The sequence below is a fragment of the Giraffa tippelskirchi genome, chromosome X (genome assembly GCF_054371585.1).
Source record: "Giraffa tippelskirchi isolate mGirTip1 chromosome X, T2T-mGirTip1v1.2.pri, whole genome shotgun sequence".
Lineage (NCBI taxonomy): Eukaryota > Metazoa > Chordata > Mammalia > Artiodactyla > Giraffidae > Giraffa > Giraffa tippelskirchi.
Genome location: NC_137289.1, coordinates 85,804,141 through 86,348,452, shown reverse-complemented (window position 1 = coordinate 86,348,452; position 544,312 = coordinate 85,804,141). Strand labels below are relative to the sequence as shown.

Sequence of the window (544,312 nt, the reverse complement as noted above, 5' to 3'; positions counted from 1 at the left end):
CACTAAGTCGTGTCCAACCCTTTGTAACCCTATGGACTGCAGCACCCTAGGCTTCCCTGTCCTTCACCATCCCCTGGAGTTTACTCAAACTTGTGTTCACTTAGTCGGTGATGCCATCCAACTATCTCATCCTCTGTCACACCCTTTTTCTCCTGCTGTCTATCGTTCCCAGCATCAGGGTCTTTCCCAATGAGTTGGCTTATCACACCAGGTGGCCAAAGTATTGAAGAATATTCAGGGATGGTTTCCTTTAAGATTGACTAGTTTGATCTCCTTGCAGTCCAAGGGACTCTCAAGAGTCTTCTCCAACCCCACAGTTCAAAAGCATCAATTCTTTACCACTCAGTCTTTATGGTCCAACTCTCACATCCATACATGACTACTGGAAAAAGCATAGCTTTGACTAGATGGACCTTTGTTGGCAAAGTAATGTCTCTTTTTTAACATGCTGTCTACGTTGGTCATAGCTTTTCTTCCAAGGAGAAAGCATCTTTAGATTTCATGGCTGCAGTCACCATCTGCAGTGATTTTGGAGCCCAAGAAAATAAAACCTGTCACTGTTTCCACGTTTTCCCCATCTATTAACCATGAAGTGATGGGACCAGATGCCATGATCTTTGTTTTTTGAATGTTGAGTTTTAAGCCAACTTTTTCACTCTCCTCTTTCACTTTCATCGAGAGGCTCTTTGGTTCTTCTTTGCTTTCTGCCATAAGGGTGGCATCATCTGCATATCTGAGGTTATTGATGTTTCTCCTGGCAATCTTGATTCCAGCTTGTGCTTCATCCAGCCCAGCACTTTGCATGATGTACTCTGCATATAAGTTAAATAAGCAGGGTGACAATATACAGCCTTGACGTACTCCTTTTCCAATTTGGAACAAGTCTTCTATTCCATGTCCAGTTCTAACTCTTGCTTCTTGACCTGCATACAGATTTCTCAGGAGGCGGGTCAGATGGTCTGGTATTCCCATCTCTTTAAGAATGTTCCACAGTTTATTGTGATCCACACAGTCAAAGGCTTTGGTGTACTCAGTGAAGCAAAAGTAGATGTTTCTCTGGAACTGTCTTGCATTTTCAATGATCCAGCAGATGTTGGCAATTTGATCTCTGGTTCCTCTGCCTTTTCTAAATCCAGCTTTAAACATCTGGAATATCTACTGTACATGTAACATGTACTGTGCATGTAAGTTAAATAAGCAGGGTGGCAATATACAGCCTTGACATACTCCTTTCCCAATTTTGAACCAGTCCATTGTTCCATGTCCAGTTCTAACTGTTGCTTCTTGACCTGCATACAAGTTTCTGAGGAGATAAGTAAGGTGGTGTGGTATTACCATCTCTTAAAGAATTTTCCACAGTTTGTTGTGATCCACACAGTCAAAGGCTTTAGCATAGTCAATGAAGCAAATGTTTTTCTGGAATTCTCTGGTTTTTTCTATGATCCAACAGATGTTGGGAATTTGATCTCTGGTTCCTCTGCCTTTTCTAAATCCAGCTTGAACATCTGGAAGTTCAGGGTTCACGTACTGTTGAAGCCTAGCTTGAAGAATTTTGAGCATTACCTTGCTAGCATGTGAAATGAGCACAATTGTACAGTAGTTTGAACATTCTTTGACATTGTCTTTCTTTGGGATTGAAATGAAAACTGACCTTTTCCAGTCCTGTGGCCACAGCTGAGTTTTTTAAAAATTGCTAGCATATTGAGTGCAGCACTTTAACAGCATCATCTTTTAGCATTTGAAATAGCTCAGCTGGCATTCCATCACCTCCACTAGCTTAGTTCATAGTGATGCTTCCTAAGGCCCACTTGACTTTGCACTCCAGTATGTCTGCCTCTAGGTGAGTGACCACAACACTGTGATTATATTATCCAGGTCATTACGACTTTTTCTGTATGGTTCTGTGTATTCTTGCCATCTCTTAATCTTTTCTGCTTCTGTTAGATCCTTGCCATTTGTTATTTATAGCACCCATCTTTTCATGAAATGTTCCTTTGGCATTTCCAATTTTCTTGAAGAGAATCTAGTCTTTCCCATTCTATTGTTCTCCTCTGTTTCTTGGCATTGTTCACTTAAGAAGGCTTTCTTATCTCTCCTGGCTATTCTCTGGAACTCTGCATTCAACTGGATATATCTTTCCCTTTCTTCTTTGCCTTTTGCTTCTCTTCCATTCTCAGCTATTTTTAAGGCCTCCTCAGACAACCACTTTGCCTTCTTGCATTTCTTTTTGTTTCAGATGGTTTTGGTCACCGCCTCCCATACAAGGTTATGAACCTCCGTCCATAGTTCTTCAGGCACTCTTGTCTACCAGATCTAATCTCTTGAATCTGATCGTCACCTCCACTGTATAATCATAAGGGGTTTGATTTAGGTCATACCTGAATGGCCTTGTGGTTTCCCCTACTTTCTTCAATTTAAGTTTGAATTTTGCAATAAGGAGCTGATGATCTAAGCCACAGTCAGCTCCAGGTCTTGTTGTTGCTGACGTATACTGCTTCTCCATATGTGGCTGTAAAGAGTATAATCAGTCTGATTTCAGTATTGACCATTTGGTGATGTCAATGTGCAGAGTCATCTCTTGTGTTGTTGGAAGAGTGTTTGCTATGACCAGTGTGTTCTCTTGGCAAAATTTTGTTAGCCTTTTACTGATTTATTTTGTACTCCAGGGCCAAACTTCCTTGTTACTCCAGGTATCAGTGGTGTATGTTCACCACCATTTCTTTGGAAGCTCCAACTTAAATGCAGTCATATTTTCAAAAGCAGACCTCAGGGCTTCAGGTAACGCGGTTATTGAGTTTTAAATGGCTTCCTTGTGTGATACTAAATAGGTTTGTGAGCCAACAAAAATTGTTGTTCTTCATATAGTGGTAAGAACATGACATTACAATTCCTCAAGGCACTAATTAACAGTAAGCATTTGAAAACTCACTTATTGCCCCTGTCACATGCCTACCACATGTCCAGAGGATTTTAAACTTTTTATAAATTTTGTAGGTCATTCAAAGTTAAAAAGGGAACTGAGAGAAGATGGTCTGCTCTTCTGGTTTATATGACTTTAGGTCATATATTTATATGCTTTAGGCCCTCTGTTATGAGGGCTTTTCCCTATTTTTCAGATGTGAAAATTGAGGTTCAGAGAAAAACATGACTTGGCCCAGGGTTCCAAAGTTAGGAAATGGCAGAGCCAGAATTCCATGCCAGGTCAATATGGACACAAATCTGTGCTCATTCACTGTGTCACACTGCCCATTGCTGAAAAGAAGAGGGGAGTGGTGGAAAATGAGGTTGCAAGGGTAGTTGGAAGCCAGTTTGTGAAGGAGTTTGTTTACGCTGCTGAAGTGTTTGAATCACTTCTTTTCCTGGAGCCATGTTTGTATTGGGATTGGGAGTCGGGGTGGGGTGGGTAAAGTGTATAGGTGCCCTGAGTACCCAGAGGGTGTGTGGTGAGAAGAAGGGCTGGTGGAGAGAATTCCATAGAAAAGAAAAGAGAAATGGGAGCACAAAAATCTTTATCTCAAGTCTGAGGAAAGCCATCTCTAGTTGTGGGAACTCAAGATGAAGCAAAGCAGAACCCTGATTGCTGCCTTAGGCAGCTGCCCTTATGTTGGCTTTGGAGAAACGCTAAAAGGAATGCCCTCAGGAGCTGCACTCTCCCTCTCTGTTTCCCAGTGACAGTGATATCTTCCCCTGAGATGAAAGGACCAACCCTCCTGCTTGCCTGCCTTTAGGTTATTGGATTTTTCTCAGTGCCATTTTCACACAACCACAAGACTCCTATTTAAACCCACTAAGTCCTCCAGCTCTCCTTCCCTTCCACTCAGTCCTACAGTAGCCACTTCCTTTGGGCTGTTCTTGGTGCCTTCTGGGGTCCCAGTTCCCATTCCAGAGTGCCAATAACCCAGGAAGCTTGCCACCCAGGACTCCTAGTACTATCGCAGGCCAAAAATAAGAGAGAGGTTGGGGAGGATTTAGAGTGGATAAATGGAGAGAATGAAAGAGGATCAAAATAAGAGTTACTACTATATTCCATTTATGTGTCAGGTCCTGTTCAAAGCACTTATATTAACTCTCGAGGCTGTTCCTCATTTCACATCTACCCCTAAAGCAAGGGATTGAATTCTCTCAGCTTCTCTCAAGGGAATGGAGTTTTTTACACCTTCCCTAACTATTGTTCATTTTTAAAGTGTGATGATGGTATTGTATGTTTTAAAGCCCTTATCTGCTAGAAATAAGTAATGAAGTATTCTCAGATAAAATGATATGACACCTGGGATTTACATTAAAATACTCAGTAGAGAAAAAAATGAGAGATAGATGAACATAGATTGGCAAAATGTTGATAATTGTTGAAGCTTGTTACAGAGATTCATTATCCTCTTCTCTCTACTTCTCTGTGTGTTTGAAATTTTCCATAATAAAAAAGACCCTTTGCTTTCTAGTCTGCAAATTACACTGAGTCACCCATACTCACAGACCGGAAATAAGATAATGAGACCCTGCGGGAGAGTTCAGAATAGGTAAATGGAGAAATGGATGAGGCCGAATAAGAACAATAGCTATTACTAATGGAGCACTTGAGTGTCAGGCCCTATTCTATGCGCTTAATTAAGTCTTTCAATCCTCACAACAACCTTGTTAGGTAGTGTATACTATTGTTTATATTGATAGATAAGGAAACTGAGGCACAAGGAAGATTTAATAAGTTACACAAGTTTGTATAGCTTGTGAGTGGTAAAGTTGAGTTCTAAACCCAAGCAGTCTATCTTTTGACTTTTTACTCCTAAACATAATGCTAGTTAGGTGTTAAACAGGATGCAAGCAGCTGATAGGTGAAGAGAAGGAATCATTCATTTCTTATTCATTTATTTAATAAATATGTGTTAAATCTTTACAAGATTGCCAGTCAAGGATCTGTTTGCTTGAGTACAGTGGTGAGCAAAACAGACAGGTTCTTATCAGGAATTTAAAGTTTGATGTGGGCCTGGGGGTGGGGGTGGGTAGACTTGAAACAACGATCACACAAGCCTGTGGAAAATTACAAACCATGATGAGGTTTGTAGGCAGGAAAATTCCAGGGACTTCTGAAAGCATCTGATGAGGTTCCTGACCCAGTCTGGAAAGCCTGGGAAAGGTTTCTCTGAGAAGTAGTATTTGAGCTGAGAGCTAAGGATAAAGAGGAGTTAATTAAACAAAAGGAGGGAAGGGAAGAGCATTTCAGGCAGAGGGAAGAGCATGACTAAAAACCCCATGACAGGAGAAAGCTTGATGCATGGGAAGAAGTGAAAAAGCTAAGGTGATTGGAGCAAAGCCAGGAAAACCAGAGTTGGAATGGTGTCCAGTGCAATGTCACAGGTGAGGGAACTGCCACTGGGAAAGAAGGAAGTGATTGTCCAAGGTTACAGCCTGAATCATCGGCAGAAATGGCATTCAAACCTAAGTTCCTTAACTCCCAGCCAAGTGGTCTTTCCAGCACAAGCCTTGGCTTCCCTGTGTATGAGGAGGAGGAAAGCCAACTGGGTGCCAGCAAAATGGTGCACTTGAGGACTGAGAATAGGAGTGGGTATTTTTAGAGATAGATATAAATAAACAAGTGAAGTTTTCTTGGGCAAGGAGGTCAAGAGTGGGCTTGGGGCAGAAAAAAAAGAAGAAAGTGATTTGGAAGCAGGAAGAATTTAATTTGTGATTCCCAGATACCTAATTAGGCTTTTTGCCCCTATTTCTATCTAGGGTTCTAAAATGGGTGGAGGTTTTTTTTTTTTTTTTTTTTTTTTGGCGGGTAGAGAAGAGGACTGAGGTTAAGGTCTTAATTCCCTGTTTGAGAATGAGAGGGATCTTGTCCCAGTTTGGAACCAGGAGGAAGGGTGCCCTCCAGCTCTCTGCCAGGAGGTGCATCACCTCCAGCTCTGCCAGCAGGGGGAGCCAGAAACCAAATTTCCTAAGAATGGTAGCTGGCCTGGCCCCAGGGTTGGATAAATTCTTATTGGAAACTGGTCAAGTCAGCCTGAGATGCTGTGGAAATGACAGGAACTGAGAGGAAAGAGGGAGCCAAGAGTTAGGATTATCCACAGGGTCTTTGCATTAAATTGCACAGTGTGATAAGTGCTTTCTAAACTACCTCCTACGGTTTGAGCTGAAGCAGGCACCAAAGTGGAGGGAATCCTTGGACAGGAAGAATGGCACTGCTGCAAAAAATCATGGCATTGTCCACTCTTCTCAAGCTACCTCATTCACTCCCAAGACATCAGAATTCTGTCTCTAGCTCCATCCTCCCTCCTGAGTTTCAGACCTAGATGTCCAGATGGCTACAAGCCATGTCTTCCTGGAAGGTTGAACTCAACATGACACTGACTTCATTTCTCACCCTCCCCTACTACACCTGTTCCCTCAATATTCCCATCTCCAGGAACAGCACTACCAACCCCTCAATCGTTCAAATCAGAAACTGAGAGGCATCTTTCCAATCTACCTATAAGTCCCTTTGACTCCACCTCCAAAATATATCTCAAATCTAAACACTTCTTTCCATTTCCACTGCCACCATTCTGGTCTATGCCACCATCATCTCTAGTCTGGCTCACTGCAATTGCCTCATGACTTTCTTCCAGCTTTTATATTTGTGCCTGTTCCCCACCATCTCTGCACCCAGAAATCAGAGTGATCTTGCAAAAACACCAATCATGTCCTGGGCCAGTCTAAACCCTTCAAAGCTTCCTCCTTGCACTCAAAATCAAATCTTTCCTCCTCACCATGGCTTACAAGGCCTCTCTCAGTCTGGTGCCTGACAGTTTCTCCCACCTTATGTCCCACATTCCACCTTCATGGCCCCTACACACACACACACACACACACACACACACAGTCCTCTCAAACTGAACCACCTCCACTTACTCAAATCTTGCCTCTAGGCCCCCTCACATGCTGATTCCTCTGTCTGGACTTTCCTTTTTGTCTAATTATCCCCCATCTACTCCATGACTCTCAGGTCTCCCTCCTTCCAGGGACCTTCCATGATCCTTCCCAGCAGTGGTTTTCTGTGAGGCAATGTGACACACCCTGCCTTTATCTTTGGGTTTAGTCTATGGAATGTGACTGCCTGATTATTTCCCTGGCTTTCCCATGTTCATGTGAGCTCTGTGAAGGACAGATCTTTCTTTTGCAGTTATAGTTTCACTGAGTTTAGCAAGTACCTACACATAGTAGCTGATAAGCAAATATTTGTTGATGGTGAAGGACAGGGAAGCCTGGCGTGCTGCAGTCCATGGGGTCGCAAAGAATTGGACACAACTGAGTGACTGAACAACAACAACAACAAAATATTTGTTGGAGGGGTGGATGGATGAATTGTCAATTCACTAATCCTAAAGGAGAGCAATGGGTACCGTGTTGGAGAGCTCGAATGAGGCTGTGAGTGGTATTGATACATTCAAAGCAATAATGGGGACCAGGAACCAGGGAAGAGGGGAGGTCCAAGCATGCTCATCCCAACCACTCCTCTTGCCAGCATTGCTTCGTCTCCCTCCTGAATCTGCCTCAAGAGGGACCCGGAAATAGTGTAGAGGAATGTGAGTTACACCTAGGGACTGGATATTCCTTTTCTATTCCTTTCCCAAATCGTGTGCAGGGACAAAGCCACACATGCTTGGCTGTGAGATGGATGGGCCAAGTGTTGGTAGATTCTCTGACCCCTGCACTCACTTGTTTCCCAGGTTAGGGGCATTTCTGGGAGCTCCCTGTGAGTTCCTTTTCAGCATCTTCAACCTCCTGAAACAGCAGAGAAACCCTCCCTACATGGATAAGTGCCTCTCCCAAAAGCTAGAATCAAGGTTCCTCTCTGGTGCCAGTCCAACAAGGGATTGGCGGGGGTGTGGGGGGGTGTAACTAATCTTAACATCTTAACCACTGTGGTCCTTTTTCCTACCTCTTTGGCACTAAAAGAGACAGACAGTAACAACTACAAGCTCTCGAGTGGGGGATGAGGGTTATATTTTTCCCCAGTCCTTCGAAGGCCTTGGCCCCCTGCCCAGATCTGAGTCAGGAACTGTATGTCCCAGAGAACTGGCTTCCCAGCCATCTGCTCTGAGCTTAAAGAGCCTAGGGGCCCTCATGGGATGCTCTGTTCAAATTAGCCAAGAAGGGCAGGGTGAGCACAACACAGTAGGAGGGACCTTGGCCAGTCTAGGCCTCTGAAGGTGTGGAGAGGAGGGGCAGACACATGACACCGGGGCATGTTGAGGGCATGGCAAATCCCCAAGCAGAGAGCTCCTCTCACAGTACAGCTGCACTTCTCCTAAAGCCAAGCTTTCCCAGCTTCCCTTTCAAGGGAACTGATGGCTTTGTGTACACCTACTTTATGCCAGGCATTTCCCCCACAACAAGCAAGAAATGACTGTTCTCCTTCATCAGCCACAGGAATCAAAACTCAGGGAGGTTAATTGCATCATGCAAGGTCATGCAGCAAGTGCACAGCACATTCAAAGAGACCAGAACCAGGTTATCAACTCTCAGCCCCTTGCTGAACGGTTGCCAGGCTATTAGAAAGTGAGTCTCCCTTTCAGTGAGTAGGTAGGCAGACTGAGGACAATGGGCGGGAGGAGATACAGAAATTCACAGTCCTTCTGTGCCTGAGATATATCTTGCTCCATTCAGGAGAAAAATTTGTCTTTGTTTCTTTGACACACGGGCATCCCTGATAGCTCAGTTGGTAAAGAATCTGCTTGCAATGCAGGAGACCCTGGTTTGATTCCTGGGTCAGGAAGATCTGCTGGAGAAGGGATAGGCTACCCACTCCAGTATTCTTGGGCTTCCCTTGTGGCTCAGCTGGTAAAGAATCCGCCTGCAACGTGGGAGACCTGGGTTCGATCCATGAGTTGGAGAGATCCCCTGGAGAAGGGAAAGACTACCCACTCCAATATTCTGGCCTGGAGAATTCCATGGACTGTATAATCCATGGGGTCACAAAGAGCTGGACATGACTGAGCGACTTTCACTTTCACTTTGACACACACCATCTCAAGGTGGTAGGAATGGGTCAAGCAATAAGATCAAGTTTCACATGAGGAGAATTTTAGGGTAGATACAAGAAAACACTTACCTAAAGTCTCACATCAGAGGATAAGAGAACAGTTCAGATGAATAGACCTGTTCAAGAAGTCAGACAGATCCACAGAAGGCTGACAAGGCACCCCTCACTCCTAAAATCCTCATAGCCCTGGATATTCATAGGATTGAAGAATCAGTCCTCAGGCATAGTTACCAGGAGGCAGATTTGGGGACCCATAAAGCTAGGGCAACTCTGGGGCTGATCTTTAGGAGTTCTCAACCCTAGATTCATGATAGAATCACTGGGGATCTTTTAAGTGGTGATTTTATTTGCAATACATGTAGCTGGCAAAGGACTAGTATCCAGAATATATAAATAGTTCCTCCAAATCAATAATAAAATGATTGACTCTAAAATATGTCCCTGGTCCAAATGTCCCTGGATGTGTGAATGGCTAAACAACCTTTGATATATTTCAAAGATACATCAAGAGAATACCACACAACAATAAAAAGGAAGTTGATTAGTACAACAGTTTGGATGTTATTAGCATTGCAAAGCCATTATGCTAAGTGAAAGAAGCCAATCTCAAAATATTACATACTGCTTGATTCCATTTATATACATTTTTAAGAACAATCGAAATGAATCTATAATAGAAATCAGACTGATGATTGCCTCTGGCAGGGGTGGGGGCATTGACTGGGACAGTGGAAATGGTCTAAGTTTTTATTGGGGCAGTGGTTACACAAGTGCCTACAATTATCACAATTCATTGAACTATATGCTTAAGACCTATGCATTTTACTGTGTGTTAATCACACCTCAATTTAAAAAATCATGCCCAGGCCCCACCCTTCCCCACCCTTGATTAATTAAATAAAAATTCTCTAGAGGTGGGGCTGGGCAAGGGCATTTTTTAAATCTTCCCTGCACTAATGTGCAGCAGTCTGAGAACCACTGATTAAGATTAGCACCACCTTTCCCTAGCAACAAACCCTCTCAGTGTCCTGGGTCATGGAGGCTTTTCAAAGGTGCCCATTGGAAAAAATCCCTCCTACTATTACAAGCAGAGGTGGGAACAGAAAGTGAGTGAGAGTAGGCACTTACCAATATATTTCAGATGGTGTTTAATATCAAAACATAAAGACACTGAACATTACACTTTAAAATGGTTAAAATAGTGAAGTTAATGTTATGTGAATTTCATCTCAATTAAAAAATAAAATAAATAAAATAATAATAAATAAAAACATCAAGAGCTTCCTTTGTTTTAATGGCTGTATATATGCCATTGTAAGAGTGCATTTTAATTTATTTGGCCAGTCCCATTGATGGATATTTTTTCCAATCTTTTGCTATCACAAATATTGTGGCAATAAATATCCTGGTACATACATTTTTGTGAGTATATCCATAGGATAATTTCTTAAAAGAGGAGTTGTTGGGTCAAAGTGTATATATCTTTCTCATTTTGATAGAACTTGCTAAATTGCCCTCCATGAAGGTGAAAGAGGAGAGTGTAAAAGCTGTCTTAAAACTCACCATTCAAAAAACTAAAATCATGGTATCCAGTCCCATCACTTCATGGCAAATAGATGGGGAAACCATGGAAACAGCAACAGACTTTATTTTCTTGGGTTCCCAAATCACTGCAGATGGTGACTGCAGCCATGACATTAAAAGATGCTTGCTCCTTGGAAGAAAAGCTATGACAAACCTAGACAGCATATTAAAAAGCAGAGACGTTACTTAGCCAACAAAGGTCCATATAGTCAAAACTATGGTTCTTCCAGTTGTCATGTATGGATGTGAGAGTTGGACCATAAAGAAGGTTGAGCACCAAAGATGCTTTTGAACTGTGGTGTTGGAGAAGACTCTTGAGAGTCCCTTGCACTGCAAGGAGATCCTAAAGGAAATCAGTCCTGAATATTCATTGGAAGGACTGATGCTAAAGCTCCACTTCTAAAGAGCCGACTCATTAGAAAAGACCCTGATGCTGGGAAAGACTGAAGACAGGAGGAGAAGGGTGCGACAGAGGATGAGATGGCTGGATGGGATCACCAACTCGAAGGACATGAGTTTGAGCAAGCTTCGGGAGTAGGTGATGGGCAGGGAAGCCTGGCATGCTGCAGTCCATGAGGTGGCAAAGAGTTGGACACGACTGAATGACTGAATAACAACAGCAAAGGGATGGGTAAGCTTACATTCCCATCAACAGTATGTGAGGGTGCTGCTTCCCCACATCTTTGCTAACAGTGCTTTCTAACCTTTTGATCATCACCCTTCTCATTATTAAAAACGTATATCTCATGGTTTTATTTTCCCTTTCTGAGAGTAAGTCTGCACTGAGACAGATCAAGGGCATTCTTGTGGAGGGCAAGGGTATTGTTTTGGAGGCAGGGAGGGAGGCAGTTATTCCCCTCCCACTTCTGTTCTAGCCTAGGGTCAGCTTTGAACAAATCAGCAAAAATTCCAAGAACTCTTAGCTAAACATTAAGGACTCCCAAATGTCTTCCTTAGGTCCAAACCTCTCAGGTGAACCTCAGGCTCCTATATAAAGGTCTCCCTGACATCTCACATTGAAAACATCAAAGAGAGAAGTATTGGTTCCCAACCCTCAAATCTGATCTTCTCCAATCTTCTCCATCTCTGTAAATGACATCACTCTCCACTCAGTTGCTCAAGTCCCAAACCCAGAAACTATAAACATTCTCTTCTCTGTCTCTCATCCAACCCATCACCAAGCCCAGTGGGCTCTGTATTCAAAATATATCCTGAATCTCCCCACCTCTCCCCACCCGACTGCAAGTACCCAAGCCTAAGCCACCTGGCATTTACCAATGGTTTCCTAACCATCCCTGTACTCCTATTCCTGTCTCCCAGTTCATTTTCTTATTAGGAAAATCTAATCTGCTCTTCAAATAGCAGCCAATAATCTTTTTAAAAAATATGAACCAGATCACATCACGCCTTTGCTTAAGACCTTTCCATGAGTTCGAAATGCACTGAAAATATGAACCAAACTCCTTACTGTGGCTGCAAGTCCCTAGTGACCTGGCCAGTCCAAATATCATCCTGTTTGTTCAGTTTGCCTTAACCACATTGGCTTTATTTCTCTTCTTTGAACCATCAAGCCCATTTCCACAATCTTTGCATTTGCTATTCCCTCTGCCAGGAACACTTTCCCCTAAAATCTTAGTATGGCTGGCTCCACCTTATCATTCAGATCTCAGCCACCTCTCCCTCAACACCTTCCTGTTTATATTCTTTATAGCCCTTACTATTATTTAAAATGATTTCCTTTTTCTTTACTTCCATATTATCTGTTCCTCCTCTAGAACATTAGCTCCATATTTGGATCTTCAACACCTGCAATAGTTCTGGTGCATAGTAGGTGCTTAAAAAATGTTTGGAATGAATGAATAGTTCAATAGTGCTTTCTTGTTTTCAAAACTTTGTCCTGGTCAGGATCTCAGATTTAGAGAGAGAGAAGAGGCCACTGCAGAAGGAAGGCCTTCTTGCTTTTCATCTCAAAACTGTTTTTTTAAGGACTTTTAAGGTCTGCATCTATCCAAATAATTAGCAAAAGTGGTATCTGGTATCTATTCACTAATTAAGGTTCTCCTTTGAAACACTCAGGAGCTTCCTTTGAATTATCGCGTCATTGCAGGCAATAAAAGGGCCTTTCTTTGTCAATATTCTCTGCTTCAAAGTTGTCACTAATTCCAGCTGGCCTCGTCCCAGCCCAACTGAATGACCCGAAAGGCAGAGTGAATACAATTTAATCAGCGGCTCGGCCCCCGCGGGATGAGCTGGCGGTGTCTCTGTGGGCCGCGTCACTAAAAGGTGTTCCGGGGCAGTGATTTTTGCACTGAATAAAGGCTGGCCAGCAGGGCCCCGGCTCCTGAGGCGGCGGGGGAATATGGCAGGCGCTGGCTCCGGGCGGGGGCGAGGGGACCAGGGGGAGTCGCAGAAAGGCGGGGAGAAATAAATGGGAAAGGAGACCATTCCACGGAGAATAGTCATTGTTCTCATAGCTGGCCCGCGATTTACACTTTTACAGATTGCTCCAACCATTATCTGGTTTCTGCCCCACAACAGCCCGCATGCGGGTCATTATAGCATTCGGCGGGAGCTACCGGGAAACCGAGGCTCTGGGAGGCGGGGCTGGGAGGGCTGCTGTGCCGGGGAGCCCTACCCGCCGCCCGGAACCCGGCAGCGCCGGGGCCGTTGCTATGGCATTTCTGGAGTGCCACAAGTGCCCAGGAAGCATACAAATCGACCTGCGTGAGACACAGCCCTGTGCAAAACAACTTCCAATTGACTCGCAATAATTACCATCCTCAGATAATCACCTGTACTGGGGCAGGCGAGGAGGGCTTGGCTGGGGGAAGGGAGGAAAGAGGCAACGGAGGGAGGCAGGTAGGGCAGAGGCGATCGAGGCTGGGGTTTCAAGGAGGAGTGGGGGAAACAGGGCGTCTTCCTGCATTCGGTACTGTGGAGGACTCAGTCCTGTGCCGTTTGAAGAAAAACACACAGCCTAACAGTTTTAAGTTGTTTTGGGGGGGAAAGAGGGCACGGGATGGGGTGGGGAAGAAAACCTTATTGAGGACAATAGCCTGAGAGTCAACCTCTCACACAGCTCTCAGGAACTGCTCCTAAGGAGAAGTCAGGATACATAGGAATTTTTTTTTTGCCTGCGAAATAGATAATGTCAAGCATACATCTTGGGAAAAGTTACTGCTAGTCATGAGGATCAGATATCTCAGTTAATTATTTAGTGCTCTTTCTGCTTCTGAGAAGATGCAGGAGTCCTGGGTTACTGAAATTCCTCCTTAGATATGCATCTTAACTATCTAAGGCCAGTCACTATCCAAAGCAAGAGAATGTTTTCTGTTTTTCTCCATCTGAATTCCCCTCAGGGTGCACCTTGTCAGGAGACCTTGGGGGGGGGATGGGGAGGCTGCAGGGCTTGATGGTGACAACATTTTATGTTTATTGGAATGGCAGGCCAACATTCTTTGTCCATACCTCTTTGGTTCTGGAAGCTCAGCATTCTGGATGGATCATATCAAGGCATTTCGTTCAATATGTACTGGGCACCTTTGTTGGAAGGTACTTTTCCTGGCATTGGGGATGCAAAGGCCAGTCTGTGGTGGAGTATGTCACAGACTCCTGGGAGACGTACAAAAGACACAAAAAGTACAATTATGAGGGTCATCATTCATTCAACATGTTTATTAAGCACCAGGCATTGTGCTGAAGATACAGCAGTGAACAAAACACACAAAAATCTGTGCCTTCAGGAAGTTTACATTGATATGATGGGAGATCAACAACTTTTTCCTTAAATAACAAAGGTGAACGGTTGGTTGGTGTATTTGTCTGGGTTCCCCAGAAAAACAGAACCAATAAAATAGGATGTGTATATATACATAAAGAGATTTATTAAAAGGAATTGGATCATACAATTTTAAAGGCTGAGAAGTCCAAGATATGCAGTGTCAGTGATTTGGAGCCCCAGGAGAGCCAATGGTATATATAGTTCTTGTCCAAGTTCAAAGGCCTGGGCCAGGAAAACCAATAGTATAAGTTCCACTCCTAGACCAAAGGCAGGAAAGAACTGGTATCCCTCAGGCAGAGAAAAGGATTTTTTTTCTTCAACCTTTTATCATATTCACACTTTCAATGGATTGGGTGAGACCCACTCACATTGGAGAGGGCAATCTGCTTTTCTCAGTCAAATCTCATCCAGAAACGCTCTCACAGATACACCCAGAGAGATAATGCTTAGCCAAATATCTGGGCACCCTGTGACCCAGTCAAGTTGATACATAAAATGAGCCATCACAGTTAGTTATAAGTGCTAACAAGGGAGAAAAATTAAACAGGCAAATAGGAATAGGAAGTGTTGGTGGGGCAGGGGTGGAAAATTTAAACAGGGTAATAGTAAAAGTCTCACTGAGATCATTTGAATGACGATTTGAAAGAAGTGAGGTAGTAAGCTGTGCAGATTTTTAAGAATGTTGCCGACAGAAGAAACAGTAAATACAAAGGCCCTGAGGGACTTCCCTGGTGGTTGAGTGGTTCAGACTTTACCTTCTAAAGCAGGGCGTGTGGGTTTGATCCCTGGTTGGGGAGCTAAGCTCCCATTTGCCTTGTGGCCAAAACACCAAAACATAAAACAGAAGCAGTAGTATAACAAATTCAACAAAGACTTTAAAAATAGTCCACATCAAAAAAGAAAAAAAGACCCTGAGACAAGAGCATGTCCAGTGTATCCAGAGGAGCAGCAGTGAGTCTAGAGTAGCTGGAGCAGAGTGAGCAAGGGAGAGAGGGCCAGGAGACAGAGCACGCAGGCCATGAGGGGCAACATAAGGACAGACACTGTAAGGGAAAGAAGAGCCAGGGCAGGATTTTGAGTTGGGGACATGACATGATTTGACTTGTGTTTTAATAGGTTCCCTCTGTCTTCTGTGTGATGAATAGACTGTGTGTGTGTTGAGGCAAAGGGTGATAAGAGGTAGGGGTGAAGCAGCAGCACTGCGGGGAGCAAAAGAGCATTCAGGTGAAAGGTGATGGGAGCTTAGTCCAGGGTGGTGTCTGGGGAGACGGTGAAGTGGTAAACTCTGGATATAACTTTGAAGGTAGAACCAATGGGATTTGCTGGGACATCGTGGTGGGATAAAAAGAGAGAAATTGAAGGTGATCAAGGACAGGCGGGGCCATCTAATCCAGAGAGAGTTCAAGTCCATAGTGCCTTGGGAGTTACATTGAACTAGATTTCTTCCCTTCTTAGCTGTGGGAACTTGGGCAGGTTGCTTTCTGTCTCCGAATCCAGGTTCCTTTACCTGTAGAATCTCACAGGGTTCCTGTGAAGATTGAATGAAGTGAGGTATGCAAACCCCCCAGGGCTACAGCTGGCACAGAGTAGGTGCTCCTTGATCACTTGCCCCCTTGCCCTTCCCTTTCTGGGGAAGCTGAAGAAGCTTCACAGCAGAACCAACATTGGAGGGGACTGTGAGGATGAATGGGGCTTTGTTAGAAGGAAAAGAGGGGCAAAGAGACTCATCTTCACAACAGGCAGGGTGAAATGGAGCCAATAGCCAGGCAGGCCATAGTGGACATGCTGGGGTGGGAAAAGCTTCAGGAGAACAGGGAGCATCTGGGCTTAGAAAGATGTGAGGGAAAGTTCTGTGCGAGGAAAGGGACCCCAACAGGACAGTGTGAGGGGCTGGGAGGCCAACCTTCCTACTCCCTGGCTGTGCCTCTGGCCAGCCTAAACCCAGAGGATCTTTGAAACCTTCTGAGTTATGGGATGAAGCTGGCTGTAACTATGGCACACAGATTCCAACCTGGTGAGGGGTAGTGAGCTCTGTGCTGTGTGGAGTTACACAACAAACATCTGGCTTGGTCACTGGTCAGGACAAGCCCCCTCACCCCCACCCTTCAGACCAGAGGTGCATATACTAATTTGAACATAAGGCCCCCAAGAAGGGGGCTTTCCAAAAGATCCATCTTTACCTTCTGACCTGAATTGCCCTGGCTTGGGTCTGCCACCAGGGCCCCCTTACTCCTTTACTGTTGTATGAAAGTATAAATTACCCTTACTTGGGACTGCTTAGACAGAGGAACTCCCCTCCAGAACCATGAACGCCAAATGTCTACTTCTTGGGAGGCTCTAACAACAGACTGCCTGGGTTTCCATCCAGTCCCATCCCTATTCATTGTGTGAACTTGGGTCACGTTCTTGACTTCTCTGAACCTTATTTTCCATCTCTACAAAGACAGATATAAATGACACCTCCTTCGCAGGCTTGAAGAGACGCTCAAATGGAAATACCTGAGACTCTGATCCAGAGGCTCAGTACTGAATAGATGTAGATTCTTCCTCGACATCCCTCTACCAACTCCACATCAATATTACTGCTATTCGTAGGTGATTCAGAGTAAAACATCACAAAATGTAAAAAGGGGGAGAAAGTCCATCTAAGTTCTGATCTTTCCTGTGTTGAACACTAAGCATTTTTATTGAGCAATCAGGCCCTGAAGAATTTGGATTGGAAACTGTAATGGATCAGATACATTCTTGTTGGCCAGGATCAGCTAACACTCAATAGAGTGCGGTACCTGCCACAGAATGTTCTAGTTCATTTTATCCTCACAACAAATGACATTGGTACAATTATTATCCCCCTTTATGGATGGGAAAGCTGAGAATTGGGGCAGGGGCTGAATTTACTTGTCCAACATTGCACAGCTAGTGAATGTTGGTGGAAGTTTTGAACAGAGACTGTCTCACTGTAAAGACCATATGCTTAACAACAAGGTCCTACTGTGTAGCACGGGGAACTCAACTCAATATCCTATGATAAACCATAATGGAAAAGAATATGAAAAAATATATATATAACTGAATCACTTTGCTGTACACCAGAAAGTAACGCAACACTGTAAATCAACTACACTTCAACACAAATTTTTAAAAACAATAAAACTAAATTTTAGAAAAGAGGCCAAGCTATTTCTTTAAACAAAGGCCATATGCTAGACCAATATGCTATACTGTCTCTTCAAACAGTTGAATCAAACCCTTGTCACACAGGTGAGAGCTTTGTATGCCAAGGGGGGCTGGGGTGGGTCGAGGGAGTGAGAATGGCTCTCAGTAGCCCTCTCCATGGCTGGAGACCCAGTCCCCCAGCCCTCATGCTCACTACAAAATACATGAGTGCTGAAATTGGCATTTGGGCTGCCCAGTGTCCCTCTTTGGGGAGGCATCTACAATTAAGCAGAGACATTACTTTGCCAACAAAGGTCCGTCTAGTCAAGGCTATGGTTTTTCCAGTAGTCATGTATGGATGTGAGAGTTGGACTATAAGGAAAGCTGAGCCCTGAAAAATTGATGCTTTTTGAACTGTGGTGTTGGAGAAGACTCTTGAGAGTCCCTTGGACTGCAAGGAGATCCAACCAGTCCATCCTAAAGGAGATCAGTCCTTGGTGTTCATTCGAAGGACTGATGCTGAAGCTGAAACTCCAATACTTTGGCCACCTGATGCGAAGAGCTGACTCATTGGAAAAGACCCTGATGCTGGGAAAGATTGAAGGCAGGAGAAGAAGGGGATGACAGAGGATGAGATGGCTGGATGGCATCATCGACTCGAGGGACATGGGTTTGGGTGGACTCAGGGAGTTGGTGATGGACAGGGAGGCCTGGCATGCTGCGGTTCATGAGGTCGCAAAGAGTTGGACACGACCAAGCGACTGAACGGAACTGAACTGAACTATATTAAGAGAGAGGTTTGAACTAAATACTTTCCAAAGGTGCTTTCAGTTCTAGAAGTCGAAGTCTCAAATGTACCTCAGGCCTGCCAGCTATCTCCTTCCAGAGGAGCAAGCTGACTCTTGGCTGCTCCCTGAAGACCCTCCTCCCTTGACCCTCCCTCAAACGGGTCAGGTACATTCACCCCTGCCTTGCTCTCTGTGTGCATGTGGGAGACCTCATCCCTTTATGGCTGGAATCCCCTTCTTTTTCCTGATGCCTGATCTACACCTCTTCCCTGGGCTCTGGAACCATCTCTCTAGCTGCCTTTCAAACCTTTCCTCCAAGGACCTGGCACTTGCCCTACAATGTGAACTCTACAGGTGTCTTCATCCCTAGAACCCTTCTCCTCCCACGCTCCTCCTCTTTTTTTTTTTAATGTTTTTCCATTTTTATTGAAAATATTTTTCAAACAATAAGTGTATCTCTTATTACTTTAACACAGATATTTTCATTTTTCCTAAGCCTGACACAGGCATATATAATTTTTACATAGTAGTAATTCATGTCCATGTAACTCTGTATTTTTTGTTTAGTTGATTGTGTTTTGTTGTTGTTGTTTGGCTGCATTGTGTGTTTGCATAATCTCAGTTTCCTGACCAGATATTGAACCTGGGCCCTATCAGTGAATGTTCAGAATCCTAACCACTAGGCAACCAAGGGACTCCTTGTATTTTTTTTTAAAGTGAAAATGAAAGTCACTCAGTCGTGTCCAACTCTTTGCGACCCCATGGACTATACACTCCATGGAATTCTCCAGGCAGAATACTGGAGTGGGTAGCCTTTCCCTTCTCCAGGGGATCTTCCCAACCCAGTGATCAAACCCAGGTCTTCTGCATTGCAGGCAGATTCTTTACCAGTTGAGCCACAAGGGAAGCAAAATCAAACATTAAATAGGAATGGGCATCCTTTGTGGGTCATACACTTAAAAGTGTCCCATACAAGTTTGATTTTTTGGTAGCTGCTGTGAAAACTCAAAACAAGTCTTCTTTCTTAAGAGGCTGCCTTTGGAAGATGTCTGTGTGTCTCACAGGTTTATAGTTCTGCAGACTGGAAATTCATGTAGAACACCTGGATTTTTTTTTTTTTTTTTTGCTGTACTGAGTCTTCATTGCTGCACACAGGCTTTCTCTGGTTGTGGAGAGAGAGGGCTACTTTGTTGCAGTCCATGGGCTTCTCACTGAAGTGGTTTCTCTTGTTGTGGAGCATGGGCTTTAGGCACATGGGCTTCAGTAGTTGCAGCACAGGGGCTCATTAGTTGTGGCTCTCAGGCCCTAGAGCTTGCAGACATCAGTAGCTGTGGTACGCAGGCTCAGTAGTTGCCACCGTGCTCTTCTTCTTGAGGAATGGCTCCTCCGTTTATTCATTTGCTTAAGCCAGAAACCCAGGAGGCATCCTCCAAGTTTTCCTTGCCCTCACTCTCACAGGCACAAGGGCCTGTCAATATTACCTCCTATGTACCTCATGAATTCACTGCCTTCTCTCCATCCCAATCGCCACCTTCCTAGTCCAAGCCACCACCATCTGAGAGAGGAAGTAGAAAGCAAAGCCTTCTCCTGCCTACTCTGCCTCTATTCTCTTCCTTCCAATTCATCCTCCACCCTGCAGCCAGAATGAGCTTTTGAAAACAAAATTTGAGTGTCTCTCCTCTGCCCAAAACTCTTTTATGACTTTCTCTTAAGATTAAGTCCAAATTCTTATTCACATCTGTTGAGGCACTGTGCTATTAGGCAAACCATTTTCCAGGAAGGGTTCTGGAGTCTATATATATGTTTTAATTGAAGTATAGTTGATTTACAATGTTCCAGGTGTACAGCACAATGATACACACACACACACACACACACACACACACACACACACACACACACACACATATATATATTCTTTTTCAGATTCTTTTCCCTTATAGGTTATTAGAAAATATTGACTATAGTTCTCTGCGCTATACAGTAGGTCCTTGTTGTTTATATGTAGTATGGTGTAATGTTAATCCCAGACTCCTAATTTATCCTTTCTGGAGTTGATATTAAACCTCAATCTTGATGTCAGACCAGCCACTTAATAGCAAATGTGACTTTCAGTATACTTCTTAACTTCTCTAACCTGCAGTTTTCTCATTTGAAAGGTAGGACAATAGTAATACCTACCTGGTAGGCTTATTGTGAGAGTGACAGAAGATAATGCCTGAAATGCATTCATACCCTGCCAAGATGTGCTTTATTCATTCACTGCAAGTGAGATCTTATGATTATAAAGTTAGCAGTGTCAGTCATATGAACTATTATTGATTGAATCAACTAATGATGAATAATTACAATTAATAACATCATGGATCTTCTTATATTAGACATTATTATTATGAAATTATTATTGTATTACTTTGGATTTTATGATTATTTCTCCAGCCTCACCTCTCACAAGCCCCTGCCTCACATCTTTTCCCTTCTTTTCATTGCCACAAACTTTAGTCCCCCCAGCCTTTTCACTCTCTCCTTGGAAAGTTCTTTTTTTTAAAAAAGATTGTTTTTGGTGTTAAGATTAAAATAAAAAAAAATAAAGATTATTTATTTAACTATAGTTGATTAAGTTTTAGGTATACAGCACAGTGATTCAGTTATACATACATATATATAAAATATAAAATATATATATATAAATATATATATATAATATATAAATATAAAATATATATGTGTATATTTATATGCATATATATATATAAATAAAATATATATTCTTTTTCAGAATCTTTTCCCTTATACGTTATTACATAATATTGAGTTTAGTTCCCTGTGCTACACAGTATATCCTTGTTGGTTATCTAACCTTGGAAAGTTCTTTTCTCCTCATCCTCTGATTCCTCCAGCCCCTTTCTGTATTGCTAAGTCCCTTCCGGTATCAACTCAGGCATCAGTTCCCCTGGGAAGCCTTCCCAGACCCTCCTCAGACCACTGTAGATGGCTCTTCTAGGGGTTCCCAGAGCACTCCATGCTTCCCTTCTCAAAGCCTCTGTCACACCACGTCTGTAAACATTTACTTGTCAGACTCCCAGAATTAGGCCCTCAGTGTGGGGAGGAGCTCTGTTTCATTCACCACTATAGCCCAAGCTCTTAGCACTGTTGTGCACATAGTAGTTGTCCAATAAATGTTTGCTGAATGAACAAAAGACTGGCCTGGCAGCAGTCCTCCCCAGCACCCCTCCCCACTCTCCCTTCAAGGGGCCCAAGGCCATAAGCCAAACTTCTTCAAAGCCAAAAGCTGTTAACTGAGCACAGAATCAGACAGAACTCAACTGGGTTGCTTGACTATCTGGTCATGGCAAGAACGTTCTGTCTCTGCTCTGGAGGTACTTCTGTCCTTGGGTTCATAAACTTCTTACTCCTCCAGGTTTAGTGAAGGTGTGGGTGTTAGTGGTAGGGAGCGATTTAGGGCAAGTTGACTCACCTCCCTAAACTTTATTTTTGTCATCTGTAAAATGATGAATAAGGCCCACTTAGTGGGATCATCATGGAGATTCACTGAGGTAACACACCGGAGGTGCTTTGTAAACTGCAAGGGACTGCATGAGCCCTTGATGACAATCAAACACAGAAAATGTGTCACTCTTTGGCTCAACTCTTTTCAAGACCCCATGTAGACAAGGGCCCTCCTGCTTATACAGCATTATCTACAGGAATTAGGTTACAATTGATTGACATTATCACTTTCTTTGTATTTGGCAGATTCCCAGCCTGTGGCAACATGCTGGTCACCATAGTGATCCAAGAAGCACCCTTGTCGCATTGATACCACATTTACAAACCAACTCTCAAAGTGGATTATTTTGCAGATGGCTGATCTCTTCTATTCAGTGTCGACTGTATTAGTTCCAATTTGAGAAGGTGACATTTTCTTACCTCATCCCCTTAAGCACAGGCAAAAGCTGTGGCTTTTTAATTTAGAAAATGAAAAACTACAAGGTGTTCTTGTGGAACAATAAGGAAAGATGGAGGCAAGGGTTTGTAGGGGAACTGCACAATATACCTCTCATTCATTAATTCAGCACTTACTATGTGCCAGTTACTGGGCTAGATATTGGGGATACAGCGGTGAGCAAGATTACCCTTAAGGACCTCTCAGTCTCCTGGGAGGGACAAACAATTAAATATACAATTATAATACAGTGTGCTAAATAAATCCCATGATGAGAAGAATAGGGAAATGGAGGGCCATGGGCCCTTAGTCTTCCTGGATGTTTCCCAGAGGATGCAATATTTCAGCTGAGACTGGAAGGATGGAGGAGAGTCCATCAGAAAAAAACAGATAAGGGAAGGCATGCAGGAGAATGGAATGGAAAAAAAAAATGTTCCTGGAAGAAAAAAGTGTCCAAATAATATTAAGAGAGACAAGAAAAGGGTAAATTTGAGGGCCTAAGTGAAAATCATGGACTATAGGAATAGAAGCACTGTGGGGGTGGGAGGGAGAGGGAAAGGATGCAGTCTACTGGGGACATGCTGAGGGGATGTCCAAGAGGAGACCCCGGCTGGCAGGTGATTATGTGGGTCGGACTCCAAGAGTGAAGTTGTGGGGAATTAGAAACCTGGGAGTCGGGAGCTAGTGTGTTGGCTCCTGTTGCAAAAATAGCTTAGGATCACATTGTGCAGAGTAGGGGCGGGGAGGCTTGCAAGGGTAGTCCAGGCATTTGGACTTGATTCTACAGACAGTGCATGTGAAGAAGAGATTTTGAAGAGGAAGTCACACAACTCAGGTGGGAGCATAGGAAGTTGCCTATGGCAGAGGTGGCCAAAATGATGAAGGAGGGCATATGTGAGAGGTCCCGAGGAGGCACACTCAACAGGACCAGAGCAGCCAGCTGGATCTCAGCATGACCCACTGGCCCGTGCTGAAGTGGGCTCATACCAGCTCACCAGAGCCAACTGATAAATCTTCAGGAATTTCCTGAGCCACTTGTTAAAAATAGCCTTTATTTTAAAAATATGAAAGAGAGGGAGGGGTGACATAAAAATATAAAAGAGAGGGAAGTAGGGGTGTTGGATTAAGAGATACAAACAACTATGTATTAAATAAATTAGCAATAAGAATATATTGTACAGTGCAGGAAAAGATAGCCATTATTTGGTAATAACTTTAAATGGAGTATAATCTATAAAAATATTGAATCTCTTTTGTACACTTGAAACTAATACAATATTGTTAGTCAACCATAATTTAAAAATATATAAATACTAAAAAATTGCTAAATGTTAATATACAAACTTATAATTAAGTAAATTAATTTTAATACAAAGGTAATAAATAAATATTAAAAAAACTCATTACTTCATTATTTTACTACATTTTACTATTACCTATAGCCTTGAAGTTATTTGCACCTGTTGTATCCGAGTGGTGGAAATGTGATATAATGGCGTGCTACTTCATACTTCTTCCCAGCTGCCTGATCATGGTGGTAGCTTGAAATTAGCCATGGAAATTGGTAAACATTACAAGTCAGAACTTGGTTAAGTGTTTTGCTGATTGTCTAGAGTTAAGGAACTGATGGGAAAAAATGTCAAAATGCTGATAAAACTTAGAAATGCATTGTGTTTTGTAGCTATTAAATTGTAAATTGTACAAAAAATTATGGAAAAACTCAATATTTGAAAACTGTTATCTGATTCAGCAAATAAGTTGTTCCCATCATTGACAAATGAGTGAAGCCCTAACATAGGTCTTGATTGTTTCACTTTTGTCTTATTTGTCAATACAAACAAAAATATCAACCAACACTCTTTTCAGAACTACATTTCTTTGTCAATTACAACCAAGATGATAGGTTGATATGGATATAAGAGTTTGGCAAAAATCAATGAAAACATTTTGTGAGCATCAACTGACTATATGGAATTCACAGTAAAGAGTCTTGCCTACTTTTATTTTCAAGTTGTGATATACACCCTTTTTATCAGTAAAATTTACAATTAACCTATGTTTATACACACACATATTTTTTCCAGAGAGCTGGATGTTAAAGATTTACCAGCACATCACTAATTATACGTGTTCACCATTGCTAGAAAAGCTGAGAAAAAGACAACAGCGTATCCCTAGAAAAGTCTCTGGAATAAACTGAAAATCTGTTGGCCATTGAGAAGTTTCTTCTTTCGGTTGTTGTTGCTGTTAAAAGCTATTTGTTGTCTCTAGGGAACATTTGTTTTTATGGTTATTATGATAATTATTCATTTATTATCCAGACAGTACCACATCCTCAGAAGGCAAAGTGATAGAGAAAAAATTTGAGTCACAAACTCCTGCCTGAACAACTCAAATCTTTTCTTTTTTCATTCTCTCTATGGACTTTAGAATTGATCTTTGAGTTTGGAAAATTTTCCAGGCTCAACAGCCTGGGGCAGATGAGTGGATTCCCCTGATTTAGGATGGATAAGTCCTCCCTGAAAAGATAGCGAGAATTGGACCGTAAAGAAAGCTAAGCGCCGAAGAATTGATGTTTTGGACTGTGGTGTTGGAAAAGACTCTTGAGAGTCCCTTGGACTGCAAGAAGATCAAACTAGTCAATCCCAAAGGAAAACCCTGGATATTCATTGGAAGGACAAATGCTGAACCTGAAGCTCAATACTTTGGCCACCTGATGCGAAGAACTGACTCACTGGAAAAGATCCTGATGCTGGGAAAGATTGAAGGCAGGAGGAGGAGGGGATGACAGAGGATGAGGTGGTTGGATGGCATCACCGATTCAATGGACATGAGTTTGAGCAAGCTCCAGGAGATGGTGCTGGAGAGGGAGACCTGGCATGTTGCAGTCCATGGGTCTCAAAGAGTCAGACACAACTGAGCGACTGAACTGAACTGAACTGAATGGAACTGAAAAGATAGCATCCCTCGTGGGTATCGAGTTACCCAAGGTAATATGGAGGCAGTGATCAAGATATACCCATCTGAATGCAAAGCTCCAAAGAATAGCAAGGAGCAATAAGAAAGCCTTCCTCCGTGATCAATGCAAAGAAATACAGGAAAGCAATAGAATGGGAAAGACTCACAGAGATCTCTTCAAGAAAATTAGAGATACCAAGGGAACATTTCGTGCAAAGATGGGCACAATAAAGGACAGAAATGGTATGGACCTAACAGAAGCAGGGGATATTAAGAAGAGGTGGCAAGAATACACAGAAGAACTATACAAAAAAGATCTTCATGACCCAGATAACCACGATGGTGTGATCACTCACCTACAGCCAGACATCCTGGAATGCAAAGTCAAGTGGGCCTTAGGAAGCATCGCTACAAACAAAGCTAGTGGAGGTGATGGAATGCCAGGTGAGCTATTTCAAATCCTAAAAGATGATGCTGTGAAAGTGCTGCACTCAATATGCCAGCAAATTTGGAAAGCTCAGCAGTGGCCACAGGACTGGAAAAGGTCAGTTTTCATTCCAATCCCAAAGAAAGGCAATGCCAAAGAATGTTCAAACTACCACACAATTGCACTCATCTCACATGCTAGCAAAGTGATGCTCAAAATTCTCCAAGTCAGGCTTCAACAGTACATGAACCGAGAACTTCCAGATGTTCAAGCTGGTTTTAGAAAAGGCAGAGGAACCAGAGATCAAACTGCCAACATCCACTGGATCATAGAAAAAGCAAGAGAGTTCCAGAAAAACATCTACTTCTGCTTTATTGACTACACCAAGCCTTTGACTGTGTGGATCACAACTGTGGAAAATTCCTCAAGAGATGGGATGACCAGACCACCTTACCAGTCTCCTGAGAAATCTGTATGCAGGTCAAGAAGCAACAGGTAGAACCGGACATGGAACCACAGACTGGTTCCAAATTGGGAAAGGAGTACATCAAGGCTGTATATTGTCACTTTGCTTATTTAACTTATATGCAGAGTACATCATGCAAAGTGCCAGGCTGGATGAAGCACAAGCTGGAATGAAGATTGCCAGGAGAAATATCAATAACCTCAGATATGCAGATGACACCACTCTTATGGCAGAAAGCAAAGAGGAACTAAGGAGCCTCTTGATGAAAGTGAAAGAGGAGAGTGAAAAAGCTAGCTTAAAACTCAACATTCAAGAAACTAAGATCATGGCATCTGGTCCCATCACTTCGTGCCAGAGAGATGGGGAAACAATGGAAACAGTGACAGGTTTTATTTTCTTGGGCTCCAAAATCACTGCAGGTGGTGACTGCAGCCATGACATTAAAAGATGCTTGCTGCTTGGAAGAAAAGCTATGACCAACCTAGACAGCATATTAAAAAGCAGAGACATTACTTTGCCAATGAAGGTCCATCTAGTCAAAGCTATGGTTTTCCCAGCAGTCATGTATGGATGTGAGAGTTGGACTTTAAAGAAAGCTGAGCACCGAAGAATTGATGCTTTTGAACTGTGGTGTTGGAGAAGACTCTTGAGAGTCCCTTGGACTGCAAGAAGATCAAATCAGTCAATCCTAAAGGAAATCAGTCCTGAATATTCATTGGAAGGACTGCTGATGAAGCTGAAACTCCAATACTTTGGCCACCTGATGCAAAGAACTGACTCATTGGAAAAGATCCTGATGCTGGGAAAGATTGAAGGCAGGAGGAGAAGGGGACGACAGAGGATGAGATGGTTGGATGGCATCACCAACTCGATGGACATGAGTTTGAGCAAGCTCCAGCAGTTGGTGATGGACAGGGAAGCCCGGCGTGCTGCAGTCCATGGGATTGCAAAGAGTCAGACATGACTGAGCGACTGGACTGAACTAAAGAGGTCTCTTAGGCTGTCTTCATTTTTTTTTCATTTTTTTTTTTTTTAATATTCTCTTCTGTGGCAGTGATTTCCACCATTCTGTCCTCCAGGTCATTTATCCATTCTTCTGCCTCAGTTATTCTGCTATTGATTCCTTCTAGTGTATTGTTCATTTCTATTTGTTTGTTCTTTAGTTCTCCCAGGTCTTTGGTAAACATTTCTTGCATCTTCTCCATTGTTTTCCCATGATACTGGATCATCTTCACTATCATTGTTCTGAATTCTTTTTCCTGGAAAACTGCCTGTCTCCACTTCATCTAGTTGTTTTTCTCAGGTTTTATCTTGTCCCTTCATCTGGGACACAACATTCTGCTTTTTCATCGTGATCAACTTTCTATAATATAGTTTTTATTTTAGCCACTGTGGGATTGTGCTTCTTCTTGCTTCTTCTGTCTGCCCTCTGATGGAGGAGCCTAAGAGGTTTGTGTAAGCTTCCTGATTGGAGGGACTGGCCTGGGAACAACTGTACTTGCTCTGGTGGGCAGGGCCTTGCTCAGTAAAGCTTTAATCCTATAATCTGCTGAAAGGTGGGGTTGTGCTCCCTCCATGGTAGTTGTTTGGCCTGAGGCGATGCAGCTCTGGGGTCTACAGGCTCTATGGGGGACACCAAGGGGGACTTTTCAGGCTTGTTGCTGCTAGTGTCCCTGTCCCTGTGGTAAGCCCCTGCCAACCCATGCCTCCACAGGAGGCCCTCCAACACTAGCAGGTAGTTTTGGATCAGTCTCCTGTAGAGTCACTGCTCCTTTCCTCTGGGTCTTGGTGTGCACAAGATTTTGTTTGTGCCCTGCAAGGCTGGAGTCTCCGTTTCCCTCAGTCCTGCAGAAGTTTTATCATCAAATCTCACTGGCCTTCAAGGTCAGATTCCCTGGGGATTCCTAGCCCCTTTGTTGTATCCCCAGGCTGTGAATCCTGACATGGGGTTCAGAAACTTCACAACAGTGGGAAAACTTCTTTGGTGTTATTGTTCTCCAGTTTGTGGGTCACCCATCTGGTGGGTATGGGATTTGGTTTTATCATGATTGTACCCCTCCTATCATCTTGCTGAGGCTTCTTCTTTGTCTTTGAATGTGGGTTACATTTTTTTGGTGGGTTCCAGCATTCTCCTGTCAATGATTGTTCAAAAGCTAGTTGGCATTTTGGTGCTCTCACAGGAGAAGATGAGTGCACATACTTCTACACTGCTATCTTGAACCCAAAGTCACACACACCTATTTTTCAAAACCTTTGGAAGATTGAAGGCAGGAGGAGAAGGGGATGACAGAGGATCCGATGGTTAGATGGCATCACTGACTCGAAGGACATGAGTTTCAGCAAGCTCCAGGAGTTAGTGATGGACAGGGATGCCTGGCTGCAGTCAGGGGGGTCACAAAGAGTTGAACACGACTGAGTGACTAAACTGAACTGAAGGTAACATGGAAATTAACTCTGTGAGTGGAGCCCCTGAGAGCCAGTACTTGACATTTCTTGGCACCAGGAACTCAAGGTCATGATGTCTTCAACTGACTTCCAAAGGTAATAGCCTATAGTGGAAAATAATTTCAAAAATAATATATGTGTATAACTATAACTGAATCACCTTGCTGTGCACCTGAAACATTGTAAGTCAACTATACTTCAATAAAATGTATATATTCAGAAAAAAAGAAAAATATGTGTGTATGTGTGTTTTTACAAGTCCACATAGAGAAATAAAGCAAATATGGCAAAATGTAAATGATTATTGAACCTAGGTGGTGTCTATATAGGTGATCATTTTGCTACTCTTTTGGTTTTTCCTATATAACAGGTTGGTCAAAAAATTCCTTTGGTTTTTAAGTAAAAATAAAAGACACATTTCATTTTCACCAAGAACTTTATTGAACAATGTATTCACCATTTTTTTCCACTACCTTCTGCATTTTCCAGGGAACTTCATAATTCAGTCTTCCCAAAACTTTTTCTCTTTTTGAGCAAAGAACCATTCCAGGTGCTTTTTCCAGTCTTCCAAGGAGTGGAAATATTTTCCATTAAGAGAATTTTGTAAAAACCAAAATAAATGGGCATCTGAAGGTGCAATGTCTTGGTGAATATGGTGGATGAATCAGAACTTCCCAGTCAAGCTGTAACCATTTTTGCCTTGTCACCAAAGGAAAATGTGGTCTTGAGTTATCCTGATGGAAGATTATGCATTTTCTGTTGACTAATTCCAGATACTTTTCTGGAAAGCAGTTGAATGCTGCTTTCAGTTGGTTTAACTTGGAGCAGTACTTGTTGGAATTATCATTTGGTTTTTCCGGAAGGAGCTCATAATAAAGGACTCTTCCAATCCCACTGTACACACACCATCACCTTCTTTGGATGAAGACCAGCCTTTGGTGAGCTTGGCAATTGTTCATTTTGATTGCCCCATGATCTCCTCTGTTCTACATTATTGTACAGTATACATTTTTCATTGTCCATCACAGTTTGTTTTTAAAATGGAAAAAATTTTGTTATGTTTAAGTATAGAATTGCATTGGAAATATGTTTAAGAAGATTTTTTTTTTTTTTTTGCTTAACTTTTGTGGAGCCCAAACATCAAAGCGATTAACATAACCAAGCTGGTGTAAATGATTTTCAGCCCTTGGTCTGGGTATTTTGAGTATGCTGGCTATCTCCCATGTGATATAAACATTGATTGCTCTCAATGAATATCTTGATTTGATCACTATCAACTTCAACTTGTCTACCTGACCATGGAGCACCTGACCGTGGGAAATCTCCAACACAAAACTTCACAAATCACTTCTGACATATTCGATCAGTTACAGCACCTTCTCCACACACTGCACAAATCTTTTTGTGTGTGTTTCAGGTGCACTTTTACCTTTCTTGAATAATAAAGCATTATTTGCTGAAAATGTTGCTTTTTTCCTTCCATCTTCAATATTAAAATGGCTACACAAAATACATCAATTTTGATAAATTTTTTCAAAGTGCACACTGATATGACAGCTGTCACAATACAAACTAACAAAATTGTTTAAAATGAAGTTAAGTGCTACTAGAGCCATCTTGCAGAAAAAACACTTAACGAACCTTTTGACCAACCCAATATTTGAAAAAGTTTATCATATAAACTAGCTGTATGAAAAAAGAGTCCATGTGCTCACTTTAGCAGCACATATACTAAAATTGGAACAATAGAGAGAAGATTAGCATGGCCCCTGTGCAAGGATGACACAAATTCGTGACACATTCCATATTTTTTCTTATAATAACATATAATGGAAAATAATCTGAAAAATAATATATGTGTATGTGTATAACTGAATCACTTTGCTGTAAGCCTGAAATATTGTAAGTCAACTATAAGTGAAGTGAAGTCGCTCAGTCATGTCCAACTCTTTGCAACCCTGTGAACTGAATGAAGCCTACCGGGCTCCTCTGTCCATGGGATTCTCCAGGCAAGAATACTGGAGTGGGTTGCCATTTCCTTCAATAAAATATATATATATTAAGAAAAAAAAAAAAAAGAGTCCATGCAAGGTGCTAAGACAGTAGAGTACTTCTCTAGTTCAAGAAACAGTAGCAGAAACAAAACACTAAAAACAAACAAAAAAGAAACAGCTGGAGGCCAGTATGGCTGGCACAGATTGAGCAGGGGGGGAGTAATAGGAAATGAAGTCCGAGGCCAGGCTGTAGGAGGCCTCATGGAACCTTGTGTTGACTATGGTTTTTAGTCTGAGGAAGATGGGAGCCACTGGGGCCTCTGGGCAAATGAGTGATCTGAGCTGACTTACTTTAAACAGTATCCCTCTGAGACTTCCCGAGCTATACAGTGGTTAGAACTCTGCACTTCCACTGCAGGGGTCGTGGGTTCGATCCCTGGTTGGAGAACTAAGATCCCACAAAGCCAGGAAGCAAGTCTGGGGTTAACGCCATAATCTATAATGTAGGTGAGAGTTGTTGGTGGCTCAGATCAGGGTAGTAGCAATGCAGGTGATGAGAAATGATCTGATATTGTTCGGGGGGTAGTGTGAATGGGGAGGACACACACCATACCATTTATCTATTTGTCCCTTTATAAGTTTACTCTGAAAAATGTCAAACATATACAGAAGTGTTGTGACTGGTATAGCAAACCCCATGGACCCATTACCCAGCTTCAACTTTATCAGTATGTGGTCAATCTTGTTTCATTGATATTGCCTACTCACTAGATTATTTTAAAGCAAATTTCAGATTGCTTGTTATTTCTTCTGCAAATCCTTCAGTATTTATCCAGAAAGATAAAGACTCATTATGATTATCATACATTTTGAAGGGAGAGCCAACAGAATTTTCTAATAAAATTATGAAAATTATGTGTGGAGCATGAGAAAAGGAGTCAAAGCGAGGACATATCCAGTGTTTGACTTGAGTAACTGGTAAGATGGAATTTGTTGTGACATGAGATGGGAAAGACTTTGGATAGAACTGATTGGCTTGGGTCAGGGGACAGAGGGGTGGATATGGCTCTTCCTGTAACATCTGGTTTAGCAACAAACACAGGATTAGGATCTCAAAAAAATCAATAGGGCTCTTGTAGACTATAAAGTTCTACACAAGTCTTAGCTGTTTGTATTCTTGCTGTCATTCAAATCTCGACCGTGCTGCCCTGAGTGGACCACCAGGCCCAGTCTGCTGAACGCACAAGGGAAGTAAATCAAACCCCTACAAGTTCCGCTCACTGCAGTCATTTTTATCTCGGGACCATTTGCCTTTCTGCTGAGATGATCTCTAAGGTTCTCTCCAGCTGTAAGATTTTATGAATCAAACTGGAAGTCTTGAAAAGCCTACAACGACCCAAGCCATATTATTTGGAAACTAGCTCATTCCAATGGTACGGGATGTTTTGGGCTAAGTCAAGTGATACAATCTGGTGTGAGGATGGAAATCTGCACATTGGGTCTAGTTGCTTAAAAAAAAAAAAATCCCTGTGATAGTTTAACAAATAAAAAACCAAAATACACTTAGGTTGTAAAAGGGACTTCTCTGTGGTCCAGTGGCTAAGACTCTGTGTTCCTAGTGCAGGGGGCCCGGGTTCAACCCCTGCTCAGGAAACTAGATCCCACATGCCACAACTAAAGATTCCCGTGTTCAGTTCAGGCACTCAGTCGTGTCCAACTCTCTGTGACCCCATGGACTGCAGCACGCCAAGCCTCCCTGTCCATCACCAACTCCCAGAGCTTGCTCAAACTTGTGTCCATTGAGTTAGTGATGCCATCCAGCCATCTCATCCTCTGTTGTCCCCTTCTCCTCCTGCCTTCAATCTTTCCCAGCATCAGGGTCTTTTCCAATGAGTCAATTCTTCGCATGAGGTGGCCAAAGTATTGGAGTTTTAGCTTCAGCATCAGTCAGTCCTTCCAATGAATACTCAGGACTGATTTCCTTCAGGATTGACTGGTTGGATCTCCTTGTTGTCCAAGGGACTTTCAAGAGTCTTCTCCAACACCACAGTTCAAAAGCACAAACTCTTCAGGGCTCAGCTTTCTTTATAGTCCAACTCTTACACCCATATACAACCATAGCTCTGACTAGATTCCGTGTGCTGCAACTAAAACCCAACATAGCCAAATAAATAAATAAATATAAAAAACCCTGGTGATGTGAGGAGAATGCAGCCAAGTAATACCAGTTCCCCATTTGGACAAGATGGGTGGCCCAGTGAGCACCAGGAAACCACTGTACTTGTGGAAAGAACCAACTTGGAGGCCTCTCCTCCTCCATATTTGCTTTGGTTCCTTAACTAAGCTCAGATGGTAAAGCGTCTGACTACAATGCGGGAGACCCAGGTTCGATCCCTGGGTTGGGAAGATCCTCTGGAGAAGGAAATGGCAACCCATTCCAGTACTCTTGCCCAGAAAAATCCCATGGACGGAGGAGCCTGGTAGGCTACAGTCCACGGGGTCGCAAAGAGTCGGACATGACTGAGTGACTTCACTTTCTTAACTAAACTTCAGCAAATAATTTCCATCATCTGCTGAGCTGAGACAGGACAAATCTAGAAAGTGCACTGAGCAGGGCGGCAGCAAGAGAATCCAGCTGCATTCAGGGACACCTGCCTTCTAGTCCTTTAGTCTCCACTTCTCAAGGGGCACTATAACAATTACTTCTGATCTGGCCCCTCATAACTGCTCCTGGATAAGCTCCACTCTTGGCAAGAGAAGGCTTAAGTAACATGTGACTGGCAAGCCCTTTTCTGCACCCCTCTATTTGGCTGGACCCAGTTCTGCACAAATTCCCTTTAGGCTGCTTAAGCAGAGTTCCATTGGCCCCAAGAAGTTGTGCTTTAGTTTGCAATATGGAAGGCAGGGATGCCCTGTGGGGCCAAATCTGGGTCTGGGAGACCCGTGGGTAGTTTTTGCTAGTATGTTGTATGTTGCTCAGTTCTTTGGCTTGACTCCAAGCCCAGGACTCAGCCTGGGGAAAGGGATGCTGCCCTAAGTTACAGCTCCTCGGCAGGCTTCCTGGTCCACTGGACCCACAGGCCTGGGCACCAGGGATACCAGTAGACATGCTAGGTTAAATTTGCAGTGATTTCACACAGGTTCATTTTACCTCAGATGAAGACAAGAAATCAAAAATAACTGTTTTTCACTCCAAATCCCACCACAAGGGGAAAAGAGATTTAGTTCAGTTTTGAGCTGGTCTGTAGCTAGATGTTACATGAAGGTGATGGTGATATATAAAGGGGAGTGGTTAACACATGGGCATTTTGCTCCTCAGGGGGATCTGGCATTATCTCAAGTCAGTTTCTGATTATCACAACCAGGAAGAACAAAAGGGCTGTTCTAGTGGGTCAGGGGCCAGGGATGCCGCCCAGCACCCAGCACACAGGACAGCCATCCCCTCCCCTGCCCTGCCCCCACATAAAGATTGAAAAGCTCTGCTATGGTGGTTTTAGGCCTTAGCAGGAAGACATGCTGGTTGCTATCATAACACAGGGTAACTGACACTTGTAAGAAGCCCAGAGTTTGAAATGAGGACTAGGTCTAACTGCTGGCCCCTTGCCAACAGAGGAACCTCCCAAGACTGGTAAAAACATGATTTTGCACTCTTGAGAAATGGAGTTGAGGACTGAATGCTATAGTAGCTGGAAAACGATAGAAAGCCTAACCAAGTGTACTGCTTGGCAACAAGAGCCCATACCTTTATGATGACCCATATTCAAAACTGGACATGTTTACCCTGCCATTTGGCAAGCTGGGCACAGAAGTGGGAAAAACAGATGAGCCAGGCTTATATATGGGATAGTGCAATAAAGACCAGAGAAAAGAGGGGGATTAAAAAAAACCCACAACACTATGTATAAAATAATTATTAGTTACCTGCTTCTCCTTCTTGCCAAGGTTTGGGTTTGATATGTTCTCCTACCATCATTGGTAGACATCATATCCCAGAATGCCAAGCCTGCCTGAAAATTCAAAGCAAACAAACCAAAAACCCAAACCACAGCAAACACCAAAGATGTTGTTGATCACTTGGTATTATCTTTAATTAAGTACAAAGACTTTTCCAATCACATCACATAGAGGTCATTTTATCCACTGCTCTGTTTGGCCGCCAATCTCTTGTCTCTCTCCTCAGCAATGGTAAGGCGAATACCCTTTCCACGGGGAAGAGAGATCCACGGTTTGTTGCCCTGGAGGAGAAAACAAGGAGAATCAAAAACTGCTACACACCATAACAGGCTGGCACATGCTATGTTTATGTTTGTCAAGAGGAAGAGAAGCCTGTTTGTGAAAGCACTCAGCAACAGTCAGGCGGTCATTTATCTGAAATACCCATTTAAAATTTTGTGTCCATGTATGTAAATGCAAACTACAATATCCTTCATAATTAGTCTTAGATATATTCAAATTGTGCCCAAGGCCAAGCATTAGCTTACCTCCCCCCACAATCTCCCACAGGTACAAAGATCTGGTCCCCCCCCATCCTGTGATGCTGAAAAAGCACAGGTTTGCCTCAGCCCTGCTGTAAGCCCTATCCCAGAGGAGGCTTTATTTTATAACAGGTTTAGCAGGAACCAGGAGCTACAATCCCAGCATTTTACAGGTTTCCCTGGACTAGAGAAACCCAGACTTACTTTGCCAATAACAAAAATGTTTGAGAGCCGTGTGGCAAAGCTGTTGCCGTTCGCATCTTTCACATGAACTACATCAAAAGAACCTGGATGTCTCTCCCGGTTTGTAATCACACCAATTCTTCCCAGGTTAGCACCTCCAGTCACCATGCACAGGTTACCTGTATAGGAAGGAAGTGGTAGTCAATGAGAGAGACAGGTTTCAAACAAAGTCATTAATATTTCAAGGTACAATTGATTTTCTGCTACCGTTGTGAACAGATTTGGGGGATGAGCCAATTACAAAAGGCTGTATCTCAATTCCCTCATGGCCACCACAAAACTACACTGACATAAGGCTTTGCTTTTACACATTCACTGAACATTTCTGAAAAGACTTGCCTTGTTCCCAATCTGCTACTTTATCAACAAAAGACATCTAGCTTTGGTTGCTAATTAGGTGCAAATTAGACCACGAACCCCCAAAATAAAACCCTGTACCCAGGCCTTGTGCAAGTCCTAGATTCAATCAATTTAAAAAAATAAAAGCAAAGTACAGCTCTTATGCCTGCCTATGAGAATTCTGCCTAAAGAGAATGCCTAGGTAGCAGAGACTGCTTACCAGTGTCAAATTTGATGAAATCAGTAATCTTGCCAGTCTCCAAGTCAATCTGAATGGTGTCATTCACCTTGATGAGTGGATCGGGGTAACGGATGGTACGAGCATCATGGGTTACCAGATGAGGGATTCCTTTTGTCCCCACAAATATCTTTCTTACTTTGCACAATTTATACTAGGAACACACAAGGGTCAGCCACATCAGTCTAGCTCACATGCACTATGCTCCAGAGTACAATGACAGTTCTGTCACCACCTTAAAGATGTAACCCAGCAGCTAAAGAGCTACAGCTGAATAATGGTGTTCTTGACTTCTCTTCCCACTCCCCAATAAATTCATCTTGCACACTGCCCCACCCCCCTTCTAGACTAATCTTCCTATTTCTTATGTGTTTTCTTTGTAGAACTGTTATCAACCCCAAGGCTAAAAGTTCAAGGAACTGGAAGGCCTCACAACCTGGGAACTACCAGGTGGGCTAATCACCACCATTTCCTCCCCCCTCAAATGCAAGTTACAGCCCCTTTCTCAGGTTAGGTCAGTTAAGCTTGAATTCTTCCCTCCTACTCACCAAGCTAACAAGTGCCTCTTAATGGCTCCCTCTACATCACAATTGAGTTTTGTCTCACAAACTGCAATTGCATTACCAGTTCATCGAATCAACTATTTCACAAAGCATTTCACTTTTGGATTTTTCATTCCCCAGAAGATCCTTTAAATGAATCAAATCACCTTGATTCCATTGGACATGCTCTCCAGCCTGCTGGTAACAATGCAGCTAAGGAAATTAGGATCTGAATCACCCAATTGAATTAACCTTCATTTACAGCCAATAATGGAAGAAGCCATGAACTTATACATAAAACCACCACAACAAACTAGATTAAATAATCAATGTCTGTAACCTTTTGCATTATCTCAAATTAGTGCCCCGAAGGTTACTGGTCCTTTCCATTAATACCTTTCCCCTCCCCAGAGTAAAGCTAGACAAAAGGCCAACTGGACTGGACTAGACATTGGGTTTTCTGGCCCCTTATCCTTAAAAGGACCCACACTTCAGATACTCAAACATACAACAGCTCAGCCTGCTTGCATCACTCACCTTGGCCTCCTCAGGTGTAATGCGATGAACAGCAAAGCGACCCTTGGTGTCATAGATCAAACGAAAATTCTCTCCAGTCTTATCAATGCTGATGACATCTGATATCAAACAATAACTAAGGTTACTACAGTGAACCCCAGTAGACCATGCTGAGCAATAACCACATCTTAAGGAGAAAAAAATCCATATGCTTCCCACTTCCAATACCAACAACACTGACAAAAGTTCACCAGTATTTAATACAACCACCTTTTCAGAGAGTGACATTAAAAAAAAAATATCAAAGGGGCCACCTCCAAGTGCCCACCACTAACCACTTACCCATAAAACCAGCAGGGTAGGTTATATCTGTGCGGACTTTGCCATCGATCTTAATGAAACGCTGCATGCAAATCTTCTTTACTTCATCTCCTGTTAGGGCATACTTAAGTCTATTCCTTAGAAAAATGATTAGGGGGAGACATTCCCTTAGCTTGTGGGGGCCAGTAGATGGACGAGGGGCCTGTAAAATGATAAGTTAATTATTTTCCAATACAGTAATCGGGGATATCCGACACATAAAGAAACAGTACAAAATGTCTCAAAATCCAATGTAAAAAAACATGGTTACAATATGATACTTACAAATACACCAGTAAGTTTATCCAGCATCCAATGTTTTGGAGCTGCTACGCGTTTCAGGTGCTTCTTGGGACCCCGAGCCTAAAGTTCCAGATTTTAACACTGTTACATTTTTTCAGGTGTTTTCAGGAACAGCTTTCACAATTATTCTCGAAAGAACACAATGTTTCCTCTTCAACAAAAACACACACGGTACCCAGCAAATACTACAGGTGCTGCAAACTGCAACCAGTTTCCTTGTTAATTGATTACTGTCTCTTAGAACAGTATTTCCTGTTACTAAGTTACTTATAAATTACTGCTTAGAAGTGTGTATGCTTCTAGAGGATGTTTTTACTAGGACACTGCTGGTGAAAACAGCCAGGGGATGGACTTCAAGGCACACAGCCAGCATGGACCAGAACTCAATCTGTGCTTCTGTATCAAACAAATCTTCTCGAAATATTTCTGGTTTTCAAGTGTTAGCTGCTGAGATATTGGCACAACCACGTGGCAATAGCTGCTTCCTCAAACTCTAAAGTAGCTAAGATCATTTTTCCCCTTAAAGTGCGAAAAGAAGCCTTTTTAAGGCCATATACTGAATCTCACCGATCACATTAGCTAAAGTCAGAGCGTGCCAAAGACACGACGGAAATAATCTCTTCTGCCCCGGGCCAGACGTCTATCCTTCGGGCCCACCCGGGGCTCCGTTCTGGGAAGCAAGCCGATCCTCCCAGGGCCGCATGATGCGTGGCCGGGTGTGGCTGCTCCAGATACCGAGGCCTTCCTGCCAGCAGTACCAGTTTCCCCCTACAGCTGAAAGCTGGTGTTCGCTCTCACCCTCCACCCCGCCTGTGCCCACCCCACCAGGCCCCTTTCCCTTCGCCTCGGCCCTACCACCCCCCGCTAGAGTCCCGGAGTCCCGGGCAGCCCCAGCCCTGGGAGGATGGAGGCTGATGGATCTTCAAGAGCTCGCAAAGAATCCACCTTACCATGGCTGCGCTAGGCACGAAAAGAGGCCCGCCTTCTTCCGGCGAGCGGAGAAAACAGGGCCCGCGTCTGCGTGCGCAGGAACCTTGGACCCTCCTACCAGCTCCGCCCTTTCGCGGCGTGCGAGGAGGCTATCTTGCCGCCTGCTGGTGGGAGGTCAGAGGTCCGGGGCTTGGAAACCGCCGTGGAAAAACGGGTGTCTCCCAAGGGCGAGTTCCTCCCTCTCCTTTCCTGCCCTTATCCCTCCAGTATTTGCTGAGGACCTTTGGAGCGCTTGATTCTGTGTTAGGTGCTGGACCAAGATGAGTTAGACAATCTCTCTTGCCTAAAGTGAGGCTACTTTGAGTCCTACATGTACATGACTGTATAATCACTAGACGGAGAAGGCAATGGCATCCCACTCCAGTACTCTTGCCTGGAAAATCCCATGTACGGAGGGGCCTGGTGGGCTGCAGTCCATGGGGTCGCTAAGAGCCGGACACGACTGAGCGACTTCGCTTTCACTTTTACTTTTCACTTTACTGCATTGGAGAAGGAAATGGCAACCCACTCCAGTGTTCTTGCCTGGAGAATCCCAGGGACGGGGGAGCCTGGTGTGCTGCCGTCTATGGGGTCGCACAGAGTCGGACACGACTGAAGCTACTTAGCAGCAGCAGCAGCAGCAGCATAATCACTAGAATACACTGAAATGAGTAAGGTCCTACAGTGTAGCACAGGGAGCTATATTTAACATCGTGTAATAAACTGTAGTAGAAAAGAGTCTGAAAAATCTATATATGTATATGTCTATATGTATATATCTGAATCACTTTTCTGTACAACTTGAAAGTAACACAACTTTGTAAGTCTACTATATTTCAAATAAATAAATAAAAATTTTAAAAGAATACATTAAAAAATGAATAACTAATACTGTTCCTTAAACCTATTTTGCCTGTTCCTTCTCCTGAGTTCCCTGGAGCCAGTGGACCTGCCCTTACTATAAGTTGGGAAGAATCAATATTTTTTCCCTCTGGCTTCTCTGCAGATTGCCGAGGGGGTGGAGTGTAGGGGGTGGGAGGGTAGGATCTCTGCTTGAACTCTGCCCCTCCACTTCTGTACAGTGCATTTGGCACTTACCATAAAGTCTCAGGGAAGAGAGGAGACATTAGAGATCATCCGGTTAGAGATCATCCGGTTATCTAACTAAAATTTAGACCTAATCATGTGATTTCCCTACTTTGAAAGTGCCCTTGGGCCTCCTGCCTGGCCCCTCAGGTCCCTCTACCTTTCACCTCCTGCCTCCTGCACTCATCAGGACATCCATTGCTCCCTTACCCTATCCCAAACCTAAAAGCTTAAGACACTCCAAGGGGTTACTGCTCTGGCAAAACTGCCTCTTTCAAGCCTCCTGACAGTGGACCTGATGATCCCTCAGCTTGGAACTGCCATAGACAGCCCAGCACTCGTCCTGGGTACCTAATCCCACTTGTCTGCCTTGGAGATGCATACAGCTCAGGTCCTTTTGGCTCCGTGAGCAGCCGGTCCCCTCAGGCAGGGTCATGCCACATTCTTCTGCCCCAGAGTCCTCCGTTCAAATTCAATGGCAACACAGTAGCAGATCGGGTTGTAATTCGTTTCTTCGTCTGTCCTCCACTAGACTGTGAGTATCTTCATTAAAGAGCCTGCCTTAATTCATCTTTGCCACCTAATAGAGAGGTTAGTGTGATGTGCAACACTTGGTGAATACTTGTTGAATGAACAAATTGAGTCAACCTCCCACTCATTGTGCGAAGTCTCACTATACTCTCCCTGACTCTGACTGGCCTCCCCCCACCATGAGGTCAAAGTCCTAACCCAGGAGGTTCCATTTTACCTGTCTCTGTCTCTGCCCTCCTTTTCATCCCCCAGTAGTTTGCAGAGGGGCAAGAGAGAGGAAAAAATGGTTGGCTTTTTTCAATCAGACAGTACTCACTAACTAGATGGACAGGAAGTCCTCTCTGTCTAAAATTAGGTCTATAGTAAAGCATGCTACAGATGATTATTGGCAAGAAGGGGCAATTGATTGGAGATGGGGATTAGAGAGAGAGTGAAGTTGGTGAGACAATAGAAGGTGCATTCTGAGGTTTTCGGTCTGAGGGCATTGGGAAGATGGTGGTGCAGCCAACAGAAATGATGGGAGTTCACTTGTGGGTGAGGAATTCCATGGGAAGTCCATGGGACTTCCGGCTTGAGAGAATAGGAGAAATGGCTGGTTAGAGCCGCAGATGTTACTTAGGATCACACAGCTGGTTAGGAGTTGGGGATGGGTTAGGGAGGCTGATCTCTTGCCTCCCAGGTCAAGGGTTGGTTTGTTTTTGTACCACAGCTTGTCAACGGACTTGACGGAATCACAGACCTTTTCCAGTATATTTTTTTCTCTGTCAATCTGTATTTATGCACAAATGACATTCTGACAACAATAAAGGGAATTGGGAAAGAGCTAAGAAAATCACAAAACAGTACCTTCCCAAACACCCTAAACACATCATCTGTATTCATTTGTTCTTGTTCCTGTTCTTGTTCTGATCGGTTTGTGTGCATGCATACTTTTACATAATTTTACTCCTAGCATACAGACCATTTTGCATTCTGCTTTTATTATACTAAACACTTTCTGAGTTGCTACATAATCTTTATAATGAGTATTTTAACAACTGCATCATATTTCATTAAATGGATATCTCATAATTAATAAAAGTTCCTTATTGTTGAACATTTAGTTTTTAGTGCCTTTTCTTTATTATGAATGTTGCTACAGTGAATAGTTTCCTTTATATGGTTTTTTCCTTCAGTGGAACAACTTCCTTAGAATAAATCCATTCCTTCACCTAACATTTATTGAGCACCTACTCTGAATCATGGAGAAGGCACCCCACTCCAGTACTCTTGCCTGGGAAATCCCATGGACAGAGGAGCCTGGTGGGCTGCAGTCCATGGGGTCGCTAAGAGTCGGACATGACTGAGTCACTTCACTTTCACTTTTCACTTTCATGCATTGGAGAAGGAAATGGCAACCCACTCCAGTGTTCTTGCCTGGAGAATCCCAGGGACGGGGGAGGCTGATGGGCTGCCGTCTATGGGGTTGCACAGAGTCGGACATGACTGAAGCGACTTAGCAGCAGCAGCAACTCTGAATCAAATTCTGTATTATGAGCCAGGGAAACAGAGATGATTAAGATCTAGTTCCTGGTATCAAAGAATTCACATTACAGTGGAGAGGTAGGGTGGGAGGAGGGGATGGAAAGCTAGAAGAAGCTCTTCAGAGGAAAGATGGTGGTGAGGCAGTTTGGAACATGGAGGGCTGTTAAATCTTAAGAATTTGGACTTTAGCCTGTAGGTAGACAATGGGGAGTCACTGAAAGATTTTAAAAAGAACAGAATCAGCTTTGTGCTTCAGAAAGATAACTGACTGCTTCTTTTAGAATGGGTTTGAAGGAAGTGTGAGTGGTTTGGGTCAGGGAGGAGATGGGTCAGGGCTGTTTCAACAATGCAAGCAAGAAACGGAAGGGCGAGACCCAGGTCTGTGACTTTGGGGTGGAGGAGGAGGGGACAGATTCAAAAGACATTGCAGATGGAGTATTGGCAGAATCTGACTGCTGCTGCTGCTGCTAAGTCACTTCAGTCATGTCTGACTCTGTGCGACCTCATAGATGGCAGCCCACCAGGCTCCCCCGTCCCTGGGATTCTCCAGGCAAGAACACTGGAGTGGGTTGCCATTTCTTTCTTCAATGCATGAAAGTGAAAACTGAAAGTGAAGTCGCTCAGTCGTGTCTGACTCTTAGTGACCCCGTGGACTGCAGCCTACCAGGCTCCTCCATCCATGGGATTTTCCAGGCCAGAGGACTGGAGTGGGGTGCCATTGCCTTCTCCGAGAATCTGACTAGGAAATGACACGTGTGCAGGGGTGAGGGACAGGGAGGTAATTAGGATGATTCCCAGGTTTCTGGTTTGGTGACTCAGTAGCACATTCACGGGGAACTAGGAGGAGGCATGTTTGGTGTGTGCGACGTGGGACTGAGGGGGAGGACCAGCTGGAGATGCTTTATAGACACAAACCTGAGCGCAGGTGTGTGATAGCTGGGCTGGAGACTCCCATTTGGGAGAACTGGTGCATCTGTGCTTAGTCCATGTTAGTGGTTGGCAGTAACTGTTGGAAAGGGAACACTGTGTTAAGGGTCTGAATACTTTGATAGTGGTATTGTGTATTGCCAAAGACCTTCCTCAGAGCAGCCTTGCAATTTTACTATACTCATGCCAGCCTGGTAATCACTTATTTTTAACTTTTACTGACATAATTGTTTTAATTTGCACTTCAAAAAATCACTAGTGGGGTTGAACATTTTGTCATATGCTTGTTTACTCATTCCATTTCCCCTTGTGTGAAGTATCTCTGCCGATTAATCTTTGGGGACATATTTTTCTGATCAATTTGCATGGGTGCTTTACAGAACACAGAAGTTCATCATTTGTCATATTTGAGGCATATATTGTTACCAATTACTTTCCTTTTGATTTTATTTTTCTATGTACAAAGTTTCAAAATTTATATAGCCAAATCTGTGATCTTTTCTCTTGTAATTTCTTCTTGTCAATTCAAAGATTAGAAGGTTACTCTCTGTTCAAAGATCTGCTAAATACTCAATTCTATTTAATAACATGTATTTAGTTCTTTAACAACTTGGGATTGATAAAGATAAATGGAATTAAAGATAAACTGAAAACAAATCTATTTCTCCCCAAATGCTTAACCAATTTTCTCATTGCAGTATAGTGAATGATCTTTGTCTTCGTTGTTTTGTAAGAACTGCTTTAGCATATCGTAAATGAAACCATGTAGTGCATGGTTCTATTTCTGTAAGCGTGGGCATGGAGGACAATGAGTAGGGAACTGAGATGTGCATACATCCCCAGCATCCTATCCCAGATTGCCAAAGGAAAAGGATGCGTATGAGTGGTTCATGTTCATAAGTCACACCATGAGTGGAGCGGTCCAAGCCCCTCAGTCTTCATCTTAAAGAGTAGCCCTTCATGCCTCAGATTCCCTGATTGATTTATTGTCAGCAATCAATGAACCAGCACAGCTTTCTCCTCACTTTCTCACATTCCTGTGAGACAGTGAGGCAGAGTTGAAAGAGCAGTTTGAATCTATCTCTGTGTGCCTTTGAGTAAATGGCTTCACTTCTCTGAACCACAGGTGCTTTATTTGGAAAACAGGGATAACCATACTCAGTTTGAGAGATGATGTATCAAATGCATAGAACATAGGGACTCAGTCAATAAATTAGTGCTCCAATTTCCTTCTGGATGCTTCCTTCTGAAATTTGGGTTTTTTCAACAGCTTTATTGAGGAATAATAAACATATAGTAAATGGCATGTATTTAAAGTATGCAGTTTGACAAATTTTGACGTGTGTATAAACCTACTGAAACCATTTGTCACTAAGATAGTGAACATGTCCATAAGCCCCAAGTTTTCTCATGTCTGTTTGTAACTCCTCAGTCCAGCTCCTCCCCCTGCACTCCCAGGCAACTGCTGATCCGCTTTCTGTCACTACTGATTAATTTGCATTTTCTTGAGTTTTGCATAAATGGAAATATTCCAGTCCGTACTCTTTTGTTGTTTAGCATCTTTCACTCAGCATAATTATTCTTAGATTCATTCATGTTGTTGCATGTATCAATAGTTTATTCTTTTATTGCTTAGTAGTTTCTCATATACATCATATAGTACATGTATACATATGTGCATATACACATGTATGTATGTATGTATACCACAATTAGTTTATCCCATTCACCCGTGGATAGACATTTGAGTTGTTTCCAGTTTTAAGCAATTACAGATGAAGCAGCTATGAACACCTCTATACAAGTCTTTTTATGAACAAATGGTTATATTTCTCTTTGTGAAAACCTATAAGTGGAAGGCTAGGTCATATGGCAGATGTATGTTTTAACTTTTTGAAAAAATTGCCAAACTGTTTTCCAAAGTGGTTGTAATATTTTACATCCCCATTTTCAGTGTTCCAGTTGCACCATGCCCTGGCCAACATATGTTAAATCAGTTGTTTTTTTTAACTTAATTTTTAAGTGGGGTTCCCTGGTGGCTCAGTGGTAAAGAATCTGCCTGCCAATGCAGGAGATGCAAGAGAACAAGTTCAGTCCCTGGGTTGGGAAGATCCCCTGGAGAAAGACATGGCAACCCACTCCAGAATTATTGCCTGGGAAATCTCATGGACAGAGGAGCCTGGCAGGCTGTAGTCCATGGGGACACAACTTAGTGACTAAACAACAACAAATACATAAGATTTACCATTTTGACCATTTTAGAATGTACACTCAGGGACTTCCCTGGTGGTCCTCTGGTTAACAATCGACCTTCCAATGCAGGGGACATGGGGTCGATCCCTGGGGATCCCTGGTCCGGGAACCAAGATCCCACATGCCATGGGGCAACTAAGCCAGCACACCAAAACTACTGAGCCTGCCTGCCACAACGAAAGATCCCTCATGACACAATGAGGATCTTGCGTGCGGGACCTGACTCAGCCAAATACATGACTATTTTAAAATAAATAAATAAATAAAATGTACATTTAGGGGACTTCCTTGGTTGTCCAGTGGTTAAGACTCTGAACTTCCACCGCAGGAGGCAAGAGTTTGATCCCTGGTTAGGGAACTAAGATTCCACATGCCACGCAACACTGCCAAAAAATTAAAATAAATAAATAAATAAATAAAATTAAATGTACATTTAAGTGGCATTCAGTACATTCACATGGAAAAGATAAATACATCCCAGTGTTTACAACAGCACTATTAACAATAGCCAGAACATAGAAACAATCTAAGTGTCCACTGACAAATGAACGGATAAAGAAGATGTGGTGCATATATACAATGGAATGCGGTGGTGGTTTAGTCGCTAAGTCATGTCTGACTCTTGTGATCCCATGGACTGTAGCCTGCCAAGCTCCTCTGTCCATGGAATATTAGCTACAAAAAAGAATGAAACAACACCATTTGCAGCAACATGGATGGACCTAGATAGAGATTAGTATCAGTTCAGTTCAGTCGCTCAGTCATGTCCGACTCTTTGCAACCCCATGAACCACAGCACGCCAGGCCTCCCTGTCCATCACCAACTCCCTGAGTCCACCCAAACCCATGTCCATCGAGTCAATGATGCCATCCAGCCATCTCATCCTCTGTCGTCCCCTTCTCCTCCTGCCCCCAATCCTTCTCAGCATCAGGGTCTTTTCCAGTGAGTCAACTCTTGGCATGAGGTGGCCAAAGTATTGGAGTTTCAGCTTCAACATCAGTCCTTCCAATGAAAACCCAGGGCTGATCTCCTTTAGGATGGACTGGTTGGATCTCCTTGCAGTCCAAGGGACTCTCAAGAGTCTTCTCCAACACCACAATTCAAAAGCATCATTTCTTCAGCGCTCAGATTTCTTTACAGTCCAACTCTCACATCCATACATGACCACTGGAAAAACCATAGCCTTGACTAGATGGACCTTTGTTGGCAAAGTAATATCTCTGCTTTTTAATATGCTATCTAGGTTGGTCATAACTTTCCTTCCAAGGAGTAAGCGTCTTTTAATTTCATGAGATTAGTATACTAACTGAAATAGTCAGAGGAAGAAAAATAGATGGTATCACTTTAGCTCAGTCGGTAACAAATCCACCTGCAACGCAGGAAACCCCGGTTCAATTCCTGGGTCAGGAAGATCTGCTGGAGAAGGGATAGACTACCCACTCCAGTATTCTTGGGCTTCCCTTGTGTCTCAGCTGGTAAAGAATCTGCCTGCAAGGCGGGAGACCTGGGTTCAATCCCTGGGTTGGAAAGACCCCCTGGAGAAGGGAAAAGCTACCTGCTCCAGTATTCTGGCCTGGAGTGTTCCATGGACTGTCCATGGGGTCACAAAGAGTTGGACATGACTGAGCGACTTTCACTTCACTATATGTGATACAGATCTAAATCTGATACAATCTAAAATAATGACACAAATGAACTTATTTACGAAACAGAAAGAGACTCACAGACATGGAAAAGAATCTTACGGTTACCAGAGGGGAAAAGGGCAGGGGGAGGGATAAATTAGGAGTTTTGAATTAACAGATACAAACTCCTATATATAAAATAGATGAACAAGGAGGTCCTACTGTATAGAACAGGGAACTATATTCAAAATCTTGTAATAATCTGTAATGTAAAATAATTGAAAAAATCTCCATACTGTCTTCCATTCCCACCAACAGTGCAAGAGGGTTCCCTTTCCTCCGCATCCTCTCTAGCACTATCATTTGTAGATTTTTTGATGATGGCCATTCTGACTGATGTGAGGTGATATCTCATTGTAGTTTTGATTTGCATTTCTCTAATAGTGAGTGATGTTGAGCATCTTTTCATGTGTTTTTAGCCATCTGTATGTCTTCTTTGAAAAATGTCTGTTTAGGTCTTTTACCCATTTTTTGATCAGATTATTTGTTATTCTGGTATTGAGTTGTATGAGCTGCTTGTATATTTTGGAAATGAATCCTTCGTCAGTTGTTTCATTTGCTATTATTTTCTCCCATTCTGTCTTTGCACCTTGTTTATAGTTTCCCTTGCTGTGCAGAAGCTTTTAAGTTTAATTAAGTTCCACTTGTTTATTTTTGTTTTTATTTCCATTACTCTAGGAGGTGGGTCATAGAGTATCTTGCTATGATTTATGGAGAGAGTAGCATGGAAACATACACATTACCATATGTAAAATAGATACCCAGTGGGAATTTGTTATATGACACAAGGAACTCAAACCAGGGCTCTGTGACAACCTAGAGAGGTGGGATGTGGTGGGAGGTGGGAGGGAGGTTCAAGAGGGAGGGGACATATACATATCTATGGCTGATTTATGTTGATGTATGGCAGAAGCCACCACAATATTGTAAAGCAATTATCCTTCAATTAAAGACAAATAAATTTTTTAAAGTATATATACATATATATATTATAACTGAATCACTTTACTGTACACAAAAAACTAACATAATATAGTAAATCAACTATACTTGAATAATTTTTTAAAAAGTACATTATTATGGACTCTATGGGAGAGGGCGAGGGCGGGATGATATGGGAGAATGGCATGGAAGCATGTAAATTATCATATGTGAAACGAATCGCCAGTCCAGGTTCAATGCATGATACAGGGTGCTCGGGGCTGGTGCACCGGGATGACCCGGAGGGATGGGATGGGGAGGGAGGTGGGAGGGGGGTTCTGGAAGGGGAACACATGTACACCCATGGCGGATTCATGTCAATGTATGGCAAAACAAATTAAAAAAAAAAAAAGAAAAAAAAGGTACATTCACCATGTACACTCATCACCACTCTTCATTTTCAGAGCCTTTTCATCTTAAACAGTAGCTCCCCTTTACCCCTTGGCCCCAGCTCCTGGTAACCTCTATTCTACTTTCTTTCTCTACGTGAATTTGTCAATTCTAGGCATCTTATATAAGTGGAATCATACAATATTTGTCCTTTTGTATCTGGCTTATTTCACTTTGCATAATGTTTTCAAAGTTCACCAATACTGTATTAATAGCATGTTTCAGAGTTTCACTACTTTTAAAATCTGAATAATATTCCATTGTTTGTATACCCTGCAGTTTGTTTATCCATTCTCTGTTGATGGACACAGGTCATTTCCACCTTTTGGATATTATGAATACAGCTGCAATGAATATTGAGGTACAAGTATCTGAGCAGCGTTTTTCATTTCTTTTGGGTCTTCACCTAGAAGTGCAATTGCTGGATCATATGGTGATTCTATGTTTAAGTTTTTGAGGAACTGCCAAATTATTTTCCATAATGGCATTTACACTCCCATCAGCAATGCACAAGCATTCCGAATTTCCCCATATATATCTTCACCAATGCTTGTTATTTTTCCATTAAAAAAAAATAGCCACCCTAATGAATGAGAAATTGTACCTCACTGTGATTTTGCTTTTCATTTCTGTAATGATTAGTGATATTCAGCATCTTTTCATGTGCTTATTAGCCATTTGTATACCTTCCTTGGAGAAATATCTATTCAAGTCCTTTGCCTTTTTTTGAATTGGGTTGTTCGGTTTTTTTTAAAATGTTGAGTTTTAGGAGTTCTTATATATTCTGTATACTAATTCCTTGTCAGGTACATGATTTGCAAAATATTCTCCCATTCTGTGGGTTGTTTTTCACTGTTTTGAGTTCTTTGATGCACAAATGTTTTGATCTGATGAACTGTAATTTATCTGGGATTCCCTCATAGCTCAGTCGGAAAAGAATCTATGTGCCTGTAATGTAGGAGACCCGGGTTCAATTCCTGGGTCGGGAAGATCCCCTGGAGAAGGAAATGGCAACCCACTCCAGTGTTCTTGGCTGGAGAATCCCATGGGCAGAGGAGCCTGGCAGGCTACAGTCTATGGGATCACAAGAATCGGACATGACTGAGTGACTAAGCACACAGTTTATCTACATTTTTTCTTTTGTTGCCTATGAAGGTCAGTCTTTTTAATTTTAGCCCTTCTAATAGATATGTAGTTGTATGTCATTGTGGCTTTATTATGCATTTCCCTGAAAGCTGATGATGCTCAACAGCTTTTCATGTGTTTTTTTGCCATCCATACATCTTCTTTGGTGAAATATCTGTTCCAATGATTTGCCCATTTTTAAAAAATGGGCATTTTTTCCTATTAAGAGTCCTTTATATATTCTGGATGCAAATCCTTTATGATATATGTGATTTGAAAATATTTTTTCCAATCTATTTTTTGTCTTTCATATTTTAATATTATCTTTCAAAAAGCAGGAGTATTTAATTATTATGAAATCTGATTTATCATATTTTTTCTTTTATTGACTGTGCTTTCGGTATTGTATCTAAAAAATCTTTGTCTAACTTTAGATCACACAGATTTTCTCCCATGATTTCTTCTAGAAATTTAACAGTTTTAGGTTTTATATTTAGGTCAATGATTCATTTTGTGTTAACTTTTTAATATGAAACAAGATATGGATAGAGGTTATTTTTATGCTTATGGATATCCAATGCTCCAGAACCATTTGTGGAAAAGATAATGCCCTTTGGTCACTTTTTGCTACTTCCTTATTAAACTTTAAAACAATTCTTTTTAATCGCATAAGTCACAGATGAATATATTCTCTGTATAAAATATAGAATCATTTTTGATGACACATATCCAATCAGACATCCCCCAACATTCACCACTAACAACATCAATTTGAAGTGTATCTTTCCAGGTCTCTCTCTCTCTCTCTCTCTCTCTATGTATATATATATATATATATATATATATATATATATATATATATATATATATATAACATGTTTTGTTTGGATAGGATCATCCTGTAGGTATCATTCTGAATTTAGCTTTTTGGTACATAACAACTCTTCTCATAGATCTTTCCATGGCTGAACACAGCCATTTACTTCATTTTTTTAGCTGTTTCAGATGATTCCCTAGTACCACTATACCTTCCTTTGTTTCTCAATTGCCTTACATGGAGACGAGTATTTAGGTAGTTTCCATTTTTTTCTAACTGCTACAAACAGTACTGTAGATGAGCATCTGTAAACCTGATTTGGTGTACATGTGTTTCCCTAGGTAAATGTTGAGAAGGGGAATTTATGAGACAAATGCGTATATAACACTTGTTGTTATTGTTCAGTTGCTAAGTCATGTCTGACCTCATGAACTGAAGCAGGCTTCCCTGTCCTTCCTTCACTATCTCCTGGAGTTTGCTCAAATTCATGTCCACTGAGTCACTGATATTATCTAACCATCTCATCCTCTGCCGCCCTCTTCTCCTTTTGCCTCCAATCTTTCCCAGAATCAGGGTCTTTTCCAATGAGTCAGCTCTTTGCATCAGGTGGCCAAAGTATTGGAGCTTCAGCTTCAGTATCAGTCCTTTCAATGAATATTCAGGGTTGATTTTCTTTAGGATTGACATATGACGCTTACTATGTGCTCAATTCTGTTCTAAATGCTTTACATAGATGAATTCAGTTAATCCTCACAACAAGCCCATATTTTATCCTTGTTTTACAGATTAGGAAACCAAGGCACAGAGAGGTTAAACAACTTACCGAAGGTCACACAGCTGGTCAATGAAGGAGTCTTTTGGGCCTAGAAAAGAAAACAACAGTCTCGAAGGCCCTTGGTGAATCATCTAACTTTGGAGAAAACAAAACAAGACTTTAGGTCCCACCCTGATGCTCCAGGCTGGTTGCATCTATCTGAGATTTATCACCCCCTGTCCAGAAACCGTCAACCCCCCTACACCTTCCCAGAAGACTTATCACCCCCTGTCCACAAACCTTCAACAAACCCCCTATAAATGTGGAGTCCCCCTGACCCCTTTCGTCACTCAGCCTGGTCGTTAGGCCAACTGTCGCCCCTCCTTGCCTGAATAAAGGTAACCTACTTCCATTGAGGTCGTCTTTCCTTTTCTGCCTTGCCCGAACTATACCCTACAGTCAATAGCAGGGCCAGGATTTGAACTCAGATAGTTTGGTTTCAGAGCTCAGTTTGCTGGGTCATAGGGCATGAGTATTTTTAATTTTAAAAGATCTGCCAAGTTGGCCTCCAAAGAGGCTGTATGAATTGCCCATCAGCAGTGTATGAGAGTATTCATTTCCTTTCACTCTTGCTAACACTTAAACCTTTAAAAATAGCATTTTTACTGATTGTTAATAACAATGTATAACAATAATTAGTATTTTTTGAACATTATCTATTTCTAGCACTGTGCTAAGCACTGCATATGCTTCTTATTCTTTTACCTCTATGTTCTAGTATTGTACTAAACATTCTATATGCTTTCTCTTTTTTCACCTCACTTTGCTTTACTTTTCCTGATAGTATTAATACCATCTTTGCTGATGTGTATTAATTAGTATGTTTATTTATTGCCTCTCTTCTCCCCACTAGAGTGTCACCTCTATGAGAGCAAAGATTTTTGTCTCTCTTATTCACTGCTATCCTCAACACTTGGAACTAACAATTTGTTGACTGAATAAATGAATGAAAACCATTTTATGAATGTGGAAATCAAGGATCAAAGAAATTAAGCAACTCACCCAAACATTTAGTAGTTCACTGTGGAGCTGGATTTAGAAGCCAATCTAATTCCAGGGTTTGTCTATGCCCTTGTTTAGCCTCCCGTGATCTGTTTTCCATTTTGCTATAATTCTGTTATTTCATGGATGTTACATACATGGAATCATGTAGTATGTATCCTTTAAAGATTGGCTGTATTTCATTCAGCATAATTTCCTTGATGTTTATCCAAGTTGGTCATTACTTTGTTGTTGTTTTTTTTTGCTGAATACTATTCCATGGTATGGGTGTGCCACTGTTTGTTCAACCCAAGGAAGTGTATCTGAGTGGTTCCTGTTCGGGGCTTTTAGGAATAAAACTGCTACAAACATTTGTGTACAGGTTTTTGTGTGAACATAAGGTTTCATATTTCTGACACAAATGCTCAAGACTGCAACTGCTGGATTGTATGGTAAGTACAACTTTGTACAGTAAGTTTACTTTGATTAAAACTGCCATATTCTATGCCACAGTGGTTGTACCAGTTAACATTTCCACCAGCAATGTGTGAGTGGTCCAGTTTCTCTGCATCTTTCTCAGCATCTGGGATTGTCACTACTTTTTAAAATTTTAGCCGTTATGACAGGTGTGTAGTAATATCTCACTGTAGTTTTAATTGACATGTCCCTAATGGCTGAACATCTTTTCATGTGCTTATTTGCCATCTGTTTTTCCTCTTCAGTGAAATGTCCATGCATGTCTTTTGCCCATCTTCTAACTGGATTTTTTTTTTATTGTCACATTTGGAGGATTCTTTACATATGCTAGTTTTCAGAGTGCTTCATGTAGTCTAGATACTAGTTCTTTGTCAGATAGGTGGTTTGGAGTTATTTTCTCCCGGTTTATAGCTTGTCTTTTCATCCTCTTCACACAGGCTTTCACAGAACAAAAGTTTTTGTTTTTGCCAACGTTGGAATGATTAATGTTTCCTTTTATGGACTGTGCTTTAGGTGTCAAGTATGAATACTTCACCTAACCTTAGGCTTTGAAGATTTTCTTCTATGTCTTTTTTTCTTTTTTTCTGAAAAATATTTATTTATTTGGTTGCACTGGGTCTTAGTTGCAGCATATGGGATATTTGATCTTCATTGTGGCCTATAAACTCTTAGTTATGACATGTAGGATCTGCTTCCCTGACCATGGATCAAACCTGGGCCTCATGAATTGAGAGTGCAGTCTTAGCCACTGGATCACCAGGAAAGTCCCTGTGTTTTTTTTCTAAAAGTTCTGCAGTTTGTTTTACAATCTAATCAATTTTCAATTTGAGTTAATTTTTGGATATGATGTTCAATTGCTCCAGTGGCATTCTTTGAAAAAGCTATCCCTTCTCCTTTCAAGTGCTTAGCACCTTTGTCAAAAAATCATTTGGTCATATTCCTGTGAGTCTATTTATGGGTTCTCTGTTCTGTCCCATTGATCTATCTATGTGTCTCTCTTTCCACCAGTATCACAATCTTTTAATTACTGTAGTGATATAGTAAGACTTAACATTGAAGTGATTCTTTTCACTTTATTATTTTCTACTTATTAATTATTATTGTTATTATTTAGAAGCACCTCCCGAATCCTAGCTCCCTGACCAAGGATGTAACCTGGGCCCTTGCTAGTGAAAGTGTGGAATCCCAACCATTGAACTTCCAGGGAATTTCCTACTTTATTCTTCTTTAACAAAATTGTTTTAGCCACTCTGGTTCCTTTGCCTTTCTCTGAACATTTTGAAGTAAGTATGATTATGTCAAAAAAAACAACCTTGCTGATATTTTGATACAAATTGCATGAAATTTGTAAATCAATTTAGATCTTCTTTGATTTCTTTCATTAATATATTGTAATTTCAGCATGTTACCTGGAGCCAGACATTTTGGAGTGTGAAGTCAAGTGGGCCTTCGGAAGCATCACTATGAACAAAGCTAGTGGAGGTGATGGAATGCCAGCTGAGCTATTTCAAATCCTGAAAGATGATGCTGTGAAAGTGCTGCACTCACTATGCCAGCAAATTTGGAAAACTCAGCAGTGGCCACAGGACTGGAAAATGTCAATTTTCATTCCAATCCCAAAGAAGGACAGTGCCAAAGAATGTTCAAAATACCGCATAATTACACTCATTTCTTGTACTAGCAAAGTCATGCTCAAAATCCTGCAACCTAGGCTTCTATAGCATGTGAACCGAGAACTCCAAGATATTCAAGCTCAATTTAGAAAAGGCAGAGGAACCAGAGATCAAATTGCCAACATCTGTTGAATCATAGAAAAAGCAAAAGAATTTCAGAAAAAACATCTACTTCTGCTTCACTGACTACACTAAAGCCTTTGACTATGTGGATCACAACAAACTGGAAAATTCTTAAAGAGATAGGAATAGCAGACCACCTTACCTGCCTCCTGAAAAACCTGTATGCAGGTCAAGAAGCAACAGTTAGAATCCGACATGGAACAATGGACTGGTTCCAAATTGGGAAAGGAGTATGTCAAGGTTGTATATTGTTACGCTGATTATTTAACTTATATGCAGGGTACATCATGCGAAATGCTGGGCTGTATGAAGCACAAGCTGAAGCACAAGATTCAGTACAGTTCAGTCACTCAGTCGTGTCCGACTCTTTGTGACCCCATGGACTGCAGCATGCCAGCCTTCCCTGTCCATCACCAACTCCCGGAGCTTGCTCAAACTCATGTCCATCGAGTCGGTGATGCCATCCAACCATCTCATCCTCTGTTGTCCCTTTCTCCTCTTGCCTTTAATCTTTTCCAGCATCAGGGTTTTTTGTAATGAGTCAGTTCTTTGCATCAGGTGGCTAAAGTATTGGAGCTTCAGCTTTAGCATCAGTCCTTCCAATGAATATTCAGGACTGATTTCCTTTAGGATTGATTGGTTTGATCTCCTTGCAATCCAAGGGACTCTCAAGACTCTTCTCCAATACCACAGTTCAAAACCATCAATTCTTCAGCACTCAACTTTCTTTATGGTCCAACTCTCACATCCATATATAACTACTGGAAAAACCATAGCTTTGACTAGTTGGACCTTTCTCAGCAAAGTGATGTCTCTGCTGTTTAATATGCTATCTAGGTTGGTCATAGCTTTTCTTCCAAGGAGCAAACATCTTTTAATTTCATGGCTGCAGTCACCATCTGCAGTGATTTTGGAGTCCAAGGAAATAAAGTCTCTCACTGTTTCCTTTGTTTCCCCATCTATTTGCCATGAAATGATGTGACCGAATGCCATGGTCTTCGTTTTTTGAATGTTGAGTTTTAAACAAGCTTTTTCACGCTCCTCTTTCACCTTCATGAAGAGGCTCTTTAGTTCTTCTTCATTTTCTGCCATAAGGGTTGTGTCATCTGCATATCTGAGGTTATTGATATTTCTCCCAGCAATCTTGATTCCAGCTTGTGCTTCCTCCAGGCCAGCATTTCGCATGATGTACCCTGCATATAAGTTAAATAAACAGGGTGACAGTATTTAGCCTTGATGTACTCCTTTCCCAATTAGGAACCAGTCCATTGTTCCATGTCCAATTCTAAGTGTTGCTTCTTGACCTGCATACAGATTTCTCAGAAGTCAGGTCAGGTGGTCTGGTATTTCCATCTCTTGAAGAATTTTCCAGTTTTTTGTGATCCACACAGTCAAAGGCTTTAGTGTAGTCAATGAAGCAGAAGTAAATGTTTTCCTGAAATTCTTTTGCTTTTTCTATGATCCAACGGATGTTGGCAATTTGATCTCTGGTTCCTCTGTCTTTTCTAAATCCAGCTTGAACATTTGGAAGTTCATGGTTCATGTACTGTTGAAGCCTAGCTTGGAGAATTTTGAGCATTACTTTGCTAGTGTGTGAGATGGGTGCAAATTTGCAGCAGTTTGAACATTCTTTGGCATTGCCTTTCTTTGGGATTGGAATGAAAACTGACCTTTTCCAGTCCTGTGGCCACTGCTGAGTTTTCCAAATTTGCTGGCATAGTGAGTGCAGCACTTTAACAGCATCGTCTTTTAGGATTTGAAATAGCTCAGCTGGAATTCCATCACCTCCTCTAGCTTTGTTCGTAGTGATGCTTACAAGGCCCACTTGACTTTGTACTCCAGGATGTCTGGCTCTAGGTGAGTGATCACACCATCGTGGTTATTTGGATCATGAAGATCTTTTTTGTATAGTTTCTCTGTGTATTCTTGCCACATCTTCGTAATTACTTCTGCTTCTGTTAGGTCCAGTCCATGTCATTTCTGTGTTGATTGTGCCCCTTTTTGCACGAAATGTTTTCTTAGTGTCTCTAATTTTCTTGAAGAAATCTCTAGATTGCCACGAGAAATATCAATATCCTCAGATATGCAGATGACACCACCCTTATGGTAGAAAGCAAAGATGAGCTAAAGAGCCTCTTGATGAAGAGGAGAGTGAAAAAGCGAAAAAAGCTGGCTTAAAACTCAACATTCAAAAAAACTAAGATCGTGACATCCAGTCCCATTACTTCATGGCAAATAGATGGGGAAACAATGGAAACAGTGGCAGACTTTATTTTCTTGGGCTCTAAAATCACTGCAGATGGTGACTGCAGCCATGAAATGAAAATATGCTTGCTCCTTGGAAGAAAAGCTATGAGAAACCTAGGCAGCATTTTAAACAGCAGAGACATTGCTTTGCAAACAAATGTCCATCTAGTCAAAGCTATGGTTTTTCCAGCACCCATGTATGGATGTGAGAGTTGAACTATAAAGAAAGCTGAGCACCGAAGAATTGATAGTTTTGAACTGTCGTGTTGAAGTCCCTTGGACTGCAAGGAGTTCAAATTAGTGAATCCTAAAGGAAATCAACTCTGAATATTCATTGGAAGGACTGATGCTGAAGCTGAAGCTCCAATACTTTGGCCACCTGATGGGAAGAACTGACTCATTGGAAAAGACCCTGATACTAGGAAAGATTGAAAGCAGGAGAAGGGGACGACAGAGGATGAGATGGTTGGATGGCATCACGGACTCAAAGGATATGAGTTTCGGCAAGTTCCGGGAGATGGTGCAGGACAGGGAAGCCTGGCGTGCTGCAGTCCATGAGGTTGCAAAGAGCTGGACATGACTGAGTGACTGAACAACAGTAGCAACTTTTCAGCATAAAGATTCTGACTAGGTTTCCTACATAAGTAGATGTATATTTAGTGACTGTAAATGGTACTATCAAGTCCTAAATTTCAGCTTGCCTATGTTTATTGTTAGTATATAAAAATATATTTGCCTTTTGTGTGTTGATAGTGTATCTTTTGAACTTGTTGAGCTCACTTATTAGTTCTAGGAGTTTTTTCTATAAAGTGCTTGGGATTTTCTACATAGCCAGTCATGCCATTTGCAAATAGGGAAAGATTTTTTTCTTCCTTCCTTCCTTTTTTCTTTCTTTTCTTCTTTCTATCTGTATGCTTTTTATTTATTTTTTCTTGCTTAACTGCATTTGACTTACTTCCAGTGCTATGTTGAATAAAAACAATGAATGTGTATTCTTGTCTTGTTCCCTATCTTAGAGAGAAAGCATTTAGTTTTTCTCCATTAAATGTAAGGCTAGGTGTAGGGTTTTTTTTTTTTTAAATGCTCTTTATAAGGTAGAGAAAATTCCCCTCTATTCCCTGTGTTCTGAAAGTTTAGTTTCTGCTTTTAAATAATGACTTGGTGTTGGATTTTTCAGATACTGTTTTGCATTAACTGATATGTTCATATATTTTTTCTTCTTTAGTTTTCTGACATGGTAAATTACATTGATTGAGTTTTGAATGATGAATCAACCTTACCTATCTAGAATAAGTTTCACTTGGTCATGGCATATTATATTTATATATTATTAAATTGAATTTGCTAAATTTTTGTTTAGAATTTTTGAATTTTAAGTTCAGGAGAGATATTGGTCTGCAGTTTTCTTCTTGTGTGTGTTGTCCTTGTCTGGTTTTGGGGATAAAGGTAATACTTAAGAGGTATTTCCTCTTATTTTCTGGAAGACATTGTGTAAAATTGGTGTCAATGTTTCTTTGAATATTTAATAAATTTGTCCAGTGGGAAAAATCTGGGCCTAGAGATTTCTTTTCCAGGAGCTCTTTAATTAATCACATGCAATTTTATTCATGGTTATAGGACTATTAAGATTATCTATTTTATCATGGTTGAGTTTTGGTAGCTTTAGGTTTTGAGGAATTAGTCCTTTTTTTCTACATTGAATTCATAAGCATGAAGTTGTCCATAGTATTCCCTTACTATCCCTTTAATTGCTTCAGAATCAGTAGTGATAGCCCCTGTTTCACTCCTGAGATTAATAATTTATGTTTTCTCTCTTTTCATTGATGTCAGTCTTACTAGAAGTTTGTCAGTTTTATTGATTTTTTCCCCCTGAAGAACTAGCTTTTTGTTTCATTGATTTTCTCCATTGTTTTTGTTTTCAGTTTCACTGATTTCTGTTCTTATCTTTATTATTTCCTTTTTTTCTGCTTAGTTTGGGTTTATTTTGTTCTAACTTTTCTTGGTTCTTGAGGTAGGAATTTACAGCATTGGTTTGGAACCTTCCCTCTTTTTCTAATGGAGGCATTTAGTGTTATAAGTTTCCCTCTTGACTTTAGCTATGCTCAACAAATTTTGATATATCAAATTCTCACTTTCATTCAGCTCAGTATGTTTTTTTAAAATTTTCCTTCAAGACTTCCTTTTTGATCCATAGATTGTTTAGAAGTATGTTGTTTAGTTTCTATGTATTTGGTGATTTTCCTGTTATCTTTGTCATATTTTCTAGATTGATTTTATTATAGCCAGAGAACATACTCTGTATTATTTCAGTTCTTTCACATCTAATAAGTTTTGTTTTATGACCAGGGTATGGCCTATCTTGGTCAATACTCTATGAGCATTTGAAAATAATATGTATTCCTCTGTTGTTGGGTGAAGAGTTCTATAAATGTCGATTAGATCCTCTTGGTCAGTAGTGTAGTCAAGTTCTGTATCTTTGCTGAACTTGTCTAGTTGTTCTATCAGTTGCTGAGAGAGTGTGTTAAATTCTACAACTCTTGTTTCAGATCTGTCTCTTGCCTTGTAGAGCTCTTAGTTTTTGCTTTATGTATTTTGAAGCTTTGTTGTCAGTGCATACACGTGTAGGATTGTTATGTCTTCTTGGTGGATTAATCCTTTTAACATTATATAGAGTCTTTCTTTGTCCCTAGTAATTTTCTCTGCCCTGAAGTCTGCTTTATATGATATTAGTATAGCCCCTTCTGCTTTTAAAAAATTATGTTGGGAATTCCCTGGTGGTCCAGTGGTTAGGACTCCATGCTCTCACTGCTGAGGACGTTCAATCTCAATCTCTGGTTGGGCAACTAAGATCTCACAAGATGAGTGGCCAAAAATAATTAATAATAATTAATATTTGCATCATGTATCTTTTTCTTCATCCTTTTACTTTCAACCTACTTATGTTGCTTTGTTTCTTTTAAACAGCGTGTAGTTGGGTTGTGGGGTTGCGTGGGGTTTTTTTTTCCACTCTACTTATCTGTTTCTTTTAATTGGTATAGTTAGTCTACTTACATTTAAATGATTATTGATATGTCAAGGCTTAAGTCAGATATTTGATTGCTTTCTGTTTCTCATTCTTTTGTTTATTCAAGTAATTTATTTGTTAATTTGAAGTTTAGCTGACTTATAGTATCTTTTGTTTTTCCTTGCATCCCGGTGAGTTACTTGAACATATTTTACAGTTCCATCTGAATTTACTTATAATGATTCTGAATATATATATTGCTTTGTATAGTTTTCTTAGTACTTGCTCTAAATAGTGTCATAAACACATATAACTTATCATAGCTTACTGGTGTTTAATTAAGTGAGTTCAGATTGACTAAGTTCTCTTGATCTGTCTTCAAGGTCACTAATTCTATCCTCTATTTCCTTCAACTCCCTTATTGAGTCTATCCAGTGAGTCTTTTTCCTTCAGTTATTTTTCTTTCATTGTATAATTTCCATTTAATTCTTTTTTAATAACTTGTATTTCTTTGTTGAGACTTTCAATTTTTATTTATTTCAAATAAATTTGTAATTACTTGTTGAAGCTTTTCTATGACAGCATCTTTATTTTTTTTTTTTTTTTTCAGTTGCAGGAGGTTTGTGTGTTTATTTATTCATCTTTTTGCTTAACAAATATTTGCCCTTGGGATTTCTCTAAGACCAGATAAATACATTTTAGTGTTTCTGTAGCCAGCGTAATCTCACTGACCATTTTTAATATGGTGCTGGACCATCTTACTGCTTCGCTTGGGCAAAGTGGTCCCATTTTGATATTGTTCTACCTGACTAAAGACAGACAGGTTGAATATGACAGCATCTTTAAAACTTTGTCAGATAATTTCAACATCTCATTCATCTTGGTATTGGTGTCAGTTGACTGTCTTTTCTCATTAAAATTGTGGTTTTCCTGGCTCTTTCCAGGAAATGGGTGATTTTCTATTGTATCCTGGACATTTTGGTTATGTTAGGAGACCCCTGATCCCATTTCAATCTTCTATTTTAGTAGGAAGTTACACTGTTTAGGTTTAGTATGTATGTTCTGGTCTACTTCTGTGGGTTGTAGTTCCAATGACAGTTTAGTTTTACACATGCTTGCAATGCTGTTTTTGTCTGCTTCATTCTTCCGTTGTCCATGGGGCTCCTTCTCCATCCTTGCTGGTGTTGTCTGCAGCAACTCATTTTTGCTGGGTGATCTTCTGGGGGAAGAGGAAGTTGCTGAAGTCACAGTATCTGGGTCTCCTTTTGCCACTGTGGAGGGTAGGAAGTGGAGGGTAGGAAAATGCAGGGATGCTGCTACCAAAGGCAAAGCAGGCTTTCTGCTGGCTTTTCAGTTCTGGAGTGGGGACTGAGACAGCCCAGAACTTTGCTGCTGCAATCAGGTGAGACCATCCACTGGAGCTCTGGTTGGGGAGCAGAGTTTATGTCCCCCCACTAGGTCTTTGTTGGGCTTCTCATTTCCCATTGTGTGTGTGTGCGTGTGTGTGTGTGTGTGTGTGTAGCTGTTGGTGGCTTGAGGTTGCCAGCCTCTTTGGCACCTAGTTAGGGGTCTATGAAAGATTAAAAAGAAAACAGGAAACTCACTATATTGTCATTCCTCAAGTCCTGAAGTTCCTAGCCTGCTTTCCTGCTTTAGGAGTCCTTTCATCATTGACTGTTGAATAGTTTCTAGGGTCTGTAGTTCTATTTGAAGAAGAGGAACACAGAAAGGTAAGACTGCATCATCTTGTTCTGGAACCAGAAGTCCCCTAGTGTAGTTTTAAAATACATTTCTTCTAGTATGAGTGGATTTGAACATCTTTTGATAAGTTTTAAAGTCATTTTAATTTTTTTCCGTATTTCATGTTGATATTATTTGCTATTATTTGCTCATTTTTATGTTGAACTGGTGGTCTTTGATGCTTTGATTTGTAAGAGTTTTCATTTTCATTATGAGTTGCAGATATTTTCTCAGGTTTATGGTTTATCTTTTGATTTACCTTTTAATGTTTCTTTTTCTTTTTTTTTTTTTTTACAATGTAGGGTTTTGTGTCATTCTTGGAAAAATCTCTTCATATCAAATTTTCTTTTTAAATCCGTTTATATTTTCTTCTAATATTTTTATGGTTTCATTTTTTAGTTTTAAATCTTTGGTCTATCTGGAATTCATTATGGTGTTAAGTATGAGATAGTGTATCCAGTTGTCCCAAAGAATTTATTGAATGTTTCCTCATTTTCTCTCTACTTTTAAATACTAACTTAAAAATTGTGGTAAGAAATACAGAAAGATTGACCATTTTAACCCTCCCTCCCCCTTTTTTTTGGCTGCACCATGCGGCTTGTGGGATCTTACTTCCCTTAGTTCCCAGGATTGAATCTGGGTCCACAGCAGTGAAAACGCCAAGTCTGGACCACCAGGGAATTTCCATCTTAACCATTTTTAAGTGTGCAGATCAGTAGCATTATTACAATGTTGTACAACAGATTTCTAGAACATTTTTTATCTTACAAAAGTGAAGCTCTATACTCATTGAACAACAACTCCCCATTGAAATGCTACTTTTCATCATAGACTAATTTTCTGTCTGTTACTTTTTTGTTTGGATCATTGTAACAGCTTTCTAGCATCAACATAATTTCAGTCTGTCATGTACGCTTCATTTTCCTCATGCACGCTTTGACCACAACACTCCTTTGTACAAAACCTTCAGAAGCCCTCTTGGATACTGCAGTTGAAATTAAGTTCCCCATTTGCAGCAACATGGATGGACCTAGAAATTATTATACTAAGTGAAGTAAGTCAGACAGGTAAAGACAAATATCATATGATATCACTTATATGTGAAATCTGAAAAAAATGATGCAAATGAACTTATTTACAAAACAGAAACAGACACTGTTGAAAACAAACATGATTAACAAAGGGGAAAGAGGGGCAAGGATAAATTAGGAGTTTGGGATTAACATATACACACTGCTGCTGCTGCTACTGCTAAGTCGCTTCAGTCTTGTCCGACTCTGTGTGACCCCATAGACAGCAGCCCACCAGGCTCCACCATCCCTAGGATTCTCCAGGCAAGAATACTGGAGTGGGTTGCCATTTCCTTCTCCAGTGCATGAAAGGGAAAAGTGAAAGTGAAGTCGCTCAGTCGTGTCCGACTCTCAGTGACCCCATGGACTGTAGCCCACCAGGCTCCTCCGTCCATGGGATTTTCCAGGCAACAGTACTGGAGTGGGGTGCCATTGCCTTCTCCATATACACACTACTATGTGTAAAATGGATAACCAACAAAGACTTACAATATGGCACATGAATTCTACTCAGTATCTTGTAATAACCTTATAGGGGAAAAGAATCTGAAATATATATATATATATATACATATATATATATATATATATACACATATAAAACTGAATTACTTTGCTGTACAACTGAAATTAACAGATTATAAGTCAATTATATTTCAATAAAAATTAAAAAATAAATTAAGTCCCTCATTATACTCTTTCATAGCACCTATACCTTTTCTTGTGTCGCTTCTCATAATTCGTGGTTTTAATGATCTGCAAAATTATTTGACTGTTGTTGATCTCCTTGCTAAACTTCAAGCAAGGGCAATGAACTCATTGCCTATTCCCCAGTGTTTTATGTGTGCCTGGTACACAGTAGGTGCTCAGTCCATGTATGTGGAATGATACTTCCCTCACCTGTGGAATAAAGTAGAAATGACTACAAGGTCTGATTCCAACTTACCTTCTCTCAGTCCTCTGCCCTTCAAGGAAGTCAAGCTGTTGAACTTTACTGAAAAAGCCATGGGCTTCCTAACATTTGGTTCTGGTTTACACCATGTTCTGATTTTATCTTTTAATTTGAGCTCTAATTGTTCCTTGAGAAATCTGTATGCAGGTTAAGAAGCAACAGTTAGAACTGGATATGGAACAACAGACTGGTTCCAAATAGGAAAAGGAGTATGTCAAGGCTGTATATTGTCACCCTGCTTATTTAACTTATATGCAGAGCCCATTATGAGAAATGCTGGACTGGATGAAGCACAAGCTGGAATCAAGATTGCCGGGAGAAATAGCAATAACTTCAGATATGCAGATGACACCACACTTATGGCAGAAAGCAAAGAAGAACTAAAGAGCCTCTTGATGACAGTGAAAGAGGAGAGTGAAAAAGTTGGCTTAAAGCTCAATATTCAGAAAACAAAGATCATGGCATCTGGTCCCATCAGTTCATGGCAAATCGATGGGGAAACAATGGAAACAGTGACAGACTTTATTTTTGGGGGCTCCAAAATCACTGCAGATGGTGACTGCAGCCATGAAATTAAAAGACACTTACTCCTTGGAAGAAAAGTTATGGCCAACCTAGACAACAAGTTAAAAGGCAGAGACATTACTTTGCCAACAAAGGTTCATCTACTCAAAACTATGGTTTTTCCACTGGTCATGTATGGTTGTGAGAGTTGGACTATAAAGAAAGCTGAGCGCTGAAGAATTGATGCTTTTGAACTGTGGTGTTGGAGAAGACTTTTGAGAGTCCCTTGGACAGCAAGGAGATCCAACCAGTCCATCCTAAAGGAAATCAGTCCTGAATATTCATTGGAAGGACTGATGCTGAAGCTCCAATACTTCGGTCACCTGATTCAAAGAACTGACTCATTGGAAAAGACTCTGATGCTGGGAAAGATTGAAGGTGGGAGGAGAAGGGGACGACAGAGGATGAGATGGTTGATGACATCACCAACTCAATGAACATGAGTTTGAGTAAGCTCCGGGAGTTGGTGATGGACAGGGAAACCTGGCATGCTGCAGTCCATGGGGTTGCAAAGAGTTCGGACACGACTGAGCAACTGAACTGAACTGAACTAATTGTTCTTGTGCCTGGAGGCCATGCCCTCCCCTTATTCCCCCACTAGAATTGATGCCTTATGGAAATACAGTTCACCCTTTGAGGCCATGCTCTCCTCTGCCACTGGACTGTGAGTTCATTGAGAATAGGAACAGAATCCCCCTCATTTGTCCCCAGGGAGCAGCTCAGCTCCTGGACTCTAGGAGGCACTCTTGCTTACACATCCCCATTTGCTCCCAGGCTACAAACTCCTTGTGGGTAGGCAATATTGCTTTACCTGTTTGCATCTGGGAGCCTTGTTTTCTAGCCCCCAGGGCATGGCCCAGGGTGAGACTTGGTGTTGGCTCTGGAATCTCCTGGAGAGAGAGATGAATGTGCCTGGTCTTGTTGTGAGAGGCCTAAACACGAAATGGCAGGGCAGGGGCAGAGACTTCCCTGCCCTCCCCCGACCGAACTCTTTGATGTCCCCTCCCCCACCCCCATGGACAGAGGAGCCTGGCAGGCTATGGTCCATAGGGTTGCAAAGAGCTGGACATGACTGAAGCGACTTAGTGCATGCGTGAACGCACACACACACACATTCCATCATGCCCCCTTTCCAGCAATAAACAATTACCACCCCACACCCTCATCCTGCACCACCCCCCCGACTCTTAGGACCCCATGTTTCTCTGTTCACAGCCTTGAATGAATCCAGCCATCCACCTTCAGTGGGATCATTCTAAAAATCAAAGTTGGTTAAGTCTTTACTTTCTCACAAATTTCCAGAGAGACTCCACAAACCACAAGGATGGTGGTACCAAGGAGAAAGTCACACTCCCAGCTTGGCCTAGAAGGCCCTGTGAGCCCTGCCTGCTCACATACCTGCTCTGGCCCTGTGACCCTGCTTGCTGAACTCCTGTTCCATAGCATGCGCAGCCCCTTTCATAAACAGGCACTTACACAACAGCTTTTCCCCTCACTCATTTTTTTCCTTGGTTGACTCTGGTCTTGTTTTTAAACCCAATTGTTTCTGTGGGTAAAGTCTCTGTGTAAAGACATAGAGCAAGGCCATCGAGGATACACCACAAACAGATAAGCAGTTGCTACTTCTGTGGAGGGCAAGAGGCAATCAGGATTGAGGGAGAAAGCTGGTCAAAGGGTATTTTGGCCTTATCTAGAGTAGAGTTTACTACTAGAGAACTCTACTAGAGAAACTCTAGTAGAGTTTCTACTTTTCACAAAGAGATTGGATCATGTATTTATTACTTGTGAGATATAAAAACAAACAAATGAACTAGTTCAAAACTAGGAAGCCTTCCCCAGACTTTCCAGGCAGATGGAGCTGTTTCCTGTTCTGGGATCGAATAGGACGTTCCCCCGTGTTATAGGAAATACCGTTTTATGTAATTTGTTGATGCCTTTCTCCATCTAGATGGGGGACCCCTTCAAAGGTAGTAACTTTAACTGATGCTCCTGGTGCCTAGCAGAGTGCCTGACCCAGAGCAGATGCTCAGGGAATGCTGAATCCAATGCCTTGCTTTTCTTGGTGGGCTCCTTCGAAAGCACTTGCTAAGGGACGGGCCCCATGCTAGTCCTAAAAAGCTGATTCACAGTGTCCATGGAAGAATGTCTCTGGGAGTCTGAAATGTGGGTAGAGGAATCTCTAGACTCTTGGATTGTGTCAACATGAGGACAGGGCTGTATTGCACACCAGCGCCACAGCCCGCCCTCCCCTCCCCCACAGCTCAAGGCTGGGATCCAGTTCAATGCTCCAGTTTTGTCACTCGGAATTCTTCTAAAGCCACTGCCTCCTCAGCAGTTAATCTAATGGCAACAGATATATCCTCAAAGGTTGACCTTGTTGAGCCCAGCCCTGATCTGTGTCTCTAAGATGGAGAAGCCAGCCCACAGAAACAAGCTGTCCCCATACAGTGTGGGCCAGGGAGGCGAGAGTTAGGGGACATTTAGACCTGCTCAGAGTGTCCCAGGCATGGAAGTGCGGGTTGTGCAATTGTCTGAGGGACTTCAAGTCACCTAGAATCTTAGTTTAATGGTCTGTAGCTTTTGCAATTTTCAAGAGAAATCTGAGCTCCCAGGTCATAGGCTCCTTCTTGGGTCATACCTACTGCCTTGGGCAAAAAGGCAAAGGAGTGGCCTTAATGCATCAACTGGATGGGGGCTAGAGAGTGGGTGGGGTGGCTCTTGAGTTGGTGAAGCATGTGCCATGTGGCTAGGGCAACCTTTTAGACTTGGATGTACAAGGTGAGGAGGCTGTAGAAGGGTCTGGATCAATATTTTTTCCAAGAGTGCTCCCAACCAGCCCCTGTCATCTACCTTGAATAGGACAGCGTTCCTGTGGTCTTAGGGCACTGAGACTAGGTACTTGGGCTCCTGAAGTAGGAATTCAGTGAGTAGCATCCCCCTCCACACCCCCGGCCTCCCAGTCTTTCCCTTTCCTCCCATCCAACCAAGTTCTCTCCCAGCTATCCACCGACAACCTCATCATGGGTCTCATAATTGTTAAAAGAACATTGGACCGTGCCACACCCATTTAGACCTCAATGAAGAACACCTCCAGTAGGCCCGTCTCTTTGTAAGTAACTTTTATTTTTATTTACAACAGAATTGGTGGCTTTATTCCTCCATCTTTAGGAACAGTTGGCATCAGCTGCCAGATGGAAAGTCTGCCGTGAAGTCAAACTCATTCTGCCCCAGCCACAGCTCCGGAAGCTCATTGGCCCGGTCCAGTCCCAGTTCCACCACCAGCGACATCAGCACCTCTTCATCCACTGGGTCTGAATCGATGATGGCAGGGCTCTGGGCACCAGCAGAAGGAGAGAGTGATCCCGCCCCTCCCGCCTGAGCCCCGAAGCCCCAGTTTGGCAGGGGCTCTGCCTCTCCGGGTTGGCCCGGAGTGGCAGCGGCCATCCCATGATACTGGCTATTTAGCTTCTGCAGCTGCATACTGGCCAGCAGGTGAGGGGCGGGGTGCAGGTTGAAGGGTGGGGGTTTAGTGGGAGGGGTGGCAGTAGGAGAGCTTATTGGAGATGGAGATCCCGAGGAACTAGTGGGAGCCCCACTGGCCTTGGTTCCATTCGAGGCTACCCCGGGGTAGTGCAGGATGGCCACCGCTTTGCGATCTTTCACCCCCAGGTTAGAGTAGGCCAGAGAGTTCATCTCTGGGCTGGCATTCTAGAAGACAGAGAAAGGCACAGCATGGTACCCCTGCTCTACATTTTGTTCCTCACCATTCATCAGGCCTCAAAAGTGCTTCATCGGAGGCTAGTGGTGAGGAGGTAGCAAGAAGGCCCCCTAGAAAGGTAAGCTCCTTTCCTAGTTCAAGTTAGGCTCAAGTATTCTTTTGCCACTGTGGCTCCAAGCACTGTGTTCAGGTCTAAGTCTTCATGCTGGACACCCACCATCTTAAAGGAGTTCACTGCTTTCATCTCCTTCTCTCGACTCTACCTTCAGCTCACCATTCTACAAAAGGGGTCTCATTTTCCCCCTCTTCTCAGTCTCGCTTTAATCCATTGAGACAATGGAGTGATCTTTTCCAATTCTGCTTCTCTCTCTGCCATCTTTCAATGCCCCTAGTGGGTTCCAAGTGACCATATTTAGGAAGAAGCCATTTTCATTCTCCCCCAAGAAAGCTCTGCTGTCTCCAGTCTGCTAGAGGACACCAGACACCACAGCCAGGAGGACCTACCACGTGTCCCCAGACCAGGTCATTTTTCCCACTCCAGTGCCTCCATCTGTAAAATGGCAAACGTTACCTCCTTCACAGGTGAGGTGCCACCCTTGACATCAAGTGCAGGCCTCGACATAGTTGGCATTTCAGAGTCTTGGCAGAAGTTGGATAAATTGGTGGGAGGTGATGCTGCCAGCTGGAGCTGTTGTGCTGTATGTGAAGGAGAAGTGGTAATAAGGGCAAAGGCTTTATTGACCAAGAAAGTACTAGCAAAGCCTGAAGCTGGGCCATTCCACACAGCTACAAGACAAGGATGGTGATGGGTTAAAGCCAAGACGAGAGACCACCTGAGCAGAGGATCTCTGCTGGAACTTTTGCCTGAGGTGGGAAAGGTGTTTGATTTGGCCAGGTGCTGCCCAGACAGCCAGCTATCCACATCACCAAGAGAGGACACACTTGACTGTTTCCTCATGCAGGTGATGTCAGTGCCGCCAGTGCAGGAGGCACTCTTTCTGATTCCAAGGACAACAATGTCCCTGAGTACATAGCACACTGTCTCAACTGGCCACTGGCATTCAGGCCAGAGAGCTGTGGTCTCACCTAGAACTGGGAGAAAGTGGGAAGGAGTCAGGGTGAGGAGGACTAAAAAGCTGGCGGCTGCCACCCAGAGAAAGAATAGGTCCCCAAAGCAAATGTCATGAGGTCCAAAGTTCTGCCTTAGGCATGGTTTTGTGTGAGAGAAGCGGGCTGATCATGGTAGTCTGGGGGTTCTGAAGCAGCCAGAGAGCAGCTAGGGATGCCTCAAGTTCCTCCACACTGCAAGCCCCCTCCGAGACAGCCCTGGTGGCACTTGGCTTTCCCAGGACACCTGCTCTGAGCCCAGCCACACTCATTTGTAGTGGCAGGTGGATACAATTCTTCCCAGAGGGAAACTGAGGCACAACAGTTCCATGGATTTCCCATCAGGTGGCAGTGGCTCTGGGAGTAGGATCCAGCATTCCTGTGCCCACATGCCTCATGTGACCACTGGCCAAGATATCATACCTAGAATGATTCAAATGGCTTCTGAAGAAATTATCCCCTAGTTCAAATGCCAAAGGAATAAGATAAGGGGATAAGGGGAAAAGAATCTCCCCAAACCAGAAAATTTTTTTTTAAAAAATCTCTAAAAACTCTTGTTATTTTCCAAGAAGGTTTTTTTTTTAAAGCCCCATATAGTCTAGCCTTCATGATGAATTAGAGATGTAGAATTTTACATTTATAAATACCTTTTGGCCCAAAGAATCTCTTGGGCCAATCTCTAGATTTAAGAGTCTCTAATCTTTCCAACAAGGCTAGAGTTCTCTGTGACACCCCTCTCCCCGCGGTTGTCATTAAGAATCTGCTCAGACACTTCTAGAAAGTGGTCACTTACTACCTCTCTCATCTTTGCACCACTTACTGGTAGGGGAGGGAGGCAAGAAAAATAGAAAAAGGAAGAAGGGGGAGAAACATGAGAAAACAATCAGTTGCTGGGTCCATCACCACTGCTTGATTGGAGCCCTGTTTCTTCTGTGAGGCAACCCTAAAATATTCCAAGCCAGTGACCACAAGACAAGGAATCTAATTCATGTCGTCTTTAAGAGCCCTGCACCTTCAGTATCAAGCAATTTTCATGTCCTAAGAAAAATGTCTGGGTGGAGGGTGGCTGTCCATCTTTTCTTGTTTCTATCCAGCTTTTCTTCTTTCTTTATGCTACCCATTACCTGAACGAAACATAAGGGGAAAAAAAACCCACAGCAGCAAAAACAAAAGGAAATAGAAAGGGGGGGCGGGGAGAAAGAAGAAAAACAGAGAGAGAGAACGAGAAAAAAAGTATGTTCCTGGGGAAGACCATTTTACCACGTCTCCCCCTTCAGGCTGTTGCACTCCCTTAGGCAGGACGCTGTTTTCATTCAGATCTGTCGCCTCCCATCGCCGCCTTCCCCTCCACCAGCCCTGACCCTCAACCTGGGTCTCTCCTCCATAGGTGCTCAGTAAGTATCATTGAATCCGTTTGAAGAGGCAACCACATTTCGATCGGAATCCTTACCCTTGCTTCCCCGACTTTCTGTCTCCCCTCTGCCACCCAGCCCATTCGAAGACAAAACTTGGCAGTGAGGAAACGTCCCAGCTCACTCTCCAAGCCGCGAGCTGACCACTGCGAAACGGCTGCGAGAGGCGGCTGGGCAACCCAGAGCAACAAGTGCCTCCTCGCCCGCCGGTGCCTCTCTGGCCCCGGCCACCAGATCCTGGTCCCGCCGCCCGCTCTTCGTCACAGTTTCCCGTGGGCCAGAATCCTCCTCCCGTCTAGATGGGGATGGGAAAGGGAGAGGAAGAAGAGAGAGGGAGAGAGGCAGGTAGTGGGGGCCGCGTCTTTGACCTGTTGGGGGACCAAAAGTTAAAATGGCACCAACTGGATGGCTCCATCTCGATTGCTATTTTCTCACTCATGAGAAATTTAAAAATCCAAACTACTGCGACTTGATTTGGATGTGATCTAACCAGGCTAGTCAATTTCACCACCTGAAAACTAAAGGCCCGTTGTTTGCGGACAGCTTGGCCGCCCTCCTCGCCACATCCCAGGTGGAGCCGCGGGAGCTGAGGGCGGCCGGGAGCATCCCTGCACTGTGGGGCGCGAGCACCCAGGCCACCAGGGCCCCGAGCGTCAGTTCCCGCGAGTGCCTATCAGGAACCGATAGTGGAGACGGGATGGACAGGCGGGGTCTCGGCCTCGGTGGCGAGTTTGGGGCCCCGCAGTGCTGCCGCGCGCGGGGATGCACTCCGGCGGCGCGGGCTGCGGCCACTCCCGCGCCTCATCGACACACAAGCGCCGGCTGAGCACCCGACGCGGCCGCGGGCTGAGCCTACCCCCGAGCCAAGTCGCCTGTGGTCAGTGCTATCACTCAGCTACGAGAAGAGTGAGAGAGGTTCGGTAACTTGCCCAAGGTCACAGCGCTAGAAAGTGGCGAGCCGGGATTCGCAGCCAGATCTGTCTTCCTCCAAGTCCTGATCTCGCTGAGGCTGGGACTCTGTGAGCGGCCCAGCCCAGCCACTGTCATTTATAGGCAGAGGGGTGTGTGCGTGTGGGGGCGTGTGTGTGTGAGGGCGTGAGTGTGGGGAAGAGCAGAGGTCGACTGGGCAGTAAAAGCAAGTTGCCCGAATTCGCTAACTTCCATCCCTCAATTCCACTGAACTCGGCCCGAAAAGCCCCTCTCGCCTTCAGCCCCTGAAGGAAATCTGAGCTTTGTGCAGCCCTAGAACAGGAGCGTCCAGATGCGGTCCGGGCAATTAGCAAAGTCGGTGCAAGGCAAGCAAGCTGGAGAAAGCGCGGGCGCGGGGAGAAAAGGTGCTGCTATCTCCCGGGGAGAAGCGGGCGCTCGGCCCGGCTGGCCGGCAGACGGGCGCGCTGGCGAGGGAACCGGCACGCTGGCTGGCGGGCGGGCGAGTGGCGGCCCCTCCGCTTCCAGCAGAGCAGCTTCCAAACAGAAAATAAGTCCCCCAGAGCCCCTCAGCCAGCCCGGCCCCGGCCCGCTCCCCGCGCCCCCTCAGCTGGAGTCCCCGGCCCCGCCGCCCAGCCCAGCGCCCTGCCGGGCGGCCCGGCTTACCTCCGCGAAGCCGCCTGCCCTGGAGAGAGGGAAGCTCGGAGCCCGGTGAGCCGCGGGCGCAGCGGCGGAGCCCCCAGCCCCTAGAACGCACGCCGCCACCACCGCCGCGAGCCGGTCGCGCTCAGTGCCACCCGACCCCGGGGCGCCTGGGAAAAGCCCGCACCGCCGCGCCGCGCCGCCGCCGCACCGCACCGTGCCGCGCCAAGCAGCCTCAGCCAGCGCCCGTGCCCGCCCGCCTGTCCGCCCGCAGCTTCGGCGCCTGACTCCGGGGCGGTGGCGGCCACCGCGCTCCCTTCCCGGCGCGGGGGAACCGGCTCTCAAGCCCCCATTGCTGCCCGGAGAGCCCTGACGCACACGCACACGGCAGCAGGCTGGCCTCGGCTAGGAATCCCAGGAAGGACAGACCCTTTCCCCCCCTTTTCTCTCTCCCCCCAATTTCCACGTCTTTATAACCGGCTCAGGGCATTATTAGCACATGTCCTGGCTCGTGGGCGAGTTGGTGGCAAAATCTGAACTGGATACTCACCCAAGGGCCAGAGCGGGTGCTGCGCCTTCTTCAGCCCTTTTTTTCCCCTTCGCCAGAAACTACCCTTCGCCGGCTGTCTGTGGGCGGGCAGCCGGGCGGAGCGAGCCTCCTCTCGGCAGCTCAGCGGTGCCCCTTCTGCAGCTATGCCGCTGGGACCATTTTATAGCGGCGGCTGGCGTGTGTGGCCCTTTAAAGGCGCTCGAGCTGGTGCAGTCACAGAGGATCGTGTTAAAGCGAAGGGCCGGCTGGGGAACGGAGTCCGAGCGGCCCCGCGGGTCCGCGGGCGCCGGGGACCGGTCACGGCTCCCAGGGTGCAGCTGGCGGGCTCAGGCCGTGGTCGTCCCGAGCCCCTAGCCCCCGGCCAACGCCTGCGTTTCTAAAGCAGGAGGGGGCCCGGGCCCCGGGCACAATCTCTCCCCACCGCCCTGCATGGACTTGCCTAATAAATTCCACTTAGTAAATTTCGCTGAGGCGAGGGAGAGCTGTTAGTATCTGTTTTCTGACCTATATCTAGAGGGTGGTCAGAGCGGGCTTCAGGGGGTTTGGAAGGAGAGCTATGGGCTCAGGAAATGACCCGGGGGAAGGGGACACACATGGGACGGGGCCCAAGGGGCACAATTTGAGTTCTGTGCAGGGCTTTCTAGGAGCCTGTCTGACCGCTTTGGGCTGCACCATCTCCCTGGTTGAAGGGCTGAGGCTGAGGGGTCCCTTTCCCCTTAAAGTCGCCAGATTCCAGACAGAGCTTCATGGAAGCTGGCCGGCAGCAGTGATTTATTTTCCTCGAAGAACTGAGCTGGGATCAGTTTCAAGGGATTCTATCCTGTGGGCTGAAGGAGGCTGGCAGGTTGCTTCGTGGCGATGGGTCATGGATCGTGGGGCCAGGTACAGCTCACAAGGCACAGCCAAAAGGCCCAGAACAGGCCACAGAGTAGGAAGAGCTTGCCTGGGGGCTCTCAGGGATTCCTCTTGCCTTCCCAGTATGCCAGGTTACTTTATGATCATTATATAATCATTCCCAAGTAAAAAGAATAACATTTTATATTAGAAGCACATCTTTCTTGGGTTGGGATGTTATTTTACAAATCTTTTCATTTAAGAGGTTCCAGTCTTCTACTTCATTTTAGTTCATGCTTCTCTCGCCTCTTACAGGAAGGCTACCAGGATTATTACCCTTCTAACAGAACTCCGCCCTCCCCCCCACCTTTTTGGCCCCTTTCAGCAACAACTACTCCATTTACAGTGTTTATAAAACATGCTCCTTTTTAAAAGTCTTGATGTTAAGAAAAAAGGGGGGAGGTAATGTCATGAAATCGTTTTCACTACATATGTGTTCTGTCTTCTTAATTGGATTTGAAGACCTAATGGTCTTTTCCTTTCCTTTTCTTTCTTATTCTTTTTTCCTTTAGTACCCCAAAGTGCCCTGCATTTGCTCTTTGAACAAATTTCTGTTTGTTGATGGACTGACCAGCTTACTGACGTAAAGATGGGGAGCAAACAGAGGGACAAATCAAGGCCCTTCTTTGGCGCCTGGAAGAAGCTGGGGCGAGTGCTCTGGATGCCAGGTAAACTCATTCCCCAGCACCCAAAGCTACCTTGCCTCCCTTCCCCTCACCCTGAGTCAACTCAAACCCCTGTAACAACCGCATTCCACACACCGTCGTCTCACTTTCTCGCTTTGCACAAAGATCTTAGGTCGCGTCCAGTTTCCTTCTGATAAAAGGCGGCATCTGTCGGGACCCTAAAACCCTATGAAGTTTGCTTGCGAAATACACCCTCAAGCTATCTTGGTATTTGCCTGACGTAAGCGACCCCGGGCTTTCGAATTGTGTTTTTGCTAATTTGGACCTCCTACCTACCCTTCACCTCAGTTCCTGCTCGGGAGCGAGTCTGGAATCCGCGGCAGCGTCTCCGCGGCAGCGTCTCCGCGGCAGGCTCCGGATCCAAGAGGTTCTGGATCCGCCCTCCATCTATTGGATGGCTCCCAGGTCAATTGTTAGAAAGAGGCATATGTTCATCTCGGCTTCTGGAGTGTCTCCGGAGCAGTTGCTCAACAGCCAGCCCCCTCCCCCATCCGGACCATTGAAGGGCAGAAAAAGGAGCGCCCTCCGCCACATTTCTCTATGCCCACATGCCAGAAAGGGTCTCCCCACTGGTGACTTCCTGTCATCTCCGCTGTCTGTCTTCTGGGGAGCAGGATCAGGAGGGGTTTCAGGAGCACTCAGCTTTGGAGCACAAAAGCCACCCCTTTCCTTTGGGGGGTACATGGAAAGGGAGGTTAGTTGCAGAGGCCGGGAGAGAGCAAAGGAGACATTTGCATTTCTCTGCAAATAAGCCCTGGATCACTGACTTCCCAGTCGGCTCCAGCCGAGCTCAGAGCTCTCCGCTGAACTCTTATCTTCAACTTGGCAACTAGACCGCGAGCTCGCATGCGGAGGAGAGGACAGGGATAATCACCCAGCAAGAACTTTCTGTGCGCCAGCATTGGACCTGGCCTGTTCCCATCCATTATCTCATTTAATTCCCACGCCCTGTGAGGTAGGGTTTACCAAAGGTGAGAAGGAGTCCCAGAGATTTACCCAAGTTCACACAGCCGGAAGGCCAGGCATTTGAATCCAAGTTAACCTAACTGCAGAATCCTCACCTTCATCCTTGCACCTTGCTGTTTGGCAAGGTAAAGAGACATCTAAAATGTGGTCAAGAGTACAGGTTCAGGGGCCAGTCCGCCTGGGTTTAAATCCCTGCTCTGCTATTTACTAACCCTGTAATGAAGACCAATAGCTTCATTCTTTAGGCCTCAGTTTTTCTCATCTGTTAAATGGGGATTATAATGGTAGCAACTATGAGGGCTTGTTGCAAGGATCAACGGAAAAGCTTAAGTTGATGCCTGCTATGTAGTAAGTTGTCCACAAATGCTGTACCTTCTGATTCTTTTCCTTTTGCCTCCTAGTCATGCCTCAGCTTACATACTTAAGGTCTCCTAGTCCTGCCTCAGTTTACATACTTCAGGTTCAATAATACTTGCTAACTGATTAATTTAAAAACCAGACTGTGAGGGGATGAAGGAGGTCTATAAACACAGGCAGAGGAGGAAGAGGAAAATGCAGATTTGTTCTCAGAATCCCACTTTCCAGAACCAAGGGCTATCTGAGCCTTATGACAGGAGTAAATTGAGGACCAATAAAAGATGATGACTTTTTATAAGACAGTCTGTATGCATAGAGTGGTCTCTAGAAACATATATTCAGTAAGTGTGTAGAAAAGTTAAAAAGCACATGTTACCATGTAGCTTACAGGATCTCAGTTCCCCCATTAGGGATGGAACCTGGGCCACAGCAGTGAAAGGCTGGACTCCTAACCACTAGGCAACCAGGGGACTAAAAAAAATGCAAAAGTCTGTATTCAAGAATGTTTTGAACAGAATTGTTTGTAACAATGAAAAATGGAAAACAATTTAAATGTCCATGGTGAGAGAGCATCCTTCAGTACCTTAACACTAAAAAAAAAACAACACTTGATTTCAAAAACTTTTATTCATGGGAAAATGTTCACAAAAAATATTAAATAAAAAAACCACTGGGTACAAAGTTGCATAAATATGATGCCAAGTTGCAAAGGGCACGAAGAGCAGAAAATTAAATACTCACTATGTTTCCAACCATGTATAAATATGAGCAATGAAGCAATGGTCAGGAAAACAAACCAACAGTGTCAGTTGGGTGGTAGGATTGTGAGGTATTTTCCCCCCTCTTTTCTCTGTTATGCAATATGTTTATATTATTCTCATAATTAAATATAAGTTTATAGTTAATGGGCTGCATAAACAGTGTGCTTCTACTGTTGTTAAAATTATTTGTGCATAGAAAAAATATTGGAAGAAAATATACCAAAATGAGGACTTCCCTGGAGGTCCAGTGGTTAAGATTCTGTGCTTCCAATGCAGGAGACGTGGGTTTGATCCCTGTCTGGGAACTAAGATCCCACACACTGCAGGGCAAGCCCCCCCCCAAAAAAAGTATCTAAAGGGAAAAAAAAACTAGAAACAAAAACAAAGTACCAAATTGTTAGCAGTGATTATAATTGAGTGGTGGGATTATATTTTTTTAAAAAATTTTTCTGCCATAAGGTTATATTATTTTCCCCCATAATTTGAAAATCTTCATAATTTTAAAAGGGCATAATCAGTACAATCTCACTGGTGTTAAAATATGGCTGTAAATTGAAAAAAATGGGAAGGAAATATATTAAAACATTAAGTTTTTATATTAAGTGGTAAAGGATTATGGGTAATTTCTCCTTTTCTCTTGATTTTCTGTAATGTGATTTTATTACTTTTATAATTAAAATAAAATGAATATGTACAAATGGCATACGATCCGATTTTTGTTAAAAATGTATATATATATGTGTGTGTGTGTGTGTGTGTGTGTGTGTGTGCATGCACATAAAGTAATAATAAAATACTCCAAAATGTGGTTGTCTCTGGGTGGTGGGGTTATGGGTGATTTATGTTTTCTCTCTCTTTCTTTAAAAACTATACTATATTGAAGTATAGTTAATTTACAGTGTGTTGGTTTCAGGCATACTGTTTTCTCTTTTATACACGATTTCGTCATTTTCCAAATTTTTTACATCTCTCATTATTATTTTTAATTGTTAAAAATTTAAAAAAGAATTCAATACTGAAGTATTTGTGGGAAGAATGAGCATGTCTGGGATTTGCTTTAAAATATTCCAGTGGGAATGGGAGAAAAGTGGGTGGGGATATAGAAAAAATAAGATAATTGTTGAAGATGGTACATGGGCCTTCATTATAATGTTTACTTGTGATTATATTTGAGAAGTTCCATAAATACTGTTTAAAAAACATTCTCATATCCATTATTTTTTAAATCTTATGACAACCCTATGGGATTGATTATCTCCATTTTGTAGAAAACTGAGATTTAAAGAGGTGAAGTCACTTGCCCTACATGTCACACAAGTTGGAAGTGAGAGAGTGGTCTTGACTTGGGGCTCCTCACTCCAAGCCCAGGGCTCCCCACCACATCCCTGTTGCTGCTTCTTTTTTTTCTCTTTGGCTGCACTGGATCTTTGTTGCTGCTCGTGGGCTTTCTCTAGTTGTGGAGAGCAGGGGCTACTCTCTAGTTGCGGTGTGAGGGCTTCTTATTGCGGTGTCTACTCTTGCTGTGGAGCATGGGCACTAGGTTATGGGTTTCAGTAGTTGCAGAGTGTGGGCTCAGTAGTTGTGCATGGGCTTAGTTGCTCTGTGGCATGTGGAATCTTCCTGGACCAGGGTTTGAACCTGTGTCCCCTGCATTGGCAGGTGGATTTTTAACCATTGGACCACCAGGGAAGTCCTGCTTATTTTTAATAATTAAAAATAATTAACATTTTGTCTGGTGATAAATGTCATAATTGTTCCCTACACAGAATTTGGGCATAATAGAAAAGCACCAGGAGGAAAACAGCATAACCTACCGGCATCATAGTTAACCCTTTGATGTCTGGTCATGCAGACTTTATCCTGGCTGCCTCTTACTCCAGAGGCAATGGGCGGAGCAAACACAGTACAAGCAGTAAAAGTGCTGTTATTCCTAATGTGCTAGTGAGTGAAGCTGCAGCTGTCTGGGGATCCCTTTATGTGTGGAGGGCTCAAGAGATGGTGAGTACTAGCCACTTCTTCCCATTCTTCCCTGTTGCCCCCTCCAGATACTGCAATCTGGACCACAGTTCTTCCCTATATTCTTCCTTCTACTGTAAGATCTCAAGAACTGCAAGTCCAATTGGGGAAAGTTGGGGTGGCCCTTCTTCCCTTACTTCATCTGGAGATCCTGCCCAGAAGCCGCCTTTGGACTCCTGTGAGTCTGCAACCACATCGAGTATGATTGTGCCTCCATTTCCCCATCTGGAAGATGCTAGTGAGAATAGCAGACTGGTTGGCCTCTGCCAGGGAGTGATGAGCTAATGTCTGTAGTGCTTTCCAGCCCCTCGGAGCAAGGTGCCGGAGCCTCCCCAGCGCCTTGCCTGCTGCTGCCAGCCTGAGTGAGCGCCTGGGCCTGGCTGCCCTGTGCTGAGGGAGCGGCTGCATTCCTCTGCCCCAGGCCAGTGGGCTTGGACTGGCACTCACTTCTGCTCCTGTGTTAAAAAAAAAAAAAAAAAGGTGGGAGGAGGATTGAAAAGAAGAGAGGATGAATAAGAAGAGCAGAACAAGGGAACAAGATTAGTTCTGGGGAAAGGGCCTTGAGAAACAGAACACAGAGAACAGAGCAGAGAGATAACAGGGCATCTTTGGGCACACTCCTATCAGCTTTGAAGCCTGTAGCCTTGGTTTCCTGTTTACACAAGTGGATGGGGGAGCTTTGGAAAGGGACAACAATTGAGGCCGGTTGAATTGATTCCCTACTTGATTTCCTGTTATTTATGGGAAATAAATGGGAAAATCGCAAATATATACAGGCTTCCCTGGTAGCTCAGCTGGTAAAGAATCTGTCTGAAATGTAGAAGACCCTGGTTCGATTTCTGGGTAGGGAAGATCCCCTGGAGGAGGACATGACAACCTACTCCAGTATCCTTGCCCGGAGAATCCCCGTGGACAGAGGAGCCAAGACTAAGAAAGAAAGCACAGCACAAGAAATATATACAAACAGCTTCGGCCACCCAGCCTCTCACATCCTTCATGGCTCTGCCCACTCCAGGCTTTGGAGATGTCATTCCAATACATGCCCCTTTGCTCTACTCCATCCTGGGATTTAACTGTCTAGGAAGGCAGGACTATCATCCCCATTTTAGAGAGAAGGGCAATGAAGCCCAGAGAGATGAAATAATAGGCCCAGATTGCAAAGCTAGTAAGCGGCAGAGCAGGGATGTACAGCCCGGTGGGACTCACTCCTCAAGCCAAACTCTCCTACTAGGCTCCCTGCTCCTCTGTTACCTGTGTCTATGCTCTTCTTGCTTCTAGAACAGATGCTCAGCCTCACCCATTGCAGTCAATGGTCAGTGTGTGTGTGGCTGGAAGGTAATCATGGCCCAGGTTGAGGAAGAGACCCTTGGCGGGGAGCCCAGTTAAGGGTTGTGGCAGGAGTTTCCAGGGATGCGGTGCCAGGTGAGAGACAGCTGCAGCCCGAGGATGGCAAAGAGGACTCTGAAAAATATTACCGAGGGAAAAGCACAAGGTTCAAAGGGAGGGAGAAAGATGCTGGTGTCAGGAACAAAGAAACAGCTGAGTCGGCCAAGCCCTGGGCTGTTCGGGTGACAGCAGTGGAGTTGGAGGCCTTGGGAAGGTGTGAGGCTTTTTGTGGAGGAAGAGAAACTCTGCTTTAAACATGTTTAGTTTAAGCTGTTGGCAGAACATCCAAGTGGAAATAGCTTGCACACAGCCAGGAATATAGGACTGGAAAGAAAGTGTGAGGTTGTGTCAGAAAGAGCAATCGGCAGGATGACTTCTGGCCAAACTGTGGGGAACTTTCCTCTTCCCGTCTCCACCAGCATAGAGAGGGGCTTTCTCCTCAGGCACAGGAGCCGGTGCTTCACTGCAGTGCTCAGTTCCTCTGCCTGTCACTGCCCCTCTAGCCCAGCACAATTGTGGCCACATGCTTCAAATCCCTAAAGGGTGGTATGAGGAGATCTCAGTCCGTAAGTTTTCCCAGGCCATGGAATGACAGGGGCCTCATCTTACTTTGCTAAATACATTTTGGCTGGGCCTCAACATGCCAGGTCTTTCCTCGTTTAACTTCAGCTTCTAGAATACAAGTCTTTGGGGTCTTGTATGTTCTCGCTTTTCTGTCACCCGCCATTTTTAGGTCAATGTGGTGTCTCTCAGATGACTTCATCCTTCAAAAGATGAGGCCATTTTAGTGGCCTTGCTTCCGGCAGCATCAGGCTGAAATTGCTCCCCTCACCTGAACCCTGAGGTGATGTGGCAGCCCCTTGGCCCTCAATCTCCTGTCTATGCTAGGAGCACTTCCCTGCCCTCACCTCTCGGTCTATGGGGTCCTGCCCTCTCAGCCTCCCAATATCTGATCACACCTGAGACTTCCAACTTTCACTCATTGTCCATCACGGACCCCAGTTTTCCTCTAATCAGAGCCCCGCTGGCATGGAGAAGTCTCCCATCTTGGATCAGTAGCCCTGATTGCCTCTGGGGTTGGCTCAGACAATCATGACGGTGTGAATGGGGTTAGGGTGCATTTCACATGTACAGCCTCAGGGATTGGAGATTTCCCTGGATCCCCATAGCCAAAGATGCTTATCCTTCTGGGGATCAGAAATCAGAGCTGGAGATAGATGGAGGATGTAAGGTAGCTCAGGGAGCAGACTCTGCTGCCAGCCATGAAAAGAAGACAACAGGCCCAGTGACCCAAGATCCCTCTGCTGCCTCCATACCAAGACAGTGCCCCTTATACCCAGTCTCCTTGTGCCAATCACAAAAAGGCACTTCCTCTGGGAGGACCTGTTAGAAACAGGTGCTGCTCCCTCTGGTTTTTACATAACCCTCACCCCGGGGCACTTGGCTTTTCAGGAGGAACACAAGGTGAATTTTCAGGGTCCTTGTGTGGATAGACCTGCATAAGCATACTTGGAGGCCCTGCAAAGAAGTGACTTTGGATGCGCATATGGCTGAGGTTCCTGCAGTGGCCCAGCACCCCTAAGAACACCACCTCAGGGGAATTTTATCCCTCTTAACTCTGCTGAAAAACATCAATGGTAATGTTTCCTGGACACTTACTAGGTGACAGACCCTCACTGTTCTTAGCATTTTGTATTTATTCTCTCCTAGAATCCCCACAACAACCTGAGGTGCTAGGTGATTACTGTTGTAGTCATCTCTATTTTGCTGATAGGAAAATGTAGGCACAGAGATGTTAGGCAGCTTGCTGACATCCTACATCTTGTTTGTTTTGCACTGAGGATTCAAACCAGACCCCAGAACCTCGCTGGTGACCAAAGGGCCTCACTGCCTTCTAAGTCATGCCTGCTGGGACCTGCCCCTTTTAGGTCCTAAAGGCCTCTCCCACCCGTGAGCAAGATCAGTTGATACCCCTCCTCCAGTGTGAGGTTGTGGCTATTATTATCAATCCCTTTATACAGAGGGAGGCTCAGAGAGGAGAGGCAACCTTACCAAGGTCACACAGCTAGCAAATGCGCATGCCGGAGTTGGAATCCAGTTCTGCCTGCTCCCATCTTCCTTCCTTGCTCTCTAGCTACCCCCTCATGCCAAGGTTCTTGCCTTTCCTCAAAACTGAAGATCTGGTGTGGCCTGGAGAGATGGCCTCATCTAAACCTCACACTGCTACAGAGGAGGAAACTAGCATCACTTTGCTACCTTGTTAGAGTCAGAGGAAAAGAGACAGACTGAGCAGAAAGAAATGTATTCAATGGAGAGAGAAGGAGGGAGCAAAAGAGCAAGAGGGTGAATGCCTGGGAAGAAAACAAGGCAAGGAAAAGAAATCAAATGAGAAAGAGAAAGGCCCAAAGTGAGGTGAAGGCCTAAGTGACCAGCCATCTGGAAGCAGCGGTAAGCTTGGCGGGGGCGTGTGTTTGTGAAGCAGGGGAGCCAGACCAACAGGTGCAAGGGCCCAGCTGCTGCCAGCTAAGAACTGTCCGGGCTCTGTGCCCAACCGGAAAGAAGGCACGTCCCCCGCAGAAGCCTTCTCCAGGGGGTTTGGGCTAGGGCAAACTCTCAGCCAGCCTGGTGGGGCTTACCCCTAAAGCCTTCCTTGGGATGAAGAAGCTTCCCACAGCCCCTTTGCATTTTCTTCAAACTGCTCAGACCTGCCTGCTCTGAGGGGATGGGTAAATGCCAATTCACGCTGCCACCAGCTTGAAACATGGGACGGACAGGTGGGGAAGTGGAAACGCCCATCCAGACCTGACTGATCACCTTTTCAGTCAGCTTGAGGCCTGACTTAGTCTGATGTCCAGAGTCCGGGTCTTTGCCATCGGACTGACCTTTGTTCAAGACCTGAGGCTGTCACTTCCTAGCTGCGTGACATTGGACAAGTGACTTTAGCTTGTTGGGCCTCAGTTTCCTTCCATGTAAAGTGGGAGAAGTAAGAATACCTACCTTATGAGGCTGTGACAGGGTTGAATGAGATAATGTCTGTGGCTATAAACTCTCAAGTGCTATACACATGTGAGTAATTACTCTTCTCTGACCCCTGTTCCCTGCTGCTTGGGGGATGGAGTCAGCCTTCCAATCTGAGTCCAGTTCCAAGCTTGACTTCACCTCCTTGGCCCTGTTTTCCTCATTGTCACGTATGCCTGTGTGGGAAGTCAGGCCTCCTGACCCATTGGGGTGGGCTAGGGGCTGGTTGCTGTTCCTATGCAGTTGTTCCTTCAGGCCACAGACATGAACTGAGCCCCTGCTCATCCCTGTTTTGGTCACCAAGGCCTCAGAGGGGACCATGGTGTCAATTTGACCCTTAAGGAGTTCCCAATACAATTGGGGAGATAGAAAAGCAGACTGATCAAACCAAGCGGGAGATAAGAAGAGGTGACATCTGAGGTGAAGGCCAGCATTCACCAGGTGTTGGGGACAGCATATGCAAAGGCATTAATGGGAACTAGGAGACCAGCACAGGATGGGGTCAGTAAGGTCACAGGAGTTGGACTTCAATGCCACGTTAAGAAGTTCAGCCTTGATGTGCTCACTGAAGGTGACGTGGGCAGATTATACGTGGAGCCTGGTACAGTTTGTTACTCGGTAAAGTATGTGCATTGCCCCAACCTTCTCCATCCACCCTCCAACCCCACCAGCAGGCAGTTGTGCTGAACCCTAAGTGTACAGGAGAGCTCTCAGCTCTCTCTCTTGAACTCAGGCCAATAAGGCACTTGATCCTCTGTTTCCCATTCCACCCACCCCACTCCCTGCCAGCTTCCCAAGCTCAGTAAATGGCGCCTCTATTCACTACGTTTCTCACGTCCCAAACCTTGTCTTTCCCACCATATGTCCAATTGATCAGCAAATTCTGTCAGCTCTCTCTAAAATATATCCAGTAGTCAAATCACTTCTGACCACTTCCACAGCCACAACTCTGGTCCAAGTCACTGTCATCTCTCACTCTCTTTTTAAAAAATTTTTTTAAAAAATTGAAGTATAGTAAATTTACAGTGCTGTGTTAATTTCAAGTGTACAGCAAAGCGGTTCAGTTATACGTATATAGCCACTGTCATCTCTTACCTAGATCACTGCTGCAGCTTCCTGACTGGTCTCTTTGCTCCTCCAGTCTGTTCTCTACAAAGCAGCCAGAGGGATCCTGTCCTTCTCTGCTCAGGAGGCTCCAACAGCTCTCCATTTCCCACAGGGCAAAGATCGAAGTCCTAATCGTACCTGTAGGACCTTGGCCCTTCTACTTCTCCACATTTTTCCCTTCTTCCCCCACCTCCCCATTCCCTTCATTTTAGCCACACTGGCCTCGATGTTTTCACTGGTGACAAGGTGGTTTCTGTCTCAGGCACTTGGCATTTTGCTGTTCCCTCTGGTTGGAATACTTTCCAAGAAAGCCACGTGGCTTGTCACCTCACTGTATTCAGGTCTTGGCTCAATGTCACCTCTTCAGATGGGCCTTCCCTGGGCCCCTTATCTGAAACAGCAACCCTGTCACTCTCAACTCTTGCCTTGCTTTTTCTCCATAGCACTGATCACCACTTACCATATCATATTTATCTGTCTGTCCAGCTAGAATGCACGCTCTATCAGGGTAGAGATTTCTGTGTTTTGTTCACTTTTGAATCTCTGATGATTAGTATACTACTTGGCACATAGCAGATGTTCAAATATCTGTTGAATGAAGGAATGGCTGAGCCAGAGAGTCTAGCTTCTGGGTGTGGGAGAGAGAAGTTGCAGGAGAATCAGAAGTGACATGGGGCAGAGATTAGCCAAATAGGCTCAGGAGTGGAATATGAAACAGATTCTGCAGAATATTCCTCAAAGGAGAAAAACATATGAATAAAAGTCAGATGGAGGCTGGTAGAGGAGAGCCCAGTAATTCATGGGCAGAGTGGGTAGGGCTGGAAGGCAGGCAGTTGCCCCTCTCTCCTGCCTTCTATGCTGGTAACCCCAGAATCATGCCATGGAGCTGACAGGCACCGTCAGAGGAGAAGGTCCAGTCAGCAGGAAAGCTTCTGGGCAGTAGCCACCAGCCCGGTAGAGAAGCAAGCCAGGGACTACTGGAGACGACCTTGACAAATGATAGTTGTCCCTGTCCCCCTCTCCCCACCCCCTGCCCCCAGTATACAGCTGTGATTTTGGTGGTTTCTCTTCTGTTTGTCTGCATTCACAGACACACATAAACATTATTTCCACCTCTCAGTTTAATCCTCATTCTTACCCTTATTCTGTCTTTATCTCCATTTCCAACTAATACAAACCCATGCCCTCCATGCCACTCATAGTGTGGATTCCAGTTGATAGACCTTTGAGTCATTTCCACCTTTTCACTATTATGAAGAGTTCTGCTATGAATACTCATGCACAAATATTTAAATTTAGGTGACTTTCTGGGGGAACATGTGTTGGAACTGCACTGGATGTTGAGAGCTAGCCTGAGGACCTGGGGGCACCAGGAGGAGCTGACAGTCACTGCTTTCCCTTCAGCTCCTCACCACATTCACCAGAGTCCTACTATGTGCTGCTCAGGAGTTCAGGAGTGCTGACATGAATATAGGCGGGAAAGGTCTTGAGTGTAATGGAAGAAACAGATAGTTAAATAATAACTTACTCCTAAGCATATAAAAACATGTCCAACTCCACTAATAAAATCAGAGCAACCAAAATTCAAACAACAAACACTTCTGGTGATCAAAATCCATCATCTGTTTTGTTCGTTTTTAATGTCCACATCCTTTTATCCAGCAGTTCCATTTTAACAAATGTATCATAAGAAGACAATACAACACATGTGCAAGGGTGTAAGAGAGGATCTTCATTGAAAAAATTTTTCTTTGAGACAAAATTCACATAACATAAAATTAGTCATTTTAAAGTCAATAATTTTGTGGCATTTGGTGTTGCACAATAACCACCTCTGCCTAGTTTCAAAATACTTTCATTACCTCAAAATAAAATCCGTGCCCATTGAACAGTTACTCCTCATTTCCCCCTCTGTCCAGACAACAACCAATCTGCTTTTTGTCCTTATGCTTTTGCTTATTCTTGATGTTTCATATAAATGGAATCATACACTGTGAGACTTTTGGTGTCTGGCTTCTTTCACTTAGCATGATGTTTTCGAGTACTGTAACATGTATCCATACTTCATTCCTTTTTATGGCATAATAATATTTCACTGTATGCATATGCCACAATTTACTCATTCATTCATCTATTGGTAGACATTTGCGTCATTTCCACCTTTTGACTATTATGAAGAGTCCTGCTACGAATACTCATGTACAAGTATTTGAATATCTGTTTTCAATTCTTTTGGAGCATATACCTAGGACTAGAATTGGTGGGTCAAATGGTAATTCTATGTTTAACTTGTTGAGGACTGCCAAACTGTTTTCCACAGTGGCTGCACCGTTTTGCATCCCCATAGCAATATACGAAGGTTCCAACTTCTCCACATCTTCATAGCCTCTTGTTATTTTCTGTTTTGTTTTTATTATAGCATTCAAATAGGAATAAACTGGCAACTCATTGTGGTTTTGATTTGCATTTCCCTAATGACTAATTCAGTGTTTTTATTTGTAAGGAAAAATGAGAATATTCTGAATGTTCAGCATTAAGGGACAGGTTAAATGAATTTTGGAGCATCCATATAATGTGACCACTTTAAGGGATCAGGTATGCCAGATTTTTTGGTATGTCTGAAATATGTCATAGTAAAAGATAATATGGTAGTTCTTTGTGGATTGATATGGAAAACTGTCCATGGCATATAATGAAGTGAGAAAAATCAGGTTACCAGACAGGATGATTTCATTTGTTAAAAAAAAAATGTCAAGTGGTCATATATGCATAATGCCAGCTCCCTAGGGTCAGGGATTATTGTCCGCTTTGTCCACAGATATAACCCCAGTGCCTGGCACTCTGCATGGTACATAGCAGGTAGTCAATATATATTTATGGAAAAAATGAAAAAAGTCTGGAGACATAAACACCAAACTGCTAATAGTGGTGTTTGCTGAGGTATGGTGTTATGAAGGAACCATTTTCTTATTGTTTGAATGTTTTCCTTGAGGCATCTCTTGTAAAAAAAGTCTTTCCATTACTCTCTCTCTCTCACCAAGTAAGAAAGGCAGTGTGGGCCGGTTGAGGGAGGAAAGCAGCAGGGGTCCTTCCATCAGAGGTAAACAGAGGCTTCTCAGCCACTTTGGAGCTGAGCCTCAGCAGGCTCACTTCAGTTATCCCAGTGGCTACAGCGATCTTTTTAAAATGCAAATATGATCAAGCCACTCTTTGGCTTAAAAGTCTCTGATGGCTTCTTACCTGCAGGATCAAGTCTCACCTCCTCTACCTGGCACAGAGGCCCTTTGTGACTGGCCCCTGCTATTTTCCTTCTTGTCACTCACTAATATATATCTCAGTTTTTTCTTATGGATATTTAAAAGCACATAAAAGTAGAAAGGATAGTACATCCAACCTTCATGTGTCCATCAAACATGAAGCTTCAACAATGATCAACATTTTTCAAATTTTGTTTCATTTATCTCGACCCACTACCCGCTGCCACATACCCATACACTTGCCCCTTCTGGAGTAATTTTAAAGAAACCCCAGATATATTATTTCACCTGTAAATACTTCACTTTGTATCTTTAATAGTTGAGGACTTAGATAAATATATAACTACCATGATGTTATCATACTTAACAAAATTAGCAATAATTTTAACCTCACCTAGTCTCTGTCCAAATTTCCCCTGTTGTCTGAAAAACATCTTTTCACAGTTGATTTACTTGAATAGTCTAATATTCTGTGTTCCAGCAACACTGAACTGCTTGTCACTTCCCTAAATTTCATGTGCCTTTGCCTGAAATGTTTGCCCCTGATGCCTGCTCCAAGATCAGCTTAAATATTGTAGCCTTCATGATGGCCCCAGTCTAGATTGCCTGTCCCACTTCTGTGTCCAGTAATACCCAGAATGTGAAGCATTGCTTTGTCTCACTGTGTAGTTTCACCATCATGTAGATGTGTATGGAGAATTACAGGTGCCAGGTACCATGCCCAGCACTGGGGTACAGCAATGAAACTGCCAAAGTTCCCACCCTCCGAAGGCATGTGTGTGTGTGTGTGTGTGTGTGTGTGTGTGTGTGTGTGTATGTGTAGGAATAAAAAAGAATAAGATAATGGTAAACGGTATGAAAATAAATGGTATTTTGGAACAAAGAGAGCAAAGTGGCTACTTTAGATGGCATGGCTCAAAGGAGCCAGTCTGGGGAAGATCTGAGCATTGCAGGTGAAAGTACTAGCCTGTGCAGAGACCCTCAGGTGAGGGTCTTGGATGGTTCCCATCTTCAAAGGCACTATGCATGTCTGTCTTTACATTTGCAGCTCTCAAAACCTTTGGTAGGTAGCTTTCAAAACCCTGTTGAGTATTGAGAATCTAGTAATAGCTATGTCTCTTTGCCCCAGAACAATGTACCAATGCACAACCACATTAACTTGCATTCTCTTCCCCTAATTCCTGAAGCCAGAGAATGTAGGGAAGATTCTTTGCCTTCACATTTAGGGCAGGAACAGTGTCTGATAATTGACATCTAATATGTACGCTAAATGTGCTTTCTTCCATGATCTCTTTGATCCCTCAAAACCAGCCAGTAAGGTAGTACAGGGAGTATCTCCATTTGATGGATGAGGAGACTAAGGCTCACAGAGAGCGTTTCTTGGCCAAAGTCACACAGCTAGTGAGTAACAGGGAGGGGAGTCAAACTCAGGCAGTTTGAGGCCAAAGGTGCATATGTGCTGCTGGTCATCTTGGGGCCCAGCACTGAGCAGGTTTGGGGACTCGTCCTTGGCCAAGGTGGGGGAGGAAGAGCTGCTGGAGTTTTCCATGCAGGGGCTTGGAGATGTCAAAACCTGATTAGCCTTGATGGCTGTTTGCTTTTTTTCTTTCTCTTCTCTCTCCTTGTCCTCCTCTTCTTTATCCTCCTTCCTTTTTTGTTGAATCACAATATTTGATTTTCTTATAAAGAAGTTTTTCTGCCTTAGAAAGAGTCTTTTAAATATAGAATTGGAAATATACCCCTCTTTCTGTGACAGCTCACAATGAAGGCAGCAGAGGCAGATCCACCCCCTCCCCCCAAAGGGAAACTGGCTTGGGATTTTTCCGTTGGCTTTTTTCCCCATTGGCTTTTAAAATATATATATATATATTTATTTACTTTTGGTGGGGGCCAGGTAGTACATTCACATGATTCAAAAATCAAAAGATACAAAGGAACATAGTGCAAGCCTCCTTTACTCCTCTGCCACCTGCCACCTGGTTTTCCTGCCTGAGGTGCAGGAAACTGAGGTGACCCAGTTTCTTATGTCTCTTTCCAGAGGTGTTTTATGCAAATAAAGGCATATCTTAAATATATGTATATATATATATATATATGTGTGTGTGTGTGTATATATATACACACATATATATATACACATACATACTTTTTAAAGGGTTATTTTCTAAACCTTGAATTGCGAACACAGCCTAAACCTCTCTTTTGGTCTCTCTGGCCCCTTTGTGTTCCTTGGTGAGAGATAGTGAAGGCCTGTGGGGCTCCTGGGAGCCCTGGGTTTTCCTCAGAGGTTGGTCTTTCCAGGCTCATTTTTCTGGCAGGCCCTCCTGCACACAAGACTTTAGATTCTTTTCAAAGTCCTTTCATCTAAGATAATTCATCAAGCACTCACAATAGCCCATGAAGTGCGGGAATTATTCGCCCCACTTTACAGGGATAAGGAAACAGACCCAGAAAGGTGGAATAACTTGCTGAAAAGCACACAAGTACTTACTGTTGTTGATGTGAGGGGATGGTTGCAGAGCAGCATGAGGCTTGGTCCAGCTTGGACTTTGGAAGCAAGAAGAAAGTTGTTTACTCCAAAGTCACAGTTTAAAAATATTTTAGTGGCACTCAGTGTGGGGTTGAGGGGGAGGGAACGATGGGGAAGTAAGGGAACTTGTAGTTCCAGCTGGGTTGGCTTCCTGGCTCTGCCACTGACAAGGGGCAAGTTACTTCACAATTTGTGGCCTCAGTTTGCTAATCTATAGAGTAGAGATGATAATACCTACCCAGCCGGGTGGATAGTGACATAGTGTAAATAAAAGTGATTTGTAAAATGGGGTATATTTTAAGCCTTGCTTTGCATTATTACTATGGTTATGATGGCTGGTCCTTTTGGGCACAAAGGCGGATGTTTCCTGAAGGGAAGGTAGGCTCAAACTGGGTACAAAGTTGCACTTTCCTCAAGCCACCTTATCCTAAAAGACCCTCTCTGGCTGAGTGAATTGTAGATCAGGAGCCCTCCAGCCTGACCAGTCTTCCTTGCCAGCTCAGAACCTCCTGGGCTGTTAGAACAGCCCTGGGGCCTAAACACAAACTCTTCCTCAGTGGGTGTCTTGAATTTACTTTGATCTGTAACTTTACCTGCAGATCAGTTCTTTTTATAAAGAGTTTATGTATTTATTTTTCCTATTACAAAACTAGACCATGCTTATTAAGAAAACTGGGAAAATATTGAAAAGTAGAAGAAACCAAAATTAAACCATCCTTATATCTTCTTCCTCCACAGAAGCCTACCTCAGTTAATATCTTGGTGTATTTCCTTTCAGTCTTTTTTCCTCTAGGCACTTAAGATAATTCTTAGCAAAGAAATACTTTTTTTTTTAAAAACAGTTTTACTGAGGGTGTAATGGATAGACAAAAAGTTGCACATATTTAATGTGTATAATTTGATGAGTTTAGACTGAGTGGAATAACTCAATCTGTCTTGTTTGTTTTGGGAATACCACTTCTGTTTGGTATTTTAATTGTAAAAAATGGAAAATGATTCTTAGTTCCATCTATGAGATTTTTTTTTGCCTAACATTTGAACAAGAATGGAATGAAAAGGAATCCTGAAGGCCACTGAGGTGGTGCCATCTCTCAGAACAGGCCTGGCTTAGGTTCAGCAGCTCACTCTGGGGCTCAGCCAGCAGAGCCGGTGCTGGTGAGAAGGTAGCCCTGGCTGCCCAGTGAGAAAGGGCTCCTTTTGGTTCAGGCCCATTCCTCTTAAAAGGAAAACGAAGCACTAGTATTCACCACTTTACCCTGTGGTTGTGTCTTGTGGCTGAGTCCTTCACAGGAATTTGGGTGATGACTTTGGAAGGTGGGGAAGGATTTAGATATCAGACCCAGCAAGCTTTTGAAAGGACAAACCTTGGTGGGTGGTTCTTCACAGGCTGGGAATTCAGAGTTCTTATTTGTCTTCCCTGGCCTCCCCCACACCCCCACCTGCCCCATTCAGTGCCTCCTCCCTCTTCTATTTTTTAAATCTTACATTTTGGTATAAGTAAAACAATCCTTAAGCTGAGTGTATAATTAGAATTGTGGGCATTTGAAGTGACTGGTATTCCTAGCCATCCAGGTACCCCAATGTTGTTTAATAAAAGCTTGGCTATTCCCATCCCAGGGAGGCCTGGTGTCCATGGGGTTACAGAGTTGGACACAACTGAGCAACTGAACTGAACTGAACTGATTCCCATCCCGGGACATGTTCACGGCTTTTTTCCACTCCCTTCTGCGGAATGCCCTTCCTCCTCTCAGTAGCCTGGAGAAATACAACTCATCCTACAAGGCCCAGTTCAAATATCATCCCCTTTGAAATGCTCTGGGATGCTGCCCTGGCCTGGTAGGTTTCTCTCTCCTCAGTGCTCTCAGAGTTCAGGACTCCTGTTCATTACAGAGCATGAAGCATGTTGGGATCTGGTTCCTTCTCTCCTCCTTTGCCTTGTCCGGGAGTTCCTAGACGGCCAGGATGGGGTTGTGTCCTTGTCTCCCATCCAAGTCCCAGTATCTGTAGGAGCTGCATAAATACTTGGCGAATCAAACTCCAAAATTTGGACATTTGGCTGTCACTTCTGCTTTCTCATCTCTTGAGACCCCCATCTGCATTTTGCCATCTTTTCTTTGCCTTTGAGGTTATAGGAAAACCAACACATCACAACTGTATCCCATTTTCATCAAGTGTGCTTGATGGGAAATAGCCTCTATTCATCAAGATGTCCCTCTTGGATCTGACCTGCCACCTGCTCTTCCCATCACTGAGTCACTCCCCAGGCAGGATAGCTTCTCTCTGGGGAGCCAGCAAGGCCTTCCCCATGGTTGCAGCACCTGTATTCCTGTGAGCTCTGGTCAGGCCCCAGCACAGGTCAGAGCTTGGCTTTCTGTCCCCAGGACTTAGTGGAAGACACACTAGTTCCTTAGCAGGATCCAGCACTCAGAGTCACCCTATCAGGCTGGGGCAGAGGAGAACAGGGAAGCAGCAGGGTTAGTCTTTATACTTCAGTGAGAGGAAATGTTCACAATTGTGTGCTGTCAGTGGTACTTTACAATGAAGAAAATGGAAGAAAGGTAGGTTTGCAAAGATTTTATTAAAAAACAAAATAAATTCAGAATCTTGAAAACAACACAGGTGGATTTCTCCCCATCTGTGACCAGATCCCTCTCCCCCAAGGTTCCACCTGGATGATCTTGAGGCCCAAACCCTGCCTCTCAGCTCCCCACTGCCCCACCAACTGCCAACTAAAGCTCCATGCTTTCCTCCAGCTTCTGATCTGTCTCCTTTAAGAAAATAAAAACACCCCCTCCCCAACTTGCCTAAAAATAATTTTCAAAGATTAAAAACGGCATCTGTATATTTTTTAAAAATAAACACTTTAAATGTTGGAAATGTTTGTCTTCCCCTAGGTCTAGTTGAGGCCTCTGGGGTGCCTGCCTGCCTCATGCTAGGAGGCCAGCTGCCACTTGGTGCCCCTTGGAAATTTTCAGGAAGTAATTTCTTCCAAATTTCCCCTGCAGTCACAAATTCCACACACTGCTCGCATAAACACGCTGTCTTCATTATAGGCACTGCTCTTTGGCTCTGGAAATTTGATCTCTTTTTGTCAACTAGACCACATGCTTCAGATTCCCTGCAAACAGGAGAGAAAACAAAATTCAAATTCAAGTAACATATGTGAACTATACCTCAATAAAGCTGTTAAAAAAAGGCACTTTCATTTTGGGGCTTGTTCTCTTGCTGCCCTTGGGAACCCTGAGAACCGCCCCCCCCCCATAGGAACAAGCTCAGGCTAGGCTGCTGGATGGCGAGAGACATCTGGTCCAGTTATCCCAGCAACCACCAGCCACCCACCAGGCATGTGAGTGAGGCCTTGGACAGCTGGCTGACTGCAGTGCTAGGTGAACTCAGCCAAAACCAGAAGAACCACTCAGCTGAACCAAGCCCTATTGCCAACTCACAAAGTCATGAGCTAAACAAATGGTTGTTTTAAGCCACACATACACACATGCACAAATTTGGGTAATACTTTTCAGAGCCCATACTTCACTAACTGCATCAAATCTTCCCATATCCCCAACCTTTCTTCCCCTGCTTAGCAAGGTACAACCCTTTTAGCATTTTCTCTCATGAGTACCTGTGAAAGATAAATTGGGGATTTTCCCCTACTCTCAGGTCTAAGAATCTTTGAGGTAAAAGCAATTACTTGAAATCCTACAGGACTGGTCCCTCCACAGTCTTCTTCTTGACCTATTTCCCCAAGCCAAAATACTGGGCTCCAAACCCTACTGACCACTTCTACTCTAAAACAGGAAGGATGTTCCATGAGGGCAAGGATCTAGCTGCCTTACTTTTAGTTGATATCCAAAGTCTAGCACAGTGCCTCACACATAGTAGGTGCTCAATACGTGGATGAATGGAAGAAAGGAAGGAAAGAAAAATCAGCACCCACTTGCCTATCTAGTTTAATTTTTAATACAGTATTAAACATACAGTAAAAGTGACTTTCTTTGCTATGTGCAGTTCTATGATTCTTAACACATGTCAAGATTCTTAAGACAGATTGGCCCCATTATTCACCAAAATTTCCTCTGCTTTCTTTTTGCAGTCACATCTTCCCCTCCCGCTCTTACCACCTGGCAACTACTGACCTATTCTCCATCACTCTAAGTGTTGTCTTTTTAGAATGTCATATAAATGGAATCATCAGTATGTGACATTTTAAGACTGGATTCTTTCAAGCAGCATAATGCCTTTGATTTTCATGCAAATTTTTAGTGTATCAATAGTTTATTCCTTTTTGGGGGGCAGTACTTAACTTTGTAATTTTAAAATTACTATAGATTTATAGGAAGTTGTAAAAAAAAGTACCAAGAAGTAGCCTTCACCAAGTTTTTCCAAGTGGCAATATCTTACATAATTATTATTTAATATCAAAACTAGGAAATTGGCACTGGTATAATTCACAGACCATATTTAAATTTTGCCAGTTTTATATGAACTTATTTGTGTGTGTGTGTGTGTGTGTGTATATTCTATGAAATTTTTATCACATGCGTAAATTTGTATAACCCCCACCACAAGAGGGCTTCCCTCATAGTTCAGTTGGTAAAGAATCCACCTGCAATGCAGGAGACCCTGGTTTGATTCCTGGCTTGGGAAGATCACCTGGAGAAGGGATAGGCTACCCACTCTAGTATTCTTGGGCTTCCCTTGTGGCTCAGCTGGTAAAGAATCCGCCTGTAATTCAGGAGACCTGGGTTCGATCCCTGGGTTGGGAAGATCTTCCGGAGAAGGGAAAGGCTATCCATTCCAGTATTCTGGCCTGGAGAATTCCATGCACTGTGTCCATGGGGTTGCAGAGAGTCGGACACAACTGAGTGACTTTCACTTTCATTTTCCACCACAAGAAGATACAGAACTATTCCATTACCACAAGATCTCCCTCAAGCCACCTTGTTAACTCCCCTTCACCCCCTATCTTTAAGCCCTGACAACCATTAATCTGGTCCCTAGGTCTATAACTTTGTAATTTCAAGAATGTTATATAAATGGACTCATACAGTATATAACATTTTGAGATTTTGTTTTTCCTCACTCAGCACAATGCCCTTAAAGATCCATTAAGGCTGTTGTGTGCATTAAGTTAGTTCCTTTTTGTTTGCTGAGTAGTGTTCCATGGTATGTACATAGCACAGTTTGTTTAACTACTTACTCATTGAAGGATATCTGGGCTATTCCCAGTTATATATATTTATGTGTATTTTATATATACACACACACACACACACACACATATACACACACACAAACACACACATACATAAAGCTGCTATGAACATTCATGAACAAGTTTTTGTGTAAACACACTTTTCATTTCTCTAGAATAAATGCCCAAGAATGCAACTGCAGGGTCCTATGGTAATCACATGTTTAATTTATAAGGAACTGCCTAACTGTTTTTTAGAGTGGCCATACTATTTTGTATCCCCACCAACACTGTATGAAGGATCTAGTTTCTCAGCATTCTTGTTAGCATTTGGTGGTGTCACTAGTTTTTATTTTGACTGATAGGTGTGTAGGGATCTCTCATTGTGGTCTCAATTTGCACTTTCCTAAAAGACACTTACTCCTTGGAAGGAAAGTTATGACCACCCTAGACTGCATATTAAAAAGCAGAGACATTACTTTGCCAACAAAGGTCTGTCTAGTCAAAGCTATGGTTTTTCCAGTGGTCATGTATGAATGTGAGAGTTGGACTATAAAGAAAGCTGAGCCCCGAAGAATTGATGCTTTTGAACTGTGGTGTTGGAGAAGACTCTTGAGAGTCCCTTGGACTGCAAGGAGGTCCAACCAGTCCATCCTAAAGGAGATCAGTCCTGGGTGTTCATTGGAAGGACTGATGTTGAAGCTGAAACTCCAATACTTTGGCCACCTGATGCAAAGAGCTGACTCATTGGAAAAGACCCTGATGCTGGGAAAGATTGAGGGCAGGAGGAGAAGGGGATGACAGAGGATGAGATGGCTGGATGGCATCATCGACCTGATGGACATGGGTTTGGGTGGACTCAGGGAGTTGGTGATGGAAAGGGAGGCCTGGCATGCTGTGGTTCATGGAGTTGCAAAGAGTCAGACATGACTGAGTGACTGAACTGAACTGAACTGAATGGCCAATAATGTTGAACATCATTTCATGCACTTATTTGCTGTCTGTATATCCTCTTCATGTCTTTTATTAATTGGATTTTTTTTTACTGTTGAGTTTGGAGAGTTCTTTATATATTCTAGATATAAATCTGTTGTTGGATATATGATTAGCAAGCATTTGTCTCAGTATATAATTTGTTTTCGCAGTCTTCTTTTTTGGTCAAGCTGTAGGGCTTGTGGGATCTTAGTTCTCTGACCAGGGATTAAACCCAGGCCGTTGGCAGAGAAAGTGTAGAGTCCTAAACCACTGGACTGCCAGGGAATTCTGATTTTTCATTCTTCTAACTTTTGCAAAGCAAAAGTTAATTTTTTGGATCATGGCTTGGGTGTTTTCAACCCTTAAGTTCATAATCTCTGGATAATCTTTGATTCTTCATTTTTTACTCTCTACATCTTATGAGCTGCCAGATTTAACCTTAAGATGTCTTCCAAATCTGTCCTCTCTTTTCTGTTCCCCTCTCTTCACCTTAGTCATAGCTCTCGTCACTCAGGTCACTGCAACAGCCTTTTAACTGGTACTCCCACTTCTGGAGCTGTCCCCTACACAATTCTAGCTGTGATCACATGCCTCCTCTGCTCCATAATAACTTTAGCAGCTCCCGAGCACCTATGAATGAAATCTAACACTTTAGCTCACATGTGTCCCATCCATACTTTCCCATCTCCATGTGGGCCTTTGTGTGTGTTGTTGACTCTGCTGAGGAGATCTACAGGGGGGTCCCAGTGCTGAAGCAAGGGTGCTTCCATCTGTAAGAACAGCCAGAGCTTGATGAATGAGTGAGTGTACAGTTGAACAAAATTCCATGTCCGGGTGTCCCAATGACACATGTTCACAGAAAGGAAAGGTGGGTGCTGTGATCTCTACTGCTTTGTCTCACTCTCTAGTTACATTTGGAGGCAATTAAGAAAAACAACAGAAATAGTTTCCACCAAAAGTTGATGATGAGCAATATTGAGTTTGGGTAACAATGAAAATGTAAGCTTAAATAATGCCCATTGTTTTCCCCTCACATCTAGCTTTTCCAGCAGTGGGTGGCAGCCTGAGAAAATTCTAAAGACCAGCATGGTCTGCAGCCTGGGGAGACACAGGGTACAGATCAGAGGGGCAAACTCAAATGTCTATAGAGGCCAAGAATATACTGGATGTCAGTTGAACAGACTGGGGGTAAGACATATGGATCCCTCTGGATCCTTTTTCTTTTCCCTACTTTGCAGAATGGCATGAATGTAAGAAATCATTTCCTTTTTTCTTAACTCTATTACAAAAGAAAACAATACCAAAATGGTGTCAGCAAGATGAAAAGTGGAAACTCACACTTGGCCTAGAGTAGGAGATACAATAGGGAAAGGTGGAATTTGTGGCAAACAGGAAGGTACCTGCTCACAGAGGGGGCAGCTGCTACTTGGTTCCAGCCATTCACTAGTGAGCAGGAATGTGGGTCAGATCTTTCCACTTTCCAAGTGAAGTCAGACATTCACATCTTTATACAGAGTTTTCATAGTGTGAAACGTGAACAACTGCTTTAAATGTTTAAAGAATATCACGTGGCACATTACTCTGTGAGGCTAAACAAAACAATTTTGGAGACAAGATGTGGCTCACAGGCTCCTAGTTTGTGATCTCTAAGATAGTTCTGACTTATACCCATGGCACCTCATTTCACTCTCAAGTATCTTGGTTTTGACAATACATTATAGCCTCATCCTACCTCTGATGTACAAGAAGGAGTACTGAACTGGGACTCAGGAGGCTTGGGTTCTATTGATTCAATGACTGACTGATTCATCTGTTCATTCATTTATTCAATCAACATTTATTGTCTATTCTTTGCCAGTACTAGGTGCTTGTGAGCACTCTTTTTCATTGTTGCTGCTAATTAACAGACTTTATTTTTGGAGCGGTTTTAGGTTTACAGAAACATTGAGCAGAAAGTGTGGAGACCTCTCATATTCCCCTGTTCCTCATCTCCCCCCAGGAGGCAATTTCCCCTATTATTAACATCTTGCATTAGTATGTACATTTTTTATAGCTGATGAATGAATATTGATACATTATTATTTAGTCCATAGTTTACCTTAGGGCTCACTCTTGGTGCTGTACAGGCCTATGAGTTTTGAAAAGTGTATAATATTATGTATCCATCATTGCAGTATCACACAGAATAGTTTCACTGCTCTAAAATTCTTATTCACCTATTCACCCCTCCCTTTCTTTCCTTAACCCCATCACAGCCACTGATATTTTTACTGTCTTTATAGTTTTGTCTTTTCAAGAATGTCATATGGCTAAAATCACGCAGTATGTAGCCTTTTGAGAATGGCTTCCTTTACTTAGCGATACACATTTAATGTTATTCTACATTTTGTCACTCAATAGCTCATTTCTTTTTAGTGCTGAAAAATATTCAGACATCCATGTCTGAATGTACCATAGTTTATCCATTCACCTACTAAAGGACAGCTTCGTTGCTTCCAAGCTTTGGCAATTATGAATAAAGCTGCTACAAACACTCGTGTGTAGGTTTTTGTGTGGACATGAGTTTTCATCTTATTTGAATAAATAGCAAGGAGCAGGACTGTATGTTAAAACTATGTTTTAGTTTTATAAGAAACTGCCAAACTGTCTTCCAAAATGCCTGTACTATTTTGCATTTCCACCAGCAATGAACGAGTTACTGTTGCTCTACATCCTTGTCAACATTTGGTGGTGTCATAGTTTTGGTTTTAGCTCTTCTATTAAGTATGTAGTGGAACTCACTATTTTAATTTGTAATTCCTTAGTGACATGATAGTGAGCATACCTTAATGTACTTAATTGCCACCTGTGTGACACCTTTGGTAAGGTGTGTATTAAGATCTTTGGCCCATTTTTTGGATTGGGTTGTTTTCTTATTGTTGAGTTTTAAGAATTCTTTGTATGTTTTGGCTAATTGTCCTTATTGGAAATGTGTTTTGCAAGAATTTCTCCCAGTCTGTGGCTTGTCTTTTTATTTTCATAATTTTCAGTTTTTTTAATGTAGAGCAGTGCTGTCCAATAGAACTTTCTGGGATGATGGAAATGTTCTATATCTACGCTGCCCAATATGATAGCCACTAATTACCTGTGGCTATTGAGCACTTGAAATATGGCCAGTGCAACTGAGGAATTGAATTTTAAATTTAATTTTAATAACTTAAATTCAAATGGCCTCATGTGGTCAGTGGTGACCATATTGGACAGTACAGATATAGAACAGTTCCTTTTTGGTTTTTTTTTTTTCCTTCATGACAATGACTGGGGTCATTCTTATTTGCTCTTTCATTTATAACCTCCCTTTCAATCCATTAGGAAGTCCTGTCAATTCTACCTCCACAATATTTTCTAAATCCACCCACTTCCCTCCAACCTTCACTGTGATAACTTTACTCCAAGCCACTGTCACCCCTTGCATGGACAACTCTAACAGGCTCAACATTGGTCTTCTTGCTTCCATCCTTGCCACCTACAACCCTTCCTCTATATAGCAGCATGATTATTTTGTTAAAACTTAGGTCAGATCACATTACTTGTATGCTTAAAGCCCTCTAAGGCTTCCAATCTCACCTAGAATAAAATTCAAACTACTTAGCCACCAAGCTCTGCAGGGTCTGGCCCTGCCCCTGGTCTCTTGTCTGCCTCTGCCCTCTTTGCACTCTCTGTTCTGGCCACATGGGACTGCTTTGTGTTGTTGGAACACACTAGTCATTTTTCCCTCTTAGGGCTCCCCCTTTTTTGCACATGTTATTCCTTCCACCTAGCATGCTCTGTTCCTGGATATTCTCATTCCTGACTCTTCTTATCACTCGGGTCTCAATCCAAAAATCACCTCTGAGGGGCCTGATGACTACCTAGTCTAAGTTTCTACCCCCAGTCACTCATTTTCTGCCACATCATTCTATTTTCTTCAATGCACTTAGCACACCAAACACATCTTGTGAGGGCAGGGATGTGTTAATGTTGTTCATCACTATTGTTAGCCACTTTGACAGTGCGCAGGAATCAATCAATCAGTATTCACTGAAAGATACAGTTCTTGCCATCACGGAGCTGTCAGTCTAGCAAGGAAAGCATATATGGAGACAAACACATCATAGTCCATAGCAATAAGGCCATATGATACCAGTCTGTACAGAGTGCTGAGGGCATTTGAAGAGAGGGCATGGAGGAGGGGTCATCTTGAAGGGCAAATGAAGAGAGACTGTACCAGGCAGCAGGAACAACGAAGGATGTATAAAAGCACCTGCAAAGTTTTTGTGGCCAGAGCACAGAATGAGGGTCAGGGACAGGTTTGTGTGTGTGTGTGTGTGTGTGTGCGTGCACGTGCAATGAGGCTGGAGAGATTGATGGAGGTCAGATTATCAAGTGTCTGAAAGCCCATAGTCTTATCCTAGAGGCCATGTGGAGCCTCCAAACAATTTTAAAATGGGGAGGAGTCCCATCTAGTGTGATCTAGGGCTAGAGTAAGCTCCCTAGTAGCTGCCTCATCACACCAGGCTTGAGGGTCTCACTCTTTACCTGGGAACAATGGCAGAACAAAGGATTTCTAGGAAGCCTTGGGTATGTGCTGAAATGGATGGGTGATTTTAGTTGTTAGCTCTTAATTGTCAACTATATTGTTTGTCTTAGAATGTAGATCCCTCTTGTCATGAGAAAGCCTTTCAATGACAATTAGTATAACCACCAGTTACCACTTGTCTGCCTCTGACCTGAAATAGAGCCTCAGGCTGTGAATTAATCCCACCAGGCTTCTGGCATCTATAGGATATTAGCACTTAAAGGATAGTACCCTGATGTTTTGGGTGCTCTGGTCTTAACTTGCAAGGGACTACTGCAGTCTCAAACTGAATTGAAGTGATTTCTAAAATAGCCTATGATTCATTTTTTCTCCCCCCCGTGCCTAAATCTGCTGGCTCCATGTGGAGGGATAGGCACCAGTAACTGGAGAGGTGACATCACAGGAGTGGGCTGCATGCCTGCCAGCCAGGCAGCTTGTGGAGCTCGGCCTCAAGCAGTCTATCTGCTGGGCTGGGCGATGCCTCCCAGCCACTTTGGAGTCATAGCTCCAGATTCTTTGGTCCATGAGCTTTCTCCACATTTCTTTTTCAGACAAAAACTCTGGGCTGGGAAATCCAGGATAATGGGAATAGCAGCAGCAGGAAGAATAATACAGCCTTACATCTGTATAATGATTTAGAGTTGTGAAAGCCATTTGCTCCATTTTGCTCCACCCAAACAGCAATGGGAAATGGAAGCTGGGGTTTTAGGCCTGAACTGGGGTTGCACAAAAGAATAAAGTGCTAACATTCCCTGTTCTCCACAAGGTACACCATGATTGGGCCTCGGATACCACCAGAAGATCAGAGAGATTCCTTTCAGCTTCTAGGTGCTTCCTGGAAGAGTAATTCTCCAGGACAAACTGCCTGGCAGGCACAATCTATGAACCATGCTATCCTGATGGAGCCAGCAAATAGTGCCAGTCCCAGCACTGCCAACTCTTTCTGTGCACCCTGGCTTACAGTCCCCATGATCCCAAAGACTTTTACTGGAGCCAAAGTCATGGTCTCTAACTGTGGAGGCCTGAAGGTAGGGTGTGTCTTGAACATCTGGAAATGCCAACAGCTGCCAGGGTAGCTCAAGGGCCCGTGAAAAGAAAAAAACACCAACATATCAGTCATCGTTGTGGATCCTGCAGTGAAGCGCCACTGAGCCTTCCCATGAATAGCTGAGGAGTGGGGTGAAGGGATTCTTTCCTTGGAGGAGCCATAAAAATAGTTCTGCAGTGGTCTCATGTTGGCCTTGTGATGTTCAAGCACCTGGTCTCAGCATAGCTTGGTGTCTCCAGTGCTCCACTGCTATTGCTAGCCTAAGAAGTCTCCCCGCCTGACTCCCCTCTCCTGCTCCTTCATGCATCATGGCTGCTAGGCTGGACACCAAAGGGGTGGCATACTCTTGCTTGGCCTTCTTGGTTTTAGATTAAATTTCAGGGTCACTTGTGTGTGTGCATGTGTGCCTGGGTGTGTGTGTGGTGGTGGGGTGGACATGACAAACCTGCAGATGCTTAGCAGCGTTGTGAGAGCGAAAGTTGCTGTGGCTGCTGTAGCTGCCAGCACCGTTACCACCACCACTATGTGAATTCAGAAAGACCCACTGAAAGACCACAGGTGCCGGTTAGTGCCATGAAAATGTCATCTTGGTAAACCAAGATGCTATACTCAGGCAATTCCATCTGTTGCAAACCTTGGTGGGGTATAAAAGTGATCCTTTGGAAAGTTGAATCTGTAAACCTATATGTGGAAAGTGACAGGCAAGAGGAGAACATCCTCGCCTCCAAAGCAGAGAAGCCTCACATAACTTGTTTTCCAGCTTAAGGGGGATATGTGCGCTTATGCAAATAGATTAAGGATCACTGCCTTGGCCTGTTTTAGAGATGTGAATAAAAATCTTGGCTGGGGACTGCCTCCTTTCTGGTTGACTGATTTTTCAATTGATTTGTATTTATTAGCTAATGAAATTAAAGTTGTAAAAATGATAACAGAAACACAATAAATCTCTCCCACAACTGGCTGTTTCTATGTCACTATGGTGCATTCCTCACTTTGATTACTTCAAAGTCTATTATTTTGTTCTCAATTATTCTGTTTTTCTGGCACTGGAGAAAATCAATTTGTTTTATTTTCTCTTATTCATGCACTCAATTATACTCTTCGGGCACATTTAATCACTTTGATGTTTTCATTTTATGGCCCATCTCTAGGCACTTCAGCTGCATTGCTGCCAACGGGCAAGCAGGACTAATTTGCATGTCACAATAGACTTGAAATTCTAACTCAATTTAGAAATCTTTATGAAATCTCCCTCCAAAATATGCTTGGAGCTGCAAAGAGGCAGAAGGATGTGAATAAACCAGAAGCCTATAAAGATGCTTCCCTTTCTCAAACACTGAGAGCTCTTTGGTGGCCTGACTGTAGATTCAGGATGTCCCTATCCAGGTACACAGGTACAGCAGAGCAGTTCACAGGATGGGATGTCTGCAGAGCTTCCCCTGGAACTTTGTGGTGAGAATCTTGCAAAGTCTGTCCCTCAGCATCAAGGCAAGGGAGATTGGGCCTGCTTACTCTGGCATAAACTGCCCCTCAGCACTGCTGGATTTGGCGGCTGTGCTAAAGACAGCACCTGAATCTCAGTTGGTTAAAGGGCCTCCGGGTACATGGAGAGAATTGTCAACAGCTAGGCATTCCAGAACCCTGAGTGGTTTAACCTTATTTTATCTGATAAGCTCCAACTCCCCTTTTGCCCCTTGATTATTTTAGAGCTAAAGGCTGGAGGGGACTAAAGTGATATAATTGCTTTAGGCATGAACTTTGAACAAACAGAAAAAAAAGCTTAATTAAACAACTTATAGGTCTCCAACTGTTTTTCAAAAGTTTTTGGTTTGTTGTATGCAACAACCAGCAGCTCCACCTGGCAGAGGAAAAATTTCATATTTCTTCTTCTAAACTTTCAGTATGATCTTCAGTTTCTCATGTGGAATCGCAGCTCCCTCGCTTCTTTACTGTGTGAACTTGTACAAGCTAATCAACCTCCCTAAGTTCTAGTTTATGTTAAACAAGGCTAATAACATTATCTACTTCAGAGCTAGGTTTGTTTCCTAAACTTCAGTACTGTCAAGAATTTTGCCATGTTCACATATCACTTATGTCAAAACCTCTCTTTTCTTTTACACTCTTAAAACAGTTAAATTCATCCAAAGCAAGGTGTCTGTGAAATCAAAGTGTTTGATGTGGTAGTTATAATTTTTGAATGCACATTAAAACATATATACATGAAATAAACTAAATTCGTTCCTGTTTCAGAATTTTGCTCTTGCTCTCCTGTTCATCTAGAATGTTCTTCATCCCAATTTTTGCAAAATTCCTCACTTTACTGCATTTAGCTCTATTCCCAAATGTCACCTCCTCAGGAAGGCCTTTACTGACCATCCTACCTTAAAAAGCACCCTTTCTGAATTTACCAGTAACCAATTACCAAATATTTATTTATTTGCTTACTGTCTTTCTTCCCCATTAGAAAGAAGTAAGCTTCATGATGGGCAAGGCCTTCATCTGTCCTTTTTACATCTCTATCACGTAGAATAATGCCTAGCATATATTAATACCAATTATATATTTGTTGCATGAATGAAACATGAAAATAAAATGTCAGCTGAGTGGTAACTAGTCTCTCCTTCCACCCAATGAGGGTGGTGTCAGAGAAGGCAGAGCGGAAAACCAGGACTTTTATCCAAGCTCAATGGCAATGAGGCCCACACAGTGGAGGCCACATGAGGAGTAGTAACGAGGTGTCACTGCCATTCTTGAGCAGGGTGGTACCTTGAGGTGGATTAGGGGGAGCCTGAATTTCCAGTCCTGCCCAGTAGTAATGAAGACCCCCTCCTCTCCCAGGCTGTCAATGAAAACTGAGTGGGAAACCTAGATTTTTACCCTCACCTGGAGGTAATGGGGTGGAGTCTCCCTTCCTTGCCACCATGGTATCAGAGGAAGCCTGCTAAAACTGAAGATTTAAATAAGATGCAGGGTTTGGAGATAAGAAAGGCTTCCTAAATGATCAATGCAAATAGAGGAAAACAATAGAATGGGAAAGACTAGAGATCTCTTCAAGAAAATTAGAGATACCAAGGGAACATTTCATGCAGAGATGGGCAAAATAAAGCACAGAAATGGTATGGACCTAACAGAAGCAGAAGATATTAAGAAGAGGTGGCAAGAATACACAGAAGAACTACACAAAAAAGATCTTCATGACCCAGATAACCACGATGATGTGATCACTCACCTAGAGCCAGACATCCTGGAATGCAACATCAAGTGGGCTTTAGGAAGCATCACTGCAAAAAAAGCTAGTGGAGGTGATGGAATTCCAGCTGAGCTATTTCAAATGCTAAAAGATGATGCTGTTAAAGTGCTGTACTCAGTATGCTAGCAAATTTGGAAAACTCAGCAGTGGCCACAGGACTGGAAAAGGTCAGTGTTTATTCCAATCCCAAAGAAAGGCAATGGCAAAGAATGTTCAAACTACCACACAATTGCACTCACCTCACATGCTAGCAAAGTAATGCTCAAAATTCTCCAAGTCAGGCTTCGATAGTACATGAACTGAGAGATTCCAGATGTTCAGGCTGGATTTAAAAAAGGCAGAGGAGCCAGAGATCAAATTGCCAACATCTGATGGATCATTGAAAAAGCAAGAGAGTCCCAGAAAAATATTTACTTCTGCTTCATTGATTATGCCAAAGCCTTTGACTGTGTGGATTACAAAAAACTGTGGAAAACTCTTCAAGAGATGGGAATACCAGACCACCTGACCTGCTTCCTAAGAAATCTGTATGCATGTCAAGAAGCAACAGTTAGAGTCAGACATGGAACAACGGGCTGGTTCCTAATTGGGAAAGGAGTACATCAAGGCTGTATACTGTCACCCTGTTTATTTAACTTATATGCAGAGCATATCATGCGAAATGCTGGCCTGGAGGAAGCACAGGCTGGAATCAAGATTGCTGGGAGAAATATCAATAACCTCAGATATGACACCACCTTTATGGCAGAAAGTAAAGAGGAACTAAAGAGCCTCTTGATGAAGGTGAAAGAGGAGAGTGAAAAAGTTGGCTTAAAGCTCAACATTCAGAAAAATAAGATCATAGCATCTAGGCCCATCACTTCATGGCAAATAGATGGGGAAACAGTGGAAACAGTGGCTGAGTTTATTTTTTTGGGCTCCAAAATCACTGCAGATGGTGATTGCAGCCATGAAATTAAAAGACGCTTACTCCTTGGAAGGAAAGTTATGACCAACCTAGATAGCATATTAAAAAGCAGAGACATTACATTGCCAACAAAGGTGCGTCTAGTCAAGGCTATGGTTTTTCCAGTAGTCATGTACAGATGTGAGAGTTGGACTGTGAAGAAAGCTGAGCGCCGAAGAATTGATGCCTTTGACCTGTGGTGTTGGAGACGACTCTTGAGAGTCCCTTGGACTGCAAGGAGATCCAACCAGTTAATTCTAAAGGAAATCCGTCCTGAATATTCATTGGAAGGACTGATGCTGAAGCTGAAGCTCCAACATTTTGGCCACCTGATGTGAAGAACTGACTCATTGGAAAAGACCCTGATCGTGGGCAGGATGGGCGGCAGGAGGAGAAGGGGATGACAGAGGATGAGATGGCTGGATGGCATCATCAACTCGATGGACATGGGTTTGGGTAAAATCCGGGAATCGGTGATGGACAGGGAGGCCTGGCATGCTGCGATTCATGGGGTCGCAAAGAGTTGGACATGACTGAGCGACTGAACTGTACTGATTCATTGGAAGGACTGATGCTGAAGCTGAAGCTCCAACACTTTGGCTACCTGGTGTGAAGAGTTGACCTGTTGGAAAAAACCCTGATGCTGTGAAAGATTGAAGGCAGGAGCAGAAGGGGATGACAGAGGACGAGATGGTTGGATGGTATCACCGACTCAATGGACATGAGTCTGAGCAAACCTGGGAAATAATGAAGGACATGGAAGCCTGGCGTGCTGCAATCCATGGGGTCAAAAAGAGTTGGATACGACGGAGGTACTGAACAACCACAACAAAAACCTTACAGATTAAAGAAGCTGACTGAATTCCAAACTGCATAAACTCAAAGATTTATACCAAGATCTATTATAATCAAATCCCTGAAAACTAAGGAAAAAGAAAAATCTGGACAGTAGAAAAACAAAGACAAATGCTTTCATATAAGGGAGAGATAGTTCAAATGACAGTGGTTTTCCCATCAAAAACCATGGAGGCCAGAAGGAGGTGGTATAGCATTTTTCGGGTGCTGAAAGAAAATAAATGTCAACCTTGAATTTTACATCCAGCGAAAATATCCTTCAGGAATGAAGGGGAGATGAAAATATTCTCAGAAGAAAGAAAACTAAGAATTTGTTGATGCTAGACCCACCCTAAATGACTAGGTAAAGGAAGTTTTTGACAGGGAAAGGAAATGGTGATAGAAGATAGCTTGGAACACCAGGAAGGAAGAAAGAACAATGGAAAGGATAAAAACATAGGTAAATATCAGATTTTTATCTCCTCTTGAGTTTCTCAAATTATGTTTGATGGTTGAAGGAAAAATTATAACATTCTCTGATGTAGTTCTGAATAAGTAGAGGAAATATCTATTAGATTATACAATAACACAGTAAGGTTACAAGTGGGGAAGATGAAAGGGACTTAAAAGTAAGTAAGGTTTCTACACTTCACTCTAACTTGTACAATGTCAATACCAGTACATTGTAACAAGTTACATAGGTATAATATATGCCTAGAACAATCACTTAAAAGGCTATCCAAAGATAAACAATCAAAATCACCACAGAGGGACTTCCCTGGTGGTGCAGTGTATAAGAATCTGTCTTCCACTGCAGGGGACATGGATTCAATCCCTGCTTTGGGAAGATCCCATATGCTGTGGGGCCACCAAGCCCATGTGCCACAACTACTGAGCCTGAGCCCTAGAGCCCGTTTAAGCTGCAACTACTAAGGCTGTGTGCTACAACTACTGAAGCCTGTGCACCTAGAGCCTATGTTCCACAACAAAAGTAGCCACCACAATAAGCCCGTGCACCACAACGAAGAGTAGCCCCCATTCACTGCAACTAGAGAAAGCCCATACATAGCAACAAAGAACCAGCACAACCAAAAATAAATAAATAAATATCACTACAGATAAATCAAAATGGAATTTGAACAAAGGTATAAGTCACCACCAGTAATGGTAAGGAAAACAGAAAACAAAGAACAGAGGGGACAAAGAGAAAACTAAAAATAAAATGGCAGATTTAATTCTTAATATCAAAATTACATTGATGTAAATGATCTAAATACACCAATTATAAGATAAATATTGGCAGAGTGGCTCAAAAATAATCCATCTATATGCTGTCTCTAAGAAACTCAGTTTAAATATAAGTAGGTTGAGAGTAAAAGGATAAAATAATACATGCCATGAAACATTAGTCAAAAGAAAGCAGGAGTGACTATATTGATATTAGGTAAAGTAGATTTCAGAACAAAAACAATTACCATGGACAGAGAAGGACAATACATAACAGTTAAAGTGTCAATTTGCTGAGAAGATATAGCAATCCTAAATGTGCATGCACCAGACAACAGAGCTTTGGAGTACCTGAAGCAAACTTGATACAGCTATAAGGAGAAATAGATGGATTCACAATTAGAGTTTGAGAATTCAACATCCCCCTCTTAGCAATTGATAATAAAACAACTAGACAGAAAATGAGCAAGGATATAGAAGAACTCAACAGTGCTACTAACCAACAGGATATAAGTGACATTGATAGGATAACCCACCAAACAATGGCAGAATACAAATTCTTTTCAGGGATTCACACTATACATGCCAAGACAGACTATATACTGGGTCATGAAACAAACTTCAACAAATTGAAAATATCTAAAATTATACAGAACACGTTTTCTGACCACAATGGTACTAAAGTAGAAATTTAAAAAAAAAAAAAAAAAAACCTCCTGAAAAAAATCGTTAGGCCCAGATGGTTTCATTGGAGATTTCTACTAAAAAAGGACAATTAACACCAATTCTATACTATCTCTTGCAGAAAATACAAGAAGAGGTAACATTTCCAAACTCACTTTTATAGGACTAGTACTGATCTGATACTGAGAGCAAATGATGGCATTACAAAAAATAAAACTACAGACTAATATCCCTCATGGATATAGATGTAAAGTTTTCAATAAAATATTAGCAAATAGAATTCTTAGTTTTTAATTCTTAGAATTAACAATTTTTAGAATTAGCTAATATACATATATTAGCTAATTCTAAAAACTACATATGGCAGTCCAAGACGGTGGAATAGAAGGACATATGCTCATCTTCTCCTGCAAGAACTCCAAAATTACAACTTGCTTCTGAACAACCATCAACAGGAAAATGTTGGATCCCACCAAAAAAAAAGATACCCCACATCCAAGGGCAAAGGAGAAGCCTCAGCAAGACAGTAGGAGGGGTGAAATCACATTTAGAATCAAACCCCATACCCACCAGACACTCAAAGGGCTCAATCAAACCTTGTGTGCACCAGGACCCAGAGTTCCCACAGAGACTGAGCCAGAACTGTGTTTGAGTGTCTCCTGCAGAGGTGTGGGTCAGCAGTGGACTGCTGCAGGGGCAGGGACTCTGGGTGCAGAAACAGACTCTTGGAGGGCACAAACAAAAGCTTGTGTGCACCAGGACCCAGGAAAAAGGAGCAGTGACCCCACAATAGACTGAACCAGACTTGCATGTGAGTGTCCAGACGTCTCCGGCAGAGGCGTGGGTTGGCAGTGGCCTGCTGCAGGTTTGAGGGCACTGAGTGCAGCAGTGCATGAATGGGACCTTTTGAAGGAGGTCCACATTATCTTCATCACTTCCACCATAGTTTGGCCTCAGGTCAAACAACAGGGAGGGAAAACATCCCTGCCCATCAACACAAAATTGGATTAAAGACTGACTAAGCATGGTCCCACCCATCAGAACAAGACCCAGTTTCCCCCTCAGACAGTCTCTGCCATCAGGAAGCTTCCATGAGCCTCTTATCCTTCTCCATCAGAGGGAAGACAGAATGAAAACCACAATCACAGAAAACTAACCAATCTAATCACATGGACCACAGCCTTCTCTAACTCTGTGAAACTACGAGCCATGCCGTGTAGGTCCACCCAAGATGGATAGGTCATGGTGGAGAGTTCTGACAAAATGTGGTCCACTGGAGAAGGGAATGGCAAACCACTCAGTATTCTTACTTTGAGAACCCCATGAACAGTATGAAAAGGCAAAAAGATATGACATTGAAAGATGCACTCCCCAGGTCGGTAGGTGCCCAGTATGCTACTGGAGAAGAGTGGAGAAATAACTCCAGAAAGAATGAAGAGATAGAGCCAAAGAGGAAAGAACACCCAGTTGTGGATGTGACTGGTGATGGAAGTAAAGTCCGATGCTATAAAGAGCAATATTGCAAAGGAATCTGGAATGTTAGGTCCATGAATCAAGGTAAATTGGAAGTGGTCAAACAGGAGATGGCAAGAGTGAAAGTCAACATTTTAGGAATCAGCGAATTAAATGGATTGGAATGGGTGAATTTAACTTAGATGACCATTATATCTACTACTGTGGGCAAGAATCCCTTAGGGAAATGGATTAGCCCTCATAGTCAACAAAAGAGTCCGAAATGCAGTACTTGGGTGCAATCTCAAAAATGACAGAATGATTTCTGTTCGTTTCCAAGGCAAACCATTCAACAGCATAGTAATCCAAGCCTATGCCCCAACCAGTAATGCTGAAGAATCTGAAGTTGAATGGTTCTATGAAGACCTACAAGATCTTCTAGAATTAACACCCAAAAAAGATATCCTTTTCATCATAGGGGACTGGAATGCAAAAGTAGGATGTCAAGAGATACCTGGAGTAACAGGCAAATTTGGCCTTGGAGTACAAAACGAAGCAGGTCAAAGGATAACAGAGTTTTGCCAAGAGAATACGTTGGTCATAGCAAACACCTTCTTCCAACAACACAAGAGAAGACTCTACACATGGACATCACGAGATGGTCAACACCGAAGTCAGATTGATTATATTCTTTGCAGCCAAAGATGGAGAAGCTCTCCACAGTCAACAAAAACAAGACTGGGAGCTGACTGTGGCTCAGATTATGAACTTCTTATTGCAAAATTCAGACTTAAATTGAAGAAAGTAGGGAAAACCACTAGAACATTCAGGTATGACCTAAATCAAATCTCTTATTTTTATACAGTGCTGCTGCTGCTAAGTCGCTTCAGTCGTGGCCGACTCTGTGCGACTCCACAGATGGAAGCCCACCAGGCTCCTTTGTCCCTGGGATTCTCCAGGCAAGAACACTGGAGTGAGTTGCCATTTCCTTCTCCAATGCGTGAAAGTGAAAAGTGAAAGTGAAGTCGCTCAGTCATGTCCGACTCTCAGCGACCCCATGGACTGCAGCCCACCAGGCTCTGCCATCCATGGGATTTTCCAAGCAAGAGTACTGGAGTGGGGTGCCATTGCCTTCTCCGTTTATACAGTAGAAGTGACAAATAGATTCAAGGGATTAGATCTGATAGAGAGAGTACCTGGAGAACTATGGACTGAAGTTTGTGACATTGTTCAGGAGGCAGTGATCAAGACCATCCCCAAGAAAAAGAAAGGCAAAAAGGCAAAATGGTTGTCTGAGGAGGCCTTACAAATAGCTGAGAAAAGAAAAGATGCAAAAGGCAAAGAAGGAAAGGAAAGATATACCCATCTGAGTGCAGAGTTCCAAAGAATAGCAAGGAGAGATAAGAAAGCCTTCCTCCATGATCAATGCAAAGAAATAGAGGAAAATAATAGAATGGGAAAGACTAGAGATCTCTTCAAGAAAATTAGAGATACCAAGCGAACATTTCATGCAAAGATGGGCTCAGTAAAGGACAGAAATGGTATGGACCTAAAAGAAGCAGAAGATATTAAGAAGAGGTGGCAAGAATACACAGAAGAACTATCCAAAAAAGATCTTCATGACCCAGATAACCACGATGGTGTGATCACTCAGCTAGAGCCAGACATCCTGGAATGTGAAGTCAAGTGGGCCTTAGGAAGTGTCACTATGAACAAGCTAGTGGAGGTGAGGGAATTCCAGTTGAGCTATTTCAAATCCTGAAAGATGATGCTGTGAAAGTGCTGCACTTAATATGCCAGCAAATTTGGAAAACTCAGCAGTGGCCACAGGACTGGAAAAGGTCAGTTTTCATTCCAATCCCAAAGAAAGGCAATGTGAAAGAATGCTCAAACTACCGCACAATTGCACTCATCTCACATGCTAGCAAAGTGATGCTCAAAATTCTCCATGCCAGTCTTCAACAGTATGTGAACCATGAACTTCCAGATGTTCAAGCTGGATTTAGAAAAAGCAGAGGAGCCAGAGATCAAATTGCCAACATCTGTTGGAGCATTGAAAAAGCACGAGAGTTCTATAAAAACATCTATTTCTGCTTTATTGACTAAACCAAAGCCTTTGACTGTGTGGATCACAACAAACTGTGGAAAACTCTTCGAGATGGGAATACCGGACCACCTGACCTGCCTCCTGATAAAACTGTATGCATGTCAAGATGCAACAGTTAAAACTGGACATGGAACACGAGACTTGTTCCAAATCAGGAAAGGAGTACATGAAGGCTGTATATTGTCACCCTGGTTATTTAACTTCTATGCAGAGTACACCATGCAAAATGCCAGGCTGGATGAAGCATGAGCTGGAATCAAGATTGCTGGGAGAAATATCAATAACCTCAGATATGCAGATGACACCACCCTTATGGCAGAAAGTGAAGAAGAACTAAAGAGCCTCTTGATGAAATTGAAAGAGGGGATTGAAAAAGGTGGCTTAAAACTCAGCATTCAAAAAACTAAGATTATGGCATCTGGTCTCATCACTTTATGGCAAATAGATGGGGAATCAATGGAAAGAGTGAGAGACTTTAGTTTTTGGGCCTCCAAAATCACTGCAGATGGTGACTGCAGCCATGAAATTTAAAGACACTTGCTCCTTAGAGGAAAAGCTATGATCAACGTAGACAGCATATTAACAAGCAGAGACATTCATTACTTTGTCAACAAAGGTCTGTCTAGTCAAAGCTATGGTTTTTCCAGTGGTCATGTATGAATGTGAGAGTTGGACTATAAAGAAAACTGAGTGCCAAAGAATTGATGCTTTTGAACTGTGGTGTTGGAGAAGACTCTTGAGAGTCCCTTCAATGGCAAGGAGATCCAACCAGTCCATTCTAAAGGAAATCAGTCCTGAATATTTATTGGAAGGACTGATGCTGAAGCTGAAACTCCAGTACTTTGGCCACCTGATGTGAAGAATTGACTCATTGGAAAAGACCCTGATGCTGGGAAAGATTGAAGGCAGGAGGAGAAGGGGACGAGAGAGTAGGAAATGGTTGAAAGGCATCACCAACTCTATGGACATGAGTTTGAGTAAGCTCCGGGAATTGGTGATGGACAGGGAAGCCTGGTGTGCTGCAGTCTGTGGGGTCACAAAGAGTTGGACATGACTGAGCAACTGAACTCAACTGAAATATACATATATTTTATATGATATACATATATATTGTATATACATTATATAATATACATATATCATATATATACATATATATTTGCTAATATGTGTAAGATATAGGGGCTTCCCTGATGGTGGTGGTTAAGTCACTAAGTTGTGTAGACTTTTGTGATCCCATGGACTGTAGCCTGCTAGGCTCCTCTGTCCATGGGATTTTCCAGGTGAAAATACTGGGGTGGGTATTTTCTCCTTCTCCAGAGGATCTTCCCAACCCAGGAATCAAACCCAGGTCTCCTGCATTGCAGGCAGATTTTTTACCGACTGAGCTATGAGGGAAGCCCTTCCCTGGTGGTGGCTCAGTGGTAAAGAATCTGCCTGTATAATGCAGGAGATGCGGGTTTGATCCCTGTGTTGGGAGGATCCCTTGGGGAAAGAAATGGCAACCCACTTCAATATTCTTGCCTGGGAAATCGCATAGACAGGGGAACCTGGTGAGCTACGGTCCTTGGGGTTGCAAAAGAGTCAGACGTGACTTAGCTACTAAACAAAACAAAACAAAAAGTAATATATATAATATAATATATAAAAAATATATATTTATTTCTAAGAATTAAAAACTAAGAATTCTACTTGTTAGTATTTTATTGAAGGCTTTACATTTATATTCATGAAGGATATTAGTCTGTACTTTTCTTTTTTGTGATGCCATCATTTGCTTTCAGTATCAGGGCAATACTAGTCCTATATGGGCTTCCCTAGTGGCTCAGATGGTGAAGAATCTGCCTGCAATGTGGGAGACCCAGGTTTGATCCCTGGGTCGGTAAGATCTCCTGGAGAAGGGAATGGCTACTCACTCCAGTATTCTTGCCTGAGGAATTCTATGGACAGAGGAGACTGGTAGGCTACAGTCCATGGTGTCACAGAGTTGGACATGACTGAGTGACTAACACAATTAATCACAACATATAATATGCTTCCCAGGTGGCACTATTGATAATGAACCCACCTGTCAATGCAGGAGATGTAAAAGATGTGGGCTCAATACCTGGGTGGGGAAGATCCCCTGGAGGAGGACATGGTAACCCACTCCAGTATTCTTGCCTGGAGAATCCCATGGACAGAGGAGCCTGGAGGGCTCCTATGGACTGCGACCCCACAGTCCATAGGGTCTCAGAGTTGGACATGACTGAAGCAACTTAGCACATACACAATATATAACATATATAATCTAATATATGTATATATAAAATCATATTTAATCTAATATAATATATAATATACTATATATATTACACCATGAACAAGTGGGATTTATCCCAGGTATACAAAGCTAGTTCAATATTTGATAATCAATCAATCTAACCTACCATGTTAAAAGGCTAAAAAGAAAAATTACATATATGCCAGTATTAGTGTCAACTGATATAGCAAAAACATTAAATAAAATTCAACATCCATTCATGACATAAATTCTCATGAAACTAGGAATATAGAGGGGTACTCTCTCAACTTTTAAGGGAAATCTACAAAACCTATTTCAGTTCAGTTCAGTTCTGTCACTCAGTCATGTCCGACTCTTTGCGACCCCATGAATCTCAGCACACCAGGCCTCCCTGTCCATCATCAACTCCCTGAGTCTACCCAAACCCATCTCCATCTAGTTGGTGATGCCATCCAGCCATCTCATCCTCTGTTGCCCCCTTCTCCTCCTGCCCTCAATCTTTCCCAGCATCACGGTCTTTTCCAATGAGTCAGCTCTTCGCATCAGGTGGTCAAAGTATTGGAGTTTCAGCTTCAACATCAGTCCTATACTGACATCATACTTATTGGTAAAAGAGTGAATGTTTTCCCTCTAAGTTCTGGAACAAGGCAAGGATATCTTTTCTCACCACTCTTATCCAACATAATACTCGAAGTCTTAGCCAGTGTAATAAGGCAAGAAAAAGAAACAAAAAGCATATAGATCAGACAGACAGACAGAAAGAAAACTGTCTCTATTTGCAGATGGTGATCTATATAGAAAATCCTAAGGAGTCTACAAGAAAACACCTAGAAATTGTAAATGAGTTCAGAAGGGTCACAGGATATAAGCACAATATACAAAAAAATATATTTCTATATACTAGCAACAAACACATGGAAACCAAAATGAAAAACATAATAACTCAATAAAAGAAAAACTTTTATAAAACCTGTTAAGGATATGTATGCTGAAAATGACAAAATGCTGATGAAGGAAGTAAGAGAAGATCTCAATAAATCGAGAAATATACCATGTTCATGGATTGGAATTCTCTCCAAATTGATATACAGATTTAACACAATTCCTAACAAAATCTCATCAAGGTTTTTTGTTTTTTTTTTAAGATATAGACAAAGTTATTCTAAAGCTTATATGGAAAGGCAAAGAAACTAGTATAGCTAAAACAATTTTGAAAAGGAAGAAAGAGGAATCACTGTACCTGATTTTAAGATTTATTATATAGGTACAGTAATCAAGACAGGAATAGACACATAGATCAATGGCACAGAAGAGAAAACCCCAAAAGAAATACAGACAGTTGCCTTGGAGAATGAGAATTTTTGAAAGGGTGGTAGTCCTAGGGAGCTATCTAGATTTTCTGCCCTTCTACTAGATTGAAGAGGTTTTACATCATGATATGCTTTTTAAGACAAAGGGAAGCACCCTAGAATTACTAGAGGTACCTACGAAAGGAATCAGTACTTCAGACATGTAAAATAGTCTATCTCCAGTTCCTTATTTGCAGCTACAGTGACCAGATTTTGTAAACTAAAAATTGGGACATAAGGTCTGATTAAAGATTATTGTCTTTTTCTTAAAAAGCTCCAACATGTATTTCTTTTTTCTGACTATAAAAGCAAGACATGTTCATATAGAAATTTTGAAAAATAACAGAAAAAGAATAAAGAACAAGTAAAAAATTACCCATAATTTCAATTTTACCATCAAAGATAACTACTGTTAGAATTTTTGGTACGTTTCCCTCTAGTGTTTTTCTATGCATATCCATACATTCACTCTCACACACATTATGTATATTTACAAAATTGAGACTATATGGTATTAAATCATTTCACACCCTGTTTTTTCACTTAAGGTTGTTACCATGAGCAAATTATTCTCTTGTCATCAAATTAGCTTTAAAAATTTCTTTTTAATTGGTTGCAACAAATTATTCCATGTAGTTATACTGACATTGTATCATACCTCAAATTCAATGTATTGAAAAAGAACACATCAAGTATATGTTTTTGTAAAACTATCCCCTACTCCCAATGGCTCCCCATCCCAGTTGGTATCAAGGCTGGAAACCTCAGAGTCATCTTTACTTCTTCCTTTCTCCTTGATCCCATACACATGATATACCTCCAAATGCTGTTGATACTCTCTTCCTAACAGCTCTCAGTCATTCAGGAGGAATAGGATAGGGAGTATCCTACCACCAGTGTTCTGGCCCAGGTCTTTGAAGGCTCACCCTTCAAATATCACCATGATTCATCCAAATATCACTACATCATGCCATGTCTTAGTTTCAGAACCTAGAATGGCTCCCACTTTACTGTATTGATATGTACAATTTAGTCTGAAATTCAAGGAAACCTGCCATCTCTCCCTAGCCCCCACCTATCCAAGTTTCCCCTGCTTATGAGCACTTCCCTCTTCTATCGATTCAAAACATCCCAACCTTATGAAAGTACTCTCCCTAAAGTTTTACTTCTCTTCTATCTTGCATCAGCCCTTATTATGTCCTGACCTGTCTAAGGGGGTTAGTTTTGGCTCCTCATCTTAACTTCTCAGCTGTTTTTCAGAGGCAGGATTCATGTCTTAAACTTCTCTTATATGTCTCATGACACTAAGCACATGGGGAGTTCCAAAAAATATTCATTGATTGATTTAGCTGGGCTTTAATGTGGAGACAGAGTGATACTTCTTAAAATCAACCTGGTTCAGAACCTCACTTTGGGAGACATTGAAAGGTGGGAAGGGGTGATTGGAAAGAGCAGACATGGGATGATGAGTAGACTTGACTGAGCAATAGTGCCAAGGAGAGGAGAGGCACCAGGCCTAGCTTCAAATCTTGATGTCATCATTTACTTGTTATGTGACCGTAGGCATGTTATATTACTCTGCAGGCACAAGTTTCCTACCTCATAAGGTAATAGTGAGAAAAAAATGAGATCACATATGTAAAGAATATAGCATGGTGATGCACAGTAGGCTTTCAATAATGGGAGTTCCCACCTCCTGGATTTAGGTAGGTATTTCAAGTCTTCAAAAGTAACCTGTCAAGGGTTTTTATGGTTTGTTAAAAGCTGCTGTTGAAATTACTGGAGCTTTGGGGAATAGCCTTCATTTTCATTTTAGAATTTCTAAAATTTTCAGTATGACATATTGACAACTTTTTCTGTTTAACAATAACAACAATAACCAAACTTTCCAATTTTTACACCATTTAGTGAAGCAAGCGAGGCTCCTAGAAGAGACCATAGTGAGCTGCTGCTGCTGCTGCTAAGTCGCTTCAGTCATGTCTGACTCTGTGCGATCCCATAGACGGCGGCCCACCAGGCTCCCCCGTCCCTGGGACTCTCAAGGCAAGAACACTGGAGTGGGTTGCCATTTCCTTCTCCAGTGCATGAAAGTGAAAAGCGAAAGTGAAGTCGCTCAGTCGTGTCCGACTCTTAGCGACCCCATGGACTGCAGCCTACCAGGCTCCTCCGTCCATGGGATTCTCCAGGCAAGAGTACTGGAGTGGGGTGCCATTGCTGGAGAGGGATAAAGAAAAAGCACAGAGGATGGCTAGGGGAGATAAGGGATGGACATCACAGAGATCCTCACCTGAAGTTATACAAATTGGCTCATAGTAGCCTCCAAAATCCTGCTCCAAAGTCCTTCAAAGAAGCCCTGAAGCAAATGGTCAGTCTGTCTTGGGTCTGGCCCTGCCTTTCAATTTATCCTTATGGCTTCTCAGGGAGCAAGAGAAGGTATGGAAATAAGCTGAGTTTTCATGGTGTTGAGTCCCACCAGGCAGGAGCACTGCTTCAAGTTGGGGACTCCAGCAGGTCTTGGACATGCCCAGACCTGATGCCTCAATTGCTAGTCCCTAGAAGAATGTCAATCCCAGACATCAGGCTGCCAGAGGAGGTGCTGCTTACACTAAGCACAGTGGTTCTCCTGAGAATATTACCTGTAGAGGTGCAAAGGGTCTTGGCTTGGGGCTGTGGAACTGTAAGTAGACTGGGACTGGTGATCACAGCACAATTCAGACAGTAGGAGTTGGGTGGACTGGCTTCTTCAACCTGTCCTTTTCTTTTACTTCTCTACTGAGCACAAAATAGAGCTGGAAGGTTCAGTTACAGTATAGTAAGGGGGGGTGTGTGGCTAAAAGGCCTACATCAGGGACAAAAATTTCAAATGCTGCTTATGGATGATTTCCTCCCATTTCCAGAGAGAAATCAGATTTCAGGTGCTTTGGATCAACCACACAGAAGGAGCCAGGTATGTAGTACAAGGTGGAAGGGGTTTACCAGGGGTGACTGGAAAAAGTAGATGACGAGTAGGCTTGATAGGGCAACACTGCAAAGAGAGGAAGGACACTGGAAATGACAAACCTGACTCCAAAGCCTCAATTCAGACAGCCCTGGGTTCAAATGTTTGCTCCACCACCTATTAACACAGTGTGTGGCACAGAGTAGGTGCTTAGTAATTACTTGCTGAATGAATAAAGGTGACCTTGGCCAAGTAATTTATACTCTCTGAGCCTCAGTTTCCTCATCTGTAAGATAAATAGTAGCTATTATTCTTCTTATTTCTCCTGTGGTGTCTCTCCAAACACCCACATCAGTCTGCTGGTCCATCTCCCCAACCCTGTACCATAGAGGCTGCCATACTAAGTCTCCTTCATTAAGGGTCAGAAAGGGCAGATGTGCACAAGACCTGCTCTTCCCTCTTGTGTCCTCCTATCTCCTTCTCACCTCCTCCTTACTTCCTGGTCCCATTTGTTTCCTTTTCTATCTCTGGCAAACGTAGGGTAGAGTCTGGGAACTCAGAGCAAGTGTAGAAACCTCCAGTTACAACTCCAACACATTCTCACATATGCACAACTCACTCTCTTCTGCCCCTCCCCCACCAGGTCCGGCCTGGACTGCAACATGAAGCTTTTGGCTCCCTAGAGACTTTTACTTGATTCAAATGTCATCACGACCAGGGATTAGAAAACCTCTACCCCTGTTTCCCCATGCAGAGCTAGGCAGGCTCAAGGAGCTAGCTGCCTCTGGGGATTGATCACATCAGCAGTGTTCCAACTCTGGAAGGTTCTCTGTCAACTAACTCCTCTGGAGTACGTCAACCAGAGAGGAAAGGTAAACAAGTTTGAGTACATGAAGATGGTTCAAGGGTGATTTTTACAGTAGTGGTCATGGTCTAGGTTGAATGATCCACTTTCTAACCTATACTTCCTTGTGAACAATCACACAAATCTTCAAGATTCATTGACATGAGAAGAATGATTTGTGGGAACAACACATATTTTTCTCTGTATAAACCTAACAGCTTGAATAGAGTCTCCATGGTTTTATTTTTGTCTTTTTTTCCTCTCTCAGAAAGTCTAATAGGGAGTAAAGACAGGATAAAGTGAGGTCCAAATTTGCCAGTCATCCTGTAGCATATGGATTTATCACTATAAGATGAACCTCCTAAGGTTTGCTCTCCAATAGGTTAAAAATCCCATTTTTTATGCTCCTAAGGGATGTGGTGAGAAAGAGAGAAAACCCAAGCTCAAAGGCTAAATAAATTCAACCAGATATGCTGGTGAAACTCTTTCCCATAGAGTGGAATGTAGTCCATCCACTCCCTCATTGCCATCCACCTCCCCAAATAATATTTGGCTCTGCCCCACCACCTTTGTTTTTAATGGGGAGAGGTGTGGAGGGGGAGAGGGAGAGGCACTGGAAGAAATGGCCAGCCTCCCTGAGGTTTTATATTGAAGAATAGATGATAGTCTTTTACGCAGGTTCAGGAAAATCTTTCAGAATGCAGAAAATTCAGCAGCCTTTCCACAATGACCATTGTCATGGCAACACACTATCTGACGGCAGCATGTCACCAGGCTGGAGGGGCATGGTCTCAGTATAGCAGGTTAGCCTGGCCATTTTTAACAACATTTGGACTTCTTTCTAGCCTCGTTTCTTATAGGTTTAACTGCATTTCTTTTTGGTTCTGAATTTATGTGCTCTGCTCATTTGCATGGCTAGAACACAAGACTTTGTCAATATGAAAGGGATGGCTAAATGGAAAAATCTGAAGATTCCTAGTAATCTATAGCTATTCTACTTGCTGTCCGCCCTCCCTGGCTCCTCTACACCTACTCTTAGCCACTTAGTTTCTTTTCTTCTCCTCATCAGTTCTTTCCTATACACAGTATTACCTCCCCCACAACCCCCCCCACTATGACTCATCAACCAACTCCTGCATTCTCATCTTCTTTTTATTGTTTTTGTATTTTCACATAATTAATGTACAGCATCCCAGAATCTTAGGATTGGAAGGAACCTTAATGATAACCTAGTACAATCACCCTCCTCCAAATGCAGAACTCCATCTACAATATGACAGCCAATTGACTATCTTGTCTCTATTTGTAGGTCTCCAGCAATAGAGACCTCATTCCTTTCTGGGCAGTCTGTTCCGCTTTGGACGGCTTTAATCATTAGAAAATTCTTTATCTTGAATGAAAATCTGCTTAATCTGCCTTTTAATAATATCTACCCTTGGGTCCTAGCTCTGTGCCCTGTGACCACATAGACTCTGTTTATACCCTCTGCCCTGTGACAGCCTCTCAGAGATATGGGACAACATCCCCCTGAGTCTTCTTTTATTCAAAAACCCAGGTCCTCCTCCAGGCAGACCTCTTGGAGCCTCGGCTCTAATCCTTTCCCCATCCTGACCTCCTGAAACACATGTTCCTATTTGTCTCGAGATCTTGTAAAGTAAGGTCAATATTGCATTAACATCTCTGGAGGCTACCTTGCCATGGTGACTCACATTGACTAAAATCCCTAACTCTTGCAGACAAAATCCTGTGAAGCCATGTCTTCCCATCTTGCTTGTGTCCAGTTGCTTTTGAAGACCCATTTCCTGGTCTATATGTTAATTTCATGGTGTTGCAACCAGAATATTGCTTTAACCTGTTAGGATATTTTAAAAAAGTCTTGACTTCCATGTAACTTGCATATCCTCTAAAATTTTCTGTTATTATTATTTTTTAACCAATCCCCAAACTAATCTTTTATCTCATTTTTTAAAATGTATTCTTCTTTTGGATTTCTTATCTTTCCTAATTCTCTTCTCTTTGAATCACCTTCCTTATGTCTTCTCTTGCTTTTCATTTCCATTTCCTCAATAGCACGATGTCAGCACTCTCTGGAGATGTGTGTCGTCTGGGTACGTGTGCAGGAAAGCATGAGGGCATAAAGATATCTGCACATATTGTAGGTGTGAGCAAGTGGCTGCAGAGCCTTGTTTAGTTTCTGTTTCTATTGTTTTGTCTCTGCTCTACCAGGATTTAGAGCCTGGATGAGGGGAAAATGGCAAGGTGAAAGGAAAGGGGGTATGAGAATTTGGTTCAGGGTCTGAGAGGGACAGGGGGAAACAAGGCGGGGGGATCATGTGTTAATCAAGTCTGAGGTGTAGTAAGAAAGGCTAAAGAAAGGCCGGGAAAAGAAGGATTTTAAAGGCCTTAAAGGTTCAAGGAGGGAGGAGGATTTGGTTCGGAAGTGAAGACTTTTGAAGTTGGTAGCCATTGAGAGACCAGAGGGAGGTGCCTTGAAACTACAGGATCAGGGAAAGGCTGAGGGCTGTGGGATACCTGAGACGGCTGATAAGCACTGCTGTGAGCACAACCTTATGAGTTTATGACTCATGAGCTTAGAAATCTTTCTCTAGTCAAAGGAGCCTGGGATGTGGAGTTAGTGACTATGGACTAGGCTGTTGTCACAGACTGGGCTGTACTAGAGGACAGGGCCTTATATCACTTTTGGCAAAGGTCCCCAGGACACAGCAGTGTGTTCCCTCAGACTAACTCTGACACAGAATGGGCTTCTCTTTTGTGCTAGATTCTATTCCAATGAGGGAATCCAAGTTAGGAAAACTGGTGCTATCTTGGTTGTTAGTTGAATACACACAGGAATTTCACTTTCCATTACGGGCAATGTGATACCTTTGGCCTTCTAACTCTGCAAATAATTAGGATCCCCCAAAATATGCACACGTACACACAAATTCAATTAAATAGGAATGTGGGTACCAAAACAACTTAAAAAAAATTGCAGATGAAGTGAGTTTAGTTGTGAAACAGCAGTTGGGGTTGGGAGGGGGGTTTCTACCAACAGTGCCCCCAAACAGCTAGTGGACAGTGTGATCAAGTGGGCAATAACCTGATGACTGCCATTTTCCCTCTGTCCAGAGGCCAGAATAATTGGAGGCCAACCTTAGGGAAAGGAAAAGGAAGAATAGGGAAGCAGCCACATCTCCAGTGCTCTAAGTGAGACTGGGGAACCCACTCCCAGGGCTTCAAAATCTTTGACTACTCACTGTGGGCTTACAGTCACTCAAAGCTCTGTTGGACCAATGAACCACATTGGAACAGAATGCCTGCAAGCCCTCCTGCCCCCATGTCCAACCCCAAGTCTGAATTGACTTGACCTTCTCTTATCTTATAGAGGGTTTTACTGTTGCCCTTTTCAAAGAGAGTTCCAGGGCACACTTTAGAACTGGCTTTCCACTGGAGGTGCCTAAAGCTGAAACTTCTGTCTCCCTGAAGGTGACCCGAACCAGAGTGACCAGTGCAGAATTCCAACTACAAGCTCTTATGCCAAGAAGAGGTTTCCCTTTCGAATCAATGTAAAGTCTAGCCACCAAAAGACAAATGGTATTTGGGGAAGCCCCCACTGATGGGTCACCACAAGCTGGGTGGAATGAGGAGAGCTAGATTTGAAGGGTGGTGCTCACCTTTGATGTAGTTGAGGATTTGCTGGACTCGGTGGGGCTCATTGCGGTCTGGCCGGCAGCTTGGCGTGATTTCCAGCACATAATCAGGACCATATGCTGTGAAAAACTGTAAGGAAAAGGGAAAGGCCAAAAAACAAACTAAACCACAGAAAACCTCCAAACCAAACCACAGACAATCAGAACAACAACAACAACCCACTGCTACCGACAAGGCAAGGAAGGCCCAGATGGGCAGGGCAGGAGGGTGCAGCAGGAAACTGGTCCCCTTGTTCAAACCTCCTGTGACAGTCCACTGCAAAATTCTTTCTTCAGCTTGGTGTTCAAGGTTCTCTCTGCTCACATCTCAACTTTTCTCCCCAGCCTCAGCTCACTCACTCCCTCTTCTCTAGCCACACTGGCCAGCTCTGGGCTCTCCCAAATGAGACCATGCTTGGTCCCTCACCTCCTTGAGGATCTTTGGCATTGTTTTTTCCTGGGGCCTGCACATTCCCTCTCCCATCCCCTGCTGTCTGTGAAAAACCTCCCCAACCTTCCAGGCACAGCTCAAATGTCACCTCCTTCACAAAGCTGTCCCCTCATTCTACACAAGCCCCAGAGCATTCTGTTGGTACATCTCTTATGGTCTTTGTTCAACAAACAGACAGCGCTTGCCTGCATATTGCATACAGGTCACTGTGCTGGCTGCTGTAGGTGCTGTGAAGATGGACAAGCCTTCCTTTGGGGTCCTCTAGGTGTTCTTCAGTGTGCAGAGATTTTTCAACAGCGACCTGATCTCCCTATACGGGATTATCAGCTCCTTGAAGGCAGGCAGCCCCTGTCTTAGTCACCTCCTCGGTCCTCACAGACCAAGGCCTGTTAGTTTTGGTTGCCTTGAATTCCCTGCAACAGGAATGTCAAATGAGCCTAGTTTTTCTATTTTTTTCTGTAGTAGAGTTTGTTTTTAAATTCAGGGAATCAAAATAAAGGTTTTTGGTTTCTATTTCTAGCTCACTAGATGATTCCTTGTGACCTTTGGTAAGTCACAATATCTGATTCAGCTTCTCTATCAGGGACTGCTTGGGGAAAAACACCCCATGACAAAGGGAACCATTCAATTGGGAGAAGTTTTTGAATGGGAAATATGCAAAGCTACTATTTCTGTTTAGTTTTTAACAGAAATAGTATTTGTACACACTTTCTGGAGAGAGAGCATATGGTCCTTAATATTATGTGCTTTCAATAGTGATATTGTTAGGCAGTAAGTAAGCCAGAGAAATTCAAATTCCCTGGAAAAAATGGTACAGAGGGCATGAAAACAAGGGATCTTGGCATGTGTCATGAATTTGATGTCATTCAAAGAGCCTTTTAAAAATAATCCAAGGTGATTGCCATTGCCATCAAATTATCCTTGTTAAGAGTCTAGATGTATATCTGGCACCATGGGAGAGGTTGTGGAATAATCTCTAGGGATTTTAACAGCATCTTTGTGGAATCTATGGGAGTAATTTGATGGGAAGATGACTTTTGCACATCTATGACAGAAGACTCCTCATATCTAATTAAAAGAAAAATGACCAAGACTGTGCCAATGCTTATAATGCTTTTTCTTTTATTGGACTGACCTAAAAAGGAGAGGAGTCTAGTTCCTTCCTGCTGGAGTTATTACTCGCTGATGTCTGAAGTCCCAAGTTCTGGAGATAGAAGATGGCTTGTGTGGAGATCGTCTTTGCAGAAACTAACTGCCCCATTCTGATCAAAGAAACCTGAGAGGTTTGTATTTTTAGCCAAGGAGGGCCCCTTAGTCCAAGCCTGAGAACCTCATGGGCTTGGCTCTTGAAGAGAAGGCTTCAAACAGGTGTAGCCCTCTCTCCTTAAGTGGCCTCTCCTACTCCAGAGGCTGTCAAGTAGTACATTCATTTCATGGGTAAGGAAAGATGGGTTTAGAGTGAGCAATAGAAGAAAGGCAGCTCCAATGAAGAAGTCACTCTGAGACACCCAAACTCCTGGCATCAAATGCTATAAAAATCAGAGGCAAGGGGCCTCGCTGAGTTCTAGGAGGAGGGAATGTTCTGCCTTCATCTACAAAGATAACACTGCTGATCCTCTGTCAGCAAGGCATGTCGTGAGCTATCTGTTTTGCACTGAGTGTCTGGAACAACATGTTCTCATTGTGAGGACCTGCTGCATGCTCAAGCCGCTCTCCAGCTTTAGCCCCCTCTTGGCCTGAGAGCACATGGTGGCAAGACGGTCAGCTGGGGCCAGAGCTGACTGCCACGTGATGGAGCTCAGCTTGACTGGGATTGAAGCTCTTGTCCTGGCTGACTGAGCATCTGGCTTTAACTAACCCATAAATAACCCATTCTTTGCTGAAGAAGGCTGGTTGCAGGCAAGCCTGGGTTCTTAAACATCTCCCCACCTTTGCCAAACAAATATTATTCCTAGATACTACTTATTACACTATTCTTAGGCTAGGGAACACAGATGATATAAGAAAGTCCCTGTTTTGTGATCCAGTTCCACATGGCAGCCTTGAGCAGCTCTGCTTGGAGCTGAGGGAAGAGACAGGCACAAGGAAGGCAGAGGCTGTATCTAAGGCAAAGGTGGTGCCCTCTTTCCCTCTCTGGCTCTCTCGTGATATTTCTGTTTCTGTGTTATATTATGTTTTTAGTTTTGCACTCGTTAACTCTTTTCCACGAGACCATGAACTCTGCAAAGGCAGAAACTTATGTCACATTCTCTTTGTAGAGCCTGTAGAGTTGAACTCAAGGTTCTCCTTCAACCTTTACTTTAAAATTATGCTGAATTACATTAATTCACAAAAGGTTTAGCTGGCTGTTCAGTCAATTCTGTGGAATAATGCAAAGAGCCAATTTATGGCATGAACAGTTTTCTCAGCTCTTGAGGCAGCATGATGAGGCAGCAAGAGCCCTGGCCATAGAGTCAGGCAGAGCTGGATTTTTCATACTTGGATTGAGCTGTGTGCCTCAGGCAAGCTTCTTTTCTCATTGCTACCAGAAGAATGATAAATGCTGACCCAACTGGGTTGTTAGGAATCACAGAGATAATATACATTAAAGAGCCGACCACAGAGGCCAGCCCAGCACATGGTAGGATGTCAGTGCCTGTGAATTCTCTTCTCCTGGGGCAAGAAGCCATTGCCTAACTGGTGCCTCACCAGGACCCCAGGGGATGTTGGGTCAAGCACTGGGACCTTCCCCACCCCCAGATGCAGAAAGAAGAGCCTGTTCCTCCTGCCAGACAAAAGCCCAGAAGCCCCAGTGGTTTCCCACTTACGTAAACCATGAGCTCCGCCAAGGGCCAGTAGAGAAACTGACTTCTTTCACAGTTTCCTGCCTTCTGCTCCCGCCACTTGTTACTGGTGAGGTGGAAAGGAAATCTGATCACACAAGGCAAAGATGTTGGGATGGAGGGATTTGGCCTGCACTAGAAATAGTTCAAGGCCCCACCCTGAAACTGCCCTCCAATGTTGAAGAGAAAAGGAAATGGGCAAGTGGCAATGCCATTCCCAGACAGGTGGAGTAGGGCATGAAAGAGGCCAGCCGGCCAGCAAGTGCAAATGCAGGCTTTGATCTCAGCAAAGGAAGGAGGGAGGTGCTAACCTTCTCCCACTCCTTCCCCCTTTCCCTCAGTGCTCCTTTTGCTTTCTGGGTTTCATTTATGCATGTTTTAGGGGAAGATGGTAGTGGGAAGGAGACAAATGGAAAGGATGAGGTGGGGCTGAAGGATGGGAGTGGAAGGGAATGGTACTTGATGGAAGTCAGTTTCTTCTTGACCCAAGAGTCAAAGAATAAAAGAAAGGAAGTAGTTTAGTCTTGTTCAGTTCAGCCCAGCTCAAAGTGCCTTTCTCGCTCACTCCCCTCCAGCTCTTGCTTATACAATGCAAATAACATACACTTAGACACCTGGTCAAGAAGATATTCAGAAGAAGCCTTAAGGTTGTTGTTATTTCTTCATAATCCTATGTGGTCACAGGAAACCAAACCACAAACCTGGAACTGTCAGTCCTTTTATCCTTCCTTCAACATTTATTACATATCTACTATGTGCCTCACTAGGTTAGTCACTGGGGTGCAAAGATAGTAAGATATGTTTAGTAGGAGGGGATATTATAGAACAGTGTGATGAGAGGTATAACAATAATACTAAAGATATAAGTAATAACAGTTAATATTTTTGTCTTTTAAAAAATTGAAGTATATAGTTGATTTACTATATATATATATATATATATATATATATATATTTCAGATACCTCCCCTATAGATTATTATAAGATATTGAGTATAGTTTCTGGTTCTATACAGTAGATCCTTGTTGGTTATCTATTTTATATATAGTACTGTGTATATGTTAATCCCATCAGTAATAGTTAATATTTGTTAAAGGCTTCTTATGTGTCAGGCACTTAAAGTATCTCCACACTTTTTATAGACTGACAATCCTCAAACCTACTCATACGCAGGTTCTAGAATTACGTCCATTTTAAGGTAAGGATCTCAAGCACAGAATTGTCAGATAATTTCAAGAGGTCACACAGCTACCATGTGCAGTCTGAGATCTGAATCTAGGTCATTCTGAAGATCAGCACTACCCACGTGTTAGTCACTCAGTCATGTCTGACTCTTTGCAACCCCATGGAATGAAACTCACCAGGCTCCTTTGTTCATGGAATTCTCCAGGCAAGAATGCTGAAGTGGGTAGCCATTCCCTTCTCCAGGGGATCTTCTGACCCAGGGATTGAAGCCGGGTCCCTTGCATTGCAGGCAGATTCTTTACCATTTGAGCTACCAGGAAAGCCCTTCTAAACTACTCCAGAGGAAGTGACTGTGTCGGGGGATCTATAAAAGGGGCCTGGTGGGTGGGAGGGAGGCATTTCCAAGAGAGCCTGGGCAAGGGCAGGGAGTGTGGAATGGAATAGCACATTATAGGCACTGAAATTAATATGATGTGGCTTGAGAGCAGGGTATAAGGACAGTGAGGACACGAGATTGGGGAGGCAGGATGAATTTTATGGTAGATACTGCCTGCTCCCCACCCTAAGGCATTTGGTCTGATTCCAGACTAGAAGGTTCACAAGGGCAGAACACTGCTTTGCTTTCCACTGTCATACCAGTTCCCCAAACAGTGCTTGTCCCTAGGAGGTGGCAAATAACTATTTGTGGCATAAGTGAATGGAAACTGGAGGGAGCTTGGAAATGAGGGGATGAACAGATAAGCTGTGCACTTTAGAGGACTCAATGGCTACAGTGTAGCCATTGAGAATGGAATGGAATTTGAGAGGAGGAATGCAAGTAGGGAGACCAGTGAGAAGGTTGGTGCTAGAGCCAAGATGAGTGGTAACAGGGCCTGAGCCAGAATAGTTGTGGGAAAACAGAGATTGAAAAACTCTTTATGTTACCTTTTATAACATAAATAGGACTAAACAATGAGTTGGATATGTGAAGTAAGGAAAAAGAGAAAGTCAAGGATTTCCCACTGTGTAGGAAGTATAGTAATGGGTTGAGGAATACAGGCAGAGGACAAGGGTTCATGGTGGGGTGTATAGGTGTGAGGGGGGCTCTCTGGCGAGCATGATGAGGGTCAGAATAATGACGATTTAGTGTCTGGAATTTAGACAAGAGGTTAGGCCTAAGATATAGGGTATGTATGTAGATTTGGGAGTTATCAATGACAAAAAGGAATTGGATGAGAACTGCCAAGGAATTGTCTTGGCTGAAAGGGGAGGCTTACTACAGAGTAAGAGAAGAGAGGCAAGGAAAGAATCAGGGGGAACAATTAATACTTCAGAAGTGGACAGGGAGAGGAAACAGTTCTAGTGACAGCTTGAGATGTTGCGGAGAGGTGAATAAAAGGAGGGTGGTCTTCTGATTTGTCTATGGGAGGGAGATCTTCACTGCAGCAAAGTCAGTGGAGGGTGTGGACAAGGCCTGACTGGAGGGGGCTGAAGAGTTGGTGGGAAGAACTGGAGATAACAATGATGGGTAAGAATATGCACATTCTCATTTTTTAGGAGTTTGGTACAGGGGTGGGACTGGACGAGGGAGGTATTTTAAGATGGGAGGGTCTTAAGTATATTTGTAGGCTGAGGGGAAGCACCCATACAATGGGAGTCAGAGACAGCCTGACAGGGATTTTGAGTTATTTATATCTGTCTTTCCAGCTCCTTAGTCAGCGCCACAAGGGAAGAGTACTGTTGTATTCATATTTATATTACCTACAGCTCTTAGCATAGGGCCTGGAAAATAATTGGAACTCAATTCCTGTTTGTTGAAGGAGTGAAATAAAATGTGTTTAGGATTCTAAAGACATTCAAGTCCAGTAGGGAGAATCAGAGTCTTGAAGGATGGGGTGATTACAAATAGGCAGGGATGGGATGGGGTGGAGGGTAGTTAGTGGAAGCAGGACAAGTCTGGGGAGTTGGCTAAAGTTGTAGAAGGAGAGAGAGCATGGGAGGCCTTCAACCCGAGGTTGAGAGACAGTACTTGATGTGACAGGCATATCAGGACTGGAGCTGTGCCTTAGGATACCTGGGAGTAGTATGTGAAGGGGTGGGTGACCAGTGTGGAGGTCACTGCCATAGTTCAAGGGGGAGATAGCAAGGGCTTGAGTAAGACTGATTGCTATGGGGACAGGGAAGATAGAAAAGAGACATTGTGAAGGTAGACTTCTGAGGACTTTGGTAATTGACTGGTTGTGGAAGAAAGAGCAGGGGAGAAGTCAAAGTTGACTCCTAGATTTTGAGTCAGGGCAAGTGGGAGAATCAGTACCCCTGACAGAGCTGGGATAAAGTAGCAGGCAGAGCTAGTCTGGCTCAGGGAAGTGGATGGGCTTGGGTTTTGTGGGCTTGAGATGACAGTAGGATATATGGGTCACTATGTCTAGCAGGCAGCTGGAGATGTGATGATGGTGTGTGGAAGTGAGGTCATGGCTAAGCACTAAGGCAGTAAGGGGATAAAAAGAGCCAGTGACTAGGCAGAAAAAGAGCAACCAGAGAAGAAGAAAGAGAATGGTAAGGTAAAATCTCTTAGAACCTTTGGGATGAATTTCAGCACAAGGAAGATGCCTAAAGGAATATATTTGCCACGCCAGCAATAGACTCTTATTGCTAAACTAGCATCCATCTCTCCTAGTTAATATAAAAAAGCCAGCCCCCTTTTTATAATACTACAAAAACCTCTCAAAATTTTTATTGCTAACTCAAGGTTTATCTTTTCCTATAAATTAGGCTTGATCCTATCAGGGTAAGCCCGTGGTTGATGCCAATCTCTCTTTATAGACCACTGAGGCTTTGCTCTTTCATCAGCTGGGGAATTTGTGCTGGTGATTGTGATGTTGGCCCTGACCAGGAAGAGTATTTCTTATCCTGACTCACCCCGGGAACAGAACTCATCACAACCAGAATGATAGAGCATCATCACTTTGAACTGTAACATGGTCTTGCAAGACGCTTCTCAACTTTTCCTATGTCACCAATTACTCCATCAAAGAACTTGGCCCCAACTATGATGGAAACAAAAAAGCCCTCTTTTCCCCAGAAAAACGTTTTTGTTTACAGGAAATTCAGTTATTATATATATCATTTATGGTACATTTTAAGAACACAAAATTGCAGTGGTATTATTGGGAGTAAATTTTATTGCCATGGCTTTACAACACAAACAAACAAAAATAATAACCCCATTAGTTGTTGGACTGAACTGGCAGGAAGCAGCACGTCAAAGGCAACTGCTTGTAGGCAGAGGAATGGGGAATTAGGAGTGTGGAGAGCACAACTGAGGGGTCAGGGAGATGTGTGCTCCTGGAGACAAGATATGATATGTGGAGTCTACATGAGGATGGGAAACCAGTGCCCCATCTAGACTACATCGGTATCCCACCTGTGGAGCTCATCTCACAACTTGAACAAAGTCTCTACTTAAGAACTGCTTCATGGTGAGGCTCATACACCAGTACCAACAACTGTTTGAATGAATAAGTGAATGAATGAGTAAGGCATTGAAATAGTTTTATTATCAAGAAGTTTTAATGGTATTTTAACCATTGGTATAAAAAAGTTTATTAAGCAAAATAATCAGGTAAACCTGGGAACTGTTAGCTTATGTGAGCACTGATTATATTTAAACAAAGAATATGCCAAGTATTAAATAGTATTATTCCATTAGCTAAGGTACTTAGAGAGGCTTCATGAACACACACACGTATATAGCCCTTTAGTGTATTGTGTATTCATTAACATTCCTATATTAGTTAACCCACAGTAGAGTGTGTGTGTGTGTGTGTGTGTGTGTGTGTGTGTGTGCGCACGTACATGCGTGCACACATATTCTATTAGGTGCTGAGAATTATTCTTGGAGGGGAGGTTGAGTATAAAAAAAGAATACAGTCTGGTGACTACTCTCAAGGAGATGAAAATCTAAGTAGAGAGAGAAAGATAATTACAGGGAGGGCAGAGGAATAAATCCAAGCCTAACTGTGTGGTATTGGCTAGAGTACAGTAAAATGTCCTCACACGTGTGGGGCACTGGACAACTGAGATGACTTGTCCAAGATCGCAGTGTTAAAGTAATAGATGTGAACTTGAACCCATGGCTTCAGACTTTCAGTCCAGTGGGTTTTCCATTACACCATGAAGCAAAAAGCACAGTAGTTAAAGAATGATTTCTGGAATCATAGGGGAAAAGCCCTAAATCTCTTCTCCACCATTTACTAGCTGAATGACCTTAGACAAGTTACTTAATTGTTCTATTCCCTGGTTTTCTTCCTAAAATGGGAATAACAGGATGTACCTGAGTTGTTGTGACAGTAAGTTAGTCCACAAAAAGCACATAGAACTGACTCACTGGAAAAGACCCTGATGCTGGGAAAGATTGAAGGCAGGAGGAGAAGGGGATGATGGAGGATGAGATGGTTGGATGGTATTACCGACTCTATGGACATGAGTTTGAGCAAGCTGCGGGAGTTGGTGATGGACAGGGAAGGCTGGCATGCTGCAGTCCATGGGGTCACAAAGAGCTGGACATGGCTGAGTACTGAACTGAACTGAAAGCACACAGAACAGTGCCTGGAGCAGTGTAGGTGCTCAGTAAATCTTTGTTATCATTAAATGCTGCTGCTGCTAAGTCACTTCAGTCGTGTCCGACTCTGTGTGACCCCATAGACGGCAGCCCACCAGGCTCCGCCGTCCCTGGGATTCTCCAGGCAAGAATACTGGAGTGGGTTGCCATTTCCTTCTCCAGTGCATGAAAGGGAAAAGTGAAAGTGAAGTTGCTCAGTCGTGTCCGACTCTTAGCGACCCCATGGACTGTAGCCTAGATATTACTATTTACTGTGCTTTACCAACTGTACAAAGAAACAGGAATTCTACATATAATGGACAGTAGCAAAACTGAATTTCTTTACTAATGTCCATTCAGACTGAATGAGGGTGAACTTGTGAAGACCTTACCCTGTAGTCCAAAACTCTGAAGCTAGAAAGAGGGTAGAGAGATCAAGAAGAGGAGGATCCAAATGAATGAGACTAAGAAAAATGCAAGAGATGAGAAGGGAATGAGAACTTGGAAGTGGTAGGAAAGAGGCAAGGGGACAGAAGTGATGGAAAGGAGAGGAGATAAAAATGTGTGTGTGCGGGCTAAATTGTCAAGGAAGGGAAAGAGGTACAGAGGAGGTGGCAGAGGAGACAAAGGCAGGGTGGCTGCCACTTCACTAGGGAATCTCCCTGCAGGCCAAGGAAACTTCAGGGTGTGGTTTCAAGGGGTTTGGGGGAAAGGCCCTGGCCAAGACTAATACCTTTCCCACATTACGGCTGGTCCTCAAATTTCCACTATTAGAGAGAATTCCTCCTTCATAAATATATGCAGGGCCAACTCTGGTTATACCATATGTCTCTGTTAATCAAATGAATATTTTGGAAACAAGCCTACACATGAAGCTTTTTTACATCAACTTTTCCTTCAGCCAAGGGTGGGATGGAAGAAGGGAGTGTATAGGGATATTGATTTACCTGGCTTACTGTTGGACAAGTACTAAGATGACCATAAGGAAATGGATTCTACTGGAGGATTGTAAATGCTGCCTTGGCTCAGTCTTTACCCTACTCCAAGCAACTGCCCTCTCTGTTCCTTCACTGCTAAACTTCTTAAGATCTTTTTTCTTCACCATCTTGACCTCTTCATTTCTCAGACACTTCAATGCACTTCTTCCCCACACCTCCACTGAACATTTTCTAGAAGGATGGCAAAGAGATTTCAGCTTGTTGGCAACTCTGATTGATTGACAGTAGCTGCTTGGGGTACTGTGCTGAGAAGGATTCTGAGGCTGTATCTAGGTTCAGCAGGAAAATGTGCCCAAACCAATTTGTCACATAATCCATGGGAATACCTGGTAGGCAGGATGGGGGCTGGAGGGATGTAGTCTTATGTATCCAATATTTGCTAGTCCTGCCTTAGGACACTTAGGGGCTTCCCAGGGGCACCCCTGGACACTTAGGGGCTTCACAGGTGGCACTAGTGGTAAAGAACCCGCCTGACAATGGAGGAAACTAAGAGACTCGGGTTCAATCCCTGGGTTTGGAAGATCCTCTGGAGGAGGGCATGGCAACCCACTCCAGTATTCTTGCCTAGGAAATCCCATGGACAGGGGAGCCTGGTGGGCTACAATTCACAGGGTTGCAAAGAGGTGGAAGTGACTGAAGCGACTTAGCACACATGCCTTAGGACACTAAGTTGTCTAGTTGCTCAGTTGTGTCCCACTCTTTGCGACCCTCCGGACTGTGGCCTGCCAGACCCCTCTGTCCATGGGATTTCCCAGACAAGAAAACTGGAGTGGGTTGCCATGCCCTTCTCCAGGGAATCTTCCCGACCCAGGGATCAAACCCATGTCTCTTAGTTTCCTCAATAGGCAGGCAGATTCTCTACCATTGAGCCATCAGAGAAGCCCCTGACTAAGAGTGATCCCCTAATTACCTAACCTAATGTCTTCTTTTCAGTGATCAGTCACTTTATTTGATCTCTCTCCAGCACCTGTCATCAACCACTGCCTCATCTATGGTGGTATCTTCTCTCTCATCACCTTTCTTCTCTTTGTTCCTTGTCAGTCTCCTTCCCTGGATTGTCTTCCTTCATCTGTCTCTTAAATGTAGGTGCCCTCACATAGTACTCTCAGCTCATTTCTCCCTCTCTGCAAGAGTTTACACTCTCTGCTGTGGTTTTAATCACTTCTGTGCAGAGATCCTACATTTCTAGGTTCATTGTTTTCCCTCGGCCTTTGATGAGTTTATAATTGTCTGTTGGACATTTCTACCTGAAAAACTTGAATTCTTGGTTCTGGATGGTTACTGTGTTCCAAGTTGAGCTAATTCAGTATGTCCTTCCAAAGAGAATGTTCATTTTCTCTTTTTCTTCACTTAGCACCATAGGTGAGACCTATTATACAATAAGCTCCTCAGCAAAGATGTGAAGTTATGACCCTAAATGGGTCAGTATGCTTATGTTTTGTTTAGATGTGCTGGATTCTGTGCTTTCAAAATACCCCAAATGATATGGGATAAGGGGATAGAGATTAGGGAATCTCTATCTCTGGGGGATATTCCCAATGTTTGATGAACAATGATTTTTCTTCTTTGCCATTCATCAGATGAAGAAAATCATACCTAGCCGGTTGCAAGAGGGTAGAGAGAGGCGTAGGGTACTCTCAGGACTGGCATTAACTCTAAGGGGACAGCCAAATAGCACACAATATGCTTGAGGTGTTATTTGAAAACACTTGCTAGTTATGTGCTGGGGCAAGATGCTGGGTGGGAGGTGCTAGGGAAATAATGATGAAGCAGACCATCCCTGGCCTTGAGGAGCCTACAGCCTAGTACAAAAGGTGGAGAGGTACAGGAAGAACTATGATGAGATGAACATTATAGGTGAGTCATTTCTCTGGAGCTACAGGAACTCAAGTGGGAATTCTTAATTCTGAGTGTGGGGGCTGAGTGGTGATGGGAAGCAAATGAACTGGCCTTGAAGAATGAATAAGATTTAAATAGGAAGGGAGAGAAGATAAGAAAGGCAGAAAGAGCAGAATGAGGACAAAAAAGACATATTCTAAACAAGTCATCAAAAATTAATTTATGAGAAAGAACAGAGTACAGGGTCATAACCAGCACCAGCACAGCCTTGTAAGCAACTTTTTTGTCTTCTCTGAATAGTGCATCTTTCCTTTGTGATGGACATTGTTAGGTTGATGGACTTGGCAGAGGCAGAGGAAAAGTCAAGGATGGACTTGATATTCTGTAAGAGTAGGATTTCTCTCTAATATAGCCATCACAGTGGTTATGTGGGAACAAATCAGAGTTGAACTTGCTTGCTGTGTGCTCTGCTGTGCTTAGTTGCTCAGCTTAGATCCTATTGATTCATTTGTTCCCTCATTCACTTGATACCAAATGTCTCCCAAGGACTCCTGTGCACCAGGCTCTGGGGGGTGAAGTGATAACTGAGACTCAGACCCTGCCCTCAAGGAGTGGATGGGGAGGCAGCTGTGCAAACAAGCAGTTCTAATGCTCTGTGTTAAGTGCTGTAATAGGCATGCAGGCAAGAGCTCCTGGAGTCCAGAGGGAAGACAAAGCAAAGCTCTGCTCTCTGAGTCAGCCTCTAACTGATTTCCCTGTTTCCCCTCTCTCCCTGAGTTTTCCATTCAAAATTCAGATCTGATAACGTTGTCCCCCCTACTTAAAAACCATGGTTGGCTCCCCACTGACTGCAGCACCCAGTTCAAACTCTCAAGCAGGACACACAAAGGTCTTCACAGTCTGGCCCAGCTGACTCCTCCAGTCTTATCTCACACCACAGGCCAGGCTCTGCCCCCTACACTGTAGCCACATTGCACTGGAACATCTCTCCCTGCCCCTCTTTATCTAGTCAACCCTTCTGCTTCCCTTGTGCCCCTGCTAAATGTTGCTTCTCAGTTGTGCTGGCCTTAACTCCCCTTGATGGAGTAAGTTCCTCCTCTGTGTTCCCACAGCTCGCTGACAGGTGTCTATTCTAGCATTTATCACATTATAGCATAATTGTTTTTCTATGTGTCCATCTCTCTCACCAGGCCATGATCTCCTCAAGGTTGGATATTATTTTTTTCCTTAGCCTTGAGATTTGGTTTGGGCCTGGCACATAGTAGGTGCTCCATCCATCTTGGCTAAGTGAATGAAAGACTCTGGCATGGGGCCACTTGGGCCTTGTTATTGTCAGCAGCTAGCATTACTTGAGAGATGCATAAAAAAATGAAGGGCAGCCAGAGTAGCTGAAAAACAGGCAGCTCTAGTCACATCATAAAAAAACAAAACTGGAGACGGTGGAGACAACGTTCCCACTCAGGCTTTAACAAATGACTCTCCCTTCTGAGCAGCCCCTTCTTGTCTGCTCTCCCGTTCACTTTCCAAAACCCAGTCACTGAAATGATTCTAATTATTCATGGTCGGTAGCATATCCAGGAAACATTTAGTTTATAAGCAATTAAAGTATGCTAAAATAGATTTATGCAGGTTGAACCTGATCCTGCTGGTAAGTAGGGAGTAAATGACTTACATCTTGGAGGGGCATTTGCTTCCTGAGGTTACTCTTTATTACTCTTTATCTATTGTACTCTCTTGGTGCTAACATGGCAAACATCTGGAGGTCGTTCTTAAGGCGAGTGTGCAGTGAACGGTGCAGGGAGCATGTAGACAGTGTGAGTGACCACAGCCAGCTGTCCTGTAAATGTGGGAGCACTGCCTCTGCCCACATTCCCCCTGCAACCCCTACCATGTTGGGGGGGGGGCGGATGGCTCAGCAGTAGGAGCTTGGAGTAGTAGGAAAGCTCCTGACACCATGATCATGACTAGAGGCTTGCTTTCCAATAACATTAGAACCACTTGGAATCATTTAACTTCTCAAGGTTCAATCTCCAAGTTGGTAAAATAGGGACACAGACCTCCATCCTCCCAACTTTGAAGGACTGTTTATGAAGATCAATGGAAGAAATGTTGTGAAAAGCTCTAGAGGCTAGAGAAATGGGGGAGGGGCATTTTCATTACAAAAAATCTAACTCGTGGGCCCTTCAATGCTTTAAGAAATGGTTAATGCTTGTCAGCAGATTAGTAAAGGTGTACCAAGGCAAGTCCGCTAATAGTTTACTTAAGAGTCCACACAAGAACAATTCATTACCTTGCCTTGCTCAAACCAAGTGTTTTAATGTCCCTCTAATGAAGACAACAGTCAGCAGCTAAGCAAACAGGCAGCAGAGGCCTAGCACACGGGGCTCCGGCATCTCCAGGGATTTTGTGCCATCGCTGCTCATGACCAGTGGGCTCTGCTTCCTTGGGATTGACTCTAGGGGGAAAAAATGCCTCCTTTTTCTGCTCCAAGAAACCTAGAACACATACCTAAGCCATTCAGTGGGTCAATGTGATTGGTGCAAAATTTAGAATAAACAAATTGAAATGGCATATTTCAGCACCCGCTTTTGAGTTAAGTGCAGAGAGACTGCAGAAGGGCCAAAAGGCTGGCCCAAAAGTGATGAAGGGCGGGGGGTGGCGGGAAGCAAATGCCATGGAAATAAGTACACTGGAGTGATAGTTTACCTGGAAGTCTAAGTTTAAATTATTAAGACCCCAAGATACTTTAATGGAAAGTTATGTAGCTTACATCTGCAAAAGGGTACTGGGTTGCTTCACGCTCTGTCACACCTTCTGGCCTTTCTGCTTACCATTCCTTGTGCAGAGAATACCCAGCCCTCCCTTCTCAGCCAAGACCATTCTTACTCATCTTTCAAGACCTAGCTCCAATGTAACCTCTTTGAAGTCTTTGCTGACTCCCCCAAAGCGAGATCCTTGCTCCCTCATCTGTACCTTCACAAGGTCTTTTATAGCCCAAAGTCCCACTCTGACATATTTGTTTATATAACTTTCTTCCCCATTCAGCCAGGAGTGTAGCTCTCAGGAGCAAGAACCAGATGGTAGCTTTACTTAGCACAGAGCAGGCACAAAGATGGGCCTCACTCAAGGCCAGCTGAATGAATGAGCATTTGGGCATACGTGCACCAGCCTCATTCATCAGGTCTGCACAGGACCCAAAGGGAAGGCTCATTAGGCAATGATTTGATATGGTGGACATGATTCTTCCACACTGGTTTACCAGATTAGTGACTGCCTCAGTGCTGGCAAGCAGCAAGAAACCTGCTGGAAGAGGCAGCCTGACAATGTACCAATGAGGCAAGGCCTGGTCCTGGCTAAAAGCTTGGTTCCCACAACTTGTAAATGTGAGCTGGAAAAGTGCTGCCCTCCACTTCCACCCCTAAACTCTCATGTGCCTGCTTCTCAGGAAGTTGCCCAGCAGCACAGACAGCATCATCTTGTATATTTGAAATTGCATCTATTACTAGAGAGGAAGGCCTAATGGATGGAGCCTGATCCAGACTTGGTTCCTACAGAAGCTTTGGCTCAGCAGCCACAGCCTCTGATTCTCCTTCTGGTTCTGCTAATGATGAACTTTATGACTTTGGACACATCGGCTCATCTCACATTTCCCACCCTACCCCCGCCAATGGGGAGAATAATGAAGATGTTGCATGGATTGAGTCAAAAGAAGCTTGACTGAGATCCCTGAGGATCAGGGAAGCAGCAGTTGATGTTGGCAGAGCCTGCGGGGTTCTGTTGGTTTGGTTGTTTCTGTTTATAAGTGAATCATTCTGCCTTGAGCCCAGATGTGCAGCCCGTGAAGAGGAAGAGAGGAAGGGCAGGCAGGTGGGCACCTCTGGCATAAGCTGCTGCAGTCAGAGCACACAGAAGTGGACAGGACTGAATGGGGCCGGATGGGAGGAACTGGACAGGATGGGAAGGGAAGCTCAGCTGCTGGCTTGCCAACAGCTGGTCCCCTGCTCCCTGGTTGGGACCAGGAACAACAAGCTCTGAAGCTGTGTGTATTGAAGCAGTTTCATATTGAAATCAAATAAAACTCATGACAAAGTCAATCTGACACATCTTTAATGATACACATATGATTATTGTGCTGTACTATAATTAGGCATAACGGTAAGCAGCTCTCAGGAATGACTGCAATTACAATTACTTTTACATGGATGAACCAAATATTTCAGAGGTCCGCCAGGATTGGGATGGGGATTGGGAGGGGGGTGCTCTGCATAGGAGGCAGAGCAGAAAGCTAGTTGCAATGCATTTCTCTGGTTCTCCCCTCCCTGTCCCACCCTGAGGCAACACTCTTTCTATCCCTTATCAAAAAAAAGCTTTGATGAGAGGTTTGGATGGTTAGCTCCTTTCTCTAGCCAGAGAGAGGCCACACTGAGGTTCTAGTGTTAGAGAATTTGGAATGTTCAGATGTGCTTTGAGCTGATTAGTCTCCATTTTCCCATGAGGCTTGAAACTCTACCTAGTGGCCTTAAGCCTAAAAAGTACATGCCTAATGTGTGAACTGTGTTTGGATGCTGGTTTGAACAAGTCCATGCAGAAAGATATTTTTGAGACAATTGGGTAAAACTTAATAGTGTCTGGTATTAGATGGTATTAAGGAATCATTAATTTGTCAGCTTTGATAATGGTATTGTGGTTATTTAAGAAAAGGTCCTTATCTGTTGGAGAAACGTACTGAAATATTTACAGGCCAGCAACTGTGAAATCCCTCATAGCTCAGTTGGTAAAGAATCCACCTGCAATGCAGGAGGCCCCAGTTCAATCTCTGGGTCAGGAAGATCCCCTGGAGAAGGGATAGGCTACCCGCTCCAGTACTCTTGGGCTTCTCTTGTGGCTCAGCTGGTAAAGAATCCGCCTGCAATGTGGGAGACTTGTGTTTAATCCCTGGATTGGGAAGATCCCCTGGAGAAGGAAAAGGCTACCCATTCCAGTATTCTGGCCTGGAGAATTCCATGGACTGTATAGTCCATGGGGTCACAAAGAATTGGACATGACTGACTGAATTTCACTTTCACTTTCAACCGTGGAGTGGTATGGTCTCTGGGATTTGCTTTCAAATACTTCAAGAAAAAGTGAGGACTAGAAAAAATATGGCAGAATGTTGGTAATTGTTGAAGCTGGGTGATGGGTACACGGGGTTTCACCGTACTCTTCTCTGCTATGTATATGTTTGAAAGTTTCCATAACAAAAAAGTTTAAAAAGTCATATAACCTAGACTGCTCTGACAGGGATTCATACATCAGTGAAAATTAGTTTGATCATGCTAACAACACCTAGCAGAGGCAGGCAGCTCTCAGGACTGAGATATGGGACGGGCAGAGCCAGGAGGGTGGGCAGACTGGAGCATGGGCCACTGTCAGGGAGCGCGAAGTCCTGGCTGGGGTGGAGAAATGTGTGAGAGGAAGTGAATTTGAATGGTCAGGGGACAGTCTGAAAGTTCTGGGAGAGAAGGCAGGAAGTGTAGGAAGAGAGGAGTCAGAGTGTAATAGAGACTCATGTCCACCTGTTAGGTTCCCTCTAGTCGGTAAGCTCCTAGAGGTCAAGTCTGTACTGTAATGCTCTTTGTCTTCCCTAGAGCCCCCAGGTCATGAGTTTCTTTATTTTATTTCACTCATTAATTTATTTGAAAATATTTATTTCATGCCTACAATAGCCAGGCAATACAAACATGTGTCTGTGGTAGGTAAAGGAGATGCAGCAGAAAACAAAAGTGAACAAAGCCAAGTCCCTGCCCTCAGGGAGCTCACATTCCAGTGGGAAGAGACAGACAGTAAATAAACAGCAAAGGTATGATAGGTCAGATGGTGATAAATGCCGGCATAGAAAATAATGTCAGGTAAGGTGGAGAGGGAATGCTAGGTAGTTGCTCAAGACCAAACTTGCATGGCACCTAGGCCGGTGGAGAGGGAATGCTAGGTAGTTGCTCAAGACCAAACTTGCATGGCACCTAGGCCCTTATGAGCTTTTCCAGGTCCCCCCTGCAGCCTTGCTTTTGGTCACGTCGGACTCTGCCTGCTGGGTTTCACTAAGAGCTCCTGGGCCTTTTGGCCTCTCTATATACTTTAACCTCATTCTTGACTTGATGGTCCTGTCCTATTCCTGATTACCCCACATTCCTCTCTGTGTAAAACTTCCTCCAGGAAACTCTCATAGGTCCTTCCTTCCTCCCACCTCCACACTCTGCCCTTTGTCTTCTCTACTTCCACATAGCCCTACTAAAGCCCTTATCATCTTGATTATGATTCTCTTCCCGACTAGACTTTGAGCTCTTTGAGGACAGAGAGTCTGTCTTTTTATGTTTATATGGCACAGGGCCTAGAACATAGTAGGGACCCTGCAAGTGTGTATGCTCAATCGCTTCAGTCATCTTCAACTCTTTGTGACCCTATGGATTGTATCACATCATGTTCCTCAGTCCATGGAATTCTCCAGGCAAGAATACTGGAGTGGGTTGCCATGACCTCCTCCAGGGGCTCTTTCTGACCCAAGGATTGAACTCTTATCTCCTGTGTCTCCTGCAATGCAGGTGGATTCTTTACCCACTGAGCTACCTGGGAAGCCCAGTAGGGACCCTATACATGCTTACTACATGAATGAAGGACAGATGAAAAGATGAACATGCCTCCTAGCAGAACATCGAAGACTTGGGAAGCATCCTCACCCTAAATCAAGTGCTAGGAAGTAGAGGTGCTAGTGTGTGCTCAGATATCAAAGAGAGAAATGAGATTGGTATACTTGGATATATGTTAAACTTGATGATGATTATAATCATATTCACACTCAACATTTATTGCATGGACTCTGGACCGGACCATTTGGGTTTTAATTTTGTCTCTATCACTTCATACCTGAGTGATTTTGGGAAGGTTATCTACACTATCTGTGCCTCAGTTTTCTCATCTGGAAAATGGGGATGATGATAACACTAGGTATTGAAATGAGATAAAGTTCTGCAAAGCACTTAGAATAATACCTGGCATAGAGTAAATGGTATATAAGGGTTTGCTATTATTAATATTTATTACTGTGAGACAGTCACTGCTAAATGTTTTACTTATTCATGTACATTGAATACATGTTAGTTCTAGGCTCTGGGGAAAGAGTGCCTTTGTGGAACTTATATTTGATCTAACTTTATCCTCATACAGTACAAAAGAGTTACTCTACATATCACCATTATATAAAGAAAAGTGAGGGTTATAGCTGTTAAGTAACTTGTCACAGGTCACAGAGCTCATAAATTGAAAATGAGAATTTTGTCTCTGGTCTATGCAACTCTAAAAATGACTGTCAAACCAGAGATTGACAAACTATGGCCAATGGACCAAATCTGTCCCTCTATTTTTTTCCCTTGAGGATTCACCCTTATAGCGTACATGAGTAGTATATTTACAAGGTTGTGCAACTGTCACTACTAATTCCAGAACATTAACATCACTCCAAAAAAAAAAAAACAAACCCATACATGCTAAATATTAATTTCCCCACCCCCTAGCCCCCTAGCAAAACACTAATTTCCTTTCTGTTTCTATGGATTTGCCTCTTCTGGGTATTTAACATCAATAGAATCATATACTATGTAGTCTTTTGTGTCTGGTTTCTTTCACTTATCATAATGTTTTTAACATTCATCCATGTTGTAGCATGTATAAGTACTTTATTCCTTTCAATTACTGAATTATATTTCATTGTATAGATATACTAGATTTTGTTTATCCAGTCATCAGTTGATGAATATTTGGGTTGTTTCTACTTTTTTGGCTGTTATGAATAATGCTGCTATGAAATTTTGTGTATAAGTTTTTATATGAGCATATGTGGTTGTATACCTAGGAGTGGAATTTCTGGGTCATTTGGTAACTCTATTAACTTTTTGAAGAACTGCCAGACTATTTTCCAAAGTAGTTGCACCATTTTACATTCCCACAGCAATGTATGAGGGTTCCAGTTTTTCCACACCCTTGCCAACATTTGCTATTGTCTATCTTTTTAAAATTAGAGTCAACCTAGAAGAGTGAAGGGGTCTCTCATAGTGGTTCTGATTTGCATTTCCCTAATGACTAGTTATGTTGAAAGTGAAAGTTGCTCAGTCGTGTCTGACCCTTTGCTACCCCACGGATTACACAGTCCATGGAATTTTCCAGGCCAGAATACTGGAGTGGGTAGCCATTTCCTTCTCCAAGTTACGTTGAACACTTCCTTATTTGTTTATTGGCCATATCTTCTTTCAAGAAATCTCGATTCACACCCTTTTGTCCCCTTTTTAATTGTGTTATTTTGCTTTTTTTCTGTTGAGTTGTAAGAGTATTTAAAAACTCTTAACTTTGAAAGGATTCTGGATACAACATCCTTATCAGACATGTATCTGCAGATATTCTCCTGAAAAATATTTTCTCTCATTCTGTGGGCTGTCTTTTCATGTTCTTGATAGTGTTCTTTGAAGCCCAAAGGTATTTAATTTTGATGAAAGCCAATTTATCTATTTTACCTTTTTAAAATAAAAATTGTGATAAGAACACTGTTTTCCTTGGTAGCTTAGGTATTTGAGTCATATTGAAAAACTATTCCAAGGTTATGAAGATTTACACCCATATTTCTTCTAAGGGTATTATAGTTTTAGCTCTTATATTTAGGTCTTTGGTCCATTTTGAATTAATTTTTGTATATAGTGTGAGGTAAGGGTCCAAATTCATGATCTTTTGCATGTGGATATCCAGTTGTCCTAGCAGTGTTTGTTGAAAATACCATTCTTTTCCCACTGAATAGTTTTGGAATTCCTGTCAAAAATCAATTGGCCATAGATATACAGATTTATTTCTGGACTTTCATTTCTATTCTATTGCTCTATATAGGTCTCTTTTCCACTGTCTCAATTATTGTAACTCTAAAGTAAAATTTTAAATCAATAAGTGTGAGTCCTTCAATTTTGTTCTTTTTCAAGATTGTTTGGATATTCTGGGTCCCTTGGATTCCCATATGATTTTTAGTATCGGTTTGTCGATTTCTTTAAAAAAAAAAAAAAAAAGAAAAACTAACTGGGATTTTGATATGAATTATGTTGAATTGTTAAATCAACATTGGTAGAATTGCCATTTTAAGAATAGTGAATCTTCCAATCCATAAACACAAGATGTCTTCCCATACATAGAGGTCTTTATTTTCTTTCAACAGTTTCCAGTAGTTTTCAGTGTACAATTCTTGCACTACTTCTGTTAAATTTATTTATAAGCATTTCATTCTTTTTATGCTATTGTAATAGGGTTTTTTTCTTAATTACAGTTTTGGATTGCTCATTGCTAATGTGACAGCTCAGTTGGTAAAGAATCCACCTGCAATGCAGGAGACCTGAGTTTGATCCCTGGGTTGGGAAGATCCCCTGGAGAAGGGAAAGGGTACCCATTCCAGTATTCTGGTCTGGAGAATTCCATGGACAGTCCATGGGGTTGCAAAGAGTCAGACACGACTGAGTGACTTTCGCTTTCACTCGCTTTCACTTTTCACTATGTGTTACAATACAATTGATTTTTGTATATTGATCTTATATCCAGCAAAGTTGCCAAACTTAGTTTTTGAAAAGATTTATTTTTTCAGAGCAGTTTTAGGTTCACAGAAAAATTGAGAGGAAGATACAGAGATTTCCCAAATACCTCTTGTCTCCTTATGTGCATCACTTCACTCATTAATTTCATTTCCTACTAGAGTGGTACATTTGTTACAGTTGATGAACCTGCACTGACACATTACTATCACCCAATGTCCACTGACTTTCCATAGGTTTGGACAAATGTATAATAACATATATTCATCATTATAGTATCACACAGAGTATTTTCAATGACCTAAAAATCCCCTATGCTCTACCTATTCATTTCTTTCACCATCCTCAACACCTGATCTTTTTATTGTCTGCACAGATTTTCCTTTTTCCTAATGTCATACAGATAGAATCATATAATATGTAGCCTTTTCAGACTCTTTCACTTAATAATATGTGTTTAAGGTTCCTCCAAGTCTTTTCATGGTTTGACAGCTCATTTCTTTTAAGTGCTGAATAACATCCCATTGTCTGGATGTATCACAGTTTGTTTATCCGTTCACCTACTTAAGGACATCTTGGATGCTTCAAAGTTTTGGCAATAAGGAGTAAAGCTGCTCTCAACATCCATGTGTAGGTGCTAATGTTGGCATAAGTTTTCAACTCCTTTGGGTAAATACCAAGGAGTGCAATTGCTGGATCCCGTGGTATGTTTAATATTGTAAGAAACCACCAAACTGTCTTCCAAAGTGGCTGTACCATTATGCATTCCCAGAATCAGTGAATGAGAATTTCTGCTGTTCTACCACTTGCCAGCATTTGATATTGTCAGTGTTCTGGATTTTTGCCATGTGAACTCATCTTTTAAGTCTAATAATATTTTTGTATGAATACCTTAGGATTTTTTTATGTACAAAATCATGTCATCTGAAAATAGTGGCAGCTTTACTTTTTGCTCATCTGTGTGCCTTTTATTCCTTTTTCTCCAATTGCCCTGGCTAGAACTTCCAGCACAATGTTGAATAGAAGTGGCAAGAGTGGACATTCTTGTCTTATTCCTGATCTTAAGAGAAAAGCTTTCAGTCTTTCACCATTCAGTATGATATTGGATGTAGAATGAAAGGGTATAGAATTTTGTCAAATAATTTTTGTGTCTGTTGAGATGATCTTTTTTTATTCTATTGATACGGTTTATTTCATTAATTGATTTTCAGATGTTACAACAACTTTGCATTCCTGAGCATTCTTATTTGGTCATGGTGTATGATCCTTTTTACATGTTGCTGGATTTGCTTTGCTAGTATTTTATTGAGGATTTTTGTGTGTGGGTCCATATTCATAAGAGATGATAGTTCGTAGTTTTCTTGTGATTTTTTTTCCGTCTAGTTTTGGTATCAGGGTAATACTGACTCATAGAATGCATTGGAAAGTGTTATCTCCTCTTCCATTTTTTAAAACTAAAGGATTAATGTTAAGTCTTTATATACTTGGTAGAATGAACCAGTAAAACCATATGTGCCTGGGGTTTCCTTTGTGGGATTAAAAAATTATTAATTAATTCTCTTTTACTTGTTAAGGTCTAGTCAGATTTTCTATTTTTTATTGAGTTAGTTTCTGTAGTGTGTATCTTTCTAGGAATGTGTCCATTACATCTAGGTTATGCAATTTGTTGACATACAGGCTGTTCATAGCATTCTTTTATGCTCCTTTTTTCACCTGTAAAGGTTGGTAGAAATGGTCACACTCTCATTTTTGATTTTAGCAATTTGAATCTTTTCTCTTCCCCCCTCTGCCCTTGGTCAGTCTACCTAAAGGTTTGTCAATTTTGTGGATCTTTTCAAAGAATCAATTTTTGGTTTAATTGATTTTTCTCAATTGTTTTCCTATTCTCTTTTTGTTATTTTTGCTCTAATTTTTATTGTTGCTTTTCTTCTGATTGTTTTGGGCTTAGTTTATTCTTCTTTTTCTTATTTCTTAAGGTGGAACATTAGGTTATTGATTTGTGATCTTTCTTCTTTTAATTATAGGCATTTACAGCTGCAAATTTCCCTCTAACCACTGCTTTCACCACAGTGAAATAATAATAAGCTTTGGCATGTTTTGATATGGCTTTCATCCATCTCTAAGTCTTCTCTAACAATCTTTGTGATATCTTCTTTAACCCATTGATCATTTATGAGTGGGTTATTTAATTTCCACATAATTGAGAACTTTCCAATTTTCCTTCTTTTATTGATTTTTAATTTCATTCCTTTCCATCTAATTTAATTCCAAAGTACTTTGTATGATTTCAATCTTTTTAAATTTCTTGAGACTTGTTTTATTTTATGACATATATTCTATTCTGGAAAATGTTACATGTGCACTTAAGAATGTGCATTTTGCTGTTGTTGGGAGGCATGTTCTATAGATGTCTGTCAGGGCTACTTGGTTTATAGTGTTGTTCAAGTCTTTGATTTCCTTTTTGATCTTCTGTCTAGTTGTTTCACCCAGTATTGAAAATGGAGTACTGATGTCTCCAACTATTATTGCTGAACCGCTTATTTCTCCCTCCAATTCTACAGTTTTTACTTTACATATTTTGGGGTTCTGTTGTTAGGTGTATATGTATTTACAATTTTTATATTTTCCTGATGCCTGACACTTATCATAATAAATGTACTTCATTGTCTCTACTAACAATTTTTATTTTGTAATCTATTTTGTCTAATATTAGTATGGCTATCCAGCTCTCTCTTGGTTACTGTATGCATGATATATCTTTTGCTATCTTTTTACTTTCAACCTATGTGTGACTTTGAATTTAAAGTATTTCTCTTATGGACAACACATAGTTGGAGCATATTTTATTAATTCATTTTGCCAATTTCTGACTTAATGGGAGTGTTTAATTGATTTACATTTAACATAATTTCTGTTGAAGCATGGTTTACATGTGCTACATTGCTTTTTGTTTTCTGTATCTTATACTTTTTTGTTCTTCTATTCCTCCTTTATCACCTTTAAAAATTAACTAGATATCATCTAATGTATCATTTGGCATGGCAACCCACTCCAGTACTCTTGCCTGGAGAATCTCATGAACTGAGGAGTGGGACCCTATGGACTGTAGTGTGGGCTACAGTCCATAGGGCCACAAAGGGTCAGACACAACTGAAGTGGCTGAGCATGCACGCATACAGTGTACCATTTAAATTCCCTTGTTATTTTAAATGTATTTAAATGTATTATATATAAATATATATGTGTGTAAGTATTTTTTTCTCAGTGGTTGACCTGTAAATTACAATTAATATTTTAACTTTTAACAGTCTAGTTTGGATTAATACCAATTTGACTCCAATGTTATGCAAATACTTTGCTGTTACATAGCTCCATTCCCGCAACCCTCCTTGACACTTTTATTGTCATACCAATTACATCTTTATATATTGTGTACTTACCAAAGACTTATAATTATTACTTTATGCAGGTATCTTTTAAAGCATGTAAGAGAAAATAAGTTACAAAGAAAAATACGTTCTACTTTTATATGTACCTATATAGTGACTCTTACTGGCGGTCTTTTTTTCTTTATATAGATTTAGATTACTGTCTTGTGTCTTTTCATTTCAGCCTTAAAGATTCCCTTTAATATTTCTTATAATATTAAATTCTCTCAGTGTTTATTTGTGACTGCAGTTTCCCCTTCATTTTTGATGAATAGTTTTGCCAGCTTTTGAATTCTTGGTTGACTTTGTTTGTTTTCAGCACTATGAGTATCCGGCTTCTATAGTTTCTGGTCAAAAATCAGTTATTAATATTATTGAGAATTCCTTGTACATGATGAGTTTTCTGTGGCTGCTTTCAAATTCTTTGTCTTTTGGCAGTGTATGATATATCTCCGTGTGGATCTTTTTGTTTTATCCTGTTTTGAGTTTGTTGAGCTTCTTGGATGTATAGATCCATGTCTTTCTTTCATCAAATTTGGTATGTTTGGGGCCATTCTTTTTTTTTTTTTTAAGACTGCATTGTTATGGCTAATTTTTAAAAAGATTTATTTATCTTTTGACTATAGTGGGTCTTCACTGCTGCGTGTGGGCTTTCTCTAGCTGTGGCTAGCACAGGCTACTCTTCATTGTGGTGTCTTCTCTTGCTGTGGAGCACAGGCTCTAGGTGCACGGGCTTCAGTAATTGTGGCTTGCAGGCTCTAGAGCTGGCTCAGTAATTATGGTGCATAGGTTTAGGTGCTCCGCAACATGTGGGATCTTCCTGGAGCAGGGATCAAACCAGTGTTCACTGCGTTGCAAGATGGATTCCTAACCACTGGACTATCAGGGAAGCCCCTATTATTTCTTCAAATACTCTTTTTGCTCCTTTCTCTCTCTCTTCTCCTTCTGGGACTCACATTATATGTATGTTGGTACATCTGATATTGTCACACGTGTCTCTGAATCTCTGTTCATTTCTCATTACTTTTACTTTCTACTCCTTAGACTATATAATATCAATTGACCTATTTTCAAGTTTCCTTTTCTGCTTGCTCAAATTCACAGTTGAGCACGTCTAGTGAATTTTTCGTTTCAATTATTTTACTTTCAGACTCCAGAATTTGTGTATTCTATTTTATTTTACTTTATACATTTTGCTACTTTATTGACATTCTTTACTTGGTGAGAAACTGTTCTCATTTAATTCTTTGTGCATATTTAAAATAGCTTATTTTAAGTCCTTGTCAAGTAAGTGTAATATCTTGATGTCCTCAGGGATGGTTTATATAGATTAATGTTTTCCAATATATTGACAATACTTTCTCATTTCTTTGCATGTTTTTGTAATTTTTGCTGAAAAATGGACATTTAAAATTATATAATGATGGGAAAAGAATTTGAAAAACAATCAATACACGTATATGTACAACTAAATCATTTGTTGTACAACTGAAACTAACACATTATTAATAAACTCCAGTCCAATATAAAATAAAATTTAACAAAATAAAATTACATAATGAGTCAACTCTGGAAATCAGATTCCTCCCTCCCTAGGGTTTGTTGTTAATGCTGGTAGTGTTTGTTTAGTGACTATTCTGCAACACTTCTATATAGTCTGTATTCTTTGTCAAGTGTGGCCACTGAAGTCTCTACTTGGTTAGCTTAGTGATTGGTTGCTAGGTCCATGAATCAAGGTAAATTGGAAGTGGTCAAACAGGAGATGGCATGAGTGAACGTCAACATTTTTGGAACCAGTGAACTAAAAAGGACCTGAATGGGCAAATTTAATTCAGATGACCATTATATCTACTACTGTGGGCAAGAATCCTTTAGAAGAAATGGAGTAGCTCTCATAGTCAACAAAAGAATCTGAAATGCAGTACATGGGTGCAACCTCAAAAATGACAGAATGATCTCTGTTTGTTTCCAAACCATTCACTATCACAGTAATCCAAGTCTATGCCCCAACCAGTTACGCTGAAGAAGCTGAAGTTGAATGGTTCTATGAAACCCTACAAGACCATCTAGAACTAACACTAAAAAAAAAAGATGTCCTTTTCATCATAGGGGACTGGAATGCAAAAGTAGGAAGTCAAGAGACATCTGGAGTAACAGGCAAGTTTGGCCTTGGAGTACAAAATGAAGCAGGGCAAAGGTGAACAGAGTTATGCCAAGAGAACACACTGGTTGGTCATAGCAAACACTCTCTTCCAACAACACAGAAGATGACTGACTCTACAAATGGACATCACCAAATGGTCAATACTGAAATCAGACTGATTACATTCTTTTCAGCCAAAGATGGAGAAGCTCTATGTTGTCAGCAAAAACAAGACTGGGAGCTGACTGTGGCTCAGATCATTAACTCCTTATCGCAAAATTCAAACTTAAATTGAAGTAGGGGAAACCACTAGGCCATTCATGTATGACCTAAATCAAATCCCTTACAATGATACAATGGAAGTGACAAATAGATTCAAGGGATTTGATCTGATAGACAGAGTGCCTGAAGAACTATGGATGGAGGTTTATAACAGTGTACAGGAAGTGATGATGCAAACCGCTCCCAAGAATAAAAAATGCAGAAAGGCAAAATGGCTGTCTGAGGAGGCCATACAAATAGCTGAGAAAAGAAGATAAATGAAAAGCAAAGGAGAAAACGAAAGATAAACCCATCTGAAATCAGAGTTAGAAAGAATAGCAAGGAGAGATTAAAAAAAAAAAAAAACCTTCCTAAGTGAACAATGCAAAGAAATAGAGAAAAACAATAGAATAGGAAAGACTAGATAGATCTCTTCAAGAAAATTAGAGATACCAAAGGAACATTTCATGCAAAGATGGGCACAATAAAGGACAGAAACGGTATGGACCTAAAAGAAGCAGAGGATATTAAGAGGTGGCAAGAATACACAGAAGAATGATACAAAAAAGATCTTAATGACCCAGATAACCATGATGGTGTGATCACTCACATAAAGCCAGACATCCTGGCATGTGAAGTCAAGTGGGCCTTAGGAAGCATCACTATGAACAAAGCTAGTGGGGGTGAAGGAATTCCAGCTGAGCTAGTTGAAATCCTAAAAGGTGATACTGTTAAAGTGCTATACTCAGTATGCCAGCAAATTTGGAAAACTCAGCAGTGGCCACAGAACTGAGAAAGGTCATTTTTCATTCCAATCCCAAAGAAAGGCAATGCTAAAGAATGCTCAAATTACTGTATAACTGCACTCATTTCACTTGCTAGCAAAGTAATGCTCAAAATTCTCCAAGCTAAGCTTTAACCGTATGTGAACCAAGAACATCAAGATGTTCAAGCTGGATTTAGAAAAGGCAGAGGAACCAGAGATCAAATTGCCAACATCAGTTGGATCATTGAAAAAGCAAGAGAGTTCCAGAAAAACATCTACTTCTGCTTCACTGACTATGCTAAAGCCTCTGACTTCATGCGTCACAACAAACTGTGGAAAATTCTTCAAGAGATGGGAATACCAGACCACCTATCTGCCTCCTGAGAAATCTGTATGCAGGTCAAGAAGCAACAGTTAGAACTGGACATGGAACAACAGACTGGTTAAAAATTGGGAAAGGAGTAGGTCAAGGCTGTATATTGTCACCCAGCTTATTTAACTTATATGCAGAGTACATCATGTGAAATGCTGGGCTGGATGAAGCACAAGCTGGAATCAAGATTGCTGGGATAAATATCAATAACCTCAGATATACAGATTTCACCACCCTTATTGAAGAAAGTGAAGAGGAACTATAGAGCCTCTTGATAAAGGTGAAAAAGGAGAGTGAAAAAGCTGGCTTAAAATGCAACATTCAAAAATCTAAGAGCAGGGCATCTGGTCACATCACTTCATGGCAACTAGATGGGGAAAAATGGAAACAGTGACAGACTTTATTTTCTTGGGCTCCAAAATCGCTGAAGATGGTGACTCAACCATGAAATTAAAAGATGCTTTCTCCTTGGAAGAAAAGCTGTGACCAACCTAGACAGCTTATTAAAAAGCAGAGACATTACTTTGCCAACAAAAGTCCATCTAGTCAAAGCTATGGTTTTTCCAGTAGTCCTGTATGGATGTGAGAGTTGGACTATAAAGAAAGCTGAGTGCTGAAGAATTGATGCTTTTGAACTGTGGTGTTGGAGAAGACTCTTGAGAGTCCCTTGGATGACAAGGAGATCCAACCAGTCAATCCTAAAGGAAATCAACCCTGAATATTCATTGAAAGGACTGATGCTGAAGCTGAAGCTCCAATACTTTGGCCACCTGATGCCAAGAACTGACTCATTGGAAAAGACCCAGATGCTAGGAAAGATTGAAAGTGGGAAGAGAAGGGGATGACAGAGGATGAGATGGTTAGATGATGTCACCAACTCAATGGACATGAGTTTGAGCAAGCTCCAGGAGATGGTGAAGGGCAGGGAAGACTGGTGTGCTGCAGTCCATGGGGTCACAAAGACTCGTGCACAACTGAGCAACTGAACAACAACAACAGTGGTTGGACAGAGGTATCTTTATATAGACTAGTAAGTTTCCCAGTCTTTGCCAAGAGGTTTTGTGTGCATGTTGAGGGCACATCCTCAATGTTCAGAAAGGTAGCTGATAACTTTTTTACACTTCACTTGGGCACAGCTTGAAGGTCAGTCAGAGGTGAGAGCTTAGGCCTTTCTCAGGTCTCTTCTGAGCATGCACATAGCTCTGGGTATGCACACAGTTCTGTGCATGCATGAACCCCTCTAGATTCCCCAGAATATGTTGAAGCTTTTCAAAGTCCCTATGGACATCTCATTTTCTAGTTTTTCCTTTTGAGCCTTATGGTTTGCCTACTGTTTCCCCCAACTATTATCCACTGCTTCAGACAGCTGTGAAGTCAATCATTTGCCTCTAATTGTTTTTGACAAATGCCGCAGGGAAAAATTTTGCATATTGAATGAGTCAGGTCTAATAAAGAGAGCCTTGCAAGTGGGGTCTTTCAGGGAACCACCAGACAAGTCAAATAATTCTCTGGGAATTAGGCTTTGAAGGAGCTCCAACACTGTTTGGCCCCTTCTGGTGGCTACTAGGCTGCTGGTTTTTCACCAGGATTGTGGGCAGTCAATTTCCAAGCCTACTACCTCTACCTGTTTTAGTAATAAAGTTTTATTGGAACCTAACCATGTTCATTCATTTAGGTATTATGTATGGCTGCTTTGAATGTTCAAACTACTGCACAATGGCACTCATCTCACACACTAGGAAAGTAATGCTCAAAATCCTCCAAGCCAGGCTTCAATAGTATGTGAATCATGAAATTCCAAATGTTCAAGCTGTATTTAGAAAAGGCAGAGGAACCAGAGATCAAAATGCCAACAGAGGATGAGATAGTTGGATGGCATCACCGACTCTATGGACATAACTTTGAATAAGCTCTGGTTGTTGGTGATGGACAGGGATGCCTGGCGTGCTACAGTCCTTGGGGTTACAAAGAGTCGGACACGACTGAGTGACTGAACTGATGGCTGTTTTGTGCTTACAACAGTAGAGTTGAATAGTGGGGCAGAGAAAACATATGGCCTAAAAAGTCTAAAATATTTACCACCTGGCACTTTACTGAAAGTTTTCTGACCCCTGCTCTAGACTAGTGCTGGTTAATAGAAATATAATGTGAACCACATATGTAGTATACATAATTAAATTTTTTTGAGTAGCCACATTCAAAAAGTAAAAAGAAACAGGTGAAACTAATTTTACAAACATATTTAACTCCATATATTAAAATACAATCATTTCAATATATAATCAATATATAATTATTAATGATATATTTTCCATTATTTCTTACTAAGTCTTTGAAATCTGATGTGCATTTTACACTTATAGCTCATTTCAATTTGTACCAGCCACATTTCAGGTGCTAGCGGTTACCATATTCTAGTGGTTAGCTCTAGATCCTGTCTACTTAAAGTGTGGTCTCTAGACAGGCAGCACTGTATCACCTGGTAGCTTGCAAGAAAGGCACAATCTCAGGCTCTACTCTGGATTTACTGAATCAAAATTTGCATTTTAAAAAGCCCTAGGTAATTCACAAGTATATTAAAATTTGACAAGCAAAATTTTATACCAATTCACTAGACTATATTTCTTTGGGATTAAAAACCCAGTGTACTCAAGGTTGTATTCTAATAGAAACTGTAAGTGCCTGGTTCAATCATCATTACTCACTAGATCATGATTGAATTGTCTAAACATCAGTCACGCAGCATGACTGTGTGTTAGATGCTATACTTGGCACTTTGGGATTTGTTGAGCTGGAGAGGACATGGTTCCTGCTTTCAGGGAACTTACAATTGTCAAAGGATGCCTAGAGAATAATACTCTGCACAAGAAGTCCAATCTTCTTCCACATTAAATCCGCTAAATAACTTCCCCATCTCGAATGTAAATGTGGCAACTAGGCGCTGGATTGCTCAAGCAGGCATTCAACTCAAGGGGTTCATGGGACAGAAACAAAACAGTTTCACTCCATTTGAAATTGGCTCATGGCAACGGTCTGTAGAACTCAGGCTTTGGGACATGATCTCAATGGGTTCTTCTGAAAGGGTAGCAACCCTGTGTTTGTATAACAGGAAAGTTATAACATTCATCATGCTCAGATTCAGGAACTGTGCACTCAACTCAAGAGAAACCTGACAGTCTGATTTCCAGGTTCCAGTGACTTAGAATAGGAATTCCTATTTAAAGCAAAGAAAATAAGAAATGAGGAAGTGCCAGTCCTTGTTTCTCTGTGTAGGTGTTGACAAGCTATTAAATCATTAGGCTATCCCTTGCCAGAAGCAGCAGAATAAATCTTGGAAGTTGACAAATGGTCAGCAGCTCTGTGTGTGCCTGCACACTCAGAGGCACACACAAAGGGCACACTGTTTCCTTTGGTTTATCTCCTGGCTGTGTAAATATTTCATCTGACATTTGGATTGGATTCTGAGCTAGTTTCCCACCAAGCTGATGGTTTTTTAATCTGCTTTCATCAGCCTACAATAAACTGTCTAACCTGTCTGCACAGTGCAGTATACTCTGCCCACTGGCAAACAGAACAAATGGGACCAGGAGATCCCCGACATACTTTTTTCAGATGTTTGAAGACGAGGAATTGCACCCAAGCTCTGCCCAAGCCAGAAACATAAGCTGTAAGGCACTTGCCTCATCTCATTACACCAGCACCCATGAGCCCTTCCCAGACTAGACCAGTGCCAACAGGAGGTCACAACACATAACTTGGGCCTGCCATCCTATTAAGACAGATCTTTGGCTCAGCATAATTGTGCCACTGCCAAGGATGAGGATGGCCGTAATCTCATTCATTCTGGCTTGTATTCATGCTGGCTTCTCTTCAGTTTCAGATGAATTCCTTCACTTGTTCAAAATGTACCAAATGCTGTGATAACCTAAACCACAAATTACTGGCTCAGAAAGCTCCTATATGGTAATAAAAAGAAAGGAAGTACTCATCTGATACATGCTGCAATGTGATGACCCTTGAAAACATTAAGATAAAAGAAGCCAGTGATAAAAGACCACATATTGTAGAATTTCATTTATATGAAATGTCCAGAATAGGCAAATATATACAGACAGAAAAAAATAGATTGTCACTAGTGTTGTGAGAAGAGCAATGGAGATTGACTGCTAGTTGGTATGGGACTTCTTTCAGAGGGGACAAAAATGTTCTGGAATTAGACAGTGGCAATGATTGCACAATTTTTTGAATATACTAAATACCAGAATTCTGTGGCATGAGAATTGTATCTGGATAAAGTCATTTTTTTTTTTAAAAAGTAAGGGTCATTAAATGATTTCTTCCCTCTTCCATCCCCCAAGCTCCTATAGACCAATCTTCTTAGCCTTGCTATTCCATATTCTACTTATAGGAGAAAGAAGCAAAAACAAGACATGCAAGATGGCACTAGGAAAGCTATAGTCTCAGAAGAATCTATCCACTCTACTGCTACAGTTCTCTACCATCTATCATCCTCCATCCACCCATCCATTCATTCAATGAAGGTCTGCTATGTACTAGGCACTGAGGATAGATACAGCATGAGTAAACCCTGCCCCTTCTATTAGGAGCTCATGATAATAATGCTTTTGTTGTTGTAATTGTTTCTGGCTGTGCCTTGAGGCTTGTAGGGTTTTAGTTCCCTGACCAGGGATTGAAACTGGGTCCTTAGCAGGGAGAGTCCTAAACTGCTAGACCACAAGGGAATTACTGATAATGATGTTTTTAGCACTGACCCTGAGACAGTCTGGATTCATGAATTGTCTATTGAATCATCAAAGGTTAAAATATGTAAATTACAATGTTAACATATGAAATATGTTAATTGAAAAATTATTCCACTTTTTTTTTTAATTGGAAATTCATGGATGATATCCTTTTCTAAAAGTATCGATATCTGAAGTATAAATTTTTCTGGGCAATTTATACTAATAGTAAAGAAAAAATATTTAAAGAACAAGGAGGGATGCAAACTTCCTATTTTCCCAAGAGGTTGTAAGCAAGAGTAATTAATGAAAACAGCCAAACAAGAAAGGTGACAGCATGTATTTCAAGGTTTCCTCCTCTAGAAGGAATTGTTTTTGTGAATCCATAGACTTTCTGAAGAGGGAGCCTTTTTCTTTTTGTTTCAAGGTAAGTGAAGACATATCTTCTGGTAATACTTCTGGTGTTAGTGTGGGGAAAGCTGGAAATGAACAAAACTCAGTTGTTCATTTCTTCAAGCAGTGTGTCATATGGAGAAATAATAGTTGATCTTTGGAGTCAGGCAGGCCAGAGTTCAACTCCTACCTCACACTTAAAAAAAAAAAAAATCCACGTTTTGATTGAATGTTATCCATTATGTTGAAGATACTTTAACATGTGCTGTGGGATACACATGTAGGGATAAATCACAGGTCCTTATCAAAATTTTTTATTTTGTATTAGAGTATAGCTAATTAACAATGTTATGATAGTTTCAGATGGACAGCAAAGGGACTCAGCCCTATATGTACTATATCCATTCTCCCCTAGATCATACTTTTAATTCAGGCCTTCATCGTCTTTTAGCATTTCAGCTGCTCTTCCTATCTCTCAAAGTAATCCTTTGTACAGCAACCCATGTAAACTCTAAAATATTGGATCTTGTTACTACTCCCTTACTGTAAACTCTTTAGTGTCACTACATCTATGAGAGGAAGGTCTAAGCACCTTCATAAAACACTAGCTTCAGAGTCTGGCTTCTAGCTACCTCCCCTACCATTCTCCACCTTACAGTTGCACATACACACATGCATCCACTCCTCTACTCAGTCTGTTATGCTCTCCAAGAACCACTTTCCACTTTTTGGTGCCTGGATAACGGGACAATGTTTGTATTGGGAGTAGGGCAGCAGCATAGCTGGTATGAATACAGGCTCTAAAACTAGATGCCAGGGAAAGTCAGGGCTCTTATCTAGCCTCTCCCCTTAACTTTGGAAGCTAGATTAAAGGCAGCTGAGGAGATATTGACAATAATTGTGAAAATCCCATTAGATTCAAGCATAAGCTACTTAAATTTTTTTATTTAAAAACATCTGAGTACGTGATAGATGCATATGGTATAAAATTCCAAAGGTAGGAAAAGGTATTTACTAAAAGAACAAGTCTCTGCCATGTCTTAGACACCCAGTTACCTTACCAGTGTTCTTGTGATGCTCTCAAAAGATAGACTGCATATGTGAGCATAAAAATATAATTTTAACACAGTATGGTGGCAGTCTATGGGGTTGCAAAGGGTAGGACACGACTAAGCAACTAACACACACACGCACACACAGTAGCATACTTTATACATTAGCCTGAACTTGTCCTTTTTATTTAACCATATTATCTTGGAGATCATTTCACAATGACCAAGTATCTATTGATTAGCATTTAGATTGTTTCTAAACATTTACAAAGCTACTCCTTGAGGCCTCTTTCACTATTCTTGCAGTGTCCCTGCTCACCAGAAGAGAAATTCTTCTACTTTTTTAAAATGTCAATTCCTTTATTTTCATTAAAAATTGCATTTACTGTGGTTTTGTTTTCTCATCTCAAAGGTACAACTTCTCATTTGTAGAAAACTTGGAAGATACAAAAAAAAAGCACAAAGAAAAAAAGATCACATATTTCTAACATCAGTTATTATTTTAACGAATGTCCTTCTAGAATTTTTTTCTATTCACATATCTATAATTTACAAAAGATCTACTCTCATATTTGAAGAGAAAATATGTGATAAAGATAGTAAAAAAGAATACTAGCTTACTTTGTTTTAGTCACTAAAGCACCTTAAATTTAACACACACGACAACTCTATGAGGTATGTACTATTCTCCTTATTTTACAGATAGGGAAACTGAGGCACAAAGAATTATTCACAGTCACACAGTTTAGGAAGTAATAGAGCCTACTCGGACCCCAGGTCTTGCTCTTACTCACTGTACTCTATTGCCCCTGCCAGTCTGCAGTGTTTAGAAAAATTGAAAACTGATAGATCCTGTGACCCAGCAATTCCATCTGTAGCTCTGTGCTCTATAGAAACTTGCTCCTGTGCCCAAGGAGACCAGTATAAGAATGTTTACTGCAATTGACTGAATTCAGTGGCAAAAAATCAGGACTGATCCAATGTCTATTCAGATGTGACTGAATAAATAAAACAGAATAACCATACAATAAGATACTATAGAGCAGTTAAATGGACCCAATTAGATCTATGTGAATAGATCTCAAAACAACATTGAACGAAAAAAGCAGGTTGCAAAGTGACATGGTACCCTTTGTGTAAAAAATCCCAAACATACCACTCACCACCACCCTATTCCCCGGATACCATATCTTATTTCTGATTACTGTGAAAATGGACTGGAAAGATACACATCAAATTCATGATGATGGATGCCTTTGGAGAGTCAGGAGTAGAATAGGACTGGGGATGAGGGTCACAGAATATTCAACTTATCTGTAAGTATTTTTAAGAAAAGGCATACAACTAGGATAAAATCTCAACCAGTTTCAATTCTGAATGGTGGGAATATGTGAATTTGTTATATTCTTCTGTTATCATATGTATTTAAAAATAATATTAGCTAATGTTTACTGAACCCTCACTATATACTAGGTATAGTTCGAAGTGTTTCACATGGGTTAGTTCATTATATCCTTACAAACACCCTATGAAGTAGGTACTATATTAGCTCCATTTTTACAGATGAGGAAATTGAGGCACAGAGAGGTTAAATAACTTTCTTATGTCACACAGTTAGTAAATGGTGGGAGTATTGGCTTCAGGAACCATACATTTACCCTATTATAGCTTTACCCTTCTAAGAATTCTCGAATCTAAAAAAAAAAAAGAAAAAGAAAAAAAGCGCACAAAATCCAGTTCCTAAATGCTGAAAGAATGCAAAATGGGGGAATAAACACAACTGTGCTGTTGTTACTCTACCTGCCACCTTCTGTTTGTATGTGCTATCCCATCTGGGGGTGTCGGTGAAGGCTCCACTCTAGCACTAGCTCATAATAGAAAGACAGGGATCTCTTTCTCTTGAGGGAATCAAAACTGAAAATTCTACTTGGCTTCAAAACCCAAACTAAATGAAACAAAATATTGGGCAGAGCAAAATGAAATAGGCCAGCTGGGGGCATTACAGGGCACACATTCAATTTGAGCCTATGTGTGAACTGGAGTTTGCAGGAGTTAGCTAAGCCTAGTTCCTAGACTACAAAAGCTTGGTCAGGGAGGAGCCAGCAGCTAAGTAGGTTAGAAAAATGAGACTGGGAAGAAAGAGGAAAACCCTTTGGCTTCTTCCTAAGGCCGAACGAAGAAAGCAAGCATCTGGTGCTTGAAGAGTGGGGTGATAGGAAAAAGGGGAAGGGTGGATGGGGCAGGGGAAGTTTCTGTAGCTCTCTTCCTGCTGTAGCCTCTGGTTTTAGTAGAGAAATTCCTGTGCTCATCAAAGCAGCTCCCAGGCTCCAAGTAAATAACCAATAGGGAAACAGTGGAGTGCGAAGAGATGAAGACTGACCTGCTGGAAAGAAAGTCTGAAGACCAGCAGTGAACAACCCAAAACACTGGGAGTCTGTGCAGTGCAGTGGGGAAGAGCTTAGACTCCAGAACCAGACTGCCTGGGTCTGAGTCCTGGATCTGCCACTTAATTCATTCTGCCAACTTGGGCAAGCTATCTGTGAAATGCGACTAATAAAAAATTGTTGAGGATACAGATGTGTGAATGCATCTAAAGCACTTAGAACAGCTCTGGGCACATAGTAATCACTCTATGAGTGTTTGCTGTTATTATTATCATCGTTACATCTGAGTACCTACTTGTTTCCAGGCACTGTTACAGGAATTCGGGATGGACAGAAGCACCAGACACAGTTTCTGCCCTTGTACTTAATTTATTTGGGGGAAAACAGGTGAGTAAATGAATTCTAATGCAATATGATAGTTTGAGCAAACTCCAGGAGATAGTGAAAGACAGGGAAGCCTGGAGTGCTGCAGTTCATGGGGTTGCAAAGAGTCAGACATGGCTTAGCAACTGAACAACAATGCAATATGATAAGGTCTCAGACAATTACAGATCTTCCTCAACTTATGATGTGGTTACATCCTGATAAATCCATTGCAAGTTGAAAACACTTTAAGTCAAAAATCCATTTAATACACCTAACCTACTAAACCTGTATGCAGGTCAGGAAGCAACAGTTAGAACTGGACATGGAACAACAGACTGGTTCCAAATAGGAAAAGGAGTATGTCAAGGCTGTATATTGTCACCCTGCTTATTTAACTTATATGCAGAGTACATCATGAGAAACGCTGGGCTGGAGGAAGCACAAGCTGGAATCAAGATTGCCAGGAGAAATATCAATAACCTCTGCATTCCATGGGGTCCCTAAGAGTCGGACACGACTGAGCAACTTCACTTTCACTTTTTACTTTCATGGATTGGAGAAGGAAATGGCAACCCACTCCACTGTTTTTGCCTGGAGAATCCCAGGGATGGGGGAGCCTGGTGGGCTGCCATCTATGGGGTCACACAGAGTCGGACACGACTGAAGTGACTTAGCAGTAGCAGATATGCAAATGACACCACCCTTATGGCAGAAAATGAAGAAGAACTAAACAGCCTCTTGATGAATGTGAAAGAGGAGAGTGAAAAAGTTGGCTTAAAGTTCAACATTCAGAAAACTAAGATCATGGCATCCAGGCCCATCACTTCATGGCCAATAGATGGGGAAACAGTGGAAACAGTGGCTGACTTTATTCTTTTGGGCTCCAAAATCACTGCAGATGGTGATTGCAGCCATGAAATTAAAAGACGTTTACTCCTTGGAAGGAATGTTATGACCAACCTAGATAGCATATTGAAAAGCAGAGACATTACTTTGCCAACAAAAGTCCGTCTAGTCAAGACTATGGTTTTTCCAGTGGTCATGTATGGATGTGAGAGTTGGACTATAAAGAAAGCTGAGTGCCAAAGAATCGATGCTTTTGAACTGTGGTGTTGGAGAAGACTCTTGAGAATCCCTTGGACTGCAAGGAGATCCAACTAGATGGAAAAACTGAAGGGAGGGAGACCAGCTGAGCTGTGCTGATGCCCCAGTCCCCAAGCCACACCTCCTCCTTCGGTGTTCCTTTTATCAACTATTCACTAAGTTGTCCAAGAAAGAATCCTGAGGTCCTCCATGACACTTCTCTCTCTTTCACCCCTACATGTAATCCAGCAACAATCTTTGTTGGTTCTACTTCCAAAATGCATTTGGAATCTAAACTACCACAACAGCCTCTTAACTGGTTTCTCTAGTTCGACTGGTGTGCCTCTCTAATATATTGTCTACACAAATGTCAGAGTGATTAAACACACACACATACCTCTGCTATGGACTAAATTCAACATATGTTGTTTCCCTAACCCTCAATGTGACTTTATGTAGAAAAAAGGAAGTAATTAAGGTCATAGGGGTAGGGCCCTGATCCCATAGGATTAGTGCCCTCATAAGAAGCGACAACAGAGCTCATTTAATTCCCTTTCTCTCCCTTCTGCAGTCCCCCTCTCTTTTCCTTTCTTTCTTCTTCTCCCTTTTCCTTTCCCCTCTTTGTGTATATACCGAGGAAAGGCCATGTAAGGACACAACAAGAAAGTGGCTATCTGCAAGCGAAGAAGAAAGCTCTTTCTGGAACTGACCCTGCTGGACTTTGATCTGAGACAACTAGCCCCGAGAACTGTGAGAAAATAAGTGTCCATTGTTTAAGGTACCCAGACTATGGAATTTTGCTGTAGCAGCCAGAGCAGACTAACATACACATGTGCACATCTCGGTTTCCCCTTGCTTAAAGCACTTCAATAGCTGCCCATTACTTGGTGCTCAGAAGTCTTAAGTCTTTGCTATTGCCTACAAGGTCCTATAATAACCAGTCCCATGACTAGTCTCCAACCTCACCTTCTATCCTTGGACTTCCCAGCTCTGGCCTTACTGTCTCTCATTCATTTATTCAAAGAAGCACTGCTCTATTCTCTCCAATAGCTTGAACACAAGGTGCTTTTTCTGCCAAGAAAGCATTTCTTCCAGGATCTTGCCTAGTTGCCTCCACTTGGTCTTCAGAGCTCAGCTTTAATCTTATTGCAGTTAATCGGATGCTTCCCCAGATTAGAGCACTTTTTCATGTCATATGCTCTCAACTTCCTATATTTCTACTTGGTAGCACTTATCTCAGTTGGATTTAAATAATTAATTTGGTAAGTGTGCTTTAAATGTTGTCCCTCTGGCTGAAATGTAAGCACCTATGGGCAGGATTCATGCTAAGTTTCTAAAGCACTGAATTCCCAAGTGTGTAGCACTGAGTGAGCATGCTACTTGCTGAATGAATGAATGACTGAATGACTGAATGAGACTATTGCTATGGTCCAGGCAGGAGTTAATAGAGGTATAAATCATAGCAGTGACACTATAGTGATTAGAATACATCTTGTTTTTCTTTTTTTAAAAACCTTAATGTCTACACTGTGTATTAACATTTTAAAATGCTAGTAGTGTTAGTAAAAATTTTAATTAAACAAAGAGAAGTCATGCTCTCATGGTTACAACCCTTACTTAGTGCTATAGACTGAACTGTGTCCCTCACAAATTCACATGTTCAAAGTTCTAAACCCCTTGTGTGACTGTACTTGGAGATGGGGGTCTTTGGCAGACAACTGGGTTTATGTGAGGTCATGAAGATGGAGGCTTCATGATGGGATTAGTGCCCTTATAAGAGACACCGGAGAGCTTGCTCTCTCTCCCTCCCATGTGAGGACACAGAGAAAAGGAAGCCATCTATGAAACAGGAAGGGAACCCTCATCAGAGATCAACCATGCTGGCATCTTGATCTTGGACTTCTAGCCTCCAGACTTTGAGAAGATTAATTTCTGTTGTTTATGCTACCCAGTCTATGATATTTTGTTATGGCAGCCCAAGCTGACTGATACATTTAATTTTGGCTATGGTACTGGTTCTTATTTATATACCACCTTATGCAATTTTTCTCTAATGTTTTTGTCAGGTATAGCTTCTGCCTCCCCTCTGGGCTATATAAGTTCCTACAAGTCATAGATCATGTTTTTTAAATCACCGGAAGCAGTTACAACCAAGTTGGGCAACATGGTAGTAGTCCAAAAATGCTTATACAAGAATACAACTGAACAGGGAGACACGCAGAGTGTTCATAGTTAGAGAGATTCTGGGGTTGGTGTCAACTTTGTCACTGATGTCCTAAGTGTATTTAAACAAATTAGCATATTTCTTCCTTTCTATCCATTTGTTTCTTTAGCTGTGGTGTTTCTTCCCTCCCTTATGGAGTTTTGGTGAAACTTATACATAAGCCAGTATTTTAAGATCCTTTGTAAGAAAGTGGAGAGACTAGACTTTTTTTTTTTGAGACTAGATTTTTGAGTCAGAAAAACTTGAGTTCAAAATCTAGTTTTCTCACTAACGCAGATTAGAACATTGATCTTGTGTGAGGTGCTTCATACCCACAGACTCCTTCAGTCTTCACAACCAAACTGCATGTTCATATGAGGAAACTGAGCTTCTGAGAGAATGGGTAAGTTACCCAAGGTCCCACTGCTAGTTAGAGGATCAGAATCTCAAACTGGCTTAAAAGCCCACATTCTTTTTACCATGCTACAGGCTCCAAAAGAGGATAAAGGTTAACATCTAGAAAAAATAACCTTCTACACTGGATTTCACAAGACTCCATTCACCAGTGACAAAAGTTCTTGCTTTCCTCTGGGGAAACAGGAAGCTGCCACCCTAATATTTAAGTAATGTAGTAAGTCCAGTTGGAATCAGATTTTCAAAAGGACTATGACTCAAAACAGAATACAAGCCATTTCACTAGGCTTAGGGTGCCATAGGGGCAAGGATGTAGCTGTTTTATTTACTTCTGTATTCTTAGAACCCAGCACTCAGCCTGGCTGTAGGAAGCACTCAATAACTATTTGTGGAAAGCATTTACTCGGTGCAGTGGAGGAGTGAAAGAGAGTACATTCTATGGCCTGGTATTGTGACTTCTAGAAAGGTGTAGCTATAGAGATTAAGCCTGAAAGAGCTAGTCACATGGCTGCTAAGGCTTGGAACTGAAGAAGTATTTTTCTGATACATTTTAGATTCACAATGAGACAAGATTTCCTAGTTTTCCTAGTGGGAATTTTCCTGAAGACTGGATCCAGACACCCAATAAAAGGATTACAAGTGTACTTGCATATAATTTGCAAATGGTTTATGTCTCACTACATTCTCCGTCATCTATTCCCTGGTGATTTTCAAGGCAAAAATTTATTACTACCCTAAAGGTTATTGCATAATTTATAAAAATAATAATAATTTATCTTCTCTTTCTTAACCAAAAAAGAATAGACAATACCATGTTATGCTGTCAAGGCTGCTCAGTGCAGATAAGTCATATCTTTATTATTGCCATATATAGTGTTTGATCAATCACATTTAGGTTCTACTATAAAATTTAAAATGTGAGGAGAATCTATCCATATTAGTTAGTATCACTACCCTTTGTAGGATAGCAGTCCCCTATTGTTATCAACATGAGCATTGTCCCATTCAAATGGCATTTTTAGGGGATTTCAATTATATAGACGCCCTCCAAGTAGAAATCTGAGGATTCAAAGCAAGGGCAGTTTTCCTTGCCACTCATCAACACAACACTCAACAACCCTAACTGGGTTCAGTGGCAGAGACATCTCAAGAGTAGAGGAAGCTGGAGTAACAGCATAACTATGAACATCCATTTCTAAGTCACAGGCAGGAAGTTTGCTCTGTAAGCTGATCCCTGATCAAGTAGTAATTTATAAATGGAAAGAGATACAGGACTCATCATTCAGCAAGCATTTACTGAGGCCCTGCTATGTGCAAGATACTAGATAAGCATCACAGCTTAATAAGGAGAACTTTCTAACCTATCAGGTGTTTTCTTATCATAAGGCAATTGTCATCACCTTAAAATATCATGTCCTGTATTTTAAAATGGTGATGCAATCATGAGAAAAAAAAATCCAAACTCAACATTTGTATAACTTATACTTGCCTTTTCAATTGATGATAAAAGAACTGCCCAACATGCTTTAATGAGCTTTTGCACATGCTGTTCCCTCTGCTTGGAATTCTCTTTCTCCCTCTCCTGTCTTCTTGGTGAAATCCTATCCATCCTTCAGGATATAGCTCAAATATTATCTCCTTTGTGAGCCATTCTGATGTCCTATGAGAGAATTAATCATTCCTTTCTGTATACTCATAAAGCTCTTTGCATGGAACCTCTACTCTCACACTCCATTATAATTTTTTTTTTCTCACAATGTATTCAGAACTCTGTAAGTCAGGGAACACCTTTGATTTCATCTTGGTATCCCCAGTACAACACCTGCATATAGAAGTAGTCAGTTAATGATTGATGAAATTCCCTGACCACTTTGAAAAATAAATCTGGTAACACATTACAGAGTGTTACAGAAACCTAACAAGGCTTTGCACATAGTATGTGCTTAATGAAGGCTTGCTGATGTTGAATGTAGTAAAAATGGTGCTTCTCTTAGGTCAAGGCTATAGACAGCAATTCTTGCTAGCTCCTTTATGGCACCACAGAGCAGGCACCAGCACTACACAGACAGACATCCTTCTGATGTTCCAGGCACTGAATGGTACATGTGCCCCAAACCATCACCCCCACTGGCTTGCCAGAGGGCATGAAATGGTCCATTATTAGTTACTTGTTGGGGTTAAGGCATTTGCTATAGAAGTTGCCTGCTGGATTGCTTTCACAGAGAGGAAAAATACATCAGAAGCCACCTGAAAGACTTTGAACCTTTTAGAAGACCTGTAGATCATTCATGCCCCTCTCCTTCTAACTACAATCTGTGGTCCACTGAGAATTCAGAACACAGGAAAAGGTCCTAAAGAGTGAAGATCCCACACAACTTAAGTTGTACCTTATAATTACAGTAGTTGTCCCCCTGCTTATTTAACTTATATGCAGAGTACATCATGAGAAATGCTGGGCTGGATGAAGCACAAGCTGGAATCAAGATTGTGGGGAGAAATATCAATAACCTCAGATGTGCAAATGACACTACCCTTATGGCAGAAAATGAAGAAGAACTAAAGAGCCTCTTGATGAAAGTGAAAGAAGAGAGTGAAAAAGTTGGCTTAAAGCTCACCATTCAGAAAACTAAGATCATGGCATCCAGTATCATCACTTCATGGCAAATAGATAGGGAAACAGTGGAAACAGTGGCTGACTTTATTTTTCTGGGCTCCAAAATCACTGCAGATGGTGATTGCAGCCATGAAATTAAAAGACACTTACTCCTTGGAAGGAAAGTTATGACCAACCTAGACTGCATATTAAAAAGCAGAGACATTACTTTGCCAACAGAGGTCCGTCTAGTCAAGGCTATGGTTTTTCCAGTGGTCATGTATGGATGTGAGAATTGGACTATAAAGAAAACTGAGCACAGAAGAGTTGATGCTTTTGAACTGTGGTGTTGGAGAAGACTCTTGAGAGTCCCTTGGATGGCAAGGAGATCCAACCAGTCCATCCTAAAGGAGATCAGTCCTGGGTGTTCATTGGAAGGACTGATGTTGAAGCTGAAACTCCAATTCTTTGGCCACCTGATGGGAAGAGCTGACTCATTGGAAAGATCCTGATGCTGGGAAAGATTGAGGGCAAGAGGAGAAGGGGACAACAGAGGATGAGATGGTTGGATGGCATCAATGACTCAATGGACATGAGTTTGGGTAGGCTCTGGGAGTTGGTGATGGACAGGGAGGCCTGGCGTGCTGCAGTTCATGGGTTTGCAAAGAGTCGGACACGACTGAGCAACTGAACTGAACTGACATGAACTGAATCATAGTAGACAATCCTTGTCAGCTTAGAGTTACAAATTTTTCTATTTGTAAAGTCCTGTGAAGCACGAATCTAAAGAAGATAAAAACCCTACAAAAACTGAGTCAACATTATTAACTTTTTTTTTGTATCAAAGCACTGAAATTCTAAAGTTTGGCTTTTAATCATAGCCACTTACAAAATCTTACTAGTTTTCTCTGGTTGTTGGAGAGTAAAACCCTTATTCTGTTCTGACAAGGGATGTGTAGAAGGAAACCCATTCTACAGTTTGCAAATTCTACTTTCATGGCAAATACACCTATCTTGTAGACCCTCAATATATAATCATAAAATATTTTTTTCCAACAAAGGCACAAAATGGTCAATTACTTCTGTGTTAGCTAGAAACCAGTTAGGCCAACTCTAGATTTTCTGAGCATTCTAGTTAAGAGTAACCGAGGGGACTTCTTCAGCAGTACAGTGGTTAGGACTCCACGCTTCCACTGCAGAGGGCATGAGTTCTGTCCCTGGTTGGGGAACTAAGATTCTGCGTGCTGCATGGTGCAGCAAAACAAAGTAATTGAGATCACCTTCCCTAATTTTTGAAAACCAAACTGTTTTGTGACTCATCAGTTGGTGAGAGTTCTTTTTTAGAACTTAGGGTGTTCTTATATAGCATAGTACTTGAAAGTATTAGGTAGAAGGCCAAAGCTAAACTCTGTTGTATTTAGCTGGAACAAAGACCAATCTTGCTTTCAAATAGTTGTTAGCATTATTTGAACAGTAAAATAATCAAGAGCCCAGAGATAAGCCAAATTTCTCAGCATAATCCTCTTCTACCTCTGTTAGCTTGGGGAGGGATGGGTGAGAGATGGACAATGCCAACACAAATGGAAGTGTACAGTGAGGAAAGAAAAGGAGTGCCAGAACAGTGGGTGAAAAGTTAACTTACTTCACTTAGACCACCATATTAAAACCAGATGTGTTGAAAATGTTGGATGAGAAAAACTGGTGTTACTGATATAGCGTGAACAAACCCTTTGTGCTTTCCTCCCAACACAGTATCATTATAGGGTGCCAGAGGTGTCATTTTATTTCATTTCACATGTAGCACATTCTCAACAAGTTAAACCGTTTCTAATCTTGTGTAATTAGATAGGTCTCGCTACATCCCTCAGTTGAAGGATTTTATGAGCTGCCTTGTTCTGTCTCCCTTTTGTGACAGCTTCTTTGGGGCTGGAAACTAACATTTGCTAACATTTCTTCCCTTCTGGCACCTGTCAGCTGGATGGGCTCTGGGAAAAGGAGGATGGGGAGGAAAGGAATGCAACGTTCCCTCCCTCCCCCTCCCCTGGTATTAGAGCCATCTTTGTCTCCACATAGGGATTACTCTGTTCTGGAAAGTGCTGTTAAGTACACACTCAAAATAAACAATGGGCAGATGAATGAATGGAATGACGAAGTTCTTGTTTTGTTAATTGAGTTTTGTAACAAATTTAAAGTTCCTTTGTTTAGTAAATATAGAGCCTGGTGAGGTGCTAGCCAGAGATGGAAGTCCTTTAATATGGCTCAAGAAGGCCCCAACTTGTGAAGAAAATGGGCCTTAGCTCTTTGATCTTATCATCCGGTCGCTGTGGGCAGAGTGAGCACAGTGAGCTCACTGGAGACAGTGAGCACAGGATGACTGCCTTCTCCCCAACTCACAGCAAAGTTGTGAGAAGTCATCAGATATTTGATATCAGAATCAAAGGCTATGTGAACACCAAGGCTTTTACTTCAATGCAGGAGTGATAACAGCAGTTGAAATTGAGAGTTTCAACTCCCCACCAAAAGCTTTCTTAGGGTCAATTCCTTGACCATTCTATGATGTCTTTGTAAGATTGTTGGCTAGCAAATGCTCTCCATGTGTAGACTGGGAAATCCAGAATTAAGGCTGATTTATGCATCTATGCCTTGGGACTTGTGCATGATTGATTATATGCAGGGCCTGACCTCTCACCACAAAATTCTGTGGTTTTCATCCAATAATGAGAAAAGACAACTGAAGGAGTGCAGTATACAACAGAAATTGGTGAGTGACAGGGCCACCTGACATCCCCTGGTACTTTACAGTTTATAAATTGCTTTCAGAGTGGCCCTTTCATGGACAGGCAGTGTACATTCTTATTTCACCAAAGCAACTGGACTGCAGAAATAAGAGCCAGGGTGCTGGCACAGTCCTGGAGGTCCTGGATTTCTCATGCTGGGGGTGGGGCTGCATGTGGGTAAGCACTTTGCCTTCCAGGAATAGTACTGCTCTGAGACTCCTCTGTAGACTGACTGGAACGGAGATTAAGCCCAGGGTTCTCTTTGCATTCCATTTAGCAGTTTGCTCATGCTTTCACTACAGATCAGCCTCAAGAATTCCTCTGCCAGCTGAGAATCTGAATGCTGCCTTGGCTGTAATACAGTATCTTATTTATTCACATGAATCCCTTCCCCTTCTTGTCCGTGATTATTTTCACCCTAAAATGGAAAGGGGGGCAAATTATGTGAGCATTTGGGTACTGGACTGCAGCCACCCTTGGCGATCTTTGTTACTCTTTGAGATTCTCACCAGCATTGACTAAAGAACAGTGACTCACCCAGAGTAACACATAGTCTCTCTTTCCTTTAGAAAACAGTTCCTCAAAAGTGCTGCTAAGAAAAACAAAACAAAACAAAACAAAACAAACTACAGTTCAAGGGAAAGAAAAAAGCGCTAAGAGCAGAAGATGGTTTTAAACAAGCCTAGAAGATTTCAAAGGAGAGCGTGATTATCTACAAGGGATAGAAAAGTAGCTTGTGCATTTTCGATTTCCTTTCCAGTTCCAAATTTGAGACCTAAACATCTTTTGTCCAGGGGAAGTTGTGACAGGAGGAAGTTAGGTTGATCTTAGCCCCAGCTTACTACCTGAAACTTCCCAAGAGTTCCGAGAGGCTTGCAGCTCAGCACCCCTGGCCAGAGGGGTGGAAGGGAAACAAACAGCAGGAAGGAATAAAAGTGAGAGGCAGCTGGCGCAAATGCAGAGGAGCCCTCCCCTCATTCTAGCCAGTTGTATAGACAGCTGTCTCTTTAATTTAACCCTTAGTCCATCCCCCAAATGACAAAGCTCATTTTGCTCATACAAGTCTCTTCTAGTAGAGACAGTGGTTGGTATAAAGAGAGGAAAAATGTAGAGACAAGGGAGGTTATGTGGGGAAAACTCGACCAAGACAAACAGGGGAGTTTCTTCCCCCCTCAAAACATGCATATGCGGAAGAACTGCCAAAGGAAGACTGAATGAAGAGACACAAACCTCTTGTCAAAGGCAGTCTGAAGGAGGGAGAACAGGCTTGCACAGGCTTGGGGGCAGTTTTGCTTCTACTTCTATTTATATACTAAAGGCTAATTGTGTAAATGGGAGTTTCTTACTTATTTGTAGCTGCACGTGGGTTTGTTTTTCCACACTACCAGAGAGCCGACTCAGCACTACTGTCAGCAGCTCTGATCAATAGAAAGGAGCTTAATTATTCACCAGTCTGGAGACTAGGAGTGTAAATGTGCAAACGGTTTCCCCTCAAGTGGCCTTTGAATTGGAATTCTTGAGTGTTTGGGCTGGAAGCAGCCATATCAAGTATGTTCCAGTTAAACCTCAAAGAAGACTAGGGAGGAATTGGAGCCTAGAGAAGGGAAGTGAATTGACCAGGGTCACACAAGCCATTGAAGCAGCCTGGCCTCTCTTTTTACCTGCTCCACGTTTCCCATCTATTCTTCCACTCCCACCGCCAGAGACCACGCCCCCTCCCCTCCCCCCCCAACAAATGTAGCTGCCTTGGCAAAGTCTGTGTGTTTTTCTCCTGGCTGTTTCACTTGCTATCCCATGACAATGTTGGCAGGCCTAGTGACTGAGCACAGCCTTGATCATGAGAGGGAGCGCTTAGTCCTGTACTCCTGACCTAGCTGGGGAAGGGCCATCCTGCCATTTACAGCCTGCCTTTGGCTCCAAGACCCACAAGATGAGGAGACCAGGGAACACTGTGCTTCCAAAGGCAACACTGCTGCTGTGAACAGATGCAACTGCTTAAAAGAGTTTTTTTTTTTTTTTTCTCTTCTGCAGCTCCTAGCCTGAGAGTTTCAGAAGTAAGGGAAGAATATTCTCCTTCTCCATTCTTCATTTAAAGATATGATGCAATTGATATATATATGTTTAATACAAAATGCTTAATATCTAAATTATATTTGTATGTAATTTCTACCTAAAATATACTTAATATGTAAGTCATGAAACATTATAATAGAATCAAAACCTGTGAGCCCACCATCTGCCTTAACAGAACATTACCAGCCCCACTGTAGCTTCCTACAGGCTCCTCTGCAGCCCACCACTCTGTCTTTCTCCCTGAGGTACCCACAATCATGAACTTAAGTCACTCCCTTGCATTTCTTCGTCATCTTCCTACATACACAGGTATCCCCAGCCAACGTGCTTCTTAGTTTTGCTTGGTTTTGAACTGCAAATATTGGTATCACACTAAATTTTTTGCCATTTGTTTTTACTCACAATTGTGCCTGAAAACCTCTCCCATGATTATCAGTAGTGGTGTTTTATTCCTTTTCATTGTTGCCTAGTATTTCACCGTTGAGTCTACCACAAGAGAAACACGCTACTGTTGAAGAATACCTATTGTTTTTAGGAATTTTTTTGACTATTCTGAACATTGCTATAAACTCCCTTTACAGTACACTTGCCCAAGTTTCTCTAAGGTCTGTTTCTACAAGTGGAATCAGTTAGTTGTAAAGTACATAACATGTTCAAATTTGTTAGATAATGCCAAATTTTTTCCCCTAATTGGTCACCTAATACACACTCCCATCAGAAGTGTTACAGTGTTCCACATCCTCACTAACACTTGCTGCTACTCCTGCTGCTAAGTCACTTCAGTCGTGTCTGACTCTGTGCGGGCCCATAGATGGCAGCCCACCAGGCTCCCCCGTCGCTGGGATTCTCCAGGTAAGAACACTGGAGTGGGTTGCCATTTCCTTCTCCAATGCATGAAAGTGAAAAGTGAAAGTGAAGTCGCTTCAGTCATGTCTGACTCTGTGTGACCCCATGGACTGCAGCCTACCAGGCTCCTCCGTCCATGGGATTTTCCAGGCAAGAGTACTGGAGTGGGTTGCCAGTGCCTTCTCCGCATTAACACTTAGGATTATTTAACTTACATAATTTTTTTCAGGCTGGTGGGTTAAAATGGAATTTTGTGATTTTTGGGGTCATTCCTTGTGTGCATGTGTGTGTGTTTTACTAAAGTACAGTTGATTTACAATGTGTTAATTCCTTGTGGTTTTATTTTGCATTTCCCTGATTACTAATGAGCTTGAGCATCTTTTCACATCTTTTGGCATTCAGATGTCCTCTTCCAAAAGAGGCTTGTTTATATCTTTTGCTCATTTTTCTTCCAGATTTTCTTTCTTTTTTTAAAATTTATTTATTTGACTGCATCAGGCCTTAGTTGTGGCACGAGGGATCTTCTTTGTGTTGGGATCTTTCACTGGGGTGTGGGCTTCTCTTTAGTTGCTGCTCATAGGTTTCTCTCTAGTTGCAGTTTGCAGGCTCTAGAGTGCACAGGCTTATTTGACCCATCAAGGACAGAACCTGCATCCCCTGCACTGCAAGGTGGATTCTTAACCACTGGACAACAAGGGAAGCCCCACATTTTCTTTCTTATGTATTGGTATATGAGATTTGTATATTTCAAATGCTAATACATTTTCAGTTATACGAGCACTAAATATTTCCCACTTTTTGGCTTGTTCTTTCACTTTATGTGTTTTTTGGTGTAAAGAGGCATTTCATTTTAATGTCATTGAATTTAATGATCTCTCTCTTTATGGATGGTGCTTTTTGTATTTCTTTAAAGAAATTCTCCCCTAACTCAATATCACAGAGAAATTCTCCTATCTTAGTGTTTCTTTGTGAGAAAGAGGTTACTGGCATTTGGGGCAGGACACATTCTTTGTGTGGGGCTGGGTCTCACATTGCAAGACACTTTAGCATCCCTGGACCCTGGGTACCAAGTGCCTTTAACACTATTCCTGTCATTGTAACAACCCCAAGCACTCCCATACAAATGTTCCCAGGGGTAGGGGTACTGCCAGTTGAGAACCTCTGAATTATATTTTCTTCTAAAAGTTTAAAGTATTCAGTATATCCAGAATTGAGTTTTGTGTTTGATGTGAGATGGGAATCTCATTTTATTATTTCATTATGACTAACCGATTTTCCAAACATTAGTTATTACAGAATTAATCATTTCACCCAACTGACCTGCAATGTTTCCTGTCATACATCAAATTTCCAAACAGGTATAAGTCTATTTTTGAGTTTTTTATCCTGTTCCATTGGCTTACTTGTCAAACCTCTGTTCCAGTATTATACTGTTAAGTACACCAGCTGTATGATAAATCCTAATATCTGATAGAGTAAGTTTTTCTACTTTATTGTTCTTCAAGAATGCCTTGGTTTTTCTTTGCACTCCCATATAAATTGTAGAACCAGCTTGTCACATTCCATGAAAAAACCTATTGAGATTTTGATTGGAATTACATTGACTATGATTGATTAAGGGAAAAAGTATCTTTTTTTACAATATTGAGTAGCCCTACCTGTACAGAACACGGCTCTCAATTGCAGTAAAGTTTTATGACTTCCTCCTAAAGGATCTTGGAACACCTTTTGTTAGATTTTCTTCATAGATATCTTAAGTTTTTATTGCTACAGTATCTTTTTTAAAATTGCATTTTTGATTCTTGTTGGTTTATAGAAATGACTTATCTTCTTATATTCTCTCTTAAATGTATTACAGTCAGACTTTTCCACTTAGCTCCATCAAAACTGCTCTTGGCAAGGTCACCCATGACTGCACAGTTGCTAAGTCCAATGGTCTCATCTCAGTTCTCATCTCACTTGATTTCTCAGCAGCGTATGATACAGTTGGTCACTCCCTCCTGAAAACACTTCACTTGGCTTCCAGGAAAGCAAACACTGCTGTTTTTCCTCTTACCCCATTGGTTATTTCCGGTCAGTCTTCTTTGCTGTTTCTTCCTCATTTACCCAACATTTTAATGTTGGACTATCCCAGGGGGCAGTCCTTAGACATCTTTTCTTCTCGAGCTATCCATACGTCCCTGGTGATCACATCCATTCTCAAGGTTTTAAATTCTATCCATATGCTTATACCCTATTTTGCAATGCTAGTTCACCTTGTTCTCTGGATTTATCATTCATGTGTTTGTGCAAGTGTATGTATGTGTATACACATACACACAAAAATGATAGAAATATTCCTTCCTCCTGCTTGACATCTCCAACTCAGCTTGTTCAAACTTAACTCTTACTATCCAAAACTGAGCTTCCCACATTCTTCTCTCAGTTGCTTATTCCATCATTCCAGGTGCTCAGAGCAAAATCTTTGAGCCCCTGCTTTCTCTCATACCACTCACAATATGTCAGAAAATCCTCCTTACTCTACCTTCAAAATATAAACAGATTCCTATTACTTCACACAATTGACATTGATACCACACTAGTTTAAGTCACCATTATCTCTTTAAGAAACAGCTTTATTGAGATGTAATCTACATACCATATAATTTAACTTCACAGTATATAATTCAACATCTTTTAGTATATTCACGGGTGGTGTGACCTTCATTCAGTTCAGTTCAGTTAAGTCACTCAGTCATGTCCGACCCTTTGAGACCCCATGAACTGCAGCACGCCAGGCCTCCCTGTCCATCACTAACTCCTGGAGTCCACCCAAACCCATGTCCATTGAGTCGGTGATGCCATCCAACCATCTCATCCTCTGTCATCCCCTTCTTCTCCTGCCCTCAATCTTTCCCAGCATCAGGGTCTTTTCCAATGAGTCAGCTCTTCCCATCAGGTGGCCAAAGAATTGGAGTTTCAGCTTCAACATCAGTCCTTCCAATGAACACCCAGGACTGATCTCCTTTAGGATGGACTGGTTGGATCTCCTTGCCGTCCAAGGGACTCTCAAGAGTCTTCTCCAACACCACAGTTCAAAAGCATCAATTCTTCTGTGCTCAGCTTCCTTTATACTCCAATTCTCACATCCATACATGACCACTGGAAAAACCATAGCCTTGACTAGACGGACCTCTGTTGGCAAAGTAATGTCTCTGCTTTTTAATATGCAGTCTAGATTGGTCATAACTTTCCTTCCAAGGAGTAAGCGTCTTTTAATTTCATGGCTGCAATCACCATCTGCAGTGATTTTGGAGCCCAGAAAAATAAAGTCAGCCACTGTTTCCACTGTTTCTCCATTTTTGGCCATGAAGTGATGGGACTGGATGCCATGATCTTAGTTTTCTGAATGTTGAGCTCTAAGTCAACTTTTTCACTCTCCTCTTTCACTTTCATCAAGAGGCTCTTTAGTTCCTCTTCACTTTCTGCCATAAGGGTGGTGTCATCTGCATATCTGAGATTATTGATATTCCTCCCGGCAATCTTGATTCCAGCCTGTGTTTCTTCCAGCCCAGCATTTCTCATGATGTACTCTGCATATAAGTTAAATAATCAGGGTGACAATATACAGCCTTGACGTACTCCTTTCTGTATTTGGAACCAGTCTGTTGTTCCATGTCCAGTTCTAACTGTTGCTTCCTGACCTGATACAGATTTCTCAAGTGGCAGGTCAGGTGGTCTGGTATTCCCATCTCTTTCAGAATTTTCCGGTTTATTGTGATCCACACAGTCATTACAATATAATTTTATAAGAAATTTGAGCCACTCTAAAATAATGGTTTCATTAGCAGTCATTCTCCATCCCCTCACCTCATGGTGCCTTAGGCAACCACTAATCTACTTTTTGACTCTATGCTGTGCTGTGCTTTGTCAATCATTTGTGTCTGACTCTTTGCGATCCCACGGACTGTAGTCTGCCAGACTCTTGTGTCCATGGAATTCTCCAGGCAAGAATACTGGAGTGGGGTGCCATTTCCTACTCCAGGAGATCTTCCTGACTCAGAGATTGAACCCGTATCTCTTTTGTCTCCTGCATTGGCAGGCAGATTCTTTACCACTAGTGTCACCTGGGAAGTGAGGCAGAGGCCCAGTTTCATTCTTTTGCATGTAGACAACCAGCTGTCCCAGTACCATTTCTGAAAAGACTATTTCCCCTACTGACTTGTCTTGGGATCCCTGTCAAAAATCAGTTGACCATAAAAATGTGGGTTTATTTTTAGACTCTCAATTCTATTCCATTGATCTATATCTCTACACTTCAGTCATGTCTAACTCTTTGTAATCCTATGGACTGTAGCCGGCCTGGCTCCTCTGTCCATGGTATTCTGGAGTGGGTTGCCATGTCCACCTTCAAGGGATCTACCTAACCCAGGGATTGAACTGCATCTCCTGCATTGCAGGTGGATTTTTTATCCACTGAACCACCTCAGCTACAGTCTGTGGGGTTGCAAAGTCAGACACGACTGAGTGACTAACATACACACACATATTTCTACACTTATGTCAGTACCACACTGTTTTGTTTAGTTTAGTTTTGTAAATAGTTTTGAAATCTGAAGTAACTATGACCTCATATAATTGTTAGTAAGTGTTCCCTTATTTTCTATTTTTTGGAAGAGTTTGGCAGGATTGCTTTCAATTCTTCTTCAAACATTTGGTAAAATTTACCAATGAAGCCATCTGGTCCTGGGTCTCCCTCTGGTGGGAAGTTTTTGATTACTAATCCAATCTGTTCAATCAATATAGGGCTATGCAGATTTTCTTTTTCTTCTTGAAACTTAAGTTTTGGCAGTTTGTGCCTTTCTAGGAATTTTCCTATTTCATCTATGTTATGTAACTTGCTGGCATACAAATATTCATAGTATTCCTGTTATAATCATTTTTTAAACATAGTTGCCTTTTTTTTTTTTCCTGCAGCAAGGACTTTTAAGACCTACTTTCTTAGCAACTTTCAAATATGCAATACGGTTTTATTAATTTTAGTCACCATGTTATGCTTTACATCCTCATGACTTAAAACTGAAAATTTGTACCTCTTCACTTTCCTCACCTAGTTCATCTATGCCAAGCCCCCAGTCCCCTCCTCTGGCAAGCACTGATCTGTTCTCTGTATCTTTGAGCTTGGTAATTTTTTGTATGCTTTTTTTCTTTTTAGATTCCACATATGAAATCAGATGGTATTTGTCTTTTTCTGACTTATTCATTTAACATAATGCCCACCAGGTTCATTCAGTGTTTCACAAAATGGCAAGACTTTCTACTTTTTATGGTGGAACAGTATTTCATAGTATGTACAGTCAGCCCCCTGTATCACGGGTTTCCACATTCACAGAGTCAACCAACTACGGACAAAAAATGTTAGAAAAAGAAATTCCATAAAGTTCCAAAAAGCAAGACTTAAGTTTGCTGCATGCTGAAAACATTTACATGGCATTTACTCTGTATTAGGTATTACAAGTAAACTAGAAATGATTTAAAGTATACAGGAGGATGTGCATAGGTTATATGCAAACATGCTATTTTATAAGGATTTAACCATTTGTGAATTTTTGTACCCACAGGGTGTCCTGGAACCAATCCCCTAAGGATATTGATAGATGACTGTATATACCACATCTTCATCCACTGATGAACACTTAGGTTGCTTCCATATCTTGGCTATGGTAAGTAATGCTGCAGTGGACATGTGCTGTACTGTGCTGTGCTCAGTCGCGTCTAACATTTTGCTACCCCATGGACTGCAGCCCCCCAGGCTCCTATGTCCATGGGATTCTCTAGGCAAGAATATTGGAGTGGGTTGCCATGTGCTTCTCCTGTGGATCTTTCTAACCTAGGGATTGAACTCACATCTCCTTCCTACATTGGCAGGCAGATTCTTTACCACCGAGCCACAGTGGACATAGGGATGCATATATCTTTCTGAATTAGTTTTCATTTTCTTTGGGTAAATACTTAGAAGTGGAAGTGTTGGATCATGTAGTAGTTCTATTTTTAATTTCTTGAGGAATCTCCATACTGTTTTCCATAGTGGCTGCACCAATTTACTTTCCAACCAACAGTGTGGAAGGGTTCCCTTTTCTCCATATGCTCTCCAACAGTTGTCTTTTTTTTAATTTATTTATTTTTAATTGGAGGATAATTGCTTTACAATATTGTGTTGGTTTCTGCCATATATCAACATAAATCAGTCATAAGTATACATATATCCCTCCCATATGTCTTTTTGATAGTAGCCATTCTAACACCTGTGAGATGATATCTCATTGTGGATTTGATTCGCATTTCCCTGATGATTAGTAATGTTGAGCACCTTTTCATGTACCTGTTGGACATCTTTATGTCTTCTTTGAAAAAGTGTTCAGATTCTCTGCCTATTTTTAAATTGTTTTTTTTTTTTTTCTGTTTTTGAGTTGAAGCATAATTCTTCTTATTTCTGTAAACTTGGTAGTGATGCTTCCACTTTCATTTCTGATTTTAATTGAGTCTAGCCTCTTTTTTCTTAGTTACTTAGCTAAAAGTTTGTCAATTTTGTCGACATTTTCAAAGAACAAGTTTTGTTTTCATTGATTTTCTATTTTTCCAATTTACTATTTCATTTATTCCCTCTCTAATCTTTGTTATTTCCTTCTTTATGCTTGCTTTGGGTTTAGCTAGCTCTAAATTTATCAGATATCATAAGATAGAAAGTTGGGTATTGAGTTGATACCTTTCTTTTTAACATAGGTACTTATAGCAACAAATTTCCTTCTGATGAGTGCTTTAGCTACATCTCATTTTGTATGTTTGGTATGTTGTTTCTTCATTTTTCTTAATCTCAAAGTATTTTCTATTTTCCCTTTTCCTATTACCTGTTGGTCATTTTAGGTATGTGCTGTTTAATTTCCACGTATTTGTGAATTTCCCAAATTTCCTTCTGTTATTAATTTCTACTTGCATCCCACTGTGGTCAGAAACCATACTTTGTATGATTTTACTCCTTCTGTGCTCTATGGCCTAGCCTGTGGTCTGTTCTGGAGACTGTTCCATGTACACTTGAGTAGAATCCTCTTGTTTTCCAGTGGAATGTTCCATAGATGTATGTCAGATCTAGTTTAGGTCAAGTCTTCTGTTCTGTTGATCTTCTGCCTAGTTGTTCTATCCATTATTGAAAGTGGGCATTGAATTCTCAAACTATTATTGTTTAATTGTCTATCTTGATTGGATTGTTTACTTCATTCACATTTATTGTTGTTATTAATATGCCTAGATTTACACTGTCATCTTGATTTCTGCTTTGTTTTTTATTTTTTATATATGTTACAAATCTTTTTTTATCTTTCTTTGTATTAGGTAGATATTTTCTCATGTAACATTTTAATTACTTTCATGATTTTTAAATTATTATTTTTGAGTTATTTTAACTGTGATTTTCTAGGGCTTCTAATGCATATCTTATTAGAATCTACTTCAGATCTATATTGACTTAGTTCTAGTGAAATATAGACATTTTATATAGCTTCACTGCCTCCCTCTTTTTATGATGTTATTGTCACATATATACATTTATATATATAATAAATCTAACAATACATGGCTGTAATTATTACTTTATATAATTCTACGTCTTTTAAAAAGGCTGAGGGGAGTTCCCTGATGGTTTAGTAGTTAGAATTCGGCACTTTCACTGTGGATGCTCAGGTTTGATCCCTGGTCAAGAAAGCATCCCACATGCCACATAGTCTGGCCAAAATACAAAAATAAACAAATAAATAAAATAATGCTGAGAGAAAAAGGAGAATAAATATATATTTATAGTGTTCACTAATATTCTTACTGTTCTTTCCATTTCTTTCTGTGAGTTGGAGTTCTCATCTAGTGTCATTTCCTTATTTCAATACAGCTTTCTTCCCATTTCATTCCTTTGTGCTGTTATTGTCAAATATTTTATATTTCTATATATTATACTCCCAACAATACAATTATATTCATATTGTTTTATGTAATTGATTTTTAAATCAGTCAAGAGGGGAAAGGGGAAGAAATATGCAATTATACTGTCTTTTCTAATTACCCACATAATTACCTCCACCAGCATTTCTTGTTCTTCATGTGGATTCAAATTACTGTCTGACATCACTTACTTCCAGCCTGAAGAACTTCACTTAATATTTCTTTTAACAAAGGTATCCTGGCAATGAATTCTGTTTCTTAAAACATTTATCTGGGAATGTTTTTAATTCACCTTCATTTTTGTTAGATATACGATTCTTGCTTTTTAAATAAATTGTTAGTAGTTTGACTAGGTCATCCTTCTTGACTCCATTGTTTCCTATGGGAAGTCAGCTGTTAATCTTATGGGGGTTCCCTTGTATGTGATGTGTCTTTTTTTCTCTTCCTGCTTTCAAGATTTTCTCCTATTTGTCCTTCAGTATTTTACTATGATGACCCTTGGTATTATCTCTTTGGGTTTCCCTAGAAATAATTTTCTTAGGTGTGTAAAAATTTTTTTTTTAAATCAAATTTGAGAAATTTTTGGAATTCCTTGGTGGTCCACTGGTTAGGACTCAGTGCTTTCATTGCCAGGGCTTGGGTTTGAATCCCTAATTGGGGAACTAAGTTCCTATAAACTGCACAGGATGTACCCCTTCCCTCACCAAAAAATCCCACCCCCTAAAAAACAAAAAAAGAAACAAATTTGAGAAGTGTTAAGGAATTTTGTAAATACCTTTTTCTGTCCTTTCATACTCTCCTTTCTTTCCAGTGCTCTTATTACTTATATATATGTTGTCGCGCTTATTCATATCCCTTATTTCTCTGAAACTCTCTTCAGCTGCATTTTCTCTCTGTTCTTCAGATTGATAATAACTATTGACAATCGATCAAGTTGACTGATTCTTTCTTCTGACAACTCATATCTACTATAGATCCCCCTCTAGCAAATTGTTCATTTGTTACTATACTTTTCAAGTCCAGAATATACATTTGGTTCTTTTTTAATAATTCCATTTCTTTATTGATAATCCATATGCCTCCTGAGAAACCTGTATGCAGGTCAAGAAGCGACAGCTAGAACTGGACATGGAACAATGGACTGGTTAAAACTTGGGAAAGGAGTACCTGAAGGCTATTGTCACCCTGCTTATTTAACTTATATGCAGAGCACATCATGAGAAATGCTGGGTTGGATAAAGTGCAAACTAGAATCAAGGTTGCTGGGAGAAATATCAATAATCTCAGTTATGCAGATGACACCACCCTTATGGCAGAAAGCAAAGAGGAACTAAAGAGCCTCTTGATGAAGGTGAAAGAGGAGAGTGAAAAGGTTGGCTTAAAACTCAACATTCAAAAAATGAAGATCATGGCATCTGGTCCCATCACTTCATGGCAAGTAGGTGGGGAAACAATGGAAACAGTGACAGACTTTATTTTCTTGGGGCTTCAAAATCACTGCAAATGGTGACTGTAGCCATGAAATTAAAGACACTTGCTCATTGGAAGAAAAACTATGACAAACTTAGACAGTGTATTAAAAAACAGAAACATCACTTTGCTGACAAAGGTCCATACAGTTAAAGTCATGGTTTTCCCAGTAGTCATGTACAGATATGAGAGTTGGACCATAAAGAAGGCTGAGCACTGAAGAATTGATGCTTTTGAATTGTGGTGCTGGAGAAGACTCTTGAGAGTCCCTTGGACAGCAAGGACATCTAATCAGTCAATCCTAAAGGAAATCAGTCATAAGTATTCATTGGAAGGAATGATGCTAAAGCTCCAATACTTTGGCCACCTGATGTGATGAACTGACTGATTGGAAAAGACCCTGATGCTGGGAGAGATTGAGTGCAAGAGGATAAGGGGGTGACAGAGGATAAGATGGTTGAATGGTATCACTAACTCAATGGACATGAGTTTGAGCAAACTCTGGGAGACAGTGAAGGACAGGGAAGCCTGGTGTGCTGCAGTCCATGGGACTGCAAAGAGTTGGACACAACTTAGTGACTGAACAACAACAAAATGTATTGAGACACTGCCATCATACCTTCTTTTACTTCATTAAGCATAGTCGCCTTTAGTTCTTTGAACATACTTATAACAATTGTTTTGAAATCTTTGTCTGCTTAGTCTTCCACTTGAGACTCTTCAAAAAGAGTATTTTTATTGCTTTTCTTTTTTTCCTTCTATGTATGGGTCATATTTTCCTGTTTTCTGGGGGCGGGGCAGGAAAATTATTTTTCTCATATTTCTTTTGGTTGAAATCTGGACCTTATAGATAATACATGCTTTGAACTATGGGATACTGATTCCCCACCCCACCCCAGGTGTGGTGGCTTTTAATTTCTTGCTTATTTGTTTAATTACTTAAATGAACATTGTGAAGTTTATTCTCCCTACAGAGTGAAGCTTCTGATGTCCCTGCTCTGATTTTCCCCCTGTTTTTAATCTTTTTACTTGACTACCTAGGGGTTAGCCCTGGTTTGGCACAAGCCACTTATTGCCAAGGTTGTTCTTTAAGTCTCCTAAGTCTGTTACATTTTTAACCATTATCATTTGGATATGTTTCTGGTTTGGAGGCTACTGTCATAATTCAGGGTTTATATTTTTGCCTCCTGTTCAACCAGGAACTAGCAGTTTGAAGGTTCTCTCTGTGATGGCTCCTGAAAGGTCACAGCTTTGGGCAGGAACAAACACAGTCTTCCAGACTCCCAAGGATTAATATGATGTTACTTTTAAGTCTGGCTTTCTAGGAGTCCCTCCTGGGTCAGAGTAGCTTATCATGCACTGCAGACAGTGTTTAGTTAGAAGCTGTATTTTTAAATCACTTGTGCCAGTGAAACTTTTGCCCTGTATTGATGGCTCTGTGTGCAGCTCAGGGAATGCTTTCAAGTTTGCTCCATGTCCTACTGTGTTCCTGAGTGGGAACAGCCTAGCAATGTGCACAACTTCTCAACTTCCTGAGTTGACTGTGATACCAGGAGGTCTCTTCTTTCCTGTCTTTTTCTCTGGTCCTCTATTAAAGTGGCTGCTCTGCTGTTTTAATAGTATCATGGAGCTATAGGCCTCTTAATTGTTTTCTACCCAAATTCCCATGTTTTTTGTTTTGTTTACAATGCCCTTAGGCATGGAATTATCCACTTTTGGTTACAGGTAAAGTCAGTCTCTTCAAGCAGCACTGGGAGTTTTTTATCCTTATGGCTGACCTATCTTCCCAGCGCAGAACCCCCATGTCACTACTCTGGAGCTGGGCATAGGAACTTGTTTTTCCATGAGTGACACCCTCCCTCAATGAACAGTGGAGGGTGGTGGTAGCCCCTGCTCTTCTCAGATTGCTTTTCCTGGTGTGGAACCACTACCCTATGAGTGAGCCAGGTTGGGGGCAATCAGGGCCTCAGTATTCTCAGCCTGCCTTGCACAGGTTAGAGTAGGAGCTGGTTGGAGGAAAAGAGACCAGGTCTTCTTGACCATGCCTGCTTGGACATGGAGCTGGGAGAGATGAAAAATTCCAGCAGCCTGCCCTTCCCTGGGTGAAATCATAACCCCAGACTGGAAACTGCAGGGAAAAAGAACATCCATCCTCTTGGCTGCATCTGCCCAGAGTAGCGAGTTTGGGGTAGAGATCCTGCAAGCCGAGTTGGGGAGGGTGGTAAAGTTGTGATAAGAGCATGAGTCATGGCTCAAATGCCATAGACTGCTGCTGTTCTCGGCTTTTGGCTTCCCTTGTGGCTCAGTGGTAAAGAATCCGCCTGCCAGTGCAGGAGATGCAAGAGACCTGGGTTCAATCCCTGGGTCAGGAAGTTCCCCTGGAGAAAGAAATGGCAACCCACTCTAGTTCCCCTGGGGAAAGAAATGGCAACCCACTCCAGTTTTCTTGCCTGGGAAAATCCCATGGACAGAGAAGCCTGGCAGGCTACAGTCCATGGGGTCACAAAAGAGTCCAACACGACTTAGTGACTAAACAACAACAACATTCTTGGCTTTGGTCGTCTTGTTTACTTATCTTTGTTTTATATTTTAATAATTTTTGCTTTTGTGTCTATTATTTCCTTCCTTCTGCTTTTCTGGATTTATTCTATTGTTTATTATCTTAGTTTAGTTGAATGCTTAGCTCATTAACTTTCAGTCTTTCTTTGTTTTTTTCTGGTGAGATCTCAGTTCCCTGACCAGGGATTGAACCTAGGCCACAGCAGTAGAAGCCTGGAATTCTAACCACTATGCAACCAGGAAACTCCCTCTTCCTTTTTAACATAATCACTTAAGCCTATAAACAGCCCTGTAACCACCACTTTAGGTGCAATGTACAAGCTCATTTTAAAATATTTTCTAATTTCCATTAAGATTTCTTCTTTGGCCCAGAGAAGAAATACATTTTAAAATGTGTTTACCTGGGAGAGGGCGAGGGCGGGATGATATGGGAGAATGGCATGGAAGCATGTAAATTATCATATGTGAAACGAATCGCCAGTCCAGGTTCGACGCATGATACAGGGTGCTCGGGGCTGGTGCACTGGGATGACCCGGAGGGATGGGATGGGGAGGGAGGTGGGGGGGGGTTCTGGAAGGGGAAAACATGTACACCCATGGTGGATTCATGTCAAAACAAATACAATATTGTAAAGGTAAAAAATAGATAAATAAACTAATTTTAAAAAAGTGTTTAAAAATTTCTAAAACTGTATTTTAACAAAAAAAAAACTATACATCTGGATTTATTTATATCATCTTTATGCTATAAGTTCCATTTTTGCTGTGTTTTTTCCCTCTTTGAATCAAATGAGGGTTTTTTTGCCTCATTCCATTTTTCCACTTCAATTATTTTTGAAGATATTTATTCTTTTCCTACTCTTTTAGTGGCTACCCTTGAAATTCTACCATGCTTACTTAATTCAATAAAATCTAGAGTTTATTAACTTATGTACCATCTTTTCAAAGGGACCCTTAGAATGTTCTGACTCTAATCCTCAACATCAAGTTGCTATTGTGAAGCCTTTAAATTCTGTGTTTTCTGTCTTCTTTTAATCCCACAAATTATAAATTACTAATACTACCCACATGTTTAACTTTTATTTTCTACTTAAAGTTCTTTTGTATATCTCAGAACTTCAGTTTTAGATAATTTTTCTTATTTAGTGACAAAGGTTGGTGGTAAATACTTTAAATTTTTTTATATCAAAATGCCTTTATGTTGTCTTTATTCTCTGAAGACAGTTTCATAGTATATATAATTCTAAGATGAAAATTATTTTCTTTGAGCACTTTGAACATTATATTCTAATTTGGCTTCCAGTGTTGCTGTTGAGAAGTCAGTTATTGGTCTAATTGTTGTTCTTTTGTATATGATCGGTCTTTTCCTTCTAGCTTGTTTCAAGATCTTTGTCTCTGGTGTTCTGCAGTTTGACTGTGATGCATGTAGATATCAGTTTCTTTTTATTTATTTTGCCTGAAATTTCTTAGGTTTCCTGAGCCTGCAGATTTTTGTTTTTTCAAAATTCTGGAAAACTTCCAGCTATGATTTAGGTGAATTGCTCCTCCCCCTTTACTATTCTTTCTTTCTAAAATTCTAAAGAGATTAATGTTGGACTGTTCTGTTTTATCCTCCATATCTCTTAAGCACTCATATTTTCCATCTCTGTACCTCTATGCTACATTCTGTGTGATATTTTCAGATGTATTTTCCAGTTTCCTAATTTCTCTTCAACTGATGTGTTACACTTCATTGAGATTTCCAAAAACAATTAGTGTATTTCAAAGTATTCTATTTAACTGTTTTTCAAACTTAGCAGGTCATTTTTGATAGTCCTTTGCTCTTTGTTCTGTACTTTTTTATTTCCTTAAATTTATTTAACATATCTATTTTATGTTCTGTATATGATAATTTAAATCTCTAAAATCTTTGTGGTTCTAGTTATGTTTTATCTTTTTTTCCCCTGTTGACTTCTTCCTCCTGGAAGTTGGCTTTCTTATGTAAACTGTGACTTTCAATTGTGAAGAAATGTTTGTCAGAACTCTCTGTGGGATTTCCATGTGGCCTAGGAGTGACAGTGCATTTCCCATGAAAGAGTTCAACTTAATTTTCCCTGTTGCTTGAGGGCATCACAAACCTAGGTCCACTTTAAAATAAAAATCATGGCTTATGGCTTTTGAGGCCATTCACATAATATATATTCAATCTTTAAATCAGGTGTCATAAAATTTCAGGGGGGTATTTAAAAAAAATCTACTTAACATTAAGACTCAGATCAAAAATTTTTCTTAACTGTCTGCCTTTCCCTGCCCCCCCAACCCCCAGCTGCAGGCCTTTGCTGTCCAATACTGTAACCACTAGCCGCATGTGGCTATTAAGTTTAAATTAGTTAAAATAAAATGAAAAATTCAGTTCTTTGGTCTCACTAGCCATATTTCAAGCAATCAATAACCACATGCTATTGGGTTATTGGGTACTGTATCGGTCAGTGCATATATAGAACATTTCCATCATGATGAAAGTTTTATTGAATAGTGCTGCTCTAGAACATTTGAAACTATACATGTCTCCAGGATGTGTGTGGCTTCAGAACTAGGTTACACCTTTGAACAAACTTTTGTCAATCCGTGTCTTAGTCTGTATGCTTCCTGAAGATGTCCAAGTCCTAATACTTAGAATCTGTGAATATACTACCTTATATGGCAAAAGGGAACTTTGCAGACATGATTAAGGATCTTGAGATGGGGGGATTATCCTGGATTATATGGGTGAACTCAATGTAATTACAAGGATTTTCAGAAGGGAACTAGGAAAGCAGGAAATACAGTTAAAGAGGTTATGTGGTAACAGAAGCAGAGGTTGGAGTGGTGTGCTTTGAAGATGGAGGAAGGAACCATGAGCCAAGGCATGCAGGAGATCTCTAAAGCTGGAAAAGGCAACAAAACAGATTCTTCCCTAGAACTTCCAGAAGGAACGTAGTTCTGTGACCCAGATTTTAGATTTTTGACCTCCAGAACTGTATGAGAATAAATTTATGTTTCTTTAAGCCACTAAGTTTGTGGTAATTTGCTACAGTAGCAATGAGTCATACAAACTACGAAAGGGGCCAGTTAAGAAAGGTTTTGTTTTAATATACCAGAAATGTGTGGCGGCCCAATGGCATTGCTATCATTCTTATATCTACTCATTTCCCCTTCCTATATTTCTATTTGCCTCTGAGGGTACAAGGCCCATGGCAAACAAATTTCAGCAGGGAGACCAATGCAGGAACCTATACTCTCATTCATTTATTCAACAAACACAAATACATACTGAGTGTTTATCATGCTCTGAGCACTGTTTTAGGTGCTTAGCATATATTAGGGAATAAAAGAAAAAGAATCTCTGCCTTTAAGAAGCTTACATTCTAGAGGAGGGAAAGAGTGATAAGCAGTAAAGTGATAAGTAAGTAAAACAGTATGTGATTATATGAGTATGCAGATGATTAGTGCTATGGGTGAAAAAAAGTGTGAGTAGCAAGGGAGGGGGGATGGGCAGCTATAGCATTATATATGATGGTCAGAGTAAGTCTCATCGAAAAAGTGGCAACTGAGCAAAGACTTCTAAGCAGAAGAAGCAAAATAGTGAAGTGGGAGTGTGCCTTGTGCCTGGTACCTTCTAAGAACAGCAAGTAGACCAGTGTGGTGGAGGACAGAGCAATAGGAAATGAAGTCAGAGAGGAAACAGAGGCCAGATCATGATGGGCTTTGTAGGCTACTGCAAGCACATAAGCTTGATCTTGAGGAGGACCCCCGATTCTTAGGGTAGACAGGTATGCAATTAGCATAGTACTGAGGATACATAGGAAGAGATACAGTTCCTTGAGAATGGATGAATTTTTATATGCTCGAGTAGGGAGCTGACTTTCTTCTAAGCACCATACTTTTTTTTTGATGTAAAGAAATATGGAAATGCAAATTGTTATTTATGACCACAGAGGAATGATAATATTGACACTATGAAAAGCATCCAGTGTTTGCACAGCTTAAATTTGATACCCAGTTTATGATATTTTAAAAATGTTGTTAATAAAAATGTCCCAAAGCACGTTATTGGTATACCTCTAAATTGGAGTTTAGACTGTCAGCAGCGTGTGATTTGGGAGGGAATGTTAGGTCATTCTGGGTCCTCGATTTTCACAATCTAGACTATTTTCCCAAAGAGTGGAAGAAAAAAGTAATATAAAAGTACTTTTGCTTTGTGGGCATTCAGCTGGATTATAATACCTAGCTGACGAGAAATTTCCCCTTTGGTGTATCACCAGATGGAGAGCAGAAGCCTTATCTTTCATAGACTGTGGCAGAAGCCCTAAGTGGATCTGCGTCCCTGAAGATGAATGTCTGTGACTGACGGCTGATGGCTCTGCAAGGCTCTAGTCTGTCATACAGAGTGAAAAAGTCAGAAAGAGAAAAATACCGTACATAAATGCATATATGTGGAATCTAGAAAAATGGTACAGATGAACCCCTTTGAACACCACACTTTTATATCCATTTGCTTCCTGGATGTTTCTACTTATATACTGGTGACTCAAACTCAAATTTTCTAAATAAACTCCTGATCTTCCACCCTAACCCCTTTTCTCTTCTTCTGCCCTCTATCCCACCTACTGGTATCCTGTTAGAAATTTTTGAGTCATCTCCTGATTTTGCTTACTCCCATTCTTCCGTGTCCAACTAGACTCCCAATGCTGTCAGTCTTCCTTCAAATATGCCCTGTTCTCTGTTTCCTCTGCCTTCACCTTTGTTGAAGCCTTCATCTGTCATTGGACATCTGTAATCTCCTCCATGGTTCTAAAACCTGTGTACCAACTTTCCTGTAGCTGCCACAGCTCCAAAACTGATTGTGCTACTCCCTCTTTTAAAGATCTCTCCTGGCTCCTACTCCTTGTAGAATCTTGTCCCAATCTCTACTTCTGTCTTCATTTTCCAATATGCATTTCTATGTGTTCCATACTGAACCTCTCACTGTAATCCCAGCATATTCAGCCCTATCACAAGCATGTGAGTGTGTGTGTGTGCTCAGTCGTGTCTGCCTCTTTGCAACCCTATGAACTGTAGTCCGCCAGGCTCCTTTGTCCATGGGATTCTCTAGGCAAGAATACTGGAATGGGTTGCCATGTCCTCCTCCAGGGGATCTTCCCAACCCAGGGATCGAACCCGCATCTCTTTGGTCTCCTGCATTGGCAGGCGGGTTCTTTACTACCAGTGCTACCTGGGAAGCCCATCACAAGTACACACATACCTGAAAAAGCAATACCTACTAGCTATTATGATAACTAAATAACAACAGATTCTTTCTTCCAGAAATGCCCTTACCCTCTTTCTTCACCTGGAAAAATACTTATATATCCTTCTACTCAATGACTTCCCTGGTGGCTCAGACGGTAAAAGTGTCTTCCTACAATGTGGGAGACCTGGGTTCGATCCCTGGGTCGGGAAGATCCCCTGGAGAAGGAAATGGCAACCCACTCCAGTATTCTAAATCCCATATATGGAGAAGCTTGGTAGGCTACAATCCATGGGTCACAAAGAGTTGGACACAACTAAGCAACTTCACTTTCACTTCTACTCAATTCAAAGCTGCTTCCTCAGTGAAGCCTTTCTTGTTTCCCTCATTAGGGTTTGTTGTTACTTTTTGTGTGTACCTCCAGCATTCTGTATTTATAGCCCTGAGGCCACTTAATATAGCACATTGTGATTATTTGATTACAGATCTGCCTTCCCCAACAGACTATAAGCTCCTTGAGGGTAGGTGCCACCTCTACTGATTTTTTCATTCCTAGTAGCTAGTAGCATCCAGCCCAAAGGAGGTATTCAATTATTATTTGGTGAAATAAACAATGTCCTACTGAAATGATCCAGGAAAAATCTATAACTTGCTAGTTAAGAAGAAAGAACAAAAAGGACTTCCCTGGCAGTCCAGTGGTAAGACTCCAAGCTCCCAATGCAGGGAGCACAAGGTTCAAACCTTGGTCAGGGAACTAAGATACCACATGCTGCTTGGCACGGCCAAAAAGAAAAAAGAACAGAAGAAAGGACAGAATTCATACACAAAGCAGTTGGCCAAATAGCTCAGAGGTGGGAGGGATAGCCACAAAAAGGCTAAAATTGAAGATATGGGCTGGGTTATAGTGGGAGAGGGGAGCAAACAGGAAGGGTTAGGTGGACCTAGCTGGGGAAGTGCTGTGAATCCACTGCCCAAAGTCTGGATTTTCATTTGAATGAGTACAGAGTTGCTGGAGAGTTATTAGAGACACAGTTGAGGCAAATCCATGAAAAATGACCTGCACTGCAGTGCTGGAAGGAGGTCATGAGGCCAGCCAGAAGGCAGTCACAATAATCAAGAACAGAATGGGCATGGCAACTATAGGCAGGAGATTTAGGGGGCACAGAAAATGAGGAGGCTGGATTTGGTGAAGAATTCCATTTTGGAGAAGACACAAAGGTAAAGAGAATTGCTGAAGATTATGAAAAGCAGAGTAGTACAGAGAAAGAACATGAGACCAGCAGATAGGAAATCAGGGTTCAGTTATAGCAGAAAAGTTATTCCTTATCATCTTGGCCTTCCTGTGCCTTACCTTCTTAAACAGTAAAAAAAAAAAAAAAAAGAGAGAGAGAGAGAGATTTCACATTCAAGTTATCATCAAATCCAGAATCTTTCAATTCAACTTCAAAATATCTCTTGAAGCACTCCATCTTAACTGCCAACGTCCTTGTCCAGACCCCAGCAGTCCTCAGCTGGACCACTGTATTAGCCTGGACAGTGGTTTCTGCACCCTTTCTTATCCATAGACTATCTGGTCTCCACACAACAGTGAGCATCATAATTTAAACATGTCAGTTTGCTTATGTTACTCCTCTGCTTAAAAGTCCTTTGACTCCCATTGCAATTAGAGTTAGACCACACTCCTTACCTTGGCCTAAAAGTTGTCTACATAACGTGGCTCCTGCCTATTTCTCTGACCTCATCCCACCCTCCTCTCTCCTCACTCAATACACCCTAGTCCCACAAACTTTCTGCTTTTCCTTGAGCACAAGCAGCTTTTTTCTACATTTTCACAAGCTGTTTCCTGGAATGTAAGTTTGTCTGGCTGGGTTCTTCATGTTTTTGGTACTTCAGACCTAGATTTGATCTGCTCAGAGAGGTCAGTCCTGATCTTGGTATCGCCTATTTATTTTCTTAGCACTTATCACAATCTGTAATTATTTCACTATTTCTTTACTGCTGATCTCTCAGGAGATTACAGGTTCTAAAAGGTGGAGTCCTTCTGTCTACTTCACTGTACATTTGAGAGAGTGAACGAGCGAATGAATGAATGAAAGAGGCAATGGAAGCAGAATTCACTAAAAATGAGGTCATGAAGAAAAATGGAGGAAAAGATTTTGAAAAGAGTTCCATTTAATCTTGAGAATAGCATACCTAGTTTTACCCAACTCGAAGTATAAACTATTACAAAGAATTAGAGATAGGAGACAGAGGGCTCAGGTACCAAATCATGGAAAATCACAGAAGCTAGGGCTAATGAACTCAGTTTAAAGTATCAGAAATTTGTTGAGCATTTACTATGTGCACCAGGCTCTATGCTGGACTCTCTTTGTGAGGTGCATAAAGATGAATGAGTGGACACTTCAAAAGTTTATATTGAGAGACCAGAAATAGGAGAGAAGTAAATGCAAGTGATGATAACAGGCAAAATTTAATCAAAGGTTGCTGGGGCTTGGGGAAGGATTCAAAGAAAGTTACTCTGATGTTGAAGTCAACAAGTTCCAGTCTACAATGAAATATGAGCACAGACATTCCCCTCTGTTCTTCCCCACAAAATACCTCTGAAAGTTGGATGGAAAGCAAAATATTTTTCAAGGTGATTTTTGAGGTACTGTGTTAGTGGGGAAACAACTAGGTGAGGGAGTTTTGGCCCTGCCACTCACTATTTGGGAGACCTTGGACAATTTGCTCATTTCTTTTTACTAACTATTATGGAGGGTCTACTAAGTGTCAGGCCATCTAATAGGCACAATAGGTGCTGGGTACAGATCTTAAGGTATTCCTTTTTGCCTTCAGGTAGCACCCACACTTTTGCACTAGAGCAACAGTGTGGCTTTTGGTAATACTCTAAAGGCACTAAGAGTTCACTTTGGGTATTTGGCACTTCCCTTGTAGCTCAGCTGATAAAGAATCCGCCTGCAATGTGGGAGACCTGGGTTCAATCCCTGGGTTGGGAAGATCCCCTGGAGAAGGGAAAAGCTACCCACTCCAACATTCTGGCCTAGAGAATTCCATGGACTGTATAGTTCATGGGGTCTCAAAGAGTTGGATACAACTGAGCAACTTTGACTTTCACTTTTCACTTTGGCTATTTGGCAGATGGGGAAAAAGATGAAAAATTTTAAAAAGTGAAGCATAAGTTTCTTTGTGGCACTGTTGGATGAGAACATTTTGAAGTGGGGAACAATGGAGACTTCCTGCCATGGTAATCCATTGTATATCGATATTAAGGTGTCAAGGAATGACCACCCTAAAATTTTATTAACATTAGTGACTAAACAACAACAAAACTGTCAGAAATTGTAACATGACCATATCAAGGTGCTTTAGATGACTGGCAAAATGAGATGGGTGGACAAAAGAAAATCTGCCAGTGCATCTCCAGGAATGACCATGGAAAGGAGTGTCATTTTTAGACAATAGCATCTTTGCTTCTATAGACAGAACTATTCCTAGTATGGAGAAGGCCAATTTCTCAGGTACCTAGGCTTCATTAAAAGAAGAACAAAAGTCTGGAGACTATCCAGTTCCGTTTGTTCTAATTAGGTGTTCACTGAGTAGCTTTCTTGTCTATAACTGGTCTCTTGACTAGGATGACCCACTAGCTAGGAGTGGTGGGTAAAAGTCACATTTATGCTGGTGGTGAAAGTCTTGCCTTGCCTAATATTGCTCATTATAAATGACCACCTTGAGGTATGCTTTATAAATCAGTCTCTGTGGCTCTGGCAGCATGATTCACTCCCCAGAGATTCATCATTATGTGGTGGGGTTGAAAATGGGAGAGAATGTGAGATGGCAAAACTTCAGAGCAGACTGGCTGGAGTATCCTCAAGTGCTCCTCTCTTATGAGGTCTGGCCTGCAGTAGCCAGTGGTTTTACCTATCAAATTACAGCAATAATCAGCTCTTACATTCGTTCAGTGCTTTTAACTTTCAAAGCACTTTTATATATACATTATCTAATTTCATCATTTCATCTATTATACCTTCTTTAGCTCATACTGCTTGCAAAAATACATTTGTAGAGCAGTGCAAAGACACCAAAAGAAGCAGTAATACTGTCAACACCTTGAAAAAAATCTGTCTATGATGGGACCTTGCCAAAATAAATCAAACTAAAGAAATAAGTGTAGTCAGAGTCTAGACTGCAGTAAGGTGACCTGAGAATTTGGAGATAGGCTCAGAATGACTCTGAGAGTGAAATAACATAAAGACATGGTTGTAGATGTGTTGCTGATGGAGACTAGGGTAATATCCAAGTGTAACCAAAGTGATCAGGGCATATCTGTAGGACTGGAATGTACTCAAAGAAAGTTGCAATCAATCAGCTTTACTGTAAACAGTTTGAAGAATAATGTGCTATAGAAAGGTAGTGTAGAAGTTATTTGAAAAGGAGAAATTAGATAGTGAAGATATGCTATTGTTTGTCTAGCACCTCCCACTCCTCACTATGCAGAGGGGCAGGACGGGATTGGGGTGAAGGGGAAGTGTGTATGTTTGTGCAGTGGCTGGAGGGCAGAGGGAGCTGGGCAGACCATGTATATGACAGACATACATAGTATGGTCCCTAAGGATGTAGACTCAATTATGAAACAGCCACTTCCTTCACTCTGATTCCATGCTCATCAAGTAACCTTCTGACTTACTAATTCAGTTTCCTAGGTCCCTTGATCCTGGGGAAAAAATGGAGTAGATAAGACTATTGTGGTTACGTGACAGGTATATCTTCCACTGTAAGTTAATTGCAATATATTTTACATGTCTCATCTCCAATTGGAGAAGGCAATGGCATCCCACTCCAGTACTCTTGCCTGGAAAATCCCATGGATGGAGGAGCCTGGTAGGCTACAGTCCAGGGGGTCGCTAAGAGTCGGACACGACAGAGCGACTTCACTTTGACTTTTCCCTTTCATGCACTGGAGAAGGAAATGGCAACCCACTCCAGTATGCTTGCCTGGAGAATCCCAGGGACAGTGGAGCCTGGTGGGCTGCCGTCTATGGGGTCGCACAGAGTCGGACACGACTGAAGCAACTTAGCAGCAGCAGTAGCAGCATCTCCAATTTTTTTATTTTGAAAATCTACAGAGAAGCTGCAAAAACAGTGCAATAGATTTCTACTTTTTCTTAAACTAAATTTACCAGCTTGCTGATGGAAGTTCAACTGGTCTAGCATTATTTATTGAAAAGGCTGTCTTTCCTCCATTGAATTACTTTTGGACCTTAGTCAAAAATCAGTTGGCTGTATTTGTGTGGGTCTGTTTCTGGGATCTCTATTCTGTTCTTTTGATGTTTAATCCTTTGACAATACCACACACTCTTGATTACTGTACCTATAATATTAAGTCTTAAAATTGGTAAAGTGATTCCTTCCACTTCATCCTTCTTTTATAAAACTGTTTTAGCTATTCTAGTTCCTGTTTGTTTTCATATATATTTTATAATAATCTTGTCTATACCTTCAAAAACATACTGGAATTTCTACAGTAATTATATTAAATCTGGACATAAATCTGGAAAGAATTGACATCTTTACTATGTGGAATCTTTTAATTCATGAACACGGTATGTCTCTGCATGAATTTAGATCTTTAATTTTTTTCATCAGTGTTTTGCAGTTTTAATATATAAGTTCGGTACATATTTTGTTAGATTTACACCTAAGTATTTCATTTTAAAAAAACTGATTGTAAATGGCATTGCATTTTTAATTTTGGTTTCCATGTGATCATGGATAGCATATAGAAATACAATTGATTTTTGTATGTTGATCTTGTATCCTGAGACCTTGTTGAAAACATTTATTAGTTCTAGATTTATGTAGATTCCTTGGGATTGTATTAGAGACAATGTCATTTGCAAATAGTGACAGTTTTATTTTCTCCTTTTTGTTTTGTATGCTCCTGAGATGCTGCTTGCTATGTCTTTCACCTATGAAATGCACAGAGCAGAGATATTGGTCTGTAGTTTTCCTTTTTTTTGTACTGTCTTTGTCTGGTTTTGGTATCAGGATAACACTAGCTTAATGAAATGAGTTGTGAAGTGTTTCCTCCTCTTCTATTTTCTGGAAAGATTGTACAGATTTGTTTTGAATTCTTTAAAAACTTCATAGAATCCTCCAGTGAAACCATTTAGGCCTGGAAAGTTCTTTTCTGGGAGTTTTCAAATACAAATTCAATTTCCTTAATAGTTACAGGCTATTCAAATAATTTCGTATTTGGTCAGTTGCAGTCGTATGTGGTTTTTGAGGAAGCAGTTCATTTCATTTAAGTTGTCAAGTTTATGTGTGTAAAAGTTGTTAGATGTATTCTGTTATTATCCTTTTGACGTCTGTCGGGTTTGTGGTGATATCCCCTTCATTCCTGATTTTGGCAATTTGTCTTCTCTGCTTTTAAATTTTTCAGTCTGGCTAGTGATTTGTCAATTTTACTGATGTTATCAGAGAATCACCTTTCTGTTTCATTTTCTGTATTATTGCTTTGTTTCATTTCATTTGCCCTCCCTACTTTGTAAGGTGGCAACTTAAATTATTGATTTGAGATTATCCTCTTTTTAAAAGATTTCATACTGTAAATTCCCCTCTCAGCACTGATTTAACTGTGTTCCACACATTTTGACATGTATTTTCATTTTAATTCAGTTTAATGTAATTTTTGATCCTCTATGAGATTTACTTTTTGACGAATTATTCAGGACTATTTTAAGTGTCTAAGTATCTGGAGATTATCCTATTATCTTTTGGACTTTCCTGTAGCTCAAACGGTAAAGAATCTGCCTGCAATGCAGGAGACCCAGATTCAATCCCTGGGTTGGAAAGATCCTCTGGAGAAGGGACTGGCAATTCACTCCTTGCCTGGAGAATCCCATGGACAGAGAAGCCTGGTGGGCTATAGTCTGTTGGGTCGCAAAGAGTCGGACATGACTGAGTGACTAACACTTCTTATTATCTTTTGCTAATTTGTTTGATTCTTCTTTGGTCAGAGGACATACCTTGTTTGATTTCCTTCTTTTAAATTTGTTGAGGGTTTTTTTGTTTTTTGTGGTACATGATATGGTCTATCTTATGTAAAACATGCCATTGTAACCATTTTAAATGTAATATTCAGGGCACAAAGTACATTCACAATATTGTGCAACCATCACCACTATCTATTTCCAAAACTTTTCTATCACCCCAAATAGAAATTCTGTGCCCAATAAGCAGTAACTCCCTGTTCTCCCTTTCCCCAGCCCCTGGTAATTTCTAACCTACTTTCTGTTTATATAAATTTGCCTATTGCATATATTTTGTGTTAAATTGAGCTATATAATATTTGTCCTTTTGTGTCTGGATCATTTCACTTGGCATAATGCTTTCAAGATTCATCCATATTGTAGCATGTATCAGAGCATTTCTTTTTATGGTTGAACAGTATTTCATTGTATGGATATACCACATTTTGTTTATCTATTCAGCTAATGATGGACATTTGAGTTATTTTATCTTTTGGCTACTGTGAGTAATGGTACAGTAAACACTGGAATACAACTATTTGCTTAAGTCCCTGTTTTCAGTTCTTTTGGGTATATAACTTGGAATGTAACTGTTGGGTCATATGATAATTCTGTATTCAACTTTTTGAGGACCCACCAAACTATTATCCACTGTGGCTATGCCATTTTACATTCCCAGTAGCACTTTACAAGAGTTCTAATTTCTCCACATCCCCACTAATATCTGTTATTTTCATTTTTAAGATTATAGCTATTCTGCTAGGTATAAAGTAGTTTCTCACCGAGGTTTTGATTTGCAGTTCCCTAATAACTAATGATTTTGAGCATCTTTTCATGTGCTTACTGGTCATTTGTAAACCTTCTCTGGAGAAATGTCTATTTAATTTCTTTGCCAATTTATAAAATGGGTTATTTGTCTTCTTGTTGAGCTTAGGAGTTTTTTTTAATATATTATGGATATTAAACCCTTATCAGATGATTTGCAAATATTTCTCCCATTTTGTAGATTTTCTTTTCACTTTCTTGATAATATCCTTTGATGCACAATGGTTTTAAATTTTGATAAAGTCAAATTTATCAATATTTTCTCTTGTTGCCATATCTAAGAATTCACTGCCAAATCCAAGGTCATAAAGATTTGTGTTTTCTTCTAAGAGTTTTATGGTTTTAGGTCTTACATATAGATTGGTGACCTATTAGGAGTTAATTTTTGTATATAGTGTGAGGTAAGGGGTCCAACTTCATTGCCTTGCATGTGGCTATCCAGTTGTCCAAGAGATAATTCTTTCCCCATTGGATGAACTTGGCACCTTTGTTGAAAATCAATGGGCTATAGATATATGGGTTTATTTCTGGGCTTATATCATTGGTCTATACATCTATCCTTATGCCAGTACAACATTGTTTTGATTACCATAGCATTGTAGTAAGTTCTGAAATTGAAAAGTGTGAGTCCTTTGTTCTTTTTCAAGATTGTTTTTAATTATATGGGGCCTCTTCAAATTCCATACGAATTTGAGGACTGGGCTTTTCATTTCTACAAAAACAGGCTGTTGGGATTTTGATAGGGATTGCAGTGAATCTATGGGCTGTTTGGGGAGTACTGACATATTAACAATATTAAGTCTTATAGTCCTTGAATATAGAATGCTGTTCCACTTATTTAGGACTTAATTTCCTTCAGCAAATTTTTGTAGTTGTCACTGTACCAGTCTTTCACCTCCTTGGTTAAATTCATTTTTGGGTATTCCAAAGAATAATTTGGGATGCTGTATGGAATTGCTTCCTTAAAAATTTTTATTTCCTTTTATCTTGTCTAATTGCTCTGGCTAAAATCCTAGTATAACATAAAATAACAGTGAGAAAGTGGGTATTTTGTCTTATTCCTGATCTTAGAGGGAAAATGTTCATCTTTTATTATGGGCTATGTTAGCTGCAGGATTTTTGTAAATGCCTGTTATCATGTTGAGGAGTTTCCCTTTATTCTTGAATGCTTTTATAATAAGACAGTGTTGGATTTTGTCAAATGCCTTTTCTGCATCAATTGAGATGATCATGTAGCTTTTCCCCTCTGTTATTAATATATTAATGTGATGTATTATATTGATTTTCTTATGTTGAACCATCCTTGCATACCTGGGTTAAATTCCCCTTGGTCATTTTAATATGCAGTTATATTCACTTTTCTAGTATTTTGTCAAAGGATTTTTGTATCTGTAATCATAAAATATCTTTATTATTGATAAATAAAGGTATTTTCTTTTCTGTGATGTCTTTATCCAGCTTTGGTATCAGCGCAGTGTTGGCCTCACAGAATGAATTGGTAAATGTTCAATCTTATTCAATTACCTGGAAGAGTTTGAGGAAAATTGGTATTTATTCTTTAAATGTTCTGTAGAACTTACCAGTGAAGCCATCTGGTTTTGTTGGGAGGTTTTTCATTACTAATTATATTCATTTTACTTGTTACAGATCTATCGAGATGTTATATTTCTTCTTGAGTCAGTTCTGGTAACTATTTCTAGAATTTGTCCATGTCAGCTAGGCTATCTAATTTGTTAGCATACAATTGCTAGTTGCATTTGCTTATAATCTTAAAAACAATCTCTGTAAGTTTGGTAGTAATGTCCTTCCTCTGATTTCTGAGTTTATTTGCATCTTCTCTCTTTTCTTTATCAGTCTAGTTAAAGGCTTGTCAATTTTGTTCTTTTCAAAGAGCCAACTTTTGGGTTTGTTCATTCTCTGTATTGTTGTTCTACTCCCTATTTCACTTATCTCTATCCTAATCTTTATTGTTTCCTTTCTTCTGCTAGCTTTGCTTTTAGTTCTCTCTTCTTTTTCTAGTTCTTCAAGATGTAAAGGTAGGTTATTGATTTGAGATTTTGTTTTTTAATGTAGGCATTTACAGGTATAAATTTCCCTCTGATTATGCCTCTTGCTGTATCTTACAAGTTTCATATGTTGTGTTTTCATTTTCATTCATTGCAAAGTATTTTCTCATTTCCACTGTGTTTTCTTCTTTGATCCATTAGTTGTTTTAAGAATGTGTTGGTTAATTTCCACATATTTTTTAACTTTTCGCTTTTCCCTCTGTTGGTTTTTAGCTTTATTCCATTGTGGCTGGAAAAGACAGTTTGTATTTTAATATTGTTAAATTTATTAAAACTTGTTTGTGGTCTGACATATCCTGGAGAATGTTTCATGTCCACTTGAGAAGAATAGGAGTTTTGCTGTTGTTGAGGAGAATGTTCTTTCTATGTATCTTTTTGGTCTAATTGATTTATTATGCTGTTCAAATTCTCTATTTCCTTATTACTCTTATGTCTAGATGTTTTTCATGTATCATCAAAAGTGATATTTTGAAGTTTCCAACTATCATAGTAGAATTGCCTATTTTTCTTCTCAACTCTATAAATGTTTGCTTTCTATACTTTGGGGTCTGTTGTATAGCATAAATAGGTTCATAATTGTTATATATTCTTGATAAGTCAATCCTTTTATCAATATGTAATATCTTTGTTGGTCTCTTGTAACAGTATTTTTTACTTAAAAATCTCTTTTGTCTGATAACCAACGGCAGCTTTCTTGGTTACCATTTGCATGGAATATTTTTTTCCATCCTTTCACTTTCAACTTATTTCTTTGGATCTAAAATAAATTTGTAAAGTAAACAGTCGTGGATGTGACGTGATGGAAGTAAAGTGTGATATGTAAAGAGCAATACTGCATAGGAACCTGGAATGTTAGGTCCATGAATCAAGACAAATTGGAAGTGGTCAAACAGGATATGGCAAGAGTGAAAATCGACGTTTTAGGAATCAGTGAACTAAAATGGATTGGAATGGGTGAATTCAATTCAGATGATCATTATATCTACTACTTCTAAGAATCCCTTAGAAGAAATGGAGTAACCATCACAGTAAACAAAGGAGTCCAAAATACAGTACTTGTATGGGATCTCAAAAATGACAGAATGATCACTGCTTGTTTCCAAGGAAAACCATTCAGTATCACAGTGATCCAAGTCTATGCCCCAACCAGTAATGCTGAAGAAGCTGAAGTTGAATGGTTCTCTGAAGACCTACAAGACCTTCTAGAACTAACATCCAAAACAGATGTCCTTTTCATTATAGGGGACTGGAATGCAAAAGTAGGAAGTCAAGAGATACCTGGAGTAACAGGCAAACTTGGCCTTGGGGTACAAAATGAAGCAGGTCAAAGGATAACAGAGTTTTGCCAAAAGAACGCACTGGTCATAGCAAACACCCTCTTTCAACAACATAAGAGAAGACTCGACACATGGATATCACCAAACGGTCAACACCGAAAGCAGACTGATTATATTTATTGCAGCTAAGATGGAGAAGCTCTATACAGTCAGCAAAAATAAGACCAGGAGCTGACTGTGGCTCAGATCATGAACTCCTTATTGCAAAATTCAGACTTAAATTGAAGAAAGTAGGGAAAACCACTAGACCATTCAGGTATGACATAAATCAAATCCCTTATTTTTATACAGTGGAAGTGACAAATAGATTCAAGGGATTAGATCTGATAGGGTGCCTGAAGAACTATGGATGGAGATTTGTGACATTGTACAGGAAGCAGTGATCAAGACCATACCCAAGAAAAAGAAATGCAAAAAGGCAAAATGGTTGTCTGAGGAGGCCTTACAAATAGCTGTGAAAAGAAGAGAAGCTAAAGGCAAAGGAGAAAAGGAAAGATATTCCCATCTGAATGCAGAGTTCCAAAGAATAGCAAGGAAAGATAAGAAAGCCTTCCTCCATGATCAATGCAAAGAAATAGAGGAAAATAATAGAATGGGAAAGACTAGAGACCTCTTCAAGAAAATTAGAGATACCAAGGGAACATTTCATGCAAAGATGGGCTCAGTAAAGGACAGAAATGGTATGGACCTAACAGAAGGAGAAGATATTAAGAAGAGGTGGCAAGAATACAAAGAAGAACTATACAAAAAGGATCTTCATGACCCAGATAACCACGATGGTGTGATCACTCAGCTAGAGCCAGACATCCTGGAATGTGAAGTCAAGTGGGCCTTAGGAAGCATCACTAGGAACAAAGCTAGTGGAGGTGATGGAATTCCAGTTGAGCTATTTCAAATCCTAAAAGATGATGCTGTGAAAGTGCTGTACTCAATATGCCAGAAAATTTGGAAAACTCAGCAGTGGCCACAGGACTGGAAAAGGTCAGTTTGCATTCCAATCCCAAAGAAAGGCAATGCCAAAGAATGTTCAAACTACCCCACAATTGCATTCATCTCACACACTAGCGAAGTAATGCTCAAAATTCTCCAAGCCAGGCTTCAACAGTGTGTAAACTGAGAACATCCAGATGTTCATGCTGGATTTAGAAAAGGCAGAGGAACCAGAGATCAAATTGCCAACATCCATTGGATCATCGAAAAAGCAAGAGAGTTCTATAAAAACATCTACTTCTGCTTTATTAACTACGCCAAAACCTTTGACTGTGTGGATCACAACAAACTGGAAAATTCTTTAAGAGATGGGAATACCAGACAACCTGACCTGCCTCCTGAGAAATCTGTATGCAGGTCAAGAAGTAACAGTTAGAACTGGACATGGAACAACAGACTGGTTCCAAATAGGAAAAGGAGTATGTCAAGGCTGTATATTGTCACCCTGCTTATTTAACTTATATGCAGAGTACATCATGTGAAATGCTGGGCTGGAAGAAGCACAAGCTGGAATCAAGATTGCCAGGAGACATATCAACAACCTCAGATATGCAGATGACACCACCCTTATGGCAGAAAGTGAAGAACTAAAGAGCCTCTTGATGAAAGTGAAAGAGGAGAGTGAAAAAGTTGGCTTGAAGCTCAACGTTCAGAAAACTAAGATCATGGCATCTGGTCCCATCACTTCATGGAAATAGATGGGGAAACAATGGAAATGGTGAGAGACTTTATTTTTGGGGGGCTCCAAAATCACTGCAGATGGTGATTGCAGCCATAAAATTAAAAGATGCTTGCTCCTTGGAAGAAAAGCTATGACCAACCTAGACAGCATATTAAAAAGCAGATACATTACTTTACCAACAAAGTCTGTCTAGTCAAAACTATAGTTTTTCTAGTAGTCATGTATGAATGTAAGAGTTGGACTATGAAGAAAGCTGAGCACTGAAGAATTGACGCTTTTGAACTGTGGTGTTGGAGAAGACTCTTGAGAGCCCCTTAGATGGCAAGGAGATCCAACCATTCAGTCCTAAAGGAAATCAGTCCTAAATATTAATTGAAAGGACTGAGACTGAAGCTGAAACTCCAATACTTTGGCCACCTGATGCAATGAACTGACCTATTAGAAAAGACCCTGATGATGGGAAAGATTGAAGGTGGGAGGAGAAGGGGACGACAGAGAATGAGATGGTTGGATGGCATCACCGACATGATGGACATGAGTTTGAGTAGGCTCCAGGAGTTGGTGATAGATAGGGAAGCCTGGTGTGCTGAAGTCCATGGGGTCACATAGAGTCAGACATGACTGAGAGACTGAACTGAACTGAACATTCAATGTTTAAAGTTATGGTGACAACAAATACTATTCACAGCTGAGTCATGTACTATATACTACGGCCACTTTCTTTCCTTGGAAATTATTTTCTGGAATTAATAATTACCTGACATTATATATGTTGTTTAGCTTTCTATGTACCTCTCATTAATGTATTAATATATCCAGTTCTATGTATTTATCACTAACTCTTGTCATACTCTTTGACAAAACTGTAATATTCTTCTCAGTATTGTCAACCACACCAGGCAATTCTATTTTCTCTTCAAGTTTGATTTCTAGGCCTTAGGCACAGCTTCTTTGTGGGATCTTCTCCTCAATATCATTCTGAGATATCCCTGCTGTTCTATACTGCAGTGGATCCTCAGTTTCCTGGATCATACATCTTCTGTTTTCTGGATTAATTGCCCTCATTTTTGGGGGGTACCTACTCCAAGATTTCTGAATGTGCATGTTTGAAAATATCTGTATTCTGTCCTTCCAATTGATTAATAGTTTGCATTGGTAATTGGATATCCTTGCAATTAATTGGTAGCATAGAATCCAAGGCCCAATGTCTTCAGGCTTTCAGTATTGTTGGTAAGAAGTCTAAAGCCATTCTCATTTTGGAATCTTTTTGTATGACCCCCAATTTTTCTCCCTAGAAGCTTTATAGCTTCTAGAATAATCTCTCTTCCCCTTTGTTCTACAGTTTTATAATATGACTTGATATATGTTTTTCCTTTATGGTGCTGGGCAACCAGTGGGCCCTGTCAGTCTAGAAATCTATGCCCTTGGGTTTAGGGGAGATTTTCTTTTATTATTTCTTTGATAATTTCCTCTCCTTAATTTTCTTCTCAGGAATTATTCTTATTGGATGTTGGACCTTATGGGCTAATTCTTTAATTTTCTTATTTTTCTCTTTTCCATTTTTCATTTCTCTACTTTTTGCTTTCTTAAGAGATTTCTTCAACTATATCTTCTAACATCTTGTTGAGAAAAATTTTTTTTCTTTACCATTTTAGCCATTTCTAAGTGTTCAATTCAGTGGCATTAAGTACATTCACAAAGCTGTGTAACCACCACCACTATGCATTTCTAGAACTTTTTCATCACCTTAAACATAACCATGGAACATACCCATTAAACAATAACTCCCTATTCTTCCTTCCCCCTAGCCCCTGGTAAAGTCCAAATCTACTTAATGTCTCTATGAATTTGCCTACTCTAAGTACTCATATAAGTGGAATTATACATTGTTTGTCATTTTGTGTCTGGCTTATTTCACTTAGCATACTATTTTTTAAAGTTTATCCATATTGTAGTATGTATTAGAATTTCATTCCTTTTAAAGGCAGAATAATATTCCATTTTATGCAAATGCCATACTTGCTTTTCATTTATCTTTTGATGCATATTTGGGTTGTTTCTCCCTTTTGGCCTTTTAAAATAATGCTGTAATAACATTGGTATACAAGTATATGCTTTCAATTCTTTTGGTAATATACCCAGAGATAGAACTGCTGGGTCATGTGGTAAATTTATGTTTAACTTTTAGGGGAACTGTAAAGCTATTTTCCACAGTAACTACACAATTTTACATTCCAATCAGTAAGGCACAAGGGTTCCAATTTTTTGACATCCTTACTAACACTTGTCATTTTCCATTTTAAAAATAATAGCCATCTTATGGCTAACAAACACATGAAAAGATGCTCAACATCACTCATTATTAGAGAAATGCAAATCAACACCACAATGAGGTACCATTTCACACCAGTCAGAATGGCTGCTATCCAAAAGTCTACAAGCAATAAATGCTGGAGAGGGTGTGGAGAAACGGGAACCCTCTTACACTGTTGGTGGGAATGCAAACTAGTACAGCAACTATGGAGAACAGTGTGGAGATTCCTTAAAACACTGGGAATAGAACTGCCATACGACCCAGCAATCCCACTGCTGGGCACACACACCGAGGAAACCAGAATTGAAAGAGACATGTGTACCCCAATGTTCATCGCAGCACTGTTTATAATAGCCAGGACACGGAAGCAACCTAGATGTCCATCAGCAGACGAATGGATAAGGAAGCTGTGGTACATATACACAGTGAAATATTACTCAGCCATTAAAAAGAATACATTTGAATCGGTTCTATTGAGATGGATGAAACTGGAGCCCATTATACAGAGTGAAGTAAGCCAGAAAGAAAAACACCAATACAGTATACTAATGCATATATATGGAATTTGAAAGATGGTAACAATAACCCTATATGTGAGACAGAATAAGAGACACAGATGCATAGAACAGTCTTATGGACTCTGAGGGAGAAGGTGAGGGTGGGATGTTCTGAGAGAATAGCATTGAAGCATGTATATTATCATATGTGAAACAGAACACCATTCCAGGTTCAATGCATGAGACAAATGCTCAGGGCTGGGGCAATGGGATGACCCAGAGGGATGGGATGGGGAGGGAGGTGGGAGGGGGGTTCAGGATGGGGAACACATGTAAACCCATGGCTGATTCATGTCAATGTATGGCAAAAACCACTACAATATTGTAAAGTAATTAGCCCCCAACTAAAATAAATAAATTTATTAAAAATAAATAAATAAATAAAAAGAATCTAATAATAAATAACAACATTTAAAAAAATAAAATAAAAATAATAGCCATTTTAATGGAGAAGGGAATGGCAATCCACTCCAGTATTCTTGCCTAGAGAATTCCACTGAGAGGAGCCTGGCGGGCTACAATCTATGGGGTCACAAAGAGTTGGACACAACTGAGTGACTAACACTTTAATGGGTATGAAATGGTAATTCACTGGTTTCTTACCATTTTAAAGTTGACTTTTCCTTGATTTGGCATTTGTTTGATTGCTGCAAAGCTTTTACTTTTCCAGAGTTTTGACCAAGTTGTTTCTGACAGTTTCTGTTTGTTTTTCTATGTTTCTGTGGAGTAGTGGGAGCTTGGCATTGCCTTCTCCATCATTTTTATATGGTATATATTGATATATGTTCCATGAGTGCTTGAGAAGAATGTATATTCTGCTTTTATTGGGTGAAGTGTTCTATAAATATCAATTAGACCCTTTGGGTTGATGGTGTTGAGTTCTTTATCTTTCCAGATTTTCTGTCTAGTTGTACTATCACACCCATAATAGGAACAGATAAAACTAACTTCTTCCTCCCAATAAAGGTAAGAGAACTTAAGGTAGCTTAGAGAAGAATATAAGCAAGAGTTTCCATAACTTTCCAAGAGTCTGATGTCTTTCAATTGCAGGTCTGCCTCTGCTGCTTCATCTCACACTGTTTCCTCAGATACCCTACAAACATAGTAAACCATTTATAGTTCCCCAAGACTATGGGTTCTTTTACCTCTCTGGTTTCATACATGCAGTCACTTTCCCTGAAATGTTCTTTCCCTTGAGTACTTTTAAAGATTCAACTCAAATATTACCTCCTTTGGAGAAGGAAATGACAACTCACTGCAGTATTATTGCCTGGGAAATCCCATGGACAGAGGAGCCTGATGGGCTACAGTCCATGGGGTCACAAAGAGTTGGACATGACTGGCACTCAGCACAGCAGCATTATCTTCCTAGTAAAGCTTTTGCTGATCTCCTAGAGCAACTTGAGTATATCTTTTTTTGGAGGCTAATTTACCATGACACTAATCATAAATCTTCAAAGTCTCTCACTTGGACAGACCCTTTCCAAGGTCATAGGAGGGACCTTAACATTATTCTACAAGAATATATATGTATATATATGCATGCATGCTCAGTTCTTCAATCATGTCCTACACTTTGTGATCCCATGGACTGTAGCCTGCCAGGCTCCTCTGTCCATGGGATTTTTCAGGCAAGAATATTGGAGAGGGTTGCTATTTCGTCTTCCAGGGGGATCTTCCCAACCTAGAGATCAAAACTATGTTTCTTGTGTCTCCTGCATTGGCAGGAGGATTCTTTACCACTGAGCCACCTGAGAAGCTGTATATATGTATATATGAAAAGACCCTGACGATGGGAAAGATTAAGGGCAGGAGAAGAAGTGGATGACAGAGGATGAGATGATTGGATGGCATCACCAACTCAATGGACATGAGTTTGAGCAAGCTCTGGGAATTGGTGATGAACAGGGAAGCCTGGTGTGCAGCAGTCCACGGGGTCACAAAGAGTTGGATACGACTGAGCGACTGAACTGACTGACTGATTTATATATATATAAAATCTAATTTTCAAAGTAAGATATTTAACCATATTTAATTACGACTTTTCTCCAGTCTGACTTTTCTTCCATCAGAATTCCCCCTTGTGTTGGGTGAAACTGGAGTGGCTAAGAGAAAATTGAGTTGTGGATAGATTTAGTTTGGGTTTAGTGGGATATATTTATGTGGTTTGTAATGACTTATGTGTATAGTTAATTCACTGCTAATGGTATAGGAATGGCTTTAGGAATATTCTCATAACCCAATGTCTTGACTCACTGAGCGTCTTTATACACACACACACCACACACACACACACACACACACACAAAGAGTCAGAGTTAGTACTGTTGTTTAGTCACTGAGTCTTGTGTCCAACTCTTTGTGACCACATGGACTGTAGCCTGCCAGGCTCCTCTGTCCATGGGATTTCCCAGGCAAGAATACCAGAGTGAATGAGTTAGTACAGCCATATTAATATATCTTATAGTGCTTTGTCTTAGAGATGTTGGGGGAACAGAGGAGAAATAGAGCTTGAAATGTACAAAGTCCAAAGTTAGTCTGGGGAAAATTATTCTAATCATCACATTTAAATTTTTTTTTTCTATTTTCCTTCACTTTATTTATTTATTTTTTAATAAATTTATTTATTTTAGTTGGGGGCTAATTAAATTTTAAGTGAAGGATTTGTATTTTTAATGATGTGATGGCTAGTCAAAATGAAAGTTTCCTCCCTTCAAAACTATAATCGATTTAGCATGTATAACTGTAAATAAATAATAATGCTTTTTTTCCCATTGAAATTGTTCCAAACGGAATTTATTAAAATTCTTGGGGGTTTTTTTGGCCACACCCCACATCTTGTGGAATCTTAGTTCCTTTGATCAGGGATTGGAAAAGTGCAGAGTCCTAACCACTGGACTCCCCCAAATTCCTGTTTTTGAAGAACCCAAACCTCCTCCAAATAGTACTCCAAATAGTGAATACAGCTATGTGTACAGTCACATGTTTTATACATCTCGTCCACTATGGACTGAAATATGTCTTCCCCAACCCCTGAAGTTCATATGCTGAAGCCCTAACACCCAATGTATTTGGACATAGGCCCTGTAGAAGGTTATTAAGGTTAAATGAGGTCATAAGTGTGAAGCCCAGATCCCTTTTGATCAGTGGCTTTATAAGAAGCAGAAATGAGATCTTTCTCTGTGTACACTAAGGCAAAAGGTCATGGAAGTCTCTCCTTAGAAACTGAACCCTGCTGGACCTTGATCTGGGACTTCTAGCCTCCAGAATAGTGGGAAATAAATTTCTGTTTAAGCCATCCATTTTGTGGTATTTTGTTATGGCAGTCTGGGCAGACTCATACACATTTATGAATAATAAAAAACATGTTTTGACAAAACACACTAGGGAAATGATTGAGTTATCTTTCTATTCTTTCGATTGAAAATGATATTACAGAAGCATATGCAGCCAAAAAAATGTAGGAAAAAAAAGTACTATAGCTGCATCATGGATTTCATTAATAAAACATGTTAGAATGGCTTTAGATTTTGTCATGTTTGTTAAAGCCTTCAGCTTTTTAAGTTGTTGCAGTGTCTTTGATCATTCCAAATGGTTACTTATACCTAATTTTATATTCTTCTTCTTAAATATTGCCACCTCCCCAAAAAAAGCCCCCAAACTGTGTTAGCTTCAGGCCTACAAAACCTAGTTCCATCTTTTGCCTCTTTAATGGGATTCAAGCCAATGTTTCCAACCATGTGGCCCCTTTAGATTTTGAATCTTCCCAGAACAGTACTTGAGTCTTCACCTTTGCTTTTCCTAGGTGGTGCTAGTGGTAAAGAATCTGCCTGCAATGCAGGAGACATAAGAGACACAGATTTGATCCCTGGGTCAGGAAGATTCCCTGGAGAAAGGTATGGCAACCCACTCCAGTATTCTTGCTTGGAGAAACCCATGGAGCCTGGTGGACTACAGTCCATGAGGTTGCAAAGAGTCAGACACAACTGAAGGGATTTAGCACACACACATTAGTGCCTAATTAATGGTAGTTTTCTTTCTTTTATGCTTCTTTTCAATGAGGTCTGCTAATTCTCTTTAAAGAAGCAGAGCCTCTTCACCTTCCTGGGTCCTCATCTCTCTATCATATTCGTCTGAGAAGAAGGTTGTTTTCTTCATCACTTTGGAAGAAATTCTATCTCTTTATGAGAATACTCTTCCTACCCTGGAATTTTTTCCTGGTTATAAAATGTCCTAAAGTTTACAAGCCCAATGTATGATCTAGCAGAAAGTGTAGACATTTTTCATGTTAATAGTAAAAGGACAAGGAATCCGGTTCCAATTTGTACAGACGTTTTGTTACTTTGGCATGTGCTTAGAGCAGAAGCAAGAAAGCAGCAATTAACTGATGGTCTCTACAATGCAGAGTTTAATTAATTCATCTGATTTTATTAAATGGTGCAATCTGAAGAGGTATTAGGGATAAAGCAGCTGGTAAATTCCCAGTGCCGGAGTCTACCCCCTACCATGTTCCTAGTGGGGCTAGGCAGAGACACTAGCTCCATATCACTGCCAGTAAGTCTCATTTCAGAAGGTCTACTTCCTGGAGGTGCATGCCAGGGACGTAACTGTGGGATATTATCCCAGAAAGGGGAAGTTGCTGGCTGCAAAGGTCAGGAGAGAGTGTGATGCAGCCAAATGCTTTTGGGTCTATTAAGTCAGCACAGCTGCCACCTTGACTGCCAATTCTAATCAGAAGAAAATTAAGGTTGGAAATTTGCTTCATGTTGTATGCTTGTATGTGGATTGGAGCAAAAGAAGATTAGAGTGGGTAATAGGGCCTCATATAGTAAACAGTAAGAACTGAAGGTGAAAGCAGGTGAGAGGAGGTGGCTGCTCCCTGATACTGCCATTTCCTGCTGCTTGCAGCCCACAGCACCCACTTTGTCTAGGTGCAGAGGGGAGGGCTTGGAGGCTCTTTATTTCTGTGCTCCCATTTCACCAACAGTTGGCAGCTCTATCCATTGTAGAAATTAGCTTCTCAAATTTGTTGTGACCATATTAAGGAAATATTCTTGGTTTATAAAAACCAAGAAAAATTGCATACAGATAGAATGCAATTTCCAGAAATGGACTTCTTTCCTCTTATTAGATGTAAATTATCTATTTTTATCTTTTCTTCTTTCCCCTCAATTTTTTTTTTTTGGCAGTGCTGCTCAGCTTGCAGGATCTTAGTTCCCTGACCAGTGATTAAACCTGGGCCACAGCAGTGAAAGCATCGGGTCCTAATTACTGGACCACCAGGGAATCCCCCCATCTTTCCCCTCAATTTTAGAGAAAGGATTATTTTGTATTTTGTTTAGCAGTAAACCCCTAACGTGGGCTCCAGATTTTATCTCCCCCAAAACCTTGAACTCTTAATTACTGCCTTTCCTCTCAATCATCTTAAATGCCTCTCACTTGGTCCCACACTTCTCTGACGTTATCAGACCCCCACAGGTTATTTTCCTTAAACAAACACCTTCTCTTGAACCTGTTGCCCCTTGGAACACTGTCTAGGGAAATAAAAGCAAAAGCTTCTCAACTGTTTGCCCTTAAGGTGTCATCTCCCCATTTCCTGCTACTTTCTTTCAAGCAGCATTAGAACTAAAAATTGAGCTGTGAACAGCTGTGCAGGGAAGCCTCCCCTCACTCCATTAGGCACTATTAGTCACATTTTCACTGCATTCCCACAGTACTGTGTTCAACCTGCTATTATTGTAGTTTGCAACTAGAACTGCAATTTATCTGTTTACACTGTATTGTGGTTTACCTCCTTGTATTTGTGCCACTTCTGCTAACCCCTGAGTTCCTAAAAAGAAGTGAAAAGAAAGTGAAAGTCGCTCAGTCATGTCTGAGTCTTTGTGACCCCATGGACTATCCAGGCCAGAATATACTGGAGTGGTTAAGCCTTTCCCTTCTCCAGGGGATCTTCCCAACCCAGGGATCAAAGCCAGGTCTCCCTCATTGCAGGTGGATTCTTTACCAAGTAAGCCACAAGGGAAGCCCAAAAAGAAGTGAAGTGACCTTTATCTTGGTGTCCCCAGAAAAGAATGTTTCATAATCGGTGCCCATTAAGTCTTGAGTGGGAGAGATGGGGGCAGTGCTAACAGCTGTCAAACCATGACCATGTGCCAGTTTTTCTATGAGACAGGGGTCATTATACTTTCTTTAAACATAAGAAGTTCAAGGAGTTACAGAGTTCAAGGAGCTTGTCTAAAATCATATAACTATTCAATATTAGAGCTGTAAATCAAATTCCAGTATGTCTGATTTCAAAAGCTATGCCCTTTCTACCATGTGGCCTCCAATATTTTACACTGAGTCCAAGTTCTGGTCCTACCAATTGTCATGTGCTTTTACCCCACTCTCTGTTTTCTGACCTCACAAAGACACCCCAGTGCCCTGCTGTTTTCTCCTGGTTTGCCTGCCCCACTTTGGCCCCACATCAAGCCTAGACCACATGATTATACTCTCGAACCCTCTTTCACCATCACCTTAAACCTCTGTCCCTTTGCCTGGAATAATCACCACTCCAGGTCAACCCCTGCAATGTGCCTTCTCTGTTCTGTCACTATTGCAGAAAACAGAACCATGGGACAGACTGGTATTACCAATCTGTGGTTTCCAACTTCAGACATACTTTGTGGGCTTCTTGATGATCCTTTCACTCATCTCTGGTCAGTTCCTTCTCCCATTCTTCTTAGTTACTGTTTCAATGTTTACCACTTTCCCCATCCCCATCCCTGCTATGGATCTCTTATCTCTTCATTCTTGAACATTTAGGACAGTTCTGTAGTTTTGCTATCATTCAAAAAGCTAAGATGAGGATTCTTATACAAATTTCTTTCTTCATTTGAGATTTTTTTCTTAAATGGCAAGTTTCTTGAAAGACCTCTACCTGATGCTGTTATTTCCTTTACCTTCTATTCACCACTCAACCTATATTGTCTGGCCTCTGTCCCTTCTACTCATTGACATTTTTTTTTCCCCTGTGCCACAGAGCATATATGATCTTAATCCCCACAAGGGATCAAACCCAGGCCCTCTGCAGTGGAAGTGCAGAGTTACTTAACCACTAGACCTCAAGGGAAGTCTCCTGATTTTTTTTAAAACTGAAGTATAGTTGATTTACAATGTTGTATTAGCTTTAGGTATACAGCAAAGTGATTCAGTTATACACACACACACACACACACACACACACACACACACACACACACACACACACACACATATATTTAGATTCTTTTCCACTATAGGCTATTACAAGGTATTGAATACAGTTCCCTGTAGGTCCTGGTTGTTTATCTATGTTATATATCTGTTTGTATCTGTTAATCTCAAACTTCTCTAATTTATTCCCCCTTTCCCCTTTGGTAACCATAGTTTATTTTCTATATATGTGAGTCTCTGTTTTGTAAATAAGTTCATTTGTATTATTTAGATTCTACATATAATTGATGTTCTTTTCATCAAAGTAAACAATAGCCTTCATTTTGCCAAATTTGCCAAATTCTAATTTATACTTGTAAGTCTATAGCTTATTGGGTCTCTCAGCTATACCTGACACATCTTAGAATTCTCTTCAATTTAAACTTGCAACTTCTGTTTTCTGTAATCCTACTCTGATTTTCTTCCCTATGAGTATTAGCTCATACTTACTATGTGTTTATCAAGCAGTATTCTAAGGGTTTTACATTAATTAATGTACATTTAATTCTCAAATAATCTAGGCTAAAGGTGAAGTAACTTGCCTAAAGTCACATAGCTGGTATGTGGCTGAGCCTAGAGGATACAAAATCATACAGACTGAATCCAGAGTCCATGATTTTAAACATTCTGCTATACTGCTTATCCTTGACATACTTTTTTAATCTCCTTTGTGAGCTCATTTTTGCTGGTCCTTTAAACACTGAAATTCCTCAAGATTTCCTCCTTGGCTCTATGATCTCCTTCTTACACACTCTCCACAGGTAATCTGTTTACTCTTATGGTTTTAATCACATGCTCTTGATACTCAGACCTATATCCAGTTGTGATATTCCTTGAACTTCAGACTCATAAATCCAACTGCATCTTGGTAAGATCCACTTGGATGTTCTAATGGCATCTGGTACCCAACATAAAAACTGGCTTACTTGCCATGCTCTTCTTCCTGTATTCATCATGCAGTAACATCATCCACTTATCCAAACCAGAAAACAGTGACGTCCTAGATTTCTCCTTCACTTTCATAATCCAATTAATCTTCAAGTTGTGCTAATTTTGTCTCCTAAAAATTTCCCAAATCTTTCCCTTATCTTCATCCCTACTTCCAACTCTCTTCATCACTTTCCTAATATATTGCAAGTCTCCAGCCTGGCCTCTCTTAAATCTATACTGAGTCATCTCGGCAAAACACAGATCTAACCACGTCACTGCCCTTTCATGACTCAGTACTGCCAACAGGTACATTTTCAGTTCTTTAGCATGACACAGCTTTCTGTATTTAAAAACATGGGCTGCTTTGAATCTCAGCTCTAATGATGTGCCACTTTGGGCAAGGGACCCAATCTCCTTTTGTCTCAGTTTCCATATGTATTATAATCATGAGAATTACACGACATATCCATGTAAGGCACTTAGAACACTGCCTGGCATACAATAAGTGCACAATAACTGTTAGCTATTGTCAGTGTTATTATCTAGTCTCATCCCCTCTCGTTCCTTGCCTTCAAGTTTATGTTCTGGTAATACTGCACTGTTTATAATTTCCTAAAGATGTCATGCTGTTTCACAGCTGTGTGCCTTTCTATTGCTGTTTCCTTAACCTCCTATGCTTTCACATGCTTATTTACCTGGCTAATTCTTGGCTCGGTCCTTGCCAGACATTATCTTCAGGATATCTTCCCTGTCCCCCATGCCCCTGCCCCAGTCCAAGTAATTTGCTTTCTTCTGTGACCTTATAGACTGTGCATGCCTCTAACTTAGTGTTTTAACACAGTGAGCTGAAGTTGGCTATGTATGTCTGCCTCCCCTGCTGGACTGTAAGTTCTTTGGGCAAAGGGATATCTTTTAGTTCTTTGTACCCTCGGCACTTAGCACTGTGCCCAGCACTGTGTCTGGCGCCTTGTTGGCATTCAATAAATATTCCTTGAATGACTGAGTGACTTGATAAGTCAATCATTCAATCATTCAACCAGTAAAGCAGGGCAGCTATGCGAACTTTCTTTTTGGTCTCTTCAGTTAAGAAAAACTTTACAACTTCAGGTCACAATTTAATTTGTGAGATGAATCGTCTTGCTTAACCCAATTGAGAAGTATTGCAGGAGATCTTAATCAAGCAAGAAAAAGGAAATACTTTTAAAAAGTCTGGATCTTGGGCCCCTTCTACTTGTGAGTGACTCAGGAGTAACGACAGTAATTATTACAAAAAACCAGCAGTTCTCAACAGGGGGTGATTCTGCTGGGGGACATTTGGCAATGTCTGGGTACATTCTTGGTTGTCAAAACAGGGAGATGCAGGGAGTGTGCTTCTGGCATCTAATAAGCACAGGGCAGGGATGCTGTTCAGCATCCTATAATACATAGAACAGCATCCCAACACTGCCCAACAAAGAATTATACCACCAGAAAAGTTAATAGTGCCAAGGCTGAAAAACCAAAAGAAAAAAAGGACTAATATCGACTTTGTGAAACAGAATGGTCAAATATAGGTGTTAGTGTTCCAGAAGACTTGTAAAACTCAATGACTGAAGCATTAATAAGCTCTCTTGTTTCCTAAGATTTATTTCTGTTCCTTAGAGCGGGTTTCTGTTTGTTTGTTTTAAACAAAGAATCCATTGATGGGCTTTAGCAAATTGCTGAATGCTCTGAAATTGTATCCAAAATTGTGTAATTGTAAGCATTTATCTCGGAGGAGAGGGCGTCAGATTCTCAAACGGGTCCATGACCACCAAAAGATTAAAAAGCCACTGGTATGGAAAGACCTTTGTGTTATCTGGACTGTACTTTAAAAAGTCATTATTTTGTGGAATACAGGTTCTGCAAAATGCTTGGAAATATGCATCCTGGAGGGGTGTCTTTTAGAGCTGCCTCGGGAGGCAGCCAAATGTGAAGGAAGCTCAGCCTGCTTTCTTCCTAGTTGGGCAGTACAGGTTTCACTGGGCTGTTAGGAGACCATGTGAGGTAACTTACATAAGCCCGACTGAAGTGTTAGGCACACTGCAGGTGCTCAACAAATATTTCTTCATTCTTAAAAGGTTACTGTGAGAATTGAATAAAATAATGCTTTGAGAACTAAATGAAATAATGCATGTGGCATGTTGTCTGGTCAGAAGTAAATGTTTAATAAATGCTTATTTTTTCTCCCATGTATTCTTTATACTAAAACCCTGGGTCTTATCCTTGAAAGAAGCATAAAAGGAATAAGCCCCAAATTTGAAAAATTTCAGTTTCAATCTTGGTTATGCTGTTTTACTAGCTGATCCTAGCCAAGTTATTTGGTGAGTCTTATTTTCTCATAGGAGGATAATGCCTACCTCCCAGGTTGCTAAGACATATAAATGAGATAATTATGTAAAGGATCTGGCATATGGATATTCTTACATAGGATATAATTGGTGCTTAATAAATGTTAAGTTCTTTTCTCAAACAGTTCCTAGATTCTATCTCTATGAAGCTTTTCTTCTACAGAAGGACAGTTTGCTGAATGCCTGTACTAACACCTTATCTAAATATAAAACTCAAATATAAATTTTCTAGTATTTGTTTTTACTCATTTTTGCATTTGTTCATATAAAATGATAATATTTCATTTATATATGTTTAAAAAATTTTGTTCTATGAGTTCTGTGCCATCAAGAGCAGCTAGGCTAAATCCACAGAGCATCCAATATGCCAGCATCATGTTCAGGTTTCTTAATTTATTAAGCACTTACTAGATATCAAATTCTCAGCATTGAGGGATTAAGAAGAAACACGTCCCTGGTTGTGAGGGGTTTTACTAATATTTCTGACATTAGCCATAATATATAAAGTTTAATTTATATTATTTATATATTATATTAGTAATATATTTCTATATTTTATTTATTCATGCCAGCCATTGTTCTCAGCATTTTATCTACATCAATACACTTAATAGTCACAACGATTCCCATTTTATAAGTGAGGAAACTAAGGTCCAGACAGGTTAAATAATTTTCTCAACTTGTCTAGAATATATTATTACTATGATATGATACGATATGGCTGTCTGAAGAGGCCTTACAAATAGTTGTGAAAAGAAGAGAAGCGAAAAGCAAAGGAGAAAAGGAAAGATATACCCATTTGAAAGCAGAGTTCCAAAGAATAGCAAGGAGAGATAAGAAAGCCTTCCAACAAATGGTATGGACCTAACAGAAGCAGAAGATATTAAGAAGAGGTGGCAAGAATACATGGAAGAACTGTACAAAAAAGATCTTCATGACCCAGATAATCATGATGGTGTGATCACTCACCTAGAGCCAGACATCCTGGAATGGGAAGTCAAGCAAGCCTTAGGAAACATCACCACGAACAAAGCTAGTGGAGGTGATGGAACTCCAGTTGAGCTATTTCAAATCCTGAAAGATGATGCTGTGAAAGTGCTGCACTCAATATGTCAGCACATTTGAAAACTCAGCAGTGGCCACAGGACTGGAAAAGGTCAGTTTTCATTCCAATCCCAAAGAAAGGCAATGCCAAAGAATGCTAAAACTACCACACAATTGCACTCATCTCACACGCTAGTAAAGTGATGCTCAAAATTCTCCAAGCCAGGCTTAAGCAATACGTGAACCGTGAACTTCCAGATGTTCAAGCTGGTTTTAGAAAAGGCAGAGGAACCAGAGATCAAATTGCCAACATCCACTGGATCATCTAAAAAGCAAGAGAGTTCCAGAAAAACATCTATTTCTGCTTTATTGACTATGCCAAAGCCTTTGACTGTGTGGATCACAATAAACTGTGGAATATTCTGAAAGAGATGGGAATACCAGACCACCTGACCTGCCTCTTGAGAAACCTGTATGCAGATCAGGAAACAACAGTTAGAACTGGACATGGAACAACAGACTGGTTCCAAATAGGAAAAGGAGTACGTCAAGGCTGTATATTGTCACCCTGCTTATTTAACTTATATGCAGAGTACATCATGAGAAACGCTGGGCTGGAGGAAGCACAAGCTGGAATCAAGATTGCCGGGAGAAATAGCAATAACCTCAGATATGCGTATGACACCACCCTTATGGCAGAAAGTGAAGAAGAACTAAAGAGCCTCCTGATGAAAGTGAAAGAGGAGAGTGAAAAAGTTGGCTTAAAGCTCAACATTCAGAAAACTAAGATCATGGCATCGAGACCCATCACTTCATGGCAAATAGATGGGGAAACAGTGGAAACAGTGGCTGAGTTTATTTTTTGGGCTCCAAAATCACTGCTGATGGTGATTGCAGCCATGAAATTAAAAGACGCTTACTCCTTGGAAGGAAAGTTATGACCAACCTAGATAGCATATTGAAAAGCAGAGACATTACTTTGTCAACAAAGGTCCGTCTAGTCAAGGCTATGGTTTTTCCAGTGGTCATGTTATGGATATGAGAATTGGACTATAAAGAAAGCTGAGCACCAAAGAATTGATGCTTTTGAACTGTGGTGTTGTAGAAGGCTCTTGAGAGTCCCTTGGACTGCAAGGAGATCCAACCAGTCCATCCTAAAGGAGATCAATCCTGGGTGTTCACTGGAAGGACTGATGTTGAAGCTGAAACTCCAATACTTTGGCCACCTGATGCGAAGAGCTGACTCATTGGAAAAGACCCTGATGCTGTGAAAGATTGAGGGCAGGAGGAGAAGGGGACGACAGAGGATGAGATGGTTAGATGGCATCACCAACTCAATGGACATGAGTTTGGGTAAACTCTGGGAGTTGGTGATGGACAGGGAGGCCTGGCGTGCTGCAGTTCATGGGGTCGCAAAGAGTCGGACACGACTGAGCAGCTGAATTGAACTGATGATCACTTCCTGGAGCTTGTCAATTAAAGCAGGTCTGTCTGATAAATGTTTATTTAATTTTTATATTTTCAATAATTTACTTACATTTTTAAAGAAATCATACATACATGGTAAAAACTTCAAAAGGTACCAAAAGGTATACAATGAAAAGTAAGCCCTGACTTCTGTATTCTGATAATATCAGAATAACCATTATGATAAGTTTAAGGTATTAGAGAACATCCTAAACCAGGCAAAAACTAGACGGAATTCAACTCTTGAAAGAAGGGAACTATGCTGGGTAAGACTCATTAGTTTTATATTTTGTGTGGTATATGGTAAGGCTCAAGAAGAAAGCTATAAGCATCTTAGTCTGAAAATTCAGAGTACAGAATTTTCAGAGTCTCATGATAAAAGACCCCAAATCTCCAGGTTCAAATAAAAAGTCACTCATCATACCAAGATCAGGAAAGTCTCAACCTGAATGAGAAAAGACAATCAACAGATGTTAACACCAAGATGACACATATATTAGAATTACCTTATAAGTATTTTAAGGCAGCCATCACAACCATGTTTCAAAAGCAATTAGAAGCATTAGAAGCATGCTAGAAACAAAGTGGGGGAAAAAAAAAAACAAAGTATCAACAAGGAAACAGAAGACATAAAGAATGGACATTTTGGAACTGAAAAGTACAATAACCAAAACAAAAAACTTACTGGATAGGCTTATTAGAAAAAATGGAGATGACGGAGAAAAGAATTAGTGAATTTGAAAGTAAAAGAATAGAAATTACCCAATCTGAACAATAGAGAATAGACTGAATGAACTAAACAGGATAAACCCAAAAAAGTTCACTCCAAGTCATATCATAATCAAATATCTGAAACATAAAGACAAAAGGCCAAAACCAAAATCTTGAAAGCAGATAGAGAGAAATGATATATCACTTTACATTTTTACCATTAGGGAAACAATGATCTGAATGACAGTGAATTTCTCATCAGAAACCATGGAGGCCAGAAGAAAAAGACACATTTTTTAGGTGCCAAAAGAGAAGAACTGCCAAGTCAGAGTTCTATGCCAGTGAAAATATCCATCAGGAGTGAAAGACAAACCAAGACACTCCCGGAGGAAGGAAAACAGTAAGAATTTGTCTTCATCTGACATACGCTAAGAGAATGGCCAAAGGAAGTTTTCCAAACAGAAAGGAAATGATAAAAGAAATCTTGAAAGAAAAGTGAAAGTGAAAGTCGCTCAGTTGTGTCTGACTCTTTGTGACCCCATGGACTACCCCATGGACATGGGTTTTCTTTTCCTTTTGAGTTTCAAAAATTTGTCTGATGGTTGAAACAAAAACTGTAACACTGATGTGGTTCTCAATGTATGCAGAGGGAAAATTTAAGATACATTAGAGAGGAAGGTAAAGGAACATAAAGGCAGGTAAGGCTTCTATAACTCAATCAAAGTAGCAAAATATTGATGCCAATAGACTGTGATGTTACATATATAAAATGTAATACCTAAAGCAATACCTAAAGTCCATGGAATTCTCCAGGCCAGAATACTGGAATGGGTAGCCTTTCCTTTCTTCAGGGAATCTTCCCAACCCAGGGATCAAACCCAGGTCTCCCGCATTGCAGGTGGATTCTTTACTAGCTGAGCCACAAGGGAAGCACAAGAATGCTGGAGTGGGTAGCCTATCCCTTCTCCAGGGGATCTTCCCAACCCAAGAATTGAACCGGGGTGTCCTGCACTGCAGGCGGATCCTTTACCAACTGAGCTATCAGGGAAGTCCTGATAAAGGAAATCTTAGACCATCAAAAAGGAAAGAAGAAAAACAGAAAGAGTAAAAATATGGGTTAACAGAGCTGGGTTTTCTTCTCCTTTTGAGTTTCAAAAATTTGTTTGATGGTTGAAACAAAAACTGTAACACTGAGGTGGTTCGCAGTGTATTCAGAGGGAAAATTTAAGATATATTAGAGAGGAAGGTAAAGGAACATAAAGGCATGTAAGGCTTCTATAACTCAATCAAAGTAGCAAAATATTGATACCAATAGACTGTGATGTTACATATATAAAATGTAATATATAAAGCAATCACTAAAAAATCTATATGAAACACTCAAAAACACTATAGATAAATAAAAGTGATATTCCTAAAATATTTTCAAGAAATCCACAGGAAGGTAAGAGGAAAAAACAGAGAACAAACAGAAAACAAACAAACTGGCAGACTTAAGCCCTGACATATTAGTAACTACATTAAAGGCAAATGGTCTAAACACACCAATTAAAATACTGAGATTGGTAGAATGGGTTAAAAACATGACCTAATAATAGCCTGTCTGTAAAATAATCACTTTAAATATAATGATAAAGAGAAGTTGAAGTAAAAATGATGGAAAAATATATACTGTGTAAATAGTAGTAAAAAGAAAGCATGAGTGTCAGTTTCTTAAAGGAGCAAAGCTATACACGCCATATGATCCAGAAATTGTATTTGTGAGTATTGATCTCAGAGATATGAAAAATTATATTCAAACAAAAACTATACATGAATGCTTAATTTTAATAGTCATAAATTGGAAAGAACACAAAAGTTCCTCAAGGGATAAATGGTTAAACTATGGTACATCTATACCATGGAATACTATTCAGTAATAAAAGGGAATGAATTATTTACTAATGAAACAACTTGGACAGATCTCAAGTGATTACAAGTGAAAAAGCCAATCTCAAGAGGTCACATGTTACATAATTCCATTTATATCACATTCTTTAAATGAAAAAAAAATATGGATGTGAAGAACAGATTAGTTTCTTCCAGGAATTAGAAAAGGGTAGGGGAAGAGAAGAAGGCAGCAGTGGTTATAAAAGAGTAGCACAAGGTGTGTGTGTGGGGGGTCTTTCTAGTGATGGAACAGTTTTGTATCCTGACTGTGATAGTGGTTATATCAATGTATACATATGATGAAATTGCATAGGACTAAATACACACACATACATACACACACACACACACACACGAGTGAGTGCATGTAAACTGGCCAAACCTGAATAAGGTCTCTGGATTATATCAGTGTCAATTTCCTGGTTTTGATATTATACCACAGATATATAAGATGTTACTATTGGGAGAAACTGAGTGAATGGTACATGGGACCTTGCTGTACTATGTTCACAATTGTCTCTGGATCTAAAACCATTTCAAAATCAAGAAGTTTTAAAAAATCATTGGATGAGATGGCATAAAACATCCATTGAATGGGATTAATGGCAGATTGAATACTAAAGAAGAGAATTAGTAAGCCTGAAGATAGATCAATGGAAATCAAGCAAACTGAAGCATAGAGAAAAAATATTAGAAGAAAAATGAGAGTTTAAGTGACATGTAGGACACTATCAATCAATCCAACACATGTGTAATGTGTGTCCCAGAAAGACAAGAAAATAAGAACAGGGGGAAAAAAGTGAAGAAGTACCAGCTGATAATTTTCCAAATTATATCCCAAGCTGCAACTCACATATCCAGGAACTCAGGGAATCCCAAACAGGATAAATACAAACAAAAGTACACACTAAGGCATATGGCCAAAGTTCTGAAAATCAAAGATAAATTTATAAAGGCAGCCAAAGAAATAAGACATATTATATACAGGGAAACATATAATACACACAGAAACAATGGAGGGCAGAAGAAAATGAAAACTGTCAATGTAGAATTTTGTATCCAGCAAAAATATCCTTCAAAAATGAAAGCAGAAAAAAAATGAGAGCAGATAAGTAAAGAGCTTCTGCTTCTGGCTCTGAGGGGAAAGAGATGTGGAATTATTTTCTCTTCAGAAATAACTGGAAAATTGACAAAATATATGAAACATTCATTTTCAGACATTGATCAAGATTGGTCACAGAAAGTGATCTGAGAGAAAAGGGATGCAAATGAGGTGAGCCCTACCATCACCCTAGCTTTCTGTCTGGAGGTAATCTCTAGACTTTGTGGGATCTAAATAGAACTGAGCGATCTCCAAGTAGAGAAGACAGAGACTAGAGTTCTGAAAAGCCAGGGCAATTAAAAATTGTGGGAACAGAACTAAGCCACCCCAAAAAAAGAGTAATAGAAATACCCATAGAAGTCCCCTTGAGTCTTTTGATGAATACCAATCTGAAGATGTATAGGGTAAAACTTCACAAAGACAGTCTAGAAAAACTTTCAGGGAAACAACTACTGAGAAGTTGTAAGATGAGCACTTCCTAGAGCTCACATAGGGCCAAAGTAGAGAGACCTCAGTGAATATATGGGGTATAATCAGGAACTTCAGAGGAGCAGTGCCTTCAAAATGGGCTAAGTGAGCCCTAGAGCAAAGGCTATTCAGAATTTACTTTAAATATGCTTAAAAACGAACCTTGAAAGGATCAAATATATCCGCAATAAGTTGTCTATCAGAAAAAAGTACAATCGTCTCTAAATCAATACAAAAATCCAGCACTCAACAATACAAAATTCATGATGTTGGATATCCAATTAAAAATTATGAGGATACATGTATATATACAGCTGAATCCCTTTGCTGTCCATCTGAAACTGTCACAACATTGTCAATCTGCTATACTCCAATATAAAATAAAAAGCTAAAAAAATTTACCAATCATGCAAGGAAGCAGGAAAATGTGATCTACAACCCAGAGAAAATCAGTCAACAGAAACTGCCTCAGAAATGACAGATAATGGAATTTACTAAACAGGGATCTTAAAATAGCCATTAGAAATATGCTCCATATGTTCAAGGATGTTAAGAAAGAGAAGAAAGTATGAACCTAATGGGAGAAATGGCAAACTTTTTCCTTGGTTATCTTTTTAAAAAGATTCAATTTCTTTGGAAAGAGTTTTTAGAAATAAAATTATAGAGATGAAAGGTATAATATTTGAAAGGAAAATTTCACTAGATGGGATTAACAGCACTTACACTGAGGAGGCCTTACAAATAGCTGTGAAAAGAAGAGATGCGAAAAGCAAAGGAGAAAAGGAAAGATATACCCATTTGAATGCAGAGTTCCAAAGAATAGCAAGGAGAGATAAGAAAGCCTTCCTCAGTGATCAATGCAAAGAAATAGAGGAAAATGATACAATGGGAAAGATTAGAGATTTCTTCAAGAAAATTAGAGATACCAAGGGAACATTTCACACAAAGATGGGCTCAATAAAGGACAGAAATGGTAAAGATCTAACAGAAGCAGAAGATATTAAGAAGAGGTGGCAAGAATACATGGAAGAACTGTACAAAAAAGATCTTCATGACCCAGATAACCACGACGGTGTGATCACTCAGCTAGAGCCAGACATCCTGGAATGTGAAGTCAAGTGGGCCTTAGGAAGCATCACCACGAACAAAGCTAGTGGAGGTGATGGAATTCCAGTTGAGCTATTTCAAATCCTGAAAGATGATGCTGTGAAAGTGCTGCACTCAATATGTCAGCAAATTTGGAAAGCTCAGCAGTGGCCATAGGACTGGAAAAGGTCAGTTTTCATTCCAATCCTAAAGAAAGGCTAAAGGCTATGCCAAAGAACGCTCAAACTACAATTACACTGATCTCACACGCTAGTAAAGTAATGCTCAAAATTCTCCAAGCCAGGCTTCAGCAATACATGAACCGTGAACTTCCAGATGTTCAAGCTGGTTTTAGAAAAGGCAGAGGAACCAGAGATCAAATTGCCAACATCTGATGGATCATAGAAAAAGCAAGAGAGTTCCAGAAAAACATCTATTTCTGCTTTATTGACTATGCCAAAGCCTTTGACTGTGTGGATCACAATAAACTGGAAAATTCTGAAAGAGATGGGAATACCAGACCACCTGACCTGCCTCTTGAGAAACCTGTATGCAGATCAGGAAGCAACAGTTAGAACTGGACATGGAACAACAGACTGGTTCCAAATAGGAAAAGGAGTACGTCAAGGCTGTATATCGTCACCCTGTTTATTTAACTTATATGCAGAGTACATCATGAGAAACGCTGGGCTGGAGGAAGCACAAGCTGGAATCAAGATTGCCAGGAGAAAGAGCAATAACCTCAGATATGCAGATGACAACACCCTTATGGCAGAAAGCGAAGAAGAACTAAAGAGCCTCCTGATGAAAGTGAAAGAGGAGAGTGAAAAAGTTGGCTTAAAGCTCAACATTCAGAAAACTAAGATCATGGCATCCAGACCCATCACTTCATGGCAAATAGATGGGGAAACAGTGGAAACAGTGGCTGAGTTTATTTTTTGGGCTCCAAAATCACTGCAGATGGTGATTGCAGCCATGAAATTAAAAGACGCTTACTCCTTGGAAGGAAAGTTATGACCAACCTAGATAGCATATTGAAAAGCAGAGACATTACTTTGTCAACAAAGGTCCGTCTAGTCAAGGATGTGGTTTTTCCAGTGGTCATGTATGGATGTGAGAGTTGGACTATAAAGAAAGCTGAGCACTGAAGAATTTATGCTTTTGAACTGTGGTGTTGTAGAAGACTCTTGAGAGTCCCTTGGACTGCAAGGAGATCCAACCAGTCCATCCTAAAGGAGATCAGTCCTGGGTGTTCACTGGGAGGACTGATGTTGAAGCTGAAACTCCAATACTTTGGCCACCTGATGCGAAGAGCTGACTCATTGGAAAAGACCCTGATGCTGGGAAAGATTGAGGGCAGGAAGAGAAGGGGATGACAGAAGATGAGATGGTTGGATGGCATCACTGACTCAATGGACATGGGTTTGGGTGGACTCTGGGAGTTGGTGGTGGACAGGGAGGCCTGGTGTGCTTTGGTTCATGGGTCTCAAAGAGTTGGACACAACTGAGCGACTGAAGTGAACACATGGCAGGAAAGATCAGTGAGCTTGAAGTCAAAGCAGTAGAAATTAACCAAAAAGAATAGTAAAGAGAAAAAAAGACTGAAAAAAATAAAAAGTGTTGCAGTGACTTATGAGATAATAAAACTGGCCTAATAGGTTTAAATGGAGTCCCAGGAGTAGAGGAGAAAAAAAAAGGGACAGAAAATAATGGTTTAAATATTTCTAAATTTGATGAAAACTATAAACCCTCAGATCCTAGAAGCTAAATGAATACCAAAATAGGATAAACACAAAGAAAACCACACCAGGACAAACTAATCAAGCTGTTGAAAACTAGTCACAAAGACAAAAGTTAAAAGGAGCCAGAGGGGGAAAAAAGGCATATATTATACAAAGGAATAAAGCTAAGAATGACTGCTGACTTCTCATGAGGAAATGTGTAAGCAAGAAGACAAGTGAGTGATATCTTCAACATTATGAAGGAAAAAAAATTATCAACTTAGGACTCTATACACAGTGAAAATATCTTTCAAAAATTAAAACAAAAGAAAGACTTCAAACAAAAGCTAAAATAATTTGTTGCTAGAAAACCTATACTATGAGAAAACTTAGGTTGCTTTAGTTAAGTTCTTAAGTTCTTTAGAACAATGTGCTTTTACTAGATGGAAACCTGGATCTACACAAAGGATTGAAAAATGTGGGAAAGGGTTAATATAGAAAGTGAAAGTGAAAGTGAAGTTGCTCAATCATGTCCGACTCTTTGCGACCCCATGGGCTGTAGCCTACCACGCTTCTCTGTCCATAGGATTTTCCAGGCAAGAGTAATGGAGTGGGTTGCCATTTCCTTCTCCAGAGGATATTCCCGACCCAGGGATCGAACCCGCGTCTCCCGCATTGTAGGCAGACACTTTACCGTCTGAGCCACCAGGGAAATCCATATATAGAAGATGTTTTTAAAAATCAACTTTAAATTTCTTTAAATGGTAATTTAGAGCAGTGGTGAAAGCCGTAGGTCCAGTGGTGGCTGTATATGTGTTGTCTTCAAAGGAATGTCACTGAATACTATGGAGCAGTGAGGAAGGCTGTCAGCCTGGTGGCAGAGTAAATGCAGCAACACAGTCCAGTCAAATGTGGTACAGCCCAGCTGTGGATATAGGAGGTGTGGTCCAGAACTGCTAATTGGCGCATTCTAGACTAAACATTGCATCTCTTGGTTGGTATGAATAGCTACCCAGTCTCCCTACATCTCCTGCTAGGGCCCATACAACAAGTGCCCCTACTATGAGACTCCTTGCCCGGTTAGGCTCTGGATCTTTTCCTCCATTCCTTCATTTAAGCTTCTCAGTTTTCCCCTCTGAAGTACTGGCACCATGACCAGTACCTGGACTCCTTAACCATAAGAGGGACACGGAAAATGTGTCCTCAGTCATACCTGCTATAATCTCTGTAACTATTCTATTTGTTAAATCATTATTTGTTGAAATGTTTATTTATTTGGCTGTGCCAGGTCTTGTTTCAGCACGCAACATATGAACTCTTAGTTGTGGCATGTGGGATCTAGTTCCCTGACCAGGGATCAAACCCAGGCCCCACGCACTGGGAGTGTGGAATCTTAGCCACTGCATCACCAGGTAAATCCCTTAGTAAATAATTATTTTGAAATCCCAGAATTTTATTTCCATCTAGATAGAACATAACAAGAATATGGATTTCTGGCATAACAAAGGGAGATTAGAAGGCTCGCTTTCTCAAATCCAAGCTATAACATCTATGTTTAAAGATGCTGAAAAAGATGAAACTGCAGTATTGGTAAAAGCTCTGACTCATGGAAGGAAAACATTTACTTCAAAACACATGGGGTGAAATTGTAAGCAATAAATGAAAACATGATTACAATTATCTTTATATTGTCATTAATTTACTTTGTAGTGTCTTATCCATAGAAAATTTTCATATAGTTTCAAAATAATTCACTATTTAAATTGTGGCATCATTTTCAGACCATACATAGCTAAAGGGAAAGAAATTGAGTATTTTAAGTGTAGACATGATGAGTTTATTAAAAGCCAAAAATTGTTTGTTAGAACTTTTCAAACTAGAAATGAAAAAGTCACTGGAGCATGTTATACGTAAATTATTTCACTGCATGGGCTGGAGAAATGCACGTAATAGCTTAGAGATCAGTGAAACTTTAGACAGCTGACATTCCTCAGTGCCCACTGGATGAAAAGTTAGTAAAACAACTCATAGCATTGCCTCTTTTTCAAATGGCAGAGTAACTTGCTTATTTAAACATTTAGCTCTAAATATGGAGACTTAGTTATTTTTTCTTTTATTTTTTATTGGGTTGCTTATTTTCTTAACTCAGCAGTGGAAAACTCAGCAGTGGCCACAGGACTTGAAGAGGTCAGTCTTCGTTCCAATCCCAAAGAAAGGCAATGCCAAAGAATGCTCAAACTACCGCACAATTGCACTCATCTCACATGCTAGTAAAGTAATGCTCAAAATTTTCCAAGCCAGGCTTCAGCAATACGTGAACTGTGAACTTCCAGATGCTCAAGCTGGTTTTAGAAAAGGCAGAGGAACCAGAGATCAAATTGCCAATATCCGCTGGATCATCGAAAAAGCAAGAGAGTTCCAGAAAAACATCTATTTCTGCTTTATTGACTATGCCAAAGCCTTTGACTGTGTGGATCACAATAAACTGTGGAAAATTCTGAAAGAGATGGGAATACCAGATCATCTGACCTGTCTCTTGAGAAACCTGTATGCAGGTCAGGAAGCAACAGTTAGAACTGGACATGGAACAACAGACTGGTTCCAAATAGGAAAAGGAGTACATCAAGGCTGTATATTGTCACCCTGCTTATTTAACTTATATGCAGAGTACATCATGAGAAACGCTGGGCTGGAAGAAACACAAGCTGGAATCAAGATTGCCGGGAGAAATATCAATAACCTCAGATATGCGGATGACACCACCCTTATGGCAGAAAGTGAAGAAGAACTAAAGAGCCTCTTGATGAAGGTGAAAGAGGAGAGTGAAAAAGTTGGCTTAAAGCTCAACGTTCAGAAAACTAAGATCATGGCATCTGGTCCCATCACTTCATGGGAAATAGATGGGGAAACAGTGGAAACAGTGTCAGACTTTATTTTGGGGGGCTCCAAAATCACTGCTGATGGTGATTGCAGCCATGAAATTAAAAGACGCTTACTCCTTGGAAGGAAGGTTATGGCCAACCTAGATAGCATATTTAAAAGCAGAGACGTTACTTTGCCAACAAAAGTACGTCTAGTCAAGGCTATGGTTTTTCCAGTAGTCATGTATGGATGTGAGAGTTGGACGGTGAAGAAAGCTGAGTGCCGAAGAATTGATGCTTTTGAACTGTGGTGTTGGAGAAGACTCTTGAGAGTCCCTTGGACTGCAAGGAGATCCAATCAATCCATCCTAAAAGAGATCAATCCTGGGTGTTCATTGGAAGGTCTGATGTTGAAGCTGAAACTCCAGTACTTTGGGCACCTCATGCGAAGGGTTGACTCATTGGAAAAGACCCTAATGCTGGGTAGGATTGGGGGCGGGAGGAGAAGGGGATGACAGAAGATGAGATGGTTGGATGGCATCACCGACTCGATGGACATGGGTTTGGGTAGACTCCGGGAGTTGGTGATGGACAGAGAGGCCTGGCATGCTGCAATTCATGGGGTCGCAAAGAGTCGGACACGACTGAGTGACTGAACTGAACTATTTTCTTAACACTGCATTTGAGAGTCATTTATGTATTCTGGATATAAGTCCTTTTTATTAGGTATGTTACTTTTAAGTATTTTATCCTGGTCTGTGGTTTGTTCTTTCATTATCTTAACATTAATTTCCATTTGTTCATTGTTAGTATATAGACATACAGTTGATTTTTATATGTTGATCTTGTACCCTTCAACTGTGCTAAATCCATCTTTTGATTTAATGTTTTCTTCTTTGTATTGTCTTCTTACATGACACATTTCCCCCATAGGTGACATATTTACAATACTGAATCTACACTATTTATATAACATGTCTCAATTTATTTACATGTTATATGATTTCTTTCATTAGTTTTCAGTGAAAGACTTATTATCTTATTTTCAGACTGTAAAACAGACAAGACTATAAATGTGGCTAGATTTGCTGTTTTGCTTATAGTCATATAGTATCAGCACTAGTCTTTGAAGAGGACCTTTTTTGTGTGAATGGTTAGCAACAATCACAAGTGGTGCTAAAATATTAAAAGCGCTGAATAACTTGTTAGGGTTAGAGTTATATATATTTGTATATTATATGGTTCATCACAGAGCAACTATATTTGCATGAATATGCAAAAACAATGGTGGGTAAAACTGCCGAAACCATGGTATATAAATTAAGGCAGTAGTACCAAAGTATACCAACAGTTATTATATTCTTTATTGCTATATACACTCAGCAATACAGACAGTAATGCTGGATCATAGGAAAAAAAGCAAGGGAATTAAAAAAAAAATCTACTTCTGCTTCATTGGCTATGCTAAAGCCTTTGACTGTGTGGATTACAACAAATTGTGGAATATTCTTACAGAGATGGGAATACCAGACCACCTTACCTGCCTCCTGAGAAACCTGTATGCAGGACAAGAAGCAACAGTTATAGCTGGACATGGAACAATGGACTGGTTCCAAATTGGGAAAGGAGTACATCAAGGCTATATATTGTCACCCTGCTTATTTAACTTATATGCTAAGTACATCATATGAAATGCTGGGGTGGATGAATCACAAGCTGGAATCAAGATTGCTGGCAGAAATATCAACAACCTCAGATATGCAGATGATACCACTTTAATGGCAGAAAGCAAAAAGGAACTAGAGCCTCTTGATGAAGGTTAAAGAGGAGTGAAAAAGCTGGCTTAAAATTCGACATTCAAAAAACGAAGATCATGGCATTCAGTCCCATCACTTCATGTCAAATAGATGGGGAAAAAGTGGAAACAGTATCAGATTTCATCTTCTTGGGCTCGAAAATCACTGCAGACAGAGACTGCAGCCATGAAATTAAAAGACGCTTGTTCCTTGGAAGAAAAGCTATGACAAATCTAGACTGTATAAAAAGCAGAAACATCGCTCTGCTGACAAAGGTCCATCTAGTCAAAGCTATGGTTTTTCCAGTAATCATGTACAGATATGAGAGTGGGACCATAAAGAAGGTGAGTGCCAGAAAATTGATGCTTTCAAAATGTGGTGCTGGAGAAGACTCTTGAGAGTCCCTTGGAAGGAATCTTGCAAGGAGTCTTGCAAGGAGATCAAACCAGTCAATCCTAAAGGAAATCTGTCCTGAATATTCATTGGAAGGACTGATGCTGAAGCTGAAACTCCAATACTTTGGCCACCTGATTCAAAGAGCTGACTCACTGGAAAAGACCCTGATGCTAGGATAGATTAGGGCAAGAGGAGAAGGGGGTGAAAAAGGATGACATGGTTGGATCCCTGACTCAATAGACATAAGTTTGAGCAAACTCAGGGAGATAGTGAAGGACCAGTAAGCCTGAGGTGCTGCAGTTCACGGGGTTGCAAAGAATCAGACATGATTTAGCAACTGAACAACAACACACAGCAAAGAGAAAAAAAATCCAGTTTCACTTAAGAATGGCCTTGGTGATGCACTAAAAATTATCACATCCTGATCCTGGATTTAACACTCTGTGTGACAAAATAGAAGGTGAGGAAAAAGTGTTTCTGTTATAAACTATACTATATTGGTTGTCTTCAGGAAAAGCACATCTGTGGTTAAGCTGTGACTTAACTAGCCACTTTTCATGGAATACCATTTTTGTGTGAAAGAATAACTAATGGAGAAACCATGATTAAATACTTGGATGTTTGGCAGATGTGCTGTGCTTAGTAGCTCAGTTGTGTCTGATTCTTTGTGACCCCATGGACTGTAGCCCGTCAGGCTCCTCTGTCCATGGGGATTCTATGCAAGAATACTGGAGTGGGTTGCCATGCCCTCCTCCAGGGGATCTTCCTAACCCAGGGATCGAACCCAGGTCTCCCACAGGTGTGGCAGATACTTTCTCAAAAATGAAGTAAGCCTACCACTTTAGGTTAAATATTAGAAATGACACTATTTGTTGCCAAGGACAATACATATGTTTTTAAAGGAAATTCAGAATTCTGAACATCTTCATTCTGCCACTATAAGACTGACAGTTTCCTAAAACTTAAGCTTTGTTCCAATGGGATTAGCATTCATATCAGTTAATGTGATTTCTGATATTGCATAAAATTTTTCAATATTTGTAATATTTGTATAACTTACTGAACTGATATTTTCCAAATAATCAATATGAATAAGATTGGTCAAATATTTCTTCAAAGTAGAAGATGACCAATGAATTTTAATGTAGCAATACATCAAAAGTTCACTGATAGGTTTTCAGATTCCATACAGCATTCCTTTAAGAAACCGCCATTTGTAGAGTTTTTGTTTAGTTTCAAAGAAGACTATCCATATGACCTGTAAAGGTTATTAAAATACTCTTCCCTTTTCCATCTAAAGATCTATGTGATGCTAGATTTTTCTCCATATACTTTAACAAAAATAATGTCAAAACACATTGAATTTAGAAGCAGGTATGAGAAGTCAGCTGTCATGTTATATGTTATAGAGATGTGCAAAAATGTATAGCATTGCTATTCTTCTCATGAAGTTTCTTCTTTTTTTGGAAAATACAGTCTTTCAAAACTCACAACATGTTATTTGTGCTAATATGCACAGGAATTATTATTTTTATTTTAAATGAATAAATACTTTAAAATTTAAAATATACAGTTGACAGTTTAAGGAATATAAAGCAATGTATCATGGTATTTATAACATATGCAAAAGTAAAATATATGACTACAATAGCACATGGAAGGAAAAGGGAAAAATGGAAGAATACTGTCACAGGATGGTAGACTATGGTAAGTTGAAAATGCATACTGTAAACCCCAGAGAAACCACAAAACATTAAAACTAAGAGTTATAGCTAATAAGCAAATAAAGAAGATAAATGGAATCCTAAACAATACATTTAATTCAAAAAAAGGCAGGAAAATAGAAAGCAAGAAATAAAGAACACAGGGGACTAAAAGAAAACAAATAGAAAGATAGACTTAAACCTGAACATGTAAATAATTAATTTAAAGATAAGTTGTCTAGGCACTCCAACTAAAAGGCAGAGATTATCAAGCTGGACAAGAAAATCATGACCCAACTATATGCTGTCTATAAGAAATCCATTGTGAATATAAAGACATAAATAGCTCAAAAGCAGAAGGACAGAAAAAGATATACCATACAGATAATCATAATGAAGCATGACAATATTAAAATCAGACAATGTAGACTTTAGAACAAGGAATATTACCAGAAATAAAGAGAGTTATTTCATAATAGTAAAGGGGTCAATTTGTTAAGAAGATATAACAACCCTAAGTGTATATACATCTAATAACAAAGCTTCAAAAATAGACAAAGCCAAAAGAGAGACAACTAAAAAGAAAAACAGCAAAATCCAAAAACATGGTTGAGATTTTAACTCTCTCAGTAATTGACAGAACATGCAGACAAAAAATCAGTAGGGATATAGAAGACAACACTCTCAACCAATCTGACCTAATTGACACTGATAGAAAATGCTATCCAGCAACATCAAAATACATATTCATCACAAACTGCATGACACATTCACCAATATAGGTCATATGCTGGACTGTAAAACAAACTGCAATAAATATAAAAGAACTGCAATTATGTAAAGTATGTTCTTTAAGCAGAACAACATTAAAGTTAATATAAATATAACAATATCTGGAAAGTCCTCAAATATTGGAAATTAATTTTTAAAAATAGACACATAAATAACCCATTAGTCAAAGAAGAAAATTAGAAACTATTTTGAACCAAATGAAGAGATTATATCAAAATTTGTGGGATGCAGCTAAAACAGTGCTTAGATATAAACTTGCAGCATAAAATATTTATATTAAGAAAGAAGAAAGTCTTGAAATCAATGAACTAAGCTTCTACTGTAAGAAACTAGAAAAAGAACTAAAAAGCAATACAAATAAGTATTAATAGAAGGAAGGACATAACAAAGATATGAGCAGAACTAATGAAATATTAAAGAGAAAAATAAAGTCAATGAAATTAAAAGCTTGTTCTTTTAAGAAAATACACTTCAGTAAATCTATTAAACCGCTAGCTAAAATGATCAAGAAAAATGGGGAAAAAATTAGCATTGCTAGGAATAGAAGAAGGGACATCACTATAGCTCCTACAGATTTAAAAGAATAATAAAGGACAATCATGAGTGAATAAGCAAATTCCTTGAAGATAAATTATCAAAACAAGAAGAAGTAGAAAATCTGACTAGCCATACAACTATTAAAGAAATAGAATGCATAATTAAAAACTTTTCCAGAAATAAAACTCTAGGTTCAAATGTTTTCACTGATAAATTCTATCAAACTTTTAAGTAAGACATAGTATTAGTTTTATATAAACTCAGAAAACAGGGGACTTGGGGATACTTCTCATGTCATTTAATAAGATCAGTGTGGCCCTGATATCAAAAACAGACAAAGACATTACAACAACAACAACAACAACAAAAAGATCAACATTCCTTGCCAACACAGACCAAAAATTTTTGACAAAACTTCAACAAACTGAATTCAGCAATATATAAAAAGGATAATATACTATGACAAAGTAGGGTTTATCCAAGGAATGCTAGGTTAGTTTAACATTAAAAAAGCAACAATTAATGCACTTTACTGTGTTAACAGAATAAGAGGACACCATATGACCATTTCAATAGATGAAGAAAAAGCACCTGACAAAAACCAACACTCATTTGTGAGAAAAATTCTCAGTTAATTAGGAATAGAAGGGAACTTTCTCAATCTAATAGAAGATATTAAAAAAATAATCCCTACCACTAACTTCACATTTCATAGTGAAAGGTTAAGTGCTTCCCCCAAATGATCAGGAACAAGACAAAGATGTTCATTCTCACCATTCTATTCAACATTTCATTGGAGGTCCCAACCAGTATAATAAAGCAAGATAAAGAAAGAAAAGGCATGAAGATTGTAAAGGAATAAGTAAAAGTCTCTTTAGACACAGATGACGTGTTTGTATACATGGAACATGCTAAGGAATCTACAAACAATACTAGAGCTAAATTTTCAGCAATGTTACATTATTCAAGATAAATATAAAAAATCAGTTGTATTTGTATTTCTATATTCTAGCAACAAACAATTGGAAATTGAAATAAAAAATATCATTTATAACAACATCAAAGTCACGAAATACTTAGGAATAAATATAACAAAGTTCGTGTAAGATCTGTTCACTGAAAAGTATAAATTAAAATTTGAAATTAAAGACTTAGGTAAGTGGAAATAGATAGTAAATTCATGGATTGAAAGAGTAAATATTGTTAAGATATTATGTTTCCTCAAATCAATCTATGGATTCAGTGCAACCTGTAGATTGCAATGCACGACTATTTTATATTAGTAACATATACTTTTATACGAATCAACTTAATTCTTTTCAGTGACTGTGTGTATTCCTTGAGTTACACCTCATATGAATGAGGTGTAACTTATCTAACCAGTCCATCAAAAAGAGTTTAAATAAGTATTTTTTGTTCACTAAATTTTGTTCATAAATCTACTTTATGATTCAAGTATGTACATATGCCTGATATACATATATATATGAATATAACTTGTCTATAGCATAACTGCCTTAATCTAGCTTAGATCATAGGATCCAAATTGTATTACTGGCTTATACAACATTCTTATATATAATAGTCCATAAACCTTATTACGTGTACTTTGTGATTTGCTAAACTAGCCATGAACTGGTCTTTTTATGGGATCCCCTGTCATCTTTGGGCTCTCTCTATGGTAGAAATACTTGGGCCAGTCATATGGGCAGGGTCCATTCCTCTCATTTTTTCCCAGCTGGGCCCAATTCTTCTTCCAGCTGGGACTGGCTCTTTATTCCATGCCTGGCTGGCCAACCTGGCACTGCAATTCTTGGACTGGAACTAGTTCCTTGATCAGTGACTTTGGGCAGGACTGGTTTGGTATCTCATGAGGGTTATGACTGAAATTTCACTGCTAATCACTTCTAATATGTACCTTCCCAACTCTCTTCATTGGTGATCTAGTGTTTTCCCATAGATACATCTATTTCCTACTGGGATATCTGGTACTTCCTGCAAAATGGGTAGTTGCTACTGGAGTTAAATAGTTACCAGAAAAAGGCTAGATTATGCTTCCAATTCTTCCATCTTAAAAATATGTTTTCCAGTATGCATGTTCAGACATTTATTATTCAAACACTCATTGATTCAATTGTTCATTCAATGAATACCAACTTACTGTGTGTTAACACTCTTATGAGCACTGAAAGGGAATGCAGACAACCAAAACCACAGATGACCAAATGAATGGAACAGACTTGAGTGTTATAGGAGTATCCTTGAACCTCTTAACAAGTTTGACTTTTTTAGCTCTCTCCCTTTTGCAATCTATCTTCCATACTCTACCAAGTAAGTTTTCTAAAAACCGAGGCTCATCTGTTTTCACAGAAAAAAAAAGTGTAAGCTCTTTAGTGCATCATTCAAGGCTCCTCACAATCTGGCTCCAATTTCCATTCAAGCCTTAATCATTCCCACTCTCTCTTATAAACCCTGTGTTCTACTACTATACCAAACTTCTCCCTGGTCCCATGAAGCACTAGGTCCTTTCCAATTTCTATTCCTTCTGCTCAGAATGCCTTTCCATCTTCTTCACCTGGCAAACTCCCAATCAACCTTCAACATTCAGTTAAAAGTCTTGGTGAAGCATTTCCTCTGTGCTCCTCATCTGTCCTGGGTTGAACACATTGTTCTGCTCTCTCTATTAGACGATGAGAGTTTTAAGGACATTGAGTTTATCTTGTTAATCTTTGTAGTCCTGAATCCAGGTTTGAATAGGGCCTGGCAAGTAGTATGGACCCAATGAATTTTTGGTAAATGAATGAAGGAACAAATGAAAGTGAAGGAAAAGCTCAAAGGGCCTTGGTATATTTAGGTAAGGGTTTTTTAAACGCATAGGACTTTAAGCTGGACTGAAGAAGACCGTACAGAGGTAGGAAAAGGGCATCTGGAGGAGGAGGATTATTATCCTAGGAGACAGAAGAACAAAAGCTTGAGACTGAGAGGGAAGACACTAAGGGTGTTAGCCAGCAGACTGCAGCTGCCTGCTGCACTGTCCTGACCTTTTCACTGATTAGATTTCTCAATTACATTTTCAGCTCATGGAAGGCAGGGTATTTTGTTCACTCCTTTGTATCCCCTTTATATTTGATGCACATCTCCATAGCCATTGTTCCTACAGTCTTGTGGTTCTTATTTTGTCTTGTAATATAATTATTTGTGTATTTACATATCTCCCCAGTACTCATACTATCCTTTATCTCAGGCTGTTTGAGATAGGGGATGAGGTCTGAGTGTCTTTGTATCTTTCAAGACACCTAGCATAGTGCCTGGCACACAATGGGTGGTCAGTAAATATTTTTTTGAGCTACCATTTGTTGATCTGATTATAGAGGACTGCGAGGATATTTGTGTGCAACTGTGTATTGTGGAACAAAACTTATATATGCCTTTACACTGTGTGGGCTTTTTTTTGGGCAATTTTCATTAAAATGTTATCTTATTGTACCTGGAAGACTGTCATTTCAATTTTCTTCTTGGTTCCCTCTTGGATGACTCACATCTCTTATACCAGAAGGATATGACAGAAGGGATTCGAAAGAGATTGGACAAATTTATGAATGACAGGCATAAATGTCTGGACATAAGAAGTTGTTAGGAGCGTACAAACAGGAAGGAGAAAACTTGCATTTCAAAAATGCCTATTTTGAGCCAAGAACTGTGTTAAGCACTTGACATACATTATATCTCATTTAATCTGGCAGACTATATCAGCATAGAGATAGGACATGTCTATCTAGAAGGCCAAGTCCACTTTCAGCCAGGCACCTCCTAGGTACCAGAGACAGTATTCATCTTCAGCAAAATTTTATCAACCTTTTAAGATAGGTGAATCTATAGATCTGCATTTTTTCCTGGGAACAGGACACTCAGTCTCAATTCAGGCTTCTACAGCTTAAAACTTTTTTTTTTGACATAACTTGATCAGTTTTTAAAGTCTCAGTGCTTTAAATTACAATGCAATCTGAGATATTCCTACAGCAATAACAGAGATTACACTTGTTCACAAATGTAATTTGTTCGCTTACCTTTATACTTCATAAATCTTCCAAATACAGAATAAAGGTAAGTCAAGTAAAGAAAAGAGACTCCTATTAACCCTGACACCAGTAAATTGTCTCAAATTATAGTGTGCCTTCTGTTTGTATTCTAGACACACTGAGTGTTTTTTCTGAGATATATATTATGCCTCATCTATGGTTAGAAGAAAATTGGGAGGAAACTAGTTTAACTTGTTTCTAATGTTTTTTAAAAAATAATAGTAACTAAAAAAGCATAATGCTCCCAAGTATACAGCTTCTGCATTGAGCAGGAATCAAAATGTTATAACCCAAGTACCATCTAGACTCCTTGGGCAATGCCTTGAGAAGGTGGGGGTGGCAGCCACTGATTCATTATTATAAATCAGAGTCTAAAGCCTGCAGCTACACATCCTGATCTGTGATAACATGCTTCTCACCAGGTGATGGAGTGGGTGGGAAGTAAAGGGGTATACTTTCAGATAAAGGGATCAGCATACTCACAGTTTCCAGAGAACTTTCTATTACACCTCTTTTGAGAAAACTAGAACAGACATCTGTGCTTGGAAAACATAAAGTCCATCTCATATGACTAAAGAAAATGGCAAAAGTTCAAATGACATGTTTCATATTTTGGATGGTTCTGCCTCAAATTTTGTGTGCCACTAATTGTCAAAAAAAATACCAGACCTGTCTTGGTAGTGGTTATGTGTTTTTTTTAAATTTTACATCAGCCAAAGAAAAGTGAGGGATCAGGACTACCACCAAAGAACAGAGGTGTGACATACTGCCTATAGGACATGTTAAAGATAGAGGAGAACCCAGTTTCTCTATTTAAAAAAATTACCTCTTCTGTTTTGAGACTAGGGGATGAAAATATACACATATTCCAAAGATTTCTTTGTATGAACAGGTGACCCCTTCCCACAGTCTCTGTAATTAATTGAGAAATTAAAGTTGGTTGGCCTTTGAGATCTCTTATAAAAAAAAAAGGCAGAAGGTCTTGGATATTTTGGAACAAGAGCCCACTATTCTGCCAAGACAGTGTGTTATTGTTATTGGAGTGTCTCTCAACAAAACAGTATTGAGTGGTGAGGACGTGATTTTGATTAGGTGGAATGACTCAGCTCTTCCCCTTAAAGAAGAGAGGACTGTCAGAGCCTTACTTACCTCATGCTCTGGGATCTCAGAGGATAGTGTTTTCCCTAGGATGACCCCGGTCAAGTATGTCCAGCATCGAGCCGTGTTGGCAAGGTTATAGCCTCCTGTCTCCATCAAGAATTGTGAAGTTAGGAAAGAATAGTCACAAAACAGTAGAAGAGGGAAGGGGGGTAAGGAAGGAGAGAAAAATGTTTTAATAAAAGGGCTAAAAAAATAATTCTAACTTGCAAAATTGCACCTATGCATCTTTAATGATATTTTTGAACCACTTAGTAGGCAGACTTAAGCGAACCAATCACACCATGCACAGTGTGGAACTGGGAAGTCCAAAGCCTACAAAGATCAAAAGACTCTCATCTCTGAATGAATGTGTTCCAGAGGACTCCAAGCTCCTCAATTCCACCAAGAAACCTGGATCTTTTGAGATGACCTACTCAAAGTAAAGGTTTCTGTGATGAATTTTGCAACAATTCTATAAAATGACTGCCAGATGTGATTTGTATATTAAACCTATTGGCAGATACAGCCCTGGAAACCTCCAGGAAAGAGAAAAGGAAAATGCTGACAGAAATAGACTTCCTTTTTTCATATCAGCATTCCTTTTCTCCACAAAACACAGGCCTAGTGGCAGAGATCAAAGAGAATAAGATGAGGAAGAGACTATTGATTGACACTCTGACCCACCTCATCAGGTCCTGTCACAGTCACCCAGCAGCCATATTATACTGGCTAATAATCAGTATATTTTTGTGCTGAATAGATGTGTTCTGCCATGCAAGGGCTAGAACATTGGCCTTTAGCTAAATTCCAAGAGTGTAAGGATAAAATGGAACAATTTCCTAACCTCAGAGGAGTCTGAGGGAAATAGAATCTGGTCTATTTTAGGTAGGGTGACCATATCATTTATCACCCACAATAGTACATTTTTAAGAGTAAAAAGGGACACTATTAATAATTATACTGGAATAACATGTATAAATTGAGACATATGGCCACCCTTTTCTTAAGCCTTTCTATTCCGTGTAAGGTCAGGGATGCTGGGGCTTCTGCAATGTATCTTTTTGGCTTCATTGGAGTCCACTGAAGTTTGGGGATGTGGCCCTCTCTGCCAATTGGGGGTTGAGAATTTAAGTGAAATAATACCGGTATTCGGAAAAGGCGATGGCACCCCACTCCAGTACTCTTGCCTGGAAAATCCCCCTGGTAGGCTGCAGTCCATGGGGTCGTGAAGAGTCAGACACGACTGAGCGACTTCACTTTCACTTTTCACTTTCATGCACTGGAGAAGGAAATGGCAACCCACTCCAGTGTTCTTGCCTGGAGAATCCCAGGGACGGGAGAGCCTGGTGGGCTGCCGTCTATGGGGTCACACAGAGTCGGACACGACTGAAGCGATTTAGCAGCAGCAGCAGCAATACTGGTATTCCTTTAAACACTCCCAACATGGAAAATCTGAATTTATCAGATCAGCTTATTGGGTATGATTATTTGATTTCAAAAGGAATCCCCATAGGTTTTAGGTAGCAAGTTCTCTCTGGCATACAATATAATTTGCAAGAATTCCCACTTATGCACTGGTATTTTCAGGAATACACATATTGCATAAGAAGAGTTATATATTCAAAAGCCAAGACTTGGGGCTGAGAAAGCAAAGAGGCTTTGAAAGTTCTAAAGTAAAGGCTGTAGCCTCAAACAAAAGTCGAATTCACACAGATGTATGTTGTGGAAAGGGCTTTTTTTCTTCCCTCTGGCCTTAACCTGTATCATAATCACTGTCTTTAGTGCTGTCAAGGAAAGTAATATGTCCATAGTACTTATCAATTTTATCTTTTCCCTGAGTTGAAGTTAATACATTTCTTGCCAGCTTTTCAGAAGAAGTTGTCTCTTGTAAGCACCTTTAATTTCAATCCCTCTAGGGTTTGAGGCTGCCAAAGGACCATGCTTGTGTATTTGTGTTGAATTCTCACTCATTTTCATAAGGCCTCCCCACAATCTCCCCTAATTTGGTTTTTACAACAGGTTGACAAACAACAAACTATTAGCACTTCCATAATACATACACTTTAAGCTCATTCTGCTTGACATGTTATTTTAACACACTAATCCATTCATTTAACAAAATAAAGATTGTGCCAGATAGAAGATTCTAAGCAAAGCATCATCAAAGGTAGTTCAGGTTGTGAAAGGTCCCTTTCACAAGTGTGTAAATGCTTTTGTTGAAAAGACCCAGCTTTCTGTTGGTTAAGTACTACAAAATATAAATATATTTTGAAGGCAAGAATGCCCAAGAGATGCTTTAGATCTCTCAATTTTGCTTTATTGTAACAAATCCATGCTTTTTTAGTGGGGAAGAAGTTGTTCTTGAATTCAGCTTAGATATTCAATTAATTCGGAGAAGGCAATGGTACCCCACTCCAGTACTCTTGCCTGGAAAATCCCATGGACGGAGGAGCCTGGTGGGCTGCAGTCCATGGGTCGCTAAGAGTCGGACACGACTGAGCGACTTCACTTTCACTTTTCCCTTTCAGGCACTGGAGAAGGAAATGGCAACTCACTCCAGTGTTCTTGCCTGGAGAATCCCAGGGACAGGGGAGCTTTGTGGGCTGCCATCTATGGGGCCGCACAGAGTCAGACACGACTAAAGCAACTTAGCATAGCATGTGTTTATTACTTGTATGTGAGTAGGGTTAGAATTTTAGTGGTATGTTTCCAAAAGATAATGATTAGAACTGGGAATCAAAGGTGATCCTGAGAGAAGATGGATCAAAGTCCACTGGGCTCAACATCCTCTATTTTAAATAAGATTTGATGTCACCTTTAACCAAAGCACCTTTTCTTCAGGAATGGAAACTTAGACTACAGAGTGCCAAGGAGTCAATGCACATGCCAGGCTGAGGAGAAATGTGTCAGAGTAATTCCTTATGCTGAACCGTGAAGGTGGCAGAATTCATTGACTCAGGCTTGTGGACCACAGGCAGCCTGGTATTATCCAATCTAAGAAAGCCAAGTTTTCCTCAGTGTCAATGGACAAAACATGGCAGAAGGTCAACAAATTCTCCTGGTGACCTTCCTTTGTACTTACCTCCTCCCAAGATGAGCGTTGCTAACTTCCACTGAAGGATGTACTTAAGACATTTGCCAATTCCCACTGGAGTCATGTTAAAGGAGCACATGGGATCCCCAGCTATTGTATCAGCTCCCAGCTGTAAGACCACTGCTTTGGGATTAAAGGCTATGTACACTTCCTTTAGTACACTGTGGAAAAGAAAAAGTAGATAAAATGTCAGAAAAAGATAGGTCTGTTTGGTCTAAGGTTGGTCGTGAGGGTAGTTGGAGGTATAGTTGAATCAGCAAGTAGTGAAAGGAAAAAACCCAACTTGTCAACTCATCAAACTTTCTATCAAAAAGGGGTAAATCAGACTTTATGTAAATTATACCTCAATAAACCTGACATACTAAAAGTTCCCCCCCCACTTCCATCCTTACCAAGGACCAAATTTGCTTTTCTATTTTAGAACTCAGATTTCCTTTAAATATCCACCTTAATTTAATTTCAACAGCCATAGGACATAGTGCACACATTTACGCTATTTTCAATCTGTGAAAATAGGACAATATACTGAATGAATGATTATTTCTGATAACTTAAGATTTTAAAATACTTGGAGTTTATCACCTACTTATCAATGAGGGCTGGTGAAGAGAATTAAACTCTTTTTGAAAGCATAGATGTTATCAGCTTACTTTTTATTAGGCTAAAGGACTTCTGGGTTATGAAATACAACCCTCCCCCCCATGTAACCAGGGTATTATAGGGAAGGAAACTGGAACAACTGATCCGAAACTATAAATCTGAAAGCACTCCAAAGAACAAACTGTAGTGGGTAATAATGAACATAATTTTGGGTAGAATCATTCAATGCTATCAAATCAACCTAACAGCTTTTTTGGGTTTTTTTGACAGAAGCCTCAGAGATGAAAAGGAAGTTATCACTGTGACAGATGACCCTAGTCAGGCTTCCAGCATTATCATTAATTGAATGTTGATAATGTCAAGAATGCATTCCTAGGAGTTATAAGGTCCCTGTTCTCAAGGGGCTTACAATCTAGCTCCTAGACAAATGCCAGTCCTCGAGGGCTTAAGTAACTCTTACAGAGACATACAAACAAGTGCAAATTAACATACTTCAGAGTTGAGAATATGCAGAGTCAAAAAGTGATAAAAATGTTGCAGTTAATGACCCCCTCATAATCAACATGTCAAATTATACCAGTGGAGTAAAAACAGAAAAATCCCAGATTCTTCTGAAACTGCAAAAAGAATGCAGGGATATGAAATGCTGTCCTCCAAAATTCATATGTAACCAGGGCATTGAAAACTATTGAAAACTGCTCAGCTGCAGAGGCATTCTTTGACTTAAAAGATCAGTTTGTTTTGATTTCTCATCTATGTAGACAAATATTCAGTGATTGTGCAGATTATAAGAATATTATAAAATTTATGACATATGATCCTTAATACAGAAATACTTGGGCCTATTCTCTTTTTCATGTGCTTATCTCCTGAGTGCAGAGGGAAGATAAGCGACCTGAATAGTTAGCCAACATTTGTTGAGCAGCTACATATACAGAGCACCCTATTAGCTGCTGCCAGGAGACACAGAGGAAGGCGTGATTTCCGTTTTAAAAGGGTTTATAGCTTGATGGGGAGGATGGAGAGGTAAGCAAGACTAATGTTTTTTTCATTTTCATGCATTCCCTCATTTTGCACACATTTACTGAGTGCCCTCTGTGTATCTAGTATGTAACTGTACCAGATGCTGCAGGAAGAGAAAAAGATGAATATGACACAGTTCTTATCTTCATGTAGCTCAGAGCAGAGGGGAGGACTTGGACTATGTTAATAAATAACTAAAATACAATGAAAAAAAGAAGTATCAGTGATGGCACAGAGGAGGAGGTAGAGTAACTCTTGTGAGGTCTTACAAGAGGAGAAGATGTACAGTGAGCCACCTATCAAAATGGCTAAAGTGAAAATCAGTGAAAATATCTATTGCTGGTGAGGATGTGGAGAAACTCGATCACACATACCTTTGGGGTGGGAATGTAAAATGGTATAGCCACTCTGGAAAATAGTTTGGTAGTTCCTGTCAAAACTAAAAATGGACTTGTGGACTTCCCTGGTGGTGCAGTGGATAAGAATCTGCCTGCCAATGCAGGGGACATGGGTTTGATCTCTGGTCCAGGAATGCGAAGATTTCACATGCCTTGGAGCAACTAAGTCTGCAAACTGCAACTATTGAGTCTGTGTGTCACAACTGCTGAAGCTCAAGTGCCCTAGAGCTGCACACTGCAACTACTGAGCCTGCATGCTGCAACTAGTCTCTGCATCTAGAGCCTGTTGTCTGCAACAAGAGAACCCAGTGAGAAGCCCATGCACCACAAAGAAGAGTAGCTTCTGTTCACCGCAACTGACGAAAGCCTGCATGTAGCAATAAAGTGTAACAAAAGATAAAGAAAGACATACAAACATAAAATGGCCTTGCTATACAGTCTAAAAATTGCACTCTTGGGCATTGATTCTAGAGAAATTAAGACTTATTTTCATATAAGAATTTGTACCTGAATGTTCATAGCAGCTTTATTTTTAACTACCCAAACTGGAAACAACTCAAGTGTACTTCAGCCAGTGAATAGTGAAACAAACTGTGGTACAGTCACAGCACTGGAATATTGTTAATCAATAAAAAGAAATTCTTGATACATACAAAAAACATGGATGGATCTCAAGGGAATGATGCTTGGTGAATAAGACCAATCTCAAAATCTGTATAGCAGGATTCCACTTATATACCATTGGTGAAACAACAATTAGAGAGATGAAGAGATTGGTGGTTGCCAGGGGTTAGGGATGAATGTGGCTATAAAAGGGTAGCATGAGAGCCTTGTGGTGATGGTATAGTTCTATACCTTGATTGTGCTAGTGGTTGTGGTTATGCAAAGCTACACGTGATAAAATCCCAGAGAGCTACACACACACACACACACACACACACACACACGTGCATGTATAATGGGCTAAGACTGAATATGCTGTACAGATTGTACCAATGTCAACTTCTTGATTTTGATGTTATATTATAATTGTGCTAGATGGCAACATTGGAGGAGGCAGGAGGAAGAGTGCATGGGACTCGTCTATAGATTTTGTTACAACTTCCTATGAATCTATGATTATCTTGAAATAAGTAGAAAAAAAAAGACTAGGAAATATTTACAGGCACATGGGGTGAAGGTAGGGGAAAGAAGCAGGGAGGGTTGTGGGGATTATGGGTAAAGGACTAGGTTTAGAGAAAGAACTGCACACACCAGAGCATGAAGGCTTGGAGCAGGGAGTGGTGGGAGTTAGGCTGGTGAAGTAAACATGATTTAGGGCACAAAGGGCCTGATAGACCAGGCAGGCTAATGTTTGGATTTTTACTTAAAGGCTATGAAATGTCTCTAAATTGTACCAATATTTTTCTTAGATCAGTCTCCCAAGGCAATAGAAATAAAAGCAAAAATAAACAAATGGAACCGAATCAAACTTATAAGATTTTGCATAGCAAAGGAAACCATAAGCAAAATGAAGACAACCTACAGAATGGGAAAAAATATTTGCAAGTTATAGACTGACAAGGGCTTAATTTTCAAAATACACAAATAGCTCATACAATTTAATAATAACAACAACAAAAAAAATCAACCCAATCAAAAAATAGGCAGAAGACCCAAATACACATTTTTCCAAAGACATACAGATGGTCAATAGGCATGTAAAAAGATGCTCAGCATCACTAATTATAAGATAAATGCAAATCAAAACTACCTCATTCTGGTCAGAATGGCCATCATTAAAAAGTCTACAAATTAAAAAAAGTCTACAAATAACAAATGCTGGAGAGGGTGTGGAGAAAAGGGAACTCTTCTACATTGTTGGTGGGAATGTAAACTGGTGCAGCCACTATGGAAAACAACATGAATATTCCTTAAAAAACTGAAAATAGAGCTACCTTATAATCCAGCAATCCCACTTCTGGGCATATATCCAGAGAAAACTCTATTTCAAAAAAATAAATGCACCCCAATGTTAACAGCAGCACTATTTGCAATAGCCAAGACATAGAAGCAACCTAAATGTCCCTTGACAGATGAATGGATAAAGAAAATATGGTATACTGTGTTTGTATACACACACACACAAAGTGGAATACTACTTGCCCATAAAAGAATGAAATCATGCCATTTGCAGCAACATGGATGGACCTAGAGATTATCATACTAAGTGAAGTAAGTCAGACAAAGACAAATACCATATAATATCAGTTATATGTGGAATCTAAAATATAACACAAGTGAATTTAGTTACAAAATAGTCACAGACATAGAAAATAAACTTATGGTTGTCAAAGGGGGAAAGGGGTGAGGGAAGGATAAATTAGGAGTTTGGGATTAGTAGACACACACAAACAAGTATATAACTGAATCACTTTGCTATACATCAGAAAGTAACACAACATCGTAAATCACTATACTTCAATAAAAAAAAAGAATTCATTAAAAGGTATGAAATGTCTCAAACATTGTGTGTGTGCATGCACACATGTGCCATATGCACAAGGCATGATTAAATTTACATTCTTAAAAGATCCTCTGATTATAGCGCAGGATAAAGTGAAGGTTATCAGGAGGTTTTTGCCACCATCCAAGTCAGTGGCAGGAAGGCTCAGAGGGAAGAGTTGGATTTGGGAGATACTCCTATGGTAGAATCAGTCGGGCAATACACACTGACACACAAGAAAAGCATGAGTGTTGGCACCAGTCCTGAGTGTTTGGTACTAGGGGAGAGGAAAGGATAAAGGAAGGCAGGTGTTACTGGGAGAGTTGTTTTTTTGTTTTTTTAATTTTTATTTTTAATAAATTTATTTATTTTAGTCGGGGGCTAATTACTTTACAATATTGTAGTGGTTTTTGCCATACATTGACATGAATCAGCCATGGGTTTACATGTGTTCCCCATCCTGAACCCCCCTCCCGCCTCCCTTCCCATCCCATCCCTCTGGGTCATCCCATTGCCCCAGCCCTGAGCGTTTGTCTCATGCATCGAACATGGAATGGTGTTCTGTTTCACATATGATAATATACATGTTTCAATGGTTTTAATAGCAGCCAGGAAGGGAAAATGAGAATTATTTTTCAAATGAGTCCTCAGGGCTTTAGATGGGTCAAGAAAAGGGTAATTAGAAGCTTTGAAAAAGGTGGGGTATTTTGTACATAGTGTAAACATCAAAGCAACTATAAATGAGGACAGCTCACCTCATGTGAGAGGACTACATGATGGACACTCAAATTGAAAATTTGAAGTTTTCCTTTGGTTTGATGGTCAAATGGGAAACACTGAAGAAGTCTGAGACCAGTACTGATGCTATTCAAAACTAATGTTTATTAGGAACTTTGATTTTTGCTGTTGCATGCAAGGCCAAAGAGAGGAAGACTGGAGGTAAAGATGTCGGCAAAAAGGGTCTTAAAGCATTCTGGGCATAAGAGCAACAGGAAGCATGGTGAGGTAAATTTGGAAAACATTGAAAGGGTTAGGTGAAAGATTGGTTGTGGTGGGGGTCAAAGGAGAAAACACATTGCCCATTCTTCCAGAATTCACAGGGAACACATGGACAGAAATTGGTATATTCCTTATTGTTAACTTCCAAATTGAGTTTTCCTCCCTCTCATCAGTCTCTCTTCTTTTAAGGTCAATGTCATTTGCTTATACTAAGCAAATACTATCAAAGTTCTTATCTACAGACCTATAATGTATTCTTTTCAACTTCCTTGAGGATTTTGGTATCTGGTTCACAATTTTTCTGTCTTTTCATTTCCTTGCAGTTCAATATTCATTCACTCACTCAAATCTTGATTCAAGTACCTACTCTTCCCTATTCTGGGCACTAGAGATACAGAAACAAGCAAGACCCTAAGAGTTCCTGGTCCAGTAAGGGAGGAAGACAGGAAAACAAATAACTATGATAAGTGCTACCTTAGTCATTCATTCATTCATTCATTCAAGAAATCTTAATGGAATGCCTATTTACCATGCACTAAGTTGGGCAATGAGTTTACTGCACTGACAAGAGATATGCTGCTTTCCCCTATGACCCTCTTAGTTCTCTGACAGTACAATTTCTTCACCTTTCGAATAATAGTGATGTCCTCCTGCACTCTGCTTGACTTATCCCTAGGCATAGTCATGCTTTGGAGCCTGATAAGGAAGCACTTGGAATTGCTTCATGTCTAAGACTCAGCTACCTTTTCTGTGTACAATTTGCTATCCTTCCATGTTTCCTCCATTGAACTTACTCTTTATTCTCATTATAACTCCTGTTTCTAGTCTTTCTTCTATTTCCAACATCCATCAGCCCACCTTTTGTCCTCACACGTGCTTCACTACTTGTTTTGGAGAATATTTTCTGTCATTTTAAACATACTTAATTCTCTAACATGTTTGTCATTTTAGCCTTATTAATCTTTAGCCTTTGGATAAATCACACTGTCAGAATTTTCAGCTCTGTTCTGCTGGAGAAAGCTGAGAAATCAAACCAATTTCATCTTCTACAGCTTATGTTACAACTCCAACTTAACAAATTCCATAAACATTTATTGAGTGATTAACATGTGCCACTCCCTCTGTGTAGCCTGGCAACCATTTGCTTCACCTCCAATTGGTAAACAACTACATTTCTTGCAGCATCTAGTCTAATTTTTAAAAAATACAATTATACTGAAAGTAAATTCTTCATGCTAAAAAAATCAAACATAAAAGTCTATCAAATAAAAGGGAAAAAAAAAATCTCCTTTTCCCCATCTCTACTCCCTCTCCAAAGGTAATTCCTGATTCATTACACATAGTTTCAATCAGCTCAGTCAAAGATCAGAAAAAGTTTGATATATATCTTTCCAAATCAAACTTTTTCTGCCTCATGCTTCAGTGAGCTGGTCAAAGCTATGTCTAAGAAATGCCTTCTTCTACCTCTTTTCTTTACCTGAAAATGTCTTCCCTCATATTCCTTCTCTTCCTTGAGGCTAATTTCACCAGCTGGGCACTAGATCCTATTTCCAGTTGTTCTAAGAGCCACGTATCACCAACGAGATCTTTCACATCTTTAGTCTCTGCCTTCCTATTGATTCAGTTCCTTTAGGTTACAAGTTGTCCATCTCTTCATCCTGTTTTCTTCATCGCCAAACTTGTTTACTTATTGGCTACCTATACATACTTCTTGCAATCCTGTTTTTTATCTCACTGCTCTCCTGAAATTGCTCTCCTGAAGGGAGAGACTAGACCTCTGTGTCATGATATCCAAAACTCTTTTCTCTGTAATCTTTATCAACTTTTCAGGACCAACTGACAGTGTATACAGCTCAAAGATCTGCAGCTGGTCATCATCAATGGCTGTAGCTCCACTAAAAGACTTAAAAAAAATTTTTTTTAACCTTTATCGATATTCACATAACATACAATTCCCTCATTTAAAGTGCACAACTAAACAGCTTTTAGTATACTCACAGAGTTGTCAACCATCACCACAATGAATTTTAGAACTTTTTTTATTGATTGCAGCACAAGGCTTGTGGGATCTTAATTCCCCAACTAGGGACTGAACTTGGGCCCTTGGCAGTGAGCATGTAGAGTCCTAACCAATGGACTGCCAGGGAATTCCCCGGAACATTTTTATCATCCTCAAAAGAAACCACGTACCCAACAGCAGTTACTACCCATTCCCACCACTCTTCAACCCACTGCCCTTGGCAACCACGAACCTACTTTCTGTCTCTAAGGATTTGTCTAATTTTGACCTTTCGTATGAATGGTATTATATAATATATGGTCTTTTGTGACTGGCTTCTTTCATTTCATTTAGCATACTATTTTCAAGGTTCATCCATGTATTAGTACCTCATTCCTTTTTATGGTCAAATCATACTCCATCATTTGTATATACCACATTTTCTTTATTCACCATTTATCTGTTGATGGACATTTGGGTTACTTCTCTACTTTTTGGCTAATATGAGAAATGTTGCTGTGGACATGTTTTCATTTCTCCGAAACACCTAGGAGTAGAATTGCTGGGTCATATGGTAACTCTATATTTAAGCTTTTGGGGGAACTGCCAGACTGTTTCCCACAGGGACTGCACCATTTTACATTCCCCCCGGGCAATGTATAACAGATGAGGGTTCCAATTCTTCTTCTACATCTTCACCAACACTTGTTATTTTCTGTCTTTGTTTTGTTTTTTAAACAATTGATTGTTTATCCATCAATCCTAGTGGATATAAAGTGGTATCTCATTGTGGGTTTGATTTGCATTTCATTGATGACTAATGATGTTGAGTATCTTTTCACATGCTTTTTGGTGATTTGTATATCTTATTTAGAGCAATATCTATGTAATTCCTTTGCCCATTTTAAAATTGAGTCATTTTTCTTTTTAATACTGATTTGTAAGTGTTGATATATTATAAATACAAGTCCCTTATCAGATACATGACTTGCAAAAATTTTCTCCCATTCTATGGGTTGTCTGTTACTTTCTTGATAGTGTCCTTTGATGCACAAGCTTTAAATTTTGATGAAATCCAATTTATGCATATTTATTCTGTTGCTTGTGCTTTTGGTATCATGTCTAAGAGAGCATTATCTAATTCAAGGTCATGAACATCTACGTCCATGTTTTCTTCTAAGTGTTTTATAGTTTAAGCTCTTACATTTAGACTTCTCAGGCTATGTGGACTTAATTTTTGTATATGGTGTGAGGTATGGATCCAAATTCACTGTTTTTGCACGTGATTCAGTTGTCCCAGCACCATTTGCTAAAAAGACTATTCTTTCCCCATTGTCTTGGCACTCTTTGAGTAAAATCAATTTATTGTACATATTTCTGAACTCTGAACTCTATTCCACTTCTCTGTATGTCTAGCCTAATTGCCAGCACCACACTGCTTTGATTACAGTAGCTTTGCAGTAAGTTTTAAAGTTGGGAAGGGCTCCAACATTGTTCTTCCTTTTCAAGATATTTTTGGTTACTCTAGGCTGAATTTCATATAAATTTTAGGATCAGGTTGTCAATTTTTATAAAGTCACCTGTGATTTACAGCTCCATTTTCACCATTCTGAACCTATCATATTTCTTCTATTCCTTGTCTCTGCTAACAACACTTCATCCTTTCAGTAATCCATGTTCAAAACTCCTAGGCTCTTTGTGATTCCTCCCTTTCCCTGCCCCTCTTCAGTTACCAAACTTGCACCAATATCTCTCCTATTGCCTCCTTTCCACTCTCATGGCAGTACTCTAACACTTATGACCTCCTTGTGGATTACACCAATAGCTTCCTAATTAATTTCTCTGCCTCAAGTCTCTTCCCTCTCTAATCCATCACACACATACACACACACACAAACACACAGACATCAGATGAATTTTCCTTAGGGAAGGTTTTGATCAAGTCACTTCCTTACTCATAAACATTCAATATTTATCCATTGTTTTTGTGTGCATGCATGCTAAGTTGCTTCAGTCATGTACAACTCTTTGAAACCCTATGGACTGTAGCCCACCATGCTCCTCTGTCCATCCAGGCAAGAATACTGGAGTGGGTTGCCATGCTCTCCTCCAAGGGATCTTCCCGACCCAGGGATCGAACTCACATCTCTTATGTCTCCTGCATTAGCAGGCAGGTTCTTTTCACTAGCACCACCTGGGAAGCCCTTCCATTGTCTTTAGATCATGCCTAAAATTCTTAGCCTATGATTCAAAGTCCTTCATGATATGATTCCAGCCTACCTGTTGAATCTTATTTTCCAATAACTCCTTAACCCATATTATTCTGTAGGCAAACTGAACAGTCCATGGTTCACCCCCCTCACCTTGCACTTTCTTTTTGTCATTCATTTCCTTGTGCCTGAAAGTCATCTTTCTACATGTCTATAGTATATCTTTCTTTAAAGGGTCATTCAAATTCCATCTCCTTCATGAATAAAAAATGATAACAATAGCAGCTAACACTTACCAAGTACTTTATTAAAAACTGAGCACTATTCTATGTATTTTATATGCATTAGCTCATTTGACTCTCAAAACAATTTATAAAAGCCATTGTCATTAATCCTATTCTACAGATGGAGAAACAGCAGCATAGAAAGGTTAAGAAATCTGTAGAAGATACATGGCTGTTAAATACCAGAGCTGGCTTTTGAACCCAGGCCTCCTGGCACCAGTCCATGTTCTAAATCACTACCATATACTAGCTTCCATGTTTTACTGTGCTTCACGTGCTTGTGCCAGCCACTTCACATGCTATCTTGTATAATAGCAGTAGCAGGCATTGCATTATTATTTTTTTAGTGTTAGCCTTCCTGAGCAAGCTCTAATTATACGATACCCTCATTCTTAAACTTTCGGCAATTCCCCAAATGCTTACAGAACATGGTACAAATTTTCATTGCTAAGAATTCCAGCTCCTGCACAAAGTGGTTCCCACCCACTTTTCCAATCTTCTTTGCAAATTGTTCCTCTCATGCACTTCACAGTCCAGAAAACTAAACTACTGCTGTTCTGTGTACAGAGCTCAGCCTTTTCTGACTTTGATCTTGTTGTACCCTCTGCATAGAGCTCTTCCCTGCAATTTTGTACATTTAAACTTGACTCAGATTTCATAAACACATACAAATGTACACACTTGGTAAAGATACAGTAATTAGCTACCCTTTAGAAACCAGATCAAATATTATCTCCTCAATTAAGCCCTTTTCTGAAGTATTTTCTCCCTTTGAGTACCCACCACAGTTTATCTCTTATGGTTCTTATAACTTTCCACATTTCATTTTATTAGAATGTGTATGAATGTGAATACATATGTGTATCTCTCTGTGTATCTATAATTTTCAAATTTCCACCAGCTTCCTTGAGGGTAGACTCAGTACTTTATATATATAGAAGGCATTCAATAAATAGTTATTAAATGAATAAATGAATGAAATATCATCCCAGATTGCTTTTGGGAAAGTTTCCCTAACCATTGTAACAATACTATTTACTACACTGCAAATAATTAATTTTAGGTTTTGGGAAAGTATAAAATCACTTATCCAGAAAGGAGGGAGAAGACAGGCATCTATCTCATTATACTACATTAGTTACTTCCCCATAAACACATAAGATATTCATTTAAAATGCAATTTTCTTGATGAGAAACCTGATTCCTCAGTACTGAGCAATCTACTTTTCAGACAAAGCTATGCAAATGAGGAAGAGAGGCTGTGGCAGCTGTTTCTACAGGCATTGGTCTGGGGAAGGTGGTTGGTGCTGGAGGTTGATAAAAGCCAGGGGTGATGGCATTAATGATACTTTTAGATAAGAGGAAAAGCCCAAGAACCAAATTGTAGCATTATCCCCTTTTCTTTTATTCCATCAGGGTAGATCATAGCTTCTATGGAGTGCCTTTGGGATCATTCACTGGTGTCACTTTACCTCTAATACCAGGGGTGGAAACTGGTTTTGCTTTGTTTGTTTTTAAATACTTAAAGTTCTAAAACATTCCTCTCAGAACAATGGGATGCCAGAGAGATGGTGTGACAGCCACTCTTAATCAATGCTGGTGATAGATTTAGTAACCCAAACTTGGCCCTCTATAGCCAGACCTCTAATGGGTGCACCTTCCCAGTAAATTCGTCTCCTGACTTTCTCGCTTGCAAACCAGCCTAGACCAGCCTTACCATCTTTATATATTCCAGTAAGCATCTTCAGCACCCTCTAGAGACTTCCTCAACAGAGATTAAAGAAATGAGGAATTCAAAGTTGAAAAACCAAGGACAGGAGGTAGAGGGAAAGAAGAGAAAAATATTTGCTATTAACATGGTGAGCTTCCAAAGTCAAGCTGAGAAAAGTTATTGCCAACAGCAAAACATGGTGTTAGAGAAGACTCTTGAGAGTCCCTTGGACTGAAGGAGATCAAACCAGTCAATCCTAAAGGAAATCAACCCTGAATATTCATTGGAAGGACTGATGCTGAAGATGAAGCTCCAATACTTTGGCCACCTGATGCGAAGAGCTGACTCATTGGAAAAAACCCTGATGCTGGGAAAGACAGAAGGCAGGAGGAGAAGGGGATCACAGAAGATAAGATGGTTGGATGGTATCACCGACAATGGACATGAGTTTGAGCAAGCTCTGGGAGATGATGAAGTACAGGGAAGCCTGGCGTGCTGCAGTCCATGGGGTGGCAAAGAGTTGGACAGGACTAAGTGACTGAACGACAACAACAGCAACACCCTTTCTATGATAAACATTTTAAACCTATTGCATTGGATGGGATTCAGAGGGGGATTGCATTAAAGAATCACTACTCATTCCCAAATGGAAGCTAGTCAACTTTTCACAGGTATTGTTTCCTCTAAATTCCCTCAATCCTCTCTCAACTCAGGCACTGCAGACTCATTCTGCAAAAACTCAACCTGTGGGGGTTGGGGGGGGGTGGGTGAAGCAGCATATGGTAATGCCTCGGTGATTCCTGAATATCTTTTACAAATTGTTCAAGGATGCAGGGAGCTGGGGTGGGGGGCTCCCTGTGGTGAGGATGATAAGTCACTTTGTTCGGGGGACATAGGTGCCTTTTGGAAGACATTTAATTTCCTATAAGTCTCTGCTTTTAGCATCAGACAAACTGTACTGATTCTATTAACATCTTCAGCATATAACAAACGGAACACCCAAAGCTACAAAATAAAAACAAACAAGCCAGCCTCAAACCTCTAAACCCTCGACCTTCCCAAACACACAACTCTTACATTACTTTAGCTTTTTTAATTTTCAAGATGTAGTTTTTTTTAACATTTTATGGGGGCATCTTTTCTCTCATTGCTGAGTCCATTATAGAGAAACACAGATTCTAATTGGCATCTCCTTCTAATATGCCTTGTTGTAAGTAATTCCACTTATCAATTATATGTCACCTTGGAAACAAAAAGAGCTGTGCACTATTTTTAGTTTATTATTACTTATCTCTTTACCTCTTTGAAGTAAACCATTCTCATTCACATGGGGGTGGGGGGTGGGGGGGAGAAATGAGTCATCCAGAATTAAAGAGCCTTACCAGCCTAGAGTGAATCCTCAGAGCTAGAATTAGAATACTAATTCTAATTCAAATCTAGTGCTCTTTTCACTAAACCCCAGTGCTCTTTGGCTTTCCTCATTCTGAAAGGCCTGAGGCCCTAGGAAGCAGAGTATATATTATCTGTGCAGGGAGTGGGGTGGGTGGAGAGGCAGGCTGGTTTGGAAAGCTAAGACAAAACAAACAAACCAAAACCAAACCAAACCAAACCAAACCCCAAATCCCCAAATTGAAGAAGGCTTAAAGAATATGAATCCTAAGTCTAGCTGTACTAATGACTCTTTATTTGACCTGGGGTAGGTCATTTTATTGCTCTGTAACCACCAGGACCACTCACACAGCACAGATCACATTCTGCTCTGCATCACATTATTTGGCCATATGTCTCATCCATCTCCTTCGCAGCCTCCACAGCATAGAGGTCAGGGAGAACGCTGCACTTGGGGTCAGACAAAGTTGGATCTAGTGCTTGCAGGAGCAACTTGGACAAATCATTCTTTGAACCATCTCTGTAAAGCAAGAATATTCTCTCCTTCACAGAGTTATTATGAGGATTAAATGATATAATATTTGCCAAAGTCTTCTCCTAGCACCAAGCACATGGTAAGCACTCCCTAATGTTGAATGAATAAATGAATGGCCTTAAGTCAGGCCCTTCAAGTGCTATGTTAATTCCTTCAGCCCACTAGGATATTGTTGAATTCAGCACAGCACACCATAGCAGTGACTTCCTGAATAGTACTTTAATGTTCCCCAAAGGCAGAGAGAAATTTCATAGTGTCACTGCCTGGTTATACCTGTTCTGGGAATACAGTAATTCCTTTTCCAGTGCTGCCAATCTATTACCTTTCACCAAACACAAAATTCACTTTAAGAAGGGGCAGAAACACAAGTGCCTTTCTGTTAGATAGAGGTTGGGAGAAAATATTATTAAAATTGAAACTGACTTCTCTGATTTCTTAGAAAAAAAATCAGATTGGAAGCCAAACAGCTATTTGGCCTTTACAGACCCTGGATAGTGATGCCCTTGGGGGAAAGGGGAGAGTTGGAGTTATTCCAAACTGTAGTTATGACATTTGTGTGTATATTTACTGCCTGTGCTTATGCTCTCTGCATTTAGTTTTTACTCTCTAAGCCTTGAAGAAGTCACAATTTACCAAGAGCACAATTTAATACATGTGGGTAGAAATACAGGCACATATCTCTGTTTCTCATTTCCTAATCATATTTTCTACACTCCCTATATACCTGATACTTCTTCTTTTTCAATCTACTTGCTCTGATTCTTGAACTTAGGTAGACAATAATGATTTGTTAACAATAAACATGCCCCTAGCCCTTCCCTCACCCTTCTTTACCCAGGAGGGCCTCCCTAAGATTCAAAGACGAAATCCTGCCATATAGTTAGCACCTGGTGCAGCTCATCAAAATATAATATCCTTTCCCAGATGATTGGAAATCTCGGCAATGCCGTCACACAATGAGGTGTGCAAGAAAAGAGTTTGTGGATTGATTTTCATCATTAACTTGATATTGCACAGTTTTTGTGGGACTTTAAAAGAAATGCATTTTTATTACTTTTAAGTACTGCACATAGAGTAACTCCAACTCATCATATTTTAGCAGTTATTTTTCGGGGGAAGGATGTATTTTAAACATGCCTATGTTAGAGTGTCTGGTGGATCATTTAGGATCAGTGTCCTGTTGCTTGATGAAATCCAGATCACTCCAATGAAATCCAGATGGGGAAACTGGGTCTCTGGCAATGGCTGCCAGATCTTCTCCATATGAAATCTCTCTAGCCTGTATGCAAATTCAAAACTCCATATCCTGGAAATCCCAAACCAATTAAGTGGCGCTCCGCTTCTTAGTTACTGGACGAAACACAGGGAAGCGATTCTTTCTTCCCTGAGGAAATAAGTATGTCTTACATACATCTATCTTGGCACAAAAAGGGCTGGCTAAGCAAATTAATAGTGTAAACAGGACTGTGCTGGGGAATGTTTGTCCTACTTAAGAGAATAAACTTTTTATGCACTTTGTGCACATCCACTTACATACAAATAATTGATATGCTAATTACAAATGATTCTTAAAGCTCTTTCCCTGAGGTACTGTATGATGTTGTTAGTGTAGTTTGAATTACTAGCATGTCCAGTGCTTGAAAGTAATAAAAATGTATTTTAAAATATTCCGTTATTCAGACTGGCTTTCCTCTAATTGGGCTGAGTTAGTGAGGCTTGCCTATAATTAAAGAGGATAGATTTTTTTTCTTTCATTTCTAATATATTTAAGGTGGCTCTCCCCAATTCCCCATCCCGCCCCAACCCTGGCTTCCATTACCTTGTTCTACAGGATTTTCCTGCCCAGAGCAGGCATACACAAGCCTTTTAGCATCCAGCTCACTCTTCAGCAGCACTTGCATGGTCTCTAGGCAAACACACTGCCTTTAGTGCCTGGCACACATCTATACCCTTTCACTTGTTAACTTAGCTGGATATTTGATATGGCTTTTTTGAGGTGTCTTTTCTTTGGTCTCGCTTTAAGTACCAATGGGTATGGCTCTTTCCCGATAGTGCAGTGGGTAACAGCGCACAGAGAGCAAAGCCCAGCCAAACTTTGCATTGGGCTTTTTGTCAGGTAGAGGACACCAGATTTAACTAAATCTCTGTACAGACCACGTCAACAGGATTCAACAAGGCAGCTCATCAGTGCCTGCAGCTGCTGGGTGAATGACTGTCAGGTGCAGTCATTCAGAGCAGAGCCTAAAGGGTAGCTTTTTTAGGCTAGAGGGAGGGGACAGAACAGTGATGAAAGAACACGGGAGGTGGGAGAATTAGGGTGGGTGAGGGGGTACGTGGTAGTGAGCAGCTGAGAGGAATAATATGAATTTTGAAGTTAGAATGTTCCATCAAGCACAGACATAGTCAAATTTAGGATTCTTTTCAGAGCAGCCCTGCATTAGAAGGTGTAATTCTCAGGTTTTCCATTTATGAGCTGGGTCTTCCTGTCTCTGGATAGTCTCAGAGCATGTTCTAGCATCAGAAGCTATTAAACTGCTGTGGAAGAATCAGGTCACTTTTTCCAGGGGGCAGGGATCATTCAGCACTAAAAACAGTGCAGAGAAGGTACACATCATAGTGAGAGAACAAACCCACTGAGTCCTAGGAGATAGTCCTCCTGAACTTACATGAAAAAATAAATCACCTAGGAAGACTGCTGGGCGTAGGGGCTGTCATGGTGTCAGGGCTACTTGGTGCAGGAGTTTAGGAACTGATCATGAAAGCCACTGGTCTAGAGGGGAAGGATATAAGAACTGTCCCTTTAAACACTGGATTTAAATCTCAAAGGATCAGTCAGGTAAGGGAAAAAACCAATTCTCCACTGTAACCCTAATCAAGTACTGATGACAGGCAGGGCAAGGTCACCGACGGAGGGTTCAGGACAACAGAGATAATTAAGCACAGTAGCCCCTCCTCCAAATTATCCTATATTCTTAGGCACTTAATGTCTTTTGAATTTAATATTTTAAAAGACACATCAAACTAGGAGCATTAAATGAATGGCCCACTTTGGCCTCACTTCCACCTGTGCTTAATGTTAACCGTGAATTTAATTAGTATCTGAGTCATCCATTTTTCAGAAACAACAGGCAATTTGCATCTACCATACCACAAAGAGGCAGAATAGAAGTTTATAAAACAGAATGAAAACATTGACTACAAATATCTTACTTATGGAGGGCTGAGTTCAAAGTTCAAGGCTTATACAAAGAAGTAGCAGCTTCCATGACCTTTATCACCGGGCCAAAGTGATCTAGTGATGATCAAAGTGGTATAGCTGTGACCCAACTGAAGAGAGAGAGTAATTTTGTAAAGATTTTTTTTAACAGCTCTCAGATTGTGATGAAAATGGGATAAAGATGGAAGTAAGGCTATATAGATTATTTGTTCTCAAATGCTAATTTCTGGAGAATCCTTCCCTTCTCATCAGATGAAAGAGAATTTTGAAAAAAAATTGTATTGCTTAAAACATTTATGTATGAATATGTATTCATATTGCTTTTGCCACATCACCAAGCTCAAAGGAGTAGGGTATAATTGTTGTGTTCTCTTTCACTGAGGATCTATCTACCTGTTTTGGAAATTGAATGGTAAGGAATCTAGAGTCCCAGATAGAAGATAAATTCAAGATGACTTATCATTATAATGAAAGAAGAACCTATCATCGTTAAAACATCTCTTCTTTAAATATTAACATTAAAAGTCAATAGGGAAAGGAAACATTTCACTTAAATACCCTTTAGTGATGTCCCCTGGCTCTCATTTTACTTTACGGATATTGGATGAATAGATTATAGCATGGTTGGAGAGTCTCTACCCTATATGTTGATATGCCTTCTGCCAGGATCAAGAGATGATATAAATTATGCCTGTTGTTGTCTAGTCGCTAAGTCATGTCCAACTCTTTGCAACCCATGGACTGTAGCCCACCAGACTCCTCTGTCCATGGGATTTCCCAGGCATGAATACTGGAGTGGGTTGCCATTTCCTTCTCCAGGGGATCTTCCTGACTCATGGATCGAACCCGCATCTCCTGCATTGGCAGGTGGATTCTTTACCACTGAGCCACAAGGGAAGCTCAGTTGCAAAAAGGCATAATGTTAAAAGCCTTTGGCAATAGTTTTCCCCTAAAAAACCACATGAAAAGAAACTAAGTATATGAGGAGACCTCTATAAAATGACATGTGACTTTATTCACTTTCTAACATAGGAAGTCAGGATTTTCTCCATTGGAAATAAAGGAAAGAGCAGATTTACAGAATCTCCATGTTTCCAAACTTTATTTAGAAATTAAAACCTAAGAAGTGGGACTTTCCTGGTGCTCCAGTAGTTAGGATTTTGCCTTCCAGTGTAAGGAGTGCTGATTCGAGCCCTGGTTGGGGAGCTAAAATCCCCACATGCCTCATGGCCAAAAACCCACAAACATAAGATAGAAGCAATATTGTAACAAATTCATAAAGACTTTTAGAAATGGTCCATGTCAAAAAAATTAAAATTAATAAAAAAACTAAGAAGTAAAATCTCTCAATATTTATTCTTATTTTTGATGCATAAACTTACAAATTAAATCCTTAGGATTAAGAGGTTTTTTTTTTTTTTGCAAAAATCTAAGTAGTACTTTCACAAACATAAACAATGGACTGTTTATGTAAACACTACAGATCATGTGGTTCATTTGCATAATCTTAAATGGTTTCTTTTTTTAAGGACTTTTCCACAGTTCCTGGAGATAAAAATCTGCAAGAATTCTTGGGGATGGTATTTCCTCCTTGTGATACATTTCATACTTTCAGAATCAATACAGTGAAAATGACTATACCACCCAAAGCAATTGCAGGGTTCAATGCAATCCCTATCAAGCTACCAATGGTATTTTTCACAGAACTATAACAAATAATTTAATAATTTGTATGGAAACATAAAAGATCCCAAATAGCCAAAGCAATCTTAAGAAGAATGGAACTGGAGGAATCAGCCTTCCTGACTTCAGACTATACTACAAAGCTACAGCCATACAGTGGTATGCAGATGATACCACTTTAATGGCAGAAAGTGAAGAGGAACTAAAGAGCCTCTTGATGAAGGAGAAAGAGGAGAGTGGAAAAGCTGGCTTAAAACTCAACATTCAAAAAACGAAGATCATGGCATCTGGTCCCATCACTTCATGGCAAATAGATGGAGAAACAATGGAAACAGTATCAGATTTCCTTTTTTTGGCTCCCAAACCACTGCAGATGGTGACTGCAGCCATGAAATTAAAAGATGCTTGCTCCTTGGAAGAAAAACTATGACAAACCTAGACAGCATATTAAAAAGCAGAGACATTACTTTGCTGACAAAAGTCCCTATAGTCAAAGCAATGGTTTTTCCAGCAGTCTTGTATGGATGTGAGAGTTGGACCATAAAGGAGGCTGAGCACTGAAGGACTGATGCTTTCAAATTGTGATGCTAGAAAACACTCTTGAGAGTCCCTTGGACAGCAAGGACATCAAACCAGTCCATCCTAAAGGAAATCAATCCTGAATATTCACTGGAAGGATTGAAACTGAAGCTGCAATACTTTGGCCACCTGTTGTGAAGAACCGACTCATTGGAAAAGACCCTGATGCTGGGAAAGATTGAGGGCAAGAGGAGAAGGGGGTGACAGAGGATGAGATGGTTGGATGGCATCACTGACTTAGTAGAAATGAGTGTGAGCAAGCTCAGGGAGATAGTGAAGGACAGGGAAGTCTGGAGTGCTGCAGTTCATGGGGTCACAAGGAGTCAGAGATGACTTAGCGACTGAACAACACAGTCATCAAGATAGTATGGTACTTGAACAAAAACAGAAATATAGATCAATGGAACAAAATTGAAAGCCCAGAGATAAATCCACGCACCTATGGACACCTTATCCTTGACAAAGAGGGCAAAAATATACAATGGAGAAAAGACAGTCTCTTCAACAAGAGAAGGTGCTGGGAAAACTAGTCAACTATGTGTAAAAGAATGAAAGAACACTTTCTAACATCATACAAAAAAATACACTCAAAATGGAGTAAAGATCTAAATGTAAGACTAGAAACTATAAAAATCCTAGAGGAAAAGATAGGCAAAACACTCTCTGACATAAATCACAGCAGGATCCTTTATGACCCACCTCCCAGAGTAATGGAAATAAAAGCAAAAATAAATGAATGGAACCTAATTAAACTTAAGAGCTTTTGCACAACGAAGGAAACTATAAGCAAGGTGAAAATACAGCCTTCAGAATGGGAGAAAATAATAGCAAATGTAGCAACTGACAAGGAATTAATCTCTGAAATATATAAGCAGCTCATGCAGCTCAATACCAGAAAAATGAACAACCCAATCAAAAAGTGGGCCAAAGAACCAAACAGACATTTCTCCAAAGAAGACACACAGATGGCTAATAAACACATGAAAAGATGCTCAACATCACTCATTATTAGAGAAATGCAAATCAAAACCACAATGAGGTATCATCTCAGACTGGTCAGAATGGCCACCATCAAAAAGTCTACAAATAATAAATGTTGGAGAGGATGTGGAGAAAAGAGAATCCTCTTACAGTGTTGTGGGAATGCAAACTGGTACAGCCACTATGGAGAACAGTGTGGAGATTCCTTAAAAAACTGGAAATAGAACTGCCATATGATCCAGCAATCCCACTGCTGGGCATACACACCAAGGAAACCAGAATTGAAAGAGACACATGTACCCCAATGTTCACTGCAGTACTGTTTACAATAACTAGGACATGAAAGCAACCTAGATGCCATCAGCAGATGAATGGATGAGGAAGTTGTGGTACATATAAACAATGCAATATTACTCAGCTATAAAAAGGAATACATTTGAGTCAGTTCTAATGAGGTGGATGAAACTGGAGCCTATTATACAGAGTGAATTAAGTCAGATAGAGAAACACCAATACAGCATATTAATGCATATATATGGAATTTAGAAAGATGCTAATGCTGATCCTATATGCAAGGCAGCAAAAGAGACACAGATGTAAAGAATAAGCTTTTGGACTATGTGGGAGAAGGCAAGGGTGGGAATAGCATTGAAACATGTATATTACCATATGTAAAATAGATGGCCAGTGGAAGATTGATGCATGAAGCAGGGCACTCAAAGCTGGTGTCTAGGACAACCCAGAGGGATGGTGTGGGGAGGGAGGTGGGAGGGGTTTCAGGATGGGGGGACACGTGTGTACCCATGGCTGATTGATGTAGATGTATGGCAAAAACCATCACAATATTGTAAAGAAATTATCCTCCAATTAAAATAAATTAATTTTTAAAAATGTGGGCAGAAGACTTAAACAGACATTTCTCCAAAGAAGACATATAGATGGCTAAGAAACACATGAAAATATGCTCAACATCGCTCATTATTAGAGAGATGCAAATCAAAACCACAATGAGGTAGCATCTCACGTGGGCAGAATGGCCATCATCCAAAAGTCTACACACAATAAATGCTGGAGAGGGTGTGGAGAAAAGGGAATCCTCTTACACTGTTGGTGGGAATGCAGACTGACACAATAGCTATGGAGAACAGCATAGAGATTCCTTAAAAAACTAGGAATAAAACTAACATATGACCCAGTAATCCCACTACTGGGCATATACCCTGAGGAAACCAGGATTGAAAAAGACACATGTACCCCAATGTTCACTGCAGCATACAATAGCTAGGACATGGAAGCAACCTAGATGTTCATTGGCAGATGAATGGATAAGGAAGTTGTGGTATATATACACAATGGAATATTACTCAGCTATAAAAAGGAATGCATTTGAGTCAGTTCTAATGAGGTGGATGAATCTAGAGCCTATTATACAGAGTAAAGTAAGTCAGAAAGAGAAAAACAAAAACCATATATTAATGTATCTATATGGGATCTAGAAAGATGGTACCTATGATCCTGCATTCAGGGCAGCAAAGTAGACAGAGATGTAAAGAACAGACTTTTGGACTCAGTGGGAAGAGACGGTGGGATGATTTGAGAGACTAGCATTGAAACTTATCTATTACCATATGTAAAACAGATAACCAGTGCGAATTTGATGTATGACGCAGAGCACCCAAAGGCAGTGCTCTGTGACACCCTATTCCTCCGGGATAGGGTGGGGAGGGAGGTGAGGGGGTGCTCAGGTGAAGGGGACACGTGTATAACTGTGGCTGATTCACATTAATGTATGGCAAAACCATCACAATATTGTAAAATAATTATCTTCCAATTAAAATAAATAAATATATTGTAAAAATCCCTGAACTTGTTAAACTCATTAAAAAAAATTTTCATACTTCCATGTGACAATTTGGGGACAGTGTAACTGATGGTTAATACTCCCTGTGTGACCTTAAGCAAATCAAACTTTTTAAGTTCCAGTTCTCTTATTTGGAGAAAGGAATGGCAACCCACTCCAGTATTCTTGCCTGGAGAATTTCATGGACAGTCCATGGGGTTGCAAAGAGTCAGATATGACTGAGTGACTAACACTTTCACACTTTCTTATTAGTAAGACTGGAATAAGAATACTCTACCTTTGCAGGTATTGTATATTGTTAGAAGTATCAAATGGAAAAAATCAAATAAATGATCAGTGTAATTCCTGGCACAGGCAAGTCCTCCCTAGGAACTAAGCTCCAGGATGCGGGAGCTCCAGGATGTTTACCACCACTAGTACCTATGTACAGGGTGGGCATGAAGCAGAGACAATAAATATTGGTCAAGTGAATGAATAAAATAGTGCCATTATACTAAGTGAAATTGCTCAGTCGTGTCTGACTCTTTGCGACCCCATGGACTGTAGCCTGCCAGGTTCCTCCATCCATGGGATTTTCCAGTCAAGAGTATTGGAGTGGGTTGCCATTTCCTTCTCCAGGGGATCTTCCCGACCCAGGGATTGAACCTGGGTCTCCCACATTACAGTCAGACTCTTTACTGTCTGAGCCACAATGAAAGCTCGTCATTATACTAAAATATAAGCAAATACCCTAAGTTATTGCATTGGTAGTTCTCTTTTCATTCTTCTTCATTAATGTCTTAAAAATTCTATAAGGTGACTTAAGGCAGTCAATTCTTTTGTAGGAAGATCAGAGTGGCTTCAGAGAGTTGAATTTTGGCTCCAGACCTATAGGAATGAATTCTTGTGCTTAAAACAGTCCTGACTTATATTTCAGAGGCCATGTCAGGGTCTAAGGAAAATTCTCATACAATAAATATAAACTACAGAGTCACTATATTATATGATTTTTTTTCTCTTCCTCATTGAATAGCAGTGGAGCTCAGTATAGACGGATGAAGGAATTCCCCACAGAAATAAAAGTTTGAGTTTAAATGAGCTGTTCCTTCAATGAGGTTGCTGTGGTCCTAGAGAACAAGTTCTTTCCAGGTAGGCTATCCTGGTTATCCCAAGCATAGAAGAATTAATGTTTGTAAAAACCAGTTTGAAGAGCAATAAAAAAAAATATTTAAAATAGAAAAGTAAAATATTTTTCTCAAAAAAGAAGGGGCAAAGATGTTGTGGTTGTTGCTGCTGCTTTTTTAAATTTCTGGAATCTCTGAATTTTTCTTTAGGTCAGTGGTCTTTGATGAGGGAAAAAAAGGTTTCTTTTAATTTTGGGTTACAGCATATAAGCAATAGGATTCAAGGTAAACAGGTCAAATACAGGAAGATTTTTATTTTAATAATTACTACTGTGAAGCCTAGTTCACTAGAATAAGATTATTTCTTTGATCAGGCTGATCGCTCTTACTGGCAAGTATTGTATGTGTGGATATAAAGACTGCTATTGATTGAAAAGCCCTGCTTAATAGGGCCTTTCATAAGTCCTATTCATTGAGAAGTCTGTTTAACAATGTGCTTTCCTTTTGGCGAAATATTTATGCAGTCTCTAATTAATTATTTTACAAAGTTGAATAGTCAAATATTCTTAATAAAATGTGATTTTTTTCCAAAGTGTGTCAATTTCAGTATGCTTTGTATCATACACATTATATATATATAGGAAGGCACCATATATATAAACTTTCTGTGAGATATATCCTAGTAACTGGACGTTTAGTAAAGAATGCTTTCTGGATGTTAGGGCTGTAAAATGATAGGTAGGGTAAAAACTAAGAAGTTTGAACACAACTCTAAAATTCTTCTTCAAACTATGCATATGTCATGACAGTTCACAGTGGTCAAACAGTTTGGTCATCCTGCAAGATTTAAGGTTTCAGAGCAGTACCTCTCTTGAATCAACTGCAAGGAAGTACTTGGTTATTTGTCCTTTTCTTATGGATTCTTTAACTATAGATGTTCCCAAAGTCATCAACACAGCCTTTTGGGTAATAGTTTAAACATTACTAAGACTATCTTATATTGCATTCAAATACAATTAGAGAGCAAACATTAAATAAAGGCAGAACAGTATTTTTCAGATGACAGAGCTTGGTAATTAGAAAATGGTCTCTTTGGCAAAACAGCTTTCCTCTCCTGTATATAAATTATGGGAGGCTTTGGGGAATGGTGTAGAGAAGGAAATGGCAACCCACTCCAGTACTCTTGCCTGGAAAATCCCATGGACAGAGAAACCTGGTAGGCTACAATCCATGCGGTCCCAAAGAGTCTGACATGACTGAGCGACTTCACTTCACTCACTTGGGGAATGGTGACCCTTGCCCTTATAAATTAGCATTGAATGACCTAGGGAGCTCTCACTGTGAAATTGTCTTTTTCATAAAATGGAACTTCTGGTGTTGAAAATCTTCATGTAAAGATTCCATATCTGGTCTATTAAGAAAGAAACCCTAAGACAATTTTTTTTTTTAAAAAATAAAGAGGGTATGTTTAACCTTAAGATGAAACCATTAAGTTCCTGCCTAGCTGTTAAAGTCAAAAAAAGGCTACAGCAGAGGAAAAGGCCATAAAGAAAAGAAGGAAGAAAAGAAGGAAGGAAGGGAAGGAAAAAGGGCTCCTAAATTCAATATGGAAAGATAGTTCAGAAGCAAACCAGTGGCAAACTAAAATTAGAGCATCTTATAAGTGAACCAGCAATAAGAGGTCCTTTATTTCTCATAGGTAAGGAGTCAGAAAACCAGTCGGTTCATGGAACAAAAAGGATGAAAAACAGACTGAAGATGAACTGAGTGACTTTTTTACATGGGTAAGCTATTCCTGTCTACTCTGTCTTTTGAGGTAGGCAGATGAACCAGATGTCATAGTGGTAAATGAACAAGATACTCTGATTCTAGGCAACAAACGAGAAGTAATCAAAAGCATAATGACTGAGACTAAGTGATACAGTTACTAGAGCTGACCCTCTGCAAAACTAGTTGGCAAAGATTGTGCCCCTTTCCCACTACCGCTCCTCTGAAAGCTCAGGGTGCTCATGCTCTAACCCTTTCAAAATCTGCTATTATGAAATGGCAGAGTGTGGGTGAGGAGGAGAGATTGGGCCAGAATTCCATTTAAGGCCTATTTTTCATTGTAGAACAAAAGTATGTTTCCTGTTAAAGGAATTTCATCAGCTATTAGTCCAACAGTTGGGACAGAAGTTTGGGTCAGGAAGTGTTCTTAGCACCCTTGGGATCAGAGGTACCTTCACATAATGCCCTGACCACACTTGACTTCTGAAAGAAATCAAAGGGAAAAATGACTGTCTCTCTAATCAAAACCTGGAGCCTGGGTTTTGATTCTGGGTGATCTCTGTACAGTTTGCTGGTGGAGCTGCAATGGCAAAAGGGGCCCTGGGAACTATAAACTAATGAGTGTCTTGTACTCTGGTACACAAGCTAGAAGAATCTTTAATAAATGCTGGCTTCCTGTATACACTGGGGTAAAGGTGGCAATATGGTAATCATGTGTGATCCTCCATGGATCTTTTCCTCCAGGCTAAATTCACTTTTAAAACATTTAATTAAGTTTGATACCAAGGCTATTTTTATTTTTATTTATTTTTTAAAAAATTAGTTTATTTTCTGTTTTTTAACTTTACAATATTGTATTTGTTTTGCCATACATTGACATGAATCCACCATGGGTGTACATGTTTTCCCCTTCCAGAACCAAGGCTATTTTTAAACATGAATTACTATGGGATAACAATTTTTAAAAATCATGTAGGAAGAACTGGTTTAGAGAGAAATAGGGGAGAAACAGACATTTTTCTGACTGAAGAAAGGTAAGTAGTAGACTTGTTTGGGGGTGGGCGCTGGGAAATCCTCAAGTCTGCAGATGATACTCAGCTTTTCCAGGCAGTGAAATGCCAAGTTGATGGGGAAGAAAGGACGACTTCAGGACGTTTCATGACTGACAGATGAGCTTCAATAGGGGCACATGTAAGGTAATCCATTTAGGGAGGGCCAGAGATTACAAGCTACACTTGCAGGATGATGGGTGCTGACCTTTCAATTAAGGCCCAGGAAAAAGCTCTAGGAAACCCTGTGGACAGAGTACTGAAGAGAACAATCCAGTTTCCTGCTATGGCAAAAAAAAGGGCAACAAAATGCTGGATACTGTCAATAAGAGAATTAAAAGAAAAACAAAATAATTCTCCTTTTACACAGAACCACAGGACATCATTGGTAAAGTTACGTCAGCAACTCTGATCTGCACATCTCAAGGACAGAACAGAGCCTAAGGGGAACAAAGAAGGGCAATTAAAACCATCAATGGCAGACTGGAAAAAAAAAGAGCCTTTTCAGTTTGACAATGCAGAGGTAGCCAGGGCACATGATCAAAATATGAAGAGGCTACTGCTACGGCTGATGACCTGACATGCCAAATCTCTTGAGCTAAGAGGCACCTTTGGACCATAAAGTTTTTATTTTTTAATACTTCTACTTTGTTTATACAACTGCCAGTTGTGACGGCCAGTGCAGGCTCCTTTGGGAAGCCTTTCTTTCCACCAGAATGTTGGGAGAAATCTGAGCCAAGTGGGAGAGGGATCAAAAACACCTTAATCCCCATTACTCACCTTATGTTGACTTGCTGACTTCTAGTCAGACTCACTTTCTCTACTGCCAATGTCAGCAATGAATTTGTACCTGAGCAATCCCAGTTTTTTATGAATATGAGTTTAGCCACCCTTTTCCTCATTCTGTAGGGCTTTTTAGCCCCAATAGTCTGGTCTACACACTGGCACTAAACTGTCTGCCTACAAGTGGCTGTAATTTAATCTGTAACCATACTGCAAAAAACCCAGAATTTCTGACTCCAATTTTAACACAACCGATAGAACTCAAGAACTCTCTAATAGTCACACCAGTGGATGGAAGCAGATCTCCGTAACGGAAAACCGAAACTGACCCTCCCAGGCTAATGAAATCATACTACATGCAGATTTTACCTAATAAACTAGCAGACAAGGGATTCCCCAGGACAGCTGAGAAGCTCTGCTCTTGGGAAGGCCTTAATCATATAAGGTGACAGGTAAGATCAAATCGATAGTGTAGCTCTGGTCCAAACACTCTGTTCTCCCAGACAGGGGCTGGCTACCTGATCAAATAAGCATAGTGAGCAGTGTACAAATGGTATGTGGGTATATAGTAGCTTTTTAATGTTTTTTAATGGTTCTTTGAAAACAAGAATTCTGCGAGATTAGAGGCTATTTCATCTAATAGAAATGTAATGCATTTGTTACTGGCTCAGTACTGCTGTCATACCTTTCACAGATGTGGTAATACTTCTCATCCTGTATACCATCCTGAATGGGCACATTTACACTGTAGTACCGTCCCTTCCCTAGACCGACATCAGACACGTCACCTGTTCCTGTCAAAGAGAGGAGCACCAAGAACAGTTTTAAGAATACGAGCATTAGAAAATATGAAGGCTTCTCTGAGTAGGAATTCAGAAAATCAAAAGGTCAATTAAGAGAAAAATCTTAAATGAAAGATGGTTTCTAAGGGAATGAAATTAGTGAAGAAGAAAAAACTTGTAAACAATGTCAGGGAAGTAGGAAAATCATAAGAAAATAGAATTACTTTAGTCTCCATCTTGCTGGATCAAATGAATGAAAAAAGAGAGAGAGAAACTTCTCTGCTTGACTTCTCATACACCTTAGCTTGACATAATATTAATATATCATTGCACTTATCAGGATGTTGGGGGTTATACAGGCTATCTGATAGTCCAGTAAGTGTAAGTGAGCTATTGACAATCAATGAAAATCATCTGGAAAAAGCAGCAGTGTTACATTCCTTTTATCATTGTCACCTGAAATGACCTCTGTTAAATTTTTGCATGGGGTAGCACCAACAAGGTATTCACAGCATGTAGCTATCCAAATACAAGATATAAGAAACGTATAGAAGAACTGCAGTATTTATTCTTCAAATGTAACACTGAGCACACAGATCACTTGCCTGGGAAAAATCCTGGGGAGAATTTGTGCAGGGACACCGTCATGACTTTGGAGGTGAAACTGAAGGCATCTTCTACACCTACCAGAGAAAGAAATGGCAGAAGAAACACTTCATATGTGCAACTCCTGTTTTCAACAACTGAAACTCTAGAAAGCAGCTGTAGGAAGGAAGGGAGAGAAGGTAGCAATAATAAAGCTAGCAAGCTGTGGAATAAAAGTAACAAAACTCAGGTCTTGAATCTCTGTCATTATAGGATGAGCTAGAACTTTGCCCCCAAGTGAAGTTAGGGTTCCTTTTCAAATTCATTCAAATTAAAGTTGGACATTTCCAAGAAATGGGGATGCCCAGGCTGTCTTTCACAATGTGTTCTAAAAGGTGGGGAAGGACTAGAGCTCAGAATTGATGTATTATCAACAGAGCTGCATAAAGGAAACTGGCACCATCTTGGAAGTTTTATATTTTGTTTGTTTTGTTTCATTGGTTCTAAGTTATATTCTTGGGATTTTTTTTCAAAGAAGTACAATATGGCAACCCTTTGAAAAACATCATCTATACCAACATTAGGCACTACACAGTGTAAATCTAATTTTAAAATGTCTTTCTATAATACAGATTTGGTTATAAATGCAATCCACCCAAAGTTCCATGTGTACTAAGTACATGTTTCTGGCTAAAACATAGAAGGCTGAAAGTAGCCCTTAATAGCAGCTTGATGACAGCATTCTGAAGCCTGGAGAAAGATAGGAGGAAAAACTTCAAGAAAGGAGTCTCCTTTTCATTTTGACAGAGTCAGAAAATGAAGAGAGGCCTGGGAGATAGATGATATCTCTTATAAGACACCACTTATTCAGATACACACCCTGCTTACCTCTACACTTTTCCTCCCAGAATCACATAATCGTCATACTGTATTCAGATAATCTGGTTGTAAAATGGGAGGACTATTAGCAAATTCATGTATTACCCTCTTTTATATTTCAAATAAAGAAATTGTCTCTGTTTACTTAATGCTTCAGTCTTCTTTAGAGGCCAACAGAGACCTTAAAAAATATTAACTCTATTTGTATATCACAGGTATGTTTGAATTTCCCAAGCCTTATGCTTTGCCCTAGGGAGGCAGTTAAAAGCAGTTAAAGGCTCCAGGCACAAAGCATTAAGTAAACAAAAGAAAATAAATTAAACTAGTATTTTAACTTAGAAATGGAAGTATAAACAAGGACAATTCATGAAAATCCTGATTATTTCTCCATCAAGAAAGGTGGTACCAATTTACACTTCTCTCAGTGGTGTATGAGAGTTACCCTTTTCCAACATCATGACTGACACGAGGTATTATTCTTTTTAATCTTAGGTAGAAAGAATGTTCTTGTTCTAATTTGCATTTCTCTGAGTCTTGGGGTGTTAAGCACCTTTTCCTATGTTTAATAGCCATTTGTATCACTTCTCATTAGGTGTTGTTAGAAAATCATACTTTAAGAAAGGACATAGCGAGGAGGGTAAGGGGCTTGGTGTGAAAGGGAAGAGTGCCTAGGTAGCTGAAAGAAAGTGAGGATGGCGTAGGGGTGCTGGTGAAGCCACTGTAAGGTGCTAGTTATGGAATCATGGGAGATTTAAAATAAACCAAATGTGTAAGTGTTTGGAGGTGGGGCAGGGGTCACTGGAAGGGAGGTGCTGAAGAGGGGAAATAAACTGAAATGAAACACACCATAAAAGTTGGCTAAAACAGGAAACTCTAAATGGTGCAGAAATAACATTGCAAATGGAAAGAATGGTTTCAGGTGACAGTCTTATTTCATTCTTACATGGTTCAATAGACTTGATTCTATTCTTGAACTCTGATACGAAGAGTTTGAATTTCATAATCACTCCTTCATTCAACAAATATTTTACTGAACCACTACTATAGGCATAGGTCTGTTTGTTCCTGCCACTGTGTAGGACAGAAAGAAGTAAATAACTTGATCTGTGCTCTGGAGGAACTGAAAGTTTCTATGGGATGAGAAGACACAGACACATTAAAGAATTCACTAATAATACAATATATAATTAAATATCAAATCAGTGATAGAAACAATACAGGACGTGAGCAGGGGGAAAAACTACTTGGACAGGAGTGGTCGGAGCAGATATACTACCAACTTGAGCTCTTGGGCAGAACTTGAAGATATAAAAGGGTAAGAGAATGTAAAACTAGGTTAGGAAAAAGTACCACAAAGTCAGGAAGGTGGAAACAGTGAGATGTGTCTGGGCATCACTGAGTACAATAGCGTAGACAGCAAGTAGTGAGAGAGAAGGCTGGAGAGAGGAAGTGTGGCCTCTTTGAGGCAGGCCTTGAAAGACAGGGCAAATAATGTGGACTTTACCTCGAAGACTACTGGTTTTCAAAGTGTAGCCTGTGAAACAACTGGGGTGTTATTAATATGGAGACTCCCAGGTTTCATACCAAACCTACTAAATCCGATATCTGGTGAATGTGGCCTAGGGATCTGCATTTTACAATAAGCACCCCCCCATAGGTCATCCTAATCTGCACTCAAGTTTGAGAACCATTGTTGTAGGCCAATGGTTAGCAAACCAAGTGGCTACACAGTAAGTATTTTAGACTTTGCAAACTACATGGTCTTTATTGCATTTTTTTTTTCTTTACAACCTGGTAAAATGTGAAAACCCATTTTAGCTTGCTGGTCATACAAAAACAAGCCACAGGCCAAATGTTACCCTTGTTATAAGCAATCAGAGTCTCTGAAGGCTTTTGAGCAAAGCTGTGTTTTGCATTGGCTGCGTATTCAGATATTCATTGGACATGGTTCTCAAAGTAGTGTGTTGGTTGTTTTAACTCTTCTCTCTTCTCTCTGTTACCTTTAATTTTCTGTCACCATTCCATGGAAGCTTCCATCTAGTTGAACTACCTGGGGAGGTCTCTCCCACAATTTCTTCCTTCTTTTTCTTTTTTGGCAGTAGAGCTGACCCCAGCTTCCATGATATACTACTTTCATGCCTTGATTATGTTAGTTTGTCTCAAAAGATCCCTGGAAACAGGGAAGCAGCAATCACTGATGTGGGGGGCAGGAAGGGTATATTCTTAGCTAGTTTTACTGGATAAGTGTTCCTAGATTGATGAAAATATATGTCACACACGGGCTATATTTATATGAGAAATAGAATGAGGGTAACTGTCAATTAAGCTCTACATTCTAGATGAAAGGTACACAGGGGGGCTGCATACAACCTTTTAGTGAAGTCTTCTAAGAGAGGATTAATGGGATTAAGGCAAACTGTTAGAGTCTGCTACTACTAAAAGTTAGAGAAGATGCCCTGGGTTTGTGCAAGACTAAACATTTTAACAATACAAAGCAAGTGGCACAGATCTTGATTACTACATGAGTTGATATACCTGTTGGTGAAAAATTCAGAGTGTTAGTCCATCATGCATCCCTTCTGTTTTAAGAGCAAAATCAGGACTCTCAGTTCTGACTGCAGGTTTCATTTAGAACCCATGGAAGTGGCCTGAGGAAGGTTACTAAGCACTGGGGTAAACACTAAGAAATCTTACCCTGATTTCCACTTCCTAAAATTCTCTACTGGAGAGCTTTACTACTGGAGGAGAGAGGAGGAGAAATTATAGGAACCTGGTATTTTGAAGCAGTTTCGTCAGCAAAGGAGGAATTGCATCAGTTAAAAGAATCTCTACCTACTACTACCTACTTTAGGGTTCTCGATTAGGAAAATTTCAATTGCAAGAGGCATTTCTCCTGTTACCAGCTGCCTAGAAACAGCTTTACTGATAAAATCCCGCCAGTCCCAGCAGCAAAACTCCTCTGAAAGTGAAGGGCTTACCATCTCCATGGTGCAGATCCAAATCCACATAGAGAATACGGTCAAATTTCCGTCGCAATCGTAATATTCCCAAGACAGGATCATTGAGATAACAAAAACCAGATGCTTCATCTCTGCAAGAAAACAAGTTGCTTTAGCCAATAGCCACAAGCAATCCAAGGGAGTCTTTATAGCCAAGGCTCTAACCCTTGAGATCCATTCCCTTACAATTCCCCCTTCTTTTAAGAAAAACAAAAACATACCTACAAAGATTATATAGTAAATGGCCCAGAATGACCAGGGAATGAAGTGTTTTCATAAACTAAATATTTAGGTTGATTGGTAATATTTTTCATTCAGGATCCTTGATTTCCAAAGATTTAAAATATAACTAAATTGAACAAAACAGAACATTTTTTTTAATGATTTAGGAGTCATTTTTAAAAACTGTAGTACCCTGAAGTCATCATGATGAACACAGATTACTACTTACAGGAGCTTAAGAAAGCTAGAATCTAGAAGGGGCATTAAAGACTATACTGTTCAGCCATTTGTAGAAGGGGTTGGAGATTTGATTTCTCTGTCCTGACCCGATGACATAATCTAGAATTTTTTTTTTAGTACGTCTTGGACTTGTTGCTCATAAAAGCTGAGTGTAGAATGTACAAATGCATAACCTCCTGGACAGTACAGTGTGGTTACCTTTCCATAAATGTAATTATTACAATAAATGTAATTATTACAATGATGATTGAAGCAGCCTCTTTAAATTTTTTGTCTCCTTCGCTTAAGTTGTCTTCACTGACTTCACTGATGTCCTTTAATATTTTTGCTATCAGTGATACCGTGTCACTTTAACCTCTTGTCAGTGTATTAACCTACTCTTTTATTACTCTTCCATTAAGCCTTGTTGAGTAGATGTAAAAGAACATCATCATCAAACATGTGTTATAATTTGTTCTTTAAGGCCTCATTCTAAATGCTTCAGTTTCTTTTGCTTCCACAGACTGAATATTCAATCCATTTTTTCCTACATTCTCCCTAATATTTTACTTGAAATAGAATTCTAGGCATGAGCATCAGTTAAAATGGCTACTATGAGACTGTGAAAATCTAAAGTCGCTCAGTTGTGTTTGACTCTTTGAGACTCCATGGACTATACAGTCCGTGGAAATCTCCAGGCAAGAATACTGGAGAGGGTAGCCTATTCCCTTCTCCAGGGGATCTTCCCAACCCAGGAATCAAACCCAGGTCTCCTGCATTGCAGGCAGATTCTTTACCAACTGAGCCACCAGGGAAGCCCACGAGTGTAAAGTCTTTGTATTGCCTACACAATGCATAAACTTCTTCATGAAATCTCTTCTATAATATTTCATATGCTGCACAATGCCTTGGTTCACAGACTACGTCAATGAGACAGGTACACTAGAGAGCGGGAAGTTGGTAAAAATATCACTAGACATTGGTTTTGCTCATGAAGGTGAACTTGGTGATCATCTAGCGAAAGAATAGACTGGCATTATATATGCAGCCAGACTGAAACCAATTAGAGGAAAAGGTTTGTCCAACCCTGAATTTTCTATAAATAAGAATTGAATATATAACTTTGGAAGTTCTTGGATGCTATCTTCCAATTATGAAAAGCTTACAATTTATGAGTCTACCTACCATTTTAGCACATCAAGAAAGAGACAATGTGTCTTTCTACTGAAATCAATAACTTTTAGGTAGTTGGGATGGAACATTAAGTGTTTTAGGCAAAAAGAGGGAAGGAAGGAAAATACAAATCAATGCAAGACATACTTTCTTCCCTCAGAGAGCCTACAATTAAGTTAGGGAGACAGGTCATAGCACAGAAATACAAAAGCCAAAACAAAACAGGCAAGCAGAAATAGTATGACATATAAAAGAGAATACAGAGAAATTCTGTAGACAAAATTGACAAAGCAGAGTCATCTCACTGACAGTACTGAAATCTATCTGAGCCCTGTGCTTTTAGAAATCAGTGTGAGTAGAAAACCTCTCATCCTTTGCGTTCTGAGAAACAGTTAACTGCAAGAGACCACACTGCCCTGGCATATTCCAGAAAGAACCATTTTCATGCTTCCTCATGACTCTCATAAGATTCACAGATGATTATCTTCTTTACCTGCCTTTATAAAACTACAGGTCCCCCTTCCTTTTCTTTGAGATGTTCTTTATTAATGGACCTTTCTCCTATGGCAGTAGCCTGAATATAATAATAATAATGTCTATAATTCAGAAAGGCCTTGTCGGTCTGTAATGTTTTCCTAATATTTTTCTTATATTTAAAGAACTCTATTCTCATTGGTTTATAGAAATAAGTAAGTGTTTAGATAAACAGAATATTCCTAAAATTCCAAGAAAATAAGGAAATTGAACTTTCAAGACTTTTAATGTTCTGAAAAAGTATTCCTATAAAAATAAGCTCAAATGTTTTAAGAATTTAAGTTTGCCTAATATAGGTAAATCTTTGGCAAACAAGACTAACTTAATAATTTTGGTTTACTAAAATCAGTTATATTTTTCTTTATCATTGTTAAATATGATATAAATGTGGATTTTTATTCTAGTCGGGTATATTCTTCCTAAATTTGTACAGGTTTACTGATTGAATAAGCTAATGTTAGCTCTACTAAATGTTTGAGATTATGACAAATGCAAATTCATTTAACAGAATTGAGTCATTATTCTGAAAAACTTTATTTCAACAGTAATTATGTCAGTCTGATGTAATTTATAAGATCTTTAGGTAACTGAAGACTTTGGGTTGATACTAAATTGAGTTACTTAATGGATATTCATTATATACCTAGATCATTTCTAGGTAAGTGAATGCATTAATTACTAAACATAATATTGGGTTTATATACTTTTCTTCTTATTTTTACAAGCTACAGAGAGGCTATATGTATTTGGGTCTGTTAATGAATATGTTCTTTTTGCCACTTTGAGTTGTACTATAAGGAATATGTATAGATATAGAAAATGGTAGAAAGTGTTTTTTTTTTTAATTTTTAGAAAATCAAACTGCCAAGATTTATATAAGTTTTTATTTCACAGAAAATACAAGTATGTAATGTAGACACTGACATGTGAAATAAAGTACAAGGATTAGGAAGACAAATGAAGTGAACAATACTCTTGCTTCAAAACTGTACTGCTTCCTGATTTCACTCATAGCATGAATCATGTGGTTATATATATATATATATATATATATATAATATATTGGAAAAATTTAAGGCAAAAATCATTTAGATTTACCAAAATACCAGACAGCCTCTGAAATCTAAAGAGGATTTTATCTGTTGGGGTCAAAGTTAGCTAAGGTTTGATAGACTTATATGATTTCCAAAAAGAACTTTAGTATCAAATATTCAGTTCAGTCGGAGAAAGCAATGGCACCCCACTCCAGTACTCTTGCCTGGAAAATCCCATGGATGGAGGAGCCTGGTAGGCTACAGTCCATGGGGTCACGAAGAGTTGGGCACGACTGAAGCGACTTAGTAGCAGCAGCAGCAGCATTCACTTCAGTTACTCAATCATGTCCGACTCTTTGTGACCCCATGGACTGCAGCAAGCCAGGCTTCCCTGTCCACCACCAACTCCCGCAGCTTTCTCAAACTCATGTCCATAGAGTTGGTGATGCCATCAAACCATCTCACCCTTTGTCATCCCCTTCTCCTCCTGCCTTCAATCTTTCACAGCATCAGGGTCTTTTCCAGTGAGTGAGTTCTTCGCATCACGTGGCCAAAGGATTGGAGCTTTAACCTTCCAATGAATATTTAGGACTGATTTCCTTTAGGATTGACTGGCTTGATCTCCTTGCAGTCCAAGGGACTCTTAAGAGTCTTCTCCAGCATCACAATTCAAAATCATCAATTCTTTGGCACTCAGCCTTCTTTATGGTTCCAACTCTCACACCCATACATAAAAGTGAAAGTAAATGAAAGTCGCTCAGTCATGCCCAACTCTTTGCAACCCCATGTACTATACAGTCCATGGAATTCTCCAGGCCAGAATGCTGGAGTGGGTAGCCTTTCCCTTCTCCAGGGGATCTTCCCAACCCAGGAACAAACACATGTCTCCTGCATTGCAGGCAGATTCTTTACCAGCTGAGCCACAAGGGAACCCCACGAATACTGGAGTGGGTAGCCTATCCCTTCTCCAGCGGATCTTTCAGACCCAGGAATCAAACTGGGGTCTCCTGCATTGCAGGTGGATTCTTTACCAACTGAGCAATCAGGGAAGCCCTGATACACCCATACATGACCACAGGGAAAAAACATAGCTTTGACTATACGGACCTTTGTCAGCAAAGTAATGTCTCTGCTTTTCAATACGCTGCCTAGGTTGATCATAGCTTTTCTTCCAAGGAGCAAGCGTCTTAATTTCATGGTGTAGTCACCATGTGCAGTGATTCTGGAGCCCAAGAAAATAAAGTCTCTCACTGTTTCCATTGTTTCCCCATCTATTTGCTATGAAGTGATGTGACCGAATGCCATGATCTTCGTTTTTTGAATGTTGAGTTTTAAGCCAGCTTTTTCACTCTCCTCTTTCACCTTCATCAAGAGGCTCTTTAGGGGTGCCCACTCTCACCACTACTATTCAACATAGTTTTGGAAGTTTTGGCCACAGCAATCAGAGCAGAAAAAGAAATAAAAGGAATGGGCAGCAGCAGCAGCAGAGAAAAGAAGAAATGAAACTCTCACTGTTTGCAGATGACACAATCCTCTACACAGAAAACCCTAAAGACTCCATCAGAAAATTACTAGAGCTAATCAACGAATATGGTAAAGTTGCAGGATATAAAATTAACACACAGAAATCCCTTGCATTCCTATACACTAACAATGAGAAAACAGAAAGTGAAATTAAGGAAACAATTCAATTCACCATCACAACGAAAAGAATAAAATACTTAGGAATATATCTACCTAAAGAAACAAAAGACCTATACATAGAAAACTATAAAACACTGGTGAAAGAAATCAAAGAGGACACAAACAGATGGAGAAATATACCGTGTTCATGGATCAGAAGAATCAATATAGTGAAAATGAGTATACTACCCAAAGCAATCTATAGATTCAATGCAATCCCTATCAAGCTTCCAACGGTATTCTTCAGAGAACTAGAACAAATAATTTCACAATTTGTATGGAAATACAAAAACCTCGAATAGCCAAAGCAATCTTGAGAAAGAAGAATGGAACTGGAGAAATCAACTTGTCTGACTTCAGGCTATACTACAAAGCCACAGTCATCAAGACAGTATGGTACTGGCACAAGGACAGAAATATAGATCAATGGAACAAAATAGAAAGCCCAGAGATAAATCCACACACCTACGGACACCTTATCTTTGACAAAGGAGGCAAGAATATACAAAGGAGAAAAGACAATCTCTTTAACAAGTGGTGCTGGGAAAACTGGTCAACCACTTGTAAAAGAATGAAACTAGAACACTTTCTAACACCATACACAAAAATAAACTCAAAATGGATTAATGATCTAAACGTAAGACCAGAAACTATAAAACTCCTAGAGGAAAACATAGGCAAAACACTCTCCGACATAAATCACAGCAGGATCCTCTATGACCCACCTCCCAGAATATTGGAAATAAAAGCAAAAATAAACAAATGGAACCTAATTAAACTTAAAAGCTTTTGCACAACAAAGGAAACTATAAGCAAGGTGATAAGGCAGCCTTTGGAATGGGAGAAAATAATAGCAAACGAAGCAACGGACAAACAATTAATCTCAAAAATATACAAGCAACTCCTGTAGCTCAATTCCAGAAAAATAAACGACCCAATCAAAAAGTGGGCCAAAGAACTAAACAGACACTTCTCCAAAGAAGACATACAGATGGCTAACAAACATGAAAAGATGCTCAACATCACTCATTATCAGAGAAATGCAAATCAAAACCACAATGAGGTACCATTTCACACCCGTCAGAATGGCTGCTATCCAAAACACTACAAGCTATAAATGCTGGAGAGGGTGTGGAGAAACGGGAACCCTCTTACACTGTTGGTGGGAATGCAAACTAGTACAGCCACTATGGAGAACAGTGTGGAGATTCCTCAAAAAACTGGAAATAGAACTGCCATATGACCCAGCAATCCCACTGCTGGGTATACACACTGAGGAAACCAGAATTGAAAGAGACACGTGTACCCCAATGTTCATCGCAGCACTGTTTATAATAGCCAGGACATGGAAGCAACCTAGATGCCCATCAGCAGACGAATGGAGAAGGAAGCTGTGGTAGAGATACACAATGGAATATTACTCAGCCATTAAAAAGAATACATATGAATCAGTTCTAATGAGGTGGATGAAACTGGAGCCCATTATACAGAGTGAAGTAAGCCAGAAAGAAACACACCAATACAGTATACTAATACATATATATGGTATTTAGTCAATCGGTAAAGATAACCCTGTATGCGAGACATCAAAAGACACACAGATAAATAGAACAGTATTATGGACTCTATGGGAGAGGGCGAGGGCAGGATGATATGGGAGAATGGCATGGAAGCATGTAAATTATCATATGTGAAACAAATCGCCAGTCCAGTTTCAATGTATGATACAGGGTGCTCGGGGCGGGTGCCTTGGGATGACCTGGAGGGATGGGATGGGGAGGGAGGTGGAAGGGGGGTTCTGGAAGGGGAAAACATGTACACCCATGGTGGATTCATGTCAATGTATGGCAAAACAAATTAAAAAAATGATAATAATAATAAAAAGAAAAAAAAAGAGGCTCTTTAGTTACTCTTCGCTTTCTGCCATAAGGGTGGTGTTATCTGCATACCTGAGGTTATTGATATTTCTCCTGGCAATCTTAATTCCAGCTTGTGCTTTGTCCAGCCCGGCATTTTGCATGATGTATTCTGCATATAAGTTAAATAAGCGGGGTGACAATATATAGCCTTGATGTACTCCTTTCCCAATTTGGAACTAGTTCATTGTTCCATGTCTGGTTCTAACTGTTACTTCTTGACCCACATGCAGATTTCTCAGGAGGCAGATAAAGTGGTCTGGTATTCCCATCTCTTGAAGAATTTTCCACAGTTTGTTGTGATCCACACAGTCAAAGGCTCTGGCGCAGTCAATAAAGCAGAAGTAGATGTTTTTCTGGAACTCTCTTGCTTTTTCTATGATCCAATGGATGTTGGCAAGTTGATTTCTGGTTCCTCTGCCTTTTCTATACCCAGCTTGAACATCTGGAAGTTCTTGGTTTATGTACTATTGAAGCCTAGTTTGGAGAATTTTGAGCATTACTTTGCTAGCATGTGAAGTAAGTAAGGAACTGTTAGTCGTGCAGTCCTGCCTGACTCTTTGCGACCCCATGGACTGCAGCCCACCAGGCTCCTCTGTCCATGAGATTTTCCAGGCAAGTATACTGGAATGGGCTGCCATTTCATTCTCCAGGGGATCTTCCCAACCCAGGGATCAAACTCGGGTCTCCTGTACTGCAGGCAGATTCTTTATTGACTGAGCTACAAGGGAAGCCCCTTGTAGCTAGCATGTGAAATGAGTGCAGTTGTGCATTAGTTTGAACACTCTTTGACATTGCCTTTCTTTGGGATTGGAATGAAAAATGACCCTTTCCAGTCCTGTGGCAATTGCTGAGTTTTCCAAATTTGCTGGCATATTGAGTTCAGCACTTTCACAGCATCATCTTTCAGGATTTGAAATAGCTCAACTGGAATTCCATCACCTCCACTAGCTTTATTTGTAGTGATGCTTCCTAAGGCCCACTTGACTTTGCATTTCAGGATGTCTGGCTCTAGGTGAGTGATCACACCATCATGGTTATATGGGTCACGAAGATCTTTTTTGTATAGTTCTTCTGTGTATTCTTGTCACCTCTTCTTAATATCTTCTGCTTCTGTTAGGTCCATATTATCAAATATTACACTGATGCAAAACTAGATTTTGATTTTCTCTCTGCTAAAATGACAAGTTTTCTGGATTATTTGTCTTCCTTCTTTTAATAACAGGTTGCAAGTGTTTTGCTTCCTCGATAACAAAGATTCTATGTCTTACTGGAATAACCTTCTATGGTTTACACTGACTTTATTATAACATAATTTAAGAAAGCAAAGTCTTCTCACTTATGAAAGAGGTGAGATTCTTTACAATCATATTACCTCCTATGCTCATTTTTAAAATCCTTTATTGTCATTTTGGTTAAATAGAGAACCAAGTATTATTTTTCAATAATCCCTTATTCTATTTTAATCAAGCCCAGAGGGCCCCTGTGAAATCATAAAGGATTTGTTCTTTTACCTTAGAAAATGAGAGATGCTAGAAATAATTAGGTTTATTTGATACATTACTATTGATGACATGCATGAGAAGAGTTGAGTTGCCAAACCAGAAAAGATGCTTAGCCTTCCCTAAGCTAAATTTGTATAGGCAAAATGTTATTAATATAAATATTTCAGGAATTATATGGTGCATAAGAAGTTCCTAGAGATTCATTAATGCCCTCACTGGCCATTATAGGTTTTTATTTGCCAGAGTCCCCATGCCTGAGCCCTCCAGGATTTGAAAACTCTTACCTTATTTTTATTTTCATAGCAATATAATTACCTCTGTAGGTTCAATGAGAATATATCTCTTCTACTTGTTATTAGGACATGATTGGAAACATTGGTTATGCAACCAAGGTCTTGCCTGGAATGTCATATTTGAGAAAGATGCTCGTTAAATCAGACTTGATCAGATACTTTTTAGGAACTAAGGTTGACTTTATTGAGCCAATACATGGAAAACTCTCTTGGGAAATCTAGCCTGGCACCTGGCTTATACGGTTCCCAGCCTTACAGGTGAGTAAGGAAGGTTACTTCCTGGCAGGCTCTGGATACTTAAAAACAGTTTGGAGAACCTAAGAAGAGAGGAGTTCTTTCAAATTCATAGGTACTGCAGGTAAAATATTAGCTTGGTTTCCTAGCCTTAATAGACTTTAAAACTTTCAAAATGAGATTTCTTATGAAAAATTCCAGCAAAGCAAGCTTAAGGTATATATGGTAAATTAGCATTTTTGCAACACCTATGTAAATAATCAGGCCAAATCTAATGAGGCCTAATTTTTATTTTTTAATATTTTTAAATTGAGGTAAAAGTCACATAATAAAAAATGATCATGTTAAAGCATACAATTCAGTGGTACATTTATGACACTGTTCAATCTCTACCTCAGTCTAGTCCCAAACCATTTTTACACCTCAAAAGAAAACCCTGAACTAATCAGTCATTCCCTATTCTTTTCTCTCATGTCCCTGACAACCACCAATCTGCATTCTGTCTCTACAGATCTACCTATTCTGGATATTTCATATAAGCGGCATCATTGAATAACATGTGATATTCTGTCTGCTTCTTTTATTTAGCATGTGTTTGAGGTTCATCCATGTTATAGCAATCATCAGTACTTCATTCCTTTATATGAGTAATATTCTGTGGTATGTATATACCATTTTTGTTTATACATTCATCTGTTGATGGACATTTGGGTGGTTTCCACTATTTGACTATTGTGAATATTGCTGCTATGAACATTTGTGTACAAGTATTTTTCTGAGTACCTGTTTTTAATCCTTTTGGATACATACTTAGGGGTAGAATTGCTAGGACATGTGGTAATTCTATGTTTAATTTTTGAGGAATAACCAAGCTGTTTTCTACAGGGGATGCATTTTACATTCTTACCAGCAATGTACAAGGGTTCTAATTTCTCCACATCCTCACCAATACTTGTTATTTACTGTTTGTTTTTTTTTTAATTCTAGTCATCCTAGTGGGCATGGAGTCTCATAGTGGATTTGATTTACATTTCCATGATGACTGATGACATCAAACATCATTTTGTGTGTTTATTAGCCATTTGTATGTCTTCTTTGCAGATATATCTATTCAAGTCCTTTGTCAGTTTTTACATTGGGTTGTTTCTCTTTTTGTTGTTGAGTTGCATGAGTTCTTTACATATCCTGGATACCAGACTCTTACCAGATATATGATTTGCAAACATTTTCCTCCATTCTGTAGGCTGTCTTTTCACTTTCTTGATGATGTCCTTTGATGCACAAAAGTTTTAAATTGTTATGAAGTCCAGTTCATATATTTTTTTCCTTCTGTTGCTTGTAAGACCAACCTTATTTTGAGTTTAAGAACAATCTTTCTCGGACTTCCCTGGTGGTTCAGTGGTTAAGACCCCATGCTCCCAATGCAAGGGGCACAGGTTCGATACCTGGTGGAGAAGCTACAACCCCACATATGGAGAAGCTACAACCCCACATACCAAGCAGAATGGCCAAAAAAGAAGAATCTTTATTTGAGATTATCTTTGATTAAAAGGAGGAAAATGAGTAGAAAGTTTTTTGCTTTCAAAGGAAAACTGACTCATCTATAGCATACCATTCCAGGTTATCAGAATCTAGTTATTGTCTTTGAACAATTTTGTATATCTTTATAAACTGCAGGTTGCTGATGACTATGCAGACTTTGTCTTCTGTGGCAGATGTAACTGACTTCCATTCCTGTGTAGAAAAACCAGCTTTGGTACCTATTTGGAAACTGGACTGGATCCTATAACCTTGCCCAAATTGTTGATCCTTACAAACTTTTGAATTCTTCCAGTTTTCTTCAATATCTGGCTAATATTCTCAAATCTAACTTCTCCAAATTTTCTTCCTGCTGCTTGACTTGAAGTCATCAAGAACTAAAACCTGACTGCCCATATCCCTATTGGGATCCTACGTTGCCTTGCAGCTTGCTCTCTTCTCTAGGATCTGAAGCAGTCCTGCAAACTAAAGCCACATGTACCTGGAAGAACTCATCACTGCAGCAGACAATGCATGACTGGAAACCTCCTTGAATAAGCTGATGCCTGGACCACTAAGGAAGTCTGGAGGAATGCTCAGGTCATATACATCCTTATATGAGAGGTAATCTAGACTTTGGACACTGTCACCAAGAGCACCTGCATCCTCCTTCCATAAGTGGTCCTGCAAAATGGGTTTTCTTCCACTTGTCCTAGAATATACTTGACCTTTATGGTTCACTTCTTGGCTCTTATTATAATATAAACTTTTTCATTAATATTTTTTTACAGTTTATTCTTCCCTCTTTTAAGATGCCTGATCTCCAAGCCCCTAAAACAATTGATTTTTGGCACCATCTCTCAACCAGTGGTTTTATAGGAATAACACCAAGACTCCTCAAGAGATTATTTCTTAGATGCCTGTTCTCCCTACTCTGGTGGCTTATGATTTATCACTATCTGGTGGCCTCTGAATTATTCAGTGATGGATGATATTTGTCTTAATCAAAAGGAGGAAATTACGATGTTGAAGTTTATCTGAGCCCTGTTCTCCCCAGGAAGCAGTGATGGTTAAGGATCCCCACCCCCATCATTTTTTTTTCCAGGAAAAGGTGAACTCCAAGTGGCCATCCTACCCTGGCATATTATTGAGATAAAACCCATCTCCATCTTTCCCAATGATTCCTATAAGACTTGCACATGACCCCCTTATTTACCTGCCTTTATTACGCCAGGCCCCTTCCTTTGATATATTACTCATTAATCAATCTCCTCCCTATTCCAATAGCTGGATAAAATCATTTCTTCAAGTGCATTTTGTCTTTCACATCATCAACAAAAATGTATTCCAGGACAAACCAAGTTCAACATACATATTTCTGAAAACTTTGAGAAATATATCTACAGCTTTGTGGTTAGGTCATTTTTTTTTTCTTTACCAGAAACATATAGCTTCTTATATGACCTGGTGAACTGTAAGCCACAAAGTCTATTTTAAAGAAAAAGCACAGGGCTCAGTCAACTGCATTTGCTAATATGCATTTGGTGTTTTCATGTCCATGAGGTCAGAGATCAGGGATTCTTGGATCACGACATCAAGAAAGACATTTTATGTCATTTTATGAAAAATGTCACCTCACCAGGCAGAGCCAGATAGCTGCACTATTCAAAACAGCTTATTGTTACTGGCAAAGATTTTGCAACAATCATCTCTACCCCTCCATCTCCCAGTCCTGGTACCAAAAGTCAGCAATATAAATTTTCAGTATTTTCTTAATTGAACCTCTCTAAGACCTGCTCAGATATCTATTTTGTCTTTTAGTATTAGCATAACTCTTATGATTCTTTTCCTTCATAATAGCTATTTTGGAATTTGCTATTTGGGCTTTTCTCTCTTGTTGGCATATAATAAAAATAATAGCCAACACTGAGTGCTTACCTTGTGCCAGGAACTGTACTAGATACTTCCTAATGTTAACTCAATTTTCTCAGTAGCCCTGTAAAGTAGGCATTATTATTATTTCCATTTTTCAAATGAGGAAATTAAACTACAGGGAGATTAGGTATTAGGTTGGTACAAAAGTAATTGCAGTTTTGGACCATGAATTTTAAATCATTATAACTAGGCTCAAACACATCTTTATAAGTCAAAATTGGAACCATTACAATCACACATTTTTGCCAATGAGAAATAAGTTTGTTTATTCCTGTTAGCATAAATATCCAAGCTTCAGGATTCCATGAACTCTTGGGAAGCATTTTCTGCATCCTGCTGGTTGTGGAAGCGTTTTCCCTGCAGAAAGTTGTCAAGATGCTTGAAGAAGTGGTAGTCGATTGGCAAGAGGTCAGGTAAACATGGCAGATGAGCCAAAACTTTGTAGCCCAATTCGTTCAACTTTTGAAGTGTTAGTTGTGCAAGGTGCAGTCTGGTGTTGTCATGGAGAATAAATGAGTCCATTCTGTTAACCAATGCCAGCTGCAGGCATTGCAGTTTTCAGTGCATCTCATCAATTTGCTGAGCATACTTCTCAGATGTGATGGTTTTGCTGGGATTCAGAAAGTTGTAGTGGATCAGGCGGCAGCAGACCACCAAACAGTGACCATGACCTTTATTTGATGCACGTTTGGCTTTGGGAAGTGCTTTGGAGCTACTTCTCGGTCCATCGACTGAGCTGGTCATCAATGGTTGTCCTACAAAATCCACTTTTCAGCACACGTCACAATCTGATCAAGAAATGAATTCATTGTTGTTGTGGAGAATAAGAGAACACAACACTTCAAAACAATGATTTTTTTTATTTGTGGTCAGGTCATGAGGCACCCACTTACTGAGCTTTTTCATCTTTCCTATTTGCTCCAAATGCTGAACAACCATAGATAGTCAACGTTGAGTTCTGTGGTAACTTCTCATGTAGCTATAAGAGGATCAGCTTCAATGATGGCTCTCAATTGGTCGTTGTCAACTTCCGATGTCCAGCCACTATGCTCCTCATCATCAAAGATCTCATATTCTTTGCAAAACTTCTTGAACCACCACTGTAGTGTATGTTCCTTAGCACTTTCTGGGTCAAATGTGTTATTGATGTTGAGCTTTGTCTCTACTGCTTTACAACCCATTTTAAACTCGAATAAAAAAATGGCTTGAATTTGCTTTATGTCTATCATCATTTCTATAGTCTAAAATATATATATAAAATAAACAGCAAGTAATGAGTCACTAGCAAAAAAACACAGTGAGAAATGCACATTAAAATGATGTATAACATAACCACATTTATAAAGAATATATTCCAAAGTTCAATAATGCAAAACCGCAATTACTTTTGCACCAACCTAATTACTCATCAGAAGAACTATACAGAAAAGATCTTAACGACCTGGATAACCACAATGATGTGATCACTCACCTAGAGCCAGACATCCTGGAGTGCAAAATCAAGTGGGCCTTAGGAAGCATCACTATGAACAAAGCTAGCAGAGGTGATGGAATTCTACCTGAGTTACTTCAAATCCTAAAAGATGATGCTGTGCAACTGCTGCACTCAATATGCCAGCAAGTTTGAAAAATTCAGCAGTGGCCACAGGACTAGAAAAAGTCAGTTTTCATTCCAATCCCAAAGAAGGGCAATGCCAAAGAATGTTCAAACTACTGCACAATTGCACTCATTTCACACACTGGCATGGTAATGCTCAAAATCCTCCAAACTAACCGTCAGCAGTATGTGAATTGAGAACTTCCAGATGTCCAAAAAGGTAGAGGATTTTGAAAAGGTTCAAAATCCTGAGGAATTAAATGTACTGGATTTTGAAAAGGTAGAGGAACCAGAGATCAAATTGCCAACCTCTGTTTGATCATTTAGAATTCCAGAAAAACTTCTACTTCTGCTTCATTGGCTACTCAAAAGCCATTGACTTTGTGTATCACAACAAACTGTGGAAAATTCTGAAAGAGATGGGACTACCAGACCACCTTACCTGCCTCTTGAGAAACCTGTATGCAGGTCAAGAAGCAACAGTTAGAACCAGACATGGAACAATGAACTGGTTCCAAATTAGGAAAGGAGTACATCAAGGCTGAACACTGTCACCTTGCTTATTTAACTTATATGCAGAATACATCATGTGAAACACCAGGCTGGATGAAGTACAAACTGGAATCAAGATTGCAGGGAGAAATATCAATAACCTCAGATACACAGATGACACTACCCTACTCTGTGGGAGAAGGCGAGGGTGGAATGATTTGAGAGAATAACATTGAAACATGTATATTACCATATGTGAAATAGATCACCAGTGCAAGTTCGACGTATGAAACACGGCACTCAAAGCTGGTGTACTGGGACAACCCAGATGGATGGGATGGGGAGGGAGGTGGGTTCGGGATGGGGGGACACATGTACACCCGGGGCAGAATCATGTCAATGTATGGCAAAAACCACCACAATATTGTAAAGTACTTAGCCTCCACTTAAAATACATATATTAATTAAAAAAGATGACACCATCCTTATGGCAGAAAACAAAGAGGAACGAAAGAACCTCCTGATGAAAGTGAAAGAGGAGAGTGAAAATGCTGGCTTAAAACTCAACATTCAAAAAATGAAGATCATGGCATCTGGTCCCATCCCTTCACAGCAAATAGATGGGGAAATAATGCAAACAGTGACAGACTTTCTTTTTTGGGGCTCCAAAATCACATGTGGATGGTGACTGCAGCCATGAAATTAAAAGATGCTTACTCTTTGGAAGAAAAGCTATGACAAACCTAGACAGCATATTGAAAAGCAGAGATATTACTTTGCTGACAAAGGTCTGTATAGTCAAAGTTATGGTTTTTCCAGTAGTCATGTATGGATGTGAGAGTTGGACCATAAAGAGGGCTGAGCACTGAAGAATTGAAGCCTTCGAACTGTGGTGTTGGAGACTCTTGAGAGTCCCTTGGACTGCAAGATGAAACCAGTCAATCCTAAGGGAAATCAGTCCTGAATATTCATTGGAAGGACTGATGCTGAAGCTGAAGTTCCAATACTTTGGCCACCTGATGAGAAGAGCTAACTCATTGGAAAAGACCCTGATGTTGGGAAAGATTGAAGACAGGAGGAGAAGGGGACAACAGAAGATGAGATGGCTGGATGGCATCACTGCCTCCATCATTCAGTGGACATGAGTTTGAGCAAGCTCTGGGAGATGGTGAAAGACAGGGAGGCCTGTGTGCTGCAGTCCATGGGGCCGCAGAGTTGGACACGACTGAGCCATTGAACTGCATAAGTCATCCAAAGTCTTAAGGTTAGGAAATGGCTGATCTTGAATTCGAATTTAGACAGCCTCTGGCTCCTCAGCCCACAAGCTTAATCACTTAACTAAACAATTTTCATATCATTCTCTCAACATCTATTGCTTATCATCTTTCTCATAATATCCTCTACTTCTCTTTCATGTCTATTCTTCTTTTACCATTTCAGTTTTGTAATGCTGTGAAATGAGTCTATCTTGTCAGTTTTATACTACCTCTTTACTTGTCTTTCCCAATTTACCACTTCACTACTTTTTATGGTGGCTTCTATTCCCTTTGCCATTTTCTGATTTGAGGAACTTTTGGTTAAAAAGTGAACCACAACAGTCCTTTTAGGAGCAACTTTTATATCCAGATGTCTCCTATAATAACCCACCAAACTTTAATCATTTTAACTTTCAGGTTATTTGGGTTTGGGATAAATGAGTTTTTAAAATCCCCCCAAAGGCAAGTAAATGACCCAGGGCCAAATCTGTACAAATTGACTTTGTGGTGGTCCCTTCCTCTATAAACCCAATTTAGCTACTGACCTAGCACCTTTGGATTTAGAATTTATACAGGAATATGTGTGAAAAAGGATTAGGTCAAGAAGGCCCTACTTGTTAAAAGAAACAAATCCGTTAACTGTGTGACAAAACCGAAAATGTTATCCATGAAATAAAATAAATTTGACAGCAGCATAATTCTACACAGTTCTCACTCTCTACACACCATTTGGCATGATAAGCAGTCACTATTGAAGACAAATGAAGGCTTGGGAGAGTAGAAATAAGGTAATATTTACCTGAAAATGAATCAAGAATACTGACTACAAATTCATTATGTTGCAAAGTGCCAGAAGGTCACTTTTAGAATCTACAGACCATATTTCCTTTTGGATAATTATACAGTCCAAGGTAAACTAATGGAAAAAGTGCAAAGCAGTTCTATTTACCACCAAAAATCTTAGATAGCTTATAAACAGAACCTAACATTTGCACTACAGAAGAGTCAAAGTGGTGAGTAGGTCCCTAAAGATTGCTGTAAGATTAACTCAGCTAGGGAATAAATTGAATAGACAGGTCATGATGAACTGAATTCACTTGTTGTTTCCTTTGGACGTTCAAAGTCTCATTTCTCTGGATCTAGTTTCTTTAGTACATTTTTATCAGATGACACAGGTGGAATTTTTTTGTTGTAAAATATGTCTTTATTCAATAAAGTATAGATTAGCAAATCAAAGTCTTCACTTGGCTAGTGAATTTTTTTCTTTCATATAGTCTACTTTTAGGGAAGAAAGTAAATGAGAAGAAGCCAAACAAGTTCCCAAAAGCAATTTCCCAGCATGCAGCCCAGGTTCAGCCCAGATTTCATCAATATCAGCTACCACCAATGATCTTATCCAACTAGAATCTAGGGCATAGGAACACTGAGTAACTAAGTGATAGCAGTAAACTTGAACCAGCTCCAGTCTACTGTGCTTACTAAGGCAGAAACGTACAGATAAAATTTTTAAAGAGGTTAAAGAATATGTATGAAACAAAAAAATGTGTCATGTAACTGTTCCCTGAACCAGAAAACTTAATTAACCAGAATATTCCCTCCCTGAGCATTCTGGTTAATAAAAAATATCACTTTTTACTTTAAACTGTCATTTAATAAACTTAAAAAACCTCAATGGTTTAGACACCAGTATTGGGCTGAGGAATTAAATGTACTTTCTTCCTCCACAAGAAAAATAACATCTCAGGTATAATTGACGGAAATCGTGCCTGCTCAACCTTTTCTAGTTAAACAGAAAAAAACACAAAAGCGCTGGCAAAGCAGCTGGCCCAGGCTTAATATATATGTATTTGTATTTCTGCACCTGGTCCTGGCACACAAGATGAGTATCTCAAGAGCCAATGACTTTATGCGCTTGCATCCCCAACCTACGTAATAGACCCCTTTTAATTGGCTAGAGTTTATATTAGGTGTGGATAGGAGGAAATGCCATTGTGTCCAGTGAACTGGTCACAACCTCTTTTGAATCAGGAGAGAGAGGATGGTACGTGCTTTAAAACTGCAGGGACTTTCTAGCTTCTGCTGATGCAAATCTAGGGTAACTTCTGACATACAAGAAAAACATACGGATGCTTCTCACATATTGTTTTGGCCATAGGATGAAGCCTCTCTACAACATTTGAGCATGTGTCACTTACATTGTTCAAAACTTGGATTAAAAACATCTAGAGAGTTGTCATGTTATGTCTATATTAATTATAAATACTCCAAAAGACAGAATATAAAATTTTTAGCATTCTTTTTACACCTTTTCTGCAAACAAAGGACTAGTTAAATTCTGAAAAAATTATCCACAATTATTGGGCTTCCCAGGTGGCTCAGTGGTATAGAATCTGCCTGCCAATGCAGGAGATGTGGATGCAGTTCAATCCCTGGGTCTGGAAGATCCCCTGGAGAAGGAAATGGCAACCCACTCCAGTATTCTTGCCTGGGAAATCCCATGGACAGGGGAGCCTGGCAGCTACAGTCCATGGGATCTCAAAGAGTAGAACACGACTTAATGACTAAACACACACAGACATCCACAATTATTATATACATATATTCTACTCAGTATCTTTCACCTGTAGATTGTGACTTCCTAGTGAAATGGTAATCATTTCTATTTCATACAAAAGGAACTTTTATGATCTACCTCTTATATTTATAAGGAGGAGTCATGCCCAAGGCAAGAAGTAAAGAGCCGTCCTGGCACTCACAGGCCTGGTTGAACAAGGTTTGGAATCTCCGTGTTCACCCCTAGAGGAAGAGCCCTGAAATATAACATCACTGCTGGTTCCCAGTAGTCCAGGGGCCTTCTTTGGATGCTTCAGTCTCAGGCAGTCCACCTGAGACAGGGCACCGTATGCAGTCAAACTGCAGGTAGGTGCTAGGGACTCATTCTGTTCTCTGTCTCTGTACAAAGGTTTGTAGTCAATGCAAAATACTCTTGACCCTGCCCTTGAGGAGCTAATGACTAAGTTGAATTAAGGTGTAAGAAAGACTAAGGTAAAAAAAAAATAAACAGAAAACCCCATAAGATGCGCATGGATAAGTGTCAAAGTATATGGTGTAGACATGCTTGTCTCAACTTCTAACCACCTAACTCTAAACCGGAAGCTTTCTTTCTATGAGGCTCAGAGGATTTATGATCTCATTTACTCTCATTAGCTCTATGTGAAGTTGGAAAAAATGGCTATTCCTCTTTCACAGTTAAGAAACAAAGACAATTTATGTCCCAGAGTACTTGGGGAATTTGCCACATGTTCCAGAGCTTCTAGCAGTGCTGTATTCCTCCCACAGTTCCCTCCTCTATTGCACCTTTACATTGCTCATTATAACATCCTAAAGCACGATTCTGACAATATCACTACCCTGCTTAAAAACCCCTCAATGACCAAAAAAAAAAAAAAAAACAACTCTCAATGAGTTCCCATGCCCACAGGAAGAAAAGATCCTTTCTTTGGCATAGGACACAAGGCCCTTCATAATTTTGTCCCTGACTGTTTCTCAGGCCTCATCTCACCATCCCCCTCAGGTACCTAACACTTAACTGCATCAGACTTTTCTCCCTATCTTAAACATAATACATTCTGCAAGTCTCTAGGGCTTTGCATGTATGTCATCTTTGCTTGACAACCTCCTTGCCATCCTTTAAAATCCAGCTGTGAAGATGTCCCCCAAGTTCCACTTTCTTTTCCCAGGCGTAAAAAATTGATTCTTTTTTTGTGTTCCAGTAGCTTATTCAAACCTCCGCCATAGTACTTAGCAAACCAGGCTGCAATGATTAGTTCCTATACCTGTCTCCTCTATTAGACTATAAACTCTTTGAGAGCAAGGACTGTACCTTATTCATCTTTATATTGTCAGTACCTAGCCCAGTACTTGGCATATGATAGGCTCTGAAGAAAGCTTTTTAAAAAATTTTTAAAGAATTTATAGGAATGGTGAAATGTCTAAAATATGGAAGAAAAGATTTATATTATTTACATTGAATAAAGGGAAAAATACCTTTGGATTATACATTTACAAATTCAAATGTGATAAACTAGAAAAACAAAGGAACATATCACTAAAAAATAGTATGATCAGTACCCAAATCAGGAAACTTTAAGGACACATGAATCATTGACCAATCTCCCTCTCAGAACATACAAACAAACAAACCATGGGTTTTCATAGAGGCTGGTCCTGGATCTAGAGACATGTCATTAATTTTTTGTTTCTTTAAATGTGTGATAGAATAGGTAGCTTTGTATTAAACATGTCTTCAAATAAAGTTAGACGTGGCAGTATTGTTTGGTAGACACACTTAAAACTGAAATAATTTGCATCAATTGGCAAAGTGGATGGATTTCTCTAGGGTGAAATTTAACATGGAAGGTAATTCACTGATGTGAAACAAATAAAGAGGGTGGAAGATATGCTGGAAGGTCATATTTGAAGCAGTTCTGAGTATTGCAGCATAGCTACAGGCCTCCGGGAGACTGAATCTAGGAAATAAATAGCTTCTTCAACTCATGGCTACTCCCTCAAACCAATGGTCAGGCTTTAAATGTAGAAAGAATTGTTCAGGGTATATTTGTCTTTGCAGTGACAAGCACATGCTTAAGTGGTGATTGCTGTCTGTAGCATCATCTAAATATTGAAGACAGAGATGTGGAAACAGCATAAAGGAATATCAAGACAGCAAGTTCCTAGTAGGTGTGCATGTTTGGGCAGAGGTCAGATCAGTAGTTTTTAAACTTTTTTTAGCGGCAGAATTTTTTTTCAAATAAATTTTATGTGGAATCCCAACATATAAAACAAACAAAATTAGCAATACTCTGGCTAAAGTATGAGTAGCGGATGCTCGTCTGGGGATCCGAACCCTATACATTTAGTAAACCCTTTACCTCGGCTTCCCTGGTGGCTCAGATGGTAAAGCGTCTGCCTGCAGTGCGGGAGACCTGGGTTCGATCCCTGGGTTGGGAAGATCCCCTGGAGAAGGAAATGGCAACTCACTCCAGTACTTCTGCCTGGAAAATTCCGTGGACTGAGGAGCCTAGTAGGCTACAGTCCATGGGGTCACAAAGAGTCGGACAGGACTGAGCGACTTCACTTTCACTTTCACGTTACCTCCTGTAGTGGCTACTGAAGCGCCTCTAAAGAATTCCTGGGATAGATGCTGTAGAAAAGGTTTCTACATGGAGAGAGAGGTTAGACTAGGTGACCTCTAGTTCTTTCTGACTCTGAAAGTCTATAGTACGATAATCCTCCTTATTTGTAATAATCTATAAGAAAAAAGAATCTGAAAAAAGATATATATGTATCTGTAACTGATCACTTTTCTGTACACCCAAAACACAACATTGTTAATCAACTACACTTCAATAAAAGTAAATTTATAAAATTATAAAAAAATGATAATCTTCTAATATTACAGATTAGCCAGGAAATCGATTTTATCCCACTTACAGAAGAGTCCAGTAGAGGGCAACATGAATAACTAAGAGTTTGAAGAATATTTTTTTCCCAGAGCTGTATCTAATTCTTAATTTTTTCATGAAGACAGTTTTTGTAGTACTTTAAAATTCACAGCAAAATTGACAGGAAAGTACAAAGATGTTCCCTACAACTCTTTCTCTCACATGTGCATAGCCCACTCCTATCAACACCTTTCACTAGAGTGATGCGTTTGTTACAACGGATGAACTCACAGACACAGCATGATTACCCAAAACCCATAGTTTACATTAAGGTTCATTCCTAATGTTCTACATTCTATGGATTTGGACAACTGTATAATAATAAGCATTCATCATATGGTATCATACAGAGTATTTTCATTGCTCTAAAAATCTTGAAGAGGGATTACTTATTTGGCACAGGTAACAAAAGAGGCTTCTCTCTTCCTTCCTCCTTTGACACACACATCTGTACTGAGCACTCACTCTGTTCTATACTCTGGGAATAATGGTGAACAGATAATAAAGGTAAGAGTTTATTCTCAAAGACCTCACAGTGTGTGGGGAGTGGGGATGTGGAAGCAGATGGAAAAATACAGAAACAAACAAGAAAACAATATATTGTGACAAGCAATATCACAAAAATAGCACATAGTAATGTGATAGAGAGTAATGGGGTGTGGATGGGGGCTACCTCATATAGGTTGGTCAGGAAAGCTTCTCTGAATAGGTGATGTTTAAAACAGAGACCTGTAACGTGAAAAGAAACTCACCCATACAGAGATGGAGAAGTCTTCCAGGCAGAGAGAACAGCACTGTAAAAGCTCTGAGCCAGGAAAGAACTCCCTTAGCCTATTTGAGAAGCAGAAAGGCCAGTGTGGCTAGGAAACAGTTAGTGAAGGAAAATGGCACAAAATGAGTTCCAAAGGGACCAAATCACAGGGGCTATCACAAGGAGTATGGACTTGGTTCTCAATGAGATGGGAAGCCATTGGAGGGTTCTGAGAAGAGCAGGTATAGCATCTGATATGAATTCCATTTTCTTCTATGAAGAGATATTGTATAAGTAATCATTAGCACAAGGCAGAATGGCGAAATTTGGTAGGAAAGAGGAAATTCAGGAGAACTACTGCCAAGAAAAGTTGAAGTGTTTTATTTAATGGTACAAAGCAAATTTCTTGGAAAGATTTAACCAAGAAAGATGACTTCTTTAGCCTTCTCATAGCTGGCAGATGTGACAATTTACCCTGGTGTCACAGGCACTGGGAGAGCTGAGGCTCATATTTAAGTCTCCTGAATCTTAATGTTCTTTTCACGAAATTAATTGCTTCTAATTGCTTACAGCAATTGCCAACAGCAGTTGTGAAAGAAGGCAAAAGGCAGAAATATAGTACTTTCTTCCTCAAGGGCTCCTGAGCATTCAATTTTTTTTCTATAAGAACCTACCTGAGCACTTATTAATAGTTATGACTTAGTTTAACATGGTAAACCATGTTAGGCAATTTCCTTCTAGCATCTGAGCTTTAAATCCCAACTTTAAATCCATCTGACCACTCAAATGTTTATTCTGCTCCCAAAGCGAGGATGACCAAGAGCTGTTGGAATAAACCACATAACTGCAAATTTACACCATCACTCAATAATGGTTCCCAGTCTCAGGTGGGCTTTCAAGGCTGCTTAGTCATCATTGACTTCTAATTGTCTCTTTTTCACTTCTTACAATGGATACCACGAACTCACCAAGTCCCAATACCCTGCTCAAAAGTCCATCATGTTTATAATAAAATCCAAAGTCCTATCATGGTCCACAAAGTCTTGCATGATGGAGCCCCTGTCAACTTCTGGGTCCTATCCCACCACTGTCCCCATTACTCTGCTCCAGACATAGTGGCCTTCTTGTTATTACTAAGAAACATCAAAAGGATAATGGTGTGCATGTCTGCAGTTACATGGTTTGCTTTTGTTGTTGTTCAGTTGCTCAGTCCTGTCTGATTCTTTGTAACCCCATGGACTGTGGCACGCAAGGCCTCCCTGTCCATCACCAACTCCCGCAGCTTGCTCGAACTCATGTCCATTGAGTCAGTGATGTCATCCAACCATCTCATCCTCTGTTGTCCCCTTCTCCTCCTGCCTTCAATCTTTCCCAGCATCAGGGTCTTTCCAGTGAGTTGGCCCTTCTCATCAGGTGGCCAAAGTATTGGAGTTTCAGCATCAGTCCTTCCAGGGAATATTCAGGGTTGATTTCCTTTAGGATTGACAGGTTTGATTTCCTTGCTGTCTACTGGACTTTCAAGAGTCTTCTCTAGCACCACAGTTCAAAGGCATCAATTCTTCAGTGCTCAGCCTCTTTTATTGTCCAGCTCTCACATCTGTACATGACTACTGGAAAAAACAGCTTTGTATACGGAACTTTGTAGGCAAGTAATGTCTCTGCTTTTTAACACACTGTCTAGGTTTATCACAGCTTTTCTTCCAAGGAGCAGGTGTCTTTTAATTTGATGGCGGCAGTTACTGTCTGCAGCAATTTTGGAGCCCAAGAAAACAAAGTCTGTCACTGTTTCCATTGTTTCCCCATCTATTTGCCATGAAGTGATGGGACTAGATGCCATGATCTTGGCTTTTTGAATGTTGAATTTTAAGCCAGCTTTTTCGCCCTCTTCTTTCACTTTCATCAATAGATTCTTTAATTTTCCTTTGCTTTCTGCCATAAGGGTGGTGTCATCTGCATACTTGAGGTTATTGACATTTCTCCCTGCAACCTTGATTCCAGCTTGAGCTTCATCCAGCCCAGCATTTCATATGATGTACACTGCATATAAGTTAAAAAAGCAGGGTGACAATATACAGCCTTGACATACTCCTTTCCCAATTTTGAACCAGTCTGTTGTTCCATATTTGGTTCTAACTGTTGCTTCTTGATCTGCATACATGTTTCTCAGAAGGCAGGTAAGGTGTTCTGGTATTCCCATCTCTTTCAGACTTTTCCATAGTTTGTTGTGATCTACAGAGTCAAAGGCTTTAGCATGGTCAATGAAGCAGAAGTAGACGTTTTTCTGGAATTCTATAGCTTTTTCTATGATCGAATGGATGTTGGAAATTTGATCTCTGGTTCCTCTGCCTTTTCTAAATCCAGCTTGGACATCTGGAAGTTCTCAGTTCACATACTGTTGAAGCCTACTTAGCTTGAAGGATTTTGAGCATTACTTTGCTAGCATGTGAGATAAGTAATTGTGCAGTAGTTTGAACACTCATTGGCATTGCCCTTCTTTGATATTGGAATGAAAACTGACCTTTTCCAGTCCTGTGGCCACTGCTAAGTTTTCCAAATTTGCTGGCATATTGAGTGCAGCACTTTCACAGCATCATCTTTAGGATTTGAAATAGTTCAGCTGGAATTTCATCACCTCCACTAGCTTTGTTCATAGTGATGTTTCCTGAGGCCCGCTTGACTTCACACGCCAGGATGTCTGGCTCTAGGTGAGTGATCACACCATTGTGGTTATCTGGGTCATGAAGATCTTTCTTGTATAGTTCTTCCATGTATTCTTGCCACCTCTTCTTAATATCTTCTGCTTCTGTTAGGTCCATACCATTTCTGTCCTTTACTGTGCCCATCTTTGCATGAAATGTTCCCTGGTATCTCTAATTTTCTTGAAGAGATCTCTAGTCTTTCCCATTCTATTGTTTTCCTCTATTTTTGCATAGATCACTGAGGAAGGCTTTCTTATCCCTCCTTGCTATTCTTTGGAACTCTGCATTCAGATGGGTATATCTTTCCTTTTCTGCCTTTCACTTATCTTCTTTTCTCAGCTATTTGTAAGGCCTCCTCAGACAATGCCTTTCTCCATTTCTTTTTCTTGGGGATCGTTTTGCTTTTGAGGAACCACCAAATTGTTTGCCAAATTGGCTGTGCCAATTTACATTTCCACCAGCGTTCTACCTGTCCTCACTTGCAACTGTTATCTATCCTTTGATTTTAGCCATCCTCATGGGTGTGAAGTGGTACCTCATTGTGCTTTTGTTTTGCATCTTTCTAATGAGCAATGATGTTTTTATGTATTTTTTTGCTATTTGTATATCTTCTTTAGAGAAACATATTCAAATCCTTTGTCCATATTTGAATTGGGTCATTTTTTATATTATTAAGCTTCAAGAGTTCTTTATAAATTCTGAATGCAAACCTCTAATCAGATATATGATTTGCAATTTTTTTCTCCCATTCTGTTGGTTTTCTTTTCACTTTCTTGATACGGTTCTTTGAAGCCCCAGATAATCTAATTTTGATGAAGTCCAATTTATTTATTTATTTTTCTTTTATTGGCTGTGTTTTGGTGATATATCTAAGAAGGTTTTGGCTAAGCAAGTTTATGAAGATTTACTCCTATGCTTACTCCTAAGAGTTTTATAGTTTTAGCTTTTACATTAGGTCTATAATCCATTCTGAGTTAATTTTTAAGGATAGTATAAAGTAGAGGTCCAAATTCATTCTTTTGCATGTGAATCCACTTCTCCCATCATTATTTGCTGAAGGAACTGTTCTTTCCTTGTTGAATTGTCTTAGTATCTTTGTCAAAAATCAGTTGACCATAAATGTGAGGGTTTATTTCTAAATTCTCAATTCTATTCCACTGATCTATATGCCTATTCTTATGCCAGTATCACACTATCTTGATTACAATGTGAATCCTCCAACTTTGTTCTTTTTCAAGATTTGGCTATTTTAGGTCTCTTGCATTTCCATAAAAATTTTAGGATCAACTTGTTAATTTTTACAAAAAGTCAGCTTGTATTTTGGCAGAGATTGAATCTGTAGATCAACTCAAGAGTACTGTCACCTTAACAATATTAAGTTTTCTGATCAATGAACATGGGATCTCACTACACATTATTTACATGACTCAGTTATAAGGAACTAATGTATAATAAACATTTAAAGATTGTGAGATCAAATAAATATGTTTGCAACTTTATCGAGGTATAATTTAGATACCATAAAGTTCATCTATGTTAGGTATACAATGCAATGAGTTTTAATAAATTTACTGAGCTCGGCAACCATCACTGTAACCCACTTTTAGAACATTTTCATCCCAATAAGACCCCTCATGCTTATTTACAGTTAATCCCCGTTTCTACCCCTAGATCCAGTCAACCACTTTTTTGGTTTTTATTGATTAGTCTTTCTGGACATTTCACATAAATGGAATCATACATATGTGGTCTTTTCTATGTGGCTTCTTTTACTTAGCATAATGTGTTTTCTATTTAATAGTTCATGAACAGTTTTAGTTTTACAGAAAAATAGAACAGACAGGACAGAGAATTCCCATATATCCTCTCTCCAGAATACAGTTTCCCCTATTAACATCATGTATTAGCATGCTACATTTGTTACAATATTGACATATTACTATTAAATAAAATAATAGCTTACATTAGGGTTCACTCTTAGTGTTGTACAGTTATATGAGTTTTGACAAACGTATGATCTCATGTATCCACTATTACAGAATCACATAGTTTCACTGCCCTAAAAATCCCATTTTCCACCTAATTGTTCCTCCTCTCTCCTCCAGGCTGGTGGCAATCACCTACCATTTTATTTTACTGCCTCTCTAGTTTTGCCTTTTCCAGAATGTCATATAGTTGGAATCATACAGTCTGTAGTCTTTTCAGACTGGCTTCTGTCACTTAGCAATATGCATTTAAATTTTCTACATGTCTTTTCATGGCTTGATATGTCGTTAAAAAAATCAGCTTTACTGAGCTCTAACTGACATAGAATTGTAAGATATTTAAAGTGTACATCATGGTGATTTGATATATGTGTACATTATGAAAGGACTGCTCCCATCTAATTAATTAACACATACATCACCTCATATATTTATTTATTATTATCTTTTTGTGAGAATATTTAAGTTCTACTCTTAGCTAATTTCAATTCTACAATACAGGATAGCTCATTTTTTCTTGCTGATAATATTCCATTGTAAGCATGTAAGAGTTTGCTCATCCATTTATCTATTGATGGACTTCCTGGTTGCCTCTAGATTTTGGCAATTACGAATAAAGTTGCTATAAAAAAAACTGTGTGCATGTTTTTGTATGGACATTAAGTTTTCAACTCAACTGGATAAATATCTTGTGAGCGTGATTGCTAAGCATGTTTTTGAGGTTCATTCATACTGCAGCATGTATCAGTTTTTCATTACTTTAAAAATCCCTGAGTATTATTGTTATACAGATATACCACATTTTGTTTATCCATGTACTAGTTAATGAACATTTGAGTTTTTTTTTCACTTTTTGGTTATTATTAATAACCAAACAGAATAGAACAGAATAGAACTTCTATGAACATTCACGTGCTTTTGTGTAGATGTATGTTTTTATTTCTACCAGGAGTGGAACTGCTAGGATGTATGATAAATTTATATTTAATTTCTTAAGAAAGTATTAAAATGTTCCCCAAAGTGTCTGCATCACCCTACATTCCCACCAGCAATGTATGAGGTTGCTTATTTCTCAACATTTACTGTCTGTATTTTTGTTATAATCATTCTTGTGGATGTTTAGTAGTATCTCATTATGACTCTAATTTGTACTTTCCAAATGATTAGTGATATTGAGCATCTTCTCATGTGTTTATTAACTGTTCATATATATATTTTTGGTGAAATGTCTATTCTAATCTTTTGCCCATTTAAAAATTGGGTTGTCTTACTGAATTATAAGAGTTCTTTGTATATTATACAAAGACTTCTACAGATACGAGACCTTTATCAGATATGTAATTTGCAGATATTTTTCCCAAATTATGACTTGTCTTTTCATTATTATAATGGTGTCTTTTTAAGTTTTTAATTTTGATGAAGTCCAGTTTATCATGTTTTTGTTTTATGGATCATGCTTTTGTTGTTGCCTTACCAAAGTCTCAAAGATTTTTCTACTTTATTCTAAAAGTTTTATAGTTTTAGCTCTTACATTTAGGATTCATTCACTTTGAAATAATTTTATGTATAGTATGAAGTAAGGGTTTAATGTTATCTTTTTTATATCTGTGGATCCAATTGTCCCAACACCACTTGTTCTATTTCACCAAACATTTTCACTTTTTAAAAAGAAGTGTTTAACTCCTTATTTCAAAAACTTTCAAACCTACAAAACAGTTGAAAGAATAGGACAATGAGTAGTCATGTATCTTTCAGCTAGATTAACAAATTGCTTCTAATTTCCACGTTTGTTCTCTTTCTAAACAAAACATGCAAGCACATGCACACATGTCCCTATGTGTGTGCATGCTCTCTCTCCCTTTCTCTTTCCTACTTTGCTGAGCCATCTGAAAGTAAGACACAAATATGACGGTACTTCACTCCCAAATACTTCAGCATGCATGGGACAGTCAATAAGTCAACTGGCCTTGTCTCTTCAAAAAGCCATTATTATGAAAAACAAAAGAAGTTAGATGAATTGTTCTAGAGTAAAAGAGAATAATTTTGAAATTATCACACCCAAGAAAAATCAACATTAATTCAATATAATGTCATTTAAAGTATATTCCATATTCAAATTTACCAAATTATTCCAAAACCATCTTTCATAGCTGTTTGTGACCCACCATCCCCTCAGTTCAGACTCCATTCAAGGTGGACAGACTGCCTTTTATTGTTAGAGCTCATTGTTCTCTTTAATCTAGAACAATTCATCTACCTTTTTTTGTTTTTCATAATGGCTTTTTGAAGAGTCCAGTCCAGTTGACTTATTGAATGTCCCACATTCTGGGTTTGTCTGAGTATTTCTTCATATTTAGATTCCGGGTTAAACATTTTTGGCAAGGATATTTCATAAATGGTGTTCTGTACTTCTTATTACATCACATCAGGAGGCACAATGTCAGGTTGTCCTGGTATTGACAGTGCTGGGTTTAATCACTTGTTTAACCTTGTGACTGCCAGATTTTCCCATTGTAAATGTACATTTCCCCTTTTGTAATTATCAAGGAATCTATGGAGTGATAATTTGAGACTGAGTGAATATCCTGTTCCCCAAGAACTTTTTACCCAATGGTTTTAGCAGCCATTTGATGATCTTTGCCAAAATCAATTATTAAACTGGGGGCTGCAAAACAGTGATTTTCTATTCTATCTTCCTTCTACATTTATTAGCTAGTATTCTTCTGGAAGAAGATCTTTCTCCCCCTTCACCTTTAAGAATATTGCTATGGGGTAATAGATTATTATTATCATTATCATTATTATTTTACTGCTATAATCCAATTCCATTAATACTTTCACAATTTCTAAAAAATACATTTCCTAGCCCAGTCTACAGGAAAGGCCTAAAAGCAATGCACATCAGTAGCACTGAGCATACCTAGTGCCTAGCTTGCGGTACTGAAATACCATTTCCTATTAACAGGAACCAGAGCTCCTGAGAGAACTGGCTGATTTCAGACCTGGGGCAGGGAAAGTTCAGTGTAAACTGTGGGAACTTTGTACACCAGAAAGCAAAGATGCACTAGAGAACTGATGGGGTCATGTATAAAACACATAGGAGCTGGCTTGAAGGGGCTCTCGCTGGCCAAATTTGGGATAATGTGAGCAGCGCTTTAAAAATTATCCATATTTTATTAAACCTCATCTATAGCTTCCCTTCTCTCTCTCTCTAAACCTTTTTCTCTACAGCCTTATTTTTTCATTGTTCATTTGCTCTTCAGTCTGCTCTTTTAACAGCACTGAAAATTATACCAGTGATTGTTTGATTGCCAATCCCACAGACCCATCTCAGTCCTCAACAGACTCAACTGCATAGTTACTTAATAACCCTTTGCCCTCCCATGCTACACTTTCTTCCGTTCTTCCAATCAGGAACAAATAGTCCATATCCAGTTTCATGACCTACCTAAGACGAGCAGAAAAAGAACCTAAAATCATGAGAAGACCCAGGTTGAAGAAGGGTTGGGGTATATGTGCTAGTGGCCACATATTCTCCTCTTGGTATTTTCAGGGCTTAACCAGTGGGTGGCATCCAACAGGCACACACAAATGTCTGTGACACCTGGGGCAAGCCACTTCTCCTTTCTGAGTCTCAGATTCCCCATACGTACAATGGGATGATAATAACACCAAGTTCTAGGGATTCTTTCAAGAACATTTGTGTACATGCTGTGAACTCTAAAGGTTATTCAAAAGTAAGAAATGAAAAAGTTCTTACTTTTTCTCTGTTTGGTCTTTCTTCCCAAACATCCCCTCATCCTGCCCAATTAAACTTTCCTTGACTATCTTCCTCAAGTGGACCATTTCTTTCCTTTGGTTTTCTACAAAATTGCTTGCCTTCTCCACTTCCTTCTTTCCCATTTACTTTGCAACTGTCTGTTCCACTTAAAGTCCTTTTACCAGGTTTACCAGTGACTAGTATCCTTTAGTATTCATTTTACTTGATCAGCACCTGACACTGGTAAACATACCCTGATTCTTTCTTTTGTTTGAAATAGTTATTACCAGTGTTGTGTTAAAGCCAGCTAGGGAGATCTGAGTATCCAATATTCAGGAATTTTGGAAGCCCTTGGGATTATTTATATAATTGAAATTATCAAATACTACAAATTTAGGCTTTATTATTTTTTTTCAGAGATCTGATTTACAAGTACAATACTTGTTACTGTTTCTATAAATGACACATGCTCAATAAAATATGCTCAACTATGCAAACTTTAACCAAAAGTACAATGACCTGAAATCTCACTTCTGGGGAAAAAAAAAACAAAACCACTGTTTGCTAGGAAGCAAAGTTTTATTTAATGAAGAAAATGTTACACTGCTGCTTTATAACCTTCCATAATATTTCATGGACATATTCTATGGATATTTCCATGTCAGTAAGTATAGAGCCATGTTATAATTTTTAAAGGCTAAATACTATTCTGTTGTTTGTATCTGCCATAATAATTTTCCTGCTGTTGAATATTTTAGGTTGTTTTTGCCAGCATGATGCTGGGAACAATGTCGCTACATATATTTTAAAAATCCATTTGTACAATTTTCTATCCCCTTTGTGGTAAATTCCCAGAAGTTAAGATTGTTGTCTCATAGAATATGTTTATTTTTATTTTGATACATACTGCTAAACTGTTATTTGGGAAGTCCAAAAGAATTTACATTCTCACCAGCAAGTACACAAGAGTTTCCTTGTAGCCTTGGTAACACTGTTCTATCTTTTAAATCTTTGCCAATATCATAGATGAACAAGAAAAATGCATGATTTTGCTTTCATGCCTTTGATTATCAGTGAAGATGAACATCTTCTTATATGTTTATTGTCTTTTTATATGTCTTTTGATAACTTCCTTTTCAATCCTTTACTCATTTTTCTAATATGGATGGACGACTTTTGCCTCTCATTCTTTTCTTAAAACAGTTTCCTTCCTTAGATTCCTGTACACTACTTCTTTCTGAGGCTCCTTCTACAATGCTATCAGTTCCTTCTCTGGCTTCTTCCTCTCTGTTTGCCCCTTAAATGTTGATGCTCTCTTTTCACTTCTGCACAACCTACTTTTCCTCACTGATCTTATCCATTCTTGCGATTTTAACTAAAATCTCTAACAATATGAACAATCTTGATAGTAATAATGCTATGAATAATTGCAAATATTTATTGCACATTTACTATGTGCCAGTTACTGTATTAGTGCTTATATGGAATAGCTCAGTTAAGTTATTTCTCACAGGAAATAAGTAAAGCTGGTACTAGCACGAAGCTCCACTTTATGGAGGGAGAAACAGTCAAGAAAGTTTAACTTTCTTGTTCAAAGTCACAAAATTAGTATGTAGAGCTGGGACTGAAACACGTCTTGTCTGGTGCTAACTGTACTGTATTACATCTTGTGACTGTATGCTGTATATCATCTACATTATAGTTCACAGGCCAAACCCAGCCTGATGTGTTTTTGTTAATAAAGTTTTATCAGAACACAGTATACCCATTCATTTAAATATTGTCTATGGTAGCTTGGCTGCGACGGCTCCGCGCAGAAGCGAGGCGGCTGCGACGGCTCTGCTCCAGATGTTCAAGCTGGTTTTAGAAAAGGCAGAGGAACCAGAGATCAAATTGCCAACATCTGCTGGATCATCGAAAAAGCAAGAGAGTTCCAGAAAAACATCTATTTCTGCTTTATTGACTATGCCAAAGCCTTTGACTGTGTGGATCACAATAAACTGTGGAAATTCTGAAAGAGATGGGAATACCAGACCATCTGACCTGTCTCTTGAGAAACCTGTATGCAGGTCAGGAAGCAACAGTTAGAACTGGACATGGAACAACAGACTGGTTCCAAATAGGAAAAGGAGTATGTCAAGGCTGTATATTGTCACCCTGCTTATTTAACTTATATGCAGAGTACATCATGAGAAATGCTAGGCTGGAAGAAACACAAGCTGGAATCAAGATTGCCGGGAGAAATATCAATAACCTCAGATATGCGGATGACACCACCCTCAATCCATCCTAAAAGAGATCAATCCTGGGTGTTCATTGGAAGGACTGATGTTGAAGCTGAAACTCCAATACTTTGGCCACCTCATGCGAAGAGTTGACTCATTGGAAAAGACCCTAATGCTGGGTAGGATTGGGGGCAGGAGGAGAAGGGGACGACAGAGGATGAGATGGTTGGATGGCATCACCGACTCGATGGACATGGGTTTGGGTAGACTCCGGGAGTTGGTGATGGACAGGGAGGCCTGGTGTGCTGTGATTCATGGGGTCACAAAGAGTTGGACACGACTGAGTGACTGAACTGACTGATGGCAGAAAGTGAAGAAGAACTAAAGAGCCTCTTGATGAAAGTGAAAGAAGAGAGTGAAAAAGTTGGCTTAAAGCTCAACGTTCAGAAAACTAAGATCATGGCATCTGGTCCCATCACTTCATGGCAAATAGATGGGGAAACAGTGGAAACAGTGTCAGACTTTATTTTTTTGGGCTCCAAAATCACTGCTGATGGTGACTGCAGCCATGAAATTAAAAGACGCTTACTCCTTGGAAGGAAGGTTATGACCAACCTAGATAGCATATTGAAAAGCAGAGACATTACTTTGCCAACAAAAGTCCATCTAGTCAAGGCTATGGTTTTTCCAGTGGTCATGTATGGATGTGAGAGTTGAACGGTGAAGAAAGCTGAGCGCCGCAGAATTGATGCTTTTGAACTGTGGTGTTGGAGAAGACTCTTGAGAGTCCCTTGGACTGCAAGGAGATCCAATCAATCCATCCTAAAAGAGATCAATCCTGGGTGTTCATTGGAAGGACTGATGTTGAAGCTGAAACTCCAATACTTTGGCCACCTCATGCGAAGAGTTGACTCATTGGAAAAGACCCTAATGCTGGGTAGAATTGGGGGCAGGAGGAGAAGGGGACGACAGAGGATGAGATGGTTGGATGGCATCACCGACTCGATGGACATGGGTTTGGGTAGACTCCGGGAGTTGGTGATGGACAGGGAGGCCTGGTGTGCTGTGATTCATGGGGTCACAAAGAGTTGGACACGACTGAGTGACTGAACTGACTGATGGTAGCTTGAAACTAAAACCACATAGTTGAATAGGTACAACAGACACCTTGTGGCCTACAAAGTCTAAAATATTTACTATTTGGACTATTACAGGAAAAGTTTATCCACCTCTGCTCTGTTCACTGATAATTCCAAAAATCTACCTATCTTCTGAGCTCTCTATTTACTTATCAACTGAACACCTCTAGCTCATAATGTTTCAATCTCAAGTCTTGAAACTGTACTCTTAAGGTATCACTTCCTGCCATTTCCAGCTTCATACCCTCTAGCCCAGGGATGTGACATGCACACTTGTCATTCCTCTTTTTAATACCCATGGCAGACATTGCCAATTGAACATGTTACTCTTTCCCAATTACCCCAGACAAGGCATCAGAATCTTTCTTAATACAACCCTTTTATAAATGAAAGCCTAGCCTGATACTGTCAGTGGAAGGTACAAAGAAGGGGTTGGAGTCAAAACCCATTTAGGAAGTAGAATCAGCAAGATGTGGGGCTAATGGAGGCCTGTATTTTTAGCTTTGACAGTGACAGGTAGACAGTGATACCTTGATTGGGCGCTACTGCTAATCAAATGCAGTTAGCACATGAGGTAAAACTTACTTGCCATCCCTGTAGTGGAGCCACAACCAGCTTCTCATTCATCCTAGAACATGACCAGATCCTTTCATACTTCTACATACCTGCATGTGATTCTTCACCCCAAATTCCATACTCTCCCTGCTCTGCCTGGCAACACCCTTTTCAATGTCTGACAACCAACTCAAATGTCATGACCATGAAGCCTTTCCCCAAGTGGGTTAGCCATTTCCATATGGTGCTCCCACCTGTCCAGAACTCTATCATAGAACAAACACATAATACATACATTGCATTACATCTGTCTTTTCACAGTTTTGTCTGTTTACCCCCACTAAACCGAGAGATTTCTAAGAGCAGGGCATATATCTTAATCATCTTTGCATTCTTGGCATCTAGAAGTATCCAGGACACAGCAGATTGTCAGTATATTAAATTGAAAGGAGGATAAAATCATTGCAGGTGCCACCATCTACCAAGAACAAAGCTTAATACATAGTTCTTGACTCTAGCACCTTCTTCGCATCTCCCACTGCCAAACTCAGACCAGACCTTCATCATTTATACTCTGGATTATTGTTACAACCTCTCTGCCTTTAATCTTGGTCTCTCATACTGATCAGTTTGGTTCAGTTCAGTTGCTCAGTCGTGTCCAACTCTTTGCGACCCAATGGACTGCAGCACACCAGGCTTCCCTGTCCATCTCCAACTCCCGAAGCTTGCTCAAACTCATGTCCCTCGAGTCCGTGATGCCATCCAACCATCTCATTCTGTTGTCCCCTTCTCCTCCCGCCTTCAATCTTTCCCAGCATCAGGGGCTTTTCCACTGAGTCAGTTCTTCTCACCAGGTGGCCAAAGTATTGGAGTTTCAGCTTCAGCATCAGTCCTTCCAATGAATATTCAGGACTGATTTCCTTTAGGATGGACTGGTTGGATCTCCTTGCAATCCAAGGGACTCTCAAGAGTCTTCTCCAACACCACAGTTCAAAAGCATCAATTCTTTGGTGCTCAGCTTTCTTTATAGTGCAACTCTCACATCCATACATGACTACTGGAAAAACCATAGCTTTGACTAGATGGACCTTTGTCGGCAAAGTAATGTCTCTGCTTTTTAATATGCCATCTAGTTTAATCATAGCTCACACTGATGCTCTGTGTTAATTCCCTCATTTAACAAATATCTATTGAGTGTCAGCTAGATGCTCTCTGTTCTAGGCACTGAGACAAAATTCTTGTACTCATGGATTTTGTATTATAGGAGAGGAAACACAACCATCAGATTCACCTATTTCTTTGCAGTTGTGACCATGTCATTCTCCTTAGAACTTCACTGGTTCCCCATTGCTGATGGCTCAAACCACCTGAACATGGCAGATAAGGGCTTCCATAACCCAGCACTTATGTACTCTAGTTTCATCTCTGATGTTTTGTACTCTAGCAATACTGAAATGCTACACTGCATGTTTCCCCAGCCTCCCTGACTTTGCTTTTGCTGTACCCTTTGCTGGCACCTTCCCTCTCTATTTTTGTATGGTAAACTCCTCTTTTAGCAAAGGATAAAAGGAAAGATAAATCCATCTGAATGCAGAGTTCCAAAGAATAGCAAGGAGAGATAAGAAGCCTTCCTCAGTGATCTATGCAAAGAAATAGAGGAAAACAATAGAATGGAAAAGACTAGAGATCTCTTCAAGAAAATTAGAGATACCAAGGGAACATTTCATGCAAAGATGGGCACAGTAAAGGACAGAAATGGTATGGACCTAATATAAGCAGAAGATATTAAGAGGTAGCAAGAATACATGGAATAACTATACAAAAAGGATCTTCATGATCCAGATAACCATGATGGTGTCATCACTCACCTAGAGCCAGGCATCCTGGCGTGTGAAGTCAAGTGGGCCTTAGGAAGCATCACTATGAACAAAGCTAGAAGAGGTGATGGAATTCCAGTTGAGCTATTCCAAATCCTAAAAGATGATGCCATGAAAGTGCTGCACTCGATATGCCAGCAAATTTGGAAAACTCAGCCACAGGACTGGAAAAGTTCAGTTTTCATTCCAATCCCAAAGAAAGGCAATGCCAAAGAATGTTCAAATTACTGCACAATTACATTTATCTCACATACTAGCAAAGTAATGCTCAAAAATTTTCAAGCCAGGCTTCAATAGTATGTGAACCGAGAAATTCCAGATGTTCAAGCTGGATTTAGAAAAGGCAGAGGAACCAGAGATCAAATTGCCAACATCCATTGGATCATAGAAAAAGCAAGAGAGTTCCAGAAAAACATCTACTTCTGCTTTATTGACTATGCCTTTGACTGTGTGGATCACAACAAACTGTGGAAAATTCTTCAAGATGGGAATACCAGACCACCTGATCTGCCTCCTGAGAAATCTGTATGTGGGTCCAGAAGCAAGAGTTAGAACTGGACATGGAACAACAGACTGGTTCCAAATAGGAAAAGGAGTATGTCAAGGATGTATATTGTCACCCTGCCTATTTAACTTATATGCAGAGTACATCATGCAAAATGCTGGGCTGGATGAAGCACAAGCTGGAATCAAGATTGCTGGGAGAAATATCAATAACCTCATATACACAGATGACACAACACTTATGGCAGAAAGTGAAGAAGAACTAAAGAGCCTCTTGATGAAAGCGAAAGAGGAGAGTAAAAAAGCTGACTTAATACTCAACATTCAAAAAATGAAGATCATGGCATCCAGTCCCATCACTTCATGGCAAACAGATGGGGAAACAATGGAAACAGTGACAGACTTTATTTTCTTGGGTTCCAAAATCACTGCAGATGCGGACTGCAGCCATGAAATTAAAAGATGCTTGCTCCTTGGAAGAAAAGCTATGACCAACCTAGACAGCATATTAAAAAGCAGAGACGTTACTTTGCCAACAAAGGTCCATCTAGTCAAAGCTATGGTTTTTCCAGTAGTCATGTATGGATGTGAGAGTTGGACTTTAAAGAAAGCTGAGCACTGAAGAATTGATGCTTTTGAACTGTGGTGTTGGAGAAGACTCTTGAGAGTCCGTTGGACTGCAAGAAGATCAAACCAGTCAATCCTAAAGGAAATCAGTCCTGAATATTCATTGGAAGGACTGATGCTAAAGCTGAAACTCCAATGCTTTGGCTACCTTATGCGAAGAACTGACTCATTGGAAAAGACCCTGATGCTGGGAAAGATTGAAGGTAGGAGTAGAAGGGGATGATAAAGGATGAGAGGGTTGGATGGCATCACCGACTCAATGAACATGAGTTTGAGCAAGCTGCGAGAGTTGGTGATGGACAGGGAAGCCTGATGTGCTGCAGTCCATGGGGTCACAAAGAGTTGGACATAACTGAGTGTCTGAACTGAACTCCTATTTTTTAAGATTCAGCTGAAATAGCAATTAATCTAGAAGGCCTTCCCTCTTTTCCCTCAGGTAGTTGCTTCTTGTCAATGCTCCCCAAACAACGTCCTGTGTAGACCTCTACTGCTGTCTTATCTTGTTTGTTTCCATATCTATTTTCCCGAAGAGGCAGGGATCTTGGAAGGCAGAGACTGTCTTATTCATCTTTGTAACTCCAGGAAACTCAGGAACCTCTGCTAGTATATAAGACATTTAGGCACTCAATAAATATTTGTTGAATTAAGGACTGTTGCTTTCACATGCCATTCTTGTTCAGGGCCGGATCGCTCAACTGTGCTCCAGTCTCTTAGAACCAACTGCTTACCAGGTGTCTTTCTACCTCTCAGGTACTCCAAAGCAGAGAAGCCATCATCAAAAATGAATTCATTGTCATCCCTGAAACCTGGTTTTCCTCCTGTAATTCTACAATTTTTCAAACTGGAAACCTTACTTTTAGTTTTTATTATTCTGTCTTCCTCTCCCTGATGATTCTATTTCATAAATCCTCCTCTGGCTCCTCCTTCCTGCCACTGCCCTCATTATTGCCCTCCTGGCTGACTACACCAGCCTTCTAACCTGTCTTCCTGCCTCTACTCTCATCCCCTGGATTTAATCCTTCACACTGCAGCCAGGGTTATTTTTGTAAAAGAAACATCTGATTGTGTCACTTCCCTGTTTAATGATCTTTTCTGGCTCCCCACTGCCTTCAGGATAAAGCCGAAACACTTCAGTACAGTACACAGGGTCCTTAAGGATCTGGCCTCATCTAAGTTCCCAGCCTTACCTCTTGCCACAGACCCATACAAACTCTCTGCCTCAGCCATACTTAACTCTTAACAACTCTCTTACAAATTTTATTCTTTCATGCCTTTCTACCTTTGCATATTCAGTTCCCTTTTCCTTATCCTTTTCTCTTGTATCTGCCTGGCTTACACTTTCTTGCCTTTGAACACTCAGCTCAAGTATCACAACAGACTTAATACTTCAACAAAGCCTGCTTTGAACACAGTGCCTCCCTCCCAGCCCTGTTGAGCTTAGTGTCTTAGTTTCTGCTTGTATGTAAACTATGACTTCCCTGGTGGCTCAGACGGTAAAACGTCTGCCTACAATGAGGTAGACCCGGGTTCAATCTCTGGGTCAGGAAGATCCCCTGAAGAAGGAAATAGCAACCCACTCTAGTACTCTTGCCTGGAAAATCCCATGGACGGAGGAGCCTGGTAGGCTACAGTCCATGGGGTCGCAAAGAGTCGGATGTGGCTGAGCGACTTCACTTCACTTCACTTCAAACTATGAGTCTGGGGAATGCTAGGCAGTGATGCTGGAGAGGGAATTTTAATAGCGGATAGGAAGGTAAAGGTGGAGTGTTGATTGGGGATGATGATGGTAGTGGTGATAGATGACCCTCAGGGTTGTTGCTGGATGGAGCACCCATTAACCTGCACCCCTCAAAGGTGCCTGTGGATTGGGACATGGTATCCCCACCAATCAGACTTTTTAGCCAGTCTGGGCACACTAAGCTCCTCACTATTTCTCCTCAGAGTCAGGACTGCCTTAGTCCTATCTGTATTTTTAATAACTAGCAAGGTATCAGCTCATAGTAGGAGTTCAACAACTGTTTGCTGAATTATATCTGACTACATGTTGGACTGGGCTTCCCTGGTGGCTCAGAGGGTAAAGAATCTGTCCGCAATGCTAGAGACCTGGGTTCGATCCCTGGATCAGGAAGATCCCTGGTGAAGGGAATGGCTACCCATTCCAATATTCTTTCCTGGAGAATTTCATGGACAGAGAAGCCTGGCGGGCTGCAGTCCATGGGGTTGCAAAGAGTCGGACACAACTGAGCGACTAACACACACACACACATACATATGTTGGGCTGGATGAATCATAAGCTGGAATCAAAATTGCTGGGAGAAATACCAACAATCTTATGGAGATGATACCACTCTAATGGCAGAAAGTGAAGAGGAACTAAAGAGTCTCTTGATGAAGGTAAAAGAGGAGAGTGAAAAAGCTGGCTTAAAACTCAACATTCAAAAAACGAAGATCATAACATCTGGTCCCATCATTTAATGGCAAATAGATAGGGAAAAAGTGGAAACAATGACAGATTTTATTTTCTTGGGCTCCAAAATCACTGTGGATGGGGACTACAGCCATGAAATTAAAAGACGCTTGCTCCTTGGAAGAAAAGCTATGACAAACCTAGATAGTGTATTAAAAAGCAGACATTACTTTGCTGACAAAGGTCTGTATAGTCAAAGCTATGCCCTCCAGAGGGGACATGGCCCTGCTGACATGTTGATTTTGGCCTTGAAAGACTCATTTTGGACTTCTGATAATTAGAATTATAAGGGAATAAATTTCTGTTGTTTTAAGCCACTAAATGAGTGACAGTGTTAGAGCAGCAACAGGAAGCTAACATAGCATTATAAATATTTAGGAATAAGTGGATTTTTTATAAAAGTTCTCTAAAAGAGGTAAAGGGACAGGGATACTTACTATGTGGAAGAGAGCCTAAAAGCTTCAAAAGATGCTTCAAGGAGCCATGACTCAGTTTTCCCTTGACAGGCCAGCTTGGGGATTATTTATGTAGTTTACTGCTTGCTCACCATGATACTGGTAGCTGTTAGTTTCCTGTTGCCATTTTGGAAATCCACATAGGGGGTACTTCTAAGGCCATCAGTTGCCTGAAATGCTGTGCCATGTAGCCCTAATACCTTAGAGTAGGAACAAAATATAGTTTCCTTTTCATTGAACTCTGATAGCAATTATAATCTGATTTAAATTGTTGAACACTCTATTATATGTTATTTCATGTTGCTTTCTAGCTATATCACACATCTAAATGTTTTCTGTTCAATTACATAAGATCCTTAAGGTCAGGGACCATGATTTATATATATATATATATTTGGTTCTTCCATGATACTAGACATTTCAGAGAGACTCAGGTAATATCTGTTGCTGATAATCAAGAAGCTGGGTAGGGGAAGAGTGTTATGCTTCCTTTTCTAGACCCCAGCCAGCACGCTGACTCAATTTATCTATCTTTTGATCCATCTACCTACCTATCCATCCATCTATCATTATTTATTTTCTTACTATGGGCCAGGCATATACTTGGTACATTCAGTGGATACAGAAGTAAACACTGGTTTCTATTATTGAAAGCTTAGCTGTCAAAGATTGCTAAACTAATTATAACATGATATGTTTGAGGCAAAAACAAATACCATTAAAATAGAGGCAAGAGCAATTAATTCTATCTATGGGAGTCAGGAAGAACTCCAGGAAGGCAACAATTAAGCCGTATCTTGAAGAAGAAGTAGTTTTCCAGGAAGAGAAGAGGTGTTTAGGGCATTCTAGACAGCGGGAGCACATCAGAAGGCACAGAGGAGCTGTGAAAAAAACTGTCTAGAGCAGGGAGTGGTAGGTGATGAGGCTAGAAAAGAAAGGTAGTCTAAAGCCAGACTTTCAAAGCCATCCCTGGGAGTGTCTGGACTTGTGTTTTATATATGAAGCATAACCAATGGATCTGACGTCTATTTCATGCGAAAAGTATCCCCAGTAGAAAGTTTGTACTGCAGATAGGTTGTTTCAACTGTGGATTGCTATATAAAATCTATATTATTTGAAGAAGTAAACAGTGACCAGAATCAGAGTCCCAGGAATCTCTGAGTTAATCCCTCAGTTTCCTTATCCATTTTTCCATTGAAGAGAAAAATAGAATGCTGATTTTTCAGGGAAAAAAAAATTCTTTTCTGGTCACTGAAATATATAACAAGTCTACTATAAGCCCCGCAAGTTCTGCTTCTTCCCCTTCTTTATAGCTTTAGTGAGCTATAAATCACATGCCATGCAATTGACTCCTTCAATGGTTTTTAGTATGTTCACAAAATTGTATACCCATCACTACAATCAATGTTGGAGCATTTTTATCACACAAAGAAGAAGTTCTGATCCAACCAGTCAATCCTAAAGTAAATCTTGAATATTCATTGGAAGGACTGGTGTTGAAGCTGAAACTCCAATACTTTGGCCACCTGATGTGAAGTACTGACTCCTTGGAAAAGACCCTGATGCTGGGAAAGATTGAAGGCAGGAGGAGAAGGGGACGACAGAGGCTGAGATGGTTGGATGGCATCACTGACTCAATGGACATGAGTTTGAGTAAACTCTGGGAGTTGGTGATGGACAGGGAGGCCTGGCGTGCTGCAGTCCATGGGGTCACAAAGAGATGGACACAACTGAGTGACTGAACTGAACTGACTGAAATGTTTAACGACAAAAAAGTGTTTCATATGTGGTCTGGTGAAATTGCTGTGACGTGTTCATTTCTTAAAATATATTTGTGTTTGTATTTTCATGGTCCATGAATCACTAATGTAAAGCAGATTTTTAACAGACCTTGTACATTTGACACCACTGTCATGGGACTAATGCATAATTGTGTATCCATATATGATCAGTGATATAATCATTTGATGTACATGTTAATGTTTAGTAACTTATGCCCAGAAACTAGTGATATTATAAACTGATTTTCCAAAATCATGGTATAGTGATTGGAACATTGGATTAACTGTCAGGAAAATTAGATCTGGTTAACAACTCTGGACCTCAGTTTCATTATCTCAGAAAAATTGTATTTACCTTGTCTACTTTTTAAGGTTGGAAGGAAGGATCAAAGAAAAAAAAATACAGCCTCTTTCAATGTGTCATTAATATTTCTTAATATTTTAATCCTAATTTACATTAATAAAATATAAATTAATTTCTAAAAAAAAAAAAGTTCTATGCTCATTAGCAGTCACTACTCCTCATTTTTCTTGAAAGCTCCTGGGCCCTGGCAACCACTAATCTACATTCTGTCTCTATAGATGTACCTACTCTGAATATTTCATACAAACAGAAGATACAATATGTGGCCTTTGTGACTAGCTTCTTTAACTTAGCATGTTTTCAAGGTTCATCCATATTGCAGCCTCCATCAGTACTTCCTTTCTTTTTGTTTATGGGTCAAACAATACCCACTGTATGGATTTACCTCATTTTGTGTTTATGAATTAGTTAATGGACATTTGATATTTTCCTACCTTTTGGCTATAGTGAATAATACTGCAATGAACATTAGCATACAAATTCTTATGTGGAGACACATTTTCAATTCTCTTTGGTATATAACTAGGAGTAGAAGTTCTGGGTCATATGTTTTAACTCTATGTTTAACTATAAGGAACTGCCAAACTATTTTCCAAAGTCACTGTACCATTTTAGAGTCCCGCTGGCTCCAATTTCTTTATATCCTCTTGAATACTTCATATTGTTTATCTTCTTGAGGACAGTCATCCTAGTGGGTGTGCAGTGGTATCTCATTGCAGATTTGATTTGCATTTCCCTAATGACTAATGGGGGCTTCGCTGGTGGCTCAGTGGTAAAGAATCTGCCTGCCAATGCAGAAGGGGTGGGTTCAATCCCTGGGTTGAGAAGATCCTCTGATGAAGGAAATGGCAACCTACTCCAGTATTCTTGCCTGGGAAATCCCATGGAAAGAAGAGCCTGGTGGGCAACAGTCCATGGGATTGCCAGAGTCAACTAAACAATGACGACTAATGATGTCGAAAAATTTGTCTTTATTGGCCATTTATACATCTTTGAAGAACTGTCTATTCAAATCTTTTGCACATTTTTCATTTGAGTTATTGGTCTTTCTATTGGTATTGCTAAGTTGTAAGAGTTTTTGTATATTCTGATCAGATTCTTATCAGATTTGCAAATATTTTTTCACATTCTATAGGTTGTCTTTCTACTTACTTGCAGGTATCACTTGCAGCACAAATGTTTTGAACTTTAATGAAGCCCAATTCATTTTTTCTTTTGTCACCTGTGCTTTTAGTATTGTATCTAAGAAACCACTGTCTAACCCAAAGTCATGAAGATTTACTTCTAAGTTTTCTTCAAAGATTTTTATCTTTTACATTTAGCTCTCTGATCTTTTACAAGTTAATATTTTATATAGTATGAGATAAAGCTCCAAATTTATTCTTTTGCATGTGGTTATCCAGTTATCACAGAACCATTTGCTGAAGAGACTATTTTTTCCTCATTGAGTGTTCTTGGTATCCTTGTCCAAAACTGACCATGGATATATGGGTTTATTTCTCAACTTTCAATTCTGTCCTTTGACCTATATGCCTTTCCTTATGCCAGTAACAGACTGTTTTGATAACTGCAGTTTTGAAATAAGTTTTCAAATTAGGAAATGTTGAGTCCTCCAACTGTGTTCTTTTTAAGAATTGTTTTGACTATTTTGGGTCTCTTACAATTCCATATGAATTTTAGGATCATCAAGTAAATTTTTGTAAAAAAGCCCAGGCCCAGATGGGTTCACCAGTGAATTCTACCAAATATTTAAGGAAAAAATAATACCAATTACCTGTAATGTCTTCCAGAAAACAGAAGCAGAGGGAATACTTCTTTACTTATTTTATGAGATTCAGTTCAGTTCAGTCGCTCAGTCGTGTCTGACTCTTTGTGACCCCATGGACTGCAGCACGCCAGGCCTCCCTGTCTATCACCAACTCCTGGAGTTTACTCAAACTCATGTCCATTGAGTCGGTGATGCCATCCAACCATCTCATCCTCTGTCATCCCCTTCTCCTCCTGCCCTCAATCTTTCCCAGCATCAGGGTTTTTTCAAATGAGCCAGTTCTTCATATCAGGTGGCCAAAGTATTGGAGTTTCAGCTTCAGCATCAGTCCTTCCAATGAATATTCAGGACTGATTTCCTTTAGGATGGACTCTCTCTCTCTTTATGAGATTACTATGACATTATCTCAAATAGAGAAAATCCTAAGAGTTCTTCTAAAAACTATTAGAAGTAATAGATGAGTTTTAACAAGATTGCAGGATACAAGATTGAAATACAAAAATCAATTGTATCTCTATACCAAAGAAATGAGCAATACAAAAGTGGAATTAAGAAAATTATACTTATAATTTGGCCACCTGATGTGAAGATCTGACTCATTGAAAAAGACCCTTATGCTGAGAATAACTGAGGGCAAGAGGAGAGGGGGTGACAGAGGATGAGATGGTTGGATGGCATTACTGGTTCAATGGACTTGAGTTTGAGCAAACTCAGGCAGATAGTGATGGACTGAGAAACCTGGAGTGCTGCAGTTCATGGGATCACAAAGTCGGACACGATTTAGTGACTCAACAACAACAACAACTTATATATGATAGCATCAAAAAGAATAAATATCTAGGAATAAATTTAACAAAAGAAGTACAAGAAAAATGTATCTGTCAAAATGTATACTGAAAACTACAAAAACATGTTTGAGAGAAATTAAAAAAGATCTAACGTGATGGAAATAAGTTATGATTCTTGAAGTACGTTAGTACATTTTCAAGAGGCCTGTCCTAATAGAGCTAGAGATGGTAGTTTCAGAACTTGATATATGCTGATTATTACATGAAAGGATGAAGAAAACAGCCGATGGCTTTTTGGGTATGGGAAGATACCCTTTAGAAATTTACTTCATATATTTTGGGTATTTGACTGCAATTTGTTAGAAGTTCTGAAATATGTTTTTATAATTTTGTCCATTTTCTACAGCGCTGCAGTTGTTAGAACCTCTGCAAATTTCCATGGTTGTTGGCAATTAGGGCAAGGGCAGTTTTTCTGGCATTTGGCATTTAAGGGCACCCCATCCAAGCCAATAGCCTTTATGATTCAGGGTTGTGCTTAACAAAGTTGCATTCTTACTTTCAAATAAGGTACATTTCCCCTTATTTCCGGTACTAGCTGATCAAACCTCTTATTTTTTTCAGATATGTCGTTGGTGCTTCTATTGCTGTTGCTTCATTAAACGGTGCTATCTGTACCCTTGTGGATAATTTGTATGTTTATGAGTTGAAATGGTTATAGGAGATCAGCAGGAGAGAAAAGTTCAGCTGATGAGAGGTGAGCGGTATAGCAGAGATGGAAAGAAAGGTGGCTTCCCAGAAATCAGAAATGTTTGGGACTTCCCTGGTGGTCCAGTGGCTAAGACTCCATTCTCCCAATGCAGCAGGCCCATGTTTGATTCTTGGTTGGGGAACTAGACCCCACATGCTGCAACTAACAAACCCATATGCTGCAACTAAGACCTGGTACAGCCATATAAATAAATAATAAAAAAGAAATCGGAAATGGCCAAAAAATTTCAGTGGTTTTTTTTTTTTTTTCCTTTTTTTGTATCTCTTGCCCACCTAATTCTAATAATCCTCTCTTGGTATCATCGTGTCTCTCCCTCTGTTTAAGATAGTACTCATGGTGGTAGTGGTTTTAGTCACTAAGTCCTGTCCGACTGTTGTGATCCCATGGATGGTAGCCCACCAGGCTTCTCTTTCCATGGGACTTCCCAGGCAAGAACACTGGAGTGGGTTGCCATTTCCTTCTCCAGAGGATCTTCTTGACCCAGGGATCAAACCTGTGTTTCCTGCATTGGCAGGTAGATTCTTTACCACTGAGCCACCAGGGAAGGCCCAGACAGTACTCATAATCCTTTTATGCTTTGATCTACCTGTAAATCCACACAGGTCATATGGTACTATGAAAAATCAGGAAAATAAAATTCCTGAAATCTGTTCTTTACGTTGGCATACAGACCATGTACTGCAAAATATAAGTAGTATTACTAAAGTAAACCTTGTAGCAGACACACTCCTAAAAAGTTTTGTGATAACTGACTCTTTGCAAATCAAATCTTGAATTCACCTGAGAAGTTAATTTAAGGAACTCAGTGGGTGAATCCTGTCATAGTGAAGGCTCCTCCTATAAAATGTATTCTCTACCCAACCCTTGTATCTATCCATTTGGTAACATGCTTTTTTTTTTTATTTCCTATGTTTTCTTAAATTGGAGTACACCTGTACTTGGACCTTTAAGACAGTCCTGAAGTCATTATTAGAACACATTAGCTTTCTTTTCCTGCTGCTGGGTATAATGATCTAGGGAAGGAAAAGTGAACTAACAAATCCTAGCTTGTGTCATTATAGCCTTGACGGGTTAACATATTATATAATCAGATGTTTCCATGTCTAATGTCCAAACCTTGTCAGATCTTCTGTGGGCCCCCTTTGCTAACACCCTGTTCACTACTCCTGCAGCCAGTTCATGTTGCTGCCTCTTGAGAGAACTGACTCAATGACTTTAACAGATGAAGAGCTTCTGTGTTTATTTATAATACCATTATTTCCTCTGTCAAAGAGGGAGACTAAACACCCAGAAATCTTCCATAATTTGATTTCATAGTTACATCCAGGAAGTCCTCTTAGAGACTTACATGTTCCAATGATGGAAACTGGGGTAGGACCTTGATCTCTCTTCTTCAATTTTTCAACTTATCAAAAGGTTCCAACCTTACCCACCTCCTTGACTGAAATGTTATCATGATAACTTTAAATAAAAGCATTTCTAAAGAATCCAAAGTACTCACTGTCCTAATTATCTAACTCACATTTTTTTTCCTCTCATTAAGACCCCAATTTTAACTTAACAGAGCTAAATAAATCAGCTTTATGCACACCTGCTTCTTTCCACATAAAACATACACACAAAATACATGGACCTGATTTTGGGAAACCAGAAATTAGTCCCACATAACGGATTTTCTTTTAACCACCCACTCTACATTTATAGTCCACTTTAAGGGCTCTGTGCCTAGAGTTGGCAGCTCTAAAAACAGTGAGATCAGTTTGTCTACAGTTGTTCCCAACCTTTTTTGGCTCTGGTACACCTACACTTGCTTCCAAAAATATACCCCACAGTCTGGTGCTCAATGGAATGAAAATCTTTCCTGAGCTAATAGAATATAAAACAGAGAAGGCAATGGACATAGTTCTGCATTTTAGAGTACTCATAACAACACAGTGAGGTAAACCAGTGCAAATGATGCAACTGACCCTGCACTGAGAGAAAGGGAATTTTGAGCTGTTTTTCAAAGATGGTAAAGATTTACACTTCTTGGTCTGCATCTCCCAGCTTGGCCTCCCTTGAGATTGAGGCTATGCTTTTGAAGAGATAGCCAGCCAAGGTCATGATGCAGCCAATAGCATTGGACTCAGCGGAAACTGGCTCGTACAAGGACAAAAATCATGGTCACGGCCCTACTGGCACTATGTTCTAACTAGCCACTGATATTGAATGTGACAAAACCAACCTTCATCAGAAACAGAAATGCACTTGAATACTAACACAGATAAATTGTTTAGTCTCCACAACCTGAATTCAATATTAAGCCTATTCTGAAGTTGTCATCTAATATGGTAGAAAAACCCCTTCTTTACCCATACTATTTCCAAGGTTCCATAATTTGTATTATTCCTCCCAATAATTAACTTTATTTCAAGCAAAAAGGCTTGAATTCCAACTATTCACACCACATTTCCTACAATTAGCATGTATTTCTGAGAAATTTTTCATAAACATTGATATTGTTTATGTGAAATAAGCCTTGAAGGGCAAACATAAGTCTCTCAAATTAATTGGGGTACCTTCTTCATAGGTGTGTATTTCCCCTACAGGAAATTCAGATAGGAATTCCTGGTCAAGACATTAATAAGAACTTAACAACCTTCAAGATACCTCCTAAGGGAAACTAATAATTTCTTAGAGAAGTTTTGTTAGTTGTCTGGAATAAAGTTCATAGTTACCCCTTGACTTAATCCACCTTGTATGATCTATAATTACTGTTATATTAAAGTATATCAGGCAAGATTAGTGATTTCAATTCCTCTCAATTTATACCTTACCTTGATTTGCCCCCAGTCTCCAGAAGAGTTTAAAGAGCCAATTTTTTTTAACTAAATTCCAAAGACAATGTATAAAAGGCATGGAAAAATAAAGATTCTCAGAAGAAAAATCTGCCAAATTCTAGCAAAGATGAGGTAGGAAGTGAATGTAGCTGACTAGCACTCCAACTAAGTTCAGTGGTAACAACTGTATACAAATGTGTGTGAGCAGTTGGATTAAATATTTGAAAATGCACTTCAAAAAAAGAAAGTTGAATTTTGGTGGTAATACAGTTCATATTAAAGACAGTTTAGGGTAGAAAATTAAACGAAGGTAAAGTTGTAGAATCACATGTCTCATTCCTTTCTCTTTTCTTTCTTCCACAGAATTCTTGGTTCTTATATTTAAATAGCAAAACTGTTGTTCAGTTCAGACATTAGAAAAAATACAAAGTCAGACCAATTAATTGTAGATATACACTTTGGATTCGCACCTTCAATTTTCATTTACGTTTTCTGAGAAAAGATAATACCAGCATGGGTTTGGTGACTATGGAGAATAAATTCAAAGGTTTACTCAAAGTGCACACTGTTGTAGAAAAATTCACCAATGCTGTAGATATTTGCCTTGCTCTACCAAGAACTAGCTTCAGGAACTGTTCATATTTATTAAAAACAGGTACTGGGAAGAACAATAAAGAAAGGTTATATGTCTCAGACTATTTGAAATGATTCCATTAAATAGACTGAAAAAGATATTAAAATACATTAAATTGACTGAAAAATACATACTACTGAATATTATGGCTAGCACTTCTCAAAACTGCCCAGGTCATCAAAAACAAAAACAAAAAAAGGCTGAGAAAATGTCAGAGTCTAGAGGAGCCTAAGGAGACATGACAACTAAATGTAATGTAGTATGCTGGATAGGTTCCTGGGACAGAAAAAGGACATTAGGTAAAAACTAAGGAAGTCAGAATAAACTATAAACAATATCAATATTGGTTCATTAATTTAAACATGTATTGTATTTGCATAAGATGTTAATAATAGGAGAAATTGGATATGAGGCACATGGGGACTCTCTGTATTATCTGCTCAGCTTTTCTGTAAATCAAAAACTATTCTTAAAAAATAAAGTTTATTAAAAGTGGGTTCTGTTTCTCAGGTTATTTGAAATGATTCCACTAATGAAAAAGATCTAATACTGAGGGCCTAGCTCACAGACCTGGATCAAGGGCACTCCAGAGACTTCAGCCATCAGATGACAACAGGACAAGGAGTCCATAGTCCCATAGTAACCCAGCTCAGAAAGCTGCAAATCCAGACACCCAAAACTCCTTCAGCGAATTTCAATGGGAACAGTTGATAATTAAAATCTATTTAACTTTCTTCACCCCAAACAACCCTACAGCTTGTAAACACATTGTAGGCAGCAACTTTCAAAAGCAGTGAAATCCCTATTTGCATAAGTTAAACTAACAATTGGGAGGTGGGGTGGGGGACAAGCCATCCCTAGCGACCTGAATCCTCCATCAGCCGCCAGGCCCTCCTAATGGAGAGAGGTGGGAAGCAGAGGCAACATGAGCCTTTAGCAACTCCTAGCTCAGACACCACAACATCGATGTTGTCTAACACCATTGCTTACATAAATAAAGCACACAAACTCCAAGTCAGACTCTTGCCCTCCTCTTGCTTAAGGATTCTTTAAGCACCAAGGACCATGGGTGCTATATTCGTCAGCTAAGTTATGAATGCTGAAAGATAGTTTCTTAACGGAAATATGGACCACAGTTAATTAGTAAAACACAAATTTCAAGGTGAAAATCTCTTGACTCCAAATATTCATTCTATATACACACACTTATTAAAGACTTATTATGAACCAGATACTGGGATGATGGAAAAAATAGCTTGAGAGAATAGTCTGAGCGGATGAACACTTTAGATGAACATCAGATCAATAAATAGAAATGTGGATGACGTTAATAGAATCTTATCAAGCAGAGAACATTCTTTATTTAACATCGCATGCCCTCTAGTGGTCTTGTGGTTAAAATGCAAAGCTTACATAACCCACAGTTTGAAAGTGAAAGTGAAGTCGCTCAGTTATGTCCCACTCTTTGCGACCCCATGGACTGTAGCCTATAAGGCTCCTCCATCCACGGAATTTTCCAGGCAAGAGTGCTGGAGTGGGTTGCCATTTCCTTCTCCAGGGGATCTTCCCGACCCAGGTATCGAACCAGGGTCTCCCGTATTGCAAGCAGCCGGTCTGAGCCACCAGGGAAGCTCCTGCTCAATACGTTGTAACTCTGACGTGCTGACTGCTCATTGGACTTTGTGAACACTCAAATTTCTGACTGCTGTGTGGAATCTCTTTTCTTTCTTTCTTTTTCTTTCTCTCCCTCCCTTCCTCTTCCCCTCCTCCCTCCCTCTTTCTAATTTCATAATACCTATTACAATGTTACCACTGATTCATTCAACAAATATCTATTGAGGTCCTACCTTGAGAAAGCACTAACTCATATTTCAAATGTAAATAACTTTATTATTTAATTTCCAAACATTTTGATATTTCATATGTCATCTGGTGTACCATGAGGGACACTCCCTGAAAAGGTTGGGAATCAGTGTTTCCCACTCATCTCTCTCCACCCTCCCATTCCAACTTTCACACTCGATCACTCACTCAAAATTTTTTTGAGTTTGCTATTTGCCAGGTAGAGTTCTAGGCAGTGAAGCTATAGTAATGAACAAAAACAAATAAAAATCCCTACTCCCTATGACGTTTATAGTCTAGTGGAAGGGGGTATAAGGCATGAAATAAATAATGAACAAATAAATATTTTGACAATCAATAGCTGAAGCTCCAATACTTTGGCCACGTGATGTGAAGAGCCAACTCATTGGAAAAGACCCTGATGCTAGGAAAGATTGAAGGCAAAAGAATGGGGCGGCAGAAGATGAGATAGTTAGATAGCATCACTGACTCAATGGACATGAATTTGATCAAACTCCAAGAGATAGTGAAGGACGGGGAAGCCTGGCATACTGCAGTCCACGCGGTCACAAAGAGTCGGACATGGCTTAGCAACTGAACAACAATGACAAAAATATGGAGGACAATAGAACAAGGAAAGGGCAATGGGAGGCTTTTTTGCAGTGTAAATTTAAAAAATGTGGTCAGGGAAGGCCTGAGAAAGTGATATTTGAGCAAAGACTTGAAGGAGGTGAAGGGGCATTAACTGGGAGAATATTTCAGGTAGTGGGAACAGAAAGGGCAAAGGCCTGGACGGGGGAACATATCTGATATGTTCAAGGGAAACGAGGAGCCTGGTGGAGAGACAACAGCAAGGAAAAGAAGAAAACAGTAGTTCTACAGGAGGCAGGGAGAAAAGGGGGATGACACAGGGCTCTGTAGGCTGTGGTGGGGACTTTGGCTTTTACTCTGAGTGAAACAGGGAACCAAGGTAGTGTTTTGAGCAGAGGAGTAATAAGATCTTACTTCTGTTTTCAAAGGATCACTGTATCTGCTGTGTGGAGAATAGACCAAACAGAAACAAGGCCGGAAGCAGGAACACTAGTTGGGAGGTGATCGCACTAATCCAAGAGAGATGGCAGCTTGGACTAGGGTTATAGTGTTGGAGGTAGTGAGAAGTGGTTAGATTCTGGATATATTTTAAAGATGGAGTTTGGGTTTTTTTACAGACTGATTGTGGGGTGTGATGATCCCACCATGTTTGGTTTCAAAAACTGGAAGAGTAGGGTGCCATATGAGTGGGGGTGGGGGCTAAGTCCAAAAGGAGTTAGCTTTTCGACATTTATTAAGTCTGGGATATAAACCAGACACCCAGCAATCAATCTACTCTCTACCATCTCCTACCTAGCTATCCATTTACCCACTAAGATTTCTATATGTCACAAATCCCTTGACATCTCTGTATGTCTTTTGGTGTGCCACTTCCAATGTTACTAACAATACCGCCTCCTACTTAGGCAAGAAACTGGGTATTTTTGACGCCTCCCTTCGCCTTACTCCCAACCCCAAGTTTTGTCAGTTATGCCTCTAAAATCACTCTCAAGTGCTCTCCTTCCTTTTCACCTTCCTTGTCACCTCCTGTGTTCATATTTTCAAGATCTCTTCCCTGGTTTCTGAGCATAGCAGTTTGATCTTTTCCTTTACTAGTGAGACTGGGTAGAGGGGTCCACTGGATCTGGGGTTAGAAGGTAGAGGTGGAGGCAAGGGGCAGGGCATAAGTAAGAGTGTTATTTACTCCCTGTCATGGTACCTGGACCTGAAGACAAATGTCAGAATTACATTTAAGAGAGAATGCTGACACTGAGCTGGGAAAGCATACCTATAATAGGATTTGATCAAGGTCACCTTGGGTGTCCCCCCACCTGCTCAGTATTTCCTGATCAACACCCTTCCAGTGAATCAGACAAAAGACCAACCGTGATGCTGCTGGAAAGCTAACATCTCTTTCATGATGAAACTGGCTGCTGGGGCTAACTGCAGGGTACAAGCTAGACAAGCGCATCGGGGAGCAGCAAGACTAGATGAGAGATCACCGAGTAGGAAAGGCATGAAGTTCCAGGGGCTGCTGATGTGTGGAGGTATGTGGGTGGATGACTGAATTCACTTCAAAGGTTTCCGGGTAAGAGTCCTTCAATTTCTGGCATGGGCAGATAGGGCTATGCCAAAAGGAAATCACACTTGAATGACCCAATTAGTGTAATTCATATACCACTCAATAGCAAACACTTTCTGGTGCTTAGTACAGGCCAAGTATTACTTTATGTACTTTACTAACATTAGTTCATGTAATACAACTGCTTTGTGAGGTAGTTACTTTTATCTCCATCTTATAGGTGAGGAAATTAAGGAACAGAGTTTAAGTAAGTTGTTCAAGATTACACAGGAAGGTGCAGTGCTGGGATTCAAACCCAAGCAGTGTTCCTTAGAGTCACTACTCTTAGCCCCTCTGCCATGCTATACGGTGAAAGCTAACAGAATGTGCCCTTGGCTAGTCCATACTTGGTGATCAACATGTTGACCAGACTCAGGGATGTCAGTGGTTCTGGCAACTAGTCAGGGCAAGAGTGGACTGAAAATAATTAATGCCATGAAGGGAAGAGGTCTGAATGGAAGGGTGCATGGATTACAAATGAATTCTAAGGAGGCTGGGGGCAGAGAATCAGTTGTATTATGTATCCAAGGTAAGCTGTACTGCTGCTCTGCCAGGATGTGGTCAATCCATGTGACCTGGAAGATTGTCTGCTGGTAGTGGTATGGTGAAGGGGTAAATGAAGGGGAGGAGGATTTTTGAATGGCGTTCTCCAAAACTAGTTATATGAACTGTAGGCTGTGGTCAGAGAGCAGATGGCTATGGAACTTGTGTAAGTGGAATGCCTTTTAGATGCATGGGCAGTAGTGGTTGGTGTAAACTGCATAATAGGGAAAGACGGATCCACCAGGAAGAAGGTGTTACAAATGTTGGAGAAGGAAAAATCTGCCCTGAAGTTCATTAGGATGATGTCCCAAGAAGCTGAAAGTTACCTTGGTCTCTTTGTCTCAATTGTAGGAGTCAGAACTATACCAAAGGTTAGGTCAGATATGGGGTAATTAAAAGAACCCTTTGACCAGGAGTTCTCAAACTGTGTTGTACATCAGAATCACCTTAGGGAGGCGCTGGTTAAAAAAATATATTCTTGGGCTTTATCCCTAGAGGGTCTGATTCAGATATCTTCATTTTAGAATTAAGGTGCAAGTGGTCTACAGGCCACAGTACGAAACACATTCCATGAGATTATATTCAAATTTGAATAGGCTATGTTGGTCTGTTGGAGGGGTGCCCACAGGCACAGGCAACCCCTGATCCTAATAGAATGGGACAGCTTAGATAATAAACTTCTGGACTGCCCCAGGATGGACCTGATCTTTATATTCTATACATGTACCTGCCGGTTCCCCAGGCAGTGACTGGAGTAAATGGCTATGACATTCTCAGGCTAGAATCCATTTCCACTGTCCCCTGATATTCTGAATTCTGCAACTGGGCATGTTTAGGGAAGGATCTACTTGGCCTGGTATGGGCTGGGTTTACAAGTCTGCCCTGGCTACTCTGGGCTATAACAGTTTGAGCTCATGATCACAAACTGCTTGTCCCTCTCAAAGAAAGTGTTTCCCTATCTTAAAGGTGGCCTTGATCACTAAGAGCTCTCATTCTCACCTGGGGTAATTGACTTTGTTTAGGACCAACTTCCTGGAGATGTGGATGTAAGGGAGAGAGATCAAAAGTACCCAGGTCCTCCTGTGGCAGGATAATACTCCCCACCCATCACTCCACCTACCCATCACCCCCTCCCCACTCATACCCCTGTACCTGAATGCTGAAGGCATTAGTCAACGGTATAGACCAGGGCCATTTTTGTGTTTGGGGACCAAATTCCTTTCTCTTAAAGAGAAAGGATACTGGGGAAGTAAAGATGCAGAAGTAGTAGATGAATTGCTGGTTGTATAAAGGGGTTGCTGATGCCTTCAATCATTAAAAAAAAATGTATCTTATCCTACACTATGTAAACTCTGTCCAGAAATATCACTTTCACACTTTGGGGCTTGGCTTGGGGATAGTGCTACTGTAATCATTCAACTATCACACAGCTCAGACATTCTGTGATGTCTCATTAAGTAAATTTATCAATATTGTCCAGGTAAATATTCTAGGAGGTAGTAGTGAAAGTATAAGTCAGTCAGTCATGTCCAACTCTTTGTGACCTGAATTCTCCAGACCAGAATACAGGAGTGGGTAGCCTTTCCATTCTCCAGGGGATCTTCCCAACCCAGGGATCGAACCCAGGTCTCCCGCACTGCAGGTAGATTCTTTTACCAGCTGAGCCACAAGGGAAGCCCCTTACCAATTAGGGATGGTCCCTCTGTCTCTTGATAATGAGGATTCTTATTTGCCTTATGGGTAGAAGCTGGACCTAGCAGTGGAAGGGTGGGTCAAACAGTAGATTCTGTGTGATGTTTGGGAGGAGTAGGGGTTTAGGGAATTCTGGCAATGAAACTGACAAAGCAAATGGCCTGAGTCTCAAAACCAATTGTGAATAGTCTACTCTCAGCCAGGAGCAGCTTATAGGCAAAGGGGAAGTGGAAGTGCAGTGAGTGACAAACAGTATCAGGGCTGACTTTAGCTCGACAGGCAGTGGGACCCACTGGATCAGTGACTTGCCTGAGTGGCTACCTAAGACATCCTGAGTGTAACCCAGTCTGGATATAATGTGACTTTTATCAGCTACTTACTATGCACCAGGCTCTTTGGTAGGCTCTTTAATGGAATGATAAGATTTAAACTCCATCACCCTGAAAGATATGTACTATTATTATCTCCAATTTACAACTCTGGACACTGAGGCAGAGAGAGGCTTTGCAGCTAGTAATTGATGGGGATGGAATTCCCTGTGCAACACTGAACCACTGTAATAGGCTATCTTCCCTAAATCTCATCTGATCTGGGGTACTACGGAAAAGGTTTGTTTATTTTGTTTCATGATAGGTCTGTTCTCCCGGTGCCAGGATGGAATGGGTGTAAAGAGGAAATCATAGGAACATGCGTTCCATGGCTGAAGGAGGAGTCTGCCTTGGTGTTGAGGCAATGTGGCCAACACTGAATCTGGGCTTCCATTTTCATGCAGTGATTTGTTGGTTTGGAAAGGCTGCAGGTGGGGTGGTGTCAGCAGAGGAGGTGGTTCTGGCTGCTTGGTTAATGAGATATAGTGCACATAAAGCACTTTGGAGAACTGGAACTGGAATGCAATCCACTGTCATTTACTCTGTGCATAAGGAACTGGAGCTCCTGAGAACAGAGCTCTGGTAGATTTGACCCCAACCATCAGCTAAGAGCTGAAGGTTTTGTTCTACATTCTTCTTGTCAAGTTTGCCAAGACACAAATGGCTCTACCATTCACTGTCCCCAGGTGGAAGTCCCAGAAACCAATGGCATTCTAGGGTAATAATCTCTCCTCTACTAGAAGGGAAGCAGGCAGAGGGGGCCCAGCTGGCACAGATCCCATGTTGCCAAGTGGAAGGCTGAAATGTCATAGGATAAGATGGCAAATAAACAGAATTGTGGGAGGAAGAAGGGGAGGTTGAGCTAGAGATAGATGTGGGTCTTAAATGGATTAGCAAAATGAAGTAAAGGAAAACACTGCGAGCTGTAATGCAGTCAAACTGAAAGAGGAGAGGATGAGGAAGAGCCTGTCAAAATAGACAAAGAAGATGTGATCTCAGCAAATTCTGAAGGTTAGGAGTCACTGTCCTGTGCTGGGTTTTAATACCTCCTAGTATATGCTAACATTGAAAGAGTGAGTTCCATTTAACAGGATCTGGATGGGACAAGATGGCCTCCTAAGACACTGAGTATAAAAAGCAGAATCAGAGAACTCAAAGAGGCCTGTGAGCAAGTGACAGAAGTGGGCAAGAGTCATTTCACAAAAAAAGCAGAGACCTCGGGGCTGGCACTCATTAGTAGGCAAACCAAATACTTCTCTGTTATACCATCCTCGATTCCTTTGCTCTGGCTTCAAAAGAGGTAGGTCTCCTCCTCTCAAAGCCACTCATTCCATCCTCTCCTGCCTCCTCCAAGGCTTTGCTCCATTTCTTATCCTTCTCATATTTCCATTATTTCCCTTTCAGTCTATAAATGTTCTTTTTTTTGTTGTTGTTGAATTGACATTTTGTGCAAATTTTTTTTTTTTTATAAATTTATTTATTTTAGTTGGGGGCTAATTACTTTACAATATTGTAATAGTTTTTGCCATACATTGACATGAATCAGCCATGGGTTTACATGTGTTCCCCTTCCCGGACCCCCCACCCACCTCCCTCCCCATCCCATCCTTCTGGATCATCCCATTGCCCTGGCCCTGAGCCCTTGTCACATGCATCGAACATGGAATGGTGCTCTGTTTCACATATGACAATACACATGTCTCAATGCCATTCTCCCAGAACGTCCCACCCTCACCTTCTCCCTCAGAGTCCATAAAATTGTTCCATGCATCTGTGTCTCTTATTCTGTCTCGCATATAGGGTTATCATTACCATCTTTCAAATTCCATATATATGCATTAGTATACTGTATTGTTGTTTTTCTTTCTGGCTTACTTCACTCTGTATAATGGGCTCCAGTTTCATCCATCTCAGTAGAACCGATTCAAATGTATTTTTTTAATGGCTGAGTAATATTCCATTGTGTATATGTACCACAGCTTCCTTATCCATTCGTCTGCTGATGGACATCTAGGTTGCTTCCATGTCCTGGCTATTGTAAACAGTGCTGCGATGAACATTGGGGTACACGCGTCTCTTTCAATTCTGGTTTCCTTGGTGTATATGCCCAGCAGTGGGATTGCTGGGTCATATGGCAGTTCTATTCCCAGGTTTTTAAGGAATCTCCACACTGTTCTCCATAGTGGCTGTACTAGTTTGCATTCCCACCAACAGTGTAAGAGGGTTCCCTTTTCTCCACACCCTCTCCAGCATTTACTGCTTGTAGACTTTTGGATAGCAGCCATTCTGACTGGTGTGAAATGATACCTCATTGTGGTTTTGATTTGCATTTCTCTAATAATGAGTGATGTTGAGCATCTTTTCATGTGTTTGTTAGCCATCTGTATGTCTTCTTTGGAGAAATGTCTGTTTAGTTCTTTGGCCCATTTTTTGATCGGGTCGTTTATTTTTCGGGAATACAGCTGCAGAAGTTGCTTGTATATTTTTGAGATTAATTGTTTGTCTGTTGCTTCATTTGCTATTATTTTCTCCCATTCTGAAGGCTGTCTTTTCACCTTGTTTATAGTTTCCTTTGTTGTGCAAAAGCTTTTAATTTTAATTAGGTCCCATTTGTTTATTTTTGCTTTTATTTCCAATATTCTGGGAGGTGGGTCATGGAGGATCCTGCTGTGATTTATGTCGGAGAGTGTTTTGCCTATGTTTTCCTCTAGGAGTTTTATTGTTTCTGGTCTTACGTTTAGATCTTTAATCCATTTTGAGTTTATTTTTGTGTACGGTGTTAGGAAGTGTTCTAGTTTCATTCTTTTACAAGTGGTTGACCAGTTTTCCCAGCACCACTTGTTAAAGAGATTGTCTTTTCTCCATTGTATATTCTTGCCTCCTTTGTCGAAGATAAGGTGTCCATATGTGCGTGGGTTTATCTCTGGGCTTTCTATTTTGTTCCATTGATCTATATTTCTATCTTTGTGCCAATACCATACTGGAGAGATCACAACAGACTCCACAGAAATACAAAGGATCATAAGAGACTACTACCAACAGCTATATGCCAATAAAATGGACAACTTGGAAGAAATGGACAAATTCTTAGAAAAGTATAACTTTCCAAAACTGAACCAGGAAGAAATAGAAGATCTTAACAGACCCATCACAAGCACGGAAATCGAAACTGTAATCAGACATCTTCCAGTAAACAAAAGCCCAGGACCAGACGGCTTCACAGCGGAATTCTACCAAAAATTTAGAGAAGAGCTAACACCTATCCTACTCAAACTCTTCCAGAAAATTGCAGAAGATGGTAAACTTCCAAACTCATTCTATGAGGCCACCATCACCCTAATTCCAAAACCAGACAAAGATGTCACAAAAAAGGAAAACTACAGGCCAATATCACTGATGAACATAGATGCAAAAATCCTTAATAAAATTCTAGCAAACAGAATCCAACATCATATTAAAAAGATCATACATCATGACCAAGTGGGCTTTATCCCAGGAATGCAAGGTTTTTTTAACATCCGCAAATCAATCAATGTAATACACCACATTAACAAATTGAAAGAAAAAAACCATATGGTTATCTCAATAGATGCAGAAAAAGCCTTTGACAAAATTCAGCATCCATTTATGATTAAAACCCTCCAGAAAGCAGGAATAGAAGGAACATATCTCAACATAATAAAAGCTATATATGACAAACCCACAGCAAACATTATCCTCAATGGTGAAAAATTGAAAGCATTTCCCCTAAAGTCAGGAACAAGGCAAGGGTGCCCACTTTCACCACTACTATTCAACATAGTTTTGGAAGTTTTGGCCACAGCAATCAGAGCTGAAAAAGAAATAAAAGGAATACAGATAGGAAAAGAAGAAGTAAAACTCTCACTGTTTGCAGATGACATGATCCTTTACATAGAAAACCCTAAAGACTCTACTAGAAAATTACTAGAGTTGATCAATGAATATAGTAAAGTTGCAGGATATAAAATTAACACACAGAAATCCCTTGCATTCCTATACTCCAATATTGAGAAAACAGAAAGAGAAATTAAGGAAACAATACCATTCACCACTGCATCAAAAAGAATAAAATACTTAGGAATATATCTACCTAAAGAAACAAAAGACTTATATATAGAAAACTATAAAACACTGATGAAAGAAATCAAAGAGGACACAAACAGATGGAGAAATATACCGTGTTCATGGATTGGAAGAATTAATATAGTGAAAATGAGTATTCTACCCAAAGCAATCTACAGATTCAATGCAATCCCTATCAAGCTACCAATGGTATTTTTCACAGAACTAGAACAAATCATCTCACAATTTGTATGGAAATATAAGAAACCTCGAATAGCCAAAGCAATCTTGAGGAAGAAGAATGGAACTGGAGGAATCAACCTGCCTGACTTCAGGCTCTACTATAAATGTTCTTAAAGCTCTTAGAACAAACCCAACAAGTCAGCCCTCGGCCATTACTTTCCCTTGACCACTGCCTTCCTCTTTCTTCCTCATCTGAACTTTTGGAAAGATTAATGTTCCTTTCTTATCTGTTTCTTTAGTTCCTGCTCAGCCCTCACACTTTGTATTCCCATCACTCTCCAGAAAGCTCTGTTACCAAGGTCTTTAATGACTATATTAATTGCCAAATATGACTGACACTTTAGTTACTCTGGATTCTTGAGAGCTGTTTTCTTCTTTAAACTCTTCTGCTCCCTTGGGATTCTATGTGTGTGTGCTTCAGTCATGTCTGATTCTTTGCAACCCCATGGACTGTAGCCCAGTAGGCTCCTCTGTCCATGGGATTCTCCAGGCAAAGATACTGGAGTGGGTTGCCATTTCTTCCTCCAGGGGATCTTCTCAACCCAGGGATAGAACCCAAGTTTATGTCTCCTGCTTTGCCAAGCAGCTTCTTTATCACTAGCACCACCTGGGAAGCCCTAGGATTCATGGTCCCTTTCTATTTTGATTATCTGGCCAGCCCTGATTGCTGCTTTTCAGCTGAATTCACTGGGGCTTCTTGTTATACTTGCCTGTTAAAAGTTGGTATTTCCTGGGGTTCTAGACTCTATTTTCTTTTTCCCCTCATTCTCTGCTAGTTCCATAAGTAATCCAACCCATCTTCCTGGTTTGCAACACCATTTCATATGCTGGCAACACATCTGCTTCTAGTTCCAAATTTCATTACATTTCTAAATCTGGGGATCCAATTTTTTTAAAATTGATTAATTTATCTTAATTGGAGGCTAATTACTTTACAATATTGTGGTGCGTTTTGCCATGCATTGACCTGAATCAGCCATGGGTGCATGTGTCTCCCATCCCAAACCCTCATCCCACCTCCCTCCCCATCCCATCCCTCTGGGTTGTCCCAGTACACCAGCTTTGAGTGCCCTGTTTCATGCATCGAACTTGGACTGGTGATCTGTTTTACATACGGTAATATACATGTTTCAATACTTTCTCTCAAATCCAATTTTCTTGGGCACTACCTCTGCTGCATACCACCATCTACTCCTGTTTATCGAGGTAGTATATTTCAGGGCTTAAGTACCCAGGTTGAAGAATTAGGTTGCCTAGGTTTGACTCGCATTGCCCTGCCCTAGTTCAGGTCTTCATCATTTATCAGTGAAGAGTGTTGATACGCTATTCAGTCTCTCGACCTCTAGTCTACACCTCCTTCAATCCATCCTCTATAACACTGTCAGTTATTTTCCTAAAACGCAAATCTAACCACATTACTTCCTAATATAATATTTCAGTGCTCCCCACCCCATTTCCTATTGCAGAGTTTCTCAAAGTGTGTGCATCAGAATCACCCCTAGATTTTGAAAGGGCAGGCTCCAATGTCCCAGTCCAAACCTATCTGATCAAGAGAAATTTGATCTCTGAGAAATCTAAAAATCTGCAGTTTTCAATTTTGATTCTGATACATGTGAAGCCCTTCATGAGCCATATCCTACTTTTCTACCTCATCTACTGCCATTATCCACTGTGTACTTTAACCCTCCAACAATGTGTGCAGTTCCCCCATCTGCCAAGAAATTTTACATCACTGCTTCTGCAAAGGCGGTTGTGACCTTCTGCAAGGTCCTTCATCTCTTTGTCTCCCTGGCACACTCCTTTTTATCCTTTGAAGTCTTCTTCACCAGAACCTCCTCACTGAGAAATTTTATTTACTTTCCTTCTCTATAGCTGTTTCTCAACCAGTTTTTCATTATCACTCCTTCACTCAAGGAGCCTTTCTTTCTAGATACCTTTTCCTAATAGACCCATCCACAAAATTTTAATATCACAGATGTACTGTATACCTGTTAATGTACTGTGATCCTTTGGAAAACCATAAACTATGTAGCATCTAAGTTTTTTTGCTGCCCCTACTCCCCTACCACCTGCCCCATCAAGAATCAATGCTTTTTCCCTTGGGGACAGTATCACCCCTGTTGGGAACACATACTGTGCAGAAGCAGACACTGTTAACCAAACCAGTCTTCTTGAAGTTTACCTTTGGTTTCTCTAATAAGTCTTTTCTGATTCTTCTCCTATCTCTCTGACCATTCCTTCTCAAGACTTGACTTTGTAGGCCTTTCTTCTCTTGCCTGCCTTGTAAACACTGAATTCCACAAGGCTCATTATTTGAGTTTTCCCCCCTGCATTATTCTATACATGTTTTCCAGGTTATTTTGCCTAGTTTTAATTACCACCTATCATGCTATTGAAAAAGCATGAGAAGACCCTGAAGCTAGGAAAGATTGAAGGCAGGAGAAGGGGACGACAGAGGATGAGATGGTTGGATGGCATCACCAACTCAATGGACATGAGTTTGAGCAAACTCCGGGAGATGGTGAAGGACAGGGAAGCCTGGCGTTCTGCAGTCCATGGGGTCACAAAGAGACGGACATGACTGAGTGAGTGAACAACAACAATGCTATTGACTCCTGGCTCCTGAATTTGGCATCTTTAGTGAAGATGATTGTCCTGAGCTCCAGCTTCTTGCTAGTCTAAGTACAGGTCACAAATTGGCAGCATTTAGTGTCACCTGGGAGTTTGTTATGAATGCAGATTCCCAGGGTTGCCCCCCAAGACCTGAATCAGAATCTGCATTTTAATAAGATCCCTGAATATTTTGTATGCAGATTAAAGATGTCATAGGCTGGATCCCATTTCCAGCTCTCTAATAGACATCTTTAATTGGATGCTCCATAGGCACAGTAGTTCCCATCCCCTATTCTTCTTGGTTAAAGATAACACAACTACTCAGTCCTTTATACAAGAAATCTAAATCACTCGTCTCTTATCATTTGTATCAAACTGGTCACCATTCCTACCTAGTCTAGTTACTAAATGGCTGTTGAATTTATTCCTTCATCTATGCTCATCACCACAGTTTTCATCTCCTTTTGGAAAGATTATTATCATAGTAAGGTCCTAACAGATTTCTCTAGCAATATTCCACACCACACCCCAACCGATTTACCTACCAACTACTGCCAGAATCATATTCATAAAATGCAAACCTGATCATGTTACTCTTCCTGGCTAAAAATTCCTTCAGTGATTCCTTATTGTTTAAAACCAAGGTTCCTAAGCAGGGATCCACACATGGGCTCTAAGAGATCCTTAGACTTTTTGAAACTATAAGAAAAAAATTGTGTATGTACATTTTTCTAAGGAGAGTGTTATATAGCTTTTATCAGATTTTTAGAGGGGTCCATGACCAAAATAGGTCAAGAACTACTGACTTGAAGGATCAAGTCCAAGCTATCAGCTTGGCATACAATGACCCTTCATACCTCTACCACCTTACCTCTAGCTACTTGCCTATAGGAGCCCTTGGTTTCAGCTTTACTTATGGACTTGGAAGTGCCCTCAGCTTTCACGCCTCTGTGCCTCTGTACATGCTGTTCTTAGAATAACCCCAAGGTCACATACACAACTAGTAAGGTTGCAGTCTGGATTTGCACCTAGGTCTTTCTTCAAAGTTCACAGTCATTCCACTTGACAGTGGCTTGATATTTTATATTGTGGCCTGTGCTGTGCAGTGCTTAGTCACTCGGTCGTGTCCAACTCTTTGCAACCCCATGGACTGTAGTCCGCCAGGCTCCTCTGTCCATGGGAATTCTCCAGGCAAGAATACTGGAGTAGGTTGCCATGCCCTCCTCCAGGGGATCTTTACAACCCAGGGATTGAACCCAGGTCTCCAGCATTGCAGGTGGATTCGTTACCAGCTGAGCTACCAAGGAAGCCCTATTGTGGCCTAGTACACACAAATATTAATACATACAACATATACTAGAATAAGTTTCATGAAATCCACCTTGATATATTAAAAAAAAGGCGGTTGCCACCCACTAAATTGATATTATATTCCTGTTACAAGTTACTACCCTTGGTCCTTGGGAAAAAAGCTATGACAAACCTAGATAGTGTATTAAAAGGCAGAGACATTACTTTCCCTACAAAGGTCCATATAGTCAAAGTTATGGCTTTTCCAGTAGTCATGTATAGATGTGAGAATTGGACCATAAAGAAGGCTGGGTGCTGAAAAATTGATGCTTTTGAACTGCGGTTTTGGAGAAGACTCTTGAGAGTCCCTTGGACTGCAAGAAGATCAAACCAGTCAATCCTAAAGGAAATGAACCATGAATATTCATTGGAAGGACTGATGCTGAAGCTGAAACTCCAATACTTTGACCATCTGATGCAAAGAGCTGACTCATTGGAAAAGATCCTGATGCTGAGAAAGATTGACGGCAGGAGGAGAAGGGTACGACAGAGGATGAGATGGTTGGATGGCATCACCAACTCAATGCACATGAGTTTGAGCAGCCCTGGGAGATGGCGAAGGACAGGGAAGCCTGGTGTTCTGCAGTCCACGGTGTCGCAAAGAGTTGGACACGACTGAGTGACTAAACAACAACAACCCTCAGCTGAAAAACACTGCACTAGCCCTTCACTGAGATTCAAGGAGTTCTCACTACTGAGAATGTATTACCTTAGCCCCAGCAGTACCAAGGTTTTGAGGCTTCCTAGGGTTACAAAAGTTTTCTTAAGAGGAAAGCATTTGCCAGTGAATTGACCACTTATATCAGTCCCCATTCAACCTACTCCTTTAAACACTAGCACCAATCCCCATACAGCTAGCAGTCCAATCTTTTTGTCTCATGGATTGTCAAATATGTCAGCAAGCGATTCCATGCAAATCTAACACAAAGTGAAATTACAAAGCTTATAAAAAATGCAGGCTATTGTGAAAACTGATGTGAAACTGACAGCAAGGATCTGGTAGACTAGTTTACAACTGAAGAAGAGAAAAGTAAATAAGGATAATGATCTTAAAAGTGGTTCAAAAGAGAGCAATTTAAATATCAAATGACTATGGAGAAGTCCTGGGAAAACTGATGAAGCCCTTGAATATTTTGGCAAAATCAAGCCTCTTAATGATCATGCTGCAAAAGTCTCACAGAAGTGAAACATACCATCTTGAAATATCATGCAATTTTGTTAGAAAAATGAGGTCCTGAACAAAAACAATCAATCCCAGAATACATTCTTGGTGTGTTATAAGAATTACTTAGCATTAAATTTTTATTAAATGAAACTAAAGAAATACATTTTAATAGTTTTTAGTTAGTCAGGTTAGCATACTAATCAAACCTTGCCCTCTCCACTATTTACTCTAAAATTTTAGTCCCTCTTTTAAATGGATCTACTAAGTAGTTTTTTGTATGGTACCAACTGCCCTCAAATAAGAACCTCCTATATACCTCTGTGTTTCCTCATCACCTAGCATACAGCAGGAGCTTAATAAATAGTTGATTAAACAAGGCAATGGCTTCCTCCTCTGCCTCTAGTCTCAGTTCCCTCAGACCCAATCAGCATACTGCTACCCTCTAAAATTCTTTGGTGAATCCCCACTGGCCCCAGAAAAAAGTCCAACTCCTCAACATGGTTTACAAAACCTTTATAATCTGGTTTTGCTTTATTTACTCTCACATTCTGACCCTGTTTAACAACTTGTAGTTCTCCAAATGCCCCATACTTTCCCGGTGCCATGCTTTTATTACTCCCTCTGTTTGGAATTCTCCATCCCCATCAGTGGGAAGGCAAACTCCTGGGCCTAACTCTAGCATACATGGACCTCTACTAGCCTCTATTATAACAGCTTCCCACTTTGTTTCAAGTAGTTTTTATTATAAAAAGTTTTATTAATAAAAGCAATATAATCACATTAGGGTAAATATACGAAACAGAGAAAAGGTACATGTAATCTCTGCATGTGTACACACACACACACACACACAGTATCATTATCCTCACAAAGTCAGTGGTATCATTTTGTTGTATTACCTTCTACAATTTTTTTCATATGCAGATGGTGAATGTATGATGTTGAGGCTACCTGCCCTTTAAAAGCAAAGCCAAAAAATAAAAAAAATAAAAAAATAAAAGCAAAGCCAACATTATACGATATGCATTTTTTCTTATTATGCAGTCATCCTAACCACTAGTTTTATTAGTTATATAATATTCCATCAAGTATACATGTTGCAGTATACTACCTTAACCAACCCACCATTATTGAATATTTAGGTCTCCTTCCCCCCTCCCCTCTTTTTTGGGTTATTATAAGTAAGAGAAATTACCATCTTCATATACACATCTTTTCCATAGTTTGGATTGGCTTATTTCCTTAGAATAGATTACCAAGAGTAATAGATGTTATGAGTTAAGATCTTTCTTTTTTCAGGTCAAATTTGGTAGAAGTAAAATATATACATGTATATGCTGCTCCTGCTGCTGCTAAGTCGCTTCAGTCATGTCCGACTCTGTGCGACCCCATAGACAGCAGCCCACCAGGCTCCTCCGTCCATGGGATTTTCCAGGCAAGAGTACTGGAGTGGGTTGCCATTTCCTTCTCCAATACATGTATATATAACATTTCAATTTCTCTTCCTCTAATCATTAGTGATACTATTTTTTCATGTTTGTTTACCGTTTCCTCTTTTGTGAATTGTCTGTTCATGTCTTTTGCTCATTTATCTGAATATTAGTGTTTTTAAAAAATCAATTAGAATAGTTAATAATTTTAGCCCTCTGCTTATATTTGCTGTAAATATCAATATTTTTTGCCTCTTTTTATTTTGGTAAAATTTTAGCTGCAAAAGTTAGAAAAAAATCTTATTACACAGAATCTCAAAACTAGAGAAACATATAAAAAAAGCATCATTTAATTCTGCCACCCTAACATAACCACTATTATCATTTCCATCATTTTTTTAAATATGCATGTGCTTTACAAAGTTGTAACAGCAGTGTGCATACATTTTTAAAACCTGTTTTTTTCATTAACCCATAAGTATTTTTCTGAAATGCCCCCTTAGTCTTCATAATCATCATTTAAAATAATAGTATAATATTCCATGAAATGGATATACCATTTATTTATTGCTAGATATTCATGTTATTTCTATTTTTTTCAAATAAATAACAGGAAGATACCCTGGAGAAGGGATAGGCTACCCACGTATTCTTGGGCTTCCCTGGTGGCTCAGCTGGTAAAGAATCCACCTGCAATGTGGGAGACCTGGGTTCGATCCCTGGGTTGGGAAGATCCCCTGGAGAAAGGAAAGGCTACGCACTCCAGTATTCTGGTCTGGAGAATTCCATGGAGTGTATTCCATGTAAAGATAAATATCTTTAGATAAATAGCTTTTTTTCCATTATTTTGAATTATTTTCTTAGGAAATGTTCTCAAGAGTAGATTACTAGATAAAAAGGGCATTCATACATGCTGGCTACCAAACTGCTTTCTTAAGGGATTGATCAAAATCACACTATTACTACCAAACTGAGTACCATTTTTAAAAATTCTGTTACAGACAGGCTTAAAAAGAGGTTACCTACTTAGTTGCATTTCTTTGATTAGTAGTGATGAACATTGACCCATATTTTCCAGTTATACTTAAAACTCCTTTGTAAATTGTCTATTCATGTTCTTTCTCCATATATCTTCTTACACATCATAGTATATGAATGTCTGAGAAAATGCAAATCTGTCACATTTTGTCATATTTATGTCAACTATGCCTTTCTAGTCTGTGTTTAGATTTTATTTTTGAAATGGCCATAAAAGTTCTTTTGGTTTTAAAATTTCATACAAATATGTTGATCTTTTCCTTCATAAGTTTTTTTTTCTATTCCTTCCCAAGCTTAGAAAACTATTCCCCTTTAGAAGCTTGATAAATATTCATTCAGTCTATTTTTTTTCTAATTTGGCTTTTTAATATTTAATTCTTCAATCTAGCTGCCACTTAGTTTGCTACAGGAGATGAGGGTGTAAATGTTACAAGCTGTCACAACACCATTTCCTGAACAACCCTTTCCAATCATTTGTAACACATCCTTTAAAAAGATTGAATTTTTCTATGAAACAATCTCTTTGGGAAGTGTACTATAATATCATCTGTCTAATCTTATATTAGTGGTACCAGTGTTTTCATTATTTTTGTTTTGTATGTTTAATAGCTAGCAACATTAGTCTCTCATTACTCTTCTTTGGAGAATTTTCTTTGAAAATCACTCTTCTTTAGCTTTCGAATAAGATTACTTGCTTTCTTACCTCTAAGAGACAAACTTCGTGAGGGCAGAATTGGTTTATTTCCTTAGAATAGATTGCTAAGAATAATAGTACTGGGTCAATAGGTACAAACATCTTCCCCACTCTTAACACTTATTTCCACAGTTTTCAAAAAGAGTGTGCCAATTTCACTGTAATCCTGCCAGCACCTGGATATTTTGAAAATTTTTTTTTCAAATTTTGTGGAGAAAAATGTAGTATGCTTTAATTTCTGTATCTCTGCTTATTAGTGGTGATAAAAATATGCTTGACACTATGTAGGTGCTTAATCAATGCATGTTGAATGAATATATGGCATGTATGAAGGTACATGCATCGGGGGATGAGGAGATTAAAAGAAACATCGTGGTTATAAATGATAAATGCTGGCTAGATGTAAGTTTGTGGACTAAATGCCTATAATCCATTTGCAGAAAGATTCTAGAGGGGCCAAGAAGCCCCTGGAATTTGGACCTGAATTGGACCAAGCCCTAGAGACTCTTCACTGCAGATGTGTGTTTCCAGGTAGGATCAGTTGAAAGCTGTCTGAAACAGTTAAGATAATGGTGCATAGATATGCCCATGCCTACATGCAGCCCAGAAGCCACCATAATTGGCTGGAGATAGAGTGTGCTTCCTTTGGCAGCAAAGCAGTGATAAGAAGTGGCAGGTACCTGGGTATTCCACTGCACACTGATCCAGGCCCCAGGATGCCTGAAGCAGTGAATTTAAATATATAAGCTTCTCCAGTGCTACACACAGAAACTACATCTGACTTGTAGGACTGGGCATTTCCCATGAAACCACATTGCTTTTCTTCTCAACTTGCTAAGTATGAGAAGGCATAGAAGTCCTTGGTTCAGAGGTGCTCGGTTTTATCCCTTTGATCTGTAGCTTGAAGGAGATAGGGTCATTTTTCCCTTCTAGAGATCACTGTCTTGATTTTGAACTTTTTAACAGGGCAAAAACTAACAAAAAGCAGGTTATTTCTCTATGTTTTTAAGGGCATATAAAACTGATTACTAAACACTGCTTCTCTTTGCTCCATTGCCTCAGTAGTGGATTTTAGTAGTAAACTTACTCAAGAATTTCCTTGGTCATGAAATCTACTCATTTTATGAAAAGAATTCCATATTATTACCTTAACCTGCATATGCTGAAACTGTGCTCAAGGTTTTATTCTGAAAGATAAAGTGTTGTTGTCTCTAGACTCAAGAGCCCTGGAGTAGCAAGGTCATGGCAGATGGTATGAACAATTGGTGTGTGAATGATGCATTGGCAGTTAACTACTACTGCTGCTTCATTTCACTCAAACAGCACATTGATAAATTCAGTTTTTAAAATCTTTCTCCTGCCCAGGGCAGGGGGGTAAATCAGGAGTTTGGGATTAACAGATACACATACTATATATAGAATAGGTAAACAAGAAGGATCTACTGTAGAGCACAGGAAACTATACTCAGTATCTTGTAATAACCTATAATGGAAAAGAGTCTGGAAAGTGTAACTGAATCACTTTGCTGTACACTTGAAACTAACACAACATTGTAAATTAACTATACTTCAATACAAATAAATAAATAAATAAAATCCTTCTCCTCCAACATGTACTACAGACATCTTAACTGACATGCCAAACGCTAAATAATACTCGGAAGTCTTTGTTAGACACAGAGTACAACTGTTTGAAATGTTAAATTCCAAAAGGACTTTTCCTGTAACTCCAAGTAGCACCAAATAGTTGTTTCATAAGCCCTTTCTCCTTAGAAAAAAATCTAGCTCCAGCTGCCACTTTGCTTAGAGATAGCAGCATAAATCTCCATTTTGATTCTTCAGCCATTTGTTTTAAATCTATTCTCGTCCATTCTGAACCTATTCAAAAATCTGCTTGCTGCTCCTTTCTACAACTAGCTCTATAGTTCACCTCTTCCAAGACTTTCACGATTAATTGCTCCTTATTACTGAATACAGCTCATACACATTTTCAGTTGGTACCAAAATTGATGTTGCTCCCTAATTATTCTAGTTTTATTAATGTTTCTAGAGTTCCTTGGAGATAGGGCAATTTCTAGAAAGCTTAGAAGGAATTTAGAGATTGTCTAGATGAGTAGATTTATATCCTTTGTTCTCCCCATTTTCCTGATGAAGAGACTGAGACTGAAAGAGACTAATCTATTCAAGTCAGTCAGCCAAGTTTGTAGAGAAACTAGGCATAAAGCCCAGGTATCCTGACTTTCAATAGTACACTTTCCACTATATTATGTCATCTTTTTTTTTCATTTTACTTGTATCTCCTCAGAATGCCTAGCTAAGTGCCATACACACACACACACACACACACACGTCTCTCAATAAATGCCAATACAATAAACATAGGAGTTTACATAAATGAAAAGCTGATTTAAAGAAAGAGGTAGAAAGCAGAAAGGTCATTATCTTACTTCTTTGCATGATGCCACCCTCCAGACCAGTTGATTGCTACTTTGCACATTCCATCAATCAGGCATTGGGCAGCTGTGATTGTAGCCCCTCCTACAGCTGCTGCATAGTCGAATATTCCTTCAGTGGCCGGGCAGTCATAACCTTCAGGCAAACATCAGGAGAGCTCGTTAAAAGATAAACTGGAAAAAGAGGGGTGTGATATTATGATTTATAATAAGGAATATACAGTTAACCCTTAAACAACATGGGATTGAACACTGCAGGCCCACTTATAGGTGGATTTGTTTTTTCAATAGAAAATACTACAGTGCTACACCATCACTGGTAGGTTGAATCCCTGGATGCAGGACAGCAGATATGGAGGGCCAACTATAAATTATACTAAGGTTTTCAACTGTACAGAGGGTGGATACCCCTAATCCATGGGTTGTTTAAGGGTCAACTGCATAATTGGTCTTATTCCCAGTTTCTGGCCCAGAACTCCTAAAATTCTTGGAATTCCTAAATGATGAGTCAGAGACGTATCTTGGTTATATTAATGAGGTGACCTGTGGACCACAACTAAGGATGGGGGTTGGTTGCCAGAAAAACCAGGCATACCAGGGTTGGAACTATCAGTTCTACCTCCTAATCTCCTGTGTGAGGGAAGAGAAACTGGAGATTGAGTTTGTAAGAAATTAATAAACAGAAACTTCAATTAAACAGAGTCAGGAGACCAGAAGGGGGAGCTCTCACACTCTGAAACAATAACCAAGTTTAACAAGAAAGACTTCTTTCCTGGCAAGTACTCAAGTCAATGAAAAGCCAGGGACTCTCTTTCCTTTTTTTTTTTTTGTTACTATAGCCCTCCCAGCTTCTTTTCCCTCTCCATAAGAGTGTTCTTCCCTAGCCATGCAAGAAATTGCACATGGCTTGCTATGGTTGCAGACCCCAAATTACAATTCTCTGCTGCTCCCAAGCAAACCCATGTTTGGAGAAATATCTGGCAGCCTATTTGTTTAGGTCAAGTTCAATCACTAATTGGCCAATGACTTTAATCAATCATACCTATGTAATGAAGCCTCCATAAAAACCCCAAAGAAGAAGGTTTGGAGAGTTTCTGGGTTGGCGAACACATAGAGATTTGGGGAGAGTAGCATGCTTGGAAAGAGCATGGAAACTCTGTGCCCCTTTTCCATACCTTGACTTTCTGCATCTTTTCCATCTGGCTGTTCCTGAGTTATATCCTTTTATCATTAACTAGTAATCTAGTGACTATATGGGTTTCCTAGGTTCTGTGAGCTGCTCTAGAAAATTAATTAAATCCAAGGTGGGGAGGTTATGGGAATTTCTGATTTACAGTTGGTTACAAGTAGAGTTAACAACTTGGACTTATGCTTGGCATCTTGAGTTGGTGAGGTTGTTAGAACCTCCAATTTGCAGACTGTCAGCCAGAGCACAGGTAACAGCTTGGGTTTGCAATTGGTGTCTGATGTGGAGTGAAGTCTTGTAGGACTGAGCACTTCACCTGTGGAATCTGATGCTATCTCCAGGTAGATAGTGTCAGAACTAAGTTGAATTGGAGGACACCAAACTGGTGTCCTGAGCATTGTTTGGTGATGTGGAGGCAAATTCCTTCCTCCACACATTGGAATTGGGTCTGGCACCCTATTAGAAAGACTAGGTTGAGGTACAACAACAACATATCCTACCAAAAAGCTACTGTGCTAACATCAGCTCCAAATGAGAGATAAATGTCTTCAATGTTAGAGCTAGAAAGGCTAAACTTTCAAGATTAACTAGTCACATCTTATAGATGAGGAAACAGGACTGAGAGGTGATATGTCATATCAGTGATGACACAGAGCCAGGTAGGGGACCCTCTGGTGTCTTAAGCTCCCACCTCCACCTTCCACACATACCTCCAGTCCAGTGTTTTTCTACTAAATCATACTGTTTCTCTAGACAATCCTATCGGCCACTTATGGTTCTTTAAAAATGCAGCTGTTTAATGAGAAATAAGGTTATCAAACTTACCCAGAACATAAATCTATATTGAAGTTAAAATACAAGGTCACAGGACAGTTAAATCGGTGTACATATAGACTGACCCAGTCTGGGCACTGCTATTAGGGCCTAAGCAACTGAAAGGTTTTGCTCTATTTGATCCATCATTAATTTTGCTCAATTCATATGGGAGTGTAGTTAAACTAAGAGATTAATATTGTGGTTAACACATTAGTTGTTAATTGAAAGTTTTAAAGACCATCATGCAAGTTATAAGGGCTTCCCTGGTAGCTCAGCTAGTAAAAAAATCTGCCTGCAATGTGGGAGACCCTGGTTTGATTCCTGGGTTGGGAAGATCACCTGTAGAAGGGATAGGCTACCCACTCCAGTATTCTTGGGCTTCCCTGGTGGCTCAGCTAGTAAAGAATTCACCTGCAATGCGGGAGACCTGGGTTCGATCCCTAGGTTCGGAAGATCCCCTGGAGAAAGGAATGGCAACCCACTCCAGCATTCTGGCCTGGAGAATTTCATGGACTGCATAGTCCATGGTGTTGCAAAGAGTTGGACACGACTGAATGACTTTTACTTTGCGAGTTATAAAAGATGAAGTAGTTATGATCTATAGATGGAGGTTGTCCGTCTCCCATCATTGCCTGGTAACGACTTTACCTAGTCCATATTCTATGGAGTCTGGATGATCATCATCTCCATCTTCGCTGACCTTCTGGAGATGCTGCAGATAGGCATCAGTATGGAAGGTGGCCATCTCCTCCATGGAGGCCACTTTGGGCTTAACTATCCTAATAATAACAGAGAACAAAGAGAGGTGAGTGAGTCAGATCCAGAGTATGCCAAAACCTGGAAGCAGGAGCCAAAACTTCCAGCTTCTGGTTCCAGGGGGCTGAAGCAATAAACATATTCCTCCACTGTGCTACAGTCTTCATTTTCTCACATCCACTGCATTAAATAGGGGTGACAGGATAGATATGTCCCTTAAGTTTAAAGGTAGGTAAAAAAAAAAGAGTAATTATATTAAAATTAAATAATCAGATATCACACAACCTTTGCTCTGTGAGTTACAACTTTCATGACAAACCAGTAGGAAGAAATATTTTCATTTGAATCAGTTTTCCTAACTGGGCAAATACAATTCTTTCAACTAAAATTTTACTTTACTAGACAGCTGAATTGTCATGAATTTTGAATTTGGAGTCAGAGAACTTGGTTCCCATCATGATTACCAGCTCTATAACCTCAGATAAAATGGCCATTCTGTTGTTCAGTTTCCTCATCTGTAAAGTGAGGGTATCTTAAGGAACTTATGTGATGATTAAATGATAACATACATGAAAATGCTTTGCGGATAACTCTCATTGTTATTAATAGTGAAGGATAAAAAATAGGCAACCAAAAATGTAGAAATTTCTGTATCTGGTCACTCACATATGCCTCTGAGAGGAAGGAGAAAACAGGCCAACTAGGTTTCACTCAGAAGCTCTCAACCAACTGTTCACAAGAAGTGAAAAATAGGAATAATGGAGAGAATACAGGGCACTAGCCTAGCAAAAAAGACTTAACCACCTCTAACTTCTAGCTGCCTAGTCCCTATATCCTCCTCCTGACTCTCCCACTGCCACTACTGCTCTCCATGCTTTGCCACTCAAAGGGTGGTCTATTGACCAGCAGCAGCAGCACCTGGGAGCTTGTTAGAAAAGCAGAATTTCAGCCTCCCCTCAGACTTATTGAATCAGAATTTGTACTTTAGTGCTTACTTCAGCAGCACATATACTAAAATTTGAATGACACAGAGAAGATTAGCATTGCCCCTGCACAAGGATGACACTCATATTTCTGAAGCATTCTATATTTTTGGATTGGAAGTTGATGCAGATTCGCAGATGCAAAGTATTATACATATTCTTCCCAGGTGGCTCAGTGGTAAAGAATCTGTCTGCCAATGCAGGAGTTACAGAAAATGAGGGTTCGATCCCTAGGTTGGGAAAAATCCCCTGGAGGAGGAAATGGCAACCCACTCCAGTATTCTTGCCTGGAGAATCCCCATGGACAGAGGAGCCTGGTGGGCTACTGTCCATGGGGTCATAAAGAGTCAGACATGACTGAGCAACCAAGCACAGCATACATATATCTGAATCACTTTGCTGTACATCAGAAACTAAACAATATTGTAAATAAACTATACTTCAATAAAATAAAAATTTAAAAATAATCTGTATTTTAACAAGCTGATTCCTATGCACATTCAAGTTGAAAATGCATGACCTAGCCACAGGGAGGCAGTAGTGGGTCTTTTTGTTGCTAAAAGGAAACATGCCCATGAGTCTTTCATGAATTAATATGGTTATGTAGGCTACTACCATTATCAAGCAGTCTCAGCCTTAAAAATTAAATACATATAGCCAAGATCCAAGGAGTCTTGCTTCTTCTTCAAGAATACATGTCCACACCCTTAGAGGTGACAACTCTGTTTATTAAAATAAAAATTTTATGGTTTCTTGTACCATGTTTCCCAGCCCCAATTGCTCCCTCTTCTAATACTCTTCCTCTTGTGTGTGGTAGTCACTCAGTCATATCTGACTATTTGCGACCCCATGGACTGTAGCCCACCAGGCTCCTCTGTCCATGGTAGTCTCCAGGCAAGAATACTGGAGTGGCTTGCCATTTCCTTCTTCGGGGGAACTTCCCAACCCAGCGATCAAATCTGGGTCTTTTTTTTTTTTTTTGCATTGCAGGCAGATTCTTTACCACCTGAGCCACCGGGGAAGCCCCCCACTCTTCCTCTTAACAAATCCTTACTTAAAGCCTCCCTACTTAACAAGAAAGACAGTTTTATTTTTCTTTGATTTCTTACTTGTCTTAAATTAATATTTTAAATGCTAAATAACTTTAATGAAAGGCAAGTAGTTTCTCTATTTACCAAACATATAGGTTAAAAAATGGTTGAAAAACATTCATAAAGAAGATACTCAATAAATGATTTTGTTAATAATAAGGATAAAATTTACACTACCATTTGGGAGATAAACGAAGCATATCACACTAGCCAGCATAGACAGATGCTCACGTAATTGGCCAGGGAATGTCAGAAATACCCCTACAAGTGTCAGGGTTATATTTACTCCTATAATGACAAACAGCAAGTTCAGGTTTTTTTTTTTTTTTTTTTTTTTAAGAAGCACTTAGCTCTGTGCTGAATTCTGGCCTTCATTCCACGAATTTCCTTTGGTTTTGACTGTCTCTAGGCTCATCATTTAAGTTTGGTGGTGGTAATGGTGTGCCTAAAAGTCTTAAATTGAATCCATACTCTCAGATCTGGCTTAGGAAAAAAAAAAAACCAGAACACCTCCCAGCTGAAGGTATTTTTTTATCAGATAGGTTTTAGTACCCATATGTTCTAACCCCAAAACCGCCACAAAATACCTGCTGCTGCTGCTAAGTCGCTTCAGTCGTGTCCGACTCTGTGCGACCCCATAGACGGCAGCCCACCAGGCTCTCCCGTCCCTGGGATTCTCCAGGCAAGAACACTGGAGTGGGTTGCCATTTCCTTCTCCAATGCATGAAAGTGAAAAGTGAAAGTGAAGTCGCTCAGTCGTGTCTGACTCTTAGCGACCCCATGGGCTGCAGCCTACTAGGCTCCTCCATCCATGGGATTTTCCAGGCAAGAGTACTGGAGTGGGTTGCCATTGCCTTCTCCCCACAAAATACCTATTCCTAGGATATTTCCCTCCCAGCCATAAAGCCATATTTCTTAACTGCTTCAAGCACTTTTTTCGAGTTTTCTTAATTCTTCAAGAGCTTTTACTAGGCTACAGGCCAATTACCAACACTGTGTATCACCAAAAAAAAAAAAAAAAGAGAGAGAGAGAGAACTTAAAAAAAGTACCATTCTCTCACTAATTAGTCCCACCGGTGAAGCAGGACGTTAAGGCTATGAACACCTGGGTTCAGGGTTCTGTTCAAAACACAACTTACCTCATTTGCTTAGGCAGTGCATATGCTTCAATCAAGGAATGTACCATACTGGCCTAAAAACATCAGCAAAAAAAAGGGGATAAATGCAGAAATGGTCTCTTACATGTTTTAATTCAGAAAAACCCTATCTTGAACAAAGAAACTTTTAACTCCCCTCCCTTCTTTTTATTTAACAGTTTACAAAGCACTTTAGACAATACTGATACATAGTATTTAAATCACTAAGGCGAAAGCTACCAGGTCTTACGGAGGTGATGGAACACTTTTCTCCCGCAGCTTCTTCTCCCCTTCAGGGATCCCTGGCAGTAGAGACACCATCCCCTCCGTGCGATCCCCTCCCCCACACCTCCATCCCACCCCCAGCTGTCTGTTGGACGCCCAGCTGTGCTCTTAGGAAACTAAGGGAACACTTCTTCCATCACCTGGTACAACTGTTCAAATTTCTGCTGAAGATTTTCCCTAGCCCTCTTCGCTTCCTAATGTGCCCTCTTCGCTTCCTAATGCCCTCACGTTCACTGGCCCCCCACCCCCAAAACTCAAATCACTAAGGCGAAAGCTATCGGGCCTTATGGAGGTGATGGAACACTTCTCCCTTAGCTTCTTCTCCACTTTGAGGATCACTGACAGTAGAGACACCATCCCTCCGTGCGATCCCCTCCCTCGCACCTCCATCCCACCCCCACCTGTCCGTTGGACGCCTAGCTGCGCTCTTAGGAAACTCTCTAAGGGAACACTTCCTCCATCACCTGGTACAACTGTTCAAATTTCTGCTGAAGATTTTCCCCAGCCCTGTGTCCTCTTCGCTTCCTAATGCCCTCTCTTCCACCAGCCCCTTACCCCACCCCCAAAACTCACGTTGATCACCCCAATCTTTCTTACCCGTTTGGGGATTTTGGCCAGGGAGTCGCACATGCTAACATACTCGGGACTGTAAATGTAAACCGGGGGCAGCGACTGCCCACCATTCGCCAGTTCCTCCGACTCCTCCATCTTCCGATTACAGCCGTTTCGGAGCCACCGTCCGGATCTGGGTTTTTTCGGACTCAGCCTGGGCTCGGGTTCCTGCTCCACCGATCGGCCGCAGCGGTGCTCCTTGGTCAACATTCCCTCCTAGTCTCGAGATCGCCAGTGACACTGTTCTCGCTCCCCACCCAATTGAAGGAATGCATGGGCCTTCTCAGGCCAGAACCCCTTCATTTAGTGACTACAGTTCAAAAACGGAAGGTAGGGAAAAATAAAAATCCAAAAAGCTGCCAACTAGGGCCGATATTTTATGATACAATGTAGCACAGTCAAAATTAACCATCCTTGTTGCCCTACGGGGCCATTTGAGATGAGGTCAAACCAGCTTCCGAGCATGATGGGAGATGTAGTTTCGAGGGATTTGAGTAGCGGAAGAGCGAGGGCTAATTAGTAAAATAGCCGCGAATTTGAGTTTTAGCACTTAAAAAAAAAGAAAGAAAGAAAGAAAAAGAAAGAAAACCCCAAAACAGTCTCAACGCTTTATGAACTGCCTCAATCTGCGAATACACCGACGTTAATATCTAAAGACAGACACTATGCGGCCACTAAGAGCCCAGGACCACCCAACTGCCTCAGACGGAGATTTTTTGTTGGGGGACTAATTAACGGTATCAACGGTTTGAAAAGTTTACACAGAAAAGGCTGTGCGGCAACTTGGTTTACTGCTTTTCATTATTATCTGTCCATGTCCATGTAAAAGTTAACAATCCCAATAATTTACTCTGGCAAAGCTGGTACTACTTTCTTAAGAGGCTGCCTGGTATTCTATAAATTGCTTGGTAGATTCCAATCAAGCAATAATGTCAAATCACTCTTTGAAAACTGATGTGGAGTAAGGGTGTAAGTAGATATTCTCGGTGATGTTGGAAACTGTAGCTCCTCTTCCTTCCTTCCTTTTGTCTTTGCAGCTATACAAGGGTTAGGGAAATATTTTATGTTTAGTGTGAGGATTCATAAAAACTACTTTATGCTGAAGCAGTTCTAGAATTACCACCAGTATTTCCAGGTTCCTGGGGGTTCCTATTATCTGATGGAAACTAGCCAATGTCCAAGTCCCCAACTCTCATATCAACATGAACTGACTTTACTAACACCTCTCAGACAATCCAATATCCTTACCTTCTTTAAGGATATTAAACATTTATCAAGTATTGTGATATGCACTTGGATATATTATCTCATTTTATCCTTGCAACAGTCCTATAAAAGAGATTGTAATACACCCATTTTACAAATGTAGTTTAGAGAGAGAAAATAACTTAAAATTTGTACACTTCTAAGTAACTATTCAAAGTCACACACTTTCAAGCAGAAAAGCAGGAAATCTGGATTTTTTTTCTCCTGCTATGCATTCTTTAGCTAGAATGTAAGCACTTATGCTTCTTTTGTATCTCCCCATAGAAACTACTTCAAAGTTCTGCAATCATTCTATCATTCATCAAACTTTATCTGACATCAACTAAGTGTACAGTATAGCTGAGGATTCAACTCTCAAGATGAATTACAATCTGATCTCTTGTCTCAGAGATTTGCATTTTTGTAGAGATGAGACAGATACACAAGAAACCACAAGCAGTGCAGAGTCAGATAATGAATGCAGGATGCTTAGATTATTTAATTAATAAGCATTAAGTACTTAAAAACTGGTGCTTAGTAAATGGCAAACTAGGGTTCTTACTCAGTGGCATCTGAGAGGGTCCTAGCGAATAGATGGGATTTTACTTGGTGAAGAAGGGAGCCAGGGGAGGGGCAGGCTGACTAGAATCAACAGCATATGCAAAAACAAAAAGGAAAACATTTCTAGGTTAGTTTAGCTGAAGGGGCTGGCTCATGAAGTGTTTTGAATACCAGACTAAAGAAAATAAACTTCACCTTGTGGGAAATAGGGAGACATTTAAACAGAAAACTTAAAATGAAAGATATCTATAGCAGTAGTATGTAGGGAAGATTAGATACTGATCAGATATCCTACAGGCAGTGGGAGTGCTGCAATGGTTCAGATAACAAGTAACAATGATTTATGTTTTGTTTTGCTTTTTGTTTGTTTGGCTGTACCACGTGACATGTGGGCTTTCATTCCCTGAGCAGGGCTGAAACCTGTGCCCCCTGCAGTGGAAGGGTGGAGTCCTAACCACTGGACTGCCAGGGAATTCTTTTTTTTTTTTTTTTGTTACCGTGCCTGCCTCCTGAGACAGGCCTGGAGGTACCTGAGCAACACAGCTTTTATTTAAGGTGAATCTGAAGGCAAAGCATGGGAGACGAGGGGCGAGGGCGGGGGTCCAGTGCTGGCGTGCAGGCTCCGCCTCTGCTCCCCAGGGAAATCTTAAGTACTGATAATTTAAACTTGGGAAGGGTTAATGGAAACAGAGAGAAAGAAATAATGCATAGGGTAGGTTCAACAGGACTTCCTTACTACTAGTATTTGGATATTGGTGTGAGAAGGAGATGGAGGAGAGTCATTGAAAATTCTTAAAAGTCTGTATGAAGAGAATGTTAGTAGTATCAATATAAGGAACAGGGAAATTAGCAGGAAGAACTCAGATGGGAGGGCAGGCGCTTAACCCATTTTATTTTCCCTTATACATAAGAGATAGCTAAAGTCATAATAGTGGCTGAGATAGCCAAGGGAACATGGCTTTCTCCAGTATCTAATTGTCATATCATCTATCGGTGTCTAAATGTCATATCTAACTTAACACTTTCAAACCAAACTCCTGAGTTTCCTATCCAAGTCTTTGCCACCCTTTCCCCATCTTTCATAGCTCAGTAAAGATACCAACATCTATCCAGTTGCCTAAGCCAGAAACCTGGGAGTTATTTGTATTCCCTCTTTTTCTCTCACTCCTAAATCCAGTCTATCACTATCCATTGGCTTTACATTCGAGACACATCCTAATTATATCCACTTCTCTCCTCTGCACTGCCACCATCCCAGTCCTGGCACTGTCATCTCTCACTTGGACTTCCTGCAATATCTAACTGGTTTTGACTTCCACTCTTGTTGACTTCCAGTCTATTCTTTGTCTGAATGAGCTTCATAAAACATGCAAATCAGATAATGTTACTTTTTGAAACCTGCGCCACACCATGATGAAAATCTTTGAGCTAAGAAGAAAAGAATAATTTGGGAAATGCCTTTTTGGGGAGTTAGGAGAGAAAGATGCCAAAAAGAAGACAAAAAAGGAACAGTTGAGTGAGAACTAGTACAGTTTTACAGAAATCAAGGGATGAGAGAGTTACAAGAAGGGAGACATAGTAACAATGTCATGTATCACAAAAGGGTAAAAAATAACAAAAACAAAACCCCTTTTTGCCATTAGGGGTTCACTGGTGCTCTATGAAAAATACACGAGGTAGGGAAGGAAGCCAGATAGCAAGGGGTTAATGAGTGAAGCCAATGAGGTCAAGTGTAGCTTCCTTTTAGAAGAATTTTGATTGTGAAAGGAAGGAATTAGTATTTCAACCTAGGGAGATGTCAGAGCCTAGTATATTTTTAGGGTAAGAGAGAAATCCATATGTTTAAACAGAGAAAGGAGTCTATGGGACTGTAGGAGTTGACTAAAAGGTGAGATCATGACAGATTGGCAGTACAAGAAGGAAATGGGACTTGTCTAGTGCTTTTATGGGTAGGAAGTGGAAGGATGATGCAGAATACAGACTGGCTAAGTGAGAATCTAAAATCTGGATTCTATTTGAGGTGAAAATGGATTGTTCCATGTGTTCTTTCAGTTCTAGCTGAACACTTCAATGAGGGGGAGCATTGCTTCTAAACTGGAAACAGTATCCTTGTTTGGCATACAATGGTGCAAGATGGAAAAAGATAAATTGTTGCTTGGGGATCTGCAACTGGTAGCATATTCCTGCAGCAAATCCCACAGGGAGGCTGCACCCTTATTCATGATTAGGATAGAGCACAAACCATGCCACAGGTTCCAATCTCAACTTTCCACATGCTTAATACTTCTATGATCCTTAACTCAAGAAGAAAACCTTTCCCAAAGCACCAGATTTGCAGTCAGAGGACTTGAAATCAGAGGAAATAGGTTGAATCTTGGCTTCACAGTTAACTTAGTGTGGTGACCCTGGATAAGTTCCTTGACTCCCTTTCCTTAGGCATTTTTGCTAAAGGTAGTTTTTGAACTAGCAAGGTCATGATAGGCTGTGCCACTTCTTTTGATGATCTTCTCTGCCTTTACTTGCTGGCAGAAGCAGGCAGAAGGGAAAGCAAATACATTAAGAAGTCACTACCCCTCTGGCCAACCTCTTTGTGCATTTTATGATATGCCCACTGATGCCTCAACTGTACTGAATCAAATGATCCTAGTTTTCATACAATTTCCTCATGTCTTTTCCTTGGAAAGGGTCATTGTTGAGAATGTGAATTCTAGAGTCAGACTGCTTGGGCTTAGATCCCAGTTCTACCATTTCCTGGCTGCTTGATCTTCAACAACTTGCTTATAATGCTCAGTGCCTCAGTTCCATCATATGTAAGATGGGGATGACAACAATTTCTATCCTACAGGGTAATTATGAAGACAGAATAAGATGGTTCATGCCAATAGAGATGCAGACATAGAGAACAAACTCGTGAACACAGTGGGTGAAGGAGAGTGTAGGGCGAATTGAGAGAATAGCATTGAAACATATACATTACCATATGTAAAATAGATACTTAGTGGGAAGTTGCTGTAGAACACAGGGAGCTCAACTTGGTACTCTGTGACAACCTAGAGGGGTGGGATAGGGGGGTGGGAAGGAGGTTCAAGTGGGAGGGGATATATGTGTACTTATGGCTGATTCACGTGGTTGTACAGCAGAAACCAATACAACATTGTAAAGCAATTGCCCTCCAATTAAAAAAAAGATGGTCCATGCCAAGTGCCTGTATAACAGTGTCTGGCATTTGGTAAGCACTCAAATATTGATTATTATTTGCATTAAGAGCTATTATGCCAAATATTCCTTAATTTGGGGGAAGTCTCCACCCCACTGTTATCCTTACCCACATACCACTACTGCATGAGTACTATTACTAGTTTGAGGACAGGTCTTTGGCTTTTAGGCCTAGCCTTAAGAGAAATTAGACTTCTGCTAAATATAGGGTGACTATACCATCCAAACTGGGACACTTTTAATGACAGAGAGTGCTATTAATAATTACACCAGGACAACAGGTATAAATGGGGACTGTCCTGAGCAAACCAAGACCTAAGGCCACTCAAGTTTAATAGGAAATGAATACTAAATATAGAAAAATATTGTATTTATCTCCATTGCATTAGTACAGGTACTAGGTATTTGGTAAGCACAAAAAGGATTTTTTAAGAGTAATAACAACTTTTGACCCATCAGCTGCGTAAAATTCTCAGAATGTAGTATAACCTAACTAACCAGGATGCAACTGCAGAGATAGTTCATCCTTGCTGGATAAACCCTCTCTTGTTATACAAAAGGCTAATGAGTAACAGAAACAAGATTCTGCCGAATATTTATAATATTTAGGAGAGCAAACAGTTTTTAGGTATCTTCTAGTAGTGCAGGGGTACCACCTGCACACAAATGTAATGTTGAGCAAAAATTAGTCTTATTCATTCATCAGAACAGGTTCCCTGATGATATCAATAAGCTAGTTTAAATTTAGTGAGCGTAGTTTAGGTAGCTGTGCATGTGAATAATAAAACTGCATTTCTTTACATATATTGCATTTTATATAATTTATAATATGATTTATGTATTAATATTATCCTACTTTGACACAATTAATGAGCTTTGACTGTACTGCATACCTAGAGTGTGTAAAAGAGAACTATGAAATAAACTCCAATCACAGAAACACGTGAGGCTTTGCACATTGGCACCAGACATAATTTAATTGGAAATTCTAATTTTTTATTCTATTTTCAAAATGTAAGTGCTTAAAAAGAGTCCAATGTGTTTTTTAGTGTTGCATATTTAAAAATGAACAAAATATGAATCAAGTTTTCTAAACAGTTGCTTTAAAAGTGAAGTAGCTCTGTATGGGAGGCATAGTGATAGATAACCTCAAAAACCCAGAGAAATGTAGCCATCAGTGTCAGTTCAGGTAAATTTGTGTGGGAGCTAGTGGTGACGCTCAAATGTGCCACTTCAGATGTGCTCCTCATGGCTGGGGTACACTTGTAGCCAGTGAAAAGATAAATAGTTTCAGTTCAGTCACTCAGTTGTGTCCGACTCTTTGCGACTCCATGGACTGCAGCATGCCAGGCCTCCCTGTCTGTCATTAGCTCCTGGAGTTTACTCAAACTCATGTCCATTGAGTCAGTGATGCCATCCAACTGTCTCATCCCTTCTCCTCCCACTTTCAATCTTTCCCAACATCAGGGGCTTTTCAAATGAGTCAGTTCCTCGCATCAGGTGGCCAAAGTATTGGAGTTTCAGCTTCAACATCAGTTCTTCCAATGAATATTCAGGACTGATTTTCCTTAGGATGGACTAGTTGGATCGCCTTGCAGTCCAAGGGACTCTCAAGAGTCTTCTCCAACACTGCAGTTCAAAAGCATCAATTCTTTGGTGCTCAACTTTCTTTATAGTCCAACCCTCACATCCATACATGACTACTGGAAAAACCATAGCCTTGACTAGAAGGACCTTTGTTGGTAAAGTAATGTCTCTGCTTTTTAATATGCTGTCTAGGTTGGTCAGAACTTTTCTTCCAAGGAGTAAGCATCTTTTAATTTCATGGCTGCAGTCCCCATCTGCAGTGATTTTGGAGCCCCAAATAATAAAGTCCGTCACTGTTTCCACTGTTTCCCCATCTATTTGCCATGAAGTGATGGGATCAGATGCCATGATCTTAGTTTCCTGAATGTTGAGCTTCAAGCCAACTTTTTCACTCTCCTCTTTCACATTCATCAAGAGGTTCTTTAGTTCTTTTTCACTTTCTACCATAAGGGTGGTGTCATCTGCATATCTGAGATTATTGATATTTCTCCCGGCAATCTTGATTCCAGCTTGTGCTTCCTCCAGCCCAGCATTTCTCATGATGGACTCTGCATATAAGTTAAATAAGTAGGGTGACAACATACAGCCTTGACATACTCTTTACCCTATTTGGAACCAATCTGTTGCTTCCTGACTTGCATACAGATTTCTTAAGAGGCAGGTAAGGTGGTCTGGTATTCCTATCTCTTTACCCCAATGTTCATCACAGCACTGTTTACAATAGCCAGGACATGGAAGCAACTTAGATGTCCATCAGCAGACGAATGGATAAGGAAGCTGTGGTACATATACACAATGGAATATTACTCAGCCATTAAAAAGAATACATTTGAATCAGTTCTATTGAGATGGATGAAACTGGAGCCCATTATACAGAGTGAAGTAAGCCAGAAAGAAAAACACCAATACAGTATACTAATGCATACATATGGAATTTGAAAGATGGTAATGATAGCCCTATATGTGAGACAGAATAAGAGACACAGATGCATAGAACAGTCTTATGGACCCTGAGGGAGAAGGTGAGGGTGGGACGTTCTGAGAGAATAGCATTGAAACATACATATTATCATATGTGAAACAGAACACCATTCCGGGTTCAATGCATGAGACAAATGCTCAGGGCTGGGGCAATGGGATGACTCAGAGGGATGGGATGGTGAGGGAGGTGGGAGGGGGGTTCAGGATGGGGAACACATGTAAACCCATGGCTGATTCATGTCAATGCATGGCAAAAACCACTACAATATTGTGAAGTAATTAGCCTCCAACTAAAATAAATAAATTTATTTAAAAAAATAAAATAAAATAAAATACATATGTAAAAAAAAAAAAAAGAATTTTCCACAGCTTGTGGTGATCCACACAGTCAAAGGCTTTGGCATAGTCAGTAAAGCAGAAATAGATGTTTTTCTGGAACTCTCTTGCTTTTTTGATGATCCAGCAGATGTTGGCAATTTGATCTCTGGTTCCTCTGCCTTTTCTATAACCAGCTTGAACATCTGGAAGTTCACGGTTCACGTACTATTGAAGCCTGGCTTGGAGAATTTTGAGCATTACTTTACTAGCGTGTAAGATGAGTGCAATTGTGTGATAGTTTGACCATTCTTTGGCATTGCCGAAAGTATAGTTTCAGAACAGGGTGTAAATTTTCTTTATACATAACCAGAAAATCGTGTAATCAGAAAGATACTTACCATGTATTTCCATTTCCTATAAGAGAAATACTGAAAAGGTTGGCCTTCCTTTCTTTGTTTGCACTATCTGTTTTATTATCACCCTTCTATGTTCATTTATTCACGTATACTCATAATATTGTCACTGGTAATGTTACAATTATTTAGAGAGCCCACCATCCCCATTCTTGGAGAAAAACCTGAAAAAACCTGATGGAAAATAGGGGATTGAAGTAGGAAGTTATCTGAATGCAAATAGGGAAATTAGTAGAGTCTTTACAGGAGAAGGAAAATGCTATGGACTGAATGTCTGCATCCCTACAAAATTCCTATCTTGAAGCCTCAGTCGCCCCATGTGATGGTATTTGGAGGTGGGAGCCTTTGGCAGGTAATCAGGTAGAGTGTCCATGGCAGGCTTGATGCCTTTATAAAAAGAGGAAGAGCCCAGAGCTTACTCTCTCTGTGCCATGTGAGGATACAGCAAGAAGGCAGCCAGTTGCAAACCAGAAAGAGGGCCCTCCCCAGACACTGAATCTGCTGGTACTTTGGTCTTGAACCTCTCAGCCCTCAGAACCATCAGAAGTAAATGTTTGTTCTTTAAGTCCCCCTGTCTATGGTATTTTGTTATAGTAGCCTTGAACTAAAACAGAAAGTTAGGAGAAACATTCTTCAATGGCTTCCTAAATGTGAGACTAAGGAAGAAGACTCAAGGAGTCCTCCATTATTTTTTGTGTGTCAGCCTGAGACCATAGTCACATACCTCTCCCACACGCAGCACTCATATTTACATACTTACACAGTTTGTCAAACATGGATAAAGATATTAATAGATATACAGACATACCAAAATTACTTACATTCAGAAAAAGTTCCCATGTATGCTTAGACATACATACAAATGTAGGTGTTTTCAAGAGACAGATTATATGCCCACAGATATCAAGATATACATAGATATGAACACTAGAACCAGAAAGTAAAAATGCAAGTGAATGAGTTTAAAAGTATATAGGAGGGCAGGGAGTTGGAGGGGGTGGATGCTGTAGAAAGTGAGTATGTGAGTGAAACAAAGACCAGGTGAGCACAGAGAAAGAGTACTCAGTAAAGCAGCTATAGACTGAACTGCTGGATCCCTGTTCACCAAAGATAGAGGCTTCAATTATTCTCTGTGTTGTGTGCTGGCCCACTCTTCAAAGGCATGGATTAGTGTACAAGGCTTTCTTCAAGACACTAACCCATCTGATTCCTTCTCCATTCCCTAGGTGTAAGACTCTACCCAGACATCTTCTCTTCTTCCACCCTCCTTTCTGAAATGGGGCCCCGGCTCCATTTCTCTGGGTTATTCTGCATTTTCTGCTACACATACATCTTTGAGTACCAGCAATCTTTGTTAAATGTGATTTTAAGTGTTAATACTGAAATTCTTAAATATACACACTGAACTTGCAATTTCTTGATATTTCACCAAAAGGAGAATAAGAATTACATATATAGATACCGAAAAGCAAAAGCAGAGACTAAGTCTGCACAGAAGGGAATTCATCATTCAGCATGAGGCAGCATGTGAGTGAAGAAGAAAATTATGATCTGGTACTCTTTTCCCAAGAAAAGGCACTTAGAATAGATAATTTCCAACTTATAGGAGCATAAAATCCAACAATTGAGGGTTTATTCACTTGAAATAATGTCCCAATGCACCCACCACTCATTTACACAATGAAACCACACATAAGAAAAATCAAACTTCAGGAATAAGTTATTATTAACATCTGCTCCCCAAACAGGAGTTAGAAAACTAAGTTTGTAACAGATCTAGAGAATAAAAACACACACTTTTATGAACCATGAAAGAATTAAGGCTCACAATGAAGAGCCTGGGTGAGCAGATGCCTCCAAGCAAGGGTTCACATCTTCTAAAGCAGTTATTTTACCAGAAAAGTTTGCTCTTCTTGGGAGGGATGGGTTGGCAAGGGACAGGGTGGGAGTGATCAGGCCATCACATTTCATTTCCATGCATAATCAACGAGGCAGGAACCAGCTGTCAAAAGGCTCCCAGCAGCCAGGCCTAGAGGCCTCACTGCATGGCACAGATGCTGTGGGGCAGGAACTCCTGCACATAGGTGGCTGCTGCCTTGGAGAGGTAGGTCATGGTGCCAAACCTGCCACTGGGTGCACTGTCATACAGAAGAGTACAGATGCCAGATGCAGGATCCTTTGCCAACATGATATCATCTGCACCGAGGGTTTTCTGTTTGGTTTTTAAGGATAGGAAAACACAGGGGAAAGGAAAAATTACTAATCTTAATAATTAAAGTCCTGACTAGAATAACTCAGAGCCTCCTCCCCATCACCAACTAGTTGGGTCTTAGGCTGTTTAGATAGCAAGGGATCAGGGTTATACTCAAAATGGTGGCTATGAGTTTCTATACATTCATTTGTCACTAGATCCCCAAGTCATATGAATTATTTTAAAAGTACCAATTGTTTAGAATTTTTGAAAGTTCAATATAATAGGTAATTAGAGTTTTGTTCGTTAAGAGTCAAAAGTTAAAACTTACAAATCACCCTAGAGGAACTTTGGTCTACATCCTTCTAGTGCTACTGATTCAGCATGTATTATTATTATTCTTGTTTGGCCATGCTGTATGGCATGTGGGATCTTAGTTCCCCAAGCAGGGATTGAACTAGTGCCCCCTGCATTGGGAGCATGGAGTCTTAACCACTGGACCATCAGGGAAGCCACTCAGCATGTATTAATTTATCTTGTATTTGACCATTATTTCTTTTCTTTCTAAGTCGATTTAATTCAAATGGATCACAAGCTTTCCAAGCTAGAGTCAATGCCTAAAAAGGATCACATTTTCTGATACAATAAAGAGCAGAGTATTTAAAATCAGGATTGTCCTGTGAAATCTTTGAAAACTCCTAGAGAAGCATTTAATTTCCTTTGCATCCCCATCCCCAGGGCCTAAAAGAATGAAACACTGATTACATGTTTTGGAAACTGTTCTATTGACAAAAGCACATACCCTTCACTTTATGTGTTCCTACTTTTAATCTAGGAAACATCTGGAAAGCTTTTAGTAGTTTGCATTTTTAAAATGTGGTTAATTTTCTGAAGTAAGATTTATTAAGAAAAATAAGAAAATGAATGTAGAATTAAACATTTTACTTTAATATTTTCTTAAAGGTAAGAAAGAAAAGCAAAAACAAAATAAACCTAAATCAAATCTTCTCTTTTCTTTAATAGTCCAGAAAGGATACACTACCCAATAGTTTCTTATTAAGTCCTTATCACTACAAAAAGTGTGTGATAAAAGTAGTATGAAATATGACAAAAAGCATAAAAGCCTCCTGAGTTCCAGGCAACTTTACCATCTAACCACTGCTGCTGCTGCTGCTGCTGCTAAGTCGCTTCAGTCGTGTCCGACCCTGTGCAACCCCATAGACGGCAGCCCACCAGGCTTCGCCGTCCCCGGGATTTTCCAGGCAAGAGTACTGGAGTGGGTTGCCATTGCCTTCTCCAACCACAAAACATGGTAAAAGACAGAGGTCATCCCACAGCCTAGTTCTCAAACAGATAGAGGTCATAGCCATCACAAAGGAGGCCTAGAAAAGAGCTATGAGGAAGATGGCACAAGAAAGTGATCTTGGCTTCTTGAAGAGTTAATATCAGACATTTCCCTTTGAGAAAACAATAAGTTTGCCTACCTGTTCTTGAAGGAACAAGTCATTGGCAATATGCACTATTTTCTCCACAGCAATGATGCTTCCAATACTATGAATTTCAATGTCTGCCATCATAGTGAGGACAAGGATGGCTTCAACCAGAAGCTGACGGTACTCTGGCTGAGGTACACGATTCAGGACAGACTCCACATGAACAGAGAATTTAATCTCACCTGGAGTCATCTGTGATAGAAGGGGGAAAAAAATCAGTTCTTAAGAGCCCATTGTGCTGGGAGGCATCAATTACCTATTTTGAAATGCAGAAGAAATATTGTAGCCAAGAGCACTGTTTCAGTCTCCCTTAAAGTAATTGAGTGAGTAAATAGGTTCAATCTTTCTGGAAGGCAATCTGGCAAGTATAACAAGCATCATAAAAGTGTCAATGCCTTCTAACCCATAATTCTCCTTCTGGAAGCTCATCCTAAGGAAATAATTCAAGAAAGGATAAAAGCCCTATATGCAAGAGTGTTTTACAGCAGCCTTAGTCACAAGTATAAAACTAGAAGTAATCTAAACATGGGAATGGTTATGTAAATAATGGCATATCATGGTATGCCATTATGAGTTTCTGTAGAATCATTGAAAGAATAAATAAGATGACTGTGGATAAAGGAAAAATCTAAGTAGAATCTAAAACTGTATATACATGACAGTTTGAGAATTAGGTAAAATATTTATATACTATTAGATTAAAAAAGGCATGAAGAAATATAAAGTTACTTTAGGGTGAAATGGATTAACAAATAATTTTTGGTAAAACTGTATTAAGCATACACTTTAGGATGGCAATGTAGATTTGGAGTCTAAAGGACTCAAGCTCTGCCTTTGCCAGTTACTAATTCTATGACCTTGGAGAATTTACTTTTCTAAATTTATATGCTTGCCTGTGAGCTAGGAACTACAATCCCTTTCTTAGCTATCTCACATAGTTGTGCTGAATATAAAATTAAAGACTGTATAAAGGTGCTTTGAAGACTCATAAAAGGTACATTCAGGTATGTATTATTATTAATTTGTTAACATTTTAATCTTGATTAAAGGCAGAGAGAAGATCAAGAAAGGACACAGTGTTCTTTACTAGAGAAAAAGCCTCTAGGCAGGAGTGGAGCCCTGAAGCACAGCATTAGCTTTCTGTCCAGTTGTGATCTGCAACAATTTCAGAGTGGGGATTGTAATTCTAGCTCCTTTGTTGATTTTATTTAAAAGCTATTTCTTCATAATGTTAGCCTGATTAGGCAAAAAGCAAAATATGAAAGCACCTTCTAATCTATGTTTGTGGTTTATGGCAGTGTTTTCCAACCAGGATTATATATCAGCCTCATTCTAAGGATTTTTTAAAGTACAGGTGCTCATACTCCATCCCTGAAGAGCTGGAGATAGGAGTTTGGGTTCCTGTGATATATAGTTAGAGCTAAGGACCACTGGTTTATGATCACTGGTTTATAGTCTACAAGCATCCTATTAGAGAAAGGTAGGGATGAGTAGGATGGGGATATGAGAAGTCATTCATTCATTGTTAGATTCATTCTCAGCTGCCATTTCCAACTCTGGCAATATTCACATAAATCAATCTAACTTAATTAAAAGAAGCTGTCTTTGTATAATTAATGTAATACATAATTATTATCTAATATTCCCATTCTAATTAAAAAAAACCCATTATCTCCTTTCTTCCAATGCATTTCATGTTCAGTTGATTTATGAAAGCACAGATAAGGAAGCTGTGGTACATATACACAATGGAATATTACTCAGCCATTAAAAAGAATACATTTGAATCAGTTCTATTGAGATGGATGAAACTGGAGCCCATTACACAGCGTGAAGTAAGCCAGAAAGAAAAACACCAATACAGTATACTAATGCATATATATGGAATTTGAAAGATGGTAACAATAACCCTATATGTGAGACAGAATAAGAGACACAGATGCATAGAACAGTCTTATGGACTCTGAGGGAGAAGGTGAGGGTGGGACGTTCTGAGAGAATAGCATTGAAACATGTGTACTATCATATGTGAAACAGAACACCATTCCAGGTTCAATGCATGAGACAAATGCTTGGGGCTGGGGCAATGGGATGACCCAGAGGGATGGGATGGGGAGGGAGGGAGGAGGGGGGTTCAGGATGGGGAACACATGTAAACCCATGGCTGATTCATGTCAATGTATGGCAAAAACCACTACAATATTGTAAAGTAATTAGCCCCCAACTAAAATAAATAAATTTATTTAAAAAAAGAGAAAGCACAGATTTGTTATTTTGAAAAGTGATCACTGAAATACTTTAGTCAGACAAGCTATCAATCACATAAATGTGAAAGACAGACTCTTACCTCTCTAGTGGTTGAAGAAGGAAGAACAAAACCTTCCACAGAAAGTCCGTGACACTGCAAAACAGCAAAAACATGTCACCAAGGATATGCTGACAACTGGAAGACTGTAAGGAGACACTTAGATGCTGAGTAATCACAGGCCAGTGAAAGGCCCTGCAGCCCACGTGTCTTTGCCAAGGGGTTGCAAGGGTACACAAGGTTCATCCTCTACTTAGGGGAGTAGAAGGCTCAGGAAGATCTACCTATTGGATAGCCTAGTCCTAAAGATTCAGAGACTATCTAGGAGGATACCATGGTAGGTTCCACAGCCATCACAACTAGACTTCAGAAAGATTTTTTAGGCTAAAGATAAAAACTAAATATATGCATGTACTGGATATGCATAATTACTACATTTTCTAGTTAAGCATCCCCCATCAGCACTCCTGATCCCCTCACCCTGCTCTACTTTCTCTATAGTACCTGTCATCATTCAACATTCTGTATAACTTATGTGTCTTATTTATTGTTTGTCTCTCCCTAGTAGCATATAAGTTCTACACAGGACAGAGATTGTTGTCTGTTTTGTTTTCTGTTGTATACCTGTGAACACCTAGGACATTGCTTAGTGCACAGTAGATGCTCAAGAAATACTATATGAATGAATGATAATCTATATCCCTCTAACCATCAATTCAGTTATTAAAAAGCAGTGGGAATTAATGACTTGCCATTTTAGATTTTAAAGAAATCCAAAACATCATATTTTATACCACAGATAAATATTCCAATCCAACAGGTTTATCAACTCTACCAGACACTCCCATCCCATGTTTCATATGCCAAATAACAATCCTTATACAAAGAATTACTAGCCTTGAAACATATGTACAGAGTGATTATGTTACATTCATACTCTGAAAGGAATGGAATGAAAAAAACAGAGGGCATTTGTTTTTCCTCTTTATATTAGGAGTTTAAGTTTGTGTTTTGATTCTGCCACAAAATACCCAAGTTTCCCAGTTAGATTTGAATGTTCCTTCCCTTGTATTCTCACAGTCTTCTGCGTTTGTACTTCTATCATAAACTTTTGGACTTTCATTATAGCTGCTATGCAAAAAGATGGTATCTGGGTAGAGGAGCACCTAGTACCTGTAGTCTATGAAACTGAATTGCCATAAGCCAGGTATAAATGGAAAGATAAAGCACATATCTGTTAACACTGTGCTATAGTTGTTTTATGGAAGGAAAACAGCTGATGGGTACTCTTTGAAAGAAAGATTGCCAGAGCTGATAGTTTAAGGAATCCATTTTCACTTTTCCAAAGGATCATCTGATTCTGTCCCTGGAAGAACATCAGTATGCAAAAGGGAGAAACATAACTAAAGATTTTGAAGTCCTGGTTGAAGTGTTCTTCAGGTCATTATCAAGGGTAATGAAGCAAAAAAAATAGCACCTATGAGACTATGAATGAGACCCATGAATGAGAACTACAGTCTTCTTAGTCTTACAAATTTGTCACAATCATAATGGTGTGATGTCTCCTGAAATGTCTTTGGCAAACTAGGCCTTTGACAGAAAAACAAAAATTAGTCACACCAGTAGAGTCTTTGGACTATTGGCATCACTATGACTGCATTTGTTTAGTAGTTTTCATCCAAGAAAGAATATAGGTTAGGAGTTTCTCATAAAACTTCCCATATGCCACAGTTGTTTTACTACAGTAACATTTGGTTATTAGCACATTGTTACAAGTAACATTTCTACTCTGCAATAGCTACAAAGAAAGTGTCTTTATCACCACATTCATTCGATTGGCAGTAAATGTATCACAATGTTTCACAATGTCCAACTATGGCCAAAAAGATGAGCAGTGATGTTTCTGAAATGTCTTTATAAACACCACAATGGCAACAGTAATGGAGAGACTAAATTATCAATAATATCAAAATAACAAATCAACTATTTCATTTTAATGTTTTCTTCTAGGTTTTATCCATAAGAGCATATGCCTTTTATATAATTGCAATGATATCACAGTCCTGTCATATCTCAGACAAGAAGACTGATAATTTCATGAGAGGGGTAAAATAAAGAGACACCTATGGTGTATTATGCTTACCTTCTGCAAAACTTTCCATACTTTTTGATAAAATCCAATTGGGACTCTGTTCAACGCGCCATCCAGCCTTCTTCGGCGTTGCCATTGACCTTGACGACTATCTTTAGATGTCTGTTGACCGAATGCACTAGGGAAGGATCCACTACTTGGACTCAAAGAGGTTCCAGGTGGCTTAGGAGGAAAGCAGAGAAAAGAGCATAAATCAAAGTCACCTCTGTTTTTATGACTAACGTATTATAGCACAATGAATAATAAACACACTCAGCAGAATTATAAACCACAAATTTAAGTGTAACAGCCAAGACACAGAGGTTATAGTGAAGCTAGCAGACTTATGAGCAGCTAGCAGCAATGTAAACAGATACAATCCTTTTAGAAACCATCTAGTGATACATAAGAAGAGCCATAAAAATACTGATGGCATGGGAGGTTCTTCACTGTCTTTTTCCAAGGTTATTTCTGTTAAACTTTTAACTGGTCTATGGCTTAGTTTGTTGCTCTCATAGGCTATAACACAAGCTTCAATTTAAAAGAATTGAAATAAGACACAAAGTATGGTATGTTACTACAATGAAATTAAATTAGAAATCAGTAGCAAAAGGAAATTTGGAAAATTTACAAATATGTGGAAATTAGACAACACATCCCTAAATAACCAGTGGGGTAAGAAAGAAATCACAAGGAAAATTAGAAAACACTTTAAGATGAATGAAATTGAAAACAACATACCAAAACTTATAGGATGCAGCTAAAGAGAACTTTATTTTATAAATGTTTGTACTAAAAAAGAAGAAATATCTCAAATTAATAACTAAACCTTCTACCTTAAGACAATGAAAAAAAGAAGAAATGAAGAGCAAACTAAAACGAAAGCAAGGAGAAAAAAAATTAAGATTATAACAGAAATAAAAATAAAATAGAAAACAAAAATAGCCGAGGAAAAATCAATGAAACCAAAGTTTGTTTCTTTGAAAATCAACATCAACAAAATTGAAAAAGATTTATCTAGACATACCAAAAAAGGGAAATGTATTAAAATCAGGATAGAAAGAGAGGACTCACTTCCAGCCTTATTAAAAAGTATTATAAGGACATACCATTGGTAGCCATGGTGCCAAGATGGCAGTGTAGAAGGATGTGCGCTCATCTTCTTCTGTGAGAACTCCAAACTTGCAACTAACCACTGAACAATCATCAACAGGAGAATGTTGGATTCCACCAAAAAAAAGATCCCTATGTTCAAGGGCAAAGGAGAAACCCCAGCAAGACAGTAGGAGGAGTGAAATCACATTTAGAATCAAACCTCGTACTGGCCAGAGTTGCTCAGAGGGCTCAAACCAAACCTTGTGCACACCAGGACCCAGGTACCACACAGAGACTGAGCCAGACCTGCCTTTGAGTGTTTAGGTGTCTCCTGCAGAGGCACAGACCAGCAGTGACCTGCCGCGGGGACAGGGGCTCTGGCTGCAGAAGACCTGGGAGGCACAGGGTTTGAACTCCACCATAGAGTCACCGAGCAGACAACCCACAAACTGGAGAACAATTATACCAAAGAAGTTCTCTCACTGTTGCAAAATTCTAGGGCCCACAGCAGATTTCCCAACCTGGGGATCCGGCAAAGGGACTGAGAACCTACAGGGAATTTGACTTTGAAGGCCAGTGGTATTTCATGACAGAACTTCTACAGGACTGGGGAAAAACACCTTTGGATGGCACACACAAAACCTTGTGTGCACCAGGACCCAGGAGAAAGGAGCAGTGACCCCACAAGAAACTGAGCCAGACTTGCTGTGAGTGTCCAGGAGTTTCCAAAGGAGGCATGGGTTGACAGTGGCTGCTGTGAGGTCAGGGGCACTGAATACAACAGCCTTGGCATAAGCCCTTTTGAAGGAGTTCACCATTATTGCCATTACCCTTACCATAGGTATGCCAAACTACAGGGAGGGAACACAGCCCCGCCCATCAACAGAAAACTGGATTAAGATTTACTGAGCATGGTCCTGCCCATCAGAGCAAGACCCAGATTCCCCCACAGCCAGTCCCTCCCATCAGGAAGCTTCCACAAGCCTCTTACCCTTATCTATCAGAGGGCATACAGAATGGAAACCACAATTACAGAAAGCTGACCAAACTGATCACTTGGATCACAGCCTTGTCTAACTCAGTGAAACTATGAGCCATGCCATGTAGGGCCACACTAGACAGACAGGTCATGGTGGAGAGTTCTGAGAAAACGTGGTCCCCTGGAGAAGGGAATGACAAACCACTTCAGTATTCTTGCCTTGAGAACCCAGTGAACAGTATGAAAAGGCAAAAAGATATGACACTGAAAGATGAACTCCCCAGGTCAGTAGGTGCCCAATATGCTTCTGGAGAAGAATGGAGAAATAGCTCCAGAAAGAATGAAGAGGCTGAGCCAAAGCAAAACAACAACCAGTTGTGGATGTGACTGGTGATGAAAATAGTCTGATGCTGTAAAGAACAATATTGCATAGGAACCTAGAATGTTAGGTCCATGAATCAAGGTAAATTGGAAGTGGTCAAACAGGGGATGGCAAAAGTGAACATCGACATTTTAGGAATCAGTGAACTAAAATGGACAGGAATGGGTGAATTTCATTCAGATGATCATTATATCTACTACTGTTGGCAACAATTCTGTAGAAGAAATGGAGTAGCCCTCACAGTAAACAAGAGTCCGAAATGCAGTATTTGGGTGCAATCTCAAAAATGACAGAATGATCTGTTTGTTTCCAAGGCAAACTATTCAACATCACAGTAACCAAGTCTATGCCCCATCCACTAATGCCAAAAAAGCTGAAGTGAAACTGTTCTATGAAGACCTACAATACCTTCTAGAGCTAACAACAAAAAAAGATGTCCTTTTCATCATAGGAGACTGGATTTCAAAAGTATGAAGTCAAGAGATATCTGGAGTAACAGGCAAATTTGGCCTTGGAGTAAAAATGAAGCAGGGGAAAGGCTAACAGAGTTTTGCCAAGAAAATGGACTGGTCATATCAAGCACCCACTTACAACAACACAAGAGACAACTCTACACATGGACATCACCAGATGGTCAATACCAAAATCAGGTTGATTATATTCTTTGCAGTCGAAGACAGAGAAACTCTATACAGTCAGCAAAAACAAGACTGGGAGCTGACTGTGGCTCAGATCATGAACTCCACATTGCAAAATTCAGACTTAAATTGAAGAAAGTAGGGAAAGCCACTAGGCCATTCAGCTATGACCTAAATCAAATCCCTTGTGATTATACAGTAGAAGTGACAAATAGATTCAAGGGATTAGATCTGATAGACAAAGTGCCTGAAGAACTATGGACAGAGGTTTGTAACATTGTACAGGAGGCAGTGATCAAAACTTTCCCCCAAAAGAAGAAATGCAAAAAGGCAAAATGGTTGTCTGAGGAGGCCTAACAAATAGCTGAGAAAACAAGAGAAGTGAAAGGAGAAAAGGAAAGATATACCTATCTGAATGCAGAGTTCCAAAGAAGAACAAGGAGAGACAAGAAAGCCTTCCTAAGTGGTCAATGCAAAGAAATAGAGGAAAACAATAGAATAGGAAAGACTAGAAATCTCTACAAGAAAATTAGAGAGAAGGGGTACCAAGATAGCAGAGGAATAGGATGGTGAGACCACTTTTCCCCCCACAAATTCATCAAAAGATCATTTGAACATTGAGCAACTTCCACAAAACAACTTCTAAATGCTGGTGGAGGACACCAGGCACTCAGCAAGGCAGCCTAATCTCTTCAAAAGAAGGCTCAGTTCAGTTCAGTCACTCAGTCATGTCCGACTCTTTGCGAACCCATGGACTGCAGCATACCAGGCTTCCCTGTCCATCACCAACTCCCGGAGCTTGCTCAAACTCATGTCCAAGGAGTCAGTGATGCCATCTAACTATCTCATCCTCTGTCATCCCCTTCTCCTTCTGCCTTCAATCTTTCCCAGCATCAGGGTTTTTTCCAATGAGTCAGTTCTTCACATCAGGTGGCCAAAGTATTGGAGTTTCAGCTTCAACATCAGTCCTTCCAATGAGAATTCAGGACTGGTTTCCTTTAGGATTGACTGGTTGGACGTCCTTGCAATCCAAGGGACTCTCAAGAGTCTTCTCCACACCAGTTCAAAAGCATCAATTCCTCGGCACTCAGCTTTCTTAATAGTCCAACTCTCACATCCATATATGACTACTGGAAAAACCATAGCTTTGAGTAGACAGACCTCTGTTGGCAAAGTAATGTCTCTGCTTTTTAATATGCTGCCTAGGTTGGTCATAGCTTTTCTTCCAAGGAGCAAGTGTCTTTTAATTTCATGGTTTCAGTCACCATCTGCAGTGATTTTGGAGCCCCCCCCAAAATAAAGTCTCTCACTGCTTCCATTGTTTCCCCATCTATTTGCCATGAAGTGATGGGACCAGATGCCATGATCTTAGTTTTTTGAATGTTGAGTTTTAAGTCAACTTTTTCACTCTTCTCTTTCACTTTCATCAAGAGGATCTTTAGTTCTTCACTTTCTGCCATAAGGGTGGTGTAATCTGCATATCTGAGGTTATTGATATTTCTCCCCACAATCTTGATTCCAGCTTGTGCTTCATCCAGCCCAGCATTTCACATGATGTATTCTGCACGTGAGTTAAATAATCAGTGTGACAACATACAGCTTTGAGGTACTCCTTTACCTATTTGGAACCAGTTTGTTGTTCCATGTCCGGTTCTAAGTGTTGCTTCTTGAGCTGCATACAGATTTCTCAGGAGGCAGGTCAGGTGGTCTGGTATTCCCATCTCTTTCAGAACTTTCCACAGTTTGTTGTGATCCACACAGTCAAAGGCTTTAGTGTAGTCAATGAAGCAGAAGTAGATGTTTTTCTGGAATTATCTTGCTTTTTCGATGATCCAAAGGATGTTGGCAATTTGATCTCTGGTTCCTCTGCCTTTTCTAAATCCAGCTTGAACATCTGGAAGTTCATGGTTCAGGAACTGTTGAAGCCTGGCTTGGAGAATTTTGAGCATGACTTTGCTAGTGTGTGAGATGAGTGCAATTGTACAGTAGTTTGAACATTCTTTGGCATTGCCTTTCTTTGGGATTGGAATAAAAACTGACCTTTTCTAGTCCTGTGGCCACTGCTGAGTTTTCCAAATTTGCTGGCATATTGAGTGCAGCAGTTTCACAGCATCATCTTTTAGGATTTGAAATAGCTCAACTGGCATTCCATCACCTCCATTAGCTTTGTTTGTAGTGATGCTTCCTAAGGCCCACTTGACTTCGCGTTCCAGGTTGTCTGGCTCTAGGTGAGTGATTACAGCATCGTAGTTATCTGAGTCATGAAGATCATTTTTTTGTATAGTTCTTCTGTGTTTTATTGCCACCTCTTCTTAATATCTTCTGCTTCTGTTAAGTTCATATCATTTCTGTCCTTTATTGTGCCCATCTTTGCATGAAACGTTCCCTTGGTGTCTCTAATTTTCTTGAAGAAGAGATCTAGTCTTTCCCATTCTATTGTTTTCCTCTATTTCTTTGCATTGATCACTTAGGAAGGCTTTCTTATCTCTCCTTGCTATTCTTTGGAACTCTGCATTCAAATGGGTATATCTTTCCTTTTATCCTTTGCCTTTAGCTTCTCTTGTTTTCTCAGCTATTTGTAAGGCCTCCTCAGACAACTATTTTGCCTTTTTGCATTTCTTTTTCTTGGGGATGGTCAAAAGGAGGTAGGACAAAATATTAAAGACAAAAACAGAGACAAATGATTTAGGGTCAGAGATCCATCCTGGGGAGGGTGTGTTGAAGGCGGATAAGTTTCCACACAATAGGAAACCCTCTTACAGTTGTGACAGTGGGGACCTTTGGAATCTCAGAGGTCAACATAATCAGAAAAAAAAAAAGAACACAGAATATGTGTCTAACTGCAACTACTTGCAGAGAAGCGGCTCAGACACTAGCGTCTGCCAGCAGCAAGTAGGGGCTGGGCAGGTAGACATGGGCTGCATAATTGGTCCTTAGGGTAAGGACTGGGCTTGAATGCCTGAGGACTATCTGAATGGGCTAATGTGAGATAGTAATCCAAACTGTTGGATCACCAGAGAGACCAAAAAAAAAAAAAAAAAAGGACCTTTCCTGTGAAATGCTCTTACTCCCCATGGTGACCCCTGGCATGTTCAACAAAGGAGTCACTTTTGCTGAGAACAAAGGATTGTGCCCTAGTGAAGACCAAAGGAGAGCAAGTCAGCTGCCATTTAGGGCCCTCTCTCCCCTGAGGCAGAGAGGCAGGGGAACAGCCAGTGCTGTAAGGCAAGGGGCTGCTACTATCTTGGCCCCAGAGACCACATCTTTCACCAAACTGTGAGCAGGTTGCCAGTTGCTAACCACATCTTCCTGGGATCCTGGGTGGTTCATATCCACCAGGAGTGTCACAGCCTGAGATCAGCTTCCCAGAGGAGACACATGGCACACCTGAGATTGTACTCTTTGACGCACCCAGGAAACCAAGTGGCCAGGACCAAGGAGGTGCATAAGATGCACGGCCCACCTGGGACAGTGCGCTTACCAAGCACCCAGTTGCCTGAGCAGCTTGGACCTGGGAAGGGCACAAAATGCACAGCCTATCTGTGTCTGTGCCCATGAACAGTACCCAAGAACCTGAGTGGCTTAGATGTGGGAAGTGCAAGAAATGCAGCACTCACTTGGGACAGTGCTCTTGTAGAGCACTTGGGACAGTGCTCTTGTAGAGCACGCTGGAGCCTAAGCAGTGTGGAAGTACATGCCGCCTTGGGCTGTGACAAACCCAGTGTGGTCCATCCACTGCATGCACCCCACACACATGCCAGCAGTATTTGTTTGAAGTGTCTATCTCTCCCCACAGCACAACTGGACAAGTGAACCTAAATAAGTGGCCACCTTCACCACCTTGTGTCAGGGCAGAAATTAGACACTATAGAGACTTGCAAACAGAGGAAGCCAAAATAAACAAAGAAGGGGGGACCACTCTGGAAGGGACAGGTGCAACAGATTAAAACTGTAGTTAATGCTGAGACAGTGTATTTGTGGGGCAACTATAGACCATGAGAACAAGTATAAGTCAGAACAAGGGACTATCTGACACTGAACTGACCCCACACTGCCCACAATAGCTCCAGAGCTATTCCTAGACAAATTTTTTACTATTATCACTTTTTAATTTTTTAAAAATATTAGTTCTTTATTACTACTTTAACTTTCATTTTTATACCTACTATTACCTTTCTAAAAAAACCCCTATTTTTAAGAAAACAAACTCCATATTTTTTTTTAATTTTTGTGATTTTTTTTTGTATTTTTTATATTGTATTTTTGAGAGTTTAAACTCTATTCTAGGTTTTTAATCTTTGCTTTTTGATATTTGCTATCAATTGTATACCTTTAAGAATCTAATTTTCACTATCCATTTTCACTTAGAGATTTGATTACTGGCTTGATTGCTCTCTCCCCTTTTGACTCTCCCTTTTCTCCTCTGGGTCACCTCTACCTCCTTCCTCCCTTTTCTCTTCTCTATATAACTCTGTGAATCTGTGTGGGTGTTCCTGGCTGTGGAGAGCACTTAGGGATTTGATTACTAGCTTGATTGCTCTCTCGCCTTTTGACTCTCCCTTTTCTCCCCCAGGTCACCTCTATCTCCCTTCTCCCTCTTATTTTCCCTGTATAACTCTGTGAAACTCTCTCAGTATTCATGGCTGTGGAGAGTTGTTTCACCATTAGCCAAAGGGTTTTATCTTCTGTGCTGCATGGATGGAGAAGTCTTGAGGCTATTGCAAGAAGAAGACCAAAACCCAGAGGCAGGAGGCTCAACTCCAGAACTTTAGAACATCAGAGAACTCCTGACTCCATGGAACACTGATAGACAAGAGCCCACCCCAAAGTCTCCATACATACACTGAAACCAAGCTCCACACAAGAGCCAACAAGTTCCAGTGCAACACACAGTATATTAATTCTCCAGCAAAACGGGAACAGAATCCTGAACATTAAAAGACGGGCTGCCCAAAACCATACCAAACCCATAGATACCACAAAACTCACTACTGGACACTTCATTGCACTCCAGAGAGAAGAGATCCAGCTCCACCCACCAGAACACAGACAGAAGTTCCCCCAACCAGGAAATCTTGACAAGTCAATGGTCCACCCCCCCCTCCTACCCACCCAGTGAGCAGACTTCACAGTTAAGAGGAACCACAGCCTTCCAGCTTGCAGAAAGGGCACTCCAAACACAGCAAAGTAAACAAAATGAAAAGGCAGAGAAATACTCAGTGGGTGAACAAATATGATAAAAACCCACCAATCCAAACAAAAGAGGAGGAGATAGGGAGTCTACCTGAAAAAAATTAAGAATAATGATAGTAAAGATGATCCAAAATCCTGAAAACAAAATGTAATTACAGATAAATAGACTATATACAAGGACTGAGAAAATGCAAGAAATGTTTAACAAGGACCTAGAAGAAATAGAGTCAATCAATAAAGGACAGTGCAACAACTGCGATTAGAAACATTCTGGAGGGAACCAATAGTAGAATAACTGAGGCAGAAGAGAGGATAAGTGAGGTGGAAGATAGAATGGTGGAAGTAAATGAAGCAGAGAGGAAAAACAAAAAATAATTAAAAGAAATGAGGACAACCTCAGAGACCTCTGGGACAATGTTAAAGACCCCAATGTTCAAATCATAGGTGTCCCAGAAAAAGAAGACAAAAAGAAAGGGCATGAGAGAATACTTGAGGAGATAATAGTTGAAAACTTCCCTAACATGGGGAAGGAAATAGTCACCCAAGTCCAAGAAACCTAGAGAATCCAAACATGATCAACCCAAGGTGAAACATGTCAAGACACATATTAATCAAAATAACAAAAATTAAACACAAAGACCAAATATTAAAAGCAGCAAGGGAAAAGCAACAAATAACACACAAGGGGATTCCCATAAGGATAACAGCTGAACTTTTCAATAGAAACTCTTCAAACCAGAAGGGAATGGCAGGACTTAGGCAGGACTTACTTAAAGTAATGAAAAAGAAAAACCTACACCCAAAATTGCTCTACCCAGCAAGGATCTCATTCAGATACTAAGGAGAAATCAAAAGCTTTACAGACAAGCAAAAGCTGAGAGAATTCAGCACCACCAAACCAGCTCTTCAACAAATGCTAAAGGATCTTCTCTAGACAGGAAACACAGAAAAGGTTTACAAAAATGAACCCAAACAACAAAGTAAATGGGAATAGGATCATATTTATCAATAATTACCTTAACTGTAAATGGGTTAAATGCTCCAACCAAAAGACAAAGACTGGCCAAATGGATAAAAAAACAAGACCTCTATATATGCTGTCTACAAGAGCCCCACCTCAAACCTAGGGAGACATACACTGAAAGTAAGGGGCTGGAAAAAGATATTTCATGCAAATGGAGAGCAGAAGAAAGCAGGACTAGCAATTATCATATCAGATAAAATAGACTTTGAAATAAAGACCATGATAAGACACAAAGAATGATACATAATGATCAAGGGATCAATTTAAGAAGAAAATATAACAATTATAAATATATATGCACCCCAAATAAGAGCACCCAAGGCAAATGCTAACAAGTATGATAGGGGAAATTAACAGTAACACGATAATAGTGGGGGATTTTTATATCTCATTCACTTCTATGGATAGATCAACCAAACAGAAAATTAGCATGGAAACACAAGCTTTAAATGATACAATGGACCAGTTAGACCTAATTGATACATATACATATATATAGAGAGAGCACTTCACCCTCACCCCCCAAATGGATTTCACCCTTTTCTCAAGTGCAAATGGAAAATTCTCCAGGATAGATCACATCCTGGGCCACAAATATAGCCTAGACAAATTTTAAAAAACTGAAATTATTTCAAGCATCTTTTCTGATCACAATGTGGTAAGATTAGATATCAACTACAGGAAAAAAAACTATAAAAAACACACACATATGGAGGATAAACAACATGCTTCTGAATAACCAACAGATCATGGAAGAAATCAAAAAGGAAATCAAAATATGCATAAAACAAATGAAAATGAAAATACAACAACCCAAAGCCTATGGGATTCAGTAAAAGCAGTGTTAAGAGGGAGGTTCATAGCAATACAAGCCTACCTCAAGAAACAAGAGAAACATCAAATAAACAACCTAAGTTTACACCTAAAGCAAATAGAAAAAGAAGAACAGAAAAACCTCAAAGTTAGTAGAAGGAAAAAAATCATAGAAATCAGAGCAGAAATGAATGAAAAAGAAATGAAGGGGATTACAGCAAAGATCAACAAAACTAAAAGCTGGTTCTTTGAGAAGATAAATAAAATAGACAAACCATTGGCCTGACTCATCAAGAAAAAAAGGGAGAAGAATCAAATGAATAAAATTAGAAGTGAAAATGGAGAAATTACAACAGACAACACAGAAGTACAAAATATCAGAAGAGACTACTCTGAGCAACTATATGCCAATGAAATGGACAACTTGGAAGAAACGGAAAAATTCTTAGAAAAGTATAACCTTCCAGAACTGAATCTGGAAGAAATAGAAAATTTTAACAGAACCATCTCAAGCATGGAAATTGAAACTATAATCAAAAATCTTCCAACAAACAAAAGCCCAGGACAAGACAGCTTCACAGGTGAATTCTACCAAAAATTTAGAGAAGAGCTAACACCTATCCTACTCAAACTCTTCCAGAAAATTGCAGAGGAAGGTAAACTCCCAAACTCATTCTATGAGGCCACCATCACCCTAATACCAAAATCAGACAAAGATGCCACCAAAAAAGAAAACCACACGCCAATATCATTGATGAACATAGATGCAAAAATCCTCAACAAAATTCTAGCAAACAGAATCCAACAACATATTAAAAAGAACATACATTGTGACCAAGTGGGCTTTATCCCAGGGATGTAAGGATTCTTCAATATTTGCAAATCAGTCAATGTGATACACCATATTAACAAATTGAAAGATAAAAACTATATGATTATCTCAATAGATGCAGAGAAAGCCTCTGACAAAATTGAACACTCATTTATGATAAAAACTCTCCAGAAAGCAGGCATAGAAGGAACATACCTCAACATAATAAAAGCCATATATGATAAACCCACAGGAAACATTATCCTCAACGGTGAAAAATTGAAAGTATTTCCTCTAAAATCAGGAACAAGACAAGGATGACCACTCTCACCACTACTATTCAACGTATTTTTGGAAGTCATAGCCACAGCAATCACAGAAGAAAAAGAAATAAAAGGAATCCAGATTAGAAAAGAAGAATAAAAACTCTCACTGTTTGCAGATGACAAGATCATGGCATCTGGTCCCATCACTTTATGACAAATAGATGGGGAAAGAATGGAAACAGTGACTGATTTTATTTTCTTAGGCTCCAAAATCACTGCAGATGGTGACTGCAGCCATGAAATTAAAAGATACTTGCTCCTTGGATAAAAAGCTATGACCAACTTAGACACTGTATTAAAATGTAGAGACATTACTTTGCTGACAAAGGTACATACAGTCTAAACTATGGTTTTTCCAGTAGTCATGTATGGATGTGAGAGTTAGACCATAAAGAAAGTTGAGCGCTGAAGAATTGATGCTTTTGAACTGTGATGTTGAAGAAGACTCTTGAGAGTCCCTTGCTCTGCAAGGAGATCAAACCAGTCAATCCTAAATGAAATCAACCCTGAATATTCATTGGAAGGACTGATGCTGAAGCTGAATCTCCAATACTTTGGCTACCTCATATGAAGGCTGACTCATTAGAAAAGACCTTGATGCTGGGAAGATTGAAGGCAGGAAGAGAAGGGGACAACAGAGGATGAGATGGTTGGATGGCATCACCAACTCAAAGGATATTAGTTTGAGCAAGCTCTGGGAGATGGTGAAGGACAGGGAAGCCTGGCGTGCTGCAGTACATGGGGTCTCAAAGAATCAGAGACGACTGAGTGACTGAACAATAACAACAACATCATATCAATAGAATAAAACATAAAACCCACATCATCCTAATAGATGCAGAAAAGCATTTAATAAATTCTAACACTCCTGTGACTGTGTGGATCACAACAAACTATGGAAAATTCTTAAAGAGATAGGAGTACCAGACCACCTTACCTGTCTTCTGGTAAACCTGTAGGCGGTTTAAGAAGCAATAGCTAGAACCAGACACACAACAACTGACTGGTTCAAAATTGAAAAAGGAGTGTGACAAGGCTGTATATTGTCAACATGTTTATTTAGCTTATATGCAGAGTGCATCATGTGAAATGAAGGCATGGATGAATCACAAGCTGGAATCAAGATTGCTGCTAAAAATATCAACAACCTCAGATTTGCAGATGATATCAGTCTAATGGCAGTAAGTGAAGAGGAACTAAAAGACCCTCTTGATGGGGGTGAAACAGGAGAGTGAAAAAGCTGGCTTGAAACTCAACATTAAAAAAACTAAGATCATGGCATCTGGTCCCATCTCTTCATGTCAAATAGAAGGGGAAAAAGTGGAAGCAGTGACAGATTTTATTTTCTTGGGCTCCAAAATCATTGTGGATAGTGACAGTAGCCATGAAATTAAAGGATGCTTGTTCCTTGGAAGGAAAGCTATGACAAACCTAGACAGTGTATTAAAAAGCAGAGACATCACTTTGACCACAAAAGTCCATATATCCAAAGCTATGTTTTTTCTGTAGTCATGTATGGATGTGAGAGTTGGACCCATAAAGAAGGCTGAGCGCCACAGAATTGATGCTTTTGAATTGTGATGCTGGAGAAGACTCTTGAGAGTCCCTTGGCCTCCAAGAAGATCAAACCAGTCAATTCTAAAGAAAATCAACTCTGAGTACTCATTGGAAGGACTGTTGTTTAAGCTGAAGCTCCAATACTTTCGCCACCTGATGCAAAGAGCTGACTCATTGAAAAAGACTCTGATGCTAGGAAAGATTGAAGGCAAAAGGAGAAGGTGGCAGCAGAGGATGAGATGGTTAGATGGCATCACTAAGCAATACACATGAATCTGAGCAAACTCCAGGTGATAGTGGAGACCAGAGGAGCCTGGCATTTTATAGCCTATGGGGTTGCAAGGAGTTGGGCACGACTTACTGATTGAAAAACAACCCTCCCCTTCATGATAAAAACATTCAACAAACTGGAAACAAACTGGTTCATCCTAAATCTCATTAAGGGCATCTACAAAAACCCACTGCTGACATTATAATGAATGGTTGATAACTGAATGTTTTCCCTCCTAAGATCAGAAGAAGACAAAGATGTTTAATCTTGCTACTTCTATTCAACATCATACTGGAGGCTCTAGCCAAGGCTATTGAGCAAGAAAGAAAATAGAAGCCATTGAGAGTGCAAAGTCATTTGCAGATGACATGGTCTTGTAAATAGGGAATTCACTAAAAATCAATTAAAACTAATAAATGAGTTCATTGAGGCTGCTTGATGTGAGATCAATATACAAAAATCAATTGCATTTCTAAACAGTAGCAATTAACAATCTGAAAATGAAATTAAGAAAATAATTCCATTTAAAACAGCATTAAAATAATAAAATACTTAGGAATAAATTTAACAAAAGAACTATAAAATTTACACTCTGAAAACTATAAAACATGTTGAAAGAAATTAAAGACCTAAATAAATAGAAATCCTATTTTAATGGATTAGAAGATGTAATACTGTTAAAATTTCAATACTCTCAAAATTGATCTACAGGCTGAACATAATCTTTACCAAAATCCTACAGAGTTCTTTGCCAAAACTGATAAGCCTATCCTAACATTCATGTGGAAATTCAAGAGACCCATGATAGCTAACACAATCTTAAAAAAGAAGATCAAAGTTGGAGAACTCACAATTCCTAATTTCAAAATTTATTATAAAGGTATAATTATCAAAAATGGGTTGGGAGACACTGCTTTGGGAAAGCAAGTGTTCTCCTTACTTGCTGCAAATCCTTCCTTCTCTGGAAAAAAAGACTGTATTACATGCATAGGCTAGGTATGTAGATCAGTGAAGTAGAATTGGGAGTTCAGAAATAAACCATTACACTTTTGCCAATTTTTAACCAGGGTGTCAAGAAAAGTAAATGTAGGAAAGATAGTCTTTTCAAAAATAGTGCTGAAACAACTGGATAGTCACATTCAAAAGAGTGAAGTTGGACCCCCTACTTCACTCCATACACAAAAAATAAGTCCAAATGAGTTACTATGCCAAAAAGAATTAACACAGCAGGCCAGAAGTGCTATTCTTGGAAGGCCTGATTATAAGATTGACCTTTGGTTGGTATTTGGAAAGCTGGATTTGGAGAGGGTTCCCATCATTCTCAGAATTCAGTAACAGTGGCTTATTGTGCCTAAACTGTTTGTGAAAACACTAGGGTTTATATTGAACACTTATTTTCTCTCTGGGTCTAGAGTTTTGGTACATGCCAGACAGGCTGTTTATGTGACCAGCCTTCAACAAAAAGCCCTGGGTGCTGAGTCTTAAGTGAGCTTCCCTGGTTGGCAATATTTCATACATGTTGTCACAATTCATTGAATGGGGAATTGCATCCTGCCTGTGTGACTCCACTGAGAGAGTACTGTGGAAACTGGCGCCTATTTCCCCTGGACTTTGTCTAATGCACCTTTTCCATTTGCTGATTTTGCTTTGTATCCCTTTGCTGTAATCATAGCTTTTAGTATGACTATACACATAGTAGTGTGAGTCCTCTTGGTGAATCACTGAATCTGGGGGGGTGGTCTTTTGGGCGCCCATAAACATAATCATAGACCTAACTGTAAAAGCTAAAACTATAAAACTCTTTTTAAAAAAAAAGACAGCCTTCAGAATGGGAGAAAATAATAGCAAACGAAGCAACGGACAAACAATTAATCTCAAAAATATACAAGCAACTCCTGCAGCTCAATTCCAGAAAAATAAATGACCCAATCAAAAAGTGGGCCAAAGAACTAAACAGACACTTTTCCAAAGAAGACATACAGATGGCTAACAAACACATGAAAAGATGCTCAACATCACTCATTATTAGAGAAATGCAAATCAAAACCACAATGAGGTACCATTTCGCAACCGTCAGAATGGCTGCTGTCCAAAAGTCTACAAGCAATAAATGCTGGAGAGGGTGTGGAAAAAAGGGAACCCTCTTACACTGTTGGTGGGAATGCAAACTAGTACAGCCACTATGGAGAACAGTGTGGAGATTCCTCAAAAAACTGGAAATAGAACTGCCATATGACCCATTAATCCCACTGCTGGGCATACACACCGAGGAAACCGGAATTGAAAGAGACATGTGTACCCCAATGTTCATTGCAGCACTGTTTATAATAGCCAGGACATGGAAGCAACCTAGATTCCCATCAGCAGACAAATGGATAAGGAAGCTGTGGTACATACACACAATGGAATATTACTCAGCCATTAAAAAGAATACATTCGAATTACTTCTAACGAGGTGGATGAAACTGGAGCCTATTACACAGAGTGAAGTAAGCCAGAAAGAAAAACACCAATACAGTATACTAACACATATATATGGTATTTAGTCAATTGGTAAAGATAACCCTGTATGCAAGACATCAAAAGAGACACAGATAAATAGAACAGTATTATGGACTCTATGGGAGAGGGCGAGGGTGGGATGATATGGGAGAATGGCATGGAAGCATGTAAATTATCATATGTGAAATGAATCGCCAGTCCAGGTTCAATGCATGATACAGGGTGCTCGGGGCTTGTGCACTGGGATGACCCGGAGGGATGGGATGGGGAGGGAGGTGGAAGGGGGTTCTGGAAGGGGAAAACATGTACACCCATGGTGGATTCATGCCAATGTATGGCAAAACAAATAAAATAATAATAATAAAATGAAAAAAAATTAAAATAAAAAATAGGAATAAATTTTTGTGACTTTGGGCTACACAAAGCCTTATTAGATAGGAAACTAAAAGTAAAATTAGATAAGTTGGGCTTAACCAAAACTAAAAACTTCAAATGACACTATCAAGAAAGTAAATCCAGTGGTTGATATTCTTCAGAGGAAAAAAAAAGAAAGTGAAAAGACAGTCCATAGAATGGGAGAAACTATTTGCCAATCACATATCTGAAAAGGGGTTTGTATCCAGAATACATAAAGAACCTTTAGGGACCTATACCCAGGTGGTGCTAGTGGTAAAGAACCTGCCTGCTAATGCAGGAGACATAGAGATGTGGGTTCAATCCCTGGGTTGTGAAGGTCTGCTGGAGGAGGGAATGGCAACTCACTCCAGTATTCTTGCCTGGAGAATCCCATTGGACAGAGGAGCCTGGCGGGCTACAGTCCATAGGATCGCAAAGAGTTGGAAACGACTGAAGTGACTTAGTACACACACATATACAGAATATATAAAGAATCTTTACAACTCAACAATAAAAAGACAACCCAATTAACAAATGGGCAAAGGATCTGAATGGACATTTATCCAAAAGAAGGTAAACAGTCAATCGACACATGATTAATGAGAATTAATCATGATGATTAGTATCATAAGCCATTAGGGAAATGCGAAATCAAAACCACAATGAGACACCACTTCATACCCACTAAAATAGCTAGAATCAAAAAGATGGTCAATAGTAAGAAAAAGACCCTGATGCTGGGAAAGAATGAAGGCAGGAAGAGAAGGGGATGATAGAGGATGAGACAGTTGGATGGCATCACTGACTCGATGGACATGAGTTTGAGCAAGTTCTCGGACTTGGTGATGGGTAGGGAAGCCTGCGGAGAAGGCAATGGCACCCCACTCCAGTACTCTTGCCTGGAAAATCCCATGGACAGAAGAGCCTGGTAGGCTGCAGTCCATGGGGTCGCGAAGAGTCGGACATGACTGAGTAACTTCACTTTCACTTTTCACTTTCATGCACTGGAGAAGGAAATGGCAACCCACTCCAGTGTTCTTGCCTGGAGAATCCCAGGGACAGCAGAGCCTGGTGGGCTGCCATCTATGGGGTCGCACAAAGTCGGACACGACTGAAGCGACTTAGCAGCAGCAGCAGCAGCAGCAGCAGGGAAGCCTGGCGTGCTGCTGTCCATGGGGTTGCAAACAGTTGGATTTGGACACAACTGAGTGACTGAACAACAACCAAGGATTGGTAAGGATATGAAGAAACTGGAACCCTCAGACATTGCTGGTGGGAATGTAAAATGGTACAGTCCCCTTTGGAAAACAATGTGGCAGTTCCTCATAATGCTAAACATAGTTACCAAATGACCCAGCACTTCCTCTTCTAGATGTATATCCAAGAGAAATAAAAACATATGCCCACATAAAAACTTGTACATGAAGGTTCATAGCAGCATTATTCATCAGTAAAAAAGCAGAAATAACCCAGATGTTTGTCACCTGGTGAATGGATAACCAAAATGTGCCACATATCAATACAATAAAATGTTGTTTAGTAATATAAAGGAATGAAGTATTGATACATGCTACAACATAATGAACTTTGAAAAACTTACATAAGTAAAGGATAAAATACATTGGGGAAAGTGGCTCTTTGCCAGCTTAGATTCAGAAATAAATATAAAATGAAAAGAATATAATATAAATATTTCCTGAGAACAGAGCTTTTTACATATCATTTTGGGTCAAATGCCCATATCACCATTTCTGTGTAAAAGAGAAAAGTGTCCTAAGGCATTTCTATTGGCTAGTGACTATCATAGTGATGTACCAAGAAGATGAACTCCATTTGATTTATCTTCAATGTTCTCATCTCTACCATCATGATCCTAGGCTGTTAAGTAGAGTCAAACCATAAAGGTTATTCAGACTATTTTCCAAAGCCAGATATCAATAGTTCTGAGCTTTTAGATTAACTACTCCTCTGTGCCTCTGTCTTCCTTTATTAATGTGGATATGACAAAGTTGGCCAAGTCATACTATACTAATTCAGTTCAGTTCAGTTTAGTTCAATTGCTCAGTTGTGTCCGACTCTCTACAACCCCATGGACTGCAGCACTCCAGGCTTCCCTGTCCATCGTCAACTCCCAGAGTTTACTCAAATTCATGTCCATTGAGTCCGTGATGCCATCCAACCATCTCATCCTCTGTCGTCCCCTTCTCCTCCTGCCTTCAATCTTTCCCAGCATCAGGGTCTTTTCAAATGAGTCAGTTCTTCACATCAGGTGGCCAAAGTATTGGAGTTTCAGCTTCAGCATCAGTCCTTCCAATGAATATTCAGGACTGATTTCCTCTAGGATGGACTATACTAATTAAGGTCAAGAGAAATACTAATATCGTTTCCAATAGTTTTCCATTTTTTATTTGGTTGCTATCTGGCCTTAATCTCTTCAGTCTAAGAATTGAAATCATAGGCCGTTATGGATCATTGATTTAAACCAAGGAAACTAAATCAGAGATCAGTTTTCTTAAACTGTAAGCTTCATGAGGGCAAGGGCTACATCTGTTTTGTGCTTCCCTGGTGGCTCAGGTGGTAAAGAATCCGCCTGCAATGAAAGAGAGCTGGGTTCAATCCCTGGGTCAGGAAGATCTCCTGGAGAAGGGAACGGCAACTCACTCCAGTATTCTTGCCTGGAGAATTTCATGGAGAGAGGAGCCTGGCAGGCTACAGGCCATGGGGCCACAATGGGTCAGACATGACTGAGCAACTAACACTTTCAACATTAATATTTCCAGTGCCTGGCACAAAATTGGTACTCAGTTAATACTTACAAATAAATTAACAATCAGAAGAATAAGTAACCCAGTGGTTTTCAAACTTAAAAGTGCATCTCAATCACCCGGAAAACTTATTAAAACACAGACTGCCAGGCCTCACCCCAGCCTTTCTGATTTAGTAGGCCTAGGATAGGAACCAATATTTTATATCTCTAACAAGTTCCCAGCGGATACCGATGCTTTCTGGTACAGTACCTGGCACATAGCGGGCATGCAATTTTAACTATATTTAGTTGAAAGAATAAATGACTAAACAGATTTTAACAAGTACTTACTAAATTGAATTTTGTTTTCTGAAATGGAAGAGGTTGGAGTTGAACCCTCTCCCCTGCCTTTTTGGAAAAGAAATGGAAAGATTTCACCCTACATGAAGTTGATTTATAAATATAAGTACATGAAGTTGATTTATAAGTAAAAATTTAACTTTTTAACTCATTTTGCTTTTCTTTTCAGTCAATCTGTATGTCATGCTTTATATAACAGCATATTCAAAGCATTTTTGAATGGTATATAATACAAGTATCAGCAATTACAAGAAAAGATGGTGACATCAAATCCTTACCCAGGGGATGGCCACCACTGGGCTATGAAAAAATTTGAGGAAATAAATTTTTAAAAGGGAAAAGGCAAGGTAACCATTATGTGTTTTTAAAAGTTTTTAGAAGAGTAAAATTACAGACTATTCAAGTAACTAACCAGCATGTTACCATTAAAAAAGTGGATGAAATAGTCTAACTCAGGAAGTCATGGTGAAGGGTTAAATAAATAAAACTATCTTTAAAAGTATTTTTTCCATAATCAGAAAAGAGGACATTGTTGAGTAGAGACAAAGACTTAGAACAGTACAAAATACCAGACAGGCAGGTGAGAGTGGAAATCAGTATTTAGAAATAAGGTAATGAAAATTCAAAGCTCTCAGTCTTCTAAATTACAGTCCTAATGATTTTTGTTTTCTTGAAGTCCTATAGGTAGTGAATGCATAAAAATGAATTAAATGATATAGTTTTGTGGGTAGGTCAAGTCCTTAATATCATATTAATCTAGCTGGGAACATGGACTTCGAGTTCTAAATATATAATGAACTTGTAAGTAATACTGTGACTATAAACAACTATGAAGTATTTAGCCAATCACTCTCAACCAAAACAAGGACTGTTTACCAAGAACATCAGTTTAACTCAGTATGAAATGTACTTCTTTAACCTTTCAGATAGGAAAATGTTCAGATTATCCAAATTGTCTAGAAAAAAACCCTGTAAACACTTTTCTATCATAAGACCCTTTCTTATTCCATTCTGTTCTTTCACTTGCATAATATAAACGTGAAAGGGTATCTGATAAGTATACCTAAATTAAGTTTACTTCAAATTAAACTTCAAGCATTTGGTCTTTATTTTCCTAAATAGTTTCTGAGTCCTAAAGCAAGCAAGCAAGCAAACAAACAAACATATAAACAAGCAAAATTACCATTTTGCCTCTCCTTTTTGGACGTGCTCCAGTATCATAAGCTAGTGTAAGTCTATTTTGAAGGCAGGAGGGGTAGTTTTAAGCTTTTCATTAAAAGACTTTGAAATCACATGATTTCGTAAGGTTTTAAAAGAAACTATGAAGTCTGTGTTATTTCTTTGTATAACACAATAACTCATCTATTCTCATCTCCAGGGGACAAAATGAGTAAGAGGCTACAGTCTGATATTTGGTGACTCTCACCAACACCCAGATTGATTTATATGTTTTTTTCCTCTATGTGTCCACAATGCATTTCATATAGCTCTATCATGACAATGACAAAAATCTAATTTCTGGACAATAAGTGAAAATAGATTTTAAAAAAGCCCTCACCTAGTCTGGTTCTTAAAAGTAAGAAATCTAAGTCTAAAATTACATGTTAATTAATTAATTAATTCCAAAATTACATTTAACCTTAACAAGAGGAATTGAAGGTTTTAATTTCTTGCTATCAGAAACAAATACTTCCACCTTAAAATTAGCAAAAGAGTTTGGTCCAGAAAAATGAAAGCTTGATTGCTAGAAAGGAGAATCAAACAAGCTACTATGTGGCTTATCTTATTTTAAAAAAGTCATGAGCTCATGCATGTTTTGTAGAGCTAAAGGCAGGTTAATTTATGTTAAAGGATCCCTACTTGTTTCACCTGACTTTCAGTTGAGATAGACAGTCTACGAAAGTCCACCTGAAAAATAAATGGCTCAAATTAAACTTAGGATACAAAGCAAAATACATGATCTTACAAAGTCTGATTCCAAAATAATGTTCTTAAACATGAAAATATCCCAGTTCATTTCCCAAGTAGTATCTTACCTGCTTTATCTCACTTTTTAACTGCATGATCCCAGTTCGTTCTGTTTTGGTTGCTCCAACAGCACCAACCTCACGAATTGAAATAGCAGGGCTGATATTTGAATCAGTGGGACGAACTATATAGCATGACAGATTAAAGAGAAAGAGGGAGGATAATCAGGTTCAAACTTTTTCTCCACCACTTTTAAAAGACTCAGATGTATGACATCATTTTATGTTAATAATAATGAAAGACTCAACAGCTATAACGTTTCTATTCAAAGTGTGGTCCACAGACCTGCAGCATCGGCATCACCTAGAAGCTTCCTAGAATTTTAGGCCCAACTGTAGACCTATTGAATCAAAGTCTGCAGTTTAGCAAGATACCCAGGTAATTCTTATGAACAGTAAGGCTTGAGGAATACTGCTTTATAACTTTCTCTTACCACTCTAAGGTATCCATCCGTCTGATATTATATATTTATTTATTCTAACTCTGAAAGTTAAGCGTGGGAGATGACTATTTTCATTTGCTCTGATGTTTTAGGTACTTGATATCAAATACCACTGCCAAACCACTAAGTGCAGGTATAAGGTTAATTTGTGATAGACCCCAAATGTATTTGAATTTAAAGGTGAAAGGATACATCTGATGTATTATAGCAGCTACACACACATACACATCACCATAAGTGCTACTGAATTATTGTCAACTGGGATACAAGAAAGTTTAAGATGATATAGATTGCTATTTGTGCTAGAGACTTAAGATAATGTAAAGGAATATATAAGACAGTCCAAAACAAAATATGATAGTCATATACTTAATTTAAGGGGGAAAAAAGACACACAGTGGTTTCCAAATCTTGTTTCAGAAGACAGCTTTGGTTTAAACTGTTCAATATATAGAGGTTCTATTTATTTGGAGGAAAAGTTTCTCTGATAAAAGAACAGCATTTTAAAATCAATGGCACATTTAAAATAAGCACTGTGAAATAGAAATGCAGTTATTTAACCTTACCACTTCGTTCCACTCCAAACTCCTTGCCACTGAGTATGTGATGCAGGAGGTTCTTCATGGCTGAAGGACTGAGATTCATCAGGCCATCTGTGGCTTCCTCAGCTAGTCAGCAGAAATGTTAGGACAGAGGTATTTCTAATTGACCTGCCTTTCCCACCCCATTTTTTCTGTTTCTTTTCTTGGTTAGAATTTCTGAGTCACTTGATTGGAAGAACAGAATTATGAAATACATTTCCAGCACCATATTGCCTAGGCATGCATACTGCAATAGATTCTTAATAATTTAAGGACAGATTATCCAGTTTATGGTTTAACCAGGTTCTTGACTTCTTCAGTACTCTTCCACATCAGTAGGGTATACTTAGCAGAATCTTTATTTGAAAGTGGGAAGAATGAAAGATAAGAAAACTCAAACTGGAAACCAGTTGGAGGAAGTAATGGATGTATATATGAAGATGGGCTAAAATAATCAAAACTTCTCAGTCTGGAAATATGGGGATTTAAAAAGAGAATAGATATGAATCCATGAAATTATGAAGAATATTGAGAAGATAACTTGAACTTGTTCATCAACATCAGACACCTATTATGAGTTTACTACATCTAGGTCATGATTTTAAGCAGTGTTAGTACAAACAGGTAGTGCTTGGCTTGAGAGTCTGACCAACTATCAATGTGTGGGAAAGACCAGACATGTGAACAAGATAAACAACAATAAAACATGACATGGCTATACTAAGTGTCAAATGAAAGGTATAGACAATAAATGCTTTGGAAATCAGAGGAGACATCAATCTCCAAGGATGAGGACTGATAAAATGAGAAGCACTGTTGAAGTAGGAGGCAGAGGTCAGACTATTGAGGGTCTTGGATATCAGACCCAGGGACCTTGACTTTATCCTAGAAGAAATGAATAGCCATGGCTTGGGGAATCCACAAGAAAAAAATTCTGTAATGGGCAATTAAGAAAAAGTGAAGAATGTTTGGGGATTTTATCCCTTCTTGAGGTTTATTATTGAATAATCAGACTCATAAAACATCCCTTGATATATATGTGTGTGTGTGTATATGAGACTGACTCTTTGCGACCCTATGGACTGTAGCCTGCCAGGTTCCTCTGTCCATGGAATTCTCTGGCAAGAATACCCGAGTAGGTTGCCATGCCCTCCCTCAAGGGATCTTCTTGACCCAGGGTTCAAACCCACGTCTCTTACATCTCCTGCATTGGCAGGCAGGTTCTTTACCACTAGTGCCACCTGGAAAAGTCCAATGTAATCTATAACAATGTGCTGAACTGGAAATCACTTACAATAAGGCAGACTTGGACTCAAATTTCGTTATTTACTAGTTATGCAACTTTGGGCAAGTAATTAACCTCTCTGAGTTTCATTTTTTTTTTTAAAACTGATCATTAGTTTTATATAAGTTTTTATTTTATACAATTTTAAAGGTTACTTTCCATTTACAGTTATTACAAAATTATAGGCTATGTTCCCATGTTGCACAATACATCCTTGAGCCTATCTTACATACAATAGTTTGTTGAGTTCCAATTTCTTTTTCAGTAAAAGTGAGATTAAAAATACCTTCACCATTGGGTTGTTGTAAGGATTAAATGAGATAATGTATAAAAGTAGTGTCTGGCATATGGTAGGTACAGAATAATCATTAGCTTTATTTCTTTAAAGGGTTATTTAAATATATATTATATCATGTAATTTAGGTTGGATTCAAACCAATAAATTTAGCTACTTGCTAACAGTGCAATTAAAAATATGTTGGGGAAATTTAATTGAAAAAACATTGAGTTTTGCAACTATGATTTTATTTTTGTATGCAATCCCTATCTCTATTATTTTGTCATTCTTGTTGAAATCAAACAAATACAAAAGTCATGCCATGGGGTCCCCCCATAATTTTGTGCTACAGCTTCCAAAGGCCCCATTTATTTTTCTAACTAAAACTACCACCTTGCCAAATATACCTTTAGCTAATATCAAAAAGTTTTGTCAGACAAATATTAACAGAAATATTGTCTTCCTTTATTTGATCCTGATGGTAACTAGACAGAATACTGATACTATAATCAAACTGATGTGGTGACTCAATCTGACAGCCAGAGGTGGCATGCCTAAATCAAACCCAATGTGTCATACTTGGTTTGATGTATGCAGAAGACCCAGGTTCAATCACTGGGTTGGAAAGATCCCCTGGAGAAGGAAATGGCAACCTACTCCAATATTCTTGCCTGGAGAATTCCATGGACAGAGGAGCCTGGTGAGCTACAGTCCATGGGGTTGCCAAGACTTGGACATGACTGAGCAGCTAACACTTTCACTTTTCACATGCCCTGGATCATTCTAGGAGTTAGTAGGAATGTAATTTGGAGTGCAGAGCCACCAAAAGATGGAATTTTGAAATTGAAAACTGATAAATAAATTTGTTATAGCAATCCCTTGACTTGCACAGAGACAAACATGGGAACAATACTGCTATATGCAGCTTCTGAGCTACTGATAAAAATCTTTTAGCTTCCTTTATCTCCTGATTCAAAACTTAATAGGCCTCTAATAAAAGTGAATTCTGCCTCAATTACTTAATTGAATACCTGAGCATCGAAGGGAGTGGGCCAGTTCTGTTGCCATAACTTGTATGATCAGACCAATCCGAAGTCGAAACATTTCAGCAAAGAGGCCAGGCTGAGTTCGCATATACATGGCTAGATATACCATTATTTCCTGTGCATGGAATGAATACAGACAAAAATTATACCATAGATCTCACAAGGCCTATTTTGTGGTCTTCAGAAATTGCCAGATGAACTGAAAACAAACTTTTAAATATTAGTCATCAGATTAGGCTTTATAATACTGCTCACCTGTGTAAGAATTGAAATGCTCATATCCCCTTCACTGGCTTCATCTATCAGTTGAGTGAGTACTTCATAGGGTAGAGGTCTAAGGAAGAAGACAGTGAAGAAAGACAAAATTCCGTAACTACTTAAACCTAAATATATTGAGAAAATGAAAAAGCTCCTCCTAAGTCCAAGTCAGTGTCTCAACATCTCATCATTACTAGTATCATTCTGTTTCTTTTGGTCTTCAAAGTTAACTGCCTCCCCAAAGCACTCTGGCCTGTATGAACTCAGGAGAGCTCTGCTCCCTCCTCTCTAAGCCTGGATTGCCTTTCTCCTTCAAAACTGTACTTAAAACTCACCCCATGATGTCCATCCAGACCAGTTTTTCATGGTTAATTCTTAACATTTGATAAGTAACTATTATGGCTGGAAAGTAACAAACTAAATTTAAGCTGTGCCTTTTGGAAGCCATTTTATTGCTTTACAATCATACTTTATAGTCTTATACTGATTTTTATAGATTCAGCAGTTTATATATACGCACACATGCTTCCTCCCACACTTCTGACTCTCCTGTTGATACTAAACACTCTGGGGGCATGGGGGATGTCATCTTCTTTTGGATTACCCACATTAGTCACAAAATTGATCTAATATGTAATAAAAGGTTCTGCTTGCCAGGAGTAAGGTGTTATGGACAGAATTGTGTTCCAAGTTCCTATGTTGAAATCCTAACTCCTAGGACCTCAGAGTGTAACCTTGTTTGGAGATGGGGTCTATAAAGCGACTCTATAAAGAGGTAAGCTAATGTGAGGTCATTGGGTGGGCCCTAATCTACTATGACTGGTGTCTTTTATAAGTGAGAAATTTGGACAGAGAGAAGAAATGTGAAGAGACATAAGGAAAAAATAGCCATCTATAAGCATAGGAGAGAGGTCTGGAATGAAGTCTATAGAATAGCTCATTTTGTGTGTGTGTGGGAGGGTAATTCCAGTTGCCTTGTTTGTTGGTTTTTTGAAGGAAAGGTTTGGGAAAGTCAATAAGTAAAAACAAACAAACAAAAAACCTTCAAAAGAACAAAATACATTTGAGTACTACTCCCTGTGAGTTTTCTCTTTCATTTACTCATGTCCTATCACTGCTTCCCTGGTGGTTCAGATGGTAAAGAATCTGCTTGCAATATGGGAGACTTGGGTTTGATCCCTGGGTCGGGAAGATCCCCTGGAGAAGGAAATGGCAACCCACTCCAGTATTCTTGCCTGGAGAATCCCATGGACAGAGGAGTCTGGTGGGCTCCAGTCCATGGGGTCGCAGAGTTGGACACAACTAAGCACAGCACAGAAATATCACTACAAGCATTCTCACATTGAGGGTCCCTGATAGAAGATCACACACATAGGACATTATCATCCATTTGTAGATTAGGACAAGAGAATTGTGGCCAGTCCTCACAGCTCCTTAAAATTTCAGAGAAGCTTGATCAAACCCAAACAAAACCATACTAACGCAGAGATGGTCTTCTCTCGAGGTTCTGGAGGGAGTCCCACTGTCAAATGTTTCTGATGGGAGAGAAGGTCTGTGCAGGCCTACAAATAAACAGCATAACAGTATTACCCTTCACAGAATACCTCAGATTTCCATGAAAATTCCTATTTACAGCCTAGAAACCTTTGCTCCCCCCTTAATTTAATGACACATCGGTCTTTTCCTTAGGAAATGCCATGAAGATCAGAAAAGAGAGATTTCTATGAAGGTATTTTTATTTCCTAAGAGGTAGGATCTTTTAGTCTAGTGTAAATTCCTTCTTAAGATCTATGGTTTTTATAGTTTTTAACACCTCTATAAGTCTACAGTTTATATGCTTCAGTATTAAATATTTGACACTCATAAAAAAAAGGTTACCTGATATCAGAAATTTTATGTGGGAAAAACAACAGTTCAAATGATTAGATGCTGTGGTGATTTCTTTAAAAAACTTCAGAAACAAATTTTTTAAAAAGCACCTCCATTTATATTTGATATAAATTTAAGAAGAATTCATAGTACCTCATCAAGTGCTTCCACTTTCTTCCTTAAGATTCCAGAGATGTATCTGATCAGGCCCCAGTGACGAATTTCTCCAACTTTGCCATATAGCTCAGTAAGCAGCTCTCTGACTGTCATGCTCCCTTCATCATACAATCCAGTGTCCCAGTCAGGTCCTCTGAAATGTTAAGGGCAGGCCTACATTAATTATAAATAAAGCTACAGGCAACAATCTTTTGTTTGTGTTATAATGAATGTGCCTGTTTTTGATAGGTCTCTCTCATTAGGAAATGAATGTTATTTACTGTTAATTCTTATAAAACTATTTTAATAGTCAGTACTGAAAGCCAAATATCTAGACAAGAATAAGACTTAGTTTCAGTTGTGTTTTGACAAAATGCATTCTTTTACCCTCTCAATGGGCTTCAAAGTAGCTGAAATTAAAGTCAGGGATAGTTCAGGAAGTATGGTGTACTTAGGGAAGTAATGAAGAAGAAAAAATTAAACATGTACACCCATGGTGGATTCATGTCAATGTATGGCAAAACAAATACAATGTTGTAAAGTTAAAAAATAGAAAATAAACTAATTTAAGAAAAAAAAATTTCCTTATTTTTAAAAGATACACATCATATACATTATTGCTGTAAAAATTTATATAATGCAAGTCAACTATAAAATACCATAAAAGATATATAAAGTGTTATAAAATTGGGAATTTAATATATAATAAAAGGTAGATTATTTATTAAATGATGTTAAGACAAGTAGCCACTGGGGAAAAATTGAATCCATGCCTCACACTGTACACCAAAATTCCAAATGTATCAAATTTAAATGTTAAAGTACTAAAAGATATAGGGGAGAACTACTTTATTATTTTAGAAGCAAGAGGACTTTTAAATTGTGTACTTTATACCAGAAGCCATAAAAGAAAGGTTGATACATTTATATATGACACATAAATATATTTATATAAATGCAGAAAACTCACTGCAAAAGCCACTATAAGAAAAGTCATAGAACAAATTACAAACTGAGAGAAAATATTTCCAATTCATAGGCCAATTTCTCTAATATATAAAGAATTCCACTAAAAAACTACTAGAACTCATCAATGAATTCAGTAAAGTTGCAGGATACAAAATTAATATACATAAATCTACTGCATTTCTACAAACTGACAATAAAGTATCAGAAAGAGAAATTAAGATCAATCTCATTTAAAATCATATCAAAAGAATAAAATAAAAATAAATCTAAGTAAGGAGATAAAAGACCTGTACTTGGAAAACTATAAGACACTGATGAAAGAAATTGAAGGTGACAAAAACAAATGAAAAGATATACTGTGTTCATGGATTGGAAGAATTAATGTTGCTAATGTCACCATACTACCCAAGGCAATCTATAGATTCAATGCAATCCTTATCAAAATACCAATGGCATTTTTCACAGTACTAGAACAAATAATCCTAAAATTTGTATGGAACTACTAAAGATACTGAATGGCCAAAATAATTTTAAAAAGAAAAATCTGGAGGAATCATGCTCCCTGTCTTTGGACTATACTATAAAGCCACTCTCTTCAAAGAAGTATAGTACTGGCACAAAAGCAGACACACAGACCAATGGAACAGAGTAGAGATCCCAGAAATAAACTCACACTTATAAAATCAATAAATGTTCAACAAAGGAGATAAGAATATACAATGGGAAAATACAGTCTCTTTAACAAATGGTGTTGGGAAAACTGGACAGCTACTAATACATGCAAGAGAATCAAACTGTATTACTTTCCCACACCATATACAAAAATAAACTCAAAATGGATTAAAGACTTAAATGTAAGACATGAAACCATAAAAATTCTAGAAGAAAACATAGACAGTATGCTCTTTTGACACTGGTTTTAGCAATTTTTTTAAAAATTAATTTTTATTAGAGAATAGTTGCTTTACAATGTTGTGCTAGTTTTTGCTGTACAGCAAAGTGAATCAGCTATATGTGTGTATGTGTATATATATATATATATATATCTCCTGTCTTTTGGATTTCCTTCCCATTTAGGTCACCACAGAGCACTGAGTAAAGTTTCCTGAGCTATACATTAGGTTCTCAATAGTCATATCTTTTATACATAGTAGTGCATGTATATCAACCCCAATCTCCCAATTCATCCCACCATCCCTTCCCCTGTTGCCATCTCCTATTCAAGTGTGGATAAATAAGCAAATAAGACTACCTCAAAGTAAAAGTTTTTGCACAGAGACAGAAACTGTCAAGAAAAAGTCTGTCTACTAAATAGAAGATAATTGTAAATGATATACCCACATCTCCTGTGTTTCCTGCATTGGCAGGCAGATTCTTTACCACTGAGCCACCTAGGAAGCCCCACTTCAGTAGTATTCTTGCCTAAAATGTATAACCTAAATTTAATTATGAAGAAACATCAGATAAACCAAACTTTAGGGATATTCTGCAAAATAAATGGTCTCTATCCTTTAAAAATGTTAATAACAGCCATATCATCGTTTCTTTCTTCTCTGCTTCCACCATCATATCAGCTCCTCTCTTATAAGGACCTTTATGATTATATCAGGCCCGCTTTGATCAACCAGGGTAATCTCCCCCAACTCAAGATTCTTTTTGAAAAAATTTATTTATTTTAACTTGAAGGATAATTGTTAGTCTTCTGACCTCTGGGACTAAGATAATAAACCTGCATTGTTTTAAATAAAAAAAGGTCAATAACATTAAAGATAAAGACTTAGGAACTGTTCCACGTTAAAGGAGACAAGGGACACATGAGAACTAAATGAAATTCAACATTTAGATTTTCTTTTGCTATAAAGACATTATTGGGACAACCAACAAATCTTAGATATTTGTTGGACAACCAACAAAGCTGTACATTAGATAGTGGTATTATCTTAACATTAATTTTCTGATTTTGGCAATTGTACTGTGCTTATATAAGTGGATTCCTAGTCTTTAGGAAATACTCACTGAAGTATTAATATTTGGGGGTAGAGAGGGATCGTGTTTGCACTTACTGTCAATGGTTCAGAAAAAATATGTGTGTGGTGATGACAATGATGAGATGATGATGAAGAAGACAGGGAAGGATGAAGGGAGGGAGGAAGGGAGAGAGAGAGAAAGACAGAGATAGAGAAATATTAAAGTTCAGTGTGAACATCTGAGGGATCTGAGTGATGGATATCCAGAAATGCTTTTTTGTATTATCTTTACAAGTTTTCTCTCTAAGTTTGTAATGGTCAGAATGAAAATAAATAATATGAAAATAAGTGTTGTGATATCTCACAATCAGGGAAGATCCTTTTTATTCCTAGAGATCAGAGAATGTTTCATGGAGGTGACAGACAATTCAGGCCTTGATATACGGCTAGAATTCCAACAAGGAGAGATGGGATGTGGTAAAGGAAAGTGGGCCAGACAGAGGAAAAAACATGAACCAAGGTCTGAAAGTAGTCATGTACAGGCTTTGGATGTGATAAGCAATGGGCTGTTTTGGTGGGAGCATTCACACTCTGATGGGGAAGCAGTGGTAGATAAAGGTCGAAAGTTATAGTATAGAGGATATAGGTTTGATCACTGATTCCCAACTATAGTTGTGGTCATGTAGGGAGAGGCAGGGGGTGAGAAAGACTTGAAGATGATGATACAATTTCACATCTGGGTAACTGAAACAATGATAATACCATGAAAAGCCAGGCACAGTATGTTTCTGGTAAAGACAGTGAATTTGACTTTAGACATGTTGAGTAAGAAGATATATAAAAATAAATTCCAAGTAGATCAAGAACTTAAATTTATAAAAATTCTTAAAGGCATTTAAAATATTTCTAAATTCTGGGAGGGAAGAAGATTCTCCCCAGGTATGACAAGAAATCCAGAAACCAGAACAGAAAATACTGATGTAGATTTGACTATATAAAATGAAATTTTTGCACAGAGAAAGGCATATGAACAAAGTTAAAAAGCAAATTATTTGGACAAAATATCTGCAACAAATATAGCAAAGAAAATAGTAATATATGCTATCAGTAAGAAAAATATAAATAACCCAATAGAAAGCAAAGTTTATGAACAGACAATTCACAGAAGGAATACTAGTCAATAGCTATAGGAAACCCCACCTCCCAGTTTCTACTCAAATTCACAAAGAGATATTGGGCAGAATTTCAAGTGTATTAAAAGCCACATAGTACATCATATACAATCTACTCAATGGTTTGATATTACCTAGTTTTAGGGAGATTACAAGTTTCAATCAGATGTTATGGTAAAGTTAGTATATACTGGATTAGATGAAGAAAATTCATGTGTTGGCAGCAGAAACATTGACAGTCAACCATGGATCATCTGACCTGACAGGAAAGCAGGAGTTTTTCAAGTCTTTGCTTGCCCATCCCAACTACCCTGCTGAATCATCAGTTTTCATTCAAGCTACAGTCATTCTGTCCTTACCCCTTATCTCTTTTCTCCTTCTCTGTCTTTTCATTACTCTGCATTTAGTATTGTGCCTGGCACATAAGTACTCAACTGATACTTTGTGAACAGAGTGCCTTCCCTTAAAGGAAAAAGAAAGGAACAAAGGTATCAGAGTAATAATTCTCTTGTGGTTTTTTTGGTAGTAGCATATAACAAGCTGTAACAGTTGGTACATGGATAGCTTGTATGAGAAGGGTAGTCCCTCACAGCATCAGACTGTCAGGAGGCTTATATAAGGCATAAGTTCTACCATCCACAACAGGAGGAGGGCAAGGAAACTCCCAGGGAAGAGAGGAGGAGGGGGTTACATGTCTAGGTATATACCTTTAGTAGCACCATGAGGGGTCTCTAGGTTAGAAAGCTCTGAATGCAGCAGTGGTTTGGGATACTCATGGCCCAGGGTTTATCTCTTGTTAGCAGATACAGGATGAATTTTGAGGAGGATGCAAAGCAGATAGGCCCTAAATGGCTTAAAATATGTTTGGGCTACTTTTAATAAAATTTTGGGTATGTAAAAATTCAACTTTGGTACTGATGGGCTTTTCAGCTTCCTTGTTTACTCATTAAACACTATAATCTGATGGAAACAGCATAGGAACTGGAATCAGACAGATCAAGGGGACTTCATTATCAACTAGAGAGGCTCAAAGTCCCAGATCCTTACCTAGCCTTCTTTGACATTCCCTGGCAGTGAGGAAGGTGGAGCAGAAGTTTGGGCTTCTCATTCAGCCTTTGTTGACAGGAGCAGCACCACAGATTTTTCTCTGGGGCTTGGGTGGAGTAAAGTGGTATTGTCTAAAAGATGTCTGTCTTGCTAGGGTCCCTTTTCTCTGGTCCTTTGTCTGGGAAAAACGAGTTTTCCTTAGGGCTTTTGTTGTCTGTGCTCACTGATTTTCCTTTTTAGGCTGATGGCTTCTCCAGCACGGAATGAAAACAAAGAAAACCTGGGGATGTTACCACCCTGTCACTCTTCAATCCTGAGGTCCTTAGCCCATCTGCCTTCTTCTCTCTACCTTTCAACATCTTGTTACATTTGTTTTATAAATAATGTCCTCCTGTACCTAGTAGGAGGAACAGAGAGAAACGCATTTACTCTATTTTGTCTAGAACCAGCAATTCCACTGTGGTTACATTTAAAGAGATTCTTAAAGGCTACCCACTCCAGTATTCTGGCCTGGAGAATTCCAACGACTGTATAGTCCCTGGGGTCACAAAGAGTCGGACATGACTGAGTGACTTTCACTTTCACATCTTTTAGAAATAATACGGAAATATTTAGGGATAAAAAATCAGGAACAGAGTACATCCAGGCTGTATTTTGTCACCCTGCTTATTTAACTTCTATGCAGAGTACATCATGAGAAATGCTGGACTGGATGAAACACAAGCTGGAATCAAGATTGCCGGGAGAAATACCAATAACCTCAGATATGTAGATGACACCACCCTGATGGCAGAAAGTGAAGAAGAACTAAAGAGCCTCTTGATGAAAGTGAAAGAGGACAGTGACAAAGTTGGCTTAAAGCTCAACATTCAGAAAACCAAGATCATGGCGTCTGGTCCCATCACTTCATGGCAAATAGATGGGGAAACAATGGAAACAGCGAGAGACTTGATTTTTTAGGGCTCCAAAATCACTGCAGATGGTGATTGCAGCCATGAAATTAAAAGACGCTTGTTCCTTGAAAGAAAAGCTATGACCAACCTAGACAGCATATTAAAAAGTAGAGACATTACTTTGCCAACAAAGGTCCGTCTAGTCAAAGCTATGGTTTTTCCAGTAGTCATGTATGGATGTAAGAGTTGGATCATAAAGAAAGCTGAGCACTGAAGAATTGATGCTTTTGAACTGTGGTGTTGGAGAAGACTCTTGAGAGTCCCTTGGACAGCAAGGAGATCCAACCAGTCCATCCTAAAGGAAATCATTCCTGAATATTCATTGGAAGGACTGATGTTGATGCTGAAACTCCAATACTTTGGCCACCTATTGTGAAGAACTGACTCATTGGGAAGACCCTGACGTTGGGAAAGATTGAAGGTGGGATGAGAAGGGGACGACAGAGGATGAGACGGTTGGATGGCATCACCAACTCAATGGACATGAGTTTGAGTAGGCTCTGGGACAGGAAAGCCTGGCGTGCTGCAGTCCATGGGGTCACAAAGAGTTGGACACGACTGAGCAACTGAACTGAACTAACTTAGGGATAAAGTGATAAAATGTTTGATAACCTCTTCAAAATAATTCAGGAGGAAGAGAAAATGAGAATATAGATGGGACAAGATTAATCATGTGTTTATAGTTGTTCAGGCTGGGAGGTAGGTCTAAAAGTATTCATCACACTATTCTCTCTACTTTTGTATAAGTTCCAGCATTTCTATCATCAAAGTTACTCTACCTCCTCTGTTGAGGATGGGTTGGAAGAGAACTAGATCAAAGCAGAAAGAGTTGTTAGGAAACTGTAGCAATAGTCCTAGGGAAAGACAAAGGCCTGAATGAAGACAGCAACAGTAGAGATGCAGAAGATAAATATTTAGAGATAAAACTGGACAGACTTGATGATTAACTGGATATGGGGAGAAGACTTGATGATTAGGTAAGTGTTAGTTCCAACAATAGAGATGCAGAATTGACTCATAGAATGGGGTCATAGAAAATGGAGTCATAGAAGTGACTCCATTTTTGATGTTTGATTGTTGACTGCTTTCAAGTCATACAACTCCCTTTTCCTTTCCAGCCTCCATCTGGGCAAGTTGATAAGAAAGTCTGAGTGTTATCTCTTTGGTGCCATTGAGAACAAACCCTCATCCAAGCCTCACCTCCTAATCAAAATAAAACTCCAAATCCAGCCTCATTCTTGCTTTTTAAGGGCCAACTTGACAGTCTGTTCCTCTGTCCCCAGAAAGTTTCATTATGTAGGTAATAAACATTTCACATCCTTCTGGTATGTGTGTGGCATCATCAGTCTTGATATCCAAACCAAATTAGGGGAGGGCGGGGGTCAATCCTCCCTCTTCAGGGTGTCAACAACATGAATAAATGAGGAAGAACAGGTTATTTTGTTGGGGGTTCTGGGAGGACAGGAGAATGGAGTTCAATTTGGGCATACTGAGTCAGAGGTACCTAGATAAGGCAGAGGGTGCCTGACACATAGCAAACACTCACTAACGCTAGTTTCATTTTCCTGTAAGCTTCCATATTCTTAACTTCTTTTGAGTTGCAAATTTATTTATCTGTAGATTTTTACTAAATAATGGAGGCTTATGTGATTAGTGACTTACTATGGACCAGGCATTGTATTAGAGACTGCAGATATTTTATTTTGTTTTAGTCTTCACAACAATTCTATGAGGTAGGTATAATCTAAATTTCAAAACTGAGGACAATTGAGACTTTGAAGTTATACAGTGGGTTGGTTGGAAAACCACTCAAATCCACATCAGTGAGACTTCAAAGCTGTGCTATATTTCAGTTCAGTTCAGTTCAGTTCAGTTCAGTCGCTCAGTCGTGTCCGACTCTTTGTGACCCCATGAATTGCAGCATGCCAGGCCTCCCTATCCATCACCAACTCCCGGAGTCTACCCAAACCCATGTCCATCGAGTCGGTAATGCCATCCAGCCACTATACTATAATTCCTTTCTATACAAACATGAAAGTAGATTGATAATTTCCATGACTTACTTCATAGTATACAGCATGTAGAGGATATCAGCTTGCTCTTGTAAGCTGGAGGTCTCTTTTAACTGTAAAACCAGTGCATTGAAGTCCACTTCCCCAGACTGGTCTCTAGGAAGATGTATTTCTACACGAACAGAGGGAACCTTTAGTTTGAGAAAAGACAAAAAAAAAAAAAAAATTCCACAAGTGCTCACCTTAAATAATGCCCTAGAGTGTTGATCTTTTCACTTCTAAAACTTTCCCATAAGAGTTCCCTAAATTTTGACAAAAAGTAAAGCAAAAACAATGACACCTTCAGAATGTATGCTACAGTAATCTAGTTTTCTTAAGTCTCACTAGAAATACTTACTCATTTAAAAAGTGAACTTAAAAGGACATATATCTTCACCATGGTGGCATTTTCCTTACTGCTAGTTACTAGCAGAAACCATAATGGTTAGTTCTATCATTTTCTGTAAGAATGATAGTTTTGCAAAAAAGGTGATAGAAGTAACTTCAGTGTAAATTTACCTGGTCCTCTTGTTGGGGATGAGGTGAATCAAGTAAGTTGAATGAAGGCCGGGAAGCCTGAAATATCTTTGTAGGAAGATACATATGGACATCTGCAAGAGGTTGACATTTATGGAAAAGCTTAGATAATTAAGAGATTAATAAAAATGCACAGTTGACTTTAAAAATGAAGTTACATATGGAACAAGAATGGGAAATTTACCCTTTCTTGGTAATTGCAAGGAAAAGATACATGAAGGTCAGATAAATCAATGGATATTTGATCAATTAATAAACATATTTTGAATAGAATATCTAGAATTATAGCATCAGCTGGACATATAAGATGTTAAATCCTATGAATGTAATCAATATCACAATGGAGCTATTACTGATACTTTAAGAGAATACACATATAACAGAAAGAGCCCAGTTACATTTTATATTTTCCATATTCTCCTAGGAGAATATCTGGCAGCTAGCAGTTAGAATTCCTTGAGAATAGATAAATGAATGACTCTATCTAGGAAATAAAACATGTAGTGGCTGACCAATTTTGAGATATTTTAAGATTTTTACTTATATTTCATTGTTGAAATACTTACCATAACCTCTAAGGAGAGATTTTCTCGCCATTTTTGCCATTTTACAGATACAGAAAGAGAAATACAGAGCCCAAATAACTGTTTAAGCAAGTAAGTAGCAGAGCTGGGAATTAAGCTCAAGTTTCCTAATTCACAATCTAGAAGTATAACTTAATAAAGCTGAAGTTTTTGCATAAGCCCTTTGTCAAGGAAGCATAGACAAATGCTATATATGCTAAGTTTTTCCCTTTTCTAATTGTTAAATGATTCTCCAGTGATCATGTTTAATATTTTTGGTTAGTAATGGTCAATAAAATTTTAGACAGTAAAAGCATGCATCTCATTCTTGTCATCTGTGAAATGTTAACATTTAGGTCCTCTAGGTGTGGCCAATGAGCCCTTCTGTCCCTTCATATGCAGCTACCATACAGGTACTGAACACTCTTAGGAACTATGACTATTTCTGGCAATGTGTACTAGAAAAGACATCCTCCCCTGCAGATACTACTGAGGAAGGGTAGTGATCTTGGGGAGAAGAATGGCAAAGTTGTTAAAGAATGATACTGTAGTTGACAAACAGCTCTATACTGCTAAAACAACTGACTGTATAAGTTACAGCTGGCCTAAGGACCCAGATGTAGCTTACTTAAGGCAGACTATTTCCCTTTCATTGCAAGACTATCTTGTAATAGTCTGCAATGCTTTCTCTTTAAATAAAATTATTTCCAAATTAGTAAATTTCCAAAGGATGAAAAAATTCTTTCCACATCTTAATACTTTGATATTAAAACTGAATATGCTCCATACCTTTTGTTCTGTCTCTTCCTGCTATGTAGCTGTATAAACCAGACTACTTAGCACTATACTATAGCAAAAAGTGAAAAAGTGAGTGTTGGTCAGTCAGTCATGTCTGACTCTTTGCAACCCCATGGACTGTAGCCTGTCAGGCTCTGCTGTCCATGGAATTCTCCAGGCAAGAACACTGGAGTGGGTAGCCATTCCCTTCTCCGGGGGATCTTCCTGGCCCAGGGACTGAACTGGGCTCACCTCCATTGCAGGTGGATTTTTTTACCATCTGAGCCACCAGGGAAGCCCTATCTATAGCAAAAGTATACCCAATTATTAATTTCACAAATATTTGAGCATCTAATATATTCTAGGTGCTGTTTGAGATGCTGAGGATAAAGCAGTGAACAAAATAAAGTTCCTGCTGCTTACACTGTAATAAACACCCCACCCCCATCCTGGGCTCCACGTCATCCTGTTCCTGACTCCAGTGAGTCATGGCATTACTCACTCTGTACATGCAGCTCCTTGGCCTTGGTCACCAAGGACATTAAATCGCAGGTTGTTTGCACAGCAGTTCGGAACCGATTTAGCCCTCCCTTCTGTGAGGTAGCAGCTAGTTTAGGATGGGGAGCAGTGTGAGCCAAAAGGTGATCTAAATAACGAGCAACTTCATCACCAGAGCGAGCTGCAAGGTTAGTGGGGAGAGGGGGGAGAGAAAAATAAATAAATATTTTAGTAACTTCACAATCTCCCCCACCAAACAGGATGACTGGCTCCTGTGCCCACACTACAGCACCAGAAACACGTTGTTTTAGCGCATGGGGTAAAAAAAAATTTGTGATCATTTTACAATCTTTACTATTTAGAAACCATGGCCATTTACCTTGTTGAGATAATACTACTTTTAGGCCCCGTGAAAGTAGTATGAGCTTATTATAGGCAAGGTGGAGCATTTCATGATCTATGTATGTGTATGTGATGGTAATGTTGGTGGCAGTGGAGGAGGACGAGGAGGAGGAGGAGTAGAACAGGGCCCTTTGAATCTCACTGGTATGAGGAAACTTGTGGAGAAGGGCAAAAATCTTCCACTAAACATGGAGCCTAGCTGAAAACAGATTCCACAAATGGCAGCTACTATGGCTAAAAAAAAAGGAAAAAACCCACCATCTCCATGTGGCACTGGTACCAAAAGAACTAATGACCACATGTTGGTCTTTTTAGTCACTGCCTTCATCTATTAATCAAATATTTATTGTCCACAATATACCAGGTTGTGTACTAGGTACTGAGGTTTCAGTGGTGAAGAAGACAAATATGGTCCTTATTCTCTGGGGTTCTCCCTCTCCCTCTACACCTTCTATAACATTATCTCTGATTACGGATAATAGAAACAAAAAAAACACACATATTCTGTGGATGTTTAACATTTTGGATTTTACATGAACATTTATAGTTGGAAAAGCCCAGTGTTTGGATCAATACTGAAGTTCGCTATATCAGTCATGCATCATTTGGATTTTGGTCATCTTTGGGGATTTCTCCAGTTGTATTTCTGTTCTTTGACGTGACTAATGGGAATTAGCAAAGCTGCAAGAGTGGACCTCACACTTAGTGACATCTTAATGACAAATATCATAACCTTGATTACAATCTAGACACTTGAATGGAGGCTTATGAAGAACATGGTAGGGATGGCAAGCAATAGACATGTCCACTGTGAGGCCACCAATGAGTAAATCCAGACAGAAGAAAGTGACTAAGATTGCATAATATCAAACTTAATAAAACATATCATTAAAGAGATATATTTAAGAAAGTAATCTGAGAGAACAAGTGCTACAGATGTAAATTACAACTACCTATGGAATAGCAACAACATCAATATATGATCAAGATAATGATTTTCAAAATATTTGGTTTTCAAAATATCTCAGCTTATGCCAAGATAGATATCATGACTTTGGCTATTACTGATAATATGAAATAACCTTGTATTTAATGTACTCTTCAAACAAAGAAATTCATACTATTTTAGATCTTACAAAAACAGTGAATTAAATGGTACTTAGGTGAGTAGATGCTGAATCCAAGTGAGAAGACAGTCCTTTTGACTGCTAGTGTGCTGGTTTGTTGTATATAAGATTATGTTTGCTAGCTCACTGAGGAAAGCTAATTTATTTATTTTTTTCTTCTTTCCAACATACCACTATTAAGAAAGAAATTGGCTGCCTTAACATACAGGTTAACAGGCAAATACCCAGACAAAGAAAGTAGACAGACCATGTTTTACATAATTAAACAATAATTCATTCCCATCAGCCCTTTCTCTCTTTGGGACTCAAATAATGTAATGCTTGCCCTGCCTAGGTCAGCATTTTAATACTTAAAGAGTGTTTTTCAGGCATTTTAAATTTATTCCCTCACGATGCTATCTCACCATATTATCTTTGTATGCCTAGAAGCCAATTAAATTTTATTCTGCTTTATTTGTCTAGTTTGTGATATGAAAGCAATAGGGATACAAAATCAGTTTTTTCAAACTATAGAGACCTTCCCAGAGTTTCTGATGTGTCCCTGTAATATTCTCTATAACCCTAATGGAATTTCATATTTTTGTGCTTTTTAATGTTAAAAAGCAGTATGTATATGTCTAGTTTTCCTAATATACACTTGATTAAATATCTCTCACTCACCACTGCTTCCTTCTGTTTTTAAAGCACCAGTCATTTTATGTACCTGGGAGAGAAGTCTCTTCTAACCTTAATAAGGGATAGTCCAACTCTATACTCCACAATCACCACAGGGATATTAGACCAGAAACCAAAGTTAAGTAGAAGTATGAAAAGTGAAGCCAAACAATAGTAGAAATCTAGGTGTATTAAACAGGAGTGAGACTGCTGGCAGTGAGAAATATTAAGGAGGATGCTCAATAATACTTTGTGTTCTTGTCGAGCAAGGCCAGTGACTTTATGAAGCCTCCTTACCATTACTGGGTAAACCATAGCCATTAATCCAGTCACCATATTCCAGTTCATTATCATAGTCATCATAATCTTCACTGTACAGTTTACCCTCAGGTCCAGGGTCCATGAAGCTCAAATGTGTGCAACAAGATGTTGTCAAAAACTCTGACAATTTACCTGTTTGAATCCTGAAAAGAGGGTAAATAAAACACAGAAAATCAGAGGAAATTCTTTTTAAGACAACACAGTTTAGTGGGGAAAAAAAGATACCTAAAATGTTTTGTTGGGGGATTACTACCGTTTATACATTAGTACAAATTTTTAAAAGTGAAAATTTACAGCCCTCCTAGACATAGTGTAGTACAGGTTAGGGTACCATGTTAATAAAGACTACAATTATGGGTTCACAATCCACCAGCAGATCAGTTTTTCTCTCTTACACTGCCACATACTATGTTGTTAACTATGCCGAACATATGGCAAAAATTTCCATTAGCTGCAAGATAAGCTAGGACAGACTGAAGATAAATCATCTCAAATTTGTCATATCATTTCAAAAAATAGTCAAAAAGACCATTTTGAAAAGAGAAAACAGTATCTGACAATTTTAAGGATTATAGTAGATTGTAAGTCATATTCCTCCCTACTTATAAAGCCAATTGCAAAACTCAAATCCAAAGGGAAACCCAATAGTACTGATTTTTAAAAGAAGTTCAACTTGAGGGGGCTCCCAATGGCTAGATCTTAATATGAATACTGAAATAAACAATAGAATGGAGCATGACATAAGAATAAAATAAGAATCTTTTTTTTTATTTGTTTTGTCATACACTGACATGAATCCACCATGGGAAAAAAAAAAGAATAAAATAAGAATCTATGACTATCCTGACAATAAAACTACAAAATAAATGGGGTAAGGGGGAGCTTTTTAAAAATTTTTATTTATTTTATTTTTTACAGATGGATTCCAACTAGTACATGTACAAAGAATGATAGAAACAATAGAAACACAGAATTTTACAACCACATTTTACAAAACACGGTCATTTTACAACCACATTAATAACAACTGATTCATCAATGGAAGCTAAAGCCATTTGGTCAAAGACTGATAGAGAAAGGATAATGGAGTCTTGAGTAGAAGATTATGAAGAATATGGAGAGAAGCACTCTCCTCATGGAAGGGCTGGCAAACAATAGACACGTCCATTGTGAGGTCACTAATGGGTAAACCCAGACAGAGGAAACTGACTCAGAAGATACCATTTTAACCAAATTGAGAGGCATTCTGCAAAATAACTGACCTTCTTTCTTCAACACTGCAGTGAAAATTGTCATGAAATATTAATGAAAGGCTGAGGGATTTTTCTAGATTAAAAGACATCAAAGAGATATAATGACTAAAATACAGTGAGTGACTTTTTATTGGATCTGGAGCAGGAACAAAGCCATGGGAAAACATTATTGATACAACTGGGTAATTTTGAATATGAACTCTACAATAGATTCATATCAATATTAAAATTTCTGAGTGTGCTGATTATATTGTAGTCATTTGTGAGAATGCCCTCTTTCTTAGAAGACAGAAACAAATATTTAGGGTTGAAAAGTCATGATATCTCTAACTTTCACACACTTTAGCAAAAAAAGTGTGTGTGTGCACATATGTATGTGTGAGACAGGGAGAAGGACAAGGAACAAGGGAGTAAGGGAGGGAGTGGAGGAAGGAAGGGAGAAAGACAACACACAAATGGGACAGATGTTAATAACTGGTGAGTCGAGGGAGGGTATATATTATTCAATAAGATTCTTGCACATCTGTGTCTACTTAAAATTTTTCAAAATAAAAACTTAGGAAAAAAAAAGAAAAACAGTCAGAATTGAATAGTCCAACAACCTTCTTTTCTCCCTCTTTCCTTCCATTCCTTCCTTCCATTCCTCCTTCCTTTCAGGGTAAGTTTCCTGACCCGCTGAATTTATGGGGTATAGGCAAGGAACAGGGTGAGGAAAAATTCCAACTCTTCTCTGTAATATTAAATTCCTTGATTCATTCTATCAAATACCAGGTCATCAGAATAGGATGGGTATATGTTGTTAAACGGAGAAGGCAATGGCACCCCACTCCAGTACTCTTGCCTGGAAAATCCCATGGATGGAGGAGCCTGGTAGGCTACAGTCCATGGGGTCGCTAAGAGTTGGACACGACTGAGCAACTTCACTTTCACTTTTCCCTTTCATGCACTGGAGAAGGAAATGGCAACCCACTCCAGTATTCTTGCCTGGAGAATCCCAGGGATGGTGGAGCCTGGTGGGCTGCCATCTATGGGGTCGCACAGAGTCGGACACGACTGAAGCGACTTAGCAGCAGCAGCAGCAGCATGTTGTTAAAAGACACAGAGAAAGGCATCACCAGTTTACCATTACTATATCCAGCATCCAAACTTCATTACATTTCACTAAAGAGTGCATAGAGGTCACATACCTTGCCCCACCAAAATATCCATCCTGCATTTTTCGGAGTGCTGCCAGGATACTTGAATTCAAGCTGGTTCCATCTTCATCTTAAAGAGAATTTTAAAACAATATTTGTGGTTTTAACTTTGAAATAAAGGAAATCCTTCAATTATTTCAAACCAACTTTCTGGTGGTGATGGTACAAATGAGACAATCCTCATTGACCATTCTCTATTTCAACAATTCATCTGAGAGCCAATAAAGCTGCAGAATGGGAAATGGTAAAGGATGATGACCAAGAGATGAGACTTCCTCAAAAAAGATAGTATCTTATTTATTATAAGTACTTAGTACATTGCCTGATTGCAGAGCACGGAGTGACTACTGAATGCTGACAAGAATAACAGCAACAATTTTTTGAATGTTATGTGCCAAGGACTGCGCTGAACATTTTATGTATTATCTCATCCAATGAGCCTTGGTTTATGTGCGTGTATGTGTGTAAGCATAAAAAATATTTAGAAGGCTAACAATTATCTGATTTTATGTGAAGGGGATTATACTACATATATTCTTTTGTGATCCAATTTTTCTAACTTATTCTTTGTAAAAGCTAAAAATGATTCCATAAGAGACACTTAGACTGTTGTATTATAAGTAACAATGTGATGCAATTTTTCTGTTATTTCCTTAGGATAAATTCTTACAAGTACAACTGTTAGAGCAAAGGAAACACTTACAAAAACTTTTATAGATGGCCAAATTACACACTAAAAAAGTTGTGCCAATATTGCCACCATCAGTATATAAAGTGATTGTTTCCCCACATTTATAACAATAATGGCATTGATTTTTAATTCTTGCTTATCTGATACATTAAAATGACATTGTTTCAATTTTATTACTAGTAAGATTGAGCATGTTTTCATATATATACTGGCCATTTGTATTTCTTTTATGAATAGCTGTGCGTGTTCTCTTCCCTTTTTTTTGCTATTTGGAAACTTAAAAAAATTTATTTATTTATTTTTTAATTTGTGGAAAATTGCTTTACAATTTTGTGTTGGTTTCTGCCATACAACAATATGAATCAGTCATAATTTTATATATATACATATATATACAGTTTTTTCATATATATATATATATGTATATATCCCTTCCCTTCTGAGCCTGCCTCCCCTCCCCCAATCCCACCCCTTTAGGTCATCACAGAGTGCCAGGTTGGGCTCCCTGTGTTATATAGCAACTTCCCACTTGCTATCTGTTTTACACATGGTAGTGTGTATATGTCAATGCTACTTTCTCAATTTGTCCCACCTTCACCTTCTCCTACCGTGTCCACATGTCCGTTCTCTACTAGGTTCCTCTACCATTTTTCTATATTCCATATATAGGTGATAATATATGATACTTGTTTTTCTCTTTCTGACTTACTTCACTCTGCATAAGAGGCTCAAGGTTCATCCACTTCACTACAACTGACTCAAATTTGTTCCTTTCTATGGCTGAGTAATATTCCATAGTAGAAATGTATCACAACTTCTTTATCCATTCACCTATCGATGGACATCTAGGTTGCTTCCATGTCTTGGCTATTGTAAATAGTGTTGCAATGAACATTGGGGTGGGTACATGTGCCTTTTAGAATTGTGGTTTTCTCAGGGTATATGCCCAGTAGCGGGATTGCTGGGTCATATGGTAGATTTATTCCTACTTTAAAAAATGAATCTCTATATTGTTTGCCATAATGACTGTATCAGTTTACATTCGAGGGTTCCCTTTACTCCACATCCACTCTAGCATTTATTGTTTGTAGATTTTTTGACGATGGCCATTCTGACTGGTGTGAGGTGATAGCTCATTGTAGTTTTGATTTGCATTTCTCTAATAATGAGCAACGTTGAGCATCTTTTCATGTGTTTGTTAGCCATCTGTATGTCTTCTTCAGAGAAATGTCTGTTTAGGTCCTCTGCTCATTTTTTGACTGTGTTGTTTGTTTTTCTGATATTGAGTTGTATGTGCTATTATATTTTAGAGATTAACTCTTTGTCAGTCGCTTCATTTACAATTACTTTCTCCCATTCTGAGAATTATCCTTTCATCTTGTTTATAGTTTCCTTTTCTGTGCAAAACCTTTTAAGTTTAATTAGGTCCCATTTGTTCATTTTTGTTTTTATTTCTATTAATCTAGGAGGTGAGTCAGAGAGAATCTTGCTGTGATTTATGTCAAAGGTGTACTACCTATGTTTTCCTCTGACAGCTTTATAGTTTCTGGCCTTACATTTAAGTCTTTAATCCATTTTGAGTTTATTTTTGTATATGGTGTTAGGAAGTGTTCTAATTTTATTCTTTTACCCATCAATGTCCAGTTTTCCCAGTACCAATGATTAAAGAGACTGTCTTTTCTCCATTGTATATTCTTGCCTCCTTTGTCAAAGATAAGGTGTGTCCATAGGTGTTTGGGTTTATCTCTGGGCTGTCTAGCTTGTTCCATTGGTCTATAGATCTGTTTTTGTGCAAGTACATACATATTGTCTTGATGAGTGTAGCTTTGTAGTATAGTCTGAAGTCAGGAATGTTGATTCCTCCAGCTCCATTTTTCTTTCTCAAGATTGCTTAGACTCTTCAGGGTCTTTTGTGTTTCCATACAAACTGTGAAATTTTTTTTTGTTCTAGTTCTGTGAAAAATGCCATGGTAATTTGATAGGGATTGCATTGAATCTGTGGATTGCTTTGGTAAGTATAGTCATTTTGACAATATTGATTCTTCCAATCCAAGAACATGATATATCTCTCCATCTGTTTGTGTCATCTTTGATTTCTTTCATCAGTGTCTTACAGTGTGCTGCATACAGGTCTTTTGTCTGCTTATGTAGGTTTATTGGTAGGTATTTTATTCTTTTTGTTGCAGTGGTGAATTCAATTGTTTCCTTAATTTCTCTTTCCCATTTTTCATTGTTAGTGCATAGGAATGCAAGGACTTTCTGTGTATTAATTTTATATCCTGTGACTACTAAATTCATTGATTAGCTCTAGTAGTTTTTTGGTGGTGTTTTTAGGATTTTCTATGTATACAAACAGTGCATCTGCAAACAGTGAGGGTTTTACCCCTTTTTCAATCTGGATTCCTTTTATCTCTTTTTCCTCTCTGATTGCTGTGGCTATGACTTCCAAAACCATGTTGAATAATAGTGGTAAGAGTGGGTACCCTTGTTTGTTCCTGATCTTAGAGGAAATGCTTCTTTCATTTTTTTGCCACTGAGAATAGTGATTGCTGTGTGTTTGTCATATACGGCCTTTATCATGCTGAGGTAGGCTCCTTCTGTGCCAATTTTCTAGAGAGTTTTTTTTTTTAATCATAAATGGGTGTTGTGTATTTTGTTGAAAGCATTCTCTGCACCAAGATAATCATATGGTTTTTATCTTTCACTTTGTTAACATGGTATATCACATTGATTGATTTGCATATATGGAAGAACCCTTGCATCCCTGGGATAAATCCCACTTGATCATGGTGTATGATTCTTTTCATGTGTTCTTGCATTCTGTTTGTAGAACTATACTGAGGATTTTTGCATCTATGTTCATTAGTGATATTGGCTTGTAATTTTCCTTTTTTTGTGGAATCTTTGTCTTGTTTTGGTATTAGCGTGAGGGTGGCCTTGTAGAATGAGTTTGGGAGTTTCCCTCCCTGTGCAGGTTTTTGGAACAGTTTGAGCAGGATAGGTGTTAGCTCTTCTCTGAATTTGTGGTAGAATTTTCCTGTGAAGACATCTGGCTCTAGGCTTTTATTTGTTGAAGATTTTGAGCCCAGTTTCAATTTCAGTGCTTGTGATTGGCCTGTTCATATTTTCTACTTCTTCCTGGTTCAGTCTTCAAAGGCTGTACTTCTCTAAGAATTTGTCCATTTCTTCCAGGCTGCCCATTTTGTTTGCATATAGTTGCTCATAGTAGTCTCTTATGATCCTTTGTATTTCTGTGTTGCCTGTTGTAGCTTCTCCTTTTTCATTTCTAATTTTATTGATATGAGTTTTCTCCCCATTTTTCTTGATGAGTCAAGTTAATAGCTTGTAAATTTTGTTTATCTTCTCAAAGAACCACCTTTTAGTTTTATTTGTCTTTGCTATTGCTTCTTTCATTTCTTTTTCATTTATTTCTGCCCTGATCTTTATGATTTCTTTTCTTCTACTAACTTTGGGGTTTGTTTGTTCTTTTCCTAATTGATTTAGGTGTAAGGGTAGATTATTTGATGTTACTTTGTTTTTATGAAGTAGGCTTGTATTGCTATAAACTTACCTTTTAGTACTGCTTTTACTGCATCCCACAGGTTTTGAGTTGTCATGTTTTCATTGTCTTTTATTTCTAGGCATTTTTTGATTTCCTCTTTGGTTTCTTCATTGACCTCTTGGCTATTTAGAAGCATATTGCTTAGTCTTCATGTGTTTGTATTTTTACATTTTCCCCCCTGTAATTGATATCTAATCTTATAGAGTTGTGGTGAGAAAAAATGCTTGATACAATTTTCTTAAATTTACCAAGGCTTGATTTGTGACCCAAGATGTCATCTGTCCTGGAGAGTGTTCCAAATGCACTTGAGAAAAATGTATATTTTGCCATTTTTGGATGGAATGCCCATAGATATCAATTAGTTCTATCTCGTTCAATGTGTCATTTAAAGCTTGCATTTCCTTATTAATTTTCTGTCTTGATGATATGTCCATTGGTGTGAGTGGGGTGTTAAAGTCCCCCACGATTACTGTGTTACTGTTGATTTCCCCTTTTATAGTTGTTAGCATTTGCCATATGTATCGAGGTGCTCCTATGCTGGGTTCATATATATTTGTAATTGTTCTATCTTATTCTCGGATTGATCCCTTGATCATTATATTTTATCCTTCCTCATCTCTTTTAATGGTCTTTATTTTAAAGTCTATTTAATCTGATATGAGTACTGCTACTGTTACTTTGATTTCCATTTGCATGGAATATCTTTTTCCAACCCCTCACTTTCAGCCTGTACATGCACTTGGGGTCTGAAGTGGGTCTCTTTTAGACAGCATATATAGAGGTCTTGCTTTTATACCCATTCAGCCAACCTATGTCTTTTGTTGGAGCATTTAATCTATTTAAATTTAAGGTAATTATTGATATATATGATCCTATTGCCATTTTCTTAATTGTTTTGGGTTTGATTTTGTAGGTCTTTTCTTTCTCTTGTGTTTCCTGTCTAGAGAAGTTCCTTTAGTATTTGTTGTACAGCTGGTTTAGTGGTGGTCAATTCTCTTAACTTTTGCTTATCTGTTAAGTTTTTCATTTCTTCATCAAATATGAATGAGATCCTTGCTGGGTAGGATAACCTTGGTTGTAGGTTTTTTCCTTTCATCATTTTAAGTATATACTGCCACTCCCTCTGGCCTGCAGAGTTTCTGCTGAAAGATTGTTAACCTTATGGGGATTCCCTTGTATGTTACTTGTTGCTTTTCTGTTGCTCCTTTATATATTTTCTTTGTGTTTGATTTTATTAATTTGGGTAATATGTGTCTTGGTATGATTCTTTTTGGGTTTATCCTATATGGGACTGTCTGGGTTTCCTGGACTTGGGTGGCTATGTCCTTTCCCATGCTAGGAAAGTTTCCAACTATAATCTCCTCAAATATTTTCTCATATCCTTTCTTTTTCTCTTCTTCTTCTGGGACCCCTACAATTTGGATGTTGGTGTGCTTAATGTCCAAGAGGTTTCTGAGACTGTCCCTATTTCTTTTCATTCTTCTTTCTGTATTCTGCACTATTTCAGTTATTTCCACGATTCTATATTCCAACTCACTTTTTCTCCTTCTGCTTCAGTTATTCTGCTATTGGTTCCCTCTAGTGTATTTTTTATTTCAGTTATTATGTTGTTAATGGCTAATTCTCTGTTCTTTATTTCTTCTATGCTTTTGCTAAATGTTTCTTGTATCTTCTCAATTCGTGCCTCCATTTTATTTATCTGTACTTCCATTTTATTTCTGAAGTTTTGAGTCATCTGTACTATCATTACTATGAATTCTTTTTCAGGTAGACTGCCTATTTTCTCTTCATTTGTTTGATTTGGTGTTCCTTGATCTGCTGCAAGTTTCTCTGTCTTCTCATTGTGTTTAATTTTCTGTGTTTGAGGTCTCCTTTACACAGGCTGCAAGGTCATAGCTCCTCTTACTTGTGGAGTCTGCTCCCATTGTGTGGGTTTGGACCAGTGCTTTGTGAAGGTTTCTTGGAAGGGGGGACTGGTTCCTGTGTTCTGGTGGGTAGAGCTTGATGTTGTCCCTGTAAAGGGCAGTTTTGTGCCCAGTGATGTGTTATGAGACTTGGTATGACTTTGGGCAGCCTGTCTGTTAATGGGTAGGGTTGTGTTCTTCTTTTGCTAGTTGTTTGGTGTGGGGTGTCTGGTGCTGGAGCTTGCTGGCCTTTGGGTGGGGTCAGATCTTAGTGTTGTGATGCAGGCCTTTGGGAGAGCTTTCACTGATTAGTATTCCATGGGGTTGGGAGTTCTCTGGTGGCCCAACGTCCTGGACTTGTGTCTCCTACCTCAGAAATTCAGGCCCAACCCCTTGCTGGAGCAGCAAGACTTCACAAGCCACAGAACACAGAAGGGATAAAGAAAGAAATCGTAGAAAAAAAAAATAAAACAAACCTACAAACGAAAAAGAACAGATAGACAAAACCCCAAGACAAATGGTAAAAGCAACATTAATCGGACAGGAACACACAAAGAAACTCACAAACTCACACTCACAAAAAGAAAACAGAAGAAAGAGTAAAGAGAGGAACCAAAAAAGAAGAGAGCAATCAAACCAATAAATGAATCCGTAAATGAAAACAAAGACTAAAAACTAGAGTAGCAAAAATGCAAAACCAAAAACATGGGAAAAACACAATATAATGAAAAGGTGTAGAAATAAGAGGAAAATAAAGTGAAATGAATTTAAAAAAAAACATTAAAAAAGGAAAAAGTAAGTAAAAAGTAAAAAGTAAAGGATTAATAAAAATAATATGTACATACATACATGTAGAGAGAGAGATAGTAAGAAGAACAATATTCTGTGATGTCAGTTGTCCTTACAACCCAATGTGCTCCAGTCCATCTGCCTACTCAGGAAATCCTCCAATATTTCTAGGAAGGTCTCTGGACATGCAGTGGGCACTGTGGCATCAGCTCCTACTTAGATCTGGCTTTATTCTAGCTTGTTCTTGCTTCCAAAGCCCCCAAAAGCCCACAGTCTCAAGTTAATTGCAGAGATTTAATCCACTGCACCTGCTGCTGCAGGAATGAATTCCTTCTTCCTTGGTCACATAGTCCCTGGTGCTCTGTTTTGGTTTTGGCCCTGCCTTTGCTTGTAGGCCACCCCCTAGAGTCTTTCCTACCTAGACAAGAAGGGGCAAAGGCCCTAGTTTATTAAAGGTCACTTGCTCAATCAGGCTGGGGAGAGAGAGGGGTATGGCAACCACAATTGGTATGAACAGGGAGTGCCTGTGGTGGCAGAGATCTGCTGGATGTCACTACATTCTGAGGCAGGTCATGTGCTCCCCCAGCAGAACTGGCCCCGGGCTGTGGGTCCCTAGGAAGAGCCAAACTGCATAGGCTCCCAGGAAGTTGTGGGTAGTGACCTGTGCCTGTTCTTAGCTTGGCAGCTGATGTGGCAGCCATCATGCCTCCCTCTGGGGTCACAGACCCCAGCCCTGTCTTGCCCCTCACCTCTGGCATTCATGCTAGCTGTGGTGGTGGCAGGTCTTTAGGTGTGGCCCTCCTCTGGGGTCTCAGATTGCAGCTGGCTCATCCCACCTATGGCACTCATGAAGGCAGGGTCCTGCAGTCTGGGAGCTTGTGGAGTTAGAGGTTCTGTGGAGTTAAAGGGTCCCTGCAACAATGATCAAGTCTTGCATCTCTGGCAGACCCAGGCTTTTCACTGGACTCATTCAGCTGTGTCATACTAGCCACCTCAGAGTATCTTCATGGCAGTCAACCTCAGTCCTCTCCCTGGGGTCTGACCCCTGAACCCTGAGCCTTAGCACCCAGCCCCCAATTGCTGCGATGGGCATGCAAACAACTTCTTGGCTGGGAAGTGTTGGCCGGCACTGATCTCTGTGCCAAATTCTCTGTTTTGTCTTCCATGAACTTGTTTCTGTGCTCTCCTCTGACATTCTGAAGCTCCCCCTGACCCTGCCCATGAAGGGGTTTCTGAGTGTGTGAAACTTTTCCTCCTTCACAGCTCCCTCCCTGAGGTACAGGACCCGTCCAATTTTCTTTGTCTTTTTATTTTCCTATTGCCTTTTTCCTGTTACTTTATGTGGAGTCTACCTTGCCTTTTTGGAAGTCTGAGGTCTTCTGCCAGGCTTCAGCAGGTGTTCTATAGGTGTTCCAGATGTAGATATATTGCTGACATATTTGTGGGGAGGAAGATGACCTCCATGTCTTACTCTTCTGATATCTTCAACCTCTCCTCTCGAAAACATTATTTGACAATCAATGGTTAGTTCTCATCCATATAAACTGTTTGTACATTTTTGAAAGTGGTGACAGGTACACAGGTAACCAATGCATATAAGTTATTTGGTGAATCTTTATCTTCATTTTCTGGACAACTGCACATGGATATGATATTGGACATTCCTTATTCCTCCGGTCGAGACAGCTTTGTTGAACCTGGTGTCAATGCCTACATCTGGAGTTCCCAACTCCTTCATGGCAAATTTCCAGGTTTCTTTGAGTGCTTGAGGGGCACGCTTCTTGAAATACACTCCATGAATGCGCTAGTGAATCCTGATAGTGTATTCTCTGGTCACCACCTTTTGATGGTGGATCGGCCCTTCTTCTCACCACCCTTCTTTGCAGGAGTCATTCTTCTAGGCTTGGGTTGGGAAGATCTTTTCCCATGTTTTAAATAATCTTTTCTTTTCCTCAGTTGACATTCAAGGGCTGTTTATGCTCGGTGATTATTACCCTTTTCTCCATCATATGAATGGCAAATACTTTACCTACTTTATTATTTGTCTTTCAGCCTCAACCACACTTCAGTTTTGTATAAAATGTTTAGGCTAAATAAACATTTCAGTTATTATTGCTATTGATACTTCTGTTTTTGTTGTGTGACCACATACCAAGTGTCGAAAGTTTGAGATTTAAATTTAGATTTTAGTTATATTCTTCTTCCCAAACTATGGCTGTTTATGCCATTCACAACTATTGGCATTTCAATTTTGAAATCTCTTTGTCACTACAAACTCAACATGTCCCTTTACAACTGGCAAATTTCTTTAGAACTTCTCTGCTTTTATCGATGCAGCATTATTTAGCTAGTCTCTAAATGTTGGCATTATCTTGATTCATATCTCACATCTAGTCAGTCAACACCTGACTTTTGTATCTAGTCAGTCAACGCCTGACTTTTAAGGTGTTGATTAAAATGACTCTTGTGGGCTTCCCTGGTGGTTCAGTTGTAAAGAATCTGCCTGCCAATGCAGAAGACACAGGTTTAATACCTGGTCTGGGAATCTTCCACATGCCACAGAACAACTAAGCCCGTGTGCCATAACTATTAAGCCTATGCTCTAGAGCCCAGAAACCTCAAGTATTGAGCCCATGTGTTGCAGCTACTGAAGCCCGTGTGCCTTAGAGCACATGCTTTGCAACAAAAGAAGCCACCACAATGAGAAACCCACCCACCCCAAATAGAGAGTAGCCCTTGCTCACTGCAACTAGAGAAAAGGCCTCACAGCAACAAAGACCCAACACAGACATAAATAAATAAATAGCATTATAAAAAATAAAATGACTCATCTCCACCTTTCCCATTCAGTTTTTATTATCATCAGCCCAGTGTATCTTCTCATCACCTCATACTTGGATTAGTTTCCTTGATATCAGATTCTCCTAACAACAATGAAAACTGTCCCTAAATAAATATTCCTTAAACATCACTTTCATCATATTGCTCCTTGGTCAAAAATTTTTAATAGCTACAGACTTCTGAGACAATTTATTTTAGATTTCCCTGCTTATTTTCAGTCAGTTCAGTTGCTCAGTCATGTCCGACTCTTTGCGACCACATGAACTGCAGCACACCAGGCTTCCCTGTCTATCACCAACTTCTGGAGCTTAATTAAACTCAAGTCCACCGAGTCAGTGATGCCATCCAACCATCTCATCCTCTGTTTTCCCCTTTTCCTGCCTTCAATCTTTCCCAGCATCAGGGTCTTTTCCAATGAGTCAGTTCTTCACATCGGGTGGCCAAAGTATTGGAGTTCATCTTCAACATCAGTACTTCCAATGAATATTCAGGACTGATTTCCTTTAGGATGGACTGGTTGGATCTCCTTGCTGTCTAAGGGACTCTCAAGAGTCTTCTCCAACAGCACAGTTCAAAAGCATCAATTCTTCAGTGCTCAGCTTTCTTTATGATCCAACTCTCACATTCATACATGACTACTGGAAAAACCAAAGGCTTGACTATACAGACCTTTGTCGGTAAAGAAATGCCTCTGCTTTTTAATATGTTGTCTAGGTTTGTCATAGCTTTTCTTCCAAGGAGCAAGCATCTTTCAATTTCATGGCTGCAGCCACTATCTGCAGTGATTTTGGAGCCCAAGAAAATAAAGTCTGACACTGTTTCCATCGTTTCCCCATCTATTTGTCATGAAATGAGGGGACCTGATGCCATGATCTTAGCATTTTGAATGTTGAGTTTTAAGCAGGCTTTTTCACTCTCCTCTTTCACTTTCATTAAGAGGCTCTTTAGTTCCTCTTCACTTTCTGCCATCAGGGTGGTGTATCTGCATATCTGAAGTTATTGATATTTTTCCCTGCAATCTTGATTCCAGCTTGTGCTTCATCCAGGCAGGCATTTCACATGATGTACTCTGCATATAAGTTAAATAAGCAGCATGACAATATACAGCCTTGCTGTACTCCTTTCCCAATTTGGAACCAGTCTGTTGTTCCATGTCCGGTTCTAACTGTTGCTTCATGACCTGCATACAGATTTCTCAGGAGGCAGGTCAGGTGGTCTGGTATTCCCATCTCTTTAAGGTCTTCATAATCTGACCCTACCTTACTTGCCCAATTTTGTTGATACTTATACTCCAACATGGGCTTCCCTGTGGCTCAGCTGGTAAAGAATCCACCTGCAACGTGGGAGACCTGGGCTCAGTCACTGGATTGGGAAGATCCCCTGGAGAAGGGTATGGCTACCCACTCCAATATTCTGGTCTGGAGAATTACATGGACTGTATAGTCCATGGGGTTGCAAAGAGTCGGACACGACTGAGTGACTTTCGCTTCACATACTCCAACATGCAAGCTCCTCTCTATTCATCTTGGCTTCTTCACTGTCCACTCACAAGTCAAGTGCATCCCTGCCTCTCAGCTTCACCCATGGTATTTTTTTCTCTCACCTAAAGTGCCTTTCCTTCTTTTCTCCTTCCATATGAATACCACGCACCCCCAAAAGCCTGAATAAGTCCCACCTAGTAAATAAATTTTCATTAACAATTTGATCACTGTCACTATAAAATACTAATCTAATGGTTTAGTAATTCTTTATATACTGTCTTGAACTGTTTTCTATTATTTTTGTGAATTAGCTTTGCCTCTCCAATTAGACTTTATACTTTCTGAAGACAGCTCTGCGAACACAGTAGTTATTAAATGGGTATTTGATAATTGTCTTATATAAAGAAGAAAGACTACCCTACTTCCTCAACTCCAGTGCTTTTGAAGCACTTTAGAGATGTGATCAAAATCCCTAAGTCTGCCTGGACTTTGAATGATTTATGACAAAGGATTCTTCTCTAATGAAAAGGAATTCTATGTACGTTGGCAGTACAAACAGGCTTTTGGAAGCAAAAGCAGAGATACAGAAAGGAAACAGTGCTTCAGTATTGGCTCTAGTCCTCCAGGAACTGAGAGAACAATAAACCTCTCACTCAGTTTCAAGTAAGCAATGTCAGGAAGCCAAGCTAATAAAGAAAAGATAAACTGAAAGCCTTTTAACTTTTCTCTGCTAGATTTATTTCTTCAGTTAGACGAGCCTTGGAAAGAGAAGTCTGGGAATTAATCTATAAAGTCTTGGTGCTCCACTAGAGTGAGATTGTCTCTAAAATGAGTTGTATTAATAAAGTTTCTGTAAACTGGCCTAGAAACCAATTATCTAAAGTAGCCCCAAACAAGTTATTCTATTACATATCTTGAATTATAGCTCTCAAACCACCTGAAATATTCTTGTGAATTGGTTTCTTGCTACATATTTATTCGAAAACATAAGCTCCATGAGAGTAGAAACCTCATTTACCTTATTCACCCCATGTATGCCTAGTGCTTTGAAAAGTGCCTGGCACAAAACAGAAGCTTAATAAACTGCTGAAAGAATAAATGACAAAAAGCAGCTTTCTAGTGACTATGATTTTGAAGGGCTAATCACATAACTTATTCCAAAAATACATTCATTCCTTGCCTCATACAACCTTACCAAGCATGCTGTGTGAGATGGGGAAGGTGATGGTGGGCTGGCCTGTCATTCTCCAGCGGCTACAGAGATAGGAGAGGTCTGTTCTAAGCATTTCCACTATCATCTTGTTGTCTAGAGCCAGGTAGAATTGTTGCTGGTCTATAAACTAAGAAAAAGAAAAATAATAGTTTTGAATAATTAATCTCAAAACTATCAAATAATATTTTAAAATACTCATATATTCACAAAGGTGTATAAAATATCACAGAGGCAACAATACCTCCAAATTTAATGCCTAATTCTTCCCAAAGTATCTGGTGGCCTATTAGTACATATAGTTGTCTTGGACATTTTTAGTGTGCTATAGTCAACAAAGTGTTTTCAAAGACATGATTTTATTAAATTCTAACAACACAGTGAGGGCTTTTCTCCTTTTTAATAGACAAAAAGTAAGGCCAAGAGACACTGAGTAGATTAGCAAAGTTATATGACTAGCAAATGGCAAAATCAGAGATAGAATCTCTGGTCCATTATTCTTTCATCTGTACTTCAGTGCACTATTTCAGATGTAAGATAACAAATGGGAAACTTAATCTTTCTTTCCAGAAAATAGTTTCCACTCCTATACACATACATAATAAGGCTTGCTACTGTAATATGGGTAATAAACATCATGCTAATAAACAATGTATCTCATGGCTAAAACAGTACTGACATTTTTGTTTAGAAGAGGATATGAAAAATTTCTAAGCATGTATAAAGGGCCCATCTCAAAAAGAAATAGAAGATCTAATTTGGTAGCTGTATATTACCAAAAAAGACTATATTTTATATATAAAGGATACAGTATTATATTTAATCTTTAATAAAGAGTACTCACTGTTTCTGCAATACCAAGCACTACTCTTGGTAGCCACAGTCATTTGGCATAGCTCTTTGCTGCAACATCAATTCAGTACAACTCAACAAATATTTACTAAGCAGCTTAATACGTACAAGGTCCCATGGAACTCTGACACTTCTCCCAACTCCAGTAAATGCTTTATTTCTATAATGTTTCTCTTTTATTTCCATTCATCTCAATGCACATCAGAGCTCATTCCACCTACCTGTGGAGTGAAGGTAAAGATAGTTTTCCGAATGTCATAGAGTTTTGAAGTTCCAAGGACACCCATGTGTCTGTAGGGTCTTCCACTGAGTTTCATTCTACTATTGCATCCTGATATAGAATTGAGAAATGGTCAAGATATTTTCAGTGCACAAATCCTACCAGCAAACATTTTTTTGCATTAGTTTATGCTTCCTTATTGAACAAAATAAGTTCTGTGTCTCAAAGGTAATGTCCATGTCATGTACCAGGCCATACTAAGCACCATGGGCTTTCCAAGAGAAAGAATAGGCAGTTATCTGTGTTCTTAAAACAAATTATGCTCTTATAAAAAAGTCAAATCATCTACATGAGATAAGAATGCATATAAAAATTAATATTTCTATGAATTATAGAATGATATTACCAATATTCATACATTGAATTTCCTTAAAGCTCATGAAAAGTACAAAAGCTATTCTGATTATCAGACTTAACAGTATAAACTACGCTTCAAGAAAGCTGAACAAAAACCTCATCAGTTTAAAGATGGCAAACTAAACTGGAAAAAGTGAAATAAGAGTGCATCTTGATCTCCTTCAATAGCATACTACTGACACATTTTATTCAATGGGACAACACATTTTATCCAAATAAATCAAGATATTTTAATAATCTTGTATCTGATAGGAAACTTGGTGGACCCTTAGAGTAAAATTTACTTTACAGAGGAGTTATTTTGAAAACTAGAAAAAGGGGGAAGACTTAAACTATCAGCTACAAAAGTCAGGCACAATTTTAATAAAAATATAAATATACACATTGTGTGTCTCAATATCTTGTGTGTGTATATATACACATATGTATGTGTGTACACACACTGTGCACATTCACACACACATCCACCTTATTTCTTTGAGTATAAGATGTCGTTTTTTTAATAGTTTAGCATTCTGAAATTAGAATATATCTGATAATTGATGTCTATGTTAAATGCAGTTGCATTTCTTTTTGTCTTTCAAAAGGCAATTATAATATCAATAACTCTTATAATGAGGAAACATTTCATTTATTCACACACATTTTTTCCTTTTATAACAAAGGACAGCATGATACACATTGCTCTCAAACCCTTTTTACCCAGAATATATATTAAATATCCTTTCATAACAGTACTAACAGAATTAGTACCACTTTTTGGGGGGTGGGGGGCTGTAACCCATTTTTCTTAGGGATTTCATTTTGTCTCCTCTTTATCCTACATATGATACCTAACAAATATGCCACTTTTTTAGTGTTGCTTCACTCTTAGGGACAGAACCAGAGAGCTATCAATGCCTTTGGCCATATACCAGGGTCCACTCTATAAAGCACACATTTTACCTGAGATTGATATCACAAGCAGGTTTATCTACTGTTCCTTCCATTTTGTTTCTTTTTATTGTATTATGGTAAAATATACATAAAATTTACCATTTTAACTGTTCAGTGACATTAAATACATTTGCAATGTTGTACAACTATCACTTCCACCCATCTTTAGAAATTTTTCATTTTCCCAAACTGAAACTATAACCATTAAACAATAACTCCCCAGGCTCCCCTCCTTCCAGTCCCTGGCAATCACCATTCTTTCTGTCTCAATGAATTTGCTTACTCTAGATACCTCATATATGTAAAGTCATACAATATCCTTTTGTGATTGGCCTATTCCACTTAGAATAATGTCTGAAGTTTCATCCATTTTATAGTGTCAAAATTTTATCCTTTTTTAAGGCTGAATAATACTCCATTGTATGCATATAACACATTTTGTTTATCTTTTCATCCATCAATGGATGCTAGGTTCTTTTTTTCAAAATTGCTTACAGTATAATATACATGAAGTTAAACACATGAACCTTAAATATAAAATTTGATGAATTTTTACATAGAAACACACAACCCAAATCAGGATATGAAACATTACTAGTCCTGCATTAGCCTCTTTTGTGCCCCTTCATAGGTATTAATATCCTATGGGCCTCAAAGTTAACCACCATTAAAACTTCAAATACAAGTAAGTATGATTTGTCCATTTTTGAGCTTTATACTAATAGCATCATACATTATCTAGTTTTTGCATCTGGTTTCTTTTACTCAACATTGTGTCTATAAGATTCATCCATATTTTTGTACTTAGAATTAGTTCATTCTTTTTCATTGCTATATACATTCAATGTATGAATACATCATTATTTATTCATTCACTTGTTGACAGACATTTGAATTTTTCTTCCAGTTTTTTGTTATCATTTAAAGTTCCTATGAACATTCTTGTTGTGTGGGAATTCCCAAAGATCACTTCTAGGTTTGGTGATTCACAGGACACAGCATCAGTTCAGTTCAGTCCCTCAGCCGTGGCCGACTCTTTGCAACCCCATGGACTGCAGCACACCAGGCTTCCCTGTCCATCACCAACTCCTGGAGCTTGCTCAAACTCATGTTCATCGAGTTGGTGACGCCATCCAACCATCTCATCCTCTGTTGTCCCCTTCTCCACCTGCCTTCAATCTTTCCCAGCATCAGGGTCTTTTCTAATGAGTCAGTTCTTCGCATCAGGTGGCCAAATTATTGGGGTTTCAGCTTCAGCATCAGTCCTTCCAATGAATATTCAGGATTGATTTACTTTAGGATCAACTGGTTTGATCTCCCTGCAGTCCAAGGAACTCTTAAGAGTCTTCTCCAACATAACAGTTCAAAAGCATCAATTCTTTAGCACTCAGCTTTCTTTATAGTCCAACTCTCACATCCATACATGACTACTGGAAAAACCATAGCTTTGACTAGATGGACTTTTGTTGGCAAAGGACTCAGCATAGATCTATACTAATGGTAAGGTTTATTACAGCAAAAGGATACAAAGCAAAATCAGCAAAGAAAAAACATGCATGACCAAAGTCCAGAGGAAACCAGGCACAAGCTTGTAAGAGTCCTCTTCCTAGTGGAGTTGCACAACACATTTAATTTCTCCAGCATCATATTTTGACAAAATGTATGAAATGTCTACTAAGGAAGCTCATTAGAGATTCAGTGTCCAGTGTTTGTTTTTATTAGGGGCTGGTAGCACAGGCACCCTCTGCCTAGCATGTACCAAAACTCCAAACTCCACCTTCTGGTCTCTTGGCCAAGATGTCTTTTTCATAAGGACTTGACACAGCAGACTGAGACCAACCTGCCATATTGTCCTCAGTTATATCTTCAGGGGTCTTATATTGAGCAGATAAAACAAATCTATCAACATAAACAAGTACCTTCAAAAGCCAGTTGGTTTCCTCCTTAAGTTTCCATTAAAAAAAATTTTTTTAAACCAGCTTGAAGCATCAATTCAGGCACAACACAAGCCTGGTCAGTAAACTGAAGCTGACCTGAATGCCTTCCAGTGCTGAGGCAGTGCCAGGATAGTCAAGGCTCACTGACAAGTACAATGCCAGAGGGCATATGCAGTATCACTGGACAAAAATAGTTTATAATAATTAGGGTATCCCAAGCAGGACATACATTAATTAGGCAGCCTAATGTGGCTGATCTCCTACTGTGAAGCTTCCTGCCTTAGTGTTTCCAATCCAGTCCATAAAATTCAGTTCAGAATTTGGTTTCAATGGGACTGTTTTCTGAAGGTAGCTGGATCCAAACAATTTTGTTTTTTCAGGGCACCAGTTCATCTGCCTTGCAAGTGTGGATGACATGTGGAGGTGCTGAGTGGAAGGCAGAGGAGCTGGAGCCATCCCCTGCTGTCTCATAGTTAGCTCTGTCAGATCTGACTCTGGGATTAGCAGTCAATTTGAACTCAAAGCACTCTCAGCAGCAGGGAAGACAACACATGCTTTTATTATGGAGAAGAGGAAAGCTTCCAGGAATTTCAGAATTTCCAGTTCTAAAAATCAAAGATCATTAATGGCCTCACCCTTCACTCATGCCTCCTCAGGTGTTTTTTCTCCACTGTTACAAAATCTGTGTGTCCCATTTAGCAGTTATAGTTGTACAATCATCCTCTCCTCTTATCCAGACCTTTTGTCTAGAAGATTTGTATGTAAGAAGTTTAAAAGCATTTTCATAGGCAAACATGTTAAAATAACTTAATCAGAAAGATATATCATGTCCAGGAATTGGTTAAGATGAAATTCTGAATTTTCAAATGTTTTAAAATTGGGTTTTCATACTTCCCATTTCTTTCACCCTGATCAATTATCCAGTGAGCAGCCTAGAAAAGATCATTCTTTTTATGTGGACAGCTACATTTAATAAGCATACTGCCTTATATATGTTTATGTATCAGGGGGAAGGAGAAGGAAGTAGAGTCAGGCTAACAGTCTATTTTAAGCTGTAACTAATCTAGAAAGTCAAACATGATCATCAACAGCAGGGACACAGGCTCAGGAAGGATCAAGAGTTTCATCTGAGAGGAATGGTGGAGGATGTCATATTCCCTATCATATGCCCTCCCCCAATATGCAGCTTTCACAGAAATCACGTTAGGAATGTAACCAGCTTTTGTATTAGAAATATAGAGCCAATCAGAGGATCAATTTCAGATAGTCCCATCAGAAAATAAGACTTTTCCCTTGGCCATCTGCAACTCAACTGACTCAAATGGTCCAGCCAGCATCAGGGGTAGTTTTACAATTTAGGATCGTAAGAAGGATGATCCAAATCTGCAACAATCCAAGTCTGAATTCATTTAAACCTCACATAGTTCATTTAGAGTTCATTTAGACTGTGCCTGCTTTCAGTTCAGCACATTTGGTGCTGATGTGGGAATAGTCTATAGCAGACCTTATTAGGTTTCAACTGAGTCAGATCCACGGAATTAGAATCGGTAAATTTAGGATGCCAACAGAACTTTTCTTAGGCAGCAGCAAAGCTGAGATGGTACAGGGCTGGTCAACCACGGTTTAAGTCCAAGTCCAAGCCCAAGTGACAAATAAGACTCTCCCAGGCTCTTCTTGGGAGAAGGCAATGGCACCCCACTCCAGTACCCTTGGCTGGAAAATCCCATGGATGGAGGAGCCTGGTAGGCTACAGTCCATGGGGTCGCTAGGAGTCGGAGACGACTGAGCGGCTTCACTTTCAATTTTCATTTTCATGCATTGGAGAAGGAAATGGCAACCCACTCCAGTGTTCTTGCCTGGAGAATCCCAGGGACGGCAGAGCCTGGTGGGCTGCCGTCTATGGGGTTGTGCAGAGTCGGACATGACTAAAGCGACTTAGCAGCAGCAGCAGCAGCAGCAGCAGCAGCAGCAGCAGTAGGCTCTTCTTATTGTGCCTTACATTCCAAATTAACAGAGTCAAAAATGTGCACAAGAGGATGAAAAAAGAATCAGCCTAGTAAGAGTTACACATTTGATTTCACAACTAAAAACTTTTTAAACTCAAAAAGTGTATTTTCATCTGAAGACTGCCTCTCTTTTCATGTTGTCTTCCTTCTTCTTGAAACTCCAATAGTAAAAAAATGATAGCAAAAATTATTAGTTATGAAGACTAGTTTTATTTCCAATAATCAAAGAGTTTGAATTCCAATCTGCTCACTGGCAGCAAAAAGTAAGATAGTTGTATCCCACTGATGTTCTTTTTTCTTTTTGCAACTTTTCCTGACAGAAATGATCCCTCTAGCTTTATGAGGCTACAAGAACATAACATTTTACATCAGTGTCTATCATACACCCAGATGCAATAGCCACAATATACAAAGCCACTTTTAAAAGTTCCTCCTTTCCCCACTTTGCCCAAGTTTTCTCAAACCTTGAACAAAAAATCCAGCATTTACAGGCTTACTGTTGTAGCTGCAGGGAGATCCCTGTTGAAATGTAGGAGTAGGAGTAGAAGGCTGCGGTAGCAGTGGCTAGAGTGTTTTTCTCCCTTTGATATTTTGTTTATAAAATTTTGCTCCAGCTCTAGGAAGTGATGGGGCAATAGATGGGGAAACAACGGAAACGGTGACAGACTTAATTTTGTTGGGCTCCAAAATCACTGCAGATGGTGACTGCAGTCACAAAATTTAAAGACACTTGCTCCTTGGAAGAAAAGATATGATAAACCTAGACAGCATATTAAAAAGCAGAGACATTACTTTGCCTACAAAGGTCCATATAGTCAAAGCTATGGTTTTTCTAGTAGTCATGTATGGATGGGAGAGTTGGACCATAAAGAAGGCTGAGCACCAAAGAATTGATGCTTTTGAACTGTGGTTTTGGAAAAGATTCTTGAGAATCCCTTAGATTGCAGGAAATCAAACAAGTCAATTCTAAGGGAAATCAGTCCTGAATATTCATTGGAAGGACTGATGCTGAAGCTGAAGTTCCAATACTTAGGCCTCCTGATGCGAAGAGCCGACTCATTAGAAAAGACCCTGATGCTGGGAAAGATTGAAGGCAGGAGAAGGGGACAACAGAGGATGAGATGGTTGGGTGGCATCACTAACTCAAGGGACATGAGTTTGAGCAAGCTCTGGGAGATGGTGAAGGACAGGGAAGCCTGGCGTGCTGCAGTCTATGGGGTCACGAAGAGTTGGAGATGTCTGAGGGACGGAACAACAACAACTGGGAAGTGACTTAATCTCACCACCCACCCCCCAACCACACACACATGAACAAAAAGAAAACAAACTTTTCAAGACTTTGGCCCATTCTGAGTTCACCTTTGGGAATGTTTGGACCCTGTTCCTCCAGCCTGGAGGAGAAAATAAAAATAAAAGGCACCCAGGTTGCACTTTTCCCTCTCACTTTAGCCATTGTGTCCAAAAGTAGCCAGAGGATGCTTCCAGCCAACTCTCTTGGAGTTGGATCTAACATTTTAAAATTCCATAGGGTAACTTTTACCTCCTCCAACAGATAGCAGCTCAACTACTTTTTTATACCACAGATAATTCCATAGATACCCCGTACCACAGTTTTGTCATCCTCTACCATCCTTTTCTCAAACAATGTTTTTGCCATATTTAAGTGAATTAAGGTCATGCTAGACAATCCCATCACTGTCACCAATATGTTGGGAGTCCTGAAAATCATCCCAGATTTGGTGATGATGTGACTCATAGGCAGAGGACTCGTGGGACTCAGCAAATAGTCATACTTGGGGCTAATATTTATTATAAAGACACAAGGCAAAATCAGTAAAGGGAAAAAATGTGCATGGGGCAAAGTCTAAAGGAAACCAGGAACAAGCTTTCAAGATCCTGTCCCAGTAGTCACACACCACATGCTTAATTCTTCCAGCATCACACATGTGTTGTGACAACATGTGTGAAGTGCTGCCTATCAGCAGTAGAGACTCAGTACCCAATGGTTTTTAAAGTACTGGTCACATGAGCACCCTCTACCTGGCCTGCACCAAAACTCTAGACTCTTAGAAGGAAATCAGGTGTTCAGCATAAGCCATGTTGTTTGCTCAACTTAGAGAAAATAATCCTTATCAGTTAGGGGATGGTGGAAACCCTTCCTAAATCCGAGTCTTCAGATGCCAGCCAAGAGCCAACTTTGCAAGCAGGCCTTTCTAAGGATAGCATTTCTGACCTGTCAGGTTAACTCTTTGCTGCACATTGTCCATGTCTTTCAGAGCATATATGTATACATTTCTGTTGAGTATACACCCAGCAGTGGAAGTGATAGGCCCAGGGAATGTGTATGTTCAGTTTTTTTAATAGCTGCCTGTTGAATTGATACCTTACCATCAAAAAATGCTATTCATTATTTCTATTAATATTTTTTTACCTTTAGTATACTTTGTCTGATATTAGTACAGTTTCACCAGCTTCAGTTTGTTTATTATTGCATGGTATATTGTTTTCTATACTTTTGTTTTCAACCTGTGTCCTTTTCAGGTGAAACTCCTTTCTGTAGTATGTTGCTGGATTTTGCTTTATTATGCAACTTGACAATCTCTGTCTTTTAATTGAAATACTTAGCCCATTTATATTTAATATATTTACTGGATATTTGGATTTAAATCTTACATATTACTTCTTGATTTCCATTTGCCTCATTTATTCCTTATTTCTCTTTTTTTGCCTTGCTTTAGATTAAACAAGAATTTTATTGTATCATTTCCCCTACATCAACTTGTTAGACATTCTTTTACTATTCTTTTAATAGTTACTACAGAGAAGCTATTCTCAACTAGATTCCACCAGAGATTTAATTCTCTAAATATTCACTGAATATATTAACTTATCTTCCTTGTATTTAAAATGGAGGTGGGAGAGGGGTTCAGGATGGGGAACACATGTAAACCCATGGCTGATTCATGTCAATGTATGGCAAAAACCACTACAATATTGTAAAGTAATTAGCCCCCAACTAAAATAAATAAATTTATTAAAAAAAAAAGAAAATGACTATACTACCCAATCTACAGATTCAATGCAATTTCCATAAAATTATCAAAGACATTTTTCACAGAACTAGAACAAAAAATTTTATAATTTGTATTGAAACCCAAAAGATGCCAAATAGCTAAAGTAATGTTGAGAAAGAAGAATGTAGCTGGAAGAATCAACCTTCCTGACGTAAGACTATACTGCAAAGCTATAGTAATCAAGACAGCACAGTACTGGCACAAAAATAGAAATATAGATCAATGGAACAAGATAGAAAGCACAGAGATAAACCCACACACCTTTGGGCACCTTATCTTTGACAAAGGAGAAAAGAATATACAATGGAGAAAAGACAGCCTCTTCAATAAGTGGTGCTGGGAAATCTGGACAGCTACATGTAAAAGAATGAAATTAGAACACTTCTTAACATCATGTATAAAGATAAGTTCAAAATGGATTAAAGACCTAAATATAAGACCAGAAACTATAAAACTCTTAGAGGAAAAAAAAAACATTGGTAGAACATTCTTGGACATAAATCACAGTAAGATCCTCTTTGACCTACTTCCTGGGTCGGTCCTTTGTTTTAATGGAAGTAAAAACAAAAATAGACAAATGGGACCTAATTAAGCTTAAAAGCTTTCACCCTGCAAAAGCAAACTATAACAAGATGAAAAGACAACCCTCAGAATGGAAGAAAATAACTGCCAATTAAGCAACTGACAAAGGATTATTCATCTCCAAAATATACAAGCAGTTCACGCAGCTCAATATCAGAAAAACAAGCAACCCAATCAGAAAATGGGCAGAACACCTAAACAGACATTTCTCCAAAGAAAACACACAGATGGCTAATAAATATAAGAAAAGATGCTAAACATCAGTCATTGTTAGAGAAATGCAAATTAAAACTACAATGAAGTAACATGACATATCAGTCAGATAGCCACCATCAAAAAATCTGCAAACAGAACCGACGATGACTAGTGGTGTGTCTAGGCCTCCTGGGGCCAGGTTGACCACAACAAAGAAAGCACCACAAGAACCACCAGAAATCTACAGTGATACAGTGTTCCCATCCCTGCAGTCCACTGCCAAGCATGTAGAAAGCAGGAAATACTGAGACTTTGTGAGTGTTAACTACCTCAGATTTGCTGCACTCGTTGTGGATTTCATGTGGATCACAACTTCTGGATAAAAAGACTGCAGATATTAAGTGTCGATGTGAAACTCGAAATCAGCTCTACTGGATTCCTATCAGAAAGCTTGCAGAAAGTCAGCCATCTGGGTTCTGATCTGCTATAAAAGATGAAGATTTAAGTGACCTTAATTAAGCTGTCCTGTGCCCCATCCATAAGGATTTCTCTGTAGTAGGTTGTGGCTGGATTAGACTCCCTGGAACATTGCACTCTCAAGAGAACTGATGTGTTTGGATAATCTGTGGAGGGTTTCAATTTATAATTTAGACTTTGAGTTGTATCCTGAGATAACCACAAATTGAATTCAACCAAACTTGGGTCACCAAGTGGCAAAAGGGGTAGGAGGGAATAATCTTATTTCTTTTAGTAATTTTTTATTTGGGTAGTGCTTTTTCTGTGTTTCATATTAAAGTTTTTTTGTTTTGGAAAAAAAATAAATAAAAAAATAAAATGGAACTAGTGTCCACCACCCTTGGGAGAATGGAAAAAAATTTTTTCTGTAGGGCTTAATTATGTCATGAACTCTTGCTTGAGAAAAATTGCCCTAGAGAGTGAAGCATACATCCTTGACTGATTAGAGTCTATGTTAAATTAGTGCTTTTACCACTTCTTGAACAATGCAAGAATCTTATAACAGACTTCATTCACATCCTGCCTTTTATTTATTACAATTTCTGTCATTTATTTAATCTCTACTTTTATTTTATCCATAAAGTATTATTATTAGTGTTGTTTCAAACAGTCCATTTTTTTAAAAGTTGCTCAGTCATGTCAGACTCTTTGCGACCACATGGACTATACAGTCCATGAAATTCTCCAGACCAGAATACTGGAGTGGGTAGCTTTTCTCTTCTCCAGGGGATCTTCCCAACCCAGGGATTGAATCCAGGTCTCCCATATTGCAGGTGGTTTCTTTACCAGCTGAGCTACAAGGGAAGCCCAAGAATACAGGAGTGGGTAGCCTATCCCTTCTCCAGGGGATCTTCCCAACCCAGGAATCGAACTGGGGTCTCCTGCATTGCAGGTGGATTATTTACCAACTGAGCTATCAGGGAAGCCCAATGCAAGAATCTTACAACAGACTTCATTCACATCCTGCCATTTATTTATTTATTACTATTTCTGTCATTTACTTCATTTCTACTTTTATTTTATCCATGAAGTATTGTTGTTAGTGTTGTTTTAAACAGTCAATAGTCTTTTATATTTACACTTTCCGTTTCTCTTTCTTCTGTCTGTGATCACTGTTCTTCTGCCAGAGTTCCCTTTAATGTTTCTTTTAGTGTGAGTCTGCTAGTAACACATTCTCAGTTTTTACTTATCTGAACATGCCTTTACTGCCAAATTCAGACTTAAATTGAAGAAAGTAGGGAAAACCACTAGACCATTTAGGTATGACCTAAATCAAATCCCTTGCAATTATACAGTGGAAGTGACAAATAGATTCAAGGGATTAGATCTGATAGACAGAGTGCCTGAATAACTGTGGATGGAGGTTCGTGACATTGTACAGGAGGCAGTGATCAAGACCATCTCCAAGAAAAAGAAATGCAAAAAGGCAAAATGGTAGTCTGAGGAGGCCTTACAAATAGCTAGCTGAGAAAAGAAGAGAAGCGAAAGGCAAAGGAGAAAAGGAAAGATATACCCAGCTGAATGCAGACTTCCAAAGAATAGCAAGGAGAGATAAGAAAGCCTTCCTCAGTGTTTTATAGTTTTCTATATATAAGCCTTTTGTTTCTTTAGGTAGATATATTCCTAAATATTTTATTCTTTTTGTTGCAATGGTGAATGGTATTGTTTCCTTAATTTCTCTTTCTGTTTTCTCATTATTGGAGTATAGGAATGCAAGGGATTTCTGTGTGTTAATTTTATATCCTGCAACTTTACTATATTCATTGATCAACTCTAGTAATTTTCTAGTAGAGTCTTTAGTGTTTTCTATGTAGAGGATCATGTCATCTGCAAACAGTGAGAGTTTTACTTCTTCTTTTCCTATCTGTATTCCTTTTATTTCTTTTTCAGCTCTGATTGCTGTGGCCAAAACTTCCAAAACTATGTTGAATAGTAGTGGTGAAAGTGGGCATCCTTGCCTTGTTCCTGACTTTAGGGGAAATGCTTTCAATTTTTCACCATTGAGGATAATGTTTGCTTTTGCACAACAAAGGAAACTATAAACAAGGTGAAAAGACAGCCTTCAGAATGGGAGAAAATAATAGCAAATGAAGCAACAGACAAACAATTAATCTCAAAAATATACAAGCAACTTCTGCAGCTGAATTCCCGAAAAATAAACGACCCAATCAAAAAATGGGCCAAAGAACTAAACAGACATTTCTCCAAAGAAGACATACAGATGGCTAACAAACACATGAAAAGATGCTCAACATCACTCATTATTAGAGAAATGCAAATCAAAACCACAATGAGGTATCATTTCACACCAGTCAGAATGGCTGCTATCCAAAAGTCTACAAGCAATAAATGCTGGAGAGGGTGTGGAGAAAAGGGAACCCTCTTACACTGTTGGTGGGAATGCAAACTAGTACAGCCACTATGGAGAACAGTGTGGAGATTCCTTAAAAAACTGGGAATAGAACTGCCATATGACCCAGCAATCCCACTGCTGGGCATATACACCGAGGAAACCAGAATTGAAAGAGACGCGTGTACCCCAATGTTCATCGCAGCACTGTTTACAATAGCCAGGACATGGAAGCAACCTAGATGTCCATCAGCAGACGAATGGATAAGGAAGCTGTGGTACATATACACAACGGAATATTACTCAGCCATTAAAAAAAATACATTTGAATCGGTTCTACTGAGATGGATGAAACTGGAGCCCATTATACAGAGTGAAGTAAGCCAGAAAGAAAAACAACAATACAGTATACTAATGCATATATATGGAATTTGAAAGATGGTAACGATAACCCTATATGCGAGACAGAATAAGAGACACAGATGCATGGAACAATTTTATGGACTCTGAGGGAGAAGGTGAGGGTGGGACGTTCTGGGAGAATAGCATTGAAACATGTATATTATCATATGTGAAACAGAACACCATTGCATGTTCGATGCATGTGACAAGGGCTCAGGGCCGGGGCAATGGGATGATCCAGAAGGATGGGATGGGGAGGGAGGTGGGTGGGGGGTCCAGGAAGGGGAACACATGTAAACCCATGGCTGATTCATGTCAATGTATGGCAAAAACTATTACAATATTGTAAAGTAATTAGCCCCCAACTAAAATAAATAAATTTATAAAAAAAAAAAAAAAAGAAATATTAATAGAAGTTAGCCAGAGAAAAGGAGGGGTGTTAAAATTCCATTAGGCAGAAAGTCCTGACCAATTAAACCTACAGAGATTAGAGAAAGCCTTAAATATTCAGGATTATCTTTTGGTGTCCTGAATATTTTGATATTTGGAGCATGATGTGGAAATAAGCCAGAGCAGAAGGATATAGCTGGAAACGTGTACAGGAGTCAGATTATTTTCTTTCTTTCATTGTCAGTAGTGCTACTAACATCTCCTTTTGCCTGTTATTCTTATTTTGAACATAACAAAATGCTATTTCATCATTGAAATTAGGAATTGATCAGAGCTGTTTATTAATGCTAGCTACTTTCTAACCAGTTAAGATGATCTCTCTGTTATACTTAAAATCTTACCAAGAGTTGGAAAAGCTGAGAGAGAAAATTCTAGAGACACTTTTTGAAAAGAACACCATTGGACTCTGTAGGAGAAGGCAAGGGTGGGATGATTTGTGAGAATAGCATTGAAACATGTGTATTATCATATGTGAAATAGATCGCCAATCCAGGTTCGATGCATGAGGCAGAGTTCTCAGGGCTGGTGCACTGGGATGACCCTGAGGGATGGGATGGGGAGGGAGGTGAGAGGGGGGTTCAGGATGGGGAACACATGTACACCCATGGCTGGTTCATGTGAATGTATGGCAAAAACCACTACAATATTGTAAAATAATTAGCCTCCAATTAAAATTTAAAAGAAAAATTAAAAATTAAAATTAAAAAAAAAAAAAAAGAAAGCCTTCCTCAGGGATCAATGCAAAGAAATAGAGGAAAACAATAGAATGGAAAAGACTATAGGTCTCTTCAAGAAAATTAGAGATACCAAGGGAACATTTCATGCAAAGATGGGCACAATAAAGCACAGAAATGGGATGGACCTAACAGAAGCAGAAGATATTAAGAAGAGGTGGCAAGAATACACGGAAGAACTATAAAAAAAAAAAAAAATCTTCATGACCCAGATAACCATGATGGTGTGATCACTCACCTAGAGCCAGACATCCTGGAATGCAAAGTCAAGTGGGCCTTAAGAAGCATCACTACAAACAAAGCTAGTGGAGGTGATGGAATTGCATCTGAGCTATTTCAAATCCTAAAAGATGATGCTGTGAAAGTGCTGCACTCAATATGCCAGCAAATTTGGAAAACTCAGCAGTGGCCACAGGACTGGAAAAGGTCAGTTTTCATTCCAATGCCAAAGAAAGGCAATGCCAAAGAATATTCAAAACACAATTGCACTCATCTCACACACTAGCAAAGTAATGCTCAAAATTCTCCAAGCCAGGCTTCAACAGTTCATGAACCATGAACTTCCAGACGTTCAAGATGGATTTAGAAAAGGCAGAGGAACCAGAGATCAAATTGCCAACATCCTTTGGATCATCGAAAAAGCAGGATAATTCCAGAAAAATATCTACTTCTGCTTCATTGACTACACTAAAGCCTTTGACTCTGTGGATCACAACAAACTGTGGAAAATTCTTCAAGAGATGAGAATACAAGACCACCTGACCCGCCTCCTGAGAAATCTGTATGCAGGTCAAGAAGCAACTGTTAGAACTGGACATGGAACAACAGATTGGTTCCAAATAGGGAAAGGGGTATGTCAAGGCTGTATATTGTCACCCTGCTTATTTAACTTACATGCAGAGTACATCATGAGAAATGCTGGACTGGATGAAACACAAGCTAGAATCAAGATTGCCAGGAGAAATATCAATAACCTCAGATATGCAGATGATGCCACACTGATGGCAGAAATAGAAGAAGAACTAAAGAGCCTGTTGATGAAGGTGAAAGAGGAGAGTGAAAAAGTTGGCTTAAAACTCAACATTCAGAAAACCAAGATCATGGCATCTGGTCCCATCACTTCACGGCAAATAGATGGGGAAACAGTGGCAGACTTTATTTTCCTGGGCTCCAAAATCACTGCACATGGTGACTGCAGCCATGAAATTAAAAGACACTTGCTCCTTGGAAGAAAAGCTATGACCAACCTAGACAGCATATTAAAAAGCAGACATTACTTTACGAACAAAGGTCCATCTAGTCAAAGCTATGGTTTCTCCAGTAGTCGTGTATGGATGGGAGAGTTGAACTATAATGAAAGCTGAGCGCCGAAGAATTGATGCTGTTGAATTGTGGTGTTGGAGAAGACTCTTGAGAGTCCCTTAGACAGCAAGGAGATCCAACCAGTCCATCTTAAAGGAAATCATTTCTGAATATTCATTGGAAAGACTGATGCTGATACTGAGGCTCCAATACTTTGACCACCTTATGTGAAGAACTGACTTATTGGAAAAGACCCTGATGCTAGGAATGATTGAAGGCAGGAGGAGAAGGGGACCAGAGAGGATGAGATGGTTGGATGGCATCACCAACTCAATGGACATCAGTTTGAGTAAGCTCCGGGAGTTGGTGATGGACAGGGAAGCCTGGTGTGCTGCAGTCCACGGGGTTGCAAAGAGTTGGACACGACTGAGCGATTAAACTGAACTGTACTGAACTGAACATGTGTTAGCATCACCTTTATTTATGAAGGATATTTTCACTGGGTATAGAATTATAGTATGGCAGTTATTTACTCTCAGTAATTTATAAGTGACCTTCGGTTGTTCTGTGGAGTTTGTTGGTTTTGTTGAACAGTCAGCTGTACACTTGATCATTGTTCCTTTGAAAGCAATGTATGTTTTCTTAACTCTAGCTCTTGTAAGATTTTCTCTGTCTTGGTTTCCAGAAGTTTGATTATTAAATTTAGGTTTGTATTTATCTTGTTCACAGATTTTTAGCCCTTTTGGATGTTTAACTTGATATCTTTAGTAATATTTGAAAAACTTCTATCTCTTCAAATAGTTCCTGTTCCATTCTTTTCCTTGTTCTTGAACTCCAGAGCTTTTCACTGTTTCTTAATACTCTTTTGATTTTCCATCCTTTTTCTATCCGCTTTAATGTGACTATTTTATACTGATTTACTTTTTGGTTCATTAATCCTCCTTCTACTGTCTCTTATGGTATTAATCTCATCTATTACATTTCTAATTTCACTTATTGTATTTTCTAGTTTTGAAATTCTATTTGATCTTTTTTTCTAATAGATTCTAGTTTCCTAGTGAAATTCATCTTCTAAACCTATTTTTGGAGTGAATTAACAGTTTATGAGTCCTGTCTGATAGCTCCCAAAATGTGAATTATATGTTTCAAAAATACATTAAAATTTTAATTGACTTTTACTGTAGTGAAACATATATATAACATTAAGTTTACCATTTTAAACATATAGTTCAGTGGCATTAAATGCATTCACATTGTTCTGCAACCATCACCACATCCATCTCCAGGAGTTTTTCATCATCCCAAACAGAAACTTTGCATCCACTGAATAATAACTCCTCATTATGCTCTTCTGGTAACCACTGTTTGATTCTTTGATAGCAAGCACCATTCTATATTTTGTCTCTATATTCTATATTTTGTCTGATTCCACTAACTACCTCATACAGGTGGAATCATACATATTTATCCATTTTTATTCTGCTTACTTCATTTAGCATAATATCTTTAAGGTTCTATGTTGTGGCATGTGTTAGGATTTCCATCCTTTAAATAAAAAGATGAATGATATTCCTATATATATTATGTATACACACACACACACAAAAGTTTATCTATTCACCTGTCAATGAACATTTGAGCTTTTTCTACATCTTGGCTATTGTGACTAATGCTGCTTTGAACATTAGTGAACAAACATCTATTTGAGTTCCTGTTTTCCCTTCCTTTGGGTAGTATATGCAGAAGTATATACAGAAATACAATTGATCGATTAATTCTATGTTTAATTTTTATGAGGAACTTGTCATACTGTTTTCCACAGTGGCTGCACCATTTCAGGTTCCTACCAACAGACCATAAGAGTTCCTATTCCTCTACTTTCTCAATACTTGCTGCTTTTTGGTTTTATTTATTTATTTTATAATAGTTATACAAATGAGTGTGTAGTGACTCATCATTGAGATTTTGATTGGTATTTCCCTAATGATTAGTGTTGTTGAGCCTCTTTTCATGTGCTTATAGATCACTTGTATATTTTCTTTGGAAAAATGTCTACTTAAGTACTTTGCCTTTAAATTTTTTTTAATTTAAAACCCCCCCCCAGCTTTATTGAGATATAATTAACATATACCATTGTGTAAGTTTAAGGTGTACAATGTGATGATTTGATATGCAGATATATTGTGAATGTATACTATAATAAGGTTAGTTAATACATCCTTCACCTCAAATAGTTGCAATTTTTTTGTTGTTATAGTGAGAACATTAAGCTCTACTATCATAGCAACTTTCAAGTATACAATGTGCTATTTTTAACTATAGTCATCACATTGTACATTACATCTCAGGAACTTATTCATCTTAAAATTGAAAGTTAGTACCCTTTGACCAATACTTCCCCATTATTTCCACCTCAGCTCCTGGCAACCATCATTTTACTCTGTTTCTATGAGTTTGGTGTTTTTAACTTCCATATATAAGAAAGGTCATACAGTATTTGTATTTATCTGTCTGACTTTTTTCAACTTAGTAAAATGCTCTTAAGATTCATGGACATTGGTGTATATGGTAGGATTTCCTTTTTCTCATAGCTGAATAATATTCCACGGTTTTACACACACACACACACACACTACATTTTCTTTATCCATTTACCTGTTGATGTACATTTAGATTGCTTCCATATCTTGGTTATTGTGAATAATACTTCAATAATCTTGGGAATGCCAATATCTAATCTCCTTCAGATATATACCCAGATGTGGGATTGCTGGATCATATGCTCATTTTTTGAGGAACCTCCATACTGTTTTCCACAGTAGCTGTACTTATTTATTAGGTTGGTGCAAACATAATTGCTGTTTTGGACCAGGAATCTTAAATCATTATAACTAGGCTCAAACACATCTTTATTAATCAAAATAGGAACCATCACAATCAATACATTTTTGCCAACAAGAAATAAGTTTGTTTGTTCTTGTAGCATAAAATCTGTGCTTTGGGATTTGACAAACTCTTGGAAAGCATTTTCTGCCTCCTGCTGGCTGTGGAAGTGTTTTCCCTGCAAAAAGTTGTTGAGATGCTTGAAGAAGCAGTAGTTGGGTGGCAAGAGGTCAGATGAATATGGAGGATGAGGCAAAATTTCATAGTCCAATTCATTCAACTTTTGAAGCCTTGGTTGTGCAATGTGTGGTTGGGTGTTGTGGTGGAGAAGAATTGGGCCCTTTACGTTGACCAGTGCTGGCTGCAGGCATTGCAGTTTTCAGTGCATCTTATAGCATACTTCTCAGATGTAATTGTTTTGCAGATTCAGAAAGCTGTAGTGGATCAGACTGGCAGCAGACCACCAAACAGTGACCATGACGTTTTTGGTGCAAGTTTGGCTTTGGGAAGTGATTTGGAGCTTCTTCTTTGTCCGGCCACTGAGCTGGTCATCACCACGTGTCATATAAAGTCCACTTTTCATTGCACGTCACACTCTGATTGAGAAATGGTTCACTGTTGCACAGAGTAAGAGAAGACGACACTTCAAAATGACGATATTTTTTATTTTCAGTCAGCTCAAGAGTCACCCACTTATCAAGGTTTTTCACCTTTTCAATTTGCTTCAAATGCCAAACAACTGTAGAATGGGTGACACTGAGTTCTTCAGCAACTTCTCATGTAGTTGTAAGAGGATCAGCTTTGATGATTGCTCTCAATTGGTCATTGTCAACTTCTGATGTCTGGCCACTACACTTCTAAACTTCAAGGCTCTTGTCTCCTTTGCAAAACTTCTTAAACCACAACTGCACTATATGTTTATTAGCAGTTCCCAGGCCAAATGCACTGTTGATGTTGTGAGTTGTCTCCACTGTTTTATGACACATTTTGAACTTGAATAAAAATATCGCTCAAATTTGCTTTTTGTCTAACATCATTTCTATAGTCTAAAATAAATACAAGATAAACAGCAAGTAATAAGTCACCAGCAGAAAAACATACAGTGAGAAATGTGCATTAAAATGATGTATAATATAAACCACATTTAAGAATGTATTCCAATATTAAATGGCAAAGTTGAACAATGTTAAACTACAATTACTTTTGCAGCAACCCAATACATTCCTACCAACAGTGTACAAGGGTTCCCTTTTCTCTACATCCTTCCCAGCATTTGTTGTCTCATTTTTGGTTTTTTGATAATAGCTATTCTAACAGGTGTGAGGTGGTATCACACTGTGGTTTTGATTTGCATTTCCCTTATAGTTAGTGATGTTGAGTGCCTTTTCATGTACTAATTAGTTATCTGAATGTCTTCTTTGGAGAAATGTCTATTCAAGTCCTCTCCTCATTCTTCACAAAACCTTTGCCTTTTTCCTACTGAATTGTATTAGTACTTTATATATTTTGGGTATTAACTCCTTATCAGATATATGATTTGGAAATATTTTCTCCCAGTCCGTAGGTTGCCTTTAGACTTGATTGTTTATTTGGCTGGGCACAATCTTTTTAGTGTAACGTGGTCCTACTTACTGACTTTTGCATTTTTTCTTGTGCTTTTCATGCCAAATTGAAAAAAAATCATTGCCAAGACTGATGTCAAAGAACTTTTTCCTTCTAGGAGTTTTACAGTTTTGGGTCTTACATTTAGGTGCTTAATCTATTTTGAGTTAATTTTTGTGGGTCCAATTTCATTCTTTTGTGTGTGGATGTCCACTTTTCCCAACATCATTTGTCAGAGATCATCTTTTCCCCATTTAGCATCCTTGGCTCCCTTGTCACATACCAGTTGACCATATATGTGTGGGTTTATTTCTGGGCTTGATTCTGTTCCATTTGTGCATGTGTCTATTTTTATGTCAGAATCATACTCTTTTGATTATTATAGTTTTATAATACAGCTTGAAATCAGAAAGTGTAAAGCCTTCAGCCTTGTTCTTCTTTATCAGGATTGCTTTGGATATTTAGAAACTTTCATGTTTCCATATGAACTTCAGAATTGTTATTTTTATTTTTGTGAAAAATGCTATTGGAATTTTGATAGGATTGCGTTGGATCTATAGATGGTTTTGAGGGGTTGCTTAGGTTTTTGTTGTTGAGTTGTATGAGTTCTTTATATATTTTGGATATTAACCCCTTTTCAGATATATGAATGCAAATATTTTCTCTCATTATATAGATTGTCTTTTTACTCTTTTGATGGTGTCCTTTGATGCGCATGAGTTTTATATTTTGATGAAGTCTAATTTATATTTTGTTGCCTGTGCTTTTGGTGTTATAGCCAGGAAATCATTGCCAAATCCAATATTATGAAGTTTTCACCTCTATTCTCTTCTAAGAGTTTTATAATTTTAGCTCTTAGATCTAGGGCTTTGATCCACTTTGAGTTAATTTTTTGTATGGTGTAAAGCAAGGATCCAACTTCATTCTTTTGAACCTGGATATTCAGTTTTCCTAGCAACATGTCTGAAAAGACTGTCCCTTCCCCTACTGAATGGACTTGACATCTTTGTCAAAAATCATTTGACCATATCTGTAAGGGTTTATTTCTGGGATTTCTATTTTATTCCACTTTTCTAGAGACTTTCTTATGCTAATACTGAAGAGGAAAAGTTAAAATTTTACATAACCTCCTGCCTGTTCTGCCTCTGTAACTCAGCTTGCTTCTTGCAAAGTCTGGATCACGTGGGTCTCGTAGTCTCAGAAAGTGGGGACTTACAATACTAGGAACTGGAGTTTATCTCACTCACCTTTGTCCTGCTCTTTGCAATCGCCCAGCCCCTGCAAACCTGCTTAATCATGCCTGTCCGTGTAAAGGTCAGGCATCCCCCTCCCCATCTTGACCACTGTTCCCACATGCACGAAACCCCTTAGTTTAAACCAGCCTATTAGCAGCTAGTGTTGCCCACTACAGTCTGTCTATAAAAACTCTGCAGTCCCTTTGTTCAGGGCTCAGAGCTTAGAGTGTTAATTCCTCTGGGCCCACCAGCATAATAAACCTGAGTTCTCCAACTCTCCTAGTGTGGTGCTTGGTTTCTTGAGTACTGGTTTCTACATTTCAACACCTTAGATTATTATAGTTAAGTTATGAAATCAGGGTATATCAGTTTTCCATCTATGTTCTTTTTCTAGATTGTTTTGGAGTCCCTTGAGATTCTACATGAATTTCAAGATGAATATTTTCTATTTTTGCTAAAAATATCATTGATGGGTTTTGATAGGGATTGTATTGAATCTGTCCATCATTCCGGATAATATTGATGTCTTCCAATCTATGAACATGGGCATATTTCCATTTATTTGTGTTTTAGACTTTGTGTTTCAGCATTTCTGAGAAATGGCCTGTTTTTGATTTGCCTTTACTTTAGTGTAAAGTACTTTACTTTAGCCTATCCTTCAAGGATTCAACTGAAAGCCTCAGGTGTTTATCATAGTCCCTTTCACACACACACACACACACACACACACAAAATATCCTGAAATGGAGCTTCTGTCTTCCCAGCAGTGAGACTTTATACTTGCCTTCTTGGCCCCTCACTCCATGCAAGCATAGCTTAAGAATCAGCGAATGCCTCAAAAGGAAAGTGCACAGAGAATGGTGAGCTTACTTCTCTGAGGTCCTCTTCTCTCTCTCCAGGTCCTCTTTGGCTTCTCATGTCTTGGCTGTCTTAATTACTTTCTGATGCCTTCATTCACTTTTTTTTAAAAATAAATTTATTTATTTTAGTTGGGGGCTAATTACTTTACAATATTGTAGTGGTTTTTTCCATACAATGGCACCCCACTCCAGTACTCTTGCCTGGAAATTCCCATGGATGGAGGAGCCTGGTAGGCTACAGTCCATGGGATCGCTAAGAGTCGGACACGACTTCACTTTCACTTTCACTTTCCACCTTCATGCATTGGAGAAGGAAATGGCAACCCACTCCAGTGTTCTTGTCTGGAGAATCCCAGGGACGGTGGCGCCTGGTGGGCTGCCGTCTATGGGGTCGCACAGAGTCGGACACGACTGAAGCGACTTAGCAGCAGCAGCAGCAGCAGACATGAATCAGCCATGGGTTTACATGTGTTCCCCATCCTGAACCCCCCTCCCACCTCCCTCCCCATCCCATCCCTCTGGGTCATCCCATTGCCCCAGCCCTGAGCATTTGTCTCATGTATTGAACCTGGAATGGTGTTCTGTTTCACATATGATAATATACATGTTTCAATGCTATTCTCCCAGAACGTCCCACCCTCACCTTCTCCCTCAGAGTCCATAAGACTGTTCTATGCATCTGTGTCTCTTATTCTGTCTCGCATATAGGGTTATCGTTACCATCTTTCAAATTCTGTATATATGCATTAGTATACTGTATTGGTGTTTTTCTTTCTGGCTTACTTCACTCTGTATAATGGGTTCCAGTTTAGTCCATCTCAATAGAACTGATTCACTTTTATTTTTAAAATCCAACCAGGATAGTTGTTCTTACTATGAAGGTTAGTCTGATAAAAGCTATTTCAACACAGCTGAAAGCTGAAAATCTACCTTATTCTTTTAAACTGTGGCAAAACATGTCATAATCCAACCATTCTTGTTCATACACATTAGGTTGCTTCTAATTGTTGTTTTGCCATAGAACAAATTATATTGTGACTTCTTTATATATATATATATATATATATATTCTTATGTACTCATGTGAGTGTTATCAAATAGGGTAGATTCCTAGAAGCAAGGTTGTTGGACAAAGGTATGCATATTAAAACTGTTTATAGGTGATCAAACTGCCTGTGATTTACACTACCACCAGGAGTGCTGAGAGAGTTCATTAATCCACATAATCACCAGCACTGGATATTATTAATCTTAACTTTTATAAAATTGATGGGCAAAACCTTATATTTCACTTCTGTTTTACCTTAAATTTCTCCAATCACTGGTGAGTTGAAGTTAAGATAACTTAAAAAGTGTGGTACTAGAAAAGGAGAAACTGATCGATTGCACCACAAAGTAAGACCAGAACACACACACATACATGTGTGATTCTATATATGTACGTCAAGGCTGTAGTCATTTGCTTATTTAACTTACATGCAGAGTATATCATGTGAAATCCTGGGCTGGATGAAGCACAAGCTGGAATCAGAATTGCTGGGAGAAATATCAATAACGTCAGATATGCAGATGACACCACCATCATGGGAGAAAGCGAAGAAGAACTAAAGAGCCTCTTGATGAAAGTGAAAGAGGAGAGTGAAAAAGTTGGCTTAAAACTCAACATTCAGAAAACTAAGATCATGGCAAATAGATGGAGAAACAATGGAAACAGTGACAGACTTTATTTTGGGGGGCTCCAAAATCACTGCAGATGGGGACTGCAGCCATGAAATTTAAAGATGCTTGCTCCTTGGAAGAAAAGCTATGACCAATCTAGACAGCATATTAAAAATCAGAGACATTACTTTGCCAACAAAGGTCCATCTAGTCAAGGCTATGGTTTTTCCAGTAGTCATGTATGGATGGAAGAGTTGAACTATAAAGAAAGCTGACCACCGAAGAATTGATGCTTTTGAACTGTGGTATTGGAGAAGACTCTTGAGAGTCCCTTGGACTGCAAGGAGATCAAGCCAGTCAATCCTAAAGGAAATAATTCCTGAATATTCATTGGAAGGACTGATGCTGAAGCTGAAACTCCAATACTTTGGCCACCTGATGGGAAGAACTGACTCATTGGAAAAGACCCTGATGCTGGGAGTGATTGAATGTAGGAGGAGAAGGGGACCAGAGAGGATGAGATGGTTGGATGGCATCACCGATTCAATGGACATGAGTTTGAGTAGGCTCCGGGAGTTGGTGATGGACAGGGAAGCCTGGCGTGCTGCAGTCCATGGGGTTGCAAAGAGTTGGACATGACTGAGTGACTGAACTGATGAACTATTCAGTCAATAGTGCTGGAAAGATGGGCTAAGTATTTTGCAAGCAAGTTCTAATTCTTACCTCATAAGATAAATTAAAATTCTAGACCAAGAATTAAATGTAAAATGGTAACCATAAAGAACTAACAGAAAATGCAGTGAAAATGTAAACAATTGATCTAGGGATAGATCTACCTTTCTGAGCATAACAGCAAAAAAGAAATCAATAATAAGAAAATTTTACTACATAAAAATATAAAACATCTATATATCAAAATGAAATCCAAAATTAAAGGGTGAATAATAAAATAGCAACGCATTAAAGTAACATGTGGAAGACAAGATGTTAGCATCCCAATACACAATAAATCTTGTATAAATCAATAAGCAATAGAGAATTTTCCAGCAGAAAAATGGTAAAAGAATATAAGTAGATGATTTGCAAAGTAAATATATAAAAGGCTATTTATTTTGTGAAAATAAGTTTATCATTCATATGATCAAAAAACAATTGAAAACATTAAGCTAACATAGATATTAAATAGTGTTTTAGGGAGTTATTTAAGAAAATGTAATAGAGTTCGTCATATATTATGTTACAAAGAACAGATTCCAGACTGTTCTTTTCTGACATCATTTTTCTGAAAACGAGTGGGTATTTATTTTACAAAAAAATGGTTGGAAGCAAATATTCCAAAATTGAAACAGTGGCTTTGTGAGACTGGAGAATTCTAGGTAATTTTTATCTTTTCTCTTGTGCTTTTCCCTATCTTCCAGTTCCCTGCAGCCAACATGTATATAGGAATTTGGAATCAGATAACCTGCTACTTGTGAAAACTGGAGAGAATGAGAACAGTAGCATATCTATTCAAATGAAGTTAGGGGATAAATTCACAATTCTTGAAGAAATGAAAGACATATAAAATGGCTGTATCTGATACTGAGAAAGTTGAACAAAGGCAAGAAAGTAATTATCTAAAAGGAAGTTATAGAATAAGGAATATATACATTAAAAATCTCATTGCTGCTGCTGCTGCTGCTAAGTCGCTTCAGTCGTGTCCGACTCTGTGCGACCCCACAGACGGCAGCCCACCAGGCTCCCCCGTTTCTGGGATTCTCCAGGCAAGAACACTGGAGTGGGTTGTCATTTCTTTCTCCAGTGCATGAAAGTGAAAAGTGAAAGTGAAGTCGCTCAGTCGTGTCCGACTCCTAGCGACCCCATGGACTGTAGCCTACCAGGCTCCTCCGTCCATGGGATTTTCCAGGCAAGAGTACTGGAGTGGGGTGCCATTGCCTTCTCCGAAAATCTCATTGATAAAAGCATAAATAAAATATTAAGAATTGATAAATATATATGAAAATGTACAGATCCTGCTAGATATGAAAACAGTAAGAGACACAATTTTTTTAAAAAAGTAAAGCAAAAATGAAAAAATACATACTCTCACTGGGAATTAAAGAAAGAAACTAGAATAACTTTATGTATATTAAAGCTATTAATCTAACAAAAGAAAATGATAAAAACTCAACAGTGATGGGGCCATAGAATCAAAAAAGTGTATTTTATATTTATTGATGTCACTAAAAATTAATTGGTTTTTCTAAAGAATGAATCTGGTAGCATGAAATGAGAGCTAAAAAGTTGTTCATACCCTTATCCAGAATCCTTTTTCTGAGAATATACTCCAGGAAAATAGGAGTATATTTATGAACGCCTATGAAAAGTTATTTATAGAAGGATAAAAATTTTGGAAAACAATTCAAGTACCCAATAATAAGAATACAATTACTTTAATTTGATGGAATAATATATAGCTCTTTCAACACATGGAAATACTTACATGAAAGAATAAGTGAAAAAACCAGCAAAACTTAACATGTACACACTCAATATGACTATGAAAATAGATCTGTGTGCATTAATAGATTAGAATTCATATTACATAAAGATTTGAGTTTAATATTCATAAAGCTTTTTTTTATTGAGGAAACATTGATTTCACCTCCCTTCCACTGGTTCCTTCTCTACCCTGTTCTCTGTATCTACATGTTTGCTTTTGTTTATTAGTTTTCTTATATTCCACATGTGATAGAAATCATACAGTATTTGTCTTTCTTTGTATGACTTATTTCACCTAGCTTAACACACTCAAGACCCATCCATGTTTTTGCAAATGGCATGATTTCATCTTTTTTTATGGCTAAGTAGTATTTTATTTCTGTCTTTCTGACAACAGCCAATCTTATAGGTATGAGGTGGTATCTCTTTGTGGTTTTGATTTGCATTTCCTTAATAATTAGTGATATTAACATCTTTTCATGTGCCTGTTGGCCATTTGTAAGTCTTCTTTAGAAAAATATATATGCAGCTCCTCTGTTCATTTTAATCAGATTGTTTTTTTGTTGTTGAGTTGTATGAGTTCTTTATCTATTTTGGATACTAACCCCTCATCAGATATATGATTTGCAAATATCTTCTCCCATTTGGTAGACTGTCTTCTCATTTTATAGATGGTTTTCTTTGCTGTGCAGAAGCTTTTTAGTTTGATGTTAATCCTATTTGTTTATTTTTACTTTTGTTTCCCTTGCTTGAGGAAACAGGTAGAAAGAATTGATAAGACTGATGCCAAAAAGTGTACTGCCAATGTTTTCTTCAAGGAGTTTTACAATTTCAGGTATTATATACAAGTCTTTAATCCATTTTGAGTTAACTTTTTTGTATAGTGTGAGATTGGGATCTAGTTCATATTTATTTTGCATGTGACTCTGCAGTTTTCCCAATACCATTTATTGAAGATACTATCCTTTACCCATTGTATGTTCTTTGCTCTTTTGTCATAAATTACTTGCCCATATATGCATGGGCGTATTTCTGGACATCCAACTCTGTTTCATTGATCTATTTGTTTTTCTGCCAATATCATGCTGTTCTGATTACTGTGGCTTTGCTGTTTGAAATCAGGAAGTGTGATACTTCCAGCTTTGTTTTTTTTCTCAGAATTACTTTGGCTACTTGGGGCCTTTTGTGGTTCCATATAAATTTAAGAATTTTTTATTCTATTTCTGTGAAAAATGTCCTTGGGATTTTGATAAAGGATTACATTGAATCTGCAGATTGCTTTAGGCAATAAGGACATTTTGACAATGCTAATTCTTTCAATCCTGAGTATGGACTCTCTTTCCATTTATTTGTTTCTTTTTCAGTTCCTTGCAACAATGTGTTATAGTTTTCAGTATATAGGTCTTTCACCTCTTTGGTTAAATTTATTCCTATATATTGTCATTTTGTTGTTGATGTTGAATATCTTGCCCACGTATTTTCTAAAGGGATGATTGCAGATGTCTAGTTAGCAGAATACAGTATTTAGATTTTAGTGGGTTATTTTAAATGGTGACATGATAGCTTTTAAAATGTCAATATTATCAATATGCCAGAAATCTTATTTCTAAATTTTCTTTATTGAGGTATAGTTGATGTAAAATATTAATATGTTTCAGGTGTACAACACGGTAACTCACACTTTTAAAGATTATACTCCATTTATACTTATTATTAAATATTGGCTATATTTGCTGGGCTGTACAATATATCCTTGTAGTTTATTTATTTTACAGATAGCAGTTTGTACTCCTTAATCCCCTACCCCTGTCTTGCCCCTTTCCCCTTCCCTCTTCCTACTGGTGATTGATCACTAGCTAGTTCTCTATGTCTTTGAGTCTGCTTCTTTTTTATTACACTCAGTAAATGTTTGTTCAATTTTTAGATTCCTCATATAAGTGATATCATACAGTGTTTGTCTTTCTCTGACTTATTTCACTTAGTACAATACCATCTATGTTGTTGCAAATGATAACATTTCATTCTTTCTATGGCTGAGTAGTATTTCATTGTGTGTATACATTTTCTTTATTCATCTATTGATGGACACTACGGTTGCTTCTATATCTTGACTATTGTAAACAGTCTGCTGTGGATGTGAACATTGTTGTGCATGTATGTTTTCAAATTAGCATTTCATTATTTTTGGATATATAGCCAGGAGTAGAATTGTTGGGTCATATGGTAGTTCTATTTTTAGTTTTTTGAGAAATCTCTATAATGTTTTCCACATGGCTGCACCAATATATTACATGCCCACCAACAGTGTATAAGGGTCCTTTTTTCTCCAGTATGTTATATGTGTCCTTTTTGATGATAGCCATTCTGACAGGTGTGAGGTGATTTCTCATTGTGATTTTAATTTGAATTCCTCTGATGATTAATAATGTTGAGCATATCCCTAGACAGTTTCTTAATTTCTCTTTCTGCTAGCTCACTGTTAGCATATAGAAATGTAACAGACATTTATATTTTGATTTTGTATCCTGAAATTTTACTGTATTTGTTTATTATTTCTAATAGTTTTTCAGTGGAGTCTTTAGAGTATTCTAATACATAAAATAATGTCATTTGCAAATAGTGACAGTTTTACTTCTTCTTTTCCAATTTGGATGCCTTTTATTTCTTTTTCTCATCTAATTTCTCAGGTTAGAACCTCTAATACTATGTTGAATAGGAGTGGCAAGAGTGAGCATCCTTGTCTTGTTCCTAATCTTAGAGAAACAGCTTTCAATTTTTCACCATCGAATATAATGTTAGATGTGGGTTTGTCATATTTGACCTTTATTTTGTCCCTTCCATTACACTTCATTGAGAGTTTTTATCATAAATGAGTGTTACATTTTGTCAAATGCTTTTTCTGTATATGGTTTTTAATTCTTCATTTTCTTAATATGGTGTATCACATTGATTGGTCTGCAGATGTTGAGCCATCCTTGCATCCCTGGAATAAATCCCACTTAATCATGGATGGTATATGATCCTCCTGATGTATTGTTGAATTCAGTTTGCTAATATTTTGTTCAGAATTTTTGCTTCTATGTTTATGAGAGATACTGGTCTGCAATTTTCTTTTTGTGTGTGTCTTTATCTGGTTTTGACACTAGAATGATGTTGGCCTTGTAAAATGAGTTAGGAAGTGTTTCCTAACTTCCCTAATTTCCTAAAATGGAAATTCAATTTTTGGGGAATAGTTTGAGAAGAAAAAGTATAAAATCTTTCAATGTTTGGTAGAACTCACCTGTGAAACTGTCTAGTACTGGACTTTTGTTATTTGGGAGCTTTTTTGATTACTGTTTTAATCTCTATAATAGTAATAGGTCTACTCAAGTTTTTTATTTCTTCATGATTTGGTCTTGGAAGGCTATATAATTCTAAGAATTTGTCCATTTCTTCTAGGCTGTCCAATTTGTTGGTGTATCGCTATTTATAATATTCTCTTACAATTCTTTGTACTTCTGTGGTATCCACTGTTATTTATCCTCTTTCACTTCTGGGGGGCCTCTCTTTTTTTCTTAGTGAGTCTAGCTAATGGTTTGTTGATTTTGTTTATCTTTTTAAAGAATCAGCTCTTAGTTTGATCTTTTCGTTTTTTATACATTTTTTCTTTTATATGCTGATCTTTTCTATTGTCTTTCTCTATTTCATTTCTTTCAACTCCAATCTTTATTATTTCCTTTCTTCTATTAACTTGAGTTTTGCTTGTTCTTCTTTTTCTAGTCCCTTTAGGTGTAAGGTAAGGTAAGATTGTTTATCTGAGAGTTTTCTTGTTTCTTTTTTTAAAAAATATTCTTCTCTGCCTGGAGGCAGGGAATGGGGTTTCCAGTGTCAAGCCCCACCTCAGACCTGACCAGGTCACGGTAGAACGGAACATCCAAATTCCAGTGACTCCCCTGGCAGGGGCAGCTCCCTAAGGGTCCTATGAGTCTGTGGAGGTCCAGCTTCCAGCCCAGACCAACATCTGGTTTCTGATGCTGCTCAGTTTTCTTGTTTCTTGAGGTAGGCCTGTATTGTTATAAACTTGCCTCCCAGGTTTTGCTGCATCTTGTAGATTTTGGTATGTTGTATTTTCATTTGTCTTCAAGTAATTTTTTATTTATCCTTTGATTTCTTCATTGACCTAATAGTTGTTAATTGGATGTTGTTCAGTCTCCACGTAGCTGTGATTTTTCCAGTTTTCTTCTTATAGTTAATTTCTAGTTTCATTCCACTGTGATTGGAAAAGATGTTAACGATTTCAATCTCCTTAAAGTTATTGAGACTTATTTTGTGTCCCAAAACATGGTCTATCCTGGAGAAAGTTCCACATGCACTTGAGGAGAATGTGTATTCTGCTGCATTTGGATGGAATGTTCTGTATAAATCTATCTAATCCATCTGGTTGAAAGTTTCACTAAGACTTGTTTCCTTGTTGACTTTCTGTCTGATTTAACCACTGATGTAAGTGGGGCATTTAAAGTCCTCTACTATTATTGTGTTGCTGCTGTCAGTTTCTCCCTTTAGGCCTGTTAATAATTGTTGTATATATTTTGATGCTCCTATGTTAGGTGTATATATATTAATACTAATCACTGTTATGTCTTTTGATGAATTGTCTCTTTTGTCATTATATACTTTCCATTTTTGTCTCCTGTTACCTTTTCTGGCTTTAAATCTATTTTGTCTGATATGAATATGGCCACATCTGCTTTCATTTGAATGCTATTTGCTTGGAGTATCCCCTTTTAACCCCTGTTTGTCTTTAGAGTTGAGATGTATCTCCTGGAAGCAGCAAATAGTTGGGTCTTATTTTTCATTCCACTTAGCCATCATGTGTCTTTTGATTGATGAATTCAATTTATTTATATTTAGGTTAATTATGGATAGATGAAGACAATACTGCCATTTTATCTTTCGTTTTCTGGTTGCTCTATTATCTCCACTGTTTCTTTTTTATAATTATTTTTTGATTTATTTTAAATTGAAAGATAATTGCTTTATAATATTGTGTTGGTTTCTGCTATACATCAAGATGAATTAACCATAGGTATACATATGTCAGGGTTTCCCTGGTGGCTCAGCAGTAAAGAATCTGCCTGCAATGCAAGAGACCCAGGTTTGATCCCTGGGTTGGGAAGATTTCCCTGGAGGAGGGCATGGCAACCCACTCTAATACTCTTGCCTAGAGAATTGCATGGACAGAGGAGCCTGGTGGGCGGCAGTTCATAGGGTCACACAGAGTCGGACATGACTGAAGTGACTAAGCAGCAGCAGCAGCATACATATGTCCCCTCCCTCCCACCTCTCACCCCTTCCTACTCCTCTAGGTTGTTAGAGCTCCGGTTTGAAGTCCCTGAGTCATAGCAAATTCCCATTGGCTATCTATTTTATGTATGGTAGTGTGTATGTTTCCATGCTACTCTCTCCATTCATCCCACTCTCTCCTTCCCACCCTCTGCTCATGTCCACAAGTCTATTCTCTATGTCTGCATCTCCACTGTTGCCCTGCAAAAAGGTTCATCAGTACCATATTTCTAGATCCCATATATATGTATTAATAAATGATACTTGTTTTTCTCTTTCTGATTTCACTCTGTATAATAGGCTGTAGGTTCATCCACCTCATTAGAACTGACTCAAATGCTTTCCTTTTTATGGCCGAGTAATATTCCATTGTATATATGTACCACAGCTTCTTTATCCATTCATTTGTCAGTGGATATCTAGGTTGCTTCCATGTCCATATCTCCACTTTCTTTTTCCTTTTGTTTTTGTCTGCCATTTTGGCTTAATGGGTTTCTGTGATATTTTCCTCAGTTTATTCTTTGTGTGTGTGTGTCTACTTTATTTTCACAGTTACCCTGAGGCTTGTATAAAATTTCTCATAGATAAAATAGTCTTTTTTCTGCTGATAACATCTTATGTTCACTCACCTACATGAGTTCTGTTCTTTTCCTCCTCCCCTTTTATGATTGTGTCATCTCAAATTATCTCTTTTAATGTTATCAGTTTGTTACCAAAATAAGATAGCTATAATTATTTTTTGGCTTTCTTTTTTCCCTTTAGCTTTTAATAAGTGTTTACAAATCTATTCTGACAAAGAGTTGCAATTTTATGATTCTATTTACCACCTTGCTTAAAGTTTTGTATGTTTTTCATATTTTGTTTCTGGTAGAAAAGTTTCTTTCAATATCTCTTGTAAGGCAGATCTAGTGTTGATGAATTCCCTCAGCTTTTGTCTGGGAAACCCTTTATTTTTCTTTCATATCTGAATGATAGTTTTATACATAAGAGTATTCTGGGGTGACAGTTTTTTTCTGTATTTTGAGAATGTCATTTCACTCTCCCCTGGCTGTAAGGGCTTCTGCTGAGAAATCTGCTGATAGCTTAATAGGGATTCCTTTGTAGGTTATCATCCTTTTTTCCCCCTGGCTGCCTTTAAAATTCTTGGTCATTAACTTCTGACAATTTTAATATAGTGTGTACTGGAAAAGGTCTTTTTGCAATTAGATTAATTAGGTGTTTTCATTGCTTCATAGACTTGATTGCCCAGCTTCTTCCCCAAGTTTTGGAAGATATCAGCTACTGTTTCGTTCAATAATCTCTCTGCTCTCCTCTTCTCCTTCTGGGATACCTGTTATTCTAGTGTTGTCTTTCCTAAAAGAGTTGTGTAGCTCCCATATGATTTCTGCTTTTTATATATATCTTACTTTTCTTTGCTCTTCTATTTGTATCGTTTCTAGGTTTCTATCTTTGAGCTCACTAATGATGTCTTCCATATCATATGCTCCATTTCCAATACTTTCTAATGCATTCATCTTGTTTATTGTGTTCCTCAGCTCAAGAATTTCTATTTGGTTCATTTTTAGAGTTTCAATCTGGTTGGCAAAGTATTCCTTCTGTACACTAATTTTACTTCTGACCTCATTAAACTGTCTTTCTAAGTCTTCTTGTATCTCATTGAGCTTCTTCATGATGTCTATTTTGAATTCTTTATCAGTTAGACCTCAAAATTCCATGAATTTAACTTTGGTTTCTGGAAAATTGTCATTTTGCTTGATGGATTGTTCCTCTGCTGGCACATTTGAAATTAAATGACAGGTTGGGAGTTACAATTTTCTTTTGTCTTCCAGTAGGTGGCGGTATTAGGTAGTTTTTTTTTTTTTTTGCTTACCTGAGTTGCCTCTGGTTATATTTGAAAGTTGGCACTTTCCAGCCTCTACCAGATGTTTCCTCTGTGTCTTTGCTTTTGCTTCCTGTTCCTCTAGGATCATTGCTTCACTGCTTCTGCCAGAGCTGCTGTCATTACTGGGGTGGCGGGGTCTTCTCTGGTGTGGGAGATCCCCTGAGACACAGGCTCTGCTGTGGGGACAGGGGAACAGTGTGGGAGGGGAAGCTGGGTGCACAGGTGCCTCTACTGTGTCCAGTGCTATCAGGTTCACTGAATTTACCAGTGCAAATAAGGAGGGGCCAGAGTCTGGGATCACAGGTGCCTCCGTGGCAGGAGAGATACGGCCCCAGGCCCCATTGTTGCTGCTGCCACCAAGCTACCTGTGGTGGTAGGCGCCAGTGTGGTCACTCTTCCTAAAGCCAGGGTCATGTGTGCTGCTTCCCCTGCTGCTATTGGGCTCCCTGAAGCTGTGGGCTCAGCTGCCACAGTCAGACAACTGGGACTGCAAGGATCAAGTCCGCTGTTCCCTCGTTCCATCTCCTCTATGTGTTCCAGTTCACCATCTTTAGATGTACAGATGCGTGGAATTTTTCAACATCCTGTCGTGTTAGGCAGAGGCACCTTCATTGTGTTGTGAATGTTTTACTGGTTGTAGATTGAGGGTGTGAGACAAAGGTAGCTTTTCACTCCACTGTATTTCTGACAGCACTCGCCTATAACTTTCTTATATTCCCAAAGTTGATTAACCACATAATATTTAAAAATTAAAAAAACATATTATGGAACTGAAATAACAGTATTTGACGTGAGGCAGAGAATCCCACTTAGTTAACAAATATAAATGAACATACTTGGTGACAAAATATCCTGTTTTCTTTGGTGGAATCACAGCTGTCATTCAATGAATCCTTAAAGCAATTTTGTTATTGTGAAATTATCGAAATAATGGAATTTATGAAGAATCATGTGGTTCAGACAGTAAAGAATCCGCCTGTAATGAGGGAGACCTGAGTTTGATCCCTGGGTTGGGAAGATCCACTGGAGGAGGGCATAGCAACCCACTCTAGTATTCTTGCCTGAAGAATCCCCATGGCAGAGGAGCCTGGCAGGCTACAGTCCATGGGGTTGCAGAGTCGAACACGACTGAGTGACTAAGCATACACACACTGGTTTTATAAATCATCAAAACATGCCTCTCTTGACGTTCCCAGGCAAGTCTATTTATTTTCTCCTATACTCTGTACATAACACCATTTTAATAGCATTTATAAGACTGCACTATAATTATTTGGTTACATGTCTATGTCTCTCACAGCATCAAGCCCAGTGCCTGCTACAGAAATGTGAACAATAGATACTTATGAAAAAGAGAATGAATGAAGCAAATGAAGGAGCACATTTGGAAAATAAATATAACTTGCTACTTGAGTCCCTGAAATGTTTGATTATTCATTAAACTGAAGTCCTAGAGACGTAGCAGTCCTCATTTCCTTTGGCTAGGAAATAATAAATTAGTAACGGGCCCAAAACAGAGTATAGACTTTGAAAAAGTAATCAGTAAGGAGTTTGTTTTTGTTTGTTGGAGAGATCTGATGTGATGCAGGTAGATTTCAAGAATGAAGGCCCAGAACTTGCAAGTTATCTATATCCTAGTAAGATTAAGCTGAGTTTAGAACAATAGATGTGAAGAAAATGGTAAAAGGTATCAACTTATAAGTGAAAGCCAGAATCACATTAAAGGCACCGATAGGACTTGCACAAACTCCAAACCACAGAGACTTCTAAGAAGGACAAAGAAGACAGTGACTACAAGATCAACTATATTCATGGAGTTAAGATTTGGGTTAGGGCACTAGGGCTTCCTAGTGGTTCAGGGGTAAAGAATCTGCCTGCAATGCAGGAGATGTGGGTTTGATTCCTGGGTTAAGAAGATACCCTGGAGAAGGAAATGGCAACCCACTCCAGTATTCTTGCCTGAAAAATCCCATGGACAGAGGAGCCTGGCAGGCTTCAGTCCATGGAGTCTCAAGAGTCGGACATGACTTAGCAACTAACCCACCACCACCACCATGATTTGTGTTAGACAGAGACATACTTTCCTTATTTCAAAAGATTTAGTGCTAGTGGACTGGTATCTGGAGACTGGTATCTAGCCTCAGACTAGAGGGAATGGCCAAGGAGGTTAAAAAAAAAACAACCCAGAAAGCAGGTTCTGGGAAGGACCGACGTACCCCATCCCCCCTAGTAAAGCATCAACGCAAATTAATCTCAGACGTTTCAGAGTCTTGAATTGTCATTTACCACAAATAGGGTTGAGTATGTAGAAGGAACAGAGGGTTCAGTAACTTGCAATATTCAAGGTAATTTGTGGCTAGATTTTATAAATTAATTAGGCCCTGAGACCTAGTTAGGACCCGAGAACTATATTCAATAAACTCGATAATTTCTATGTGTTTATATTTTAGTTTTCCATTTTTTTCCAATAAAATTTCTTTAGGAACTTCCAAACTTATATTTAATTTAAAAAGAAAAGGGATTTCCTACATTATAGCTAGAATGGAAAGGTGAGAGAAATCCATATATTCCCAAAGCCAGATGCAATGTTAGTAGCTCTGGGAGTTCAGGCCCTGCTGGCATAAAATATGGGTTCTAGGAGTGAGATAGGGGGAGGGGAGGGAGGCTCGGGAGGCTCAAGAGAGAGGAGATATAATTAGGGCTGATTTGCATTGTTGTATGGCAGAAACCAACACAACATTGCAAAAGCATTTTTCCTCCAAGTAAAAAATAAATTTAAAATATGGGTGCTAGGAAAGACAAAGAACAGTCAGCTTTGACTGCTAGTCCTTTCCTCTATGGTTGATTCCCTCTCGATTTAGATCTACATAACTGTCACAGAAATTGAGAGTCTGGAGTAGGTTTAGTAACAAGGGAAGGAGGCTGGTTTGGGGCTGGACAAAATTTGCCTTGACTTTAATTATTAAAAGACCACTCTTGGTGAAGGAAAACAGTACACACACACACACACACACACACACACACACAGGCTTTGGGTTTGTAAGTGGCAATCTACTATCTAGGGTACATTATTTATTTATATATTTACTCATTTGTGGCTTGATTTAAGATTTCATTAATTCCCAGTTGGTGCTATAGCAGATTAACATAAACTTAGTAGCTTAAAACAACACAAAATTATACTCTTATAGTTCTAGAGGTCAGAAAAAATGAGCCTTACGGCTTTTATGGGGTAAAATAAAAATCAAGGTGTTGAGCATAACTGGTTCCTTCTGGAGACTCCAGGGGGAGAATCTGTTCTTTGACTCTTCAAGCTTTTTAGAGGATAAGGCCAGTAGCCTTGTCACTCTAATCTCTTGCTTCTGTCATCACATCTCCTACTTCGATAGTCTGATAGTCTACCTCTTATAAGAAGACTTATGACTATATTTAGCACCCACCTGAATAACCCAAAATAATCCTCTTCACCAATCTCAGTTTTCCTTAACCTAATAACACCCACAAAAACACCTTTTGCCGTATAAGGTAACGTTCACAGGTTCCAGGGATTAGGGCCTGAATATCTTTCAGGGCCACTACTGAGCCTTCCACAAGGATAGTTTAGAAATTTTGCACATACTTTTTTTTTAAGTTAACATTGTAGTAATTTGTTTAATGTGAAATTTGTAATAATTTCCATAAATTTTTAATTTGTAGTAATTTGTTTAATGTGTCTATCACCAAATTTAATGTGAGCATTGAATAAAAAATAAATACTAATTAACAATAAGTATTAGATCAAGAATTGGAATTTTAAAATATTATCAACTAATTCATTACATGACAAAGTATAAATGACCTAGAAACAAGCTCCTTGGCTATTAATCTACATAAAATTCATATTTTTCAAAATGGAAATATAGGTCCTAAGAAAGAGGAGAAGAACATATTGGTTAAGCACACACTTGGAATGAAGATACAACATTGCCTGGTAACAATCATGCCCTTTGTACCAAAGAGTTCATAAAACACACTGAAAATTATCAACCCTGTTCAGGGTATACAGGGTTAGAAACTTTGATTCCAGACTCTAAATTCCATTTCAGATCTAGTTTAATAAAGCAACACAACATCAAGAAAAAATAAAATGGAAGGAAACCAGCCTGTATTGAATAATGCTTTGATTCTAGCAGGTTAGCCAATCTCCTTACCTAGGCTGGAATAAATGTGGCTGAGAATACGAGCTGGTTGTACTCTGATGGGGTGTACCTCAGCAATTGTCTCCACATCAATTCCCTTGTTCTTCAAAATGGCCTTGATTTCTTCTGTTTCAGCTAGAATGGAAACTGTAGGAAAGAAAAAAAAGATGAGGTTAACAGAAAATTTTACTTCAACAGGAACCTAAAAATCTCCCAAGAAAGTGAAGTTGCTCAGTTGTGTCTGACTCTTTGTGACCCCATGGACTGTAGCCTATCAGGCTCCTCTGTCCATGGGATTTTCTAGGCAAGAATACTGGAGTGGGTTGCCATTTCCTTCTCCAGGAGATCTTCCTGACTCAGGGATTGAACCCGGGAAGTCCAAAAGATCTCTCAAGCCACACAATATTTTTTGAAGGGAAGACAAAAAGAAGAGAAGGAAATTAATAGTTATTACAAACTTATAAAACAAGCATCACGCCAGGTACATAACAATATCTAAATGGAAAAGGAACTAAGACCTCATGACTAGAGTATTCAATTCTGGTTTTTGTCTATATACCTATGTGCTTCTAGAGAACACCACACTTGCTTTATATCTGAGTTTCTATGTTTAAATAGAAAAAAAAAGAGCCCAGGGACAGCATTATGAAGATAATAAAGAATACCCTAATGGTACAAATCACTCTATAGCTAGAGAATGATAGAAGGCAAGGTAAATTCAGGATAGATAAATAATTGAGGTACCCTATTTGAAATTGTGTGTGGTTGTTTTGGGGGATGGGGATAACCCTTTTCTAGACTCAGAGCCTGCCAAGCCCAGCAGCTCCCTTTTCATCCTCTTACACTCACATCTCAGAAGTGCTCATCATACTCACAAGGGAGAAGAAGTCCAGGCCAGCTCACTGACTCTTCCATTTATTTTCCCTCTGTGGAACTGATACCTGTTTGGGGGCCAATAATCTGAATGGGACCTCAACTGGCTTAATGCTAAGCAATAGGGGCAAACATGAGCCCTACTCCTGCTTCTCTAGTGCTGCTGTGTTGTGTTAGTTGCTCAGTCATGTCCAACTCTTTATGACCCCATGGACCCCGCCAGGCTCTTCTGTCCATGGAATTCTCAAGGCAAGAACACTGGAGTGGGTTGCCATTCCCTTCTCCAGCTAGTGCCAAAAGGTGTGTTGAACTGGGCTTATAAGAAAATTAAGGTGCCATTTGGTTCATGCCAGCTCACTAGTATTGTCTATGTTGAGTTTTGGGGGGGAGGGCAAAAGCCTAGTTAACAAAGTGCTACTCTGCATTTCTTTCCCATTATCTTTTGTGTATTTTTCTATCTTGTGGACCTCATGGTGTTGTGTTGCTGTGATCTGGGGCAGGATATGCAGGGTATCGTGATTACAGGGTCCTCTGGATATAACACCACCTTGATTACTTCTAACTGAAAAACGACAAAGATTCTCCAGGGACAATATACAAAGGTAGAATAATGGTGGGATGACAAAATCCAGGGAAACACATGTGGTTATCCATTCATTCACTAATAAACATTTACTAAGCACTTCAATGGATAAGGCATTATGCTAAAAACTAGGGATATAGAGATGAATAAGTTAGTGTCTCCCTCAAGGAGCTCACAGTGTAATAAAAGTATCACATACATAAACTGATTATAAAACAAATTGAAAGTGTGTGTATATATATATATGAACATTATGAGACCTCCCCAAGAGTGACACCTATCTAGTCTGAAGTTGGTAGACGGAAGTTTCAGAAAAGACTTCCCGAAGGAGTTGATGTCTAAGCTGAATTTGAAAGAATGAATAAGTTAGCCAGGAGAAAGAAGGGAGTAGGAATGAGGAATTCATTTTAGGTTGAAGATTGAGAATGATCATAAAACATGAAAACAGAAAAGAGTACGTGTGTGTGTGAGAGAGAGAGAGCAGTAGTGTGGGGACAACATATATTTCAATACTGCTGTAGCATGAAATATTTGAACAGTGGCAAAAACAAAAACAAACAACCCCCCCACCAGCAACAAAACGAATCTGGAAAGGCAAATAGAGGTTAGATCATCATAGAGAGCATGTGTGTCACTTTAAGGATTTTGCATTTTATCCTTGAGTACTGATTTCCAAATTGCATTCTCCTAGGGTTCTGCAGAGAGCAATGCAGTTGGAAGCAGGAGTAGAGGGTAGTAAAGGAGAGGTAAGTGAACCACATTCTGGGGCCCCCGGAGTACTTTCAACCCAACAACTCAGCATTTTATATTTTATTAAATATTTAGAAAATGCTTACTTGGTACCACTTATGTGCTAGATACTGCCATATGCTAGAGATACAAAGATAGATATGATCTTTGGAGAAAATGACATTTGACATTGAGTCTTGCTAGAAGGCTGAATAGGAGTAATTCTGGCAAGCTGAAGGTAAAGGTAAGGAAGAAGTTGTGCCAGACAAAAAATAGCATAGACAAAGACTCATGGGTAACAGAAAACAAGGCAGATCTAGGAATAATAAAAAGTCCTTTACAGCAGGAGCATGGGGTATAAAAGGACAGTGATGAAAAATGACACTGAAGACAAGGTCAGGGACCAGATCATAAAGAGCCTTGTAAGTCTTGTTAACAAAGCTGGTAATGGGAAGCTCTTGCAGAGTTGTAATCAGGGGAATGATACATCCATATCTCCATCTTAAAAAGAACATATTCGAGTTGCTTAAAGAATAAACTGATATACTGTAGTTGACCTACACTGAAGACGAGGAGACCACTTAAAAAGTAATGCAAGAAAGAGATGCTGATTACTTAGATTAGGATTGTGACATTGGTACTGGATAAACTTGATGGATTTCTGAATTATTCAGAAGGTAAAGAAATTGGGACTTGTTAACTGACTGAACGTAGGAGATGAGATAGGGGGAGATATAGAGAATGTTGTTTGTGTAACTGTGAGAAAAGTGTACCATTTACTGACATAGGCAAGTAGGGAGAAAAGCAGGCATGAGTGATGTAGAACTAGGAGGGTGCAACTGATTAATTTTAGACATTCTGAGTTTAAAGTGCAGAAGTCATTAGCATAGAAAGAGATGAGATGGGTCAAGGAGAAAGTATAGAAAAGAAGAAAAAAGGACCTAGAATATAACCTTCAGAAATTTTATTAAGAAATGGGCAGGTGAAGAAAAACCTGGGGGTGGGAGTAAGGGGTTCTTGTCTCAAAGCTTATATTTTCTCTATGGTATAGGAGGTGAGGTCATATACTGAGAGGGGAGAAGTGAGGAGGCAGGAAAAGGGAAAAGGTTAGCAATGAGAGGAGGCTGAGATACAGTAACAAATATTCTGAGTAAGAAGAGCAGTGGCCTATGGGCAAAACTCCCAGGAATACCAACAGTTAAGGGGCAAGCAGAAGAGGAAGCCCAGAAAGAGAAAGTATAAAATTTAGGTTGAAGGAGATCTAAGAGTGTATGGTCTCACAGAAGACACAGGAGTTAAGAGTCTTAGAAACATAAACAATAAGTGAAACAGAAAGACCCACTAAGAAATGGATTGAAAAATATCTACTGAGTTTGGCAATAACTTAAGCAAAAGCACTTTCAGAGGAATAATAAGCTAGTTGTAAAGGACATCAGAATGAATGAAATATAAATAAGTGGAAGTTTGGATGAGAAAGGAAGAGTAGGATAACTAGAGGATGATGAAGTCAATGTACTAAAAATCAGAACCAACAGAGAAGAGTTTGAAGATGACAGGAAAGAGCAGGTTTCTAGGAAGGGTGGGGAAGAGAATAGGATCAACCATCAGAAGGGAGAGTTGGTGCTGAAGAGGAGAAAAAATAACTGCTCTGATACTAAAGAAAAAGAGGTAAGAATGGGTGAAGATATAAATAAGAATGTGGTTGGGGTTTGGGAAATTGACAAAGATTAGAACATTAAGATTATCCAGCACGAAGTAGCAGGCTAAAAATGAGGCTGAAAATAAGCAGTAGGTTTGTTGAGAAGAATGAAGATGCTGACTAATAATAAGAACAAGGACTAACAGGAAGCACTGTGGGCCTAGTTGAGTTGGAGACTGTGGATTTACAGCACTACTGCTATGTTCACTTGTTTGATTTTTTTTTTCTAGAAAATTTTAGCAAGGCAGGTATAGGATCAGAAAATAAGAAAGTTGATCTGGAGCTATGATTTTCCTGTGTGGGTGTAGCAGAAGTATGGTGCACTGGTGATTAAGATATTTAGATGACCGACTGAAATGTAAGGAAGGATATTGACATTGTTCAGTTTCTAAGTTGTGTCTGACTCTTTTGAGACCCATGGACTGTAGCCCGTCATGCTCCACTGTCCATGGGATTTCCCAGGCAAGAATACTGGAGTCAGTTGCCATTTCCTTCTCTAAGGAATCGTCATGACCCAGGGATTGAACCTGTGCCTTCTGCATTGGCAGGCGGATTCTTTACCACTGAGCCAACAGGGAAGCCAGGGAAGGACAGACTAGGAGAAAATAGACAAAAGTGTAACTGGGGGATGGGGTGGGGAGAGAAAACTGAAACAATATGTAATTATGACTGGAGATTGGGACTTTTGGCAATGGAATATCTGAGGTAAAATAATTATAAAGTTTGGTCCTCACAGTGAGTAGAGTAGTGGCAGAGGGAAAGGTCACTAGGGTTATGGATATCCAAGAATTCTGAGGCTAAAGTATTAGATGGCACTTACTCTGATGTTGAAATCTATCACTATGGCAGGAACTGAGGAAGAAGAGGAGGCTATAAGCCAAGTCTCAAAGTCTCAAATGAATGAACGAGAGTAACCAGGAGACTAATACAGCCAGATGGCACAAGCTTCAAAGGGGAACAAGCTTTCTCATGGAAGGAGAGTAATGGTCTTTTATATAATGTTCATTATGTACAAAATACCTCAGAGATATCACAGGTTTGGTTCCAGACCACTGCAATAAAGCGAATAACATAATAAAGCAAGTCACAAAAGTTTTTAGCTTCCCAGTCTATATATAAAAGTTATGCTTATACAAAACAAACTTATGGTTACCAAAAGGGATGACAGGGTAGGGGGGGATAAACTATTAGGAGTATGAGATTAATATATACACATTACTATATATGAAATAGGTAAACAAGGGAACTATACTCAATATCTTATAGCAACCTATAATGGAAAAGAATCTGAAAAAGAATGTATCTGTATGTATATATACATACATACATGTATATATATATGTGTGTGTGTATATATATATATATATATATATATACACATATATACAACTGAATCACTTTGCTGTACACTTGAAACTAACATAACATTGCAAATTAACGACCTCAATTAAAAAATAAATAAAATTTAAAAAGTTGTGTTTACACTATGCTTTAATTTATTGTGTGCAACAGTATTGTATCTAAAAACACAATGTGAATGCCTCAATTAAAAATACTTTATTATTATTAAAAATGCTAACCATCATCTGAGCCTTCAACAAGTCATAGTAGTAACATCAAAGATCACTGATCACAGATTGCTATAACAAATACAATAATAATGAAAAGTTTGAAGTTTTGCTAGAATTATAAAATGTGACAAACACATGAAGAGAGCAAAGGCTCTTGGAAAAATGGTACCAACAGACTTGCTTGACACAAGGTTGCCATAGACCTTCAATTCGTAAAAAACAAAAACAAAAACAAAAACACAGTATCTGCAAAGCACAATAAAGTGAAGCACAATAAAATGAAGTATGCATATACATTGATAAGCAAAGACTACCTTTATGACCACATAGGATGCCAAGTATAAGAAGGTTTAGAAAATACAAAGGATTATTTTTCTATATGGAATCAATTTCAATGGAGGTTGGGATTGAAATGGAGATGTATTGGAGGAGCTTCACAGGAGGCTGTGCTGCTGTGCTGTGCTAAATGACTTCAGTCGTGTCTGACTCTTTGGCCTGTAGCCTGCAAACTCCTCTGTCCGTGGGATTTCCCAGGCAAGAATACTGGGGGGGGGGGTTGCCATTTCTTCCTCCAGGCGATCTTCCCAACCCAGGGATCAAACCCGTGTCTCCTGCATTAGCTGGCAGATTCTTTACCACTGAGCCACCTGGGAAGACCTAGTATCATATTGGATAATGTTTTGGGGGAGTCAAAAGTCATCTGGAGTTTTCTACCCTAGGAGACTAGCATAATAGTGATATCATTGAGAGAGTTGGGAGAGGTAAAAGGATGGAAAGGAGACAAAAAAGGTCAGTTTTGCATTTAAAGCATAAGCTATAAAGATCCTTTATATATATATTAGGGATAGAATTCTTAACATGTTTATAGAACTTAGCCCAGTGTTTTGCATGAAGTAGATAACCTTAAAATTTAAGTTAATTGTTAGGAGCAAAAAAATTAAGGTTTTGAACATTCTCTAAAGAGGTAATAGTTGGAGCCATGAAAGAAATTTATTATGAAGGAGGCAGCCCTAGTGAACACATGCAAGGTGTAAATACAGAAATAACAACTGTACAAGACTAAGTATACAACCATTAGGAGGATATGAGAAGAAAGAAATATTAGCAGAAAAGGCATAGAAGGAATACTCAGAACAAAAGCAGAGATAATCAGGAGGCTACAATATATCATGGTGAAAAGAAATGAGTTTCCAGAAATAAGAAGTGGTTAAGAGTGTCAGATAACATCCTTTATTAAACATTTTCTCATGAGTAAGATTAACAGCAATCTTGAAACCAAACAGAATCAAGTTTATACTATACATTTTTAAGCCTAACAAAATACTTCATAAAGAATAAAGTCATCATTTACTGGCCAAATCAGACCTTTAATATAAAGTTTTTAGATGCTGGGAATAAGAATACATACCTTGAACCACAACATCTGGCTTTGGTACAGTAGAAAACCTACGATTTAGGGGATCAATTTCTCCAGGAGCTAAAAATCCCTAAAGAAAATCCATAAAAAAGACAGATTATTATATCTCCAAAGAAAGCTAATATTGGAGGAGAAACAACATACCAGTGCCAGAGTATAGTGAGTACCATAACATGTGAGAGGCAAGTATGGAAAGAAAGCAAATACCTTTACTGTATGAAAATGTTTGAACTCCTGAATTCACATCCAAATTACATTTTGTCTGGAGTTAATTTCTAGTGGCTGCCACAAATTCTTTTTTGGAAATAGATGGGGTATAAAAGATAAACAGAAAGTTTTCTAGTTATACCTTCATTTTTTTCTGCATGCACATGATTATACAATCGGATCACAATGCTTATAATCAATAATTTAAGTCATCAGTCCTGTTGCTTTCACATTTACTCATATGCATGCTATGCTTTCTTTTCAGCAGATATCTTTTGACTTGACCTGAGTTTCTGTCTTTGATGAATGGGATGAACTCATCCACTTAGCCCTTAAGAATGCCATTCATCTCCTCATTTTTAATAGCATTTAATTTATTCTAATTGAATGAGAAAGTCACCAAGTAAAGATTATTTTAAACAAATCGTTCTGCCCATTATTGCTACGTTTATAATAATGTCAACCAAAGAAAAACCTTTATGCTGTACACCTGAAACTCATAGTGATCTATGTCAATTATACCTCAAATCTGGGACAAACAAAACAAAAACAGCTGTAGAAAATAAACAAGTTACTTATAAACAAGTCAAAGAGTCTGGGTCAGAAAGGAAAGCTAAGTCCCACCCTAGATCCTCTAGGACAGTGGTCCCCAACCTTTTTGGTACCAGGGACTGGTTTCATGGAAAACAATTTTTCTGCAGACTGGGATGGGGGACATGGTTTTAGGATAACTCAAACGCGTTACATTTATTGGGGCTTCCCTTGAGGCTCAGCTTGTTAAGAATCTGCCTGCAATGTGGGAAACCTGGGTTTGATCCCTGGGTTGGGAAGATTCCCCTGGAGAAGGGAAAGGCTACCCACCCCAGTATTCTGTCCTGGAGAACTCCATGGACTATATAGTCCATGGGGTTGCAAAGAGTTGGATACGACTTTCACTTTCACTTATTTCTATTAGCATTACATCAGTTTCACCTCAGATCATCAGTCATTAGATCTTGGAGGTTCAGGATCCCTGCTCTAGGATTATAGGGTTATAATACTATAATGTCTGGGTTATGGCTTATATGATAACCTATAATGGAGAAGTAGATTTGTCAACAAATCTGGAAAACTCTGAGAAAGGGAAAGCTTCTTATGGCTCAAAATGTCACAAATAAGCTGAACATAAAGTAAGAAATTCCTAAGTGCTTCGTTAAAAACTGTATGAGCAGAGTTTAATGTAAAGAACATATAAAGGGCCCCTTATCAACAAACAAACAAACAAAACACTATGATGCTCATAAACACTTGTCATGGTACCTAAAATTATCTCAGTTTATTCAATTAAAGAATGAAACATTATGTTGCTTGGAAAAGTTAGCACTTAACTCCATTATAAGCCATTAGTGAAGAAAAGTGAAAATGTTAGTTGCTCAGTTGCATCTGACTTTTTGTGACCCGATGGACTATAGCCCACCAGGCTTCTCTGTCCATGGAATCCCCCAGGCAAGAATACTCGAGTGGGTAGCCATTCCCTTCTCCAGGGGATCTTCGTAACCCAGAGATTGAATCCGGGTCTCTTGCATCGCAGGCAGATTCTTTATCATCTAAGCCACTAGGGATAAATCATTACTATCCAAGCACAATTACATTCACAGTCACCAGACAAAGCACCAGGGGGCGTTTCCAGCCTGATCTCAGAGCAACTTCAAGTACAGTACCAGGGTAGGAAGCCCTGGGCCAGCATGAGGGACATGGTTACCAAGGGGAAAGATTTTTGCCAAGGATTGGCCATGTTCCCACTCGAAGGAACTGGAGGAAATTTTGTAATAAAGGCAGAATACAAAAGGCTACTCACAAATATCGTTGTTTAGTCGCTGAGGTGTGTCTGACTCTTTTGCAACCCATGGACTGTAGCCTGCCAGGATCCTCTGTCCATGGGATTTCCCAAGAAAGAATACTGGAGTGGGTTGTCATTTCCTTCTCCAGGGGACCTTGCTGACTCAGGAATTGAACCTGGGTCTCCTGCATTGGCAGGCAGATTCTTACGACTGAGCCACCAGGGAAAATTGCACTCACAAATGAGCTACTGACAAATCTGTTTGTTATGGTGACTGAAGCAGAAAAGTAGAAGAGCCTTGAAGTTTCCCCTTACCTCTGCCATCAAGCTTCCTAAAATGTATAGAGACTGTCCCCACATATGAGGCAGTTTGCCCATGGGGACTCGGTCCACAGTGTGAGGATTTTGATATTCTTCATCAACCTACATTAAAAAAGATAACAAGATAAAGAAAAAGAAGGTTTAAGATACTAGGCAACAAAAAGGGCGAGTCTGGACTGTGATTCATATTCTATAAAACAGTCACATATGCAATACACTACAAAGTCAAGCACTATGATTGCAGTCTAGGACAGAACTTCTTTAACTGTATGCACCACCTGAGGATCTGGTACAAAGGCAGATTCTGACTGAGTAGATGTGGGGGAAGGCCTGAAATCTGCATTTATAACAAGCTCTCAGGTGATGCTGCTGATGTTTCTAGGAGCTTAGTCCACTCAACCCCACTAGCATGGAAGACTGTGTCTCTCTCCCAGCTAATGCTCTGCAATGGGAGACGAGGAACAATGGTAATCTCGACTGGCATTTTGAGAAAATGGAGACATACTTCATTTTCCAAGCCTGATCTACTCAATCACAGATGACTATATCACAGCAGAAAATATCAAATACTGAGAGTTCACACAGAACTTCACTCTAGTCCAGCCTACTGATCTCCATGCCATTCTCAACTTTAAAGTTTGATTTTTAAAAAAACTAATCTCTGAATAATTTATTTTACTTTTAAAAATTGAGATATAGCTGACATACAAAAAGGCCATATGTATTTAGCATATGCATCTTGATGAGTTTGAGGATAAATATACACCCATGAAACTACCATTGAAAGGTTTGGTCTTAGGGAGGGGGCTAAGATGGCGGAGGAATAGGACAGGGAGACCACTCTCTCCTCCACAAATTTAGCGAAAGAACATCTGAACGCTGAGCAAACTTCACAAAACTACTTCTGAACGCTGGTAGAGGACATCAGGCATCCAGAAAGACAGCGCATTATCTTCAAAAGCAGGTAGGAGAAATTATAAAAGATAAAAAGAGAGACAAAAGAGTTAGGGACGGAGACCCGTCCTGGGGAGGCAGTCGAAAAAGAGGAGAAATTTCCAAGCACCAGGAAACCCTCTCACCGGCGGGTTTGGGGGAAGATTTTGAATCTCAGAGGGCAACATAACTGGGAGAAAAAATAAATAAAACCCACAGATTACGTGCCTAAAGGCAACTCCCAGCAAAGAACCCCAGACGCTGGCATCTGCCACCAGCAAGTGGGGGCTGAACGGAGAGGAGCGGGCGGCACTGCTTAGGGTAAGGACTGGGCCTGAACGCCCTGAGGGCAATCTGAGGGAGCTAACGTTAGATAGTAACCTAAACTGTGGGACAGCCAGAGAGAGAGAACTATCCCGCGAAAAGCCCAAATCTAAGGCACTGCCGGCCCACTCACAGAACAAAGGACAGAGCGATACCAGAGAAGAGCTAGCCGGCTGCGGACCGCCCCACCACCCGCCGGACACAGCAGGCAGGCGGGGCCAGCCAGAGCCGGAAAGGGGCAAACTCGGCCCCAGAGAGGGCACCCCCTACCAAACTGCAAACAGGCTCCCAGTTTCTAAGCAAAGACTGCCTGAGATCCTGGAGGGTCGACAGCCGCCGGGAGGGTCGCAGCCAGAGACCAGCTCCCCAGAACCGACACAAAGCACACTGGAGCCGGGCGCGCCCGTAAACCGAGGCGGGGACCAGGGAGGTGATAAGCCGCACCGCCCCACAGGGGAGAGTGCGCTCGCCAAACTCCTGGCTGCCTGAGCTGCTCCGACCAGAAACGGCACAAACCCACAAACCACGGGCGCAACCGAGTCTGCGCCTTTGTGGAGTACCCGGGAACCTGAACGGCTTAGACCTGGGAAGTGCACGCATCTCAGGGCCAACTCCCCGGCCGAGTAACCTGAAGCCTGAGCAGGGTAGACGGGGAAAGCACACACGCCGTGAGCGGGGGCGAACCCAGTGCAGCCGAGACACTGCGAGCTCTCCACACACAGGCCAGTGATATAGGTTTGCAGGGTTCCTCCCTCCCCACAGCACGACTGAACAAGCGAACCTAAAGAGACTGCCTCCACCCCTTTGTGGCAGGGCGGAAATTAGATACTGAAGAGACCTCCAAACAGAAGCCAAATATACAGAGAGAAGCGCGTTGGAAGTGACAGGCCAACAGATTAAAATCCCTGTAGTTAACACCGACTGCATCGAAAGGGGCCTATAGATCTTGAAAAGTATAAGCAGGAACAAGGATCTATCTGAAACTGAACAGACCCCACACTGCTCACAACAGCTCCAGAGAAAGTCCGGGATATATATTTTTACTATTATCATTTTTTTTAAAATTTTTTTAAAATTTTTTTCTTTCTTTTTTCTTTAAGTCCTCTATTACACCTTTAATTTTCATTTTCATAACCCACTATTACCTTGCAAAAAAAAAACACCCTATTTTTAAAGCAAACTGCATACATATATCTTATACCTTTTGTGTTTTCTTTTTTTACTGTTTTTTTCCTGGTTTACTTTTTTTACTGTTTCTTTTTTTACTGTTTTACTGTTTTTTTTCTTTTTACACTGTTTTCTTCTTTTTATATTGTATGTTTTATAAGAGTCTAACCTCTACTCTAGATTTTTAATCTTTGTTTTACATATTTGATATCAATTTTGTACATTTAAGAACCCAGTCTTTAGTACCCATTTTTACTCAGGAGTGTGATTACTGGCTTGATTACTCTCTCCCCCTATTGATGCTCTTTCTTCTCCCCCAGGGAACCTCTATCTCCCACGCTCCTCCCTCTCTTCTCAACCCAATTCTGTGAATCTCTGAGGGTGTTCTGCGTACCGGAGAACACTTCGGGAACAGAATACTGCCCAGATCTCTCTCTCCCCTCTTGATTCCTCCCTTTCTACTCATGCTCACCTCTATTACCTTCCTCCCCCCTCTCTTTGTATCTCTGTGAACTGCTCTGAGTGTTCCAGACAGTGGAGAGCACAGAGGGAAGTGCTTACTGGCTAGACTGCTCTCTCCACATTTGAGTCCCCCTCTTCTCCTCCTGGTCACCTCAACCCCCCCTCCCCCACTTCACCTTTCCATGTAACTCAGTGAACCTTGCTGGGTATCCCTCACTGTGGAGAATCTTTTCACCATTAACCTAAAAGTTTTATTATTGATGCTGTATAGATGGAGAAGTCTTGAGGCTACCACAAGAATAAGACTGAAAGCCAGGGGAAACATTAATTAATAAGAGATCATCCAATAGCCTCCACATACACACTGAAACCAAGCTCCACCCACGAGCCAATAAGTTCCAGAGCAAGACATACCACGCAAATTCTCCAGCAACACAGGAACATAGCCCTGAGCATCAATATACAGGCTGCCCACAGGCACACCAAATCCACAGATATCTCAAAACTCAATACGGGACACTCCATTGCACTCTAGAGAGAAGAAATCCAGCTCCACCCACCAGAACACCGACACAAGCTCCCCCAACCAGGAAACCTTGACAAGCCACCCGTCCAACCCCACCCACAGTGAGGAACGTCCACAATAAAGAGGAACTTCAAACTACCAGAATACAGAAAGGCCACGCCTAACACAGCAATCTAAACAAGATGAAAAGACAGAGAAATACTCAGCAAGTAAAGGAAAATGAGAAATGCCCACAAAGCCAAACAAAAGAGGACGACATAGGGAATCTATCTGAAAAAGAATTTAGAATAATGATAATAAAAATGATCCAAAATCTTGAAAGCAAAATGGAGTTACAGATAAATAGCCTGGAGACAAGGATTGAGAAGATGCAAGAAATGTTTATCAAGGACCTAGAAGAAATAAAAAGGAGTCAATATACAATGAATAATGAAATAAAGGAGATAAAAAACACTCTGGAGGGAACCAACAGTAGAATAACGGAGGCAGAAGATAGGATAAGTGAGGTAGAAGATAGAATGGTGGAAATAAATGAAGCAGAGAGGAAAAAAGAAAAAAGAATCAAAAGAAATGAAGAAAACCTCAAGGACCTCTGGGACAATATGAAACGCCCCAACATTCAAATCATAGGAGTCCCAGAAGAAAAAGATAAAAGGAAAGGCCATGAAAAAAATACTCGAGGAGATAATAGTTGAAAATTTCCCTAAAATGAAGAAGGAAATAGTCACAGAAGTCCAAGAAACCCAGAGAGTCCCAAACAGGATAAACCCAAGGCGAAACACCCCAAGACACATAGTAATCAAATTAACAAAGATCAAACACAAAGAACAAATATTAAAAGCAGCAAGGGAAAAACAACAAATAACACACAAGGGGATCCCCATAAGGATAACAGCTGATCTTTCAATAGAAACTCTTCAGGCTAGAAGGGAATGGCAGGACATACTTAAAGTAATGAAAGAGAATAATCTACAACCCAGATTACTGTACCCAGCAAGGATCTCATTCAGATATGAAGGAGAATTCAAAAGCTTTACAGACAAGCAAGAGCTGAGGGAATTCAGCACCACCAAACCAGCTCTCCAACAAATGCTAAAGGATCTTCTCTAAACAGGAAACACAGAAAGGATGTTTCAACACGAACTCAAAACAACAAAGTAAATGGCAACGGGACCATACTTATCAATAATTACCTTAAATGTAAATGGGTTGAATGCCCCAACCAAAAGACAAAGGCTGGCTGAATGGATACAAAAACAAGACCCCTATATATGCTGTCTACAAGAGACCCACCTCAAAACTAGGGACACATACAGACTGAAAGTGAAGGGATGGAAAAACATATTTCATGCAAACAGAGACCAAAAGAAAGCAGGAGTCGCGATACTCATTTCAGATAAAATAGACTTTAAAATAAAGGCTGTGAAAAGGGACAAAGAAGGACACTACATAATGATCAAAGGGTCAATCCAGGAAGAAGATGTAATAATTATAAATATATATGCACCCAACATAGGAGCACCACAATATATAAGGCAAATACTAACAAGTATGAAAGCGGAAATTAACAACAACACAATAATAGTGGGAGACTTTAATACTCCACTCACACATAGGGATAGATCAACTAAACAGAAAATTAACAAGGAAACACAAACTTTAAATGATACAATAGACAAATTAGATTTAATTGATATTTACAGGACTTTCCAACCCAAAACAACCAATTTCACCTTTTTCTCAAGTGTACACGGAACTTTCCCCAGGATAGATAACATCCTGGGCCATAAATCTAGCCTTGGTAAATTCCGAAAAACTGAAATCATCCCAGCCATCTTCTCTGACCACAACGCAGTTAGATTAGACCTCAATTAAAGGAGAAAAACTATTAAAAATTCCAACATATGGAGGCTAAACAACACGCTTCTGAATAACCAACAAATCACAGAAGAAATCAAAAAAGAAATCAAATTATGCATAGAAACGAATGAAAATGAAAACACAACAACCCAAAACCTATGGGACACTGTAAAAGCAATGCTAAGGGAAAGGTTCATAGCAATACAGGCTTACCTCAAGAAACAAGAAAAAAATCAAATGAATAACCTAACTCTACACCTAAAGCAACTAGTGAAGGAAGAAATGAAGAACCCCAGGGTCAGTAGAAGGAAAGAAATCTTAAAAATTAGGGCAGAAATAAATGCAAAAGAAACAAAAGAGACCATAGCAAAAATCAACAAAACTAAAAGCTGGTTTTTCGAGAAGATAAACAAAATTGACAAGCCATTAGCCAGACTCATCAAGAAACAAAGCGAGAAGAATCAGATCAACAAAATTAGAAATGAAAATGGAGAGATCACAAGACTACACAGAAATACAAAGGATCATAAGAGACTACTACCAACAGCTATGTGCCAATAAAATGGACAACTTGGAAGAAATGGACAAATTCTTAGAAAAGTATAACTTTCCAAAACTGAACCAGGAAGAAATAGAAGATCTTAACATACCCATCACAAGCACGGAAATCGAAACTGTAATCAGAAATCTTCCAGCAAACAAAAGCTCAGGACCAGACGGCTTCACAGCTGAATTCTACCAAAAGTTTAGAGAAGAGCTAACACCTATCCTACTCAAACTCTCCCAGAAAATTGCAGAAGATGGTAAACTTCCAAACTCATTCTATGAGGCCACCATCACCTTAATTCCAAAAACAGACAACGATGCCACAAAAAAAGAAAACTACAGGCCAATATCACTGATGAACATAGATGCAAAAATCCTTAATAAAATTCTAGCAAATAGAATCCAACATCATATTAAAAAGATCATACATCATGACCAAGTGGGCTTTATCCCAGGAATGCAAGGTTTCTTTAACATCCGCAAATCAATCAATGTAATACACCACATTAACAAATTGAAAGATAAAAACCATATGATTATCTCAATAGATGCAGAAAAAGCCTTTGACAAAATTCAACATCCATTTATGATAAAAACCCTCCAGAAAGCAGGAATAGAAGGAACATACCTCAACATAATAAAAGCTATATATGACAAACCCACAGTAAACATTATCCTCAATGGTGAAAAATTGAAAGCATTTCCCCTAAAGTCAGGAACAAGGCAAGGATGCCCACTTTCACCACTACTATTCAACATAGTTTTGGAAGTTTTGGCCACAGCAGTCAGAGCGGAAAAAGAAATAAAAGGAATCCAGATAGGAAAAGAAGAAGTAAAACTCTCACTGTTTGCAGATGACATGATCCTCTACATAGAAATCCTTAAAGATTCTACCAGAAAATTACTGGAGCTAATCAATGAATATAGTGAAGTTGCAGGATATAAAATTAACACACAGAAACCCCTTGCATTCCTATACTCCAATAATGAGAAAACAGAAAGAGAAATTAAGGAAACAATAACATTCACCATTGCAACAAAAAGAATAAAATACTTAGGAATATATCTACCTAAAGAAACAAAAGACTTATATATAGAAAACTATAAAACACTGATGAAAGAAATCAAAGAGGACACAAACAGATGGAGAAATATACCGTGTTCATGGATTGGAAGAATTAATATAGTGAAAATGAGTACACTATCCAAAGCAATCTATAGATTCAATGCAATCCCTATCAAGCTACCATTGGTATTTTTCACAGAACTAGAACAAATCATTTCACAATTTGTATGGAAATATAAAAAACCTCGAATAGCCAAAGCAATCTTGAGAAAGAAGAATGGAACTGGAGGAATCAACCTGCCTGACTTCAGGCTCTACTACAAAGCTACAGTCATCAAGACAGTATGGTACTGGCACAAAGATAGAAATATAGATCAACGGAACAAAATAGAAAGCCCAGAGATAAACCCACGCACCTATGGACACCTTATCTTCAACAAAGGAGGCAAGAATATACAATGGAGAAAAGACAATCTCTTTAACAAGTGGTGCTGGGAAAACTGGTCAACCACTTGTAAAAGAATGAAACTAGAACACTTCCTAACACCATACACAAAAATAAACTCAAAATAGATTAAAGATCTAAACGTAAGACCAGAAACTATAAAACTCCTTGAGGAAAACATAGGCAAAACACTCTCCGACATAAATCACAGCAGGATCCTCCATGACCCACCTCCCAGAATGTTGGAAATAAGGGCAAAAATAAACAAATGGGACCTAATTAAAATTAAAAGCTTTTGCACAACAAAGGAAACTATAAGCAAGGTGAAAAGACAGCCTTCAGAATGGGAGAAAATAATAGCAAACGAAGCAACAGACAAACAATTAATCTCAAAAATATACAAGCAACTCCTGCACCTGAATTCCAGAAAAATAAACGACCCAATCAAAAAATGGGCCAAAGAACTAAACAGACATTTCTCCAAAGAAGATATACAGATGGCTAACAAACACATGAAAAGATGCTCAACATCACTCATTATTAGAGAAATGCAAATCAAAACCACAATGAGGTACCATTTCATACCAGTCAGAATGGCTGCTATCCAAAAGTCTACAAGCAATAAATGCTGGAGAGGGTGTGGAGAAAAGGGAGCCCTCTTACACTGCTGGTGGGAATGCAAACTAGTACAGCCACTATGGAGAACAGTGTGGAGATTCCTTAGAAAACTGGAAATAGAACTGCCATATGACCCAGCAATCCCACTACCGGGCATACACACTGAGGAAACCAGAATTGAAAGAGACGCGTGTACCCCAATGTTCATCGCAGCACTGTTTACAATAGCCAGGACATGGAAGCAACCTAGATGTCCATCAGCAGACGAATGGATAAGGAAGCTGTGGTAGAGATACACAATGGAATATTACTCAGCCATTAAAAAAGAATCCATTTGAATCGGTTCTATTGAGATGGATGAAACTGGAGCCTATTATACAGAGTGAAGTAAGCCAGAAAGAAAAACACCAATACAGTATACCAATGCATATATATAGAATTCCAAAAATGGCAATGATAACCCTATATGCGAGACAGAATGAGAGACACAAATGCATAGAACAGTCTTATAGACTCTGAGGGAGAAGGTGAGGATGGGACGTTCTGGGAGAATAGCATTGAAACATGTATATTATCATATGTGAAACAGAACACCATTCCATGTTTGATGCATGAGACAAATGGGGGCTGGGGCAATGGGATGACCCAGAGGGATGGGATGGGGAGGGAGGTGGGAAGGGGGTCCAGGAGGGGGAACGCATGTAAACCCATGGCTGATTCATGTCAATGTATGGCAAAAACTACTATAATATTGTAAGGTAATTAGCCCCCAACTAAAATAAATTAATTTATTTAAAAAAAAAGGAAAGAAATTTTTGGTCTTGCCTCATCTCACTCAGCAATGGTGCCATAACCAAGCGTGCTTTAAAACTTTATTTTCAAAGGAATAAAATAACAGTTTTATTGTCCTATACCTAAAGACAGACTCTAGAACATTAAAATCAAAAGATTAAAATTCATTTGAGTCCGACAAGGCAGTCCTTTTGAGGTACTGCTCCTCTTCTCCCAGCTCCATGTTAGGGCACTGTCCAGCTCACCTTGTCAGGAGGAACACTGTACAACTCTGGCAGAAGTGGGACTCCATTTTTGCCCTTGATGAGGACTGATTCAAGAGCTTCTCTGTATTCTTGAACCTGTAGATAAAAGAAAAGGAGGACAAAGTTTATAGAGAATTACCTTTGGGGATCTAGAAGAGGGTTGTAGCCAAAGAAGGTTCTATTGTAAAGGAATGTATTCACCTAGAGAAAGGGAGAAGAAAGGGAAGTAGCATTTACTAAATGCTTATTAGAGGTATGATATTATGCTAGGAGTTTTGCATATGTTAATGGATTTAACTTTAATAACCATCCAGGTGTGTGTAATTAAAGCCTATTTACAGGGAAATTAAGGCTCACGGAAGTTATGAGCTTGTGGAAGATGGCACAGCCAGCACAAGGTTGAGTCCAGATTTGAGCGCAAGTCAACCTGCCTCCATGGGTCTACTTTTATCCACTATGTACTAACCTAAGTACAGCTTATTGACTGTACATGTAATTGCTTTTAAAACTGTATTGTCCCTGCCAAATTAAGTTTCTATCATCATCAAGTTTATGTTTTTGCTTAACAATTTGCTGTAGATTAGTAATACATAAAAAGTAAAAAAAAAACACTATAATTTACGGTGGAAAAAATATACAGTCAGTTCTGCTGTAATAGTTGTTTTGAAAGCACAAATGTGTTCCAATGCATTTGATATATTAGAGAACAATTTGAGCATAACATAAATTTTATATCTGCTTATGCACAATTTCAACCTGAGAATGCACTCAGCTGAAAGGAGTCTTGTAAGAATACACAACACACACACATGTACATACTTCAGGAGAACCATGAAACACAATCCACATGTGGTGTGATAACCTTCCATCCAATTTTAAGGAACTCTCCTTCTACAACTTTCCAGCTGCTCTCTTATGGTCACTCTGGCTACATGGCTCTGTGCCTTTCCTTCTACTTAATTTCCCCCTCTATTCCCTCCTTGGCCTATTTTTATTCTTCTTCTCTGCTTAATATTCTTTTTTTTCCCTCTTATGCTATCTCTTGGGCTTCCCTCATAGCTCAGTTGGTAAAGAATCCGCCTTCAAGGCAGGAGACCCCGGTTCGATTCCTGGATCAGGAAGATCCCCTGGAAGGGATAGGCTACCTGCTCCAGTATTCTTGGGCTTCCCTTGTGGCTCAGCTGGCAAAGAATCTGCCTGCAATGCGGGAGACCTGGGTTTGATCCCTGGGTTGGGAAGATCCCCTGGAGAAGGGAAAGGCTACCCACTCCAGTATTCTGGCCTGGAGAATTCCATGGATAGTCCATGGGGTTGCAGAGTCAGACATGACTGAGCGACTTTCACTTTCATGCTATCTCTCTCTCTTCCTCTGGCACATGGAGTGGCAAGCATGAGAGCCCTGTGAGATGCACATATTCACAAGCAAACTTCAGCTGTTTTTCAAGTACAAGGGCTATATCTTTGTGGTATTTATGTATTTCTTAAACATTTAACATGTATAAAGCTGTGGTACTGCTTTTTCAGTTATGAGAAAACCAAACACTAAAAATTATATTTGAAATATGAAATAACAGTTAATCCAAAATTTTAATAATATTAAATTTAATAAATATTTTAATAGTAGCATAATATTTTATATGCATGATCTCTAATTTAATATTTCCTTCTTGCTGAACATTTAAATTATCACCAGACTTAATTTGTATGAATGTAATAGTGATGAGCAGAATTGTACGTAAATGTATGCTACTTGCAAAATAATTTTCGCAGAATATAATTTTTGAAAGAGGACTGAATGAATGCTTTAAAGCCACTAAAGTCTATTTGTGGTACTGTTTTTATTAGGTTCCTATTATTTTGTAGATATTTCTGAGAAACTTTTTAAGTGTTGTTCCCCAACCACATTTTCCCACAAGCCCTATAGTTTTTACTTCTCGAATATGCAGAGCATGGTAATTTTTAGGGGACGTCGTATGTGTCTCATTATAGCCAAACTGACTGTACCTTGCAATTATCACATCTTTATCTGTGGAATTCAAAGAATTTTAGTGCTATACACTTCTTCAATGAAGAGAGAAAAATTATTCTCATCACATGTACAGGCATATCTTGTTTTATTATACTTTGCTTTATTGTGCTTCACAGATACTGCGTTTTTTTGTTGTGTTTGCTTTTACAAACTGAAGGTTTGTAGCAACCCTGCATTGCGCAAGTCTACTGGCACCATTTTTCCAACAGTATTTGCTCATTTTGTGTCTCTGTGTCATGTTTTTGGGAATTCTCACAGTATCTCAGAGCATGTAAAAGCAAAAGATTATGACCTATGGAAGGTTCAGATGATGCTTATTATTTTTCGGCAATAAACTATTTCTAATTAAGGTATACATTGTTTTTTCTTTTAGCCATAAAATGCTATTATACACTTAAGAGAATGTAGGATAAACATAACTTTTATAAGTACTGGGAAACAAAAAATTTCATATTACTTGCTTCATTGAGATATTTGGAATCTTTATGCTTGTCTGGAACTGAACCTGTGAATCTCTGAGATATGCCTGCAAAGAGAAACTAAAGAAGTCAATGACAGTACTTGGGCTACTCAGTGGTCAGTTGCAAAGTTGGGAAAAGAAATGAACAAAAAAGAATCCAGGTCTTCCAACTCTTTTCTTCCTCCTGAAAGTTTAAAAAACCTAAATGTGCTTTATACTCAGTTGGCACATTTAACAAATAAATCTTTCTTTGAGCAAGCACAGTTTTTGATAAGTAATTTTGTGGAATTTGAGAAGGACTGAAAAAAATGGTAGAATAAAAATAGGGTGGTCAAGATAAGGCAGGTATTTCTATTATCGTTTTTCTTGCTCAAAAAAATATACTCTATAATTTACTAAAGCTTAGAGAAATAACCCTTTGTGCCCCTGAAACTTCAGTGTAACTCTATTATTTAAACTCACATTGGCAGTTGCAGACTACTATTGGCCAAAACATTCAAAGTTACACAAAGCTGTATTTTATGTAGCTGAGTAAAATGAATTCCAAATGTGTTGTTTTTATGTCCAAGTTTAGAACACAGCCAATTTGCAGAATGCCTGACATTAAACTTACTTGATTAAATTGTCCAATCTCACTGTTTTCCAACAATGGTTTCTGAACTACTTTATTTGTGTAGCTAAAAAAGCAATGAGGACTGCATTTTGGGGGGTGAGGACAGGGTATAACTGGGTTGTTGTTTTTGTTTTGTTTTGTTTTGTTTGCTAAAGTCAGAACATCATTTCCAAGATTTATTTTTTAAAAAGACATATAAAGTCAGGAGGTAAATTCAAGTATTTCTGATGACTAAGGCAAATACACAGGACTTGCTATTCTGCTTTCTATATTTACTAAAAGTCAAGTCTGAGTGATAGCAATATCTAGGTTTTCTAACTCTTGTTTTTAAATTAAACACTATTTTGTATTGGGGTATAGCTGGTTAATAATATCGTGATATTTCAGGTGAACAGTGAAAGGACTCAGCCATACATATACATGTCGCCATTCTTCCCCAAACTATCTCCCATCCAGGCTTCCACATAATATTGAGCAGATTTCCCTGTGCTATACAGTAGGACCTTGTTGGTTATCCATTTAAAAATATAGCAGTGTGTATCTAGGTCTTTTAACTCTTTTTGTTGGGGGGGGTGATGTAGTCAAAATTTTACTTTTTTCAATTACTTAATTTAGTTGGAGGATAATTACTTTACAATACTATGATGGTTTTTGTCATACATCAATGTGAATTTTCCACAGGTATTCATGTTCCCCCCATCCTGAACTCCCCTCCCACCTCCCTTCCTGCTCTGTCCCTCTGGGTTGTCCCAGAGCACTGGCTTTTGGTGCCCTGCTTCATGCATTGAACTTGAACTGTTCATCTGTTTTACATATGGTAATGCACATGTTTCAATGCTATTCTCTAACATAGTACCCTCAACTACTAGTCTCTAAGAAAGTGGTACTCAACCTTTTGGGAACCAGGCATGAGTTTTGCGGAAAAGAATTTTTCCACAGACCTAGGGGCATGTGGTGGTTTCGGGATGATTCAAGTGCATTACATTTGTTGCACACTTTATTTCTAGTATTATTAAATCAGCTTTACCTTGGCTCATCAGGCATTGGATCCTGGAGGTCAGGGACCCCTGTGAAGACAACTCTGTGTCCTCACTATGAGGAAGACTTCCATTTGGGCATAAGGTCAGCACAGTCATTAACTGAAAGAGGCAGACGTAATAACAACCTGCTGAAAAGCTCTTTCCCCAGCACATTACCTGTTCTGCATTGCCACTAAAGACCCCATCAAGGATAAAGTATGTCCAGAACAATGGCCATTCACACTCAATGTTTTCAAATAACTTCAGCTCAGCTGGTTCATAGTACAGACGATTGGGATCCTAGTAAAAACAGTAAACAAAGTCTGTCTTATTACTCCAAGATCAGACTATATCTTTAGTTCAGAGGTATTACAACACAGCCTTTCATCACTAATAGTTTGTTTCAGAGAAGGCAGCTCATATACACACTCCCCTCCTTTAGCAAATACTGGTGGTTCAGACAGTAGAGTCCGTCTGCAATGCAAGAGACCTGGCTTCGATCCCTGGGTTGGAAAGATCTCCTGGAAAAGGGAATGGCTACCCAATCCAGTATTTTTGCTTGGAGAATTCCATGGATAGAAGAGCCTGGTGGCCTACAGTTCATGGGGTCACAAAGAGTTGGACACGACTGAGTGACTAACACTTTGTCATGTGAGTCTAACTAGGAGAACTAGGATAAAAATGATACTACAGGCAGATGTATGAGGAAGTGAGACTAACTTGTAATAACCTTGAGTTTGGTTTTGTACTTGTTAACTTTGAGGTAGTAGCAGAACATACAAATAAAGATGTTTAGAAGGACAGCAAGAGATGAGGGTTTGGGAATCATCCTTGAAGAGGTGACACATGAAACACAAGTTATAGCTGTAGTACCTATATACAATGAACAGGCAGCCCAAGAACAGAAACTTGGTAAATCCTTAGTGTGGTGAAGGAGAACAGAAAGAGGAGAAAAATTAGGATGGCAATGAGTTGTGGAAATTAAAATAGGAAAAGAATTTCAAGAAAATGTAGTGGTAGGTAACAGAGACGTCAAACCTATTTTTATTGTGTTTTTTCAGTGTCTATAGTGAAATCAGTAAAATCTAGTTATATTTCATTATAAAACTATCTAACCATTGTAATTTGGATTATGATTTGAATAAAATTAAATTCATCTAAAAAAAGAGAATAAGGACTGAGAAAATGCTACTAGATTGGTTACTTAGGAGATTCTGATGATATTTCAGAGTATAATTTTAATAGATTAGTGGGGGCAGAAGTCAAAAGGCCTAAAGTATAACATGGAAGAGAGGAAGTAAACCAGAAGTGTTTGAGCTCAGTAATTAAAAAAAAACTATAATGTCTCTCAACCAGCTAACCTGAGCCTTTAAATGATGTTTACATTGCCAATGAAAGTAGTTAACAATCATTCATTCCTTTTTTAATAATACTTAATTTTCTTCATTGATATTTCCAAGGAAAACTTTAGACAAGTGGAACAAAAGCAAGTTAACTTTTCAAGATCAAGTACTGTTTAGAATTAATCAACTGCAAAAGGTGGAAGGGATCCAAAAGGATCTACTGACAGAAAGAGTTTTCCTTTGTAATTATTGAATATTTTGGGAGGAATACTTTGAGACTATGTAAATATTCTGTTTCTGCTAAAATTTTCATCCAGTGATTTAAGCATCTATCAGCAGCTCTTTCCTGAAACTAAACAACTTCAAGAGGTGGAAGGATATACACTTTCCTCTATTTTATTTAATATGGAACAGCTCACAGAGAAAACCTGGCAACTAATCCCCAAAAAGGCAGCAAGCATCAGTCATTGTTACCCTATTTAGTAATTATTTGAAGTAATATCGATGAGATACATATTTTCTCTGAATGAAGCTGCAGTTAGTAATGACCATTCTATCTTGGACTCATTTTAGGGAAAACAAACCTACCTCTTTAGGAGTTTTATATCCATCTCGTAGAAAGCGACAACAACCATAACGACCCTGGAAATGCAGAGGAAACAAGTAAGAAGCACGTACATTGGTATAGCAATATAATTAATCAGAAATGCATCCTCTGCAACAGCTACATGTGCCAACTTAACAACATAGAAATGATGCCTAAAAAATAATTTAAAAAAACTCTGATATCAGCCCAGCAACAGAAACCAATTTCAGCAATGTGATTTCAAGTGAGGGCTAAGTTATAGGCTCTTTCCCAAAGCAAAGTTCTTATTTTATCTTCTCCATGGCTTTCTACCGTAGGATAAGTCTATGACAGCCCAATTACAAACCTATGTGGTTCTGCTCACACAATTCTTAAGAGACCACAGTTTTTCTTTTTAAAGGAAACACATTTTAAAAATTTTGAGATAATTTGAGACTTACAGAAGAGTTCCCCAAACAGTACAGAGTCCCCATATTTCCTTCAACCATTGTCCCCTAATGTTAACATCTTATATAACCATAGAACGTTTTGTTGTTTCTGTTGTTTAGTAGCTAAGTCATGTCCCACTCTTTTGTGGCCCACCAGGCTCCTCTGTCCATGGGATTTCCCAGGCAAGAATACTAGAGTGGGTTGCCATTTGCTTCTCCAGGGGATCTTCCTGACCCAGGAATTAAACTTGCATCTCCTGCATTGGCAGGCATATTCTTTCCCACTGAGTCATCCGGGAAGCCCACAGGACATTCACTAAAACTAAAAAACTAACCTTGGTACAACACTACTAACCAAAGTACATAAATTATTTGGATTTCACCAGACTTTTCACTAACACTTTTTTTCTGTTCCAGTATCCAATTTAGGGTCCCACTGCATTTAGTTGTCATGTCTCCTTAGTCTCTTCTAATCTGTGACCATTCTTCAGTCTTTCCTTGTTTTTCATCATCTCAGCATTTTTGAAGAGCATCTGCCAGTAATTTTGTAGAATGTCCCTGAATTTGGTTTGAGATACTGCATTCTTGGGAAGGACATCACAGAGGTGCTATGCACTTCTCAGTGCACTGTTTCAGGGCATATACATGATATTACTGTTACTTATTACTAGTGATGTTAATTCTGATTGCTTGGTTAAATCACTGACACAGGTCACATTCAAGGCCCACAAAGATACTAATTTTGCCTTAAAATTAGAGCCCTAAAGAAAAGGAAGGCACATATGGACATACTTGAAGCTTGGTGATGATTTCCTGTTTTGTGAGCTCCACCAACTGGTTATCCTCTACTGCAAAGGCTGGGAAGGAAATAACTGAAAGTAAACTAGCATCAACTTCTTTAGATGTTGAAGCCCGGGGGAGTATTGAATTAAGGATAGACTGAAAGAAAGGAAAGAAAGGAAGTCAAATGTAGCACATTAGTAAGTGACCTGGGATTATAAAACTAATAGCTTTAATTTCAAAAGATTTATATTGAAGAAGATAATTTAGATGAAAATCTAAAAATGATTCAATAGTGAGAGCTTAGAAGACTAGCTACTTCTATAAATCATCCCTTGTCTTAATCGTTCTCTCAGTGCTTCCTAATCCTGATTTTTTTTTTAACAAATTTATTTATTTTAGTTGGGGGCTAATTACTTTACAATATTGTAGTGGTTTTTGCCATACATTGACATGAATCAGCCCTGGGTTTACACGTGTTCCCCATCCTGAACCCCCCTCCCACCTCCCTCCCTATCCCATCCCTCTGGGTCATCCCATTGCCCCAGCCCTGAGCATTTGTCTAATGCATCGAACCTGGAATGGTGTTCTGTTTCACATATGATAATATACATGTTTCAGTGTATACATGTGGGAGAACGTCCCACCCTCATCTTCTCCCTCAGAGTCCATAAGACTGTTCTATGCATCTGTGTCTCTTATTCTGTCTTGCATATAGGGTTATCACTACCACCTTTCAAATTCCATATATATGCATTAGTATACTGTATTGGTGTTTTTCTTTCTGGCTTACTTCACTCTGTATAATGGGCTCCAGCTTCATCCATCTCAATAGAACTGATTCAAATGTATTCTTTTTAATGGCTGAGTAATATTCCATTAATCCTGATTTTTAAGCAGCTGCCAATGGATAAAGAATACTCTAAGCATCATTTTTCCACCCATAATCCTGTTGCTCCATTAACAACTATTTAAGCATAATAGCTGCTGGAAAGCTAAGGATATAGAAAGCTTAGCTCCTATATCCCCCAAATTTATCTTCTCATTTGAAAATTTTGCATTTTTAAAATTAGAAAGTAAGATTATATTCACTAGAACACCATGGGGGCCCAATCAGGGTCTGAAGAAGATGGGAAAAGCCATACTGTCAATGACAAGAAACTTTATCTTTCAAAACATAAAGTAATCTTAAACAAAAACTGAAGATATGCATTTACCATGTAAACAGTCTAATCTCCAAACATCTAACCCTAGCGCCAATGGGGACAAGAGAAATATTTAGAACCACTATCAACAAGAACACTCAAAATCTATCATCTCTTGTTCTTTCGGTATATTTAGAAAAGGAAATACAATAGAGGATAATTTCATACACTGTGATGGGATCCCTTTATAATGTTGGGTGAGAGAACAGGAGTACGATCTCTGTTATGGCTCATGCCACATCAGGTTTATCTCTATAGTATGCTTAATAGGACATTTTTGGCATATAATAATAAATCAGATTATGTATTCTCATTCAGTTCTCCTTATTCTAAAGCTCATGCTAAATTGAGTTTGAGTAAAAATATATTTTTCTATAATATGGTCCATTATCCTCTTACCTGGCAGTGTTGCACTTCATCAGCTAGGACATGGATAACTGACTGCGGCCCACCTTTCACACCAAACAGGTCCAGTTCATCTAATGCTTCCAGGGCTGCCTTTGGGGAACAAAGAAGGAAAGGACAACTTTAGCATTATAAAGACATATATTTCTTCTCCCACTATCCCAGTATCATATCAATGCACATGATGTCATTTTAAATATGTTTAGCAGAACAGAAAATATAATAACATTCTTTATTCACAGGGGTCTCTTAGTTTTTTTTTTTTTGGTCTCCCAAATTGTGCCAGAGACATTTGAGATGGAGGCTGTAGTCATACTTTCATGATTAAAAACCATCAACAAATTCAGTATAGAAGGAACACACGTCAACATAATAAAGGCCATATACAACAAACCCACAGCTAATTCAATGGTGAAAAATTGAAAGTTTTCCTGTAAGATAAAAGCAAGGCAAGGGTGCCCACTCTCAGCACTCTGAAGTACTACTTCAACATAGTACTGGAAGGCCTAGCTAAAGCAATTAGCCAAGAAAAAGAAATAAAAGATATTCAAATCAGAAAGGAAACAATGAAATTGTCATTATTTGTGGATGATATGATCTCATATATAGAAAACCCTAGACTCAACCAAAAATCTATCAGAATTAATCAACAAATTCAGTAAAGTTTCAGGATATAAAACAAAAATACAGAAATCAGTGGTGTTTTCTGTACAGTAATGACAATATATCTAAAAAAGAAATTAAAGTATCACATTCACAATAGCATCACCAGCAACAAAATACTTAAGAGTAGATTTAACCAAAGAGGTGAAAGATCTGTATAATGAAAACTACAATACTTTGATGAAAGAAATTGAAGACAAAAACAAATGGAAACATATCCCCATGTACATGGATCAGAAGAATTAATATTGTTAAACTGTCTATACTACCCAGTCATCTATAGATCCAATGCAATCTGTATAAAAATTCCAATGCCATATTTCACAGAAAAAAAAACCCTAAAATTTGTAAGGAACTACAAAAGACACCATAGAGCCAAAGCAATTGTCAAAAAGAAAAACAATGCTGAAGGCATCACACGTCCTGATTTCAAACCATGCTACCAAGCTATAGTAATTAAAACAGTATGATACAGGCATTAAAGTAGACACACAAACTGATAAAACAGAATAGAGAGCCCAGAAATAAATCTCTGTATTTACAGTCAGTTAATATTTTATAAGGGAACCAGGAACACTCAATGAGAAAAGGATAGTCTCTTCAACAAATGGTTTTGAGAAAATTGGATAATCACACACAGAACAATGCAATTGGACCCCTATCTTACACCACACACACAAATAAACTCAAAATGGATTAATATAAGACCTGATATCACAAAACTCTTTCACATTGGTCTTGGCAGTGATTTTTTTAGATATGACACCAAAATTATAAGCAACAAAAGCAAAAATCAATACAAGGGACTACATCAAACTAAAAAGCTTCTACACAACAAAAGAAACAATCAAAAAGATGAAAAAGAACTGCTAAAGACAGACCCTCTAGTCATCTGTTGCAATCCAAGGAGGTCTGTCCACGTGGCAGGCGATACTGAGTTTTCGCTGAGTCAGAGATCTTTGTTGTGTTCTTGTGCATCGGCTTTTGGAACTCAAGTAAAGGCCCTTTCATTTTGGGTGAAATTCCTGTTGGTATAGTGGACCTAGACTGGTCTTTGGAGAGATATCAAGCCCTGAGCCTTTGGAGTGGGAGTACTGACTCCAAGACCTTAGACAACCAGAGAACTAACCCTAGGGAGTATAAAATAGTGAGAACTCACACAAAGGAAACCCCTTGAATACAAGACCCTGCAACACCCAACCACCAGTAGCACCCTGTGCAGGACGCCTCATCTACACCACACTAAACAAAAATACAAACTCAATCATCAGGAGACAGGATTACCACTTCACTTAGCCTTGCCCATCAGAGGAAAACAAACAAACAAACAGAAACTCAGCACAAATCTCACCCTAATTGAAGCTTACACAAACTACTGTACCAACCTTGGGAGGGTAGAAACCAAAAGGAAGAAAGAATTTAACCTTGAAGGCTGAGAAAAGGAGACCTCAAACACAATAAGTTTAAAAAAATGAGAAGGCAGATAAATACTACACAAATGAAGGAACAAACCAGAAACACAGAAGTCCAAATAAATGAAGAGGAAATAGGCAAACTACCTGAAAAAGAATTCAGAATAATGATAGTAAAGATGATCAAAAACCTTGAAAAGAAAATGGAGAAAATGCAAAAATCAATTAACAAAGACCTAGAAGAATTAAAGGATAAAAATGCAGAGACAAACAATAGAATTACTGAAATAAAAAACATTCTAGAAGAAACCAACAGCAGAATATCTGAAGCAGAAGAACGAATCAGTGAGCTGGAAGATAAAATGGTGGAAATAACTTCTGAAGAGCAGAATAAAGTAAAAAGAATGAAAAGAACTGAGAATAGTCTCAGAGACCTCTGGGACAATATCAAACACACCAACATTCAAATTATATGGGTCCCAGAAGAAGAGAAAAAGAAAGGGTATGAGAAAGTTTTTTTTTAATTTTAAATTAGTTTATTTATCTATTTTTTAACTTTGAAGAGATTATATTTGAACATTTCCCCAACATGGAAAAGGAAATAGTCAATCAAGTCCAAGAGACACAATGAGTCCCATACAGGATAAACCCAAAGAGAAACACGCCAAGACACATACTAATCAAACTAACAAAGACTAAACACAAAGAAAGAATATTAAAAGCAGCAAGGGAGAAGCAACAAGTAACATACAAGGGAACCCCCATATACTTAACAGTTGATATTTCGGCAGAAATTCTGCAGGCCAGAAGGGAATGGCAGGATATATTTAAAGTACTGAAAGGGAAACATATACAACCAAGATTATAGTACCTGGCAAGGATCTCATTCAAAATTCATGAGAAATAAAAAGCTTTTCAGACAGGCAAAAATTAAGAGAATCCAGTACCACCAAACCAGCTTTACAACAAATGTTAAAGGGACTTATATAGTCAAGAAATACAAGAGAAGGAAAAAGATCTACAAAATCAATCCCAAACAATAAAGAAAATGGCAATAGGAACATATATATCAATAATTACTTTAAATGTAAATGGATTAAATGCTCCAACCAAAAGACACAGACTGGCTGAATGGATACAAAAACAAGACCCATAAATATGCTGTATACAAGAAACCCACTTCAGACCTAAGACACATATAGACTGAAAGCAAGAGGATGGAAAAATATGCATGCAAATTGGAAGCAAAAGAAACCTGGAGTAGCAATCATCACATCAGACAAAATAGACCTTAAAATAAAGAAGATTACAAGAGATAAGGAAGGACACTACATAATGATTAAGGGATCAATCCAAGAGGAAGACATAACAATTGTAAATATCTATTCACCGAACATAGGAGCACCTCAATACACAAGACAAACGGTAACAGACATAAAAGGAGAAATTGACAGTAACACAATAATAGTAGGAGACTTTAACACCCCACTCACACCAATGGACAGTTCATCAAACAGAAAATTAATAAGGAAACACAAGTCTTAATTGATACATTAGATGAGATGGATCTCATTGATATCTTCAGGACATTCCATCCAAATGCAGAAGAATACACCTTCTTCTCAAGTGCACGTGGGACGTTAACGAGGATAGACAACATTTTGGGTCACAAACCAAAGTTCAATAAATTTAAGAAAACTGAAATCATATCAAGCATCTTCTCTGACCACAACGGTATGAGACTAGATATCAATTACAAGAAAAAAACTGTAAGAAACACAAACACATGGAGATTAAACAACATGTTTCTAAATAACCAACAGGTTACTGAAGAAATCAAGAGGGAAATTAAAAATTTCTAGAAACAAACAACAATGAAAACACAACAACTTAAAACCTATGGGATGCACCAAAAACAGTTCTAAGAGGGAAGTTTATAGCAATACAACCCTACCTAAAGAAACAAGAAAAACACTGAACAGATACCCTAACTTTACACCTAAAGCAACTGGAAAAAGAAGAACAACCCCCCCACCCCCAAATTAGTACAAGGAAAGAAATCATAAAGATCTGAGCAGAAATAAATGAAAAAGAAATGAAAGAAAGAATAGTAAAGATTAATACAACTAAAAGCTGGTTCTTTGAGAAGATAAACAAAATTGACAAGCCTTTAGCCAGACTCATCAAGAAAAAATGAGAGAAGAATCAAATTAACAAAATTAGAAATGAAAAAGGAGAGGTTACAACAGACAATGCAGAATTATAAAGGATTATCAGAGACTATTATGAACAACTATATGGCAACAAAATGGATAACCTGGAAGAAATGGACAGATTCTTAGAAAAGTTCAATCTTCCAAGACTGAACCAGGATGAAATAGAAATTATGGACAACCCAATTACAAGCACTGAAATTGAAGCTGTGATCAAAAATCTTCCAAAAAACAAAATCCTAGGACAAGATGGCTTCAAAGGAGAATTCTATCCAACATTTAGAGAAGAGCTAATGCCTATTCTTCTAAAACTCTTTCAGAAAATTGCAGTTCAGTTCAGTTCAGTTACTCAGTCATGTCCGACTTTGTGATCCCATGAATCGTAGCATGCCAGGCCGCCCAGTCCATCACTAACTCCTGGTGTTCACCCAAATTCATGTCCATTGAGTCAGTGATGCCATCCAACAATCTCATCCTGTTGTCCCCTTCTCCTCCTGCCCTCAATTTTTCCCAGCTTCAGGGTCTTTTCAAATGAGTCAGCTCTTCCTATCAGGTGGCCAAAGTATTAGAGTTTCAGCTTCAACATCAGTCCTTCCAATGAACACCCAGGACTGATCTCTTTTAGAATGGACTGGTTAGATCTCCTTGCAGTCCAAGGGACTCTCAAGAGTCTTCTCCAACACCACAGTTCAAAGGCATCAATTCTTCAGCACTCAGCTTTTTTTATAGTCCAACTCTCACATCCATACATGACCACTGGAAAAACCATAGCCTTGACTAGACAGACGTTTGTTGGCAAAGTAATGTCTCTGCTTTTAAATACGCTGTCCAGGTTGCTCATAACTTTCCTTCCAAGGAGTAAGTGTCTTTTAATTTCATGGCTGCAATCACCATCTGCAGTGATTTTGGAGCCCCCAAAAATAAAGTCAGCCACTGTTTCCACTGTTTCCCCAACTATCTGCCATGAAGTGATGGGACCGGATACCATGATCTTAGTTTTCTGAATGTTGAGCTTTAAGCCAACTTTTTCACTGTCCTATTTCACTTTCATCAAGAGGATCTTTAGTTCTTCTTCACTTTCTGCCATAAGGGTAGTGTCATCTGCACATCTGAGGTTATTGATATTTCTCCCAGCAGTCTTGATTCCAGCTTGTGCTTCATCCAGCCAAGCATTTCTCATGATGTACTCTGCATATAAGTTAAATAAGCAGGGTGACAATATACAGCCTTGACGTACTCTTTTTCCTATTTGGAACCAGTCTGTTGTTCCATGTCCAATTCTAACTGTTGCTTCTTGACCTGTATACAGGTTTCTCAAGAGGCAGGTCAGGTGGTCTGGTATTCCCATCTCTTGTAGAATTTTCCACTGTTTATTGTGATCCACACAGTCAAAGGCTTTGGCATAGTCAATAAAGCAGAAATAGATATTTTTCTGGAACTCTCTTGCTTTTTTGATGATCCAGCAGATGTTGGCAATTTGATCTCTAGTTCCTCTGCCTTTTCTAAAACCAGCTTGAACATCTGGAAGTTCACAGTTCATGTATTGCTAAAGCCTGGCTTGGAGAATTTTGAGCATTACTGTACTAGCATGTGAGATGAGTGCAATTGTAGTGGAAGGGACAATTCCAAACTCATTCTACGAGGCCACCATCACCCTGATACCAAAACCAGACAAAGACAGCACAAAAAAAGAAAATTATAGGCCAGTGTCACTGATGAACATTGATGCAAAAATCCTCAACAAAATTTTAGCAAACATAATTCAGTAACACATCAACAAGCTCATACACCATGATCAAGTTGGGTTTATTCCAGGAATTCAAGGATTTTTCAATATAGGCAAATCAATCAATGTGATACACTATATTAACAAATTGAAAGATAAAAACCATATGATAATCTCAGTAGATGCAGAAAAAAGCCTTTGACAAATTCAGCACCCATTTATGAGTTAAACTCTTCAAAAAATAGGCATAGAAGGAACCTACCTCAACATAGTAAAGGCCATATATGCTAAGCCTACAGCAAACATTATTTTCAATGGTGAAAAACTGAAAGCATTCTCCCTAATATCAGGAACAAGACAAGGTTGTCCATTTTCACCATTATTATTCAACATAGCTCTTGAAGTCCTAGCTACAGCAATCAGAGAAGAAAAAGAAATGTAAGGAATCCAGATCAAAAAAGAAGAAGTAAAGCTCTCACTGTTTGCAGATGACATGATACTGTACATAGAAAACCCTAAAGATAATATCAGAAAATTTGTAGAGCTAATCAGTGAATTTAGCAAAGTTGCAGGATACAAGATCAATACACAGAAATCACTTGCATTTCTATATGCTAACAATGAAAAATCAGAAAGAGAAATTAAGGAATCAATCCCATTCACCACTGCAACAAAAAGAATTAAATATCTAGGAATACACTTGCCTAACGAGACGAAATGTACACAGAAAATTATAAGAAACTAATGAAAGAAGTCAAAGATGACATAAATAGCTAGAAAGATATTCCATGTTCCTGGGTAGGAAGAATCAATATTGTGAAAATGACTATACTACCAAATGCAATCTACAGATTCAATGCGATCCCTATCAAATTACCAATGGCATTTTTCACAGAACTAGAACAAAAAATTTCACAATTCATATGGAAACACAAAAGACCCTGAATAGCCAAAGCAGTCTTGAGAAAGAAGAATGGAACTGGAGGAATCAACCTTCCCGACTTCAGATTATACTACAAAGCTACCGTCATCAAGACAGTATGGTACTGGCACAAAAACAGAAACATAGACCAATGGAACAAGATAGAAAGCCCAAAAATAAACCCATGCACCTATGAGTAACTTATTGTTGACAAAGGTTTCAAGAATATACAGTGCGGCAGAGACAGCCTCTTCAATAAATGGTGCTGGGAAAACTGTACAGCTACATGTAAAAGAATGAAATTAGAACACTTCCTAACATCATACACAAAGATAAACTCAAAATGGATTAAAGACCTAAATGTAAGACCAGAAACTATAAAACTCTTAGAGGAAAACATAGGCAGAGACCTCAATGACATAAATCAAAGCAAGATTCTCTATGACCCACTTCCTAGAGTAATGGAAATAAAAACAAAAATAAACAAGTGGGACCTGACTAAAGTTAAAAGCCTTTGCATAGTAAAGGAAACTGTAAGCAGGGTAAAAAGACAACCCTCAGAATGGGAGAAAATAATAGCAAATGAAACAACTGACAAAGGATTAATTTCCAAAATATACAAGCAGTTCATACAACTCAATGCCAGAAAAACAAACAGCCCAATCAAAAAGTGGGAAAAAGACCTAAACAGACATTTCCCCAAAGAAGACATACAAATGGCTAACAAACACATGAAAAGATGCTCAACATCACTAATTATTAGAGAAATGCAAATCAAAACCACAATGAGCTATCACCTCACACTGGTCAGAATGTCCATCATCACAAATTCTACAAACAACAAATGCTGGAGAAGGTGTGGAGAAAATGGAACACTCTTGCACTCTTGGTGGGAATGTAAATTGATACAGCCACTATGGAAGATGGTATGGAGATTCCTTTAAAAAAAACTAGGGATAAAACTACCATATGACCCAGCAATCCCACTCCTAGGTATATACCCTGAGGAAACCAAAACTGAAAAAGACACATGTATCTTATTGTTCATTGCAGCACTATTTACAATAGCTAGCACATTGAAGCAACCTAGATGTCCATTGACAGATGAATGGATAAAGAAGTAGTGGTATATATACACAATGGAATATTACTCAGCCATAAAAAGAAATGCACTTGAGTCAGTTCTGATGAGGTGGATGAACCTAGAACCTATTATACAGAGTGAAGTGAGTCAGAAAGAGAAAGATAAATACCATATTCTAATGCATGTATATGGAATCTAGAAAAATGGTACTGAAGAATTTATTTCCAGGGCAGCAGTGGAGAAAGAGACATAGAGAACAGACTTACAGACATGGGGAGAGGGGAGGAAAGGGTGAGATGTATGGAAAGAGTAACATGGAAACTTACATTACTATATGTAAAATAGATATCCAACAGGGAATTTGCTGTATGGCTCAGGAAACTCAAACAGGGGCTCTGTATCAATCTAGAGGGGTGGGATGGGGTGGGAGATGGGAGGGAGGTTCAAAAGATAGGGGATATACGTATACCTGTGGCTGATTCATGTTGAGGTTTGACAGAAAACAAGAAAATTCTGTAATTATCCTTCAATAAAAAAATAAATTAAAAAAAAGAAAAGGAAAAAAAAAGATATAAGGCAGCCCACAGCATGGGAGAGACTTTTTGTGAAACATATCTGATAAGAAGTTTATATCAAAAATATATAAAGAACTCATACAATTCAATAACATAAAAACAAATAATTCAGTTAAAAATGGGCAAAGGAATTGACTACACAGTTTTTCCTAAGAGAACATAGAAATGGCCAGCAGGAACATGAAAAGATGCTCAACATCACCAATCAAAATGGAAATACAAGTCAAAACCACAATGCAATATCCCCTCACATCTTTCAGAATGGTTATCATCAAAAAGATAAGTATTGGTGAAGATGTGGATAAAAGAGAGCCTTGTACACATTTGATGGAAATGCAAGTTGTTTCAGCAACTATGGAGAATAATAACTATGGAGGTTACTCAAAAAATAAAAAATAGAACTCCCATATGATCCAGTAATTTCTCTGTTGGGTATATATCCAAGGGAAATAAAAACAGGATATCGAAATATATGCACTCCTATGTTTACTGCAGCATCACTGACGATGTACAGAAATGATTTGTGTCCATCAACAGACGAATGGATAAAGAAGATGTGAAGTATATGTGTGTGCACCTACCTGCCTGTGTGTGTGTGTAGTGGATTATCATTCAGCCATAAGGAAGAAGGAAATCCTACCATTTATGACAACTTGGATGTACCTTGAGGGCTTTATGCTAAATGAGATGTCAGGCAAATATTATATCACTTAAGTGTGGAACCTAAAAAAGTTAAACTGATAAAAACAGAGTAGAATGAATTATCATTTAAGCATTAATTCCCTGTAATAGAATCACTGGGTCAAAGGGTATAAACAATTTTTAAGACATAATGCTACATTCCCTTCCATGCAGTTTGTACCAATATAACTAACACCAGCTGTGTACTCACTTCTTTAATGCAAATCAAGTATTACCTTTGAAATTTTTCCTAATTTGATAGAAAAATGGTGAGTCAATTAATTTGCTAACAAGGTTGAATATTCTTTCAAATATTTATTGGTTTTTTATAGCTCCTCAATTATGAGACAGAACTGACTTAATCTTTGGGATATAGGTAATTTTGGAAAGCTTCCTTGGAGAAATCATGTCTAACTGACACCTAATGGGTTGTGCAGATATCATCCAGGAACAAAATACTTAACAATTACAAGGGGAAAAATAGCAAATTTACAGCAGAGAAATCTGGCAGATACCACCTTAATGAGGTCATCAAACTTAACATAAACAGTAATGAGATAAATCCACAGCTGTACTTCCTGATGATGTGCTCAGGACACATCATTATCTCTGTGGTATTATTGTCAAAATGCATAGCTTGAATCAAATCATGAGGAAATATCACACAAATCAAACTGAAGGACATCCTATAAAACAACTGGTCTATAATCTTTAAAAATGCCAAGATCATAAAAGGTAAGTCAAGTCTGAAGTATTATTCCAAGTTAAAGAAATCCAAAGAGACATTACAACTAAATGTAATATGCTATCCTGGATTGGATTCTGAATCATAAGGGTTTTTGTTTGTTTTTGATTTTGGCTATAAATGATATTATTGGAACAATTAAAGGAATTTGAATGGGATTTTTGGATTACGTGGTAGTATGATGCCAGTGTTCATTTCCTGATTTTGATGATTGTACCATGGTGATGGGACAGTCTTTGAGGAAATTTATACTGAAATATTTAGGAGGCATGAAGCATCATGTCTGCAATTTACTCTCAACTGGTTCAGGAAAAAATAATGTGCATGTGTAAACAGAAAGAACAAACAAATGTTAACAAGTAGGGAACTTGAATGAAGGATATATGGGAATTCTTTGCACAGTCCTTACAAGTTTCCCAAAGTCTGAAATGATTTCAAAATAAAATGTAGAAAAATGTTTCAGTGGTTAAAAAATTTTAAATCAAATTACTCAGAAATATTGATAATATTCAGAGTTAGTGAGGGTTTGAGGAAAATGATACAGATGGCACATGATGGCATATATCCATCACATGAAGTTGCTCATTCTTTGTGATCCCGTGGACTGTAGCCTACCAGGCTCCTCCATCCACGGAATTTTCCAGGCAAGATTACTGGAGTGGGTTGCCATTTCCTTCTCCAGGTGATGTTTCCCATCCAGGGATCGAACCCAGGTCTCCCACATTGCAGGCAGATGCTTTACTCTCTAAGCTACCAGGGAAGCCCATATCCACCATACATGAATAGGGAAAATGTAAACTGGTGGAAATTGTTTTGGAGGGCAGTTTTAAAGTGTACATCCCTTAACCCAATGGTTTCACTTTTAGGACTCTATCCTATAAAAATATTCGTGCAGGTTCACCAGGATGTATGTACAAAGATCCTCACTAAAGCATTATCATCAATAGAGTAATTATTAAGTTTGTGTGGCAACTGAAAACATTGAATTAGATTATCTGTATGAAAGAAGATGTTTGGTTATGTTGTTCAGTAAAATTTGAGGCTGCTGTTTTTGAACTTTGGTGTTGGAGAAGACTCTTGAGAGTCCCTTGGACTGCAAGGAGATCCAACCAGTCCATCCTAAAGGAGATGAGTCCTGGGTGTTCATTGGAAGGACTGATGTTGAAGCTGAAACTCCAATACTTTGGGCACCTCATGCGAAGAGTTGATTCATTGGAAAAGACCCCAATGCTAGGAAGGATTGAGGGCAGGAGGAGAAGGGGACGACAGAGGATAAGATGACTGGGTGGCATCACCAACTCGATGGACACAGGTTTGGGTAGACTCTGGGAGCTGGTGATGGACAGGGAGGCCTGGCGTGTTGCGATTCATGGGGTCGCAAAGAGTCAGACACGACTGAGCTACTGAACTGAACTGAACTGTATTTAAAAAATCAGGTTTCATAGATGTAAATTAGAGTATGATTTAATTTTAAAAAATAAGCTCAATATCTGTATCATTTTGGTAATCAAAAATACATTAAAAAGAAAAACATTTACCCAGGGAATGCATATCTCATAGGGACAAAATTACATACAAATTTATTAAACCATATTAATTATATATTTTAAATTTTCTGTAATCTTATTTTTGGTTTTATTTTATCTGTCATTGCCTCTCAGTGTTAAGCTGTCCCCTTATAACTGTTTCTATTTTGCCTTGTATTTTTAATACATTTTGTTCTGTATTAATTGAAACTACATTCCAGGCCAGACTTTCTCATTCTATCTTGACCCCTTTATCCCCTTTGTTCCATATAATACTTTTGGCTTTAAATTGTACTTCATTTGAATTCATAGTCACCTGTACTCTTTTTTATTTATTTTGGCCAGACTTTGTCCATCTTTCTGATTTAAATCTTTCTGTGGCAATTTGCTGTCTTAGAGCTCTTAGAAGTGGTATAGGTATAGACTGAATTTTCTTTCTTTGTTTGTTAAATCAACCTGTGTCTTTGCTTTTAGGTAGGAGAAACAAATTAAGTCATGTGTATTTATCATTATAATGGATATGTTTGATCCTATTCCTGCTATCCAGTTTTATGCCTTCTTACTGCTTTCAGAGATAAAAGCTGAAATTAAGGCAGTAGCAGCAGGAAGGAAAAGATAAAGCCAAGTGGAAGATAATAATGATGATGAAGATAACAGTATAGGGGATGCAGGAGAGTGAGTGGGGTGGAGAATTGAGAGATGGTTTCCTGATATCAAGCTTTGTCAACTTGGTGTATGGAAGGGAAAATAAGCCTCATTTTGTTTGTTTTTGTTGTGGTAGAGATGATTTTTTAGTTTAAAACATGTTTTCTGAGGTCCTTGGGGGATATGTAAATAGAGATATGCTACAAAAGCAGTTGTACATACAAATCTAGAGCTTTTGAAAGAAGTCTTTACTTACATGCCCATAATTATATGGAAGACTCTCGGCACTGCCTATGGTTTAAAAGATCAATTAATTTGATGATGGTCCACGTTCATGATAAGACTTTATTTATGGCAAAAGTGTATGAGACTTATCCCACACTTGGTAAAAGCAGAGTGAAGAAAATTACCTTTGCCATTCCAACTGAACTGGCATTCAATTCTGAGATTCCTTGATTGGTCTTGTCTCCACGTTCCCATATCCCGAAGTCCTGGCATAAAATAACCAACACACCATTAGCAAGTCACCACTACTAAATGCTTACTAGATATACAACCCTTGAATAAAAGGCATAAATATTAGCTAACTTGCCATACATACGTTAGCCTATAATGCTTATTAAGGAGAGGCCAAGGAGTTGAGTTCCCCCTATAACTATTTCCCCAGTAGCTTTCAATTCTATTGGGGACTCCAAGAAGTTAGAAGATAACTTGATGGCTAAGAACTGTAACTTAGTTCATCTAAAGAGGTGCTTATCAAAATTTTTCATCAAAGCAGATATCTAGTGGGTCTGGGAAACAGAGCCTGAACATCAATCCAAATATTTTTTCTTAAATATCCATTCTAATTTTACTCTCTATTGGCAATGACAATGTACCAAGAACTTACTTATGCACTTTACACTATTATCATCCTTAATCCTTACATTTTATAGATGACGAAACTGAGGTGCAAAGAGAGGTTAAGCGACTCACCCAAGGTCACATAATTAATGAATGACAGGGCTAAAATTAGAGTCCAAGTTCTCCAAAGCCTACATTCTTAACCATAGTGCTATAGAGCTCCTCAATAATACAAAGATAACATTTAAAATTACTTTTAAAAACTTTTCATTTCCAAATAACTTTAGATTAACAGAGAAGTTTCAAGAATAGTAGTGAGTTCCTATACACTTTTCACTCAGCTTCTCTTAATGTTAACACTTGACATAGCCATAGTACAACTGTCAAAGTGAAATTTACATGAGTAAAATATTAGTAACCGAATTATGGACTTTCATAGGATTTCACCATTTTTCCCACTGATAGCCTTTCTGTATTCCAGGATGCAATCCAGAATCCATGCTGCATTTGTCATGCCTCCTTAAATCTCTTCCAGTTACAGTTTCTCAAGCCTTGTCTTTTATACCTTGACACTTTCTGAAGATTAATGGTCATATATTTAATAGATTTCCCCCAGTTTGGGTTTCCTTGATATCTTCTCTTGATTAGATTGAGGTTATGCATTTTTGGCAAGAATACTGCTGCTGCTGCTGCTAAGTCGCTTCAGTCGTGTCCAACTCTGTGCGACCCCATAGACGGCAGCCCACCAGGCTCTCCCGTCCCTGGGATTCTCCAGGCAAGAACACTGGAGTGGGTTGCCATTTCCTTCTCCAATGCATGAAAGTGAAAAGTGAAAGTGAAGTCGCTCAGTCGTGTCCGACTCTTAGCGACCCCATGGACTGCAGCCTACCAGGCTCCTCCATCCATGGGATTTTCCAGGCAAGAGTACTGGAGTGGGGTGCCATTGCCTTCTCTGTCCTGGCTCCTCAGCTCCTCCAAACTAGAATTCTACAAACATTATGCTCCTTCTTAGTGCATCATATCAGGGGTACACAATGTTGATGTCTTATTACTTTTAACATTAACCTTCATCACTTGGTTAAGGTAGTGTCTACAGAGTTTCTCCATTCTACTGTTACCATTTTCCTATTATATTATTATACTAATTGCAAGCATCCTTCGGAGATATTGCGGATTCAGTTACAGACCACAGTGATAAAGCAAATATTGCATTAAAGCAAGTCACATGACTTTTTGGTTTCCCAGTACATATAAAAGTTATATTCACACTACACTGTAGTCAATTAAGTGTGCAATAGTATTAAGTCTAAAAAAACAATGGGGAACACATGTAAACCCATGGCTGATTCATGTCAATGTATGGCAAAAACCACTACAATATTGTAAAGTAGTTAGCCCCCAACTAAAATAAATAAATTTATTAAAAAAATAAAATAAAAAAATAATGTACATACCTTAATTTAAAAATATTTTATTGCTAGAAAATGCCAACCATTATCTGAGACTTGGGTGAGTCAAAATCTTTTTGCTGGTGGAGGATTTGACATACTTCAAGAATTACCAGAATGTGACAAAGACATGAAATGAGCAAATGTTGTTCAAAAAATTGCACCAATGGGCTTGCTTGACATAGGGTTGTCACAAACCTTCAAATTGTAAAAATCACAAGTAACTGCTAAGTGCAAAAGAGTGAAACAGTGAAATGAGATATGCCTGTAATTAATATATATCTTTAGAGATACACTTTATGACTGTGCAAATATCTTGTTTCTCCTTGAATATCCATCCATCAGTGAATTTAGCATCCATCAGTGAATTATCCCTGCAACAATTATTATAGTGGTGTTTCAATGGTGATTTTTCTAGTTCCTTTATTACCTCTACACTCATTAATTGCAGTCCTTCTCTAAGGAAGTGCTATGCTTTCTCCCTCATTTTTACTCAGCTATTTATTTATATCAGTATGAACTTATAGATATTTAGGTTATTCTCTGGGTTGTAATAAAATGTTACCATTATTTATTTTGCTCAAATTGTTCCAGCTCTGGCCATTAGGAGTTCTTCTAGATTGGCTCCTGTGCTCTTTTAACATGCTCCATTTTTAAAAACACTTCCTCACTTTCTGTCATTATAATCTGCTCAAATACAGTCTCATCTTGTATTTTCCCTGCCCCAGTCCTGGGATCAACCACTTTTACAAGGAATTCTCATTCCTTTTATTAGAGAATGATAGTTACATTCAAGGCCTGAGTACCAGCACTCATTGCCACTGTGGTGTCAGGCTTCTAGGCTCTCTTATTGAACAGAACTTGGAAATATTCATATGCATACTGCTGCTGCTGCTGCTGCTAAGTCGCTTCAGTCGTGTCCGACTCTGTGCGACCCCATGGACGGCAGCCCACCAGGCTCCACCGTCCCTGGGATTCTCCAGGCAAGAATACTGGAGTGGGTTGCCATTTCCTTCTCCAGTGCATGAAAGGGAAAAGTGAAAGTGAAGTCGCTCAGTCATGTCCGACTCTTAGCGACACATGCTTGCAAATGCACACATACACCTGTATTTATTTTGGTATTTACCTTAAGTTACTTTTAATATCAAATCTCTGAGTCAAAAGATGAAGTTTCAGAAAGGTAAGCCATATTTATCTCATAGCGAGTCTCATCTGCCCCTAAACCCAGCTCTACCCTAGTTTGTACAGCAAAGATTAGAGTATGAGAAGGCACAAATATCATTAATTCTACTGCTGCAACCTTGGCTGCAATAGAGGTCAGAAAACCCTGTTTTTTACCCTGCATCACAGCAGGTTTATGGTATCAGAAAACAAAAATCTATCAACAAATAATATCTGTTTGCACCAAATATGTCTATATTAGAATTACCCTTCCCTGGAGAAGGGAATGGCTACCCACTCCAGTATTCTTGCCTGGAGAATTCCATGGACAGAGGAGCCTGGTGAGCTACAGTCTATGGGGTCGCAAAGAGTCAGACATGTCTGAGCGACTTTCACTTCACTTCTGGTAAATAAGGAGAGACAGGCTCCAGATCTTCCCTCACACCTGAAGAAACAACTAACCAAACCAAAACAATTAAACAAGTAAAACACTGAACTATATATGACACAGCCATTTTCAACACAATGAGCATCATGCAATGAAGAATAGTAATTCCTGAGAGAGATGTTAAATATATTATGACCTCATTAAAAAACAACTTAAGTAAAAACCTACATCATATGGTAGCTGTAAAAAAGAGTAATTATTTTTGTATAGTAAGCACTGAATCAATGTCTACAGATGATATTAAACACACGACTAAACTTTATTTCTAAGTAGCTAACTGATCGATAATACTCCTTAGCTATTCTGCTCCCATTTAACCATAAACACTAGAAGGATGACAGAGCTTAGTAACGAAAGAGCCTGAAGGCAACTTCTGCCAGAAGCCTTATAGACTGGTTCACTATGAGAGGCAGCCTTAGGAGAAGGAATAGGTTGTTCAGTATATTTAAAACACCACGTTTAAAATTCATTCCAAAATGAGTACTTACAGCAGTTTTATATGCAGCTTCAATGTAAAACACAAGGTTCTGTATGAAATTAACTTCATCTAGGCTGTGGATAATATGAAGTCCTGAGGAAAAAGAGAATAAAGGTATAGAGCTAGTCAATTATCACTACAGGTTTTATAGGTAGCCATAGTGACTAACTGACCCCCTTACTCCCAAACAGTCCTACTCCTGCTTAGGAATCAAGAGGCACTTTGATTTCTAAAACATAAAAATAATACCACAAATCAGTCCTAGGCTAGTTTTCAACTAAGTGAGACACCAGCCTGTTTTAACATGGAAGAATTTTGATTGATATTTGTTTTAATGAAAATTCTCAGACTTCTAATTCTATAGGTAACTAATTGGTGTTGTGTTTAAATGTATAAACCTAGGCATCTGGAAAAAGAAAGATAAACATTTTAAAGAAGGCTTGGAGGGAGTCTAAATAATAAGAAGTGGGTGAAGATTATGATTTTAAGAACCCAAAACCATATTTTGGAGGGTAAAAATGATAATTAATCTAAATTTGAACTATACAAAGAGAGCTTATAAATAAAATATTTTACATGAATTATACATTCAATTTTCACAACAACTCTAAGAGGTGGTTACCTCTATTTTCTGCCTGAGGCTTACAGAAGTTAAATATTTGCCTGAAGTCATGAAACTAATACATAGTGGAAATAGGACTCAATTGACTGTCAACTTTTGTTTCATTTCAGAGACTGAGTTCCTAACCAAGATACTATACTGCTTCCAAGTGTGTACAACATGATCCATTTTTGTTTAAAAACTAACTCCTTTCCTCTCCCTGCCATAAAGGGAAATACCAACAATTACACAGTGAAAGTTTTTCTCCCAGTCAGGATCACATCACCCCGACCCTGCCAAGTTTCTTCTCTAGAAGAAACCAATCTTAACCAGTTTCCTCTGTATCCTTTCAGAGATACATTATGCATATATAAAAATTATGCAAAGAGCAGTACATCATGCTGCACCTTGCTTTTTTAATATGCAACTTGGAGACAAATATATCTGCCTCATTTTTAAAAAATGACTACATAGCATTCCACTGAAAAGCTATTTGTATAACTAGTTCCCTAATGAAAGACATTTGGGTTGTATCTAATATTTCATCACAACTATCAATGCTGCAATGAATATCTGCGTGTTTATATCTTTGTGCACATGCACCAGTATATCAAGGTAAATTCTTAACTACTGAATCACAGATTCATGCATATTATTTTTCCAACATTTTATTTTGAATATTTTCAAACAAAAAAGGAAAGAATTTTATAGTGGCACCTGTAGATTTTACACACCATCTGGACTCAACCATTAACATTTTACTATACTTTTAAATCATGTATATATCCATCCAACAGTCCTTCCAATTTTTGATACATTTCTAAGTAAGCTACAAACATTGGTACTCCTCTCTCTAAATATTTCACCACATGTACATTAAATGTTGATAATCATCACCATGTTATTCTGCAAAGAAATTCCACGGTTTACATACCAACCAGCACTGCCTCCCTATTTCCAACACGTTTGTAAACACAGGCTTTAATAAAAGTTTTTGATCTTTACTACTCCAATGGATCAGAGATAGAATATCCTCGCACTTTAATTTGTAGCTCTTTTATTTTGAGTAAGGTTGTGGGTCTTATCTTTACAAGCCAGCTGTATTTCTTTTCCTATGAACTGTTTGTATTTTCATATCCTTCAATTTATATTGAATTGCCCATCTTTTTGTTATTACTATATTAATAAATATTAAAGAAATTGGACTTTTAACCATCATATGTGTTGCAAGTATTTTTCCTAGTTTGTTTGAACTTCCATTTTGCTTACAGTATATTTTTCTTCTCAGAAGCTTTTATTAAAAAGCTTTATCCCATGAATGTTTCTAGTACTTTAAGTTTCTTTTTTTTTTTGCATTTAAATCTTTGATATATTGACAAATATTTAAAATCACAGAACTCTAAGTTTAAAATTAAAAATGACTATATGATTCAGATCATCAGATTGCAAACTCCTCCTGATCCATGGCTCTGTCAAAACAGCAACCACAGCACAGGGCAGCATGGGGAGCAAAGGGTCTTTCTTGTAGCAGTATTGACCCACCTTAACCTCTTAGATAGAGAGGAAAAAAAGAGAGGCAGTAATATTGGACACCAGCTTCATAGCTTTATTTTGTCAGCTTTGTGTGCCAAGGTACTTGAACATAGATTGAGATAAGGCAGTAAGTGTGAAACCGGTTTTGACAATCTCTTAGACTCATGTCGCAGCTAACTAGTCACTATACCATATCCTATACACTATACATATATCTACCATTTTTCCTTTTGCTCATGATATTCTGTTTACACAGCTTTCTCCATATCTTGAAATCCTAACTGTTCTTTCAAGGCCCAGTTCAAATGCTGTCTCCTCTTGTGATGTTCTCATTGATTCCCCTCTTCTGTGCTTCACAGAATTTTATCTTTCTTGCTCTTATGAACTTAGTTTTACTTTGTACCACAGATAAATCTTTACCTGAATTTGAAGAAATCTTATTCATATTTGTAGTCCCCCAAAACATCTCATATAGCCCCTAAAAGTATCTCACAGTCTAATTTGAATGATATTAAACAATATTTTGAATAGTAGATGTTCAATAATTATTTATTGAATGATCTTAAACAACCCTATTAACCACAGGAGAGGACCTGTCTCTTGAAGCAAGACTATACATAACATCTGGTTCCTGTCCCTTCTATAGAGCCAAGGCACTGCTTGTAGAAAAGAGGGTGCAGAGGTGAGATACACAGGTAAAATGAAGTAGGGCTTGGGTAAAGCCAAAGATGGCAGTGCTGCATAAATCATACTAAAATATCTAGAAATGAGGCTGACCCAGTGGTCTACTCCACAGACTGATTTGCACTTGCCTAAAATTAAGCCTCTCTCTCCCTTATTTTTAAAAACAATAATATTGAGATCTTCTTCACATACCATATAATTCACCCATTTCAAGTAAATAATTCAGTGGCTTTTAGGGTTTGCAGAGTTCTGCAACCATTACCATAATCAATTTTAGAACAGTTTCACCATCCCTCCAAAGAAATCTTATATCCATAGCAGTCACTCCCCATTTCCCTTCAACACTTGTCCCATCATTCTGTACCCACCCCCGGCCAAGCAATCACTCATGTACTTTATATCTCTATAGATTTGCCATACTATTCTTATAAATGCAATCATACAATATGTGACTTGTTATGTCTGAGTTCTTTCACTTAGCATAATGTTCTCAAGGTTCATCCATGTTGAAGCATGTATCAGTACTTCATTTCTTTTTATTGCTAAAAAACATTCAATTGTGCAGATATATCACATTTTATTTATCCAATGAGTAGTTGATATACATTTAGGTAGTTTCTATTTTTTTACTATTATGAACAATGCTGCTATGAACATTCATGCATGTGCACAAGCTTTTGAGTGAACATGTTTTCATTTTTCCTAAATATATACCTAAGAATGAAACTGCTAGATCATATGGTAACTCTGTTTAACCTTATGAGAGTTGCCAGACTCTTTTACAAAGTGGCTGTACTATTTTACATTACCATCAGCAACATATGAAGGTTCCAATTTCTCCATATCTTCAGAAACATTTATTTTCTGTCTTTTTGATTACAGCCATCCCAGAGGGTGTGTGATATGCTATCTCATTATGGTCTGCATCTTCATTTCCCTAGTGACTAATGACGTTCAGCAATTTTTCATGTATTTATCGGTCATGTGAATATCTTTGGAGAAATGTCAATTCAAATTCTTGGCCCATCTCAAATTAGGTTATCTTTTTGCTGTCGAGTTGTGAGAGTTCTTTACATACTCTAGATACAAGTTTCTTACCAGATATATGATTTGCAAATATTTTCTATCATATTGTGGGTATTTTTTTACTTTCTTGAAAGGGTTCTTTGAAGTCCAACAGTTGTTAAACACAAGTTTCTCTTAAGTTGACAAATTCCAATTTATTTTTCCTTTATCTGCTTATACTTTTGGTGTCATATCTAACAGGGCCTTGTCTAACCCAAGGTAAGGTAGGTTTAATCCTATATTTTTCTCTAAATGTTTGTTATAAACTCAAAATTTCCCCCATAAAATTCATATGTTGAAGTCCTCACCCCCAATGTGACTGTATTTAGAAGTGAGGCTTTTAAGGAGGTAATTCACGTTAAATGAGGTCATAAGGGTGGGGTCCTTATACAATAGGGACTGGTATACTTATGAAAGAAGACATCAGGAGTGCCCACACAGAGAGAAAAGGCCATATGAAGACACAGCAGGGAAGGTGGCTGTCTGCAAGCCAAGGTGAGAGGATTCATCAGAAACCAGCACTGCCGATACCTTGATCTTGGACTTCTAGCCTCCAGAATTCTGAGAAAATAAATTCCTGTTCTTTATGCCACCCATTCTGCAGCATTCTGTTATAGAAGCCCTACTAGATGAAAACCTTTTACAGTTTTCCTTCCTTCATTTAAGTCTATGATTCATTTTGTGTTAGTTTTAGTAGAGAAGAAGTCCAATTTCACTCTTTTGCATGTGGATATTCAGTTTTCCCAGCATCGTTCTTTCCCCATTGAACTATCTTGGCATCCTTGTCAAAAATCAACTGACCATAATGTGTTGCTTCTGGACTCTCAGTTCTATTTTGTTATTCTATGTGTCTATCCTTATGCCAGTATCACAATATTTGGAAGTAAGTTTTGAAATCAGAAAGTGTGAGTCATCTAACTTTGTTCTTCTTTTTCAAAATTGTTTTGACCATTCTGGGTCCTTTGGATTTCCATATACATTTTAGAAACAGCTTGTCATTTTTTACAAAGAATACAGCTGGAATTTGCACAAGAATTGCATTGAATCTATAGATCAATTTGGGGAATGTTGCTATCTTAATAGTAAGTGTTCTAATCCATGAATATAAGATGTCTTTCTAATTTACCATCTCTCATTCTCTTCATTTGTTCCTGTGGAGTTGAGTTAATTCAATATAGCTTTGCTCCCACCCATCTCCTTGGTTCTGATATTATCAAATATATTTACATTTTTATATGCTATAAGCACAACAATACAAGTTATTGTACAAAACAAGTATATTGTTTTATACAATTGATTTTTGGGTCAGTTCAGTTCAGTCTCTCAGTCATGTCTGACTCTTCGCGACCCCATGGACTGTAGCACACCAGGTTTCCCCATCCATCACCAACTTCCGGAGCTTGCTCAAACTCATTTAGGTCAGTTAAGATAAGAAAAATGAAATACACAATTATACCGTATTTTATAATTATTTTTACCAGTGGTCTGTTGTGTGTGTGTGTGTGTGTGTGTGTGTGTGTGTGTAGATTCCAGCTACTGTCTTTGGTCACCTGATTTTAGTATAAAGAACTTCTTTTAGTATTTCTTGTAAAGTAGGTCTGGGCTTCCCAGGTGGTGCTAGTGGTAAAGAACCCGCCTGCCAATGCGGGAGACATAAGAGTGTGTTCAATCCCTGGGTCAGGAAGATTTCCTGGAGGAGGACATGGCAACCCACTTCAGTATTCTTGCTTAGAGAATCCTATGGACAGAGGAGCCTGGCAGGCTACAGCCGTTAAGTTTGCAAAGAGTTGGACACAACTGAAGCAACTAAGCACCTAACATAGGTCTATTAGCAACAAATTCTCTCACTATTTATCTGGCAATGTCTTTATCTCAGTTTGTTTTTTTGAAAGATAATTATAAGATTCTTGGTTATACTTTCTTTCTTCAGCCTTTTAAACATATCATTCCACTGTCTTCTGGCCTCTACTTTTTTTCTGAAAAGAAGTCAGCTGATAATCTTATTCGGGTTCCCTTTGGTGGCTCAGATGGTAAAGAATCTGCTTGCAGTGTGGGAGACCTGGGTTCAATCCCTGGTTTGGGAAGATCCCCTGGAGAAGGGAATAATCCAGTATTCTTGGCCTGGAGAATTCCATGGACAGAAGCGCCTGGCAGGCTACAGTCCATGGGGTTGCAAAGAGTCAGACACAACTGAGTGCCTTTCACATACATAACAAGTAATTTTTCTCATATCGCTCTCAAGATGTTTGTTTTTAGCTTTTAACTTTTTTACTATGATACTTTTGGATATGAATCTCAGTTTATCCTACCTGGAAATCTTTGAGCTCCTTGGATATGTAGATTAATGTTTTGCACTAAATTTGGGATGTTTTCATCCATTATTTCTTTTATTTCAATAAAGATTGATTTTATTTTTTTGGCTATTCTGGGTCTTCTTTGCTATATGTGGGCTTTCTCTAGTTGCAGAAAGCAGGGGCTACTCTATAGTTGTGGTGCACGGGCTTCTCATTGCAGTGGCTTCTCTTGTTGCAGAGCATGGGCTCTAGGCACATGGGCTCAGTACTTGTGGCTCTCAGGCTCTAGAACGTGGTCTCTGTAGTTGCAGCACATGGGCCTAGCTGCCCCACAGCATGTAGAATCTTTGCAGATCGAACCTGTGTACCCTGCATTGGCAGGCAGATTCTTAATCACTGGTCACTAGGGAAGTCCCTTTATTTCTTTAAACATGTTTTCTGCTCCTTACTCTTCTCTTATTACACATGAGTTGGTGTCCTACATTTCTCTGGGGTTTTATTCATTTTGCTTTATTGTTTTTTCCTGCTCTTCAAACAGCATAATCTCTGTTGATCTGTCTTCAAGTATGCTGACTTTTCCCTCTGCCAGCTCACATCAATTGAGTCTCTCTAGTGAGGTCCATATAGTCCAAACTATGATTTTTCCAGTAGTCATGTATGGATGTGAGAGTTGGACTATAAAGAAAGCTGAGTGCCAAAGAATTGACTCTTTTGAACTATGGTGTTGGAGAAGGCTCTTGAGAGTCCCTTGGACTGCAAGGAGATCCAACCAATCAATCCTAAAGGAAATCAGTCCTGAATATTCATTGGAAGGACTGATGCTGAAGCTGAAGCTCCAATACTTTGGCCACCTGACATGAAGAACTGACTCACTGGAAAAGACCCTGATGCTGGGAAAGATTGAAGGTGGGAGGAAAAGGGGACGACAGAGGATGAGATGGTTGGATGGCATCACTGACTTGATGGACATGAGTTTAAGCAAGCTCTGGGAGTTGGTGATGGACAGGGAAGCCTGGCATGCTGCAGTCCATGGGGTTTCAAAGAGTCAGACACGACTGAACGATTGAACTGAACTGAACTGAGTGAGTCTTTTGGGCTTCCCAGGTGGCTCAGTGGCAAAAATCCACCTGCCAAGCAGGAGATGTGGGTTCAATCCCTGGGTCAGGAAGACCCCTGGAGTAGGAAATGGTAACCCACTCTAGTATTCTTGCCTGGGAAATTCCAAGGACAGAGAAATCTGGCGGGCTACAGTCAATGGAGTCGAAAAGAGTTGGACATGACTTAGTGACTAAACAACAACAAAATGGGTCTTTCATTTCAGTTACTATATTTTTCAACTTTCCATTTGGTTCATTTTTATCTCTTTATTGAAATTCTCTATTTGATGAAATGCAATAATCATATATTCCTTTATTTCTTTAAGCATGGTGTTCTTTAGCTTTCTGGACACTTTTATAGTAACTGCTTTGAAGTCTTTTTTCCCTAAATTCAACATATGTTTCCTCTCAAAGGCAGCTTCTACCACCTGCTTTTTCTTCTGTTGGCTCAGGCTTTCCCGGTTCTTTGCATGCCTCATAAATTTTTGCTGAAAACCAGATATTATAGATAACATATAGATATTGATAGTTTCCCTTATGGGAATTGTTACCTGTTTATTTGTTTAGTGATATGGATTATTTCAGTGAAATTTATTTACCCCATAGTATGCAGCCTCTGAAGTTGTTCCTCAGAGGGTGCTGCCCTGGATATGTACACTGTCACCCCAGGAAGATAGTGGTTTTAGTTTTAGCAACTTGTCTCTTTCTGTGATCCATTACACTTGATCTTAGCCATAAGGCTGAGAAGGGATCTGTGATCTGTCTCTGTTGGTATCAGATGTTAATCTCCACTAACTGTCAATTAATTGTTCTATTATATTGTACAAGGCCCTGAGGCATAAATTGTTGACCGTTTCATTCAATTAAATTCAGGTCCCATTTCATGTAGTCTTTGATGCCAGTCTTTGACAGTTATTCTAATCCTAGGAGGGCTCTTTTTAGCTCTCTCTTTCCTTGGTTCTCTGTTAAAACAGCTGGCTAGTCTACAGGTTAGCTTGTTGCTCATATTATTGAGTTATCAGACTCCTCTTAATTTCTTAGAACCAAAATCTTCATTGTTTCTGAGAGTGCCCTTAGTCTTGAACTTTTCCACATTCTGTTCCAAAAATCAGTTCTCTTGGGAGGAGCTATGGAGTTTTCTGTTCTTATGGCCTGCCCTACCATCCATGCTACTAGAAAGGTGGGCCAGGCCTAGTATTCTTGGTCTGCTCTGCCTGTGGTTAAGCATCCACTCCATTAGTGGGACTGGGGGATAGAAAGGGAGTTCTAAACCTCTAAGTCATTCTTGACTGGATTAGAAATTCTGCAACACAGAGCTGGGGAGAGTAAGAAGTGCTGGTAACCTACCTCTCTCTCGGGGAGATATCACAGCCTTAGACTGAGAGCTGGGGTGGGGAGTGGGGAGGGAGCCTTGTATTCCTGGCTGCATTCACTTCAAATAGTGCTTCTGTCATGGTGAGTTTGGGGCAGGGGAAGGAATAGGTTGTGGCCCAAATGCTATACTTTCTTACTGCTAAGATTTAGATATCTTTGAATAAATGTTTCTCCATTTGCTGTGTACCCTTAGGACAATCTCCAGTGACTTTAAATGTTTGGTTTTCTAAAATTAATTTTCACCGTTTATGGTTATTTTGCTGGGGAGAGGGTCTATGGAGCTCCTCTGCCACTATCGTCTAAGTTGCAATCAGCTTCTGTCTAAGCCTCTCCTTTAACCAAAGCTGAGATTTTTAAGAATTCAAAAATGTTCAGAGAATTGCTAAATTTTACATAAAGATCTTTCATATTTTACATCTCAATTATCTCTGGCAACTCTTTTTTTTTTTATCCTCAAAACAACTGCCTTACATAAATTCTACATCATTTCTTGCCTAAAGTATTTTTACTAAAGTTCTAACTAGTCCTCTATCTTTTTAAAAAATAATTTTTATTTATTTATTTTTGGCTGTGCTGGGTCTTTGCTGCTGTGCAGGCTTTTCTCTTCTTGCAGAGAACGGGGGCTTCTCTCTAGTTGCAGTGCACAGACTTCTCATTGCAGTAGCTTCTCTTGTTGCAGAGCATGGGCTCTAGGGTGTGAGGGCTGCAGCAGTTGTGGCTCCTGGGCTTAGCTGCTCCACAGCATGTGGGATCTTCCTGGACCAGGCAGCAAACCTGTGTCTCCTGCATTGGTAGGTGGATTCTTTACCACTGAGCCACTTGGGAAACCCAAGCATGGTACACAGGCTCTTAAACAGTTAGGCCCAAGTTTTTAGCTCCATTATTTGCCATTTTTCCAGATCTATCCTACACTCTAACCAAGGAATATATCTAGCCTTACCTTGTTGGTCAGTACATTTCAAACTTCTATGCTATAGTCATTGCTATTTCCTTCCCTTTTTTGGCTTGTGAGTTTCTACTTATTTCAACTTATTCCACAAAGACTTGCTTGATCAAATATCTACCTTATTCCAAGTACCTATCAAAGTCAGCTCATGGTGTTGAAAATCACACGTTAAGTCAGGAATCAACAAATTTTTGTTGAATGAATGGTCTGTTATAAACCTCTTTAGTATATTTCTGCTTCCCTTTGGGGCTCAAAATGAAAAACCACAAGGGATATTTAGACACTGCTTTGTAGAAAAACACTCCAGAGTTGGTATTAGAAGAATATTAGAAATGGAATTATAGTTACCATTCTACTTAAATAAATTAAATAAAATCTACCTAAGTGAAAAGTGAAAGTGTTAGTCACTCAGTTGTGTCCAGCTCTTTGCAATACCATGGACTGTAGCCCACCAGGATCCTCTGTCCATGGGAATCTCCAGGCAAGAAAACTGGAGTAGGTAGCTATTCCCTTCTCCAGGGGATCTTCCTGACCCAGGCATCGAAACCGGGTCACCTGCATTGCTGGCAGATTCTTTACCGTCTGAGCCACTCAAACCTACCTAAAAGATACATTTATTCAGGGAGGAATTTCCCCTCCAAAAGAAAGGAGTATGTGAGTAGACATAATTTTAAGAAAAGGTTATTCAATCTCCGGGATGTGTGTTGTTCTAGAGGGGAGAAAAAAAGGAGGCTTTGTCACCAATTATTTATTTCTACAAGAAAAGAGAAAAGTATTCTAGGGTAATTCTCACCCTGAATGCCCTTAGTACAAAAGAGCTCTGTAATCAGATAGAAAGATAAAGAAACGGAAATGTCAAAGATGTGGTATTGTGAGAAGTACATGCATTTACTCAGGAAGATCTGGTAAAGTCCTATTTAATTTATAAACTGAATGTAATCAGATTCCTTAGTCCCCCTAATTTAAGAGAAATAAAAGGAAATTATGCTGGATGTTATAATTTCCTTTTCTAGTAAAACATCTAAAATGATTTAAAAAGCCATCTGAACAGGGTATGTTATTCAATAATAGAAAACATTGAATTCTGATTCCAAAGTTAATTCTCTTAATATAAATTAGATGCCTATAGACAGATGCCTTGTTTATAATACATTCATAAAAAGTAGTACAAAATAGGTGATGTTAATACTAACAAGCAATAAACCTTAGTCCTTCTTTCCCGTTTTATAGTATCTGAGGATTAATAAAAGATAAAAATACTTGTCTAAAGAAAATCCCAGATTTCCTGGTTCTCAATTAAAAATATATATTAATGAGTAGTCCATACTTGTGCTAACTACACCTTAGAGAGTTTCCCTGTATAAAATTTGCAAAATATTATATTTCCAATGTGTATCTTTGAGCAGTGTAAACATCTATGTTGTTTTCTGGACAACACCTTTGGAGAAGCCACATGTGCCAGGGCAAGTGCTCCACACTACAGTGATTCCCAGTATTTCTGTCCTTGTACTGACCTGAGGCAGTCATTTGTGCTAAGAAGAGCAGGTACACAGAGGTAGCATCCAACTGCAGGTGTCCCCACTGATCATCACCCACTACAGTGGCACAGGTTTTGGTGTTGTACTTGGCATGGAGGCTATCCTTGGTACTCTGACTATACTTGAAGGATTCTACTTTATCCACCTGAAGAAAACAGAAACAGTAAAAAGAAGGGTATGCAGGAAAATCAATCCATATGCCATACTTCATTGTACTCTGACATATATCACTCCATTCGGCCTTTAGGCAACTGTGACTATTTAAAATGCATTGTTATCCCTTTCCCCCTGCTGTCATTGTTTTTCAATTTAAACAATTAGAAAATAATATCCATCGAACTCAGCTATTTCCTATTCATCACCTCTCTTTCACTCTTCAGATGGTTGTTTTGCCATTTCATAGATAAAAACTGAGATGCAGAGAGACTGAGTGAGAACAGCTTAGTAAGAGATAATTGAGTTGTAAAAAAGATACATTTGTTCCTGAAACAAAGGTAGACATTTTGAGGGAAAGTAGAACCAAGAAGATATATTTTGAAGGAGTAATAAAAGGAGCTGGGGAGAGACTCATGGAATGACAAAGAAAAGACATGAAAGAAAGCTGGAACCAAGGGCAGAAAAGAAACACTGTGCAAGGGACAAATGAAAGACTTCTTTCCTGAAATTTCAATTTGATTATGTGTGCATCTGATATATAATAGTAACTATCATATCTTTAAATATAGTCCAAGAAATTAGTGACTTTAAACCTATTTGGTAAGGTGGAAAATACAAATATCTAAAATCCAAAAAAATTTAAAAGTAGCAAAGAATGAAAAAAATCATGGGCGTGAAACAATCCAGTAGAGAGATCACTGATCAAGTTCAGAAGTCTGGACTTGATTTCTTTTTACTTTAGACTTTTTGTGTGCCTCAGGATGGTCATTTATTAATCTGGACCTCAATTTCTCCTTCTAATAAAATGTATTCTTAGGCTCAAGAGAATCAGTTCAGAGTCAATGAGTATAACGTGTAAAGAACTCCTAGGATAAAAGTAAAATACTTTCTTTTAATAAGACACTTTAGAATGGGAAAAATATCATAAGCAAACCCAAAAGATAAACCAGACACTGCTAAATATATTTGCAGTGCATGTGACAAAGGATTAATATCCATCATGGAGAGGAACTCCTCAAATAGGCAAGATAGTGACAGCCCGAAAGAGAAAGAGGCAAAGGACCTAAAAGGCAATTAATAAAAGAGGAAGTACAAATTTTCAACTCACACATGAAAGGATGCTCAACTTGACTCAAGATCAGGAAAGTGCAAATTAATTCTAGAAGATATAAGTTCTTGGCCCCTTATCTCCAATTCTAAAATCTAAAACATTTCCAAAAGGTTTTCCCCCTAAGTTTTGTGCCAAAATTCATTTGGTGGCAACATCTGATTCAAACTAACATGGGGCTATTTGGAGTTTTTATTTATTCCACTTATTGTGAAAAATGCATGTTTTTCTATAGAGAGACTAATGTTTCTGATTATAGAGTGATGTCTGGATTTTCTGAGGGCATAACATAATATATGGTATATATATACTGTGCTACCTTTTAAAATCTGAAAAATTCTGAATTATAAAATTTATTTGATCTCAAGGGTTTCAGAGGAGAACTTAGAGACCTGCATCACTTTTTATTCAATATACATAATTGCATGCACAGTAATGATGAAATATATAAAAGAAATCATTTGTAGAGGAGGGGGAAAAGACTGGAAGGTAATACTTTAGTGGTAACTGGATGGTGAGATTCTGGGTGACATTTCCTTCCTCAATTATACAGGTTTTCTAAAATTAGTATGTACTATTTTTGAAATAGAAAAAAAAATAAACCATATATACATGTGTATATATATATAAATTACCATGTGCTTTTATTGGAGAGGGTGCATTAACAATGCCATACCTGTCTGATCATGCAGTGCAGTAGTCCCCTCATCAGCTTCACTACACTCTGCAGAAATAAATGGAAACAAGCTGTTATAAACATCCCTAGATGCAGGAACACTTACTCAGCAACTGCAGTTGGTACATGACCTTTTGAGAACAAGTAACCTTATCCTGGGTTCCTATTTACATGGCATTTACTTTATAGGTACACAGAAGAGCAGATTGCAGCTAAAAGTGGAACTAAAACCTGCAGTTGGTGACTCCTTCAAGTTAAAAAAAATACAAGCTCCAACAGGTTTGTGTAAAACTAAGTCAACTATCCTGTTAGAGGACATTCCACCTGGAAAAAAAAATGGGCAAGTTGGCTCAAAAATCATAACGCTATGAGGATATTTAAAATATATCCTATGTCCTAGAAAAGCCAACATCATCAATTTTATTTTTTTCTAAACTAGCCAAGACTTATCTTCAAGAGTCCATAGAAATATTATCTGGACATTTCCCTTAAAGAATAAATGAACTTCAGAATAACTGTAAACAAGAATTGTTAGTGTAACTCAACCCTCTTGCCCTGAAAAAAAAGCCCAAACTTAAGTCTCAAGTCATCACTATTTCTCTTACTAGGGCTTGACAATTTCTAAAGTAGTTAGTGTTCTAATCATAACACTCCAAAATTCTGATTACCAATTATATACTATATTAGTTGGTATAATATAGCAATAATTGTATTTATTTATAATATAGTATAGTAATAATATATGATATTAGTTATACTATACTAGTTAGTATAATAAATATAGTAATAATATAATAAGTATATTTAATTATAGTATAGTAACAATATACTTGTTATACTACATGACACTAGAAGGGTCCATCAACACTGGCATGGATAGGCAGTATGTTTTGGAAGAATAAGGCATCAAAGAGCTTCTCCATTTCTTTAATCTTTCTGTTCCACAGTCCAGAAGAAATACAAGCAGGTTACTCCATGGAATGTTGTCTCAGAGGTGACTTCACGACACCTCTGAAAACTAACCTAATACTTAGGAGCTGCACTATTCAGCTATTCCTGCAAAATATTCAAATGGGACTACACGCTGTAGGCATGAAAAAGATAAGAACCTATTAAGTTATGTTTCAATTCTTTCTTCAATCTTTTACCGAGGGTAAAATAAATTGTTTCCTTGGGAGAGTTCCTTTCCTTAAGTAATTTCTGTCTACCAATGGTCCAAGGGAAGAAATAAAGAGAATGATAGAGAGAACAAATAGGCAGTGTGTGATCTTGTCACCCTTTAAAGCATGAAGCATTTGTTACAAAGTAATGAAACAATACAACCTCTACAAGAAAATCTCTCTCATTACTTTTATCCTAATGGAAGAGATTATCCTTTATTATACTGTTTTAGACAGTATTAAACACAGCCTGCTTACTCTGTGGGGTGACTTTGATTCTGAATTCTCTTCTACAGGTCACTACATACTCACAGATTTTTATCCTATTCTTTCAACTCTCTTTACTATCCAATCCTGCTACTACCATCAATATTTTCTTTAATTTAAATAAGTCTGGGGAATTATAGATGCAGTGGAGGAGTCCTGATTGCCATCCACTTTTGTCCTCCTGGAATGGCCATTGTCAGCCATTTTGGTCCTCAAGTTCCAAATTCCAAGTCAGGATAAAATGAATAAGCAGCATGGAATGGTTAAGAATGAAGGGAAGTATCTATATTTTGTATTCCCCTAAACTGTCCATTTCCTGATTCAGGTGCACTAGTTGGCATTAATTATACACAGTTATACATACACCAGGGCTTCTAACCAGACTAAATGACATTGTCTAATCTATCTTTTTTTGAGGATATGGATCTATGTGCTTGTGAACTGACTGATATAAATACAATCAGATACACATGAGTCTCTATCAGGCTTTGTAAAACATAAAGAAAAGGGAGATAGGACAGATATGTTTTCAAAAAATACGAAACTACAAAAAGAAAAACCATAAACTACAAATACAGTCTACGTAACAATTCTGGCTTATCCTTAAAAATCCAACTCCTCTATGAATCCTTTCTTGCCTTGTTCAAGGGAAGTTAGACTTTCCAGCCTGTGTGTTCCCACAGAACTTTGTACTTATCTCCTATATACAGTACCTACATTATCTGTCCTAATGTGCTGTAACTGTGTTTATACATCTCCCCGCCTCCAATTAGGCTATGAACTTCTTAAGAAAAAGAGGCAGACAGAGTCAGAAATAAATTTTTAAATTAATGTATTAAGCAGACCGTATTTTTAAAAATACATATTTCATGTCTGAAAGAAACTCTCAAATGGCTCGCCAAAAAATAAAGCTGTGCACCTGTATGTGCACATGTTTATAGAGGGGATGCAAGTATGACAAAATGTTAAAAACTACTGAATCTTAAAGAGTACATACAAATATGCTTATTTTACAGTTTCTAATATTTTCTGTAAATTTACAAATTAAAAAATAAAAAAGTTGAGATTTAAATATAAACATTTTGGTCCATTTAATTTTTATATCTATTCCAGGGCTTGGCACACAACAATTACACAAAGTTTACTAAATGAAAAACTGAACACATTGAATGGCATTGACCATAAGTGATTTAGAAGTTCCAAGAAAACAGTCCTGAGAAAGAAGTGATCACTGTAAAACTGAGAAGTCTATGAGTAGAGGAACCACAGAAAAAGTAGGATTGACATTAGGCTTCAAAGGTGAAGAAACAGCTCATAAAACAATTTGGAGATGGAAATGTCTATGGCTTCCCTGGAGGAGGGAGGAAAAATTCAAAAGGACCGAATCTGAAGTCATAAGACCCAGGTAGTATTCATGGTACCATCAAATGCCAACTTCATCTCCCTATGTCAGTCCCTTCCCCTGTAAATTAGGGAAAATGATACTTAACTCACAGGATGTTAGGGGAATAAAATACTAGTAATTATGGGAATGGCTTCCTTGGTGGCTCAGACGGTGAAGAATCTGCCCACAATGCAGGAAAATTGGATTCAAGCCCTGGGTTGAAAAAAGCTCCTGGAGAAGGGAATGGCTACCCATTCCAGTATTCATGCCTGGAAAATTCCATGGACAGAGGAGCCTGCACGCTAAAGTCCATGGGATTGCAAAGAGTCAGACACAACTGAGCGACTAACACACACACACACACAATGAAAATTCTTTACACATATGTCAGACACTTTTAGCAAGGAACTGGTAGAGGGGTAATGAAGATACCAACCTGGCTGGAACTGGGGGTAGAATGCAGGGGACCAGCATGATATAATATTGAAAAAGCAGCCTAGGACCAAACCCTAAAGAGTCTTGACCAAACCCTAAAGAGTCTTGTCAAGTAAAACATTTGGATTTTACTTGTAGGGAAATAAGAGCTACAGAAAGCTTGATGAGAATGAAAATAGACAATTTATGTGTTGTTTTGACAAAAGTGTTAAGTGATCAGGGTTTAAACTAAGGCTGAGGCAGCAGGGAATAGAAAGGAGGGGATGGATTCAAGAAAAATGTAAGAATTAACAGACTTTGGTCTTCACGTATCAAAACGCAAAAGAGACAAGTCAAAAATCACCATAAGGGAAGCACTTTTCAAACACTATAGAACACTGTGCCATGCTTAGTCAGCTCAGTCGTGTCCAACTCTTTGCGACCCCATGGACTGTAGCCCGCCAGGCTTCTCTGTCCATGGGGATTCTCCAGGCAAGAATACTGGAGTGGGTTGCCATGCCCTCCTCCACGGGATCTTCCCAACCCAGGGATCGAACCCAGGTCTCCCTCACTGCATGTGGATTCTTTACCATCTGAGCCACCAGGGAAGCCCAAGAATACTGGAGTGGGTAGCCTATCCCTTCTCCAGGGGAACTTCCCAACCCAGGAATCAAACCAGCACTAGTCCAGGAAATTCTAGAAAGACTGTAAAATACATCCCTGTCTTAGATTCAAAATGCACATCAGTATATTAAAGGCTTGGAGAAATTACAGAGTAAAGAAACCTGCTGCTTAACATAGCTCCAAACTTAGTTGATCTAGCGTTCTGTGGAACACACTATGGAAATATTCGAAGTAAGGTTGTCCAGGTGACTGGTTGAATGAGGACACCAATAAGAAAAAAGGGACATTTGGTGAGTTTCTGTTGTTTAGTAGTCTATTTTGTTTGTTTTTAGTAGGGAAGCTGAGGTATCAGACCTGCTGATTTTGAGAAGCCATGATATATTCAGGTGCAACTGACCAGAAGACAAATGAAAATCTGCGATTGAAACTGAAGTGAGGTTCAAGTTAAAGATGAAGCTTTGGAAGTCATTCTCATAAAGGTAACAGTTAAAGCCATGAGAAAAAAATGAGAGACTACACAAAGAGAACAAAACTGAGGAAGAAGTTTTTCAGTTGGGGGCAGTCAAAGAGCTAACTCTATTTGTGTGCCTATTTATTTTTATGGGTGTGAATTTATATCTGTGTGACTAAGAGAAACGGCATTTGTAAAAACATATATGTACATACTTGTAGTCTCAACCTAGGAAAGAATAGTCACCTAAGTTCTTGTCCCCCTTTCATCCAGAATTTTCCTTAGTTCTTTGACATTATTTCTCAGAGAGAAACCTAGGTAAGAGTTAGAAGGGTAGAAATGATTAACAATCAGTGGTTTGGGAAAATCCACACAGTAATGGAAAGTTGACAGTAGATGGGAATTTAATCTATGAATTTACTGTATTTGATTTCACTTATGCTCATTTATTAGCCATAGATCAGTGATTATCCCTGGCTGCACTTCAGAATTAACAAGGCAGTTTTTTTTTCTCTAACAGCGATTCCCCTGGGGCTACACTTACAGAGATTTATCTAAGTTGTTCTAGGGTGAGGTCCAGTAAGGGTATTTCTTAAAAGCTTCTCAAGTCATTCCAATCCACAGTCAGAGTTTAAAACCATTCATGTGTAGTTGGGGAAAATCTAGCTCATGGCCTGCTTTTGTAAATAGAACTTTTTGGAACATAATCATGCTTATTCATTTATGTATTGTCTCTGGTTGCTTTTGCATAGTAGTGGAAGAGCTGAGTAGTTGGGTTGAGACTACACATGACCCACAATACAAAAATATTTACTATCTGGCCTTTACAGAGATGGTTTTCTGATCCCCAGTCTAAATTAACTGAGTCAGGTTTGAGGAAAAAAATTAATGAGACTTAATAATACAATCTGTTTTAATTCATAATAAAAGTTTGCAGAAATTTTAAAATTCTCAGAGAAATGTTTCTTTTTTAAAGATGTTTCCTATTGCTATAATGTTTTTTTTAGTTATTCTAAGGTTATCATTGTGGTGGTATAGAAAATATTTTTGTGCTGTGTGAAAAATTGCTTAACAGAACATTAAAATTTTAGAATGAACAACTTCTTGTTCATTTTTCCCTCTTCTTCTGTTAAATATTTTCTTCCTGGGACACATGAGGAAAAACGTCAGCTTTGCAGAATAACCGGTCAGACACAGATTTCTTCCAACAGTATGGAAAAAGAAACCTGTCAAATCATACTAGGTATAAAATCTTAGTTATTGTTCCACTAATATAAATTTCTAGCAAAACATAACAAAATACTGAGTTCGAAATAGCAAAACAGAGTAGGGCATAGGATGGGGGAGGGCAGTAGCATTACAGATTTTTTTTAACACTCCACATTTTCCAAATTCTCACAATGGTTATGTATGTTTTCTATAAGTCACAGAAATATTGATCTGTACTTCCTGGGTTAGAGAAAAAACTCCAAGAGCTTTTTTTTCAGTGGATCGAAGTACCTCTCAATTATGGCTTGAGGGAATAAGAGGTACTTGCTATTGTAGAGGACAACACAGTGACTCTTTCCTACTGCCGAGGACTATAACCCCCCAATACGTTAGTGTCCTTAAAAACAACCAAATCTCAATATTCTGATTTACAGATGAAGACCAGAGTTCAGATTGCCTAACTTGAGGGAGAGCTCTTGAGAAAATGGCTGATGTGGAGAGAATCTTTTCCCCTAATGGAAAAGAATTCACATACACCCTACAACTGACAGCAGAGTATCTTAACATTAAGAGTCCCATGTGTAGTCCAGAATATTACTTTCTTGGTCATTCAAGAGGACACAGCATCCTGTCTCTAAATATTAATAGTTCTACAGAGGATTTTTTTTACTGAGGAGAAGGCCTTAAAAGTTGGCTTAAAAGCATCTGCTGAATCTGATCTTATTTTACCCCAAGGGGGTGGGGTGGATATGGGGGTGAGGACACACAACAGACTCTGAAACAGCAGCTTAAGGTATAAAAATCAACAAAGTCTTTACTTGTGTCTAGTTGGGAAAGTCTGCTAATTTATATCAGTTACCCTCATATGGTGGTGGTGGTGGTGGCTAAGTTGTGTCAGATTCTTGCAACGCCATGAACTGTAGCCTGCCAGGCTCCTCTGTCCTTTGGATTCGCTAAGCAAGAATACTGGAGTGGGTTGCCATTTCCTTCTCCATACCCTCATATATATACCACCTACCTTTTTCAGAAAGGAAGTAAAATAGTAGATACCTGCTTCCAAACAGTCCTCTCAATGAGAATAAATATGCTGGAGACCAGAAAATACATTTACTTGGAAAGAGGATTACGAATTTTAGCAAAGATCTGAGGATAGGATTTGCCACTGTAACAGAACAGACTGCCCTCCCCCGCGAATCAGCAAGTTTCAAGTTTCCATTGCAAAAAAAAAAAAAAAAATCAGTACAATACAGGAAAGCTTTATGGAGTGCAATTTCAGCAAGGTGAAGAAGGAGGGAGAAAAGCAAAACACTTCTCTTAGTTCCTGTGGACTACAATTACTTCTGTCTCTGCCACTCCTCCCCCGCCCAGTTCCAGAGTTTTGTTATTTTTATTGAGTACCTGCTCCAGTTCATAGGCTTTTGCCTTATCTTCATCTCGGTCTGCATTCTTGCGATAGGCCAGGCCCAAACCCCACACAGCCAAGATGCTGTACACATTATCCCGGACCCAGGCATCTTTCTGGTCATAGCTGGCTGGAAGTAAGCCAGTCACTGGGTTCTGTAAGGGCAAGAAAAAGGGGACAGGCAGGTAACCATAGGGTGTTAATATGAGGAAACAGTGTATCAAATGGGTACTGAGGGACTTTGGTTTTTCTTCTATGTCCCCACTCCTGAGTTTTATAATCTCTTCTGACCAAGTGCAAGCAAATGCTATCTTGAATAGGGAAAGAGCTGGCTGAAGCCTTACCAGTCTGAAATGTGGGAATTCTTAAAAGAAAGCAGATGTTTCAACTTTCCAGTTAGAAAGAATGAACTATCAATGAAAAAGCAGCATTAAAAGAGTAGAAAAACTATAATGAATAGTATACACACGGTACTTCAGATCTTCACAACAGTCTAAAGATGGCTAAAAGTTCCTCTACTTCTTTTTTCTTCGGCGGAGGGGAAGGAGTGGGCTCCCAGGCCTGGGGCCCGGTCGTGGTCGGTGTCCATAAACAAGCTTCAAAGCATCATACAACTCTGACCCCTGGAACCTAGCTGTGATATGAGGGACGCGGGGGACGGGGAGGGGAGCTTAGAAGCTCTAACTCAGGACTCTTGGCTAATGGTGCCTGATTCGGGTTCTGGTCCCAACACCTCTTTGCTTTCTGGATCCTTTACGGCGTCCCCAGCTAGGGGGCGGGAGAACCTGCAAATTACACACACACACACACACACATGTTCACCCAGGGTCTCCATCCAGGTTATCTTATCACACTGCACATCCTCGGTGATCACAGGCGACACCCCTTCACTTACCTGATGGCACAGGATGGTCTGATGCACCAGCCTAGCATAGCCATCTAGCCGGACCCCGGAGTTACTCCGACTCCTCATCGCGCTGGGTTTCCAATCCCCTCAGAGGACTGGCCAGAGTGCCACAGGGGCCCACGATCTTCCAAGAAAGGAAGTGCCAACGCAGCTCCGCCCTCAGTGTGGGAAGCCCGAGTGCCAGGCCACTGCGGCCTCCGGGGGGCCACCACTCCTCCGCGCCCGCGCGTGCCTCCCGCACTGTAGCGCGCAGCCGAAGTGCCTCTGGCGCCGCTCGCCGCCTCCCTTAAGCGGGTCTGGCCTCTGCGAGTGGCTCCAGCATCCTCCGCTCCACTCAGCGAGACTGAAGACCGCAGCGGCCCAGAGCTGCAGGTCACCGGCCGTGGCTCCGCCTCCACCGCTCGCTAGACGCAAGCGGGAGGCGGGGTTGGCGCCGCAGCGTCCCGGCAGCTGCGCGCGGCACCCGGACTCGCCCCGCCCCCCGGCGACCCTGTCCGCCCCGCAGCGGAGAATGTGTCACCGTAGGCAAAGTGCTATCAGGGGTTTATTTTCGAAACACCTCAGATGACTATTTCAGTTGTCCACACTTGGTGCACACACAGGATGTCAGGGAGGCTGTTTTTCTGCCCGCCTAGCTTTCGAAACCCACGGTAACTTCAAACCTGCAAGGAAAGAACCATCGTTTGCGTTCAAGGTCTAAAGAATTGGAATTTCCGGGTCTTTATTATATTTTATCCTTTTGACTCAAAGCTCAGATTAAACTCCTTACTCCGATCCAAACCAAAAAAGAAACAGCTCCCTAAGGTACTTTATTCCTCAGAAATGGCGAATCGGCGCTCTGGGGAAGGAGAGGGCAGTAGTGTGCTTTGAGGAAGCGAGTGCCTCAGGCGGGAATTGGCCTGAGAGGAGCTGGAGGAGATTGTATAATGGCTTTGGAAGGCTCCCTAGTGCGAACTTAGGTCACAAGGCTGAGGCAACAAAGACTCAGCTGAAAATAAAGGCAGAAAGGGAAGCTAGAATAGAAACCTGTAGGTAATGCAGATCACTGGCTGCAGGGTAATCGGTCCGCATCCCGCTCGGTCCGCACCCGGCTCGGGGTCCCGGCCCCAGGACTTTTGCTCCCTTTGTTTACTGACCAACCTCCACTTCTTGATCTCTGACCCAGACCCTGAAAGTCTTTAAAGTCAAGGCTTAAGTACCACCTGCTCTTTGAATCGCGGGCTAAGAGAATTAGACCGATTGACCTTTCAGGTCCAACTCTGAAAATCTGTGATTCTAACCTTCCCTAGCCACCTCACCTAGGCCATAGTAATTTTGCATTTTCGTTTATCTTTTTTTAAATTTAATTTTTATTTCATATTGGAACATAGTCTTTCCTAGTAAGCTCCCTCCGACCTTCATTCGCGCCCAAACTAAAGTAAAATCAGGCACCTAGGAAGTGACTAGCAAATATTTGGTAATGATGATGAAGAAGGAGGGAGGAAATGCTCAGGAACTCAGGTTTGGAACTCTCAGGTTCAACGCCAGTCAGTGACATAGTTAGTCGCAGTGATAGAATTCTCGAGCAAATAGTTTCCATTGCATTCACAGGCTAATCAAACCCCCCGTGACTGGAAAATAACAGCTACTTCATGGCCCAGGTACACATGGGAAGAAAAAGTCTTTCCAGGGAAAGCTACTTCATTTTGGAAGAAAGGATAGGTAGGTCCTACTGCCCTGCCCTGGTCCTAACTCCCTGACATCTTACTCTTGGTCTGTCACTTCAAAAGCCCTTTCTCTACCCTTGTCTCCTTGAAGCTACTGCCCTCTGTTTTTCTTCACCTCATCATCCTTTAAAAATATTTTTAAAATATTAAAGTAATATATGTTCACTAAAGAAAATTTGGAAAGTAAAGCAAATCACCCATAATTCCTTCACACAACCACCTGTTAATATTTAGCTTATTTTTTCTAGTCTTTTTATTCCTTCTGCGTAGACCACCCTCCCCACCAAGTTTTACAGAAGTATGAATAAATTAGAAAAGCCAGAAGTAGTGTGTAGCTAAGAAAGGTAGCTGTCTGGTTACCAAGATGCCTTGTTGAATGGCATTTACCTTGGTGCTTTCAACCATTACCTTGGTGCTTTCCAGGGTGGTCCTTTCCGTCTGGGAAACTTGATCTCCTCAGTGTCCCTGAACAGGTCAGACTCAGGAGGCTGATCATGCCAATTACCTCATGAGAGACTGATGTGTTAAAATCGGGATCCTAATTGTTAATAGAACAGTGACAGCTCATATTAGCCTGACCACCACATGCCCTCCCTTTCATAATATATAAGCCTCACTCCTTACAAGTACTATTTTGTGTTATACAATAACCCTATGCTGCTGCTGCTGCCGCTGCTGCTAAGTCGCTTCAGTCGTGTCTGACTCTGTGCGACCCCATAGACGGCAGCCCACCAGGCTCCACCATCCCTGGGATTCTCCAGGCAAGAATACTGGAGTGGGTTGCCATTTCCTTCTCCAGTGCATGAAAGGGAAAAGTGAAAGTGAAGTCGCTCAGTCGTGTCCAACTCTTAGCGACCCCATGGACTGTAGCCTACCAGGCTCCTCCGTCCATGGGATTTTCCAGGCAAGAGTACTGGAGTGGGGTGCCATTGCCTTCTCCAATAACCCTATAAAGTAAACACAATGATTAACCTGGCTTTAGAGATGGAGAAACTAAGGCATATGAAGATTAATAATTAACAAATCTGGTCTATGTTGGCTTCACTGACTCTCCCTTTTCTGTGCTTCCACGGTTCACTGACATATTCTTCCAATCAATTTATAGACAAGTCTTGCTTATCTGGAAGCCATGTTTCTTGAAGGTGATTTTTTCCATTTGATTCACTGTACATTAAAAATATTTATTTATATACTTAATATCATTAGCTCTTAGTGGTACCATGTGGGATCTAACTCCCAGACCAGGGATCAAACCCAGTCCCTCTGCATCGAGAGTGCAGAGTCTTAGCCACTGGACCACCAGGGAAATCCCTATAGTTTAACTCTTGAAAAACATTTATTTTCAAGTTCCTGGGAATATTTTATTGTTGCTCCCTTATATTACCTGAAAGTTTTAATCATACTAATTTTCAAAAATCCAAACTTTTTTCAACTTCACATTTTATAAATGTTTTCCACTTTATGTTAATTGTCTATGTTAATCTGCCCTCTGGTAGATGTTCCAGTTTGCTTAGTTATTCTCTTATTATTAATAATAAACCTTTTGTTATTAAATTTCTTGAAAAAAGTAGTTCACACACTGCCTTCTTTCTATTGTTTCCCATTCACTCTCTTTAAATTAAAAAAAATAAACACACTCTTCATGAAAAAAATTTAAATATTACAAATAAGTTTCCCCATGTCTATCACCCATAATCACAGTCCTCTTTATCTCCCTCCTCGAAGGTAACCACTGTTATAGGTTTGGTTTGTATCATTCCAGATTTTTCCCTATGGATTTACACACACACACACACACACACACAGCAATGCATATAAAATATTGTTTTCTGTGTATTCTTTTAATACAGTATTGTATTGTACCTACTGTTGTGCAGAATACCTTATTCATCCAAAGTTATGTCATGAAGATCTAGTCATGTTATTACATAAAGCTCTACTTCATATACTGCGGTTTATGTAGGCCTTCCTCTGTTGATGAACATTCAGTTTGCTTCCAGGTTAGAGTTCTTGAAAACAATACTTCAGTGAACATACATATATGTCTTCTTGTGAATGCATGCAGGTGTTTTGGAAATAGGCATTTAAAATTTTAATATAACCAAAAAGCCATTTAAATGATCTACATCCACCAGTAGTATATAAAAGCCTCCATTTCCCCCATCCTTACCAATATATGATATTATTAAACTTTAATTTTGGGCAATGAGATGGATGTAAAATGGTATCTTACCTTAGGTCCAATTTATCTGAATAGCAATGTCATTGAACATCTTTTTATGCTTATTTAATTTATGTGATATTATGTTTATTTATTTTATTTCATCTGGATAATAACCATTCATATACTTGGCCATTTCTCTATTTGTGCTGTTTTGTAAAAAATTGCATATTCTGTATTTTAACTTAAAAAAAGAAGTCCAAAAGAGATAAGGCACATGTATTCCCATAAGTGGTATTCTGTTAACATTATTTATGGTATCTTTTTATTCATATAGCTTTTAGTTTTAATGAAGTCAAATTTATGAGTCTTCTTTTTTGTCTTATTTTAGAAAGCCTATATAATAGGTTGAATGTTGGCCTAACAAAAGATACGTTTACCCAGAACTTGTGAATGAGACCTTATTTGGATAAAGGGCCTTTGCAGAGGTATTTAAGGATCTGGAGATGAAATCATGCTCAATTTTCCTACTGACCATTAAATCCAATGACACGTGTCCTTCTAAGAAAAGAAGATACATAGGGAGGAGAAGGCCTTGTGAAGACAGAGGCAGAGATGGAAGTGATGCATTTACAAACCAAGGACTACCAAGGATTTCTAGTAACCACAAGAAGCCAGGAGGGAAGCAATGACCACTTCCTCCTTCAGAGCTTCCAGAAGAAACCAACCTTGCTGAGATCTTGATATTGGACTTCTGACTTCCAAACAAGGAGGATAAATTGCTGTTGTTTTAAACCACCCATTTGTGTTAATTTGTTATGACAGAACTAAAAAACTGATAAAACTTTCCTACCCTCAAGATCATCAACACATTATTGTTTTTTGTAACACCTAATTGTATTATAATTTTTGTAACTATTTTGCTTTTGATCCATAGCTCTCTTAATTCCTCTATAATTTATTTTTACAAATGGGTTCAGATTGAAATTTTATAATGTTTTCCTAAATGTTAGTGCCAAGTGCACTAATACTACTTAATGAGTATTCCTTTCTCATTGAGTTGAAAGGCTATGTCAAGTATCCAGGAGTCCGTTTCCGGATCACTAGTCTGTTTCATTAATCTATTTCTCTATTCCTTCACCAGTGTTGAACTGCCTTGGCTATCCCTGAGCTTTAGTCTTTCATAAGAACTTTAGATTAATCTGGTCAGGTTCTAAGGAAAATCCTGACTTATTGAGATTGCACTGAATTTATGGATTCATTTGGGGAGAATGAATATATCGAGAATATTTAGCTTTCATGTCTACAAACAATGTATATTTATTCAGATCTTTTCTTTCTTTCAGTAAACTTTATAGTTTTCTCCATGAAAGACTTGTACTTTTTTGTAACCTTATTTTTCAGTAGTTTATAGCTTTTGTTGCTATTAAGATTTTTGCCTATTATATTTTAAAAGTTATTATCATATATAGGAAAACGATTTTGTATGTTTACCTTAAATCTACTTTCTATCTTAGCTTACTCCGTGTACTGGTTTAAAGGTTATGTTTATGGATTTTCTAAATACACAGTCATATATTTTGCAAATAGTGACAGTTGTGACTTTATCTTTCAAATCTCTATAACTCTTATGCTGGAGATTGTTGTTGTTGTTAAGTCACTCCGTCATGTCTGACTCTTTGCAACCCCATGGACTGCAGCATGACAAGCTTCCCTGTCCTTCATCAACTCCCAGAGTTTGCTCAAACTCATGTCCATTGAGTCAGTGACGCCATCCAACCATCTCATCCTCTGTCATTCCCTTCTTCTCCTGCCTTCAATCTTCCCCAGAATCAGGGTCTTTTCCAATGAGTCCATTCTTCCCACCAGGTGTCCTAAGTATTGGAACTTCAGTGTCACTCCTTCCAGTGAATATTCAGGGTTGATTTCCTTGAGGATTGACTGGTTTGATCTCCTTAGAGTCAAAGGGACTCTCAGGAGTCTTCTCCAGCCCCACAGTTCAAAGGCATCAATTCTTCAGCACTCAGCCTTTTTTATTCTCCAGTTCTCACGTTGGTACATGACTACTGGAAAAACCATAGCTTTGGGAGGCGGGGCTAAGATGGCGGAGGAATAGGACGGAGAGACCACTCTCTCCTCTACAAATTTATCGAAAGAACATCTGAACGCTGACCAAACTTCACAAAACTACTTCTGAAGGCTGGCTGAGGACGTCAGGCTTTCACAAAAACTGCGCATTATCTTCAAAAGAGGTAGGAGAAATTATAAAAGATAAAAAGAGAGACAAAAGAGTTAGGGACGGAGACCCGTCCCGAGGAGGGAGTCGTAAAAGAGGAAGAATTTCCAAGCACCAGGAAACCCTCTCACCGGCGGGTGTGGGGGAGGATTTTTTATCTCGGAGGGCAACGTAACTGGGAGGAAAAAATAAATAAAATCCACAGATTACGTGCCTAAAGCAACTCCCAGCAAAGAACCCCAGACGCTCGCATCATCCGCCACCAGCAAGTGGGGGCTGAACGGAGAGGAGCGGGCGGCATTGCCTAGGGTAAGGACCGGGCCCGAGTGCCCCAAGGGCGATCTGAGGGAGCTTACGTGAGATAGTAACCTAAACTGTGGGACAGCGAGAGAGAGAACTATCCCGCGAAAAGCCCAACTCTAAGGCACTGCCGGCCCGCTCACAGAACAAAGGACTGAGCGATACCAGAGGAGAGCTAGCCGGCTGCGGACCGCCCCATCCCCCGCCGGACACAGCGGGCAGGCGGGGCCCGCCAGAGCCGGAAAGGGGCAAACTCGGCTCCAGAGAGGGCACCCCCTACCAAACTGCAAACAGGCTCCCAGTTTCTAAGCAAAGACTGCCTGAGAGCCCGGAGGGTCGACAGCCGCCGGGAGGGTAGCAGCCAGAGACCAGCTCCCCAGAACCGACACAAAGCACACCAGAGCCGGGCGCGCCCGTAAACCGAGGCGGGGACCAGGGTGGTGATAAGCCGCACCGCCCCAACAGGGGACAGAGCCCTCGCCAAACTTCTGGCCGCCTGGGCAGCTCCGACCGGGAACGGCACAAGCCGCGGGCGAAACCGAGTCTGCGCCTTTGTGGAGTAACCGGGAGCCTGAACCTGAGCGGCTTAGACCTGGGAAGTGCACGCAGCTCAGGGCCCGCTCCCCGGCCGAGTAACCTGAAGCCTGAGCAGGGTAGACGGGGAAAGCACACACGCCGTGAGCGGGGGCGAACGCCGTGAGCGGGGGCGAACCCAGTGCGGCCCGAGACACTGCGAGCTTACCACACACACGCCAGAATTGCAGTGTTCCTTCCTCCCCACAGCACGATTGAACAAGCGAACCTAAAGAGATCACCTCCACCGCTTTGTTGCAGGGCGGAAATTAGATACTGAAGAGATCTCCAAACAGAAGCCAAATAAACAGAGGGAAGCGCTTTGGAAGGGACAGGCCAACAGATTAAGATCCCTGTAGTTAATACCGATTGCATTAAAAAGGACCTATAGATCTTGAAAAGTATAAGCAGGAATAAGGATCTATCTAAAACTGAGCAGATCCCACACTGCTCACAACAGCTCCAGAGCAAGTCCGGGATATATATATTTTTACTATTATTATTATTTTTTTTTTTAATTTTTTTTTTTAATTTTTTTTTTTAATTAAAAAAACAATTTTTTTTTCTCTTCTTTCCTTTTTCTTCAAGTCCTCTATTACACCTTTAACTTTCATTTTCATAACCCACTATTAACTTGCAAAAAAAAAAAAAAACAACCCTATTTTTGAAGCAAACTACATACATATATCTTATACCTTTTGTGTTTTCTTTTTTTTAATGTTTTTTTTTCCTGTTCTACATTTTTTTACTGTTTCTTTTTTTACTGTTTTACTGTTTTTTTTCTTTTTACACTGTTTCCTTTTTTCTTTTTTTTTTTTAGATTGTAAGTTTTATAAGAGTCTAACCTCTACTCTAGATTTTTAATCTTTGTTTTACATATTTGATATCAACTTTGTACATTTAAGAACCCAATCTTTAGGACCCATTTTTACTCAGGAGTGTGATCACTGGCCTGATCACTCTCTCCCCCTATTAATGCTCTTTCTTCTCCCCCAGGGAACCTCTATCTCCCACCCTCCTCCTTCTCTTCTCAACCCAATTCTGTGAATCTCTGAGGGTGTTCTGGGTACCGGAGAACACTTCAGGAACAGGATACTGCCCAGATCTCTCTCTCCCCTCTTAATTCCTCCCTTTCTACTCATGCTCACCTCTATTACCTTCCTCCCCCCTCTCTATGTATCTCTGTGAATCACTCTGAGGGTTCCAAACTGTGGAAAGCACAGAGGGAAGTGCTTACTGGCTAGATTGCTCTCTCCACATTTGAATTCCCCTCTTCCCCTCCTGGTCACCTCAACCCACCCCCCCCCACCTCATCTCTCCATGTAACTCAGTGAACCTTTCTGGGTATCCCTCACTGTGGAGAATCTTTTCACCATTAACCTAAAAGTTTTATTATTGAGGCTGTATGGAAGGAGAAGTCTTGAGGCTACTGCAAGAATAAGACTGAAAGCCAGGGGAAACATTAATTAATAAGAGACCATCCAATAGCTTCCATAAATTCACTGAAACCAAGCTCCACCCAAGAGACAATAAGTTCCAGAGCAAGACATACCACACAAATTCTCCAGCAACGAAGGAACATAGACCTGAGCATCAATATACAGGCTGCCCAGAGGCACACCAAATCCATAGACATCTCAAAAATTAATACTGGTCACTCCATTACACTCTAGAGAGCAGAAATCCAGCTCCACCCACCAGAACACCGACACAAGCTCCCCCAACCAGGAAACCTTGACAAGCCACCTGTCCAACCCCAGCCGCAGTGAGGAACCTCCACAACAAAGAGGAACTTCATACTACCAGAATACAGAAGGGCCACGCCTAACACAGCAATCTAAACAAGATGAAAAGGCAGAGAAATACTCAGCAAGTAAAGGAAAATGAGAAATGCCCACAAAGCCAAACAAAAGAGGAGGAGATAGGGAATCTATCTGAAAAAGAATTTAGAATAAGGATAATAAAAATGATCCAAAATCTTGAAAGCAAAATGGAGTTACAGATAAATAGCCTGGAGACAAAGATTGAGAAGATGCAAGAAATGTTTATCAAGGACTTAGAAGAAATAAAAAGGAATCAATATAGAATGAATAATGAAATAAAGGAGATAAAAGACACTCTGGAGGGAACCAACAGTAGAATAACGGAGGCAGAAGATAGGATAAGTGAGGTAGAAGATAGAATGATGGAAATAAACGAAGCAGAGAGGAAAAAAAAAAAAGAATCAAAAGAAATGAGGAAAACCTCCGGGACCTCTGGGACAATATGAAACGCCCCAACATTCGAATCATAGGAGTCCCAGAAGAAGAAGATAAAAGGAAAGGCCATGAAAAAATACTCGAGGAGATAATAGTTGAGAATTTCCCTAAATTGAGGAAAGAAATAGTCACAGAAGTCCAAGAAACCCAGAGAGTTCCAAACAGGATAAACCCAAGGCGAAACACCCCAAGACACATATTAATCAAATTAACAAAGATCAAACACAAAGAACAAATATTAAAAGCAGCAAGGGAAAAACAACAAATAACACACAAGGGGATCCCCATAAGGATAACAGCTGATCTTTCAATAGAAACCCTTCAGGCTAGAAGGGAATGGCAGGACATACTTAAAGTAATGAAAGAGAATAATCAACAACCCAGATTACTGTACCCAGCAAGGATCTCATTCAGATATGAAGGAGAATTCAAAAGCTTTACAGACAAGCAAGAGCTGAGGGAATTCAGCACCACCAAACCAGCTCTCCAGCGAATGCTAAAGGATCTTCTCTAAACAGGAAACACAGAAAGGATGTTTCAACACGAACTCAAAACAACAAAGTAAATGGCAACGGGATCATACTTATCAATAATTACCTTAAATGTAAATGGGTTGAATGCCCCAACCAAAAGACAAAGGGTTGCTGAATGGATACAAAAACAAGACCCCTATATATGCTGTCTACAAGAGACCCACCTCAAAACTAGGGACACACACAGGCTGAAAGTGAAAGGATGGAAAAACATATTCCATGCAAACGGAGACCAAAAGAAAGCAGGAGTCGCAATACTCATTTCAGATAAAATAGACTTTAAAATAAAGGATGTGAAAAGGGACAAAGAAGGACACTACATAAAGATCAAAGGATCAATTCAAGAAGAAGACGTAACAATCATAAATATATATGCACCCAACATAGGAGCACCACAATATATAAGGCAAATACTAACAAGTATGAAAGGAGAAATTAACAACAACACAATAATAGTGGGAGATTTTAATACTCCACTCACGCATATGGATAGATCAACTGAACAGAAAATTAACAAGGAAACACAAACTTTAAATGATACAATAGACAAATTAGATTTAATTGATATTTACAGGAGTTTCCACCCCAAAACAATCAATTTTACCTTTTTCTCAAGTGCACATGGAACTTTCTCCAGGATAGATCACATCCTGGGCCATAAATCTAGCCTTGGTAAATTCAAAAAAATTGAAATCATCCCAGCCATCTTCTCTGACCACAATGCAGTAAGATTAGACCTCAATTACAGGAAAAAAACTATTAAAAGTTCCAACATATGGAGGCTAAACAACACGCTTCTGAATAACCAACAAATCACAGAAGAAATCAAAAAAGAAATCAAATTATGCATAGAAACGAATGAAAATGAAAGCACAACAACCCAAAACCTATGGGACACTGTAAAAGCAATACTAAGGGGAAGGTTCATAGCAATACAGGCGTACCTCAAGAAACAAGAAAAAATCAAATAAATCAACTAACTCTACACCTAAAGCAACTAGAAAAGGAAGAAATGAAAAACCCCAGGGTCAGTAGAAGGAAAGAAATGTTAAAAATTAGGGCAGAAATAAATGCAAAAGAAACAAAAGAGACCATAGCAAAAATCAACAAAACTAAAAGCTGGTTTTTCGAGAAGATAAACAAAATTGATAAGCCATTAGCCAGACTCATCAAGAAACAAAGGGAGAAGAATCAGATCAACAAAATTAGAAATGAAAATGGAGAGATCACAACAGACTCCACAGAAATACAAAGGATCATAAGAGACTACTACCAACAGCTATATGCCAATAAAATGGACAACTTGGAAGAAATGGACAAATTCTTAGAAAAGTATAACTTTCCAAAAGTGAACCAGGAAGAAATAGAAGATCTTAACAGACCCATCACAAGCACGGAAATCGAAACTGTAATCAGAAATCTTCCAGCAAACAAAAGCCCAGGACCAGACGGCTTCACAGCGGAATTCTACCAAAAATTTAGAGAAGAGCTAACACCTATCCTACTCAAAGTCTTCCAGAAAATTGCAGAAGATGGTAAACTTCCAAACTCATTCTATGAGGCCACCATCACCCTAATTCCAAAACCGGACAAAGATGTCACAAAAAAGGAAAACTACAGGCCAATATCACTGATGAACATAGATGCAAAAATCCTTAATAAAATTCTAGCAAACGGAATCCAACATCATATTAAAAAGATCATACATCATGACCAAGTGGGCTTTATCCCAGGAATGCAAGGTTTTTTTAACATCCGCAAATCAATCAATGTAATACACCACATTAACAAATTGAAAGAAAAAAACCATATGGTTATCTCAATAGATGCAGAAAAAGCCTTTGACAAAATTCAGCATCCATTTATGATTAAAACCCTCCAGAAAGCAGGAATAGAAGGAACATATCTCAACATAATAAAAGCTATATATGACAAACCCACAGCAAACATTATCCTCAATGGTGAAAAATTGAAAGCATTTCCCCTAAAGTCAGGAACAAGGCAAGGATGCCCACTTTCACCACTACTATTCAACACAGTTTTGGAAGTTTTGGCCACAGCAATCAGAGCGGAAAAAGAAATAAAAGGAATACAGATAGGAAAAGAAGAAGTAAAACTCTCACTGTTTGCAGATGACATGATCCTCTACATAGAAAACCCTAAAGACTCTACTAGAAAATTACTAGAGTTGATCAATGAATATAGTAAAGTTGCAGGATATAAAATTAACACACAGAAATCCCTTGCATTCCTATACTCCAATATTGAGAAAACAGAAAGAGAAATTAAGGAAACAATACCATTCACCACTGCATCAAAAAGAATAAAATACTTAGGAATATATCTACCTAAAGAAACAAAAGACTTATATATAGAAAACTATAAAACACTGATGAAAGAAATCAAAGAGGACACAAACAGATGGAGAAATATACCGTGTTCATGGATTGGAAGAATTAATATAGTGAAAATGAGTATTCTACCCAAAGCAATCTACAGATTCAATGCAATCCCTATCAAGCTACCAATGGTATTTTTCACAGAAGTAGAACAAATCATCTCACAATTTGTATGGAAATATAAGAAACCTCGAATAGCCAAAGCAATCTTGAGGAAGAAGAATGGAACTGGAGGAATCAACCTGCCTGACTTCAGGCTCTACTACAAAGCCACAGTCATCAAGACAGTATGGTATTGGCACAAAGATAGAAATATAGATCAATGGAACAAAATAGAAAGCCCAGAGATAAACCCACGCACATATGGACACCTTATCTTCGACAAAGGAGGCAAGAATATACAATGGAGAAAAGACAATCTCTTTAACAAGTGGTGCTGGGAAAACTGGTCAACCACTTGTAAAAGAATGAAACTAGAACACTTCCTAACACCGTACACAAAAATAAACTCAAAATGGATTAAAGATCTAAACGTAAGACCAGAAACAGTAAAACTCCTAGAGGAAAACATAGGCAAAACACTCTCCGACATAAATCACAGCAGGATCCTCCATGACCCACCTCCCAGAATATTGGAAATAAAAGCAAAAATAAACAAATGGGACCTAATTAAAATTAAAAGCTTTTGCACAACAAAGGAAACTATAAACAAGGTGAAAAGACAGCCTTCAGAATGGGAGAAAATAATAGCAAATGAAGCAACAGACAAACAATTAATCTCAAAAATATACAAGCAACTTCTACAGCTGTATTCCCGAAAAATAAACGACCCGATCAAAAAATGGGCCAAAGAACTAAACAGACATTTCTCCAAAGAAGACATACAGATGGCTAACAAACACATGAAAAGATGCTCAACATCACTCATTATTAGAGAAATGCAAATCAAAACCACAATGAGGTATCATTTCACACCAGTCAGAATGGCTGCTATCCAAAAGTCTACAAGCAATAAATGCTGGAGAGGGTGTGGAGAAAAGGGAACCCTCTTACACTGTTGGTGGGAATGCAAACTAGTACAGCCACTATGGAGAACAGTGTGGAGATTCCTTAAAAAACTGGGAATAGAACTGCCATATGACCCAGCAATCCCACTGCTGGGCATATACACCGAGGAAACCAGAATTGAAAGAGACACGTGTACCCCAATGTTCATCGCAGCACTGTTTACAATAGCCAGGACATGGAAGCAACCTAGATGTCCATCAGCAGACGAATGGATAAGGAATCTGTGGTACATATACACAATGGAATATTACTCAGCCATTAAAAAAAATACATTTGAATCGGTTCTACTGAGATGGATGAAACTGGAGCCCATTATACAGAGTGAAGTAAGCCAGAAAGAAAAACAACAATACAGTATACTAATGCATATATATGGAATTTGAAAGATGGTAACGATAACCCTATATGCGAGACAGAATAAGAGACACAGATGCATGGAACAATTTTATGGACTCTGAGGGAGAAGGTGAGGGTGGGACGTTCTGGGAGAATGGCATTGAGACATGTGTATTGTCATATGTGAAACAGAGCACCATTCCATGTTCGATGCATGTGACAAGGGCTCAGGGCCGGGGCAATGGGATGATCCAGAAGGATGGGATGGGGAGGGAGGTAGGTGGGGGATCCGGGAAGGGGAACACATGTAAACCCATGGCTGATTCATGTCAATGTATGGCAAAAACTATTACAATATTGTAAAGTAAAAAAAAAAAAAAAAAAGTAAAAAAAAAAAAAATCCTATGAGTAACCATAATGGAAAAGAATATGAAAAAGAGTGTATTTTATATAAATATATATATATATTTTACATATATATATAATTGAATCACTTTGCTGTGCAATAGAAATTAACACAACATTGTAAATCAACTATGCTTCAATAAATTTAAAAAAAGAAATAAAAAAAAAAAATTGACAACTGCAACAGAGGGGGGATAAAAGAAAAAAAAATCCAAAAGAATCTACAAAACAAGTCAAAACAAGAATAATAAATGTTTTCCTTGAGTCAAAAAAAAAAAAAAAAAACCATAGCTTTGACTATACGGACCTTTGTAGGCAAAGTAATGTCTCTCTTTTCAATGTGCTGTCTAGGTTTGTCATTTCTTTTCTCTCAAGAAGCAAGCATTTTTTAATTTCATGGCTACATTCACCATCTGCAGTGATTTTGAAGCCCAAGAAAATTAAGTCTGTCACGGTTTCCATTGTTTCCCCATCTATTTGCCATAAAGTGATGGGACTGGATAACATGATCTTAGTTTTCTGAATGTTGAGTTTTAAGCCAGCTATTTCACTCTCCTCTTTCACTTTCATCAAGAGACTCTTTAATTCCTCTTCACTTTCTGTCATGAGGGTGGTGTCATCTGCATATCTGAGGTTATTGATATTTCTCCCAGCAATCTTGATTCCAGCCTGTGCTTCGTCCAGCCCGACATTTTGCATGATGTACTCTGCATAAAAGTTAAATAAGCAGGATGATGATATCCAATCTTAACGTACTCCTTTCCCAATTTTGAACCAGTCCATTTTCCCACGTCCAGTTCTACCTGTTGCGTCTTGACCTGCATACAGATTTTTCAGGAGGCAGGTAAGGTGGTCTGGTATTCCCATTTCTTTAAGAATTTTCCACAGTTTGTTGTGATCCACACAGTCAAAGGCTTAGCATAGTCAATGAAGCAGAAGATTTATTTTTTTAATTCTCTTGCTTTTTCTATGATCCAACGGATGTTGGCAATTTGGTTTCTGGTTCCTCTGTCTTTTCTAAATCCAGCTTGTACATCTGGAAGTTCTCAGTTCACATACTGTTGAAGCCTAGCTTGATGGATTTTGAGCATTACTTTGCTAGCATGTGAAATGAATGCAGTTGTGCAGTAGTTTGAGCATTCTTTGGCATTGCCTTTCTTTGGGATTGGAATGAAAACTGACCTTTTTTTTTAAAATTAGTTTATTTATCTATTTTTTAACTTTACAATATTGTATTTGTTTTGCCATACATTGCCATGAATCTACCATGGGTGTGGACCTTTTCTAGTCCTGTGGCCACCACTGAGTTTTCCATATTTGCTGGCATATTGAATGCAGCATTTTCACGACATCATCTTTTAGGATTTGAAATAGCTCAGCTGAAATTCCATCACCTCCACTAGCTTCGTTCACAGTGATGCTTCCTAAGGCCCACTTGACTTCACTTTTCAGGATGTCTGGCTCTAGGTAAATGATCATGGGGCAGCTCAGATTCCAATCTGATCCTACTCCTATGTGTTCTTGCCTCCAATGTCCACAGCTATCAGAACTAGTGTGTTTTCTTTTGTGGGAGCTCTCAATGTCCTTTTATATATTCCATAGACACAGAGTCTGCCTAGTTGACTGTATTGATTTAATCTGCAGTTTGTGCAGCTGGTGGGAAGGTTTGGGTCTTCTTCTTAGCCACATTACCCCTGGGTTTCAATTGTGGTTCTATTTCCATCTCTGAATGTGGGTTGTCCACTGGGGTTTGCTCCTGAGGCTGTCCTGGAGGACTTGAGTCTGCCCAAGTGAGGGCCAAGTGTGGAGGTGGTGGAGCTGTTTGGGTCGCAAGGGTTTTAGCAGCACCAGGTACTCAAGGAAGTTGGCATCTAGGGAAGAAGGAAATATAGTGCTCTAGAAGGGTATGGCAACCAGTATTGGCCAATACGCTTCAGTATTCTTGCCTGGAGAACCCCCCTGACAGAAAAGCCTGGCAGGCCACAGTCCACAGAGTTGCAAAGACTTGGACATGATGAAAGCAACCCTGTGTGCACAGATGCAAGACTTATTTTTGCCTGGGGCAGCTCTGCCCCAGTTTGGGTTGAGTGTGAAGGTGGCGCAGCTGCTTGGCTTGCAGGCACCCTGGTGGTGTCAAGTGTGCAGGGACACAGACTGCCTGCACTGTGGGAGTTATGGCCCTATCAGAGTCTTCAGAATGCCTCTTATAGCTAGCAATCAGAAGGCCTCTTTGGCCAGTCTTTCTCCATAGCTCCTCTCTTTCAGGCACGTAGAGGGCTCCTTTGCCTGGGGTCCTTCGCTGTTGTTCAGCATGTCAGGCATACAGAGGGGCCCCCTTTGCTAGGGTCCTACTCTGTAGATTGGTGCATGAGGCACTTAAAGGGACACCCTGGGTGGGGTCTTACTCTGTAGTTCAGTGTGTCAGGTGTTTGATGGGCTAGCCTCTCTATTGTTCAGCTGCTGATACTGACTTGTCGTGGGAGAGGCTATGGTATTGGCTCCACCCCCTACGCCTGACTCAGCAGTATCACCTTGATTCCATGGCTGTCTAGCTTTCCTCCACAGGCATTTCCCACCATAATCTCCTCCCTCATATCCCTTTGATCCGTCTCTCTGGAGTCAACATCAGCCCTTGCCCTGGTATTTCTCCACAATCCCTAAACTCCAGCTCCTAGCTGCTGTGCATTCTAGGGGACCTGCATCCCTGCCCAGGGTATGTATGGCTGTGGCAAGGACTGTCTGATTCTCATTCCATTTAGACTGCCACAGATCAGCTGTTTCACTCTCAGTCTTAAATGTTTCTCCTCTGACTCAGACGATTGCCCTGATGTGGTGATCGGACCATGCTTCAATTCCCCCACTCGCCAAGGACAGGTCCAGTCCTACTAACCCTCCTGTTTTTCCCCCTAGTTCCTTCATCCTACCAAGTTTTTTGTGGTTCTATACATTCTTTTCCAGTGGTCAGGTACTCCTGTCTGCTCTTAGCCAGTGTTCTGCATGCACTTCTGTGTCTGGAAAACTCAGCAGTGGCCACAGGACTGGAAAAGGTCAGTTTTCATTCGAATCTTAAAGAAAGGCAATGCCAAAGAATGCTGAAACTACTGCACAATTGCACTCATCTCATACGCTAGTAAAGTAATGCTTAAAATTCTCCAAGCCAGGCTTCAGCAATACGTGAACCGTGAACTTCCAGATGTTCAAGCGGGTTTTAGAAAAGGCAGAGGAACCAGAGATCAAATTGCCAACATCCGATGGATCAGTGAAAAAGCAAGAGAGTTCCAGAAAAACATCTACTTCTGCTTTATTGACTATGCCAAAGCCTTTGACTGTGTGGATCACAATAAACTGTGGAAAATTCTACAAAAGATGGGAATACCAGGCCACCTGACCTGCCTCTTGAGAAACCTGTATGCAGATCAGGAAGCAACAGTTAGAACTGGACATGGAACAATAGACTGGTTCTAAATAGGAAAAGGAGTACATCAAGGCTATATATTGTCACCCTGCTTATTTACCTTATATGCAGAGTACATCATGAAAAACGCTGGGCTGGAGGAAGCACAAGCTGGAATCAAGATTGCTGGGAGAAATATCGATAACCTCAGATATGCAGATGACACCACCCTTATGGCAGAAAGTGAAGAAGAACTAAAGAGCCTCTTGATGAAAGTAAAAGAAGAGAGTGAAAAAGTTGGCTTAAAGCTCAACGTTCAGAAAACTAAGATCATGGCATCTCTCTGGTCCCATCACTTCATGGCAGATAGATGGGGAAACAGTGGAAACAGTGGCTGACTTTATTTTTGGGGGCTCCAAAATCACTGCTGATGGTGATTGCAGCCATGAAATTAAAAGACGCTTACTCCTTGGAAGGAAAGTTATGACCAACCTGGATAGCATATTTAAAAGCAGAGACATTACTTTGCCAACAAAGGTCCATCTAGTCAAGGCTATGGTTTTTCCAGTGGTCATGTATGGATATAAGAGTTGGACTATAAAGAAAGCTGAGCACCGAAGAATTGCTGCTTTTGAACTGTGGTGTTGGTGAAGACTCTTGAGAGTCCCTTGGACTGCAAGGAGATCCAACCAGTCCATCCTAAAGGAGATCAGTCCTGGATGTTCATTGGAAGGACTGATGTTGAAGCTGAAGCTCCAATACTTTGGCCACCTGATGGGAAGAGCTGACTCATTGGAAAAGACCCTGATGTTGGGAAAGATTGAGGGCAGGAGGAGAAGGGGATGATGGAAGATTACATGGCTGGATGGCATCACTGACTCAATGGACATGGGTTTGCGTGGACTCAGGGAGTTTGTGATGGACAGGGAGGCCTGGCATGCTGAGGTTCATGGGGTCGCAAAGAATTGTACACGACTGAGCGACTGAACTGAACTGAACTGAAAAACAATGTGTATCTCCCTTCTCCCACAATAAATATCTTCATTCTCAAAACAATAATATAATAATATATTTGTTTTATCCTACAATATACAGGCCACAGTTTCAGAATAACAAGACCAGTACCATACCACCAAAAATACAATTGCTTACAAAGAGTTTTTTACTCTTTTGCAGATATTTTTGTCCTTACCTTAAGCTGTATCTTGTTAGGGATATACATTAATGTTCCTGTGTTTTAAAGTCCCTTTCTATTATTATGTCACCATTTGGAGACACAGATTCATTTGTTTCATTTTTGTTTTGATTTTTAGGGGCTGCTTTTTTCTAAGAAAAATAATTTCACAATTTTGTAACATATTTACATGGTTTCAAAGTCAAATCTATGAAACAAAGTAGTATACTCAAAGAAGTCTAGTTTTAATCCCTGTGTCTTTATGCTATCCCTTTCTACTCCTTTTGGGTGAACAATTTCTTTATTTTATGGTTTATCTTTCCCTTTTATATGAACAAGTATGTGTATAGGTATTTCTGTCCCTTCCCTTCTTATGTGGGTGGTATCATATTATGCACACAGTTTTCCATCTTGCTTTTTTTAAAAAAAATGAATATCATGTCTTGTAGGTCACTCCATCAGAGTATATAGAGATATTCTTAGCTCCTTTTCAAGCTTTATAGTACAGTACTTCATTTTGTAGGTGTACCAGACCTCTATTGATGGACCATTTGGATTGTTTCTAGTATTTTCATATTATAAATAATGCTGCAAGAAATAGCCTTGTGTGTGTCTCATTCATTTTGAAAACCTGATTTTTAATTGGTTAATTCTACCTTTTAAAATGTATTATGATTGCCATATTTGCAGAGTTGTTTCCACTATTTTGTTTTGTATTTTCTTTTTGCCACCTTTTTTTTTTTTTGCTGTTTTCCTGCTATTGGATTGACAACTCTTTCTGTATTCCTTTTTGTTTCCTGTGATGGCTTAGAAACTATAGTAAGTGTATATATTCTTTTAGTGGCTGCCCTTAATTTTTAAAATTTTATTTATTTTTGGCTGTGTTTGGTCTTTGTTGCTGTGCATGGGCTTTCTCTAGTAGTGGCAAGTTGGAGCTACTCTTTTCTGTGGTACATGGGCTTCTCGTTGTGGTGGCTTCTCTTGTTGCAGAGCATGGGCCCTAGGGCATACAAGCTTTCAGTAGTTGTGCTTCAT

At 39.6% G+C, this 544,312-nt stretch overlaps 4 protein-coding genes, 4 long non-coding RNA genes, 2 other non-coding genes and 1 pseudogene across 38 annotated transcripts; 5 read left to right on the top strand and 6 right to left on the bottom strand.

The window, feature by feature from the left end:
* The first annotated feature begins 30,280 nt into the window (after window positions 1–30,280).
* Window positions 30,281–30,385, top strand: LOC145537352 (U6 spliceosomal RNA). The gene has a single exon (XR_014076371.1). It is a non-coding gene; the product is annotated as a U6 spliceosomal RNA (small nuclear RNA).
* Window positions 30,386–34,628: 4,243 nt separating this feature from the next.
* RPS4X (ribosomal protein S4 X-linked) lies at window positions 34,629–38,573 on the bottom strand. 3 transcript variants are annotated; one of them, XM_081566962.1, is made up of 7 exons: window positions 38,534–38,573; window positions 37,566–37,784; window positions 37,263–37,443; window positions 36,942–37,039; window positions 35,845–36,016; window positions 35,247–35,404; window positions 34,629–34,802 (listed from the first exon to the last, which is right to left on the bottom strand). In XM_081566962.1, exons 2-7 carry the CDS (start codon window positions 37,590–37,592, stop codon window positions 34,701–34,703), a joined length of 738 nt encoding a protein of 245 aa, XP_081423088.1. In that variant the 5' UTR covers window positions 37,593–37,784; window positions 38,534–38,573; the 3' UTR covers window positions 34,629–34,700. The 3 variants fall into 3 exon arrangements, with proteins under 3 accessions (XP_081423088.1, XP_081423089.1, XP_081423087.1); XM_081566963.1 differs by having other exon boundaries at window positions 37,566–37,711; XM_081566961.1 differs by having other exon boundaries at window positions 37,566–37,643.
* A 28,048-nt stretch (window positions 38,574–66,621) lies between these two features.
* On the bottom strand, window positions 66,622–72,007 carry CITED1 (Cbp/p300 interacting transactivator with Glu/Asp rich carboxy-terminal domain 1). 5 transcript variants are annotated; one of them, XM_081566959.1, is made up of 3 exons: window positions 71,874–72,007; window positions 67,807–67,931; window positions 66,622–67,225 (listed from the first exon to the last, which is right to left on the bottom strand). In XM_081566959.1, the coding sequence occupies exons 2-3, from the start codon at window positions 67,864–67,866 to the stop codon at window positions 66,698–66,700; spliced, it is 588 nt and encodes a 195-aa protein (XP_081423085.1). In that variant the 5' UTR covers window positions 67,867–67,931; window positions 71,874–72,007; the 3' UTR covers window positions 66,622–66,697. The 5 variants fall into 5 exon arrangements, with proteins under 5 accessions (XP_081423085.1, XP_081423081.1, XP_081423083.1 ...); XM_081566955.1 differs by lacking the exon at window positions 71,874–72,007 and adding an exon at window positions 70,684–71,771; XM_081566957.1 differs by lacking the exon at window positions 71,874–72,007 and adding an exon at window positions 71,348–71,771.
* Window positions 70,834–75,923, top strand: LOC145536842 (uncharacterized). Of its 2 annotated transcripts, none has more exons than XR_014076048.1 (3): window positions 70,834–71,088; window positions 73,280–73,435; window positions 73,742–75,923. It is a non-coding gene; the product is annotated as an uncharacterized LOC145536842 (long non-coding RNA). The 2 variants fall into 2 exon arrangements; XR_014076047.1 differs by having other exon boundaries at window positions 70,852–71,049.
* Window positions 75,924–77,478: 1,555 nt separating this feature from the next.
* Window positions 77,479–229,590, top strand: LOC145536841 (uncharacterized). Its single transcript, XR_014076046.1, has 8 exons — window positions 77,479–77,535; window positions 109,924–110,031; window positions 117,696–117,745; window positions 123,864–124,003; window positions 159,582–159,663; window positions 161,297–161,503; window positions 177,232–177,333; window positions 226,885–229,590. It is a non-coding gene; the product is annotated as an uncharacterized LOC145536841 (long non-coding RNA).
* Window positions 91,411–350,878, bottom strand: HDAC8 (histone deacetylase 8). Of its 5 annotated transcripts, XR_014076043.1 has the most exons (12): window positions 350,673–350,878; window positions 349,794–349,846; window positions 346,473–346,603; window positions 343,817–343,958; window positions 273,014–273,126; window positions 269,177–269,254; window positions 268,475–268,583; window positions 241,122–241,294; window positions 238,049–238,143; window positions 125,528–125,609; window positions 122,255–122,360; window positions 91,411–91,969 (listed from the first exon to the last, which is right to left on the bottom strand). XR_014076043.1 is itself a non-coding variant. In XM_081566952.1 (11 exons), the coding sequence occupies exons 1-11, from the start codon at window positions 350,781–350,783 to the stop codon at window positions 91,947–91,949; spliced, it is 1,134 nt and encodes a 377-aa protein (XP_081423078.1). In that variant the 5' UTR covers window positions 350,784–350,878; the 3' UTR covers window positions 91,411–91,946. The 5 variants fall into 5 exon arrangements, 2 of the variants coding, with proteins under 2 accessions (XP_081423078.1, XP_081423079.1); XR_014076044.1 differs by lacking the exon at window positions 125,528–125,609 and having other exon boundaries at window positions 269,173–269,254; XR_014076045.1 differs by lacking the exon at window positions 125,528–125,609 and having other exon boundaries at window positions 268,475–268,577; window positions 269,173–269,254.
* On the top strand, window positions 139,030–144,231 carry LOC145536843 (uncharacterized). The gene is made up of 3 exons (XR_014076049.1): window positions 139,030–139,168; window positions 139,661–142,322; window positions 143,631–144,231. It is a non-coding gene; the product is annotated as an uncharacterized LOC145536843 (long non-coding RNA).
* On the top strand, window positions 347,568–347,674 carry LOC145537346 (U6 spliceosomal RNA). Its single transcript, XR_014076365.1, has one exon. It is a non-coding gene; the product is annotated as a U6 spliceosomal RNA (small nuclear RNA).
* Window positions 350,879–360,611: 9,733 nt separating the features above from the next.
* PHKA1 (phosphorylase kinase regulatory subunit alpha 1) lies at window positions 360,612–525,118 on the bottom strand. 18 transcript variants are annotated; one of them, XM_081566932.1, is made up of 33 exons: window positions 524,723–525,118; window positions 523,824–523,982; window positions 516,917–516,964; window positions 514,953–515,121; window positions 503,855–503,937; window positions 499,877–499,957; window positions 487,269–487,367; window positions 485,677–485,823; window positions 484,459–484,512; window positions 482,705–482,827; window positions 478,407–478,502; window positions 469,417–469,524; window positions 467,067–467,145; window positions 460,216–460,350; window positions 423,202–423,311; window positions 422,114–422,258; window positions 409,642–409,720; window positions 407,178–407,344; window positions 404,702–404,878; window positions 402,842–402,933; window positions 402,335–402,474; window positions 394,161–394,317; window positions 393,621–393,700; window positions 392,136–392,214; window positions 391,866–391,995; window positions 389,258–389,359; window positions 388,258–388,373; window positions 388,091–388,129; window positions 386,471–386,521; window positions 367,141–367,311; window positions 365,040–365,093; window positions 362,684–362,884; window positions 360,612–361,220 (listed from the first exon to the last, which is right to left on the bottom strand). In XM_081566932.1, the coding sequence occupies exons 1-33, from the start codon at window positions 524,798–524,800 to the stop codon at window positions 361,047–361,049; spliced, it is 3,723 nt and encodes a 1,240-aa protein (XP_081423058.1). In that variant the 5' UTR covers window positions 524,801–525,118; the 3' UTR covers window positions 360,612–361,046. The 18 variants fall into 18 exon arrangements, with proteins under 18 accessions (XP_081423058.1, XP_081423057.1, XP_081423059.1 ...); XM_081566931.1 differs by lacking the exon at window positions 386,471–386,521 and adding an exon at window positions 386,213–386,269; XM_081566933.1 differs by lacking the exon at window positions 386,471–386,521 and having other exon boundaries at window positions 388,082–388,129.
* On the bottom strand, window positions 418,121–418,489 carry LOC145536837 (large ribosomal subunit protein eL31 pseudogene; annotated as a pseudogene).
* Window positions 443,089–456,201, bottom strand: LOC145536838 (uncharacterized). Its single transcript, XR_014076042.1, has 3 exons — window positions 456,014–456,201; window positions 446,158–446,217; window positions 443,089–444,778 (listed from the first exon to the last, which is right to left on the bottom strand). It is a non-coding gene; the product is annotated as an uncharacterized LOC145536838 (long non-coding RNA).
* Window positions 525,119–544,312: the final 19,194 nt, after the last annotated feature.

Coding starts and splice junctions, on each gene's coding strand:
- CITED1 (XM_081566955.1), bottom strand. CDS start 70,801: ATGACAGTGGCTGGGCTGGGCCGCTCACAGAGTCCCAGCCTCAGCGAG. Junction 67,932..70,683: donor TTCTAGCGCTGTGACCTTGG/GCAAGTTACCGA, acceptor CTTCACATACAG/CACAACAGCTCCAGCTGGCA. Junction 67,226..67,806: donor GCACCTCACCTGTGAAGGAG/GTAACGTTTGCC, acceptor TCTGTCTTCTAG/AATGCCAGCCCAGAGATGAA.
- HDAC8 (XM_081566952.1), bottom strand. CDS start 350,783: ATGGAGGAGTCGGAGGAACTGGCGAATGGTGGGCAGTCGCTGCCCCCG. Junction 349,847..350,672: donor TGGCCAAAATCCCCAAACGG/GTAAGAAAGATT, acceptor TGATGTTTTTAG/GCCAGTATGGTACATTCCTT. Junction 238,144..241,121: donor AACGCTCATCTTGGGAGGAG/GTAAGTACAAAG, acceptor TGATGGAGACAG/GAGGCTATAACCTTGCCAAC.
- RPS4X (XM_081566961.1), bottom strand. Junction 37,040..37,262: donor CTACCCTGCTGGTTTTATGG/GTAAGTGGTTAG, acceptor GTTTGATATCAG/ATGTCATCAGCATTGATAAG. Junction 36,017..36,941: donor TTACACCTGAGGAGGCCAAG/GTGAGTGATGCA, acceptor GTGTGTTCCTAG/TATAAATTGTGCAAAGTAAG.
- PHKA1 (XM_081566931.1), bottom strand. CDS start 524,800: ATGAGGAGTCGGAGTAACTCCGGGGTCCGGCTAGATGGCTATGCTAGG. Junction 487,368..499,876: donor GTTCAGTTGGAATGGCAAAG/GTAATTTTCTTC, acceptor TGTTCCCCAAAG/GCAGCCCTGGAAGCATTAGA. Junction 393,701..394,160: donor AAGTGGAAGCACTTGATGAG/GTACTATGAATT, acceptor GTTTATTTGTAG/GCCTGCACAGACCTTCTCTC.